The sequence below is a fragment of the Panthera tigris genome, chromosome B2 (genome assembly GCF_018350195.1).
Source record: "Panthera tigris isolate Pti1 chromosome B2, P.tigris_Pti1_mat1.1, whole genome shotgun sequence".
Classification (NCBI taxonomy): Eukaryota; Metazoa; Chordata; class Mammalia; order Carnivora; family Felidae; genus Panthera; species Panthera tigris.
Window position 1 is genome coordinate 37,497,834 of NC_056664.1, and position 533,039 is coordinate 38,030,872.

Below are 533,039 nucleotides of genomic sequence, written 5' to 3' on the forward strand. Positions count from 1 at the left end.
AGGTGTACATGAACTAAGGAGAAGGAGGTAATGGTCTGGGACTTCAAAGGGAAGGAACGTAATTCACAGGAAGATGAAAAAGAGTAAATGGTTGGTAAACAAATGTTTGCGAGGTCACTCAGAAACATAGAGGACTTTGATCAAACAAGCCTTGCCAGATTCCTCTACCATAACTAGTTCATTCTATAATGTAGATATCTGTGGCGATAGCTCTCTTCCTGGAGCAGATTCTCTATCTAAATTCTTTGTAGGCAGTTGAGGGAGAAGGTAAAGAGCCTTGCCTAAATCTGCTGGGTTTTAATTGCTTAACTCAAAATCATCTTAATGCCAAAGTGGCCCATCTTGGACTGGCCTGCCCTTGCCCGCTACAGTGATGTGGGCTTATTTAGCCAGTCTCATTTATCAGCTTATGGCTGATAATCATTTCAGAGTGCCATCTTTTGCAAGGCAATCAGCTTTGAGAATGGAGTTTAATTTCACCTTGATAGAAACAGATCACTAGACTTACCTGGGTCCCCCTAGGAGAAATTGACAGAGCAGATCAGTTGTTTTCCCCCAAGTCATGTTCCCAGGCTCTGGCCACAAAAGGATCCACACTTACCCTTGGTTCTTCCTTGGTTCAGTTAGGTGAAAGGGTTATCCTCTTGGTGAATGAATCTTTGATAATCCCTTCATAATGCTAAGATACTTATTGTTTTATTTCTGTTTAGGAATATTTCTGTTTATACTGTTTAGGGATTTCAAGGGGAATAGTTCCCCCTCTAAAATTCATGTATGATCTAAGGAGACGTATAAAAAGCCATTAAGAACATAAAGTGGTTCAACATTACAATCACTTGAAAACCTTGTTTCCTTAGAAAAAGCTTTGCAGCTCTCATTTCAAAAATATAAAAGGTTTTATTTTCATTTTTGTTCTTGTCATTTGCTTGAAGGATAGACAGTTTTAAATGCCTTATAAAATTAATTGCATTATGGAAGATTGTCAATTACTTTATAAACTTGCTCTATTTCATATGGGTCATTTAGAAATCTGGGGAAAATATCTGTTAAATTTTCATGTCTACTAATCCTCTGGTTTTTCAGTTAGAAAGGTTCTGAATAGTAAATTCAGTGGATCTGATAAGATAGCCTTCATGTTTTATACTAGGAAAAACAAAATAAAATCACAGAGCAATAAAGTTGTAGTGGAAAAAAATGAAAATGGTATATACATATAATGGAATATTATTCGGCCTTTAAAAAGAAGGAAATTCTGCACATGCTTACAACATGGATGGACCTTGAGGACATAATGCTAAGTGATATAAGCCAGTCTCAAAGAAGACAATTACTGCATGATTCCATTTATTTGAGGCATCTAAAGTGGACAGCTTTTAGAAAATAGAATAGTAGTTGCCAGGGAGTGGAGGTGGGGGGGGGGGGGGAGGAGGGAAACGGGCTGCTCAATGGATATAGAGTTTCAGTTTCATAAGATGAAAAACTTCTAAAGAATTTTCTGTAGAACAAGGTGCATGTAATTAACACTACTGTGCTATCCACTTAAAAATGGTAAAGATGATAAAGTTTATGTTATATGTAAGGTTTAAAGTAAACACACACACACACACACACACACACACACACATACACACACATACATACACATTAGTGAAAATTGAACTTGTAAATGCAAGATAAGGTGTTTGAAGTTACAACAATTAGCCAGGCATTGAGGAGAGAGATGTGGCTAAGTGACAGTAATTAAGTCAGTAATTAACCTTTAGCAGGGTTTGTAACTCTTAATACCAGAGCTACATGTCCTTCATCCTGAGAGCTAGTTAAGCTGTGGAGAAATGTGTCCTTGTAGGTTAAGAACAGCACTCACGCACAGACTCTGAGTTTTTTTGTATTTGAAGATTTCAGATAGAGCCCTGTTGCCATTTCAAAGTCTTTCCCTTAAAAAGGGAGCGTGACAATATTAGAATTTCACTGCTGTGGAACAGCATCTAAAACTTCTGTTACCAGGAAAAACTGCCCAGTAACAAGAGAAGTCCCCACTCTGACCAGTTCAGAGGTCACCCAAAGTTATTTTTTAGACAGGGTCATTTTTAGAGTTAACACAGCAGGGCGTGAGTTATGGGACTTACCCCCAGATCTTTCTCTCCAACTGATTCCTGAAATCCCATATTTGAGAGTCATTCCTTTGTGTTAAACATTGCCTTCTTCCTAAGACCTCTTTTTAACACCCAGGAAAGGGGTATGGTGTTAGGTCTTAACCTTTTGTTGCTTTGGTCACGACTTTGAGTATCTATGAATGTTTCTGGAAAAAATGCACCCATGCACAGACACACCAAAATTTGTACACAAGTTCTGATGGTTTCAGAGGAACACCCATCCTCACCTCCCACTAAGGTTGTTCCTGGCTAGCTGGCTGCATAGGCTCCTTGGGCAGGGAGGTTTGGGGTGATTGAGCAGAGTGCTTGATAAAGAGAATGGAAGAAGAAAAAGGTGAATGGAAAGGGTGGGAGGGCACCAGGACAAATTTGACTATCTTTAGGAATTTGCCTAGGACAATAAAAGCAAGGCAGTGTTATGTGTTCACTATGTGCCATTTACTAAACACTAAATGAGATAATGCAGATAGATAAAGCATATTATTATTAATTATCATTATTATCTTGTTTAATGGTTGCAATAACACCACAGGGGGTTATTAGCCCCCCCCCTTTTTTAAATTGTAGACTGGGGGGAGAGAGGCTGAGGGAGAGAGAGAGAATCTTAAGCAGGCTCCACACTCAACACAGAGCTCAATGCGGGGCTTGATCCCACAACCCTGGGATCATAACCTGAGCTAAAATCAAGAGTTGGACGCTTAACTGAGTGAGCCACCTGGGAGCCCCATTTTTTTATGAGCCCGTTTTATATATGAGGCTCAGAGAGGTTAAGTAACTTGCCCAAGGTACCTTGCTCAGGGTGACCTGAGTCCAGAGTCTGTGACTGTCCTCATTGACATGAGCACGAGCGGTCACCACTCCCTGTCCCATGGCCTCCTCTGGCTCCTCCTGAAGCCTCTTGTTTTCCTTCTGTGCTGAGAATCTTCGCCCTGTTGGCCTAGGCCCTCCCCAACTCATTGTGGGAGTGACTGGGTGCACCTGATAGCCCCTTGTCTCTCTGTCCTACAGTGAGCAACGTCCTCTGTAGCCTGGGGTATTTCTTCTGGACGTTGTGGCCTGTCCCTGCTGGTCTCATACAGCCTGCTCCCTTTGCCGGTCACCCTTAACACAGAAAGGGGCTTTGGAAAGAAGAAGAAATTGTCAGTGGGGTCAATTGTTCTTTGCATGTAGAGATGACAGTACCATACTGACTCTGCCAGTGCCTTTGGGCGGCCGCTCATAATGTCTTATATTCATGCATTAATTAATTTATTTATTTATTCATCCATTCTTCAATGTTTTTTTTGAGCAAATACTATGTGTCGGGCTCCATGTGAAGCACTGTGGATGGCCCTGTCTTTGTCCTAAAGGGTCTTTGTCCTAAAGGGTCTTTGAATGACCAGGAGACAAAAGGGCCATAAAAGTCTATCTGGGGTTGGAAGCCAGGGATTACAGAAGTGGGGGTGGGAATCCGTTCCATGTGGGTAGAGTCAAGAGTGACTTCAAAGAGAAGCTGATCTTGATAGTCATTTTCAAAGCTAGGTGAGAGTTCATCAGGTGGACTGGGTGGGGAGAGCAGTATGAAATGTCATGAAGGCAGAAAGCAGGGAGGTGAGCTGAGCAGCTGTCAGAGAGAGGCGCAGTGGGGGGAGGGGCAGCCAGCGACCAAGTCCCAGAGCTACAAAGTGTGTGTGTGTGTGTGTGTGTGTGTGTGTGTGTGTCTGTACGCTTGGGAGCACGGGGGAGGGTTTGGGGCGCAATGACAAAGGGTTCTAACCTGTAGTCATCAAGAGGTCTGTGGATAAAGCTCAGAGCCTCCGTGAACTTGGATATCAAGTTCACATCTTTATTTGCACTAATCTGTATCTGAAATGTAGCATCACCTTCAATAACAACTGCAGGCAGCAAACCACAGTAGCATGAGCAGCACCTGAGACTTTGTCACCAACAGATATCACAGCTCTTTCAAAATCCCATGAAATGGCAGTAAATATCTTAAAACATTGTTTCAAAATTATGTCATTATTAGACCCATTGCTGTCACTTACAACATGTTAATGAAAAAGCACATGTGTTTCTATACACAATTTTTATTTTTAAGGAATATTTTGATAATTGTGTTTCTATGCAACTGGTTGCCTTTGTAATACAGCACATTGTATTTTATGCATTTAAATACATTTTACTGGGGCGCCTGGGTGGCTCAGTCAGTTAACTGTCCGACTCTTGATTTCGGCTTAGGTCATGATCCCAGGATCGTGGGATCCAGCTCCACTTCGGACTCCGCACTGGGCATGGAGTCTGCTTAAGATTCTCTCTCTCCCTCTCTCTCTCTCTCTGCTCCTCTCTCTCTCTCTCTCTCTCTCTCTCTCAAACAAACAAATACCAGAAAAACATTTTCCTTAGGAAGAAGTCCACAGGCTTCACGGGACAGTCAGAGGAATGTACAGAACTAAAATAAGTTTAAGCATTCGACCTGCAAGGGTTTCAAGCAGGCAAGTGCCCGTAGCATTTTCAAGAGTTCACCCAGGCAGTTGTGTCCTTTAGAAGTTGGTGATGACAACAGTATAGTGGTGAGACAATGGTGACCAGAAGGAAGGTGAGAACAGTGGTAGTGAGAGGCAAGGAGGACTCAGGAGATGTTAAGGGGTTGGGAGCTTTGTGATTAGGGGGCTTGTCACAGTTTTTGGAACTCCCCTACTTTCTGCAGCTGTGTGTAGGACCTGCTACATTCTGGAGTTTGGTACCCATGCTAAGCTGCTTCCCATCCCCCTGGACATGTAGCTCTCACAGGAGCCTCTCCCCAAGCCTGCCTCCCCTAGCCTCTTTTAGCCCCTGCCTGCTCTCAGCATCCCCAGAAGGCCTCATTCAGGCCCACTGTTCAATGCCTACCACAGCCCCATCTGGCCCCAGTGTGGCTGCTCCCAAGGGCTGTAAAGATCCCAGAGACAATTGGCTGCTTGTCCACCAAATGGAAGAGGGGCCTGAGGCTTGGATGAGAGGGGGGTGGGGAGGGGAGGAGGAGGAGGGGGATGTCAAGGGGAAGGAGGAACTGGGATTCCTGGAATTTCTGCCTTCTGAGCCAGTATCAAGAATGATCTGGGCAATAAACAGAACTTGAGCACACACAGGACTTTGGCCTTTGAGTCCTGGGATGTGTGTTTCTGAGCAATGGCTCACCAGGGGCTGGGGCTTCAGGTACCTAATGAGGGCTCCCCGTACCTTATGATGGGACTCCTAATACCTAAGTTACTATTTGCTGCCTATCACGAGGAACTGGAATCCCTGTCCCCCAGTCACAAAAGCACCTCCCTCCTCAAACCAGTCACCAAATCCTCTTAACCTTGTGTCAGGGATGCAAAGCTGACCTGCTCTGGAAAACCCATTGATTGGGGTCCAGCTCAGGGACCTTTACTGCAGATAAACGTATTGGGATGAATGGTCTAGCCCCTTTCCTTCCCTTGTACCACCTCACTGTCAGGGCAAGGAAGAGACTAGTCATAAGGGATACCATGATATGAGTCACCCTCTCTATGTACTTCTTACATGCCAGGCATTGCCCTCAGCCCTTGATACACATCACTGCATTTACCTCACAATGACCTTCTAAGGGAAACCTGGTCATTATCCCCACTTTATTCATAAGGAAACTGAGGCTCAAAGGAGGGAAGTAATTTGTCCAATCTGGCGTGTGGGGAAGCCGGGATAGGATCCCAGACTGGTCTGATGGCAGAGGCCTCTGAGCACTTAGGGCGGGGCCTGAGGGAACTTTACTCCTTTAGCACCCCATCCCTTGTCAACCCCCAGAGCCAGGCTTTTACCTGCAGGGGCCTAGCAATGTTCATTTGTTAATCCTCCCCACCCCTTTGGCTATCCTCTGCCTCTATTTTGTTTTTAATTGTAGTAAAATATACATAACATAAAACTGACTGCTTTAACCATTTTTAAATGTGCAATTCAGTGGCATTAAATGCATTCACCATGTTGTGCAATCATCACTATTATTTGTTCCCAGATGTCAGCATTAAAAAAAAAATGTTTATTTATTTTGAGAGAAAGCCAGCAAGAGATCAGGGGGAGGGGCAAAGAGAGACTCTCAAGCAGAGTCCACACTCTCAGCACAGAGCCTGACACTGGCCTCAATCCCACGAACTGTGAAATCATGATCTGAGCCGAAATCAAGTATTGGATGCTTAACCAACTGAGCGAGCCACCCAGGCGCACCCCCAGTGCCAATGTTAGTAATTTTCAAGGTGTAATATGATATTGTGGTTTAAAAAGAAACATTTTCTTTTTAGAGATTAAATCAAATGCTGAAAGAATCTTGTCACTTCTCTGTTTTCCCGATGCTTGAGATAAAGTCCTGCGTTCTTACCATGGCCTCTATAAATCCAGCCTTCACCTGCCTCTCGGGTCACATCTCCCACTGTCTTCCCAGCCCACCCACGTGGGCCTCATGCCAGGATCACATTGTGACTTTTGTGGAAGGTTTAGCCTGTGTGGGTTCCTTCCTCTACAAGTGATATTTTACAAATATATTAATATAAAGACCAACACGTGAATATCACATTTAAAACATTTTCTTCCACCAAAAAGTTTGGGTTTTTTTCTTCTGATTTTAAAATAAAATATTTTCATGGGGTCCTTTTAGTCTGATGGGCCTGGGACACTTTCCCAACTACAGCTAATGGATAAGTCAGCCCTCTTCCAGAATTATTCAGTCTCTACCTCCCCAAACACTCCTCTCTACCCCTTCGTCTTGGCAAGCCCTACTTTTCCTTGGAGAAGGCTTCCCTGAACTCCCCAAGTCCCCAAGAGACCTTGGGGGCCCCATCATATGCACTTATGTGTCCTGCACCCTCTTGCTTCATGAGAAGCACCACAGCTGAGAATCACATATTGATTTGTGTGATTCCTTCCTTGATGTCTGTCTCCCTCCGACCCCCCACTGGATTGTGCGTCTTTGTATCCCCAGCACCTAGCCCAGTGCCTGGCCTATCGTGGCGCTTCCTAATAAATGTTTGCGGAATAAATAAATGCATTCAAAATGTAAAGAGACATCAGTGGCGTTTACAAGACATTCAAATAGGAAGAAGAAAAAGGCCTGGAAAGAAACACACTCGAAGGGTAACTGTAATTGGGGGAGGTGGGTAGTAGGAGGCAGAAAGAGTGGTGGGTTTAAGAGTGATTTTTACAAAACTGCTAAGAGACTGCTCTTGAATGTTCTCACCTTAAAAAAGAAACCATAATTATGTGTTCACTACCCTGTGGTGGTAATCACATTACTGCAGTATATAAATGTATCAAGTTGATGGGTAGTACACCTTAAACTTATTCAATGTTATATGTCAGTTCCATCTCAATAGAAAAGAGTGGTTTTTATTTCCTTGGTTATGCTTAAGTGCATTTTCTAGTTCTTTCTCAATGAACATCTGTTGCTTCTGTATTAAAAATGTTAAACCAAACAGCAGAGAAGCACTCCTTCCAGACAAGTACTGAAAGAAGGACCCTACTGGCCACAAGCTCCTTGAAACATGGCCAGGTCTATCTTGTTCTCAGTTGTCCCTCGTGATGGGCACATTATAGGTGCTCGGTGAGTATTTGTTGACAGACAGGATGCCGATCCTTGAGGTCATCATGGAAGGTGGTGACTGCGGGAGGGGCTGCTGCCTTGCCTCTTAAGAATGAGACGGATGAGAAGGTGGAGAGTAAGGGACTTTCTGCAGGCAGGGTTATGAGACTCAGAAAGAAAGAATTCATTTTACCTGGACAACTAGATGGGTTGCAAAGTAGGAAATAAGGTGGAAAAGGGACAGCCAGGGGAGCAGAAGTGGGCCATTTGATCTTCTCCCAAGTGGCCCACTCCTGTTCCCAGGCTGGAAACCCAAGACGTTAGCAGCGTGGCTTGCTTCAGAGCGCTTGGAGAGGAAGAGGAAGCTTTGCTGAGATAAGGGAGCAAAGGATCCTAGGCATCAGACAGAAACTGGGGAGATCTGGGGGAACCTCTGAATGGAGCACTGGAACTGAGACAGCTATCAATTACACCCACTGAGTCAGAGTCCAGGCTGCCATTGAAGAGAACAAACACACAGAAACACGTCAAGAGGCAGACCTACTCCATTCGATCAAAATCACTGCCTTCGCCCAACCGAAACGTCCTTCAGCTCACGCCTCGACTGGAACCACTTCTCATTCCAGGTGCGTCCTTGCTTTGAAATGGGCATATGAGTCACTTGGAAAAGAGGATTTGATTAGCAAAGATTCAATCAGACTACAGCTGTGGCCAAAAAGTGGGGCGCGCCTGTAGGGCAAGCCTTCCCCGCAGGCAGCCAGATTGCCGTGCACTCCATTCATGCCTGCTGCCTGCCACTGTGCCCCACATCTCACCGTCAGGGGGCACACCACTGGGTGAAGGCACAGCAGCCTCCATGGTTCTTATTTCAAAATGCAAGTGTCCCTTCACGGTAGCACATCCCAGGGGTTAAAGAACTCGTAGCAAATCTGTTCCTATTTCTCCTTGAGGGTTAGCTAGGATCAGAACTCTGAGAGAAAGGAGTTTCAATGAGAGAATGAAAAGGGATGAGATAATTGTGTTATTCGGTGTGATGCAGAGGGTGTGGTGTGGCTTAAAGGCTGTGGGCATGGGATGGGGATAGAGTATGGCATGGGAGGGTTCTGCATGAATTGTAGCTGTGCTGTTCCAGTGGTATGTAGAAACCAACTGGGCTGATTCTGGAGTAGCTCACATCTACCCAACCCCATGCCCCTTTTGTGGATTGTTCTTATGTCCATGTATGCTCTGTGATTGTTCCCTGAATGTATGGAAAACCTCTTCTGCCAGGGACCTTTCTCCAAACCTCTGTATCCTTCGAATCTCTTGGCATCACACTGGACACGTAGTTTGTGCTTTAACAAGGTATGTCCATTGTTAGCTCAGGGAAGAAAGCTCAGCCAGAAGCCAGGCATCCAATTCTGATCGCCCTCAGTAAGTTCTTCAAACTACAGATCTACAAATAATGAAGAGCTCCACAAAGAGCTACAGTCTCTACGAACAGCAGTAGGCTCTGTAAAACACCTTCAAGTTCTTGAAACAACTGTGTATTTAAAGCAATTACAAGTTTAAATTATGTTTTAAAAATTTTTAACATTTACAAACTAGAGGCTCTCCAACCAGGGACAGGCTCTGCAAACATCCATGGGATGTGTGAACAGCTGCGGGCTTTGCAAAAAGTGACAAGCTCTGCAAACACCTGCAGGTTCCGCACTGCAGACAGTAGAGGTTCTAAAACATTTGGGCAATAGGCTATGAAAGTATCAACTATAGGCGCAAACCCAAGAACACTATTACAATCTTTGAAACTGATCATTACTGACCCTTTCCAAAAGGAATAAATGTTAGGAAACAGATGGGAAGGGATGGGAGAAGGACAAGTAACTTTGATAAATAAAGAAGATCATGGGCTCTGGTTGGAGTGGAAATGCATCAAAATAATTCAACAAAACATTGATGGAATCATTTTTATGTGCAAAGAATGGTGCTAGGCACGATGGGAAGTGTGGAGAATCATACACACTCATTTTGCTCGTGGAGGTTCAAACACCCTGCACCATTTCTCATAGTCATTGAGAATACCTGTACACAGCTCAGATTGATTTCCTTCTGAGTCATGATTACATATACCTGGCTAATACCCCCGGTTATCAACTGAAGCAATAAAAAAACCCATCATAATCTACCTGAATACTCTATCCAAAGGTGATTAACACCTCTGCTGTTGGCTGCTGGCCTCAGTACTGGAACAATCTTGTCTGTGGGGACATAGGCACTCTAAGGGCAAAGAGCAGACCAGGACTGGGGGCAGGACTCCATGCATGCCATGCCCCCAGTACATGATGCCCATGTGCTCCTATATGTGTCCTTCAAGACCTGAGAAGCATGGGAATAATGTTGAAGCATTTGCTCAACTAAAGTCTTCTGGCAGGAGGAGATGAGCACCAGCTTATGGATGGAGAGGAATGTGGCAGTTGACACGAGAGATCAAGAATAGGCCCAGGGCAATGTTGAAACCACTGCATAGACACTTTCTGGCTGTGTGGCCTTGGGAAGATGATTTAACCTTTCTGAGCTTCCTTTTCATATCCCATGGGAAACGGGGATAGTAATAGTACCCACTTCATACTGTTGCTGTGAGGACTGGATGAGCACTCAACAGAGTGCTCAGAACAGTGATGGCACACGGTTAGCTTCATCGAAGTTAGATAACGGTGATGACGAGATTGTGATGGTGATGATGACGGCAAGGATGATGAGGAAGATGAGGGTAGTGGTGGTGGTCCCGCTGCTGTTCCTGGTGATGGAGATTGTGTTCATTTCCTGGGGCTGCCATAACAAAGCAACACAAACAGGGTGGCTTACACAACAGAAATTCATTGTGTCACAGTCCGTGGAAGCCTCGGATCAAGGTGTTGGCAAGGTCAGGCCCTTCTGAAAGTAGGAGAAAGAATCAGTTCCACGTCTCTTTCCTAGCTTCCAGTGGTTTGCTGGCAATCTTTGGCGTTCTTTGGCTCGTTGACACATGGATATGCTTCCATATTCACGTGGCATTCTCCCAGTGTGTGTTTCTCTCCCTTTGTGTCCAGATTTCCCAAGGACACCAATTACATTGAATTAGGCCCCACCCTAATGACCTCATCTTGATCATCTACAAAGACCTTATTTTCAGGCAAAGTCATATTTCTGAGTACTGGAAGCTAGGGCTTCAGCATTTTGGGGAGGACGCAAGTCAACCCATAACAGTGACAATGGTGATGATGATAATGATGATGATGCCAATGGCGGTGGTAGGGTGGTGCCCTTCCTTTTGCTCATCTCTCTGAGCCTGACAGCAGGCTCCCTGCACAGCAGAGGTTAAAGAAATTCCTGTTCAATGTCTAGCATCAGATCTTGCCCATTTTAGTCCCATAATAAATCCCTATAATGTTGAATTGCAGTCAACCCCACCCTGCCACGAACTTACTATCTGTTTTGGGTCTCTTCCATCTCATCTGAGACAGAGGCATGGAAATACTCAGCTGAGGAGACAGAAAGCAAGTTGCTTTAGCCAGCGTCACTGTATTGATATTCCCAAAGCTCTGAGCAGGCAAGGCATGAGGCTGTATTGTTTTATTAGTGTCTGTATAAACAGATGGCAGGGGGGCACTCAGTCATGACAGGAAAGGGTGATAAGGCATGAAGAGTCATAAACACTTGGGCGCAGGCTTCATCCCAGCTGAACCCAGGCTTAGTGTTTGCCCAGGTGTGGCCCTTGCCTCTTCAAAGTGCAGATTGCAGGGGCGCCTGGGTGGCGCAGTCGGTTAAGCGTCCGACTTCAGCCAGGTTACGATCTCGCGGTCCGTGAGTTCGAGCCCCGCGTCAGGCTCTGGGCTGATGGCTCGGAGCCTGGAGCCTGTTTCCGATTCTGTGTCTCCCTCTCTCTCTGACCCTCCCCCGTTCATGCTCTGTCTCTCTCTGTCCAAAAATAAATAAAAAACGTTGAAAAAAAATTAAAAAAAAAATAATAATAAAAAAAATAAATAAAAAAAAAAAAAAACAAAAACAAAAAAAACAAAGTGCAGATTGCATCACCTGTTGCCCTGGGGGAGAAGGGGTTAATCTGGAGGCTGGAAAATAAATAAGCACACACTCCCTGACAACCACCCCCCCACCCCCACACACAGCACACTCTTTTGGAATAATCCCACATTCTAAAAAAAAGCATAACAACAGTCCCTTTCTTACCTTCTCTGCATTTTCCAGAGCATTTGGGTGAACTCTTTAAAAAAAAATTATTTTGAAATCATTTCAGATTTACAGGAATGTCGCAAGAACAATACTAAGAATTCCCTTATCCCTTCACCCAGATTCTTTAACATTTCGCCACATTTGCTGTGACGCCCTCTCTCTTTATGTATACCCATTAATCTTTTTCTGGATTTAAGAACAAGCTGCAGATTACAATGTCCATCACTCTTAAATACAAGAATAATCTCCTGTATGAATCTCTCAACAGCTGTCCAGGTAAGGGAATTGACATTGGTAAAGACTGTCATTCAGTCCACAGACCCTGTTCAAATGTTGCCCACTGTCCCAACTGTCTTTTTCCTTTTTTTCCTTTTTCCTTTTCCTTTCCTTTCTCCTTTTTCACTACATTTCATTGTCAGTTCCCATCCATCTCCTTCAATCTGGAATAGTTACTCCATCATTCCCTCCTTCTGCATCCTTAGCAGACCTAAAGAGTTCAGGCCTTCTATTCTGCAGGATGCCCTTCAATTTGGATTCATCAGATGTTTTCTCTCCAGCAGCCCCAGGCCATGCGCACATTCTGAACCAGAACGCCACAGATACAATGCTGTGCCTCTATCCCTTGGTCGAGTTGGTGTCTGTTAGGCTTCCACTCCAAAAAGTCACCATCTCTGCTTTGTGAATTATGAAATTACACCAACATCCTGATCCTCACTGAACCTCTGCCCACCGGCTTTAACATCTGTTGACATCTCCTGAATCAAACACTACTGGTGTGGTTGCCAAATGGGAATCTTTCTATTTTCAGCATTCCTTCTACCATGTTTTAAGTTTATTTATTTATTTTGAGAGAGAGAGAGAGAGAGAGAAAACGTGTGTGCACGCACAAGAGACAGAATCCCAAGCAGGTTCTGTGCTGTCAGTGTGGAGCCTGATGCCAAGCTCGATCTCACGAACTGTGAGAATGTGACCTGAACCGAGTCTGACAATTAACTGACTGCACCACCCAGGCGCCCCTCATGCCACCATTTTTATTAGTTGACATTTGACTGCAAGGAAAAACTTTCTCTCTTCCCCCATTTGTTGGTTTATTCCTGTCAGAATGGACTCATGGATTCCTATTTAATTGGTTGAAATGCATTAATATTATTATTTATTTTGATGTTCAAATTATCCCAACTTGGACCAGATAGACCTTCTTCAAGTTGGCTCCTCGTGTCCTTTGCCATGTCCCCATCACTCTTTGAGCATTTCCTTAATTTCTAGTACAATAAAGCATTCCAGGATCCCCCTGCTCCAGCCCTGGAATCAGCCACTTTCACAAGGAGTCCTGGTTCCTTTTAGCGGAGGATGGTATTTAGAAACTAAGATCTGGGTGCTCACTGAGTTGTTACAGGGGCGTCATTACTTCTAGACGCTCTGAAAAGATAGAGCTAGGACACACATGTTTATACAGCCACTCTCATTCACAGTGATGGTGTTTTATAAAGTTCACCAACACTGAATTAGCCAGCACTGAACCATTGTTCTTAGAGGAAATACAAGGTTAGGTTCCTGTGAGCCTCTGGTCACAACATTTTCACCAAGCAATCAATATATAATCTTGTTTTATGCGTGTTTCTGTTTAAAGACATCTTATTTAATATATATTGTTGACTTATGAACATTGAACTCCCTGGCATCAGCTCTATAACTCATGCCCAAACAGAGCTTGTCTAACACGTACTTTCTCCATAGGGCACATCATAGTTTCTTGGTCTCGCAACACTAGATAGCACTTCAGCACTATGCTTGGGGTCAATTTTAAATGACAAAATCACCAATGAAAAGTGCAAAAATGAGAACAAGGTAGCACTAAATAGATGATGAAAAGGATACTCATTTACAGTATGAGAGTTGAACCAAGGAGGTGAAGCCTCCCTGGTTTGACTTCAGCTGAGAACATGCCCATGGGTGAACTAAAAATTTTCACCTCTCCGTGCATGTCTGTGAGTAACTTCAAAAGTGCTGGAACTGTTTACTTTGGGGTTGCAAATACATTTTAGTGAGTAGGTGAATTTGCAAATATGGAATCTGTGAATAATAAGGATCAAAACTCAAACAACTCAATAGCAAAAAACCAATCTGATTAAAAGTAGGCAGAGGATATGAATAGACATATTTGCAAAGAAGATATACAGATGGCCAACAGGTACATGAAAAGGTGCTCAACATCACTAATCATCAGGGAAATGGGAAATGGAAATCAAAACCACAATAAGATATCCTTTCACAGCAGTTAGAGTGACTCTTACCAAAAAGACAAGAAACAAGAGTTGGCAAAGCTGTGGAGAAAAGCGAATGCTTTATGCATTGTTGGAGGGAACATAAATTAGTACAGCCACTATAGAAAATAGTATAGAGGTTCCTCAGAAAGGTACAAATAGAACAACCCTATGATCCAGCGATCTCACCTCTAGGTATTTAGCCATAGAAAATGAAAACACTAACTCATAAAGATATCTGCAGCCCCATGTTTATTGGAGCATTATTTACAATAGCTGAGATATGGAAGCAACCCAAGTATCCATCGATGATGGATGAATGGATAAAGAGTTATTTCATATATATGCAAGATATTGAACTATTATCACCTGTAAAAAGGATGGAAATCTTGCCATTTGTGATAACATGGATGGACCTTGAGGTCATTATGCTGAATGAAATAAGTCAAACAGAGAAAGACAAATACTGTATTGTCTCATTTTTTTAATGTCTATTTATTTTTGAGAGAGAGAGAGAGAGAGAGAGAGTGTGAGTGGGGTAGGGGCAGAGAGAGAAAGAGACACAGAATCCAAAGCAGGCTTCAGGCTGTGAGCTGCCAGCACAGAGCTGGATGTGGGGCTTGAATTCAAGGATTGTGAGATCATGACCTGAACAGAAGTCAGACACTCACCGACTGAGCCACCCAAGCACCCCTGTATGATCTCATTTAAGTAGGGCATCTTAAAAAACAAAACCCCCACATTCATGGATAAAGAGATTGGTTGTTGCTAAAGGCAGGCATTAAGGGGTAGACAGAATGGGTGAAGAGGGTTAGAGAGTATTAAGCTTCCAGCTATAAAATAAATGTCAGGGATGTAATGTGCCATGTGGTAACTACAGTTAATAACACTGTATTGTATATTTGAAAGTTGCCAAGAGGGAAGATCTTATAAGTTTTTGTCACAAGAAAAAGACATTTGTTAACTATGTGTGGTGACAGATGTTGACTTATTGTGGTGATTATTTCACAATATGTACAAATATCAAGTCATTATGTTGTATACCTGAAACTAATATAATGTTGTATGTCAATTATATCTAAATTTTAAAAAATGAGTATTGACTGTGTATACATACCATGCATACATACACACATAATACGTGATATACCACACAGAGACAGCCATAACTATTTCAGTGTCTATCTGTGTAAATGTATTTTATTTTATTTTTTTTATTTATTTTTTATTTTTTTTAACGTTTATTTTATTTTTGAGACAGAGAGAGACAGAGCATGAACGGGGGAGGGTCAGAGAGAGGGAGACACAGAATCTAAAACAGGCTCCAGGCTTTGAGCTGTCAGCACAGAGCCCGACACGGGGCTTGAACTCACGGACCGCGAGATCATGACCTGAGCCGAAGTCGGACGCTTAACCGACTGAGCCACCCAGGCGCCCCTGTATTTTATTTTATTTTTAAAGTTTATTTATTTATTTTGAGAGAGAGAGAGTGGGGAAGGAGCAGAGAGAGAAAAAGAGAGAGCGAGAGAAGAATCTCAAGCAGGATCCACACTGTTAGTGCAAAGCCCAACGTGAGGTTCGAACCCACCCACAAACCGTGAGATCATGACCTGAGCTGAAACCAAGAATTGGGCGCTTAACTGATTGAGTCACCCAGGCATCCCATTAAAACCATGAGTTCATACCAATAGTTCCTATTCCAATCCCAAAGCTCCAGATCCTTCTGGCTGTCCCTCTTTCCACGTGTGTAAAGCACCTTTCTGACAGTGAGAAACTTAGCTCACTGTATCTCCAATAAGTTTACTTCCCGTGCCTGCAGCCTCTGAGCTGAGTCCCTACCAGTCAGACACAGTGCTTCTGTGTAGCTCTAGCCCCTCATGGCCTCACTCCCTCAGCTGACCCTCCTGGAAAGAGAAGAGACATAGGAGAAGGGTGGGAAGGGGAAGCTTAGGCAACCATTAATATCATACTGGCGTGGTGAGGTAGGCAGAGTAAGTATTTTTTTTAACCCACTTTACAGATGAGGCTCAAACTGGCCATCTTACCAAGGTCGATAGTGAGTAACCCCAAGAGCTGAGAGAATCAAGTATGCTGGGCCTTAGAACAGTGGCTCTCAGTCCTGCCTGCACTTAAGACTCCCCTGGAAACTATTCAAAAAGACTAAGGCTCAAACACCACCGCGGGCAATGAGAAAGGAAACTGAGGATGGGATGCGGCAGTGTTTCTTCAAAGCTTTCCAGGGCATCTGATACGGCCAGGGCTAAGAGCCACTGCTTTAGGGCCACATGAGTCCGGATCAAATCCTCATTGTGTCGCCTGAACAAGTCTCCAGCAGCCCTGCTGAGATGTTGGGGAAGGTCCTGAGGCAGAAAGCAGCCTCCTTGAGGAGGCATGAGTCTGAGCTTACATGGAATTGTACACCACCGCTGTGGCTGAAACCAGACACGTGCCCAGGAGATGTGATGGTCATGCAAGGGCATCTGCTTCAAACAGACGTCAGAGAGTGGTGATACCTGGGAGAGTTGCTGGCTTTTTGCTGTTCAGCCCAGAACGTTCTGAAAGGGTGAGCAAGTGTGGGGGCGGGGGGGCTGGGTGGATGATGCTTATAGATTCAGGACTGGAAGTCAACCTTGACTCTAAGGGCTTTTGTTTCTGATAACACAGTGACGAGGACACCCCCTATCCCTATGTGTTGATGGTGATGCTATGATGGTAGGTGATGTCTCAGGTTTGAGAATGTAGAGCACACTCTGTATTTCTCCCCTGTCCATGGACCCCAAGTCCAGCCCGCCCACTGCCCAAAGACAACAGTGTGTGACATCATCCCCTCTTGGCTGAGATCTTCAGAGAGTGGGACCCTGTGTCCATTCGGAGGGAATTTTAGGGAAGCTCAGTGTTTCAGTTAGGAATGGCATTTGGTTCTAGTAAGAGAGATTCCAAGTGATAGTGGCTTAATAAGATAGAGTTTTATTTTCTCTCAAGTAAAAGAAGTCATAGATAAGCTGGTCTAGAGTTTCAGTGTCAGCTCTGTGGTGTTGTGAGGTCCCAGATTCCTTCCAGCTTTCTGTCTTTAAATCCTTTGCATGGATTTTTATCTTTAGGGTCACGTCATAGGCCAAGATGGCAGCTGGAGCTCCAGCCAGTGCATCCAAGTTTGAGGAAGGAAGGGGTGTGGGAGATAGGGCAAAAGGCACCTGTCAGCTCAGTTAGGATCCTTAATGCATTTGCCCTGAAACCTCCCCCCACCCCCATCATCACTGTATCATCAGCCCTCCTGCTGTGAAAGGGAGTCTGGGAAATATTTATTTGTCTGTTTTAAACTGGGTACCTCATCACTTCCAACAATACATAGTATAATAAGAAAGAAAGTGAGGGTAGGTATGAGAGGGCAACCAGCAGTCTCAACATAGGGCTAAGAACTCTCCTGGCCTTCAAAGGAACTGGTTCAAATCCAGGATGGGCAGAAAACCTGGAAAGAAATTCCAGGGTATTGTACAATACCCTGCCCAGTCTTCAAATGGTGGTGATAAAGCTGAAGGTGATGAAGGGTCCTGGTGGTTTAAGACAAGTACTCCAAGATGACAGCAACCCCATTTGGGAAGCCCAGTATTCACTACCAAGGGGAGAGCAGGCCTGGGACATTGGCCCTGCTTGGATGCCCTCTCCGTGACTCAGCCACACTCACTCTTATTTTCCACTTGCCTGGGCCAGGGGACATTAGAACCTTCAGGGATCAGTGGTTCCATGCCTGGGGGGAATCTGAGGTGGACTGGGAAAGCAGAGGCCTGTGGAGTGGTCCTGTGAGGAGGTGGTAAAGGGATGAGGAGGAATAAACTCAGACAGCTTCATATTCAGAAGAATCTGAGCCCCTGAAAGGAACTGTCTAAGCCCCCAGTTCAATGCCTAGGACCGACTGAACTGACCTCGATTAAATGAGAGAGGGGAGAGGGGCTCCTGGACTCAAAGGTCTCTCACCCCTCCCCCTCGCTTGAAAGGTCAGAGCAGGGCTCCTGAGCTGGGGCCTTGTCAGCCTGACCCAGGCAGCCCTTTAGTGGCCTCTGAGGCACATGATAGAGGTGGGGCGGGGACTACCCACTCCTAGGGTTAAAGTCTCCCTTTCCACGCTTCCTGCACCTAAACACCCCCACCCCAAGACTCACTCCTTACCTTCACCTCAGTGCTTAAACATTTACCACAGCCTGGTCATGTGGTTTTCCAGGGGCTTTGGCCCCCCGTCAAGCATGGATGACCACTGAATGTCACCCATTTGTTCACAGAGCGGAACTGCAGATGCTGACCTCAGTGCCCTCTGCCCCACGCCCCCCACTAAGGCAGCTATAGGCCAGCAACCATTCAGCCTTGGACTGCCTCCCAGACCCCACTCACCATTGCTCTGAGCTACTTTGATCACAAAAGCACCAAGTTTGTTCTCAGAATGTAAAGGGGGTGGGAAGTACGTGTGTTTGGTGGCCAGGCGGTGGAGGATGGGGGGGGAGGGGGAGCTGGGGACTATTAAGTCACCTCTAAGTGACAGGTCAAGGAGAGCTGTAAACCTGGCTTTGACTCCCTTGTGACTTCAGGCAAGTGCTGTAAACTTCTCTGGGCCTCAGTATTTTCCTCAGTAAAGCGGGAATAACTAGGTAGGTAGACAAACAGATGATAGGTAGATAGATAATAGAAAGATAGATAATAGGTAAATACAGATACTAGAAGTTTTACAAGGCTCAAGTGAGATCATGAGTACTTATAAATTGCTGAAGATAGGGAATATCTACAAGGAAATGTTTGACTCCAGTCTGTCTTCCTTCAGGTACTTCCCGAGGGGTCAGCTTTCGGGCAGCCCTAGACACTGAGGGGTGACACATCTGGCTGTTCAATCTTGGAAGCCAAGGAAGTCATAGCTAATGTCATAGCGTAGATAGTGTCTCTCAATTATTCAAAAGTCTCTGACACTTTCCTATATATCAACTAACCAGAATGTAAATAAAAACTTGAAACAAACAAAGTCTCTGACATTCCAACACTAATTTGTATTATTGGAAATTGCCTGAAATATTTTTACATGGTCATTTCAGCACTTTTTTTGTATCAACATTGTTTTCAGTTTAAAAATTATATCTTTGGGGCACCTGAGTGGCTCAGTCGGTTAAGTGCCTGACCTCGGCTCAGGCCATGATCTCACGGTCCGTGAGTTCAAGTCCCACATTGGGTTCTCTGCTGTCAACACAAAGCCCACTTTGGATCCTCAGTCCCCCCTTCCTCTTCTCTTCCCCCCCTCAAAATAAATAATAAATAAGCTTTAAAATTTTTCATTTTTGAGGGGTACCTGGGTGGCTTAGTCAGTTAAGTGTCTGACTCTTGATTTTGGCTCAGGTCATGGTCTCACAGTTCTTGGGTTTGAGCCTGGCATTGGGCTCTGTGCTGACAGCATGGAGCCTGCTTGGGATTCTCTGTCTCCCATTCTCTCTGCCCCTACCCTGATCTCTTTCTCTCTCAAAAGAAATAAACATTAAAGATTAAAAAAAAAATTACATCTTTGAAATGTATTATTACAATTATATTATAGAGTTCATTTTAATTAAATACTTATAATGTATAAAGACTAATTTTGAGTTTTTCTAAGGTCACTGCCACTGACGAAGGAAAAGCATGCTTTGTTGGACAAATTCAAAATGACAAGTTATATTATGTGTAGATTAGGGATTAATGTATTTAAAAGTGGATTTGATACAATTTTCCAGGTTACAGCATCAATAATTGCCAAGAACTATTTCAGGACATGATGTGTGGAATGCTTGCATTACACATCATGAAAAATCGTCTGGTTCCTCATCATACATTTCAAGTCTGGTTTCCACAGGATGGGAGAGAGGGTTCCAGACTGCTTTTCCTAAGTGTGTCTGCCCACATAACACACCATGGCCATGCGTAGCCTCCATTTCCAACAAAAGCAAAGCCAAATTGCAAAGATCCGGCCATCTCTTCTTTCATTTTAATATCTTTCAATAATTAGAACCCAGGACATCTTGTTGTGCTTTAAAAATAATTTTGATCAGATGAATGCCAAATATGGACCTGCTGAGGAGCTCTGGGAGCCAAATTGCCAAACTCCTTATTGGGTGGTTATGCTTCAGTATCAGCATTTTTTTCTACTTTCCCTACCTAACCAACCATCCGCCGTAGATAGACATAAAACAACATATGACGGGGGGCCCGGTGGCTCAGTCGGTTAAGCGTCCAACTTTGGCTCAGGTCATGATCTCTTGAGTTCGAGCCCCGTGTCAGGCTCTGGGCTAATAGCTCAGAGCCTGGAGCCTGCTTCAGATTCTGTGTTTACCTCTCTCTGCCCCCACCCCCTGCACTCCCGCCACTGCGTGCACGCACACTCTGTTGCTCTCTCTCTCTCAAAAATAAATAAACATTAACAAAAGCAATGACAGTATCTGAAAACTATTTATGGTTGCTTGATGGTCAAAAACCAGATATTGACTATCCTGTGTGGCTGAGTAGGAAGCTGCACACCACTGAGTCAGAAGGACCAAAGCCTCCCCTAGAAAGCTCTCACAACTCCCTGGGGAGAAGTTGTCAATTCGTTTTCATCTACTTTTGAATAGCTGATATGGTTAGGTGGTTTCAAATGCAAAAACTACAAAAGCAAAGTGGAATTGCTGGGTCAAATGACTATGCATTCATAATTTCAATAGCTGTTGCCAAATTGTTCTCCAGAAGATTTCTTCTAGTTTACATGCTCAGCAGAAAGATCTCTGTGCTGCTTCTACATAGCTTTGCCAACTCAGTATACCGACAAATGTTTGATCTTTGTAGGTGGAAATCCTATGCTAGTGCTAGTTTAAATATGCAGGTGAACTTGGGCATCTTTCCAAATGTTTGAGTCATTCAAATTCCGCACCCCCCCCCCCCCGCCAGTGGCTTGTGTGTTGATTTCCCTTGCTCACTTTTTTCTGTTGAAGATTGTTGGTTTTTTCTTGGTGATTTGTAGGAGCTCTTTATATATATTAGAGAAATTAACTGTTTATGATATTAACCACAAATACTTTGCCAAGTTTGTTGCTTGTCCTTTGGATTTGTTTATGATAGCATCTACCATGCAGAAATTTGAAAAAACAACTTTTTTTGGCGTTAAATTTATCAAGCTTCTATTTTAGGATATCTAGGTTTGGTATCATAATTAGGAAGGCCTCAAGGTGAGAAAAGTGATTATTTAATTTATTGAAATTATAAGGCACTGACACAGAAATAGACACCATCATCTCTTTTAACTAAAAGTCCCTGGTTAGGAAGACCTTGGGAGACTCTGGGCTTTCCTAACCCTTTAGTTGGTACTAAGCTGATTTACTCCAATCACTGCACTGAATCAGAGCAAAGGCTGAAACCCGGAGCAGGAAAGTCAACACAGAGTTGGTGTAGAACCAGTCTGCTCACTTTCCCTTTGGGGACTTTGCTGTCTCGTCCTAAGGCACCCCCAGGTGGAGGGAAAGTTCAAAATGGGCCACATTTCTGCATGCACCCTATTCCTGACTCTGCTGGGAAAGTGGAGACAGAGAGGATCCTACTGGCTCCAAGGAGGGGGCATATTCTCCGTGACTAAAGGGTACCTTGCTCTGGGGGAAGGGAGGGGGTTGTCAGGTTGGGGAGGAGCCTCAGCTACCTCCCCTTCCCACTGTCTTCTCTGGCCCTCCCCCTCCCGGAACCGCTTCCTGTCCAGTCAGAATGCCTGCCCTCAGTGCCCAGCGCCCTTCCCTAGAGCCACAGCCTGAGGACTGGTTCCTTTCACTAATATCTGTACTTCTAAGAAGCAGTGGCTTAGTTTAAAGTGAGTTTAAAGTGAGTTGGGTTTACGGAGAAGAAAAGCTCGCAAGACTCAAGCTGTGGGGTCTGTCTCACTTGCGTGGGCCCAACCATGTGTTTCCGTGGTCACAGGTTTTTTGTAAAATTGTCATTTTGAATGATTTTCCTAGGAGTGCCCCCTCCCAAATTGTTGGGGCTTCGGGCCTCACAATCCACAGTGGCTCTACCTTTAAGCAGCTGTAATGGCGGGAGCTCAGACAAGCTAGAGGAAATGCTTTCTTTGGGAGGGGGGGAATCTTCCTGCTCTCTCTACAGTCCCATCAAGCCAGTGAAGCCATCTCTGGGAGTGGCTCACAGAGCACTCCTTCTTCCTCACCGCCGTGTCACCAGTCCTTCGTGGGGAGTCTGGCCCCATAGCACGGAAGGGGTGAGCGAGTGGATGAGGGAACCTCACGCCCCAGCTGTGCCTGGTGTTAACAGCCACCCTTTACTGGTTGCCTTCCCCTACTCAGCCCTGCTCAGAGGATGGGACTGAGAGAAGCAGATGCAGCCAGAAAGCACTGGCTCCTTCCCAGGCCCAGCTCAGCAACCACTTCCTCTTGGCTGCAGCTAGAATTGCAGATGGCCTCTTGATTGCAGGATGGGGAAGAAGGTGGTGATGGGGTGCCCTTGAAGGAGAAGTGTTCAGCGTTCTCCCTGGTCAGTGGTGTGTGTGTTGAAGTGTGAGCGGAAGTTTCTGAGTGGGAAGGAGAAGGGGAGCAATGTCCCACTGTCCACATGTACTCACCTCCCGCGTCCCCCCCACGCTTTTGGGTGGTGTCCCCTTCTTCTCTCTCCCTCTGTCACCCTTGCCTTTCCTTTTCTCTTTAATATTTTTAATGTTTATTTATTCTTGAGAGAGAGTGAGACAGAGTGTGATTAGGAGAGGGGCAGAGAGAGAGGGAGACACAAAATACGAAAGAGGCTCTAGGCTCCGAGCTGCCAGCATAGAGCCCGATGTGGGGCTGAAACTCACCATCCGAACCCTGAAATCATGACCTGAGCCGGAAGTCAGACCCAGGCGCCCCGCCCCTGCTTTTCAAACCCGTCCTAACTGGCAAGTCTTTCCAGGTGATCTCCAATGAATCCAAACCACACCTGACTTCTGTGTTTCCTTGGGAATTTTGGACAATTTTGGACATGATTAGCTCTGTTTGTTCATCTACACCTATTGTTCTGTCTCCTCTGCTCTCTCCAAGCTTCTGTAATTCCTGCTCTTCACGTCCTGCTGTGGCCTCCTTCCTGGTGGGGACAGCCTCCCTCCTCAGACTAGGAACTTTCTGTTCCATTTATGTAAAGGTTAAGAATGAAGGAGTGGAGTACGGCGGGTGACCCTCAGACAGGGATCTGGAGGTGAGTGGAAACCAAGGGGTCTGTTACAAAGACCCCAAGAAGAAGGTGTTTGAAAAACACATGGACTTTTCTCTTTTTCCTTCTTTTTTAATTAAAAAAAAAAAAATGGCACTAGGTTTGACTTTAACTTCCAAATTCCAAATGTATTAGGAGTGCCAAGTGAAACTTAAGCCCCTCCCAGCCCTGTCTTCTATACACGCTTCTTGCCCTCAAATGCTATTATCAGTCACCACTATGAATGAAATATGTTCATGTAGGCTCAGACTTTCTCTTTAATAAAAAAAAAATGGTGTGCAACCACTTTGGAAAAGTGGCAGCATCTTTAAACCTGACAACATGCATATCCTATGACTCGGTAATGCCTTTCCTAGGTTTCTCCCCAAAGAAATGCACCTGCCTGCTCACCATGAGACCATCCAAATGTTCATAACAGCCTCATGTATACAAAAACAAACATTGGAAACATCCAAAATACCCATCAAAGGTGGACTGGATAAATAAAGTAGGAAATATTCTTATAATGGGATATTACGCAGCAATGAACATGAACACACGGTTGCCATGTGTGACAATGCGGACATGTCTCATAAACATGATGCTGAGTGAAAGAAGCCAGATTCAGAAAGGGGCGTATTGGGTGATTCTGTTTACATAAACACGGCAACAATGAATCTTAGCATTAGGTATCAGGATAGTGGTTACCTCTGGGGGAAGAGAGGGTACATGACGGGGCCACCGGGAAAGAGGTACCTGCTTGGGCTCGGGACCCTGAAGACCTTGTACCTGTCCAGGGCCCACAGTGCACTGGAGTTGAGGACCCCCAAGAAAATAAGGATGGGCGTGACATCTTGAGGGAGGAAAAGCATCACGTCTGAGAAATGTGGTAAGGCCCACAGGGGCCGAGCAAACTGGACAGTCAGCCCTCCGCTTAGTCTTGGCAGCACGTTGGCCTGAGCATGGCTGGGAGGCAAATGAGGTGGTGAATAAAGTATAGGATTTGAGTCAAAAACCTTCCCATTCAGTTCAACAGATATGAAAGTGCCTGCCCTGGGCCAGACCTAGGTTCTCTAGGGACCGGAGATGAGTAAGACTTGGTTTCTGCTCTCATGGAGCTCACAGTCCGGCGGGAGGAAGATGCAGCATATAGATGAATAGTTAGCATACAACAGGACAAGTGCCAGGGAGGTATATTCACAGGAGCCCTGAGAAGGAAGTATGTGACTTGAGCCAGGAGATGGCACATGACGGCTGAGTCCCCAAGGGCAACCAGGAGCCACAAAGGCAGCGAAGCTATCCTAGGCAGGGCCATGGCATGTGTAAAAAAGCTCAAAGGTAGGAAAGAGCATGGTGCATTGGGGAACTGCATTTTATCTGGAGCATAAAATTTGTGCACCAAAGTAAAAAGAAGTGAGGCAAGGTATTTGGACAGGGCAGGGTCTGGAATTGTGAAGAGCTTGGTTTGCCTCACTAGGGAGTTTGGACAGGAACAGTTCTTTCATCCTTCTCTCCTTTCCTTCCTTCCTTCCTTCCTTCCTTCCTTTCCTTCCTTCCCTCTTTCCCTCTTTCCTTCTTTCCTTCCTTCCTTCCTCCCTCCCTCCCTTCCTTCCTTCCTCCCTTCCTCTCTCCCTCACTTTTTGGGTTCACTTTTCTTTTCTCATTATACAAGCAATACATGCCTCGCCCTCTGCGATAACTTTGGCATATGCAAAAACCAGAATGTAAGCTCGGTGAGGGCAAGAACTTTGCCAATTCCCCATCATTTCCCCAGGGTCTATCGTGGTAAGTCCACTTACCACAGTGTGTTAAGTCCACTGACATTAGGTAGATGCTAAAACACATGCTGATGACATGGTGCTGTGTAGCACCATGCAGTACAACCTGGGCAAGACAGACAGGGTCTGTCCCCCTTGGAGTTGCTATAATTAACCAGGAACTGTAACCTGGCAAATGCCAGGGTATTTGCAAGTTCCCCATGGCAGGGAATTGGGGCAGAAACACCTGACTTTGGGATGTGGTGGGGAATCCAGGGAAGGTTTCCTGGAGTGAGCAGTACAGAAGCTGAAAGCTGAAGGTTTAGGCAGGAATTAGAGGGAGTGTGTTCCAGGCAGAGGGAACAGCATTTGGGGAGGCCCAGAGGCAAGAGAGCCCTGGGGCGTGTGTGTGTAAGGGGGTGGTGAAGTTGACTTGAGGATTAAAGAGCTACAGTGTAGGGCTATAGAAGGGGAGCAGAGGTGGGTACAAAGCAGAGTCTGGGTCATATCTTGAAAGCCAAAGTAAGAATGTGGGGCTTTGTCTTGAGGACAATGGGGTTTAGGCAAGAGAGTGACTTGGTATGTATATATATATATATATATTTGTTTGTTTATTTGTTTTTGAGAGAGAGAGAGATCTCACATGAGTGGGAGAGGAGCAGAGAGAGACAAGGAGACAGGATCTGAAATGGGCTCTGTGCTGACAGCAGAGATCCCAATGCAGGACTCCAGCTCACCAACTGAGAGATCATGACCTGAGCTGAAGTCAGATGCTTAACCAACTGAGCCACCCAGGTGTTCCTGCTGTGGTATATTTTGTACCGTAGAAGAAGGAACAGAAGGAACAAGGAGATGGGAGGCAGGCAGACAAGAGACTGTTAACACCAGAGGACAGAGGGGAGGGTGGTCTAGGCAAGGGCAGAGGCCATGGCAAGGATGGGCCAAAGAACAGGATTCTGGTAGTCCTCAAAAGGTAGACTGGTCTTGGGGACAGAAGACCTGAGGGGGTGAAGGAGACAGAAGAGTCTAGAATGACTGCAGGTTTCTGGCCTGGACAATGGACTCAGTTTGGGGCCGAGGACCCTGACTTTATGCAAACAATAAACAAAGTTCCTGCCACTTCTTATTCAAATGCATAGTTTGCTTGTGGTTCACAGTAGATGGTGACTGACAGAAGTGACAGGTGGCTTGTTCTGGTGCTCAGCTGGCTCTCACCACCACCCAGCCCTCTCCTTGCCAGCCTGCTCCTTCCTGTCTGAAGGGCCCACCCCAGCTCTGGTTCTTGGTCTTTGGACTTTCTTCACGGTCCCTTCTCCTCCCTCTACTCCCTAGTTCTTAAGAAAGCCGAAAATTTTCCTCCCTGGCCCAGAGCCCAACTGCCAGTCCAGGATTGCGTGAACCCTGCCCGCTGTCACCTGCTCTTTGCTCATGCCTGCACAGAAATGCCCCACCAGAGACAGGCTTGGCCACTCCGACTCGCTTTCCCTTTCTTCCGCCTGGGGTTCTCTGCTAGCCTGTTGGTCTGCCCCTTCCTCCAGCTTTGGTTCTCTTCACCTTTCAAACGAAGCTGCAGCTTCTTTGAAAATCTTCCCAACCCTTCAAGGACCCCCTTGATGGTGCGTGAGTGTGTGTTCCTCACACGTGCACGCACACAGGCAGACACAACCAGAACTACGGGTCCATATGCTCCATCCCAGGCAACTGGTCACCCCGGCCCTGACACACAGATATTGAGGCACATACCCAGGTGTGTGCAGGGAGACGTGCCAGACTGGAAGCTCCCCAGGGCAGAGCAGGTCTGATTTATTTGTTTCACATCCCCAAAGCCCAGCACCCGGGAGGTACTCAGTAAATGTTTGTTGAATGGAAGAATGTGGCAGATTCGGACACGTGCTGTGCAGACCTCCCTTCAAGAGAGGACTTGCTGCCCAGTTGCAAGGAGTGTAATGAGCTGAGGATTCCAGGTGTTAGCTTCTTGCAGAACCCCGGGGCTGCGACTAGGGTGCAGAGAGCTAGGTACCTAGGACACAAAATGTAGAGACGTGCTGTCAAGGTCGTGTGAGCACCTTGCGTGTGCTCTAGGCACTGCCTTACCTCTCCGGTCTTGACCTGGAGGGCCAACGGCTGAACACAGCAGCGGTTCTAGGGATGGGTCATTTCTGCCCAATGCAGTCAGGGTTCCTGTGATGGGCAATCTCTGCTCCCAAGCTCCCCGATGGGCTTAGTTGACAACTGTCAGGTTGCCCAATCCTGCCTCGGCCTGTTTCCTTTCACAGAAGTCACTCCCCAGTGACCCTTCCCCATGCCCACTTTTATCTCCGTGGGTGCTTCCTAGAGAACCTGGCCTGAGGAACAGGTACATCTAGATGACGAAGAAATACACACACGCCCCTGTGAGTACCTCTTGCTCAGTCCTGAACCCAGTGCCCCGTCTATACTAAATGCTCCATAAAGTCCTTCCTGGTCCAGAGCCCAACTGCCAGCCCAGGATTGCATGAACCCTCCCCACTGTCACCTGCTCCTGGATGGGGAGGAGACCCCCAAGTTGTCTGAACACCTAGTGGGAGGCCGGGGACTGGATATGTTGACCCAGCTAGATGTCCCTAAGCTGGGGTTCCCAAGGCACCCTGGAAGGCAACAATGGAGGTGAAAGAGCTGTTTCCATGGAACCCCAGTCTCATGGAATATATGCTTTTAGATGAGATAAGGCCACTCAGGTTAACTAAAAGGACTGATCTTTTGTTTTGGCAGGAATGATATCAGAACAGTGTGGTAACAAGAGGTTATCTTGGGGTGAACAATAGTTCCCACTGGCAACTATGTATAAACATGTTTTTCACTGGGCAGAGTGGAGGCGGAAGTAAGGAATGGGAAGGTCCGTGGCTTTGGACTGTCATACGAGGTATCTATCCTCAGGCAAATCATCTCACATCTCTGAGCCTCAGTTTCCTCGCCTGTGGAAGCATAACAGGCCCTAGAGCCTGGGTTTTAAAAATCAGGTCACAAGAGACCTCCCCCTCCATTATCTCATTTTCTTTTCTTTTCTTTTTTTTTTTAAATTTTTAATGATTATTTATTTTTTGAGAGAGAGACAGAGACAGAGCGTGAGTGGGGAAGGGGCAGACAATGAGAGAGGGAGACACAGAATCCAAAGCAGGCTCCAGGCTCTGAGCTGTCAGCACAGAGCCCCATGTGGGGCTCAAACTCACAAACTTCGAGATCATGACCTGAGCTGAAGTCAGACACTCAACCGAGCCGCCCAGGCACCCTCATTTGATTTTCACACTAATCCTGTGGCTACCTGGGCAGGGATCCCTATTATTCTGATTTGCCTTTCAAAGCCAGCGCAGATAAGCCCTTCTTCAATAAATGCTTCTCCCTTCCCCTCTTCTTCCTTCCCCCCCTCCCCAAAACTACCCCACCCCCAGGTTAATCATTCCATCATGGGGGCTGGGCAGCCTCTGAATCTGGCTTTGGCTCCCGCAGTTACACTCAACTCACCACCTTGCATCAAGGGCACTGACCCCTCATTGTCCCTTTGGTTCCCCAGGGCCTGGCGGCTGTTCTAGGAACACCAAAGTTATCATTCACGGGACAGACCACCATGTGGATTCTGTCTTCCACGGTGTTGGTAAGTCCACTCTGCACGCTTTTCTCCAGAAGCTTAAGAGGTGGGCAGTTGTGTCTTCATCCTCGTCTCTAGCGACAGTACTGGCCGGGAAAGATCCAAGAGCAGAGCCCTGGGTGCGCTCTGTAGAGGGCGTCACCCTCAGGAAACCAGTCCTACAAACAGCTGGTTCAAAAACACCAAAGAACTTTGAAATTACCTGCCCTGCCCTGGGCCAAATATCACCTCACAAGTGCCCGGCCCAGGGCTGGCACCCAGTAGGTGCTTCCCTAATGTCAAATGCTGGTTCCCGCCCCCTCCCTTCCCTAGCAGCTGAAGGTCAGCGAAGGGGAGACTCCAAATGGGTTTCCAGTTTACAGCTTTATTTCAGCCCAGTAAAGGGGTTCTACCACCACCCACTCCCCCAGCACCTGCGGCCGCCGTGTAACGTCTCCAGAGTCTGTTTCCAGGTCTCAGGGGTTCTAGGCGGCCTTCTCCTTGGGAGGAATTTGACGGGTGCGGCAGCAGGTGGGGCACTGGCAGTGTGGTGATAAAGAGCAATGATTTGGAGCCCCTGGGCAAGTCACTGCACCCCGCAGGGCCCCAGTGTCCTCATTCTGTGAAATGGGAGGAATAGCAGTACTTCTTTGTTGGGTTGGAAAAAGGCTTGGGCCAGGAAATACTTGTGAAGTGACAGGGAGAAGTTAGAACAGTCATTTTCATGATCTTCTCCAAACACGGTTGCCATTGACAGGTGGGAGGCAGGACCCCAGCCTATGCCAGGACTCCCAGCCTAGAGTGAGCCCAGGGGCTGCCCTGGCAGATGACCAGTACCCAGGCAGCCATGCATTCCCTGCTGGCCAGGGCTGGGATGTCCTGGATGCCTGCTTAAAATTGGGCATGGGGGATCCAAGTGGTTCATTGTTTGCAAAGCACAGTTTCCCCTGGGCTCAGAGGCTGCAAGCTTGAGCCAGACTTTCTTGGTGATGAAATGTGCCCACTCTGGGTGGAGCCAACCATGGCCATGGCCGTACTGCCCCGCCCTGCTGGAGTGAGGACAGAACAGTGTGTCTCTCTCTGGGTGTCGGCCTGACCCAGAGGCCAGGGTCCGGGTACAAGGGTGGAAGGTCAGGCAGAGAGAGGGAAACAGTGGACCCTGGTTCAAGTCCCGGCCCTGTTTCTGGCAAACTGTGTGACTTTGGGTAGGTCCCTTCCTTTTGCTAGGCCTCAGTTTGGGGAAATTTCTAAAACCTCTTTCAGCTCAGGGAGGTATCTCCTTCCCATTCTCCCAGGAAAAGGCAGTGGGGCTGGATGTCTCCCGACCTCTTGTGTCTGTCAAGAAAACTGGGTCTGGGTTCTAGTTTCTTTCATTCATTCATTCTCTCACTCACTCACTTCCTCACTCACTCATGTTTTCCTAAGCCCGGGGCCCATTCTATCCAACACCTACTCTTGAGGCTTGAAGGTCTAGAGGAGAAGAAAGGTCGCAAGCCCCTACATACCCCAAAAGAGTCAGATGACCGCCGTGCCCAGAGGGGCTCAGAGGGTGTGATGGCAGCTCTGACGGGTCACATGGGACCGAAGGAGAGCAGAATGTTGCACACCAGAGGGAAAGGAAGCACATTCCAGCTGGGGGGCATGGTATGTGCCTGAAAGGTCAGGGGTCAAAAGCCCTGGACAGGGAGTGACCACCTCTCAGCACATCCAGACGTTCACTTCTGTGCACTGGCCCCTGCGAGTGGGGGATCCCTGAGGGCTGGGGGTGGGGGTGTCGCGTTGTGTACCCCCCCCCCCGCCCACCCCGCCACCACCAATGGCTCTGTCAGCAGCTTTAGTGGCTGCTGGGGACCCACTGAGAGCAGCCGCTGTAGGGATGACATGGGCCAGCTGCGGAGGCTGTGTCACTAACTGCCTCTCTCATCACTCTCCCTTCGGTTTTCATTCTCGGTTCTCTCTCGGGAGCTGTGATTTTCCTACCGCTGAGTCACCCAGGGAAGGGCAATAAAGGAGGGTGATTAAAAGTGTTTCAGTTCCTGGGATTTCCCATTTCTGTTTACAGGAATTCAAAACAGAACCACACAGTACCTGTGGCAAGCTAGACAAGAGCCTCTGCACCGCCCTAATGGGACCCCCCCACTAGACCAGGACTCTCCAAGGGCACAGCCAGGGTCTCCCCGACAGACCAAGGGCCCCCTGACAGCAGGTCTCTAAGCAGGGCTGTGTCTCCCCCATCAGACTGGACTTCCTGAAGGCAGGGCTGTGTCTCCTCCTTCAGACTATGGCTCCCTGAGGGCAGGGCTGAGTCTCCCCCTCAGACTGCGGCTCCCTGAGGGCAGGGCTGTGTCTCCTCCTTCAGACTGGGGTTTGCTGAGGCAGGGCTGTGTCTCCCCCATCAGACTGGACTCCCTGCCCTCAGAGAGGGCAGGGCAGTGTCTCCCCCGTCAGACTGGACTCCCTGCCCTCAGGAAGGACAGGGCTGTGTCTCCCCCTCAGACTGGGACTCCCTGAGGTCAGGGCTGTGTCTCCCCCCTCAGACTGGGGTCCCTGAGGACAGAGCTGTGTCTCCTCCTTCAGACTATGGCTCCCTGAGGGCAGGGCTGTGTCTCCTCCTTCAGACTGGGGTTTGCTGAGGCAGGGCTGTGTCTCCCCCATCAGACTGGACTCCCTGCCCTCAGAGAGGGCAGGGCTGTGTCTCCTCCTTCAGACTATGGCTCCCTGAGGGCAGGACTGTGTCTCCCTCTCAGACTGGGGTCCCTGAGGGCAGGGCTGTCTCCCCCTCAGACTGGGGTCCCTGAGGGCAGGGCTTGTGTACTCCCCCCTCAGGGGCTTCCTGAGGGGTGTGGTCAGCTCTCATGTTTCCGTACCAAGCCCCCGCGGCCAAGGGTCACTGTGTACCTCTTCAGGGGAACTGCTGGACTCACAGGAACAGACTAGGTGGCCTCCTGGGCTTCCTCTGACATCAGAGGAAGATACCGCGACATAAAATCTCTCATTTCTCTTTGCGTTCCTTTTTCCTCTTGCCTTTTCCCTCTCCCAGTCCGACCACAGAAGGTCGCAACCCTTTCTTCATCTTCTCCCACCCACCCCACATTGAATCCATTTCTACTCAGCCCTTTGGTCCCCTGTTCTGGCGTGGAACCAGTCTGGTACTCATTGACCAGGGGGCAAAGGTGGCAGAACGGGACAGTGCCGGTGGAACCAGGGACCAAACAGACGGCAGAAGGACTGGCTGTCTTCCCTCTTGTCTCGTCCTGCGGATGGCTGATTGAAGTCCAGTGGGCTCACTTCGGCTCCATCTGCAGCGGGATCCGGGGGCCAGCGAACTGGCTTGTCCTGTGCCCAGCGGGAGATAACAGCTGATACCTGGCAGGGGCCAGGAGAGGTGCACAGCAACCAGCTGTGGGAGATTCTGCCAACATTGGCCACCCCTTACGTTGTCGGTGACTCTGAGGTCACTGCCCTAGGGCAGCCAGGGTGACTCCTGTGGGACCTGGCAGCCCCTTCCGCACACAGCTGTCCCTGGCGGCGGCGGCCACTATTTGCAGAGTCCGTCCTTTGGACCGTGGGTGTTAAAGAACGCTGATTTTTCTCAAACTTTTCCACCAGAATGGTGCCTAAAGGGGCCAGACCACATTCCCCCAAGGGCCTTGGCTCAAAACAGCCAACTCAAAGCCCTTGTTGGATCTCAAGTGTCCTGTTTTTCTAAGACCCACACATAAATTTTGCATTCTATTCCATCATATCTGTGTTTAATACAAAAAATAATATTTCCCTCACATTCTTTGTGCGGGAAGATGGGGGCACGTTTATCCTTTGCCTTTGCTGCCAAAGCAAAATGGTGGGCACAACGGGGCCAGCAGTGGGAGCCTAGAACAAGTGGCGTAGGGCCCAGGCAGCCTCAGATTCAGTCCTAGTGCAAACTTGGCCCCCAGCCTCAGCTGTGCAAGAAGGCTCTCCCTCCTTCCTGTCCCCCTTACCCAGGTATTCCAGTCGAAGGGCAGTGGTCACTTGGCTACCTGAGGGTGTGAACAGGGTTGGGTGAAGGGTGGGGGACATGCCCCGCTGTGTGCAGGGTTCTGAGGCTCTGTCTTCCAGAGAGCTACTTGGCTCTGTTTCCTTGGAGAGACCTGAGAGGAACCTCATTAATGGATTTAGGCAGTTAATGAATCCATGGACATTTGGGGATGTGTGCCACATCGGGCTCCAGAAGGCCTTCTCATGCCCACAAACCCAGCCACTTGGCAGGCGTGGGCATGGGACATGGCAGCTCCCATCAGAGGCTGTGAGGGTATATAAGCCCTGAGGAGGAGGAGGTCCTGTGAGCCTAGGGAGCTGCCCCTTCCTGCTCCCCTGTGTCCACTCGGTCCCAAGACCCACTATTTCTGTCCTCCAAATGCTTCTCAAATCTATTTCACTTAATTCCCCCCCCCCCCGCAGTTTTATTGAGGTATAACTGATGGACAGCACTGTGAAAATTTTAGGTGGCCAACTATAGCAACTGGACTCACATACATCGTGAAGTGATTTCCACAGTAAGTCTAGTTAACATCCGTCATCTCCTGTGGACATATAAAATCAGAAAAAAAGAAAAAAAAAGGTCTCTTCCTTGTGATGAGAATTCTTGGGATCCACTCTTTTAGGAGCTTTCAAACATAGCATAAGGCAGTGGTCAACTGTAGTCGCCATGCTGCTCATTCCATCCTCATGGCTTACTTACCTCACAACCTTTCAACCACCCTCCTCTAATTCCCCCTCCCCCACCACGCCTCTGGTAACCACAAATCTGTCCTCTTTCTGAGTGCTTTTCTTACTCTTCTTCTTCTTCTTCTTCTTCTTCTTCTTCTTAAAGATTTCCACATGTGAGACCACACAGTGTTCGTCTTTCTGTCTGAGTTATCGCACTTAGCATGATGCCCTTCAGTTTCATCTAGGCTGTCACAAATGGCAGAATTTTTTTGTGGCTGAATAATATTCTGTTGTAGCTATACATCACATTTCCTTTACCCATTCCTCCATCAGTGGACTCTCACGTTATTGCCATATCTTGGCTAGTACACAACGCTGCAACCACTTGGGAATGCGGATATCTCATATACTCAGATATATTCTCAGAAGTGGGGTTGCTGGGTCAGATGGTATTTCTATTTTTGATTTTTTGAGGAACTGTCATAGTGTGAAAACAGCATGGAAACAGAGCGGCTGCAGCCGTTTATAATCCTACCAGCGGGGCACAAGGGCTCCCTTTTCTCCGCATCCTCGTCAGCATTAATCTCTTGCTGTTTCAATGACAGCCATTCTAACAGGCGTGAGGCGATGTCTCCTTGTGGTTTTGATTTGCATTTCCCTGGTGATGAGTGATGTTGAGCACCTTTTCATGCACCTGTTGGCCATTCATGTGTATTCTTTGGGAAAATGTCTATTCAGGTCCTTTGCCTATTTTCTAATTTGTGGGTTTTTCTGAATTTTTTAATTTGTGGGTTTATTGAAGCGTGTAAGTTCTTGATACATTTTGGATATTAGCCCCCTATTGGATATTTGGTTTGAGGATTTTTTTTTCCCATCCCTGTAGGTTGTGTTTTCATTTTGTTGACATTTTCTTCAAAATAATCTTTGAATCTAGGACACCTGGGAGGCTCAGTTGGTTAAGCATCTGACCCTTGAGTTTGGCTCAGGTCATGATCTCACCATTTGTGAGATCAAGCCCTGGGTTGGGCTCTGTGTTGACAGCTTGGAGCCTACTTGGGATTCTCTTTCTCTGCCCCACTTGCTCTCTCAAAATAAATAAACATTAAAAAAATAATATTTGAATATTATCACAAAATCTTATCTCATTCTTTTTTTTAATGTTTATTTATTTTTGAGCAAGAGAGTACAAGCGGGGGAGGGGCAGACAGCGAGGGTGGGGGGACAAAGGATCCAGGGATCCTAAATGGGCTCTGTGCTGATAGCTCAATTGACTGAGCCACTCAGGTGCCCCTTATCTCATTCTTTTGCTTAAAACCCTTTAAAGGCCTCTCCCTAGATTCCAGATAAAGTCCAACCTGTATGACTATCTCTATCCTCATCTCTTTCCTGTCTCTCAAGTCTGACATCCCTTTTCTATCTTCCTTCAGAGGCTTTGCACATACTGTTCCCTCTCAGTGGAGAACTCTTATCCCCTCATCCCAACCTTCTGTCCCACACTCCTCCCCCAACCAATCTGACTCTTACTCATCATGCACATTTCTGTTTCCTCCACTCAGCTTCCCAGGGCCCCAGGCCTGGGGGAAACATTCCTCCTCAGGCTCTCAGGGTACCTCCCCTTACAGCAGCTGGATGATGTTATCTGGTGTCCTATTTTCTCAGGGGTGGGCCATGACAAAACAGGAAGCAGAAAAATCTCTGGCCTTTTGTGTCTAAACCCCAGGCTCTTAAGGGAACTACAAGGATGTGGGCCTAAAAAGTAGGAGAAACGTTAAAAAACGACAACAACAAAACAAAACAAGCACACAAAAAGATGTTCGACATCCTTAATTATTAGAATCATTAGGAAATGCAAACCTTACACTACAACGAAATACCACCTTATACCCATTAGGATGGCTACCATCAAAACACAAACAGACAACAACAAGTGTTGGCGAGGCTGTAGAGAAACCGAGACCCTCGTGCACTGCTGGTGGGAGTATAAAATGGTGTAGTAGCTGCGGAAAACAATACTGCAGTTCTTCTAAAATTTCAAAATAGAATCGCTGGAAAGAGCAATTTCATTTCTGGGTATAAACCCCGAAGAACTAAAAGTGAGGTCTCAAACTGGTATTTGTACACCCGTTCTCATAGCAGCATTATTTACAATAGCCACAGAGGGGAAACAACCTAAGTGTCCATTGATGGATGAATGGATAAGCAAAATGTGGTCTATACTCACAGTGGTATATCATTCAGCCTTAAAAATTTGAAGGAAATTATGCATACACTATAACATGGATGAATCTTGAGGATGCTAATAAACCACTCACAAAAAAGTAAATAAATACTGTATGATTCCAATTACATGAAAGGCTTAGAGCAGTCAAATCATGGAGACAAAATTTGGTGGGGTGCCTGGGTAGTTTGGCTGGTTGAGCATCCAACTCTTGAATTTGGCTCAGGTCATGATCCCAGGATCATGGGATCGAGCCCCACATCGGGCTCTGTGCTGAGCATGGAGCCTGGTTAAGATTCTCTCTCCTCTGTCTCTCTGTCCCTTCTACTGTTCACACACACTCTTTCTAAAATAAAAAATAAATAACTAAATAATTAAAGTAAAATGTTGGTAGTCAGGGGCTGGGGTGAGGAGAGAGTGGGGAATTATTGTTTCATGGGGACTGCGTTTCAGATTTACAAGATGAAGAGTTAAGACAATGGATGACAGGGATGGTACACAAGGATGTGATGTATTTAATACCACTGAGTTGTACACTTCAAAATGGGTAAGATGGTAAATTTTTATGTTATGTGCATTTTACCACAATAGAAAAAATAGAGGAAAAACGTAAAGAGGACCCCCCTCCACTTTCATGGTAGATGGTACTTTCCAAAAATGGTCACAGCCCTATTTCTTCCCCACATGCTCTTCCCAAAGAGGTAGAGTCTATTCTCTCATCCCATTGAAACTGGGTGGGATTTGGTGACTGCCTGGATGGAGAGAATGTGGTGCAAGTGTCTCTGTGTAGCTTTCCAGGCTAGCTGGTCCCAGGCAGTACAACTTTTCTCCCTCTCAGTGCTCACCCTTGACAAGCAGCCTGCATGTTGTGAGAAAGCACAGGCCACATGTAGGTGTGCTAGGTCTCAGCCAACAGCCAACATCACATTCCAGGTGTGAGCGAGCGAGTGACCCTGCAGGTGATCCACTCAGCCTTTATGCCACCCTACCTAATGTGGGGTAGAGTAGAGGTGTCCCCCTGGGCCCTGCCTGAATTGCAGCTCTGTGAGTGAAATAAATGTGGTCATTTTAAGCTGCTAAATTTGGGGACTATTTTGTTATACAACCAAAGTAACTAGACTGCCCCAGACTCATCCTTTCCTTGACTTGAAAAATACTTCTCCTGGGCTAGAAGAAAGGAGGAGAGATTGAAAGGAGTTGATGGAAGAAGAGAAGGCAGGAGCAATAGAGAATGAATACATTGTCTTTTTACCCCATTTCAGGAGGTACTTGAAATAGACATTGAGTTATAAAGAACACTACATTTCTTGCCAATACAAGAAATTGTAGGTGGAAATCTCTCCACACAGAATGGGGATTGCCTGTTGACATATTTGCATCCTTGACCCCATTCCTGTCATTTTCTGGGTCCCCTGAGGAGACGGTCAATAAATATGGGTCAATGAATCTATGAATTAATGGTGAATGAACGAAACCCAAAGTCCATCATGGATTTTTCAGAAAAGTCTTGGTCACTTATATAGAGAATATTCACCCAAAGTCAGGCTTCCTTTTATAAATGAGGACACAGTGACTGTCCTAAGGCCTCATGTCCCAAGGGCAGCAGATCTGACCCAGAACTCAGTTTCCAGGAGCCCAGCTCATGCTCCATACCCCCTCCACTGGCCCTGACTACAACCAGGCCAGACAGACCCTGGAAAGGGTAGACTGGGAGGGAGTCTTCACTATCCAAGTCATGATCTGCCAAAGTCTACTGGCTGGTCTGGTCCCAGTCCCTCAAGGGCAAACAGCAGATACAGAAAAATTACCAGAAAAGGAGCCCTTGGGGCACCTGGGTGGCTCAGTCCGTTAAGTGTCAGACTTGTCAGACTCTTGATTTCAGCTCAGGTCTTGATCTCAGCTCAGGACTTGATCTCAGGGTCGTGAGTTCAAGCCCCACATTGGGCTCTCACTGGGTGAGAAGCCTGCTAAAAAATAAAAGAAAGAAAGAAAAAAGGAAAGAAAGAAGAAAGGAAAGAAGGAAGGAAGGAAGGAAGGAAGGAAGGAAGAAAAAGAAAGGTACCCCTTGTGGTGATTGGGACCAGGAGGAGGTGCTATGCAAGAGTATCTGACATACAATGGATACTCCATAAATATCTGTTGCATTGAATGAATTGAATTGAATTGAATTGAACTAAGCACCAAAATAAATATAGAATTACAAACTTATATGGTAAGTGCTATGAAAGATTTCAGGGATATGTGAGGGCTTTCAAGTGGGGTCATGACTTCCTTCTGGTAAGGCCTCTGAGGAGATGGCATCTGAGCTGAGCACTGACTAGTAAGAAAGAGTTGAGCATGTGGGATGGAAAGAGGGGACAGCCCGCATGGTGTTCTAGGCAAAGAAAACGCTTTATACAAAAGCCTCAAGGTGGCAGAGAACTGAGCTTGTCTGAGGAACCAAGAATACGTCAATGTGACCATTGCAGAGAGAGGAAGGCAGAGTGTGACAGTGACACAGAAAACGAGGCTGATGAGGTAGGCAGACACCAGACAAAGATGACATCTCCCAGGTTCCCTTGAAGTGAGATGTGATCTTGTGACTAACTTCTAGCCCGTGACATATAAGCAAATGTGTTCCTGGCTCTTTAAGAAATCTCCCTGAAAGTGGTAAGGAATGTGGAACATCTCTTCTTCCCTTCCTCCTTCCTGAGTGAATGGGGACAACATGGCTGGAGCTCAAGCGGCCATCTTGAGTCAGGAGATGATTGGAAGATGATGATGTTGACTGCTTAGCTTCAGGAGCTCAAAGGAGAAATTCTGGTTTAGAGATGAAAATTTGAGAGAGGTCAAGCTGTGGTTGGTTGTTGAAATCTTGGCAGGCACTTGATGGCCTAGGGGGAAAATATGGAATGAGAAAAAAGATGGCCTAAGGATGAAACTTGGGAGAAAACCAACGCTTACAGAACATAGAGCTGGCCATGGGGTCCGGGATAGCAGATAGGACTCCAGTTAAAGGTTCCAGGCTCCACAGGTCCTGCTGCGGAAGCTCCAGTATCTCCCTCTGGCACTCTGTTATCTGCAACTGACAATACTCTCAGGGGTCTACTTGTCCCCAAGGGCCACGTCCTGAGGTTAACCGTGGGGTGAGAGAGGACTGGAGGCTTGTAGTCTAATCCATCCACAAATCTCATGGCCAGAGGGACACTATCGTAGCTGGTACAGCACATTCCTCTCCCGGAATGTCTTTAAGGATTTTGCAAATTATCCACCTGCTCCCCTAAGCTCAGAACAATGGATGCGTGGTTGCCCTGCATTTGAGCAGCTAAGTGTCCCCAGATGTGACCCCAGAGGAAGAAGGTCAGTTGTTCTCCATTTTAGAAAAGAAGGAAGGAGATAAGGAAGGAAGGAAGGAAGGAAGCTAGGAAGGAAGGAGGGAAGAGGAAAGTATAAAAGATGGACAGAAATAAAGACAGACAGACTACCCTGCTACACCTGAAAGCGTGGCCTGGTGAGCAGGAGGAAATCCAGGAGAGCGAAGCCATGTGCGTGCCAACGTGCTGAGAGCAGCAGGTAAGGTGAGGCTGGAAAGTGGAGTTGATGCTGAGGGCCGGCTATCTGTTTCCCCTCAAAATTCGCATGTTGAAATCCTACCCCCCAACGTGACAGTATCAGGAGGTCAGGGCTTGGGGAGTGCTGTGTGAATGGGATTAGTGCCCTTATAAAGGAGGCCCGGAAAGCTCCCTGTCCCCATCCGCCACGTGAGGGTGCTGTGAGAAGATGGCCATCTCTGAACCAGGAGAGGACACTCACTGCACACCGGCACCTTGATCGCAGACTGCCAGCCTCCAGAACTGTGAGACATAAACTTCTGTTGTTCATAAGTCACCCGGTCTATGGCATTGTTACAGTCACCTGAGCTGACAGACATGCCTGGACTTACCAACATGGAGGTCTGTCCTCCCGGGGGAGCACTTCAGGGTCAGATTGTGCACTGGAATGGGTGAGGGGAAGCAGGGTCAGGGGCTGTCTCTGGGGGCACTGTGGGGTAGTGTGGACACCCAGGGCTCTAACACCAGGCCGGAGGCTGGATGGAAGCCTGGCCCTGGCATTACCACCTCATGAAATGAACTGATGAGTCCAGGCACATAGCAGGAATGGAGGTTATTGTCATTTCCTTCCTTCCCCCTTTTTCTCCTAGAGGTGCCCGCGGGCAGTTCACGTTCTCTGAGCCTTGGTTCCTGCTTCTGAAATGAAATGACCACCTCGGGGCACCTGGGTGGCCCAGCTGGTTCAGCGACCGGCTCTTGATTTCGGCTTAGGTCATGATCTCACCATTCACGAGTTCAAGCCCCACATTGGGTTTTGTGCTGATAGAGCAGAGCCTGCTTGGGGCTTTCTGTCTCCTTCTCTCTCTGCCTCTCCCATGCTCTCTCAAAAATAAATAAACTTAAAAAGAAAGAAAGAAAGAAATGCCCAGCTCCATTGCCTCTCTTCCTCTAGCAGGTTAGTCTAGAAATATTCTCATGGGTATGGCAGACAGAGCCAGAGCCACACATATAGAGAGAGGGGGAGAGAGAGAAAGAGGGAGGGTGAGAGAGACAAGCTCAAATTCATAAGCACTGTTTGAGCTTTTGCTGGCATCTCATTTGCTGACACCCCATTGGCCAAAACAAGTCACATGACCAGTCCACATTGAGAGTGGGCAGGCATTGCAGAGTCACAGGGCAAAAGGCAGGGATCCAGGGCAAGATGAAGAATGGGGGCCACTTTTCAGTCTACAATGGCAAGCAACCCAGGGCTGGGGGTGCACTGCTAAAAGCTGAGTAAAATATTAGAACGTCCCATGAATCTCTGTCTTCCCTCCTGTTTCCCAGAACATGTGACACCTGACAATTTGGGGAAACTGAGCTGGAGTGCCAGGAGAGGAGCAGCTCAGGTAGCTGGGAAGAAGACTGTCAGCTAAGATTAAGTTTAGCTGCCAGGGGCAGAAAATCCCAAATAGCAGTGGGCTAAATGAGGTAAAGACGTATTTCTCTCTCATGTAAACCAAGCCCAGAAAGAAGCAGCTCAGGGCTGGTATGGCAGCACCACAATGGTCAGGGACACGAGCCTTCCTACACAGTTGATCCACTTCCTGAACACAACTTTCACCTCATGGTCCAAAGGGGCCATTTAAGGTTCTACCATCACATCTATAATATTCCAGCAACGGGAAGAAGTAAGGGCTGAAAAAGCAAGTACTCCCTTCCTTTAAGGACAGTTCCTAGAGGCTGTGCACACAAACTGACTCTATCCTGTTGCAAACACTGTGGCCATTCAACCCTTCTGACATAGTAATGGCATTTTTAACTGGTGATATACCTGGTCGGCTGAAAAGTACATTGCCCGGGCTTCTGCAGTTAGATGTGGTGATGTGACTGACTTCCAAACAATAGTGTGAGTAGAAATGATATTTACAGCTACTAGTTGTGACCAGAAAGGGAACAAGGATGACCTTTCTTTCTCCTTTCTCTCTTTCCCACTGGCTGGGATGTGGATGGGATGGCAGGAGCTGGAGCAGCCATGTTATGTGATGAGATGAAGGTCTTATATTGAGAATGATAGAGCAACAAAATAGAAGGGTCATAGACCATCTACTAGGCCTTTATATGAAAAATAAATACAGCAGCACCTGGGCGGCTTTGTTGGTTGAGGTTCTGACTCTTGATTTTGGCTCAGGTCATGATCCCAGGATCGTAGGATCCCCACGCTGGGCTCCACACTGAGTGTGGAGCCTGCTTAAGATTCTTCCTGTCTCCCTCTGCCCCTCTTCCTGGCTCACACTTGCTCACTCTTTCTGTCCCTAAAATGAATTTTTAAAAAACACATACAAAAAAAAAATTTCTCCATTAGTTAGGTAACTGCCATTTTGAGTTTCTGTTTTAGTAGTAAAACAATATCCCATCTAGTATACAAAAGTCAGCTCTTTTCTTTTCTTTTTTTTAATGTTTATTTATTTTGAGAAAGAGCGAGAGTGCGTGCACATGCACGCGAGCTGGGAGGGACAGAGAGAGAGAGAGAGAGAGACAGAGAGAGGATCCCAGGCAGGCTCCACTCTGTCAGTGCAGAGCCTGATGTTGGGCTCAAACCCACGAACCGTGAGGTCATGACCTGAGCTGAAATCAAGAGTCTGATGTTTAACCGACTGAGCCATCCAGGCGCCCCTACTCAGTTCTTACCATAAGGCTGCACTGTGTCCAGGGAGCTTGGGAAATGAGGTCTTTCTTCTGGGCAGCTGCGTGCCCATGTAATAGTTAGGGATGTGTTACTGGGAAAGAGCAGGTACCGAGGAAAACCATTAGTCCCAGATTCTGGAAGAATAATGGCAACAGTCACAGTGTGTCTATCTATTGGGAGCCAGGCACCGTGCTGGCCACTTTGACTCCATGTCTTTCTGGAATCCTCACAGCTGTCCTGAGGACAGGTATTAGAGTCCTGGTTTTATTTTATTTTTTTAGTGTTTTTATTTATTTAGTTTTGAGACAGAGAGAGAGAGAGAGAGTGCACTTAGTGCACGCACTAAAGGGGGAGAGACAAAGAGAGAGGGAGAGAGAGATAGAAAGAGAGAATCCCAAGCAGGCTCCACACTGTCAGTGCAGAGCCCCGTGAAGGGCTCGATCCCACGAACCTTGAGATCGTGGCCTGAGCCGAAATCAAAAGTCGAATGCTATTGTTTAACCGTGCTGATGTTTAACTGACTGAGCCACCCAGGCACCCCTAGAGCCCTGGGTTTAGAAGTGGGAAGATTGAGGCCCAAGAAGTTAAGTGACCTGACCAAGGTCACACAGCTCTTAGGGATAGAACTGGGATTCAGACAAAGTTCTGTCTAGGCTGGACTAGACCGGAGTGCCCACGCCTGTGTTTCTTCAAGTTTCTTCAGCAGCTTCACACAAGAACTCATTAGAAAAGCAAATTGACTGAGCAATCACACACTCTGGGGCTCTGGCCAGCAACCTGTGTCTGAAAAAGCCCTCCAGGGGGTGTGGATGCACACTCAAGTCTGAGAGCTCCTTCTCCAAGCCAAGCCTGGAAACAGGGCTCACCGCCCTCACCTCCTCTCTCCCCAGACACACCCAGCCACCAAGAGAGATCTAACCCTGAGCAGATCCAAGCTGCAGTTCCCCTGCCATCCCCACCCATGGAACTTAGCTTAGCGATGAAGGCAGCGTCTCTACCAGAGGGGAAATGACTCTGCCTTCTCCCTACGAGACTCCGCTTCCTGAAGGGGGTGGGCGGAGAGAGGTCTAGCCGTGGTGTCGGGCCCTGGATGCAGCGATGTAGTTTTGGGGTGGAAGGGGGAGGTTCGCACAATCTTGGAGTCAAAGCTTCCGGGCATCTGACACTTCCTGTTGAACACACAGGATCACCCTCTCTCTCTGTCTCTGTTCCTCCTCGTCCCGGGGCACTGTTGGCCAGGGCGCGGTTGGTTTTCAGTGGGAAGTTGAGGGGTCGGGGGGGGGGGGGGGGGGGCTGGGAGTCTATGGCATAGGCTCCAGGGAGTGGAGCAGGACGTGACAGTGATGGTGATGATAATGACTGTCGTGTCTATAACGTATTTACTCTGAGCCAGGCCGTTTTCTGAGCTCTCTGTATGTTATTAATTCACTTACTCTTACAACCCTTTGAGTGAGGCACTATTATTATCCCCATGTTGGACGAAGAAACTGAGAGATTAAGCAACATGTCCACTGTCACACAGCTGGTAAGTGCTGGGAGCCGAGCCGTCTGAACTCAGATGATGTGGCTACATGTCCACGCTCTTAGCTGCTGAGCTCTTCAACCTCCAGATAATAGTGAAGATGTTTATGGGGCATTTTATATTCTAGGCACTGTTGCAAGTGCTTTGCATATAAAAAAGTGGGACGCTCTTACCATTGCGACAACGGAGATATTTCCAGCAGACATTTGGCGTTGGTGGATTAAACATTTGTGGTTTGGGTTATTTTTTATGACTCGTATGTGTGTGTGTGTGTGTGTGTGTGTGCATCTTACCAGAAGTGGGAAAGGCGAGGCCAGAGATTGTTGCTCTTCCCGTGGTGTCATGTTCTAAAATGAACCTGCACATCACACTTGTGGTTCCCGGGGAAAAATAAACCAATCCCCGCTACCAGTCAAAACAACAATATTTGTACAGCTCCGGTAATAACCACTGGAACCCACCCTTCTTCTGGATGGCTGGCAGCGCCTGGCCCTCGGCTCCCTCTACTCACAGGATGCCTGCGGCCTTCTTTCCATGAAGCTCCTGTTCTTGGGCTCACAGCAGCTTGGGTTCAGGGCTCATCTCCTCTGGGAAGTCTTCCTGGATTACCTCCACTCTGGGTGGGACTCTGCTCCTGGGCCAGAGCTTTCTATGTCTCTTTTTCTCCTCCCCTTAGTTCAATTCTTCCCTTTTTCTTCCTTCCTTTCCCTTATCTCCCCTTCCCTTCCTTCCCCTTCCCTTCCTTTCTTTGGCATCCCTTTCTAGCCCTGCCTGTTCCTGCTTCTCTGCCTGGGCTCTTGGGGTTCTTCCACGTGGTCTACCTTCCCTCCTCCTCATCTGTTAACGGGGACCAGCTCAGGTCATTTTGCCTTGATCCAGCCTTTCCTGATGCCCCCAGGTCTGACTGCGTCACCTCTTCCTCTGACTGTCCATGCCTCTCCACCATCTTAATCAGCCCCACAAGCGCAAGCATTTGACTCTCTCTCCACTTGTTTGGCATTCATTTAAATATGTATTGCGAGCCCACCATGTGCAAGGCTTACTTCCTCCTTTACCTGGAAAACTTGTATTCATGCTTCGAAGCTCACCCAGAAACGACCTCCTCCTGCCTTGAGCCCCTTTCCTGCCGCTGGGCAGGTGTCCCCTCTGCTCCCCTCTCTCCTGCATATTTTAAGTGTGGTTAACACATACGTGGTGACGGGGCCCTGCCCGCTCTGCTCTTACCCTTCCTATGTACTCTGCCAGCTTCTGTGCTACATGTGCTGGGGAGTAAGCACCTCCCTACGCAGCAGCCCTCAAGCGGCGAGAAATGGGTTTGGGGGGGTCCTGTACCTCAGCTTCCTTACCCCTCAGGACAGGCAGCCAGGAGGCATGCTCCACCCAGGCTTTATGGAGCCCTCCGCTGCCCCTCAACTCCCCGCTGCTTTCCTTTTCTTCCCCTGGTTTACCTCTTGACTGGGGCTTTTTGGAGCCACTTCCTAAATAAACTGCTTGCAGGCAAATCCTGTCCCGTGATCAGCTGCCGGGGAACTCAGCTAAAGAAAGTAAATCATCCAGAACTTAACTCTGTGCTGGGTACTTTCTAAGTTCTGAATTTGCATGAAGTAATTTCATCTCTACCACAGCCTTCCTCGTGAGGCAGACGTTGCTGTTATTATCACATTGCTATTATTTGCATTTCACATATGAGGAAACTGAGGCACGGGGAGCTCAGGGAGAGCAAACAACTGTCCTGCTTTTCCTGGGACTAAGGGATGTCCATGGAAGTGGCCCCTGCCCAGGACAGTCTCTGGAGAACTGGGACCAGTTGGCCACCCCAAGGCGAAGTGACTTGCCCAAGGATATGGGGCGGGGGCGGGGGGGGGGGAGTTGGCAACATAGGATTGAAGCCAGGCGAGTGCTCCTGGGGACAAGCTCCGGACCAATCATATAGCATGAGCTGTGCTGCTGCTGCTCCGTAGGCCTTTTGGAGACACCTCCCCTACCAGAGGGCAGTGTTGGCACTTTGTACTTTTCCTGTGTCTCTAAGTTTTGCACTGAGGAGTTGTTTCTTTTTGGAGTTAGATGCTGGGGATAATAAGAAAACACATGGGTGAGACCAGCCCGCCCCCACGGCCCTACCCAGGGAGCACCTAGTCCGATGGGGGAGACATGGAGCTTCCAGTGTGATGCGGAGCTTCCTGTGGGGACAGGGTCTGTCCCTTCCTCCCTGACTTCTCTGCAGGGCCCAGAACGCAGTTGGGGGAAGGCATTGCTCTCTTCCTTCATTCGGCCTTCCCCAGCCAGGCAGAGGCAGGCAAGGGTGACTGACCGAGTATACCCGGTGCCTGAACTGGGTCTCCCTTGAGCAAGAGCTGGAGCCTCTCCTGGATCAGGGAGGCCGGGTTGATTCCTCTGTGATTTTAATGCAGTGTTCTGAGCCTCCAGACCCCCTCTGGGCTGGGGTTCGGCTCAGGGAGTGGGGGCTTGGGGGACTGATGAACTGCGTGCTTGGATCAGCGGGGTCTTTGCAGGAAGCAGGCTGCATTTCCCGAGGGCTCCTTGCAGAGAGTGTAAATGAAGGGAGGGTGAGGGCAAGTCCAGGTGACGGTGCAGCTCCTAGGACTGGGCCCCATGGGGAGTCATTACCACCCCTGGTCCTGAAAGGGCGGGGCGGTGGCGGCCTCTCACTAGAACCCAGTCAGTATTGCTACTCTGGGAAAAGGGCCAACAGGACGGGCACTGTGCCCCTTGGGCAAGAACAGCACTGCCAAAAGCGGGGCCTGCTGGGAGAGGGGGCAAACACCCCGACTTCTCTCCCCTCCTCCTCTCCCACCACTTTCCCTCACAGGCCTCATCATATCAGAAGCCAAAGCCCACAGGAGCCTGGGTGACTTAGCCCACAGGGGTCAAACCCCGTCCCCACCCCCCCACCCCCGGGGAGGTTCAGGGGTTCAGAGAAAGTCTGAGAGTGGATGGGGAGAAGGAGCCAAGACAGATTATCAAGGAGCGCTGCGGAAGGCACACACCCACCCCCCAGGGAAGCTTCCTGACCCGCGAGGTCGGCCAGTGGGCGGACTGGGAGCCACGCCTCCAACACACACACTAACCCTCTCACTTTACAGTCTGTCTTTGGCAAATTTATTTCCTCCATTCCCACCTCACTTCCTGCCCCTCCCCAGCCCACTGGAGGCCAAGGGGTAGGCGGGTCTAAGAGGTCTTCTGAAAGGAAGGGGTGCAGAAGGGCTCCAGGAGCTGCCTGATGAAAGAGGGTGGGGTCAGGGAGAGCTTCAGTCCAAGAAGAAGAGAAAGGGAGGGGAACAAATATTTCTGAGCCCTGTGATGTACCAGATCCAACACGGTGCTTTCTCATTCATTACTCACTCCCCTGCATTCATCAAAACATTCCTGAGCATGCTATCAGCATTTCCATTTTAGGCTCAGAGAGGTTAGGTGACTTCTCAAATGTTGCACAGCAAGCAGGAAATTGGTAGGGTCAGGGTATAAATTCTCTGAATCCAGGGAAGAATAAATGAGACAAAATGTGGAAAGGTTGGAATGTGGGCAAAGGTTGAACAGGATCCCAATCCCAGGATCCTGAACCCTGTCTAGTTCAGACAGGGGCAGGGAGCTCAGTCAGATTTTGCCCAGACAAAATCTGAGGGAATAGAGGCAGTAAGATGCAGACTCTGAAGCCAGCCTCCTCTTTTACAGATGAGGAAACTGAGGCATAGTGGCTGGTGGGGAGTGAGTCTGAATGGTTTTGCTTTTACGCTTCTGTAGAACATGCTGGTGGGGTGGGGGGAGCGTCCCTGGCTCCCCACAAGAGCCGTAACTGAGGTGGGAGGTGTCCAGTTCTGGCTGCCCTTCCTGCCTTCGAGCCTTCGGCTGCCATGGGTCCCTGAGGGATTGGGAGAGGTTTTGTGATTGGAGTGGGGGTGGGCTAGGAATCTTGGGCAAAGACCCTAAGGATGGGCTGAGGAGCAGGGGGATTGCTGTCTCCTTGGATTCAAGGAACTGGAGATGGGTTTTGGTCAGCAAAGGGCAAGGGGACAGGACATAGCAGAGTATTGGGGGGAGAAGGAAGGAGGGTCAGAGGGGCCAGGGCCCAGGGCCCAGCATGGAGAGTGTATGGGGGGGTGGGGGTGAGAGGCCCAGTGACCAGCTGTGTGGGTGGTTTGGGGTGAGCAGTGGGGGGCGGTCAGGGGACCGATTTCAGGCCAGTGTTCTCTGGGCCTGGAGCCCAGGGGTGGGTTCCTAGTGAAGTAAGGGTAGAGGAAACTGGGGATGGGGGGAGTCTCAGCGTAGCTATTGCCCAAACTATGGGGGTCCTCTGGCTCCTACTGAGTCAAGTCCTTCTCTGAGCCAGCTCCTAACATGAGTGGACACCCCTCCCCCAGCCAGGCCTCCGGCATTGGAGGGACCGTGAGGGAAGGACCTTGGAACTTTGTGTGTGTGTGTGTGTGTGTGTGTGTGTGTAAGAGAGAGAGAGACAGAGAGACAGAGAGACAGAGAGACAGAGACAGAGAGACAGACAGAAACAGGGAGAGATTTCCTTGGATCCAAATGCTTATGATGGCCCAGGAGATGGGTGGGGTCAGGAACTGCCCTCTCTGAAATGTGGTCAATAGAACAATCCAGACAAAATCTGAGGGAATAGAGGCAGTAAGATGCAGACTCTCTGAAGCAAGCCTCCTCTTTTACAGATGAGGAAACTGAGGCATAGAAAGGGGGAGTGGCTGGTCAAGATCACACAGGGCTTAAAGGAAGTCTCCCTTACCTCTCACTCTCACCCACCAGGACGGGTGGCTACCTTTGCTCAGCATCCACTGAAAATCTCATTTCCCCCCTCTTGAAACAGCATTAAAAAAGAACAGCTCTTTTTCCCAGCACTGAGGGGAGAAATAAATAACTTAGTACAAGCAGAAAGCTTACAACAGTGCCTGCACATAATAAGCACCCAATAAATGTTAGGAAATAATGATGACGACCGTGATGATGACGTGGTGATGAAGGGTGTCACTGTTTTAGAAGGAAGCACCATGTGACAGTGAGTCTGATCCTGCCCTGGCTGTGCTGAAGCCACAGAACCGGACAGCCTGTCCAAGGGAGAAGGCAGGGCAGCCGCTGGTGTGAGGGGTCTGCCTGCCCTTCAGTGTTGTGGCAGCAGCTGTGGTCGGTCCCCTGGCCCTGCATTTGCACGTTCGACGTGCACTTCCTGGTCTCTGCCAGGAGGTTCCCCTGGGACCCATGCGTGTGCAGACCCCTCACCCCGGCCAGCAGTGTGATGGTATTAGCCTGGGAGCCCCCAAAAGGGCAGGGCTCAGTCCTGCATCACCACTTGCTCAGTCAGGCCTGCCTGGCCGGCCCCGAGCCCCGAGACCGGTCAGCAGAGGCCCTGCCCTCCACGTAGCCGCCAGCCTGCGCAGTGCCGGCGTCCTGCCTTGTCCACAGGCGCCTGCCGTGGAACGCCACCAGCTGAGTGGCGCATCATGCTCCGGTCTGATGCGCGCCCTGCTGGGATGTTACGCAGTCATTTGATCCCGGGAGATCAGCCCTGCTCTTATCTCCATCTGCAGAGGAAGAAAGCCGTGCAGGGAGATGTTAAGTGATTTGCACAAGTCACAGAGATGGTGAGCCAGGTAGGCTGCCTCCAAGCTCCACGCCCTCAGCAGCTATGCTGTGCTGCTCTGAGGGGCCCCCTGGCCCCCGCCTTCAGGGCCTCGGTGGCCTGGCCTAGGTGGTGTGAGTGAATGAGTGACTTGCTTCCTCGCCCGCCCACTTTCTCATGCCGCTGTCATTCCCATCTCCCCTCCCTCTCCTCTGAAAGACCTCGCTGCCCATCCTTAGGCCATAGTTTCCGAAGAGGTGGACACAAAATGAGCGGCAGGCAGAAGTTTAGGAGAGGAGAAGATCAGAAAGGAAGACTGGTAGGAAAGCTCTGTTTACAGGGAGGGGACATTGGAAAGAGAATGACCTTGACTGTAGGCAAGGGTCCTTGTTTTATAAGGTTCTGGTCAGCTCTCCCTTCCCTTCCCCCTCGTTCCTTCTCAGGTTCTACCCTCACTGGCTCGACAACTCTAGGTGCTGGGTTGTCCATTCCTGATCGGCTCGATCCATTGTATGAGGGTGGTCTTTGGCTATACCGTTCCTTGTGAGTCATGGGCTTTATGGCCCACTACTTATTTTTAGCCAGGTCTTTTGTCAAATTCCTGAGGGAACCTGAAGGGGATTAGGTGGTGTCTATTACATTCTTAAGAGGGAACTTACGCCCAAGGGGGTTTGCTGTGGTCAGACGCTCCCAGCATTGTTCTGAACTACGTGTTTTTTCCCACCCAGGGACCTCAGGTCCTAACCTTTCCCTCTCTGCCTGCTGAATCCTATCTTTTCCCATCATATTACCCCTCTCACTTCCTGGATTGGTGCTTCAGGGTTGCAGCGACTCCTCTCATTGGCCATGGAGCAGACATCTGCAGGCAATTGGCCAATCAGAAGCCTTCCTCTGCCCCATGGGCAGCACCACAGGCTGGTGCTCTCTGGGGCAGGCATTGTGAACATGGGTAGGGGTGTGCATGGGGTAGATGGCTTGATGGAGGTGAGAGGGACTCTAGGAGGCCAGGCAGGGGGAGAAAGGGGCTCAACGCGAGGCAGTGTGGGAACCATGGAAACCAACCCAGCACTCTGGCCTCTCTGTCTCTCCCAGGTTTGAGTTCTGGGTCCTCTCTCTGGAGTGTGCAAAGTACAAGGATGCCAGTTCTAGGCCTCCAGCAATCTCTTCCTCACCTCCGTTTTCCTCTGCCTGCCCTGTGGGCCTTAGGAAGAGGGCACAGACCCTGTTGTTCACTCGCTGGTATTTGTTCCTGGGTCTGGCCTTGGTCCACTTAGGGCCAGGCCGGATGGCGCAAGTTGGATGGCGTAACAACCCTTCCTTCTTCCTTGGCCAAAAGGCTGCCCTTGATCCAATTTTAGGAGGGCTCTGAGGCTCCACAGGGAGGGGCCACATGGAGCCCCCTGGGTCCCTGTGCCACTACCTGCAATGTGGTGGAGGGAAGCCAAGTCACAGGTATCCACCGAGGTGGAGAACCCAGCTGCCGTTGGTGACCCTCAGGTGCAGCTGGTACTGCCAGGGGCTCCTGGCTGGGCTTGGGGACCTGAGTGTGGTAGGGGGTATACCGCCTTAGTAGCAGCCCTAAGTGAGAGACAGAAATGCTCAGGGTGAGACTCTGCAAAAAGAAGGAATCTCTGCAAACCCTACCTGGCCTAGCAAACTGTGATTGCCGTCTTCAAACGCAGCGGGGCAGGGTGAGGCAGGAGGAGCCCACTGGCCTGCCCCTGGCTTTTCCCTGGTGTGAGGGAGACACAGAGCAAGGATTCAGCAGCCAGACTGGGGCCAGCTGCCTATTAGCTGTATCAACCCTGACCGTTGGGAGTTTACCTGGAAGGTCTCTGGATGTGAAGGGGGCCTTGAACTTCAGCCCTTAATCCATTCCTTCTACCAGTCCTGGGCAAACTCACCTGGGAAAGGAGTGGATTCTGTGTATGTTCCAGTCTCAGATGCTGCCTTTGTCTCTGGGTACGTAGGTCAGTTAGAATTAGTTGTGGTTGTGAGTGACAGAAAACCCCAAATAAAACTGTAGTAAACGAGATCGACATTTATTTTTCACTCACACAAATGAAGTCTGAAGGTATTCGGTTCAGATTGTTATGGAAGCTCTTCAACCATCAGGAACCCAGGCTCTTCCTGTCTTACTGTGTCACCGATCTCAAACATGGCTTCTACCTCATGGTGCAATATGGTTGCCAGAGCTCCCGCCACTATATCAGTATTGCAGCCAGCTAGAAAAAGGAAGTAGTGAAGAGGAGCACACTACCTGCCACAAAAAGTCAGTCATAAGTCCCACAGGATTCTTCTCCGTGTATTCAATTGGGCTGAATTTAACCATATAGCTGTAAATAGCCTCAAGGGAAGATAAAAAAGTAGTCTTTAGTCTGGGTGGTTATGTGCCAAGCTTAAAGCCAGGGCTCGTTACTGAGGAAGATGGAATGCATACGGGAATATAACTAGTTGCCTTTTCCACAACATGAGACCTGAGTAGAGGGTTCTGGATGCTGCATGATTCTCACAGGCCCCTCTGGACAGCAGCCTGACTGTGGCAAACGGGGTTCTGCCTCCCCATCGGGGCTCTGCCTCCAGCTTTGGGGCTTGAAGTTCTCTTTGGAGCTGTGGTGGTAGCAGGAGTATGATCTCCCCGGGGTCTCCAGCAGGGAGAGGATGAGTTTGATGATCAAGGCCAGCCACGCCATCCCAAAGAGGATCCATAGGGACACTGTATTCTTGTACCACAGCGGGTACCTCCGGGAGGGGTCCATCCCTGGCGGGGAGAGGCAAAGTCAGAGGAAAGAGGTCTGGCAAAGTCAAGGCCACATTCCCAAACAGAAACAGCCACACATAGCTTGATGTATATGAGCAGAATATGGGAAGTTCAAACTGGTCTGAGATCGCTAGCCTTGTGGTCACTGCTATAGGATGCTAGGAAGCCTCCCTGGATTGCCACTCTGAGTTGAGTTTGGAAGCTACATTTCCTCTTTGTCCTTCTGATGGACTCTGTGCTCTATCCCAGTGCTTCAAAGTGGGGACCCTGGACCAGCAGCATCAGCATCACCTGAGAGTTTGCTAGAAGTGTAAATGGTCGGGTCCCCCTCCAGACCTACTGAATGCAAACCCTGGGGTGGGCCCAGCAATCTGTTTTAACAAGCCTCCCAAGAGATTCTGATGCCCGCTCTGTTGTTTGCCTGTCTCTGTGTTTGGTTTCCTCATATCTGAACAGAGGCAACTTGCCAAGAGCTTTGGGGACAACAGGTGGAACCACTGGAGTTTGTATCCTGCCCCAGTTCTCCCTGGCTGTGTGACCTTCATCTGTCTGAATATCCCTCACCTGTGAATGAGGAGAATACTTTCTTCCCAAGCCCTTGGCTTTTGGGATGAAGTCCTAAGGCCCTTATCTACTCCCCCAGCCTTGATTTGCATACCTTTTCCCTGCTGAGTGCTGTGCTTGTCACTCTGGGCTTTCTCTTGTTCTCCCATCTATCTCCAGTCCTGCCCCAGGGCCTTTGTATTTGCTGTCCTTCCAGCTCAGAATGCTCTTCATTTCCACTTCCTCATGGCCTAGTGAACGTCCCCTAATCCAGCAGATAGACCTCAGCCCATGTGCTTCTGCTGGGTTAAGTTACTTATTCTCTCTGGGATCCCCACACCGGCACCCCAAACATAATCAGGACTGGGTGAGTAATGGCAGAGGGAAGGGACAGATGGAGGTCATTGGAGGGCTTAGATAAGTCATTTCAAGAGCCTACTCCATAACTCAATTCTTCCTTATTTCCTAGGGGTCTGTCTTGTCACCCTCATCAAATCGGGATTGTTCAAGGGCGAGGTCTGTCCTCTTATTCTCTCAACATCTTTTTCTGTCTTCGTGTTCTGTCCCACCCATCCCTCTGTCTCCTGCCCCCAAGACAACCTCTGTTCTCTGTCATTCAGGCCTGGGTCCCTTTCCTGGGCCCCAGCTCTGGAATGAGCCTGCAGCCCTGGACCCCACCTCACTGCCTGGCAGGAGCCGGGATTGGATTAGGCTGATTGAGTTATGGGGCCAAGATTCCGCTGGCAGTCCCAAATGAGATCAGCGGTGAGCCAGCTCTCGGCCCCTGCCACCCACCAGTTCGGCTTGCTCCTGGCAGCGGAGGGGAGAGGGTGTCCTTCTCTCATTTTATTTCATTTTTTTAGCCGAAATCATAAGTGGCGGGTGACCTGGCAGCTGGCAAGGCGCTCAACTGTGTTGCAAATGCAATTGGGGGAAGTGGGGGATGAGGCCAGGGAGGAGCAGGAGGCTGGGACCGGGGTGCTGCTCTGGCCATGGCCTTCGGGAAAAGGAGCAGCTATGAAGACAACACCCGCGGGGCTGCTGTGACAGGGACAATGGGCGCCCTGAGACCAGGTGGTGGACCTCAGCATTCCCATCCAAGAAAAGGGTTTGACCTTGTCCTTGGAGGACAAAGAAGGTGGAGAGACATGGGTGGGAGCAGTCTTTGGGGGGGGCCTCATGGGTTTGAACCACGTCTCCTCAGTCAGGATGTTCGGTGGAAGGGGACTGACTCTGGGAGGCCTTGGCCCCATCCTCCAGCCTTCCTGGCCCTGCCACTCCCCACAGGGTGGCTGGCAGGAAGCAGGGACCCTGATCAGCCCTCCTTGCTCCAGTAGAGACTGCTGCGTGGATGTCGCAGGCCCTCCCTTGATGCTGGTGGAGGCCTTTCCTGCCATTCCCAGGGTGTCTGTGTCTAGACCTGTATCTGCCCTGCCTCGGAGGAATGTGGAGCCTCAGGACATCCTTACGAAGATTCCTCGTGTAGGCTTCTCCAGGCAGGATTCCAGGGGAGCCTGCTGTCAGCTCTTCCCACCCAGGACCAAACTTTGGGGGACCTGGTGATCAGTAGGCACCAGGAGACTGTTGTTGAGAGCCTTGTTCCCACTTTTCCTCCCCTCTCCTTGCACTGGACACCCTCAGAGAACCAGGTCTTCTGGGTTCAGGACTACCATTGGGGCAAATCCCAAGTTTCACGCCCTGAGCCCTGGTGGTGCAGGACCCATCACATCACATAGCCCTGGATTGAGGTTGCTATGGCTGAGCCCCTGGTGGCCCCGATACAGGGTGGAAGAGGGAGAGCTCAGAGTGGAGAAGGAGGCAGGGCTCAGCCATAGAGTAGCCCTCACCAGCCTACCCATGGATTTGGGACTCCATCCTAAGACTATGGGAAAACACTGAAGGTTTTCGCAGGACCTAGGCAGGTGACGTGATAGCACTTGTAATTTTTTAAAGGTCCTAAAAGCCAAGGCGGGGACAGAGATACAGGCCTCACAAATCTATGGGTGCCATTCCATGTGCTTTATGTGAATGGCAACACTTTAGGGTTGTGTAGTGCCCAACCTACATAACCAGCCATGTACAACAGGCCTGGCTGGACTAAGAAGATGGCAGTGGGAACAGAGAGGAGAGGACAGATCCAAGAATCATTCTCTGATCTGTGACAGGGACAGATGTGGCCCTTGGAGCCGCTGGGCTAAGCTCTCCTCAGACCTGTCTCACCACTTTGAAGGTAGGTGTGGGAGTGTACCCAGTTGGAAGAAACCTTCTCAAAAATTTCTTTTCAGAGCAACAGCCTCCCTCCAGGATTGAAGATATTGGGAAGGGACAGCATGAGGCCCCTGACACAGGATGCTTCTTCTTAAGGAAAGAGAGGTTCAGGGAAGGGGGGGACACTGAACACAGGTGAGAAGGCACGGAGGGGGTCTCAGCCATCACCTAGCCCTGACCGCTCATTTTATATATAGGAACACTGAGGCCCCAGACGGGGTGCGTGACGGGGTCTGGAAAGAGTATGAGTCTGGGAGTCAGCCGATCAGAATTCTAGCTAGCTGTGCAATCTCGGGCAAATGGCTTGGCCTCTCTGAGCTTCAGCTTTCTCCTCAGTAAAATGGGGGTGACAGTTGTCACTCTAGGTGGCTTGAGGTGCTAGCTAGCTGTTTGTTACTTTGGTAAGACCTCATTTCAATATCCCAGGCTAGGTTCTGTCTCCATAGATGTGAAGAAGGACAGGGCCTCCTCCCTAATTTAGGGCCAGGGGTCCTTGAGACCAGTGTGGTGGTGGTGCCAGGGGCCACTGCTCATGTGGTGAACCTTCAGGGGAGGGCAGCACAGGGGGATAATGAGGCTGAGCTGAGGTCCCAGCCACCCCTGTGGCCCCACAGAATGTCCCTCCACTGCCACCTGCTGGGCACCTGCCTCAGCTTTATCATGCAAGGCCAGTGGCTTCTGGGACCCCTGTCTTGCCCACACTGGGTAGTGATGGCTGATTAAACCTCATGTTGGGCCTTCTGGACCACGCAGCCCTTCTTTACTGGCACTCAGAGTTCATCTGCCAACGGGGGTCGGGGGAGGCGGGTTTTCCTGAGTCTCCCAGACTCTCCAGCCTGGTCCCTGTGGCCTGTGGTGTGGAACATATGGTCCTCAGCCCAGGGACAGTGGGAAGCTTGGCGTTTCATGAGGTGGGGTGAAGTGGGGAGGAGAGACCCTGGGACAAGGAAGGACCAGGGAGGGCGGGTCAGGGACTCTCTTAATTTGGTGAGCTCTCATAACAACAGTTGAGCCTGTGGACATTTTCAGTGCTTGTCAAGAGAACCAGGGCCGTGACTTATAGCCAGCCCCAAGCGCTGGGTTCAAATTCCAGTTGTCACTTTTTACCTGGTGTGACTTTAGTCCCATCACACAACAAAGCAGGTTGAACCTTCCCAGGACTGTGTCCTCTGGACTCTGGGCCTCCGAGCGCCGCCCCCACCCCCCCCCCCCCCCCGCCCTGCAGGGCCTGGCGCACGACAGGTGCCAGCCAACGGAGCAGGCGAGTGGAGGCCAGGCAGCTGAGTGCCCAGCCGCCCTCCTGCTGCCTGCAGGGATCTCTCACCGATCACGTAGTCGCCGAAGCCCACGGTGCTGAGGGTGATGAAGGCGAAGTAGAAGCTCTCTACATAGCTCCAGCCCTCCATGTGGCAGAAGAGCAGTGGGGGCAGCAGCAGGAAGAGCAGGAGGCCCGAGAGGAGGGCACCGGAGCCCGCCAGCCACCGAGCCTTGGCCGGGTCCTGTGGGTGCATGCAGTACCCAGGCCCCATGTGGCTTCTGCCCAGTGCTTGGGGAACAGACAGCCTCGGGGGATCCTGAGCAGGAGACAGGGATACGCTCCCTCCCGGCAAGAAGGGGCTGTTGGGGCCCCTCCACCTCGTCTGTGTTCTCCAGGTTCCTGGGCAAGACCTTGGCTGGCTGATACCCTTCCAGTCGGCCAGCTGCTACCCCGTGCTCTCTACTGATGCCCCTTTATCACTAATGACCTCCATTCTGGGCAGCGGCCTCCAGTCCCACCACATCCCCACTAGTAACCCTGATTCCCAGAGGTAACCCCTGCTCCCTCCAGTGACCCGCCCCCCTGGGCCTCCTGATTCCCACTACCCCACTCATCCTAGAAGTAACCCAGCCCCCCCTCACTCCCACAGCCCATGCACCTGCCAGGCGCCCCCCAGGCTGCGGGCACAGTGATGCACTCCCTGCTGCATGAGATGCCCCAGTCGGTTGAGCACCACGAGGTTGAGCGGGATCCCCACAAGAGCAAAGAAGATGCAGAAGAGGCGGGCGGCCATCGTATGGGGGCTCAGGTTGCCGTAGCCTGAGGCAAGACAGAGGCACATCAGGGGATCTTTCCATCCCCAGGGGCCCTCATTCCTAACCCCCTCCAGCTGGCATTTACCCGATGCCTTCCTTTCCCAAGCCAGGACTGCAGGGGTCCCTATACCTTCACTCCCTCAGAACACCCTCTACTCCAGCTGGGGACTCCGCTCTGTATTTTACAGCTCCAGGAGGCTCGGCAGTGTGTGTGAGCTCAAACCCACAAAGGGTAAGACTCCGTTCTTTCCCTCATTTCCCCCTTTCCGGATGGACATGGGAGAGGGGCATGGAAGGGCGTGGAGCCTCTAAGTGCTGCATCTCCGGGATCAGCTGCACCGTTTGAGCCAGGGCCCTGCGGCCTCCAGGCTCCTGTCTCTGGGCACGGCCCCCAAGCCAATGCAGCATCCCTGGCAGGCAGTCTTGCCTGGGGCTCCCACTGCCCGGCCTGGCCAGGCCTTCCTCAGAGCCACCTGCAGTCTGAGGCTGGGCCTACTCAGGCCCTTCCCATCCTCTCTCTCCTTTCTCAGGCATCATGCCTACTTTGCAGTCCGGCTGTCACCATCTCTCCTGCTCCTTCTTCAGCCTTCAAAGGCCTCCCTCCCCTCCCCCCCCATATGCCTCTTGTACATCTGATTCTGCCTTGATGCCTGATTTGCAGAATGCCCTAACTAACACACCCGGGCTCCCTCCCAAACCCCTCAGGAGCGAGGGGCCGTGGATGGGCAATCAGGTGACCTGATGGAGGGCCAGGTGGAGGTTGGCTATCTTCTCTGTCATGAAGATAAGGGATGGGGGAGGCTAGGGGACGATGAGGCATTCTTCCAAAGATTCAGTTAGCCTGGACATCCTTTCCTCTTTCATTCTCCTCCGTTTCTGTCTCCCCACTTTTTGGTCACCCCCCCCCCCCGCCCCACATTCCTGTCTTGTGCTAAATGCAAGCCTAACTATATCGTCTCCCAGATTATGACCCATCATTATTCCTTTGGAAGGTCCAAAGTCTCACCCAGCCCATCTCTGAGCCCATCTGGTCCCCTACTTTCCCAGTTCTGGCCACACTCCTGCCCTGCTGAATCCCCAGGCCCCCTCCTGCCTCTGTGCCTTTGAACATGACTCTGCCTCTACCAAGAGCATGCTTCCCTCCTTGCCTGCCTATAAATGGCAGCCCCAGTGCAGCAGCTCCCCCAGCACTTGGCCATCTTTGAGGGTAACAACCCACTGTATAAGAATGATCTGTTCCAAGTCTGCCATCCTCGAGAGTCATGAGCCCCTCAAAAGCAGGGGGTCATAATCAGCTTTATATTCTCAGCAACTGGCACAGGATCCGATACCTAATTAGGTGCTCACCAAATGTGTGTTGAATGAGTTTAAGAATGAATGAATGAATGAATGGGAAATGCGGGAATGAATGTGTAAATAGATGAATGGATGCCTTGCACCCTGTCCCCCTGCCCAGACTGGTCAGCACTCCCACATACTCCACGCTCACTTGTACTGGATTGAAATTGGTGGTTTACACTGACCCTCGCCTTACTGAGGGGTCTCAGAGGGGATGGTCCCAAGAGAGGCCAAAGCATGCACAATTTAGAGCATGGGCTTTGGAATCAGAAGTGCTTCCTGGGTTTGGATCCCAGCTCTGCCCCTTGAAGGCTGTGGGACCTTGGGGAAGTGGCTTGGCCTCTCTGAGCTTCTGTTTCCCTGTCTGTGAGATGGAGATGTTGACATCTACCTCACAGTGTTTGCATGCGGGATAAAAGGAGGCAATGGCAGTGTGCCATAGATGGGAATGTGAGCCCTCAAGCCCGTAATAGACAGAAGGTGTGGAAGGAATGTTTGCCGCATGAATGAATGGATGAATGATTGAACTCCACTCCACCAGCTTGTGGTCTGAGGACCTCAGCAACCTCTTCTAGAGCCTCATCCATTCTTCGCCTAATTGGCCTTTACAGGTTCATTTAGAGGAGGGAACTCTATATTGGCATCCAGGGAGAGAGGTAAGTGTCTCGGTAACCATCTCTGCCTGACTCCTCACTGACCCCTCCTCTTCTAACCGTGGGTCCTCCCAGTGCTATCGTCTGTCCCTCGGGGTCTTTTCTAACCTGTGGAATGGTAGCACTTAGATTCCAAGTCTGGGAGGACCCCCGTGAAGCTTTTGCCTTTCTCAGGCTGGCATTAAGTGAGTTTTTCTTCTCCCCATCATTCTCAGCCAGCCCTAGCTCAGCGCCGTCGGTGGATATCAGTGAAGCCCTCATTTGCCTGCTCAATTCTCGGTGACCATGGCTCCATCTAAGCCACCTCTCCCTTCAGCAGGTCTCCTGTCACCTCTTTCACTTTGCTAGTCGACCCCTAGGACATCCCAGGAAAGCCTTGTGTGGTTGGGCTGCCTTGTACCTCCTCTGAAGTCAGCCTTCATTTCCAACCCTTTCCAATCACCTGGTCCTCTTTACTGTTCCCCAAGCCCATCAGCAACACTCCTAGCTCAGGGCCTTTGCACTTGCTTCCCCAGATACTTACACAGCTTTCTACCTTATTCCGTTCATGTCTCTGCGTCAGTGTTACCATTACAGCAAGGCTTTCAAAGGCCACTTTATATACAATAGTTCCCCATCACTATGAGACTCCCTTCCCTGACATTATTTCTCTCTACGCACCTCCCACCACCTGAATATTGCCTATGTATCTGTTTGCTTGTTGGGTGTCCTCTTGCACTAGAACATCAGCTCCCCCAAGGGCAGGGACTGGCCAGTTTTGCTCACCATTGTCTCACTAGAATTTTCTGGCTCCCCCAGCTACTAACTCTATTTGTTGAATGAATGGATGGCTAGAGGAGTGAACAAATGAACAAGCCATGGATGGAGTTCATAGATGATGGACAATTTGGGTGGAGGGGACCGGGCTCAGGCCTGTCCAGCTGGTCTAGAGGTGTTCATGGGCCGGTCAGACATTATTTCATTTTGGGGCTTGGAAAGTACAGCCCTTACAGGGTACTAGACCCAGGATGACAGGGACGCCAAGGAGGCAGTCCTCTGCTGTGCCCCTCAGGGTACCCCTTCCTTCCTTCATGGAGTGTTCCACGTGTACCCCATCTTCCTCTCCCTTCCTCTCCTCCTCTCTCTGCATGCCCTCTGCGCACACGCGTGTGTGCGTGCATGTGTGTGTGGTCAGAATCACCAGCTCATGAACTTCCCCCCTGTTCACCCTAGAATGGCTCTCTCCTTCTTCCTGTTGCTTAGAATTTCCACTGTATTTGTAAACCTTCTAAAGTCAGGCACTATTGGAAAGAGCAAGGTAGTCCCCCAGCTGGGTTTCAAACCCCATAGCTGCTTACTTTCCTTGGGGAAAGAGCAACTTCTGTGTGCCTCAGTTTCCTCCTCCGTGACATGAAAATAATAAGCCCTATTTTGGAAGTTGGACCATACAGACAAAATGAAATCTCAATTGTAGAAGTGCCCCTCACGGTGCCTAGTACAAGTAGACCACGTGTGCAGGGAGGGCTGGGCTCCCCCTTCCTCTGCTCTCCTTCCCTTCAGAGCTGTCTCAGATAGCTTTAGGGCAGAACCAAGTAAAGACAAAGGGACAGGCTGCCAAACTCGGAATTCAATGGACCAAGGGTGTAGGAGGTATGGGCTTTAGAGATTACAGACCCCCCACACAGCTAGGACGCCTCCCCACAGTGACTCTGCATCGAACATCCCCCCTGCCCTGGAAATCACTAAGGGCTGGAGGGGATGGGTGTTTTGGGAATTTGAGTGCCCACTGTATGCTGGCCCTGTAGACCCAGGGGGTGTAAAGGTGAATAAATACCATCCTGGCTAGTTCTTCCATGGCCACAGGGTCCATGGAGTCTCAGGGGCCTCCCAAGCATGCTTGCCTCAAGGTGGAGGACTACCCAAGCCCCTGTGTAGCCCTGAGACCCGCTTCCAAGAAGTATTGGTTGATTTAAAGCTAAGCAGAGTCCGCTGGGAGCTCCTGCCTGGCTCCCCTGTGGGTGGGGACAGAGACTGGGACACTGGTTGCCTGGGAGAGGATCCTGGCTGGCCGAGAGCTGGTAGAGGTCGCCCTGGCCAGCAGTGGTGTCCGCCTGCCACCTGGTGGTAACTCCAGGGTCATGCAGGAGCGGGGCCTCCGCCAGAGAAGGGGGATGGGGCTTTGGACTTGAGTTATTTCCTGGGTTTCAGAGCTGGAGGGACCTAGGTTGCTCTCCTCCTTCCCCTTCCAACAGCCCCCAGGCACCCTCCCAGGGCTGGTTCCACCCTCACTCTCCTGAAGGCTGGGCTAAGGAAAAGGGAGGGAGATCTGGTCCCAGGGCTCTCCGTGTGAGGGAGGAAGGGGGCTTGGAGAGAATGGCGATGGGGTGCGAGGGGTGCCTTAGTGAGCTGGGGAGAGGCCTCCAGGAATGGCCACCTTTCCCCAACACTGAGAACAGGGGATGGAAAGGGTCTTTTTGGATTTCTGCCCCTCTTTCCTTCCCAATTTTCCCTTGCCCTCCACATCCCCAGTGTTGGGTGGGCTTGGCTCAGGGGACCAGGAGACTTAGAGAGCTGAAACACATCTTACTGCTACACGGGGGCTCTCTATGTCCTGAAAGGTTGTGTGGGGCAGAAATCCCCCAAGAGCAGCCCTACTCAAATGTCGTGTTGCACACAAATCTCTTGGAGACCTCAGTAAAATGCAGAACTGGATTCAGCAAATCCCAGGTCGGCCCCAGATTCTGCCCACAGATGGTGGCCACGCTGCTGGGCCTGAGTGCACTTGGAGTCTAGTGGCCTAGTAACTCTTCCAAAAGGCACCGGTCCCCTGACCCCTGTCTTTCGGGGGGCGGGGTCACACTCCCCACCCCACTCTGGCCCCATCCTGCTCTTACCAATCGTGGTGACCGTGGACACAGAAAAGAAGAAGGAGCCCACGAGCTCCCAGCGCCCCATGCTGGTGGTGTTGCCAAGGACGATGTCCCCACTTTGGTACGCTTGGACGATGCCCTGGGGGAGAGGCTGCAGTGACCACCATGGTCTGTGGGGCAACTGGGCCCCTGCACTCAAACACATACACATGTGTGCATGAATACACATGCATGGGGGTGCATACACACACACACACACACTCATGGACAATCGTCACAACCACTCTTTGATCTCAGCCCTTCCAGGGCAAGCAGGCTCTTTTCCTGTCCAATCAGGGCCTCCCCAGGGGCAGGGACCATGGAGAGAGCTCCTTTCCTTCTCTACCCCAGAGCCCAGGTCAGCTCAGGATGTCTCACCAGCTGGAAGAACACCATTTTTCCCCCTTCTCTTGCTCCCTCCCATTCTTGCAACAGACACTGGCCAGGCAGGACATGGGGTGTCAGTCCTCAGTGGGTCAGAGACAGATTTAACCAATACAGCACAGTCAGTGCAGGTTTGGGCATTAAGGCAGTGCGGCCGCATGGTCCTGGACAAGATACCCAACTTCTCTGTGCCTCAGTTTCCTTATCTGCAAAATGGGAATAGTAATAGTACCTGCTTCATAGAATTGTTTGTGAAGGTACAGTGAGGTGTTTGGTGTAGACTTAGAACAGTACGTGGGACGTAGTAAGTGGCAGTGGTTGCCATCATCAACATTATTACCAATATAATGCTGTAGGAATACTGAGAGGAAGGATGTTTATTCTGACGGGGGTAGAAGCAGAAGCTGCACGGAGGGGGTGATGTTTTAGTTGGGCTTTCTTTGAGGGTCAAAAAGGACTGCTCCTGGTAGAAGGGACATTTAGGTAGATGGGACAGCAGGAGCAAAGCCTGGGAGACAGGACTGTGCCTGGGATCTAGTACAGGGAGACGGAGAGGCAGCTGGGAGCCAGGCCACGCTTGGCTCTGCCATGCCAGGGATGGAACAGCAGGCCTCTTCCAAGGTCAGTGAGCAAAGAGGAGGCAAGAGCAGGTCTGTGTGTTCCCTGGAAGCTGGCAGCATAGGTGTTAGCACACCAGAAGAGGAGAGACTCTTGAGGGGTGAGTGATGGAGAGGGCCTGGCCTGCATCCAGCACAGAGTGGGCCAGGAGGAACAGAGAGGAGACACTCAGAAACCTAGGACTCTGGTCCTATTTGGTGTGGGTAGTCAGGGAAGCATCGAAACCCCTGTAAGGGTGTGGGGATGCGGGCTGGATGACAGACTTTTAGAATAGGTGGAAGGGCCCGGCTGGGAGGAGGAGGGTTGTTGCTTTGGGGGGATCTGAGGAAGTTGCACACACGTGTCTACCCTCAGGGGGGGATCTGGGTTGGAGACACCACATTCTTATTTTGGGGATGGTGAAAACCACAGGATGGTTGAAGAAAGGGTAAAGTGCAGGAGGAGGGGCACCTGGGTGGCTCATTCAGTTAAGTGTCTGACTTCAGCTCAGGTCATGATCTCACAGTTTGTGGGTTTGAGCCCCACATCGGGCTCTGAGCTGATAGAGTAGAGACCGTTGGGCATTTTCTCTCTCCCTCCCTCTCTGCCCCCCCCTTCTCTGTCTCTCTGTCTCTCTCTCTGTCTCTCTCTCTCTCTCTCTCTCTCTCAAAAAGAAATAAAGAAGCACTTAAAAAAAGTGCAGGGGCAGCTGAAGGGGGTTGTGGGGGAAGTGTACAGAAATGAAAGCCCTGTGAGGAAAGGTGGGAAACACCCACATACACACATCTGCACTGAGATCCATCTTGGCGGTTAACAGGCCCATCCCTGGCTGTGCAGCCATTCATGTATTTGTATTTAACGTCTCTGAGCCTCAGTTTCTTCATCTCGCAAATGGGGATGGTAAAATGGTACCTACCTGTGAGGTAGGTGAGGAGGAAAGGAGTTAATACAAGTTAATAGTCTAGGAACAAGGCTCCACACACAGTAAGTGCTACACAGAAGCATTTACCATTATCACTGCCATCACTGTCCTCTTCCCTGGGCCTAGGCTGCCGGGAATTGAAATTCTCCACCTTTGCAAAGGGGGTGTCACCCAGCCTCCAGGACCAGGCAGCCCGCGGTGTTTGTAAAAGTTTAGAGGTGGGGGCGGTGGAGGTGCTACATGAGGTCCTTAGCGGAGACCGTCCTTCCCCAGCCCAGCTCCAGGCCCTACACCATCAGCCCGGTCCAAGGGCTCAGGACTCTACCACTGCCCCAGTGCCATGTCACTTCCCACCCAGGGACATTTCCCTGCTACCTTCTGGGGACTGGCTTTGGGTTGGCGACCCTGCACTCAGGCCCTGCCCTCCTCGATGGAGGCGGCACCGGGACTACGGGACGCGGACTCGGGGCTAGGGGCACAGCAGCCTGTCTGCCGATCAAGCATCCGCCAAATCCCGCAGGTCCCAGTCCGGTGCGGCCCCGCCCCGAGTCGAAGGACACCTCCACCCAGCTGCGATGACCCGCCCCTAAGAGCCTCCTCAGCCTTTCCCTTCCCCCCGCCCCTCTGGGTCCCCACCCGCCCCAGAGCAGTCTCCGTGCTCGGAGACCTCTGCACCTCCCCTCCGCGTCTAGCCCCTGAGTCGGAAGACAGGACTAAAACGGGTTCAGCCGAAGAGCGCCCCTGTGCCTGCCCCCGCTAGTTCCCGATCGGGTCTGCGCCCTGGGAGCTCCGAGCTCCCCTCCACTCACCCGCTGGGACGAGCGTGTCCTGTACCCTTTGCCCCCAAGACTCCAACCGTGCCCTCAGTCTTGCTCCTCCTCTGACACTGCTCCTCGCCCCCAGTTCTCCTGTTTGCACTCTCTCTGGAAGGGGTCGGGCGTGCCCTTTCGTCCTTCGCCCGCGGGGCGACCCCGACGCAGCGCCGCGCGGTCCTAGTGGGACACTTGCCCCGCCACCTCCCAGGCCTGTCCAGCGCGCCCTGCCCCCATTCGGCCCGACCCGGCTAGGCGCGCCCCCTGTCGTCCCGTGCTCAAAGTAGGGTGTTTGCGCCCAGCAACCGTCCGGACCGGGCGGGTTGTGCCCTCTCCGCCCTAAAGGAGGACAGGGCGCTAAGGTGCGCTTCCCTCTAGCCGCCCCGGAGCCGGGTCCGCGGCCGTCCAGCCCAACCCTCCCATCCCCCGCCCGCTCCAGTCGTCCCGCGTCGATCCCCACCTCCTCTCTCCCGATCCGGGGCGTGCCCTCCCGCCCCCCGCCCGTGCCTCGGCTCGCCCCTGACCCGGATCAACGAGTCCAGCGCCGGGCCATCCAGACACGTGAAGTTCTGCAGCAGCGCCCATTTCTCGCGCTGGAACCTCGCGCTGGAGTCACGCGCCGCGGGGCTCTCCAGCACCCAGAACACGCCGGTGCCCAGCGCCAGGTAAGCCAGGTAGGCGAGCAGCAGGAGCACGGTGCCCGGCACGGCGCAGTGTGGAGCCCTGTCGTCGGGCGCCGCCGGGGCTCGGGGTCTGCACAGAGCCAGAGAGGCAGGGAGGCCTGGGCCTGGAGCCATGGCCTAGGGCAGAGGCGTAAGGAAGGGGCTAGGAGCTCGGCGGGTGCCCTCCCCAGCCAGCGCCTGCCTGTGCCCAGTTTTCTCAGTTTTCTCCTGTGCCCAGGAGGCTTGCGGGAGAATGGGACAGCCCTGCCCCACCCTGCACCGGGATCCAATCCCAGGGACAAAACGAGCCCCAAGCTGTGGGCACCTGGCCCCGCCTAGAATGTGTGTGGAGTGCTCACCCCCCAGGCCTAGCTCAGGGGAAGGGGAGGGGTGCTGGGAGACTGCAGGCTCTGAGGTGGAAGGGGCCCAGAGCCCCCCAGCGTGTCCTACTGTAACAAACAGTGGGAGGGACTCCTGGAGACCGCACTCAAGGGGGAAGAGAAAGTAGAAGCCAAGTTTATTGTCTTAGGGCCCCAGCCTAAGCTCTTGGACCCTGGGACCCTTGCCTCCTGTCAAGTCCTTCCTGGATCTCTTGCAACACCACCCTTTCTTTTCCCAAAGATGAGGGACCCCAGCTGATCACCACTTGTCTATGAACTTGGGAAGCGAGAGGATTCTTGACCAGTGGGCTTGTCCATTTCCTACTTCTGAAGAAGCCCGGTGACTTCCTTCCTGGAGGAGGAAGGGTCCAGGGCATATAAGGAGTCCCTCAGGGGTCTTCAGTTTCCCAGACCTCTTCTCCATATGAGGAAGTCCTGGGTGTAACCTGGGTCTCTCTTGATGCTGTAGATCCTTCCCTATGTGTCCCATCTGGAGCCTTCTCTGCTTCACAGCCTTGCCTCAGTTGAGTCCGGAGCCACCCAGCCACTTACCGGCCTGCCTTGATGGCAGAAGTAGGGGCAGAGCTTTGAAGTCCTTGATGAAGTTGGGCTGTGGATGGACTGGTCTAAATCTCTCCTCTCCTTCTGGCCAGAGACGTCATAGTCTGGCAGGAGAAGGGCCGGGGTTGCAGAGAATGTTCCTAAAGGAGGCCAGGCCTCCACGGAGCTCGTCTCTGGGTGTGTTTGGAAAGGCTCTTAAGACAGGCACCCAGAGGGGGTGATGAGGTCAAGGGGTGCCCTGGGGAGTCAGGGGAGGCCACACTCAGGAAGGTATGGGATACACAAGAGCTCCTAAGCCTTGTTCACTGACAGTTCTAGACCTCTAGGCAAGGGGAACTGGCAGGCTTTGAGAGGCAGCTGCCAGATTCCTGAGGGTAGATATCCTGTTTGCATGAAGATGCTCCAAAAGTCCCTCCCCAGCCCTCCTCTCTCCTTGACCCTCCCCACCAGCCACCCCTATGGGCTCTTGTCAGGCCTGCTCTGCCCCATTGTAGCATTTTGGGCACTGGGTAGGGGCCTCTCTGCTTATTTAGTGCTTCTAGTGGACTAAACGCACATGGAGAACAGGATCTTTCACTGTGTGTCCCCAGAGCCTGGCCCTCTGCCTGACACACAGTGGGGGCCTGACAAATGCCCCTCGTGCACATATCAAATGAGGTAAAAATAAAGTCAACCTATGTTTACTGTACTGCATAAAGTCTCCTGGGTTGGGGGGAATGCGGGGAGGCCATGATAGAGATTTGGCTACGGTGATCCATGTCTGGATTCAACTTTTCCAGGTCACATTTGGGGGAGGGGCTTTGGGACAACAGCGTGCATCTCACTCCACACATGTCTCTCATCCTGTCCTACATCTCCTTTCAGTTACTTGCTTGAACATTCCTGTCTCCTTTACTCTCTGGAGAGATCCTGAGATCAACCCTGGCTGGGAAGGGGAGGGGGAGGATCTTGAACAGGAAGTCTAGAAGGCATATAGAAGTCTAGAAGGGGTAGGGGAAGCAGGAGGGGCTCCTGGGGTTGCTGGAGGCCTCATGCAGAGATAGGGGTCTTCTGAGGCCTGGGGACCCCTTCCATCTCGGGGGCTCCCCCTTCCTTGAGGCCAAGTCCCCTGCTGAGTAGCCAGAGCTGGGAGCACCTGTGCAGAAGCAGAGGACCCAGTGGGAGGACCAGAGCCAGCCAGGCCAGGCCCAGGAGGATCCAGATGGCTGCCAGGCTCCGGTACACCGAGATGTAATGCTTGCTGGGGTCTGTACCTGGCAGGGAAGGGACATGATAAATGCCTGGGATCTGAGGGCATAGCCACACCCCCTCCCAGGTTTCATAGGGGTCTTCACCAGCCTCCCCATAACAAGGATCTGCAGTGGAGGGAAAGGGTGATGGGTCCCAGGCCACAGACGTCTAAGGATGTTGTGAGAATCCTCAGAAGCCTTACAAATTATTTGTCTCCCCCAAACAACCAGGGACTATTTCCCCATTCCCTAACCCTCATGGCCCCCACTCGGAGAAGTGTGACTGCCTTGTTCTCACCGACAACATAGTCCCCGAAGCCAATGGTGCTGAGAGTGATGAAGGCAAAGTAGAAGCCTTCACCGAAGCTCCAGCCCTCCACGTGGCTGAAGACCATTGGCGGGAAGATGAGAATGACCAGCGTCCCCAGGGTCAGGAACAGAGCCAGGCCCAGGATCTGCAGCAGCTGGGAGTGAGAGAGTCTGTCTCTGAGTCCACTTGGAAGGCCCCAGGATTGGGCAGGGGGAGTGTGCAAATCTGGGAGTGCAGCTGGGCCGTAGCTATGTCCCTTCCTTGCCCTGCACACCTTTGGGGTGGTGTTTGTATTCTGTGTGTGTGCTTTTGCCCAGGCCAGGGGAATATCTAGTCAGAGGGATTTCATTAGTGGGTCAGTTTGGAATTTGGAGACTCCTTTGGGTCTGAGGATCACGCTTGGATAGACCTGTCAGAGACTCAGAGCTGGGACAGAGGACAGCCACTGAACTGCCCCAGATTCTTCTGCACCCCAGCCCTCCTTAGTGTGCTGGCTTTGCAAAGGGCTAGCCAAGCGGGTGGGCGATGGGGGTGTGCTGGGTGGCCCAAAGTTTACTTTCAACCGCAGGAAGGGGTGCTGGAATTCTGTGATGGCCACAGAGATGTGCTGTCCAGATTCCCTTTCAAAGGAGACCTTGTTGATCAGCAGTCAGCCAGCGGCCTCTGGCTCCCGGCTCCTTTGAGGCGTATGTCAGCTACAGAGAACAGTCGGGCCCACGGGCACACCCTTCCCAAGAAGGCCACCCTGTGTCTGATTGAGGCCAGGGTATATAGCCCTGGCTGATTCAGCACCCTGTGGGACAACTCCCACGGCCACACACGCGGGAGAGCTCCTCGAGGGGCTGGCCAAGTCTTTGTCCAGCCTGATCACAATTCAACTTCTCCCTCTGCCCCGCCCTTTCTTCCATGAGTTTCTACCCCTAAGACCCTGCCTGCCAAGCCGCGTCTCAGTATCAGTTTCTGTTTTCACCCCACCACAGGGCCATAATGAAGAGGGGGCCCTACCTGGGAGCGCCTGGGCTGCTCCTCCCACCTCTCGAGGGTGGCCAGGTGGGCGTGCAGGCCTGCACCCAGGTGGTTGAGGAAGACCACGTTGAGCGGGATGCCCACCAGGGCATAGAAGACACAGAAGACCTGGCCTGCCTCCGTGCTGGGCGCCAGGTTGCCGTATCCTGCGGGGGGAGGGGAGGAGTGTGCAAATATGGGAAAGAGAGAGTTCAGAGCTGCCTCCCCCACAGACTCTAGGTAGTCATCTTCCATCACCTCCTGGAGGAGAGGAGAAGCTCCTCTCTTCCCAAGAACATTCTCCCCAGCCCCTGCTAGAATGATCTCTATTTGTAAGAATCCTGCTTGTCTTTGAAAGGCCCATCTCCAATGGCACTGCCTCTAGGAAGCCCTCCTGACTGCCACCCTCCTCCTGCCTAAGTGGAGTGATTCCTCATAGTGCTTTGTGTCATTCCTGTCTAGTTTTTCCCTGGGGGAGGTGAGGGAACACAGCAGATGCTATTGGTGTGCTGTCCCCTCAGAACAGCTGGGGCATCACCTGCAGCCTGGGGGACAGTTCCTGTCCACCCAGATGGCTCTCTACTCCAAGTCCCTGCATCTCTCTGTACCTGAGAACGTGCGTAGTCTATGGGCAGGTTCAAAATACTAGAGTTAACACATCCGGGGTCAGTTCTCAACCATCGAGGGCAGGAGTTGGTAGATAAATAGCCTCATTTCCTCCCCCCTCACAGGCAATGTTCGGAGGCTGGGCTCTGCCTGTGCTCTCAGAGGGCCCCCGTGGGAGCGAGGCCAGTTGTCCTAACTGGGACCCTGTTCACCCATGCAAACGTTGCTGCCCTTTCTCCTCTATTGTTTTACCTCCCCACTTCTCTACTTGTGCTTCCTGGAATCATCTCCTAAATAAACCACAGTCCTGGTCTCAGCATCTGGTCTCAGCAATCGCAACCAAAACAGGGACTTTGGGGAAGCCCTTCCCCACCCAGACACTTTACCTATGGTGGTGACAACCGTGCCTGCAAAGAAGAAACTGCTGCCGAAGTCCCAGTTGCTGGGGTTGGTGGAGTTGCCTTTGGGGTTCACACCCTTCACCCAGGCTTCCATGATCACCTGTTGGGGGGGGGGTGGTGTGGGGTGGGAGAAAGAGGCAGCTGATGGCCCCTGCTGGTGGCCAAGCTCTCTGCTGTCATCTCACTTAATGATATTCTTAGATGGTCTTGTTTCCATTTTGTGGAAATGTAGGCTCTGTCCAAGTAGCTAAATGCCTTGCCCAAGTCCACTGCTTGTTCCACGGACCAGGGCTGACTGAGGTGTGGGCTGTAAACATGGGCTGGTGGAGGGGAACGGGTGTAAGGAGGCAGAGGAGGGTGCTTAATGAGTGGTCCAGGTGGGAGGTGCTGTCTGTGGCCAAGAGGGTGAGATGTAGATGTGTTGTGAGGACAATAGGAAGATTCCAGGTCGGATGTTCCCGGAAGAGCTTACTGGGGAACGTAGATTTGGGGGGCCACAGGGAAGCCATGGGGCTGCCCTCCCGCAGGGCTGATGGTGGGGACAGAGAACCCCGTTCTGGGTATTCCCGGGGAGCGGGCAGCCTTGCTCTTTGCTGCCCCCTCATGAGGCCCAGCCCATGCCTACAAGAGAAATTCCATCAGACACCAGGGCAAAGGTCGTGTATGTAGTGGTGTTTCTGTGTGGTGTGCTGTACGCATGCATGTGCATGTGTGTTGAGTGTGTGTTTACGGAATCTGAACCCTGGAAGGCTCAAGCGTAAGCCCCTCTGTCCCGAGGCCCAGCCCTCTTGGAGATGGTTAGTGATCCCTCCCCAGTTCCCTCCCCTGTGACCATGCCTTGTCCCAGGCAGCAGCACAGTCTTGCCACTTGATAGAGCCCCCAAAGCTAGAAGAGGGCAGTGGGGGAGGGGGCCACTCCGGCCTCCAGTTCCTGTGGGAACCTTTTCCCCACTGGCTGGGTGTGTGTGCTCCTGGCCAGGGTGGGGGTGGCCCTGGTAGGCTGGGCCAGCCTGGGAGTCCTGACACAGGCTGTCTGCTTTTCTTCACTTTGGCAGAACTGGTCTCTTCACATGGGGACTTTGGTCTCCCTCCCATTCCCACACACCCAGAGAGGCCAGGATGGAACATTCCAGAACACGCTCACTCCCTGGAGACCCTCACCCTTGGGAGCAGCTCTTGCTCTAGGCCCAGCTGTCTCCCACAGCCAACCTGAAGCACTCCATCCTGCTGAGGAGGGGCCTTGATTCAGCGAGGGTACTGAATGTGGGGCCCCCAGTGCGACCCTCCATTTTTCTGTAAGAATCCACACATGTAGAAAAAGCCAGACACGAATCCTGTGAACCGGGGCAAGGCCTTTTTCCTGTGGAGGCGTCTCTAACACTGCTTCTGTACTGTTAATGGCTTTTTCCTCTTGTGAATTTTACCAGTAATGTGTGCTCTTCTGGAATCCTATTCCTGTCAGCCAGGCATCCCCTGGCAAGTGAGGGTCCCTCCCAAGGAGACTGAGGACGGAGGTGTCTTGGCTCCCCTGAGGAGGCCAGGGCCAGGGTGTTGTTATTCAGTGGCTGGGGCTGCAGTCAAGCCTATTTTTTAGGCTTGTTTTTTAGCTCTGTTTACAGAGCTAGTTAGATCCCAGCCACCAATCCTTCCCACACCCTCAGGCTCCTGGGTTTTGCGTCTAGTCCTAGGCTGAGGGAGGAGGAGGTGCCATGGGCTCCAGGGCCCGCGAGGGTCTTGGGAGGCGCCAGAGCCCTTCTCAGTCTTAATAGGGGTGCTATGGTGCCAGCCCTGTACTGCTGGAGAGCAAGGAGGCCTCGTTTCCTGGAAGAAAGGGCCTGGACTGGTCTCTCACATCTCTGGAAAGTTCTCTCTGTCCACCCCACCCAACTATCATCTTCTAGGTCAGCTGTTCTCCATCTTGAGGGCATGGGCATGGCCTGGAGGGCTTGTTAACAATAGGCTGCTGGTCCTGCCCCCAGAGCTCCTGATTTGGAGCGCCTGGGGTGGGGTGCGATGTCGGCATTTCTAAAGGACTCCCTGGTGATGCTGATGCAGCCGGTCCAGGGGCCGCACTTTGAGGACTGCTGCTCTAGGCTGTATCCTGCCCACCCCAAGGCCTTACACTTATGCTAATTCGTATGGTGAAGAGCAGCCAGCTGAGGGGTGAGTTCTGTCCCCAGTACTTAAGCCTGCAGTCTTGCCCACACTCCCCCTCTCTGTGGCCCGGTTTCCACCTACCAACTGGAGACAGTGATAGCCATAGGTCATTATGAGGAAACACGTATAAAATTCTTGGCTCCAGAGGATGGATCATGACCGGTCTAACCCCAGCATGATGACCCTGTTCCCCACTGTCTTAGGCACCATGTAAATGCTCACTAAGTGACAATTATCACTCTGATGACTCTGCACTTGGCTTGTTCCTTTGTGGTGGCTGTTGTCTTTCACTGGGCCCCCTGGTCTCCAAGGCCGGATTTGCCATGCTTCTTGGAGAGAGGGTGCTGGGGCTCCAGAGTCTGTGCAGAGAAGTAGGAGGGGCCCAGACATAGGGGGACATGCTCTGCCCCAGAGAGATCCCCCTGTGGACGCCTTGCTGGTGTAGCCATCATCCTGCTCATCCTGCTCACTGGGCCGGGGAAGACCAGCATGGCAGCTGCTCCTGACCGTAATTTGTGTGTCCCACCCACAGCCCTCGAGTGTGGTCAGCAGAGGGAAGTGAGGGGGGTGAGGACAGAAGGATTAGCAGCCCCGGGGTTGGGGTAGGGGAAGTATGGCGCATGGGAGAAGGAAATTTGCACAGCGTTGCTAACACTGACACACAGTTCACATTTATGCAGCAAGTGGCTGCTTAAAAAGTGCTTTTGATCCGCTGTAAATGTCTGCAGCACCTCTGAGATCATTCGGCTCACCTTTTAGATGAGGAAATTTGGGATCAGTGAGTTTGAGTGACCCGCTCAGTGTCACACAGCAATCTGGTTCTAGATCTGGGGCCAGAATCCAGCCCTAGGTCTCCCTAGGTCTCTGTTCCCGCTCTACACTGCTTCCAAACAAGCATTAACCACCCCTCCCCGGACTGATCGCCCTGGATCTGCCACGAGAACCCCCACTCTGCCCACCATCCCACACCAGCACCTCCCTCTCACCTGCACAAACTGCTCCAGGGCCCGCTGGTCCAGGCACGTGTAGTTCTCCAGGAAGCGCAGCTTCTCAAACTGGAACTGGTCCCTGGACTGAGCCTCCGCCTGCTTCTCCAGCAGCTGGAAGACAGTGGCACCAAGCAGCAGGTAGCAGACGTAGGCCAGCAGCAGGGGCAGCACCCGGCCACCCCAGCAGCTGCAGAGCCTGGCTTGGGGCATGGTGTGGCCGGGAATCTGCCGGGGCTACGGGGCTGCCTCCGGGAGGAGAGGGGGGAAGCGCCCGGGGACCCGTGCCCAGCCTCCTGCCTGCCTCGCCCTCCTCGTCCTCCTCGGCACAGGTGTCTGGAGGCTGGGGAGTCTGTTTGAACAGTGCGGCTCAGCGTGGCTGCACTAAGTGCCTCCAGCGCAAACAGGCCAGCCACCCCCCACCAGCCTTTTGGACCCTGGAGAGCACAGGTCGGTGGCATGGACCCCTCAAAGAGACCTACCGGGTCCTCCTGCGGTCGTCTTGTCTTACCCTCTGCCTACAAGTTGGATGGGTGTTTCTGGACCAAATCAGATGCTTTCCCCTTCATTCTGCCCAGGCCTGAGTGGGTGCCCTCCACAGCCCCAGCTTTTCACCCGTGATGGATGGCTTCGGGTCCCCACGCTGGGAAGGAATCAGGATGGGTGTGAAAATGCCTTGTGCTCAGTTGCCTTGGCTACAGAATGGGGCTGGGAGGATGGCCTGCCTATTGAGGGCCCTGAAGATAATAAACTGGGTAACAAATCAGGGCAAAGCAAATAGAGAACAGCCTTGACCAAGAACAGGAATAGGGTTGATGCTCCCAACAAGTTGTATGCATTTGCTTCATAGCTTTTGCTGAAAGTTTTTGTTTGTTTGTTTTTTGTTTGTTTTTTGTTTTTTGGCTTGAAATCCTTATCAGGTTTCCTCCAATACAATATTGGTGAGATGTATGTGTGAGTAAAAAAGAAGCTAAAATTATATCCTGGCCTGAGATGTTAACAGTGGCTTCGCTCTGGGGAGTGGAATGGAGTGTGTTTTCCCGTCTTTCTCTTCTTTGCTTGTGTGTGAATTGGCAATAGCTTTATTGAGATATAATTCACATGCCATTTCATTCACACATTTAAAGTATACGGTTGAAGGGTTTTTAGTATTTTCAGAATCATGCAGCTATCTCCACAATCTTTTCTAGAACATTTTCATCAGTTCTGAAAGAAACCCCTGAGCATCCAGTCTGCCCCCTCAGCCTCTGGCAAAACCATTAATCTGCTTTCTCTCTCTGGATTTCTCTATACTGGACATGTCATAGAGATTCAGTCTGACCGTTTGTGGCCTTTTGTGTCTGGCCTCTGTGTAATGTATTTAAGGTTCATCCATGTTGTGGCATTTGTCAGTAGTTTATTTTTTTTTAATGTTTATTTTTGAGAGAGGAAAAGAGAGAGAGAGAGGGAGAGAGAAAGAACAAGTAAGGGAGGGGCAGAGAGAGAGGGAGACACAGAATCCGAGGCAGGCTCCAGGCTCTGAGCTGTCAGCACAGAGCCCGACATGGGGCTCGAACTCACAAACCACGAGATCATGACCTGAGCCGAAGTCTTGCTGCTTAACCGACTGAGCCACCCAGGTGCCTCTACTTTATTCTTGTTTATGGCTGAATCATATTTCATTGCGTGGGTATACCAACATTTTATTTATCCGTTCATCAGTTGATACTCAGGTTGTTTCCACTTTTTGGCTATCAGGAATAATGCTACTACAAATATTCACTTACACGCTTTGGTGAGGATGTATGTTTTCATGTCTCTGGGAGTGGAGTTGCTGGTCACGTGGTCATTCTATGTTTAACTTTTTGAGGAGCTGCCTGGCTGTTTTCCAAAGGGGCTGCACCATTGTACGTTCGCACCTGCAGTGTGTGTGTCTTCCAAGTTCTCTGCTCACATTTTCTGGGATGGGCTGTGGCCGCAGACAACACGAGCTGCCTGTCTACATCCTCTCCCTCCTTCCCAGCTAGCAGAGCCCAAACCGTGTGCTTGTGAGCCCCAGGCAACGGAGTGTGATGGGTCTAACCCATCATGATAGTCCTGCTCCCTGTGCTCTGGGCCGGGTTCCCGGGAGCAGCCCCGAGAGGGGGATTTGTGTGTGAGCAGCGGGGTAAGCGAAGAGCGATACGGATGTGGGGCAAGCAGGGTCAAACAGGAGACCATAGTCCCAGCTCAGCCTGGTTCGTGGAGAGCCCTGGTGGGTGATGCACACCGTTAGTCCCAGGTGGAGGCAGGGGAGCTGGGCTTTCACAATCCCACACCAGCCAGTCATTGAGCCATCTCTGGCACACAGCTGGCAAACGGCTCTGGTAACCTGGGGATGGTCCACTGGGGTCCCAGGTGATCGGTAGGCCAGGCCATTGGAAGCAGAACCACATTAAAGAGGGCACAGAAATGGGGAGGAGATCAGAGGATGGACAGCATCCCTCGCACCCACTTTCCCGGCTCTCTTGCAGCTCGGGTGGCCCTGTGACCCAGTTCTGGCCAACTGGGTATGTGCAGAGCCGGTTGTGGACGTGTGGGGCCAGGCTGTGCTGTCCCCGCAAAGGGCTCAGCTGTGGCTGGGCCCACCGTTCCCCCTTTGTGTGCCCTGAATGCACAGATGGCTGGCCTCATTGAGGGAAAGGTCAAGAGGGTTGCAAAGACGCTCAGCTGATTCTTTTTTTTTTTTTTTTGATGTTTATTTTTTATTTTTGACAAAGAGAAAGAGAGAGAGGCAGATGAGAAGGAGAGGGGTAGAGAGAGATAAGGAGACAGAGAATCCCAAGCAGGCTCCAGGCTCCGGGGCTGTCAGTACAGAGCCCGATGCGGGGCTTGAACTCACAGACTGTGAGATCATGACCTGAACCAAAGTCGGACGCTCAACTGACTGAGCCACTCGGGCGCCACTGATGCTCAGCTGATTCTTGCACACACCTATCTCTAGATTTCAAAAATGTTGGGAACATAAACCCTATTTGTTTAAGCCACTGTTAGGTATTCTGTTACTTCCCAATGGCTACACAAATTTTTGTCGTTGTTTTAATTGTTCAAGGCTTATTTGAATTGGAAGAAATAGCAACACACTCCAGCTATCTGAAGTAATTGAGATAATTTGTGAAGGGAAGCCAGGAGCCGCCAGGCTTCTGGAGCAACTGGGCCTGTGTCCTCACTCTTGGCCATTAACAGGCTCTGTTCCCTCTCCTCGCGGGGTGCACCCCTCCACTCGCCCCAGCCAGCTGGCCATTCCCTCCCTGTGCTCTGTCCTGTCTCTCTGCCTCGGATTCTGCTCCAGGCCGCCCTGCGGGCATCCCGTCAGCATCAGCTGCTGCCCTTCTCTTCTTTCTCTTGTACTTCTTGTCTCCAAGGTGAGGCCGATGTCAAGAGCACCTTTTCACGCGGGCCACTTCACAGGTGTCTGGACGGCCTTGAGTCAAGCAATACCTTCAGCTGCTCTGCCCCAGCCAGGGGGTGGGGGCATCACCTGTACAGGTGTCACTTGGAAAGGGGTATGGGGAGGCAGATACTGTGGCCTCTGTGTCCAGGACAGGCCATGATGGTTTCGGTAATGAGAGAGAGAGAGAGAGAGAGAGAGAGAGAGAGAGAGAGATTATAGAAAATAAAAGCCAGGGGGAGATTTTTTTCCATTTTACCACTTCAAGTATGTGAATGATCAAGAGAGTGGTAGTGTCATAGGATTCTTCTTAACCTGCTCTAAGGCCAGAACTAGAACAACAAAAAACAGGGGGTGGAGGTGTAGGCAGGATGTGGAGGCCACCCCTGGGGAACATCCCGGCACCAGTGCCGAAGGCAGCCAAGGTGTCTCCGCTCCGAAGCACCTCATCCATCCCATGGTTGAGGGGGGCCCTGCCTAGGTGTGGCAGCTGCCTTCTCTGCAGTCCTGCTGGTTCTGGGTTCCCTGAAGTCACCTGTGGATCTCGAGCTACCCCTTACAAGGCTCTTCTATACCCAGAGCTTTCCCAGACAGCACCGTGGCTGGGATGTGGGCTTGTCTCGGAGGAGGAAGGAAGCATCAAGACTCCCCAGACTCACCCCTGACCGGTTTTTCTTTATGGTCTGGAGGGATGGGACCACACAGGTTGACTACCATCATATCATCACAGACTTGCTACTTCCTGGCTTTAAGCTTGGGTTTGTAGTTACACCTGCAGGGCCGCGTAATAATCAAATCCTATTTTATTGCCCTAGAGAAGCTCAATGTGTGAAGAGTTCTCTTGTGTATCATTTAGAAAGCTCGTCCGTTGACATCTGGGGGAATCTCAGGCAGGTCTTAGTAACTTCTTCAGCCCAAGTATCCTCCACGGGTCTGGACATTGTCCACAGGCAATGGTGGTGGTTCCAAGGTGGAAGGAAATCAAGGGAAGAGTATGGACTGTCTGTATGGGAGAAAGGGGTGGGCGCTGGGGGCCAGAGCTCTGTCTCTGACATGTTGAGGTGGAAGGAGGGCTGGGTTAGCCCTTAACTGGAGCCCCCCGCCCAGGTCCTGGCAGGTTCTCTAGGGTCAAGACACTGCCTTCACTTATGGCCTACCTATTGAGAACCTCCTGTGTGCCTGTTGTCCTCCCCCTGTCCTCGCTGCTCACTCTCCCCTCTGAGGCTCCTTCCTCAGCTCTCCTCTGGTTGTGCCCCTCGTCTCCTGTTCTCACGTTCACTTTTCATGGACCCCCAAAGACTTGACTAGAGTTTAGGATGAGTCCTTCTCAGGAGCACTTCCATTTTAGTGTGTGTGTGTATGTGTGGGCGGGGGGGGGGGTGTACTTATGGAAACCCCAAGCCCACAGAGCCAGAGAGTGGTAACATAATGGTGGAATTGGTGGGTGAGGGTCAAATCACAAGGTCATCCTGCACCACAGAGGCAGCCCTCTTTCTCTCCACCTTGACTCATTCAATACATGCCAGTGGAACCCTCTGTGCTGGGGCCTATTGTAGTGACTGCAGTCGGCTGTGGCCTCATTTGGTCAGGTTTAGGAGAGAATCTGCTTGACTGTGGGGACCTCCCCTGCCCATCAAACACTCCATCTCCCACCCCACGGGGGCACTGCTCTGCTGTGAGTGACTGATGGACACAGGGCATGATTTATAATCCCTTTTAGGGAATTATTGCTGCTAATGGGCAGAGCCAATTTGTGCTTCCAAGTGGGGAGGGCAAAATCAATTAATGGAGAGTCTAACATGGCCAGGCCTGATGGCAGAGTGTGGCCTGACATCCGGCAAGTGATAAGGGACTTTCTGAGGCTGAACTAATAAGGAGATTGGAGGAAAAAGAAGAAAAACAAAACCCCTCTCAGATCAATTTCGTGTACAATGGGGAGAGAATGCAGAGTAAACAGAGCAGCTGGGCACGGGCCTCTTTCCATCTGGATGAGCCCTGAGATAAGGAAAAGGACAGGTTGCCACCCCACCAACCAACATCGGTATTCGCTTAGGGAGTCACTCAATAGACACACATCCGCACAAATGAAAAAGGGCACGTTCCAAACCGGAACCAAAGGGAGAAGATAAGGCCCACCTGCCCCGGGTACATCCCTTGCAGGGAAAAGGGCAAGTGGAAAAAAGGAGCCGTGGTTTCAGACCCTGCTGCCCTGAGCCCCAATGATTGGCAGCACCACGGACCCAAGCGACAAGTTCTGCATATGGTTGTCTGGGCTCCTGGACGTGTCCCCACAGTGAAGCTCCTGGACGTGTCCCCACAGTGAAGCGTGCGGGAGAGCATCCTGTGTGGAGGCAGGGGTGGCACGGGTTTGTATAGGTCTCTGTCCTTGTGGCCAGAGAGGAGTGTGACCTCCAACTGTGTGGCCAGAAGAGAGGAGGGAGAAGGCTGAGGGGTAATTTGAGGGAAAGGCTTTAAACAAACAAACACACCTGGTATTGACCTTGTTCAGATTTTCCATTGTTTTTTCTGTTGTTGTTGTTGTTTTTTGAGCAGTAGGATTCGTTTCTCACATGAACTCTTTCCCTGCACTCCAGGATGGGCACTGTGAAGAGAAGGGCTCTCGTTGAAGTGGGGGATGGGGCTCCCACTTTGAGGGCTTGGATGCAAGAGCTCCCCCACCCCCGACTCGTGATTCGGAAATAGATGCCCTCGCTTAAATCGGATTTACCTCAGAATGGACTCTGAGGCAAAATTTGGGTGTGAGTAGTTCATGTGGGACGTGGTCCCAGGAACCCATCCCAAGAGAGTGGGGAGGAGAGACAGGGGAGGGGGGCAGTCAATACAAGGTGAGTTTTTGAACAGGCATCTGCCGTGGGCACCTGGGTCTCAGCCCCGCCAGGACCTCTGGGAGGCTGTGTGGGGCACACCTCAGAGTTTTCCTGGGGGGGGGCAAGGAAGCTGGGGGTGTTTGTCCACCAGCGCCTGCCCCTCATTAGTTGAGGATTTGCTCCAGGAGAGCTTAACTCTTACGCTGCTGGCCCAGAGTGTTCCTATGGAGGAAGAGGACCTTCGGGTAGAGACAGACGGATACTTGAGACAGGAAGCTGTTGGTGTGGATGACAACTGTTCACCAAAGCTACGTGGGACCTCCAGGTGGGTTGGGGGACATGGGCAGGACACAGCCAGTGTCTGTCAGACTCTTTGTTCTATAACTAAGTCATTAGTAGTTTTCTGTGTCATTGTGGTTTGTAAATCCTGCAGGGAAAGAGCTCATCTGTGGAGGTTAATGAAGGAATCGTTTAGCTTGTCAGACAAATACCTTTGGGAGACAATAGGAGTGGGAAGATCATGCCTCTCTCTTGTGATGGCCACTAAATTTGAAAAAGGCAAGGGGATTGTTAAAGGATCCATTAGACACCCTTTATTAAAGAAGCCCTTATGCCTCCTTATGTGTGCAGACTATGGAAAAACCCAGAGCTGCAAGATGCACTGGGGCAAAAGCAGCAATAAACTTGGGAACACATGGACCAGGATGTAGATGTGGGGTGTTGATCAGGATACAGTCCATCTTGGCCCCAGGGAGGAGCAGAGCCTTCCCAGGGCCTGGGAGATGAAGTGAACAGAGAAACTGAGAGTGTAGAAAAGGCCAGGGCTGCTGCTGAGTGTGTGGGATCCTGGCAAACATTTTTTGTGAGCTCCTGTCTATATAAGCAATTTGATTAAAACTGCACCAAATTCATGAGTCCATCTGAGGTGTAATAATGGTTACTGGTGAAGATTTAGAATGTTGTAGACAACAGGTACTCGTGGATTTGTTTGTTGTACGTGCGAAGACTCTTTGTCCTATGTCTGGTACTTTTCCTATGTGAGAGTCACTTAAGTCAGCAGGTCAGCACCATTCTGGTGGTCCAGTCCCGAGCGATGTCATGAAGGAAATGCTGCACCGGTCGGTGCATTGATCGTGCATTGATCATCACACCTGGAACTGGGAGTGCAGGGGGGAGGGGGCTGGTCTGGGGAAGGGCTGCCTTCTCAAGCTGAGGAGTTGAGGCAAGTGAGAGGGAGGGATCCCTAACCAGCTTTCTGTTTGCTCCTTGCTCTGAGTTCCCCCTCAATGCGCATAAAATGGGCTCAGCCCTGCTTACTGGCAGTTGGCCATAGAAACCCAAATAAAGCAGTTGACCCTAAAAAAGCTTGCTGCCTCCCTCCTTGTCCTGACAGAAGCATCCGGGGCCACATAGCCAGAAGCCATTTTCCACACAGGAGAAGGAACCTGTGTTAAAGGAAATGCTATTTCCTCCTCCCACATTTTACCCATACATTGTCAACTTCCAACATTCACGGCCAACATCTCCTCTGCCTTATCACCCCCGCAGACCCTTGGACACATGTCTTGAAATACTCTCTCCCCCCATATTCTTAGATGACTCACATCCCCCAAGTCTCCTATTTGCTGTACTCCATGTTCCTATTCGACCTCTCAGCCCCACGCCTCTTCATGTCATTGAATCCCTGGCCCACCATTCTAGCTGTAAACCTGCCTCTCCCCACTTCCTCTCTGTGCCATGTCCCGGCTCTCACACTCTTATCCACCTTGACAGTGAGCCCAGGCCCATCCTATCCCACCCCAACTCCATCTTAGCTCAGATTCCCTTGTTTATTTGTTTTTTGTCCATCTCCCCAATTAGAATGTAAGTTCTTTTTTTAAAAAAAATTTTTAATGTTTATTTATTTTTCAGAGAAAGAGAGACAGAGTGTGAGCAGGGGAGGGACAGAGAGAGAGGGAGACACAGAATCTGAAGCAGGCTCCAGGCTCTGAGCTGTCAGCACAGAGACAGATGCGGGGCTCAAACTCATGAACCACAAGATCAGGACTTGAGCCCAAGATGGACTCCCAACTGACTGAGCCACCCAGGCACCGCTAGAATGAGACGATTGGCACTTTCTCTGTCTTGGTCACCTCTGAGTCACCAGAACTTAGCACAGTGGATGGTACATCCTTGTTAAAAGAATGACCAGATGGATGAGGCATGTTTACATTTAAGGAATTACAAGGGGAATATTTCTGCCTATACATATATTTTAAAAGTTTATTTATTTTGAAACAGAGAGGGGAAGGGGCAGAGAGAGAGGGAGAGAGAGAATTCTGTGCTGTCAGCGCAGAGCCCATGGGGCTCGATCTCAGGATCTCACAAACCTTGAGATCATGACCTGAGCCAAAATCAAGAGTCAGACGCTTAGCAGACTGAGTCACCCACGTACCTGAGTCACCCATGCACCCCTTGCCTGTATTTTAAACATACACCCATTGCATTAAAAAACAGTCCCTGTCTACTTATTCAATCATCTGTTTCTATTTGTTTCTATTTCTATCAATTGGTTTTTCTCCTACAAACCATGTTTTCCTGCTTCTTTGCATCCTTGGTAACTTCTACTGGGTGCCCCTTCTATATTGTTAGGTGTTAGATTCTTTTTTTATTCCTTTAAATGTTTTTGAGCTCTGTTTGGAAACTCACTGAAAGCAGTTTGACTCTTTTGATGCTTACTTTTTAGATTTTGTTAGGCGGGACCAGAATAGCTTTGATCTCTGGATAATTTGGTGCCACTTCCAAATGTATGCCACACATAAATACCTTATGTGTTTTCTGTTCAGTGACTTTTTTTGTGAGAAGGTTTCTCCACTGTGGCTGTTGGGAGTACTCCCAACCCTGTGTTATTTCTGGAAAATTTCTACTAGCTCCTTTCTGGTGGTTCTTTCTCCAGCCTTGAGTGATTTCCTCACCCACGTGCCTCGCCCAGCAGTTGGCTGAAGACTTGAGAGAACCCTCTGGAGATCTCCGCAGTGTGTCCGCACTCTCTGTCTGCAGCTCACTCACCTCTTGTACTTGGCCTTGCCAATGGAAGCCCCCTTGGCCTCCCTGGACTATAGGCTCCAATTCCTTAACTAGGGAAACCACTGGGCGCCACCTGGTGCCCGCTTCCAGGACTGCAGCCTAAGTACTGTGAGGAGCTGTAAGTTGGGGCAATCATAGGGCTCACCTCACTTGTTTCCCTTCTCTTGGGGGTTAGTGTCCTGTACTGTCTTTTCCCAGTGTTTTATTGTCTTATACATTTTGTCTAATTTTCAGTTATTTAAAGCAGGAGGGTAAATCGTGTCCCTGTTGCTCTATCATGGCCGTAAGTGGTGGTCCTACTTTTTCATATACAGTGTTCTCTCAAGTGCCCTTTCAGTAGGCAGCGTGGATGGAAAGAGTGAACTCTGAGAAATTCTGCATCTAGTCATATATCATCCCTGGGTTTCAATATCTGTGTCTGTTAGCTATGGCTACAGTTAATGCTTCATGACAAATCACCCCAAGGCTTAGTGGCTTATGACAACAAACATTTATTCTCATGATTTTGGGTCTTTGGATCAGCCAGGGTTCAGCTGGCCTGGGCTGGACTTGATGGGATGGCTCTGCTCCAGGCTACAGGTTCGCTGGCCTTGGCTCCAGGCTGTAGGCTGGGCTCAGATCTGCTCTCTGTATGTTCTGGGATCTAGGCTGAAGGGGCACACCTATCCAGGGCATGTTCTTCTCAAGGCAGATCCCTGGAGTGTGAGAGGAGAGCCCGAGCCTGCACGCTCATGTCAAGCCTCCGCTTGTATCACGTCTGCTAACATCCCATTGACCAAGGCAAGTCACAGAGCCAAGCCCAAATTTAAGGGGTAGGAAAGAATACCCTGCCGCCATGAGGCTGTGGCAAAGCTTTGGATGTATAATTCTATTTCAGGGGGCAAAGTCTTAAGACTGGTTATTCAATCTACCAGTTTCTGTATCTGCTTCCTAAAAATCCCTTGTAGCAGGATCTGAGCAAGCCACATTCTAAACTGTCCTCCTAACATCTCCTGTCAAGTGAATAGCAGAGCAAATTGAATTCTAGTAGGGACTGGGCTGGAGTCACCGGCCAGGCTGCTTTCCAGAAGATGTTTTGGAAAGCTCTACAGTTTGGCCTGGAGTGAACTCACATGCCCCACTGAGCTCAGGATTGCTGGAGAGTCTTTTCAGAGCATTGCATCCAGTTCTCCCATTTTAAAGGCCAGTGAACTTTGTGGAAGATGCATTGTGGTCAAGCATGTGTCCACATCAAAGGCCCAGCTTCCATTGGGAAGGGACATTTGGGGGGGGTGTCCCTCTCCAGTTGCTGTACACACTTGGTATACGGCTCTCTCAGCAAGACACCATGGCCCAGCTGTCTGTTTTTCTCTCTTCTTCATTTCCTCTCCTGCCTTCAGTGATTGCTGCAGGAGGTGGGTTCACACCCTGCATGGGCCCACACCACACATCTCTGTCAATAAGGCCTTTGGATCCAGGAGATAAGTTCTCAGCAGGAGATCTAAAGTCAATAGACTCTAACCAGCTCTAGAGGGCCGAGGGCACTAAGGTGTGCCAGGCACACTGAGGCTGTCTCCAAAGACTCTGGCCAACTCCATGCTGCCTCAGGGCTCTTGAGACTGGGTGTCTGTGTTACACGTGTGCCCTGGGCACTCGGGGAGGCTTCTAGGATCTGGCTGTAAGGGCTCTGTTTTGGTCTTCCTGGGTTCTACAGACTTTATTGAGGACTTACTATGTGCCACAGGACTGTGAGGGCCAGGGAGGCTGGACCCTGCCCGATGGGCCTCAGTCACAGAGCCAGAGTAAAGGCATGGGCCAGATGCCAGCCCAAGAAGTCTGGGTTCTGTCTCTGCCACTCATTAACTGAAAGGGTATTTTACTCAGTGCCAACTTGTGCTGGGGACATAGTGATGAGCAAGACATGTAGGTCCTTGTTGTCATGGAGCTTTTAGTCTTGGGGGAGGGGTTGCAGGCCATAAAAAAATAAGCAAATAAAGAGAGATGATATGTCAGGCGGTGATGAGGAAAATAAAACAGAGAAATGGGATAGAGAGTAACTAGGGGGTGGCTCTAGTTGGGCGGTCAGGGAAAGCCCCCCTAGGAGGGGACATTTGCCACTAACAAGCCCTTAGAAACCAGCCCCTCCCCTTTGCTTCAGGGTTTCTAATATTATCAGTGAGGGTGTGGATTGGAGGGGCTGTATGGCCTGCCTGGCTTTGAAATGGGACCATCTACCTTCTCTCGCATGATCCTTTTACCCAGTCCTGGGCGGGGGGACAGCAAGCCAATTCAATGTATTTTCTCTCTGCTCTCTTTCCAGGGCGGCAGGTCCTGTATTCATAGGACAGAGATAGCAGGAATGGTAGACAAACACTTTTACTCAGCTTCATTTCAGATGTCCATCCTCTCCCCACTCCACACCTCTCCCCACCTACTGCTGGCTTGGGACCTTGCTGCCCCTGCCCTCTGAGGGCCTCCTGAGGGCTGGCTCACCCTCCCCTGGGTCTGTATCATGCAGCCAGGCCCCAGAGTGCTGCAAGGGCTCACTGAGGCAAGCCCCTGGCAGCTCTGTTTTCCCGGTGGGAGCGGGAAGTTTGGGCCCAAGTCATGCAGAGCCCCAAGAGGCTGGGTGAGGGTGTGAGGCCCAAGGTGCCCACACCGCTCCTCTCAAGCTCTCTGCAGAGCTCCTGGGAGCCATCCACAGCTCCTAGGGTGCAACGATGTCCTTGGACCCTGCAGGGTGGGTGACTCTTTAGAAATATGGCTGATTCAGGCACTGCCTATGGGTCATCTGGGCCATGAGGGCAATGGCAGAAGGTTTGGTTTGGGAGATCAGGACTGGCCATCAAGATGCTTTGCACTCCACTACTTTGTCTTTGGCTCCAACGTCCTGCCTGGCTTGCCCCAGCCATTCCTGGGCTCCTAAACCAGGGGGTAGGGCAGAGAGCGGGCTGGTAGGTAGCTAAAAATAACAGATGATCATTTCTCCCGTATTCTACCAGCATGAGCCTCCCCTGCCACTGCATTATGATGGTACTATTTCATAATCTCCAAGGTTTAAAATCGGCCACTACAAGAGTGAGCAGAAGCCCTTATATAACCACTAGCACCCTGGCATTGCCTGGTCCGGCCAACAGCCCCAGTACCCACAGCAAGGATGGTGCCAGAAGCTCTGGCCCCAGCCTCACTGGCAGCCTCCAGGACACCATCCTTAAGGAAACACAGCCCCCTCTATGGGAACCCAAATCACTAGTTGCTCCCAGCAGCCCACAGATCACATCTGAAGCCAGGGCGAGTGAGAAGAGATGCCTTCCTTCATCTGTACTCCATTCTTGCTGCCACAGTGCATGGCCGGATGCTTACTGGAAACCTGAAAGGAGACAGGATGTCTTGGTTAGGCTGTGCGTGGGGGCACTGATTTGTCCCTGATTGAAGCGCATGGGGAGGCGGCGGCAGGCCACTCCCCTTGGGTCTCAGTGCCCGGACTCCTGGGGGTTGCATTTATTCCCCCAGCAATGAAGGATGCAGCCTCCTTTGCCGTCTCCCTGAGCCAGGACCAACAGTCATTGTCCAGCCCCACTGACACCAAATTCTCCAAGAGATTCTCTTTTTGGTCCTTCTATTCATTATATTCTGCCTGACCACCATGGCCCATCCTGTCACCTCCCACGGCTGGACAGGGAGGGAGAAGGGCCCCTGAGGACTAGCCAGCATGGTCCCCAACCTGTGGTGCGACTGGGCAAATCGTGTTGGTTCTCTGGGCCTTACTTTCCAAATACCCAGGTGGACGGAGCAGATGAGGTGTCTGGTAGAAGAAAGGGGGCTGGCAGGGCTCCTTGCTTCTCCGAGTGTGCTCCGTGGATCAGCAGCATTGGCATCTCCAGGGAGCTTGTTAAGAAGTGCCGAATCTAAGACCCCACCCAGACTTCCAGGACCAGAATCTGCACTTTAACAAAACCCCTAGATTTACTGGCACATTAACGTGTGAGAAGAAATGGTATGAGTGACATAGTTAATTTGCTTAAAGTCTGGCTCTCATAATTAGAGCAGAAGGGCTTGGGAACACTGTTTAAGACACCTGCAGGGGGCAGAGAGATTGAGGAGTGGGGTGGCCGCGGCCATCTGCGTGTGGGCACGGGGACCTGGCAGCGGGTGGGGAGTGTGGGCATGGTCTGCCTGACGTCGCTGAGGGAGAACCAGTAAATCTCTGTGCTGCACTGAATGTGGGAGGTGGCAGCGAGGGAGAGGTTGAAAACGATTCAAGGCTACAAGCCCTTGGTCCTTCAGATCTAACTCTGAGTGCAAGACCCCAGGCTGTTTAATTAAGTGAAGATGGTCCTTACTTTTCAGACATTCCTAGCTGTTCTAGATGAATCTTAGAGTGGGAAGGAAGGACACCAGGCACACCGGTGCATGTGAAGGGGATGTGTTCCAGTCACTCTGGACCCACGGTTCCCAGCTCTGCTGAGCACTGGAAACCCCTGGGGGTGGGGGGACCTTTAGAAATCGCAGGCCACTCCCAGGACAGATTAAATCAGAATCTCGTGGTGGTGGTAGGGGACCAGGTGACACCAATGAAGAGCAGGGCTGAAACCCACTGCTTTGTGGGCTCTCTGTTCCAAGGATGGTGAGGGCAGGTCCTGGGGACCAGCAGGCATGGGGCCGCTGAGCATGTCCTGGCTCCGGTGTTTCCCCTGTACCGCTGATGCGCAGCCTGGGCCAGGATGGGTTAGCACTGCCAGTGGTGAGGAGCAGAGGGTCTGAGCCGGCTCCCGCCCTGGACTGTCACTGCATCCCACATACGCTTGCCTGCAGTGGTGACCGGGGCAGGGGCGGGGCTGAGAAGGAGCGCCACAGAGCAGGGCTGAGTGCCACGCAGACCCAGACCTCAACCCCACAGAAAAGGTGCCATTTCTTTACTTGACGAACCCCAGTGAAGCAATGGAGCTGTCAGTCTGTACTGGGATTTTGTGACTGTAGGTTCCCAGACTGGAGGGTACGGCTACAGAGAAACCATTGAAAGGAAATCACTCCTCACCCTGTTGGGCCAGTTCCCACCAGAGGCCAGTTTCCCCGCTAACAGCTCCCTGGCGCTTGGCTGTTTATGAGGGACCTTTATGGACATTATCTCAGGAGAGGCTGGCCACCTTGACGAAGGGGGAATCTGAACGTGGCAGATGTGTGAAGGCGGGGGCAGTGACCTGCCTAAGGCCCACAGCGCTGAGTCAAGGAGGCCCGCGTTTAGGCCTCCTTCCTCCCAGTTCTGGGGCCTTTCCATTTTCCTGGGATGGATACTGCCTGGTGGGGAGCTGGAGGGTTTCTCGCAGGGGGACGGCGGAGTCCAGGCTGGCAGGAGCCTCTGAGGCACTCCGCAGAGGCTCCGCCTGGCCCCGGCTGGAGAAGAGGGCAAGGGGGTCACACCAAGGTTCCTGTCCAGATGGAAACACTTCCAAACTCAGGGATTAAGGAAGGTTTTATTAAAAAGCACTCTAGAAAGGGGTTAACCTCATTTTCTCAGATTTTAAAGCCATCCTTGGCAGTTGGAAACAGCAGATTTGACACCGTGGATGACGAACGCCCCATACGGGGGATATATACCTGTCCACACGTGCCCCTGGCAGGGATTTAAACGTTCCACAGCTTTTCCATGAATCCTAAATCAACTAGATTCATCCTGGCCCTTGGTGAAGTGTGTGAGGTGGCGGGCGAGGCTTACGTTAAATCACCCTCTCTGGGCTCCTGCTCTTAGGCTGATAGTCACAAATTCCCCATAATGAGCACTCCTGAAGAAGCCCAGACAGCGCCACTAAATTAAGAGCAGAGGGAGCCCAGGGCAGGGGAGAGGGAAGTGTTTGCTTTGGCTGGGGAAGGTGCCTGGGGCCCGGCCTGCATGTTTGCCTGACAGGGAGGCCTGATAAGTGGGCTGTGTGGAAAGTGCTGCGTGGTGGGGCCTGGCCATCTGCCGCACGTTGGGGGAGGCCGCACCTGCTGGCCCTCTGGCCCTGACCTGGTGGAACCCTTGTCACCCTTCTTCAGCTTCCTTTGCAGCCACACAACCACTAAGAACCCAAGAATATTTTTTCTCCCCTTGAGAATAAAAATTGAACCCTTGAACTTTTGTTTTGATGAATTACTTCCAGGCTGCTATTTGTTTGGAGAACAAAGCTCCCAGCTGCAGGGCGGGTAGAGGCCAAGAGACAAACACCCGACCGACCACAGAGTGACTTTTCAAGACAGCATGGCCAACTGGAGAGCACAGAAAAGCTGGGTTATCCTAGCTCTGCCATTTGTTAGCTGGGCAAGTTATTCAGCCTCTGTGTGTCTCAGTTTCCCCTCCTGTCAAAAGGGGGATCAGACTCTTGGCTCTGTACACTCAGAGCACCCCACCTTTCAGTACAGTTTTCTGTACCATCTGGGCAATGGCATTAGCAGGAGGATGCCATCTTGACACAGACCTTGGGTTTATGCCTCTTCTTGTCAGAGAGGGTTGGAAATAGTGTCTTTATGTGGGCAAAACCTGGGTAAACACAACCGAACAACGTTGCTGACGTGTAGACTTCTTTAAAGGGATGGATGATGGCTGATTTCAATGCATTTGTTCCAGGGGAGGGTTTCTTCCTCCACATATGTTCTGGACGCCATGCCCTCTCCTTCCTCCAAGAGTTTCCCCTGCAGGCTTGGCCCTCTTTTCCCTTCCATCAGCCTCCTTTCTTCTCCCGGACCATTCCTCTCAGCACGTAAGTGCGTCTTCACAACCACTGCCTCCCTTCAGCCCCAGCCTCCCGACTGCCCCTCCTCCCAGCCAAGCCCTTGGGTCAGCTGTCCCCACTCACTATCTCTACTTTTGCTCCTTCTTTTCTTTCCTCAACCACCGCAATGGCCCCTTTATTCTCCCAGGTCCCCGTCCACAGGGCACTTGTCCAGGGCCATCATGACATGCAAAGTGGCCACCAGGCAGCATCCCATTCTTGCTTAGCCTTCCAGCAGCCCTGGGCTCTACCACCCCTCTCCCCTGGACCACGTTCCCCTGCAGGCCTGCCTGAGGCCACACTCGCTCCCCTGCTGTCTCTTCTCTTGCCCTGGCTGAGCCTTCTCAGTAGCTTTGGTGAGATCTTCCTGCTTACCCACAAATGTCAGAGTGCCCCAAGGGTCTGTGTCAGCGATTAGAATAACCCTATTTACTCTCCTCAACAGGGATTCCACCCAGTGCATTCAGACCTTGCTGCTCAGCTCCAGACTCATGTTCAGGGGCCTACTTATCTCCTCTGAGATCTCAAAGGGCTACTGAAACTTGAATGGGCCAGCCGGAAATCTGAATTCCCCTAGCAACTTCCCTCTGGTGTCCACTCCGCCCTGCCTTCCTGCTGATGGCATCCCCATCCTGTTAGCTGCTCAGAACAGGTGCCCATGAGCCCTTCTGGCTCTCTTTGCCCTCACGACTCACGTCCGATCTGCCACTAGGTCCAGGCTACCCTCACCCCTTGCCTGGATCTCCCCAGGAGCCAGATGACTGTGCTAATCCCAGGCCTCTACAACCTCTGCTGTGTACAACGGCCAGAGTCAGCTTGCCAAAGTTTCGGTCAGACCACATCGCACCATGGCTTAAATTCTTCAGTGAGTTTCCCACTACATCAGGAATAGAAGCCAAGCCCCTTACCCTCGCCCACAAGGCCTGTTCATTTGGCTCCTGTTCTCGAGCTGAGCCCTTAAGTGACTCTGGCCTCCTTCCCACCCTGTGACCAAGCAAAGCTCCCTCCAGGGCTGTTCACTTTCTACTCCTTCCGCTTGGAATGCTCACAGGACACTGCATGGACACTCCATTCTCACTATTCAGCTACTAGTTCAAGGTTCCCCTCCCCAGGGAGCCCCCGCCCCCGCCCCAGTTAATGGCAGTCTTCCCTGTGGCTCTCTACCACATTATAGATTTTAGCTATTTCATAGCGCTTACCAGCACCTCAAATGGTCTCTATTTGTGGGTGTGTTCTCTGTCTCTCCCCCACCTCTGGAACGCCATGGAAGGCCATCCTTTACTTGGGATGTTCCATCCCCGTGTGCAGAACCCCTAGTGTCTCAGCTGCAGACAGTTGGCCATGAAACTGACTGTGGGCTTCCTGCAGCAGGTGTCAGTCATTATAGGATCTGAGTCTGCCATTTCATCCACCAAGGCGTTGACATGGGAAAGCAACACTCAACCTGCCTGGTAGCCTTGGCTTACTGGGACGAGGCTAAATGCGAGGGGCCAGCGTAAGGGGTCTTGGGTCTTATCGCTGTGGGTCTCTGGGGGAGAAGGAGGCAGGAGAAGAGAAGGCCTGTCCATAGCAGGGGGCAGCTTCCAGGAGGAAGATGGGGGAGGTGGGTGACAAAGGCCAGGAAGGGCCTTCTCTGCTTCTTCCTGTTGTCTGGAACACCACAAGTATTCCTTCTGTAACTGTTAAAGGGGTCCTCAGGCCTGAGCTTTCAAGTGGTGTTTACGTCTACAACTCATTGGCAAGAACCATGCTCCAATAGGAGAGTGATATTTCTAGCTAGGAATTCAAGTTACCAAACCATCACTCAGCCCCTTCCCGTATGGAGAAGGCTGGACAAAGGAGAGATGGCTTTGGGGACACAGAACAAAGGGAGCTGAAGATCCGGAGGACGGAGGGAAGCTTTGCCAAGCAAGGCGAGAGCACCTGGGCCTGCCACCCCCTTGGGTCTGTCTTGATGTTCGTGATGCTGTCTTCTGGAGCTTTTTTCCAGGAGGAAGCAGAGGCCAGGCACATGTGAAGGGACCACAAGTTCAGTCCTGTGGTTTCAGGAATATTCAGGAAGCTCACGTCTCACTCTGGCCTTCCCCCTTACCTCCCTCAAGGGTTGGTGAGCAGAGCTGGGTGACCTGTGACCCTGGAGGAGGAGGAAGGTGCACTTACATTTCTTCTGCAGAATGCTCTGTCTGGCCTTGATGAATGCCAGGATGTCAGAGTCAGTCTGGCTGTCCCCAGTGAGAGGGATAGATGATGCTGGCTTCTCAGGGATGCTGAGGACAAGCACATGTCACACATCACTGCACCTTACATTTGAACTCCATGCTTACCTTTCCGAAGTGCTTTCCATGTTCAGTAACCGGATCTCACCCAGGAGGCTGCCTGGCAGTCTGCCTCCTGACCCTTCCACCCAGTCTGTGCAGGAGCCACAGTGACCCTTTCATCACATCCTCCTCCTCTGGCTTAACCCTGTTGGTGGATTCTCCTCACTCTCAGAGTGAAATTCAGACTCTTTTCATGTGTGATCTGGGCCCTGGGCTACTACTCCGCTCCAGTCACCCTGCCCTTCTTTCTTTTAAAAACAATTTTTTTTTTAATGTTTGTTTGAGAGAGAGGGAGAGACACAGTGCAAATGGGGGAGGGGTAGAGAGAGAGGGAGACACAGAACATGAAGCAGGCTTCAGGCTCTGAGCTGTCAGCACAGCCCAACGCGGGGCTCAAACTCACAAACAGTGAGATCGTGACCCGAGCCAAAGTCAGATGTTTAACTGACTAAGCCACCCAGGCACCTCAGCCCTGCCCTTCTTTCTGTTATTCTCTCTCTCTCTCTTTTTTTTTAATATGAAATTTATTGTCAAATTGGTTTCCATACAACACCCAGTGCTCATCCCAACAGGTGCCCTCCTCAATGCCCATCACCCACTTTCCCCTCCCTCCCACCACCTATCAACCCTCAGTTTATTCTCAGTTTTTAAGAGTCTCTTAATGGTTTGCCTCCCTCCCTCTCTAACTTTTTTTTTCCCCTTCCCCTCCCCCATGGTCTTCTGTTAAGTTTCTCAGGATCCACATAAGAGTGAAAACATACGGTATCTTTCTCTGTATGACTTATTTCACTTAGTATAACACTCTCCAGTTCCATCCACATTGCTACAAAGGGCCATATTTCATTCTTTCTCATTGCCACGTAGTACTCCATTGTGTATATAAACCACACTTCTTTATCCTTTCGGCAGTTGATGGACATTTAGGCTCTTTCCACAATTTGGCTATTGTTGAAAGTGCTGCTACAAACATTGGGGTACAAGTGCCCCTATGCATCAGCACTCCTGTATCCCTTGGGTAAATTCCTAGCAGTGCTATTGCTGGGTCATAGGGTAGATCTATTTTTAACTTTTGGAGGAACCTCCACACTGTTTTCCAGAGCGGCTGTACCAGTGTTATTCTCTTACTCAATGGCTTTGCTTTGGTGGTCTCCTTTCCCCAGCCTGCTCTCCCCCCGAGACCTTTGCATGGTTGAATATGCTTTGTCTCTGCATCTTCCCCATCTCTGGTGCAGCCCCCGCCCCTCGCCTTCCCTAAACCAACCCCATTCCACCTGAGGTGTCACTGTCTCCTTCAGCACCCAACTTAGATGGCACATCCTTTAGGACGTCTACCCAGTGCATCCCCCCCCCCCCCGCCATGGCTTAGCTAGTTCCTGGGGCAGATAAGTATTCTCCCTTCTCTCTGTAAAAACAGTTAGCTGAGTAAGTTGCCATGGCTGGAAAAAAAAATACTACATTTCCCAGCCTCCTTTGCTGCTATGTGTGGTCAGGTGAACAGGTCCCAGCCAATGAGACTTATAAGAAGTGTGGGATTTCCAAAAAATCCTTTTAAAAAACTAAGAATGTATGTGCCTTTCTCCCTCCTCTTTTTCCATTTAATAACCAGCCTGCCCCCACAAGAAAATTCTAAGCAGTGCCCTCCTGGCTTGCAAGCCTCTTCCTCATACAGCAGGTGATAGTATCCACTCTGTCAGAAGCCAGTGAGGACTGTCCACAATAAGGGGCTGTTCCCCATCACAAGTAGTTGTGTTGGCATCCAGCTGCAGTCAGTGACAAGGGCTCCTGTGGGGCTGCACGGAGTTGTTCCTTCTGTCTGGGCTCGGGGAGGGGCATGGCTGGACCTCACCCCTTAGACTGCTTGGGGGGAGAGTAGGGTCTGCCAGGTGAAGAAGGGTGCTCAGGTGTTCTAGTCAGAAGGCATAAAGGGCACTGCTGAGGAGAGGCCTTGACAGCTTTGTTCGGTCTGGAGTGAACGGCTCACAGGGCTGAGGCTAGCTGGGCTTGTCAACTCTCTGCCCTTCCCGGCCTGGGGACCCTGTGGCAGGGCTATGTTGGAATGGCCAGTGGGCTGGCTCTTCTTTCCTTCAATGGCACTGGGTATATCTATTTACACAGACACTTGGAGCAATTCTGCCCACGCAGGGCAGCAGAGGCCCCTGGGAGAAAACTTCTCTGCCTTGGGACTTGGTATCTGTGAGAGACTCCAGGGTATTCCTGGGGTGTCAGGGTGGAGGCCAGCCCTCGGCTGTGTCTGTGCAGCCATTGGACACGGGGCTCCTCAGGATGTGGGAGAAGAGCACTGGCAATTTTGACCCATTCCACTCATGGCAGGGGCTGTCACAGGCATCAGAGGGAGACGACAGACCTGTCTTCCAGGGAGGCGCTGGTGCTGCTGGGCTCCCGGCTGTGCGGAATGGGACAAGGCGAGGGCAAGATTTTCCTGGCGTTCACATCACTGCAAAAGGAAAATGACAAAAGGAAGAGGTATGAGAGGATGTTTCCAGAAGAGAAATTTAGGTTTGTATTTAGGAGCCATAGGGACTGAATGTTTGTGTCCCCCAAATCCATACGTTGAAGCCCAAGCACCCAATGTGATGGTATTTGGAGGTGACGCCTTTGGGAGGTAATGAGGTTTTGAGGAGGTCCTGAGGGTGGGGCCCCCATGATGGTACTGGTACCCTCACAAGAAGAGGAAGAGAGATCAGAGCTCCATCTCTCTCTCTACCGTGTGAGGACACGGCAAGAACACGGCCATCTGCAAGCCAGCAAGAGGGTCCTTACCAGCCACAGAACACCCTAGTCGGGGTGGTGTGACGAGATAACAGGGATTTGTTTCTCACAGTTCTGGAGGCTGGGAGTCTGGGATCAGGGTGCGGCATGGTCACGGTCTCACGAGGGTCCTCTTCTGGCAGACTGCCAAATTCTCATTGTGTGCTCACAGGGCAGAAAAAGAGTGAGCTAGCTCTCTGGCCTCTTCTTACGAAGGCACTAATCCCATCAATGAGGGCTCTACCCTTGTGACTTAAAGAGGCACCTCAAATACCATCGTATCTGGGATTAGGTTTCAACACATGAATTTTTGGAGGATGCGTTCAGTTTATAACATTCTGTCCCTGCCCCCCATCCCTTCACCCCCAACAAATTCACGTCCTTCTCACACGTGAAACACGTTCCCTCCATCCCAGCAGCCCCCAAAGGCTTAACTCATCCTGGTATCAACTCTAAAGTCCAAAGTCTCATGTAAATCAGAGACGGGTGAGACTGGAAGTCGAATCACCCTGAGGTGAAATTTCTCACTGGCTGTGAACATGTGAGAGCAGACAAGTTATGTGTTTCCAAACTACAATGGTGGACAGGCATAGGTTAGACATTCCCATTCCACAAGGGAGAGAGAGGAAAGGAGGGAGGGAGGGAGAAAAGGAAGGGAGGGAGGGAGGGAGGGAGGGAGGAAGGAAGGAAGGAAGGAAGGAAGGAAGGAAGGGGTGATGGGTCCCAGGCAAGTTCGAAACCTAGCAATGCAAACTCTGTGAGAACTTAAGGCTTGAGAATAATCCTCTCGGGTCCAATGTTCTGCCTTCTAGATTCACTGGGGTGACAGTCCCGTCTTCTGGACCCACTGGGTAAAGGTCCTGCTGGGCTCTGCTGGGCAGGGGTCGTGCCCTCATGGTTCTGCTGGGAGGACCTGCCCCCACAGCTTTTGAGGGGGCAGTGCCCACTCCCACTTTTGAAACGGAAGAGGCAGCCAGGATGGTCTCTCATTTGCCTTCAGGGTCACTCTTCCCTTAACTTGGAAGAATAGTGCACATTCGTAGCAGAAGACCTGTGCATTTAATCCTCTCAATTGTCTCATTATCCTCATTATATAGATGAGGAAATGGAAGCTTAGGGAGGTTAAAGAAATTCTAAAAGTTACCGGCTGGCTAGTGGCAGAATATGAATCTAACCCATGACTCTGTGAGGCATCAGAATCTGTTTCTCAGCCATGATCCTTTATTAACTGGACCTGGCTCTGTGGGGTTCTGAGGAAGCACATGCTGGGGATGCATGGCTCACTCCTGGCCACACCGACTGAACAGCCCCTGGTTCCAAATAAGTCAGACCCAACAGGTGTCTGACCCACTCAGGCAGGTGCGGTTTGGCCCATTTAACTAGCTTGCCTAATGTGCGCACCTTGCCTTGGATTCCTGATTGCAAACAGCGGAACCCAACAGTTCTCCTTGGGAGGTGAAGAGGCCGGCCACCAAAGCTGTCCCAAGATGCCAGTGGCATGATGGGATTCTCTCCCTGGTCTGGGATGGTCCTGCATAGACACCATATCCAACCTGGGAGAGGCCTCAAAATTCCTCTGGCTGGAACTCTCCTTTACAGATGGGGGCACTCGGGCTGAGAGGTGGGCTAGGGTTAGACAGGGCCACTGGCTTTGCCTAGCCTGCACCATCAGTCCGAGGCACTCCACAGGCCCTGCAACCTGCTGCCCCACCCATGGGTACAGCCCCTTCCCCAGCTCCGGCCTTCAGCCCTCTCCCATCTCAGTCCTCCCTGGGCCTGCCTCCACAGGTTCGAAACTGTGGGTCAAACAAACAGGGAAGGAAATCAGAGCCTGGGAATCCCTCCCACCCCCATGCCTGTTTCCCTGCATCCCAGACTGCAATGGCGGTGGGGAGAGACGGGGATCTGTGCTGTCTGGTCAGAGAAACTGTAGAACCAGAGGCAGCCATGAGGTGGCAGAGGCTCTGCGTGCTTTTCTTTGGAGAAAGTGGCCAGTGATCCGGGCTCCTTCTGAACGGTTCCTGGTGCAGGCCTCCGGAAGGGGAGAGAGGGCTTTCCGTTTTGTAGGTGCTTCGACTACACCAGGTCAAAGTCAGTTTGGAAATTGTAGCCAGTCTTGCCAGATCAGGTCACTGGCACTCAAATGGCTCATTAACTCAATGGATTCCCAACGGATTCCCAGTAGATCCTTGCTTAAGATTCCAGGGAACATCCAGGTACAAACTGTTGAGGGCTGGTAGCATGTGGAAGAGGGGCAGAGGTGGACAATGGACAGGGCAGAAAGGGGTCAGGATCATACTGTGGAAAGATGGGGGTATCCAGGACCCTCTGCAGAGGCCCAGTCGCCCAGCCTGTTGCCTCGACCATTCAGGAGGGTGGCATAGTGTGAAGGCTTGGGGCTCCTGAGGGAGAGGACTCCTCCAGTCCCGAAGCTGCTCGAGGGCCCCCGGATGCCGCAGCTAAGTTTCTGGACCCTTAGGATCACACTGCAAGTTATTTTTGTTTTCTTCCCTGACCAACCAGCCTCTGACACTGCATTCGTTTCTCATATTGACATTCCTTCCGGAGACAGAACACAACAGCCATCAGAATTAACTACCTCTTTCCTAATAAGGATTAATAAGTGGTAGTAATAACAAGCCTCCTGGGTTGCCAATCAGAGTGTTGTGCATTTAGCGTGATCGGCCTGCAGGCACGGGGCATCCCTGGGGAAGTGATGAGGTCAAGTTTCTTTCGGAACCCGAGGAGCAGAGGACCGCCCACCAGGCCTGCAATGAGTCCATGGACAGCAGCCTCTCTGGAACTCGGGTGGAAACTGCCTGCTGGACTCTCACGCTCTCGCCCCAGCAGCTGCTCAATGGCACTGGTGCATTTATCTGCATGGAACGATAGTGTCAGAGGGACCTCGGCGCATCTTATAGATGAGATGAGGAGATTCCTAAGGGGGAGCTGCCTTGCTTGCTCAAGGTCCTGCTGATTGGAAGAAGTACAAGGAGGATTTCTCTCAGACATCCTTTGTGAAAGTCTACACCGAAGGGACTCCTTGCAGGTGACCAGCGGTCTCATCTGATGCACACCTCTGAAATTACGGGTTGCAGCTTCAGGGCTAAGGGTGTCTTGGCAGGCACATCCAGGGATCATCTTCAATTGGAACACCTAAGGAAAAGGAATATCCAGGGATGCCAAGGCCCTACTACTGGAAGGGGGGCATGATTCTTATAGTGGTTCCCCAAGAAGATTCTAGGAAGCCCTGCCCAGTGGCTGATTCTTAGACTTCTTCCATGGCGGGCACTCTCTCACAGAAGCTGGGAGGTAAAGGCTGGTGGCAGGGGGACAAATGGACAAGCAATACAGAGAGGCAGCCTTGGCTGATGGAGACCAAGGGAGAAGGGGAAAGCAGCCTAGACAGGAAGGCAAAAAGAAAAAAAGAGGGAGAAGGGGAATGTAGGGTGGGGATACAGGTGGGCAGGGAGAGAAAGTGGAAGAAAGGGATGGAGAAGAATGCAGTGCAGGAGTGAAGCAGAGAGGGGAGAGGAGGTGGGGAGAGAGCAGGGGGGAGGGAGGTGGGAAGAACGGAGCCTGGAGTTCAGGACTACTGGGTAATCTTCGTGTTGCCAACCACAGAGTTAAACAACCCCTTTCCCTTTCTGTGCCTGCTAGTTAAACGAGGGGTTGAATTCAGGGTTTCTCGACAGAAATGGTGAAGGCAGACGGCAGGGAGTTCTGGTTTTCCAGTCAGAGGTTGGCTTTGTGAGCAAGTGTACATTTGCCTTTTGAAAATCCTGGCCCCTTGGGCAGATCAGGCCGTAGGCACACAAAGAGGGGAGAGCCCAAGGAGGAGGACCTGGCATTTCGCAGAACCTAAAGAAAGCACGGTTGAATGAAATAGCACAGCATATGGGCTGGAAACTGCCGCCTCCTGCGAGTGCCCCTCAAGGGCAGTCATTGATGTGAGGAGTGAGCAGGGTTGCTGGACGCCGACAGGCCTGGGTTCCAATCCTGCCTTACCACTGACTAGCTGGGCGACCCTGAGCAAGTGAACTGAGTTCTCAGAGCCCGGGTGTTCTCATCTGTAAAATGGGGACAAGGTATGTATGTATGTGGCACATTTGCTCAGTGCCTGGCCTACAGGGTTCCTGGAAACAACAGGATATTATTCCTGTGAGAGAAGAAAGCTAATGCTGTCTCCTCAGAGAACTTAAGGACATCAACGACTAATCCTGCACTGCTGGAGGTTTGCAGAGAATGTCTGAGGAACCATGACCCGGGCACAGGGTCTCCTCCCCACCTCACCCCTGCTAGAGCCTGTGAGCTCTTTTCTGTCAGCATTAGAAAGCATGTGGCAGTGATTTCCTTGTCAAAGGTGGAGCCCCCAGACCGCTCCCTTTCCAGTCAATAACAGGGACCTTTCCTCTCACCTATTGGAAACTTTCTGCCTACAATTTTTGGTATCTGAACTGCAGTGTGGGAGGGAATTTAGGGGTGCCAACCACTCACAGTTGAGGTGTCTTAGAAAATTCTGTTCAGGATATTTGGTTATTTCTGCTGAGGTTTAGAGGTCAAACCAGAGCACTGGCTGCCACCAGAGATGACAGGGCCTGATATTGCAAGGCCTACCTGGGCCATCTCCCCAAAGACCCTCCTGTGAGCAGTCCTCAAAGGGGCCTGGGGTAGAGTTCTGCGAACAAGATTTTGAGAAAAGCTTCCATGGGTGAACTTTACTTTGAAATTCAGAGTTGTGAATTTCATTTGGCAGGCATGGTCTATTTCTACTGTATAGCCCTTGGAGTGTGTGTATTGGGCCTTCACACACACACACACACACACACACACACACACACACTTCATTGTCTTTGAAACAAAAGAAAACTTAGAGATGGAGCTTCCTACTTGCTAGGCAGGGTATTTCTACCAGTAAGGAACTATGCAAGAGATCTAGAAAAGAGGCTGGGGAAACAACAAGGGGTTCTGAGCCTCATCACTGGGACGAGAGCTTGGTGTTGTGTGGGATACATGACAGACTCAGGACTGAGCCAGAGCATTAACCAGGGAAAGCCCTGTCCTCTTGGATGGGCCAATGTTTTTCCAACATGCTCTGTGGAATCCAGAAGTTTCAGGAGAAGGAGACAGCTATACAGGGGTTGCAAACTCAAGTGCTCCAGAGTTTGGCAGGTACCCAAGTGAATGCAGAGAGGGCCAGAATAGGATGCTAATGCTAAGCTGTCTGTATTGCTGTAGAGCAAGTCTATCTATGCTGCCTTTTTAAAGGATATTAAATTAATGGGCAGGTTTTTGGAGAAGTTTTAGGTTTACAGAGAATTGAGCAGATGGTGCAGACTTCCCATATAGCCCCCCTTCTCCCATCTTGTAGTTTCCTGTATTATTAACGTCTTGTATGAGTGTTGGACATCTGTTACAACTGATGAACCAATATAGATACAATGTTATTAACTCAAGGCCACAGTTTGTTTACCAGGGGGTTCACTCTTTCTGTTGTACAGTTCTACAGATTTTAACAAATGCATAATATCATATTCCCATATGTTTTGCTGCCTTAAAAATCTCTAGTGTTCCCCCATTCATCCTTTCCACCTCTCCCCTCTCACCCTGACAATTACTAGTTCTTTTACTGTCTCCGTAGTTTTGCCCTTTCCAGAATGTCACATTGGAATTGCACATTAGGTAGCCTTTTCATTTTTTTTTTTTTTTTTTTTTTTTTAATTTTTATTTTTTTTATTTTTTAATATATGAAATTTACTGTCAAATTGGTTTCCATACAACACCCAGTGCTCATCCCAAAAGGTGCCCTCCTCAATACCCATCACCCACCCTGCCCTCCCTCCCACCCCCCATCAACCCTCAGTTTGTTCTCAGTTTTTAACAGTCTCTAATGTAGGTAGCCTTTTCAGATTGCTTCTTTCACTTAGTAATACACATTTAAGTTCCCTTTATGTGGTTTCCTGGCTCAATAGCCATGAAGTAATGTAATAATGTGTGTCAACCATACTTGAAAACAACAACAAAAGAATAGTTTTAGGCTTACAGAAAATCTGCAAAGATAGTACAAAGAGTTACCATGTACCTCACACCCACTTGCCCTTATTATACAATCTTACACTGGTATGGTACATTTGTCACAACTAGTGAAACAATGCTGATACTTATCACACCAATGAAATAATGCTGATAATTATCATTAATTAAAGTCCATACTTTATTTGCGTTTTCTTAATTTTTACCTAGTGTGTTTTTTTGGACCTAGGATCCCATCCAGGCTAGCATATTACATTTTGCTGTCATGCCTCCTTAGGCTCCCCTTGCCTGTGACAGTGTCTTACATTTTTCTTGTTTTCGATGACCTTGACAGTTTTGAGGAGGACTGGTTGGGTATTCTGCAGCGCGTCCCCCAGTCGAGACTTACATGATGTTTTCCTCATGACTGGACTGGGGCGATGGGATTTCGAGAGGACCACAGAGGTAAAATGCCATTCTCATAACATCATATTAAGGGTAATGTCTGGCATAACGCCCCTCCCACCCCAGTCAAGTAGAGTGAAAGCTCTATTTCACATTTCCCAACCTAAGAGCTCAGCTCCTATTCAATCCGAGTCACAGGACTGCTCCTTGGTGGCAGAGGCCGACACCCCACGCAGGCTGCCCTGGCCTCTGTCCTGACAGCAGATCTCTCTGGGGGACAGAGGATGGCCGAGGCATGCGTCACTGGCTCTACCCCCTGAGTTGTGTGGTTGCAAAGAGATAATAACGTGGGTGGCATGAGAAGGAAGCTGCCTGCAGAAGGTGGTGTGGGGGGAAGTGGAGTCCCTGCTGGATCATGCCGGCATTCAGGGAAACTGGCTCCTGGTTGTCCTCACGTGCAGGCCATCCTCCTGGGAGGCCGCCCACCTCTCTCTTGAATCTGTGCGAGGACAGTCTTTTAGCAGAGCTCCTCTGTATCCTGACTGGCCTACCACCAATATCCCCCTCCTTTCCAGTCCCCCCCACTCTCTCCCAAACTCTCCCTTCCACCTACTTCCAACCCCTTCTTCCTACTCAGGGGGCAGGACCAAGGCTCGTACAATGAAAGCGCTTGTCTCTTGTCACCATGGCAGTAGGTCTGCTGGCTGCCAGGTCAGGGGAAAAGGACTGAGGAGGTGTGCTCAACAGGCTTTGGTCACACACTCCTGGAACCACTGGCTTGAGTATCTGCAGCTAGTGTGACAGTACGAGGATTCACCATGGCGAATCAGGCAGCCTCTAGAGACCCTTACGCAGGGGAGCAAGAACAGGTTGAGGAGAGGCAGGGAAACTTTTCTTCAGCCTCACTCCTTACCTTTGGTTACAGAGAAGCTGAGACCTTTCACGCTGGGACTCAGGTGTCTGGGGAAAGGGCTTCATGTGATTGAGGGAATTCACTGCTGGAGAATTTACCTGTTGGCCCAAAGAGTTTCACAGTATTAGCTTGAATCTGATGACATGGGAAAATGTCTTTGATGTATTTCTTAAGGTGAAAAAGCTACTTCTATAAGTTTCTATATACAACATGTGCGGGGGAAACAATCTAGACATTGTGATCACTATACTGATGGGCATCAAAATATTATCTCTGGGTGGCAGGATTATGGGTAATGTCTGATTTATTCTTTGTCCTTTTCTGTGCTAAGCCTTCCACTTTGAGCCTGTATTATTTACTTGTAGTCAGGAAAAAGTGTTTAACATGCAATCTGACAATTCTCCAGAAGTCCTCTCTGGTTTTGCTTCCCCTTGTCCCAAAGAGATGCTCGCAGAGGCAGGAGAAATCCACTGAGCACCTCCTGTAGAGGAACGGCTCCACCATGGTGCCCTGGCAACCTTGCATGTCTCCACACGGGGCTGGAGAGCAAGGCCTCAACTGTGGCTTCTCTGAATCTTGGCAGAATGCCCCGTGATTCTCCCAGAACCTGACAGCATAGCAGGCTCATGAGCAGCTGCTACAAGGCTATTTCCCACTTGCCTTCCTATCTCCCTGGGGGGTGGTCATGGGACCGTTTCTCATCACCTCCCATGTTCTGATGAGGTTTAAGGCTTTCTGCCTTGCTCCACTCAGCGTACATCTGCAGGCTATAAAACTGCCTAACGGCAGCATAGAATTAACTCCTCAGCAACAGGGTGCCCCATCAGCCCTACTGCAGTCATCTGGTCCATTGTGTTTCAGTGACACCCTGTGGGGCAGAGGATACACTGAGCTGACATCTTTGGCTACTCCGGCTTTTGCTGCCTATGTGAACAAAATACACTGTCTGAATCCATCAGCCTTGCCCGGACACTTCCTGAGTCACACGGGATCACCCTCACCATCCGTTCAGTGGCTAACCTCCCTTGGGCACCAGCAGTGGCTGATGGCCTCGCCACGAAGGGGTCTTAACTGGAGAACAGACAGGACCCAGGGGTGCTGCGAACGTGGATGGGAATCAATGACATTTTTATTTTTCCTAACTTCTACCTGAAATCTAGCATGTCTTTCAATGATACAATGTAGGCAACAAGCCATAGTAGTATATGTAACATCAGTGACTTCATCATCGGTTAGAAATCACAAGATATTTTCATATCATATTACACTGTGGCAGAAATACTGAAATACTGTGTTCATCACTACTTTGAAATTATGTTAAATATTAATAAATGTACCTTATTAATACATTCGTAAAGTGGTATACATGTTTTTATACCATAACTTTGCTTTAAAAATATTTTGACAACTTTATTTCAGTCTTACTGGTTTTCCTTGTCATCTTGTATATTAAGTTTTATCCAAATATTCTTCTCTATTGTGTGGTAACATGGCTACTTGGCCGTGTGTCTTTGACCAAATAACTTCTCAGGCTCTCAGTTTCCTTGTCCTTGAAATGAAGGGGTCAGCTGTTAGATGATCTCTGAGAGATCTGCCAGCCGCCTCCGTTATACCAGAGCTGAGGACTTACAGGAGGACAACTGGAACTGGGCGTTTGTATTAACGCCTCCTAACTTGTTATCTTGGCCTTCATAATATTATAGGGAGCTTCCAGGAATCTGTCTAGCAAATATGCACACATTTATCTACAAACAGGCTTCCAGTGCAAAACTAGACACAACCTAAACACTAAACGATCAAAGATTAAGTGGATTAAAATAAATTCATATGATGGAACTGTGACAGCCATGAGAACGATGTAGAACAAGAACGTGGGAGAGCAGTCATGCTGTGCCGTGAAGTCCCAGAACAAAAGGTGTTTGTGACACTTGAAGACCAGTATGATTCTATTTTTATAAAAACATATGGAGGGGCGCCTGGGTGGCTCAGTCTGTTAAGCGTCTGACTCTTGATTTCAGCTCAGGTCATGATCTCATGGTTCGTGGGATCCAGCCCTGCGTGGGGCTCTGGGCTGACGGCATGGAGCCTGCTTGGGATTCTCTCTCTCTCTCTCTCTCTCTCTCTCTCTCTCTCTTTCTCTGCCCCTTCCCAGACTCAAGGTAAATAAATTAACTTAAAAAAAAAAACATATGGAAATATATGCATAGGAGAAAAAAGTAATATAATCCAACATGATAATATTGGTTATCCTTAAATGGTGGGGTTATGGTGATTTTTATCTCTTTGTGCTTTTCTCTATTTTCCAAAATTTCTATAACTTCCACATAAATTATAGAAATATATGTTTACATATACACATGTATGTATAAACACATACATACATACAATAAAACCTTGGATTGAGAGTAACTTGTTCTGCTAGGGTTCCACAAGCCTAGCAAACATTCCTAATAAATTTTAACTTGACAAGCGGTGTCTTGTAATACATGTAGTACGTAAGCCGAATGTCACATGATCACAACTGAGCCAGTGGTTCTTGAAATTTGCTTTGATATACGAGTGCTTTTGGATTACAAGCATGTTTCCAGAATGAATTTTGCTCGCAAACCAAGGCTTTCCTGCATATGACTGTAATAAAAAACAGTCAACGCTGTCAATATGGTGTCGTGGGGGAACATTACACAAAGTGACAGTGGCAGGTCCACCGGTTTGGGCTCGCTTTCCATGGCCCACCTTTCTATGTGGCAGGCACCAGGGCACAGGGACGGTGGGCCCCTGACCATGTGCACTCCTCCTTACTAAGATGAGCACCTGTCTCTTGAGCCAAGGCTGAGAGCACGTGGGCCTGCCTCCGACAACCCCTCCCCAGCGGCCCTAACATTCCCCAGGCCACAGGAGTGGGGCAGGCTCTGGGGCGGTGGTGGGGGGCGCTGCTAATACCTGCAGGCTGGTGGCTTCCTCGGCCCACCAGGCTTCAAACTCCTTCTGCAACTTCACCTTGGCTTTGTCCATGAGCAGCTGCAAGTGCTCGATCTCCACCTTCAGGGCCTTCAGGCGTGTGAACATCATTTTATACCTACAGTGGAATCAGGGAAGAGCCTTGACAGTCACTGGCGGGAGGAAGGGCCGCCCACGGAGTGTTGCTGCAGGGCCTGAGCCTGAGGATCTGGCGGTGCCGCTCTGGTGCTAGGAGCCGGGACCCAGAGGAGCCCACGGAGGCCGGGGCCCAGGGCCAGGGCTTGAGTCCATCAGAGAGAAGCACAGCCAGGTGTTTTTGTCCAGCGGGCCCACGGGCTCTGTGTATGAGATGAATACCCCCTCCTTCCAGAAGGATATCTACCATTACTGAGCACTTACTAAGGGGCAGGCATTCCTCTAGGCACTCGACATATAAACGCATTCAGACCTCGTCTTGGTCCCATGAAGAAGATGCTCCACTTTACAGATTTGGAACCTGAGGCAAGGAGAGGTTACATAACTTGCTCTGTGGCAGGGGGCTAATAAACAGAGGGCCAGGATTTGAATCCAGGCCATCTGGCTCTGGAAACCACAGTCTCAACCACCACACTCTTGCGCTGGTTCACCTTCACGCTGAAGTGCGAAAGTTACAATACATTCGTCACTGCGTATATAAGTTTGGGGCATGCGACAACGAATCAGAAGTTGTCCAACAGGAAACAGCCCAACTGCCAACACATCTTGGCTCCTGAGATGACCCTGAGGCAGGAAATGTGGACCAAGGGGACAACACAGAGTGGAGTAAAGCCACCAGGAGAGTGGGTTGGGAAGAAACTGGGAAAAATAAACAGAGTGAGGGAGAAAGAGGATAACCCAGGGGCAAATCCACACTGGCAGGTGTGGGAGGGCAGCACAGGCTTTTGGGAGGGAGGATGCTGGCAGGACACACAGTGCAGTCATGAGGAGTAGTCTGGGGGCTCAGAGTGGGGCTTTGTCCTCCCCAAGTCTCGGGTGGCAGGGATGTGTCGGGGGTGGGGAGGCCAGAGTGACCAGGTGGCATGTCATAATGACACCATAGGCTCCTCGAGGGCTGGGAAGGTGCCTTGTTTGCTCTCCCCAGGGCCTCCCCATGGCAGGGAGGAGAGAGCAAGCATCTGTCGAACTTGTAAATGAATGCATGAACTACAACGTTGGACTGGAGTGTTGCATGACATTCTGTGGCCATGCTAAGTATCAGTGGCGGCCACGCGTCTGTTTATGCTGGAGGTTCCTTCCTCTGTTAGTGAGATCATTTTGGTACCCTAAATGGCTGCAAGAGGGTGTGATGTTCTCAGGACGCCCCGCAGATAAGGAGACTCAGGAGGAAAGGGGTAGATCGGCCTGTGGAAGACCTGCGTGGTCATACTTCCTGACTCCCCTAGATGGCAGCAGCAGATAAGACTAGTGAGCTGCATGCAGTCTGGGACCTCAGGCTGGTCAAGGTGCCAAGTCAACCTCTCTACTGGCTCCAGGGCCCAGCTAGGCTTTCTGCTCCCGATTCCAACCTCATCCTGCCTGTGGTTTCTGCATCCCACATCTGTCTGCTCAAAGGCAGCACTCCCTCCAGCTATTTGAGGACTCAACTACTGGACCCACTTCCCAGAGCAGCTCCAGACCTGGGCTGGGGAGTGGCCACTCGGCCTGGCCCTGGGTGGCACATGGGTCGTCCCCGGGAGCTTTAGGAGGCTGGGGTCAGGGTGTGTGGGGGTGAAAAAGTGGGTACCTTATCTTTTCTTCCTCCAGTTGTGATCGAAGCTTTTCTTCCAGCAAGTCTGGCATAGAAGGCATGGCTACGTTTTCTGAGATGCCTGTGGAAGAGAGATGCCAATGGGTTACTCCAACAAGGAAGAAATGTAAAAGGAGGAGTGTGATATTTAGGGCAGAGGACAAAGTAAAGTGCATCTCAAGGTGAAAGTACCTTTGTGAGTACTTTCTGGGGCCTTTGGATGGGAGTCTGCTGCAGCCCCCTCCTTTCAGTGGCAATATCTGCTTGGCGAAAGCCTCGGAGGAGAGGTTTCCATGACTATTTCAGCTGTCCCTCCCACAGTCCAACATCTGTCACTGGAAGACAATTGGGCCTTACATTGCTACTAATCGTTTTACTGTTGAGTTCACTTGTTTCCTCTTGAATCCCCAGGGAAGATGCAAAATAGCATTTTCCCATCCTCTGCTAGAGAGCCCCTCAGAAACCAAGAAGACATCACTAAACTGTCTCACATCTGTCACATCTGTCTTCACACCAATTGAGGTGCTGAGGATCTCATAGCCTCAAATCATGTCCCCTGTGTTGGATTTCCCTCCAAAGCCGAGGTTCCCAAGCCTGATTCGCCCAAGCAGTGCTGACATGCAGCCAGAGCTGAGAACAGGCTCGGATGCCCTGCCCATGAGCCGGGGCAACAGAACCCTACTGAGGCCTTGGTGACGGTTGTGTTCCTATGCATGCCGACCACTGCTACAGAGTTGCCCGCTCTGGCTAGTGTGCTTCTCTGGAGCCCGGCCTCTTCTAGCCTGGTGGGTGGGGTCTGTTCACCCTCCCAGGGGTCTCTGCGGCTGCTCTGTACTTCCTAGCCTCACAGAAGGTGTCTTGGAAGTCGGACCACTCTGCTTCTTACTCCACGTAGGGGAGAATCTATTTTGGGCTGGGTGCTTTCTGGACATGATCAGACTGAATCCTTCTAATTTTTTTTAAATGTTTATTTTTGAGAGACAGAGAGAGAGTGCGAGCAGGAGAGGGGCAGAGAGAAAAACTCACACACAGAGTCTGAAGCAGGCTCCAGACTCTGAGCTGTCAGCACAGAGCCCGACTCAGGGCTCGAAACCACGAACCGTGAGATCACGACCCTGAGCCAAAGTCAGACGCTCAATCGACTGAGCCACCCAGGCGCTCCAGACTGAATCCTTCTAGTACTCATTTGAAGCATTATTGCTTCCATTTTGCAGAGAGAAGGGCACAGAGGTTCAAAGAGGTTGACTTGGCCAGGCTAACTTCAGGAACCTGGATCCAAATCCAGTTTTGTTTGTTTGGAAGGGCCGTGGATTCAGAAATTCCTTCTGTTAACATTTCTGACAGATGGTCATCTGCTTTCTGCCCAAACACTTCCGGTGGTGGGGAGCTCACTGCTTTGCACGGTAACCCATTTCATTGTGCGCAGCACTGTTTCCTCTTACTTTGAGCTGAGACCTGCCCCTCTAACTTCTTTTTCCCCCTACTTTGGATCTTTGGAGCAGCATAGCATGTCTCCCTTCTTAATTTGATGGTTCTTTAGAGATTTTAACAACAGCAACAACAACAACATTACGTAAAAACCATGTATCGGGAGCTTTATTCACAGGCGGACTCTGCCCAGTTCCCTCACCTAAGGACTCAGTGACACGGTTGCTTTCTAACTAATCTTAAGGATCACAGTCTAAATCTGGACATAATACTCTAGATAGGTCTGAAAGGGACATGGTACAGAATGGCCCTCCAAGCTGTGAAAAATGTACATTCTATATTTCTATAGCAGGTAAATTACTAACAGTGACCATTTATCGAATGCCTGCTTTATGCTAAGTGCTGCCAAGTTCTCTCCGGCACTGGGCTGGTGCCCTGCTCACCTTATTATGAATTCTCAATATAACCAGGAGGGTCTTACCATCTCATTTCAGTTAGATTCTGAGGCTCAGAGAGGGCTGTGAGTAACCCAAAGTCACACAGCTACTAAGAAGCAGAGATGGGATCTGAACTCAAATTTTTCTGGTTCTCAAGAGCTGAATGCTTACATCAGGCAGCCTCCCCAGCGCCGTTTTTGTTCTTCAGCAGCTCTGTCATTGTCATGGCCATGTCAGTTTGTCACCGGCCTCTATTAAGCTTGTGGTTAAAGACTCACATTTTTTGTGAGTAGTTGTCAAAACACCTCCTATTTCAGCGTGACTGTCCTTTTGATCCTAAACGCAACACTTCCCATCTATTGGGGGGGTTAGCCTTCTGAGAGGTCCTCATTCCGCCGTGCCTTTATTCTTTCCCTTTTGGCTGCCTTTTATGTCACTATCTAACTCCTTGATAAATATGCTAAGCAGATCAGGAGTCTGTCCTTTATCTTCCAGGCACCTGATACACCCTCTCCCTTGTGTCAGGTGACAACTGTCTCTTGTAAACCCACCGGACAAGGGTCTTACTCCATCACCTAAACACAGGAGATGCAGATACCATTAGGCTCGCCAACTGAAGACGACTTATCACCCCTGCTGGTGCAGTGCCCTCCAGCCCTGAGGAGCTGGCTGCCTGTTTGAGCGTTGGCCACGCTCCCCCAGGCAGAGGCCCGGAAGCCCCTGGAGGGCGGGGATTGGTCCCTCTGTTCTTTGTATCTCCCCTGTGCTTTGTTTTGGCTCCGCCTGTAGCACACACTCAATGCCATACGTGTGTACCGGCCCTTGCCCTCTGAAAAACGTCAGATGTGATCAACTGAAGATAGTATCTTCCCATCACACTGTTAACGGTAGGACTTGAAATGGACACAATGTTTTGTCGTCTCGTAACAGCTTCAGAAATGAGCAAACATATCTTCCAGCCTGTCGAAAAAGAAGAGCTGTGAATCTTCTTCCTCCTTTCAACACTTTTTGGCTCCACACCAAGGAAACCCCTGAGAAAATCCGTGAAGACCCTCCTCTATAGTGGAGGGCTGGGCAGCCTTCAGCCGCACTCCGTGAGAGGTCTCTGGAGGCGGGTGAAGGCAGGGCTACTGGATCCACCCAGGGGCGTCTCACCCAGCCTGGTGGAGGCCAAGAGGACTTGGTCTCCCATATAAAGGCTATGGCTGCCCTGGCATGAATGCAGAGCCCATCTGCAGGAGAGGGCTCTCGCCTCGCCCCGTTGCTGGCTGTTTTTTCCCTGGGCATGTTGCAGACTCCCGTGGCAGATCAGTGGCAGGTGCCTTGGAGGTGTGTGGGTGTCCGGGAGCCTGGGGCAAGGACACCATTACTCTGAAAGCAGCTGACACAAAGATGGGAGACGATGTCAGCTACCGTTTGCGGGGCAAGCACTTGGTTCTATTCTCTGTGCTGCTTCATTTATTTCTGTCATTCTAGCTAGCAGATATTATCACCTGTGTTTTTCAGACAAGGAGACCAAGGCTTGTGTGACCAGGTAGCTTGCACAATGCCATAAAGCTACCAGATAGAAAAGGCAGCTTCGAATCCATGGCCGGTCATTCATTCGCTGATGGAACAAATGAGCTTTCCCCATTCAAGGGGCAGTCTTCTGGGGAAGGTGGACATTAAACCAACCCAAAATTGAGTTGATATAACGCCAGGGGCTGAAGGGCACCTTGAGGAGAGAAAGCTGGATAAAGAGGTGGAGGGCTGCTATGTTAGGTAGAGTGGCCAGGAAGATGTCTCTGAGGAGGCAGCAGAGACCTGAATGAAGGGAGGGAACGAGCATGCAGAAATCAGGACAGAGAGTACAGCGGTGAGTGCCAAGGGCCTGAGGTACATCTGCAGGGTACTTCTGAGGAAGAGCGAGAAGGTCAGTGTGTCTGGCCAAGTTGGTAAGGCAGAGTGGTGGGAGCTGAGGCCAGATGGTGTAGGACCTTGTGGGCCATGCTAAGGACCTTAGCTTTGAGAGAGACAGAGCCTGGAGCCTTTTGAGGAGAGAAATAGCTTGATCTATTCCTTTGATAGCTAAGTTCAGCAGTGTTTTGCTGATGGAGACAAAGCTGTTCTCAACTAAAGAATGGCTCATGTGAGTTGGCGCCAGGATGCTGTAAGCCTATTGAAAGGATGTGGGAAAGAAAGCTGGGGCAAGGGACCCCAGGGCAGCCAGAACCAGGGCACAACATATCCCCAGGACACAAACTGTCCATGTTGTCATGGCAACCAGTGGGCTCTTGCCAAAGGTGATGCCTGCTTAGTGAAATGCATTGTAACCCCACCAGGAGACAGCCCCTGGCTGCTTCTGATGCTTCCTGAGGTTGGGCTTATCAGTCTTCCCCGAAGAGAAAGGGGTGCTGGGAACTGAAAGCAAAGGGAACAAAAGCGGCTGAACAAGAACAGAGGAAGAGGGAGTAACTGAAGGCCATTCGGGCTTTGTAGGTCTCTGTGCCCACTGGGACTGTGGCCAGGGACAGAGCCTCCAGTCACCTGACAGGAGGCCCAGGGGGCCCTCCTTTCAAGCACAGGATTCTGGCTGCGACAGGAGCACAGGGGGTCACAGCCTGGAGTGGCCTCTGAGGTGACACTGTGAATTGGCTCGAGCAGCCGGTTCCAAAGCAATACAAAGGCGAGAAAGAAGGGTTTTATTCCAGCAGCCGTAGATCTGAATGTCACACGAGCAGGAAGCCCTGAGTGGTCAGATAGTATCTGAAACTTCAAACGGGGTACCCACAGTCCCAGGCTGACCCTACCTCTGAAGTGGCAGTGTGTTCAGGGGTTAGCAGTCCCAGGGCAAGAGGGGCTCTTGCTGGGAAGGCTGGCCTCCTGTGGGCCCCTCCTGCCTGGCAGGATTTGGGGGCACTGAAAAGATCATTGTAACTCCTCTTCCTGCTTCCCTATACCCACCTCTCAAACACACACACACACACACACACACACACACACACACACCCCAAAACTCCTATTTGTTATTCAGTGTCTGGAATGCCCAGACTTTCATTTCTTTGGTTCAGTGACTCTCTACTGGGTGTACAGCTGGTCAAAGCACAGAGGCAACCGGGCCCTGCTCTAGACTGACTTAGAATTTTCCAGTAGGTTCCTTGGTAACTCTGATCTGTTCAGCCCTTGTTAAGAAACACTGCTCAAGATTTTGAGCCCAGGTTCAATACAAGTACTCCATGCAGGAGTTACAAGGAATGAAGACTCTGCAGAGGTTTGGATAGGATGGTATATGGGGCTAGCGTGTCCCTTTGTCCCTGTCCACCTTCCAGACTTTTGGGAGCCATAGTGGGGAAAGGGACCCAGGGGTTTGCAGCAAGGAAAACACACTCTTTGTAGGCCTGGGGCTGCCTGAACTTGGCCCTTGTAGGAGGTAGGCAAAATCTGAGTAAAGATATCCACCACCAGGCTGCTCCATGGATCAGGGATTTCCTGTGCCTTATCTTATATAATCTTCATAACCCCCACTACAGATGGGGGAAACTGAGCTCTGCCAGGGGAACGAATCTGCCCAGGATCGCACTGTTAGTAAGCAGAGCTGGGGTCAGGACTCAGTTCTGTCTCACTTCAAAGCTGGCGCTTTTTTCCTCTGGAAGTGAGTCTGATAATGAAGGAAGCCATGGGGTAGATCATTGAAGTCGGTATTGACTTGTCCTTGGTATTTGAAGGCACTGCCCTTTTCCATGAATGCCTTTCAGATCTGGGGCTGGGGCCGAGAGAAAGCCTCAGCTGCTTCTCGAGTGCTGGCCTGTGAAGACTGCCCTTTACTAACCGAAACCATGGCCCGCAGCCTGTTCCCACTTGGTATTTGCAGCTCGCCTGCTGGCTTGTGAGGAGTCTGCGCCTTTCCCAAGTTTAGCCGCCGGAATACCCAGAGCCAGCCTGCTTGTCTCCTTGGTTTTGTCCTAGGAGTCCTAAGGAAGGAAATACTGAAATCTCCAACCAGGCACCAGCGCCAAAAGGGCCCCTGTGGGCCTCTGAAGGCTTCCATAGAGCAAAGGCTACGGGGCCCAACATGGCAGCTGCTGGTCCAGTGCGCTACGTGGGAGGAAGCCATGAGTTATACGGCTCTACCATGGCAGACAATACCTCAGGGCCAGGGAGACATTCCAGCCTGGCCTCCTCGGCTATCCAATAATGATTCACTTGTTGAACACCGACTCTGGGCCTTTGGGGGCTAAACTATCTCATAGAATCACTCAGCCTCACCTGTTTGAGAGGTCAAAGGGTCTATTCTTATGGAGACTGATGGTGTCAGGGGCTCAATTACCACAATGGTCAGCAGCTCAGAGGCAAAGATCCTGGCTTTCCAATCAGACCATTTCCTGTTTAATGGCTCAAATTTATTGTCGGTCGGAGCAATCACACACTGACAGGTGCTCAGTGCCACCATCCATCTTGGTGTTGTTTTTTTAACACCTTCCCTGCCCGTGGCGGGTCAGACTTAAGGGTGTGATGAATGCCCTGCAGACACATGGCTGTGACTGATAATCTCTGGGGTGCACTCACACCCAACAGCCACAGGCCCACAGGCACTGCAGCCATCTTCCCCCCAGGGAGCCGCCATGCTTCAGTACAATCAGTACTCGTTGGTATGCCTTTTTGGGGGTGCCTGGGTGGCTCAGTCGGGTGAGCATCTGACTCTTGCTTTTGGCTCAGGTCGTGATCTCACGGGTTCGTGAGTTTAAGTGCTGCATTGGGCTCTGCGCTCAGGATGTGGAGCCTGCTTGGGATTCTCTCTCTCTCCCTCTCTCTCTGCCCCTCCCCCACTCACATACTCGTATGCTCTCTTTCTCTATCTCAAAATAAATAGGCAATAAAAACAAAAAAGAGAACTGCTTGGTATGCTTTTTTAGAGCAAAACGCAATCCCAGGCACCCCCGTAGAAGGCTGTCTGCCGTCTCCTCCCACCAGAGTAACCTCCCCTGTTCTACTTTGGGATTCTCTGCCCAAGATCATGCCCCTGGATGGTGGCCTCTCCTTTGTCATTTGCTGCCTCTCTCCCCCCGTGTTCCTTGTGGAGGATGTGGACTGCACAGAGGGTCAGCGTGCTCCAGGGTCCATGTGGACTCACAAGCATACCCCAGGAGCATACTGCAGACACAGGAAAAGACATTTCTAGTGCCATTCCTCGCTTCAGCTCGGCACAGGTTCCCTTCCATGGTTGCTTCTGTTCAAATAGGAACTCTCCTCTCTCTCTGCGGTCCTTTCTGCTGGAGCCCCAGATCCATCTTTGGTTTGCCGTCAGCGTTCTCTGGTGCAGCCACTCAGAGCCTGGCTCGGCGGCCCTTCTTCCGAGGGTCCAGATGCTGCTCCTGCCGGCTCTCTAGCCCACTGAGGCTCCCTCACTCCTCAGCCAACTCACATTTCTGAACACAGGACTTCTCTCAAAGCCCGAGTCCCTTGGTGAGTCTGCTGTCTGCCACTCTGGCCTCACTGACTGGTGGTGACCAGAGGCTTCATTCTGAGTGGCTTTTCAGAAGGAAATTAGCAAGAACCTTAGCAAACCTAAAACCCAGTTCCATGTTTGTCACACTGGAACCAGCCAGTCTGGAGTGTTCTCAGGACACTTATGACCTCTCAGGAGGGCAGTTTTTCTCATGCTGGTAAAAGGGAGCACGGACCTTCCTCCTATAAAAACCCCTAATGGTGATGGTTAGTGGCATTTGGTCAATCCTCTTGATTGGCTTATGAGAGACATTTCAGAACTTTTAGGAATTGAATTGAGGATCCTTAATAAAACTGTCTCCTGCCACTTTTGGAAAACTTATCTGCTACTAGCCAATTTGCAAATCAATCTGTTTGTTTCAAAAAAATTTATTACATACTAGAGTCAAAAGTGACTTCTGAGACAGACCACGCAGTAGAGCTGGCATATTTTCAAACATGACGGTAAGTGCTTGCTAGACAACCAAAATACCCCACATCAAGAAAAGGGCCAAGGCACCTGGGTGGCTCAGTCGGTTAAGCATCTGACTTTGGCTCAGGTCGTGATCTCACGGTTCGTGGGTTCAAGCTCCACATCAGACTCTCTGTTGTCAGCATGGAGCCTGCTTCAGATCCTCTGTCCCCCTCTCTCCCCCCTCCCCCACTCACATGTGCTCTCTCTCTCTCTCAAAAATAAATACACATTAAAAAAGAAAGAAAGAAAGGGGCCAAAAGAAATGTTTGAAGACAATTTCTTTAAAGAAAGCTCGCGGTTTGTGTTAAGCCTGCCTTATCGTCTTCACTGGGGGTGATGTGTGTGGAAGACCTTCCCCTTCCCTCAAAGGTCATGAGGAGGTTTGAAGACCACTCAGAAAGCTTGGTAAGAATCCTTAGGAATCTGTGCATGTGTGTGTGTGGGGGGGGTGGGGTGGTGTTGTGTGTGCACGCATGTGTGTATGTGCACGCAGCAGACAGAAATCTGATTCCCACCAGAGAACTCTCCAGCAGGGCCCAGGCTGGTGTGCCAGGAGCAAGGCCAGAGAGTTGCTGCTGTGCTCCTGTGGAAACAATGTGGGGTATAAGCTTGGAACAGAGTCCAGTTAAGGCCACCTTAGATCAAGTGCTGTGCTGGTAAATGTTTAACAAGTTCGCTGGGAGAAAAAAAAAAAAGTCCTACAGTGTCGCAGCACTTGTGAATTTTTGTGGTGCAACTACTCCCATCATGGCTGATTTCAGGCTACCAGGGTGATGTTCCTGCATGTGGATTTGGGAAGAGATGCACACGGTGAGCTCTCGTGAGCCACTTCGAGCTGGCTCCAGCACGTCACTTACACCCTTCAGCACACACTTAAAACTCACATCCTTTTTAGTGGGGCCACCCAGAGGGGCGATGGCATACGTAGAAAGAAACCTGGCGGTGGACTACAGGATGCATAGGGGCTGAGCCCTGCACCTATCTCTTTTGCTCCCCTAAGTCCCCCCTCCACCATCTACTCTTCTGCCACTCCCCGCCTCCACCGTCCCCCCCGCCCTGTGGCTGCCGCTGGAACAATGGGATTCCTACCCCTTGCCTTCTGGCTGGGCTCAGACAATGGTGAGCATGGACAAGTGACTGGAGGGGTCAGAGGAGAGAGAGGTTGAGGTATTTATTCGCTCAGATGTTGCTGCAGGTGCCATGAGCTGGATGCATTGCTTGACTGAAGGTCATAGCTCCTATCAGAAGGACTGAGCCTTTCTGCACAGCCCTTTCTGTCTTCAGGTTCTAGGAAGTGCTCACTCTTCTTGCTCCCTCAGGTCTAGGGGCAGCAATGCTTCCTACCCTGCTGTTGTTACAACCTCTGCGTTTCTCTGCACTCTGCTAACACCTTTGCCAATAGGCTTTTCTTCAACAGTCTTTCTAATACCTGACTTGATTATTAACTTGAATAATCTGCTTCGTGTTTGGATCCTGACCCATAAAGGCTCAAAGTGGGTAAGGAATTGTCCAAATAAGGTAGCTTGCGTCAGGTCAAAGGACCTCCAGGGACCCATAAAAGTACCCCAACTGAGGAAGAGCCAGCTTGGAACATCTGTCAGGCCCAGAGAGCACAAAGCCACGTTACAAAGTACCAGTCAAGTGAGATCTTTACCAACTGCCTTTCCTCCTTCTCTCTAACTCCCTCTTAGAGTCTTGGGAAATCGAGCTTAGCAGGCTGAGGGAGGAAGTGACTTAGAGAAGGGGCTGAGTGCATTGCCTTTCCCCCCTGGCTGTTGGTCTTAGCTGGGGAAAAGGAGAGATTTCTTAGCTTTGAGTGAAATTTGAACTGTTGAGGTGGTAGTTACAGTATAAAATGACTAATGTTTTTTGGTTCTTGTTTGTTTTATTTGTAATTAACAATGAATGAGCAACTGAGTTACTGGGCTGTCCAACTTCCATCCAGCACGGAGGCAGAACTGTCCCTACCAAGGGGACTGAAAGAGATGGTGGAAGAACAACAAGAGGTGGTCTTATGAGTGCCTCCCCTGCATTGCTCAGCATGTCAGGCACACTGACTGGTCTTTAGCTATTAAGCCCCTCCTAGAGGATACAAGTGCCTGGAGAAGGAAATGAGAAGTGGTAAATTCTCTGTTCTCATCTTTAAGCAAAACGAACCCGACACAAACAGTAGTGAGGAAATTAAGGTTAATCAGAATCGAATCTGGATTTGTGTTTTACTACCACTTCTATCACAGGGATTCCACTGAACAATAAATTTTGTTTGATATCTGATTCCTTGGAATCTAAGCCTTCATCGAGTTCTGGAAGTTATTATAAACCATTTCAAAAAAGTTCAGAGAGTGATACAAATAACACCCACGTATCACATCTGTATTTGGAAAAATCTAGATAGTGTGCCACAGTTGTTCCGGTGTGTGTGTGTGTGTGTGTGTGTGTGTGTGTGTGTGTGTTTGAATGAGAACATTGCGATGTCAGGGGAGTGGTGAGTGCCTCCTTAGGGCCCTCTCCAATCCACTACCACCCCCCCTACCCCAAAGATAACACTGTCCTGTTGGTGCTGCACACCTTCCCTTCCTGTTGCACACTCTCACCCTGCATTTCTAATGTCCCTTAAAATTACTTCATTACTTAGCTACTTCTTGACCTAAGAGGAGGTTGCAAAGATGTTCTGTTTGTAAGTATTTGTTGGCCTATGTATCTGTACATATGTTTTATGCATTTTTCTGTTCTTATGCCATCTTTTTAAAGTTTAATTGGCTATTGAGAGAGAGAGAGACAGAGAAACAGAGAGGGAGTGAGAGAGGGAGGTGAAGAGACAGAGGGAGAAAGAGAGAAATCCCAAGCAGGCTCTGAGCTGTCAGAGCAGAGCCTGACTCAGGGCTCCAACTCATGAACCGTGAGCTCATAACTTGAGCTGAGATCAAGAGTTGGATGCTTAACCGACTGAGCTACCCAGGTGCTTCTCTACTTATGTTATCTTTCACCATAACACAAGGCTCCCATTCCTCTCCCCTGATACACAATGATGACCATTTTGGAATTTACATGAATGGTATCATTCCACATATACCCTTCTGCAATTGTCTTTCTGGCAATCATCGTGTTTTTGGGATTTATTCACATTGCTACATGGAGTTCTAGTTTATTCATTTTTAATTCTCTATGGTGTTCCATTATATGAATATGAATTATATGAATATATCATATGGATATATCATACAATATGAATATATCACAGCTATAGCTCATTTCTCTACCTGCCTACTAGGGAACCTTTGGGTTATCTTCTGTTTTTATTTTTGTTTATTTGTTTGGCTGTTTGCTATGATAAGAACAATGCTGGTTTCCTGTTGATAGGTCTTCCTCAAACTCATCATCAACTTCTTTGGGGAAATGAGCTTTTGGGGCAATGAGTCTTATCTAGCTCCATTATGTAACAGAATTGTTCCTGGGGAACACTAAGACCTTCCCTGGGCTGGACTCACCAAGCACAAGTGGTGATTTTTATCACTTGTAAGGGGCCAGCCACAATACATTTTAGCCTAGCAGATGACATCAAGAGGCTAGAATTTTGTCTTCTATTTGACTGTTTATATGTTCATATATTTTATACGTTTATTATGTTATATATATATATATACAACATATATATATGTTTAACATATATATGTATATATGTATATGTATATATATGTATATATGTATATATATATAACATATATATATATAACAAACATATACAACATGTTGTATATGTTTGTTATATATTCTATGTTTGTATATTATTGTCTATGTTTGTTTGTGTCCCCCCCAAATTCATATGTTGAAATCAAATCCCCAGTGTGATGGTATTTGGAGGTGAGGCCTTTGGAAGGTAATTAGGTCACAGGGTGGAATCCTCATGAAGGGGATTAGTGCCCTTATAAGAAGAGGTCAGAGAGCTAGCTTACTCCTTTTCTCCTGTGTGAGAACACAATGAGAAGCTGGAAGTCTGTGATCCAGAGGAAGATCCAGAACCATCTGGTCCTCACCAGAACCATCATGCTGTCACCCTAATCTCCAGTGTCCAGCCTCTGGAACTGTGAAAAAATTAATTTCTGTTGTTTATCACTCAGCCAGTCTATGGTACTTTTGTTCTGGCAGCCCCAGCTGACTAAGACATTGGTCAAATGCCTAATGCATTCAAAGTAGCATACATGGTTCCTGCACATTTGCATGATGAATAAAATGGCCCTGGCAACTGGATCATCCTTCATCACTGCTCAGTGGGAGAGACAGAGACTGTATCTTTGCAAGGTTGAGTGATTAATGCTGCCTGTGAACACAAGTGGGTAGAGAGACGTGAATGCGGAAATGTGGTGACCTCCACCAGTTAGGCCGACTGGTGCTGTTGGCCCAGAGCTGTGTAGGTTCTGTGGCAGGGGGCTGTGTCCGCTGCCTGGGCGTCTGGTTGTGTGGCTCCTGGCACTCAGACTCAGGGGCCATGATGATCTGCTGAGCATCTATGCGGTCCTTGGCTCCATCACTTACATGCCTCACTTAGGTACTCACACCCTGGGGAGTAGATGTTCTTCTCTCATGGACAGGGAAATGGAAATTCAGGAAGGTAAATGGACCAAGGTCACGTGACTAGCAAATGGTAGAGGCATGATTCAAGCAGGGCCCTCCTGATTCCAAGGTGAGTGTTCTTTTTACTAAACCACAACTGCAGTTCAAGGCTGATGCCCAGAGCCTCCTTCTGTTCTCCAGAATCGCTAGCAAGGCAGTCTGGAACTACCCAGAGGGAGTAGAGCCTTGGCAATTGGGAACTTGGCAGGGAAATGGTGTGGGGACTCCTCACTCCCAGCCTCCATCTTGAGTTTGGGAATCTGGCCACGTTTGGCTTCATGTCATAGAAGCTGGCCCTATATTCACAAGCAACTGTGGATGGAATCGACTCAGGTGGTGAGACTTTACCACTGGTCTTACAGAGCCACCTGAGTTCTTCTGGAACCAACTGAGATGCCATCTCAGCTTTGGGGGCAGCTGCTTCCTTTACATTCTGCCTTCCTCCAGTGGTCACATTTTGATCATTCCTTTCTGAGAAGATGAAGTCACCTCTAATCCAAGCCCTCATGCGTCCCCTCACCAAGGCTAATGTTTCCGGCATGTCTTAAGGAATTCTGTAATCACAAAGAGGTAAAATCGTGGCACCTGAGGGCTGAGGTGTGTTAGATTCATTTGTTCATTCAACAGGCAACCAGTGAATGCCGGCTCCGCTTCAGGATGTGCTGGGCACAGGATGTCACTTGTTTCCAACTGCCTCATTTTATAGATGTTGGAACTCAGGCACAGAGCAAACGTCTATGGAGGACTCACTATGCACCAACCACCATGCTCGGTGCTGGAGAAATCAAGATCCTCTGTCAAGGAGTGGAAATGGATGAAAGACTGAATAATGATCACACAGTGTGATAAGTCCTCTCCTAGAGGTATAAGCAGAGTCCTGTGGGAGTCCAGAGGAAACGGAGGTAGCTCTGGGGAGGGAAGCTGGGAATCTGCCTCTGGAAATGTCTTAAACAGGGTCATAAGGTCTGAAAGAAGATGTGTTACAAAACTGCAGATCATTTTCTTCAAACAAAGGCTTAATGGCAAAAAGAGAAACGGAAGTTGCCTCGGTTGAATCAGGGTGGGCAAAAATCCTGGGGCCTTGCCGCTGGCACTCCCTAAGAACACCTGGGCCCCAGAGCACCCACTGTGAAAGCTGCTGAGGTAGATAATGCAGGAAGGTCCCCTCCAGTTCTGTCTCAGTCAGTGGCTCCTCTCCACAGCCTGCACTTCCTGGTTGCACATACCGTCTGGGTCAGACTAGGTGCTCAGTGAAGTCTGATCAATAAAGAGATGATGCTCCGGCCTTTTGCTTTCTCTCAGGCTTGTCATCCCCAGCAGCAGAATTCCACAAAGCATTTCAAGATTCAGTCTTCAAAAAACAGTTTTACACCAAAGGGGAGAAAGTGACAATGGCAGAGGCCTCTGGAAAGCAGCAGGCCACTGCAGGAATTCTGCTTGGGAGAAGAGAACTCGGCAGCGGACTCTAAGCTAGAACAAGGCAGTAGACTAGGCAGCCTGTGGCCTCAATGCCTCTCCCAACCCTCCTCAAGGCCCCTGCTGGGCACTGAGAGCTGTCCCTGCCCCACTCTCAGGGTCAGGTAGTGCATACCACCCAGTGGCAATCAAGGGCCCATGTGATACTGCAGCCACAATAGACTGTTCTCAGGGGCTTTTGTTCAAAGGATCTCTGCTGCTTGGGTGGGGAGAGGGATGGGGCCAGGGAGAGGAGGCGAGGACTACTATTCAAGAGGCTAGTATCTGGTGGTGGGGGGGGATCTCAGATGCCACTTGGAACCTGCCAATGTCATATTCATGGATTTTTATTTATTAATGATTATTATTTCTATCATCTGTGACAGTATATGAAAAACGTGCCTACAAATAGAGGCAATGGAATGTTCCGGTAGGTCAAGGGATAAATGGAGAGAAAGGTGTGGTGTCAGCCAACCCGGATAGCTTGTGTTGGGCGTATCTGTGAGCTCCTCAAGGGCAGCGATGTCCCCACCTCCGTCTACCACAGGTAAGATAATTGACTGACCACCTACCCACAAGGGGCCAGGCCAGTCTGCATGGCTTGTGATCAGCGTGCAGCTCCCCAGGGCAGCGCTGTATCTAAGTGGGCAATGTCTGTAGCAGATTTCCTCAGAGACAGCCGGAAGTACTGGAGGCCCTTCCTGAACTTGGGCTGGAAGCGTGCGTCCCCAGAGGGCCAGTCCAGTGCAGGGCAAGGTGGGCAAGGGGATGGGGCTGGGGCGGTACAGATTATTTACTCCTAGGTCAGTTAGAAATGCTGAGGAATTGGAATGAATGTCTGCCTGGGGCTTCCTTTTCCTTAAAGGCCTCTTTGACCAAAACTTCCTTGTTCAAAAATATTCAGTGGCTCAACTGCCTGGAAGATAAATGCTCAGATTCAAGGCTCTCAGTGAACTGGCCCAACTCACCATTTTAGACTTTCCCTTGACTACTTCAAATCACTCCCCGACAAAGTCCTCTCCCTCCACCCTCCACACACAGAACAAACACATACCACACACACACACACACACACACACACACACACACACATCGCTCCCCCCCCCCCATTTCACATACATCCCACACTCAAACCCTACATACACCACCTCCTACACACACACCACATACACACACACACCCCACATCCCACACCCCCCACACATACCCCCACATCCCCACCGCCCACATATACCCACACACACACCCCACATACACCACCTCCTACAACACACACCAAATATATATACCCCATACACACACACACACACACACACACACACACACATATCACACATCAGCCCCCACATACACCCCCCCACGCATACCACATACTCATACCATACACACAATATACATAAACCTCCACATACACCCCCTCCCCCACACACACCCTCCACAGAACAACTACCTCCGCACTCTTGAGTTCTCTGAGGTTCTGAATCCTGCCCATTCCTCATGGTTCAGCCCAGGCCCGTGGCCTTGGTGACAACTGCCAGGGGCCACTTCCTCTGCTGAGTGCCCAAAGCTCTCATGGCCTGTCCCTCTCATCTGACGCATTTCACCTACTGGTAGTGCCACATGTCTTTCAAATTTTAATCACAGGCATTTGGTAGAGTTTCGATGGCGAGCAGAACGAGAGCCTGGCACTGACCCAATATTGCTCAAGAGAGACACTTTAGAGAGAAGCCACAGCCCATGTTGCTGGGGCTGGCTTCGCCTGGTTTTATTCCTGCTCTGTGCAACCATCAGAGAGCAGAGTACCTGGAGCAGATTATCTCGGCCGCTCACATAAACGTTTTCAATGAGTTATGCTTTAATGTCAGGCCTCCTGCTCTAACAGAGGGTCGATATAAGAATCATCTGCTTGAACAACATTTCGGTATCTTTTGTAAAACTGCAGTTGAAGAATATCGTTCACCGTGTCACTCAGTGTCCTTTAATAAGGGTCTGCACAATAAATTCTGGTTTGTGTTTAGTTCCAAAAGAAATTCTATTTCTGCAGATAAATTAGTCCGCTTCCTGTTGTTGGAAAATGAAACCTATGTGGCTCTGGGTGCTTCTCGTTTTGCTCAGTGGCTAGATAAGACAGGGTCAAATTTATTGCCTCTGTATAGTAATAGGCTCAGCCATGGGGTCCAAAAGCACTTACTCCTTCTACTTCTTTTAAATGGACTGATTTTATTTTATGCTCAGATGTCTCATTATACTTTTGCAAGATGTGTGAGTCTGGAAGTCATCTGGGGAGGTATTGATTTGGCCTATTTATTGCCCGTGCTGGCTGCTAGGGGTACAAAGATTCATTTGACTGCACCCAGCTTTCCAGGAGCTCACATTTCAGCGTGGAGAATATAGCTATGGAAATACACATTCTAAGACAAGGTGTGTGAGGCTGGGGGACAAACAAGGCTTGGGGAGAAGGGGCCAGGCAAGGCTTCATGGAGGAGGCCAAGGTTGAATTGGTTTGGGGTACAGAGAATAGGATAATATATGTATCTAAATCTGAAATTAGATAAAGAGTCACCTTTTCATGTATTTCCCCTTTACACTGGCTGGAGTAGAAACCCTTTGAAGGCAGGCATCAGATCTTGGTCCCTCTGTGAACTCCACCATGCCCTGAACAGGGCAGAGGGCAGTGCAGCATGGGGGTTACAGTATATGCTCTGGACACGCGTGTGCATTTGTGTCCCTTAGCTGAGCAAAGTAAGGCAGGTTCACTTATCCCCTTTGGGATTTAACTGTAAGGTGAGGGTAATAGCAGTATCTCCCTCATGGGGATTTTAGGAGCATTAAGGAAGAGACTACATGCAGAGAGCTTAGACCCATGCCGGGCACAGGCTAAGTTCTAAAGAAATGTTTGCCGACCAGCCTCATCTGCATTACCAACAATAGTATACCATTCAGGGTGGCAAGTACAATAAAGAGGGAAAACTGCACATAACTAAATTCTGCAAAGCACTCTCAACTAGCTGAATCTAGTTCAATTAATATCATTTCCAAATGATGCCCAATTAAAAATAGCACTGGGTGGCTCAGTCAGTTAATTGTCTGATTCTTGAATTGGGCTCAGGTCATAATCTCACGGTTTGTGGGTTCGAGCCCCACATTGGTCTCTCCGTGGACAGTGCAGAGCCTGCTTGGGATTTCTCTGTCCCTCTCTCTCTGCCCCTCCCCAACTCACGCTTTCTCTCTGTCTCTCTCTCAAAATAAATAAATGTAAAAAAAAAAGCTTTTATTATTTATTATCTTATTTATTTTTAAATTTTTTATTGTTTATTTATTTTTAGAGACAGAGAGAGAGAGAGAGACAGAGACAGAGCACGAGCAGGAGAAGGGAAGAGACAAAGGGAGACACAGACTCTGAAGCGGGCTCCAGGCTCTGAGATGTCAGCACACAGCCCTACGTGGGGCTCAAACTCACAAACCGTGAGATCGTGACCTGAGCTGAAGTCAGACGCTTAACCCACTGAGCCACCCAGGTGTCCCCCCCAAAAACTTTTAAAAAATAGCATTGTTTTCTTGTTTCCTGAAGTGGTGTGAGCAGTAGGCCCTCCTTTAAGTCGGGAGGAACATTTATTTGTTGATCATATTCATAGAACTGATCACTGCCGTTTCTCTTAAAGGACCCAAGCTCTGGCTGTTGTTACATCAAGAGGCCCCCTCGGCCAATGCCTCCCTTGCCCCACGTCTGTCTTCCCTGTTTTCCCTGTCCACTCACTTTCAAAAGGACCAGGGTTCATCAGGTAGGCAGTAAACGAAGAGAGAACCAGGATCTAGATATTCAATGAGGAAGAGGAGGAGAAGTCCTCCTAAGAGCACACACACGTGCACAGAACTGGCCTCTCCATGGGCGCTCATCTGTATGCCCCTGCTGTGGCGGTAAACGTTGAACAACTAGCGCTCTAGGGGAAAAGCGCCCCAATTTACAATAACGTTTGTCAATTTCCATGGCATAAACAGTCCCAGTAGGCTGATTTCAAGCTGCCAGTGTGATGTCACTGCATGTGAAACTGGGAAGAGATGCACAGTAGCACACCCTAAGACAACAGTTCCATGATATAGATACGGTAGTGCTAAATAACCTCAAGGGCAGAGATAATAGTAAAATGTAGCAAATGACAGATGGTCCCCGACCTATGATGGCTCGACGTAGGATTTGTTGGCTTTAGGATGGTGCACGAGTGACACCCATTCAGGAGGAACCATACTTCGGGTGCCCCAGCTCCTGCCCGGCCACGTGAACAGGGACAACCATTCTGCACCCTCACAACCGTTCTGTTTTTCCCTTTCAGCACAGACTTCAATTACACGGGATACTCAACACTTCATTATAAAATGGGCTTTGGGTTAGATGATTTTGCCCAACTGTAGGCTAATGTAAGTGTTCTGAGCACGTTTAAAGTAGGCTAAGCTGGGGCGCCTGGGTGGCTCAGTCGGTTGAGCGGCGGCTTCAGCTCAGGGCATGATCTCACAGTCTGTGAGTTTGAGCCCCGAGTCGGGCTCTGTGCTGACAGCTTAGAGCCTGGAGCCTATTTCAGATTCTGTGTGTCCCTCTCTCTGACCCTCCCCCGTTCATGCTCTGTCTCTCTCTGTCTCAAAAATAAACAAACGTTAAAAAAAAATTAAAAAAATAAATAAAAAAATAAAGTAGGCTAAGCTAAGCTAGGTGTTTGATAGGTTAGGTGTATTAAATGCATTTTTGACTTGACGATATTTTCAACTGATGACGGGGTTATCAGGATGTAACTCCACTGTAGGTCAAGGAAGATCTGTAGTTAGGAAGTGATCAGTTTTGAGTATTTGTTGACTTTGTTTTTTAATATAACTTATTTAATTGTAAGTTTCTATAATTTAATTTTTTTAAATTATTTATTTTGAGAGAGAAAGAGAAAGAACGAGCTGGGGAGGAGCAGAGAGAGAGGGGGACAAAGGATCTGAAGCAGGCTCTGTGTTGACAACAGAGAGCCCAATGTGGGGCTTGAACTCACGAACTGTGAAGTCATGACCTCAGCCAAAGTTGGACGCTCAACCGACTGAGCCACCCAGGCGCCCTCTATCATTTAATTTTTAACAACAGCTGTGTTTTACCAGGGATCCCCAAATTTCCAAAATGGTAACGGTCACTCATCTGATGGGTACGGAGCTGGTTCCAGCACACCACTGAATCTGGCTTCCCTCCACCAATCTACAGTCTTCCACATGGCACCTTTCACGTCATCATTAAATCCTTGCTCCTCTGAGATATGAGATTGCCTTTATACGAATTTTCTTGGACATACACCTCCTCTTACATACACAGACCTATTCTTACGCAAAATACGTGAGAAAACCTCTCCTGCTCAGCCTAGCTCTTGACCCCCTCTCGCCTCCCCACCCCAGAACAACCAACCAACCTGACCTATGCTTTCATAGAAATCTAGGAATATGGAGGCACAAGAAAGAAACAATGCCAAAGGGAATACGTAAAATGGAGGGAGAGGGAAAGTAGAGAGAAGTAGACAAAGGAAGGAGAACAGAGAGGGGGAGGGCAAGAGCAGATGTAGTCACTGCCCCGTTCCTCCAATGGAAGCCTCAACTCAAGAACACCAGGAAACCAAGGACACTGAGCTGTTTTGATTCTCACCAGAGCGGAGCTGTGGGTCCTCGCCCTTGGCCCCGACACTAGCCTGAAGGGTGAGGGTTAAGCAGGAAACGGCTTTATAAACAATCTGTTGCAATGAGAGGTTTCTCTCCATGAGAAGAATTCTGGCACGTGGTCACTGGGGACACGTGAGCGCGGGTGGTTCTGAAGCTCTGTCAGACGAGCTCCTGAGAAGTTTGGACTGAAAACATGGCATTTAACCTCAAAATGGCAGCTGGGAGATGTTAACACTTCTTCTCTAATTGGGATAGTATGCTTTTAAAATAAATAGGTATTTCAAATGCTCTTAATTAGACTTCCATCCAAAGTGCTTTCTCTTTGAAGTCTGCTGATTACTTCAGGCAAAGCTGGGCCCTGTTGAACCTGACACCTGCTGTAATTCAGAAGAAGGCTCCCAGAGAGATGAGCAGAGGAATTAAGAAGAAGCCTGTGGTTAAAGATGTGCAGTCATTTCCCAAAGGCCCAGGCCTGTCTGGGGCTGGGAGGGGTGGGGGCCCAGAGAGGATAGAGCACCTCTGCCCTGAAAGCCCCAATTATTTGACTGGTATTTTCCAGTCATTGTTTTTAGTTGCTCGGCATCGTGCAGACTGGAGAAAGGGCCAGATGGCAGCCCTGAGATGTGGGGCCCAGCGACACTCCTCAGGGATGACTCCCCATCCGGTGACCTACCCGTGAGGCCTGAAGGTCACCTTGGCACCGCTTCCCAATAGAGGTCCCCATGCCCTTCCCTAGCCCAGCCAGGGAGCCCTGGATGCTTGCTGGAGGAGGCGCTCAGCTCTGACTCCCTGCCTGCATCTCTGGCAAAGGGAGGCCCAGACCTCCTAGCGGCGAGGCCAACAGTGGGAAGTTCAAGCTCTAGTCAGTGTGCCTCAGGCTTCCTTATTCTGTGTTTCTGATGTAACCATTGGCTATTTGATGAGATCATTATTATTACTGAAACTAAACAACCCACTTCCTAACAGTCCAAATTCCTGGGGTCCAGTGGGTCATCTTTATGACACTGGGGCGCTCTTCCATCTGCCCTTTAGAGGTCATGGATTTCTCGAACTGTAGGAAATTCAAAGGGCCAGGCTATGTGAAGGGGAACCCTTTGCTTGGAATACATGATTGCTTATTTAATCAGAGCTCTGTAAGTGTTTGGTCCCAGGCCCACTGCAGAGGAAACAACGTGGCCCTGCCCAGGATACCTGCTCCCCCAGCCTTTCTGGGAGCTGAACTTTCCTCCCAAGTGACTTCCTTGGGTCACATATCAAAGGAGGCATTTGCTGAAGCTGTCTACTGCTTAAAAGGTGCCAAGGTCCTCTTACACTATCACTGTGTTCGTCAGTGTTTACATTATTACTGTATTAAGTGGGCCCATCACTGCTGGCAGTGAAGAGCATGGGGGCTGAGAGCCCCAGGTGTGGACTCGGAGACTTGGGTTCAAATCCTTTTCAACACTTCCTAGCCATGTGACCTTGGGCAAGTCACTGGATCTCCTTCATCTAGAAAATGCACTGACTTCTTAGGACTATCGTGAAGGAGAAAGGAGACCATGCACAAATGGCAGTGCACAGGGGTGGTTCAGAAAACAGTAGCTATTTTCACCACCAATTGTTGCTGTTAGGATTAGTTAGTAGTAACTCTGGAAAGCTCAGAGTAGAGCCCTGAGGAGCTGGGACACAGAGTGAACTTAGGTTAGGGTGTGGGGTGGAAGGGTTAGGGGGATGAGGCAGCAGCTGAGAAGGTGGGGTGCCAGGTCCTGACAGCTGAGAGCAGCCACACAGGATGGGGTAACTGGTCCTAGAGAGGAGGGGCATCCAAAGGAAGCTGCACTAACTGCAAACCTTGCCTTGCTTAACCTTCTTGAGGGTTCCAGATGGATTATCTTTGAGCTGGGTCTAGGTTTCCAAGACCCTACAGCCTGTATTACCGTCACCTTCTTCCCACAGACTTCACGTTGTACCCACCTAGAGCTACTTGCTGCATATGGCGCTGGGTGATTTCTTCTTTCAAGCGACCTGTCAAAGACACAAAGGAAAACCACTGGTGAGTTTCCTACAGGCTGCAGGAAGACTTCGCCTCAGAACCCTGTTGCAAGCAAAAATTAAATAGATAGATAGAGCAAGGAAGACAAGGGTGGACATGGCTTCAAGAAGACCCCTTCCTTTGATGCACTGGATGGTGTTGGAAGAACAGACTGCCATGCTGGGGCCTTGGCTCATCATTGCAAATATGCATTTCACCTTTGGGTTCAATGATCTTTGTCACTCATAACCTTTTTGGGCCCTATTCTCTTCAGTATTTCTGTCTATTATTAATGAAGGGGGAGGCAGGACTTGATCTTTTAATAATTTATAGGGACACTTTTAAATCTACTTTTTTATAAACATTGGGGTACAAGTGCCCCTATGCATCAGCACTCCTGTATCCCTTGGGTAAATTCCTAACAGTTCTATTGCTGGGTCATAGGGTAGATCTATTTTTAATTTTTTGAGGAACCTCCACACTGTTTTCCAGAGTGGCAGCACCAGTCCATCAACTGATGAATGGATAAAGAAGTTGTGGTTTATATATATAATGGAATACTACTTGGCAATGAGAAAGAATGAAATATGGCCTTTTGTAGCAACGTGGATAGAACTGGAGAGTATTATGCTAAGTGAAATAAGTCATACAGAGAAAGATACTGTATGTTTTCACTGTTATGTGGATCCTGGAAACTTAACAGAAGACCATGGGGGAGGGGAAGGGGAAAAAAAAGTTAGAGAGGGAGGGAGGCAAACCATAAGAGACTCTTAAAAACTGAGAATAAACTGAGGGTTGACGGGGGGTGGGAGGGAGGGGAAAGTGGGTGATGGGCATTGAGGAGGGCATCTGTTGGGATGAGCACTGGGTGTTGTATGGAAACCAATTTGACAATAAATTTCATTAAAAAAATAAATCTACTTTTTTTCTTTGATGCTGTATGAAATTGTGTCAAGTAAAAAAGATGGTGTATTTAGTGGATGATAACCTTAATAGGAACACAGCAATTGATCATTGGGTATGAGACATATGTTATTCCACATTGCACTATTAAAGGTATAGTGTGTAGTTGAAGAGACGTGATAGTGGTATACTCTGCATATGTACTTTGTAGTGGTCAGACCACATTTGGTATTTGTCCTAGGGGCTACTCTTCATAAGGAATGTTAGAAAATATTTACAGAAAATTCTGTTTAGGATGGTGAAGGATCTAAAACCATGGCATATGAGAAATACTCAAGGCCATCTGAGATGTTTAGATCGAGAAGAAAAGACTTGGAGGGAGAGGAGGATCAGAGATCATGACTGTCTTTAAGAATCTGGACACTGGGGCACGGGGCACCTGGGTGGCTCAGCTGGTTGAGTGTCCGACTCTTGATTTTGGCTAAGGTCATGATCTCAAGAACCATGAGATTGAGTCCCACTTGAGACTCTGTATTGACAGCACAAAGCCTGCTTAGGATTCTCTCCCTCTCTGCTCCTCCCCTGCTCTCTCTCTCTCTCTTCCTCTCAAAATAAAAAAAAATAAACTTAAAAAAAATCTGAATTGTCATTTGGACAACAAAACAGATTTATTTTTGTCCTACTCTTGAGGGGAGAAGTCAAGTTGAATAAAAACAGACTAGGGGCTCAATAAAGTTCACCATGAAGTTCACAATGAAGACTGTCTCAATGTGGATTAAGTTGTCTCAAACTGGACTACATTCCCTGGCAGAGCAGTGGGTCCCTTCCTGACAGTGCTCTAGCAGAGGCTAGGTGACAATCTATGGGGCATTAAAGCAAGAACTCTTGCCCTGGGTAGGAGTTGGGGCAAAGTGACCTCCAGGGTTCCTCCATGTCTACTGCAATTCTATGACTTCATGCTGGAAAGAGGGGTGAAGCATCCGCCTGGGAGTTTGTTTATATCCAACGGCTCAGCACACTTGTTAAAATGTCAGTGCTGTCTGCATTACATGTCCCATTTGGGAGATATGATCAGGCCACTGTGGACTCTGAGAAGGCCTGGGAACTTCACTGCTCCCTTGTCTAATGTATTCCTTTCTTCATGTAGAATATATTCAATACCTCAAAGTTTTCAAAAGATGAGTAGATGAAGAAGCAGTCACAGGAGACCCCATCACTCATTGGAAGATTAAGGGCACTTCTAGAATGTTATGACTGGGAGGGACAGCAGAGGTCATTCACTTCAACGTCGCACCGAATTCAGGAATCCCTTCTACTTGTATGACTTGTATGTATCCAGGCTGTCCCACTGATTAAATTGTATAGAAGGAATTACTGACGTGATATTGACACCTGCATCCCTCTACCTTCCAGATTTGGACGTGGTCAGCTCTCTGGGACAGCATAGAGGAGGGGTCCTCTCTCACTGGCAGTGAGGAACTGAGGAGGCCATGATTTCTCCACTTGGACTTGTCCTCTCTACGTTCAATGTCATCAGTTCCTTCAGCTCCTCTTGGAGACCACTGTCTCCAGGTGTGTCATAGAGCAAGTCTGTGCCTTGGTTTCCATGTGTCCCCAATGGAGAGGATTGTGCCCAGATAGGAAGCCAAGGATTGGGCATAAGCAGTGATTGCACCCTAATTCCAAGTGGGAGAGGGTAAGAATTTAGGGAATGTGTTGAGCGGGAGGTGGAGAAGTGCAAATATGGCTCTAGGGTGAGAACCAGACCAGCCTGGTGCCAGCACGAAAATGACCTGAAACCCAGGCCAGCCACAGCCACAGATGGGATCTTGTCCCCCACTCTGAGCAACATGATATTTACTGTCCACATCAGCAGGGGAGAGGAGTTGGGAGCACAGGGGTGGTGCTGGCCTGAGACATAGCACATGCATTCCTCAAATAAAAGGAGGCACAACTGTGACAAATACAACATACCACTTAAAAACAGCTCTCGTCTTGGAGTAGGTCATTAAGGGCCTTCTCATGCTGCTGTGGTGCCCAGACTCTGGCCTGGGTATCTGGCGCAGGTGACTTACTCCACGAGTGCCTTCCGTGCCTGGCTACCTCCTTCCTGGGGAGACTGGACAGTGTCTTGCTGATTTGGAGGACACACTGGGTCGCATTCCTCCTTGGGAAACTACCTCCCCAATGAGACTCCTGCCATCTTGTCTCCTTGACCATGGGCCTACCCAATGACGCGCCTTCTCAACGACATGCTCCTAACCTCACGCCTCACCCCTGTAGGTGCTCAGCCTCCTATGTCACGACTTCCCCTGCTCCCATTGGAATGACGGGCTCCCTTCCCCAAACCCGGGGGAAGCTATTTTGCAATGACAGGGTTAAGGATCTTCCATAGCTTCCAGCCTGGGAACAGTTGCTCATGTAAATAAAGAGGAGGATTTGCCACTGAGGACTGTCAGTTCTGTAACCTCCACAAACAGAAATGTCTACTCCCAGAACAATGAGCCATCCCCTTGATAATGCTACATATTGATAAAGGTAGGTTTTAAATGTATGTAGCGATGCTCAATTTGGGTGGAATGGTTAACATCACCTACCACATGGCGATTTTTGTTTTTGAGATCTTCCCAAACAAGCTTCTAAAAATAGCCTTATGGCTGATACCTAATTGCATTTTCTAACAGAGTCATTCTTCATGTGAAGATAACAGTCTCTGGAATCGGCTGGATCTTGCATTTCCGCAGGTTTTGGCAAAAGAAGGAGTTGAGGGGGATTGCAGAATTCACTCAGCATGCAGCTTGCTGTCATTAGCATGGTGATAAATTTGCTGGTTTTGGCCTGGGTTCCTGGACACATCTTTATGCCGAAGTATGGAAAAGAGATGAAACAGAAACAGAGAACTCCCAGCCTGAGGCAGGAGATGGTCAGGGAGGAAGCTGGGGCGGCAGTGGTGGGGGGCAGGGGGGCGGTGGGAGGAGAAGGAGGGAAGGCTCCGCTTGTAGGAACATGGTGGTAATTAGTAATCTTGTCTCCAATAATTTACAACAGATGCCACAAACACCTTCTCTCCCTTTCTGGTTCATTGATCGCCAGAGTGGGGATGTTAGCAGGGGGGTGGTGGGGTACCTGGAGCCTGCAACGACCCATGGGGAGCTCCAGAGGAGACACATGACCTTAGAAACCACCACGTGCAGGGCAGCATGGTGTATGGTTTTTCTGTACCAAGTAGTTCATATGAAAAGTATTAGCATCATGCAGAAGCAACACTTTTTTTTTTTTTTATAGTGATCGTCTTTTGGATAGAACCATTTTCCTTAAAATTCACATTTTATTTTGCATGCTGGTTAGTTTGAACTTGGTCGCCAAGTGAAAGCTGTGTAGCTGGTCCAGAGCAGAGCTCTTCACTTCTGACTTTCCCAGTATGGCTGTCTGCAGGCTGCTCGTGCAGTTTCTGTGATGTGGTGCTTTACTGAGGATGCTGACATCACTATCAAACAGTAAATATTTATTGCTCACGCACTATATTAAGCACTAAGCACTAAGTGCTGTGGAATACACAAACTAGTTAAGAAGTCTCTTCTAGTTCAAGGAAGCCAGCACGAGGGGCGCCTGGGTGGCTCAGTTGGGTAAGTGTCCGACTTTGGCCCAGGCATGATCTCATGGTCCGTGGGTTTGAGCCCCGCGTGGTGCTCTGTGCTGACAGCTCGGAGCCTGGAGCCTACTTCAGATTCTCATGGCAGATCTTGCTCTTCCCTCATGGATGGTTTGCTTTCCCGCTGAGCCTGGGTCTGGCTCTTCAGCACAGCACTTTGCACAGCTATCTCCAGTCACTGGGAGTTGGACTCCAGATGAAGCAAACCTCTTTGCCATTTTGGTTAAACTGAAGATAATTACAATCTTGTAGGTACATAGAGTTAGGTTCAAATCCCAACTCTGCTACTTCTAGTAGGAAGTAGGTTCCTGTTAGGTTACGTAACATCTCTAAGCCTCAATTTTATCATTTGAAAAATGGGTTGTAATAGAACAACTGGGATAATATGTGTTTTACCATATCTCAAGACTCTCGGGAGGATGAAGGGATAACGTATCAACCTATGTGACATGCCAGACTAGTTTTAGGGTCGAAGGCACTTTCAGACATATGGAAAGGATACTATATTCATAAGATGGCAGCCTGAAGGGCAAGTGGCAAAATGTCAAATCAATGGTAGACATAAATTTAGAGGAGGAAAGGCAGGTTAGTGGCATTAGGAAAGGCATCATCACCACAGGTGAGCCTTGGGTGTATCCTTAAGGGGGCAGAGGTGTTAAGGTGGGGATGGGAAAGGATTGCAGGCAAAGAGAACCGTGGGGGCAACAGGGAGGAGAAGGCCAGGCATAGCTCGTTTGGGGCAGGGATTTGGAAGGGAGGGTTTGAGTGGAGAAGTAGGGCTGGGCGGGGGGAGGCTACTGGCAGGATCCTTGGTCATTATTTTTTTTAATGTTTATTTTGAGAGAGAGAGAGAGAGAGAGAGAGAGTGAGCAAGCACAAGTGGGGGAGAGGTAGAGAGAAGTGGGGAGAGAGAATCCCAAGTAGGCTCCATGCTGTCAGTGCAGAGCCCAATGCAGGGCTCGAACTCACAAACCCTGAGATCATGATCTGAGCTGAAATCAAGAGTTAGGTACTTAACCGACTGAGCCACCCAGGAGCCCCATTAGGGGCTCTGGACCTAAGTAAAAATCTGTTCTTCTACTTGACTATACTACTATATAACATCTGGGTAAAAACAAAACAAACTTCAGTAGCAGGATTAGGGTGAGGGGAGAATACACAGAATTATGTTGCCTGCCTGAGGGGCCTTTTTGAGGGGGAAGGTCTAGTTAGTGCGTCTGAATTCAGAGTGTTGATTTCAGCTGTGGCGTGGGATGCCGGTTTCTTTGTACTCTAACACAGGGGACTGTGATTACCAAAAGGTTAGATTCCCTAAAGACTGTTTGTAAGGCCATTTGTAAAATTAATGGGCCTAGCACAAATTATGTGTTTAATCCTTAGATGAATTTCCAACCAACAGGACTATGTAAATCCTTTGAAGCCTTCAAATCAAGTGCAGGCATCTCCTCCTTGCTAATATCTATTTCATCAGGTTGTATCTAAATTTGTTTGTATAATTTGAAAATCGACTGAGGCATAGCAATGGGGAATAAAATCAAACAGGAGACTAATAAGACTTTGCTAGATTAGATTTCAAGAGAGATCTCTGAAGACCAGAAGTGGGCCAGAAATGCAAAATGGTAAGTGGAGTCTGTGCTTTTAGCTGGCAGAGCTCCAGGTCCAGAAGCAGGAAGATGACTAAAAGGGCAAGACACAGACTGAAGCTGCAGGGTGGGGTGAGGGTCCCCTGCCACCACACCTGTGGCTGCAAGGGGACCGAGGAAAACAGAGCGCTCCTAGGTGCTGCCTAGGGCTGTGGTTCCCTTCCTACTGCAAGCCCATGGAGGAAGAAAGGAACACATTCAGCCTCTCTCCGTTGCTACACCAAGCTGCCCACTGACGCTCTGACCACATGGGCCACATCCCAGTATCCCTGTGGAGCAGTGACTCCGAATTGTCTTCCAGACTCGGCGGGGGGGAGGGGGCTGGAGGGTCTGTGAGACAGAGAGGGATGAGCACAAAGGGAGAGAAAGAGAAAGAAATCAAATGTGTTTCATTAAAAATGGACCTGCCCACAAAAATGCCAAAATGTATGAATAAATCTAATGCTAAAAATGACAGTAAAATTAATAGCTGGAACATGAATTCATTACAGATGAAAGTAATTTTCTGGAGAGACAGATACAGACATTTATTTTTTTTTTTTTTTTTTTTTTTTCTTTTTTTTTTTTTATTTTTTAATATATGAAATTTACTGTCAAATTGGTTTCCATACAACACCCAGTGCTCATCCCAAAAGGTGCCCTCCTCAATACCCATCACCCACCCTGCCCTCCCTCTCACCCTGCCCTCCCTCCCACCCCCCATCAACCCTCAGTTTGTTCTCAGTTTTTAACAGTCTCTAATGCTTTGGCTCTCTCCCACTCTAACCTCTTTTTTTTTTTTTTTTTTTTTTTTCCTTCCCCTCCCCCAGGGGTTTCTGTTATGTTTCTCAGGATCCACATAAGAGTGAAACCATATGGTATCTGTCTTTCTCTGTATGGCTTATTTCACTTAGCATCACACTCTCCAGTTCCATCCATGTTGCTACAAAAGGCCATATTTCATTTTTTCTCATTGCCACGTAGTATTCCATTGTGTATATAAACCACAATTTCTTTATCCATTCATCAGTTGATGGACATTTAGGCTCTTTCCATAATTTGGCTATTGTTGAGAGTGCCGCTATAAACATTGGGGTACAGGTGCCCCTATGCATCAGTACTCCTGTATCCCTTGGATAAATTCCTAGCAGTGCTATTGCTGGGTCATAGGGTAGGTCTATTTTTAATTTTCTGAGGAACCTCCACACTGCTTTCCAGAGCGGCTGCACCAATTTGCATTCCCACCAACAGTGCAAGAGGGTTCCTGTTTCTCCACATCCTCTCCAGCATCTATAGTCTCCTGATTTCTTCATTTTGGCCACTCTGACTGGCGTGAGGTGGTATCTGAGTGTGGTTTTGATTTGTATTTCCCTGATAAGGAGCGATGTTGAACATCTTTTCATGTGCCTAGATACAGACATTTATTAATGCACACCCACAAAGGGCTGAATTAGTCTTACTCTTTAGATTACAGCATATTATCTTGTCAGTATGAGCAAAGCCCTGCATGTACGTATGTATGTATGTATGTAAGTATGTGTAGGTATGCACATGTATGTATATACATACGTGTGTACATGTGTGTTTATCTCCGTGCCTTATGCCCCATCCCTAATTCCGATCCCCCTATGCCTCTAATAGGTGGCCATTACAATTTGTGTTCAAGTTTTCTGTGCAATTTTTAAGCTATGAAAGTAATATTGTGCTACAGATCTCATTCTCTTTCCCACTGATTTATCGGTACTGTGTTTTTGACATCCACCCACGTTGCTGTATGCGCATCTAGTCCTCAGTTTCTAACTACTACGTACATTGCAGAGTGTACTCCAACGTTTTAACTTCCCTTCCCCGAGGGGAGAACAACGAGATTGCCTCCCACTCCCACTAACACAAACGGTGCTGTGATGGCCACGCCGGAACACGGAATCTTGCATGTCTGCAAGAGAACGCCCTGCCGGCTTTCAGCTGATCTGTATTAATTTGAGGTGCTGCCTCCATAATGATGGTGCCACTCAGCACTTCCAAGACAGACTTCAAAATAAGTATGTTGAGCATACTCCAGGAGACTGATGACAGCTTAAGTTTTCTTTAAAAAAGAATAAGAAATCGTACAACAAATAGGTATGAATAAGAATAGGTGGAGTGGAAAGACGTTTTGAGATGAAAGATAGAGTCATGACATAAACAACCAAAAACAATAGAGGGAACAAGGGGATAAACCCCAAGCAGGACAATTTTAAAGGTGAATTCGTGATTGGAAAGATAATATGGAAAAAGACACCCCAAACCCACCCAAACATGGAATGGAGAGCAAGACAGGAAATGGGAAAAGGGAGTTAAAAGTCCCAGAGGGGAGACGGACAGGCATCATCAGGTGTCTGAGGAGAGTTCTAGAAGGAGGGAAGGGGGCACGGTAAAGGGGCAGCATTGAAGGAGACCCCAGGTGTGTTTTTTCCAGAACTGAAGAAAGACGTGAGCCAGAGGGTTGCAGGTGCACTCTGAACACGGAGCAGTGCAAATGAAGACAGACCTGCCCTGGACACATCACAGTGCAAGTGCTGACCTTCGGGGAAGAAGAGCCACTGTTCCCAGCTGCCAGTGGACCTGTGGCAGAACTCCTTAGACAACAGCCCGCGTCTCAACCACAGCAAGGGGTGATGGGGACAATGGAGGGAAGTAAACTGTCAACCTGAATTTTACACACAGTCCAACGTTCATTCCTTGATGAGGGCACACCAAAGACATTTTCTGTCATAAGAGGATTAAGAGCATTTACCACTCACAGATGACTGCTCCCCAAAAGGGAGTCAAGTGAGAGGCAACCAAGCATGGAGTATATGGACTCTGGAGCCAGGTGCCCTAGTTGGCATACCAGCTGGGCTACCTACTGGGCACCGTCGTGCTAGCTACTGAATGGCCGTGTGCTTCAGTTTCCTCCTCTACGAAACAGGGATAGTACTGGTATCTGCTGTGAGGAGTGAATTAGGTCACATACGCAATGTGCTCAGAAGAGTGCCTAGGATATATAAGAACTGTGTAAGTGTAGAAAGTTATTATGATGATCAGCAAGAAGAAAAATTAATACAGAGAAATATGTAGGAGAAAGGAACAGTGATGAACATAAAAAGTACTAAATATTTAAGGAAAAATACTTAACCACTGACCATGAAAACTGTGTGTGTGTGTGTGTGTGTGTGTGTGTGTGTGTGCGTGCACGCGTGTGTTGTGTGAAAACTGAAACTTTAAGCAACAATAACACGATGGAGATAAGGTGAGAGGATGTTCAATGGGGGAGTTAAAACAAGCTATAGCCCTGGATGTGGGTGGGTGGAGGGTATATCTGGAATAACTACAGGCATTGTTATAGTTACTTTTTAACTCTAGAAGAACAAAAATACATACTATAACAGCCAAATCAATAGAGGATCAAAAAAAAGGCAGCAGGAGGGCTACAGGGAGGGAATGCCAAGATTTTAATAATTCAATAGAGCAGAAAAGGAGAAAAAGCAAGCAAAGAAGACAATGGGGAACAAAGGACGTAAATGATCCTGTGGTCAAACAATGGCAAGAGCCTTACATACATGTGTATATAACTGTGTGCACACATGCGTGTATGTGGCCATATGAGCATGGAGGTCATGTGGACGGACACCCACAAAGCTGTTAGGATGGGTTACCGGAGGGTGGAGAATGAATTGGGCAAGGGAGGTAGGAGCCAACAAGAGGAAAAAAGAAGGGTACGTATGATTTATAATTTATATAAAAGTCTGTGTATATTTATAAAAAGAAATTAAAATTTAAAAACCCACTGCAATTTGCTTCCTTGAGAGGGAACAGGATGTTACTACAGCATGCTGACAACCGTGTTTGGGTCTCTGCTGCACAGTGATGTCATCTGTCATGGGTGCTGACTGAAAATGTTCACAGCCCGGGTCCCAGTGCCAGGACGGGGGGTGATGAGGAATCCCAGCTTACTTGTCAGTCCTCTGTTATTGTCCTAGACCACGTACAAGAAAGGTGAGGGCAGAAGATGGACAGTCAGAGGAAGCCCAGCCCTTCCCAAGTCAAGGAAGCCTTTGGCTGCTGCAGTAAACCAAGGGATCTCCACCAGCCTGGGCTGGGGGAGGCCCCTGAGAAGCCCTCAGCCCTCCCTTGGAATAGGGAAGATGGGTCCTTTCCTGGATTCCCCAAAGAGAAAGGTTCAGTGACAGGGCACTGAGTGGGAGGCCATGAATGGTCTAAACGCCGGGCAAATGTTTTTAAGCCTTCTCGTTCCAACATGACATTTCAATTCTCCAGATTTCAAGACTTTTCTTCCCCTTGGTAACATTATTAAGTTGCAGAGAGAGGAAAAACATAGCTCATTCTTAATATCAATAATTTCAAGAAAAACACATGGTAACTTGCCTTGATTTTCCCCACTGGGATTTTCTCAAGAGCACCCCGTCACCTTGGCCCTATCTTGCAAAGGAGGATGTGCCCCATAATTGATGAGCATTTCAGCTTGGGATGAAAACACCAGACAGCAGTCTGGGCTTCAAGACAGCTCCTTTCTTATCACCAGGACAGTACATGATGATCACATTTTGGGGGAATGCTCTCATTTATAAAAAATGACCAAATTATACCATGTCTGGGAGACCTGATTCTTTTCCTATGGGATATTCATTCCAGCTACCCAAGTAATCATAATAATCATAGGAGATTAGCACATTCTGTCTGAAGCTTAGGCATTTGGCTATTATATACACTTAATTAAGCTAAGGAGTTTATTGATATCACTCTTCCAGTATGTGATAATATTCCATAAACATATTCAGAGAATTAAGTAAATTAGTGCATTTGTTAAAAGCTCAAATAAATGTGCAAGTAGGTAAGCATAAGGAAAATTTTCAGCTCAGCAACCAGCATGAATTGTTAAATACTAACCATCTCAGGGAGCTGAGGGCTCATGATTGTGTTGGCATCCATTCAAAAGATGTTACTTTAGATGCTTGGAAAGTCTTATCTCAGCAAGGGAAGGATATAACCAGCTTTCAAGACCCGCCCTGGAGGAGTAACTATAGACCACAATCCTTTTTTCCATTTGAAGACGTGGCTCTGGTTTCTAGGGCTGCTCTCGGGGGCACAGGGAGGGTCCATCATGGCCTCTGGTTTTTATCCTGAAGCTCCAGAGGTAGCACAGGGGACACTCCCAGAGGAACCTGGGCACATTCAGGCTCCTATGCTCCAGTGTGGGTGGGTCAGGCATAGTCTACTTCTTCCCAGTGCCCCTAGCTCACCCTGGAGGCTAGTTTGTACTAGCCCCTCATGAACCATGGAGGTAGGGGGCAGAGCTCACTTAAAGGGTGTAAAGTAAACCCCAGGCACTAAGATGTTTGATTTGGCAGCGTATCTAGTTTTTAGATGAATTTAACATAAAAACATTTTACAAATGTGGGACCCCACATACAAAACCTCTGCCTTCTGATCATTACCCTCAAATTCACCATTACTTTCATTAGTAGCTGGGTCTTTCATATTCCTTTATATAGTCAAATATGATTGATTTCTGTAATTGGAACTAAATGACTTTTTAATAAGCTTGCTTGAAATGCTGGTAGTAATAGTCCTCTGTTTTCAGGGCCTGGGATGATTACTACCCTCATCTTTTTATTGTTTTTTTTTTTTTTTTTTCTTCTTCCAGAAAATAGCACTAGAACTCTTTTCTCTTTTTTTTTATTAAAAAAAGTTTTTAATGTTTATTTTTGAGAGAGAGGGGTGGGGAAGGGCAGAAAGGAAGGAGATACAGAATGTGAAGCAGGCTCCAGGCTCTGAGCTGTCAGCACAGAGTCCTACATGGGGCTGAAACCCACAAACTGTGAGATCATAACCTGAGTCAAAGTCAGATGCTTAACTGAATGAGCCACCCAGGTGCTCCAGGACTTCTCTTTTTGTTTCTGTTATGGCTACATATTATCGAAGAGGAGAGGGGAAGAAAGAGAGAGGCAAAGACTCGCTGACCATTTTGCAGAGGATGCTTTACGGAAATGACATGTTCAGGGAGAATATGGTTTCCCCTCCCTGAACGTGAGTTCTGCCTATATGAAATGCTAGTATGTGTGGCTCTATTTCTGTAAGGATTTTCATCCCTGCTGCTCATTTTGGGGGGAGAAGTGGAAAATAAGGAAATCCAGGGAGTTAGGATCAGAAGAAGGAGGCAAAGCAGATAGCAAAACTGGAAGGGAGGTTTCTGCAATGAAGCCCTGGGAGAGATGAAGCCAGTTGAAGGGGGAAGTACATACAGCCTGAGAAGCACCTTCTTCATTCATCAGAAGGAGCAGGGTGGAGGGGACTGGGGAGTTGGAACGTATGTAAGCAGGGCTGATGGCACAGGTTTTGGTGCTGTGTCTCTGAAGAGTCAACTACTCCCAAGTGGTAAGATCAGGCAGTGAACACTCAGAAGAAAAGTAGACAAAGAGACGGAATTGTCATAAAATGCAAAGATAAAAATAACTTACAAGCTTCATGTTGAAACTTTTGGGAAGACAGTTCCTGAAAAAATTTCAGCATATTAAGGAATGGTAAGTGGAAGTTAAATATACACAACTCATTATGACAAACTGAAGATGAATTAGATGCTGTTGTATGTTCTTTAGCATCTTCTTGGCTTTAGTGCTTTGTTCTGGTGAATATACAAATATTTGTAGGGCCTGTCAGAGGTTGACTTGCAAACTTAATTTAGTTTTTCATATAAAGGTTTAATACTTAATTGTGGATTTTCTTATCACAGGGATGTTCGGGTCCCTCAGGGCTTGGGATGGATGGACAACTGTACTCTACAAATTAGACAGCGTACGTCCTAGGGCACAGCAATTGTTGAGAACTCTCATTACGGCAGAAGCTGCTTTCCGTTCAGCTCATGGAGTGTGTTGATCATCAGCTGCTTTGGAGGCCTAACAGGGGCCAGGACAGCAGACCTTCACATTCTTTGAACTTAGGGAGATTAGAATTTTCAGAATTAGGAACAGATTCTGCCTCCTACAGAAGAGTCTAGATATTATCATCAAGGCAAACAGCTGTGTTTGAGATAATCTAATCATTTAATGGACCACTTGAGGTCCATATATATAAGGCTAAGTTCCACTCTTCTTGAAGAAGCTCTAAAAACGAGATAACCCAAATGCAGGTGTTTCAGTGTAAGAGTTAGGTGTTCTGTGTTCAGAAACACACACTGGCTGTATTTTTTCTAGCAGAGCTATGTGCCCGTGAATCTTGATAATTTTTTCCCCTAAATCTAGGATTTGTGCTTAGATGGTATGATGGTTAATTCTATGGGTCAACTTGGCTGAGGTATGGTGTCCAGATGTTTGGTCAAATACCAGTGTGGATGTTACGTTTACATGTGGTTAACATTTATATCAGCCGATTTTGAATAAAGCAGACTACTACTGCCCGTCATGTGGATGGGCCTTATCCAATTAAGTTGATGTTGTAACTCAACTCTTCCCTGGGTCTCCAGCTATAGACTTAGCCTGCAGAATTTGCACTTGCCATCCTCTACAATTACATGAGTAAATTCCTTAAATGAATCAGTTCTCTCTCTCTCTCTCTCCACACACACACACACACACACACACACACACACACACACACACTATTGGCTCTCTGTCTCTGGAGAAGCCTAGTACAGATGGCACGGGTACATGTTCCTGTTCAAGAACTTGTTCTGGTGCTTTTCAAGCAGGACAGACCAGAGTGGCATAAATGTGCAGGTCTAGTCCAGTCTTCACCTTGCACATAAACGAAATTTCTCATTTAGGTACTGAAGGGTAATCAACAAAACACGGGAAAGACACTACTGGTATTTAGTGAGCTGCATCTGGTCCTGCACAATAAAGAACTCTCCAACTCAACAGGCCAATGGCATCCCCATTGAGGAAGGAATGGCAAAGAGCTGGTCACCGGGTGCAGCCTACCCAGACTAGCGACTTGCTTGTGTCATTTAAGACTGAATAGCCCAGAGTTTGGGAAAACAAAGTGCTGTGAACTATTTGTCAGCGCTAAGAGTTCAGACAGTGGACTTAGAGAGAGTGAATATATAAAGGGGACGTTGGACCTGGAGAATATATAAAGCAGGCCTTGGAATGCCTGGCTGAGGCCCAGAACCACCGGGTGAAAGCCCTCCGAGAGCTCCACTTCCAGAAGTAGCAGTTAGCTATTCTCCCACAGGCATTTCCATTAGCCCGAGCCTTTGGTAAGTTCTTAGAAAAGTCCGCCTGGCCTAGTCAAATGTGACAGCCAGGGAAGCAGGATCCCTGGGGCTGGAGCAGTGGCTGCAAGCAATGCCACCATCAATGGACTGCAGGCCCAGCATATGGCAGCCTCTGCAGTGTGGACAAAGATGAGGAAGCCAGGGAAGATGAGGGATCCTAGGCATGTACAGATGACAGAGCATCTAAGAGGCCGTCCTTGGGGATCCTCTCAGGATCAGTCTGGGGACTTGTTTTGAGATGAATGGACTAATTTTTATCAGGAAAGCCAGTAGGGACTTCAGCCATAATAATCTGGGAATAAAAACAGAGAACCAGCCGTGTTTGGCTGTCACTGGCTGGTGAGGCCAAGAATACACATGTGAGACTCACTGGGAGGATCTTCCTCTGATGCTGTCCCCAGTCCAAGAACAAGAATGGAGGGCCTTTAGGGGCACGTGAGAGGTAAGAAGGCCTTGCAACTGGAAAAGGAAAGCATCTTTCAAACATAGCCTGGATGAGTCTATTCCTAACTCATGCCAATCCGAACTCCCAAATTTCTCAAGAAATGAGATCTGGTTAAATTTGTTCTTTTTTGCCCTTCTTAAAAATATCAAATGGGGTGTCTGGGTAGCTCAGTTGGTTAAGCGTCCAACTCTTGATTTTGCTTCAGGTCATAACCTCACGGTTGTAGGACTGAATCCCACATGCTCAGCATGGAGCCTGCTTGGGATTCTCTCTCTTCTTCTCCCTATGCCCCTCCCAGTCCTCACTCTCTTTCTCAAAAAAAAAAAAAGTTAAAAAAATATCAAAAGCTAATATTTTGCAGACGGCTTTATGCTGGCCACGCTGGCCAAGCTTCGTGGGGTCCAAAACAAACATACCTGATCTACATTTGGTCAGCATTGGGAGGCCCTAGAAGGCCAAGGAATTAACAGAGGAATCCAAGGATTGTTCCTTATCCCAGAAGGCCTCAACTTGAAATAGTTCTTGCTTTGCAGAACTTGTGTGAGTGTGGCAAGGAGGTGGAGCAGGGCTGTGGGGAAGAAGCTTGTGAATCCACTCAGGTTCCTATAAAAGGATTTTGATGCTGATCTGTCACTGGAAACAGATCTGACTCCTTCTTCATGGTGATGAATATTTATAATCTTTTCTCCTCATAGTCCAGGGTGTCAATGAAGAGTGAATACATGTGACATGCAGTTTTTGGTGAGAACTTCACTCTGGGCCTTAGAATGCTGTTTGTTGCAGACGATATGCTTGAGGTAATAATTTTCTGTACCACAGAATTGCAAAGATCTGTTTTCTGCAGAATTACGTGTTAGCAGACTGGTGTGAATGATCCTTTGGGGGCTGTTATTTTAACAAGGAGGGGGCGTTTCCTGGAATTGGTAGTTTTTACCTGGATCTCAGGAAATCATCAACTGTGCTAATACAATAGATGAATGATGGGTGATTTAAGATCTTGCATATGCAGCAAGAAAGTGACAGCTACAGATACAAACAGAGCACCCCTGATTCCTATCAGTGTGACATTGTCAATACTGATGGTGACATCTAGGAAGCTCTCAAAAGGGCCTCAGGGCTTCCTGCAGTTTCCCAACCCACTTCAGCCCTCTCAGATCCAGCCTGCATAACCCCGCTCACAGTGTTCTCCATATTCCCTGTGCCATTTCAGTTGTGGTGACACCCTATCTTAATGTGGCATCTTCCAGGACAAGGAGCTTATTTGGGAAGTGATCCCTCGACAAACTGATAAGAAGATGGGGAAGTGAGACAGGGAGAGAAAGCAGCCAGTAAGGGGGGCAATGGCAACCCAGCAGTCACTGTGGCCAAAGTCCAGTTCAATGGCACTGGGCACCTCCGGGGACAGTGGAGGACAACACCTCCAAGTTGTGCCCCCTTGGGGTGAGGGAGGTGGGGTGTATATACACCAACTTCCAATAGACATCAGTTGAGGACTCCTGGGGCAGGGAGAGGTGTTAATTCCCTGCAACTAGCCCACTCTACATGGTAGTGTGCACACATATAGTACTCAAGGGTGAGGCTCTGACAGCATCTGCCCTATCCTGTATTTCTTGTTCTTCAGCCTCCTTGTCTGAGAAAGATCAGTACCTCCTACGGCTAATGTAGTCTCTTAAACATAGAGCTTAATTCTCTGGCAACCAAGCCAGCAGAGAGAGAGAGAGGCAGAAGAAATTAAATATTCCAGCCAGTCTGCTGCCTGATTTCTTATAGGCCTGGCTAGTATTATGGGGGCTAGATTTTCTGACCTAGCAGATAGGAATGCCTGTAGCAGCTACTAGTTTTCTACTGACCATATTTTAATAGAAAACAGACTTCCAGAACCTTGGCTCCCATTCTGCATGCTGGGGTAAGTTACTATATCTCTCTTGCTGCCTCTGTTTCCCTTTTCGGGGGACACCTTGGAAATGAAGCTCTGACAACAGAAGCTCCTTAACGCTTTTCCTGGGAGATCAGCTTTCACGTGATACAGTGGAAGGAAGGCAGTGACATGCTGCCATGGGGGTAAATGCCACTTCCCCAGCAGAGGTGGTCTCCATCTGGGGGCATGAGGGACTCGAGCCATTTTGAGGACTCACCTTAGAACAACACAAACAATGCATCCTCCTCGGCCTGGGTCCCTGGGCCTGTTTTACTCGCTCTGTGATATGCCCGATAGAAACTGGCAGCTATGTAGGAAGTCAGGGAAAGACATGTCTGGCTGCGGGGTGGGTAGGGGGCAGTGCTCCATGAAATGCTGCTATGTGCAGAACTACTAAAAAATAAGCAAACTGCCTTTAAGTGAGACAGAGACCAAAAAATCTCCTGACACGTGTTTAAGAAACCCATAGAATTTGCTGGGTTGAGCATACAAGGAGAAATTGTTTTTAGATGATTATCTCTGATAAGATGTCTCCCAATATTTCACAGGACACTCATTTGTGGTCACCTGCTACTCCACCAACAGAGCCAGGCTGAGAAGTCCTCACCGTGTGGTATTTTACGGGGCTCGACACAGTAACCCCAGGGCTCAACCATAGGAGTCTTCCTTGTCCTACTTCTCAGCTGTTCTATAAGCACCCCAAACCTTATAAGGCTGGGACTCTTGGGATTTGTGTGCCCCCCACACAGCCTTGAACTTCACAGATGCACAACCATTGTCAAATAAATAAATCACAGGACCTAGAGTTTCCACTGATATTCCTGATCAGAGAAGTCCTCAGTGTCCTACTCTTTCACTTCTAATGCCAAACTGCCCAAACTCAGGAAAAACTGTGGTAAAGACTGTTACTCTGTTCAGCGTGAATAGTTCACCAACCCTGTATCCTCAACCCACACACAATCGCCTCAGGCACCCTTTCTCTAGAAATTAAAAAAAAATAATTCTGTTCTCTGCATAAGATTCATTTCAAAATTATAGCTGAGGTACACTGTTTATATTGCCTCCTGTCTTCTTTCTTTGGTGGACTCATACTTTTATTTTATTATTATTTATTTATTTTAATTATTTATTTTTAATGTTTATTTATTTTTGAGAGAGAGAGAGAGAGAGAGAGAGAGAGAGAGAGAGACAGAGTGTGGGTGGGGGAGGGGCAGAGAGAGAGGGAGACACGGAATACAAAGCAGGTTCCAGGCTCTGAGCTGTCAGCACAGAGCCCAACGCGGGGCTCAAACTCATGAACTGTGAGATCATGACCTGAACAGAAGTTCAGGACATTTAACCGAGTCACCCAGGTGGCTTTATTTTTAGAAAAAGCATGCACATGTGTGCGAGCCAGGGAGAGGCAGAGAAAGAGGAAGACAGAGAATCCCAAGCAGGCCCCACACTGTCAGTGCAGAGCCCGACACAGGGCTGAGTCTCACAAACTATGAAATCATGACCTGAGCTAAAATCAACAGTTGGATGCTTAACCCACTGAGCCACCCTGGCGCCCCGTATTTTTTAATTTTATTTTTATATTAAATTAATATAGTGTAAAATTGACTTGGGTGTGTGTGTGTGTGTGTGTATTACTGGGCCGTTCTATGAGATTTAACACATATACAGATTTGCGTAACCATTATCTCAGTCAAGATTCCCCCAAGTTCTGTGTTCCCCAAAGTCCCCTCATCCTGCCCTGTTGGAGTCATACCCTCCTCCACCCCTGCTTGCCATCACTGTAGTTTTGTCTTTCTCAGAATGTCATATAAATGGAGTAAGAGACTATAAAGCTTTATGAGACTGGCTTCTTTTACTCCTTACAATGCCTCTGTGGTTTTGTGTGTGGTTATATGTGTCAGCAATTTGTTCTTTTTATTGCCCAGTAGTATTCCGTTGTATGTACACAGTTTATCCATTCACTTGTTGACGGACACTTGGGTTATTTCTCATTGTTGGCCATTAAGAAGAGAACTGCTATAAACATCTATAAGCTTTTGGGTTAACATAAATTTTCATTTCTCTAGGCTAAATACTGGGTTGTACGATAGGTCTATGCTTAACTTTATAAGAAACTGCCAATTGTTTTCCCAAGTGTCTGTACCATTTTGCATCCTCACTAGTAATATCTGGGTTCCAGATGCTCCACACCCTTGCTAGCATTTGGTACTGTCAGTTTAGAAAAAAAAATTGTTTAAGCTATTTTAATAGGGATGTAGTGATAGCTCAGCATTGATTTTTTTTTAAATCTTTTTCTTTTCATTTTTTTTTTCTTCAAGAGAGCGTGAGTCAGTGAGGGGCAGAGTGGGGGAGAGGGAATCTTAAGCAGGCTCCATGCTTAGTGCAGAGCCTGACGTGGGACTCGATCTCACGACTGAACGATCATGACCTGGGCCAAAATCGAGAGTCAGATGCTTAACCGACTGAGCCACCCAGGCGCCCCAGCATTGTTTTAAATTACATTTCTCTACTGGCTAATCATGTGGAACATCTTTGTATGTGCTCTCTTGCCATTTGTATGTGCTCTTGAGTGAAGTGTCTGTTCATCAGAAACTTGGACTCCCCCGCCATTACCCCTTCTTTTTTTTTTTTTAAATAAGTGAGCTGTTTGTTTTCTAAGTATTGACTTTGGCGAGTTTATACTTATTTATTTATTTATTATATGCTGCATCCAAGTTCTTTGTCAGAGATGGTATCTGAAAATATTTTCTTCCAGTCTGCCACTTGTTTTTTCATTCTCCTAATAACGTCTTTCACGGAGCAAAAGTTTTAATGGTGCCAAGTGCAATTTATCGCTGGTTTTCTTCAGTGGACTGTACTTTTGGTGTGGTACCCAAGAATCCTGGCCACGAAGAGCTCCCCTAATGTTTTCTTCCAAAATTTTATTGTTTTACATTTTACACTTGGATCTCTCACCTATTTTGACTTAAATTTTGTATATGGTATAAGAACAGGCTTTTGTTGTGCATGCAGATGTCCGACTGTACTAATATCAGGTGTTAAAAAGATGATTCTTCCCTGTTATGTTAGCACCTTTATTGAAAGTCAATGGACCATCAGCGTGTGGGGTCAGTTTCTGCATGTCCAACTTTTTGCCAATGTCAAAACTGTCTTGATCACAGCAGCTTCTAGTAAGTCTTAAAATTGAGTGGTGCGAGTCCTCCAGCATTATTCTTTTATAAAATTGTTCTGACAGTTCTAATTCCATTGCCTTTTCATATACATTTTGGAATCACCATCTCTATAACTACAAACAGTTCTGTTTGGGTTTGATCAGAATTATATTAAATCTAATGATCAGTTAGAGAGACCTGACATCTTTTCTATATTGATTCTTATAATTTATGCACCCAGCATGTCTCCATTTACTTGGGTCCTTTTTTATTCCTTTCATTAGAGTTTGGTAGCTTTTGGCATGGAAATCTTCCATATGCTTTATTAGGTTTATACCTATTTCTTTATTTTTGAACTACTTTAAATTATGTCTTAATTGGTATATATGTTATATAACTATCTGATACATAAAAGTATAAAATGATAAATATTTAGTTTTGATTGTCAATTGTTCATTATTAGTATGTAAAGTCTGATTAACTTTTGTGTATGGACCTTATATCATGGAACCTTGCTAAACTCCTTTATTGCTTCTAGGAATTCTTATAGATTCTTGGAATTCTCTGAATAGACAAATATATCATGTGTAAATAGGGACAGTTTCGTTACTACTTTTCAAATTCTCTGCCTCTAAAATTTTTTTTTGAAAATGTTCATTTATTTTTGAGAGTGAGATAGCATGAATTGGGAGGCGCAGAGAGAGAGAGAGAGACAGAGACAGAGAATCCAAAGCAGGGTCTGCGCTGTCAGTGCAAACCCGATGTGGGGCTCACAACTCACGAATTGGGAGATCATGACCTGAGCCACCAAGGTGCCCCTCTGTGCCTTTTATATATTGCACTGGCTAGAACTTCTGGCATTGTGTTAAACAGGAGTAGTAAGAGTTAATAATTTCAATTGTTGCCTATTTTAGAGAGGAAAGCATTAAGTCATCCACCATCCAGTAAGTGTGATGTTAGCTGTGAGTTTTTAATAGCTGCCCTTCATCAGGTTGAGGAAGCTCCCTTCTACTTCTAGTTCACTAGAGTTTTTGTTGTGAATGAATGTGAAATTTTACCAAATATTTTTCTGCTTCAATTGGTATGATCATGTGTTTTTCTTCCTTACCCTGTTAATATGGTCACTTGTATTGGCTGATTTTTGAATACTGACCCAGAATTGTTTTCCTGAGGTTAAACCTCATTTAGCTGTGGTGCTTTTTTTTTTTGATCATGCTTATCTATATTTTTGTACTTTTACTATATATGTATATACTTAATATAAAATATTGTTCTGTATATTTTAAATGACATATACATAATATACTGCATATATTCTACAACTGGCCATTCTGGTCATCTTTTTTTTTTAATATGAAATTTACTGTCAAATTGGTTTCCATACAACACCCAGTGCTCATCCCAACAGGTGCCCTCCTCAATGCCCATCACCCACTTTCCCCTCCCTCCCACCACCCATCAACCCTCAGTTTATTCTCAGTATTTAAGAGTCTCTTATGGTTTGCCTCCCTCCCTCTCTAACTTTTTTTTTCCCCTTCCCCTCCTCCATGGTCTTCTGTTAAGTTTCTCAGGATGCACATAAGAGTGAAAACATATGGTATCTGTCTCTCTGCCTGACTTATGTCACTTAGCATAATACTCTCCAGTTCCATCCACGTTGCTACAAGTGGCCAGATTTCATTCTTTCTCATTGCAAGTAGTATTCAATTGTATATATAAACCACAATTTCTTTATCCATTCATCAGATGATAGACATTTAGGCTCTTTCCATAATTTGGCTATTGTTGAGAGTGCTGCTATAAACATTGGAGTACAAGTGCCCCTATGCATCAGCACTCCTGTATCCCTTGGGTAAATTCTTAGCAGTGCTATTGCTGGGTCATAGGGTAGATCTATTTTTAATTTTTTGAGGAACTTTCACACTGTTTTCCAGAGCGACTGGTGCATTATTCTTTTTATATATTGCTGGATTCAATATGCTAGCCATTTGTTTGGTTTTTTTTCTAATAGGCTCCATGCCCAGCACAGAGCCTAATATGGGGCTTGAACTCATGACCCTGAGATCAAGACCTGAGCTGAGATCAAGAGTCGGATGCTTAACTGACTGACCCACCCAGGTGCCTCAATATGCTAGTATTTTTAATGTATTTTTATAGAGGATATTAGTCTATAGTTTTCTTGTGAGGTCTTCATTTGATTTGGTATCAAGATATTACTGTCCTCATAAAATGTGTTGGGAATGTTCCTTCTTGTTTTTTTGGAAAAGATAGTATGGAATTGGTATTATTTATTGTTGTAAATGTTGGGCAGAATTCTAGAGCGAAACTACCTGGGCTAGGAAATTTCTATTTTTGGAATACTTTCAACTATGAATTCAATTTTTAAAATAGATATAGTAGCATTTAGGTTACCTAATTCTCCTTGAGTCAGTTTTAGTAGTTTGTGTCTTTCAAAAAATTTGTCCAATTTATCTAATTGTAAAATCTGTCCATCTTATCTAAATTGTAAAATTTGTATAGATTGTTTGCAACAGTCCCTTATCCTTTCAATGAATGTAATGATATCCCTCTTTCATTCTTGTTATTGGCTATATGTGTATTTATTTCTTTGTCAATCTAGCTAGATGTTTATCAACGTTATTGATGTTTTCAAAGAACCAGTTTTAGTTTCATTGGTTTTCTTAATTGTTTTTCTCTTTTCATTGATTTTTGGTCTTATCTTTATTATTTCCTTCCTTTTGCTTTTGAATTATTTTGCTCTTTCTAGTTTCTTAAAGTGGTAGCTAAGGTGGTTGATTTAGAGCTTTTTTTTTTTTGATGGGGGGGCCAATATATGTGCTCAATGGTATAAATTTCCTCCTAACTACTGCTGCAACTGCAACCCACAGATTTTGATTTGGTTTATTTTCATTTTCCATCAGTTGAAAATGTTTCCAGTTTCTCTCGAGACTTTCTTTCTGATTCATAGGGGTTTTGGGGAAAATGTATTGTTTAATTTCCAAGTTTCCAGAAATTTTCCATTAGGTTTCTACTATTGCCTTCAAGTTTAGTTCCATTATTGTAAGGGGACATATGTCATATTTTTTTCAATTGTTTTAAATTTGTTAATGTTTGTTTTATAATCTAGACTATGGTCTGTCTTGGTGAATGCTTCATGCACACCTGAAAACAATGTATGTTCTACTATTTATAGAGTATTCTGTAAATGCCAATTACATCTGGTTGGTTGATCTAGCTGTTCAGTTCTTCTATATCCCTGTTAATTTTAAGTTTATTTGTTCTATTGATTAATGAGAGAAGAGTATTGATATCTCCAGCTATAACTGTGAATTTGTCCAATTCTCCCTTCAGTTTTTGCTTCATGTATTTTGAAGTTCTGTTTTTAACACATACACATTCAGGACTGCTAGGACTTCTTGGTGGATTGGCCCTTTTATCCTATGTCATGTTCCTCTTTATATTGGTAATTAATTCTAAGTAATTTCCTTGCTTTGTAGTATACTCTGTCTGAATTTAATAGAGCCATGCAAGATTTCTTTTGATTCGTGTTTGCATCCTTTATTTATATCATTATATTTAAGTTAGAGTTCTTGCAAATAGCATGTGCTTGGATCTTTTTTTTTTTAAATCAATTTTGCCAGATTCTCCCTTTTAATTGGTATGTTTGGACTGTTTATATTCAATGTAACTATTGGTGTGTTTATATTTAGGTATACCATTGTCTTACTTGTTTTCTGTTTGTTCTCTCTGTTATTCATTGTCTCTTCCCTTTCCCATCTTCTTTTAATTTATTTGAGTGTTTTTAGAATTCCATCTTAATTAATTAATTCAATTTTTAATTATATTTCTTGCATAGTTTTTTAAGTGACTAGTTAGGGGTTACACTATATACCCTTCACTTTTCAGAGTTTACTTAGAATTAATACTTAACCAGTTCAAGGGGCATGTAGAAACCTTATCAACTGCAAGGAGCAGTGAATCTCTGCTATGCTAAAGGCTTTATGCAAATAAAAGGGGTGGGGCAGTGCAGTGATCAAACAAGCCTGGAAAATGATGGGTTAAACAAAACAGTTGTATGGGGGAGACTTCCCAGAGAGACCTTGACTAAATTAATGCACACTATGGCTCTTTAAAGGCAAAGGTAGGCTATTTAGCATCTCTCAAACTTTCTGATCAGAGAACCCCTTGTTCATGGATTTTTCCCAGGACTATGCTTTATGGAAGGCTGCCTTCTATGTGGTACATGCCCCACATTTTAAAAACTGAATTGGCATAAGGTAAGTCTTACCCTTTTCGTTTGTTATTCCTCCACATATTTGAGGACAGCATATTTCTCCTTTTTTCCCCCACATTAACTACTCTCTTTGGCATACAGGTTTGCCATTTATCCCCATGAGCTCCCACTTGTGGGCATGTTCATTAACAACCTTCAGGAATGGGGTGTCCAGAATGAACCTGCCATGTCGGAGGCAACCCAACCAAGGTAATCCAATGTGTGAGAATGTCACTACTGCCATGTTTTGGACACTGCCTCTCTTTATGTGCTCAGGATCACATTGACTGTGTTGGCAGCCATCTCATGATCCTGCTGATTCACATAAAGCTAGCAGCCAGTTGAGATCCCTGGCCCTTCTACACAGGGAGCTGTTTCTCCTGATACTCCTGATACTTCTAGTTTTGCCATTTTCTTTTTGTTTGTGTGTTTAAAATAGCTTTATTGAGATATAATTCACATAGCATAGAATTCACCCACTTAAAGTGTACAATCCAATAGGTTTTGGTATATTCACAGCTGTGCAACAATTGCCACAATTAATTTTAGAACATTTCCATGATGCCCAGAAGAAACGCTCTGCCCTTTAGTTATTACTTCTTGGTCTCCCCCAACCCTCTGGAGCTAGGCTACCACTAATCCACTTTCTGTCTTTATAGATTTGCCTATTTTGGACATGTCATATAAATAGAATCATGTGTGGTCTTTTGTGACTGGCATCTTTCACTGAGCATAATGTTTTCCAGGCTCATCCACATAGTAGCATGTGTCACTAATTCATGCTTTTAAAAATAATATTCCATTGTATGGATAGAGCATAATTTGTTTATATACTGATCAACTGATGGACATTTGGGTTGTTTCCACCTTTCAGCTATTGGGAAGAATGGTGCTATGAACACTTGTGCACAAGTTTTTGTGTGAACGTATGTTTTCAATTCCTTTGGGTATATACCTGGGAATGGAATTTCTGGGTCATGTGGCACTTACGTTTACCTTTTTGAGGAACTGCAAGACTGTTTCCCAAAGCGACTGCTCCATTTGACATTTCCACCAGCAGTATACCAGAGTTCCAATTCCTCTACATCCTCTCCAACACTTGACTTTTTGGAGAAAAACTGTCGTAGGGGATGTGATATGGTATCTCATTGTGGTTTTGATTTGCTTTTCTCTGATGACTAATGATATTGAGTATCTTCTGATCTACCTATTGGTCACTTATGGATCATCTTTAGAGAAATGTTTATTCAAATCCATTGCTCAGAGTTATTTGACTCTTTATTGTTGAGTTAAGGTATTCCTTTTCCATTTTGGATAACATACCCTTATCAGATATATTATTTGCAAATATTTTCTTCCATTTTGTACATTGTCTTTTCACTTTCTTGATGGTATCCTTTCAAGCACAAAGGTTTTGAATGCTGGTTGAAGTCCAGTTTATCTGGTTTCTCTTTTTCTGCTTATGTTTTTCATGTCATATCCCCCAAACCATTGCCAAATCCAGGGTCGTGGAGATTTATCCCTATGTTTTCTTTTAAGTATTTTGTAATTTTAGTTCTTTGATCCATTATGAGCTAATTTTTCAATATGGTGTGAGGTAGAGTTCTAACTTAATTCTTTGGAATTCACTTGTGCCAGTGCCATTTGTTGAAAAGACTATCACCCCCCCCCCCCATTTAATGGTCTCAACATCCTTGTTGAAAATCAATTGACCAGAGTTACATGGGTTTATTTCTGGACTTTTAATTCTATTCCATTGGTCTATATGTCTATCTTTATGGCAGTACCACACTGCCCTGATCACTGTTGCATTGTAGTAAGTTTTGAAATTGGGAAATGTGAGTTCTCCCAACTTTGTTTTTCTTTTTAAAGATTGTTTTGGCTAACTTCATCCCTTGCATTCCCTTTGAATTTTAGGATGCGCTTGTCATTTCTACAAAGAAGCCAGCTGGGATTCTAATAGGGATTGAATTGCTTCTGAAGATCAGTCCAGCGAGTATTAACCATTTTAACAGTATTAAGTCTTCTGATTCATAAATACAGGCTACCTTTCCATTTATTTAAATCTTTAATTTCTTTCAACAATGTTTTGTAGTCTTCAGAGTATAGGTTTTGTAGGGTTTTTTTGTTAAATTTATTCCCAAGTATTTTATTCTGGTTGATGCATTAGTTTCTTTTTTTTTTTCAGTTGTCCATTGCAAAGTGTATAGAAATACAATTTGAATTTTGTACATAATCTTGTACCCTGTAGCCTTAATGAACTCTATTAGTTCTAATAGTCTTTATTGTTATTTATTTATTTATTTATTTATTTTTAGTGAATGTTTTACAATTTTCTATATATAAGACATTTTATCTATGAATAAAGATAGTTTTCCTTCTTCCTTTCCAATCCGGATAACTTTTAGGACTTTGACTTCATAATACTAAGAGCAGAACTTTACATTTATTTCTATCACATTTAATTTTGTTTGTTTTAACCATTGTTCAGTTCTTTTAATTTGGATAGTCTTCCAACACATTTTATTTGCAATTCATCTATTTATCCCCAGCAGTTGGCACAGTGTCTAGTGTTTTGCATTAAATAAATGTTTGCAAGATTAAGATTATGGTGTGATTCTGCAGTTTTGGCAAGCATGTCTTTTCTGTGTTTTTTATTGCTACAAATGTTAAATAATAGGGGTGCCATTAAAATTTCTGGGGTCCCAGGATATCAGCATGGTGGTAGTGGCACCAGAACCTGCCCTTTCACAGTACACAGAAGCCACACCAGAAGTAGGAGATAGCAGCGTCAAGAAACAATGGAGACATCTGCATTGGCCTTGTGGGCATGAAGTCCAGAGGAGAAAGGTAAGGCATTCTCACTTGACTTGGGCAGCAAATGGCACCAAAGAGGCCAGAGCAGGAGAAGAGGAAACAGCTGCCATGATATGGGTGGGGGGAGAAGTTTTTGTGATGTGCCAATGTGAAATGCTTTCTATGGGCCCTTAAAATTAATGAAGAGAATATTCTCAGGGGTCTGGGGACCCCAGAATAAGAAGTAAGGGTAAGAGCCAAATGTGAGTCATTTCATTTCAGGCTGCTGTGGTGTGGGAAAACTTGAGCTACACGAGCAAAAGTCTCTCTGTCACCAATTATTTCTTTGATTCTTCCTTCCCTTCAAAATGCTAACCTAATTTTCTTCTTTCCCTTAACATTAATCCCCTAAACGGCCTGCTCTGCTTCTTCAAATCCCATGCAGTCCATAACACATTACGGCTGGCTTCAGTACCTCCCACCTACTAGATTTGCCTACAGCTCCTCAGATTCCACTCTCCTATCACAATCAATTGATGCATTGGGTTTTTTTTGAAAATATTTTTTTCTCTCTGTTCAGATTAGATAATTTCTATTTTTCTCTCTTTAAGTTCACTAACTCCTCCCTCTGTCTTCTCCATTCTTCTCTTGAGTCCATTGGCTATTTTATTTTTCAGTCCTGGAATTTCCATTTGGTTATTTTTATGTTTTCTATATTTTTATCGAGACTTTCTTTCAGTTTGTTTCCGTGGGGTCTTCCTTAATTCCTGAAGTATGTAGCTGCTTAAAGTCTTTTAATTCCAACAGTGTCAAGTTGGGGGCTGGTTTCCATTAATTGTCTTTTCTTCTTTGAGTTGAAATTTTTTTGGTTTTTACCTATGCCAAGGAATTTTCAATATTATCCTTAACATTTTCAGGGTCTTGTTTAAATTCTAAGAAGACTACTAGTCTTTGGTTGTTTATTTGTTTTAGCAGACAATCAGCCTGGTTAGGGTCAGGTCACCAATTCCAATGTCTTCTTTGGGCTGTGGTTCCAGTGTCAGCAGTGTTTTTGAAAGCCCATTTGGCCCATGTATGTGCCACTCAGTGGCCAGTATAGGACCTGGGTATGGGTCTACCTTATGGCAGGATTGGCAGAGCCTTTGATATGTTCTTCGGAATCATGCACCATCAGCTTGAAAGTAAGGGGCTTGTGTAAACAACTTAATGGAATCCCTGTCTTGATCTCCTTCCTCTCTGGGATCTGCCTGACACAGTATGACTCCTTGAGGCCCACTCCTGGACTCCTCAATTCTGCCATGCAATTCTCATGATTATGTCTACACTTGGGACCAAGTGGTGGGAGGATGGAGAGAGGAAAAAGCAATGGGGAGTCTTTTCATTTTTTGGTACCACAGCTCCTGTGTTCAAAGCAAAGGAGTCTCTCTCCACCAGAATTTTAGGCTTCTGTTTGTCTGCTTCTGCTGTCACTGCCACCAGAGGATTTTCTGGGGGTGACAACTTGATGGTACTTTGGATTCTGGTCTGCTTCCCTAAGTTGCTTTCTACCACTTATTTTTCAGAGTTCTTAGCTAGCTGCTCCATGCATTCTGTCCATGGTTTACAGTTGCTTCCAGTGGGAAAGACAAGACAGAGTGTGGTTATTCCACCTTCCCCAGAACTGGAACCTCACACTATGTTTTAGTCTAGGCAAGTGTTCATCTCACTGGCCAGTTGAACAGTTAGGTCTGAAAAGTCTCAGCTATAACATTTGCTTCATTTCCCTTTCTCATCATATGGGCAGACTCAATCTTCCTCTTTCACCCAGTTCATTAGCCAAGTCTATTTATATTGTACTTAATTCTTTATCACTCCTCAGACATTTGTGCCTCCATGATCCTTGGACCTACCCACTAGGCCAATTCTCAAACACAGAATCTTTCCATTACCTTTCCCACCTCTGGAGCACTATAGATCTGTCTCACATCAAATTCACATTACAGAAATTCTAATAGCCTGAATTGGGTGATGTACACAATACTTACTATATTCATCTGATGTCTTTGTCATTCTAAATTGTGTAATCTTAAGCCATTTTCATTAAACTCAGGAACAAGATCAGAGAGGGTGTTAGTGCTAGCTAATAGTGATTCAGAGGCTCTAATGAATACAATAAGACAATAAAATACTAAGTGCAAATACTGGAAAACAATTTTTCTTTTGTGATAAATGTGACTGCATTTCTAGAAGACTCAAGAAACTATAGCAAGAAAAAGCCCACTAAAATTAAAATGAGAATTTGGTAAGATGATTAGGTATAGGAAAATATATTTTAAAAATAGATTTTTCTACCCCAGGAAATAGAAGAATACTCCATTCACAAAAGCAACAAAGAATATAATATACTTAGGAAGAAATCCTCCTCCTTGGACTCTTATTCCAAGGACTGGCAAACTGGGGCTGGAAGGCCAATCTGTCCTGAGGTCTGTTTTTGTATGGCTTTGGACTGAGAGATAAGAATGATTTTTAGATTTTTATAGGATTGTGAAGAAGAAGAAGAAGAAGAAGAAGAAGAAGAAGAAGAAGAAGCAGCAACAAAGACCATGCAAAGCCCACAAAACCTAAAATATTTACTATCTGGTCCCTTACAGGAAGTTTCCATAGAAGTAAAAGCCCCAATGTATAAGGATATACATGCATACTGCAGCATATTTTATGCAGCAGAAAAATGGAAATAAAGGAATACCTGTCAACTGGAAAATGATGGAATATATTAAGCTTCAGCCATTCTGTAGAATATTAGGCAGCCATTAAAAGGAATAAAATATAGCCATATATGAAATTTATATATGTGAAATTCAAGATGCAGTAAAAAGTGGGATACAGAGAAATTGTATATGATTATTTTTATCTTTTTTTTTGTAAGACAAGCAACCCAATCCCCCATATAAATAAGTGAATGTTAATATAATTATACGAATATGGAGAAAGAATTCTGAATGTTAGATTAAGGGGCATGAACATTTTTTTGTTTGGCAATGGCAGGCCTCAGAGGTTTATGAGTAGGAGTGAGAAGGAGAGAGATGGTCTGGAGCTGTGGCTTAGGGATATGAATCTTTATAATGCAATCTTTACTACTTATTGCCTGGAATTCTAATATAAAGGTGACCAACTTCCTATTGGTAGAAGACTGCCAAATCTGCTCTTTGTCTCACCACCAAACCTTCCCCCAGTGAATTTCTTGTTTAGAATCAGTGTCTGTGGGTTGTTCTTTAGCATTTGAACAGCTTTGTGGCTTTGGCAGCAGTTTGACTCAACCCTGATTATCAACTCCTCCCTCTGCTGCAACCCATCCTCTCCCCTCCAAGTGACAATAGCAGAAAGGTATTGCCATTACTGTCCTGTTGATGACTGCCTGCCAGGGAGGTCCCCATCACTCACTGATTAGTGGCTGTTAGGCCAAAGGCCTCTCCAATTCAGCTCTGCCCCCCTGTGGATATGGTATATAGCCTCCTGGATGTTGGATCCCGTTTTGCATATGACATTGCCTCCCTCATGGGACCTAATAAGGCTTTTGTTCTAGTTATTTCTCTGGGGGTGAAGTAAAGCTAAACCCTTCCTGACTCCTCTCCATGACATATTTTCCCCTTTCTCCAAGGGTGTATTTACTTTTGCAGGAATATATCATTTCATAACTTTCAAACATAGACTTGACCTTGCTTTAGGTTATTGGTACAGACAATTAATAAAATTCATGTCTTTGATGTCCCTTTTCTATAAAGTTTACTTGGTACATTACCCATTTCTGTAGTCATTCCTTAACTATGTGCTCTTGTCTTCCAACAGAAGGGAGTACCCAACGAGCCTAGTATTTGCTAATGAGTTGCTAGGTACTGCTACATTCCAATTATTTATTAGGAGGTTTTCTGGACTTCAGCATCATCTCAACATGTGTTTATAAGTTGTTTTGCAAAATACAATTAAATTTTAAAGATATTCAGGCATCATTAAAGATGTCTCCAGTAAAGATTAAATTAATAAAATCAGTCTTTGCCTCATTACAAAGCTTATGTCTTCAGCAGTAAAATCACCAGACTTGTGGTCTGGTAAAAGATTTAACCATCTGTGTGCAGGAGTCATGTACTCACGTAGTAGCCAGTGGCTACAAGACAAATGATCTGAAATTATCATATCCAGTTTTGGTCCATATATGTCTGGTGAGGGCTGTGCAGTGCGACCACGGTTACCCTGGATATCTTCTTTGGGGGCAGTGGTATAGTGAAGCAGGGTGGATAACTCCCACTTATAGACAACTTCCAAAAAAAGAAGAGCAGACAAACCAGTCTTATCCAAGGCAATTTTTAAAAATTAGAGAAAAGCAACTATCCTAGAGTTCTTCTTCCAAAAATCTTAAGAGAAAATGAAAACCAAGTGGCAGACTGAAAGAAAACATCTGCTACGTACTGAATAGACAAAGGCCCAATATCCAGAGGACACAAAGAACTCCTACAAATCAAAAAGAGCAATTCAAACCAACCAATGGGCAAAAGATGCGAAACACATGAAAAAGCGTTCAGTCCCACCAGCTGTCAGGGAAAAGCAAATTATGATAATGAAATAGCATTTTTTTGCTCTCCAACTGGCAAAACCTAAAATGACTGATATTATCATGGAATAAGCAAGGGTGCAGGGAATGGGTGCTGTCGCACATGGATGGGAATACAAACTAATGAAACCCTTTTGGGAAGGCAACTGGGGAGTACTCACTAAAATTAAATATACACATCGACTGTTGTTTCCCCCAATTCTACTTCTAGGCATCTAACTCAAAGAAACACTCACATTTGTACACAAAAATGCATGCATTGCTTGTGGCAGGGGGAAAAAAATGAAATGTCTGTTACAAGGAAGTGGTTAAATAGACCATGGTTTATTGATACTTTAAAATGCCTATCAACAGTGGTGAACAGTAGATGCATACTCACTGTGACATGAGAAAAGCAAGGTGCCGAATAACATGTACGTTATGGTCTCATTTATGCAACAAGCAGGGTATCTTCTTAAGTGTCTGCTGGCTGGCTGGCTGTGTGTGTGTGTGTGTATGTATGTATGTATGCATGTATGTATGTATCTATCTGTCTATATATCTCTATCTATCTAAAAATGCACAGAAGTAGGGGAAGAACATGCATCAAATTGTTGAAAGTGGTTACTCCTTTCTGGGAAGGGAGCATAATTGGTACAGGGAGAGGAAATTAAGAGACTCTTACATTTTGATATGTATATTTAAATAATGTTGTGTTTGAAATTCTACAATGAAACTGCACCCAGGAATCACATGTGCAGTTAAAGAGAGGCAGAAATTAAGCATCCAAAACATTTATTTCCTTCCTTCCTTCCTTCCTTCCTTCCTTCCTTCCTTCCTTCCTTCCTTCCTTCCTTCCTTCCTTCCTTCCAAGTTGCCAGTGCAGAGCCCAACATGGGGCTCAAACCCACGAAACTGTGAGATCAAGACCTGAGCCAAAACCAAGAGTCAGATACTTAACCGACTGAGACACCCAGGTGCCCCAAACTTATAATTTTCTAAACTCCAGATCAGGAGAGAGAGCCTAGGAAGGCAGACCTGTCCTCTCTTGGCTGACTTAGCCCTTTTCCGCTTCCTGCCAACCTCTCGGCCTCCTACCTTTATTACATTGCTGGAAGTAAAGAGACGGGTAAAGGCTTTCTTCACTGGCTCCTTTTTCTTCTTTTTATCATCATCTTGGACTCAGACAGAACACGTGACCTTCCCAGGCACTTACACAGCAGGGTCCTAACACCTACTTAGTTGAGTTGTGAATTCTCCTGCCATCCAAGGGCATTGACCTTGCAGCGCAACAGAAACTGGTTCCAGCCTGGGCTTTACCCTTTGCTAGTGGTGTACTGTTCAGCATGTTTAGTAACTTCCCCAGGCCTCGGCTTCTTATCTATATCAACAGGACAAAAATAGTATCTCTACCAAAGTTAGTTATTATTATTATTATTATTATTATTATTATTATTATTATAGTGAGGACTCCACCTCTTTGACTCTTGCTGGCCCAGAGTCTGTGCTTGGACACACAATGGCTGACCTTGAGCTTCTCTGTTTACTCCCAGTCCTTTCAGGCAACCCCAATCTGTCCAAACATTGACACCAAACTTTGGGGAGTCCTGGTGGTGCTCCCACTCACCCTGCCTGTGGCTGTCTTTTCAGCTTTGCTCAGGCAGCTGCCCAGAGTCCTGCAGTTACCATTTTCCCCACACAGACTGCCGGGGCTGGGCTTTTGTTCATGAGATGCCCGATTAGTGACGTGGTCTGAACTGTGCTTGGGAACATCTCTGCTTTTTAAATGTTGTCCAGCAGCGGACATCTGCCCACTGGAAGGGGAATGTTGAGTCCCTGTGGAGGGGCAGATGTCTCTGCATGGTATCTGATCCCCCCTCCTCTGCAGGTCTGTGCTTTAATGGGCACATATTGCCGTGGAGCTGCACATGCAATTGTTGGTCCCCATCAGGTAACTTGTGGTCAGACTGTTAGGGAGTGGGGCTGGCCCGCAGGGTTGGGTGACTACATGAAGCCAAAAGCAAACCCAGGCTATCTCCACCCTGAACGGAATGACCATTGTGGGAGAGGGATATTCACACCCTTGTGTGTCCTCTGCTTTTGAAAGCTATTGCTGGTTTTCAGTGGGGAACTCATCAGCATTTTCGGGGTCGTTGGCAGTAGACACAGCAAATTCTCTGCTATTTTCAGCTCTTCCCTGCGCAGCCTCATTGACAAAGCCCCTATCCACTTCTACCCCAGCTACAGTGTGATTCCTCCTTTTGAATCAGTATAAGATAATGAAATATGCTTTTCCTCCTTAGAGGTGAAACAACACAGTACCATCTATCTTTCCCTGGTGGATCAGGAAGGTGAACCAGCTCATGCTGCTGTGTCGAAAGACAAGACCGTCTCCTTCCCTTCACAGAGTGTGGAGAGGGCCCTCAGCCTGCCGGGACCACCCACTTACAGACATGCATCTGTTATTCCTCATCCATTAGCTTCCGGGTTTACATAAAAGTTGGTACTTTTCTGCAGGGTTCTTCTGATATCCAGATAACAGTATCTGCTGGCAAAGTTATTTCTGAAATACTTGTACGGAAATTATCATGTCCAGGATGTACATCGCAGCTATGATGAGATTAGATGCATTAGCTGCCTTCTGAAAATCTGAAATGACTCTTCTATGAAGGGAAGAAATTTTATTCTAAGGCATTTCATTAAACCAAATAGGTGTTGGGAAAATTGGCTCTTTGCAAAAGATTCAACTTACAGCCTCAGCTGATGTCATATTCCACAATAAATCCTAATTGAGTTCAGTATGAAAAATAGACAATAAAAACTATAAGAAAATTTAGAAAGCTTTAAACAAATACTCGGGAATGAACAACTCATCGTTATCATTGTTCCAATGACCCTTTCCAAGTACAAAAGCAATGAAGGAAGTCATAAAAGGAAAGATCAGTGGCTTTGACTACATAAAAATAACAAAATAAAACCCTAAATATTATAACACACTTTACAAAGATTAGTCACTGTTTCTGTTGGTAAAACACACGCAAAATGGCACACTGCTTTCTTTAGAAACTGGAAATAAAGGAATTGATATAACCTTATAAGAGTTGGAACTAGCAAAAATCTTTACACAGCTCTCTGTGAGATAAAGCCAAGGGGATACAGGATGTCAATCACTGCACCTGTTCTACCCATCCTCCTTTTAAAAGAGAAACCCCTCCTGTCACACTGCTGCCCAGGTGGCCACTTTCTGAAACACAAGACCTCTTTTCCTCCCTGCCTGTCTGAACCAGGGGCAGGTTTCTGACCTAAAGACAGCACATTCTTAAGCTGGCCAGCAGCTGCTGTCCTTGAGGCCTAGAAAAGATATATTGGGTCACTCCAGTTTTCTTTCTTGTAACTTTGAGCTCAGAAATAAGCAAATAAGTAGCTCATTAACCTTGAGGACAGAGAGTTAAAGGATGCTTTCAGGAATAGCTGGGGCCAGAGCAAACCAAAGGCATGGGCAAGGGGGTCCTAGGCTCAGCAGGATGAGCAGCTTACAAGAGCAAGCATGCACAGAGGGGGCCAGAGGCCCTGAGGGAGGCAGGAGGAAGGGGCCCTGGGCTTTGGAGACACCGTGACTCCTGATGGTCCCCCGGGTCCTGGCTCTGGCTCTCATTTCAGCTTGGGGGGTCTCAGATATCGTCACTGTATATTGATGAGAGTTTTGCATCCTAAGCCTGAGCTAGCTCAACTGGGTTTCTATTTCTGAAAATAGAAAGAGCCAAACTAAATGTGATTATTTCTATGACCTAAAACACTATTCAAAGTGATGTGGGCTTCATCATTGAGAGGCAGGAATGGGAAATCATTTCAGTAAGTAGAAACCTAACGAATGGTATCTTATCGTTTGTGAAGAAAAGGCTATAATGCACAGAAGGGGGCTGGTCATCCTGGAGACCAACTGTAATGGCTGCAGGGATATTTGCTCCTGTGGGCAATGGACACCCTATAAGGCTTTGGCACTGCTGTGAGAACCTATCTTTCAAAGCTCTTTTCTTCGTTGTGATTCTCTTTGTGCTTAGGGATGCCTATTTGCCAACCTTCCAATAACTAATCTATTTTGTTTCTTAAGAGAAGATACCCCAGATGGAGGCAGTTTAAGAGTTCCTATCTAGAGGGGCTCCCGGGTGGCTCAGTTGGTTAAGTTTCTGAGTCTTGATTCAGCTTAGGTCATGATCTCATGGTTTGTAAGATCAAGCCCTGCATTGGGCTCTGTGCTGACAATGCGGAGCCTGCTTGAGATTCTCTCTCTCCTCTCTCTCTCTTCCTCTCCTCTGCTCATGTGCTCTCTCTCTCTCAAAAATAAATAAATGCATTTAAAGGGAAAAAGAGTTCCTGTCTATAAAGGAACATCCTCCATGATAAATTTAAAAATTGCTTCTCTGGTTTACAGTGAGTTTGACTGGCATGTTTTTTCCTGAATCCATCCAGACAGAGCCAGATCCTGGACCCTGGTTCATTTACCAAGGTGAGACCACCTTGTCAGGACTCTGGGAAAGCAGCCATCCATCTTTTTTGGCTGTCAGTCCAAACAAATCATGGCTTCCTTCTTATACATGACAATTATTAGTGTCACCTCTTGTCATTTAATACACTCTACAGCCTTCTGACTTGCTCAAATCATTTTTTGTTTGTTTGATCTCCAAACTCTGACAGCAAAGCACTCAATCAATTCTGTGAAGCCATCATACATACTGGTTATGGGCTGTCACTTAGATAACTGCATGTCTTGGAGTTTTAATGCTCCAAATTGTGACAGAAGGGACCTTGAGAACTCAGCTTTGCTCTTTTTGTTTCTAGATGCCAAGAGTTATCTCACAGAGATGCCTATCAATCCTGCTTTGAAAGATTCCTAGGGTCCCTTTCCATTTAATTACCTTTTGGACACAATGTTTTTGCACGTGATTAGCAGTATTTGCAATACACCTGAAAACTATTTTTTCCGTTTTTGAGTCTCTTTAAAGATGAATTACAATTTATCGGTCACTGTGCATGACATCACGTCATATACAGTCAGTCTGCTTATAAATGTGTTCCCTTGGCAGAAACCAGTGTCATGCGGCAGCTGCATTTGCTCACAAAGGATATTTTCTCTAGTAAGTTAAAGTTTTGCACCCCCAAGAAGAAGTCACCAAATATAATGTCAGCTTGCAGAGCTGAGCCCAGTTGGCTGTAGAGAGAAGCAGAGGGCTGTACACAGTCCCCTTCTCCCCACATTCCTTCTCTTGGTCCAGTGTGGCCAGTGCTCCTGGGTAGAAGAAAGGGGTTTATTGTATGGGTCTTCTCATCCTTGAGCGTGTTATTCGCATTTCTGTAACTCAGCGCCTCAACACTTCCTTATGCTTCTATCACGAAGCCTCAAATTAGCAAAAAAATATTTGATGTTTTCTTTTTTTGTTTTTTTTTCCCACGAGTGGGGAAGGGGCACAGAGAGAGGGAGACAGAGGATCCAAAGCAGGTTCAGTGCTGACAGCAGAGAACCTTGAATTCAGGAACCGTTGAGACCGTGACCTTGGCCGAAGTCACACGCTTAATGGACTGAGCCACCCAGGTGCCCCCAAAATCTGATGTTTTAGAGAGTGTTTCCCTGTATGTGTTAGGAATTTAACATTTCTTCCTATTTATATCATTTTTTAAAATTAGGATTGTAATTGGTTTTGTTAGAGCTACAGTTATAGAGTTGCATGGGTTTTGAGACAGCTTCCCAATCTCAATTTTCTTACTATCCCTATTATTTTTTAGAATGTAATTGTGCATTTCTTCCATTATAGCAGAAGCACCCAAAACTTAAAACCAGTTTTTAAATTCCCCATGCATAGCTTTCTGTTTTGTAGGATAAATTACTTTAACTGTTATCTTTTCTCATAGGACCTCCAATTCATTCCTTTACAGATGTCTTTTTGTTTCAACCCACAGACAAATTTCTGAAAAGGTCTGTAATGAACGTGGTTGTTGAGTGCCCTGCATTTCTCCCTTTGGAAAGATAACTCTTCAATTGCTTACAAATTGGGTTCAGTTTATGTGGTGCAGGCAGCGGAGTAAGCCCCAGCCTGAGGAATGGGCACAGCATCTAGGCCCAGCCAAAGTGTTTCATTCCCCTTGGACAGAGGGATTGCTTTAGAGATGGGCACATGGCTTAAGCCAGGCTAAGCATCCTCCCTTCAGGGACTTTTGCCAGCCTTGTGGGGAAAGATCCCATTTACTGGGATTATGAATTCCACAGACCATGTAAACTGAGAGCTTTCAGAGGTACTTTGTCACTAAATGGGGTGAGGCCGTCAGGGAACTTAGTCAAGTAGCACTGAGAGATGGAAGGAGGGGTAGGGAGAGGAGGAGAAAAAGGAAAAAGAGGAGGAGGAGGAGCAAGAGGAGGGGGAGGAGGAGGATGAGGACAGGGAGGACGAGGACGAGGAGGACGAGGAGGAGGGAGAAAAGGGTACATGTGAAACCAGCTGCACTCCTTCGACTTCTGGGTTACACAAGACAGTAAATTTCCTTTTATGCTTATAGCCAAACATACTGGCCAATACAAACTGAGCACAGATTAACTGAATTTTTTTGATAAGCGTGTTAAAAAAATCACATGAATACTCGAATGCACAGAGCTTGTTATTTAAAATAAACATGTGGTGGGGGCACCTGGGTGGCTCAGTCGGTTAAGCATCTGACTCTTGATTTTGGCTCCGGTCATGATCTCACAGTTCCTGAGTTTGAGCCCCGCACTGCGCTCTGCGGAGCCTGCTTAGACATCTCTCTCTCTCCCTCTCTCTGTGCCCCTCTCCTGCTCGCAACCTCTCTCTCTCAAAATAAATAAATAAACTTAAAAAAATTATAAAATAAACATGCGGTGAATTGTTTAATAAAGCCAAAAATCTACTCTGTAACTTTTTAGTCATTACTTTAGCTGCTTTTTCTGAACCATCTCTCTTCTCATACAGAAAAGGCAGTGTGCATATGGAAATACTGGGCAGAGTGAGTCTTGGCTTCTGCATTTCTTAGCTTTGAGAATATAGTATTTTTCCACTTTATGGTAACACGTTTTTATTTTGTGGTCACTGATGACTCCTATGCCTGCCCTTAATTGGGCTTTCTATAGTCCTTATTGGTGCGGGTTTTGGTACTTAGGCATAAGTGCTTCGTGACCCCCATTCCTACTAAACCTCATCTAAGTTAATGATTTGAATTCTCTCATGTTTTCTGAAGCATCTCTAAACCCACTCAGTTGGAATTGTACGGAGCCTGAAAATACAATCCTGCTATTCTATTTTCCGAACCATTGAAGATGATGGTTGAAACCCATGTGGGACACTGAATCCTACCAGAGCTGCTTCAAGTCCACAGTGTATCTTTCTGCAAACCAGAAAAAATCATCCCTTCCTAAGGGCAGACATAACCCTGGGCTGGTGCATATGGAAATGAGAGCAAGGCTGGGTTTCACCCCACTGGCCCCTGCAACTAAGCCCCAATATGTACTAGATGACCTATCATTAATCATGTTACAAAGACCCTTTTAATCTTGTTGGGCTGTGTGTGTGCATGAGCTAGGATGTTGTTTGAACCTTTCATTGGGCACACTGGATAAAGACCAAAGATTCAGGAAAACTGAGTAACAGCTGAGTGAAATTTCAAATGTGGAAGAAAAATTCAAAGTCAGAGAAATCTGAATTTATGGAACTATGAAACTGTATTTAAAGGTTTTTGAGTGGGGAGTGCCTGGGTGATGCAGTTGGTTAACATTTGACTCTTGGTTTTGGCTCAGGTCATGATCTTGGAGTTCATGAGTTTGAGCCCCATGTCAGGGTCTGTGCTAACAGTGCAGAACCTGTTTGGGATTCTCTCTCTCCCTCTCTCTTTGCCCCTCCCCTGCTATCACTTTCTTAAAATAAATAAATAAATACACTTTAAAAAGTTAAATAAAAGTTTTGAAGTTGGACAGAAATGGAATTTAATTCCAACTTGGTCACTTAGCAGGCAACCTCACTGAAACTCCAATTTCTAAAATCCACAAAATAATGATAATTCACTAGAATTTCACAGACTCTAGACTACCTCAATATTAAGACTCATCTTCATTCCAGAAGTTTGTAAAATGTGAAAAAAAAGGCCAGGTGGGATGGCCAAATGTATCTTGATTTCAGAGGTGTTAAGACTAAAAACTGTGATCTAGAATATACAATATATGGTAATACCCCTGCCCCCCTTATGGGTAATGGCTCTTCTTTGAAAGGATTAAAGGAGATAGCGTATGTCATGTTCTCAGCATAGCACAGTCAGTGCTCAACAAAAGGTGGAAGCTGTTGTTGGGGTGGTTGTTAATCGGAGCTAGTGTCAATGAGTAACAAAAGAATACACTTAATTCAGGTCTTCAGAATCTAGCAGAATGACCTGGATGTCATCTTTCCCCTACTCCCAGATAAGATACTAGAAGCCAACATGCACCAATAGGTCTAGAAGTAAACCTCAAGAGAAGATCAAAGCACAGAAAATGCACACAACTGAAAATCTTCCTATTTGTTCTGCTGATGGAGACCCAGATCTGAGGAATGATTTTCCCAATGCCCAAATGTATAAGAGAAATGTTTAAAATTTTTTTAAATGTTTATTTATGCTTAAAAGAGAGAGAGAAAGAGCAGGGGAGGAGCAGAGAGACAGGGAGACACAGAATCTGAAGCAGGCTCCAGGCTCTGAGCTGTCAGCACAGAGCCTGACTTGGGGCTTGAACCCACAAGTTGTGAGATCATGACCTGGGCTGAAGTCAGGTGCTTAACTGACTGAGCCACTCAGGTGCCCTGAGAAATGTTTTTTTTAAGAGTATTGTTCAAATGGTGGGTTGGGGTCCTTTGAATTTGTAGTACAAGAAAAACCTTCCAGAGTGTTTTGTTAGTTTTCTAGTGTTTGGTTTTCCCTCTTACCTCCCGCTATAGCTACTTCTATTACATTTCCTATGATTTCTGAATTGACTACTGATTGGCTTACTAGTGAAAACCCTTCTGTGCAGCATCCGGTGACATTAGTTTTCATTTAGGCCTGGAGAGGTCAGTAGAGGATGAAGAGGTGCGAAGAGGTGCCAAGAGGTGCCAGTCAAATTCTTTCACCTGCCTCCAAAGCAGCTGGTTCCTAGACTGGTCTAGGAGTGGGACTTATGCCAAAGAACAGCCCTTCAATTGTTTCTTGTTGCCAGAGACAATGCTGCCAATCATAGAACACTGACATAAAAGAACGAATTCCAGAATTCTAGTAAGTGAGAAATGGCCTGGTTGATGCCACTGCTTCTAACACAGTCTCATTCTTTCCCCACAGTTTGGGCTCAGTAGCATTTTTAGAGATAGGATGAATGGAAGCAGGGTGTATGTGAATGTTTAAATGCACAGCCCATGTGATGAAAAGCAGTCTAATGCTCTTGTGTATGGGACAGGGAAATACAGTGAAGATAGCTCTCCTACACCAACAAAGACTCTACCTTTTTTCAGGGAGATCTTAAATTGGCTATTTCTTCCATTTCTGATTTCAACTGATTCAACATCAGAATTGATGCAAATGGTGTACAGAGAAGGACAGAAAAGGACTTGGTGGCTAGACAGAAAAGGACTAGTTTGGGGTGGCTTATTATAAGAAAAGGAAATAATATGGAGGTTTTGGTTGACTTATGCCATGTAAAAATTGGATATTATGTGTTTACACCTGAATTGCTAGCCTCCAAGAATTTTGATGATGAAACTTGAGTGGTAGCTCTTGATCACAATGTCAGAGAAAACCAGATTACCCAGGAAGACGACCTAATCGTGACACGTGGGCTGGTCGATCTGTAGTTCACAAATACAGCTTTCATTTCCTCTCTGCAGGCCAATTCCATGTGCACTCCACAGCATCCCATTCCTGCCCTGGGGTCCAGAAGCAGGATGTGGCACAGTTTGGGTGTGGAGCTGAGTCACCATCCCACACATGTGATGGTACATCTGTGCCAAGCTCCCACCTCCTGACTCTTACATTCACTAAGTCTAAGATTCCAGTCACTGGGGACTGAAAACTCCACTTGATTTAATTTCTCCCTAGGAAAAATCCACTTAGAAAGGTCATTAATATCCTGAAATGTTTCCTTCAATACTGCCTTGGAGATTTTAAATTTAAATGTGTGTACAATTTCCACGTTATACTTCCTTAATCTTAACCTTGTCAGAACATGCAGTAATGACCCCATGGTGGGCTACTTTTGGGGTTAAGCACCATGAGAGCTGGTTCAGTAATGAGGCTGAGTCTCAGTGATCTACTCACTGGGGCCCCCTTGGATCAAGAACACATTTGGAAGATGGGTGGCCGGGGGATGGGTCTTAGTCTGCTCTTTGCATAAAGTAAAGTAAGAGTGACACTGGCTTTATTAGGACCACTAAACTACCACTTTATTGGTAGCAGCGAATACTTGAATCTCAACATTGGTATGAGCTCTGCTTGTTATGATCCAGAAAAAAACAAAGGTCCACTTGCCCAAGGTTTCTGCTAGCATATCTGGACCCTTTGTGTGTGCAGATCATCCTCTCTGAGAGATGAATTATAGCCATAAGGCAGCCTCTGACTTGCCTCCTCTTGAGAGGCAAACTGGATCCATGAACATATGATACTGGACCAAAATTATGGAGAATTCAGAATTATTTGTGATAACAACCTGTACTCAGAGTGAAAAATTATATTAGTGTAGGTCATTGGTGTCTTTCATCATGAGTCTATTTCATTAGTGTTGGAATGAACACTTTGGTTTTACTTTGGTTTAGTGAGTTAGATATTTTTCAAGAGCAAAACTTTGTATTACTTTTGGGGGAAGAAGCAGTTTATAAAAGGTCTTTCCCTCTTTTCTCTCCAGGGATGAAAACAGACCACTGGGTTCTTTGAGTCCCACAAGACTGACGAGTTGGCCCTGGATATGCTGAGGCCTGCTCCCCCTCCCTTCCTTTCAGGCCACCCAGCTGGGTGGGCCAGCACAGCCCTGCTTCTGGGACCAGGCTGTGCCCCAGCAGGGTCTGCTTTGCTTGAAGTCCTGGCCCTGTTGATGGGGTACTTATCTAGAACCAATTTCCTTATTGTTTTGGCCACTGACCCCTCTGAGAATCAGACAAACTAGGGATATTTTCTCCAGAAAAATGTACGTACCCTTAATGCCCAGTTTTTTCATGTAGTTTCAGGCATTTGGGAATCCAGGTCAAGAAAGAAGTGTGTAACCTTTTTTTCTTGCCAGGGATCCTTCTGGCAGTCTGATGAAGCTATGGACCCTCTTTCAGAATGATAATTTTTAGGGTGCATAAAATAAAAAACTTTGGATTTTAAGAGAAATCAGTTATACTGAAATAGTTATCAAAATTTTTTAAATTTTTGTGATACAAAAATATCAATATGATATGCTTTTATATAAATGCATGGAATTAAAAGATCTAATGGTGAGTCTAATAACTACCATAATTTCGAAGTACTGATGAGCATAAAAGATATTTTATGATATCTGCCACATTGCAATTTTACTGGTAGTAGGTGTTGCTGGTCCTACTGGGCTTGGCTGCCTACGACATCACTGTCACTGAAGGTATACCTAAATTGCAGTTAGAGTTTGGTGAAAGCAAAGGCTCATTCCGCCTCATCTCCCTCCCCCATCCTAGTTCCTAGAACTTAGGTTGAGAACTCCTGAGACTCTAGAGATTTTCTGCATGGTGCTGGGCATGGCTCAGGGCCTGGCTGCCTCAGGTTGCAGAGGAGAACATAAGCCTCCTGTTTGGTGACTGAGTGCCCAAGGCCATTGTAATTTTCCATATTCTGTAGGAAAAGCCAAAGGGGACACTCACGGCAGCTTCTGTCCTCACTTATGGGGGAAGGGAGGTGGAGACAAGAGAGATGCAGGAAGTCAGCTGTGATCAGGGAGGTAACTTCTGCTTTCTCAAGCAGGAGGCAAAGGCACAAGGGGTCCCTCTCCAAAGCTGTCTCAGCCAAGGAGATGGGTCCCTGGGTATCTTCTAGCTTGGGATGAAGGAAATATTTTCCTATCATTTTGATAAAAATACAGGGCACACTTTTATTGAGTTTGCCTCCTGCCATAACCTCATCTTTCCAGGAATTCTCACCTAAGTGGGGAGACCTGCTGGGCTGCTTGTGCCCTGGGAAGGCACAGAGACTCATTTTCCTTCTCCTCTTCCTACTGGCTTACTGAATGGTGCCGAAAAATGCACACCTGTGCCAAAAACACTAAGTCTAAGCTTGGGGCAAGGGGTGTAAAAGTGTTTCACAGCACTTGAAAATACAAAACATTACTGTAATCTCGCCATTATGACTAGTTGAGCTATTGTTAAGGAACACTAGGGAAAAGCAAAACTTTCTCATTGGGATGCTAGAGCTCAGGCCTGCATGAGGATGAAACATTCAAGTTCAAGATGAAAGAAAACACTTTTCCTGATGGATGGTAGGAGAGATGACAAACTTCCAAGGAAAGGCACTTTCAGAGCGGCTTCCTTGGCAGGGGTCTCTTGAAGCTAAGCTTCATGGTTATTTGGAGGCACATCATGACCTGATTTTCACCAGGAAAATGGTCTGTGAAAGAGGCTTACACAATATCATCTGCTTACCAATTTTACTTCTTGTTTCATTTATACTTTCTCCCAGGGCCTTTGCTTCAGAAAATCTGGAGAGGACAAAAAAAAAAAAAAGAATTTAACTTTTTCTGTTCATTTCAAATTATGCTTTAAAAATAATAGATTCCCAACAACTCTCTAAAATAATTTAAAATGTTATGGAAAGATATAAAATAGAATTTAAATAAATGATATATATTAGCATTAAAAATAGAGATAAAATTCATATTAATTACTGGTATCATGAATTTTTACTTCTCTATCCACCACGGAATTTTCATTTTCATATTCTGTAATTTATGACTTGCAATTTTGAGTGTTTTATGATGCAAGGGAACCAGAATAAAGCATGGCTGTAAGACTTTTGTATGCTGCTGTGTTCTATTAATCATAGTACCAAGATCCTATAGTTGTAGTCGAGAATGCATACTTACTATAACTTAAATTACATTTTTTTTTTCTGAGTGTAAAGTAATAGATCAGAGGCTGGCAAAACTATAGCTGATCACGAGACACATCCAGCCTACCGTCTATTTCTGTAAATAAAGTTGTACTGGAACACAGCCACCAGCATTCATTTATATATTGTCTATGGATGACTTCATGTTGCATTGGCAGAGTTGAGTAGATGTGACAAAGACTGTACAGCCTGCAAAGCTAAAAATATTTACTAGCTGGTCCTTTACAGAGAAAGGTTTCTGACTCCTGTTATATGTGATGTTTAATCAGCTTTTGAAAATATGAAAAGAAGAAAAAAATCCCTAATAGCCCCTACCCAGAAATTAGCACATTTTGAGCTCCAGCCAGTTAAAAAAAATATTTTTTAATGTTTATTTATTTTTGAGAGAGAGAGAGAGAGAGAGAGAGACGGTTAGGGGCAGAGAGAGAGAGGGAGACAGAGAATCTGAAGCAGGCTCCAGGATCTGAGCTGTCAGCACAACGCCTGATGTAGGGTTCAAACTCAAGAACCATGAGTTCATGACCTGAGCCGAAGTTGGATGCCCAGCCGATTGAACCAACACGTGCCCCTCCACCCAGTCTTTTTTATACTCAGTTTTGATATAGTTAAGATCATACCATGTATATGATTTTGTGCTTTGGTTGTTTTTCACTTAGCAGTATAATATAAGTCCTTCCTCCTGATATTAGAAACTTGTCCATTATCTTTGATGGCTGTCTACTAGTCTACCAGGTGGTTGTGATGTTTTACTTAATGGTTCCTACATATTTTCCAACAAATATGCATGAGATGCTACTGAGAGCCCGACTTTGTGCTGGGGAAGTGGTATAGGACATGGCTGGCCTATGTGAGAAATATGCAGGCTGGTCCCCCATGGCGGGCCCTTAAGAAATGTCAGTCTTTCCCTTCTTTTCCTTTCTGCAATGAAATTTAGGGGGACAACGGAAAGTCTACGAAACAAATCTGCAATATGTGGCTACAGTAAATCATTATGCTATTGTGGATGACACTGGCCAAGCCAGTGGCGGGGCCTGTCTATGAGTGGAGAGTAGTCAGGAAAGCTTAATGTACAAGGTAGGATTGACCTGGCTTTTATAGATGCTACCCACCATCATGCTACATTAATTGTCAACACTGGGTCAACTTGATTTTAACTATCTCCTCTCTCCTCATTCTCTCCTCACCCCGCAAGTCTTCCTGGATCCTAGGAAATCCCAGATATCATGTTATTTTGTGTGTAAATATTTTGGTTGCATAGGATTTTGTTAGAGGAAGTGGGAAGAAGAGGACATTCAAGGCGGGGAACAATGCAAGCAGAGGCTAGAGTGCCACGGCGGCTCTGTGCTTGATGGAAAAGTATGAATTATGTCACTGCTATTTTCCAAGTCTGGCTGCTTGGCCTGTGACTGCAGACAGGAAGTTTCCACGGAAGGGAACTAAATTGTCTCTCAATGTTAGGTTTCTTGGGACTCCGCCCCAGCTCCCTCGTTATGGTGTTTAGGCTCATCATAGATTATGCATGTGCTCTTTTCAGCTAGGGCCTGTCACCTTCTGGAGAGAAGTGCAGTCCCTTTTGATGCCATTCAGATGGAGTTCGGGTCAGCAAACATTCATAGAAGTCACCGTGCTGGGCCCTGTAGGCTTGCACTGGCCTGTGCCCACTGGGCAGACAGAATCTGAGGTGTGGTCCAGGCTGCTCAGAAGAGGAAGGCTATTTTCATCCTTCAAATTCTGCCAAGTGGAGGGCCTATAATTGTTTGACTGTTGGCTGTGTCCATCCCCAGCTCCTAGGATTCCACAGGGTTTGATAATCCTTCACTGCTCAGTGAGTGATTCCTCTTAGTGCCTGTTCCAGAGTTCACTCACCCATTTAGAAGAGTATCGAGAATAAGGAAGATGCGAGAGGAGGGCTGGGAAGCTGATGAAATCCATGTCAGTTCTGGAGGAAACGGGAGTAGAAAAAGGGGAAGATATCCAGGCAAACAGGCAATCTCCACAGCAGCTGTTCAGAGGAGCCCTGAAGGGCCTGGGATGGAGCCCCCTGGCCTCGACAGTGCCCACATTTGTCCAGGAGGGCATGGGGGGGGGCTGCTTCGTGCTGTGGTCAACCCACTCCAAAGAGCGGCCCTGTGCCAGGGCTTGGCAGACACTGTGGGGGAAGCCACGAGCTGTTCCAGTCTCTCCCCTGCAGCCCAGCGCAGAGCTAATAAGGACTTTCCCACTGAAGAGGTGTGGGCTGAGGGCTGTCCTGTCTGCATGAGGCCATTTTCCTTCCACTCTGCAGTTGTCACTGCTCCAGGCCACCCCACCCACCCACATGTGTTCCTGATCTCCAGTTGTCAAGACAAACTCTTGACTAAGAAAGCCCAACCCTGAGAAGAAGCGGGGGTGGGGGGAGTACACGAGAGGCAAGAGAGATGAGAAAGAAGGTGACACCCCATTTCTGCCAAGTTCTTCCCTGCCCACCCGCATCTCCACACCTTCTCAGCCCAAGCCTCCCACAGCCCCACTGCCTCCCTTTCCTCTGGCCCCAGACTAAATGCTGATCAGCAGGAAAAGGAGCTCCCGACTCCCTCCTGCCCCAAAGAGGCACATTCCCATTAATGATGTGGCTCAGGGAACCAGCCTGTGTCCAAGGCGGCTGGAGCTGTGGTGACCTTCCCCAGGGCATGCTGCACCTCTGGACAACATCCTAAGCTCCTGCTCACTGGAGAGGAGGCCTGGCCTATGTCAGGGAGGCTGCGCCTTGGGCAGGGCCAGGGAGAAGGCTCGGTGACTCAACCTGTGAGCCCCTGAGGGTGTCCTCCTCCTGGCTGGAGGCATTCTTATCCAGGAGTCGCTGGCTGCACGGTCCATTGTGCAAGGACAGCGTCGCTGGGGGCCATTCCAGTGTGGAGGCTGGCAGGCTGTTCTATTTGCTGTGTAGAAAAATCTCTACCTCGGGGCAAGGCCTGGGCTTGGAAGGGGAAGGAATGCAGTCCTCCGACTGCTCATTCACAAGCCTGGCTTCCCGTGATGCCCAGCCTTCACCAATCCCACAGCAGCTACCATGCGCCTGGCACCGTGCTGGACACTGTCCGCAGCGTACAAACCATTCTCCTTCCTGGCTTCCATGTCAGCCATCAGCCCCCGGCTGTTCCTTCTCTGTCCTCTTCTGCAGCTGTTCCTTAGATGCTGGGAATTGTCAGGGTTTTGTCTTGACCCTCTCCCCACGTTACCTCTTCTCCCAGGGCACTCCACCACACCAGTGTCTTCTCTTGTCATCCCCACAGACAGCTCCCATATCTACACCCCAGCCTGCTTTATTTCCTGACAAATGCATCCCAGGAACTGATCACCCCCAACGAAAACCCCTCCCCTTCCTCCCACCTTTCCTCATCTCACTGCCAAGTACTGACACTCACCCAAGGGCTCCCAGCCAGGGACCTGGACCCCCTGCGCTGCCCCCCGCCACCTCTATAAGCACCTTCACACAATCCCGGAGTCCCACCCATTCCCATCTATTCCCCACAGTATTCCATCCAGCTTCATTCCTACTCTCCCTGCCTCAGAGAAGGGGTGGTCACATCATCATATTACCTCCACAGGCTTGTGTGGTTCCCTGCATTCATGCTACCTGCCTTCCGGTCATTTACCACATTTAAGCCTGAGTGAGTCTTCTTAAATGCAAGCCTGACCTTGTTATTATTTGTCCGGCTTACAACTCTTCAAGGGCTCCCCAGTGATCTCAGGACAAAATCCAAATTCCTTAACAGCGCTAACTAGACTCTTCATGCTCAGGTTGGTGCGGACTCCTCCAGAATCTTCTCTCACATCCCCTTGCCTTCCTAGGCTGGTCCAAATGGCCTCAGTTCCATCAAGTGTCACGTGGGCTCACCTCAGGGCTCCTCCCTTTGCTTGGACTGTCTCTCTTCATCTGGCTAGTTTCTGCCTAATCACGCAGATTCGCTGGAGACGTCTCTTCCTCTGGACAGCTTTTGAGGGCCATGCAAGTCTGCAACAATGTCACCCTACATGTTCCACAGCACCTTGAACTTCTGTCATCACAGGTGCACTGGATCAGAATTGCCTGTTTGCTTGTTTTGTTCCCTTTTTCAATATTGTAAGCTCCCTGAGGATAGTGATCACATCTATTTAACACATACTTCTATCACTGGAGCATAGAACAGGGCACGTACTTAGTAAGCACTCTAGACCTAGCTGTAAAATACAAGGAGCAGCATGTGAGCAACACGTCACACACAGGCACTGTGTGCAATGTGGAGAGCACTGGGCTGGGGATCAGAGACTAGGACTCGAATGCCCTGCTGGATCTCAAGTTTCTTGTTTGCAAGATTAGGATGAGATGCCTCTCAGGGATGGCTTGATGTGGAAAGTACATGCATACAAACGTCCTTTGTAACTGAATTAGGACCACTGCCTGGCAGTGTAGGCACCCTCCTGTTGCGGGATCGACTGTGAGGTGGGATTGCATATTGGAAGCAGCAACTACAGACAGTAATGATGGGTATCATCTTCTCAGCAAATCAAAGGGTCAGAGAAGGGATCCTTTCAAGTCCATGGTCAAGGACACCTAAGACAGTTGCTAAGTTTCTCATCTTTAGGGGGAATGAAAAGTATCGGGGATGAGGTACAATCTTATGTAACTTCCAAGACCAGCTCCTGGGAGAATTCTATCCTGCCCTTGGTGTGTGTCAGACACACATACATCATTGCTGGGGGAGCAGCTGAGGAGGCCTGGCACCTGGCTCTGCCCCAGGCAGTCAGAACCACAGATAATTTGCTGGGGACCATGGGCAGTAGCTGCTTTAACTTATGGGCTAAGGGGAGGAGCTGGTGTTCATAAGCCACTCGGTCTCCATGAGCCTCCACTGTCTATTGTCTGTCACGTCAGCTGGGCTGGTTTCTTCAGGTCAGTGTGGAAAATATGTCACTGGAGGACAAGGGGTTCCTATGACAACTTTCCTAGTTTTCTTGTCTAGGGCAATTAACTTAATATGTTGATTATTCACAGAGTGAATATCCAACACTCTTCCCTGCCAGAAAGGAAGAATAGGCCTGCATCTACACCATTTCCCTCCTCTGTAGACCTGTCCCTGACATGGTACTTTGGCTGCCTCTGGTACGTTGCCATGAATATCCACCTTTCATTTCCCTTAGGCTTTAACAAAACAAAACAAAACAAAACAAAACAAAACAAAACAAAACAAAAAAACAACAATATTTCTTTTTCTTATTCCATCTTGTTTCCCATCAAGATGGCGGTCCCTTCCCATCTTCATGGAGCTATTCCTTCCCTGAGTCTAGAGAAGCCTGTTGTCTAGCTTCTCCTGCTTCTAGGAAGGAGTTCTCGAGCAGTTTGCTTACCTGCTAAGACTTCCCAAAGCCCATTTCAAAGTGCATTCTCAAGCCAAAGAAGTATTTTTGAGTACTGTTTTTGTGGCCAGCACCATTTTAAAAACTGTGGGAAGGCTGAGAAGATTCGACTCTAATCTCTGCTCTCAGGGTTCATAATTCTAGCTCAGGAGACAAGGTGTAAATATAAAAAACAAATGGAAAAATAATAAAGGTTAAAATTGAAGTCTAATAGGAACCAGGGAACTCCTATTTGTCATGGATGTTATTTCCAGATGGTGCCACGAGATTTCTCTCCACCCTGGGTCTAGTTTTCCTATTGGTTCTATTCTGTGCCTGAAGGATCCAACTGAGTGAAGGGGCGCTTTTCTTGGTTGAGTTCACATTATCATTGCCTTTGTTTCCAATTGCAGTTAATCTCCCCATTTATTTCTTCTTTTGTTATTTAATGGAACTCTGTGACTGAGGGATTCAGTTTGTCTCCAAGATCTGCCACAAAAGAAAGTCAGCTGTGTGATGCCTGGGTGCTGGTGTTTGCTGACCATGGGGTCTCCAGCCTCTCTTCATATAATTATATACTATGAGGATGAGTCATGCCTGAAAAATGTTGTGATTTTCAATTGTAGTTGTCCTCCACTGAAAAATCCAGCTTAAGAGTTGGCTCGCACGCTCTAGTTCAGCAAAGGGTAAACATCCTATTAATGTGCCAATGTCTTGTTTCTGTTGTCACAGACAGGCAGCAGAACTGCCCCCTGCAGACCGGGGGCTAGGGCTGAGAGATGCTAGAAATTGCCTGGGAGGACAGCAAAGGGTCTAGGTAAGATGGGGAAGAAAATCTTTCTATGGAGTAACAGGGACATGTATGTGACAGCTACTGCTCCACTCCTCCTTCAGCTCCAGCTCAACTCGCATTCTGGGTGATGAGGGATCAGAAAGGATCCAACAGTCCCTTCATTTGGGCTCAGAAACTCGCTGCCATGGGTTAGAGAGGCTGAGCCGGCGCGAGGCTCATACGTGGGGGCAATCAGTCCCAAGCCTTTCTGGACTTTGCCAAGGTGACCTCCCAACATCGGAACCACTGATGGCAGCTGCGTGATGTGGAAAGTGGAGAAGTCCCAGTCAGGCCAGGTCACTGGGTCCTTGTTGCCGGGGGCTACCTGAGAATGAGACTTGCTCAGAGGAAGTCTAGAAGCAGAGTGACTAAAACCCTGTGGCGCATGTCTGCATTCCTAGGACGTGGCCAGCCCTCCTGTAGATGGTTCGCATGGGGCTCCCAGTCAACAGAGGGAATGGCAGCAAATGCATTGGAGGGGATCAGGGTGACTATAGGAAGCAGTCTGCAGGGCGGCATGGAAGTCACCCTCATCAGCACCTGTGGGGCCCTATTTCAATGTCTGCTGTAGGGGCCCTGCTTTATAGTTACTCGTTTTCACAGAAAAACATTTTCTCTTAGTCCTCTGTCTCAAGCAGTTACGAGCATGTAATACCTAGTAATGGAATGCTCTCCATGAATGCAAACAAAAGCTCCAATCCTGGGAAAGGGGTAGATCCTGGGTTACACCCCCCCAGTGCCAAATATTCCTTTAATGATTGTTATTACAGTAACATTAAACAGACGCAGACATTTTTAACATGTGGACTGGTCTCTTGACTTTTCACTTGATTTTAAAAGGACTGATTTAGTGCTGGGAAAAGCCCTTTTCAGAAGCAAGCTTTGTGCGAGTTTCATTAATTCCCTTGCTCTATGGCCACAAGGAAGATGGGACCACCAGGATAACCAGCCCATCCTACATGACTGGATATGTTCCAGCCCCAAATACAGGCCATATTTAATTTTCTCCCTTCCTTTCTAAATGCATCAGCGTCAGCCCCGTTCTGCTTCATTTTTCTCTCCGGGCTCACCTCACCCAGAGCTTTGATGTCTCCCTCCCCAGACCATCTCCCTGAAGGCTTGCTGTGTCAGTTCTTCCCCTGGTCTGTCTGTCTGTCTGTCTTTGTCTTCACGGGTTTGCTTTCACGGCCTACAATGTTGGCCAATTCTCTCCCACTCTGAAACAAACTTCCCTTCTCCTTAGGTGACTCCCCTTATCCTCCTTCGAATGTTTGTTACCTATCACAAACTTTTTGAACACGTGTTCACTCGTGCTCTATTTGCTCACTCCCAGCCCTCCAACACGTGGTCTTCAGTCACCTGCTTGCTCCGTGCGCTCGGTCCAGCCTCCCCTGCCTCTGTCTCTGTCGCGGCTGACACCACCCACAACACGCTTTATGGAGCCGCCTCCTCTCTCGGCTTTCAGGACAATATATTCTCCCAGTTCTCCCCTGCTTCTCTATCTGCTTCTTCTCAGCCTTCCTCCCCCACCACCTGCTCTCCCTCCTTGCCCTTTAGAGATTTCCTGCTGCTTCTACCCTCTAGGCCCTTATGCCTCCACATGTTTTCCTGAGCTCGGCCACTTCTTAGGCTTCCTCGAAGCATTTACAAGCATATAACTCTCAAACCTGGATCTCATTTTATTTTATTTATTTATTTATTTATGTTTATTTTTTTTTGAGAGAGAGAGAACAAATAGGGGAGGGGCAGAGAGAGAGGGAGACACAGAATCGGAAGCAGGCTCCAGGCTCTGAGCTGTCAGCAGAGAGCCCCATGTGGGGCTCAAACCCAGGAGCCATGAGATCTTGACCTGAGCTGAAGTCGGACGCTTAACTGACTGAGCTACCCAGGTGCCCCTGGATCTCATTTTAATTCAAAGAATCATTTTTGAAAATTTACTGTGTGCTAAGATCCAGAGTCACGTGACTTAATTTAAAAGTTCACTGTCTAGAACTCCTTCTTCTGAACTCTAGACCCATGCACCTGGCAGTCTTTCTGTTTGCTACAGTTTGAGGATATGCATCTAATTCACAGATTAGGTGAAACAAGTTATATACCATTAAGTTTTTTTTTTAAAGGGTCCAGAGGCCAGCTTGACAATATGTCAGCAGATGCTGCTGCCTGCTCTGCTTCCGGCTGGAGAGAACATACCAGAAGCCTCTGCTGTGCATGTACACTTCCTTTGACTATCAAGTGCAGGACTTCCTCCCTCCCCCCACCGTCCCCAGACCTGCTGGAGGGTCTAGAGTTCTAAGACTATAATTTGATCTACAGACTTTTCTCCTCGTCTTTGGAACAGTATGATATCGACAGAGTCACAGGCAGATGAGAATTAATGTAAGATGTGAGAATGGTATACAAAGTTAGTTCCATCACTCACAGACCCTGGCCTTGACTTACCCCAACAGTACAGGGATGGTGAGGCTCATGCGTAGGAAAGTCATGGACACAACTCAATGTGAAACTTAATACATGTCTTGCCTCTCTTCCAGAGTTAGGTTGGACAGATTAAGGAGGACAGAGTAGTAGCAAGTTTCTTTGAGGCTCGCCTGGCGAAGCCTCGGGGGACCAGCAGCTCCCTGAGCCAGCCTTACCTCTGCTTCAAAATCTGTTTGTTGTCTTCGATGGTAACGCTGTCAGCGTGGTCCCTCTTGAAGATTTCAAAAGCTTCTTGTCGTCCTAATGACATTTCCTCTCTCATCACTGTTTGGAGACACAGGGAAATGGCCTCAGTCACAGCATCAGGATCCCATTAATTTCACTGTCACTTTAGTTAGACCACAAAGCCAGCCCAGGCTCCAAGAGGCTCACGGCAGAGAGGCTCCTGACCAGACAGGTGGCCCCAGGCTCTTCCAGCTGGCCAGCGACCCACCGAGGAGGCCCTTCCAGGGACACCCTGCACCCTGCAGGGCTGTGCCTGCACATGCATGTGACTTGTAAGGGGTGGAGTTTGGAATGTCGGGTCAGAGGAAATGAAAACCAGAGCACCAAGCCCTGGATTGCTGAGAACATCTGTGAATGCACTTTCTGCCATCATTCAGTGCCACATTTCTCCCCGTTTTCCTGTTATGCCCCGTTTTGGTTTTCTGTTAAATTTCACGTTGAATTTCCAGGCATTTAGTTAAAAGAAGTACAATACAGACTGAAAGATATAGAATCTAGAAAATTCCGCTCTTGGTGTTCATATAACGATGCATCATTGAAGCCCTTAGAGAGGGGCCTCAGCTCTTACTCAGAGGTGAGGTTCTCCATTGCAAGATCCAGGAATAGACGGTGATGGAGGCCCCTAGCCCATATCTAACTCCTGCATCCTGTGTCACCATCACCACTATGGGCCAGCCCTTCACTGTTAGGCCCTGCTCGGGGGCCAGATTCTGAAAGCCAGAGTCAGAATGGCCAGGGACCTTGGAGTGAGCAGGTGACATTCCTGCATTGCAGCCCTCTTCCTCCTAGCCTCCCAGAGCAAGAGGCAGTGCAGGTATGTGCCTGGGACTCCCTGGGTGACAGCTGAATTCACAGCTGGATTTGGGATGAATCTACGGAGGTTTTTTGTTTGTTTGTTTGTTTGTTTGTTTGATGCCTCTTTTAAAAACATTGGTTCCTGTTCCCCATGTTTTCATCTGGTTAATTCTATGAAAGCCTGGCTGAGTGTTACCAACCCCACGAAGCTTTCCCTGAGGCCCAGGCAGCAAGAATCCTCTTTCCACTATCTACCTATCAATGTAGCTGTGACACGCACAGCCCAGTAGAAGTTGTCACTTTACATGACAATCCTTTCTGGGGACATGCACATTTCTAGGAGGTACAGATTACATTTTTGCAGATCCCCGGTGCCTTGTTCAATGTCTGGCATTTAGAAGGTGCTCATCATATTTCTGTTAAGTGAATCAGGTCAGGAATGAGCCAGGAGTGACAATGAGCCTTGTTCTAATTGCCACATGAACATGCTCCAGGGTGAGAGGGGTTCGCGATGAGGCCCCCGGTTCTGGAGATGCATTCATATGGGCCACATACCACATCTCCTCTTGCCTGGAAAAACCCTGCTGAGTCTCATCACCCAGCCTCGGGGTGAGGAACGGGACCAGCCCATCTGACACCAATTTAATGATTACTGTTGATAAAAATAGCACCGTGAAGAATGTCTGAACGGTGAGGCACACAAGACACCCCACCCTTTTCCAATCAGAAGCAAATGGGCACGTCTCAGTTTTGTCTCCACATCTGCCCTGCACACTCCAGAATCGAGTGGGCCTGGGAATGTGTTTGTGGGAGACTCGGAGAGAGGAGCCCTCGATGCATGAGAGACATTAACTGGAGGGCACTTTTTATCCAGTGGAGCCCACCAGGAGCCAAGGGACTCACGCCATACCTCTCCCCGGCCCCTGGTCTGTGCCAGTTCTGGCAGTGTATGCTTTTCACTGCAAATTAAACGGGAACGGAGAGGAGAGGGAGTGAGTCTCTCTGGAATGGGGTTGCAGAGGAGGAAAGCCCTGCGGAGACCACATGGGAGCCTGCCTACGGGATCCCCCAAATTGCCTCCCACAGAGGAGGTGATGAGAAGGCTTCCACCAACTGGCAGTAGCAGGGGGGGAGCGTGGGGCGGAGGGTTGTTCGAAAAGCTGCAGTGAAAGAGATGGGTTCATGGCCTCTTCTCTCCCGGCTCTGCCTTCTTTTGGAGCTGACAGTCCAACTTGACAGCTGGGTGGGTTGACCATGCTGAGGTTTTGCAGTGCTCATAGAACTGTTACAGCAGTAGGTCCTGGATGAACTTAGAACCACGTGCAAACCCCACTGCATCCTCCAAGAGATATGCCGGGGCCTGGGCGGTGGGAGCAGAAAGGACATGGAGCTCAAGAGGAGATAAGCCCAGGTAGGTTGCTTGCCATTACTTTACAGAGCATCTCAAAAGTCTTGCTAAAAAATTTGGGGCCAACGTCGTCTCAGGGTATATACGAGTCACCAGTTTCCAAAGACTTAAAATTCAGGTGATGTACACATTACGACAAAGTTACCCTGGAAGAACTTCAATCTTTTGGTGATTTAAGAGGTGCTTGGGGTCCTGCAGGGTCGTGGGCTTATGGTCAGGAATGCGCTATCAGACTCCCCCACCCCTGCCCCTGCTACAACGGAGAAAGTATTCCGGAACTGGAGTTCTCTGCTGGCGGTGAGCTCAGGTGAGTGGACATTCACGGGACGGCTTTCATTCTGGCAGCTAGCATCCTAAATGCCTAAATGTCCGCTCAGGGGAGAGGCCAGGGTGCTGTGGCAGAGGATGCCTGTGGTCTGAAGGCAGAGAGGCAGCGTGAGGCCTGGACGCCTACTGAAGACTTGTCTTCACCTCGTGTCCCCTCTCAGGATTTAGAGAACAGCTTTCCCAGATGTCAGGATCTGGCCCTGAAGTGCACAATGTACACGTAAGAAAGAGTGAAGGCAGTTGGAGCACCAGGGTGACTACAAGCTAATGAGATAATAATCCATTTATTTATTCTCTCCACCAGCATTTCTTTATCTAAGGCACTGTGGTAGGTACGTGACACACGTACCACACACTGTGGTTGTGTACGAGATACACACTTGGGCAAGACGGTTAAAGCTTTGATCTTTTCCCTTAAAGAATTCAAAGCCTCGTGAAGGGGAAAGGAACAAGAACAACCACAGCCGAAGCTGCTGCCTGCCACGAGAGAGACATGTGCCCGGCGCTGGAAAACAGCAAAGAGGGTCAGCTCCATCAGGGAGACTCGGAGGGATTCTGAGGGACCGGCAGCACCTGCCAGGTGGGAAAGAGGGGGCAGAAGATCCCAGGTGGAGGGGGCAGAGGAGGAGGGTGCATTAAAAGGGCAACTTCATTGATATGCATGGTTCTGCCACCCAATAGGAATGAATGACCTTTGGGAGAATAAAATGAGTTTCCTACATGCTTTATGCTAACCACTGTATCAAGTGCTTCCTTCCATATTGTTTTAGTTAACCTTCTCCAGGATCCCTGGTCAAATATCATTTTATAGATGAGGAAACCGAGGCTTGGTTAAAGAAATGGTTGTAAAGGGGTAAGGATGGTCCAGCTTTTAGAGAGAGTCAATTCTGCTCTTAGATCAGTTTTTCCAGGGGAAGTCTATCTGAGGGAGGAGGTGGGGGCTGGGTCTCAAAATGAGCTGGTAGGAGTAGGTCTGCTTATGAGATTATACTCTCATTAGTGTTTTCTCTTGTCCAAAACTTGGAATTTTCTTTACAGTATCACTGAAAAAAGAGAATCATGAATTTTGTTTTACTATTTACATAGTTTACTTCATATGTTATTTTTTTAATGTTTATGTATTTATTTTATTTTATTTTGTTTGAGGGAGACAGAGAGAGAGAGAGAGAGACTGAGACCAGGAGAGGGGCAGAGAGAGAGAGGGAGAGAGAATGAATCCCAGGCAGGCTCCTTGCTGTCAGCACAGAATCTGACGTGGGGCTCGAACCTATGAATGATGAGATCATGACCTGAGCTGAAATCAAGAGTTGGACGCTTAACTGACTGAGCCACCCAGGTGTCCCTACTTCATATGTTCTATTATTATTTCCAGAATTTGTGCACTTTGTGGGGCAAGGGGTTTTAGGCAGTTTTGTTTTCTGCAGTATTCCTAGCACCTGGGTGGTACCTGGCATGTAGGCTGAACTCCAGTTCTTTTGAATGAATGGATGGATGGATAGATAGATGGATGGATGGATGGATGGATGGATGAATGTTTTAGATGCTTAATGTTCTTCCTTCTGGTATAGCATATTGTGATATGATGGGGGAAGTGCATTCACTGCTCTTCCTCCCTCCACCACCATTCTTCTGGGTGGGTATATCCCCTCTACGGTGTGATTTTAGAAATTCAACACCACTGGGGCGCCTGGGTGGCTCAATCGGTTAAGTGTCCGACTTCAGCTCAGGTCATAATCTTGTGGTTTCAGGTTCGAGCCCCACATCAGGCTCTATGCAGCTCGGACCCTGGAGCTGCTTTGGATTCTGTGTCTCCCTCTCTCTCTGCCCCTCCCCTGCTCACACTCTGTCTTTCTCTGTCTCAAAAATAAATAAACATTAAAAAAAATTATAAAAAAAAGAAATTCAACACCACCTTCTCCCACTACATGTCACTATGCTTCACAGCCCACCCTTAGAGATTCCAACTCCAAGAAGTTTTTATAAAAATGTAAATACTCTTGAAGGCATCCCCATTTTAGGGCTAGCAAAGAAAAACTCCATGACTTGTTGACAATTAGCTAACAGGTCCTGCAAAGATGAGACATAAGATGGTGTCTCAGGCTGGTGCCAAAATGGGGGAAATATGAGCTTGAAAAGGAAGGCGTGATGGCAAAAGATAAATTGTGCCTTCTCCCCAGCTTTGTTTAGTCTGTCAGACTCAGCTGCTCATTGAAGCTTTGGACCTTACAAGTTTCCATTTGCCGTGACCATGTCTAGCTCTTAGTTGTTTCTTTTAGCAAATTTCAATCATAGGTCCCTGTGTCGAATCCCAGAAAATAGGGATGACTCAGAGAAGCCTGCTGGCTTGCTGAGTCACAGGACTGCTTCAGACCCCGAGGAGAGCAAATAAAACATTATGGGGCAGTATAAAATTTCAAACAAAACAAAGCAAAAACCAACAAACAAACAGACAAAAAAAAAAAAAACACAACACAACCCTAAAGAAGAGGAGTTTCTCAGTCTCAGTCCCCAAAACACGACATTACAATTCCAGGGTGTGAGTGGGATGGGAAACACTTCCAAACCCTAAAGGTACAACCTCTTGTGGGTTTTGATACTTATTATGAACAGCACTTAGGTAGAAATGGCAGACAATAAGGCACTCTCAAAATTAGCCTTGGAGTGGGGCTTCTGAAAATGTTAGGCATACAAAATGCTTAGGTACTGGTCCTTCACCCATTTCTTAATATTCTCTCTTTTGCCATCCTGAAACCTGGCTCCTTATTTTGCTAAAGGTTACACATCCGTACTTTTGGAAGCCCTCCCCGCCCCCAACACAGGGTCCCATGGAAACCAAATGGAAAGGAAAAACATCGGAAGTGGAGAGTTTATGCTACTGCCTTTGGGCCTGCTGTCTGATTTCCTTTAGTCTGGAGCACATGGGCCAGAGCTCATTTTCCTGGCTGCCCCAAACAACTTACTGCTGCTTAAGCTATTGCTTAAAAATGGACAAAAGTAAAATGATGGAGAGTTGTGTTATTCATGCTGAAAAATGATTTCCTGGTCAGAGCCAAAAATATATTTTCCTTTGGAAAGATACCTATTCCTGGGATGCCTCAGTTCCCTCTGACTGAAGAAGGAAGGGGAGAAAAGAAGAACCACCAGGGAATGAGGAAAAGTGAGCAATGGGGTGGATTCTGAGGGGAAGGGGGCTTAGATCACAGTGTTTGGGACTGAAAGCAAAAGAAGGCTCAGAGCTGGGTGGGGGACATTCAAGGCTGAGACAAGGTGGAAGATGGATGTAGGGGATAATTACACAATCTGTGGCTTGGGAGAGGAAGCTTTCGAAACAGAAGGTGAGGGACCTGGCTTTAAGATAGTGATATGATGAATGCCTACAATATGTAGAACATGGGAATGCATCTAGTAATGAGAAGCAACAGGCAGGGATACAGTGTGGTTTTGTAGAATATCTGATCTAAGGTTCTATACGCATTGAAATTTCTCAGTAAATGTTGATGGAGGTGAAATACACAAAAACATCCCCATATAAATAGAAGAGAATTCCATCCTTTGGTGTGTAGAGAAGTTAGAATGAATGGACCAGTATGAGGGAGAGAGATGAAGAATTTTGATGAGAAAAAGGGATAATCTATCAAGGCAGCATGAAACATAAAGGTCAGGAGGGAAATGAAGGAAAGGTCAGTGGTCCAGCCCTCTTGGGAATGGTGCCTGGAACAAGGATGTCCCAAGGGCCATTGAAAGGAAATGGTGGCTACAGCCAGAAACTCTGGGGTGAAGAGACAAGTCAGCAGCTTCTAGAATGAAAAGCAAAGGGCCCACTGATACTGGACTGGATAAATTCATGAGATGGGGAGGTGCTAGAAGATCTTTATAAAGAGAAATGGACCATCATCTCCCAGAATCTCCCAGAAAGATTAGAAGGGGCATTTGAGATATTGCCTTTACCTTCCTCCCTGTCATTGTGGGGAAGACACTGTCATTTAGGAAGGAAGAGGTTTCTGGAAGTTATGTGGAAGATGGAGCATATGTAGCTCCTGCGTGGGGGAAGTGGGAACCACCTTCCTTCCTCACCCTCACTGAAGACATTGTCAGACAGCCGAAGTCACTCATCTCCTATAACAGGTGGCTCTCGGATGATTACCCAATCAAATGACAACTGCTGTTACTTTCATCCTTCCTATGCTTCCAGGTAAAAGTAACAGCCCAGTTCTACCACCTTAGGAGTGGACATGCAGGTAACTTTCCCCAGGGAGCCATGTCATGCCCTCAAGTGCCAGAATCACTGAGAGTGGCTGTCTGGGAACAGATGCCAAGAAGCCTGCTGTCCATGTTTCCCCACTGCCTGGGTGATGGAGGTCACCACAGCAAGCAGTTCCATGTGCCATGGCTCTGTTTACATTAAGGGTCAGGAGCAGCTCAGCTACAATTTGAGGGGTTGCTGGGCGGGTACAGCAGGGTATGGAATCTGAGGATGAGGGGAAGACGAAACCACTTAGCCACGGCCAAAGTGACTGCAGATGTGAAGACCAAGAGTAGATCTTTTGGGGTGACCAAGGACACTTGCCCAACCTACTTCCCGCTTTTGACTGACACTTCTGAAATGAGTTGGTGCCCAAGGCCTTGGGGTTAAAGGCCTATGTTCAAACCAGAAGATACCACCTGGGCTAAAGTCCTCAGATGAGGACTTGCCTTGGAGTTTCCTAAATTGCCACATGAAAGCTGTCAAAGGAGAACCTTTAATTAGTAGATTCTTAGGGCTGGCTTGGACCAGGCTGAAGCATGGTAGGCTTGGCAGGGGCTCTAGGGAGTGGAGTAAAGGGAAAATCTGAAGTGGAAAGCCACGGAAACCTTAGGAGACCCACCCAATAGTGGCACCACATCTAAATAAATCAAATGGGTTCCTGACTCCTGGTGCCAGAAATCACACATCCCACCAGCAATCCTCACCGGCCCAGAGGTGCAGACCATGTGGGCTGGGTGGAATTAAGGGGCAGTGTTCGAGGCCGGTTGTGTTTCTCTTTCGTCTTGGTAACCATGTCTGATTCACCCCCCTGCTTCAGCTGCATCCTGGACATTAGCCTGAGGGGGTGCAGAAAGGCCCAGTGTGCCAACCAAGTGGACAGGCTTGGAGGCTCTGAAAGAATGGCAGCTGCTTGAGGGCAGTGGCCCATTTCCAGCAGGAACATAAAGCCTTTAAACAACGGTCCTGAAGATCATCTGCAGAAGACCTTCATTTTCCTAACCCAGCTTCTCTGGGGTTTTTGTTTTGTGAGTGTTCTCATTCAGGACAAAGTGCCCATGTGGGTTGCTTAGAAAAACTCATGGACAGACACAGACATGGAGCTTGGAGAACAGCCTGGGTCATGTTGGCATTTCTGTGTTTTGGAGTTAACTCAGGAATCTGGAGGCCAGCAACGTTTCCATTAAATAAGACAGCATGCTGTGGCTCCTGCTGCCAGGCGAAACTGGATCTATGGAGTCTTTTCCATCGATTTCAGTCCATAGATGTGGCAGCCTTGGTGTCCAATTCCATGCCCAATATTTGGGCCAACACTGGAAATCTGGGTAGAAGGACATGTGTGCTCTAGCCCTTTGAGTTAAAGGGCAGTTGACTGAGAGGACCACTGAACAGAAAGGTAGCATTCCTCTTCAGCTTAATAAGAGGCTCCAAATTCTGCAGAATTTGAAAAACACAGGATTCCCTGAGTTTGAGGTGTCCTGACCATTTCCAAAGGCCATGGTTAACAGGGTCCTATTGACTGGCTTCCACCCTGATGAGTTCAGTTCTCATGTCAGTCTGTGATTTGGGGGCAATGGCTAGAGCACTGCTCACATGCCCTATGTCTGAAAAATGAGGCAGGTTTTCTATCTGTGCCTAAATTAGAAATGGATTCTACTGTCGTCTCAAATTTATGTTGATATATTCTTAAAAGAGGATTAAAAAGAATCCATTCTAGCCTAGTAGCACCTTCCATGAGATGCATGTATATTTAAATAAGATTCTGTTTCTCTGGCTTGGAAATAAGCAAAAAGTGAAATGAAGTTTGGATATGCTCATATTCATTCCTTGGGGGCAAAAAAAGAAGGGAAAAATTATTTTTTGTGTGTCTTCTATGTGATAGGCACTTTTAATGCTTCATAAATATGAACTCACAGATATTAACTAATCTTCACAACACTGCCATTGGTGGTGATGGTGGAGGAAGGAAGCTAATGCTTATTGAGAACTTTGTATGTGCTGGAGGGATTACATCGGTTGTCTCTCTTGATTCTCACAGTGACCCTGTCAACTAGGTAGTATTGGGCCCATTCTATGGGTAAGGTAATTGAAAGTGGTTAAAAGTGACCCCAAGACAACAGGTAGCAAAATGGCAAAGCCATAACTTGATCCCAGGTTTGTCCCACTCCAGAAACCTCCTTCTGCATGCTGTGTTGCTAAGTGAAAATCATTTGCCAAGTGGAAATGATCTCATGAATACCATCAAACCACTGATGTCAGACCTATGGGCTCAGGAGGTCAAGAGAAAAAGGCAGTTGGGGAGACTCATGACTTGGGATGTGCACTGAAAACCATGAATGCACATGGCAGCTCAGAAGAGCTGGAGATGTTCATGAATGGGAAGCTGGGGCAGGCACCAGATGGCCGGGAGGAGCTGCTTTACCCAGAATCCCAGGGGCTGGGTAAGGATCAGAGGTAAAGGGAGGGTTGTAGGGGAGCCTCGGTTCTCTGTCAGGAGGACTTTATTAGTTAGCCAACTAGGTCAGGTCCAGTTAAGTACTTATTTTTACCTAATCTACATGGAGCTTGTACCCTGAAGAGACTCCACAATCCAAGAGTTTATGCACTTAAAATGGCGGTGTTGGACTGAAGCAGGGGGATACTCTAGAGATAAGGGGCAGGGTCCAGGTTCTAAGAGTGTATACTTTGGCAGAGAATAATCTCCCATCCCTAAATGAGCAATAGCCAGGAGAAAGAGGTGAAAAGGATCCAAGAGGCCATTATTTTCCCTTTGACCTCTCTATATCCTGACTGCTTTTTCTCTGGAAAGAATTTCATTGTTTAAATGTAACATTTGTTTATCCACTTAGGCAGTGAGTCAACTGGAGAAGTAGACCATCTGTCAACAAGTACTGAGTATCTGCTCTATTGACAACCCTCTTCTATTGGTGACTGTTACAGATGAATGAAAAAATTATTATTCTTGACCTTATGATAGAAAGCACTGGGGGGGGGTATGGGAAGGTCAAAGCTTACTTTATAAAGCAGGTGAATACTCATAGACAGTGTGTTGGTGGTAATATGGTGCAGATGGTGTAGATGGTTGCAAGAAAGCGAAAGAAGGGGTGTGGTCAGATTGCTGAGAGCTTTTCAAGAAACATTCCTCCTAAGGCGGTTTTAAAGAAACTGAGGAGCAGGGGCTGGAGAAATGGAGGCTGGTGTTGCTCCCTGCATAGGGAACAGAGAGGAAAGCCATGGTGTGGGGAGGGGCCCACGGTGTTCAGGGACTGGAATGGAGATTGGGAGGATCTTAGGGCTTCCTTTGACTGCAGTGGGAATTGGGGCCCAAGTGACCTCTGGGTCTTGATGTCACACCCTTAACTCGTCCCCTGCATCCCTGGGCAGAGGTGCCTTGAGTTTTTCACAGGCTTGTCAGGCAATTCCCCCTCCCTCAAATGATTGGAGAATATCTGCTTTAGAGGGGAACACTGGGCTATTCTTCTACTACTCTTGTGCTGTGGTTGGAGAAAGGCGATAACATTTAAAGTAGGAAGATGTGGTTTTTTTTTTTTAAGTTTATTTATTTTTGACAGATGGAGAGAGTGAGCGTTAGTGAGGGAGTGGCAGAGAGAGAGAGAGAGAGACAGACAGAGAGAGAGAGAGAGAGAATCCCAAGCGGGCTCCCCACTGTGAGTGCTGAGCCCGATGCAGAGCTCAAACTCACAAACTGGGGGGATCATGACCTGAGCTGAAGTCAAGAGCTTAGCCGACTGAGCCACCCAGGCACCCAGGAACATGTGGGTTTGAGTGCTGGTTTCACTTACTAGCTGTAAGACCTATGCTTCGAGTCTCATGCTTTTCATCTATCAAATGAAGCTAGTAAGAACTCCTGTCTCTTAATGTTACTGTGAAGGGTTACTAAGAGATGGTGGCACTTATGTGTGTCTCCATTTTGGAACTGCTGAATGCCTTTGCAGGGAGCTATTTGCATGACTACTTCATCCACACGCCTCCTCCATCCCTCAGGCCATGAGTTCCAAAAGGCATGTGACTCTGCCTTATGCATTTGCAGCCCCAGCTTCAAGCTCAGTGCCAAATGCAGTATATACTCCAAACAAGCTTTGTCAACTGAATGAATGAGCAAGGATGAGGTATCTCTAGTTAACTTGTTTTTTTCTTAAAAGCATTATTCGTTAAACTGTACATGCATCTCTAATTCAGTTTTATGTATATATTTTACAATAATAAAGCTGAACATGGCAGCTATGAATCATTTATTTAAAAGTTTCTGATGGAATGAATGAATAAATATGGCATATACTACAAAAAGTAAAAGTGTAAAACTGAGTTATTATTGTCATCATAAGTAATAATGAGTCATCTAACAACCTTCCCACCACAAGCTGTTTAGAGCGCAAGAACTACTTGAATACAGGAGGAGAATTCTGAACGTAGTTGCAAGGTATGGGCTGGCAATGGAGGGAGACAACTGTGGTTTAAACTGTCGGGCAGGTTCCACTGTCCCTGTGCTCTGCTTCTGGACCACCTCAGCCAGACTCATTCCACAGTGACAACCTCATCTCATTGGGGAAATAAACACAACAGGACAAGGGCTTCCTTGTCTTCCCAACACCAAGTCTACCAGTGGACTCACTGCAATCCAGGCGACAGTGGGACCAAGCCATCTTATCAAAGGCCAACCCCTCTGCCAGGCTGTGGTTCCCAAACTCTCCTGGCCTTCTTCCCTTAACCCTTCTCTCTTGCTTGAGCAATCTCCCCCTCTTCCTTGGATTATTTCCAACAGCACAAAACCATATTTTAAAATCCATGTTGACTTGGTTATAGTTAGATGTAGATATATCTGAATTTGTAGACACAAAGTGGAAGGTTAAAACATTCAATGTTCACTGGCCTTGATTTCATTAGTGAAATAAAGGACAAGGTCATCTGTTTATAGGGGGATGGCAGAGTAAGAGACACAGGGACATTTAGATACCTAGAAGAAGGAAAAAATACTGTCTTACCAGAATTTTCTTTCTACCCATTAACCTTCAGGTAATCTATTTCTCTGGTCCCTTTTCCTAAAAAATGCCTCATCAGGACTGTCTATCTTTACCGTCTCTATTCCCTCACCTCCCATTGTCTCCTCAATCCAGTCCAATGGAGTTTCATTCTGTCTCCTCCACTGAAACTGCCTTTTAAGCATCATTAGTGACCTAAGCATTGCTAAAACCAGGTATCAGTTTTCTGCTCTTATTTCAGCTGACCTCTCAGCAAACGGTAGGGCAGTCAAGTCACCAACTATTCCACATGCCAGCACCCAGTTCCTAGAACCCCTGCAGGTGGGGAGGTGCCCATGGGTGGTTCTGGCCAGTGTGCTGTGAGCCGCCATGATATGTGTTACCCCCTGGCTGAAGCACTGCAGACTCGCTGTGCAGTTTTCCATGCTCTCCCTCCTCTCACTCTGGGGATCTGTGTCAGCCTGGGTCCCTGGTGATTGTGGAGCAGAGCTTCTGCTCTTCTGACCCACAGTATTCACACAGGTGAATGAGAAATGCATCTTGTTATGAAAAGCTACTGAGAAGGAGTGCTCATTTATTACCAGAGCATAGCCTAGGATATTCTGACCAACTCACACCTCCCTTAGACAGAGGTGACTCCTCCCTTTTGCCTGAAGCACCTCTTTCCTTGGCCTTCTGAAACATCACTCCCTCCTGATTTTTCTCCCACCTTTCTGGCTTCTTCCAACCTCCAGATGTTGTAGTGTAGTAGGGCTCAGTCGTGGGCACTCTTCTCTTCCACCAGGTGATTTCAGTTAGTTTCATGGCTTTAAAATGTATTATACACCAATGGCTCCAAATTTTATATATTTAGCTCTGATCCCTCCATTGAGGGCCAGATTGAGACACTTAACAGCCCACTTGAAATCTCTACTTAAATGTCTAATTGGCATCTCAAACTTAACATGTTCCAAACAGAACCCTTAATTTCATGCTCCATGCCAAAATCTACCCCAAGATGTTTCACCTAATTGTTTCCATATCAATAAATGGTACCACTTGCTCAAGCAAAAAATCGTAGGGCTTGTTCATGGTTCCTCAGATCTCACAACAGCTCCACCCGCAGATTCTGTCTGAAATCTTTTAAAAGAAAGCCTCAGACCTCTTTGCTCCTCTTTGTCTCCTTTTTTATCCCGACCAAAGTCACTACCATTTTTCACCTGGACTGTCCCCGAACTGCTTTGTCAGTGTCCATCTTGCCCTCCTAGGACACATTCTCCACATAGCGACCTGAGTGATTTTTTAAGAGCATGATGTCACTCCTCTGCTTTCAACTCTCTAGTGGCTTCCCATGGCTCCTGAACAAACACCAAATTCCTCAGCGTGGCAAGCCTCACATCATATGACTACATCTGCCTTCATGTCTCCCTCCTCATGCCCCTCCCAGATATCCTTTGCTTACTCTGTCTGAGCCCCCTGGCCTTCCTTCAGTTCCTCATATATGTCAATCATATTCCTACCTCTGGGCCTTTATACTTGCTGTTATTTCTTCTGTCTGGAATGTTCTTTCCCTGAATCTTTATGACTATCAATTTATTATTCAGTTCTCAGCTCACATATCACCTCCTTTGGTCTCCAACCCACCCCAACTGTTTCTCACCTATTATTTTATTTTATATCCTTCATAGCTTTTGTCATCATCAGAAACTACATAAATATGTATTGTATAGATTGAAAACTCCACAAAGGTGTATCTATCTTGTTTATTTCTCCTTCTCCAATGCTAGGAGGGAAGGAAGAGGGAAAGAAGCAAGGAGGGGAGGAAGGAAGGAAGGAAGGAAGGAAGGAAGGAAGGAAGGAAGGAAGGGAAGAAGGAAAGGAAGGAAGGGAGGGAGGGAGGAAGAGAGGAATAAAGGGAAGGAGGGAGGTCAACAGTCCTATTGGAAATAGGTGCCCCTAGGGGTGCCTGTGTGGGTCAGTTAAGCGACTGACTCTTGGTTTCGGCACAGTTCATGAGCTCTCGGCTTCATGGGTTTGAGCCCTGCATTGCGCACTACACTGGCGGCATGGAGGCTGCTTGGGATTCTCTCTCTCTCTCTCTCTCTCTCTCTCTCTCTGTCCCTCCCCCACTTGTGCTGTCTCTGTCTCTCAAAATAAATAAGTAAATAAATTTAAAAAAAAAAAGGAAATAGGTGTCCCTAATACGTACCAGATTTGTACCCCTCTACATCAAGCCCCAACTACTCTCCTATGAGAATCCTGATGCCTGAGTTTCAGCTCTCTCTCCCTTCTGCACCCACAGTTAGAATTTTCAAAGTGCTCTTCTTTCTCAGTAACTAGCCTGGGTTGACTTCCACAGCTCCTTGCGAACCCATCCTCTGATTAACCTCACCACCTCACTCTTCCTCTCTCTCTCTTCCTTTGTCTTTCACTTTTTTTGGTTGTTTTGTGTCTGTCTTATGCATATTAAACCTATAAATAATTATTTCTAAAGGGAGCCAAACTAAACTCCACACCTAAATGGTGACTGGGCTTGTGAGAACAGCTCCCCTTCCATTTCCTGGCAAGAGCGTCCATTTCTGAGACACAGAAATGAGAATCTTTGAAGACATCTATCATTATTTCAGAACACTATAGGGTCGGCCAGTATATATCTGCACCTAGCTTTTGTACGTCCTCAACAGAGAGAAGTAATTTTCCATTATGAACCATTTATATTAAGCCATTCAGGAGGGTTTCTGAGGAACTTTTCTTTCACAGATGCATTATCTTACAGGAATTCAGAGAGGAATACAGTTCATGCAGAGAGCAAGTCCTAAAGATGTAAGCCACATAGCTTTGCCTGATGAGGTAGGAACATCTAAAAGGTATTTTTTTAGTTTTCCTAATTATCAAGGTATAGCTCATCACTTGCAAAAAAAAAATTGGGAAAGAAAGAATGGCATAAAGGAGAAAGAAAAAAAATAACTCACAATCCCTCTACCTTCCTTCCTTCCAATTTTTTCTATGCTTTGTTTTATTACATAGTTAAGATAAAAATGTATATACAATTTTATAGCTTGCTTATTTCACTTAACATTATCTCATAATCCTTTTTTTCTAACTCATTAAATTTTCATAAATATTACTTTTTGTGGCTATGTAATATTTTCTCATTATAATCTGTTCTCTAGAATTGGAATTTTACATTACATATATATATATTTACATTCTATATATATGTTATGTAAATACTGCTGCAGTGAGCATTTTGGTGTGTAAATGTTATTCAACATTTAAGTACTTAATTAGTTAGCTAATTAACATAACAAATATTTACTGAGTGCCCACTATATCCCAGTTACTGTTCTGGGAGCTGGTCAACAAAATCTTATTTCCTTGGAGTGATGACATTTTACTGACGGTGACAGACAAGGAAAACAGATAAATACATATTATCAGTTAGCTCTGTGAAGAGAGGTAATGCCAAGTAGGGGGTTGAGACAACCAGCTGATGAGGGACACTGTTTTCCTTAGGGGGTTAGAGGAAGGTCTCTCTGAGGAAGTGGTATTTGCAAAAAGGCACTTTGGATTATTTCTGTAGGCTAGATTCCTAGAGGGTATTTCTGAATTAAAGTTCTTGCTTTCTAGGAATGACAGCAGTTGTCAGCAGTGCCTGGAAGAAACAACTGTTATAAAAATGTACCCTACTCGGGTATGATCTTGAACAAGTTAATTCCTGTATTCCTCAGTTTTCCTGTGTGAGGTGGAAATGATTATACCTGTATGTGTACATGTGTGCACATGTGTGTGTACGTGGTGGAGGGAGGAGGGCTGGGGGTAGCCGTGGGGATGGGATGCTAAGGTTCTTGTATCTCCAGAAGAACTACGTTAGGGAGCTAACACATGTCTGTGGAAAGGGAATTATCAGGCTGTGAAATGTATGCAGGGCATTCCAGTAGATGGAAACTTCATTGAAAGAGGGTTCTGGAAGGTGTGACATGAACACTTACTGTACCTGGCACGTAGTAAGTGGTCAGTAATGCAAATTAAAGAAAGAACCTAACCCCTTGGGAAGAACTTACTGACACTGGGAAGCTGAAAAGGGAAGGTCTTAGATGACTGGTCACCACATAGCAGTGCAGTGTGGCTCGTGATCTGTCAATCAGACAAGTTCCTTTTCATCCATAAGCCCGCAAATAGGTGGTATCCTCAGTTTACTCAATCAGAAAATGGGGCTAGTAACATTGACCTCATAGGGCTATTTTGAGAATTGAAAAGGATTGAAATATGGAAAGAACACAACACTGTGCCTTGGTAATAGTAGGCCCTCAATAAATGTGTGTCTCTCTACTTCGTCTTGTAGATGAATTAGGTAGAAAAGGATCTGGGATGGGAAGAGGTAGGACAGTGGGATTTTAAGTAAATTGCATCACTGCAACCCTGGAACTGGATAGAGTGTTTGATTACGCACCTGCAATTGGGTTGTATTCTTTTGAGTTCTCAGATCTATGCTAATAAAAACATTTTGTTGCATATAAGATAATTAATGTGTGCTGCTACTGATAACAAACTCCAAGGAAGGTGGTTCAAGGCCCTGGTTTATGGCTGATTGTAAGCAAAGTTATCAAAGGCATGTATTTGAGCATCAGACTTAAATGTTCTCCTCATTTAAAATGATCCACTTGATTTGGAAAACAGCTGGAATCACATCCCCTTATTTCCTCCTGGTCCTTCCAGCAGAGTTTCTCCCTCATTTTAAGGTCCCTCCACCTCCACCCTTCAGCCCTCTTCTTTGGCTCACTCCCTCCATCCTATCTTTCTGATCCTGGCAGAGGTTCTCTGTAAGGTGTGCCAGACTGGGCACCAGGCACACCCTGTTAGGGTAATGCTTATATGTACAGGGTAGGACATATTAAACATACCCTCAAGTATCATCCTTCCTTTTCAAAATTCAGTGATGTCCAGGGTTCCTGAGTCTTTTTTTTTTTAATTTTTTAATGTTTATTCATTTTTGAGAGAGAGAGAGAGACAGAGCACAAGTGGGGGAGGGGCAGAGAAAGAAGAATCTGAAGCAGCCTCCAGGCTCTGAACTGTCAACACAGAGCTCCACATGGGGCTCGAACTCACAAAGCTTGAGATTATGACCTAAGCCAAGGTCGAACGCTTAACTGACTGAGCCACCCAGGTGCCCCCAGGGTTCCTGAGTCTTAAGGCAGCCAGTTGCGGCCACAGATCTGCTCCATCTATTGCTGGGCTCCTAGCTCCTACTGTGCCTGTCTTCCACTCATTGCCCATCTTCACGTGGTAGCAGCACATGAGCAGCTCTTCACTCAGTATTTGTAGTAATAGCTTTGTCTGACTTCTTTCCCCACTGTTTAGTTTAGTTTTTTTTGTTTTTGTTTTTTTAATCCTGTCTTTTCTATAAGCCAGAAGCTGAACTGGATTGTGGAAAACAACGCCAAGGGCATGGGGCCCTGACTACCACCATCTGCGATAATGGCAGGAAGAGGAGGAAGAAGGAGAGGGCACTAAAAGTTAAGTAGATGAAGTAGTTAGTCCATGAAGAGGAATCTAAATTTAATTTGCTTAAAAACTTCTCAGATTGGCATTCATCTGTGGTAGAAAATGCTCACTGGCAGATGCTTTAGGAGCTGGTTAACTGTTTATGGTTCACGTGGCTGGGGAAAGACTCCTCTCTGTCCAAGCCTAAGAAGGTGTCTGTCTTCACTGGGTTCATTAATGAGCTTTGGGTTGCCTTAGGCAGTAATTTGCTCTCTGGATAAAAAGAATGCAAAGAGTGAACAGACTGGAAGCCCCTCTGGCTGGGCTTCCTCTTCTTACAAACAGCCAGTCTTTGAACTTGTAATTATGAGTCATGGGGCTCCCAGTCTGGCGCAAAAGTGACTCATTTTAAGCAAATTATCAGTTTTTGCCCTGTTACCAAATCCTGTGATCAGCCATCCTGTGTGTGTGTGTGTGTGTGTGTGTGTGTGTGTGTGTGTATGTGTGTGTGTGTGTGTGTGTGTGTGTGTGTGTGTGTGTATATATATATATATATATATATATATATATATATATATATAAAGGAACAGTTTTATTAAAAGAGCAGGATGTGTGGATGGAGAATGAACTGTACTATGCTTTCCAGACGTATGGACCAAAGTCAAACTCAGGCCCAGCGTAAGCCAAGCAACAAAATAAATAGTAAAAATGGCACAGAAAGCAAACGATCAGGAAAATTCATTTCGGAACAGATGCAAAACCAACTTTTGCAGCCAACAGCATACGATTCCTATAATGCTATGATTCCTGGACATCCTCCCCTGCCTGGCTTCCAATTCACTTGGACCTACTGGAATTGAGGTCAAGGAAGAAATATCTTTCTTTGGATTGATTTAACCCACAATTTTGTTAAAGAGTCAGTGATGATAGATGCTTCTGAGCTGCCCAAAGCTAGTTACTTAGACAGATGGACTGACAGAGCAATCATAGTAAATACATGTGATCTAGCAATGAGTCTGTGGTAGAAGGAGAATTCCAAGGTCTTCTGTTATAGAGCCCTCTCCTGAGGATATCTGCTACATTAATGGACTTTTGTTGAGGAAACATTTGAGATGATCATTACTTCTTTGTCAGTTGCAAGAACAGTAACTGATCTGAAAATATAATTTTTCTTCTCTGATACCTTGGGTATGATTAACACTTACCTAAAACAACACTGAGAAAAGGATTGAGAGTGAACTGGATGGCCATGTAGTCCAAGTGTGTATTTTTATGAAGAATGATTTGAAATTTCTAATTAATCCTTTTAAATAGCTGCCCATTCATTTATACCACTGTAGAAGATACCACAACCTACATGGGGAACTTGGTTCTGGGTTAAATTGTCTGACCTACTAAGATAAAAACTCTCAACAAAGTGGGTATAGATGGAACACACACTAGCATAATATAGGCTATATATGTCAAGCCCACAGCTAACATCATCCTCAATGGTGAAAAGCTAAAAGCTTTTTCCTTAAGATCAGGAACAAGACAGGGATGTCCACTTTCACCACTTTCATTCAACATAGTATTACAAATCTTAGCCAGAGCAATTAGGCAGGAAAAAGAAATAAAAAGCATCCAAATTAGAAAGGAAGAAGTAAAACTGCCATTATTTATGGAATACATGCTATTATATGTAGAAAATCCTAAAGACTTCACCAAAAACCTGTTAGAACTAATAAACAAATTCAGTAAAATTGCAGAATATAAAATCAATTTACAAAAATCTGTTGTGTTTTTATACACTAAAACTATCAAAAAGAGAAATTTTAAAAATCCCCTTTTAAAATTGCATCAAAAAGAATAAAATACCTAGAAATAAATTTAACTAATGAGGTGAAAGACCTGTACACTGAAAACTATAAGACACTGATGAAAGAAATTAAAGAAGACACAAATAAATGGAAAGATATTCTATGTTCATGGGTTTAAAGAATAATATTGTTAAAATTTCCATACTACCCAAAGCAATCTAAGATTCAATGTAACTCTTATCAAAATTCCAACAGCATTTTTCACAGAAATATAACAAACAATCCTAAAATTTGTGTGGTTCCAGAAAAGATCCTGAAAGGCCAAAGCAATCCTGAGAATGGATAAAACTGAAGGCATCATGCTCCATGATTTCAAACTATACTACAAAGCTATCATAATCAATAGTATGATATTGGCATAAAAAGAGATACATAGATCAGTGGAACAGAACAGACAGCCCAGAAACAAACCCACACATATATGGTCAATTAATTTATGACACAGGAGGCAAGAAAAGACAATGGGGAAAAGGACAGTCCCTTCAATAAATGGTGTTGGGAAAACCAGACAGCCATATGCAACAGAATGAAACTGGACTACTATCTTAAACCATACACAAGAATGGACTCAAAGTGGATTAACGATTTAAATGCAAGAACAGAAACCATAAAACTTCTAGAAGAAAATGTAGATAGTAAGCTCCCTGACATTGGTCTTAACAACATGTTTTTCGACCTGACTACAGAAACAATGAAGAGCAGCATCTTTTTGGACTTGACTGAAGAAATAATGCAACCAAAGCAAAAATAAACAAATGGGACTATATAAAACTAAAAATTTTCTGCACAGCAAAGGAAACCATAAACAAAATTTAAAAAGCAACCTACTAAATGGAATAAGATATATGCAAAATCATATATGCAATAAGGGGTTAACATCCAAAATAAAAACTCATACAAGTAAGTAACAAAAAAAATCTGATCAGATAATGGGCAGAGGATCTAAACTGATTTTTTTTCCAAAGAAGACCTACAGATAGCCAACAGACACATGAAAAGATGTAGAACACATCACTAATCATCAGGGAAATGCAAATCAAAACCACAATGAGATATCAATTCACACTAGTCAGAATGGCTAAAATAAAAAAAAAAATAACAAGTATTGGCAAAGATGTGAAGAAAAGGGAAACCTCATGGGGTAGGAATGGAAATTGGTGCAGGCACTATGGAAAACAGCATGGGGGTTTCTCAAAATATTAAAAATAGAACTAGCATATGATCCAGCAATTCTACTTCTGGGTATTTATCTGAAGAAAATGAAAACACTAATTCAAAAAGTTATATGCATCTCTAGATTCACTGAAGCATTATTTAAAATAGGCAAAATATGGAAACAACCTAAATGTCCATTTATGGATGAATGGATAAAGACGTGGTGTGTGTGTGTGTGTGTGTGTGTGTGTGTGTGTGTGTGTGTGTATTATGGAATACTTAGTTATAAAAAATAAAATCTTGTTATTTGCAACATGGATGGGCCTTGAGAATATTATGCTAAGTGAAATAAGTTAAAGAAAGACAAATCCCAAATGATTCCACTTGTATCTGGAATCTAAAAAACAAAACAAATGAACAAACAAAGAGAAATTGCAGACACAGAGAACAGTTTGTTGGTTGTCAGAGAGGAGGGGAATTGTGGTAGGGGTGGGTCAAAGTGTTAAGGAGTTCAAGAAGTAGTAACTTCCAGTTATAAAATCAGTCATGGGGATATGATGTACAACATGAGATTTGTAGTCATTAACATTGTAGGGCAAAGTTGAAATTTGCTGAGAAAGTAAATATTAAAAGTCCTCATCACAAGAAGAAAAATGAACTACACCTCATTGACAGCCTGTATAGGCACTTACTACCACCACCCCCTCCCAAACCTGGAGCGACCCCACTACGAAGAAAGACTCTAAGACATGATGGGAAATAAATATAAATTTTTTATTATAAAATGCAAAAAAATTGACTTACAAATTTTACATCCTTTCCAAATGACTTTCAATTTAAAACTGCCTTTCTTGTTTTTTGAGTCTATCATCTCTTGTCCCTTACACAGAAACCATGGTTATCAAATGGCTGTTTTTGTATGGTCCCAAACCCCCAGAAAAAATCCATTAATCAATAACTTAATGTGTTTTCAATATCCACCTTCTATGCTTTCTGCTAATCACTGTGATTAATAAAAATTCCATGAAAGCCAAAACAAGTAAAGGCAGAATATAAGAGTCAGCTATCATCTCTCCATTGGCGGCAATTCCAGGGCTAATTTTTCAGTTCTCATACTCCTTGGCCACTCTGCAGTATCTGAATATTCCTTAACTACTAAAATTTCATTCTCTGGCACCTTGGCACAGGTCCTTCATTATTGTCCTTCTATGATTCTGTTTGTTCTGAGCCTCCTTTACTGTCTAACTATCTAAGAAATACAGCTGACAACAAGGAGGTCAGTGGGGATAGAAAGGAAGTGTTGAATTCAGTACATGCTTCTTATGGAAAACAATGACTAGCTAGCTGTGTGAGTACACATTAGAACTCCTGTGTTGCAAATAATGGAAACCTAAACTTTAAGCTGGCTGAAAAATCCATTTTTGAAAAAATGGATTGTATCATGTAATTGAGAAATGCAAAGGCAATGCCAGTTTCAGGCCCTCTATGAGACAAAGATTCAAAAAGAAAAAGAAAACGATTGATCTAAGGAAATCAATCAAAAAACAGCACAGGCATCTAAAGAGATAGAAAATATGAAAGGCTGAGATGTGGGAGATAGAATAATAAGGTCCAACACATGTCTAATAGGAGTTTCTAATGATGAGAATAGAGAAAATGGAGTAGACTCAATATTTAAAAAGATAATGGCTTTGTATTTTCCAGAAATAGTAAATATGTAAATCCTGGTACTTGGGAAGTAAAATAAATTCTGGGCAAGAAATATAAAAACAAAACTCATTCTCTAGGAATAACATTGATACCCAGAGCACCAAAGACAAGATCTTAAAAGTAGCCAGCGGTTTAAAGGGCATATTATTTATTAAGAAATGATGGTTAGGTTGACGGTATACTTCTCAATAATAACAATGAAAGCAAAAAGACAATAAGACAGTATCTTTAAAACATTAAGAGAAAATATATATCAACTTAGAATTCTATACTCAGCTAAATATACCCTCTCAATAATTGAAAGATCAACTAGAAAAAAAAATGAGTACAAATTTTGAGAATTTGAAATATGGTTAATCAGCTTAATCCAAAGAACAAAAAAAAAAATCCTATACCCACAAATAAGAAAGAAAATATACATTCCTTTAAAGCATATGTGGAAAATTGACAAAACCAAACATGTACTAGATCCCAAATCAGGTCTCAACAAGTATAAAAGATGTAGTCATATAAACCATGTTCTTTGACCATAGTGCAATAAAATTAGAAAATAACATAAAGACACCTTTAAAAAGTCCATATGTTTGAACAGTTATAGAACATCTCAAAATTACTTGTGGGTCAAAGAAAAACTAAAAAGGAAAGTAGACACTATTTATAACAGTGTTTTCTTATCAAATCTGGTGGAATGCAGTGAAATAAGTAATTAGTGGCAATTATATAGCTTAAGCGTTATATTATGAAATAAAGAAGACTGTAAGTTAATGAAATAAGCATATACTTTGAGAAGGTAGAGAAACAAAATTAGAATAAATCCCTTACAAGGAGAAAGGATATAATCTACTTGCGTCATTCACCTGTGTAGAGAAATATGCTGCTTATTCTTCACTTTACCCTTATAGAAAGTCCAAATTCTAGCCTTAATTCCAAGCAATCTTTACTCCAGCTACACAAAATTTTCAACAGTATCCAATTGCACTATGTGTTTTCATACTTTTGCAATACTACCTCCTCATTTTGGGAGACCCATTCTCATATGGCAGGCTCCAGCTCGTTCTTTTGATTTCAGTTAAAGTGCTACTTTTCTTCTGGGAAACCTTTCATGACTCTTCCTGGCAGAATTAACTTTATTATTGCATTCTTTACCATTTGTTTCAATATACAAAAAATTTCTGTTATACGAAAGTGAGCATGCACACAGAGTAAGAGTGCTAAACTGGGTGATCAAAGATGAATTTTTGGAAGAGGTCAGCCTGAAGCTAGAATTTACTTAAAGCCCAGCTAGATATTGTTTAAGGCCCAATTTAATAGAAATAGGAGTAACAGTAAATCATAGTTAAGATTTACTGAGCACTTCTCTGTACCAGTTAACAGGTGAAATAAGAGGTATATTCTTCATGTACAGATAACACAGGCATTATGAGTGAGGCCAGTCCTACTGCTGGCTAACTTAAAAACTATCCCCAATCCTCCTAACTTTTGTCTTCCTCTTGCTGTAGACAAGCACTGCTCAATAAAAATATAATGCAAGTCATATACATAATTTTAAGTTTTCTAGTAGAAAACATGAAAATAAACAGGTGAAGTTAATTTTGATAATAAATTTTTTAACCCAGTAGACTTAAAATATTATCACTTTAATATGTAATCAAGATTTACAAAATTATCGAGATATTTTCCATTTGCTTTTTACATTAAATCTTTGGAATCCTTTGCATATTTTATACTTATAGCACAGACACTGAGTTCATATTGGAAACACCATCTATATTTATGTTTCATAAAGTTTCCAATTGTTCCAAACAACCTTAAAGATTTTCCAATAACTAAAGTGAGAGTGAAAGTATTGTCCTTTAATATGTGCATCCATATTGACAAAACTGGTCAAGGAAATGTTTATGTGTAATACTAGAAACAATTTATGTGCCTGTTGACATGTGTACTATAATACAATAATATCTTGTGCGATGCAATGATTAAAGTGAAATATAATCCTACCAAAACAATAAAGCTGTCTCTAATAGAAGTGTTTTTTACCACATCCATTGGATAGTTACATTAAATTAAAATAAATAAAACTAGAAATTCAGAGTCTCAGCTGCACTAACCACATTTCAAGTACTCGTACTCACATGAGGTTAATGGCTGTATTGGATAGTGCAGTGATAGAGGCTGGAAAAGCCATATACCCATGTTTACAGCCTTCCTTGCAAAGTAGGATGGCTGTGTGATGTATTTTTGACCAAAGAAAATGTGTGAGAAAGTTTGGAATGATCTTCAGATCCTTGTTTTCTGAAAAAGGGAAAAACTCAAGAAGAGAATTTGCTAGCACTATTCCTTCCTTCTTCTTGTTTTTAACGTGAACATTATGCGATTCCTAGGCTATAGAAGCCATCTTGTCACCATGAGGCAACCCAGAAGGATAAAAAATCAATACACTAAGAATGATGAGGCAATAACTTGAGACCCTGACGATAATCACTGAACTGCTGGACCTACTCTGAGATTCCCTACCATTAAATTTCTTCATAAGAAAACCATGTCAGGGCGCCTGGGTGGTTCAGTCGGTTGACTATCTGACTTTGGCTCAGGTCATGATCTCGTGGTTTGTGAGTTCGAGCCCCGCGTTGGGCTCTGTGTTGACAGCTCAGAGCTTGGAGCCTGCTTTGGATTCTGTGTCTCCCTCTCTCTCTGTCCCTCCCCCATTGTGCTCTTTCTTGGCTTCTCAAAAATAAATAAAAATGTAAAAAAAGAATTAGAAAAACATGTCTGTCCTTATAACTTAAGTCATTAATAATCAGATATGTCCATTGACTGATGAATGGATAAAGAAGATGTGGAATATATATACAATGGAATACTACTAAGTGATGACAAAGAATGAAATCTTGCTATTTGCAACAACGTGGATGGAACTAGAGGGTATTATGCTAAGTGAAACAAGGCAGTCAGAGAAAGACAGAGATCATATTGATTTCACTCGTATGTGGAAGTTGAGAAACTCAACAGATGAACCTAAGGGAAGGGAAGGAAAAATAAGATAAAAATAGAGAGGGAGGCAAACCATTAAGAGATTCTTAAATACAGAGAACAAACTGAGCGTTGCTAGAGGGGAGGTGGGTGGGGGGATGGGTTAAATGGGTGATGGGCATTAAGGAGGGCACTTGTTGGGATGAGCGCTGGGTGATGTACGTAAGTGATGAATCACTGGGTTCTACTCCTGAAACCAAGACTACACTGTATGTTAACTAACTTGAACTTAAATTTAAAAAAATAATCAGATCATACTTGTGGCTGAAAGCATTCATACAATGTATATGGTACACTGAGAAAAGAGACAATAGGCAGCATGACTAGGATAGAGGTGTATGTTGAAGAATAATAATAATAAGTTGGCAGAGACTGGGCAGAGCCAGATCATGGAGGGCCCAAAAGGTGTATCAACTGAGAAGTCCAGAGTGACATCCCTGTCATTTGGACCTTATCATATTCTGTCTTTTCTATAGTAGTTCGTACATATGTCATTTTTTTTTTTTTTTTGGTTACTAAATTATAAGGGCTGGGAACTTTTACAGAGAAAGTTCAGTAAATATTCATTAGCTGAATGATTAGCTACAGAGCTAGAGGTATCGAGACTGGGTTTTCAGCATAGATCAAATGTTTAACATTAAAGAAAACCCAACAAAGAAAGCCCTCAGTGCGGAAACCTATTAAGGGTTCCTGTATTAATATGTCAAATAGAAAGTCTTTGGTCTAACTTTTATGTCCCATAAACACCTAAAACAAAAAGGACCACATTAAATTGAATTTTGCCTAACCCTTTCTACTTTCAACTTAATTACTAGGCAGAACCTTTATCCTTCCTCTGACATTTGGCTTCTATTTTCATCTCTTTGAACAGGTAATGCTTAACCTCGTGACATCCTTTCTGTTAGTACTCCTAACTGAGCTCCCCTATTTTCTCACCTTTATCTCACTCCTATGGTGTGAAACCAGGCCTCCAACTCACTGCTTGAATCATGTGAAAACCTCGATGGGCTAATCTGCCACCAGCCTCATCAACCGCAACCTACAATCCAATCAAATTTTTCTGATACTATTTTTCAAAAAACATGTCATTTTTTTCAGATTTTGTAGAATATTTGGAATGAACTTTTAAAAAGAAAAGAAAAAATAAGAGTAAAATAAGATAGCAATAAGGTAGAGATGGTAATTATATTTTAGTGTGTTTTCCTGAATTTTTTCTATGCAGGTTTAGATCTATGTAACATAATTGAAATATTATAAACAAAACTTTGCATTCATCTTTTTTATTTCTCATTATATCATAAAACATTTCTTGTGTACTTTAAAATTCTTCAAAAGCATTTAAAAAAAATAATTGTATGATACCATTAGATGGCTATTCTGGAACTTATTTAACCATATTTTTATGTCATTATTTCTCTTTTCTGAGTCCCCACAGGGACTGACAACTGTCTTTTGTATTAAATAAAAACTCCCGCTCTTGGATCCTGTCAGGTGCCATCATTCTACATCTGCCTCTACCCTCCGGCTGGTGTTTCATGTTCTGGTCAAATAAATCAGCTCACTCCTTCCCATATACAACTTCCTTCTCTCCTTCTGAGCCATCATTCATTTTCTTCCTCTTACATCTCCAGCAAATCATTGCTCTTCTTAAAATTTATTGTGGGTGTCATTCCAAAATCTCCCACTATCTCCATTATATCTCACATATCCTGGTTTATCTAGTGCACATGGTTATTGCTTGTATTTATGTTTCTACCACATGTGCATGGGCTGATAGGGTGGCAGAGACCTGCACACTGGGCCAAGCACAGGAGGATCAGGGCTAGCAGGTCAGGGGCTACTTCTCCTTGACTCCCAGATGCACTTTATGAGGTCTGGTTGCTTTGGAAGGGAAGTATGAGGTAGGACTATACTCATGTTCAGAGCTGAGCAGCAGGGAGTGGTTAATGTTGGCCCGGCTTTGATTAACAAGATAGACTATCAGGCATTTGGATACCATCTGCATTTCCAGTCTAAATGAAAACATATTTATTTTGGCTGCTGAGAATCTGGAGGATGAGGGAACCTCTGAGCATATGGGAGGCTTACCCTCCTTTTGGAAAAAATGATCTCAATTAAATTCAATATCTGCTTTAGATTAGCCAGTGTGTTAAGCATAAACTTGTGCACTAACTTAAGGGCCCCAGTGAAGTTTCCCTACTTTTGCATCTAATGTTTCTTTATCTTACACAGCTATTCTTTTATAATTGAAAATTGTGAGCATCTGGTTACAAGTTGAATCTGAAATGCAAAACAGCCACTAGCCTCCTCCACCTCAGTCTCATCAGGCCATCATTTGGCAGCTTGCCTCAACAGCCTGGATGCCAGCAGGCTGAGGTGGCCAGGCCAGGCCAGGCCAGGTGGAATGTTTACGAGCACCACTCAGTGGAGCAGAGCTTGTGCTAACAAGACCCCAAAGGAGCCCACTGGTCTCCTGATTGTGGGCAATCATTACAGCTTGTTGAATTCAGTGCCATGATACACCGCCGATGGATTAAAGGACCTTCACAAACTGTCCTGTAAAATTGGTCATTTTTTTTATCCTTGTTAATGTACAACAAACTTTGGGTTACTAAAAGCATGACTATCCTAGTTTATGGCAAAAGAAAGCTACACTTAAACCAGGTTTTGTGCTTGTTAGCCACTTGAGCAAAAGGTTGGATGGGAGTTAGCAGCTTTAAGATATATCTGTAAATTTTAATTGGTCAGGACTCCTTCCTAGTAACCGATTACTCTAAATATGTCTGGCATCACCAGATGGCAGTGTATTTCTCATTTCCAGAATAGGCTATAGACTAATTCTGCTGTTTTCGTAGGTGGGCAGGAATGTTATACCCTAGGTATGCATAAGCCTTGAAGGAGGCACCCCTATTATCTGGTTGCTGGCACCACTGGCCATGACGTTATGAAGGGAGGGCAAGGAAGAAGGTCAGATGTTACCATATAGCATGACATAGACATTTCTTTGGAAAATGAGGAATTTTGGATTAGTAATTCTCATCTCTCCAAAAACTGAAGCAATGATTTTGTCATCAAGAGGCAATAAATAGTAGGTAACAGAAACAGTCACCATATGTGAAACTTCTGAATCATCCTTGACTCCTTCTTCCCTTGGCATTGGCATTTAATTGGTTACAAAAACCTTTTGATTTCCTCTCATATGGGTCCCTCCTACCCATCTCTTTTTCATCCCCAATACCACTGTCTGGGTTTAAACCTTCATCCTCTCATGCCTGAATGACTGCATCTCAGACCTTCCACATTTTCTCTCTGACTCCGTTCTTACTCTCTCCTCGTGCTTGTCAGGAGCAGCCTTCTAAAATAAATCTGATAGTTTCCCTATGATGCTTCAGCACTTTCAGAGGTTCCATGGTGTTTATGTTTATATCACCATTTCTAAGTTTTATGGATTTAGCAACTGGGCCCCAACCTAAGCTTCTTCTTCGGCCACTCCCCCCATATGGTACATCTCGTATTCCGACTTGGGTTCCATCAAGTGCTTCAAGTCCTCTCACTGTTTCACGTATCATGTTCTCTTATGCCTCTGTTCTTTTTGCCCACGCTATTCCCTATTCCTCAAATGTTCTTCTCCACCACTTCTATGGGATTTATTTCAAGAGGCAGCAAAGATGTTGCTGTCCCTGAAGTCTGCCCTAGTACCTCCAGGCAGAACGTCCCTCCCTCCTCTCCGTGGCACAGCACTCTCCGTATGTCTCCCTCATCCCTGCCACATTACGTGGTAAGGGCTCCTTTACTTTTATCTACCTCTTTGGCTTCTCTGTGAGCTCCTTGACTTCAGGACGTTGTGCTCCAGGAACTGGCACATATGTATAGTTCTCATTCATGTTTGTTGAATATATAAATATGGTAGTGGGGTAAGTTAGTATGATAAACAGTTTTGTGTGATGATAAGACCAGCTTGTTTGTTTCCTTCATTCCTACCAACAAACACTGGTACCAGAACTCTTTTGGACTTTCTGGAAGAACACAGAGTAATGGTTCCTCAGTTAAAAATCAAAGACAAGAGAGTTGGTATATCCAAAATGGTCGTGTGAGGAGCTCAGAGGGTCCTCTCACCAGCAAAACAACCACAGCTAGTGAAAATTATTTACACACACACACACACACACACACACACACACACACACACACACCCATTTTAAATCTCTGGAAATTATCCTAAGGGCACAGAGCAAATGGAGAAGTATTTATTTGAAAATATCCACTAAATCTTCCTAAGAATAGCAAGAGTTTGTGACATTTGAGCCATGACTCTCTTCCTCCCCATCCTCTTTTGCAGGGTGATGGAAGTTATTCCGGGTGAGAGCAGATAGATGTCTAGGGCTCCCTTTCTCTACTTACCCCCCACTTGTAAGGAAGAAGCTCTACCCCAAGAGTAGTGGATCAAGAATACTGGGCCCTGATTGTCTCTGCCCCAGTTTGCTCATAAAATGATGGTGTTCCATGCTGGAAAAGACAAGGTGATGAGGCAAGAGGCAAGCTACTGCTCCTGGCCAGCAGCTTTCTCATAAAGCAAGAATATTGCTTCAAGAGAAACCAGACCACTGATCCCATCCCTAGCTCCAGAGAAGTGGCTCAGAGGCTTGGCTCAGGGGAAGAGGCAGGTGTAACAACAGAGAACTTCTCCCAAGGTAAATGCCTTATTTAGAACAGAAAGTATGGAGAAGGTCAAGTCTAAGGATGCTATTGAAACAATGGAGATTTTGTTGGTAGGTAATGAAAAGGAGACTGGTAGCTCCATGAAGGCAACAAACTAAACAAGCTTAAGTTTACCAGAGATGAGACAGAAGTTTACAGAGAACCAAGGAAAGAGACTGCTCATAAGAACCCTCCTGGGGTTAGAACAAGCCTTGAAGATTGGCTTCAAAGACTACTACAGAGGGGCTGGATTTAATTGCATAAAAATCTGGAGCAATTTATTCCAAGGTATCACTGAAAACAACAGAGAAATCAGCTATTAATTAGTGGAGGCTAACAGCTAGGTGTGATATCAAGAGAGGCAGACAACTTAACAGAGAAATCAGAGAAAGAGGCCACTAAAGAGAGGCCTGCTAAAAGCACCGTCACCCCAGATGACTATGCACATGCCTAGGACTGTCCCCTCTGAGGAGCATCACTAGAGCTTGCACGCGGCAGAGACAGTCCAGCCAAATCACTAAGCAAATAACCAAATAACAACATGCCCTGGGGGAGGGACAGGGATCACTGTCTAGAGTTGCTACAATATATATTATCTAAAATGTCCAATTTTCAACAAAGAATTATGACAAATGCAAAGAAACAGGAAAGTGTGAACCATACACAGGAAAAAAAGTAAGCAACAGAAATTGCCTATTAGAGGGTACATATGTCAGCTTAGTAAATGAAGACTTCAAACCTGCTATTATAAAAAACCAAAGGAAACCATACTTCAAGAATTAAAGGAAGATATAATGTAATGCCCTATGAAATAGAGATAACAATGAAGAGATAGGTATTATTAAAAGAAAAAAAAAAAAAAGAACCAAGATGGAAAGTCTGAGGTTGAAAAGCACAAAAACCCAAAATAAAAAATTTACTAGAGGATCTCAACAGTAGATCTGAACTGGCAGAAAAAAGTAATTAACAGATTTGAAGAAAGATCATTAGAGATCATGCAATCTGAAGAACAGAGAGAAAAAAGAATAAAAAAATAATAGAACCTCCGAGAAATATGGACACTGTTAGCACATCAACATACAATAATAGAAATGCTAGGAGAGGAGAGAGAGAAGAGCAGAAAAAAATATTTAAAGAAATAATAATGCTGACAACTCCCCAAATTTGATTTAAAAATATTAACCTACACATCAAAGAAGCTCAGTGAATTCTAAGTGGGATAAATACAAAAGAGATCCACACCCAGCAACATCATAGTTAAAATGCTAAAAGCTGAAGACAGAGAAAAATTTTAAAGCAGTAGGGGAAAAATAACTTGTCATGGACAAGGGAACCCCAGCAAGATTAAGAACTGACTTCTCAGAAATGATGGAGGCCAGAAGGCAATGGGATGATATATTCAAAGTCCTGTAAAAAAAAACCAACAAAAAACTCACAACTCAACCACCTGTTAACAAGAACTTAAAGCCAGCAAAACTATTTTTCAAAAATTAAGATGAAATAAAGACATTCTTAGATAAAAACAGAAAGAATTCATTGCTAGCAGATCTGCCTTACAAGAAATACTAAAGGAATTTCTTCAGGCTAAACACAAGTGGCTCCAGACATTAATTTAAATCCACAAGAGAAAACAAAGAGCACCAGGAAAGGTAATTATGTAGATGTTTACAAAAGACAGTATACTGCGTATTTCTTCTTTTAACTGGTTTCAAAAGTAATTGCATGAAACAATATGAATGTAATTGTATTATATGGCTTATAACATATAGAAATTTAATATGATTGACAATAACAGCACAAAAGAGGTGGGTGGGAGTAAAACTGTATGGGAGTAAGGAAATTACCAGGTTATACGAGATTGTAACTTGAATCCACAGGAATGAATTAAGAGAACCAGAAATGGTAAATCAGAAATATAAAACAAAGTCTATAAATGTATAATTGCTCTCTTTTCTTCTCTCAGTTTCTTTAAAACACACAAATTTATAAAGGAATAATTATAACAATGTATCACTGGTTTGTAATACATAAAGATGTAGTATGTGTATTAATAGTAGCATAAAAAAGGAAGGATGGAATAGAGCTATATAGGATTAACATTTTTTATATCTCATGGAATTAAATAGTATTAATCTGAATTAGATTCTGATAAAGTTAAAATTGTGTGTGTGTGTGTGTGTGTGTGTGTGTGTGTGTGTATCTTGTTGAAGTATAGTTGACACACAATGTTACATTAGTATCAGGTGCACAACATAGCAGTTCAACAACTGCTTATCCCATACTCACCAGAAGTATAGCTACCATCTGTCACCATACAACACTATTACAATATCATTGACTATACTGCCTATGCTGTATCTTTCATCCTGGTGAATCATTCATTCCATCACCAGAAATGATGATGGTCCTCTTCACCCATTTTGCCCATCCCCCATTTGCCCATTTCCTATGTATTTATGGGTCCATTTCTGCTTTTGTTTTGTTTTGTTTTGTTTTGTTGTTTTTTAGATTCCACATACAAATGAAATCATATGGTATTTGTCTTTCTCTGTCTTATTTCACTTAGCCCAATACCTTCTAGGTTCACCCATGCTGTTGCAAACGGCAAGATCTCATTCTTTTTTTAAAAATGGCTAATATTCCATTATGTATATCTTTATCCATTAATCTATAAATAGACATTTAGATTGCTTCCACAACTTGGCTATTGTAAATAATGCTGCAATAAACATAGGGGTGCAACATACCTATTTGAATTACTATTTTTGTTTTCTTTGAGTAAATACCTAGTAGTGGAATTATTGGATTATATGGTATTTTTATTTTTAAATTTTAGAAGTACTCCACACTATTTTCCACAGTGGCTAAACCAAAATACATTCCACCAGCAGTGCACAAGTGTTCCTTTTTCTTCACATCCTCGCCAACATGTGTTATTTTTTTGTCTTCTTTATTCTAGCCAGTCTGACAGGTGTTAAGTGATACCTCATTGTGGTTTTGGTTTGGATTTCCCTGACGATCAGCGATGTTGAGCATCTTTTCATATATCTGTTTGCCATCTGTATATCTTCTTTAGAAAGATGTCTGTTCAGTTCCTCTATTTTTAATCAGGTTATTTTTATTACTTTGGTGTTGAGCTATATAAGTTCTTTATATATTTTGGATATTAACCCCTTATTAGACATGCCATTTGCAAATATTTTCTCTCATTCAGCAGGTTGCCTTTTCATTTTGTTGATAATTTCCTTCACTGTGCAAAACCTTTTTAGTTTGGCATAGTCTCAAATAGTTTATTTTTCCTTTTTCTTCCCTTGCCTGAGGAAACATATCTAGAAAAATGTTGCCAAGGCTGATGTCAAAGAGTTTACTGCCCATGTTGTCTTCTAGGAATTTTTATGGTTTCAGGTCTCAAGTTTAGGTCTTTCATCCATTTTGAGATTATTTATGTAATATGTCTGTCTATCTTATCTATCTATCCATCTATCTTTTTTTTAGTAAGCTCTAGGCTTAACGTGAGGCTCAAACTCATGACCTCAAGATCGAGTTGCAGGCACAGCTAGGTAGAAGCCCCTGTAAAATATATGTTTTAAACTCAAGCAACCACTGAGAAAATAAATCAAAAATAAATAATAATAAAATGATTAAAGGAATTAATCTGCAAAACTAGAAAAATATTCACTTAATGCAAAATAAAGAAGTTAAGGAGGAGAGGAACGATGAAGACAGAAAACAAAGAGTAAAATGGCAGATATATATTCAACTACAACGAGAACAGCATTAAATGTGAATGAATAAAATAATCCAGTGAAAAACTGAAGGTGATCAGATGGATAAAAAACATGATCCGACTATATTCTATAGGAGACACACTTCTAGGGGCACTTGGGTGGCTCAGTCAGTTAAGCATCTGATTCTTGATTTCAGCTCACGTCATGATCTCATGGTTGTGAGATTGAGCCCCGCATTGGGCTCCATGCTGAGCAGTGGAGGCTGCTGAAGATTCTCTTCCTCCCTGTCCATCTGCCCCTCCCCCCCCCCAAAAGAAGACACATTTCATATGCAAAGATACAAATATGTTGAAAGTAAAAGGACAAAAAGGATATATCACACAAACAGCATCCATAAGAAAGCTAAAGGAGCTATACTAATGTGAGGTAAAATAGACTTTAAACAAAAAAAAAATTACTAGAGATAAAGAGGAGCACTCTATAACTATAATAGGGTTAATTAAGCAAGAAGACATAATAATTACATGTAAACGCTAACACAGAGCCCCAAGAAAGATGAAGCAAACTGACAGAATTGAAGAGAGAAATAGAAAATTTAACAATACTATTTGAAGATTTCAGTACCCCACACTCAATAATGGACGGAACAAGTACGGAAAAGATCAACAAAGACGTAGAAGACTTGAACTACACTATAAACCAACTAGACCTAACAGACATCTGCAGAATACTCTACCTGACAACAGCAAAATACACATTCTTCTCAAGTGTACACGCAGTATTCTCCACGATAGACCCTAAAACAAGCCTCAATAGCTTTAAAAGGATTGAAATCACACCAAGTGTGTTCTCCAACCACAAACCAATAGCAGAGAAGGACAAAGGGGATCACAGAACAAAGCGTAGGGAAGGACCAGGAGTTGGCATAGCAGGGCCAATAGAGGAGCAGGTAAGGAGGTAGAGGAGGGAACTTCCGGGTTTGAGGTTCACAGTTCAGAGGTCTATGAGCAATTTTATATGGATGAAATATCAATGCAGTAACAGCAGCTTACAGTCTGACAAGTAGCTGAGCTATACAATGTAGGTAAGTAAAACACAAACACCTGTCTGGTAGCTCCTGCCAATTACACAGGAGGTCACAGACTTCTCTGTAGGAGCATTTGGATTGGTCACAGCAGAATATCCAATGATATTCCCTAATGGACTTGTCTTTAAGTACTGCAAACTGGAATCTACCAGATGACTGCTCTGCAGATTACCTAAGGATGATACCTGGGACACCAGGAGAATGGTTAGGAGAAATCTCCTTTCATGATCCCCAGGTGATGTGGAAGATTTTGCATATTCACAGGGTTAGGTTTAGAAAACAACATATTTGGGGGAAGGAGAGAGGAGTATGTCACCTTTTTCACCTACATGGGTAACCATCTACGGACAGATGTTTCCACTATTCCTGTAAGTGAAACGTTTGCAGAGAAGCATTAACTCTGTCCATAAGTACCCTTCCCAGCACACAAAAGGGAGCAACAGGCAGTCACTGTCCATGTTCTTTTATACACTGCCCTATTTAATGTGGGCTCCTTTAAGATCATATTGCTTTAAGATGATCAGATTTTTCCTCTAATGGAACACCACAGAGCTCTTTTTCCCCTTGACCTTTTAATTCATGTTGAATAACAAAACCTAACATTGAGCTGTGATTTGATATTACAACACCAGGGATGCCAAGCGAAGGCCTTGGGTTTGCCAGAACATTGCAATTCTTGGTCCAGCAAGATCTCAGGATGCAATCTGGAAGTGTTTTAAATACCGAGAGAAACGTGACACCCCTCTCTTCTGTTTTCATTTCCTTTTCTCCTATCCTTCTTTTCCCTTGGTATCTTTTATAGTCTCCATGTTTCCTCCTTGCAGCAGTCTCTCCAGCACATGGACCAACCTCTTCCCCAGGAAGGCTCTTCTGTGTGCAGAGCCGCTGCGTTTGCTGCTCATCTATTTTTGCTTCCTCCTCTAACTGCCAGAACTTTCTTTCCATTATGTCTTTGTGGGCCACACCCAGCCATCGTATTGCCTTCTTGCCTAGCGATGAGATTGGGCACTCCATGTCTTAGGTTTTACTTATCTGGGGTCATTTTTAGGTCCTCCATTCACAAAGCCACATGTGTTCAGCAAAGTGTACCTGTGATGGCTATCCAGAGGCCCTCAGGTGTCCTGAGTCTGAATGTCTTCAGGAGAGGGTAAAAGTAGTAAACATCCTCTCCCAGCACATCTGGAGACCAGCGCAAGGCAGAAAAGGTTTCAGTGATTCAGGTCATTGTATTTCTCCCAATGGAACTACTTTATCTCTAGGAAAGGTACGTTCTTCCTATATATGTACCTTGATCTTGATAGAGCTATTTGCTGAGCATCTAAACTGAGGGGATGCACATATGGCCTTTCCAAGCAATGAACAAACCTGAAGAAACTCATAGAAAGTGGAGTAAATTGTGAATACATTGCCCTGTACTTATTCCACTATTTAATAAAGCCATTGACACGGCTGACACACCAAGGACTTCCAACTGTATCACAAAACCAAAGAATCCTAGCACATATGGCACTTAGAATTTATGTCTGACAGCACTGTGTCCTAACACAAGCAGCAGTAAGCCCCTCCCTGGACCCTTCTTCTCCAATCCTCTACTAACTTGTCTTCTTCCCCTTCACAAACAAACTCCTGGAAGAGCTGTCAGTGTTCCCTGGCTCCATTTCTTCAACTATTCACACCTCATTTCACTGGTTGGTTTCTGGTTTCTGTATTCAGCACCTCATTTAAACTGCTATTTTAAGGTCACCTACCACCTCCTCATTGCCACACCCAACAGACTTTTTTTTAATAGATTTTATTTTTTAGAGCACTTTTAGCCTCACAGAAAAACTGAGCAGAAGGTATAGTAATAGATATTTTCCAAACATCCTCTGCCCCATACATGCATAGCTTCCCCTACCAGATGGTACATTTGTTACAATTGATGAACCTATCATCATATGGACATATCATGATCACCCAAAATCCATTAATTTACCTTGGGGTTTGCTCTTGGTGTTGTACATTCAATGGGTTTGGACAAATGTATAATGACACATATAGACCATTATGGTATCATACATAGTAGTTTCATTATCCCCAATATCATCCGTGTTCTCCTTATTTATACCTCTCTCCATCCAACCTCTGGTAACCACTGATCTTTCACTGCTTCCATAGTTTTGCCTTTTCCAGAAGGTACATAATTATACATGTATAATTATACATTTCCAGAACGTATAGAATTATACATGTAACCTTTCAGACTGGCTTTTTTCACTTAGCAATCTGCACTTAAGTTTTCTCCATGTATTTTCATAGCTTGATAGTTCACGTCATTTTAGCCCTGCATAATATTCCATTATCTGGATTATCTTCTTATTTATCCATTCACCTTCTGAAGGACATCTTGGTTGCTTCCAAGTTTTGGCAAATTATAAATAAAGCTGCTATAAACATCCATGTGTAGGTTTTTTGTGTGGATATAAGTTTTCGATTCTTTTGGGTAAATACCAAGGAGCACAATTGGTGGGTTGTATAAGACAATATTTAGTTTTGTAAGAAACTGCTAAACTGTCTTCCAAAGTGGCTGTACCATCTTGCATTCCCACCAGCAATGAATAAGAGTTCCTGTTGCTTCACATCATCCCAGCATTTAGTGTTGTCAGTATTCTGGATTTTGGTTATTCTAATAGGTATATAGTGTTATCTCATTGTTTTAATTTGCATTTCTCTGAATACATATGATGTGGAGCATCTTCTCATATGTTTATTTGCCATCTGTATATCTTCTTTGGTGAGGTGTTTATTAAAGACTTAGGCTCATTTTGTTAATTGGGTTGTTTGTTTTCTTATTAAGTTTTAAGTGTTCTTTGTATATTTTGGATAATAGTCCCATACCAAATGTACCTTTTACAAATATCTCCTCCCAGTTGGGGGCTTTTAAAAATTCTCTTGACAGTGTGTTTCTGAGAGCAGAAGTTTTTAACTTAAAAGTACAGTTCATTAATTCTACCTTCCATAGTTTATTCCTTTGATGTTGTATCTAAAAATCATTGCCAAAATCTAGTCATCCAGATTTCCTCTATGTTATCTTCTAGGAGTTTATAGGTTTTGTTTGTTTGTTTGTTTGTTTTACATTTAAATCTGTGATCCACCTTGAGTTATTTTCATGACAGGTGTAAGGTTTGTGTCTAGATTCACTTTTTCACATGCGTATGTCCAATTGTTCTAGCACCATGGCAGAAGCATGTTGAACAGACTATCTTTTCCCCAATGTATTACCTGTGCTCCTTTGTCAAACATCAGTTGACTGTATTTAAGTGGGTTTATTTATGGGTTCTCTGTTCTTTTCCAATTATCTACCTGTTATTTTGCTAATACTACACTGTCTTGATTACTGTAGATTTATAGTAAGTCTTGATGTTGGGTAGTGTCAGTCTTCCAACTTTGTTCTTCTCCTTTAATATTATGTTGGCTATTTTGAGTCTTTTGCCTCTCCAATAAACTTTATTTATCTTATTTTTTTAAATATGGAATTTATTGTCAAGTTGGTTTCCATACTCCAATAAACTTTAGAATTAGCTTTGCCTCTCCGTATAAACTTTAGAATTAAAATATAATTTGGGGATTTTGATTGGGATTGCATTCAATGTCTAGCTCAGGTTTGGATAACTGACATCTGGACAATATTGAGTATTCCTACCCATGAACATAAATGCCTTCCCATTTATTTAGTTCATTGATTTCTTTCATTGCAATTTTACAGTTTTCTTCATATAGATCTTGTACATATTTTATTAGACTTATAACTAAGTATATCTCTTTTTTGGATGCTAATGTAAGTGGTATTGTGTTTTTAATGTCAAATTTCACTTGTTCATTGATGATATATAGGAAAGTGATTGGCTTTTCTATGTTAATTTTGTATCCTGCAACAGCGTTATAATCTATTATTAGTTTCAGGAGTTATTTTGTTGATTCTTTTAAAATTTTCTATGTAGACAATCATGTCATCTGTGAACAAAGGGAGGTTTTTGTTTTAAAGTTTTATTTATCCATTTTTTGAGAGAGCGAGAGAGAGGGAGAGAGAGAGTGCACACATGCACGAGCTGGGGAGGGGTAGAGAGAGGGAGAGAATCCTAAGCAGGCTCCACACTGTCAGCACAGAGTCTGACATGGGGCTTGATCTCATGACTGCAAGATCATGACATGAGCCGAAACCAAAAGTCAGCTGCTTAACTGACTGAGCCACCCAGGTGCCCCCAAAGAGAGTTTTATGTCTTCGTTCCCAATTTGTATACTTTTTACTTCCTTATCTTATTGCATTAGCTAGGAATTTCTGTACAATAGAGAAATAGATATCCTTGCCTTGTACCTGACCTTAGTGGGAAAGCATTGATTTTCTCACAATTAAATGTGATGTTGGCTAAAGGTGTTTTATTTTATTTTGTTTGTAGATATTCTTTACTAAGTTGAGGAAGTTTCCCTCTATTCCTAGTTTGCTGAGGGTTTTTATAATGAATGGGTATTATATTTTGTCAAATGCTTTTTGACATCTATTAATATGATAATATAATGATTTTTTGGCCTGCTGATGGATTGCATTAGTTGGTTTTTGAATGTTGAACTAGCCTTGCATATTTGGAAAAAATCTTACTTGGTTGTGGTGTATTATTCATTTTATATATTGTTGGATTAAATTTGCTAACATTTTGTTGAGGATTTTTTGAAAAATTTTTTAGCTTACTAAAGTATACTTAATATACAAAATATTGCACATATCTAATGTGTTTATTTTGATGAGTTTGGACATACACACACACCTGTGATATCATTACAACAACCGAGGTAATAAACATAACCAACACTTCCAAAAGATTTCTTATGTCCCTTTGCTTTTTTTTATTTTTGTGGGAAGAACACTTAGCATGAAATCTCTCTAAAGTTTTTAATCGTACACTATGTTGTCAGCTATAGGCACTATGTTGTACAGATCTCTAGAACTTATTCATCTTATACAAATGTAACTTAAACCCATTGAACAACAATTCCCCACTTCTCCCTCCCCACATGCCCTGGAAACCACCATTCTAGTCTCTGCTTCCATGAGTTTGACTATTTATTACTTCATATAAATGAAATCATGGAGCGTTTGTCCTCCTGTGACTGACTTATTTCACTTAGTATAATGTCTTCCAAATCTATCTATATTGTTGAAAATAGGATTTACTTCTTTTATAGGCTAAATAATATTCCATTGTATTTATATGCCACATTTCCTTTATCCATTTTCTGTTAAGAGACATTTGGGTTATTTCCATATCTAGGCTATTATGGATAATAAGCATGGGAGTACAGATACCTCTTTGAGATACTGATCTCAATTCTTTTGGATATATACTCAGAAGTGAATTGATGAATGACACAATTCTACTTTTAGTTTTTTGAGAAACCTCCATACTGTTTTCCATAGTGGCTGTATCATCTAACATTCCTGCCAATAGTACACAAAGTTTACATCCTTGCTAACATTTATCATCCTTTTTCTTTCTGATAATAGCCATTTTAACAGATGGGAAGTGATATCTCATTGTGGTTTTGATTTGCATTTCTATGATGATTAGTGATATTGAGCACATCTTCATATACCTGCTGGCCATTTGTATGTCTCCCTTGGAGAAATGCCTATCCAAGTCTTCTGCCCATTTTAAAATCAGGTTATTTATTTATTGCTACTGACCTGCAGAAACTCCTATATATTGTGGAAGCTACCCCCAATCCCCAATGAAATAGTTTGCAAATATTTTCCCTCATTCCACAGGTTGCTTTTCTAGTCAGTTGATTGTTTTGTTTACTGGACAGATGTTTGATAAAAGGGAACACTTCCAAACTCATTTTATGAGGCCAACAGCACTCTGATACCAAAGCCACTCAAAGACAGTACAAGAAAAGAAAATTATAGGCCAATATTCATGGTGAACACACATGCAAAATTCCTGAACAAAATTCTAGCAAATCAAATTCAACAGTACATTAAAATGATCATACATCATGAACAAGGGATATTTATTCCTGAGATGCAAGGATGGTTCAACATATGCAAATAAATGTAATACACCACATTAACAGAATAAAGGATAAAAGTCATATGATGATCACTTCAATAAATAGAGAAAAAGCATTTGACAAAATTCAATATCTTTATATGGTAAAAATGCTGAACAAATTCCATATATAAGGAATGTATTTCAGCATACTAAAGGTCATATATGACAAGCCCAGAGCTAACAACATATTTAATGGTGAAAAACTGAAATCTTTTCCTCTATGATCAGGAACAAAACAAGGATGCCCACTCTCATCACTTCTATTCAACGCAGACTGGAAATCCTAGCGAGAGCAATTAGGCAATAAAGAGAAATAAAAAGAATCTAAATTAGAAAAAAAAAAGTCAATTTTTCTCTGTTTGCAAGTCATATGATGTAGAAAACTTTAAAGGCTCCACAAAAAAAAATCTATTATAACTAATAAATTCAGTAAAGTTGTAGGGTAGAAAATCAAACTAGAGCAACTAATAACAAATTAAACAAAAAGGAAATTAAGAAAAAAAAACCCATTTTTAACAGTATTTAAAATAATAAAATACTTAGAAATAAATTTCACCAAAGAGTTGAAATGTTTTTACACTGCAAACTATAATACATTGATAAAATAAAATAGAATAAAAAAAAAAAAAACAGAAACAGAAAGACATACTCTCTTCATGGATTGGAAGTCTTAATATCATTCAAATGTCCATGCTATCCAAAGCAATCTACAGAATCATTGAAATCCCTATCAAAAACAATGGAAGTTTTTATAGAAATAGAAAAAAAAGTCCTAAAATTCATATAGAACCACAAAAGACCCAAAATATCTAAAGAAATCCTTAGAAAGAGGAGCAAAGCTGGAGGCATTACACTTTGTGATTTCAAAATATATTACAAAGCTACAATAACAAAAACAATATGGTACGGGTATAAAAACAAACATATAGACCAATGGAACAAAATAGAAACCAGATATAAACTCATGTATATACAGGCAACTGATCTTTGGGCATCAAGAACACACAATAGGGAAAGAATGAATAATTTCTTCAATAAACAGTGTTAGGAAAATTGAGTAACAACATACAAAAGAATCTAGGCCCTTGTCTTATGCCATACGTAAAAATTAACTCAAAATGTATTAAAGACTTAAACATAAAATCTGAAACTATAAAACTCTTGGAAGAAAACAGGGAAAAAGCTTCATGACATTGATCTTGGCAATGATTTTATAGATATGACACCAAAAGCACAGACAAAACAAAAACAAAAATAGACAAGTATTGAGGATTTTTGCATTGATGTTAATGAGAGATACCATTCTGTATTTTCTTGCAATGCTTTTATCTGTTTTGATATTAAGGTATTCTTGGCCTCATAGAATGAGTTAAAAAGCATTCCCAAGGTGCCTGGGTGGCTCAGTTGGTTGAGTGTCTGACTTCGGCTCAGGTCATGATCTCATGGTTCATGAATTCTAGCCCTATGTCAGGCTCTGTGCTGACAGTTCAGAGCCTGGAGCCTGCTTCAGATTCTGTGTCTCCCTCTTTCTCTCTGCCCCTCTCCTGCTCACACTCTCTCTCTCTCTCTCTCCTCTCTCTCAAAAATAAACATAAAAAATAATTTAAAAAAACTGTGGAAAACTGGTATAATTCCTTCCTTACATGTTTGATGAAATTCCAGTGAACCCACCTGGGTCCATTGTTTTAGAAGGTTATTAATTATTGACTTATTTAATATATATAGGCTTATTCAGATTGTCTATTGTTTCTTCTGTGAGTTTTGGCAGATTGTGTCTTTCAAGGAATTGATCCATTTATTTCATCTAGGTTATCAAATTCATGAGCATAGAGTTGTTCATAGTATTCCTATATTAGCTTTTAATATTCATGGGGTCTATAGTGAGGTCTCCTCTTTCATTACTGATATTAATAATTTGTCCTCTCTCTTTTTTTCTTAGCTGGGCTACAGACTTACTGGTTTGTTTTTTTTTTTGTTTTTTTTGTTTGTTTGTTTGTTTTTAGTTTAAATTCAAGTTAGTTAAATATACATAGGCTTGGTTTCAGGAGTAGAACCCAGTGATTCGTCTCTTACATATGACACCCAGTGCTCATCCCAAAAAGTATCTTCCTTAATGCCTATCACCCATTTAACCCATTACCCCACCCATCTCCCTTCCAGCAACCCTCAGTCTGTTCTCTGTATTTAAGAGTCTCTAATGGTTTGCCTCCCTCTCTGTTTTAATCTTATTTTTCCTTCCCTTCCCCTATGTTCATCTGTTGTGTTTCTCAAATTCCACATGAGTGAAATCATATGATATATATTTGTCTTTCTCTGAATGACTTATTTCACTTAGCAAAATAGCCTCTAGTTCCAGCCATGTCGTTGCAAATGCAAATATAGACATAGAGATAGAGATAAAGATAAAGATAAGATAAAGATAAAGATAAAGATAAAGATAAAGATAAAGATAGAGACAGAGACAGAGACAGAGATAGCGATAGAGATAGGTAGATATATAGGTAGAGACAGAGATAAGAGATAGAGATAGAGATAGGTAGATATATAGATATAGTACATACCACATCTTCTTTATCCATTCATCAGTTGATAGACCTTTGGGCTCTCTTCATAATACACCCCATAAACATTGGGGTGTATGTGCCCCTTCAAATAAAAGACACATTTTTGTGTCTTTTGGACGAATGTCCTAGTAGTGCAATTGCTGGGTCATAGGAAAGTTCTATTTTTAATTTTTTGAGGAACCTCCATAGTGTTTTCTAGAGTGGCTAACCAGTTTGCATTCCCACTCACAGTACAAGAGGGTTCCTCTTTCCCTGCATCCTCGCCAACATCTGTAGTTTCCTGAGTTGTTAATTTTAGTCATTCTGACAGGTGTGAAGTGGTATCTTATTGTGGTTTTAATTTGTATTTCCCTGATAATGAGTGATGTTGAGCATCTTTTCCTATGCCTATTAGCCATCTGGATGTCTTCATTGGAAAAACGTGTACTTGTGTCTTCTGCCCATTTTTTTCCTACTGGATTATTTGGTTTTGGGTGCTGAGTTTGGTAAGTTCTTTACAGATTTTGGATACTAATCCCTTATCTGATATGTCATTTGCAAATATTTTCTCCCATTCCATTGATTGCCATTTAGTTTTGTTGATTGTTTCCTTTGCTGTGCAGAAGCCTTTTTATCATAATGAGGTCCCAATAGTTAATTTTTGCCTTTATTTCCCTTGCCTCCAGAGACATATCAAGGAAGAAGTTGCTGTGGTCTAGGTCAAAGTGGTTGCTGCTTGTTTTCTCCTCTATGATTTTGATGGTTTCCTGTCTCACATTCAGGTCTTTCATCCAGTTTGAATTTATTTTTGTGTATGGTGTTAAGAAAGTGGTCCAGTTTCAAACAGGCTTATTGATTCTATTGATCTTTTCACAGAACCAGCTTTTGGTTTCATTAACTCTCTCTATCGATTTCCTGTTTTCAATGTCATTGATTACTGTTTTAACTTTTATTATTTCTTTCCTTCTGCTTACTTTGGATGAAATTGCTCTTCCTTTTCTAGTTTACTAATATAGAAGCTTAGATGACTGATTTTAGATCTCTTCTCTTGTCTAATACTGCATTCAATGCTATACATTTTCTTCCAAGCTCTGCTTTTGCTGCATCACAATCTGATGTCATATTTTCATTTCATTTAGTTCAAAGTATTGTTAAATTTCTCTTGAGATTTCTTCTTTGACCCACGTATTATTTAGAAGTGTGTTGTTCAATCTCCAAGTTTTGGGGGGATTTTCCAGTTATCTTTTTGTTACTGATTTCTAGTTTAATTCAACTGTGGTCTGAGAGCAGACACTGTGTGATTTCTATTCTTTTAAATTTGTTAAGGTGTGCTTTATAACCCAGAATGTGTCTATCTTGGTAAATGTTCCATGTGGGCTCAAGAAGAATATGTATTCTGCTGTTCTTGGATGAAGTGGTCTATGGATGTCCAATATGTCCAGTTGAATGAATGTATTGTCAAGTTCAACTGTGTCCTTACTGATTTTCTGCCTGCTGGATTTTCTATTTCTGACACAGAGATGTTAGAATTCCCCAACTACAATAGTGGATTCATCTATTTTTCCTTGTAGTTCTATCCAGTTTTGCCTCATGTACTTTGATCCTCTGTTGTTATATGCAGACACATTAAGGATTGTTACATCTTTTTGGAGAACTGACCCCTTTATCATTATGTGATGCTCTTTTTTATCCTTGGTAACTACCCTTGCTGTGAAGTCTGCTGTGTCTGAAAGTAATACAGCTATTCCCACTTTCCTTTGATTAGTGTTAGCATGGCATATCTTTCTCCATTCTTTTACTTTTAAAACCATATGTGTCTTTGTACTTAATGTGATCCTGCTGACAATGTCTTTCTTTAATTGGTGCATTTAAACAACATTCAATTTGATTACTGGTATAGTTGGATTAATATCTCCCATATTTGTTACTGTTTTTTATTTGTTGCCTTTCTTCTTTGTTCCTATTTCTGTTTTCTACTGTCTGCCTTTTAATTGAGCATTGTCTGTCTGTTTTAATTGAGCATTTTACATGATTCCATTTTCTCTCCTTTCTTAGTATATCAACTGTATTTCTTTTTACACATTTTTCAGTAGTTGGCCTAGGTTTCCAATATATATTTACAACGAACCCAAATCCACTTGCAAATAACAATATACCATTTCATCAGTAGCGTAATTTACAATAACAAAATAATCATAATTCCTCCCTCCCCTCCCTTGTATCATTGCTGTCATTCTTTTCACTTATACATAAGCATATATATATGTTTATACGCACACATGCACTGACATGTATAAGCATATATATACATACACATATATGAATATATATACATAAACATGCATAATCAAATACATTGTTGCTATTATTATTTTGAACAAACTGTTATCTGTTAGATCAATTAAGAATAAGACAGGGGCGCCTGGGTGGCTCAGTCAGTTGAATGTCCAACTTTGGCTCAGGTCATGATCTCACAGTTTGTGAGTTGGAGCCCCGCATCAGGCTCTGTGCTGACTGCTTGAAGCCTGGAGCCTGCTTCGGATTCTGTGTCTCCCTCTCTCTCTGACTCTCCCCGGCTCACATTCTGTCTGTCTCTCTCTCTCAAAAATAAACACTAAAAAAAATTAAAGAATAAGAGAAATGAAAGTTTTTCTTTTACATTTATTAATTCCTTCTTCAATGCCCTTTCTTTACGTACATCCAAATTTCTGACCTATATTACTTTCCTTCTTTCTAAAGAACTTCTTTTAATATTTCTTGCAAGGCAATCTATAACAAATTCCCTCAATTTTTGTTTGTCTATGCAAGTCTTTATTTCTCTTTCAGTTTTGAAGGGTAATTTTGCAAGGCACAGAATTCTAGTTTGGTGGCTTTTTCTCTTTCAAAACTTTAAATGTGTCACTCCACTCTCTTCTTGCTTGCATGTTTTCTGAAGAGAAATTGGATATAATTTTTCTCTTTGCTCCTTTTTAGGTAAGGTATTTTCCCCCTCTGGATTCTTTCAGGATTTTCTTCTCTATCTTTGATTATAGTTTGAAAATGATATGCCTAGGTGTAGTTTTTCAGGCATTTTCTTACTTGGTATTCTCTAGGCTTCCTGGATCTGTGGTTTGGGGTTTGAAAGTAATTTTGGAGAAATTCTCAGTCATTATTGTTTCAAACATTTCTTCTGTTCCTTTTTTTCTGCTTTTGTATACCCATTACACATATGTGACACCCTTTGTAGCTGTCCTACAGTTCTTGAATATTTTGTTCTATTTTTTCACTTTTTTTCTTTTCAGCTTTAGAGGTTTCTGTTGAGATATCCTCAAACTCAGAGATTCTTCAGTCATATACAGTCTTCTAATAAGCTCATGAAGGGCATTGTTCATTTCTGTTGTACCATTTTTGATCTCTAGCATTTTTTAAATTCTTAGAATTTCCATCAATCTGCTTACATTTCCCACCTTCTCTTGTATACTGTCTGCTTTAGCCATTAAGATAAAGCCCTCAGGGTATTCATCATTGTTGTTTTAAAGTCCTGGTTTAATAATTCCAACACCCTTGCCATATCATGTCTAGTTTTAATGCTTGCTCTATGTCTCTGAATTGTTTTATGGTGTGGGTTTTTTTGTTTGATTTTTGGTTTGGGGGATTCTGTGTTTTTTTCATTGCTGTTGTTTTGTTTTGCCTTTTAGTATGTCTTGTAACTTTTTATTGATAGCCAGACATGATGTGCGGAGTAAAATAAATAGCCTTTAGTAATGTGGTGGTAAGGTGCAACAAGAGGGGAAGCATTCTATACGACAATGTTTAGGTCTCAGTCTTTTAATGAGTCTATGCTCCTGGACCATGAGCTTCACACATGCTTCACACATGCTTCTCAGTCTCTCCCCCCAACCTCACCCCCACTTAGGTGGAATAGGATTGCATGGGTGGGCTAGAGTTGGGTATTTCCTTTTTCCCACATAGAAAGCTAGAGGGGACTGCAGTTCAGCATTTACCTTCCCCCAGGTCAGTTAGGGTCTGATAAAACCCCAGCAGGTTAGGCTTACATTAAAGAGTTACTTCCTGGGACGCCTGGGTGGCTCAGTTGGTTGAGCATCTGACTCTTGATTTTGGCTCAGGTCATGATCTCAGAGTGGTGGGATCCAGCCCTGTGTAGGGCACCATGCTCAGCATGGGGTCTGGTTAAGATTCTCTCTCTCTTCCTCTCCCTGTGTCCCTCCCTTGCTCTCTCTCTTTCTTTCAAAAGAGAGAGAGAGAGAGAGAGAGAGAGAGAGAGTTTCTCCTAATGGCAGACCTTGTAAAGAAGAACAGAGAGTGCTCTGGCATATTTTTCAATATGTTTCTGTCCTCTTGCCTCTGCCAAAAGCATTACGAGATTTTTCTCCAATATTCACAGTAAGGATACAGTAGAGCTCTTGAAGGTAACACCCACAAAAGTGTGGGGGCCTCCAAAAATTTGGTAATTATAGTTCAGGTTTCCTACTTCACCACTGGTTCCTATAAAGATTTGTGCATATGGATCTCTGTTCCAGTAAATCACACTCTCTGCATTCACCTGTCTCTCCAATTTTGAAGAGTCAGAGTCCTGTGACCTAATTTATTTTATGGATCTAAAAAGAACTGTTGATTTTTTAGTTTGCTCAGTTTTTACTTGCCATTAGGAGACAGTGATGACCTGTAAGCTTCTTACGTGCTGGCCCGGAACCCCCAATGGTCTCTTTGTGGTCCCCATGTCATCTGATTCCATCAACTCAGCCCAATTCTGTTCTCTTGGTTCCCACGACTCCACAGTGGTGGCCTGTCCTCCCCTCTCCCTGTCTAGGGCTGCTTAGTTTGCACAGCAGACTCCCGCTCTCCTTAAACACTGGTGTTTATTTCTTTCTTCCCCTCTAGCTAGAAACTCTCACGTCCCTGGGTGAAAATGTAATTCAGAAACTGTTACTCTTAAAATGACAAATAATGAATGACCCCAAAAGATTAACTGTTGATGTTTTTGCCTGTACATTATTGGGAAACTAAACATAGCCCCATATTAAAAACAAATGGTTGGTCTCCGTTGTAGAAAGAAATCAAACAGATTTCTAAGACTTTTCCATAATGCAAAGTAAAAAATAAAACAGCTAATAACACTATTACACACACATACACACACACATACACACACACATACACACACACACACACACACATTCTAATGTAACACTCTAGTTTTTAAAAATGTAGCTGCCTGGGCTTTCTTGGTCTTGCTGAAAAATCAAACACTCTAGAGTTTCTCTCCTACAGATGAGCCCTGGCCTGTGCGATTCACACTGTCTCTGATAAATTCATCACTCTCTTTTTGTCTTAATGTAATACCAATACCACAAGATTCTCCAATAATAAAAAAGTTGCACATTTTCTAATCACTTACTGAGCATAAAAATTTCTACTTTCTAGACATTTACCTAAAAAGAAAAAGGAAATAAAATTGATTTGTGTAGAAAAGATGTTAACATTTCCGGAAGTATGTGTGACAAAAATCTCTTAAGAGTGTCGAAGTTCACACAGTCTCCAGTTTAATAAATGTACAGGAAGACTTGCTTTGTATTTATTTAGGTGCTTTGAGTTCTCCAGACCCACTGCCGCTTACCTATGGATATGGAGTTTAAGAAGCCAGGTCCTTATGTATGAGGAAGAGACTAAATGTTGTATAACATACTTTCCTCACACTGACAGAACAATGCAATTGATTTTTAGGATATTTATCAAAACATAAATTGGTTAAAATGAAAAAGAAAGAGATAAGCTTCAGTTTTTTGCAAATTTACCTTTTCTGAAAAACTCTGTTTACCACCGGTACAAAATAAATGACTCTACTTGATATAAGGTCGAAAACTGAACAGAAATCAGGGTTAAAACACTGGGTGTATTTATCTCTAACTTTGACTTTCAGCTTTATTTTCCCTTCTGCTGAAGAGCTTCACTGATTAATTTGGTAACTTGAGTATTGTAGAAAACTCAGGATACATCCTTTTCAATGAATAATTTTCTTTGTGGAAAATTCATTTGAGTTTTGATGCAGGGCTGTGATTCTGACCATGACAATATCACCCACTTCTGTTCTCTGTTCTTTATTTGGCCTTTGGAAAAACCAATCCTTGGAAATAATAGATGTGTACTTCCAAAGAGGTTTCGTATTATTTCTGTGTGACTCTGTAGAAAAGCTTTTATTTGAAAACAGGTAACGACTGAGTGATATCTTTGATAAGGGAATGTTTAAAGGGGCAGTTATTTTTAAGAGTTTGGGATATTTATAAATCTTTGATTACATGTAAACTGTGATGTGTGACTAAATAGTAAGTAAAATAATTAATAAATATATTACCTATTTTGCAGTTAACCTATTTATTCTCAAAGCAAATTTCTTTCTTTCTTTAAGAGGTCTCTTTAATTGTAGGCATCTCGTAACTAAGGTAACTGGCACATAATAAGTGGTTAATAAGTTGTTCTTTACTTCATGAATGAAGTACATCTTACAAATGTTACACTTCATCGCACAAAGCTAGACTCTTCATTATCTTCATATTTCCATGGGGATAATCACTGATCACAAAAACATGCTAATAAATGGGCTGGCACTGATAAGTTGCTCCTCTGAAGATTCTGTGGTCACGTGATAGAACAAAATAAATCCTTGATGAGAACTGTGTGTTTTCATGTTGTGGATTATGCACTATGACCTAGCGAGTTTATCTCTTAGATAAGTGGCATCTCTTAAAGAGTAGCTCCAATTCTAACTTGTAGCTGGACTGCCTTGTGGTAGAACTGTTGCCTTGTGGCATAATCACCAGGGAAATCATCCAGGACATCGACCACTCACTTATCCCTGTTTGGATACAGCATAGCTGCTATAGCTTCAGATCATCACAAAATAACTTTAGGATGGTTCTGTTGCTGAAAGTGAAGATAATGCTTCTTTTCTGGCACTTCCCAGGGCCAGGATTTCTTCCCTGAAACTAATTTTGCAACAAGCTAAGAAACAAATCCTGGAAAGAGCTCCAGTTTGGGGTTCATAAGACCCAAGTTGAGGTCTGGGCTTCTCTTTATGAAGTATGTGACCTTGTGCAAGTAAGTCAACCTCTTCTTGCTCCTCTTTGTCTACAAAACAGGTGAGTAGTAGAGATGGAAACAATGCACACGGTGTTTAGAGGAGGAAGTGACACCACAGACACAGATGTATTAAAGATTACTAAATGCTAAACATATGTTAAAGTTGTTTCTTCTTGATCTGCCATTTTAACACACACACACACACACACACACACACACACACACACCCCAAAAGTAACAACAGAAAGGAAAAGAACCAATAATAGAAAGGTTGCAAGTATCTTAATTTTCCAAGTATCATTATTTTAAGCAGCTAATCTCTATCAACAGATCTATTTAAAATATGGAGTCCCCACTCACATTATTTTCCTAGGCTCCTGACAATATTCCTTAGTTATTTTTGGTTACAGAGGGTCTGGAATCAGGATTCTAACCTGAATTTCAGAACTACCTTCTCTTTCTTCTTTTCCTGTCCCCTTTCCACCTCCCTGCTCTTTAGGTGGCTGTCACAGCTGACCAAGCCACTGGCTTTATGTGATCTTATATTCTGGACCATGATTGTGAAGGCAGCTCTCGTTCTCTAAGGAGGAAGGGGGAGCCTTACAATCAGGTGGAGGGCTTCATGCTTCTTTGGGGTTAGGCTTTCCTTTAGGGGCCACGATTCAGTTCAGGCACAGCTGTTAGATAAATCACTTCAGGTAAGAGTGCACCATGGGAGTTCTGTCCCGTTCTTGCTGACAACTGCTCTCAGCTCTCACCCTCCACCTGTCTAGCAGGGGTTTCTCTTCGGAGATAGAATAAAACAAACAGTTGGCAAATGTGCTGCCAGAGAATGGAATTCTGTACAGTTCATGAAACTAGCAAACAATCAAATATGCTGTGCTTGCGGCTCACAGTATTTTGATGTGAGAGCATATAGGAACAACAGAGGAACAAAGACACTCAGGCTTCAAACTCCAGCCGATGACAGTTTACACTGCCACAGGATCTGAGTTGCGGGTGGATTCTGAGAAGAAATGAAGGTGGAAGGATCCTAAGGAACCCACGTGCTGGGGCCTTATTTTGTCTATCCTTCTGATTTGCTACTAGTTCTATGGAAACCACTTAATCATACCAGCTCCAAACCACTCTTTAAATGAACAAGAAATCATGGAAAAGAGCTATGGGACTCCTGCTTTCCTTTCTGGGGATGAACAAGGTATTTAGTTTCCCCATTTTTTAGCCTAAGGCAAATAATTATTCACTCTTAGAATACAGCATGCAATCTTCAAACATACATATACATGTTGCTTTCATATCTTCCCTGTAAGCTTATCCTATCTTATGCTGCTTGAGGGAAGAATCATATCTAATTGAAGATTTATAGCTCTGACAGCATGACCATGTATTCAATGGCTTATCTACTCATTCATGCAAACATTTCTTGGCTTTACAAATCTTGACTGAAAACCTGCTCTGTGGCAAGGCATTTGGGGAGGCTTTGGGAGGGGTACAGAAATGATGAAGTCAGCCCCCTAAGAAGGAGCTTTTTAAAATCCACTGGGCCCATAAACATATGAAAAAATGCTCAACTTCACTCATAATAAGAGAAAAGCAAATTAGAGCTGCATGAAGATTTCACCTAACAGAGCGGAAAAGTCCCCAAAGTGATAACCCACTGTGTTGGCAAGGCTGTGGGAAAGCAGGCAATCCCAGATATTACTGGCGAGAATGCAAATTAGTACAACTCCCTCAAGAGGGCAATTTGCAAATCTCTATTAAAATTATAAATATATGTAGACTTTGATACAATGAGCCCACTTGGGGAAATTTATTCTGTGGATATATACATACATGCATACAAAATGGTATAAGGGCAAGTTATTTTTTGCAGCACCATATATAATAGCAAAAGATTATTAGAGAACACATCCATCAGTAAGGGTCTGGTTCTTCACATAATGTAATACTATGAAGCTGACAAGAAGAATGATGTGGAAAAATCTTCAAGATCTATTTTTAAGCGAGAAGAGCAAAATCCAAAGAAGTATATATAGCCTATTATCTTTTGTGTAAAAAAGAAGAAAGATGAGAACATACATTAATATTTGCTCTAGTTTGCATAAAGAAACTCTGGAAGCATACTTAAGGAAGCCATGAAAGTGGTTCGGAGTGGTGGTGTTGTGGGGGGTGGGGCAGGTCCCAGGCAGGAATGAGACCAATTGGGACAGAGGTGGGAGCAAAACTCTTCACCGTATACGTCCTTACATTGTTTGGATTTCAGAACCATATGGATGTACGGCCTCTTCAAAAAATAAAATAAGAATGTTTTTACAATTTTTAAAGGAAGACACACACATGTTCCAAGAACATGTACAATACACACTGCTGCCTTACTCTCTAATTAAATTTAAAACTCCTTGAGGGATGAATCACATAAGAGTCTTTTAAACTAATCTCTCAGACAGTTTCTCCCTCTCCGATTTCTGTTATAAACCCTCGCCAGATTAATCTTCCCAAATACCCCTTTAGATAGATTGCCAGAAACGTTTCCTTATGGTCTCTGCGTCAAATTCAAATGTCTCCGTTTGACTTCTGAGGTTCTCCACAAACCCACCCACCCAACTGATGCAGTCTAATGACCACTATTAAGACCACCAACAATAACTGTGCCCCCATTAGGCTGAGTTTGCCATCAGCTAACATTAATGTTCTTGAACATTTCCATCCCTGTGCCTTTGCTTGAGCTGTTTCTGTCTGGGCATGCCTTCCACTCTGTCCTCGGTTTAACCTGAGCCTCAGTGTCTTCCAAGGCCGCCCCCTTCCCTAAAGGCTGTGCTTTGAACCCATACTTATCTATCCCTATGTAACCTACATGATACTTACCATCAGTAAGTAACTCTAATTCTGTGGCGAGATTGTTAGGTCCTTAAAGCCAATGGGACCCACACACACGTATGCATACACACTCCCTGGGACCCTTGGCAGGCAGCAATGTCAACCACACACATCTCCAGTTTTCTAGGTCCTACCAAGAAGACGTTGTCCAGGTCACGGCTGTAAGAACTGGCTAGACCTCAACCCAACCTCTACTTGCTGCTTCAGATGGGGGTTTAGGGACCCTAAGCCAAATTCTCTAGGTTCCTATTAACTGTTACTTGCATAACAGGCACCCAGCCTTGGGGCCAAACTGAAATCCAAACATTACTGGTTGTGTCTACTGAACTGGAGGGTGATCCCATGTGGAGACTGTTTGCTTTGGGGCCCCTCAGCACTACCACCATCACCAGCAGATGAGAGAAAGGGGAGGAGGCATATGAGGTAAGAGAGAAGAGGGTAGAGCTTCTGTTCCCAATCCCTTTGAGCCCATGTCTGAACACCACTGAGTGAGAAACAGAAGGTGTGACCCAAAGGGTCCATTTCCATGAGGAATGCCGGGAACCACAATGTACAACTGGGAGCCTGCAAGGGCCATCTATTCATGCAGTGTGACTCTGGGACAGTGAGAAATGGGAAGAATGAAAGCAGCTGTCTCTTCTTTTTTCTTTTTTTTCTTTTCTTTCTTTCTTTCTTTCTTTCTTTCTTTCTTTCTTTCTTTCTTTTTTTTTTTTTTTTTTTTTTAAGTTTTTACAGCTTTGAGGAGCACTAGAAGTGAGAGCCTGAGCAAGGTAACCTGGTGAGGGCAGGACAAGTGACTTCTCAAGCCATGGATGTCAGGGGCGTACCACTATGAGAGAAAATACCAGTTCTTGAGCAATGTAAGATAACCACAGAGGCTGTCAGAAGTCTCTGGGTGGTGAGGGGATTCTGGATGGAAGTGGGTAGTGACAAGAGCCAGAAACATCTGAATTAGTTCTGCTGGTGTTAGCTCAACCACACCCCAAGTAGGTGACACCTTGAGAACTTCAGCTTATACTTGATATTCATCAAATAGCTCCTCCCACAGGGTGGAGACCATCATCTCACCGACATTGAGCACATCCTCTGTGTGACAGAATTTTAGAGCTAGTGGTAGGAACGGCCAGCAGGTTTCATCCTGAGTGCTGAGTGCTGACTGCCTCCCATCAACTGGTAGTGGCAGCTTGGAGTCCTGCTGAGAAGGATTTTGAAGCCCAGTCTGGCTCTTTGGGAGAGAGTACCATAGTCCATTAGATATCTGCCTTGGGCTCAGAGTGGGAAGGCACTTTTTTTTGTGGATTTGTCATCCTCGATCCTATATTACAGACAGGGAAACCGAGCCCTAGAGAAGGGAAGTGGCTTGTTCAAGGTCTCCTTACCAAGTTAGAACAAGAACCCAGGTCCCTTCTTTCCCTATCTTGGCTTCTCCGTTACCTTGTAAGGTTTTCTTTTTGTTGTTTTGGGTGGTCCTTCCTCCCTCCCTCCCTCCCTCTCTCCCTTCCTTCCTAGAAAAGGAAAAGTAAGGATAACCCAAATAACAAGTTATCAAAAACCTTGATTTTAGTTAACAGCTTTATCCTTCCACCCCTTCCCTCTGACTCTCTACCTAAGAAATTATGAGTGCTTCATAAAATAGTCCACAGATTTGAGATATTTTTCTCCTTTCTATCTGGCTCTCTGCTAACGCTTTTGGGGGGAAAACTAAATGGAAGTGAATAGGCAAAATATAGGCAGTCTGAAGGAGAGGCAAGTAGGAAAATATTTGGCTAGTACACAGGCTGAGTGAATAATCTAGAGTCAATGGCATCCACAAGCCTTTCTTGTGTGTACCAACGTCCTTTCCCTGCACAACTGTTTTCCTGAAGCTCCTTCCTCCATCTCCACCACGTACAACCCCCACCCAGCTCCACATCTGATTTCTGCAGCTGAGTTTACGAGGAAACAGTGATTTTTTTTAAGATTTCCCACCTGCCACATCACATTATGAGTCATCACACTGGGGTGTACCTTTGGCTGATGTGCCAAGTTTTCTCTGCTAGCATTCATTCTAAAAGGCAGTCTTTCACTCACGATAACAATTCGAAATCCACTGATACAGAGCAGGTTTTAAACTTGTGCATTTCAAGCATCTGAAAGAGATCTAAGGTTTGACCCTAACATTAAGGGCACAGGCACTTAAATGTTTCACTGCTCTTCCGGGCCTTTATCCAGGATTCAAAGGAAAAACTTGAGCACTGTTACTGTAATATCCAGGATATTAGCCCTAAGAGAAAAAGGAAGTGGAAAAAAAGCCTACCAGCATTTCAGGATCAATAAATGCAATGAGACAGGCTCTGATGGAAGACAAGGTATTTAAAAGTGACATTTCTTGGTGACTAGCTGCCCTATTCATTCCAAAAACATTTACTGAGTTCTGACCAAGAGCCAGGAACCAGGGATAAAAAAAATGTATCAGTCATATCCCATGCTCTTCAATTCACTGTGTGGGGGAGGCCCACACGCATGTAAACAGGTGATTTCAGCACAGTGTGACAAACGGTAATGAGGATGAGGGCATGGAGCTGTGGGAATGCTTTCAGAAATGACTTAAAAGGACTTACTGCCACTACCATTTGTTTTGTGCTCATTATACACCCCTCTACGTGCGCACCTGCGCGTTTCTACTTCATCTCCCTAGTATGTTATAGGGCCCGCACTTTCAACTTGCTCATTTTGTTTGCAGGGTCTGCTCTACAGCAGATGCTTAATAATTATTTAATTAGATCCGTAATTATTTATTGAGCAGCTGGTACCTGGTGTAAGACAAGAAGTAGGGGAGGCTTACTATGATGAACACATTCATTCCCACAGGCAGTGAAAACGGGAAACATGGCATAATGAAGGGTCATAAAAGCAACACAAACAGAAGTGCTGTGGGAATGCAGGGCGGGGGGGAGATACGTCCGCTCAGATGAACAGGAAGGTATGAGGTGCAGGAATGGACAGGAACCACCGGTAAGAAAGTGGCGGGAGACAGAGTGGCAGAAGAAGAGGCAAACACAGAGAGGCTGATGCCATGTGGAGGACCTCGAACTTTATTTTCCCGGCAACACAGAGTCTATGGTTGATTGACTGATGGAAGTGATTAATTTCAGGAGTCCCAGATGTGTGCCAACCTGGCAGGATTACTGGAGTTACTGTGAACCGTGGTGGGACTGTTCCATGCATTAAGTAACATCCCCTCTGCTCCTGGACTGGGCCTTTATATATAAAGGTAATGCCATTCCCTCATTCGCAGACCAGGCCACAGGTGGTCAGCCTGCTGCTGTGGCTGCCATCATTTCTCCCCCTCCTCAATCTGGTGTCTGCCTCTCCCAGGGCCTCTCTTACCAAGACCACACAACATGGACCCCTTTCTCTGGCCTCTTCTCTCCACTCTGACCACATCCTTTATCAGCTGCCCTCTTCCCTAGCAATTCACTGTCACCCCTCACTCCCAGGGCTCTGCCCTTGGCCTGAAGACTTCTCCACTTTGCAGAGAAGGAAATTAATTAATTAATTATTAATAAAAAATATTATTTAATTAAATTAATTAAACCTTTGTGAGGTTAAGCGACTTGCCCACTGTCGCAAGGAAGGAACTTCCGCTAGAAGTACAGTTGGTGCAAAAGGACCTGCAGTGGTGCCCCCAGGGCTGGACACTCGGTCATTTTCCAGCAGTGACCCTAACACAGTCTCCACATAGTGGGTGGGATTAACCACCTACAGAGCCACTTCAAAGATAGGATGTCTCAAAAAATTGAGGAGGAAAGAAAAGCTCTAGAAACTTAATCAAGGTATGATAAAATGTGGAAATACTTACTTGTCTCCTTATCAAAGAGATCATCCCTGACACTTTATCTAAAATCATCGCCCCCATCCTCCTCAACTCTTAGTGCTCTTACTACGTTTGATTTTCTTCAGAGCGCCTATGACATCTCAGCTTACCTGATTGCTAACTGTTGCACTCAGTTGAATAGGAGTCCCTTGAAGACTGGAACCTTGTGTCTTAACCAGACTCAAATCCCCAGCACTCTGAACAGGGCTTGGCACACAGTACATGATGGGTTAATACATCCTATAATTTCCCAATTCTCAAGGGAAGAACTTGAAAAGGCACCACCCACACTGCCGCCTCCCAGTAGGAGATTCTGATCTCATCTGTCGCATTGATAATCAGTTCCCAAAGAACAACTGTCACAAAAGGAGTGGGCAGGCCCCTCAGGTGTGTCAGAGCATAACAGAGGGGCAAGCCACTGCTATCTAGCCTGAACAAGGGAAGGGTATGGACACATTTTTAGAAAGAGTGTGCCAACACAAGAAAGAATGGTAAAAGGAAGAGCTGACACTTATATATAGCTCCTTTCGCCCTGCCCACCATTGCCTGGTGAACACCTGCCGCTCATGCTCATACTTCAGGACTCAACAGAGACGCCCCTTTTCTCAGATGCCTCCCTTGACTCTCTAGGGCTGGGTTAGGTCTTCTTTCTGTGTATCTGAAGCTGACGACTACCCTGCCTGTTTACTAAGGGGTGGACTCTAAGAGCTTAGGGACTATAGCCAGTCCCTACATCTTATCTTAATATCTTACTTAGCTATGACTCCCTGAAACCTGACATAGTGCTTGGCACTGAGTAGGCATTTTGTAAATATCTGTTGAATAAGCAAATATCTGTTTAACCATGTACATGTTCTTACTAGAGAGACTGTCCTGACTGGCTATTCCTTAACCAGACACTAGAATTCTGTCTTGCTTGGCAAACCTAAACAATATTGTAAATTCTTGTCAACTGACAGCTCTATCTCTGTGGGTTTAGTTTTATATAAGAGTCAGTCCTCATTAATTTCATAAACTCCAGGAGGAATCATAGATTAAGTTTCTAGAATTGTAGAGCTAACTACCAGACTTTTATGATTTCACCAAGTTAATATCATGTTCTAAAGTCTTGACAGCAGTCATCTGATGTCTGATTCTGATAGTTTTACCTTGCTCCCTGACATCTATTTTAAGTTCATGGCCAATATCTGAAATCTGAGGTTCTTGGCCTTTAATTATCTGAATTTCTCTTGTAGGATTTATTTTTCCTTTCTGAGGCTCAGTTGCTGCTGCTGCTGTTGTTGTTGTTGTGGTTTCCTAAGGAAGGCTACTGACAATTTTCCAAATTGTTTTTGCCCCAAATCACATAAACTGGTGCCTATTGATTACATCTGTTAGTTTAAAAATCTGGGGTGGTCACGGCAGTAGACTTGAGAGAAATCTTATCTGGAACTGAGGTCTGCACAGACTTACATAATTAATATTATCATTAAAAATAACCTTAGATTGTTTCTTGTTGCCAGGATAGAAAATGAACAATACTAACACCTGAGCAAAATTCTCCAAAAGGAAATGTGAAGAACATAAAGGGATATGGGGTGCCTGGGTGGCTCAGTGGGTTAGGTGTCTGACTTTGGCTTGTGGGTTCCAGCCCCGCATCAGGCTCTGTGCTGACAGCTCAGAGCCTGGAGCCTGCTTCAGATTCTATGTCTCCCTCTCTCTGTCCCTCCTCTGCTCATGCTCTTCTCTCTCTCTCTCTCTCAAAAATAAATAAACATTAAAAACATTAAAAAAAAAAAAAAAGAAACGAAAAGTGTGACAAGGGCAGTAGTATTTCAGTGCCTTCAAGTAGTGACACTGTTCCGGGATGGAGAATTTCTCCCAGTGGCTGGCTTAATAGAACCAAGAAAATAGCTGCCAGGGAGAACCATATGAGAATAGGATGGAAGGATAAAGTCTTACAAATGAGCAAACCAAACCTTACAAAACTACTTAATATAAACCTAGAGGCACTGCGACTTTATATTGTTATCAGTCATTTCCAAAGGAAAAATTAAGGTCTTCTTTAGTGCAGGATACAGGGTCCAGGGAACGATGAAGAAAACAGAAGGCGGAAAAGACATTCAGAAATGAACTACTGGTGGTGTCACACTGGTGGTGACCCGTGACATTTTTGTTCTTTTTATCCTCTGGCCAAATTTCACTCTTGGATATATGTAAAAGTTCTTCCTAAATTAAATGGAAGTTAAATGTGCATGCTCGAAGGACAAATTTGGCCTGAAGTATCTTTCCAAAGATATTAGTAAAGCAGGAGAAGCGAACATGAGTGTTGGGCCACCAGAGTTCTTGTTTCAGATGAGGAAATGCCAGCACAGGGAGGAAGCATTACATTATGTTCTCCTCTGGAGAGACTCCGTCTCTGTTCTCCCTGATGTCAGTGCATTCTCACTAACACTTAACTGTGTCCACAGAAGCATTGTGGGTTCCAAGTAAACCTTCTGATCCCCTGCAGCAGGAGGCTTCTAGACAATGTGAAAGCAGAAAGGCTCGTGAAGACATTCAGTTAGGGAAAACAGAAGCTTTTTTTCAAAGGAGGAGAAGTGAGTCATCATATCTTTCTTGATGAGAGAAGTAGGAATGTTAAATGGGGGGGAAAGTATGCGTTCGAGGATGTAAACAAGTGGTTTTTGAGTCTGGTGTCTGTTCCCAATAACTTGCCTGACTTTGCGTGCACAGCAAGTGACTTTGCTGTGTTAGGCTTTGGGTTTGTCATCTGTAACCGAAAATGGTTGCTTGAGAGAGTACATAAGATATCTGTAGCTCTAATATTCTGTGATTTTATGAGACATAAAATTACCTATAAAAGTGTTCTACTGGCAGTTAAAGGCAATGATAAAAGTTATAAAGGGGGAGGAAAGGAAGTTAAAACAATACTTTATCTGAGAAGATTCTCACAACATTCAGGAAGAAAATCCATACTGAATAATAAGAGTAATAGTAAGAATAATTTAAGAATGAAGATGATGTGAGTAATAGTAACAATAACTTATTTAGCAGCTACCGGGCTGCGTGGCTGTGCTGTGCTGCATTTGCCACCCCTAACCCTCACCACAGTCTGCACGCTATGTGTGGTAGATTGTATTTTCCAAAGATGGCCACAGTGCTATTTTCCATCTCACATCGAATTCTGTCCCTTTGCCATCAAGAGATAGAGTCTAGTTTGCTTGTCCTTGAATCTGGATGGACTTATGACTCATTTGTAACCAACAGAATGAGGAGAATTGATTCTGGATGGCTCCTGGGGCCAAATCATACAAGGCAATGCAGCTTCTGACTTGTTAGCTGGAATTCTCATGCTTGGAGATGTTAATTGCCAAATAAGCAATCTGGCTGCTTATATGCTGGGGGCTGCCATGTCCTGAGAAATCCCACCCAGAGACCACATGAAGAGGTCCTGAGACAATGTGAAGAGAGGCCTGGACAGCTCTCAGCTTCTCCAGCATCCCTTCTCCCCACTGTTCTAGTTCCTCCCACCATCTGAGTGCAAACCACATAAGAAGCCCTAAACCAGGACTACCCAGTCAAGCCCTTACCAAAGTCCTGATCCAGAGAAACCATGAGCGCTAATAAAATAATGGTTGCGTTAAGCCACTAAGCTTGGAGTGGCAGCCATTGCCAGCAATAGCTAACCAGTAGGTTTTAGTAATGTTGGTACCTGAAATTGTGGTATTGCTGTAAACAAAAACCTGTAACACATGGCATTGGTTTTGGGTCTAGACAGCAGTAGGAAGCCAGAGAGGACTTGAAGAGTCTGCTAGTGAAAGCCTAAAGAGTTTTTTTTTTTAATTTTTTAAAATGAAATTTATTGTCAAATTGGTTTCCATACAACACCCAGTGCTCATCCCAACAAGTGCCCTCCTCAATGCTCTTCAAGAGTTTTAAAGAGAGGGTTAGCAGAAGGCTTGAGGAAGTTATTGGTAAGGGGTATCCTGAAAAGTGAGAGAGATACTATTTGAGCAGGAGGAAAAGCGACTCATGTAGTGGGGGAAGTTTTGCAAAATTGTCAACAGCCATAATGTGGTAAATAGAGATTATACCTAATGAATTCAATGATTTAGCTAGGGAGATTTCCAGGAAGAGTGATAAGGGTGATGCCTCGTTTCTTCTAGCTGCCTATATTAAAGTGAGAAAGTAGAAAAACTAAATAAGGAACAAGCTATTCAGGTTTTGAGTAAAGTTTGGAAGAATTTGAAAGAATCCAGAAGAGTCTTTTCAGCCAGTAAAGGGTTCTTAGGGAATGGTTTCCTGGAAAAGATGACATCCAGGGTGGGATGGTAAGATCCTTTGTTAAAGCCTCACAAAGATCTAGTGCAGTATCTCTTTGACCCTCTTAGACACACAAAAGTTCTCCTAAGGATTTTTTTCAATGTTTATTTATTTTTGAAAAAGAGAGAGAGAGAGACAGGGTGTGAGAGGTGGAGGGGGCAGGGAAAGAGGGAGACATAGAACTTGAAGCAGGCTCCAGGCTCTGCATGGTCAGCACAGAGACTGACGCAGGGCTTGAACTCACAAACCATGAGATCATAAGTCTCACACTTAACCGACTGAGCCACCCAGGTGTCCCTCTCCTAAGGATTTTAAGAGCATGTCTTACACATTCTTATAGTTAAATAATAGGGCTTCTACTGATTTTAAGGGCATTGTCCCATAATAGCCGCACAGGAGCCCAAAGTAGAGAGGGGCTATTCTTGAAGAGATTCATAGTTTGGGTTTTGTCTAACAGAGTAGATTATAAATTGAAATGCAAGCAGCCCATAAAGGTTTTGAGGAAATTGTATCCGTTTGGGCTAAAGGGCACAGAGATAGTACAAAATATAAAGAAGCCTTTGGATTCCCAACCTTTTGTGTATAGGAAGAAAGATGAGCAGTTGCTCAATTGCAAATACTGTCTTCTTCTTTCGGGGAAAAAGGATGATCCAGAGATTAGAACCAAGGGCAGAGCCAAAGCTATGGAACACAACTCTCAGGCAGTCAAATTTAGATTCTAACGAGGGACCTGAAACTAGGTGCCTGGATAGATTTTATGAAGGGGAGGGGAATACTTTTTTTTTCTTTTTTAAGGCATATCTATTTCACTTATCTGAGTTTGGCACTAAGCTTAGCATATCCATTATATATTATATGTGGGGAACAGGCAACTTGTCTCTACTGGTCCTCAGCTGGATAAGTATGGCACTCACAGAGAACTACTCAAGGAAGCACACTCTAGATTTAGAGCCCAGACCTTGAGCCTAATGCTTTCTTCAGGCTCTTGATTTTTATAGGAAATATTATAGCTCAAAGCATTGAAACTGTCACACTTAATGTCTAGATTTCCTTTTCTCCTTGACATATAAACTATTAACTTATCTAAACTATTACCTATGACTGCTTCCTAACTGAAAATAAGCTCCTTTGGAACAGGAGTGAAGCTTAAATTCACCTAGCATGCAGCTCAGGGATTTACATTTATTAGGCATTTATTAAATGCTTGATGATAAAGAAAATAGTGAGGAAAGTCTTGTGCCCTTCCTTCTCCTTCTACAGAACCTAAGGGGATATACTTTGACTTGCTGCAGAATTCTTAGTTCAATCCTGGATGACTCAGAAACTATTTATGCAAGACAATTCTTGTATATTCTGGAATTTTGGAACTGGAAGGGAACTGGGAGATCCAAGAGTTCAACCCCCTCATTTTACAGATGAGGACATTGAGGTTTTATTGGTCAGTGGGATGTGGTTAAGTGACCTGCTGAAGGTCACGTAATTAATGACCGAGCCTAGACTAGAAATTTCTCCTGTCATTCCATTCCTGTATTCAACAAACTTTTCTGAGAACTAGCTATTTGTAAGGCATGTGTTAAGATTCTTTCCTTCTGTTTCCCTTTGATATGCACTAGATGATGTTAAACAGAATCAGGAAGTAGAGAGGCATTCAAGCCAGTCTACTGAATCCCCTTTTAATTCTTCTAGAAAAACTTTGATGGGTGGGGATGTTAAAATATGCCTTTTACATGGTATTGCCTGTGATTTTGTATTATCTAAGCCAGAGCGTTTGTGTACCACCTTACCACAGATCATCAAAATCTAAGTAAATTGACTATTTTCCAAATAGAATATTTTTCTTGCTCAGGTGGCCACCTTCAAATTGTGCTTAATTCAAAGTTTTAAAGCAACGCTTCTTACCAGTGCTTTGGCCTATTCCCTGGCCTTTCCCCAAACCCATCACTGCCTCTCAGCAAGATGAAGTTCGACTTAGAGCTCCTCCTGGCTTGCAGAACCTTCTTTTGATCTTTTTCTACATACAGCTTGGTGAGGTCTTGGCATATTTCATCAACATTTTCTCCACCCTTGGCACCAAACATCTTATTGCACAACTCCCTACATGAGGAATAATCTCTGTTTCCAAGAACAGTAAGAACTTTCTTGATTTCTTAGGAAAATTTCACTAAAGAACCCACTATCTTTTTAATCCTTTAGGATTTTTAAGTGTGGAATGTGGATTCTCCCATCCTTACCTCGTTCGTTCTTGTCCAGAGTTTATTACTGACTTGATACATAGCTTAGAAGGTAAGAGGGATTATCTGTTGAGTGACTCTGGGTAATCCTGCTTTATCATCACGCACTCAGGAGAATTTAATATTACTTTTAGTATGAGAGTGCACACTCATTCAACTGACTAAGTTCTGGAAACATTGCGTGGTTTTTATCACTTGGATATTTATATATTAAGAAGCAGATACAGCCTCTTCCTTAAGAAGTTTCTAAAAGAAAAGTTTATAGTGAAGCGACAAACTAACAAATTAATACTCAATACCAAATAAGAAAATATTGTGGGTTTTTTAAGGTTAAATAATAATAGGCATTTAGGGAGTACTAGAGAAGGGGCAGACACTTGAAATAGTATTTTTGTAAAAGAAATACGGAGAACGATATTATTCAAACAACAGCTTATGGTAAACTTGGTAACAAATTGATGTTTTTATGATTCTGAAGTTTGAAAGAAAGTCTAATATTCCGATGTAAAATAATGGGGTATTTTATTTATGAGCAGAAAAACTATGGTGATATTTTCTTGTTCTCAATCCTTGTCCATTTTGTATGAAAAAAAAAATTAAGGTCAATGGTGAGTTACCCAAAAGCAAACAGTTAAAATCTATAAGAAATGCCTCTAATGACTTTATAGACAAAAAAGGATAAGAAAAACGACATGAATATTAGTTTCCAGGATCATTTTTAACCAGCTTCCAAAAATAGTTTTTGCATCAGGGGAGTTTCTCAGGGGAAGTGGAGATTGGGACACCACAGGCCTCAGAACGGCCAAATATATTGACGGAAAGGAAATAAAAGTGGAAACAATGTGTATCTATAGCTCCTACACCCTATGTTGGTGGTCACTTCCAACTAACTAGTCACCAATGACACTCTCAGTAGATAAGACAGCTGCATTCTGAAGCAGCCACAAAATGGACACATTTCCAGAGTCCTGGTTCTTTTAAGACACTAGTGAAGTAATAACTGCAAGGCTCTGTCTGGGCTCTGCTCCCCGTGTCTCTACCCTTAAGTGAAGCCAGAACAGGGAAGACACACAAGATTTAGCAATCTGCAGCAGCAAGACAGAGCAACAACCTCTAGGTCAAGTGGACAAGAAAGCGCTTAATACAAACAGGGAAGCAGGAATGGGCTCAGTGGGTGGTAAGCAGCATCCTGTACCCCCCAGCCCTAACCCAGACCAAGATGTAAGCTTCCTGACAGCAGGCGAAGTGAACATAATCTCCATACTTTGTATCTCTCCCTTCAGTGGCCACCTTGGTGCCTTCTACCAGCATTCACTGCAGCATACTGCAAGCAACAGTGAATCTCTGCTGTGTTAAAGGTTTTATGCATATAAAAGGGGTGAGACAGTGTAATGATCAAATCTAAAAAATGATGGATTAAACAAAACAGTTGATAGGTAGATTTCCCAGAGAGACCTTGAGTAAATTGATGTACACCATGACTCTTTAAAGGTGTGGGTAGACTATTTAGCATCTCTCAAGCTTTCTGATCAGAGAACTCCTTGTTCATAGTCCCAGGACTATGCTTTGTAGAAGGCTGCCTTCTATGTGGTACATGCTCCACATTTTTAAAAATTTTATTTATTTTTTTAAAGTTTCTTCATTTATTTATTTATTCATTTTAATATTAAATATAATTTATTGTCAAATTGGTTTCCATACAACACCCAGTGCTCATCCCAACAGGTGCCTTCCTCAATGCCCATCACCCTCTTTCCCCTCCCTCCCACCGCCCATCAACCCTCAGTTTATTCTCAGTATTTAAGAGTCTCTTATGGTTTGCCTCCATCACTCTCTGTAACTTTTTTCCCCCTTCCCCTACCCCATGGTCTTCTGTTAAGTTTCTCAAGATCCACATATGAGTGAAAACATATGGTATCTGTCTTTCTCTGCCCGACTTATTTCACTTAGCATAATACCCTCCAGTTCCATCCACATTGCTACAAATGGCCAGATTTCATTCTTTCTCATTGCTAAGTAGTATTCCACTGTATACATAAACCACATCTTCTTTATCCATTTGTCAGTTGATGGACATTTAGGCTCTTTCCATAATTTGGCTATTGTTGAAAGTGCTGCTATAAACATTGGGGTACAAGTGCCCCCATGCATCAGCACTCCTGTATCCCTTAGATAAATTCCTTGCAGTCCTATTGCTGGGTCATAGGGTAGATCTATTTTTAATTTTTTGAGGAACCTCTACAATTTTGAACTGAATTGACATAGGATAAGTTTTTCCCATTTCATTTGTTATTCTTCCATATATCTGAAGACACCGTATTTCACCTTGATTTTTCATTTCCATATTAGCTACTCTCTTTAGACTTTCTTCCCCTCTAATTGTCACCATCCTTTCTTATCATTATTTTATTAAGTCTTTCTGCCTTCTACACTGTAAGACCTAGGAATGCAGGTTTTTGCTACTTATCCCCATGAACTCCCTCTTTGGGCATGTTCATTAACAACCGTCAAGAATGGGGTGTCTAAAGCCAAGAGACAGACTCTTAATTATTGAGAACAAACTGATGGTTACTAGAGGGGATGTGGGTGGGGGATGGGTGAAATAGGTGATGGGGATTAAGGGGGGCACCTGTTGTGCTGAGCACCAACCAGGTGATGTATGGAAGTGTTGAATCACTATATTGTGTACCTGAACCTAATATAACACTGTATGTTAACTATACTGGAATTAAACAAATAAAATGGGGTGTCCAGAATAAACCTGCCATGTCAGAGGCAATCCAACCAAGGCAATCCAGTGGGTGAAAATGTCACTAGCTGTGGTTTAGACACTGGCTCTCTCCATCTGCCCAGGATCACACTGGCTTTGCTGGCAGCCATCACATGATGCTGCTGACTTACATAAAGCTAGCAGCCAATTGAGACCCCTGGCCCTTCCACATAAGGAGCTGCTTCTCCTGATACACTACTTTTGCCATTTTCTTCTTATTTGCTTGTTTGTTTAAAACAGCTTTATTGAGATATAATTCATATAGTATAAAATTCACCCACTTAAAGTGTATAATCCAGTGGGTTTTGATATATTCACAGTTGTGCAACTATTGCCACAATTAATTTCAGAACATTTCCATCCTGCCAAAAAAGAAACATGCACTGTACCCTTTAGTTATTACCTTCTGGTCCCCCCCAACTCCTCTGGACCTAGGCAATCACTAATCTACTTTCTGTCTTTATAGATTTGCCTATTTTGGATATGTCATATGAATAGAATCATATGTGGTCTTTTGTGACTGGCATCTTTCACTGATGTGGAAGTTTTCTAGGCTCATCCATGTTGTAGCATGTATCACTAATTCATGCCTTTTTGAAGCTGAGTAATATTACATTATATAGATAGAGCACAATTTGTGTATGTATTCACCAATTGATGGACATTTGGGTTGTTTCCACCTTTCAACTATTTTGAAGAATGGTGCTGTGAACGTTTGTGTACAAGTTTTGTGTGAACATATCTTTTTAATTCTCTTGGGTATATACCTGGGAATGAAATTTTTGGGTCATGTGGTCACTCTATGTTTAATTTTTGAAGAATTGCTAGACTGTTTTCCAAACTGTCCCGTATTACATTCCTTCCAGCAGTGTACCAGAGTTCCAATTCCTCTACATCCTCTTCAACACTTGACTTTTTGGAGAAAAGCTGTTGTAGGAGGTGTGATATGGTAACTTACTATAGTTTTGATTTGTTTTTCCCTGATGACTAATGATGTTGAGTATCTTTTCACCTACCTATTGGTCCTTTGTATATTTTCTTTGGAGGAATGTCTGTTTAAATTCAGTTCTTAATTGGGTTATTTGACTTTTTACTGTCCAGTTAAAGTATTCTTCATATATTCTGGATACCAGATCCTTATCAGATATAGTATTTGCAAATATTTTCTCCTATGTTGTACATTGTCTTTTCACTTTCTTGATGATATCCTTTAAAGCACAAAAGTTTTGAATGCTGGTGAAGTCTGATATACCTATTTTCTCTTTTGTTGCTTACATTTTTGGTGTTGTATCCAGAAAGCCACCGCCAAATCCAAGGTCACAGAGATTTACACTGTTTTCTTCTAAGCATTTTATCATTTTAGCTCTTTGATTCATTTTGAGCTAATTTTTGCATGTTGTGTGAGATAGGGGTTCAAATTCATTCTGTTGAATGTGGATATCCATTTGTCCCAGTGTCAATTATTGAAGAGACTTTTCTTTTCCCCATTGAGTGAAAAATCCTTGCTGAAAAATCAATTGACCCCAGATATTTGGGTTTATTTCTAGACTTTTAATTCTATTCCATTGGTGTATATGTCTATCTTTATACGAATACCATTCTGTCCTGATAACTATTGCTTTGTAGTAATTTTTGAAATTGGGAAGTGGTGACTCCTCCAACTTTGTTTTTTTGTTTTTGTTTTTGTTTTTTCCAGAACATTTTGGCTATTCTGGGTTCTTGAATTTCCATATGAATTTGAGGATGAGCTTTTCATTTCTACAGATAGCTAGCTGAGATTATGATAGAAATTGCATGACCTCTGTAGATCAGTTCAGGGAGCATTACCATCTTAACAATATTAAGTCTTCTGATCCATGAACATGGGGTAACTTTCCATTTATTTAAATCTTCTTTAATTTCTTTCAAAAATGTTTTATAATCTTCAAAACATAAGTTTTGTATTCCCCTTATTAAATTTATTCCTAAATATTTTATTGTCCTTGACAGTATTATAAATGGAATTGTTTTCTTAATTCTATTCTCAGACTGTTCATTGCAAAATGTGTAAAAATACAATAGTTTTTCACATGTTAATCTTGCACTTTTCAATCTTGATTAACTCTTTTATTAGTTCTAATAGTTTTTTTAGTGTATTCTTTAGAATTATCTATATACACAATCATGTCATGTCTGAATGGAAGCGGTTTTACTTCTTGCTTTCCAAACTAAATGCCTTTTCTAATGTTGACATTTTAATACTAAGAGCAGAACTTTACATTTATTTCTATCCCATTTAATTTTGCTTGCTTTAACCCATAGTTCAGTTCTTTTAATTTGGATGGTCTTCTAGAGGGTTCTGTTTGAAATTCATCTTTTAATCCCCAGAATTTGGCACAGTGTCTGGTGTTTTGCATTCCATAAATGTTTAAATAAATTATGATTATGGTATGAATCTGTAATTTTGGCAATCTAGTTATGTTACATGTCTTTCATTAATAAAAACGTTAAGCAACCTGGGTGCCAATAAAATTTCTAGAGCCCAAAGATATCAATGTAGTGGCAGTGACACCCAACACCTGCCCTTTCACAGTACCCAGAGGCTACCCCAGAGGCAAGAGATGCAGCCTGAAAAAGCAATGGAAGTACAGCCATTATGTAAAAAAATGATGAAGGTTCTCAAAAAGTTAAAAATAGAACCATATAAAATCCAGCAATCCGAGTGAGAAGATGGAGGAGTAGTAGGGGGACCCTACGCTTGCCTTGTCCCTCAAACACAACCAGATAAATATCAAATCATTCTGAACACCCGCGAAATTGATCTAAGGACTGAGAGAACACACTGCACATCTAGAGGGAGAAAAACGGCCACATCATGGAAGCTAGGAGATGTGGAGAGTTGATTTGGGGGAGAAAAGAACTGAAGGTGCCGTGGAGGGGAGGGAGACCTGATCATGAAGAGAGGAGAGAGAAAGAGAGAAAGCAAGTTCAGGGGTTTGCACAAGAAAAATTCGTTCTCAAAACTATTGACTGGGAAAAGGAGAGGGGCTGATGACTACAAGCTTTTATAAGTAGCAGACAGAGCTCAAAGTCTGAAGTTTTAGAAGTCCATGCCATAACTGGAGCCATGTCTGGCGGGCTTAGCAGTATTCCTGTGGGGAAGGAGAGCGGAGGCCTGGGGGCAGTGAGGTCATACAGGGGGAAACAGTTCCCCTTCCTGAAGTGTATGTGGGAAGAGGTGCAGGTACCAACATGCTGCCCTGTTCATTAGCATAGGAACAGAGACACCTGCTGAGGGCAGCCAACCCTGGTGCCAGCTTTTTGCTGTACATTAATAACAGAAAGGATAAGAACCATATGATACTATCAACAGATGCATAAAAAACATTTGCCAAAAAATAGCATCCATTCTTGATAAAAACCCTCAACAAAGAAGGGATAGATGGAACATATTTCAACATCATAAAGGCCATATGTGAAAGACCCACAGCTAGTATCATCCTCAATGGGGAAAAACTGAAAGCTTTTCCTCTATGGTCAGGAACAAAGCAGGGATTGTTATTTAACACAGTACTGGAAGTCTTAGGCTCCACAATAAGACAGCAAAAAGAAATAAAAGGCATCCAAATTGGCAAGGAATAAGTCAAATTTTCACTATTCGCAGATGACAGGATACTCTATGTAGACAACATGAAAGACTCCACCAAAAAATTGCTAGAACTAATACATGAATTCAGCGAAGTCACGGGATATAAAATCAACATACAGAAATCTGTTACATTTCTGCACACCAATAAAGAAGCAGCAGAAGAAATCAAGGCATCGATCCCAATTATAATTGCACCAAAACCATAAGATACTTAGGAATAAACCTAACCAAAGAGATAAAAGATCTGTACTCTGAAAACTATAGAACACTTAATAAAAGAAATTGAAGAGGACCCAAAGAAATGGAAAAACATCCCATGCTCATGGACTGGAAGAACAAACATTGTTAAAATGTTTATACTACCCAAAGCATTCTAAACATATAATGTAATCTCTATGAATATACCACCAGCATTTTTCACAGAGCTAGAACAAGCAGTCCTAAAATTTGTATGGAACCACAAAAGACTCTGAATAGCCAAAACAATCCTGAAAAAGAAAACCAAATCTGGAGGCATCACAATCCCAGACTTCAAGCTAGATTATAAAGCTGTAGTCATCAAGACAGTATGGTAATGGCAGAAAAACAAACACATCAATCAGTGGAACAGAAAAGAAAACCCAGAAATTGACCCACAGGTGTATGGTCAACTAATCTTTGACAAAGCAGGAAAGAATATCCAATGGAGAGGTGCCTGGGTGGTTCAATCGGTTAAGCATCCAAACTTGAATACGGCTCAGGTCATGATCTCACAGTTCATGAGACTGAGCCCTGCACTGGGCTCTGTGCTGAGAGTGCAAAGCCTGCTTGGGATTTTCTCCCTCTCTCTCTGTCCCTCCCCCACTTGTGCACAGGTGTACGTGCTCTCTCTTTCTCTTTCTCTCAAAATAAATAAATAAACTTAAAAAAAAAGAATATCCAATGTTGAAAAGACAGTCTCTTCAACAAATGATGTTGTGAAAACTGGACAGCAACATGAAGAAGAATGAAACTGGACCACTTTCTTATGCCATACTCAAAAATAAATTCAAAATGTTTGAAAGACCTAAATATGAGACAGGAAATCATTAAAATCCTAGAGGAGAACATGGGCAGTAACCTCTTTGACCTTGGCTGGAGCAACTTCTTACTAGACATGTTGCTTAAGGCAAGAGAAACGAAAGCAAACATGAACTACTGGGACTCCATCAAGACAGAAAGCTTCTGCAAAGGAGCTTTCCAGCAAAGGAAACAAACAACAAAACTAAAAGGCAGCCTATGGAATGAGAGAGGATGTCTGACAAATGACATATCTGATAAAGGTTAGCATCTAAAATCTATAAGGCACTTATCAAACTCAACACTCAAAAAACATAATCCCAATTAAGAAATGGGTAGAAGACATGAATAGACATTTTTCCAAAGAAGACATCCAGATGGCTAACAGACACGTGAAAAGATACTGAACGTCACTCATCATCAGGGAAATGCAAATCAAACCACATTGAGATACCACCTCACACCTGTCAGAATGGCCAAAATTAACAGCATGGGAAACAACAGATGTTGGCGAGGTGGAGAAAGGGGAACGCTTTTACATTGTTGGTGGGAATGTAAACTGGTGCAGCCATTCTAGAGAACTGTATGGAGGTTCCTCGAAAAGTTAAAAATAGTACTACCCTATGACCCAGAAATTGCACTACCAGGTATTGACCCAAAAGATACAAAAATACAGATTCGAAGGGGCACATGCACCCTGTTATTTATAGCAACATTATCAACAATAGCCAAACTATGGAAAGAGCCCACAAATGTCCATCAGGTGATGAATGGATAAAGATTGTGGTATACATATTCAATGGAATATTACTCAGCCATCAAAAAGAATGAAATCTTGCCATTTGCAATGACATGAATGGAGGTAGACTGCATTATGCAAAGCGAAATAAGTCAGTCAGAGAAATACCAATACCATACGACTTCACTCTTATGTGGAATTTAAGAAAGAAAACAGAGCAACATAGGAGAAGGGGAAAAAAAGAGAGGGAAGCAAATCATAAGAGATTCTTAATTATAGAGAATAAACTGAGGGTGGACAGAGGGAGGTGGGTGGGGGAATGGGTAGATGGGTGATGGATATTAAGGAGGGCACTTGTTATAATGAGCACTGGGTAGTTACATGTAAGTGGTGACTCACTAAATTTTCTACTTCTGAAACCAATATTACACTATATATTAACTAGAATTTAAATAAAAAATAAAATAAAATTTAGGAATCCTACTCTTGGGTATATATCCAAAGAAAATGAAATCAGTATTTCAAAAAAAATATCTGCACTCCTACACTCAGTGCAACATTGTTCACAATGGCTAAGATATGGAAACAACCCAAGTGTCCACCCCTAGATGAATGGATAAAGAAAACGAACACACATACAGAGATACACATATACACACACTGAAATATTATTTAGTCTTAAAAAAGAAGGAAATCCATCATTTACCAGAACATTGATGAACCTGGAGGACATTATGCTAATAATGTGAAAACATTCAGGAAGAGAAAGAGAAATATATCATCATCTCACTTACATGAGGAATGTTTTCATGGATGGATTGTATCATGGTGAGGAAATTGCTTATCTCAGCTGGTGGAAGAGGGAAGTATCTTGGCTAAGACCATCCTAACAGCCAGGAGAGCCCATTCCCAGGGACTTCAGACTCAGAGTAGATATGGTGATGCCCAAAGTGGCCAGGATCTAAAAGAGTCAAACTCATAGAAGCAGAAAGGAGAATAGCAGTTGCTAGGGGTTAGGGAGCTGGCAGGATGTTAGTCAAAGGGTTAAAAATTTCAATTATGCAGAATGAATAAGTTCTGGAGATCTAATGTACAGCATGGTGACTGCAGTTAATAATACTCTCTTGCATTCTTGACGTTCGCTACGAGAGTAGATCTTAAATGTTTCACCACACACAATAAAAAGGTAGCTATGTGAAGCGATGGATGTGTTAATTTGTTTTATACATGTCACAATGTATGCAAACAGGAAAACATCATGTTGTGTACCTTAAATATACAGATTGTGTTTTGTCAATTATACGTCAATAAAGCTGAAAAAATTTTAAAAATGAAAAAAAGAGAAGCAATGACATCACCACTGGACCAGACATTGGCCCTGGCCTTGAGGACTCTAACACCAGAGGATAAAAGTGAGGAATCCTCACATGGCCTGGGTAGCAGATGGCACCAAAGATGCTAGAGCGGGAGAGGAGGAAAACAGCTGTCATAATATGGGCAGGGTCTGGGAGGAGAGACCTTGGTCATGTGCAAATGTGAAATGCTCTCCATGGACTCTTACAAGTAATGGAGAATACTCTCAGTGGGCTGCGGACCCCAGAATAAGAAGGAATGAGAGCCAAATGTCAATCATTTTCTCTCAGGGTGCTGTGGTGTGGGAAAACTTGAGCTCCATATGCAAAGGTCTCTATCACAAATTATTTCTTTGGTTCTACCTTCCCTTTGAAATGCCAATTCATTTTTCTTCTTTCCTTTAATTGTACACCCATAAGCTGCCTGCTTTGCTTCTTCAAATCCCATATAACCTATAGCCCATTAAATTTTGGCTTCAATATCCACCATGTACTGAAAGAAATCTACCTAAAGTCCCTCAGATCTCACTGTCACATCACACTTCATTTGCCACATGACCAAAGGATGGACAGAAGTCATAAGGGGAGTTGGAGCCTTCCATATCTGGATTGTGTACTCAAATGGCATAATTGCCTCCCATAATAACAGTGATAGTATTGCTTAATTTCCTAACTGCTTACTCTGCTCAGTCATGATTTTAAACATTATGTATACATACATATATGTACATGTGTATATATCTATATATCTATATATCTATATATCTATATCTATATCTATATATAGCTATCTATCTATATATATATATACTTATATGTATATATCTTTAAGATTCACAGTAACCCACTGAAGGTTAAGAAACTTCCTCTTTCCTTGTAAATGGCAGAGCCCACACTCCTAACCCATTCCCTCTGCTCACACTCACTTGAGAGAATGAAGTTTAGATAAAAGTGCCCCCCTCCATTTTCAACCCTGACATGCTAATAGGGTAGCCGTCTATTTCTATGTGAAAATCTTGTTTATGGAGAAACTACACTCAATGCCTAATATCAACAGAAGCCACTTAACAGTGGTAAATTATTAACATTTCACATTGAGCCCAGAGTGATGAGTATACATTTAGTTACTACATGACTAAAATGAGCCAGAGCTTGGGTTAATATAGGTCTATGTTTTAGGAACTCAGCTTTTTCAGAAAGTTAGCACATTTAGGAATTCTACTTTGACTTACAGTACTAGTCAAATTGCTTAAAAAGTCTAACTCCTGTACCAAATTTGTAAAACCATCATCATGCTAAAGTAATTGCCAAGGTCACAAAACGAAGATTGCAAACTGGAGTTCTAAGTGCCTCCTCCGCAGGGCAGCAGCTGGACTACACTACACATGAAAACTCATTCTACATCAACTCCCTTTTGCAATCTCAGTAAGTTCCTCAGTGACAGGAGCCAGGCTGCCAAAAGTCAGCATCAGGATCTGGTCCAACACAAACACCCGGCATTGTGTGGCTAATGCACTGAATTAGAGTTATGCTGCTACCCTACCACTCCTTATTCAGAGACGACTTTCCAGATCCAAGAAAAACAGATCTGTCAGCATGAAAATTGGTATAGGAGTCAAACAGAGAAGTCAATGCCATTCAAATTCATTGTCATCAGCCAAGTCTGAGGAAGACCTGAAGAACCGCAAGCCCCGTGCTTGGGCTCACCCAACCTTATTTTTCACCTTACCCTATCTCAGGCAGATGAGTCTGTGTGGAGAGGAAGGGATTATTTGATCTGTTTACCAGTCAATTTTAGCACAAAGCACAGTGTTCAGGGAGCTTGTCCACCAGCCTAAGGCAGGCTAGAACCAAACTTTGTTCCATACATTAAAAAGTAAGAAATTACAACCATAGTGACAGCTTCTGCATGGCCCGATGGGACCAGAGCTCCAGACAGAGCCATACTGAAGTCACTTTTGAAAATTGTTCACTCTCCTGTCATTCCCCTCCTTTCCCCAAACGCATGTTTCCTAACTTTTCCTTAATATTCATACAGATTCCTTCTCCCTGCTCTCTTTACCAGGCGGCCCCCTCATTGTTCTGTTCCTCTCCACATTTCTGTAAGTGAACATCTAGCAGACTGTAAATGATTGTGGTCTACAGAGTCGACTTAATTATTTTGGAAACTCGTTCTCGGTTGTTCATCTTTAAAGGAAGCTTCCATCCTATAACTAGGAATCTAGTATGTCTTACAGAGGAGAATTCTGTGATTCTCAAACTTCAGGCTGCAGCAGAATTATACAAGGAACTCGTAAAAAATGCAGTTTGCCCATGGTGGGGCCCACATTCACCAAATGCCTGCACGGAGCTCAGGATTTAGATTTGGCACTTTAACAAACCCTGGCATAGACAGAGTCTAAGATCTTCCCTCCCTCTCAATTCCTGGGCCCTTCAGAGTCTACATTTTCAAAAGTTCCTCAAATGATTCTGATGCAGCTGAGCCACAGACCTCACTTAAAAAACACTGGCCCACACATCTTCCCTCATCTTCCTCCAAGATATCTTGACAATTTCAAAGCCCATCAGGGCACATATTCCTTTCTTCCTCAGCGGATGCAAAGTTGAGGGTGGGGAGAGCTGGCTGTTTAGAAAGTGAAAAAAGAGACAGAATGATGAATGTTGGAGCAATTGAGGCTATAACAGAAAAGAGAAGGTTGGATGACCACAGACAAACTTTGACTTCTTAACAAATTCTTTTAGAGCAAGGGTCAGCAAATCTCTTCTGGAAAAGGCCAGATTTTCCTTTGTGGACCATATGGTCTCTGTTACATATTCAATCTGTTGTTGTAGTACGAAAGGGGATACAGACAACATGTAAACATATAAACATGATATCCTCCAGTAAAACTTTATTTACAAAAATGGTGTGCTGGCCATGGGGTGTGAACCATAGTTTATTTATGCCTGTTTTAGAGTCAATATTATAACAAATAACTTCAAGCAAAATTTTAGGAGAAGACCTAAATGTAAGACAGGAAACCATCAAAATCTCTTCAACCTCAGCTAGAGCAACTTCTTATTAGACATGTTTCTGGAGGCAAGGGAAACATATGCAAAAATGAACTATTGGGACTTCATCAAGATAGTTTCTGCCCAGCAAAGGAAACAATGAACAGAACTAAAAAGCAGCCTATAGAATGGGAGAAGATATTTGCAAATGACGTATTTGATGAAGGGTTAGTATCCAAAATCTATAAGGAACTTATCAAGCTCAATACCCCCAAAACAAATAGTCCAGTTAAGAAATGGGCAGAAGACACAAATAGACATTTTTCCAAAGAAGACATCCAGATGGCTAACAGACACATGAAAAGATACTAAACATCACTCATCATAAGAGAAATACAAATCAAAACCACATTGAGATACCACCTCACACCTGTCGAAATAGCTAAAATTAACAACATGATAAACAACAAGCATTGGTGAGGATGCAGAAAAAGAGGAACCCTCTCACACTGTTGGTGAGAATGCAAACTGGTGTGGTCATTCTGGAAAACACTATGGAGCATCCTCAAAGAGTTAAAACTAGTACTACCCTATGACCTAACAATTGCACTACTAGGCATTTGCCCAAAGGACACACAAAAAAATACAGATTCAAAGGGGCACATGCACCTGATATTTATAGCAGTATTATCAACAATAGCCAAACTATGGAAAGAGCCCAACTGTCCATCAAGTGATAAATGGGTAAAGAATTGTGGGGTATGTGTGTATATATATATATATATATATATATATATATATATATATATATACACACACACATCATATATATTCATATTCAATGGAATATTACTCAGCTATCAAAAAGAATGAAATCTTGCCATTTGCAATAATGTGGATGGAACTACAACGTATTATGCTAAGTGAAATAAGTCAGTCAGAGAAAGACAAATACCATATGATTACACTCCTATGTGGAATTTAAGAAACAAAACAGAGGAACATAGGGAAAGGGGGAAAAGAGAGAGAGAGAGAGAGAAGCAAACCATAAGAGACTCTTAACTATGGAGAACAAACTAAGGGTTGATGGATGGGAGGTAGGCAGGAAATGGGTTACATGGATGATGGGCATTAAGGAGGGCACTTGTTGTGGGCCGCCTGGGTGGCTCAGTCAGTTGGGTGTCCGACTTTGGCTCAGGTCATGATCTCACAGTTCGTGAGTTTGAGCCCCGCATCGGGTTCTATGCTGACAGCTTAGAGCCTAGAGCCTGCTTCAGATTCTGCATCTCCCTCTCTCTCTCTGCTCCTCGCCCACTCATGCTCTGTCTCTCTCTTGCTTTCAAAAATAAATAAAAACATTAAAAAAAATTTTTTTTAAATATATAAAAAAAGGAGGGCACTTGTTGGGACGAGCACTGGGTGTTATATGTAAGTGATGAATCACTGAATTCTACTCCTGAAACCAATATTACACTATATGTTAACCATACTAGAATTTAAGTAAAAATTTGAAGAAAAAAAAAGAAAAAGAAAAAGAAAAAAAAATTCCAGGAGAAGAGACGTTGGGGTGTTGAGTTCTAACTGCACTTTTGGAAATTGTTTTAAAAACAACAGGAAAGAGAAAAGCTGACTGGCACACTTGCTGAAAGCAGACTTCTCTACAGATAAGCGTTACTGGAATGTTCAAGCCCTCTGGCTTCTCCTGTGAGCATAAAGGAGAAGAAATAAAGAGAAAGGGAGGAAAAAAAAATAGTTGATAAATGCTCTGGAAATAATGAGCAATCACTTACCACCACAAAGACTGATCTAGAGAAGCTATAGAAAGAACAAAGAATTTGGGGCCAAAAGAACTTTATTTAATTCATCCAAGTGTGCTGGGCACTGAGTGTGGCTGAGATTCTGCCCTTGGAAATACTGAATCTCATGGGGCACAGGTTCCTAACCAGACGGTTGGAACTGCATGTGTAAAAGTAGCGGAGACCCAGGAGAGGATGATTTATCTCAGCCTGGAGGTGCGGGAGGGCTTGCTGGAGGGGGTGACACAAACAGAATCTTGAAAATTAGAGAGAAGTTGGCCCGATTTTTTAAAATAAAGGGGAAAAAGAAAGGGCATTACAAGAAGAGGCAAAAACATGAGCAAAAGTATGCAGGTGAGAAATGGCAAAATGGTGACCTCAAGCCTGGGAAGAGAGCAGGCTCAGGAAATGGGGGTTGTGTCCCACTTCAGGAGCTTGGCATATCTGGTTTATTGCCAACTGGGTCACAGTTCCCCAACAGCCCAACAGCCCCTGTTGGTCTGTCCCCTGTACACACCTCTATAAATAGTCCCTCCCCTTAACAACCTCTGCAAATATCCCAGCTAAGGGTGTCATCTCTCATTCTTGCTGGGACTGAAAAGTTTGGATGGAGATGGGTAAGCACCCCCCCCCCTTGGGCCAGCATTAGGAAAATCAGTTTTTCTCAAAGGAAATCCTCACTGCTAGCCTCCTCAGCATCCTTAAATAGCTGCAAAGTGGGTGGGAATAAGCTCCAGGTAGCAAAATTGGTTTCAGCTTGGGGCTCCTGGGTGGCTCAGTCTGTTAAGTGTCTGACTTTGGCTCAGGTCATGATCTCATGGTCCGTGAGTGTGAGCCCCACGTTGGGCTCTGTGATGACAGCTCAGAGCCTGGAGCCTGCTTTGGATTCTGTGTCTCCCTCTCTCTCTGCCTCTCCCCTGCTCAAACTCTTGTCTCTCTCTCTCTCTCTCTCTCTCTCTCAAAAATGAACAAACAAAAACAATTGGTTTCAGCTTTTCTGGAAAGTGCTCATGATTTAGTTTGGGAACTAGACATGTGAAATAATTCTCACAAGAAAGGATGAGAAACTGCTCGACAGAGGTACAGGAAGCATACCATGGATTCACGAGGGAGACGGTGGCGAACACTGGCTGGCGATGTCCCGCCCCCCACCTAGGGAGAGGTGGCTGATGTGTGGATGCATGTTTGGGATGGGGCATAACATCTAGGGTGACTTCAGTCATGGAAAGGCAGAGTGTGGCACACATGGAAGATGAGGCTAGAAAGTGAGTTTGGGGCTGTGCTGCGCTTAAAGTATGGACTCTAATGCATCAGGGACAGGAAGACAGTTGAAGGTAGCTGAGCAGGTGAGGGACATCCAGGCAGTCCTATGGGAGGTTCACCCAGTAGTGGCATGAAAGTGATTGGAAACCATATGAATGGAGACAAAGAAGCCAGATGCCACAATACAGGTGAGAGATGAGGAAATGGGAGAGAAGGGGCAGTTTCCAGAGTTCTGAGGGAGAACTAGTCAGAATAACCAACTCGGTTGTGGGGAAAAAGGGGATGAAAGAATATGAAATTGGATGAAGCTTTCCCACCATGACAACTGCTGATGTCATTAACTGAGGTAGTAGAAAAATACAGGAGGGGGAGTTAAGGAATTATAATTAGTTAAACTGAGGCACATTTCCCTACGGGTGTGCACTGAGGCATCCTGGGGGTTTTGGCTTGGTACTCACCAGCATTATGATTTGAGGCAAGTTTCTTAACCTTTCCCCTCAGTTCTCTCATCTATGAAATGGGCAACATTTACTTACCTCATGGGGTTCTGTGAGGATTACATGATAAGGCAAGCAAAGCTAGCAAAGAGTCTGGTACATAAAAGTAATCGACAAATGTCACTGTTATTGTGACAGGGTCATCGCAGCAGAGATGGGAGTGTGGAGTTGAAGAGAAGGGCAGAGCCAGAGCTACATAGAGACCTGGAAGTTGTCTCTGTAGAGAAAGTAGTTGGGCTCTGAGATGGGCTGAAATCCATTTGGGAGAAGAGTGGAAGGAAATAGACAAAGGTCTGGGAGCCAAGGATTTGTGAATTTGTTATAAGCAGATCCAGAAGTGTTTTTTCCCCCCAATGAGGCCACATCCTACCACTGGACTCTTCAATTTCTTTATAAAAGTCGTTCTGCTCTTTGTGCATCCAGATGCCGTGAAAATCCTCATGTTTTTGACAAATATCTTAGTTACCTTCTCCAGGTATGACATACCTTTTGTATAATAACTTAGTTCTAGCAGCCTGGGCTTGGAGACAATAAGAAACAAAACTCTGGAACAAAGTCAAGGATTGGGGTCAGGAGAGTTCTAGTATAGGCTGGAGCAGTCTTGCACAGTGCGGGCCATGGGTTAGCAAGGCAGGTTCCCAGGCCCCAGCCACAAAGATCCAACAGGTGGTTCCTACGTGCAAGGAAGTTTAACCAGTGAACTGAAGGGATGGGTTCCAGATGCTACAAGCACTAACAGAGAAGCCTGTATAAAGAATCAGAAAGAAAAGAACCCTTCTTCTCCACAGAGAGATGGAAGGGGTGGTGGTGTTTAGAAATATTATTTTTTAAACTATATTCTTTTCTTTCATCCTAGGATTCTTTTTTGTTGTGTAATACAAGATTTTGTGGACGTTTTAATTGCCACCCTTTGTTCACGTCCTTGTGATGCTGGTGGGCCATGAAGAAGCGAAGTTTTCTCAAAGTTGCCCATTCACTCCTTTCTAGCCCTCTGGGGTCTGGGGCCTCTGTGGCCTCGCACCTGCAGCCCACGTCTGTCTTGGCTTTGGTAGTTTGCACATTGGAAGCCTTAGTTGCGGAGCTCTGGCGTGAGTCTCACTACCCACTGTCAGTGTTCTGACGTTCCTGGTGGTGAGCCTGGGCACTCTTTCCTTTCCTGCCTCCATGTGGACACAGGTTATGTGAAAGCATTTTGCCTCAGCTTCTTTGTTGCTACTTCAGTTCCCCGCCAGAATGCAGTTCCATCCCGAGCTTCATTCACCTTGGCTGGGACCCTGATGTCCATTTCCGCCCCCTGCAGATCCTTTCAACCTAAAGGACTAGCTTCTATTTCTTCTATCTCCAACTGCAGGCTAAGATCTGATTACAAATTGACTGCTGATGACGGTTGACAGGAATGTTTCTGACCTGACTTTGAGTTTTGCCTGCCTCTAAGAAAGAAGTCTGGTTGGTATACGAACCATATCTATATGGCATATCCATATGTTTTTGTTTACATTTCCCAATTAGTTCTTTGACAACCCAAAAAAGTAGGTTATCACCCTCTTATGTCATCATGTATATATATTATTATATATAAATTATATTATACATATTATAATAAAATATATAAATGATATTATATATAATATAATACGTATTATATTATATATATAATTTATTTAAAATTTTAAATTTATTTTAATAGAAAGAGAGCAAGAGTGAGGGCATGTGAACAAGCAGGGGAGGGAGGGAGCGTGAATCCCAAGCAGGAGTGCAGAGCCCAACTTGGGGCTTGATCTCACCAAACTGTGAGATTGTGACCTGAGCTGAAATCAAGAGTCGGATGCTTAACGACGAAGCCACTGAGGCGCTCCAGTATCATCCTCGGTTTTATACAGATAAGGGAAGTAGGGCTCAGGGAGGTTAAGGAACTTGTCCACAGTGACACAGCTACTAAGAGTGTATACATGAAGATTCTAGTCCTGATCTTCATGACTCCAGAATTCATGTCCTTTCTTCTATACTGCAAGGGGAGGTCTCCTCCTGGTGTTCCCACCTGAGATTACCATGACACTTGAGCTCCCACAGCAAGTGATCTGGCTGCCTTTTATTGGGTCAGCCAACCTGCAGTTAGGTTTGCTTCCCCAGGTGCCTGTAGCATCTGCATTGGGTTTGCTCCTCTTCCTCCCTCCCTACCAGACTCGTGGCTGCCTAAGCCCGTCCAAGTCCTGCAAGCAGCAAGCACTCACAAGCTGACTGTTTTACCCTCCCAGTCCCTCCTCACCATGATCCAAAATATGCTGCAGCATCATTGTCATAAAGCTGAGGAAGCTCAAGCTTTAGGACCCTCACTTGCACGAGCCCCTGAGAGAATCTTGGTAGTATGGGCACATGGTCATGGGGTGTTAGTACTTTTCAAGACTAGATATTTTAATTGCAGTCAGTCCAGACCACTGGATTTCCCCACTTGGACTTCCCCTCCATTGCACCTCCCATCTAGTCTAGGAGTGTGGAACAGTGGAGCGACCATTGGTACTTTAGGGTCTGACAAAGAAGAACATTTGATCTGGTTTTAGAGCAATATAGCTGCATGGTTGTTAGTTGCTTCTGTTTATGCTGAAGTTATTGCTAGTGGCCCTGGGGTAGGAACGGTTTCCAGCAATATGTTGTCCACTCATTACACCAACATACTCGGCACTTTGGCAGGAAGATATGGCTCTGGAGGTTATTCTATGATTTGCACATGCTCTGTGGCACCCAGCACTGTCAGATTTTGGCACTGGAATAGAAACAAGGTTGAAATGTAGGAACACAGAGATGGCTCTGCACAGGTGGACACTTCCTCCAAATCTGACAGCTCTCATATGAAAGAAACATGATGGAGTCTTCCCCTATTTGAAAATTCTAACAATTTACATGACATTAAGAATGACAAATTGCTACGATGGAAGAATCTTTTCTAAACTGCCAAAAATAGAAATAAGTTTCAGCCAACCATGTTTAGAAGAGAAATTGAGTAATCTTTGTATCCTCTCTATAGAAAATGATATAACAAAATGGTTATGTGAAGTAGCAATCAAAGATTATGGAGCAAAAAATGTAGAGAAGAAGTATCATAAAAGTGTGTCAAGCAGTTAATTAAATTATTGGAGTTTCATAGATTTGGTTATTTGTTAGCTTTTTAAGTTTGTAATGCGCCATGATGCGGTTATTTTCTCGTTACTTCGCAAATATTCAATTTCATATCTACTTTTGAATAATTAATTTTGAATTTTTTTTAATTACCCCCCTCCCTCCCAATGCATAAGTTTCAGGTCCCATGAAGGATCCCAGAGATCCTTCTCTGATAGTGGCATTTAAAAAGGGGCTATCTAGATCTAGGGATACAACATGAAAGAGTCAGCAGACTTTTTAAAAATGTTGTCTTTGTGTTTCCTTTTGGAAATTAAATGGCTCACCTGAGGAGCAAATCTCTGTCCTTTGCCTTCCTGGTACCAACTGTGAACCAGCATCTTCACCCAGACATTAGCATGTAGGCAGAGAATGACATGAGCGATTGAAGGGTCAGAAAACCCTCTTTCATGGAGGGCACAGAGTTGGAAAAGAACCCAAATTTGTTTACTAAAAGTCTATTCATTAGATGTATACATAAATATAAAATGTGTGAGGTATTATTTTTGCATTCCTTACGATAACCCTGGAATACAAAGAAGTGAAACCGTTCAAACTTCAATTAAGTCCACTAATATTTGCCTTACTAATAAAAACACAGAGAAGCCACATATCATGTTCACATAGAAAAAGATGTCATGAAACGCATTTGATTATCTCAACCACTTGGATGAAGTTTCCAAAAATAATCATCCACACTCAAGACCTTATCTGGAGATAATTTCCCCTACCACTTGGCTTAACTATTTTCAGGTTAAATGAATGGATGGACAAATGAAAAGTAATAACCCTAATTTGAAGATTAAAACTTGACTACTGATAGAAAAATCAGCATTATTTTCACTGATGATTAAACTGAACAAACCAAAGAAAAGCTTAAATCATGTTTTTATGTTACATTGTGATGAAGAAGATCTATCATAAAATAAATGCTGTGAAGCTGCAACTGTAAAGAAGGAAACTATGAAATCTACTAATTTTTTTTTACTGTATGAAAAAAGTTTTCCCATATTATGCACATTAAACTCATGTGGCTCAGAATGAGGTAAGGAAAATATTTCACATAGGAGGACTGGATTTCATTCTATACTTGGGGCTCTTCTTATAAGCCTCATTCTGTTTGTTCCAGACACAAGGGCTTTTTCACATCTTTATCAAACCCGAATGTCTAGAAGCAGGAATGCAGGCTTTCATAGTTCAGGGGGATTTAAGAAGAGAACCTACACGATGTCATGAATAAGAACCACATTGGAAGATGAAAAATAGGAGTTGAACACCAACACAGGCCTTCCCCATGTTTGATGTGGACTCAGATAAAGCTGACCCACTCCCCTTGCCTCTGGGGATCACGGTCACCTGCTGCTGCGGTCCAGGCCCATCCCCCAGGGTCCTCCCTTGGCCATCCTGCACCAGTGGCTTCCTGCCCTCAGCTCTTCCATTTCCACTCCCCTGGTCACAATCCGCCCCCCCACCCCCCACTGCCACCTCCACTTTGATTCCTGTCATTAAAGCTTTGATGCATTATCCCAAGGAGAAAAAGAAATTTTCTCTCACCAACTCTCTCAAATATTTCCCTTGCACTGTACCTCTGGTCTGACAGCCCAGGATGCAACTGACAAAATCATCATCACAAAGTGATGTAGGAGATGCAGTTTCCTTATCTCTTCCACCAGAGACAGGGAAGGAAAAGCTGAAAGGGGGCCTTTTCCACTGCCAGATGACTATAAAGAAATCTCTAGAAGAGCAGATTGCTAGGTCAAAATTTCATGACAATGATTCCATCAATATGGGGAATGTCAAAGTCACCTGTGATATGACCACATTTTATGCATTAGTTAAAACAGCTGAGGTGGATATACATGTATGAAGATGGATAAGCCACCGAGACAGATTATTGAGTGAAAAAAGAAGCTTCAGAATGATGGCATTTACTACAATGTTAGTTTGATGAGGGCAAGGATCTTTGTTTTATTTTGGATTTAATTGCCAGTGTCCAGAACAGCTCCAGTACAGAGCAGCCACTTAACATTTGCTGAATATTGAATGACTATTTATGGAGCAAAATACAAATATATTCACATGAAATAACATTATAGATTCTGTGTGAATTTACTATGTATATACATAAAAATATGCATTTATATATAGTAACCAGAAATATATAAGTAAAATTTTGTATTATTTATGTATTTCTAGTAATATATAAATAATAACATATATAAATAAAATTTATGTATCTATTTTAAGCTATGTATTATTTTATACAAATATAAACATATACATATATGTAAGTATACAAACACATATACATATATAGAAAAAGGGAAATTATATATATATAATTATATGTAATTATATATATATATGTACATATATATAAAGAAAAAGTTAAAAATATCTCATACACACAATTTTAACTGGGGTGGTAGGGATTGAGAGATTGGAGTGGGTTGTCAAAGGGAAGTTAGCGCTACTTGTAAGGTTTTAATTATATTAAAGGAAAATACATACAAGTATTGTAAAAATTAAAAATTAAAATTAAAAGTGCTGTGGCATAATTCTGGCTAAGCTATGTGGATCTTATAGCCACATGCAACATAGAATAAACTTAGGAAATCCCTCTACAGGCTGCACACAGCAAATTTTGGGTCTGTCTTGGTAATACACTTCCCAGATTTCTGCACCTGTTACCAGGAAGCCAGCTGTGGTTGGTTCCCCAACCCCTTTCCTCCTCGTTCCTGATAAGGAGTGAACCCTGGGAGGAGGAAAGGTAGGAGAGGCCACATTTCAGAGTGGTACACTTCATTCTCCTTTCTCTCTTACTGTGCCCCTGTCCTTCGCCCACTGGCCAAATGCTGCTCTCCAGGCTTCTGGAAAACGGTCCTTCACTGCTGTAGTACCGGGCCGAAGTGTGCCATGTCCTCAGATTACCTGCGTTTACTTTACCTAAGAAAGCAGTTGACCAAATGAAACACACTAGGGTTGAATGATAGATATTTCTAGCTTAACCTTCTTAAGGTTGTTATCCCATTTATCCAAATGAGGGGATTTCAAGCTTAGGAGAGAAGGAGGATATTTGGGGCGGAGCATCCCTAGCCCCACCAGAGGTCTCTACTGTTAGGGACCCGGAAGGGGGGGCGGGGGGGGGGGAAGGAGAGAGTTATATGGAGAATCCAGGCTGCAGCAGAGACAGGCTGACCATCTTGCATCTCAACCTCTGGCAGATTTGGTGTGCGACGGTGAATGAAAGAGACTGACGGGTGTTCCTTTCTGTGGATACCTTAGATACCATCTACGGCACTGTCACCTACCGCACTTGGTGAAAAATGGGGTTTTAAACCCTGGAGTCAATCTTCTGTCAAACAAAACTATTCCAGAAAAATGGTTAATTGAACACAGAAGCAATGAGTCTGGGGATAATAAGGCCCTGTGGGCTCTGTTTGCTAATGGCAAAAACCAATTATTTCACACAGCATATGTAATTAAAATGGAAGGGGTAATGAGCAATAAAGTTATGAAATGAATATGCTAACCAATTAGGTTTTCACTTCCGCTTAAAAATTTTTTTAAAGAGCCTATCTATTGTATATCCAAGCCAACATAATCCGCTTAACAAAACTTAATGAGTTCGGAGAGAGCAATAGACCACTAAATCCTGTCTATCTCCCTGCAGGGCATTATCAAAAAAACATCTTGGGCCTCGGTGAGAAAAATCACACACACACACATATACACACACACACGCGTGCACACGCACGCACACACACCCCACATTAGGCAGAGCATCACTTTTCCATGATCTCATACATATCAAATGCTGATCCTGCTTGTGTTCACAGAATAAAGTGGGTCACAGATATTCATTGAGATCATAAGGGCCAGATAAATGCTAGAGGACAGCAATCCAGGAACTGCCAGACTTAATGGAGTGGCACAAAATTGGAATTTAACCTACGAGTCAGTAAATCAACCATTTAGATAGTTCTGGACCAGTAAGTATGGTGGGACTTTTGTTTAATTTAGTGCAGACTAAGAAGACTAGAAAAGGACGGGATATACTAGAAAAGCACAAAAGACGAAAGGGTTGGTGTGCACACATGTGTCTTGTGTGTGAGTGTGGAGTGTGCATGTGCAAGGTGTGTGATTATGTGGTGTGTGTGTGTATGGAAGTACATGTGTGCACACTTATATTGGCACAGCTGTGACTGATGGAAATGATTTAGTCACCCAGCATTATCTGAGTTAAGTGATGAGCATTGCAGACTAATGGTTTAAAAGCCTCAATTGCTCTCTCTCATATCAGTGGACTGTAAAATTCTAAGGTGACATATCTCACTGTTTCACTGCAATATGGGAGAATGAGCAACATAGGACTTGAAATATGAGGCACTATACTAAAGTCTTGTAAAAGGAATATGCCAGGCATTTGCTTGTGATCACTAATATAAATTTCTAGTGAAAGAAAAAGATAACCGTGCATACATTCAAAATCCAGATGGTGCTCAATTCGATCGAATCGAATACTCAATTTGATCACGTTTAGTAATGAGACCTAAAGGGCCAGCCCACTGCTACATGGCACTTCTTGGAATAGCCATTGCCTGATTCCCATTAAACTCTTGTGGGTGAAGTCATCCATATGTTTCAAAGTTTCACTCAAGCCATCCAAAGGTAAATGTTGAGCTTCTAAGAGAAATAAAACTCCTAAGAAGAGATTTGTAAACACGTCTCAACAGCACAGCTGGAGAGGGGAACCCACCATCTAAAAACTCAGGGTAACGTTGAGCTGATTTTCATCAAGCAGTAAAGATGGGAAAAGTATAGAGTTGAATGTTAATATCTCTTATTGTATCTGCCAACTTCACGAAGGCATATGACATCATACACAGAACTGAGCTCGGAAGCTTCTACGTCTAGCTGCCTTGGGAAGTTCATAAATATCCATAGGCTATCCTGAATGTATAATTGGTCAAATTAGAGTGGGAGTACTTCAATGGAAGAAAGTACTATATATAATAGTTCTACTTTGGTCTGTCAGCTTGAGGAAACCAGGTTCAGAGTATGTCTGGACATCTGAAAAACCTCCAACAGAATGATCTACATTATTAATGAAAGTATTGGTTACAAAACTTATTTCCAAAAATAACTGTATACAAGTGACTGGGCTCTAGGAACACACAACAAGATGCAGTTTATCAAGCCATGGTTTGAGCCAGTACTGATCACTGACGATAAAACTGAGATATAAATAGCTGGACACAGTAGCACTGGCTGAACTCTACATGCAGCAGAACATGTTCATGGGGACACCGCACAGCAGGCTTTCCCATAAACAGTGTTCTATCGAGCACAAGCATCCTGTGAGATACTGATGGGCACTCTGAGGTGGAAGTTTGAGGAATGCTGTGCACTGTAACCCTCCTGTCCCCCTCCTAGGATCAGCAACTTGGAATTACACCAGTCTAGAAAGAGACAGGTGTAGGACAAAGGACGAAACAACTGCAGCGTTTGGTGCTAGCGCGAAGATCAACCCCACCTCCTCCCCTCCCCGCCCCCATACCCCACCAATACAAGAGCCCTGAGGCAGCCCTGCCTGCTAATGAACCCACACAGTCCCCACTATTCCTCCTCTGGAGCAGTTCCTTAAAGGCTGTCTGGGAACCCTCATACAAGGGAACCATCGCAACAAAGAAAAGGGCCAGGGGTAGTGTTGTCAGGTAAAATATAAGATTTCCCAGTGAAATCTGAATGTAAGATAAACAACAAACTTTATTTTCTAGTATAAGTGGCTTCTGTTCAATATTTGGGACCCAGTTATACTAAAGAGTTGTGCGTGATTTATCTTCTGTTTTTATTTTCTACATCTGGTAATCCCAGCCACGAGGCACACCTCTTCTATCAGTTTTGGAACAGTGCTCAACTCAGCACAAGTTTATGAGGCTCAAGACATTCAGAGAACAGATTGCTGTAGGATTCCCAAGAAATCTCTGTTCATCAAAATGAAGTAGAATAACCAAAAGCAAAGAACTGAACAGATTCACGGAAGCATAACTAGAAATTAAGGGAACCAGAAGATGAGAAGAGAGATCAGCCTGAAATGCAGCTAGAGGGAGTGAACTAGTATTTCCGAGCAAAGCTTTCTGACTGAGGGAGCTTAAGAGGTAGAGTGACAGGTGGCACAAAGCTTTTCAAACAATGATGGAGGGTCTAATCGAAAGACAAACTTGACGTGCGTTTGACATGTGTATGGTGGAGAAAGGCGTATTGTTTCCCAGGTGGCCTTTTTCAGTCCCACCCAATCCACCCCCCAACATATATACTGGTTATGGTAATTTCAATGACATAACCAGCTGAACTTAACTGCAGTAGAAGCAGAATGGTAAATTCTGGCTTGGATTGTCACAGCAACTGATAGACGTTGTGCAAAGATCATGTCTTATGCTACAAATAAAGTCAGAGTTCATCTATCATCCTTCCAAAATACAGTCCCAATTGAACACAGTGACGGAAACTATTTTCATCTTTGTTGGTATAAATCCCAGAATATCATATGTGAAAAAGGAAGTGCTGATGGATTCCCAAACTCCAGGGTGAAGGCAAATGCTATAACTCAGTGCAATTGTTGTCTCTCATCGCAGGGTGAAATCTGATTATATGATGGCCAGGGGGAAATGACAGAGTTAAACTTGTCATATAGGAGGTTTAAAGATTCTCAGCTCTGTTCTTGACCCAAATCAAAAAGACCAGAAAAAAAAATCTCCTTGATTCAATTCTATTTCTCTTGCTTTAGTGTCTCTATGTTACCTCCAGAGGGGCTCTGAGGAGGCCTCTGAACACTGAAGACTTATATAGGAGCTTACAATTTAGGAAACGCAATACCAAAATTCTAAGTATCTGACTTAGGAATGACCCATATCTACAAAGCCACAAAACTACTACCACTGATCAAGTGTCCCCATCACTAGGAGAGCGGCTGCTACTGTTAGAATCGACTAGGACCCTGTCAAGAGAAGAGCATGTGGGAGACATACAAACTGCTCCCCACAATGTGAGGAAAACTCTACCCAACAATTTCCAGCACCCTTTTTGAGCTTTTCCATGCTGTACCTTTGTCCCAAGCTCACAGGGTCCTGTGATTTCACTGCAAGTGGAACATTCCAGAAGCCGGTTGACCTTTCCCCCCACTCTCATTCCAAAGCATCTTCTAGGGAGAGTTCATGTCAAAGGAAATCATCAGAAGCATATCATTTAAAAGCCAGTAAGAGACTGAATGTGCCACACTTACCAGGCCTGTAGCCTCAAGGATAATCAATCCTACCATGACTTCTATCCCTATCATCTTTGGCCACCCACAAAATGCAAGCCCCTGCAGGCAACTGTCATCTCACATATTATTCTTTACTTCCTTGCCCTATTGCCATGTCATTCTACCCACTCCTCCTTCCACTGCTGGCCTCCCTGAGAACCTGTCCTGTGCTGCTCTCTGGACCCCACATTCGCTGTTAATTAAGCTCTCCCACATGCTCAACATTTTTATTGGAACACCCCCTTCAGCTCTTTCTCTTCACTGAAATCTGACTTTTCCTTCAAGGATACTGACTTATCTGGAGCCCTCTCAAGTGGAGGATGTTCACTCTCCTATGTGCAAATACTAGAAGGGCCAGGGTCATTGTGGTTTTCTTCGGAGTCACCAGTACCATTTCAATATCACCGTTTTTAACATCAAGGCCCAAACCTTTCCTCCTTTGAGATTTGTGCCCTTTGGTCCTGCTACCCACTCTCTCTGATGCTGTAACTTAAAGTATATATTGGTTCAAGGAGTGAACAAACCACCCAGCTACCTAAGCAGATTTGGGCTCCTGGCTCACAGTTTTCCTTTCTGCCCCATTTCCTGCCAATATCCTAATGACTTCAACACCCACAAAGAAACTCCATTTAACAACACTAGCCTCGAAATTCTTTAACCTCCCATGATCTCTGTGACTATTTCTGCCTCACTTCCTCTCCTCCCACTCTTCAATCTGGTACAGTGAGCTTTCTGCTCCTTCGCTCTTTAAAATTGCTTTGGCAAAAGTCACTGTTCACTTCCCATCCAAATCTGATAGACTCCGCAATTCTCACCTAAGCTGACCACTCGGCAACTTCCAATACTGTTAATCGCATCCATCTCCTCAAAACACAACTTTTAGCAGGGCTTCTGAGATCTTACTCTTGACTCTCTCTTGCCTTTCACAGCTCTGTTTTACTGGCCCTTCTGCCCCAGATCACCCCACTAATATTGGGGAGCCTAAGCATTCTGCCTCTGGTCCTTTTTCCCTCTTTTGCCTTGCTACCCATTTCACTGGACCACCTAATCCACTCTCACGGCTGTAAGTCAGTGATCGTTGTCCCTAATTAACCCCTTGCCTTGAGCCCTAAAGCTATATATTTACTAGCTTAGACACCAATATCATATTCATTCTCAGTATATCCATAATTAAACCAATACACTCTCCTTCCAGACCTGCTTCTCTTCATGGATTCAGTCTTGCTAACCTGGGAGTCATCCCAGATTGTCAATTCACCCCCCACCCATCCTAACCAGTTGCAATCAGTTCTCCTTCATAGTTACCCCTAACATATTTCTAATCTTTTCAATCCTGACTGTGGCTCATTTATCCAAGCTCTCATAATTTCTGACCTTGACTAGTACTACAGCATCCATTCTACCTCCCCCCCAGGTCCCTGGTTACTCGGCACATTGCTTATCAGTGATCTTTTTTTACCAGAAATCCAACCATGTTACTCTCCTATTAAAAAGTTATAATGGCTCCTAATTGCTAGGAAAATTAAGTTCTAAGTTAGGAAGCATGGCTTTTAGGCTTCTCATGAGTCTGGCCCTCTTTAACTTTATTTCTTGGGAAATACTATCCAATCCACACAAATGCTATAGTCCAGCCAAACCGAAGACTTGAAACATCACAAAAATTCCATGTTCCATATCTCCATGCTATTGCTTGAGAAGTTTCCTAGGTGCTCTGTCTTTTGCTTCCTTCATCTATTTATTTTGTCAGACGTAAATTTGATTACTCTTTGAAGATTTTGTTCAAGTATCACTTCCTGCATGCAAGTTTTCCTAAACCTACCCAGAAGGAGTTGACCATTCCCCATCCATGTCCCATGGCACTCTCTGTGCATGTCCACTATAGGTCCTCTTCTAGATCATAACTGCTTCAATAAGTACTGGGTCTCAGTCACCTAGCATAACAGTCAGTACATAGATTCAATTCAGTGCTTTTTAAATGAATTAATAAGAGTCACTGCTCCTGCAGCTAAGAATAGTCTTTCATGCTTCCCAGAGTCTCTCTAGTAGAATATCCTATATTTTCCACATCATCTAGAATAGCACAGTACTTCGTGTGTTCTATAAAGCGAATAAACAATTGGTGAAAAAGTAACGTTTTATTGCCAAAGCCTGGGCAAGACTCTGCATGGATGTGTGTGTGTGTGTGTGTGTGTGTGTGTGTGTGTGTGTGTGTGAGAGAGAGAGAGAGAGAGAGAGAGAGAGAGAGAGAGAGAATGCTTCTGTTCTTCCGTTGCCAGAGTGCAAGGGCATGTGTTCTTGACATCCCGAGTTGGAATGCAGAATATATTTCATCAAGAAAACAATGCTAAAAATAGTGATTCGATCACATAATTCCTATATTTATTCAGCTTTATGGGTCATATTACCATAGAGTGACATTATGAGCTGTAAGTTACATAATTCAGCTAAGGTAACCATTGCACTGGTATTTTGGACATCCTGGAAAACTTATCATCTGTGGTGGATACTATGATGTGCCATCCAGATAACCCTTCAAGAATAAAGGATTCCAAGAATAAAATATCTAGAAACAAATTTAACCAAGGAGGTGAAAGATTTATATATAGAAAACTGAAGATATTCTGTGTTCATGGACTGAAAGAATCAGTATTGTTAAAATGTCCATACTACTCAAAGCAATCTACAGATTCAATGCAATTCCCATCAAAATTCCAATGGGTATGTTCAAAGCAATACACAGATAGTCATAAGATTTGTATGGAACTGCATGCGTGCACACACGTGCGCATGCACACACACATACACAGCCCGCAAATAGCCAAAGCAATCTTAAGAAAGGAAAGCAAAACTGGAGGCACTGTGCTCCCCAATTTCACACTATATTACAAAGCTATAATAATTAAAACAATTGGCATTGGCATAAAAACAGACACACAGATCAATGGAACAGAATAAAGATCCCAAAACTAAACTTACACATACATTGACAATTAATTTATGACAAAGGAGAGAAGAATATGCAATGGAGAAAGGGCAGTTTCTTCAACAAATGGTGCTGGGAAAACTGGACAGTCACATGCAATAGAATGAACTGGATCACTATCTTACAATGTACACAAAAACTAACTCAAAATGGATTAAAGATTTTAACATAAGACCTGAAATCATAAACTCTTAGAAGAAAACAAAGGTGGTAAGAGTTTTTGAATCTGACACCAAAAGCAAAAATAAACATGTGGGACTACATCATACTGAAAGGTGTGATATAGTTTTTTATGCACAGTAAAAGAAACCATCGGCAAAATGAAAAAGCAAACTACTGAATGGGAGAAGATATTTGCAAATCAAATATCTGACGACAAGGGGCTAATATCCAAAATATAAAGAACCCACACAGCTTAAAAGCAAAGCAAATCAAAGCAAAGCAAAAAACAAAAAACAACAAAAAGCCCCCAACAATCTGATTTATAATGGGTAGAAGTAGGGCTCCTGGGTGGCTCAGTCAGTTAAGCATCCGACTTTGGCTCAGGTCATATCTCGCGGTTTGTGGGTTCGAGCCCCACGTCGGGCTCTGTGCTGACAGCTCAGGGCCTGCAGCCTGCTTTGGATTCTGTGTTTCCTTCTCTCTGCCCCTCCCCCACTCGAACTTTGTCTCTCTCTGTCTCTCAAAAAATAGATACATGTTAAAAAAATTTTTTTTAAATAATGGGCAGAAGATCTGAATAGACATTTTTCTTTTTTTTTCAATATATGAAATTTATTTTCAAATTGGTTTCCATACAACATCCAGTGCTCATCCCAAAAGGTGCCCTCCTCACTACCCATCACCCACCCTCTCCTTCCTCCCACCCCCCATCAACCCTCAGTTTGTTCTCAGTTTTTAAGAGTCTCTTATGCTTTGGCTCTCTCCCACTCTAACCTCTTTTTTTTTTTTTTTCCTTCCTCTCCGCCATGGGTTTCTGTTAAGTTTCTCAGGATCCACATAAGAGTGAAAACATATGGTATCTGTCTTTCTCTGTATGGCTTATTTCACTTAGCATAACACTCTCCAGTTCCATCCACGTTGCTACAAAGGGCCATATTTCATTCTTTCTCATCGCCACGTAGTACTCCATTGTGTATATAAACCACAATTTCTTTATCCATTCATCAGTTGATGGACATTTAGGCTCTTTCCATAATTTGGCTATTGTTGAGAGTGCTGCTATAAACATTGGGGTACAAGTGCCCCTATGCATCAGTACTCCTGTATCCCTTGGGTAAATTCCTAGCAGTGCTATTGCTGGGTCATAGGGTAGGTCTATTTTTAATTTTTTGAGGAACCTCCACACTGTTTTCCAGAGTGGCTGCACCAATTTGCATTCCCACCAACAGTGCAAGAGGGTTCCCGTTTCTCTGCATCCTCTCCAGCATCTATAGTCTCCTGATTTGTTCATTTTGGCCACTCTGACTGGCGTGAGGTGATACCTGAGTGTGGTTTTGATTTCTATTTCCCTGATGAGGAGTGACGTTGAGCATCTTTTCATGTGCCTGTTGGCCATCCGGATGTCTTCTTTAGAGAACTGTCTATTCATGCTTTCTGCCCATTTCTTCACTGGGTTATTTGTTTTTCGGATGTGGAGTTTGGTGAGCTCTTTATAGATTTTGGATACTAGTCCTTTGTCCGATACGTCATTTGCAAATATCTTTTCCCATTCCATTGGTTGCCTTTTAGTTTTGTTGGTTGTTTCCTTTGCTGTGCAGAAGCTTTTTATCTTCATAAGGTCCCAGTAGTTCATTTTTGCTTTTAATTCCCTTGCCTTTGGGGATGTGTGAATAGACATTTTTCCAAGGAAGACACACAGAGGGCCAACAGGCACATGAAAAGACGCTTGACATCTTTAATCATTAGGGAAATGCAAATCAAAAGCACAGTGAGATATCCCCTTACATTTGTGAGAATAGCTATTAAAAAAAAAGACAAGAAGTAACAAGCGTTGGCAAGAATGTGGAGAAAGGGGACCCCTTGTGCACTGTTGGTGTCAATGTAAATTGGTGTAGCCACTGTGGAAAATAGTATAGAGGTTCCTCAAAAAACTAAAAATAGAACTACCATAGGGCCCAGGAATTCTACTTCCAGGGATTGATCGAAAGAAAAGGAAAACACTAACTTGAAAAGCATCCCCATGTTTACTGCGGCATCATTTACAATGCCAACATACGGAAATTACCTTGTGTCCATTGATTATGAATGGATAAAGAAAATGTGATACTTTTATAGATATAGATGTAGACACAGATACATAGACATAGATATAGATATAGATACAGATATAGATATAGATACAGATAATATTATTCAGTCATAAAAAGAATTAAATCTTGCTACTTGTGATAATATGGATGGGCTTCAAGGGCATTATGCTAAATGACATAATTCAGACAGAGAAAGACAAATACTGTAGGATTGCTCTTATATGTGGGATCTAAAAAAAAAAAAAACCCATAGATACAGAGAATAGATTGATGGTAACCAGAGGTGGGGGATTGGGGGTGACAAAAATAAAATTTAGGGTTAAAAAGAAGAATGAAGGACTTATTCCTCCAGCTGCTAAGAGTACATTAGCAGCAAGTCCTCAGTTATCAACCCTCTTTGGAATTTTCTCAGCTCAAGAAAACTGCCTCATTTAAAGCCACCCCTCTTTCAGGGGCAGGCCTGTATCCAACAATCGTCATGAAGGTAGAAAGGCCCTGCTCTGTTGCCTCAACTTGGGACAACTCTGACAGGCCTGCTCAGCTTCAGAGCCCCTGAGGCCTCTGTCAGGACTGCGTCACAGCTCAGCTCTCCCTCTGCTAAGTCCTGCACCCTTCCTCTCACTTCCACAACTGTTGGTTCCAAGGGCCCTCCTGAATAAACACCTGGCTGAGACTTTGCTTTCCAGGAAACCTAACCTACCCATATACGAGAGAATGAAACCTGAGCTCCAAATAATCAACTGAAAAATTAATTTTGAATGCAAAGTTTAATAAAATGAAAATTAATTACCTGTGTTCTGACACAATCTTCATATTTGGGATCCTTTATCCTAAAGCCAAAAGAAAGGGTTCCCACACCCAGAACTATCGCTAACTTTCTGTCACATGTAAGTATATCACTTTGGGCAACTGGTTTTCCGTGACTGTTTGGTTAGTGTCCTCTACCAGACCTGAGTGCTGTGCCTTCTCCCAGCAAGTTTTGAAGGAGATTTGAGGATATCCCTCCTATTAGAAGAATCAATTTTCTTGAGCAGACAATATCCCATCTACTTTATGAACATAACAGAATAAAAATATAGCCTTTCACCCTGAACTTCAGGTGAAAAAAATGGCATTATTTCAGAATAAGATTCTTCCTACAACGAGGTAGGGAAATGAGGTTGTTGGCCATAATTTTACCTGTCTTGTCTCCATGATTCTGGAACAATACCCATTCATGCTGCTGAAAATAAAGACACAAGCAAACAATACAACATAGGCAAACCTTTTATCCATTCAGGTTCATTCCACCTGGCTGTACGTTCTACCCTGTCCTCCTCACTGTCATCAGCAGTCTTCTGCGTTTATCATTTTTCACTGAGTACTTGGGTACCAGGGTCATGGTCTTCCTTTATACATCTAACTCAGCAATTTTTAATGTCCATAGGCAATAGGACACTGCCTCTTTGATACCTCTAGTTCTTTGAATCCACCCCATATTCAGAATCTGTGTTCCCCTTCCTGACCATACTGTTTCCCCAAAGAATATGGAATTGGTGATTGACTAGGCTACAGTTTTGGTGGAATCCTCAAGTACCCAGGCCCCTTTGTTCAGCATTCTCATTATGCTAAAAGACAGCTCTAGCTACCTACTTAGCTCCCTGACTAGATTAAAAATTCCTGAGATGCTCATAGATGATAACTTCTAAGATGGATGGATGGATGGATGGATGGATGGATGGATAGGTAGATAGATAGATAGAGGCACATGGGAGCTCATGGGTGTCTGCTGAATCCAACAAATGTCAGAAGTTGAGTCCCATCCAGCACCACACTGCCTTCCTTTAGAAAACACATTGGCTTCTACTTGTTTGTTCACTTCTTAGGTTTGAAGACCTTAATGGTGGAATCATAAAGATTATCAGATAAAACAAATGGAAATGGGGGTAAGGCTTGATTTTAAACCTAAAGCAGAGTCTGTTCTCAACTTCTCTCTCTCCCCTTTCTCTTTTTTGAGCATCATTTATTCATTTCATCTAATCTATGGACCCTTCGAATAGGAGGGTTACAAAGATGCATTTCTCAGAGGCAGTGTTCGGAGTAGCCTCAATACTCTGCACTGCGGAAGTGAGGATGGCCATGGAGCTACAGAGAAGGCAATGATCCATTTACTCACTGTCTCTTTAATTGAATTTATAGGGAAATGCAAGGATGAAAGCATGGTCAGTTCCAAAAGAGAGGCTAAGATGGATCATGAGAGGTTTGAAAAGCAAGAGGTGAACATTTGTGCCTGAGGCTTACTACAAAGCAAGTTGGAAAGGATCTTAGAAAACCTAATCTCTATACTTTTTCTCTGGTTTTATGGGTGAGTTTTGCTCTATGGATTTCTCTTTGAGCTCTTCAACTTAATGGATGATTTGGGTATATTAAACCTTTGTAACAGTAGCTTTTGGTCCAGAGAGCAATCCTTTGAGCATGAGTAGAGCAAACTCAAGGAACAGACTCCAGGTTTGAAGCAGCATGCCAGAGAAGCACCGGCTGCCCTGTCCTCCTGTCGATGCCTGTACCTGCATTCTCAGTGCCAGAAGAACTGGGAAAACCAATAAGAGGGATAAGAACCAGAGTTGTTTATGCCATGGAGAACTGCTGTAGGCTCCCTCTGTTATATCTCTTCATGCTCTTTGCCTCTTTGTTTCCATCACTCCGAACTCAGACTATTCTACTTCCTCAACCATTTACCACGTCTCCAGGCATCTCGTCTTCAAAACACTAAAGATTTTTTCCACAAATGCCTTCCCAGAGCACAACTATCACCACTCCCCCTCTGTTTTGTTGGTTCCCTGCAACCAGATGAAGAAAATTCCCCAGCTTGGTATTCAAGGGTTTTCGTAACATGGGTAAGAAATTAAATGTGAGAAATGAAAACAACATGAAAGCATATAAAGTTAAAAGGGGACGTTCCCATCTATTCCTCTACCCCCTCCCTCTGAAGCAGCCATCCCAACAACTTCCCACTCATTTTTCTAGCCTTGTTTCTTCGGACTTCCTGTACCTCTCCAGGGCCCTAGCTAAACAAGTACCCCTGCCAACTCTACATATTTTTACTTGCCTTCCTGTTCCCAAGCCTTTACTCATAATATTCTTTAAACCTGGAATGTAATAGAATGTTCTTCCCTCCATCTTTATCCAAATTCTACTGATCCTTTGAGACCTAACTTCTGTGTCACTTGTTTTGTAATGCTTTTCCCAATCTATTTGTAAAGGTCCCTGCCTTCTCCTTTGCCTTCCCATAGTGTTTCTTCTAGCTCCTGCTATAGCACCTGTTATTTTATTCTCTGCTTTTTGGGTGCCAAGCCAGACTCCGCTATTTAAACGTGAGCTCCCAGAGGTAGAGACCATTTCTCAGTTTCCGCTGGTGCCCCCTATAACCTTGGACCTTCTGTGCACATAGTGGGGATTCAGTAAATTCTCAGGAGTATGAGAAAAGAGCCTGGAGCCTCCAGGCTGTGGCTTTGGCTTTCAGTTCACCTTTTAAAATGCCGGTGACATCACCTGTGATGAGTGGGTTCTGTTAGCATCTCAGTTAAAGGATGTGGTGAGTCATCAGGGGCTTTTGGAACACTGGTTCCAGGTGACCCTCTGGAACACACAGTCAGAGCACGAAAAAAATAAACAACAACAAAAACAACAAACCCCCAAAACCAAACAAGAAAACCAAAGTATCAAACTCCTGCTATTTTAAAGAGAACCATATGACTCTTTTCAAAATGTGGAGCTGAACAATCCCTCTCATTACTTCAATGAAACCAAAACAGACATTTAACTTCCAAAAAAACAAGAAGCCCCAAAGCCCCTAACCTTCCTTCCTCTGCCTTGGCAGGCTGCTTGCACAATGACTGTGTAGGGCTCTCTAGTGAATCATGAGTTTGGTTTCATTTTCTTTTAGCACAAGAAATTTGAAAGAAGTCATTTCCGGCATGAAGTGGGGGTGAAAGGAACAAGGGGGAGGGTCATCAGAGGGGAGACAATGGTCTCCGAGTGGAGGATGTCAAATCTACTTGCTTTCTGCATTAAAAGCAGTCCAAAGGATGGTTAATAGAAATTGACCATACCTACATAGGGCAGAAATCCTTCCGAAACCACATGCTTATTAATTTTTTGTATTTGGCTTAGTTTACGCAGGTTCTTGTATAAAATAATGCAATAATAAAAGCCTAATCAGCTCCTAGGATCTTAAATATTATAACAAACTATCCCATTACCTGTTGCTGCGCAGCATGGATTCATCCACAGCAATTTTCATCCTATCTGTAGTTTTGCCAAAAAAATAAAATCAATCTCCCATCAGTCCCTCTTCCAAATGGTTAGATCATTATCAATCCATTTGTGAACCTACTCCTATTTAAAGTTATTGCTAGAGCTACATCCAATGACAGTTAAAACAACTCAAAAACTCTTTAAACTATAAGGCTTTTCTCCAAAACTCTTTTACCTCATTTGTACTTGGACTTTACAAACAATTTCCATTATTTTTCAGTGATTTTCTATTCAAGTAAACTTAATTCATTCTCCAAACAAAACTAGTCTGTCTTGATAGTAGTATCAAGGGAGGAGAAGGGTTACTGAAAAAGTTGACTATAATTATGAGTTAGGAGAGAGATTATGAGATGCTGTGGGAAAGAAGAATTATGAGAAGGGAGATGGTGTGGGCAAGAGAAAATAGAAACAGAAAAGGTCTGGCACACTGCGAGGGTGGGGCAGTGATATCTGAGGCCATTTCTGCACAGGCATAATGGTGTGTGTCTTTGGAGAAGGCCAGTGAACAGTCCATAAGCATGGAGTTCTAACATTCGTACTGACCATGACTTTTCATGTCAGCAGAGATGCCAAGCTCTGTTCTCTATAACCAACAATGCCAACTGTGGCACGGCCAGGGGGAGCACTGTTCCTTACCTCCATGAAGAGCCTCACAAGCCACCCACAGACCTGGGGGCCATCTTCACCATTACCTGCTACCTCCATTAGTCACCAAGCCCTGCCCACTCTCCCTCCTAAATGCTTCTGATTCCCTCATCTCTCTCTCATTATTTCCATCCTCTGGCCTAGACTACTATACCATAATGGCCTTCTAATTAGTCATGCAATCTGTTCTGCACAGGATACTCAACCTGTCTTCCTAGCTTTTCAACTCCCCACATGCCAACCATCCTGACCTTTTCACTTTCCAAAATGCTCCTTTCCACCACAAAGGCCCTGAAAGCTATTTAAATAATTCTTTTTGCCTGCGATATTCCTTCCAGCCACACTCCCACCCAATGCCCCCTGTTGGATCTTTCTGATCTTAACTTGAGGCAGGGTTCCCTGGTATGTGCCCCATCAGTAATACAGAGGTGCACTTTTGTAATTAATTGATCAAAGCTCTCCTCTCTGTCAGTTTCTAAGTGCTCTGAGATCAGAGGTTGGGTTTGTCCTTGTATGTTCTTGTATAATATGGGGCTAAAACAAGAACCTATAGAATAAGGATTAGATGAGTTAATTCAAGCAGACAACTGTGAAGAGTACCTGACATATATATAGGGCTGTGTAAGCTATAGTCATAATAGTAATAATTGTCACAGTACCTAGAACAAAGTGTGCAGTCAATAAATATATGCAATAAATATATGTTGAATGCATAAAGGAATGAATAAATTGATGGATGAACTAATGAAGTCACCAATGCAGAGGGCCTCCTTTTTTTCTGAACCAGCTGTTACCAATAGCAGAGTATAGGAATGCTGTATGGAAAACATTCACAGAGAGGAATAATTGCTTTCTTTGCCTCCTGCCATTTACCATGATAAATGGTAAAAATAGCGTTTTTGATTTCCTTTGATTTTTAATTTATTCTACTATGTTGTTAAATAAATAGTCAAAGCAAGGAGATTTAGAATTAAGAGACAAAGGGATATAATATCACAAAGTATATTTCCAGGCTTCTTGATCTTGTCTTTATTAAATAAAATGTGTCCTTCTTAATGAGCGCCATACTCTCATTATTAACAAGCTAAATCCTTTAGAAAACCATGCATATCAGGTCGCCCATCCCAACAAACATTTATACAGAGATTTTCTTGGTTTTTTTTTTTCCTAATTTTGTTTAATGTTTATTTTTTGAGAGAAAGACAGAGAGACAGCACAAGCAGGGTATGGGCAGAGAGAGAGGGGGACACAGAATCCGAAATACACTCCAGGCTCTGAGCTGTCAGCACAGAGCCCAACAGGGGGCTCGAACTCACAAACTGTGAGATCATGACCTGAGCCGAAGTCATATGCTTGACTGACTGAGCCACCCAGGCACTCCTATAGACAGATTTTCAAACTATATTGCCAAAAGGGGAAGCTTTTCACCCCTTTGTTCTGGTATGTTCCATGTTTCAGATTTCTCAATGTTTTCAAGAGAAAGACATCAATCACACAACGGTACATTGCACTCTGCTGGTCTAATAGAAAGAGAAAATAGCACAAACCAGCCTGGGCCTCTAGCATGGTTCTGTAGTTGTAGAATTGACATACCAATCATGGCCACCTGGGTGGCTCAGTCGGTTAAGTGTCTGACTTCGGTTGAGGTCATGATCTCATGGTTTGTGGGTTTGAGCCTCGCATCGGGCTCTGTGCTGACAGCTTGGACCTGGAGCCTGCTTCGGATTCTGTGTCTCCCTCTGCCCGTGCCCCACTGTCCACCCCCACCACTTGTGCTCTGTCTATCTCAAAAATAAATAAACATTAAAAAATATTTTTAAAGAAAGCCTGACATACCAATCAAAAGCTACAAGTTGGGAGAAGTGCTTCCTTGTCAATCCAGCTGTGTGAAATCCTATCTGACAAAGTTTTGTTTGTTTATTGTCCATTAAGGCAGACTGTAATAATATTGTTAAATTATTTTGCTACAAAGAGCTTATTCAGATTTAGAAACAAACACTGTGTCATCACATTGGCAATGAAACATCTGTCCTTATTCTTTCCCTCCCGTGGAGGAAAGATTGTGTTCCTTTCTCTAATGTTAACTTTTCTCCTGTTGCCTTGGACCCATCTATTTCTGCCTCTGAACTCTTTGATAATTCATACTTCGTATTTTAAGTTCAGTCATCAATTTTGGAAATTAGTATTTAAGAGTTGTGATAGTTATAAAAAATAATTCTAACAAATAAGTTGTCATTTCTTCACCTTTGCATATTTAAAACTAAAAAATGGTATGCTGAATTCCATTATGGAGAATGAGGAATGCCAGGATTGTTTTTTGTTTTTTTTTTTTTCCTTTTGAGGATAAACTTAACCTGGGAATTTTTGTTATTGCTGCTAAAGCTGCTGCTGGTACAACTTTAAAACCTCGAGAAATATTAGTAATAATAACAGCAATTGAATTACAATGATGAAGAACAGCATGATAAAATTATAACCGTTTCCATGTTTATTTATTTTTTCTATAGACATATAATTTATGATAGCCTATGTTTTCTCATTTAAGCCTAGGTTTTCTGTATTTAACATAATATAATTTATATTTATAAATAAATATAACTGACCTGTTTTTCTGTGGAGCAAACTGGATCTGTACCCAAAAGTGTTGACGTCCTGGACCTGTGTGGGAGCTGAGGATGGCAAAGTCCTCAGACCTTCTGGGTTCCCAGGTGGAAAAGGTGAACTCTGTGAGTGTCCACATTCACTTCTATCCATGCCAGATGAGTGGAGAGCATCCTGAGCTTTCTTCTTTTCCTTCTTTAGCATATTGACCAGAATATCTGAAACTTGATTAAGGATTTAGTGACTCGTGCTAAGTTGCAATGATCAAAACACTGTTTCTGGGACACCTGGGTGGCTCAGTCGGTTAAGCATCCAACTTTGGCTCAGGTCGTGATCTCACCACTTGTGGGTCTGAACCCTATGTAGGGGTTCTGTGCTGACAACTCAGAGCCTGGAAACTGCTTCGGATTTTGTGTCTCCCTCTCTCTCTCTGCCCCTCCCCCTCTCACCCTCTGTCTCTTTCTCTCTCTCTTAAATATAAATAAACACTAAAAGAAACCACTAATGTCTCAATTGAGGTTAATATTCCAAATAATATTTGCTATTTTTCACATGGTAAAGAGACCACTAAAGGAAGACTTCAACTTCCTGAAGTCATTTATCCAGTTACAGACAGTTTAGGAAGCTAGTCAATATGGCATCATTATATGAAAAATTAGCAATCCCAAGGTGTTTAAAATATAAAGACTTAAAATTTTTATGAAAGGGTTTATAAGAAATGAACACTTAGTAGGAGCAGGCAGTGGAGCTATGCATGTATCTGTGAGTAAGTAAGACCTGAATCTAGGAAACTGCTCAGGAGGCAGCAGGAGCAGAGAGGGAGAACACCAGAGTCCGCCCAGCTGGCAGACCAGCCAAATCGGTTCTGGTGGCCAGAGCACCCCCACATTCAACACATGTTTGCATAGCATAGATTCAAATGGGACTTGAAGTCACTTAAAAAAATCCCTAAATCTTGGTCCCAAATGCAACTGAAAAGAGATGAATTCTTATTACAGATACATTACTTTAAAATGCCCCTCTTGCAGGCCATTTCAATATACTAGGTACACTGATGATAACATCACTGCATTCCACCCCACTTTGCTATTCTTTCGGGCTCAAGATGCTGAGAACTCTGAAGAATCTCGGCCACCACTTGAGAACCTCAGAACTCCGCCATCCCCAGAGATGGCTTCACTAAAATAGGAGTGAGGAAATATGGACGTGGTGGGGAGAGAAGACTGCTGCTCAGACGCCTGCTCAGACTCCATTTTCCTCCTCAGCTTTGGCTCCAACTTCTTGGGAGATTTCTGGAAGTGCAATCACTTTTTCTCTCACAGTCCTTGATATGGCTTCTTCTTTGCCTCAAAAAACCATGCCCTTACCAGAGGTGGTATCTGGGCCTTGTCCTAGCAGAGAAGAACAGGGATCTGCCCACATCTTACACTCCTTTTCATACGGAATTGATTACCAAGAGCATCAGGGGCTTCCACTGGTTCACACGCTGCAGTGGCAACATCCAGTCACTCACTCCTTCAATGGTATTCAGTGGAGCCTGTACTATGTGCCAAGCACTGTTCTAGGCATAGGGATGGAACAATGAAAAGGTATATTGGCTTCTTGCTCTCACAAAGCAGATGTCTTACTGGGGAAAGACAGATTTCATGCACATGTACCAAACATTAGAGAATGAAAGGGCTGGATAACTAATTTTTAAAAGGTCAAGAGGGCTCCCAGGTGGCTCAGTTGGTTAAGCGACCAACTCTTGATTTCAGCTCAGGTCACGACCTCATGGTTTGTGGGATGGAGCCCTTGCATTGGGCTCTGGGCTGACCGTGTGCAGCCTGCTTGGGATTCTCTCTCCCTCTCTCTCTGCCCCTCCTCCACTCGTGCTTACTCTCTCTCTCTCTCTCTCAAAATAAATAAACATTAAAAAAAAATAACAGGTCAAGAATGACTGAGTGGCTACTCTACATTGGGTGCTCACAAAGGACTTCTCTAATGACATTTAGGCTGAGATCTGAATGACAGGAAGCAGTGGCTGGAGGAAGAGTATCTCAGCAGAGTTACTGGCTAGTGCTAAACCCTAAGGAGAAGGGCCTTGGCAGTTTTACCACCCAATGGACATTTGGCTGTGTCTGGAAGCAATGTTGGTTGTCATACTGCAGTGGGGGGCAGGTGCTGTTTCTGAAGTCTAGTGGGTAGAGGCCAGAGAGGCTTCTAAACATCCTACGATGCACAGAGCAGCCCCCACAACAGAGAATTTATACAGCCCAAAGTGTCCATAGTGCCAAGGACGAGAAACATGGTGTTAGAACAACAAGAAGGACACTATGACCAAAGCCTAACATATTTGGGATACAGACATAGTATGTGAAATCAGGGGCTTGGCAGACACACAATCACGTAGGGCCCTGTGATCCGGAGTAAGGAGTTGAGGTTCATTCTAAGTATAGCAGGCCCTGGCAGAATTTAAGCAGAGACAGACAGTGTTCTGAGGTACATTTCATAAAGATCAGAGTACGGATTTATCTTCTTGGCTGCCTTCCTTCTTCCCCACCTTTCCTTTGTCTTCTTCCCCTGCCCATTCCGTTGAACTTAGGCCTTCGTTGTGCGAGGTACTAAATGACATGCTGTTTGTTACATGTTTAGTGAAGGGCAGTCTGAACTTTATTCATACTGATAATGTCACTGAATTGACACCATTTTCTCTCCCTTTCCAAGAAGAATGTTCAGTGTCATTCACTGTCATTTTGGTTGCATTACTGTCTTTTGCTGAGCTCAAGTATTACCACCTGTTTTTCTACAGACCAGGTCTTTCTCATTCCTCCTGTCAGTCTTCACCTTGGTGGTTCTACAGACAGGATATGAAAATATCCTCCAACCTGGCTATGAGAAGCTTTGAAATTTCAGCAGCCTTTCTTGGTCATTAGCCGTTTGATAAGTATAAGCTTTGTGATGAGTAAATCTCAGCTGCTGTTTTTCCTTCTGAGTTTGCCCACCGTGTACAGAGTCCCACCTCCCACCATGTAACACCACAGTGCTCAAAGCACCTGCTAGTCACTCACCTTACCGGCTTTGGCCACCACTGTGCGGATGGCAGGGCAGGCTTCACGGTCCTACTACTGAGGGGTAGGAAAGAGTTTTGCGGAATAGCTGTAGAGCGAATACATGAAGAGCGAGGATGTCAATCCAGGTGTGAACTTCAGGTTCAGCGATCTTTTCACCATGGCTCCTACATGCCAACACTTTGAATATGAGTCTCACAAGGAGGAGACCCTGCTCAGGTTGTTCTTGGTCAACAAAGACCGAGGGCAGCCCCACACGAGCAGTGGTACCTGGATTTGGCAGTCAGTCAGGGAGATGAGGTAAGTCTCTCTGTCACTCTCTTGTCTAAGTAAACATACATGTGCAAGCCCAGACTGTTCCCTGGCTGTCCTATCTCACCTCACCCCTCCTATGGGCACACACATTCAGAAGCCCAGAGGGGGATTAAGAATTTGTCGGAGTGTTTAGCGGGAGCAGATCCTAAAGACAACCAAAGCTAGGAAAAGAAGCAGAGCTCAGACTGGGACTGGGGCTGAGGCTGAGTCCTGGGCTGGGAGCATCCCTGGAGATGGACAGGGTAAGAGGGAAGAAAAGGAATGGAGGGTGAGACTGTGGGCAGCGCTCACAGACAAGGCCTCGTGTAGCAGAGTAATACATGGCTGACCCTACTGTTGCTGGCTGGCTGATAAAGCAGCTAAAACTCACTTGGATCAGGCATACGGGGTCTGCTAATACTCAGCTCAAAGTAGAGACTGAGGTCAATCAGGCAGTGTGCCTACCTTGTATGTGGTCTGCTTTTACCTCTTTATTAGTGGATGTCCTTCATGTATGTTCTTTTCACGCATTTTTCACATTGACTGAAGCTAAAAGACCCGTTGGTGCTTTTTAAAAACGAACAAACAAAAACACCTGTCTGTAAGAACTGACCAAAATAACTTCTTATGCATGTTTCAAGTCTGCAAATGTACCGACAATGTCAAATCTTGTACGAGAAGCTTGAAAGATAAGACAAGAAACAATACCAAAGAAATGCTGCGGAGACCTGAGGTCTAACCCACCCAACAGGGGCTCTTCAGAGGTAACCACCCAGTCCCACTGGAGGCAGCTCCCTGCTCTCAGACCCCAAACACACTGCCTCCTAGAGCCAAAAAGGTTTCTATCTTGAACACCCTTCACTCACTTCCAAATTTGGGAACATCTGTAAGTAGAACCCGAAGCAGTAGATCTGGCTTTTAAATAAAAAGTTACATTTAAATCAATCTCTGCTCTTCATAAGCTAAATACCATTTGTCAGTTTTCAGCCACCATTTGAGTTTCGCCCACACACCAGCCACAAATTCTGGGCCATGGTGAGGCTGTGGTCAGCCCAGCGTCCGGTCAGTTAGCTAAAGATAACCCGCTAACTTTTTGGCTCAGAACTGTAACAGAAAGAACACAGCAGAATAGTCCAAAAATATATATTTTCTACAAAATTTAATGTTAAGAGATGGTGTGAAAAAGACCACACTTTTCAATAAACTGAAATATTCCCCCATAATGTAAATGTATCTGGCTAAAAACAAAGTAATTTTTTTTTTCCTTTTATAACGACTGTGTTTTTCACTAGCCACTACATTTTGTTTGTGGAAGGGACCTCTTCTAAATGAAAAGAAGCAGTGTGAACCGGAAGCAGGGCGGGGACCTAGGTGATGTGGCCAGGGGAAGACATGGAATTGTGCTCACTTCCTCTTTTAAGCCAGTAGACGGTAAGTTCCTAATCACTTCAGAAAGGATACTGATTTCATTATCCCTCTGCTGTAGAAGGTCTCGTAGCTTTTTATATTCTTCCTCTTTTAATGGTTCTTGGCAGTCTTGATCTTTGATTTCTGAAGAGACTGTGCTTTTTCCATGGATCTTCTTGTCATTCAATAGTTTCTGTAAGACGAAATAAGAGCTTAGAGTCCGTATCTCTTTTCTTTTTTTTTTTTTTTTAACTTTTATTCAGTTTTGAGACACAGAGAGAGACAGAGCGTGAGTGGGAAAGGGGCAGAAAGAGAGGGAGACACAGAATCCGAAGCTGGCTCCAGGCTCTGAGCTGCCAGCACAGAGCCTGACATGGGGACCAAACCCATACAGTGAGGTCATGACCTGAGCCAAAGTCGGCCGCTCAAATGACTGAGCCCCCCAGGCATCCTGTCTTTTCCAAATTTCTTAGTTTCTTGGACTCTTTTCCCCTTTGACAATTCTTTGCACAAATCAGGCATGAATGTCCTTTCTTGCCTCCTTGTCTCAGCCAATGCAGCTGCCTTAGCTCCATGTGTCTTCTCCTTCTCCCTGCCTCTCTCCCCTCCCCTTCATCTTCTCTGCTATCATCTCTCTCCTTCCCTAAACTTGGAAATTCTTACTCAAACATTATCTCCTCTTGAACTTCTTTCTCCTTCTCCTTAACCCCATACCATTTGATTTACACTTTAAACAATAGCACTTATGATGTGTTATATTTATTCTTTCCATAGATGTCCTCTTCGTGACCTTTCTTATTCAATTTTGCTTTCCCGGGGCTTGGCCCATAGAAGACTCACAACAAATGCTTATCATCATAGTGAAGAATGCCAAATCACAAGTGAGGTAGAAATAAAGGTTAATGATATTCCCACTGTGTCATCATGAAAGGGTAAAACATAAGGCAGAGAAAAACTGAGGGTTTATATGGATAAATCTAATCTGCTGGGGAAAATGCAGGACACAACTTTCTTGATGTATCTTGAAAAGAAATGGTTCTTGAACATGGAATTAGTCTGTGTACAAGGTAGAGATTCCTGGAAAAATAACTACAAGTTATTCACTGGCAGGTAAGATATGACCTCTGGAGAAGTTCAATAAGCCCAGCTTTGTTTGAAGATCATGCCATTCAGGACATGAGAAGCTGGATCTTAATCTTTTCAGGGTTGTAAGAGTTGGTCAACTAGCAAACTGTATTGCAGTTTCAACATGGCAGACAATGGCTTCTACTAGAGGAAATGTTTAAATTTACCTTTAAATAATGGAAACAGTGATGAATTTTACGCATATCAGTGCCAACCTCTAGTCTACTCTCCGGATCTTGGTCTTCCAAAAAGGAGGTTATTAGTTTTTCCAGCCTAAAAATACATAATGTATGAGAAGCAACTATGAGCTAGAAACTTTAGAAATTTTAATGGTATTACTTGGTTGGTTAACATTTGAAGTACAGGATACTGTTCCCATTTCTTTATGAAAATATAGTTATCTGATTTAACTATAAAATTTAAGGGGAAAGAAACATATTGACCAAGTGAAATCTGAAATGATGCAATTATTTGACTAATTTCCAATAAGTTTTCATACACGGCTTTCAATTTGAGTCATTTGATTTCTACAAAACATGCCCTCTGGCCAAGCTGAATTTCCATGCCTCTATGCCTAGCTACCACATTGCCAGAGAAAGTAATACAAAAGTTTTCTTTTTATTAGTTTCATTAAAGATTAATGCACTCCACCTCAGCTGGGACCTCAGTGATGCTCCACAACCCTGTTAACCCTCCCTGGTTGACTTATTTATTTTTTTAAAAAGCTTTTATTTAAATTCAAGTTAATTAACCTACAGTGTAATACTAGCGACAGGTGTACAATGTAGTGATTCCTTACTTCCATATACCACCCGGTGCTTAAAAAAATGGGCAGAAGACATGAATAGACATTTTTCCAAAGAAGACATACAGATGGCCAACAGACACACGAAAACATGCTCAACATCACTGATCATCAGGAAAATACAAATCAAAACTACAGTGAGGTATTATCTCACAACCGTCAGAATGGCTAAAATCCACAACACAAGAAACAACAGATGTTCGCAAGGATGCAGTGAAAGAGGAACCCTCTTGCACTGTTGGTGAGAACGCAAACTGGCGCAGCCACTCTGGAAAACAATATGGAGGTTCCTCAAAAAGTTAAAAATAAAACCAACCTACAATCCAGCAATTGCCCTACAAGGTATTTACCTAAAAGTTCTAATCCTTGGTTGACATATACTCTTCACAGAGGCTGTTCCAAGACCTTCCACAGCCCGCAAGCCTACCAAGACTCTCATTCTGTTAATACTGTAACTTCCCACTCGACAGAGAAGGTCAGAGCTGTTCTGAGGACTCCTCCGATTTGCTCTTCCGTCACCTCAGAGCATCTCTTCCTCACTACTCAGGCCCTCTTCTTTCTTTTACATATTTTGTGTAATATCTTTCCTTCTCCTGGCAGTTCTTGCCCCCTGGGCTCCCTTTAGGCTTCTCCCTGGGTTACCTCCTATTAATCACCTCCTTTCTCTTACCTCATTGTCACCTCTCCATACTCTTTCCCCTCTGCTTATAATGATGGTCAGATTTTTTTCTATTCTAAGATGAAACAAAATAGAAAACAAAACACCTGTCCTTGGCGGGACCATCCAACCACTCTATTCTGAAGTCCTAGTTCAGTTTATGCATTTGTGTGCTTACTACCGTCCCCATTGTACTCCAGAGCCAGTGTAGTGCCTTAGCTCCCCAGTAGTTTATAAGCTCCACGAAGCAGTGCTTGGCTCTCATTCATCCTTGTGCTCCCCTCCCCCACCCGTATCTAGAGCGTGCACACTTGAAGTTCTCAGTACAAATGTGTTCATTAGTTAACGGATTCATTTCAAGGGAAATTATTCTCCTCTGTGTTGGGATGGAATGCTTTATAAGGAAGGTATAAGGATGGCAATCAGTATCTAAGATGCTAAGTATCATAATAGAGCAGCAGCATATCTTTCTTACATTATTATGAAAACATTTGCATACCATCGGCATCTTTTTTTTTTTTTTTTTACCTGTATACATTTCCCTTCTGCTGTTAGTATCAGCCCACTCAAACTAGATGTAATGATTTCCATCTACAGCAGCTTTGGATTTCATTTTTATTTCTTCCTATAACCTGTGACATGTGACAGCTGATATTTACAGGTGTGAGACAATTTATATTATAATTTTTTTATGGAGTTTCTTCAGGTGGAGGAATACTTGTCATTTGCACTATTTGCTGATTGACATGTTTCTTTGTAGAACAGAGCTTCAAATCACCAGACACACGAGGAGATTCATTTCTGATACAAAGATTTGTTACGGCTTTTTATATAAAATATTATAAAAATACATGTTTATGAGAACAATTTCAAACAATGCAGATATGAATAAAGCAAATGTGTCTCTCTGGTTTCCTCTCCCCAACACCCTGCCATCATTTTCACCTTCTTTATTCACTCTCAATACCTTGGGAAATCTACTGCTAATAGCTGAAATATGTTCATCTAGCTCTTAACCAAGGCGTCTACCTATACCCATGTGTTTACAGATTTTGTGTTGCTTTTTACAACACAGAGATCACATTCTGAATAGTATTATGCACCATGATTTTTCTAAACAATTTATCACAGATAATCTTCCATTTCACTTCATTTTTGTCCTCATTTCATAACATTTTTAATGCATTAATATATTTCATTATTATATACTTCATTTTAATAGTTACATAGTATTCCATAGCATGGGTGTGCTGATCCTCTCATGATGAACACTCATTCGACTATTCATAGTTGCTACTTTTCTCTGTAACCTATGAGGAGGACTGGATCTACAATTCCCACCCAACCAGGCTTCAAATGTTTACCTACTTGTATTTTCCCTGAACACATTTCTCAGAAATTCTGGAGCTCTTAAAAATCCCTATTAGTTCTAGGATATACCCACTCTTTAGAGTAAAAAAAAAAAAAAAACATTTGTGATTTTCAGTATATATACAATTTTCAACAGATACTCTCAGGTTAGAAGCAATGATTAATCTATTCTTCCTTTTGGCTTTTTCTTTAGAAGACAATTTCTTCTCTATAGTTTGTTCAGAAAGCATATATTCTAGGAAACATCCCATGAAGGAGGGCCAAAGTGGAATCCTAGTCCACAAGAAAGCACTGTAAGAAATAAGCCTGCTGATTAGCTGAGTGACCACACACAGATCATTCAATCCTGCTAGGCTTTGGCTACTCCATCAAGACTCTTGTCCTGAACAATAATAGTATAGGCTTACAAGGAGGACTAGGAACTTCCACCTAAATGAAAGAACTGGGTTGCTCTACCTTTTCTAGTACAAAACTAAATCTGGTACAAAACCAAAAATGAAGATCAGGCCTTTTAATATGCAAGTTTTTTTTTTTTCTCAGTGCTTCAGACCACAGAGCCTCTTTAGATAAGAAAAATGCTTGGGCTTTCCTTCATACCTTTGATTTGTTGTAGAATTTATTTCCTTAACAACCAAGGACTTGGTCTAACAATTAAAATGCAGAAAAATGCCTAATTCAAATGTTCCTAATGTACTCCTCTAGTAGTTAAGAGTGAACGATTGACCCCAAATTCCCTGCATTTTCCTATCTCCCAAAATAGTTCCCAAGTTCATACCTAGTCACTGCCCCTGCTGAGGGCTCTCCCAGATGCCAGAACACTGCTGGATAGTGAAGAACTGTTTGCAGAAAAGGCTCTTTAGGGAGGTCAAATGATTATAATAAAGTCCGTTCTTTAGGAAAAGCCCAAGTAAACCAAAAACTACTTTTTCTCTGCTTTCGCTAGGAGAAAGAATCCTAGGGGAGAAGTAAAAGTAAATGTATGCCATTCAGTTCTCATCCATATGGACAGGAAAGATCATAGATAATTTACCTGTGTTGGAACACATAACCTGGCTGATGGCAGGTGACTGACAGGTGTCTGGTGACTATGCGAGATGCCTCTGACACCTGTAGCCTAGTCCAGCGACTTGACTGCACTAAACATTCAGTATCTGAACACATAACAAGAACTGACCGTATTTCCTATGTGCTTTACCTCCTTGAGACCACTTCATTCCTCTCTTTCTGTTCCCAGTATTTCTTGCCAAAAAATGAAGTTTGTCTGCAGCCACATTTCGGTGGGAATTTAGGTTTAATAGTGTGAATAAAAAGGCAGAGCAAGTTAATTATCATTAAAAGTAGCTAATATTACTTGAGCAAGTACTAAATGCTAGATACTATTCTGTACCTTTTAAATACATCATTTCCTTAATCTTCACAACAACTAGGTGAGAAAAGTACTATTATTATCCCCTTACCTTAGGTGAGGAAACTAAGGTACAAAGGGGTTGAATATCTCGTCCAAGGTCACACAGCTAGCAAATGGCAGAGCTGGCATTCAAACTCAGGCAGGCTGACGTCAGAATCCGAGGTTTTAATCCCTATAGTTACCATACTATCGCAAAATTACTAACTTCATTTAAATACCATGCTGGGTAATGTATATCTAAAGGGAAATAACATACTTATGAGAATTCTTTGAGGAGGTAAATAGTTGAATAGGTAAGCAAGAAATAACTGAGCAGCAGTTGCTTCGATCTTAACAAAGCCACTGACCAGCTTGGTTAATAAAAACAAGAGAAGTTGAGAAAGAATCAGAATGCCCCACATTAGCATATTATTTAATTATTGCACCATTATGTACATAGTTAAGCAACTATTTAAAAAATGGTGAAAATGTATATTTATTGACATTAAAAATATTTATGCTATATTATGATAGGTAAACAATGAATCCCTTTACAGTACCCTATAACACACCCAAAAAGACAGAAGATAAGAAATAAAAAAAGGGAAGGAAGGAAGGAGGGTAGGAAGGAAAGAAGGGAGGGAGAGAGAGAAAGAAAGAGAGAAAGAAAGAGAAAAAGGAAAGAAGGAAGAAAGGAAGGAAGACAGAAAGAACGAAAGAACAAAAGAAAGAAAGAGAAAGAAAAGGAAAGAAAGAGCAGCAATCCTGAGACTTCTGTCCAGTTGCCTTTGGCTCAAGAACATTTATTATCTCACTGTGAAAAGAGAGCAGCGATCCAAACTAAACTTGCTCTTCTGCAACATTCTTATGATTATGTTACATTTAACTGTTTATTAAATTAAAATCATTTATACATTGAGGGTGATTATGATGTTCTCATTATTCTGAATTAATCTTTGTTAAAAAAAATTCTATGAACATGTTCCCGTCAGTATTAGCTTCTAAACATGGGTTAGAAACCCTATGTCTATGGTACTGGTTGTGAGACACCTGGGAGAAAAGAGGAATGGGCATTCCTAAGAGCATACCTAACCTGGGGTCCTCAACCACAGGAACGACTAAAGGAGTTATGTCCCGGGGTGGGGGGTGGGGCAAGGGAGCATGCCTTCATAATTGAGGGACAAAGATAACAGAATTGTCCTACAGCACAATTTTATTCCAGGGAATTTACAAAAACAAGGCTAGGGATTCCAAAGCAATGGGACCTTGTCCTCTGATATTGAGGTAGAAAGAACAAGGCAATAAAAAATATCCCTATTGGTGGGTCAGGGCTATTTTGTGGTAGAACCATGGAAATGCCTAGTATCGCTGAGCTGACGGCTCTTAGGTCATCTGGCTTCTCACGGGTTCTGAGGCAGGAGTAGGCAGCTTATTCCAAACCACTAGGGAGGCGTTCTGATATAAAAACCTATCTGATATTAAGTATACCCCAAAGCATCAAAACCTGCCTGACCTCTACCAATCATTTTGCCACTAAAGATGGCTCCATCAAGGATGGGTTGTTTCTTGGGGTGCCTGGGTGGCTCAGTCGGTCAAATGTCTGACATTGGCTCAGGTCATAATCTCACGGCTCATGGGTTTAAGCCCTGTGTCAGGCTCTGTGCACACAGCTCAGAGCCTGGAGCCTGCTTCAGATTCTGTGTCTCCATCTCTCTCTGCCCCTCTCCTGTTCTCTCTCTCTCTCTCTCTTGCTCGCTCTCAAAAATAAACATTAAATAAATTTTTTTTTTTAAAGATGGGCTGTTTCTTGATGGGCTTAAGTAGTGTGGATGCTGACAAACTATGGTTACATACTAACATGAGCAACGATCTCAGAAAGAACTGGAAAATAGTGATAAAGATCTAAGAAGAAACTTGATTATTCTTAACTTCTAGGAACATGAAAACCAAATAGGAGGGATGGGAGAATAGTTACACAATTTAAAAAATTGACCATGGTAGATAAGAAATGCAGCTGAACTGTTAGCTTGAAGGATCTCAAATTTTAATTAATTCATCAACCTCTGTTGGTCACAAATTTCTCATTTGGAAAACGTGTGAAATAATATCATCTCTAAACTCTTTATGCTCTATGAAATAAGATATTGCAAGGAAAAAACAGAGGATATTTATTGTCATCAATGTCTTGAGATTCAAAGTGTGAACAGTAAGTCAACTTAAAGGCATCACCTGGGAACCTCTTGGAAATGCAGAGTCACAGGCTCCATCCGAGACCTACCGAACAAGAACTCAGGCCCCATACCAGACCTGCTGAATCTGCACTTCAGCAACATTCCTGGGTCATCTAAATGCACACTAATATTTAAGAGGCATTACAATGAGGCAATCTATTGTTGAATGTTTTTAAAAAATTTTTTTAAATTTTTTTCTTTAATTTTATATGAGAGAGAGAGAGAGAGAAAGAGAGAGAGAGAGAGAGAGCATGCAAGCAGGGGAGGGGCAGAGAGATGGAGACAGAATCTGAAGCAGTCTCCCAGCTCTGAGCTGTCAGTACAGAGCTCGATGCGGGGTTTGAACTCACGAGCAGTGAGATCATGACCTGAGCTGAAGTCGGGTGCTTAACCGACTGAGCCACCCAGGCATCCCATCTATTGTTGAATGTTGAGTCAAGAATATATACATTGTCTTTTCAGCCCTGGAAACCAAACAATGACTTGCAATGTTAAAGAGTAACATCTCTTGATGGTCAACTATGTCCTGGCCACTGTGTGTGTGTGTTTTTTTTAATTTAATTGGAAAAAGAATTAGAGAGAATCTCATAGTCTGGTTCTCTTCATAACTGACTTTCTCCAATTATTTTATTACTACTTTTATTGAAAATCCATTACACGTCAGAAACTCACATATGCCTTTTGTTATTGATCTGTACCATAAACCTATAAATTATTTTCCCTCCTCCATAGATGAGGACAGGAGAGCTCAGAAGTCAAGTAACTCGCATCCTCTTACAAATTCAGAAAACGGGATTTAAAAACAGGACTTTTGAATCAGAAATATCCACTCTTTCTGCACATATCACAAAGCCTCTCAATCAATTCAGCAAAACACCTTGCACTTGCCATAATCCCTGTTACACTAAGTTTGTACTGGCCATTCAAACTTTTTCATAGATTTTTTTATTTTTTAATAAATAAAGATGCAAACCACAAGCTCAACTTTGTGTCTGGCAACTCAAAGAAAAGAATTTTTAACAGGATGTGACAGTGAGGTTCTTGAGACCTAATGGTGGGGGGCAAAGGAAGCCTTTATTTTGACTTTGCTAACATGACAGGCCTCTTTTCTGCAGTGTGACCTCTAAAACATACAGTGTTGGGATAGCACGTAATTTACAAAAAGAAAGTTCTGATAAGAACAAAACTTTCACAATTTATGATTAACTACAATCCACAGGACACGAAAAACTGAAGGCTGAAAGTGTGCCAACAGGACCATGACCAAAGGAAACTATACAAATATTTTTCAGGGTCATTAGTTTCATGTTTATTTTTTGTTACATTCTGCTGAAAGCAGCATTCCCAATTGGCTTAAAGGTGGTTACTTCAAGAGTTTTTTCTTTTGGTCTGTGACAAGTATTATATACATTACACACTCCCCCAGCTCTAATCAGTAAGTGAAAGACATGGACCCTCATGTGCAAGGATTTGAGTTCAATGTCAGCCACTTTGTTGGAATGAGCCCTTTTTAATAACAGTAGGCGGCCAGAAAATTCATGGTTTCTGTGTTGCAGAGGAAATTCCTATGCAGAGTTTACCTTCAAGATTTGTCTCAGTAATGAGTATTTCCTTGACCTCTATAAAAGCTCAGTTCTATGGCACCTCAAGTGTATAGTTGCACAACTGCTTGAGACTCCAGTGTTTTCAAATGGCAACTGTGAAAAATCCACAACAAAACCCACGCTCGTTTGCCTCTTTAATGGTGAATGTATGGCCTATTTACAGGAAAATGCATTTGCGGCCATGTACTTCAGTTTATGGAATTTTCAAACACTAATTTGAAATAATTAAAAAAAAATTTTTTTAACGTTTATTTATTTTTGAGACAGAGAGAGACAGAGCATGAACGGGGGAGGGGCAGAGAGAGAGGGAGACACAGAATCGGAAGCAGCCTCCAGGCTCCCAGCCGTCAGCCCAGAGTCCGACATGGGGCTCGAACTCACGGACCGCGAGATCGTGACCTGAGCTGAAGTCGGACGCTTAACCGACTGAGCCACCCAGGCGCCCCCTGAAATAATTTTTATTTTTTTTTTTAACGTTTATTTATTTTTGAGACAGAGAGAGACAGAGCATGAACGGGGGAGGGGCAGAGAGAGAGGGAGACACAGAATCTGAAGTGGGCTCCAGGCTCTGAGCTGTCAGCACAGAGCCCGACGCGGGGCTTGAACTCATGGACCGTGAGATCATGACTTGAGCTGAAGTCGGACGCTTAACAGACTGAGCCACCCAGGCGCCCCTGAAATAATTTTTAAATAAACTAAAACAACTTTGAAGATACTGAAGACTTTTGATTTTTGTTTTTGTTGTTGCTTTTTTGTTTTTTTTTTTTCCCCAGCACTTTAGTATTTTGTTAAAGGCATATTTTAAAAGCTCTTTTATAATGCAATGATGAAGGCTTTTGAGAAGTTATAAAAATTGATTCTGATTTTGTCAATCCAGATATTCACATACCCAATTTAAAGGCACATATTTCTTGAAATGATCAAACATTTTACCTTAAGTAGACACAGAAAGGTTCAGTGGTTTAGCACAAATGTAAATAATGAAAATAACATAAACTCATCAATCTACAGATACTAATAATCAACTCTTTAAATTCTGTATGGATCTTTTGAACTCTTTGTTTGCTATAGGCAAACACTATGTGATTTGTGTTTCCTACAAACATGAATCTCATCTACATAAATCCATAATAAATGAGAAACTGACTTGCAGGAAAGAGAATGGTGGCATGGTAGGATGGGGGTAGAGAGGCTAGTTAGCGAGCAGCACTGCTCGAGGTAGGAATATATTATAAAAGACAAGTCATATTTGGGAAGGCAGCAATAACAGTCAACAGAAACACGGTAGAAAATGTTTCCTGCCATTGCAGCAGAGGCTGAAGGAGCTGAGAGAGAAGTTAAAACAAGTAGAAAGAGACAGATGCCTAAGGCAAGGGGGAAAAGGCCAACTGGATTACAGTGTGCAGAAGCTACCAAGAAAGCCCCTCTGAGGACTTTGGATGGTGAGAACATCAAATATGGGGAATGAGGAAAGACAGGAGAGAGTGGGGAGAAAGACAGGGAGAGTGGCAGGAAGGGAGCAGGTGGGGGGGTGGTGGTGGTTTGGGGGGACAGGGATAGGAAGGTGGGGCAAGGAGAGGAATGGGGTGGAGAGGAATGGGGACCTCAGTGGATAAAACCTATGGAACAGAAGTTGACTGGGAAATTTGGAGGAATAGGGCCTTTGGAAATGGATTGGGCTTTCCCACTGTTACCTGTCTCCATGGTTAGTTTTCCATTGACAGATTCTCCTGCCAGTCCATTAATTTGAAGGCATAGTGATAGCTTTATCCGCCCCCTGCTCCAACTCTCTGAATTCCTTTCCTATAATTCTGTCTTGCATGAAGTTATATTTTTAGATAACACTGAACTTTAGAGATAAACATTTCTCAGCTGGTTCCTTTAGCAAAAATTTTAAACAACAGCCTTGGTTTATTTATATACAAAAATGCAGAACATATATATTATTTTAATGAAAAAGTTGTAAAAATTTCGAAAGATTTTAAAAGATTTTGTTATGTAAAAATACAAAGTAAATCCTTGTGGATATGTTTTCATTTCATAATAAATAATTAGTATTATTCTATCATATGGAAAATGGTATACAGCTGTTTATAAAACATGTGTATGAAACATATATGAAACATATGTGTATGAAGCATGTATATGAAACATGTGTTCATGTAATATAAATCTAGAACAAATTTATGTAAATTGAGCCATACATTATCACTCAGTTCTACATTAAATTAAAGATGGGTTTACAAAGTTAACAAGAGACCCTAAGACACAATAAAAATCAAAGAAATATTGAAAACTTAATAATATTAAATGTCTTCTTAAAAATGACCATTAAACAGTTAAAAACAATGATGTAGGACCTACATAAAGAAAAGTGAAGGGGCACCTGGGTGGCTCAGTCAGTTAAGTGTCTGACTCTTGATTTCAGCTCAGGTCATGATCTCACAGGCATGAGATTGAGTCCCACGTCAGGCTCTGTGCAGGGCATGAAGCCTACTTAAGATTCTCTCTCTCCTGTACACTCTCACTCTTTCTCAAAAAAAGAAAGAAAGAAAGAAAGAAAGAAAGAAAGAAAGAAAGAAAGAAAGAAAGAAAGAAAGAAAAGAAAAGGAAAAATACAGAGAAAGAATGAAGAAGACAAGAATACACTGAGAGTCTTAATATGCTCTTGAGTTGGAAGATGTACGACTGTAATCTCTCCCTAAAGTTATACATATACACATACAACCCACAAAATTTTGTATACATTTTTGTGGGTGAAGAGTCCACAAATCCCCCCAAATCTGTACATAGTCCCCACATGCTAAAGATGTACATATATATTGATATGAGGTGTCACAATTGAATGAAAACACAGGTTTAAAAACAGTAAATAAAGCATGAGTTCATTTTTATTAAAATACATATTTATATGTATTCATTGAAAATGTTGAAGGATTACAACCAAATAATAACAGTTGTTATCTTTAAAAAAATTTTTTTAATGTTTATTTATTTTTGAGAGAGGGAGAGACAGAGCACAAGCAGGGGGGGAGCAGAGAGACAGGGAGACACAGAATCTGAAACAGGCTCCAGGCTCTGAGCCGTCAGCACAGAGCCTGATGCGGCCCGAATTCAGGAGCCATGAGATCATGACCTGAGCTGAAGTAGGACACTTAGCCACTGAACCACCCATGCGCCCCAACAATTGTTATCTTTGAGTGGCAGAATTACCAGTAGTTTCTATTTTCTTTTTGTTTTTTTGTCCATTAGCACTTTTCCACAATGAACATGAAGAGTTAGTAAAATAAAAAATTATAAAACCCCTACATTCTCAAAGGAAAATTAAAAAAAAAAAACAGATGAAATTCAAAAAGTTAATTTACAGCATTTCGTGTTGCTTTCCTTGAAATTGATGCTATAGGAGAGAGATACACTTTATTTGCTATTATTGGGTCCTTGGAATGAATTAGGTCCTTTGGTTAAAACCCAAAGCCATTCCTGTGTTGCTTCCAGATGGGTTTGATTTGTTAATATGATCTAATTACTTATTTTATGGCCTCGATTACAGTGGTTGGTGGCTATTTCTGCATTTGTTTATCCATCCTTTGAGCAAGCTATCAGGAGCCAGGTGTTAGACGTTGCTATAATTTATTATTTCCATAAGTGCACATTTTCACACTGTGGGTTTTCTTCAAGTGGCATAAACTATATAAAACTGTAATTAGAACAAACATTTGTTTCAGGAAGTCTTTAAAAATACCCAGCTCCATGTATATGCAAACTTTTCCTGTGAAAAGGTTATTGGGGAAAGCAAGAGAGAAATACAAGTATTGCTGGTTGTGATGAAGGGCTCATTCCTTCTTTGACAAGAATTCCCTGGAGCTCACAAAACCCAACGAGCAAAAAGCATTAGCAGTGGAGAAAGCATTAAATAACTGGAAGAATGAAACAGTATGTTCATGCTTTCCCACTCAAGACTTTCTAATTTAGAATCAAGTACTTGGGCTTCTGATGAAAGAGCTGTCCAGGCCAAAAGAATCCAGTGTGTCAACCACAGTCCAACAAATAAAATCACCATTCACACCTTGTTCCCCTTTTCATTATCTGCCTTCAATATTCATTCGCTTGGCCTATTAGAACCCAAAGCACTTAAACTATAGGAGAATAAAATGAGCATTAAAGTACAGAAACAGCCCTAACATGGAGACAGGCCTTTTTAATCATATTAGATAACTATGTCTTAAGAACTCAAATGCTTCCATAAACTACCCAAGGATAATTAACACAAGCTGTAGGCCATGCTTTTAGTTTTTGCTTTAATATCTTCAAAATGGAGTGTCAGGACCAAAAACACTTTGTACCAAAGTGGAGAGACCTCATCTGTAGTGAATTATATCTCATGAATGACTTCAGACATCTGATCTCTTATAAAATGAGCATTAGCCGTTAATGACGTCTGGGATATTTAATCCGCAAAGCTTAGATTATTGCTTTATAGCCAGCCATATTAGAAGACAGAGTAAGGATGCCTAGGATCCAAGAGATGTGAACCCAGGACCACTTAGCAGATAATCCCTCTTTTTTTTTTTTTTTTTTTTTTTTTTTTTTTAAACAATGCTTGATTACTTGGGTCACTCCTATTCAGGAGGTGTGAATTAATCTTTAGGGAAACACTAACCATGATAGGAGATGTTTCTCATTCTCTCCCCACTGAACACAGGTAGGAAAGAACTGCATTTAGGGCTTAAATTTGTCACTGCATAAAGGGAGACTCTAAAATGATAGGGAATAAAAATCAGGAATGTGCTAACTTCTTCATTCTTACGTTTATTCAGAAAACATTTACTGCCTGCTGGCCATGAAGCAGGTGTTGGATATATAAAGACAGTAAGACATATTGAAGTCTATTCACCTTAACTTCCCCTGGATCTTGATCTTTAAAAATCTCTGAGGCCATGTTCAGTGGTACTTTTTTTTTTTTTAAGGGCCAAACACAAATGCCAATTAGTTGTTTTTAAGGCAAAACGACTCATGGAAATTATGCAAATAAAAACTCCGATCATATAAAAAAAACTGAAATCAGGTTACAAATATTGTACTGGACACACGCACTAAAAATCTGTTGTTTATATGAAATTCAAATTTAACTGGATGTCCTGCATTTTTATTTGCTAGACCTGGCCACCCTAAGCAGAAAGCCAGAAAGTCTGCAGGCCATCCAGCGCCAAGCTGGCCTGGGGGTGCGCATGGCTGTGGTGCCTGGCCCCGGGCATGCAGAAGGGCACACACGACTGCTGCCGGGTTCCCAACCCACCCACCAGTAATAAAGACAGGCGAGGCCTGATGCTGCTGTTCTTTCCTCAGGGCATCAAAAGTACTACAAGTCCTGTCCACAGCACCTAAACATTTCCACGCCACTACTAATACACTACCCTTTCAATTGATTTTAAAGCTAAAAATTCAGAGAGTGATAAAACCGTTTAGAACTCTCGGGGAGCCAGCATTGGTGAAGGCTGATCTCAGGAAAAAACCCAATTTGGTAGAAATCTTCTGGAAGTCACGTCATTTCTCTGGATCTGTTTATGAATCCATAAAATAAGGAAACCAGACCATACACAGCCCTGATCGTATTGATCCTCCTCTATCTGAAATGTTCTCCCTGTCCAACTTTCTTTTCTAAATTTTGTCTCAATTCACGGGTCTGCCAAAAGTCATCCCTGATCTTCCCACTCAAAAATAATTTCCGCTCTGGGGCATCTGGGTGGCTCAGTTTGTTGAACATCTGACTTGGGCTCAGGTCATGATCTCACAGTTCATGAGTTTGAGCCCCGCATCAGGCTCACTGCTGTCAGTGCAGTGCTATCTCTCTGCCCCTCCCCTACTTAGGCGCGCTCTCTCTCTCTTAAAAATGAATGAACATTAAAAAAAAAAAAAGTAACTTCTGTCTTTCCAACTATCCCACACTTTGTATCAGGTGTGGTATACCACCTTTTACCTCACATCGCCGATATTTATGTATTTGTCTTGTCTCTCTTACAAGGCTGAAGCTCCCTAAAGCCAGAGTCTGTCACTAATTTCATCTTGGTTGTCCCCACCCTGCCATTCCAGCACCGTCTTTTGTTTAATGCCCCTGCTGTGGGCTAAGGACACAGCCTTTTCTTTGTGCCTCTGAGGAAACAGCCTTTTTAGAGGCAGAAGTTGTTGGCCAGGCATTTTTCTGATTCAAGTCAGCCTCTCTAAAATGTCCTGCCTTTGTAAAGAGCTGAGCTGTGGCAAGCAGAAATAAAAATAGCTAAAGCAAGGCACACACTGCTGAGGTTGTGTGACTGCGGTAGAAAAGTCTGCGTTTTAAAAGGCTGACTGGGGGCACTTACGGACTGAGCAGAGAAGTTGCTTTAACAACAAAAGTATGGATCAACATTCGAACCAGAAAGCGTGGCCAGTGTGGGGGCAGAGGGACAGCTCCCCTGAGTCAGAAGCCAAGGCAGAACCAGAACCATGAGAGAAGGGTACCTAAGCTAGAATCAGAAGCAACCCTACCCTAGGAGAGGGCAGACAGCTGGACTAGACCCACATCATAAGTTATTACAAACTTACAAACTATCTGCAAAGAATATTTATGAAAGTCGTAAAGTGCTTTTCAAGAAAAGAACACCGAGAATGCTAAAACATGAATATCAAACTCAAATCTTTTAGAAACAAATATGTGTAAACTGTAGTTTCCTAACTGAGTGAGGAAACACAATGGTTCCAAGCCCAGCTAAGCCAAGGAAGAAGATTCTGTGCACTACCTGGAAGGATGCCCAGGGAAGCCATGGGCAGGACAGGGTCACCCAGGGAGTCCCCAAAGAGTAAGTAATATCCTGTGTTTATGAGGTTGGGCAAGAGGTGATCCCAGGGTTTGTTTCCAGTCATCTGAGCCATCATCTCCACATGTCTAGTTGTGTGACATATTCAACATAAGCCATCTGAGAACATGTTTCTGTGAAATCAGTGATACTGACTGAAACAAACAAACAAAAATCCCATACATTTCTGCTATTACCCTTTGACTGATAATAATGAAGAATGAAGGCATGGACTTTGGAAAAGTTAGTCATTTGACCCAAATGGTGGCTAATAAGAATAATTAGGATCTGTCCCTGTGTTTCTTAGCAACTACCTCATAGGTTAGTGGCCCCATGATTACTTGAACTATGAGGAATTTCATTATTGGCATGAACTCTTGAGTTTTATCAGCTGTGGTTACTTGTACATAAACTGTCTAGTATTAAAACAAGCACTGGTTAATCTATTTCTAACATACCAAAAATGAGCCAATTGCAGTGGGTGGATATTTACTTTATGGCCCTGTTTTCCATCTTAGTTCAGAAGCCAATCCCTTAGGGTACAAAGGGGGATACATTTCCACACCTTGTCTCTTATCAGACATTCTGGATAAGATCATTTCTATACAACAGAGTGAATGAACAACAGTGAAGACAATCCAGAATTCCAGGTAGACTTTAGTTTCTGACAGTGAATAATGTGGAAAGAGCAAGCCCATTCTAGAATACAGCTTGCAGTTTGCCCTGTAAATGCCTCAGAAACAGGATCCGGGTGAGGGTCATTATTACACCTCACTTCTTTGTGGCTCAAGGGCCACAAAAGAACAGCTCGGGAGACAGACAAAACAGGATTCACATTCTGACTCTGTATTTCATCTTGCTAGCTGCATGTTATCTGCCTCATGAAATTATTGTGGAGTTTTTATTAGATGATGCATATAAAAAATTAATGCAATGCCTATCAGCAAACACTCAATACATGGCACTTACTTTTGTCATAATTATTATTGCATGTTTGCCAAGTGATTTGGTTATAACGTAAGGAAAATGTTATGAGTTAGAGAGTTTCACTTTTGTATCTTGAACATGACTTAAATGCCTTTATTTCATCTGATCTTAAAGTGATGCACGCCCAATGCAAAAAGTTTAGAAAATATAGAATGAAAAAGATTATTCCAATCTTAGAACCCAGAGATAACACTGTGAAACTTTGGTGTTTATCTTTCCAGACTTGTTTGTAAGTGTGTGTGTGTGTGTGTGTGTGTGTGTGTGTAAGTGTATACATATAAATGCATTTTTTGTCACAAAGGTAACAGAACACATATTTTGGAAGTGTACCCAGGTCAATATATAAATAGGTCTTCATTGACATTGATAATTGCTGCATTATAGTCAATTAAATGAATGTATCACAACTCAATTCCCTATTGTAAATGATGTAAAAAATAACTTTTTACATACATTTTTGTACATTCATCTTTAAAAACAAATTTCTAGAAATTAAATTGCTAAGCCAAAAAGCATACCCATTGAAAAATCTGTACAAATGCTCTTTATGGCTGTCCAGCAAGGGGGAACAAGCTAAAAATTACACATGGGATTAACCCCTGGCCTCAGGACCAGGCTCCTCTGTGTGGCAGCCCCCACTGGCCCCATCCACTCTACCTGCAGAGTAAGAGCTCACCTGTGCCCTTGCCGACACGGGATATCATCTTTTTATTCTTACCAATAAGACTGGCAAAAAACTGCATCTCATTTTCATCTGCATTTCTTTGATAATTAGCAACTTCTTGGTCTCCTGATGGTTGCTTTCTTCTTCCAAACTTAAAGGAAGAGTTATGATTATCAAACAAGGGAACACAAGACAAAGTGAGATGCGGAAATAAAGAGGAAACAAGTGCCTGGAAATTTCAACTAGGGTTTCCGATTAAATAGAAAAGTAAATGTACAGTACGGAACTCTGCCCCGCACATGCTAGGTGACTGATCTGGAAAGCATACTGATGAGGAAAGCAGTTGAAAAGCAGTGACAGTAAAAGGTGGGTTTGTGAACAAGAAGGGGAAATCTGACTTCTCCAGTAAACTGAAGAAATTATACACCAGGCAATAGCTACCTTGACATTAATTGTGCCAAGTTCTTGAGGCTGTGGCAATGGTCACCAGTATGATCAGTTCATGATAAACACAGAGGGAACCACTCAGGAAATTAGGCCAAGAGGATGGGGGTAAGAATAGGGAATACAGGCATACCTTGGAGATAGTGTGGGTTTGGTTCCAGAACACCGAATAAAGAGGATACCACCATAAAGTGACTCAAACGAATTTTTTGGTTTCCCAGTGTATGTAAGTTACGTTTACACTGTATTATAGTCCTTTAAGTGTTAAACAGCATTAGGTCTAAAAAAGCAATGCATATACCTGAATTAAAAAATACTTATTGCTTACAAATGCTAGCCATCTGAGCTTTCAGTGAGTCGCAATCCAGTGCATCTTCCCTCGATGTTGATGGTCCTGACTGATCAGCGTGGTGGTTGCTGAAGGTTGCGGTGGCTGTGCCAATTTCTTTAAACAATAATTAAGCTTGCCACATCGAATGACTCTTCCTTTCAAGACCAATTTCTGTGTATCACAAAATACTTGATGGGATGAGCACTGGGTGTTGTATAGAAACCAATTTGACAATAAATCATATTATAAAAAAACAGAAAACAAAAAACAAAAAACAAAATGCTGTTTGATGGCATTTTACCCACAGTAGAGTGTCTTTCAAAACTGCAGTCAATCCTCTCAAACCCTGTTTCTGCTTTATCAATTATGTTTATGGAATATTCTAAATCCTTTGTTGTCATTTCAACATTCTGCACAGCATCTTCACCAGCGGTAGACTCTATCTCAAGAAACCACTTTCTTTGCTCATCTGTCAGAAGTAAGTCCTCAACCATTCAAGTCTCATCATGAGATTGCAGCCAGTGAGTCCCATCTTCAGACTCCACTTCTAATTCTCTTTCCTGTTAACACCACATCTGCAGTTACTTCCTCCACTGAAGTCTGGAACCCTCCAAAGTCCTCTATGAAGGGTAGAATCAACTTCTTCCAACTTCCTGTTCATGTTGATATTCTGATCTCTTGCCATGAATCACGAATGTTTCTTAATGGCATCTAGAAATGGTGAGTCCTTTTCAGGAGGTTTTCAATTGACTTTGCCCAGATCCATCAGAGGAATCACTATCCACAGCAGCTAGAGTTTTATGAAATGTATTTCTTAAATAATAAGACTTGAAAATCGAAATGACTTCTTGATCCATGGGGTGCAGAATGGATGGTATATTAGCTGGCATGAAAACATTAATCTCATTGTGAATCTCCATCAGAGACCCTGCGTGACCAGGGGCATTGTCCATGAGCAGTAACATTTTGAAAGGAATCTTTTCTTCTGAGCAGAAGGTCTCAAAAGTGGGCTTAAAATATTCAGGAAACCATGTTGTAAACAGATGTGCTGTCAAGCAGGCTTTTCCATTTATAGAGCACAGGCAGAGTAGAGTCAGCATAATTCTGAAGGGCCCTAGGATTTTCAGAATGGTAAATGTGCACTGGCTTCAACTTCAAGTCACCAGCTGCATTAGGCCCTAACGAGAGAGTCGGTCTGGTCTGTCCTTGGAAGCTTTGCAGCCAGGCACTGACTTCTCCTCTCTACCTATGAAAGTCCTAGGTGGCATCCCCTTCCAATCTGTTGTTTAGTGTAGCTGCCTTCAATCATTATCTTAGTTAGACCTTCTGGAGAACTCGCTGCAGCTTCTACACCAGCACTCGCTGCTTCCCCTCACACTGTTGTGTTGTGGGTACAGCTTCTTTCCTTAGCCCTCAGGAACCAACCTCACACCTTCAAACTTTCCTTCTGCAGCTTTCTCGCCTCTGTCAGCCTTCGCAGAAATGGAGAGTTAGCCTTACTCTGGATTAGGCTTTGTCTCAAAGAAATGTTGTGACTAGCTTAGTCTTCTAAAATCTTCTCTGTATCAGCAATAAAGCTGTTTCACTTATCATTTGTGTGTTCACTGAAGTAGCAATTTTAATTTCTTTCAAGAATGTTGCCTTTGGATTCACAACTTGGTTAACGGGTGCAAGAGGCCTAGCTTTTGGCCTGTCTTGGCTTTTGGCATGCCTTCCTCACTAAGATTAATCATTTCTAGCTTTTGATTTAAAGTGACAGACGTGCAGGGCGCCTGGGTGGTTCAGTCGGTTAAGCCTCCAGTTTAGGCTCAGGTCATGATCTTGTGGTTTGTGGCTTCAAACCCCGCATTGGGCTCTGTGCTGACAGCTCAGAGCCTGGAGCCTGCTTTGGATTCTGTGTCTCCCTCTCTCTGTTCCTCCCCTGCGTGCTCACTCTCTCTCTCAAAAATAAATAAAGATTTTTAAAAAATGAAGTGAGAGATGTGCGACTTTTCCTTTCACTTGAACATTCAGAGGCCACCGTAGGGTTATTCACTGGCCTAATTTCAATATTGTTGTGTCTCAGGGAACAGTGAGGCCCAAGGAGAGGAAGAGAGACAGTTGGTAGAGTGCTCAGAACGCCTACAACATTTGTCGATCAAGTTTGCCATCTTACATGGGTGTGATTCACGGTTCCCTAAAACAATTTCAATAGTAATATCCAACAGCACTAATCGCACATTCCCATCACAAATAAAATAATAAGGAAAACATTTGAAATAGTTCAAGAATTACCAAAATGTGACACAGGGATAGCAAGTGAGCAAATGCTGTTGGAAAAATGGTGCCTATAGACTTGCTCAATGAAGGGTCATCCAGAACCTTCAGTTTGTAAAAAATGCAACCTCTGCAAAGTGCAATAAAGTGAAGTGCAGTGAAACAAGGTATGTTTTTACTCTGAGGAACAGAGTACAACAATACCCAGTCTTGAGGCGTCACTGAGCTTAGCTCCTTACAGTTAGGTCACTAGAACTAGGGCTGGTTGTTTGCAAGGCCAATCAGGGCAGGCTAACAGCCTGTCGTTGGGTTGTCTTGGGGGATGTCTGTCTTTTGCCTATAAGGATTTAAAGGCAGGCAATAAAGCGGCACTTCTGTAAGAGGGCCTGTGAATGCCAGATTAGAAAGGCTCTGAATGCTTGAGCTAGGGTCAGCTGGAGGAGGAAATGGGGTACTTGCATGAGGCATCTTACCTTTTTTAATTTTTTACTATTTTATTTTTGAGAGAGAGAGAGAGAGCGAGCACGAGTGGGGGAGGGGCAGACAGAGAGGGAGACACAGAATCCAAAGCAGGCTCCAGGCTCTGAGCTGTCAGCACAGAGCCCGGCACGGGGCTCAAACTCACAAGCTGCGAGATCATGACCTAAGCCAAAGTCGGAGGCTTAACCAACTGAGCCAGCCAGGCGCCCCAAGGCATCTTACCTTTTACTTTGGTGTGCCTCTGCTGGGAATCGGATGTATACTGTGAACTCAGATTTACATGTTATTTGGAGATAACTCTCCATTATGCTGTGCCAGACTAAAAGGGTCTGTCAAAGTACCATTTCTGCTAGGTGCAAAAGTAAAAAGTAGTAGGATTTATACCAATGTTTAGCTGAATACAAAGATAATCATCATCTCATAGCCCAGTGAATGACACAAATTACCCCTGTTCCATTTGGGGGCATTCTTAGCTTTATTGGCATTAGGATGTCCTACACTGGGGTTCTTTAATATTAAAAATCTTTGTATTTTCTCATAAGTTCTCAGATCTTTACCAGAATGTCAGGGGGATGGCTATCCATCTAGTACACAGAGAAGCATGGGTATCCACACTGTACAGAGAACCTGAAAAACAAAAGCCAGTTGTCTAATTCTAGATTCCATGCATGTTGGTAGTAGTTCTGAGAGCCCTTAAATGCTTCCTTTCTTATTGTGTATAGATAATTCTTGAAGCAGGCCACTTTTGCATTTTATTAAGAATAAGTCCTTTATACTTCTAGTCTTTATTGCTTATTCTGTACATGATCATTTACTTGTCTTAATCTTTAATTTTTTTTTTTCAAAAGCAGATGACATATGTCCTCGTGTAGTTCCTTCTGGCCAGGCACCATGCTTTATACTTCTGTGTCTTAGCAGCTTCTAGCACAGTGCTGTGATGTGCTTAATAACATCTGGGGCTGAAAACGAAGGCCCCGGGATAGAACTGAATCTCCAATTTTCAGCTGCAGCAGGGCCAAGGATTGGAATAGAAAGAGAAATCTCAAAATGTCCTCTCCCAAGCCTCAGGGGACGAAGCCAAGACAAACTGTTTTCTTGGAACTCTCTGTAGCCCACAGATTTGTAAGCAAATGAGCTACAGTACAAGATATACCCAAAGGTTAGGTTCCTAAGGTCATACAAAACGTTACCCTCTCCTCTCCCCCTAAAAAACAAGTAATCAAATAAAATCCTTCTCAGTAATGACAAGGAAATCTCAACTCAACCCATCTTGCCCATTTATATGGCAATGTTAACTAACAATTGTATGTTTGTATATTTTTAGCCCAACTATCACACACATGTTGAAATGCTAAATTTGGAAAATGGAAACAGAAGGTTTTGTTGACCCACCCAGCATTTGAAAGGAAAAATGGAGAATTCAAAATGAAAACTGGGAAGTACCTGGAAGAAGTATTAAGATATTAAAATAATTAAAAGTATTCACGTTGAACTTCCACAGGGAGATGCAGAGAATTCCAGCTGGCGGGGATCCTGAAGAACAGGGGGAAGAGAGGGCAGGGGCTGGCAGGATATACCTTAAGATTGGATAAAACACCTACAGGTCCCTGGCGAAGTCACCTGAGGGCAAAGGCTTCACCAACCTCATCCAAGCAAAAAGCATCTGCCTTTTCCCACAGGCACATTTCTCACTCAGGCAGATCTGGGCATGTCCCTATATGTATCATTTCCTTTTTTATGTCTGTCTCTATTTTTTAGAATCTCTGTAAGTATGTGTTCCTTATACACTTATACATACCACATCAGGTAAACAAACATATACATAGTTACAGGATTTTATTTAAATTTATAATTGTATTTTCAACACAAATACCGACTTTACGCATCAGCTCTTTTTAGGACTCGGGCTGTTCCTTTATCTTTAAATTTCCAAATTCTCTTAAAAGTTTCCACAGACTTTTCACTCTTCGGGGGTATGTGGAGCACTGTTATGGTTAAGGAAGTGGATAGTAAGATGCAAAGCAAACAACTCCAATTTGGGAGCATTTTATGAACATTCCATTCTGGCCATTTATAGATTGTGTTTTATTTAGCCATTTAGATATACAGTCTTATATCAACTGTATAAGGAAAGCACCACTCTGAAGTGACTGATTAATAATACACAATATTATAGCCCAAATATACAAAAAATAATACAAATATTAACTATAAAAATAAAGTTAAAATTCCAGAAGCAGATGTAATTTAGATCTCAGAATCAACTATGTGTGTTGTGCAATAATCTGCTATATGCCAAGAGAGGACATTTGCTTTTAATTCAGCTGTGAAATTTAGTGTAAGAGGAGAGTTAACAAAGAAGGGCATTTTTTTCCTGCTGTTCATTAATTAAGCGAAATGACTGTTTTCCTGCTTGGAGTTGTAAAACAGAACAGGTAACATTCCTTCTTTTAAAAATAAACCTGCATTTCGGTCAGAGTGGCTAAAATGAACAAATGAGGAGACTATAGATGCTGGCAAGGATGTGGAGAAATGGGAACCCTCTTGCACTGTTTGCACTGTTGGTGGGAATGTAAACTGGTGCAGCCGCTCTGGAAAACAGTGTGGAGGTTCCTCAAAAAATTAAAAATAGAACTACCTTATGACCCAGCAATAGCACTGCTAGGAATTTACCCAAGGGATACAGGAGTGCTGATGCATAGGGGCACATGTACCCCGATGTTTATAGCAGTACTTTCAACAATAACCAAATTATGGAAGGAGCCCAAATGTCTATCAAGTGATGAATGGATAAAGAAGACGTGGTTTATATGTACAATGGAATACTACTTGGCAATGAGGAAGAATGAAATCATGCCATTTGCAGCAACGTGGATGGAACTGGAGGGTATTATGTGAAGTGAAATAAGTCAGTCAGAGAAAGACAGATACCATATGTTTTCACTCATATGTGGATCTTGAGAAACTTAACAGAAGACCATGGGGTAGGGGAAGGGGGAAAAAAGTTACAAACAGAGAGGGAGGGAGGCAAACCATAAGAGATTCTTGAATACAGAGAACAAACTGAGGGTTGGGGGGTGGTGGGGGAGAGGGGAAAGTGGGTGATGGGTATTGAGGAGGGCACTGTTGGGATGAGCACTGGGTGTTGTATGGAAACCAATCTGACAATAAATTATATTAAAAAATAAAATACATCTGCATTTTCTATAGAAACTTTAGGAAATGCAGCCAAGTAAAAAGAACTAGAACACAAAAGCAAAAAACACTGGTAGTTCCAATAACATTTGTGTGGTTTTCCTTCTGGTACTCTTCCTTTGTGCGTGAATGTGTGAGTGTGTGTGTATTCTAAAGAGAGATATTAAAACATGGTTTGTTCCACCATTGCTCAGTAGAGAAGCCTGGCAAATATCTATATAAGTAAATAGATCCTTCAGCACCAAAATAAATTATATCAAAGAATCACAGGAAAATCATAATATTATCTTTAATAATAATAATAATAATAATTGTGTTTAATGCATCACACGGATTTCTTCATCAAGAAGAACTGTGGTTAGATAACATTATTACTCTCACACAACAGATGATCTCAGTGACTCTGGACGAAGTTCAGAAAATAGTTGTGGGCAAAATTCTGAATATTGCAAATAATTCCTCATCATTCACTCATAAATCCATAAGGCCTAGAACACAGTGGATCCTGTATCAGTGATGTTGAATCTGAACGTTGGGAAGTGCTTTCTATCAGCAGAGACTAGTTCTGAGGGCCCTTATTCATGCCCAGCACCCTGGGGCAGCTCTGAGTAGAGGTCCTAGAGAGGTAAAACAATGGCTCATGAAAAAAGCCAGAGAGGGAACCAAGACCCTGACAGAGGGTTCACTAATTCATTCAACACATTATTTATATTCATGTGCAAGGTACTGTTTTAGGTGACAGGGACATAATGGAAAACAACGCGGATGAAGTCCAAGTCTTCATGAAGTAGGGAGAGATAGACAATGGACAGTGAAACATTAAAAATAATGTTCCTGCTATGAACAAAAATAACTCAGCATAAAGGGGATAAAAAGTAACAGGGGAAGGTGTATTTTGGATACGGTGGCCTGGGAAGAAAGTCTTTCTGATAATGTGACACTTGAATAATGAAGTGAGGGAGGAGTGTTTCAGGGAGGGATGTTTCAGGGGAGGGAGAAACGAGGGAGGGGAGTGGGCCCTGGAGGTTGCCAGGGGCCAGACCATGTGTGGCCACTGCAGATCCTAGAAAGAGATTCTGGACAATCGGAGGTAGTCCATATCATTGTCACCGGGACAATTTCATCCATAATGACAAAAAAATTAGGCACAAACTTTCTTGAGGTTTTTCATTCTCTAATGAGCAATCTGGTGTAGGAAAGAGTTCAGTCATATTTCAAACAATTTTCAAGAGATTGTTCAGACTCCTGCCTGTGCCTCCCCCTCTCCCTCTGTCCCCACAATCTCCTCTCTCCCTCTCTCTCTCTTTCTCTCCCTCTCCACCCTTGAGGAGCATGGTTTCCTGAAATCCACTCCTCCCTGCCTCCACAGTGAAGACCTTTCCAGAGAACAATCAGGAGAACTCATCATGTCACAGAACTTATACAGCATAAGTCATAATTTTGAAATACATTTTTAATAGTGGTTTGACAAATAAAACCAGTACGGAGGCCAGTGACAATATACTGAATACAAAAAGGATGAAGTATCCAGAGTTAAGCACTGACGAGAGACTCCCCCTAAAATACTGGTTTGGTATCTAATTCTTGCTAGAACTATATTAACTCAAATATTGTAGGGGTTTATTTATTTGTTTGTTTGCTTCAGCTCATTTCTGAAACAGTCTGAGGGTACAGAACAGGACTTACAATCACGGTGATGGTAGATCTCAAATTATATGAGATGGTCTTGATCTTAATTATTCCATCCCATATTTTTAGGAACAAGTTATCAAATTTTAGGTTCAAGAGAGCCATTGTATCTGAAAGTGAAATCTGTTTTATGGTTCTAATCCAGTTCAAACATATTGAGGAACTGAACCCAATTAAACTTTTATTAGACTAGTCTAATAAAAAAAATTTGAACTTCGAGTTAACTGTGGTAGAAATGACTTCTCCTGAAGTCACCTTGAAATGCTTACTTCAAGAGGATGAAAGCACTGATGGGTTTTCTGTATGTCACTTCCTCTATAAATTCTTTCCTCCCTCTTCCCCTGCCCTTTACAAAAATCCCTCACCCTGTCTCTAACAGCGGTTCAGCACCACCAATAAGCATGTATGTCTGGACATCTGCCCCTCGCTCCCCACTGCCAGCCCCCCAGGTCCTAACCCAGCACTGATGTGGTATCATCAGCACTCAATTAGTGTTTGTTCACCAGAAAGAATGAATAAAAGTACAAATTACTTCAAAGTGAGATGTCTTTGGTGGGAAAATGGGGATTTTACACTCTTCCTTCAGGTGTATTTATTTGCATTTAAGTAGAGCTTAGACATCAATGAAGCTTTTATTCGTACAGATATGTCCCTTTGAAACAAATGCTGTGTTTGTCAGTCTGAAAACACAATGTGTTTGATTTTAAACTATATTTAGTCTTAAATGATTTAACTTTACAAAGAATAAAAAAAGCAATCCCATCAGATAAAAATTTCCAGATAAGTCCAAATAGAGTATAGACAACCCCAAGGATAGGAAGTGAAGACCTAGTCTCTACTGGCACACAGATGAAGGGCCTGAGGGTCAACTCCAGCACAGCCGCGAGCTTTGCCACCTGTTTTCAGTCTGGAATCGTGGCGGTGTTTACCCCAGGAGCAGTATGCACAGTGAGCGAAATCTGGGGACTGCTAAGGAGCAGGGGTAGAGGCTGCCCTGGCCAGTGCCCCAGTCACTGTGGGGACCATTTCCTATTTGGTAAAATGTGGACCAAACTCGGTGTCATTTGCTGAGGTTGACACCTGCCTTCATGGACGGATTTCAGTAGCTCAATATCTCAAAGTGTGTGATTACATGCTCATGAACTGGTCACATACCTCTCTCGAGTTTTCCCTGCTGGGTTCCTTCCTTCCTTCTTTCCTTCCTTCTTTCCTTCCTTCCTTCTTTCCTTCCTTCCTTTCTTTCTTAATGTTTAATTTATTTTTGAGAGAGGGAGAGAGATTGGGAGAAAGCAGAAAGAGACAGAGAGAGAGAATTCCAAGCAGGCTTTACACTGTCAGTGCAGAAGTGGGGCTTGATCTCACGAACCATGAGATCATGACCTGAGCTGAAATCAAGAGTCAGACACTTAACCAACTGAGCCCCCCTCCTGCTGGCGTTTTAATGTAGTTCATGCTTACTCTTTGCTGGATTAATATTCCTGCACATTCTTTGATTATGTGCCACAAAATGACACAAATAAAGGTGTTGTGCACATTCACTGAAAGCAGACACAGCTCCTGCCCTCGAAGGCCTTTCAGTGTGGCGGAAGATACGAATAACAACCAAACAATACCGCAAGAACACGATTATAAACAGAGATAAAAGTTCTGAAGAGTACAGAAAAGATGAAAACCTGTCATGATTTAGTTGGGATTAAAGATCAACTGAAGAGGAACAATTTAAACTGAGGTTTGAAGGAGTAGAACAGATAAAACAAGGTGTGTGTGTGTGTGTGTGTGTGTGTATGTGTATGTGTGTGTCCCCACCCACGCACACACCATCCTAGTCAGAAAGCAGAAGCAACTGCATGTGCGAAGGCCTCACAGTGAGAGACACAATGAAACGTTTAAGGAACTGGAAGGCCAGTGTTGTTGAAGCACAGGGGCAAGGGGGGAAAGGAAGGTGAAATGTGGCTGACAACACAGGAAAGGGTCAGAAAAGGGTCAGATCGGGCAGACACCTCCAAGGTTGTAGGAAGGAATCTGGTCTCTTCCCAAGAACAAGGGAAGTCAGAAGTCACCAAAGAGTTTTAAGAAGAGTAAAGTGATAACAGCACTTTAAAAAAAAAATTCTGGCTGCACAGAAAAAGAGAGCAAAATGCACTCAGGAAGATCTATTATGACACCATTTGAGTGGTGAAAAGAAGGTGACAGAGGTTTGGTGGTGGTGCCAGGTGGTCTGATCCAGAACATGTTTTGAAGACAGAGTCAACAAGACTTCCAAATGGGTTGGATCTGGGGGTGAGAAGAAACTAGAGCCACGGGTAACTTCCAAATTTCTGGCCAGGGAAACCACGGGGCTCAGAGTGACACTGATGGATGGGGTATGGTGGCAGAGACCAGGTCTGGAGAAAGAGGGACAAGAGCTCATTTGGGGGCATGTTGAGTTCAGAGAGAGCTGGCAGGTAGGCCGTGAGATCAGTAAGCACGGCATTCAGAGTAGAATACATGTGGGCTAGTAACATAAATCTGAGTCATCAGCGTGGGTGTGGGTGTTGATGAGATCACCCAGGAGAAGTATAAAGTAAAAAGAGAAAGAGAGGTCCTGGGACAGCCCCTTGATGGATGTCCCCACAAAAGGAGGATAATCTCTGTCTGGGAAGCTGAGGAGCAATCAGAAGAGGACCCAAGAGGAGGATGATTCAGTGAGAAGACAGTTAATAATGGTGAATGCTGCTGAAAGGTCAAGAAAGGTGAGGACTGAAAGAGACCCATTACATATATCTATACGTAGGTCATCAATAACTTAATGACAGTTCAGAGTGATCTGGGTGTGTCAAGGAGGATGGAAGGGAATGGAGACAAGTGAAAGCTACATCTTGGAGTAGTTGAGCTTAAAGAAAAGGAATAGTAGGTAGAGGGGGAGGCTGTGCCAAGAGTGCGTGTTGTTGTTGTTGTTGTTGTTGTTGTTGTTTTTAAATATGGGAAAAACTTGAAGATTAAAAAAAAAAAGATAATTGAGGTTCCTGAGATGGCAGAAGGGATTGGGACTGGGAGCACAATCGGTGAGGTCAGCTCTAGACAGGAGGCGGGACACATGACTGCGACAAGAAGGAAGGAGGGTTCCTGAGATGGCAGAAGGGATTGGGACTGGGAGTACAGTTGGTCAGGCCAGCTTTAGACAGGAGGCGGGACACATGACTGCGACAGGAAGGAAGGAGGAGGTGGGGACAGATGCAGGTCTGTATGCAGGTTTGGTGCAGAGCAGGAAACAGGAAGTTCTCTTCAACTTGTGCAGGCAGTAATTAATTGTAAAAAAACATGTCTGGGTGCTCTGGGGGCTTGTAGTCAAAGATAAGTTTCTATTATTAAACAAACTACAGCAAAATTTTACCTACAGGAAAATTCCTCACCGTACAGTTTTGTTTTCCTTTGCTTTGCTGTATTGAATGAGTGTTCCTCAAATTTTATATTATCTTTTTGTCATATAGATTTTTCAAGTTCTTTAAAGGTCAGGTTAGTTGAGGTTAAATTTACAGATAGTAAAATTTTTAATGCACCTTTTCTAGATGTGTAGTACTATGCATTTTTTTTAAACAACTATGTACAGTTTTGTAACCACCACTAAAATCAAGGTATGGAATATTTCAATTGCCCTAAACAATTCCCTCTTCCTCCTCTGTAATCAATTCCTCCCCCCACCAGCAACCTTGGCAACCACTAATCTGATTTCTCTTACTATACTTTTGCCTTTTACAGAATGTCACATAAATAGAATCATATAGTATGTAGCCTTCTGTATCTGGCTTCTGTTGTTACTTAGCATGACGTGTTTGAGATTTATCCAAGCCGTTGAATGTATCAATAGTTCACTCCATTTTTATTGCTGGGTAGGATTCAATTGTATGGCTGTACAACCATTTGCTCAGCCCCTCCCTGGTTTAGGTTGTTTCCAGTTCTGGGAGATTTTGAGGAAAGCTGCTATAAATATTCACGCAGAAGCCTTTGTGTGGAGACATGTTTTCGTGTCTCATAGACAAATTCCTAGTAATGGGATTCCTGAAGTTTATGGTAAGTATTATGTTCAATGTTATCAGAAATTGTTAAAACTGTTTTTCCAAAGTGGGGGCTCCATATAACTTCCCCACCAGCAACATATGAGAGTTTCAGTGTCTCACCTTTACCAGCACTTCTTACTGTTACTTTTCTAAAGCTACTCCAATAACTGCATAGTATCACTACACTAAGGTTTTAATTTGGCTTCTCTAATGACTAATGATGTTGGCCTTTCAAGTCCTTATTTGGCATCTGTGTATCTTCTGATATAAATCTGATCAAATACTTTGTCCATATTATTGCTTGGAGAGTTTTCACCATGAGTAGATGTCGAATTTTGTCCAAAGCTTGCCTGCATCAATTGAGATGATCAAATATTTGTGGTTGGTGTTGTTTTTAGTTTGTTGATATGGTGAATTACATCGATTTTTTAATGTTAAACAGTCTTGCATTCCTGGAATAATCCCTAGTTGGTCATGATTTATTATTTTTTTAATGTTTGGTGGACTCAATTTGCAAATATTTTATTAAATATTTTTATTCATAGGGGATGTTGGTTTCTAGTTTTCTTGTCTTGTAAATATATTTGTCTGTTTTTGATATTAGGGCAACACTGGCCTTGTAAAATGAGTTGGGAATTGCTCCCTCCTCTGTTTTCTGGAAATTTTGGGGTAGAATTGGTATTATTTATTCCTTAAATGTCTGGCAGAATTTGCAGTGATGCTATCTGGGACTTGAGTTTTCTTGGTTGGAAGGTTTTTATTGCAAATTCATTTCCTTATGTAGATACAGGACTATTCAGTTTCTCGATTTCTCTTTAGAAGTCTGAACCCTTTCAAAAATTTGTCAGATTTATCTATGTTAGTAAATACATTGTTATAAATTGTTCATAATATTTCCTTGTTATCCTTTAATGTCTTTTAATCTTTCTACACTGCTTACTATTAACCCTGTGTGTCATACAGGAAGGGATTTTTTTTTTCCTCACTGGAAAATAACCAATGAATGGAATATTTAATTATATATAAACAGACATAAAGGAAGGAATGAGGATGATGTGGCCAAGTAAACAGGTAAATTCAGTTGGCAAGCTGCCTACGGTAACTTTGATTGTAGGGAGGTGTGGTCTTGGTGATCCCAATTATCACCTATTTCAAATCAGATCAGAGAATTTCTGAGCTGGCTTACAGACTTGACTTCAGTATTAGGTCAACTCAATGCCAATCGCTCCAAAATTTAAATCTTCAGCCTCAATCTTCTTTAAAGTTCCAGAATCCAACCTGTACATTGTGTATTCCTTCATCATGTCAAGAACTGAACATTTCCTACCCTCCACCAGCTTCTTTTCCTAACCTCTGATAATCCATCTTAAGTCTTTGCACTTTTACCATCCTCCCTTCTTTATCTTTAATATTAGTAGCCATCACTTCTACTGATTCTTCCTCAACTAAGTGTCTCACATCTGTCTCTTCTTCTGCTTTCACTGTCATTCCTGGAGACTTCTTTCTCATCATCACTCCAAACTGGATGGTAATATCATCCTGATCTCTCGCTCCTGCTCATTCTATTCATTGCTATCAGGGTAGTAACCATAAAAAAGTCTTTATCATATAAATTCTTCCACGGTCATCCTAATCAAACTGCAACTCCTGTTTTATTTTTTCTCTTTGTACTTTCTGCTCTCTGAAATGCTCTGTATTTTAGTTATTTGTCTTGTGTATTATCTCTCTCCCCACTAGAATGTAAGCTCCATAAGGGCAAGGACTTTGTTTTGTTCATTTCTGTATCTCTAGCCCTTAGAACAGGGCCTAGCACAAAGACGAGCACAATAAACATTATAAATGAATGAACTGCAATACTCTCAAAGCACAATGTTTCCTAGTCACCACTAAATAAAACAAAAGAGTAGCTCCTCTACATATGGTATTCATAACCCACCATGAGGTCACTGTTTATCTGTCTAATCCTATTCTTCAATTCTTCCAAGACGACGCCAGGCTCCTGCCAGGCCAGTTTTAACCTAGATCCTCGCTAGTTAGTGCCTCTTACGTGCAAGCCTCCACACTGGTCTCTTGCCCCTCCCCCCGCCCCCCAGCACATATGCAGTGTGTTCTTTCCTTCTCGGCACCTTCGTTTATGTGGCCTCTCATCTTTATCTTAGAGTGGTACCTTTTTTTTTTTTAATGTTTATTTATAGTTTTGAGAGGGGGTAGGGGGAGAGAGAGAGGGAGGCAGAGGATCTGAAGCAGGTTCTGTGCTGACAGCAGAGAGACTGATGAGGGGCTTGAACTCACGAACCATGAGATCATGACCTGAGCGGAAGTTGGAGGCCTAACCAACTGATCCACCCAGGCGCCCCTAGACGCCTTCCTCTTAACATCTTTTATGGCTTATTTAGCTTACTGGATGGTGATATCTGCAGTGACTTCTATTTCTGAATTCCTCCATGATTCAGATTTTCATTATCATAGATAATGAGTAAAAACCACATTAAACCATGTGTAATAAGCTGATATTAGATTTAAAAACAGGGAGCTGAAAGAGTGCCCAGATAGCTTTAGTACAATTCTCTCACTTTATACATGACGAAACCCAAGTCTAGAGAGCCATTAAAAACTGAATATGAGTAGAATTAGAATCATAATTAAGGTTTTACAATTCTCAGTGTTCATTTTTTCCTTCCACTGATATGCTATCTTGTTCCTGGTTTTATATGCACACGTGTGTGTATAAATGTGTACACACTTTTTTGGTATACATTTTGTATACATTTTTGTATACATGTTATGTTCCCAATAAAACTGTCACTCCTTAGAATAATCTTCCATGTCCTATATTTCTGAATACCCAAAAGCACATATTAAAATGATTAGCATCTAGTAGGTGCTCAATACATTGGGATGAAGGATTAAGTAACTTGCAAAAAATAATTAAGAGAAATAAACCAGGGGAAGACAAATACTATATATATGAAGTCATTTGTGTGTGGAAAATAAAAAGTTGGACTCAGAGAAACAGAGCATAGACTGGGCATTTGCCAGGGGCTGGGGGGTGGGGGAAACGAGGAAGATGTTGGTCAAAGGGCACATACCTCCAATTATAAGATGAATAAGTTCTGAGGATCTAATCTATAGCATGGTGATTATAGTTAACAATACCATACTGTATACTTGGAAGTTTCTGAGAGTAGATCTTAAAGCTCTCAACACACACACACACACACACACACACACACACACAAGTATGTGAGGTAATAGATGTGTTAACTAACTTTATAGTGGTAATCGTTTCACAATATATACATATATTAACTCATCACATTGTACACCTTAAACTCACACAATGTTCTATGCCAATTATGTCTCAATAAGGCTGAGGGGAAAACAGAAAAAAGAAAGGGATCCAGATGTTTGGAAGTTTACTCTGGGCAAGCTTGAGCCCATGAGATCCAATTCAATTCCATCTCAGAAGTAAAGTGTTGCTATGCAGAAAATATTTTACTCATTTAGACTTGGGCCAGGATAGAATACTTCCATCTTAGCCAGAGATCTACGGGCTTTTTTTCTTTTCTTTTTTTCTTTTCTTTTCTTTTTAACCACAGAAAGAAAGAGGTATGTGTTTAGAGAATCAATCAGAATCAAATCTTCACCCAAGAAGTTCTGTATAAACATTAACTTGGCTATACAGCCTTCATCCAGCTGTCTCTTTTCAAATTTACACAGGCAAAAAAAAAGATGTAAACTAAAAATATCACAATAACTGGAGGCTGACATCTGCAACCCTCTTCAGTTGAAGCATCCAAGTCAGTGCAACAAATATTTACATTAAGAAATGACATGTTAGGAAATCGTTCAAAAAAAATTTGATAGGGCCAGATATTAACAGACATCACCAAACTGTCCACTGTACATAACAGTGAATACAGAATACATTATCTATTAAATATCTGCTTTCTGACATCCTTCACAAAATCCCTGATAGGAATATCCTTATGCCATTCCAGTCAGCATAAAGCCAGGAATCAGCAAGACAGAGAAATAGGCCAAAGCCACTGCATTTCTGCCATTCTGTCCTGCCAAGCTATGGGACTCTTCCTGTCTCCAACACCACTGTCTCCCCCCACCCCCCACCCCTTGACCATCCAGGGAGCCCTCGCACCATGAGAGACTGAATCTGACTCACAGTCCTGAATAAATGTCCAGGGGCCCCCGGAGACAAAGCACAGACTCATGACATTACACAGCAGTGCCAGAGTCGAGGCACATTTTAATTTCTCTCTTTTACTTTAAGAGGATAAAGAACGCTTAAATCTGATGAATTTTAAGTTGTGCCAATATTCACTCTAGCTAATTATGGCAAAACATAACCGTAACAACAAAATAACAAAAACCATAACAAAACCCCACATTATCTGAATAATCCTCACTGTCAGTATGAACAAGCACCCAAGGTACTGGATTTTGGGAAACCCTGTGCTTTGTTTTGGCAGGGTGGGTGTGACATTTTGCATTCGTTCTCCCTCTGTGCTGATCAGAAATCATGAATAAGATGTAGTGCCATATAGTATACTTAACTTGGCAGCAGAGAAGTAATTCACTGGGAGCTGCTGAAGTTTACTTACCGGCACAGGAACTAATTTTACATGATTCCTGAGCTCATAATTAATCATTACTATCTCTGCAATCTCATGTTTTATTTTTATCTTCTCATAACACTTACATATTGCATTGTGATTACTTGTGCTTATGTCTGTCACTGCCACTACATTGTGAACCCCTGGAAAGGTGAATGTAGGTTTCGTTCATCTTTTGTTCTTCTCTGAAGGCCTAGGGCAGAGTTTTGTAAATACTAGATGAAGACTACATGTTGAATGAATGAATGAATGAATGAATGAACCAAGTGCCCAGAAAAACTAATGGCAACCCTACATACTGTCTTATATAGAATCTGTTCCAACTAGCATGTATACACTTGTTATCTGTGGCTCAAAGGACACCAACTACGCTCTAAGAGTCCATCGGTATCTTAAATTGGTTGTCACAAATTTATTTCTCTCCAGTAGACCCCCCGAAACTCCTACGAATGACAAATTGGACTTCTGTCAATAACTTTTAATCAGAAACATCTGTGTATGTGGGAAGTGGCAAGTTGGTAAAAGATATAATGTAAATTTAATACAGTAATAGGTGTCATAAAGAAATAATATCTGTTCGTTATTATTTTTCACACTTTACAGCATGTTTCTTTTCGTGAAATATAGCCTTGCCGTAGTCTCTTCTAGAGAAGAACTAGGGTGGTTAACTGTCTGTCTCAAAGTTTCTGTGTCTGAAAAATGCCTTTGTTTCACGTGTTCATTTGCATGCTAATTTGGCCAGATACAGAAATCTCCATTCAAAGTCCTGTTTTCTATTTTGTTTTCTTCTGTTTTGTTTTTCAGTACTATAGGTTCCTGTTTCCAGAGAGGTTGAAAAGTCTGCTCTAAATCAGATTCTTGATTGTTAATAATATTTTTCTTCTCTGATAATTTTTGGGATTCTTTTATATTTTGAGGTTCTAAAATTTTTTACATTCTTATACAGCTTAGCACATGGTAACCCTCTCATTCTGAAGTCTGTCTTTTTTTTTTTTTTTAGTTCTAAGAAATCCTTAGATATTTCTTTAACCATTGGCTCCTCTGCCTTATCTCTATTTCTCCTTTATAAACTTCTATTTGTTAGATATTAGTAAATCTAGAGCTAATCTCTATGATTCCTTTCTTTTAAATGTCTCTCCCTTTCTCCTTTCATCTTTTATTCTGGAAGAATTCCTTAGCCTTGATCTTCCTAGCTTACTAATTTGCCCCTCTGTTTTTTCATTCTGCCACTGAGCCATCCATTAAGCTCTTAATGGCAACAATTACATTTCTTCATTTTTCAGATCTCCTTCAGTCTGTTTTATAAAAATAAAGGTCCTGTTGTTTCGTGGATATAATGCTGTCTTGTACATCTCTAAAGATATTAAATCACTCTTCTTATAACATTTAGTTCTGAAGCCTCCAAGCTGTAAAGGCTCCTTGTCCTGGTCTTTCTTTAAGTCGGCAGTCCTCATGTTTCTGGTTGTTCCCAACTGTGAACTCATCTTTCCTAGACTCTCAGCCCTGGGCAGGTGGTCCTGGAAGAGGGCCGAGCGGCTGTGGGGGCTCATGCTCCATGCTCCTTACTGTTCTCAGTGGGAACAGGGCTTGGGCAGAGCCGAGGACAGCGGCTGGCCTTCAGGGCTTCTCTGGTCCCCAGTTTGTCCTGGATATCATCAGCTACCTGGGGCCTTTCCCTATTTCTCCATCCTAAACACTGGGTGGAGCGGAGAAGAAGGAGCGCGCAGGGGTTCACAAGACAGACTGCACTCACTACCACGGCTCTGCCAAATCCTCGCAGGCTGCTCCCAGCCCTCTCCCGCTCCAGGGAGCCACCATGTCGAGCCTTGTAGCTTTTACGGTGCAGCGCCCAGTCTTGGTCTACCCTTTCCTCTTACCCATCTAAACCCCACCTTTCAATCTACCTGGAACTCCTTGAAGCCTCTAGTCCCCTGAGATGTTTCCATCTTATTCTTGGGTGTGGCTACAGGTTCAGATGTTTCAGTTCTACAATTCCTCAGACTTGGTGCAGTGGAGGGAGCAGACATCTTAAAACCACCACATGCAAAATCTTATCCTTAAACTGAGCCTCCTGAACAACATTTGGGATGTGCCGGACTTAGCAAAAACTCTGGTACTTATTTCACGTACTGGCCATTTGCCTTCTTGCTCTTGGATCCAATTTCTACTTTTCCCCTCTTTTACCCTGCATCACAGGAAACTACATTCTCCGACTCTCCCAACAGGGAGAGCATGGTTTCTGGGCAAATTCTGGGCATGTTTCTGGTTTCCGGGCAAGTTCAGCCAGTGGGACGTGCAGGTAGAAGACTGGAAGTGGTGTGAGAGAGAAGCCAGGACTCCCTGCCAGGATGCTGTCTCTGATAGCACCTGTGGCTCTTTGTTTGGTGGCCCAGTTTACATGGGGCAGCATCACTGTGGGTTAGCTCTGGCTGGTCTGCTCCAGTCTCAGACTTTGGTAACATAAGCTTCTACCATCATCCCTTCAATCCCAGGGTGTCAGGGCTCCTGCTGCTCCTGATGTCTGGGGTGCTGCGTATTTCCTGCAATGCCACCTCCCGTGCAACAAATTTCCCATGGTAAATTCCTTCTGTTGAGAGGTCTAGAATGTTTTTCTTTTCTTGGCTGAACCCTGACTTGAAGATCAAAATTCTGCAGAGGCATCTTCAAAGATAATAATTGGTAATTCCTCTCTTTGAGGGGAAGGGAGCATCATAGTGAGGGAATTCTCAGCTTGGTTTTCTCAGCATCTAAGATATCATTAGATATCACTGTGGCATTAATTGCATATATGCCACAGAGCAAATTTATAAGGAAAGCCTTAGGAGCCTCTCCTATTATTAAACAGAGTGTTCTAGATGCTATCCTAGAAGAGTGAAGCTTTGATTATAGCAGAAAGCTTCTTTGGGACACTTGGGTGGCCCAGTCAGTTAAGTGTACAACTCTTAATCTCAGCTCAGGTCATGATCTCACGGTTCCTGAGTGTGAGCCCCACACTGAATTCTGCGCTAATGGCGAGGAGCCTGCTTGGGATCCTGTGTCCCTCTGTCTCTGCTGCTCCCTACTCGTGCACGCTCTCCCTCTCTCTCAAAAATAAATAAATAAGCTCTAAAAAAAAAAAAACTTGCTTAAGGCTTCTCAATGTTTAGACCTACCTTTCGGCACAGCCAGGAAGTAGTTTAAAGAAAATATTTTTTTTTTTTTTAATTTTTTTTTTTCAACGTTTTTTATTTATTTTTGGGACAGAGAGAGACAGAGCATGAACGGGGGAGGGGCAGAGAGAGAGGGAGACACAGAATCGGAAACAGGCTCCAGGCTCCGAGCCATCAGCCCAGAGCCCGACGCGGGGCTCGAACTCACAGACCGCGAGATCGTGACCTGGCTGAAGTCGGACGCTTAACCGACTGCGCCACCCAGGCGCCCCTAAAGAAAATATTTTCATCAACTCTATTACTTACCATTTTCTCTGTTGAGAGAGGGTTAGATGAAATGATTGTAAGCCCTTAGAAAAATCTTGTGTATCTCTATTTCTCCTTTGGAAATAGAGAATATCACTGCCTTCTAAGTCCAGCCCACTATTATCACTCCACAGATGCTTTATAAGTTGCACAGAAACAACAAGAAAGTCCACCACTGTGGCTCACGATCAGAGAGAGAATGAGAGCCACACTGTGCCACTGACAGATGCCATGCTGTATAAAGCCCTGAATACCTGCTTTCATTCCCATTTCTAGTATTTGAACTATAATATATGGGCCATCTATTTATTAAAGGAGAGAGCCTACCTTGGCATGGGATAAATTGGTGCTTGCAACAAGATGCTTTTTAATACAAAGGACATTTCTTGAATTCCTTTCAGATCTGAGATCCACAGCATATGAGGGGTTGGTGTATATGTTTTTAATTGCACGACTATTACACAAGCCCTTCTCTTCAGCTGGCATGAGAAGGATATTCCCATCCTTTCTATGCTCTGTTCTTTACTTCCTCAAAGCTGAGGCGGCAAAAACACTGCCAGCCTTATCCAACTTTTCATGGAAAGCCGCCACTCTTAACTGGCGCCTAAATGCAATTTCAGACTGTCCCAGGAGACCTTCGTGCTTTGAGGTGAATTCATAACATTAGGGCCAACAAAGAAGTTAACACAAACTTTCACTGTTAAAGAAAAAGAAAAAGGTCTGCAGGCTTACTCAAGGAGCTCTGCATCTGTGAGCGCCTCTGTCCTCTGCTCCCCAGTGACAATGGCCAGTTCATCCTTCAGCTCCTGAATTTCTTTTTGTAGGCGTATAATCATCTACAAACGGCAAGGCGGGAGAATCAACGTCACCTCCTCATTAAAGGGAACTTGGTGACAGAGAACATACATCTTTGCAAATTACGAATTATTTTAAGGACACAAAAACATACGGAGAATGATCGGAAAGCCACCCCTGGCCCTACCACCCAGCTTTGTTAAATCTCAACATTTTGTCAAAATAGTTCTAGAATTTATTTTAACAAATAAAACATTACTTATGTAACCGGAGCTCCTAATTCCTATTCCTTTTCTGTCCTTTCCGGGGTGATCACTGTACTATATATACTGGAGAGCATCTCCCTGCATGTTTTCATATGTTTCCTCCATCTATACCTATGGATGGCACTGTAAGTCATATATGGTATCGTTTTCCATGCTTTAAACCTTATGTAAATGTTACCATACTGCATGGAATGATAACTTCTTTTTTTGAGATTATTTATACTGCTACATGTAGCTCTAGTTCATTAATTTTCATGGGCATATACTGCTTCAGTAAAGGACTATGTCACAATTTATCTCTGTCTCCTGCTGATGGACATTTAGGATTTTTACTTTTGCTTTTATAAACAATGTGGCTATCAACACTATGAACACCTCCTTGGGCACATATGTGAGTGTCTCTGATGTGTGTACTTAGAAACAAAACTGCATGGTTGGAGAGTCTGTGCATCTCCCTCCTCTTCAGTATGCCTTGCTAAGTTGGTCTTCAGAGTAGTTGTATAAACTTAGATTCTTCATCCATGATATACAGTTCCTGTTTGCCCACATTTACTTCAATGCTTATGGAGTACTGACAGACGCTTTAATTTTGCCGGTCTGGAAGATGTAAAATGGCACCTTGTTTAGTTCAAATATGCATTTTCTGATTACTAGGGAGGTTGGTCATCTCTGCATATGTATATCGGCTGTTTGGTTTCCTCTTCTGTAAATCACTTATTTATATTCTTGTTTGTTTCCACTGAGTTGTGTTTTTTTTTTTTTTCCTTATGGAAAAAGGAAAGCCTTATGGAAAGCCTTATGCAGGCTGCTTTATATATGAATCCATTATTAGTTTTATGTAATGTATATGATTTCTCCCAATCTAGGCCATTTTGTGGTGTTCTTTGTGTTAAGTGAAAGTTTTAAATTTCAGTATGATTTCATTATCGACTTATTCCATTATTAGTTGTAGTTTTGTGTCTTCGTAAACAAAATCCATTTTCTACCTTAAACCATAGGAATATTTTCCTATATATTCTTATAAAAGTTTTAAAGCTTTGCTTTTCACATGTGGGCTTTTATTTTGGATAAAGTATGAGATATGGATCTAATTTTATTTTTTATACAGCAGCTAACCATGCAAGATTTGCTATTATAATTTTGTTACATAACATATTTCTACATATAAATGTGTCCTTTTCTGGGCCATTGGTTAAAAACATTTATGTACTTGACTATATGTGCGGCAATACTACGCTATTTTAATGATTATATCTTAGGAAACTTTGGCAGCTAGATAGAACAAGCCACTTTCATTTTATTCCTTTCCAAAACAGACATGGCTATTCTTGGTCATTTGTTCTTTCGTATAAGTTTGAGATGCAGCTTATAAAATTTCCCCAAAGGTCCTCCTCAATTTTTAGCCAGAAATAAATTCGATTAAAGGAGTAATTTGGTAAGACTTATCAAATTAGTCATGTTGAATCCTCTCATCCATGAATATAGTATGGCGTTCCACCGGTTCCTTTAAATAAAGATGTATCATGTTTTCTATAAATATGTTTAATTAGAGTTTTTTTCCTAGAATTTTCAAGTTTTTGTTGCTGCTGTAAATCAAATTTTTCTAATATTACATATTCTAGTTGTTGGCTTTGATTTATAGGAAGACAATTTCTATGTATGAATTATGTGCCACATAATTTTCTGAACATTGTTTTGTTTCTATTAATCATTACATATTCTTAGATGTTCTATATAAGCAACTAAATTATCTGTAAGCAATGACAGATGTTTTTCTTTTCAAATCCTCATACACTATTATTATTATTTTTTTAATGTCTCTGTCCTAGCTAGGACTTCCAAGTATAATGCTTCCGATATGCTGATCTTATTCCTTCTAACATTTCACCTTTAAAATGTTTGCTCTAGCTTTCGGTTGATACCCTTAATCACTTGAAGGATGTTCACTGATATTCACAGTTTGACGAGTCTTTTCAAACTATGGATGAATGTTTAATGTTATCAAATACTTTTTCTGCATCTAGTAATGTGATAATATAATTTTTCTCTTTTAAACTGTGAATATGATAAGTCACCTTAATTCATGTGACTTTTTTTTCCGCATGAACTACTTCCAATGTACAAAAAGACATAAAGTATACCTTATAAATCCACTAGTTAGCGTAAGTAAATACCTATATACCTACTACTTAGCTTAAGAAATAAAACATTACTCTTTTGAAGCCCAAGTCTCTGTATAGCCTTCCCTAAATGAATTCCCTGTTACCATTACCTGAAATTTGGTGTTTATTTTTCCCATGGCTCTTATTCTTTTACTATACATTAACATGTTTTCTAATGATAGATTACCTTTAAATTCTCAAAATAAACCCAACTAGCTCATGATACCATATATCATATTAATAATATATGGTCGTAATGCAAATTCCCTAAAACAAAAATTAGCAGGCTGAATTCAATTTATACTCTTCCTTCAATATTCGACCAACTTAAAAAAACATCGAGTCTGGTCCATCCTTCTTTCCTTCCTGTCTTTTTTTTCTCCCTTCCTCCATCACTTCTCTCCTTCTTCTTTCTCTTTTTCTGTTTTTCTTTCTCTCCTTTTGGTAGCTTTGTTATTATTGAATCTAGTCATTAGTCATACATCTATTCATGCTTTTTTAATGCTTCTTGCATTAGTTTCAGTGTGATATTTTTGTAGGACATTGTCTATTTTGTTTGTTTCCAAATTTACAGCCATAAAGTCACTCAAAATACTTTTATTATTATTTTAAGATATCTACTGTGCCTATAGGTAAGTCCTCTTTTCATTGCAAATATTGTATCGATTTCTGCCTTCTTTATTCCTGTCTTCATTAATCTTTCCTGAGATTTGTTCATTTTATTATTAGATTAAAAATCAACTTCTGGGGTTTGTTGCTCTTCTCCACTGTATCTCCGCTTTGGGTTTTGTTTTCACTCATTTCCACACTTTTATTTCTGTCTTTCTACTGTTTTGGATTTATTTTTCTCACTCATTTATCTGACTTCTTGGCTTGGGGTCTACCAGACCAAGGGAGTTTGTAAATTTGAACTTCAAACCCATGTGTAGCAGAGCATTAGGATTTCAAATTTTCAGAGAAACCGTATTTTGCTCCACCTAAAGTTCAGGCTAAGGCAGACAAGCTTCACTAGCATCTCCCTATGTCAGTGGACAGATTTTTTTACCCCTTTCTGGTTCACCTTTTCACTTGTTTTATGTTGGGAAGCAGACAGGGTGTCACGGGTTCATCATCTGTCTTCCAAGGTTCCGGGGCTTCAACTCTGATGCTTTTCTTACAATCCCCTTCACCTCTTCTACTCCAGGACAACTGCAGCCTCAACTTTGTTTCTGGGCCCTGGAGAATCCCCTTATTTACTTCATTCAACTTCAGACATATATGTCAAACGTGCCTGTCGAATTTTATATCAGTGGGTTTCAGATTATCTCTGCCACATCAACTAGACCTGATGTTCCAAAGAACATGGTGACTGAGTATTTTGAACACATCAGTGCTCCTGGAATTTCATTTAAATGCACAGGATTGAGTGGGTTTTGGTTGTTTGCTCCTTTTCAAAAACATGCTTGGAATCATCAAGCTCTGCAGAGTGAAAATCCTTAGACAGGAACTATGTGAGTCATTCATTTGTATTCGAACCTCCCCTCCCCCCACCTCCTGCTCCACTAAATTAATATTGATGCCATATTTTCTACATCTGCTAAGGCTTTCAAAGTCAAATCTAACAACCAAATTATCTTCTGTTACTGAACAGAAATCTCAAAACTAAGCCAACTTTTCATGATTTTGAGATTAGTACAGTCACATCTCGCATCAAATTAGTGTAGAAACTTTGGAATGAGAGCCTTCCTTAGAAGATTTGGGGCCATGCCCAGTCACCACAGACTCTGGCCTGCTTACAATTCTTTTATCATATTGTCTCCCTGAGGTATTAATACTTGTAAAGAAAGCAAGTCAAATCCTTGATGATCCTGCTCTCAGAGGGCTGGCTTCCTGTGTGCCATTGGATTTTGACAGTAAGATATTGGAAATCCCATCCAAGTTGTGTTTTAGGTGGTTTTGAGGACAAATTTGTAATTGTCACTTGTGCTTCAGAAAAGCTCTGTATATAAAGTAATGAACAGTAATGTCAGTTCTAGAAGCCATTAAAGAGGCCAGGAGATAATACTTGTCAATTACCAGATGAATTCTGCATCAGGAAGACCTCAACATTTGTTCAATTATCAGCTATCAGCTTTGATTCGGGTTTCTCTTTTCGTTAAGCTTCTCACAAGCCCTACATCAAACACATGATAATGTTCATCTTTTTTTTCACATTCTTCAAGTTCCTTCAAAGAAAAGTCTCTCTTTGTTTTTTAAAAACTTAAAGAAAAAGACCCTCTAGTGTCAAATGTGTTTATTTTCCTTCAATTATGCACTAATTTTTGTCTTTGGGCTAATAGCTCATTCCTGTCTTTCTCACGCTGCTCAGTGATGCTACTGGGCTGCTTGCTGGAGAAGGAGGGATGGTAGAAGAATTCATCTTACAAGTTCCATTTCACTTGACTCATCATGCCTTTGAATTCTGACTCCTTCTTTCAGCGGGGGGAGGGGGGGGTCTTGTGTTATGCTGTTGTTTCACCAGGGCCTGTGCTAGAAAGAGACCCTACCTCACCCATTTGGTTTCTCCAGAGGAGATTTCCATAAGGGCAGCTTAAGTTCCTGAGGGGAGGAGAGTAAAACAAATAACCTCATTATTTCTGTTACCTCTTTACCTCTACACTTTAATGCAATGACTTCAGGGGAGACAGGGCGCACAATCCAAAGGAAATAATTAATATGGGTAACAGTGAATTTGAGAAGGGCTTTTTTTTTTTTTAGAATTTGAGAAATTTGTAAATGAGGTGCTGTTGGTAAGATTTCACCATCTTTTTATAATGCATCCTGCTAAGCTTATGCCAGCTTCTGTTCTAGAGAAAATTTTAAGAGCTGAGTGATTTGAAAAGTAATATAATCTTAATTTGGGAATGTACAAAACTGAAATATTCTATTTCAACATCTTCAATGTTGGCATAAGTTGATTCCATGTTGTATTTCGTTCAGAGAAGACTAACAAAATAAAGAGAAAACATCTGCATTTAAAATGAGGATCTGAGTCATGTAACTTGCAAATATTTTTGCTTTAAAAAAGCACTTTGATAAAGCAGGACTCATTGCTATAAAACTAGAAGCTTGGCTATTTTTCCACAGACCAAACCCATGATGAATTTTTTTTTAATCTCTAAATAACAGGACAGTTATGCAAAATATGGTTCTACTTAATAACCATTAGAACTTCTTCTCTGTTAGCTTTTATAAAAGATGGCCTATTATTATTATCTCTAGAAAGTTAAACTGATGTTTTCTGAAAGGCCACCAGCTGCATGTAAATATAAGCGGATGTGACTGCATCATACACATCCTCGGGACTCACTGCACATCTTGGGAGCAGACTGATGGGACTGCAGGTGGCAGGCCCTTGAGTCAGACCATCTGCACCTGAATCCTGGCTCTGCTGCTTATGGCACTGTGACTCTACACAAGTTATTTACCATTTCTGTGCCTCAGTTTTGTCATCCGTCAAGTGGGGATGGAGTTAACATCTACTTGTAAGGTTGTCATCAGAATTAAATAAATTAATACAGTTCCAACACTTAGAACACTGCCTGGAACAGAGGACGTGCTCCTCTAGTTTTGCTCATCTATGATATACTTTTTTCTTTTTTTTTAACATAGTAAGTTAAAAGTGGCTTACCAATCTGGGATCGATTTCTTCATTGAGAACAGCTTCATTCTTTATGAGAGCCACTCGTTGTGCAAATCTGCAGGTAGATATAGACTCCTAAGGAAGCAACATAACTCCTTAAAATGTTATGACTTTGAGAGATAAAACTTAAGTTTTGTTCACAGAAGAAAGACGCACACCTAAAGAGTGATGTGTATAAAACACAATGAGGAATCAGTCTTCCAAATTAGGAAGCTTTGCTTTAGAACATTATTTTAATAAAAACTTTAATAAAAATTTTATTTTGGCTTAATAATATGATCAATGCCCAAACTGTGGGAGATCATGAGGTCCTGAGTGGCGACTGGTATGTTTTTTTCAACTATTGATCTATTCAACCAGAAAACTACATATACAAATCATAATCATAGCAGGTACTATTATAATTCACAAACATGAAAGACTATAAAATAAACATTTGTTAACAGACCAAAGAGAGAGGCTTTTCAAGGCATCTTAGAATGCACTTAGGGCTTGGCCTTGTTTTGAAAGACACCCTGCCACTTCCTGCTTTCCTCTTTGGGAGAAAAATCTAGACCCTGGGCATTCAACTGAAATGTGTAAAATGCCAAGCTGACTCTAAAGCAACCCAGGAAAGCCAGTCAGAAGCCAGCCCCTGACAAAACGGCCTGTGCAATGTGCTCAGCGACACGTCCAGGGACACCTCTTGGAGGTGCTTCCAAGGTATCTCAGTTTTCAGGAGCAAAACGGAACAGAAGCTAATGAGTCTCTTCTCTCGTGTCTTCCAGCCAACATTACTAACCCACCAGGGGGCTTCCCAAAACCCGTGTATGAGCCTTCTTCCCACCATCCTGTGCTGTGTGAAGTCCATTCTCAAAGGGGATGATTAAAATGCCGGCAAACAAACCAAAGCTGTGAACTCTGCAGGGTATTTGTGTCTGAAAGCAGCTGAAAAGATGGAAACCCACCCAGGACCTTCAACTCCATCTCATAAACTAGCAACAGAAACTCAGACTGAGATCCCCAGAAGGAACCAACATACGTCGATATTCCTTTTCTCTAAAGAGAGTGTTGCAATCATGGTCGTCATGCAGTTCCCTCCCAGACTGTCTCTTAGGACACTGGTCATCATGGAGTTCCTGTAGGGAATGTGGGAACGGTGTTTTTCTGAAAGAGCAATGATCACCTGTGGCACAGTAGAAAAATAATGGCATTAGATTAGCAGAAAATGCACATTTGACAGTCAACTAAGCCGCAACTACAGTGAAAATACAAACAGAAATCACAACAATGCAGGGTGACATCTAAAACTTGGGCTCAGAATAAATATCTTTACAATATTTGGTATAATAATGGTGGAAGCAGAGGGAAGTAAACTTAGCAAAAACATCCCACCGTGAATGCTGTAATTTTTGGACAGATGATATAACTTGGTACAGAACAGGGTATGTTATTATCCTGTTTTCAGCCATTGGAAAATTTATATAAAAACTCAAGAGTAGGGGCACCTGGGTGGCTCAGTTGGTTAAGCGTCTGACTCTTGATTCCAGCTCAGGTCAAGATCTCACGGTTCCATGAGATCAAGCCCAGTGTCAGACTCTGCACGCTGATAGTGCAAAGGTTGTTTGGGATTCTCTCTTTCCCTATCTCTCTGCCCCTCTCCTGCTCGTGCTCTCTCACTCTTTCTCAAAAACTAAATAAACATTTTTTTAAAAAAACCTCAAGAGTAGATCATGTCAGATTTTTAAAATCCTACCAAAATCGATTGATATGACCCATCTTCAAGGTAGAAGAGGCAGAAGAGTATATAAGAACTATAAGACGGCAGGGGTTAGTGGTAGAGACCTGAGAATTGGGTGCCACATTGTTCAGGTCTGACATCCTAGCCTTACTAGGACAGGTCACTCAACATCTCTGCCTCAATCTCTTCAACTATAAAACAAAGGATAGTATCTCCCTCATAGGAAGCTGGCATGATTTAGAGTTAAAATCTGTACAATTTAGAGTAAAAATGTACAAACTGCTTTAAGAAGTACCCCCCGCTCATAAGAAGTGCTCTATATGTGTTTGCTACCATTGTAAGTGATGGGGGAAGTTTATGTTGGTTCTGAGTCTCGTTCATCTTACTTTTCGCAAGTGTGTTAGGTACTTAATGAGAAGGAACTAGCTGGATGAAAGGCTGCTGTGGGGGTTCCCAAAGGAAGCCACCAGGGGTTCGGGGTTTTCCTGGAAAGACGAACCCAGTGCTAGATGCCCATCCCAAGCATCAGGAATAAGTCACGCACAGATGTGACTTGAAGGGCATCACCAGACTCTGACTCTCGAAAATACTTCTGCCAACACCTGTCACTGTTCTGATCCTCCCCACTCTCAGGTGTGTAATTCCCACCAACAGAACCTCTTCTACTCCCTTGGTTTACAAAACAAGATTGTTTTTGAGGGCTGTTTGGAGCAAAAACACAAACGACCACTGGATCTCGCTTTATTTTGCTGACCACACATTTTACTGCAAACCAGGTATCCTGTGATATTTCTCTCAATAATTACTTCTCCACCCTCAGAAATGAGGCCTTCACATCTTATCCTTTTGTTTCAAACCTCCACATGGCCTCCTCTCCCTGCCTTTAGTCTGAGCTGATGGCCACACACCTTCCATTAGAAGTGAGCAGCCTAGGGCGCCTGGGTAATGCACTTGGTTAAAGAGTCCAGCTCTTGGTTTCTGCTCAGGTCATGATCTCATGGTTTTATGGATTCAAGCCCTACATCAGGCTCTGCACTGGCAGCACAGAGTCTGCTTGGGATTCTCTCTCCCTCTCTCATTCTGCCCCTTCCCCATGCATGCTGTCTCTATTTCTCTCAAGATAAATAAATAAACTTGGGAAAAAAAAAAAAAAAAAGAAGGACCTAGTCTCTCTTACGACTCAACTTTCCACAAGAGACCTAGCTCCATCAAGAGGACACCCTAGTGTGGAACTGGGAGGTGAGTCATGAGAGGTGGTGGCCACAGGAGGAAGATCAGATTTGTAGGACAATGTGGTGGCAAAGGCATCTGGTTTCTTTGAGGCAGCTGCAGGAACTTTCTGGAATCCAGGACTTAATGCCCTGAGTGCCAACTGGGGTAATGGTAATGTTTTTGCAGAGCAGTTCAGTGGCGTGGCTGGATGTGTCTCCTGTTTGCTCTGCTCCTAGCTGGATAGTATCCAAGTCCAGCTCTCAACTTTTCTTGAGACTCTTTATGTTTAATAAACTCTACACTGCTTAAATTAGCTACAGTGGGTTTTCCAGTTCACAACTAAGAAATCTGACTAATACAACATGCACTTGACGCATTTACGTGAAATAAATGAACAAATAAATGAGTAGACTAATTAGCTTCACCTAGGAAGACAGTGCGAGGGTCAATAGTATGCAACGAGATTTGGCAGAACTGAGTTTGATATAATTGGAAAGGAAGTGGGGAACATGGCAGACCCAAATCTGAGTGGCAAGACGGTAGGTAGTAGGGGACACTGAGCAGAACTCCAAAGCCTCAGAGCCAAGAGGACAAATGAAATATCTATAACAAGCAAGGCAGGCCCAAATATCAAACACCAGACCAAACAGGGAGGGGTTGGTGGGACGGATGTGTGGAGAGGGTGGCATTATTAATTATGAATCATAATTAAGTATCTAACAGTATTGTAAGTACTTTGAAATTTTTTCATAAAACACTATTTTTTTCCTGTCACTATTTTTTTCCTGTTTCAGGAAATAACATCTCTTCTATTCAACAGCTTGATGAAACTTAGATGATATGAAAGAGAATACGCTTATTAAATTTCCTGTTGGTATTCAGGTAAATGGAGTTTTTAACTTGCTTTTGGTTGCAATGACAGAAAATGTACAAACTGGATTTAATCCTAAGGGAGATGTATTGGCCCATGTGCAATAGGAAAGTTTTAAGGAAAGGGCAGTGCTACCACCGAGGACTTAGTTTTCACCAGTATCTGCTCTACCTTCTATGTTATAGAAGTCTGCCTCTCTTCATGGCCACCAGATGGCTGACCAATGTTCTTATTTATAACTGATGTGATAAAGTTCTCTAATTATTAAACATACATTCTGAGCTTTCCTAGGGACAAACATGGGTCACGGGCCCATCCCTGAACCAATCACTCTAGCCAAGGTCCCACCTAGCCTACACTAGTCAAGGTCTACTCCTAGAGCTGGGATGGGCCCCTGGCTGCTACTCCTGCAATGAGTGTTATAGAGGCAATCCCAATGTCCTTTCCAGAAAGGGCTCTAAAATTGTTCAAGAGAATAATTAAAATTCAAAATGGGATTACGGATTGGAAAGCATGGTCTTTAAAAATGGGGGAAATGAAAGCAGTGCATAATAAAAGAAAGAACCCAGGACTCAGAGGCAGAAACCAGCTGCACACTTGTGTGATTTTAGGCGAATCTCTTACCTTTATTAGTCTCTATTTCCTCACTTGTAAAAGTGGGATTGGAATGCCTGCCTATCTCACAAAAATGTTTTAAAGATGCATAGAGATAGTTTCTGGAATAGTAAAACAAAAAGTACCCTGTGTTTGCAGGGGTGTCCAGGCTATGTTCCTTATGATCCCTTTGGACACTTGCTACAGCCATATAAATCCAGTTCTGGACCATTTCTCTCCAAGAGGGATCTTCTCAGCTCTAAAGGAGTTTGGGGATACCATAACAAGCCCAGACCCCTTGGAGCAGATACAGATCTTCAGAGTGACCCAGAAATGGCTGGTATTTGGGAGAGAGGCAAAGGTAGATTATTCTTTGTGGGGCAGCTTTGGGCTCTCTGAATTCAGCAGGAACCAAATGATCCGCATGGCACAGGGTAAGGAGGTGGTATACAACCTGGATTCTTTTTTTTTTTTTTTTTTTTAGTGTCTACTTCCATTGGGATTTCATGTACAAATACAACAATATGTTCCTGAAGGCATTCTTTAAGCAACAAAGAGTGGAAACTCACATTATATTTAACAGTATCTCCAACTATCTTGAAACTATGCCTAAAATCAATAACTCAGATTGCTATTTAATGAGTTAAAGAGATTTTCCTTTAAAGAGCTCAGAAGCACATGGAAAATTAGCCTCTGAAAACTGACAATGATTTGGAGCGGTTACAACTGGCACTGGCACCATTAGTTTTCCTCCTGAACACACACATTTAGTGGAAGCCAAATGGAAACGAAAACTCTGGGGAAGTCCCACTAATGGGGGGTAACTGGCTGAAGGTGACCCTGATTCTGATTTCTGTAGAGGCAGAGAGCAAACACTCTGTTCCCAGTGGTTTTTCACTTGATGTTTGGGCTGATAGAGACCGAGGGTCACACCAGGGGCACTTGGTGAGGCTTATGGTTAGAACAAATACGTATATCCCCTTCCTTCTCTTCCACAGACTTAATTTCTAGGGCCAAGATGTACCCTGTTATTGTGGCTTAAAATGTTTTCGAGGAGACTTTTTGGAAAGAGGACTGCATACACAAGGAAATTTCCAAAACCAACAATGTTCTGACAAACAGAAATTTATTTACTTATGAGCACAATAAGGTGCATTCAACTCAGAAAGGTTGTGCCCTGCGAGCAGGTGTAAGGTCCATAATTATGGCCAGAAGGGCAGTGACGGTTCTTCATGGAATTTCTATAAGTAGTGTGGGATAATAAATGTAAGAGAGGTTACCGAATTGTCCTAGGACATCTCCATATATATAGATATAGATATATATAAAATAAGATGGAGAAGATGTAATTAATTACAAACATTTACCTGAATTTCTAATAGAGCATTTATCTGACTATATGTAAGGATTTTTTTTTTTGAAAGAATGAGAGTGTGCACACGTGAGTGGGGGAGGGGCACAGGGAGAGAGAGAGAGAGAGAGAGACAGAGACAGAGAGACAGAGACAGAAAGAGAAAGAGAGAATCTCAAGCAGGTTCCACTGTGGAACCAGCGCAGAGCCCAACTGTGGGGCTTTATCCCACAACCCTGGGATCATGACCTAAGCCAAAATTAAGAGTCAGACACTCAACCGACTGAGCCATCCAGGCACCCTGTAAGGATCTGTTTATTTGCTTTGCTCCTTCACTAGATAACACGATAGCATAGACTATCTTCTCACCCATGCATTTATCCCCATTGCCTAACATAACTTGTAGCACTTCACGGACATTTAATCATAATTTGTTGAATGAATGAGTGAATGAATGAATGAAGTGAGTTAAACTAAATTGTGTTACATGTCCGGTCTCGTCAGCCCCATAATCAAGTCCAACATAAAGAAAACCTGTGTACAAAAGTCCTGTTATTTCATTAATGGTATCTGCCTGCCTCTTTTTATTATTCCTATTCCCCTGTACTCCTTGGATCTCTCTCACTTATCTCTTTCTGTGTGAAATTCCAAAATTTCTCTACTACCCACCTATTCTTCTCTAGCCGCAACTCCTAGATTTATTCAACTTCACACATCTATGTCCACATACTCCAGTTTCCTACATTTGTGTCCCTCTTCACTCTCGGGCTAACCTTCCCCTTTTTCTCTCTCCCTTGTCTTATGCTATAACCTCCACGAAGACACTTGTGGATCAGTGTAAGCAGTTAACAGCTGGAGTGACGCATTGGGTGAATATGAAACAGATTATTTACATTCTGAAAGCCAAAGGTCAACGACATGTGAATGTCACTGCAGCTCTGGGTCAATCGAGCCCCTGTACTGGAGCAAAGGGCTAACGGACTCCAAGTTCCCACTGCCTGACATACACTAACCCCAGCCCTGCCTGGTTCCCTCCTACTCATTCTTTGAATCTTTGCTTAATATCAGCACTGAAAGAACTTTCATTCCCTCCACCTTTCTCAGTTGAAGTCCGATCCCCCATTACAAGCTTTCCTCACCCCTTGGCCTTTTTCTGCACAACTCACCTGGACTAAAACCAAGTATTCAATGACTATTTATTCCACGCACATCTCCCTGCACCAGCCCATGAGACCTCTGGGGCAAGGACCGTTTCTACTTTGCTTGGCACTATGCTCCAGTGCCTGGCACAGTCCTCAGCATGCTCTTGCTCCTTGTAAATGTTTAAGTACATAAATTCGTTATACAGGAAACCAAATGCACAGAGCCACCAAGACCACTCACATGAGGCTGATGTTATAAGAATCCTGAAGAGAAGAGATGTGGGGAGAGAAATAGTTCTAATGACAAGTAGCAGCTTACAGAGGTTGTGCTAAAATGAAGAGAGGATTAGGGGCAGAATGTTTTCGTTGAGTGGTAACAATTGGTGGAAATTCTGATTCAACTAATGAATATAATTTTGTATGAACAGATGGGCATAATGAGAATTAAAGCCAACAGTGCTACCAACTGAAACAACTAGGTATATTTCTTTGAAATAAAGCACTTTAAATATAGTCCGTTATGTTTTTATATCAATGTTTTGTAAGTGTCCTATTAAGTAAATGCTCTGTTAAAGTAAAAGTAGTGTGTAATATTTGAGTAAGGAAGAGCTAGGGAAGCCTGAATCTTGTCAGAAACACTAAAATTGATCTGAACACTGGGCAGGTCATTAATCTCTGGGTGCTGCATTACGGGGGTTTATTTGGTTAGAGCCTAACTGCATGTACCTTGTTCAGATACAACTCCCTTAGGTTTCTCTCAATCTGCTTTTTCAGCCAACTTGACCATTAGAAAGCATTTACCATCAGGACAATATCAGTCTCAAAAAGGGGGGAGGGGGTGTTTCTGTTTGTTTTTTCAAATCTTTTAGCCTCCAACACTCATTAGCAAGTCCTTCTGCCTTGCCAATATAGTCTGCACTTCTCTACTCCAGGTTTTAATCATGCTCCTCTTTTTTTTTTTTTTTTCTGAGAATTTGGAAGTAGTTGCCATCTTTAACATTCAACTCACAGCACTTCACTCACAGAGCTGAAAGAAACTTGAGAAATCATCCAATTCAATATGCTCATTTTAAGGGGTGAGGATTTTTTTCTGGAAAATTTATTTGGCTAAATTCAGATGAGCTCTCTTATCACCTGGAGTCAAAATCAGAAATAAAAAACAGAGCACACACTGGGGTAGATCGTAGTAAACTTGGGGTAGGGGTCGGGAGGACAGGTAAAGCAAAGAGAACCATTGCAGGATCACAATCACGAACTCAAGTCACCAGAAGCCAAAAAAGGTATCAGTCATCTCTAAATTATGTTCCTATAACTAAGCCACAAGCCTGAAAAGATAGGCCACAGGAGGCCATTTATAACCTATTTTCACACCCATTACAAACTTTACAGCAAAAACAATAAGGTATAGTAAGAAAACACATGGGCCTTGTAGCCAGGCAATTCAAGATTCTACTCCTCATCTTACTGCTAGCTGGTAACCTTGGGAAGGCCTCAGGAAGATCTGAGTTTTAAAATCTACAAGATGGAAATAACTAATGCCTTACATTGTAGGGCTGTTGTAAGGTTTAAATGAAATGGTATATACAAAATGCTACCCCAATGTTCACAGCAGCATTATTCACAATAGCCAAAAGGTAGCAACAACTGAAGCATCCGTCGATGGATGAACAGATAAACAAGACATGGCATGTACATACAATGAAACATTTCTCAGCTTTGAACAGGAACAGAATTCAAATACATGCTACAGCATATGAGGGACTTTGAAGACATTATGCTAAGGGAAATAAACCCAGGCAGAAAAGGACAAATATTGTACATTCCACTTATATGAGTATCTAGAATAGGCAAGTTCATAGAGACAGGGAGTAGAACAGAGGTTACCAGATACTGGAAGCATAAGGAAATGGAGAATTACTACTTAATAAGTACAGAGTTTCTGTTTGGGGTCATGAAAAAAGTTCTGGAAATGGATGGCGGTGATGGATGCACAACACTGTGAATGTACATAACGACACAGAATTGAATACTTAAAATGATTAAAATTATGAAGTTTATGTTATGTATATTTTACCACAATAAAAGAGGAAAACAAAAAACAAAAATGTTAGCTGAGTGCCTAGTAAAGTGTGTCAGCAAATGGTAGATATAGTTAATCCCGTTGTGCCCATTTTACCTGTTCTAAGTAATGAAGGGACAAGTTGATGTACTTGGCCTCTGTTAGAAGTTGGCCTCCCACTCCAGTCTTTGCAACTCGCTCTGAACCAGCCAGGTCAACCAAGTGAAGTTTGGCATGGCGGACGGTCGCAGATCCTGGCTCCTTGCTTGATAAGTGAATAGAGAAAATGCAGTGGGAACGAGTTGAAGCTTGGTTCATTGGAGTCTACAAAAAAGGAATTGCAAAACAAAATCAATGTGAACAATGAGCATTTTCACAGAATCTCAAAAAATTTAAATTTATGTTTCCGATGGTATGACACTTCCAATGAAGCCAGTGCTGTCCAATGCAACAAAAACACTTGTAGCCGAGACCTCTTAAAGTCAGTTATACTTAATGTATTGTTTCCGGAAAGACTGACAACAGATGTGGATGGGTTGATTCAGAAAGTGAGGAAAGAGTTTGAATAAGGTAAAGCTTGGGTCTACTTACTAATATGATAACTTAATTTCATTACATGACCACAGTTCCCACCTTAATCTTGGCTAGCCATACTGCAGATGCTCAATGTGAACATCATGGGGAAAAAGGTGAGAATGGGTGCACTGGGAGAATTCATTACACACTTGTAATAAACACAACCAACAGACAAGGATGCCCAGTATCACTGCTACTACCCAACAGCGAACAGGGGGTCCCAGCCAATGCAGTAAACAAGAAAACGAAATACAAGTCATCGTGACAGGAAAAGAAGAGATGAAAACATCATTATCTGCAGAAAATATGGTAGTCTACAAAGAAAATGCAGGAACATCTATAAACTGTTAAAAACTAAGTTAAAAACTAAGAAGTTTAGCAGGGTTGCTGGATGAAAGATCAACATGCCAAATTAGAGAAGTTCTAATAACCAGCAATAATTAATCAGGAAGTCTAATATTACTTATAATGGTAACAAAGACAATGAAATAATGGGGGATTAATCTTATAAAAAAGTGTGATTTGTAGGGAAAATGATAAAATAATATTAAGAGATACAAAAAGAAAACCTAAATAAAAGGTGTCCTAGATATTAATGTACCATGTCATAGATGGGAAAACTAAAAATGAATCTGTATATTAATTTCTCTATATTAACGTACATAACCAATGCAATTGAAATAAAAATACCACATGTTATGTTTGTGGAACAGGGCAAATTAATTCTAAAAAACAGACGGAGCAAATATAAAAAAATAACAGAAACAATTCTGTGAAAGAAGCACAAGAGAGGGGAGCATGTCCTGCTATACATCAAGGTATATCATAATGCCATAGTAATTAAAACAGTGTGGTATTGCTGCAGGAACAGATAATGAGATCAGGGAAACATGCTGGGCTCATTTAGAAACTCTGGATAGGACAGAAGTGACCTCACACCATAATGGAGAAAGAACAGACTAATTAACAAATGGTGCTGGAATAACTGGCTATCCATCTTGAAAAAAATAAATTTAGGTTGCTTCTCACACTTGATACACAAATAAATTCCAAAATGTATTAAAGACTTAGGTGTAAAATAACACAATTTTAACATTCATATAAGAAAATATGGAAGCATATCAGGACCAATTCAAGGCAGTCATGGATCTTTTATGATAAGATATTAAACACAAAAATGAATTAATTGAAAGTATTTGACCAAATTATCCAAAATTAAAGAACTTCTGGGTGATAAAATCTACCACAGAGTTGGAAGGCTGGGAGTTGATGTTTGCAATCCATATAGCTAACAAAAGATTAATGCTTGAAATAAAGAACCTCCACACATCGATAAGAAAAAGGCAACTCCGAAAAAAAATGAGCAAAGGATATGAACAGGCAACCCATAGAGAGGAAACCTAAAAATGGTTAATTAGTATTGGAAAAAAAATGCTCCAACTCACAAATAGCCAGGACAAACAATTAGAGCCATCATGATAAAGTATTTCACTCACCTCTATCAGACTGGAAACTTTTAGAAAATGGAGTCTAACAAAACAAGATTTGTAAAGACACAAGGAAACAAGAACATTTATATACTGCTGGGAGGAATATAAAGTAAGAACCTCTTTATGAGAGCAATTTGACAATATGTGGTAAGGTTGCAGATGGATATAACCCACAACCCAGCAACAGACTCCGAGGTGTATTCCTGGAGAGAAGTCTGGAACAAGTCTCACTGGGAGAGAGTGAAAAGGGGTGATTGGTATGCACACATATGGGCATTCATGCTTGGGTATAGCAAGAAATTGGCACAAGATGTACAACCTAAATGAAAATCTGTGGTAGTAGAGATGAATGAACTTGGATAATTCAAACTACAGGGAAGTCAAAATGAAGCACCTTTTGGATAGATTGACAGATGGGTTTCTGAACTGCTGATGAGAAATAGCATGTTAAAGAATGATGTAAACTTCGATGATCAAAATGATATCTATGACAGAACTCAGGTGCTCAAAAAGAAGTATCACCTAAAAATTTCATTCATGGCTCTAGAACTTAGGTCATTAAAGTATAAAAATATGGACTGGAAGAACACAGCAAATTAATGCTAATGGTTGCCTCTGTGAGGGATACAAAGCAAAAAGGCCACAAGAGGACTTCAGTTGTATCTGTAATACCCTATTTATTTAAAATTAGCAGAAGCGGGCTCTTGGGTGGCTCAGTCAGTCAAGCATCCAACTTTGGCTCAGGCCATGATTTCATGGTCCCTGAGTTTGAGCCCCACATCGGGCTCTGTACTGACTGCTCAGAGCATGGAGCCTGCTTCGGATTCTGTGTCTCCCTCTCTCTCTGCCCCTCCTCTGCTTGCTCTCTCTCTCTCTCAAAAATAAACATTAAAAAAATTTTTTGTAATTATCAGAAGCAAATTCTGATACCTAAAAATAAAATTTACCTAACAGTATTCCAAATGACTGTTCACGTGAGTAAGTGTGTGCAGCTCCCCACCCCTGCAAAATGGGATTTAACAAAAGAATTTCCATATGGATGCACACGTATTCAGAGAGGGTAACACACTCGGATGCTATTTTAACCCGAAATTCCTTCTGCAAATCTGAGTTCTTGATATCCACCATTGTTGATTTACACCAACTACCAAAATACACAGATGTCAAAATCTTGGCATTGTGTTGGTGATGATGATGTAGCTAGTGAGTTAAATAGGCTGAAAATGTGACCCATTACTCGTTGCCACAATAACCATACTCAGATCTGGCCAGTGTGTGATTTTGCATGCTGAAGTGGACCAGCAAATAACTGTGCCTGTAAAACCGCAAACTCAAATTTAGAACCTAAGTTGAGGTGTTTCGAAAGTGACTGGAAGTTATTTGCAGAACTTAAACATGGGTTTCACGTCACTGTTATATTCGCCCAACAATAAATCCTACAGTACTGGAACAAAAGTCAAATCGACAATCGATAGAAATAAATAACACAGAGACTCTCCCCGACATCTGTCTTCAGCTTCCAAATGGATCCACTGCAGACACAATAAAATGTGGCCCATTAGCAAATAATGGAAGAGTGTACCGATTTCAAAGGAATGTGAGATTTACATCAAATTAAGTTGTATTTCTGGAGTCTGTAATTAAAATGCAGTAATATGCTGTAGGAGTCCATGCCTACAATTTTGTAACTTCCCATAAATATTTCCTGCATGAAGTAGTAGTTGGTGTCCTCTTAGCTAAAATTTTCTTAAACCTCAGAAAACATTCTTTATGTGTAGCTGTTTAAGTGTGATCGAATGTGCTGGTGTCTGCTCTGTTTATTTAAGGGTGTCTATATGTCTCACAGGCATGCCCCTACATTTGTCCTTTTAAAGGTAAAATCGTATTAAAACATTTCTGAAACTGCCTAAGAACAGATGGCACCATTTAGGCAGATTCATTCAAATTTAAGTGCACATTTTGAACAAATGTGCTCTTGGCACTAGAGACTATGTCTTTGGAAAAATGTTAGTGATGATTAATCATCTGCATGCAGAGAGCTTTCACATTTCATATCAGTCTGTGGATACAGCTCTGTGTTAGGCAGCACAAAGACTAGAAGGAAAATAAGACATGGAACTTGCCCTCAAGAAATTTATAATCTAGCTCAAGAGCTAAAGACAAAACAAGTGAAATGAGAGGGAATGCTGAGAAAAAGGCAAATTTGCAATACAGAAAGGGGTCTGTTCTCAGAACTGAGCATGCTGACCCTCTAGGTAATACCTAAGAATACTAATCATCCCCTCATCCTGGAGGCTCTCTACCCACCCTGCCCCTCCTGGGTTTCTAGAATCTACACTGTCCTGGCACTTTCTCTCTAACTGCTCTGTTTCCTTTTCCTTTACTGGACGCTTTTCTCCCCAGTCCCGAAAACACGCAGGTCCCAAGCTATGGTCATGATATTTCTTCCCCTTGGAAAGGTCTTCGTCGATAGGTCTGATTATCACTGAATAGATACTGTAGTGTAGTTTAAAAGTCACAGATCAACGGTCTTAGAATGTGGTATTGAAACACCCGGTTTCAAGTCCTGGTTCCGTCACTTACTGGTGTTGAAATATTAAGCAAATTGACATAATTTTGGTTCTTGTGTCTTTGTAATCCCTATAATAAGGCTTGCTTTGCTGCAAAGAGCTATACTGAGTGTGGAAGTGGCCCATGAACTGTGAAAGGTCATATAAATGTCCATTCCTGTTGATATTCACTCTATTCAGATGCCTCCCATATCCTTATTTCCAACCACAGTTTCTCTGTGCACTAGATTAGAATGTCTACTGATAACTGCCACTAAAATGCCTTGCCAGCATCTTAAACCTAATGCTCCCCAAAATAAGCTCATCACTTTCCCTCATTCTGTGTCCCACACATGGACGTCCAGTCCATTCCTCTTGAATTTACTTCTACTTCTATCTCCAAATATCCTTGATCTCTCCTCTGGGTCATGACATTCTCTCCTTATTAGTCTCCCCAAATTTACTCGTCTTCTCCAATTGTTCTCCACGTTGTAGAATAATATTTTTAAAAAACATATTTGATTACATCAGTTCTAACTATATTTCTGAATTAAACTATCACATCACTAAGACTAAATATCTCTAGTTCCTTCAAGTGTGTTCCTCAAAATATTTTTTTTAATATGGCAGGCACTCTGACACTCTGAATTGCATATATTCTTTCTAGTGTAGACTAACCACAGCAGAGGACACTGGAATCCAGGCAATCTAAATCTAGAGTTGCCCGTAACTAGCACATGAAGTGTCCTATCATGTTTGCTCCACCCTTTTACCCATGATATGAAATTTGTTTGGGAAACACACACACATACACAAACATTTATTTGATGACTGACCTGTATTTGATTAGTTTTTACCCCAAGTTACAATCACTTGAGATAATTATGGAACTTTTTTCTTTCAATTTTTTGCTATCTACAAATGAAAGTATCCTCATCCAAATAATTTGTAAGAATTAATAAGGCAGAACAACATTCCATGAACACTCCTACTCTCTACTCTGTTAGGAGACAGTTATGGGTATTTTCCAATTGGCTTTAATCCAAGCACTTTCATATACCTTCAATTTCTCTGTATATCCCCAAGGATACTTTTGAGAGACTTTATTAAATAAATTGGATCTATTTGATCTATGAGTTTTTATAACCTTATCAAAAAAGTGAATAGAATTAGTTTAAGATGAATCAATGTTGACTCTTTCCTAATTGCTTACTGATCATTATTTAAGAATGCTTTACCAGATTCTTGTCTTAGGGCTTAGTATCAAAAATATTAACTTGCCATTTTCCAAATATATTTTCTTTCTTGGAAAATAAGAAAGTATATGGCTTTCTTTAATGGGGTAAAAGTCTAAAAACCCAGGATCACTGGTCCCTTATAGATTCATCATAACAAGTTCCATTGGGAAGGTTACATCCTCTAGCAAATGCTTTCCACTTCCTTCTTCCTCCCACCTAGATTCTGAGCTCCTTGAGGCTGTCTTATTCATCATTGTAACCCTAACATAATACAGCATAATAGTGTTCAAAAATACTTGTTTAATTGCTGACCTTATTCATTTCTAGCTTTCTGGAAGCTCTATGGCATGCTCCATAATTTCTAAAAATCTCCATATCATTCCAAGACCACATCTGCAAACTCCTTTTTCCCCCCAAATTCTTTAAGTCCATGGAATTCATTTAAGTCTAAAAATTAGAATTATTTGAAAAAGTAAGATCGACTCAAGTCTCCCTACCCATTGTGCCTGATTCCAGAGATCTCCCACTACCCTCTACATCTTCAACTGCCTTTTCTCTTACCTAGAATGTCCTCTTGCTGGTCAAGTATTGCCTATCATTTCTGACTGGGAAATGTATGTCCTCTTCCTCCTCCAAAATAAACCTACTCAAAATTAAATTACCTCCACGAATTCTCTTGGACGATTCACAAATGGCATTAGCTATTGTGTTCAAAAAGGACATTTAACATTTGTGCGTAGAGTAGAAGATCATTAATATTCAAACTCTGGAAAAATCCAAATGATGGATTTTTTCAAATGGATTTTTAAATGTTTAGCATTTTAAAAATTATGACATAATATGAATAAATTTGCTACAGGGGCAGAGAGGGGTAATGGTGTGATCTATCAGGCCTCAGATGAGTGTTTGGTGGCCAGCCCACTTTGCATGATGTAATTATAAAAGGTACACATTATAAAAGGTGACTCAAAAGTGACCCTGTCAGACAATAGTGACTTCAAACTTTCTATACAAAAGGGGCTTGGAACAGCAACGTGGCTGTGGATGGTACTTGCAACGGCTTTGGCAGAGCACTTTACATAATATAGCATCAAATCAAGAAAACACCACATGCCTACACTGAAGACTGAAATTCCTTCTCCTACAGCCCTCCAAGCCATTTACTGGCACTGGCTGGCCTACCACTCTCAGAAACTATTTCATAAGTTTAAAAATCTCATATTTCACTGCATAAGAATCATTTTCTACAAAGCAGGACATATTCGGAGGCTGACAGAAAATTTTGCAAAGCGATGGTATAGTGGCAAGAATTGGTGAACATCTTCAAAAGGCTGTTCAGTCATCTTCCCTTATGGATTCTGCAGATACACAACAACCAAGCCTGGTGCTCGATGATTTCAGAACACATATTCTTTTGCAGTTGTTGTTATACAGAGTCTTATTGGCAGATCAACAAGGATTCCCTGTGAATTGAAATGTTCACCTTTCTTTTTTTTTTTCATTATTTCACAACAGGGTGTGTGTGGGAGGGGCAGTTATGTGTGTGTGTGTGTGTGTGTGTGTGTGTGTGTGTGTGTGTGTGTGGCTATTTTCGAGATTGAACATTTTGATTTTAGGGCCAAAAATTGATAAGTGAAAAATGGTTTTTGTGTTTACATAATATACTATTACGTTTTGGGTAAATTTTTTTCTTTTAGTCAATCTCATGTTTTCAATCAATTTTAAAGTAACTACACATAATATAGCCCACAATGATTTGAATAATCTCTTTAAATTACATATAACATTTTCTAGGATCCTTTGAATGCTTTGTTATCTCTTGCCATATCTTATAGTCCATTCCTATGTACCAAATTCTTTTTTTCAATGACTCTCCTATTTTGGGGTGAAATATCTCAACAAGAATTTCCACTACACTAGATTAGGTCTGGTGAAGAAAATCTCTTAGACTGAACAGAGTGTATAATGTATACTCTTGAGATTCTTTAAAATAAACCAGCAAAGAACAAAAACAGCACCACAGAAGCCGTAATCCAGATTTCCACTCCAATTCTCCTGGTCTGATAACACTTTCTGACCCGATAGCCTAACTGATTTCTTCCTCTGCTCATTTATTCTATCTGAATTGAAGACTGAAAATAATAACTTCTATGTGTTTTCTGGGCTACCCCAGCCTTCAGGTTAAAACTCACCCTTAAGTGATTCCCTAACCTTCCCACCATTGGCTAAATGATTCCATATCCAATTCCTCCCGTAGCACATGGGTTATCAGGAGGCCCACCACACCCTTGATGTACACCAACCCAGCCTGGAAGTGAGAACTGACCAAACCGAGTGGTGGATCATGTGACACTAAAAACACCTGCCTTGATTCTTCCTGAGGCTGTTTCAGAACACAGTGCTTAGCAGCAAAATATCCCCAATTAGATAACCTTCAATTGGAATTAATAATTCTAAACTCCTTGTTTTTCTTTCTGATTTTTCTCTTTATAAGATACGTGGCTTTTAGAAAAGTAGTCAAAATCATTTTCTCTAGTTGCAGGATTTCTAGGCCCAGCATATTGTCAAGGTAGTTTTGTAAAAGAGAAAAATAGATTAGGTACATCAGTTTTGTGTAAAATTCAAAAGCAAGCTTTGGAGTAACCTGGAATATATAATAAGAATTTTCTAGCAAGTATGATTCACCTTTCTGATATCCTATTATATTTTATTATATATCTCTCCTAACAAGTCTGTGATCAATTTGATGTGGTTTTTTTTTTTTTTTTTTTTTCACATCCTGTAAGATCTACTAGGGTGACTTAATTTTAGGAAAACTAAATGTCAGAATTAGGGATGGCTCTTTTTCTGCTGGATGTCAGAATTCAGAAGATTGCCTCTCTGCGGGTCACTTCTTCAGGATTTGACAAATGAAAGTCAAGTGCATTTATATCAAAAGCTAAGTATGTTAAAATTGGCCCATTTGCAAACTGAGAAGGAATTTTACCCATATCTTCAATCAGTTATGTCCAACTATCATCTCTGTTTATCATCCTTGAACGAGCTATCATCACATAATCACCAAAGTAAAGGTTTGTTCTCTGAACAAGGGAAATTATATGACCCCAAATGTTGCCCCGGCCCCCCCCATTTTTTTTTTTACTTGACTGTGAGAAGAATCATAACAAAATTGATTCTTCAATGGCAACAAGTAACTTATTGCCGTTATCTAGCACATTTTTCACCTTTTACATTGAGTTTAACTTTTTTTTTCTTTTTTCCTTTTAAAATTCAGCCTGGCTTAACAATTTCCACATGCGACCATACACAGAACTGGAACAACAATATTATGGGCTAAAAAGTCTAGTGATCTCATGAATTGACAGCAGCTCAGAGGGTTTGTCTTTAGGGAAAACCTATTCTGAACACATCACACAGCTCAAGATTATAGGTAAGCTGAAAATACCCTTCACTATCCTCTGTACAGACAAGATCAGTACTGAACTCAGAACTCAGATATACTTTCGTATAATTTTATTCTTATGAAAGAAGTTTATCCCATCAGATTGATGGTGATAACTCTCAATGCCACGTTTCAGGTCGGACATCAAGATCAAACAGACAGGAATTCAGGGACAATGTCATTTACGGTAGAGATGCTGAAGGAAGAACTCTAAAAGCACAGAAAGCTACTATTAGAAACATTATTTCTCTCTGCTTTATAGTCCAATCATATTTTTTCCGTATTTTGAAGATTCTGCAGTTCTTTCTATGGCCATGAAGATCTCAGTTGCTGTTACAACTGGCAACACTCCAAATGGCATACCCCAACCTAGTAAAAGTACTTGTTGAAGGTTTTTGGTGGTTTGTAAGACCCCTGTCTCCTCCCTCCTAGCTGGAACCATTATAAGGATTGGATACAAAAGTTAGCTTGCCAGAAAAAAAAAAAAAAAAAAAAACCTATCAGCGAGAAATGCTGTAAGAATAGCTTCTGTGCTTAAAGCTACAGCCAAAATTGACATCCTGCCAGTTTCCCCCTTGTGTATTCCTGACTTGTTAGATAAGCCAAAAGCAATCTGAGTTATTATCTCAGTTTCTTGCAGAAATGTTGTTACTCAGGGGCTAATCCTAGGCCTCTTTCCTCTCTGTTCCATTTCCTCCCTTCTCTCTATTTTTGTTTTCTATACCACAGCAGAGACTCTGAGTCCTAAAAGCAGCATCTTCCCCAGACCCCTTTTAGCTGGCACCCAACTGGGAAGGGGGGGGATGCTCTGGCTTCTCCCCTCCTCACGCCCTCCCATCTCCTGCCAGTGCCTCCACTGGCTGAGACTTGCCTACGGAGTGAAGCAGCTTCCTGGCGCTGCTGATCTCTCTCTCTAAGCAGCACTTTCTCTCCTCACTTTTTGCATCCTTCGTTATTTGTCAGCCACATGTCTCCCTCTTTCCCCCCTCCTCATTCCCTCCTCCCCTTCTTCCTCCTTCTTTTTTGCTTCCAATGGCACTTTCATCTTTACAATGGCTTTCTTTTTCTCTGTCATTTCTTCTCTGGCGTCCTCAAACTTGATTTTCATCTTCTGCTCTTGTAATCCCTTCTATATTTTGGAGCTATTTTTTTTTTTTTTTTAATAAAGACTATATCGAGGTAACATAAGACTGTGAAGAACACTTCCTCTGCCCCCTGATATAATCAGCATTCAAATATGGGTTACTTAGCCACCCCCCACCCCCACCCCCCGTCGCCCTACTCCATATATATGGTAAGTCTTCAGCTGTTTTCTTTCTGACAATTTTATCTCTGAACATATCCGTCTTTTTCCTAAAGAACAGTCTGGGGCGGGGGGTGGGGGGCGTGCAGCATTCAAATCAAGTTTGTGCCCTGAATACTTTTACTTTATATCTGTTATGTTCTTAGCTCAAAGAACATATACATACTTTCCTCATCCCCCCCCCCCCCCCCGCCCCAACAGGCCTGGGATGGTACATTTTAGTCACTAACTCCCTGAACTCCACTCACGACACACCACCTTTCTTGCCACGAGTTGAGACCGCTGACCATAAAAATGACTTGTCTTACAGGTTCCGTCTTTGGATCCATCTTTCATAGTGTAGAATGAGTATCTATCTAATACTACCCCTCCCCCCATACTTCCCTGTGTTCTTAGACCTCATCGCTGTAACTAAAAGATCACTGGATTTGCATTGGAGAATTGTGACCCTTTCTTTAAGGGGAAACTCTATCCTAACTGAGGCTGGAGGATGAATGTGTTGGCTCTCAGCACCCTCCCTCCCCATAACTCAAATTTCAAAATCTTTGGCAGTTTCTCTCATGGTTTGAGGTTATGGCTATTTCCTTGTTTCACTGAAGATGGCTTCTTTTTCCCTCTGTTTTTTATATTTTGTTGCTGTTGTTAGAGCATTTCAGTAACAGGGACTGGAGTAAAAATTTCTTTCTCTATGCTTAATCAGAAATGAGAATTTGAAAGATCAATAGAAACTCTGGAGCTAAATTTTTACAGCCAAAAAAAAAATTGTGTTTCTCTAACCACGGATATAGAATAGGTATAGTTTAACTTTCTAATAATGGCTGTACTATGCCACTTCATTTATTTTAATAAATAAATGTTTTAGATCTCAAAACTCATGGTTCATGCAATACCACTAATCAGGTTAGATGAGAGCAAAATGCAAACCATGATATAACAGAATCACTATTTTTAAGAAGTTACATATTCTTCCTATATCTCATATATAAAATATAAGGAGAGAGAAATGCCTGACATATGTAAGTGCTCAAAATTGAAATTTCCTGGGGCGCCTGGGTGGCTTGGTCGGTTAAGCGTCCGACTTCGGCTCAAGTCATGATCTCACGGTCCGTGAGTTCGAGCCCCGCGTTGGGCTCTGTGCTGACAGCTCAGAGCCTGGAGCCTGTTTCAGATTCTGTGTCTCCCTCTCCCTCTGCTCCTCCCCTGTTCATGCTCTGTCTCTCTGTCTCAAAAAAAATAAATAAACGTTAAAAAAAAAATTTTTTTTTAAATTGAAATTTCCTTCCTTCAGTAGATTAAGAAAAGAGATTAGAATTGTCAACACATCTGCTAAGTATTCTAGCTGCCTACTGAGACCTAATAATAAAAGATACTATTCTTATTGTAATAACAGCAGGGCCAACATGTATTTTGCGTGCTGTGTATTTTGCTCTTCCCAGGCTCAAAAATCTTGGAATAAACTTGTTAATTACATACAATTAATATATCTCTCTTTAAAACAATTTTTTTTTTATTTGGGAAAGAGAGGGGGAGAGAAAGAGAGTACACGAGCATGGGAGAGGGGCAGAGAGAGAGAGAGAGAGAGAGAGAGAATTCTAAGCAGGCTCCACACTCAGTGTGGAGCTTGATGCAGGGCTTGATCCCACGACCCTGGGATCATGACCTGAGCTGAAATCAGGAGTCAGACACTTAACTGACTGAGCCACCCAGGCGCCCCTATTCAGTGTCCTTCTAATCGTCTTCTGGAATAGGATCCTGGAATACTAACTGCTACCCAAATCTTCTGGTTTCCCACACACACCACACAAGATCAAGGCTTAGTGTTGTTAACAAACATAGTCACACAGTAAAGCTGCTCTGTCCTTCCTGTGTTGTCCTTATGCTATTAGGTCACGTGTCCAATGACAGTTGTTCCTACAGGTGGCATAAACCTACCAACTCCACTCATGCCCTGTCTCCCAGCTGTGTTTGCACTTCTACAGGGCCACACTGTCACTCCGTAAGTTTGATAATGTGCAAGTCTAAGAAATTACAAAACACATCAGCACAACTCAGATAAATCTTACTAGGTTTTTTATTTCAAGCAAAGAGTCAGGTAGAAAGAACTAATAGGTTGATAGACTGATTATTTGGAAAGTAACCTCTTCCAAAATGTATGGAGTATCACAAATTTTAAAATGTCAAAGTTGGGGTGCCTGGGTGGCTCATCTGGTTAAATGTCTGATTTCCACTCAGGTCATGATCTCACAGCTCGTGCTTTTGAGCCCTGCGTCGGGCTCTGTGCTGACAGCTCAGAGCCTGGAGCCTGCTTTGGATTCTGTGTCTCCCTCTCTCTGCCCCTCCTCCACTCATGTGCTCGCTCTCTCTCTCTCAAAAATAAACATTTAAAAATTTTTTTAATAAAATAAAATGTCAAAATGTCTGGGATGTACTCTGGAGTCACCAACAGGCACAGTGTACCATAAGGCCACTTTTGATTCTGGGCTTGAGATTGTAGGTCTTCTCTCCAAATCTTCCTCTCCCCAGCAATGTGACCAAATGATTAATTAATGACTGGCCAACTAGTTGCCAGGTGCTGAAAGAACAGAGCTGAATAGGACAATAGTCTTATCTTTAAATAAATAATTGCTAGCCGAAAATTTTAGGGTATTTCCAAATGTCACTTAACTTAGTTCTTACTATAACCCTGGAAAGTAGGTATCATTCTGCCCATCGTACAGGTTAGAAGTGTGGTTCACACTGGGTCAGTGACTCGGCCAAGGACATACACCTCTCAAGGTGGAGCCAGGAGCAGAATAGGAGATCATCTCCAAAGCTCGTGCTCTTCACCTCTGCCTGGCAGGAATGCATAGTGATGGTGAGGAAGCCACAGAGTGGCCATCAACACTGACTGGAAGAACTCACCTGATGGTTCACTCAGGAAAGGAAGACAGGTGGGAAGAAAGCACACCACCCACCAAAAGGACCCTGGACTCTCCCAATGTTGGCACAAAGTGTTCTGTTCTCACCAAAGGTCCCCTTCAACCAGTTTCATAACCAGTGTTATCTACTAGCTAAAGCATATTATTCCTCTTGAACTCGTCAAGGTCAAGAGCTACACTTGGTATCAATCATATGAGAAATTATATTCTAGGTTATCTGGACACTGGATCAGTTTTCCAGGGTTGCCATAACAAAGTATAACAAACCGGGGGGCTTAAATACCAGAAATTTATCATCTCACAGTCCTTAAGGCTAGAAATCCAAAATGAAGGTGTTGGTTCTTCCCTCTGAGGGCTGTGAGGGAGGGATCTGTTCCAAGCCTCTCTCCTTGGCTTATAGATGAACATTTTTGTGTTCATATAGCATTTCCATGTATATGTATCTGTCTCCAAATTTCCTCATTTTATAAGGACACCAGTCATATGGGATTAGGGCTCACCCTTATGACCTCATTTTAACTTGGTGGCTTCTATAAAGACTCTACTTCTTAATTAAGAAGGTCACATTCTGAGGTACTGAGGGGTTAGGACTTCAACCTATGAATGAGGAGGAGGGGGGAAGACACAATTTAACCCATAACAGACATTACTATGAAGTTTTGGTAGAAGACACCCCAGTGTCTTTGGAGAAGACACTATTCTCTTTTCCAAACTGGCTTGTAAAAGAGGCTTGTGTTAGTCTAATGATTTACTCTGAGCAGCACTACAATTCCTTAAAATGAATATTTAAATTGAGCTTTTACCAATGGAAGCTATTTCTAGAGGGAGGATTCAAAATGAACCCTGATTTTGTTAATTCAGGATAGCCTTTTTCAAGATTCAGGTAAAATTCCCATGCCCCAGAAATCTCTGATAAGATCCACCCCAACCTGATGATGACCGTCCCTTTCCATGTGAATGTGTGAATAATGAAGTAGATGCTACTGGGCATCAAATTTCAATTCAAAAAAACAAAACACTTTCTAATATGTAGGATTATTTATCAGTGAGCTATTGCATCTCTAAGCATGGCATCCAAAGCAGAAACCATAAAATAAAAAATTGACTTAGCTATATTAAAGGAAAGAAAGTACAATGAAAAGAAAATCTATAAAATTTTAAAATATTTGCTAAATGCATGACAAAAACAAAAATTTTTATCTTTAATGTTCATTCATTCAATAATTATTTACTGAGCACTTACTATATGTCAGGCTTTGTTTCTAGGTATGACAGATATGAACAAGACCAAGTCCCAGCCCTCATGCACTCAACAAATCAACCGGACCTACCCTAACACTGCTGGAGAAAAACAATTAGAAGACATAAACAAAAACAGAAATGCAAATGGTAAATAAATTACAACAATTTTTTTGCCTCCCAAATTAGCAGAACTTTCAAATTTTGTGGTACTGAATATGTGCAGGGTGCAGAATATGGATGTGCTCAAAAACTTCTCTGTGAGTGGGTTTCAATCAGCATGTTAATGAAAAACCAAACTGCCTTCAGGTTTAGCCAAAGCACATTTAAAATGCTAAAATGGCAAATGATGTATCCAGTAAAAGACTGGTATCCAAAATATATAAAGAATTGATACAACTCAACACTGCAAAGAAGATATCCAGATTGGCCAACAGACACATGAAAAGATGCCCAACGTCACTCCTCATCAGGGAAATACAAATCAAAAACCACAATGAAGATACCACCTTACACCTGTCAGAATAGTTAAAATCAACAACACAAGAAACAACAGGTATTGGCAAGGATGTGGAGAAAGGGGAACCCTCTCGCACTGCTGGTGGGAATGCAAACTGGTGCAGCCACTGTGGAAAACAGTACAGGGGTTCCTCAAAAAGTTAAAAATAGAATTACAATATCAACCAGTAATTGTACTACTGGGTATTTACCCCCAAATACAAAAACACTAATTCAAAGGGATAAGACATGCACCCCTATGTTTACTGCAGCATTATTTACATTAGTCAAACCTATGGTGAGATCTCAAAAGTCCACTGACTGAGGAATGGATGAAGATGTGGTATATACACACAATGGAATATTACTCAGCCTTAAAAGAGGATGAAATCTTGCCATCTGCAATGACATGGATGGAACTTAGAGTGTATTATGCTAAGTGAAATAAGTTAGTCAGATAAAGACAAATACCATACGATCGCATTCAAATGTGAAATTTAAGAAACAAAACAAATGAGCAAAGGGGAAAAAAAAAAAGAGAGAGACAAACCAAGAAACAAACTCTTAACTATAGAGAAGAATTTGATGGTTACCAGAGGGGAGGTGAGTGTGGTGATGGATGAAACAGGTGATGGGGATTAAGGAGTGCACTTGTCACTATCAGCACTGGGTGATGTATGGAGGTGTTGAATCACTTATATTGTACACCTGAAACTAATATAACACTGTGGTAACTATAATGGAATCAAAATTTAATTTAACTTAATTTAATTTAACTTAATTTAATTTAATTTAACTTAATTTAATTTAAAAAATTTAGATTTGTAGGTTTTGCATTCATTAAGCATTTCTGCAGGTGCTTACTGTGGGCCAGGCACTGGTCAAGGTGCTAGGGACCCCAAGATGAAGAAAATCCAGTAAGATCCTGGCCCTGAAAGAGCTTACTCTAGACAGAGAGACAAATGTAATTTTTTAAAATACCATTTCGTACATGTTCTAACCAAAAGGAATAAAATGAAATGCTAAAATGCATATTCCTGGGCTCCACCACAGAGGTTCTGAATCCATCGATCAGAAGTGGGATCCAGGAAACTGTCTCTTTACTATCACAGGATATTCTAATGCAAGATACCCTCAGGCCACACTTGGGCACAGAGTGTTCTAGACCATGGGTGGGTCTAAGCAAAGGGTCCCAGCAACAGGACACTGCAGGGCCTCACAGTCGAATGCAGAATGTCTTGGTCAATTAGATTTGATTAACTGAGAGACACATTTCAATGATAAGACAGAGAAGTATCAAGTCATGTTTGCTACCGGTGGGCTTTGACCCTGGGTCACACACAGTTGAGCTCTTACAATTTATTCTCTTTGGCACAGCAATTCAACTGTTTTAAAAAACTTACCCTAAGGACATAATCAGGTTTTATTCAAAGCATTAGTAGGATCACAGAAATTATTGAAGATTTCTGAATGAATAAGAAGAGGATGAAACTACTCTTATTTTCCTCAGAATGCTGGCTCTGGGTAGAAAACACTAAAAGGAAGAGAGCTCCACTTTGTGTCCCACATATTCAGACTGTTTTGCAAATGTTTTCTGGTTACCATGGCAACTTCTGGACAGCTCTATGTAAATGGGAAATTGGGGACCTCATTTTTTAAAAAACGATTAGTATGTTCTTTTTATCCTGGTTAGCTCGTTCTGTGCTGACAAATTACATTCTGACAGCTAGGCTGTAATCTAAAACATACTTTATTAGAGGCTCTAAATAATAAAGTATTTCCAGGGATTGATAGTTAGTCTTCATTTATACTCTGATGTATTTATTTGCTTTCAATGAATTCAAGAGATAAACTGAAGTGCTAAATACTTACTATACTTCTTAAGTAACTCAGAAATATATCCTCCCTTGAAAAATTTGACATGTTACTGACATGATTATTGTAATCGTGAAATGTAATATACAGAAAGAGCACAAGCTTCTGAATCAGTCATCTCGCAGCTGAACCCTGGCTCTGCCACTTGTTAGTTATGCGGCTTTGGGCAAGTAGTTCAACTCTTTGAGCCTCAGTTTCCATTTATAAAATAAGAATCAAAAATAATATCGAGAGAGAGAGAGAGAGAGAGGTGCATAGAAAATCTCTGCAACAATGCCAAGATATTCAGAAATTAAGAACTACATAAAACTTTCTTTTACTGGAAATAATAATTCCAGGGTTCTCAAATCCGTGTTTCATGTCGTACATAAATTCAACTTATATAAGTTAGTCTACTGAAAAGCAATCACACAGAACTGGTAAAAAACAACAAAAGTAAGGGCCCAGAACAATAACAGATACCAGCAACATGCGTTGGTACATTCTGGAGAGTAGAAATGGGGCAGAGAAAAAAGTCACTTGATAGGGATTTTCTCAGACTAGTTATCCCTGCCAGCTTAATATCTTCACCTACTTTACCTCTGTTATCAGAGACAAGGTAAAACACAGAACTCTGGGAGCATGGTTTAAAAAGGAAAGTGCCAAGATTATGCAATGGGGAAAAGACAGTCTCTTCTTCAATAAATGGTACTGGGAAAACTGGACAGTACACGCAAAAGGACAAAACTGGACACCTTTCTTACACCATACACAAAAATAAACTCAAAAAGGATTACAGACCTAAATGTGAGACCTGAAACCATAAAACTCCTAAAAGAAAACACAGGCAGTAATCTCTTGGACATTGCCCTTAGCAACATATTTATGGATATGTCTTCTCTGGCCAGAGAAACAAAAGCAAAAATAAACTATTGGGACTACACCAAAATAAAAAAGCTTTTGCACAGCAAAAGAAACCATCAACAAAACAAAAAGGCAATCTAGTGAATGGGAGAAGATATTTGTAAATGATAAATCTAAAATATATAAAAACTTATACAAGTCAACACCAAAAAACCCAAATAATCTGATTAAAAAATAAGCAGACAACCTGAACAGACATATTTTTAAGTAAGACATCCAGATGGCCAATAGACACATGAAAAAATGCTCAACATCACTAATCACCAGGGAAATGGAAATGAAAATCACAATGAGATATCAACTCATACTAGTCAGAAAAGCTAGTATTAAAAAGACAAGAAATAACAAGTGTTAGCAAGGATATGGGGAAAAGGGAACCTTCATGCACTATTGGTGGGAACATAAATTGGTGCAGCCACTGTGAAAAACAATATGGAGGTTCCTTGAAAAATTCTAAACAGGATTACCGTATGATCCAGTAAGTCCACTACTAAGTATTTCCCTAAAGAACATGAAAACACTAATTCAAAAAGATATATGTTTCTTGCAGCATTATTTATAACAGCCAAGGTATGGAAGCAACCCAAATGTCCACCCGAAGATGAATGGATGAAGAAGACGTGGTATACACAAGCAATGGAATATCACTCAAGTCATTAAAAAGAATGAGATTTTGCCACTTGCGACAACATGGATGGACCTAGAGGGGATCATGCTAAGCGAAATAAGTCAGACAGAGAAAGACAAATACTATGTGATCTCACTTATATGTGGAAAATGAAACACAAAACAAACAAAACCAGACTCTTAAATACGGACAACAAACTAGTGGTTGCCAGAGAGGACACAGATGGAGAATGGACAATGTAGATAGAGGGGATTAAGAGGCATAAACTTAGAGTTATAAAATAAGTAAGTGATGGAGATGGAAAGTACAGCATAGAGAATAGCACTGTGGTAACATTGCTTGGTGACAATGGTGACTATACTTATGGAGGCAAGCCCTGAATATTGTATAGACTTGGCAAATCACTGTGTTGTACGCCTGAAACTAATATAACACTGGATGTTACTTATACTTCAGTTAAAAACAAAACCAAAAACAGAAGTGCCCGTGATAGCAGCAAGCTGTTCATTTGGGGAACTGTTCCCACACCACTACGGCCACTCCATTCCTTTACTGCAGCGTCGCTGAATGACAGCTTTGCGACTCTCTGTCTCCGGTCAGTAACTGGTTAAGGTCAGGGCCTTTGACCAAGCATAGTCAGTCCTGGCTCCTGCCTAGGGGTCCCAGGTGAAATACAGACACCCATTTGTACAGGTGCAAATGTGAGATCAACAATAAATAAGTTTTAGTGTCAATATATCCAAAATATTGCACTGAGGCTTACACTACACACCATGGCAGTGTTTGTGACACTGCCAACAAGAGCTGTAAATACACAGAGCACTTCTCATGTCCGGTGGATTGTTCTAAATGCCTTATAAGTAACAATTCCCTAAATACATGGATATGAAAACAATACACCGACACATGGATGATCTGAGGTTAGGAATAATGAACTGTGTATTTTTAAATTTCAAAAATGATGCAAAAATTCCTATAATTAAAATATTTCATGAGTTTTCATCGATTATCTGCAAACTAATTTGCATCAGATTGAAAACATAAAAGTTAAAAAAGCCGAGATTTCAGTTGCTGCCCATTAACTACCTGAATGACCTTAGGAAAGTCTCTTCAATTCTCTGAATCTAAGTTTTCTTTCTCTCTTTTCTTTTTTTGAATCTGGTCTTTTTTTTTTTTTTTTAATCTATACCATGAGATTTGGATGAGATTATTTTTAAGGTCATTACTGCCCCTAAAATTCTATTGTATCTTATAATATGGAAAAAGCAGCTCACGGAGGAGAGTCCATTACCTCTGCAATCATTCTGTTGGTGTCTCCTAAGAAAAGCAGATTCAGAGCTTCCTCCTCTGTGGCTGCCTGATGGAGAGACAGGTTTTTCAGGTGAATATTCTGGTCAGGGTCCTCAAACACTGTCACTTTCCTAGGGAAATGGGAGGCAACAAAAACAAGATACTTTGAGAATCAAAAGAACGTTTGGTCTTCTTATGGGTTTATTTTTAAAAAGCTGTATAGTACTACGTCTTGAACTTACAAAATCAAACGATACACAAGACACGAGGCAGTACTGGATCCGCATCAAACACTGACATTCCCTTGACAGTGCTATTAAATAGTTCGGGGGCTGAAAAGTATATCACAAGCTCCTGATTTAAAGCCATCTGTCTTTGCAATCATCAGATCACTAAATCATACGTATTTTTACTAAATTAAAAATGCAAATAGATAACCTTCTACCTATATATCAGTAAAGTTGGCCCTATTATTTTTTCTATGTCATAATTCAGTTTCTTACATAGGGAATGCACTAATTCTTCTTCTCCTAATTTTTCCCCTTTGTTCAATTTTATATCACTTTCAATTTACATGACCTTTCAAACTGGTTAGCTCATCAATTTAAACACGATGGAGACTGATGGAGACTGAAGTGTCTGTCATCCCTCCAGGAGTTATTACCTTGTCTAGTTTTCTTATCAAGGTGAGTTTTAAAATTCTCAAGAAGTCTTATAATAGTTTTAGTTTGTCATTATTTTCATGTCCATCAAATGTGTTTCTTGATCCTTTTTTTTTTTTTTTAAACAACACACCTTTTCATTCCATTACATCCTTACAGTCAAAGCTTTAGGTCTGGAATTACATTCATCTATTACAACTGCCTTCATGGGATGCCAACACCATTTCCTCCCCAAGTGAATCTTAACCCTGTTTCCAGAGTTGGCTTATCAATACTCTCCTTGGAGTCCTTTTAGGACTTTCTGCAACTGAATGCAATGTGAACTCCTTATACTCTGCTTCAAAGGCCTACAGATTCAAGCAATAAAATTACTAGAGAGATTTCCCTTCTGCCTCTTGAATTTTGCCTTCTTGAATTTTTTTCAAGAATTGTTAAGTAAAGAAAATCTTATAATTCACAAGAATTGCCAAAAAGTATCTCTGCATATCTGCACTTGTTTAAGGCATTTGGAATTGAAGGTAGTAAGTAAAGGCTGGCATCATCTAGCGTTACTGGTGATGTGTTTTTACTTGGACATGTGTCACTTGCCTATTTATAATAACATATTTAGAATACCTTAAAAATGAAGATTTTGCAAATATCATAATTTTTCATCCTTCCCTTTTGGGAAGGAGGTTATCTGGGCTTTCATATGTAATTTGTGGGTACTTAAAATACTAATGGCCGGAAGAAAATGTAACTCTACCAGCACATCTGTGACCAATATGTCACGAATAATGTACTGTGTTGCCAAGTTTTGGACTCCTTTTTGTCTCCTTCAACAATACCAACTAAGATGGAAAAAGATCTTTTCCCTTAATGAAAACAAGTGTTATTTTATTTCTTTTTCAACAAGACTCATAAGTGAGCTTATTAAAAATGCTTAAGAGTTCAAAAATGCTTGGAAAACATGAAGGCATTTTTAAGTGAAATGGATGAATTCTATCTCTTTTTAGGAACCCTCTTTATTCCTTAAACTTCATAGCCACCCTGATCTTCTAGGGTGCTTGAGAAGATTTAGCTAAAGTCAATCACAAGGGACACAGAAGTCAGAATTCTTCCTGAAGCCAAAGATTCTGGGGCCTCAGGGTGCAAGAAATTAAGTAACATTGGAAGGAAGATAAAAACGTGAAACAAGTGACGAGATGGTACATTAAAAGTGAAAATCGAAGAGAGTTCTTTGTCAACATGAAGATAAAAACAAATCCCCCGACTCTGAGGCACAGTCATCTGTGATACACACTGAAGGGCCAAGCCAGATACAGCACGACCTTGTGCACGTGCAGAAAAGGGAGAGGGACGAAGAGCAGGAACTTATTCAAAGAGGAGGACGCGCACACTCACTGGGCACCAAAAGCATGCCGGGCGCCCACATTGTTTCACTTAACCCAGTTGTTCTTACCCTGACCGCACATAGGAACAACCTGTAGAACTAAAAGAAAACAGCAAATGCTGGTGCCAGGTCCCATCCTAAAAGGTTTTGATTTCAGTGTGCTGGGGGCCCGGTCTGGGTATCGGAGTTCGTAAAAGCTCCAGGTGATTCCAGTGTGTGGTCAAGGCGGAAAGCCATTGACTTCATCTTGAATAATCCTACAAGGTAGATATATGGGGTGGGGATTTCTGGTTTCTTTATCTCTACTTCCCACCCAGTTCCACCCGGTGCCCAAAGGGGAAAGTTACTCATTTTACTGGTTGCAGCTGAAGTTCTTCTTGCGCTACATCTACTAACAGGCAAGGTCACTGTGAATTTTAAAAAGCTAGTCTTTTCATGGGAAGTTTCTTGCCCACCTCCCTGACCTCCCATGCTGCTGATGGGTAAGCTAAGCCACTCATCAGCCACAACAATAACTTAACTGGGGATTATTATCTACCTAAACTCCCATCCCATAGGCCTTACAACATTGCCAAATCAAAAAACCCAAGTGCTGGTAGGGACTCAACATACATACATCTCTCACCATTACTTCACTAGAATAAGAAATGCAGAAAACAAGCAAGGTTGGAATTCTGAAAGTGTTCATTTGTCAGCCAGCCTAAATGGGTCACTGATTTGGGATTGTATTTACACAGAATAGAAGCATAAGACAGGAAGTGCTTGTGAAATGTCATCAGAGGGATTTGGCTAAGCTACTTTTTTCTTCTAAATCATTCAGAGCCTTTGATCTCCAGCGTGGCTACTTCAGAATTATCACACTTCCATATTTACTTCCAGGTGCTTGCCCGGCTTTGTCACTTTGATCAAAATGGCAATTTGCACGTGCCCCCGGTTTTTCTGTATAGAACTGTCAGCTGTCTTTTGTGACCCATCACTATGCATCTCTCTCATGCTTTTCTGATACTATGTTTTCCTCACAACTCTCTGATTTCTTGCCCAGGGAGATTTTGAACAGTAAATAAAATAGCAGGTTGGTGTCCAATTTAGTTTGGCTTCTTTCATGGTTGTCTCTCGACTTAGGGCTCATCTGTGGCCACCCTATAAAAGGCTCTATCTCTGGCATCCTTCTGGAATCTTCTGCGGTGCAACTTGCTCTCTCCAGTCAGGATCTCCTTTGCCAGTTCTTCTCCTCAGATTCTTTCCCGGTTTCTGCCCAATCCCTCGGGCATGAGGCTTTGTATTTTCCTTCATAGCCCTGCCTGCCCTCACTGAAAATCCCTTTTGCACTCAGTCTGACAGGCAATGCGTCCACTCAGCCCCACCCATTCTCATGCCTTTGCTCACAGAAGCCCAGCCTGAGCCATGCCCTGGGAACTAACTCCTGCCTAGGTGGACTAATCAGGGAGTGAGAATGTTTTAGACTTTGCTGCTGGTAGAATGCGTTTTCAAAGCTGGAGGAAATAAGAACCATTAGCAAAAGTTTCTCATCAAGTTGCTTCCTTGCTCGGCCTTTTTTCTCTCTCTCTCTCTCACAAATCAATAGCTATTCCCTGAATCCTTAGTCTGCCACTCAATTCTGACTATAATTTTCATGGGCCTGAAAGAGGGCTTTATTAGAGTTTCTTAAATAAACATCCTAATTCCAAGATGGAAACCCCCCAAACTATTTATTTGATTCTTTTTGAAAGGGCCTGTGAATAGTTTTCCCTACAAAATGTTTCTAAAATGTTTAGATTTCAAGCAAAAAGTTACTGATAGCCTTAACTTGGACACCTAAGTGGAAAAGTTCTGCTAAGTATACTCGGCCTGCTTAATGATGGGGAAGAAGCAGGCTTTGTGTTTTCTCTGTAAACAGAGAATCTTTTCCATTTGGCTAAGTAGTTGGAATTTGTAGGCTTTTTCTAACTGGTTGGAAGACAGAGGAAGAGCAATAGCCAAGCTCTTGTTCTCAATAATGGGAGCCATCAATGAAAGAACCGTCCCCTCTCCACACCCTACCTCCACAACATTCCAATACCACCAACTTGCTGAACAGGAACTTTCCAGGACTTACTGCAATGAATCTGGCTTCTCATTTTCACTTTGCAAACAAGTGTTGCCATGGTGATTTCTATGTTTTCCTACTTGCAAATCCACCATGTGATTGTGCAGGCCATGCACTGTACGATGGTAACGTGTTCAAGAGGGTGCAGTTCACATCATGAGTTTATGTATTTATCATGAAAAATGTCTGTCAGAGGGCAATGAAGCATCTTCGAACAAAATTAGCATATTATAACAATTTTCCAACAGATGGCAGGGGTGCCTTTTACTAATTCACATGAAGATGCTATCCCGAAAAGAAGCAGCCCTGTCTAGTTAGTGACCTTAACTTAGAGAAACGTCGATAGCAGGCAGGCCTCATGAAAATGGAAGGGGATCCAGTCAGGGTCTTCTAAATAAATGGATATGTTTCACATGTTATAAACATAGTTATACTGTTCATTTTAATGAAGAGACTACTCTCTAGTTCAGTGGTTTTCAACCTCCCTTTTCCCCCCACCCCAATACACATTCTCAGAAGCTCTTTATGGTAAAGATTTGAGAAAAACAGAAGATGCACATTTTTAGGAAACATATGTAAGGGGAGTGGTCCTTCCTGCATTTAAACAATTTTAAATTGATTGATTATAAATCTAAAAGATTTCATCTGTTATAAAATAGTTGCTACATAAAATAGTTGAAACATATCCCTGGAGAAAGTTTCAGAAACATTCAATTCATTTTTGCATAAGTCTTAACCTAGGCAGAGTGGGCTAAAAGTAATTGATATTTCTTATATTTAATCATTATTAAGACATTTTGAAAATTTTTTCTAGGAGCTTGAAAAATATATCTTTTCTTTATAGTTTTATCTAACATTATATTTTTTTACTGATAATGAAGAATATAGCCAATCACATGACATTTTAGAAATTAAGTTATTTTAATTCTACCTACTAAAAATACCAGGTTCTCTAGCAAATATTTAAGGAAGAAATTATACCAATTTTCTACAATCTCTTTCAGAGGACAGAAGCAGAAGAAATATTTCCTACCTCATTTTATGAGGTCAGCATTACCTAATAACAAAAATATACAAAAACATTGCAAGAAAACTATAGACTAATATCTCTCATAAACACAGATGCAAAAATCCTCAACAAAATTTTAGCAAATCAAATCCAACAAAGTGTAAAAAGAATTATATGCCACAACCAAGTGGCATATATCCCAAGTATGTATGGTCAGTTCAACATTCAAAAGTCAATTCATGTAATCCATTATATAAAGGCTAAAAACAAAAAACCACATGATCATATCAACAGGACAGAAAAAGTGACAAAATCCAACACCTATTTACTATAAAAACTCTCAATAAACAAGTAATAGAGGGGAACCGTCTCAACTAATAAAGACTACTTCCCCAAACCTACAGCTAACATCATAATTAATGGTGAGAAAGTCAAGGCATTTCCACTAAGATCAGATACAAGGCAAAGGTGTCCCTCTTACCACTGCTTTTCAATATTGTACTGGAAATCCTTGTGAATGCAATAATGCAAGAAAAGGGAATAAAAGGTAAACAGATTGGGAAGAAAGACCTAAAGCTATTTCTGTTCACAGATGACATGATCATCTATGTAGAATAGTGAAAGAATTGACAAAACAACTCCTAAACTAATAAGGTTAATATACAAAAGTCAGTTCCTTTATTATACACCAGAAATGAATAAAGAGAATTTGAAATTGAAAATACAATACCATTTACATTTAGCATCTAAAAAAAATACTTAAGTACAAATCTAAAATAATGCACTCAAGATCTATATGAGGAAAACTACAAAACTTTGATGAAAAAAACCAAAGAACTAAATAAAAGAAGAGGTATTCCATGTTCATGGATAGGAAGACTCAATATTGTCCAGATGTCAGTTCTTCCCAAATATTCTATAGATTCAGTGCAATCCCAATAAAATCCTAGTTGTTTGTGGATATCAAAAAGGTAATTCTACAGTTTATATGGAGACACAAAGGACGCCAGATAGCAAAAATAATATTGAAGGAAAACAAAGTTGGATGACCAATATTACCTGATTTCAAGATTTACTATAAAGCTACAGTAATCAGGACAGTGTGATATTGGTAAAAGCAAAGACAAACAGATAAATGGAACAAAATAGAGAGCCCAGAAATAGACCCACATGGATATAGTAAGTTGATGTTTGGCAAAGGAGGAAAGACAATACCATGGAGCAAAAATAGTCTCTTTAACAAATGGTGCTGCAACAATTGGACATCCACATCTAAGAAAACAAAAACGAAACTAGACACAGACTTTACACCCTTCACAAAAGTAAACTCCAAATGGTTCGTGTACTTAAATGTAACATACAAAACTATAAAACTCCTAAAAAATAACATAGGAGAAAACCTAGATGACCTTCGGTATGGTGATTTTTTTTTTTATATGCAACACCAAAGGCATGATTCATGAAGGAAATAATTGATAAATTGGACTTCATTAAAATTGAAAACTTCTACACTACAAAAGATAATGTCTGAAAAAGAACTGTTATCCAAAATATACAAAGTACTTTGAAAACTCAGCAATAAGCAAACAGAAAATCTAATTCAAAAATGGGCCAAAGACCTTAACAGATGCCTTCTCCAATAAGATATACAGATGGAAAATAAGGCATATGAAATCATGATCCACATCTTATTTCATCAAAGAAACACAGATTAAAATGAGATACCACTACACACCTAACAGAATGGCCCAAATCTAGAACATTAATAACATCAAATGCTGGCCCTTATCAGTAATGTGCAGTGATCTCATTCACTGCTAGTGGGGACGCAGAATGGTACAGTCACTTTGGAAGACACTTTGGCTATTTCTTATAAAATTAAACATGCTCTTACCATATGCATCATGACCGCCAATCCAGCAATCATGTTCCTTGGTATTTACTCCAAAGGGATGAAAACTTATGTTCACACAAAAACCTGCACATGGATGTTTGTAGCAGCTTTATTCATAACTGTCAAAACTTGGAAGCCACCAAAATGTCCTTTAGTAGATGAAGGGATAAATCAATTTTGGTACATCCAGACAATGGAATATAATTAAGCACTGAAAAGAAATGAGCCATCATGTCATGAAAACACATGGAGGCACCTTAAATACATATTACTAAGTAAGGAATCAGTAAGAAAAGGCTACATTCTGTATGATTCCAACTATATGACATTTTGGCAAAGGCAAAACTATGGAGACAGTAAAAAGGTCATTGGTTGCCAGGGGTAAGAGGTAGCAGGGGAAGGATAACTAGTCAGAGCACAGAGGATTTTTAGTGCAGTGACAATGCTCTGTATGTTATTATCATAATGGATATATGCCATTATACATTTGTCCAAACTCTCAGAACATACAATACCAAGAGTGGAACCTAAGGTAAACTATGGACTTTGGGTGATTTTGATGTGTCCATTTAAGTTCATTCTTTGTAACAAATATATCATGCTGGTGAGTGGTGGGGAAGGCGATGCATGTGTAAAGGCAGAGGTGTATGGAAATTTTCTGTGCCTTCTTCTCAATTTTGTTGTAAACTTGAAACTGCTTTTAAAAATTAAGTCTTTAAGAAAAAAAAACTTGGTTTTAACTTTTTAAAAGAGACACGTGGTATACTAACAAATGAAATGCTTTATCAGAAAAAGAATAAGTCCAAATTCAAAGCTGCAAAGTATTGTGAGTGAATGTTGTGATGAATGCTTTCTATCCATATCAATGTCTTTTATTTCAGCTGGTACATATCCTCTCCTAAATCCTATTATTACTGTTTCTAATTTACCCATGTTGTTAAATTGTAACATTATTAGATTTGAACTCCTATCCATTTGATTTCCCAAAGAACCTAACCAACACCCTAATGTTATTCTACTTCCATAGGTCTGCCATTTCTGAGATGCCAACACCTGTACATGACTCAGTCCCTGTCTGAAAATGAGCAAGGATTAAGTCATTTAATGTAATCTAATACTGTGCTCGTGCTTTCAAATGCTATGAAAACAAATATCATCAAAAGAACTCGAGACAGAGAACTGGAAGCTGTTGGCCACTGATGTGGAGAAGGAAGACCAAAATAAGAATTACCCATGATAGGCAAAGGCAGAATCATGCCAGCTACAATTACTGTGTGGGAGAACCAACACTCTGCTCACAGATGGTTATATGCATTTATTTATTGGTTACTGTCATTTAACTATTTCACTAAGATTTAGTATATACATGAAACATTCTTTCATTTCTATTTTTTTTCCAAAATTGTATCCAAATATGATAAATTTTTAGACTGTTAATAACTTGATAAGGTCACTTTTCTGTATTTTATTAAACTAACCAAACTCTCCTCACCCCCAAACAATATCACTGTGCAACCACCAATAAACCAATGGCCCCCAAATCTAATGTACATAACCAGGGTTTACTGTGCTTTATTGCTTATAGGCAATCATCATTTGCACAATTGTACAAAAGATAATATCTTACGCGTCAAATACTATGCTTGCTATTCTCCTTCTTACACCAGTACCCTTTGCTAATTTCCAATTATATTCAGTCATATATATCATGTTCCTTCTGGTGCTCCAGACTCAAATAACTCATCACTTAATAAATGTCTTCTTTGACCTAATTCCGTATAGTTACTGTAGAGCCACACACGAAAAAATGTGTCTTTTTCAGAGCTACCAACTTTTTTCTGTTTCCAAAGAAGATATTTCTCCTCTCATTTTCCCTAATACTTGCTTTCTCATTCAGATTGCATGGTTGTATCATCAAAATTATGTGGTCAAGTTGTCCACATGTGGGTAAATTATAGGAGTAAATGGATTTAGAGGCCATGGATTTCTAATTTTGGAAAACCATAGCACTTCCTCTGTCAGGTAAACAGCTTTATACACCTCTAAGATTATGCTATTGCATTTGACCAGTTCTGAGTTTATTTATCGTTATTTATTTTCATTTTAACATAAAGTTCATTATTTTTCCAACTATAAAAGTTATACATGCTTCTGTAAAAATGTTTGAAAATTCTAAAAAGTAGAGTTTTAAAAGACAAAAACAGAGTCCCATCACAAGGATAATGATAATACATTGATGTATTTCTTTAAAGCTATTTTCTTATGCATATGTTGCAGATTTGTGGTATAAGTGCACACATATTATATCCTTTAATATTAAGAATATATTTTCCTCTATTTTTTAGGATGCAGGTACAGAGAAAGAAATAAGGGATCCACATGAATTTTTTTTTTCTTCCAGGTAACTAATTGCAACTCACATTGCAGGCTGACTATATGGGATCTGTCCTCCCCTTCTGTGTAAATATTAAGCTCTGATTTGTGTTCAGGGAATTATTTTAAAATTTCCCAGACTCCCTTGCAACTACAACTGGCCATGTAACATAATTCTGGTCAGTGACTAGTAAAGATGAAGTCAAAGGATAGAGCTTCTGGGGAAGACTCTTAAAGGGGCAGCCTCAACTAACACATGCCCTTTTCCTTATTTTTTTCTTCCAGAAACGTGGATGTGATGCTGAAGGCACGGTAGTCATTCTGCAGCAGGACTAGAGTTACTGCTGAGAACGGCTCAGCTGAATGATAAAAGGAAGGCCTAGTGCATCCTGGAGCTTCCACAGCAGCTGTGGCTCCAAACTTGAGAACCCTTACGTGTGTGTGCAGGGTTGGGGCAGGGTGGGGGCAGACAGACAATTTGGTTAAGCCACTGTAAATTGGTCTGTTGTCATAAGCAGTTGTTAGTTTACTAACAAAAATGTTCAATACCAGTGACTGAATAACTTCCTTTTGTCCACATTAAATAGTGACATGGTACAGGATCTGATTCTGGTTTATCTGTTCTCACGTCTTCATCTAATTCCAAAGTGGTACAACACGATCTCATTTAATTAGAGTTTTACCTAATTTGAATACATGGCATCACTAGTCCTCTTTTATCTCTCTATGTTTCCGGCATTTCTTTGCTCTTCTTGGTAGTTTATCCTTTCAGATAAACTCTGGACTCCTTTCTGTTTTTTCAAGTCTTTAAGATTTTGCTCGCAATTTCACTGAACCTCTACCTATGGGAAGAACTGACCTCTTCAAGGTATTCACACTTCTCCTTCAGAACCAGATTAACAGCTCTCCATTTATCTTCAGACTTCTTTCATTTCTCACCAAAAAATGCATTGTCTTCACAAAGACCCTGAACATTTCCTGAGTGTTTTACCTTCTTTTGCTATTGTAACTGGGTTATTCCTAGGGCTTCCTTCTTAGATCAAGTCAGATATGTACTCAAAGATAACAGGTGATCAGCCAGCCTGAGTAGCATCAGTCTGATCTCTGGTTCATAGTAACTTTCACTTTGAAAAATGTCTTCAACTGTCCCAGAACTCAATCTGAAGACACAAGGTCAATTATAGTTAGCCAAACAATACATAGGCTTTGGATAAATTCCTAGTAGTACCATTGTCGGGTCATAGGGTAATTCTATTTTAATTTTTTGAGGAAACTTCACACTGCTTTCCAGAGCAACAATAGCCAAATTATGGAAAGAGCTCTAATGCCCATCAAGCAATGAATGGATAAAGACGATGTGGTTTACATATACAATGGAATACTACTTGGCAATGACAAAGAATGAAATCCTGCCATTTGCAACAACCTGGATGGAACTGAAGAGTATTATGCTAAATGAAATAAGTCAGTCAGAGAAAGACAGATATCATATGTTTTTACTCCTACGTGTAATTTGAGAAACTTAACAGAGGACCATGGGGCAAGGAGAAAAATTAGTTTCAAACAGAGAGGGAGGGAGGTAAACCACAAGAGACTCTTAAATACAGACAGCAAACTGAGGGTTGATGGGCTGGGAGGGAGAGGGGAAAATAGGTGATGGGTATTGAGAGGGCACTTGTTGGGATGAGCACTGGGTGTTGTATGTAAGCGATGAATCATGGGAATCTATTCTCGAAGCCAAGAGCACACTGTATACGCTGTATGTTAGCTAATTTGACAATAAATTATATTAAAAAATAATTATAATATGTAGGCTAACTGCTATAGAAGTTTCAGAGCTGGGAGATTAATACACTACCTGCGACACTTATCATCTGGTCCAGATGAGCCCTCTAGCTTTCTAATGGAACCTCTTCCCCTCCCTCACCTAGATTTCATTCAAAAGGTTCTTCCCCATGTGTCCTCCCTCTAGGCTGACTCAGCACTACTCCCACCTCAGCAGCACGGCCAGATCTTAGCGCAGTCAGAACTTTGGTCTTGGCTTATGCCAATAAAATTAGGAAATCACTGAGGAAGTGGGCTATGACAGGGGATTACTGGTTGACGCGGCTCTATTCATAAGACTACTGTAACTCTAAATGACTTGTATGCCTTTTTTGCATGTACACACATTATTAACTGGACAGTTGACAGCAGTTGTATTTGTAAAAGTTTCCTGAGGTGTTTCATGTGCATGCTGCATTTTCCAACTAAATGTTAAGTTGAGGGTAAGCATACAGTTTAAATTCCTTATAATGCCTCAAAGAGCTCACTGAGATTTCTGGCATCTAGTAAATGCTCGGTATATATGATATTGACAATCTCAAATAATTTTAATTACTTTTTCTCTATTAGTTGAGCTGTAATAATCAGATGTGTTTCCAAACCCCGTGTGTTCTTCAGAGTGATGGAAGAGAGTGACCAAGCAAGCCAAAATTATTCAACACTTTTTTAGGTAATCCTATGGTTTTGCTTTTATACTCAAAATTTAAAACAGATTGGAAAATTATCAGACTACACCAAATGAGGTTTAGATAAGGTCACGAGGATGGGGTTCCCATGATGGGATCAGTGCCCTTATAAGAAGAGAAAGAGACTAGAGCACATGCGTGCTCTCTCTCTCTCTCTCTCTCCACCATGTAAGGACATAACAAGAAGAAAACTATTACCCAGGAAGACAGCTCTCAGCAGGAACCAAATCTGCCAGTTCCTTGATATGGGACTTCCCAGTCTCTAGAACTGTAAGAAATAAGTGTCTGTTGTTTAAGCCACCTAGTCTATGGTACATTGTTCTCGTAGCTGAGCTGACAAAGACAGCCTCCTATATAAGACATTTCAGATGTTGAGAATGATTTCTTTCAACCAGCCATTCACAGTAGGGGAAGTCAACTTGCCTTTTGAGATTATGCTAGAAGGACAGGCTTTGGGTAGAAGTGTGTCATTTTCAGGCTGGAAAGGCTCTCTATTCCTTAGCTATGGTCACTGACAATGTCCCATTTCTCTAAGAAACACAGTTCCTGGCCAATCCATGAAGGACACAGAGTATAAGTGACCATACACAGTATAAGTGACTTATACACAGAGTATAAGTCACTGGTCACTTGCTCAGATCATCCCGGAGAACAGCACCGCTGCTTCTCAAGAAGTTGCCTCCCAGCTGTATCAGTAATGAAATTAGCTGAAGAAAAGACTGGAGTTCGTTTTAACTTTGAGATCTATGCTTATAGGTCCAGAATCTGTTCAAATGCTCAATGGGACCAGAAAAATAACACAAATGAAAAAAACATAATACAACAGGTAGGAATAAGAACTGAAGGATATATGCTTCAGCTAAAGGCACTAAATTCAAAAATTTTAAACATGAAATGTGTAGGCCAAATAAAGTAGATTTGTGGCCAATCCAAGGAGAGTCCTAGGCATAAGTGGAAAGATTGGCTTTCAAAAGGATAGTTTCCTGGGGCTAGAGGGAAGGAGGTGGGTAGGAGGCAGCAAGTTGGGGTAATTCCTATTTGGCAGCTTCGATAGTCTGTCTGAGGTGAGGATACAAGTGGTGTGGAAGAGGATTGGGGCACACAGTGTGTGACAAAAGAGACGGACATTTGATGTAGCTATTGTGGGGACTGGGAGAAAAATCACTGGGTGTATGAAGACACTGCTTAGCAGGCTGAGGGCTTAGCTGAGGTTGAAGACCATAATGAGGCAGAGTTTTTCTCCAGCCTTCTCTGAACTCCCAGGTGGAAATCGGTATCCTCCCTCATGCCCTTAAAGAACCCAGGGCATCTTATCACTTACTACGTAAGTCTGAAATGATCATTTTATGAGTCTGTTCTACTAAACTAGCCCCCTTTGAGGTACTCTCAGAGCCTTGCAGAGTGTCCGACACAAAACAGACAGAGCTGAGAAGGACTCAAAGTTGTGGCTCACACAAGAGGTTCCAGAGCCCTGAAGAAGCCCAGAAACACAGTCTTCTCAGAGCTCAGATGGAATGCCAGGATACAACATGGATCTCCTGGCCAAGAGCACCAGAACCCCCAGGTCTGATGTTTGATGGACGGAGGTAAATATCCTGGTCCATCTCTTGGCAGACGTGGAATCTTAGGGAAATATCACACTATCTAAGTGAACCTCAGGTTAGTCATCCATAAAGCATAGATTATGATACCTACCTCCTCAAATGAGATACTGCATTTAAAGTCCCTAGGATAGGGACCAGCACACAACAGGTGCCCATTTCCCTCACGGAGAGATTTTTTCTGGTATCTCTAAAAAGAACTTTTCCTAGGTGGATGAAGGAAGGGATTAATACAGACCACCTGCACTGGAATCACCTGGGCTGCTTATTCAAACATATTTGAATTTTCTGGAGGTGGGGGCCAACAATCTGCTTTTTTAAACAACATCTAGGTGATTCTCCTACATAGTTATATTCTCACACATAGTTAAATTTCAAGCCACTGGATTATGTATTTCCAATTCTGTCCCTCCTTTTTACTCCCACTGCCACCAGGATGATCCTAATAACTTCCCACAATGCTCTGCGGTCTGACTCCCATCCATCTCATTCTAGCCTTACATGCTACTGAGTGATTTTTCTTCCTAAAAGGCAGTTCCAAGCTGCTCTACCCTTGAATAAAAATCTCTGAGGGCTACACCTTCCTGACAAATCCTGGCATTCCTACTTTTCTGTCTCAATGTTCTCACCTACTCCCTTCCTGGGGTCCAGTCAAACAGGTCTACTAACTGTCACAGAACAAGCTCAGTGCTCTTCCCTACCTTTGTTTCCACATGAAGGCCACACTCCACTGCCCCAAGTCTTACACCTTCCCTCAAGGACTATCTCATGTACCACCTTCTCTGGGAATCTCTTCCGTATCACTTGACCTGATGTCATTTCTTCCTCCTTTAAGCCCTAGTCATTCTTTGTGCCTTTCTTATGATGTTTTTCATATTCTACCTTATGCTATTTTATACTAGTTTTCCCCACTCTGCTGTGAGGTCCAGGAAAAGTAAAGACTATGTCAGTAAAGTCAGTGCCTACCTAGCACAGTATGTGGAATCAAGATGGATCTCTATAAATGTTTGTTGAATAAATGAATGATTCCACATGACTAGAATGTAAGCCATGAGGGCAGACACTGCATTCATCTTTTTTTGTAACTCCTGCAACACTTAAGAGTGTTTCATATCCAGTGGGCATAGCAATTTGATGAATTAAATTTAACATCCATCTATTTGTTTTCCTTTGGCAACAAATTATTTTACAACAAAGCCAAGATTGCAATACTGGATGCTGGAGTTTACTGACTTTTTGCTAACAGTAATAACCATGACCATCTTTGGAAACTTAAATGCATTATGCATCCCTATTTAGGAATACTAAAATTACACTTAAGTAAGGTGACTATTTTCCCTATGGTTAAGACCAGTAGTTATACTGTTTTACTCCATAAGACATACTTAGATTCTAACTATATTCTCTTTATAGCATATGACATAAAGACTTTCAAAAATAGATGTTTTGTTTTCATTTAAATTGCTAAATACAGAATGCATTGAATACATGTGTGTGTATGCATATATATATATATATACACACACAAATATATAGACAATAATTTTTTAATTAAACTTGTTTTGTGAAAATTGTAGATTTGCATGCAGCTATAAGAAATAATGTACCCATTACCCAGTTTTTCCCAATGATAACATCATGTAAAACTATATTAAAATATCACTACTAGGACACTGACATTGATAGAATCCACTGATCTTATTCAGATGTCCCAGTTGTGTGTGTGTGTGTGTGTGTGTGTGTGTGTGTGTGTTTAGTTCTATGGGATTTAATCACATGAGTAGTTTTGTGTATCCACAGTCACAGTTGAGAAACAGAACAGTCCATGACCATAAGGATCTCTCACTGGCCTTGTGTAACCATCCCCACTTCCCTCCCTAACTCCTGTCAACCACTCATCTGTTATCTAGTTCTATAATTTTGTCATTTAAAAAATATTATATAAAGAAATCATACATCATATGACCTTTTGGGATTGGCTTTTTTCACTCGGTACAATTCCCTGGAGATTCATCCAAGCTGTTAAATGTATGAATAGTTCGTTCCTTTTCGCTACTGTTGTTTTGTTAACTAAAGGCCCATAGCTTCTATTAGGGTTCACTCTAGGTGGTATATATTCTATGAGTTTGGACAAGTGACCCACCATTATACTATCAGATAGAATAGTTTCACTGCCCAAAAAGTCCCCTGTGCTTCACCTATTCATCCCTGTATCTCTCTCTCCCCATCCCAACCACCAGCAACTAGTGCTCTTCCTACTGTATCTATAGTTCTTCCTTTTCCACAATGTCAAATACTTGGAATCATACAGTATATAGACTTTGTGTGTCTTCTGTGGCTTAATAGCGCTTTTCCTTTTATTGCCAAATAATGTTCCACTGCATGGATGTATCACAGTTTGTTCTTCTATTTGCCTAATGTAGGACATCTTGGTTGCTTCCAGCTCTTGGCAATTATGAATAAGGCTGATATATCCATTCATGGGCAGGTTTCTGTACTGACATAAGTTTTCAATTTATTTGGTTAAATACCCAGAAGTATAACTGGTGGATCCTAAGAACTATGTTTGTTTTTTAAGAAACTGACGTCATCTTTTAAAATAGCTATACCAGGGCACCTGGGTGGGTCAGTTGGTTGAGCATCTGTCTGACTCTTAATTTCAGCTCAGATAGTGACCCCAGGGCCATGGGATTGAGTCCTGCATCAGGTTCTGCGTGGAGTGTAGAGCCTGCTCGAGGTTCTCTCCCTCTCCCTCTGCCCTTCCCTCACTTGGGCATGCATGTGCACGCTCTCTCTCTCTCAAATAAATAAATAAATAAATAAATAAATAAATAAATAAAATGTAGCATACTGCATTTCCTCCAGCAATGAATGAGCATTCCAGCTGCTCTACATTCTTGTCAGCATTTGGTATTGCCAGTTTTTTAGATTTTTGCCATTCTAGTAGGTACATAGTTTTAATTAGCAATTCCCAAATGACAGATGATGTGGAGCATCTTCTCAGATGCTTAGCTTCTTTGGTGAGCTGTCTGTTCAGAGCTTTTTCTCATTTCTTCATTGGCTTGTTAGTTTTCTAGTTGCTGAGTTTTAAGAGCTCTTTGTATATTTTAGATGTAAGTCCTTTATCAGATATGTGTTTGGTAAATATTTGCTCTCAGTCTCTGGGTTGTCTTTTTATTCTCTTGACAGTGTCTTTCAGAGAGCAGAAGTTTTTAATTTTAATGAATCTCAGCGCATCTATTTCTTCTTTCACAGATCATGCTTTTAATGTTGTATCTAAAAACTCCTTGCCAAATGACTACAGCAACATTTGAAAGAAGCAATTGACTTTAGTCCAATCCCCTGACATTATATATACAAAGTCCACAGGCAGTCTATAGGCAATTGCTTCAGTAACAGCAGAGTTGGAACTCATTAGAGCGTAAAAAACAAGGATCAGAAAAGACAGAGTGCCCCATGAGAAGAACGTCCAGCAGGTGATTTGGAGGAAGCTGTGTTGCTCAGTAGTAAGAAACCTGTTACTGATGGCTATTGTTGTGCAACATCAAATTGACCTTGAATTTGATTAGACATGGTTATGCCACGTATAAGAATGTCAAAGGGATACAATGTGTATCTTGCCATTGTCCCTCAAATGGATGACCACAACAGAGAACCAAAGTCAACAGACACTTTGCCTATTATTTTTGGATCACAGTCAGAGTATTTGGGACATTCCAGCTCACAACAATGAAACCAGTCAATCAGATGGATAAGATTGTGGGGTTAGACCTCGTCCCAGTTCAAGAGTGTATGAAACCAGATTAACAGTACATACTCTTAATCTAATCCACGTACAGCAAAAGTCACATTCCATTATAAAGAATTACTTGATAATCTTAGTAAAAGGCAAACTCTCTAAAATCCCCAGAAAACCAGCAGACTCAATACCAGTCAAATCCCATCATCCCTACCCCAAAAGACTATGCTGTTCTTGAGTTGTTTTGGAATTCTATTGTACTGAATATATTTGAAGTAAATAAGCTATACTCCTGGGATATGGGAGTCTTCTTTCATAATGAGAATCTTTTCATTTTTATTTTAATGGGTTTGTTTTCATGTAATTATACTCCAAAATGTAAGAAGAACATCTTTCTGTCCACTTTTGTATGGGGGAGGGCAGTAGTTCACTGAAAACATCGGTTTTGTAATTGAGGTCACTTCTGACTTCAGTCAGTGAACTCATTCTCCAACAAGAGGATGAAGTTACCAAAGAAGAGCAGTAGTTTAAGGTAGAAAGCTAGTGACATCTACCGAGACAATCTGATTGACCTTGAGATCCACCACTAAATGCAAGGCATATCAGGAAACACAGAGACATGGAGTGAATTAAAAGCATTGTCCTTGCTTTCAAGAGGCAGAAGGCTCCTTTCTAGGAGGAAAATACAAGATATCTACATCACTTATTTTTTTGTGAAGGGGAAAAGAGTCACCAAAGAAGTCCTATTCTGTGAGGTCGTCAATCTTTGACCTCTAAAAGGCTGTTAAATATTATATAACCCGATGCCCACATTTTATAGACCATGAGAAACCCAGAAAAGTGAAAAAATGTATCTAAGATTGAGGGGTTGGGACTAGAACCCAAATGTCCTGACTTGTAATCAAGTGCTCTTGACTATATATTACACTGCCTCTCTTAGAAGTCAACAACTTTTCTCATTCCTAGTTCTCATAGTCAGGTTGCCCCCAATTATGTCCATTAGACTCTGATTCACAGAGCTCATGCTGTTGTTCCTTTATACTCTCATCTTCAAAAATTCTACTTTATAGTTTCAATTTAATAGATAATTTTTTTAAATCTTGAGAACTTACTTTGGCCTAGTGGTAGAGAGACTACCAACTCAGGTAAGGCATACTTCCTACCTTTGAGGAAGTTATTGTAAACATCTAGTAAGGTACTCTTAGCCACCAAAGTTATGTATATGAAACTCAATACCACCACCCAATCAAGTGTTCTAACAGAAATCACCTTTTTAGTCAATGACTCCAATTCTCTGGGCCCCATGGTAAAATCCTGAAGCTATTTTTGCTACTCTGGCATGAAAGTCAGAGTATGTAGTTTTCAATTTTTTTAATGTTTATTTATTTTTTGTGAGAGATTGAGAGAGAGAGAGAGAGAGAGAGAGAGAGAGAGAGAGAGAGAATCTGAACTAGGCTCCAGGCTCTAAGCTGTCCGCACAGAACCCAACACAGGGCTCAAACTCACCAAAAGTGAGATCATGACTTGAGCCAAAGTCGGATGCTCAACTGAGTGAGCCACCCAGATGCCCTTGTGGTTTTTTTGTTTTTTTTTTAATTTTTTTTTTAACATTTATTTATTTTTGAGACAGAGAGAGACAGAGCATGAACGGGGGAGGGGCAGAGAGAGAGGGAGACACAGAATCGGAAGCAGGCTCCAGGCTCTGAGCCATCAGCCCAGAGCCCGACTCAGGGCTCGAACTCAGGGACCGCGAGACTGTGACCTGAGCCGAAGTCGGACGCTCAACCGACTGAGCCACCCAGGCACCCCGCCCTTGTGGTTTTTAATTCTTGCTCTACAATTAACAGATTAGTTTTGACACCCTGGAAAAGTCATACCTCTCTGAGTTTACTCTTCTCAATCAGTAAAATACAGAGAACCAACCTGCTGTAATTCACCTTTGTTTCAAATCCAATCAAATCCAAGGTGAGAGGCATAATCAATTTATTTGATTTCTATCTAACTAGCTAGCTAGTTATCATCTATTTATTTTTTTATGCATATCTCTCAAACTTCTTTCTCTTCCTCCATGTTTGTCATAGCCAAGACTTTCATTTCTGGAATATTGTTAAGCAGGTTTCAAGTTCTTCAGTGTAGATATGACTTGTTAAAGCAATTTTAATCCGGATTTAGCCTAGAGGTACACAGGTTAGACTGGAGGCTAGAAAATTAATTTAAAAGCCTATTAGAGTAATAATCAATCTCACAGCAAAAGCCCACCATTCAAGTACCTCAAAAGCTGGCTTCTGTTAGCCTTTCTGCTTTTATCTCACATGACTCCTCAACACATGGCCTTTCTGACTACATCTTCATATTTTTAATGTTGCTGTTTCTAACCTTCCTCTGAGGAACATTTTACCTCTCTGTAAACTTAATTCCAATAGTTTCCTTAAGACCAATTTCTTCCATGGAGTCAGATCTTTCCTTTCTCTTCTTATATTCTTTAATTAACATATTTAGAAACCAACAATAATCCCCTTTCCTAACTCCCTCTAATGAACACAACTGGCATAAAAGAGATACGTAAAAACTCCCTGTCAATATTAAAGGAAGAATACATATAAAGATGATGTAAAGAGTATAATTTATTTTCTTTATTATTTCCTTATTTCTTTTGCAAACCAGAACAAGCCAGCAATTGGTTGTTGATCTTTGTGGTAGAGGTTTAATTTTAAATTAATTAAATTGCTTTAGAATATTAAGAAAATTAAAATACATTTTCTTGGCTGTACCAACTTTTTAAATTTATTTTATTTATTTTTATTATTCATTTATTTATTTTTGAGAGAGAGAGAGAGAGAGAGAGAGAGAGAGAAGGAGAGGGGCAGAAAGAGGGGGACAGAGAATCCCAAGCAGGCTCTGCATTGTCAGCACAGAGCCTGATGCGGGGGTTGATTTCATGAACCATGAGATCAAGACCTGAGCCAAAATCACAAGTCGGAGGCTTAGCCAACTGAACCACCCAGGCATCCCTACCAACTTCTGATATATGAAGATGTCTGGACAAAAGGATATGAAATATTACCAATTAATATGTAATTTAGGCAGATATTCAAATAAGCAGTGAGTAATAAATGCTGGCAGGGTAACTTACTCAGTAGGTAAGCTCTGAAGACTCTGTTTATATTTCAGTCATGCAGCAATCAGTGCCAATCTGACCAAATGATTTTCAGTGTCAGTCTTACAATAGAGAAGCAACGGGGAAAACAAAGTTTTATTTTCTCTCTTTCAGTCTCTCATTGCTGCTTGAGCCCTAATTTGAACTCCCTCTTCAGACAAAGGCCACAAATGAAGGAGGAAAGGGTCTGATTCCGCAGAGGTAAAGCAGTACCAGCATATCCCACTAGTCCACTCTACCCCGGGTCCGAGAACATTCAGTGCACTCTCTTGTACCAACTCCAAAAGAGATTTTCCCAAGAAATGGGTTTCAAGCAATTTTAGTTCCCATCATTGCTGTCTATTTGTCATAACTGAAAAAAAATATCCATTATATTACAAAAAAGATTCTGTTATCCAGTATTTGTTAATTATGACTGAGACCAGAAACATACAAAGTTTCAAAGAAAACAATTGAAAGGAACATCTGAAAGTAATTTCCCCCATTCTTTGTTGTTCTGCTACTCACGGCAAATCTTCCAAACTGGAGGCTTCATGTCTTGGATCCAACAGATCATAACCACATTCATTGTAGATTTCCAAATAGGAAATGCGCGTTGTATATATTGTGCTGCTGTCCTGATTGGAAAAGGGGAAGACATTATTTAATGGCTATAAATAACGATTCAGCTCAGAGGAGGATGAACACATTTATCATTATAGTTTCCTCACAGCTTCTCTTCTTTACCCTCCTCACTTTGTATGGTTTCCATTTTCAGTTCGTGACACTTTCAAGTTGCCAGTAACCATATGCATGAAGCTTTTTTTTTTTTTTAATAGCCAACACCCATGATTACAAGCAACTTTAGTCTGTTGTTTTTTTATTGGTTCCACGTTATACATAAAGAGTCAATATACACTTAAAATGAGCCAACTTGGTTGCAGAAATGTATAACACACCAGTTTTTACTTTCCAGACCCCCCTCCAAAAAAAAAAAGGTTACTGTGAAAAAATAAACTTACATTCTGTGAATAGCCTATTCATAAAAGAAAACAGTATCATTACTTCTGTTTAAAACCTTCAGTAGCAAAAGAGTTTCCAGCTTTCATCATAATTCTTTTAAAAATTTTTCCAATATGCAAAATTTCTGGTGATATAGATAACAGACAATAGTAGATAATGTAAAATGAATCCCAGGGGACAGAAATAGTTTAGATCAATCAGGTAACAGTAAGAGTAGACATTCACAGCTCACTGCCTATAACTTCTCTCTTGGGTTAATCTTCCTGGCCCACGTGGCAATCAGGGATATTGAGCTATTCATTTGAGAGAGGTACTTTGTGGGGGTTAATACTGAAATGTAATGACACAGGCATCAATGCAATTAGGATAAAAGCCCAGGCAACTGGTCCTGTCTCAGTTCTGCTAGCAGATAAAAAGGACCCACTCTCTCTGAGATAGAATAAAATGGAATTTTTTCAGGTCTCAAGAAAACTGAAATTTTTTTTTCAGTTTTCAAGACCAAATATCAATTGATAGCACTTTCTTCTTGTTTCTCCCAAAATACAGATGCTTGCATTTCAGCAAATAAGAGTCCTACTTCTCATAACAGAATATATTTGTGTCTCATGGCAAGAAGGTCAGCAGATTGTCAGAGTCAATACTCACAAAGAGATTTTCCTTAGGATGACCTTCCTGACTGATTCTCACCCATATCCAAGACAATCCATTTGACAGATACTATTTAAAGGGAGAGACGACCAAGTCACAGAGATGGAAGAGAGAACAAAGGCCTGCATATCCAGGGCTGGAATCCTAGTCCTACTTGCTATAATACCCTACTGTGTCAGGCCTCAGTTTCCACACTGATTAGTGAGGAAATTGAATAACGAATTCCTAATGCGTTCTTCAGATTAAAATTAATATGATTCTCTGGTTCTAAAGTGGCTCAAACTATCCAAATAAAAACACCAATATTTCATAAGAACAAAATAACACCTGAAAAATTAAGGCAATTCTCAGGCAGCACATGACCAGAGCAAAACTCTCAAGCTACACCTGAAATGTCATGTTTTGGTGGTCTGGGAAGGTGACAGCATGGACTGAGTCTCTACTAAATAAATTTATCCCCACCAAATGCTGAAGTCCTGCTGATGTAGGCGACTCTGTTTATCCTAACAAACACCCTGCTGATTAGATTAGTGTCCTAGTTTAGCAAAGGCATCATTCAACATCATTCTTTTGGTTATGGCACAGGTATCAGAGATCATATATTCTAGACAGATTCTGTGTGGTCTTTAGTCTAATCCAGTTTTCCCTCAAGTATCCTATGAAATACTTGTGAAAAAAGTGTTCCACAATGAACATATATGCTGTCCTCTCTAGAAGATTCTCAGAGCAAGATTCTCAGACCAAGTTGAAGGCCATGGGGGATCATTTAGCAACCTCTCAGCAAGTTTAAGAGCAACATACTTCTAAAACTTATCTGAACATAACTGAAATATCCCATATGTTATAGTTTGAGATTTTAGCATACAGTTCTGAGCTCATCTTAGCATCAGAAAAAGCTGGGTTTGAATACGGGATCTGCCATTTATAACTGAGTGATCCTGCACTATCGTCAGCTGTTTAATTATGAAATTGTGGATAACTCTTATCTTGTAGAACTGTTGTAACAGAGAAATAGGGTTCTGTATTTAAAATCTGACTAGAAATGTGTGTCCCTGTAGTAAGGACCAATAAGTTGTTGCTGTTGCTACTGTTATTATTATTGCTAATGTTATTGTTTTTACCATTATTTCTAAAAGCCCCCAAATAGAGAATTCAGCAAGAATATAAAAGGAAAGTAAAAGAAAGGCAAAACAACAGCCAATCTGTATGTTCATCTGCAGTGGAGAAACTCTCTTCTTCCAGAAAGTAGAAGGAATCATAAGTCAGGAAAATGGCAAGACTACTCCCCTGAGATGATAGGGATAATGCCTTTGGCTCCTCCAGTTTCTGCATTTTCTGGACTTTTATTAGAATACACACTTAAAAGTCACTGAGCAATGTGGCAAGCTACCTTTCCTTATTATTCCTTTTTTAGTGTCTAGGATTGCCAGACTGTAATGTAACACACATGTTCCCTGCAGACAGCCTTTTCTCTTGCCCCAAAACAAGTCTGAACCTCACAGTACTCAAAAATAATGAGCTATGATTTCTAAAATAAATGGAATCAATTGTCTTCCTTTAAAATTACTGCAAATGTGCTCCTATCACACTCACAGGCATTTTAGGAGCCGGTATGCACTTGCTCTTGGTTTATGTTGAAATAATTACTTTGCATAAGTCAAGTATGTCCTTTAAGAATTCTAGAGAACTCCATGTGCCCCTCTCAAGCAATCGACTGGGGGTATCCGAGTACCTGTCTGCATTTTTCAGCTATACAATGTGGACAAACTTAATGATGAACCTCAAGCTGTCTCTTACTAGTTTTGCAGCAGTTCAATTTGATTAGAACGAATATGTTGTGCCCATCATGGAGATCTGTCCTTTTACAAAGAGCTGTCCTAACTATAAATTGGTCCAAGGGGTTCTCTCCAGTCCAGGAAGTGATTTAGGATAATTCAAACTGAAATGTGGTTTAGAATAATGTCAATGACAAACAGATATGAAAACAATGAACTGGGCAGACGGTAGGTACTTGGAAAACATTTAGACTTTTAGAACTACATTTTGGTATTCACAGACAAAATTTTAAAAGGGACAAATATATTTTCCATTAGGAAAGGATTTATTTATTCTGTTTAACTTAATCAGGGAAATTGGCTTCATTTGTCCTAAGTTTCAAAGGATTCTTTGAAATTAATCAGGATCATTTGTCTCTCTCTCTCTACATACACACACACACACACACACACACACATATATATATGGATATAAATATTAATGGCTATAGTAACTGAGCTCATACATTGACCATGTACTATGTGCCAGGACAATATCTTTATAGATAGAGTATGTTCAACCCTCAGAAGCAACTCCATAAGCCTGAGACATTAAGTAACCACCTCAAGGCCACATGCTGTAAGTAGCACACTTTCTCAGAACAAGGTTGGTCTGCACCAACTTCAATGAACTTTCCAAGACAACATACTTCCACATTGGGCCACAGCAGCAAAAACTATTAGAAATTATGTTCCCAGTCTGTGAAATCTGGGAGCAAAACAAAGCAGCTAATGTCAGAAATAAATGAGTAAATGAAAAGACAGGATCTGAATCCAACATACACACTATACTCAACTCTTTCTCTTCTACATTTTCTGGCATGCAGTGTTGGCATGTTTGAGCTAGTGAGAGATGAGCTGAACTAATGGGTAATTGCTACTTTATGGATGGAAATTAGAATTATGCAGATCTCAGCGATTTCTTCTCATCTTTGCAACTCAAAATGCAAAAAGCATACAGTCAAGAAAATTTGGAATAGCTGTTACACTGACCTAGTTAGGACATTTGTTATACAGAATTAATACAACCAAGTAAGTGTAGGAGTGAGTAGGGATGCTGGAGATCCTCTAGTACAATTCAATTCTTACTTTCACAGAGGGAAAAACTGAAACCTAGAAAAGTGAAGGGAAAACTGAAATCCAAGTTCAGAGAAGTTCCTTAACTCATTATTGTTTAAATACAACCAACAAAATAAAGCCAGTCTGAGATACAGAGGCAGTGTATGTAGTGGTGAAAAGCACAGGGTTTGGCATCACACAGACCTGGGATGGACCACCAGACCGGCTACTTATAACGACCCAGGGAAAGATATTTAGACTCAGTTTTCCCAACTATAAAATTGGGATAAAGATACCTGCCTTGTTAATTGTATTATATGTCGTATTCAATACTAATAAGGCAACAGGCACTTAGAGACACACATAAATGATGCATATAATATAAAGAACTCTTCATAATAATATTAATTGCAATAGGATATTTACTCTGGTAAACTCTTCTGGGCTTCTGTCACAATTGTGAAAAAGGTACAAGCATATCATCTTACTCAGTGCTTTAGTAGCTGAAATAAAAATGTCTTGGTAAAAGGACATCCAGTTTCTTAATGGGGAATATAAGATGTTAGTTGGGAAAATGTGTTCTCTGTTCTTTTAACCTCCATGGATGTATCAGAAGGAACTCTCTTTCAGCCTTTGCTGAAACAGCATCCCTTTAATGAGAAGCACCTTAATTTCTACTTCTTCAGCAAAATCCCAAACTTTCCTTAAATATAAAGGCCAGAGTTATTACACAATAATACTTCCTCATTTAGATATAATATAATAAAATGTCACAATAAATTTTTTACCCACTGTAAATTTCTGCTGAATATATCAAACAGAAAATGAAGTTAAAGTTTCATACCTTTTGTAATTGCTCAAAAATGTACGACAGTGTCCTTGGGATAATGCCTCTGTCACTGTAGCGTTCTGCTCCACCCGTGATGGTGAATGTCTTACCACTGCCTGTTTGCCCATATGCAAAGATGGTACCATTGTAACCTGCCAAGACACTAAAGAAATGGCACACTTTTAATATCCAAATGGCTAATTGCACTTGTATCAAATGGCTTCTATTCTAATAGCAATCTTATTCAACACGATTGAAACGACATTTATAGAAATTTCTATATATGAGTATATAGCTGAAATAACTGTTTTTTTAGGCAACAGTATCAGACACCAATCCTTTTTTCTAAGAAAGGACCTATAACTCAAATGGAGTCTAGTCATCTTAAATAGTTCCTTTTCTTAATTTGAATAAAATTTTTATTTAGAATACTTTTGTATTTACAGAAAAGTTGCAAAGGTAGTACAGAGTTAACACATACCCTACACCTAGTTTCCCCTATTGTTATTACATTAGTATTGTACATCTGCCACAGCTAAAGAATCAATATTGATGTATTATAAATTGTATTAAAATGCCTTTTGTTTTTACATAATGTCTTTTTATTTTTTTCCAGCTTTACTGAGATATAAATGACATATAACAAATGTAACTTTAAGGTGTAAAATGTGATTATGTGATACACAAATATACCAAGAAATGAGCTCCACAAAAAGGTTAGATAAGACATCCATCACCTCACATAATTATCATTTTTATAGGTGGTGAGAACATATAAGATCTATACTCTTGACAACTTTCAAATATATAATATATAGTCACTGTGCTATACATTAATCTGTGGAACTTACACATCTAATAACAGGAAGTTTTTACCCTCTGATCAACATCTCCACATTTTCCCCTACCCACTAGCCTCTGGCATCCACCATTCCTTTCTTTATATCTGTGAGTTCAGTTTTTTAGATTTCACATGTGAAGGAGAACATACAGTATTTGTCTTTGTCTGTCCTATTTCACTTAGCATTGTGCTCTCAAGGCCCATCTATGTTGTTGCAAACAGCAGAATTTTCTTCTTTCTATGGCTGAATAATATTCCATTGTACATAAACCACATCTTCTGTATCCATTCATCCATCAGCAGACATTTAGGTTTTTCCATGCCTTGGCTATTGGCAACATGCTGCAATGAACATGGGAATGCAGATATCTCTGAGAGATTTCATTTCCTTTGACATATACACAGAAGTGGCATTGCTGGATATGGTCGTTCTATCTTTAATTTTTTTTTTAAGGAAACTCCATACCGTTTTCCATAGTGGCTGTACCAATTTACATCCTCACCACTAGTGCATAAGAATTCCCTTTTCTTCACATCCTTGACGGCACTTGGTGTCTCTTGGCATTTAGATAATAGCCATTCTAACAGATATGAGGACATATCTCATGCCTTTGGTTTGCATTCCCCAGAGGATTAGAAGTACTGAACACCCTTTTATGTATCTGTTTGGGCCATTTATATATCTTCTTTGGGGAAATTTCTATTCAAGTCCTCTGCCCATTTCTTGATTAGATTTGTGACTTAACATGTGATCTATCCAGGAGAATGTTTCACATGTGCTTGAGTAGAGTCTGTAATCTGCTGCTGTTGGGTGAAATGTTACATATATGTCTGGTAGGTCCATTTGGCTTAAGGTATAGTTCACATCCAGCGTTTCCTGATTGATTTTCTATCTGGATGATCCATCCATTGTTGAAAGTGGGGTATCAGATTCCACTACTATTATTGTATTGTTGTCTATTTCTCCCTTCAGATCTGTAAATATTTGCCTAATATGTTTAGGTGCTGTGATCTAGGATGCATATATATTGTTATATCCTTGTGATAAATTGACCCTTTTATCATTATAAAATGGCCTTCTTTGTCTCATTATCATTTTGGCTTAAAGTCTATTTTGTGTGATAGAAGTATAGCTACTCTTGCTTTCTTTTGGTTTCCATTTGCATAGGGTATCTTTTTGCATCCTTTCCCCTTAAGTCTCTGTGTGCCCTTAAAGCTGAAGTGAGTCTCCTGTAGGCAGCATATAGATGGGTCTTGTTTTTAATCCATTAGCCACTCTATGCCTTTTGATTGGAGAATTTAATCCATTTACATTAAAAAGAACTAAGGCAAAGTAAGGACTTAACAAATACCAACTTATTCATTGTTTCCTAGCTTCGTAGTTCCTTTGTTCCCTTCTTCCAATTTTATTGTCTTTTTTTTTTTTTAATGTTTATTTATTTTTGAGAGAGAGAGAGACAGCACAAGCGGGTGGGGGAAGAGCAGAGAGAGACGGAGACATAGAACCTGAAGCAGGTTCCAGGCTCTGAGCTGATAGCACAGAGCCTGACGTGGGGCTCGAACTCATGGACCCTGAGATCATGACCTGAGCCAAAGACGGACACTTAGCCGGCTCAGCCATCCAGGCGCCCCTTTTTTTGTCTTTCTTTGTGAAGTGATTTTCCCTGTGGTATACTTTGATTCCCTCCTCTTTATCTTTTGTGTATCTACTATTCATTTTTACTATTAGTCCCATTTTTTGTATCTTTGACGTCACAATTTACCTCTTTTAATATCATGTCTTCATTAACAAATTATTGTAGCTATAATTGTTAATACTTTTGTCCTTTAATCTTTATACTACATTAAGTAATTAGCATAACACCATATTATATAGTATTAGAGTATTATGAATTGCTTAGACTTGCCTTTACCAGTATGCTTTATATTTTCATATATTTTCATGTTTCAGTAGTTCTTATAAAGCAGGTCTAGTGGTGATGAACTCCCTCAGGTGTTGTTTGTTTGGGAAAAAATCTTTGTTTCTCCTTCATTTCCGAAAGACAGCTATGCTGGGTAAAGTATTCTTTGTTGGCAGTTTCTTTTTTTTCTTTTTCCAGAAATCTGAGTATACTGTCCCATTCTCTCCAGGCCTATAAGGTTTCTGCTGAGAAATCTGCTGATACCCTTATTATACAGGTATGTTTTTCTCTTGTTGCTTTTAAAATTCTCTCCTTGTATTTGATTTTACCAATTTTATTTTAATGTGTCTTATAAAAGATCATTTTGGTTTGAAATTATAGGGTCACCTATTAGCTGTATGAACATGGATGTCCAAACCTCTCCCCAGATTGAGAATTCTAATCCATCATTTCTTTAAACACGCTTTCTGCCCCTTTATCCCTCTCTTCTCCTGAGACTTTAATAATGTGAGATTGTTTCCTTTAATGGTATCCCATAATTCAGAAAGGTTCTCTTCACTCTTTGCATTTGTTCCTTTTGCTTCTCTGACTAGATAATATCAAATGATATGGTTTCTAGTTAACTAATTTTTTATTCTACTTGATTGAGTCTGCTTTGAAGCTTTCTATTGAATTGTCAATTCAATCACTGTATTTTTTAACTCTAGGGTTGGCTTTGCTTGTTTTTTTTTTTTTAATGGTTTCTATTCCTTTGTTGAACTTCTCATTTTCTTCATGTATTTTTTTCCTAATTTCATTTAGTTGTGTTTTCTTGTAATTCACTGAATTTCCTTAAGAGGATTATTCTAAATTCTTTGTCAGATAGCTCATAGATCTCCATTTCTTCAGGGTCAGTTACTGTAGCTTTATTAGTTTCCTTTGGTGAGCTCATGCCTACATGGGTGGATATGGACACTGGGTCCACAGTGGCTGACCAGGTACTGGGGATCACTGGGGTAGGTCCAGCATCTGGATCTACAGGGGCCAGTCCAGTGCGAGGATGGGCTGGGAGCCTGGTTTCATGGGAGCCAGCCTGGAGGCTGGGGTCCAGGGGCCAACCTGGCATTAGGACCAGCCTGTAGTCTTAGGCCAAGGGAGTTGGCTTACACCATAGGGCATGAGGGGCCAAGTTGGCCTGCAGTGACCAGTGTGATGCTGGGCAGGTCAGGAACCTGGGTCTGTGGAAGCCAGCCTCAAAGCTCAGGCTTCAGGGCTTGGGCTGGCATTGGAGAGGGCTGGCCTTGTGGGTTTGGTAGGAACCAACCAGATACTAGAACTATAGGAGCCACCTGAGGCCATGGAAGCTGGCCAAACTGGGATGGGTTGGGATCCTGAATTTGCTAGAGTCTGCAGGGAGCCTGATGTCATGGGAGCTGCCTGGGGCTATGGAAGCTACCCAGCCCCAGGGTAATCAGGAGCTTGGTTTTATGGGAGCATGTTGGTAGCCTACTGCTGTAGGAACTGCTTGGGGCTACAGGAACAGGAAGGTGCTAGGGTGGGCCGGGGGATTGGATTCTCATAGCCTGCCAAGAGTCCAGGACCAAGAAATCACCTGGTGTTATGGAAGTTACCTGGGACCATGGGAACTGCCTGGGGCCACTGGAGTCAGCTGATGGTGGGATAGGCCAGCACTGGTAACCACGATAAAGTCAGTTCCTCACGTCATTCTCCTCCCAAGGGGAGGGTGTCTCTCTCAGCTGCTAGGATGCCCATGCTTGGGGGAGGAGTAATGAGGTAATGTCAATCTATCTTTTCTACCCTCTAATGCAGTAATGGCACTATCTTTCCTACCCTCCTCAATGTGTCTTCTTTTTCTTATCCCATCCCAATGCTGTAATTCCTCACCTGGAATCCTTAGCTTTTGCTAAGGTATTTTCAGGCTTGGTAGTTATTCAAATTGATGTTTCTGGGAGGGAACAGGTGCTAGAAATTTCTATACTACCATTCTGCTGAAGCTGCTCTCCCAATTAAGTACTTTCTTCATCTTTGGTATACTGGGCTTGAATCAAATAATATGTTGAAGATAAAAGTTCTGAGGAAAGCATATGTATAATTTGGAAACTGCAAACCCGACACCTGGCACTTCATGTGGCAAATACAACACATGGTCACCTCCTAGAATACCAGGTACAGAATGTTTGCCACTACGTACCTTGTAGTGTAATTCCCTAATTTAATAGTCAGCACCAACTGTAAATCCTCTAAGAATTTCCCTCTTCAATTTTCTTGTAATGATTTTTTGGTAGAAGATACTAATCCATATGTGTTCTTTAGTCCTACAGAGCAGCTTTTGATTTAATGGTGATCTTAAGAATCATGGGTCTTCCAGATTTTAAGTGATATTACAAAGCTGTAGTGATCAAGACAGTATGGTACTGGCACAAAAATAGGCACACAGATCAATGGGATAGAATAGAAAACCAAGAACTAACCCATACTTATATGGTCAATTAATCTACAATAGGGGGGAAAGAATATGCAATGGGGAAAAGACAGTATCTTCAACAAATGATGTTGGGAAAACTGGACAGTAACATGCAAAAGAATGAAACTAGGCCACTTTCTTATGGCATACACACACAAAAAACTCAAAATGGACCAAGGACCCAAATGTGAGACCTGAAATCACAAAAATCCTTGAAGACAACACAGGCAGCAATTTCTCCAACATCAGCCATAGCAACATTTTTCTGGATATGTCTCCTGATGGAGGGCAATAAAAGCAAAAATAAACTATTAGGACTACGTCAAAGTAAAAAGCATTTGCACAGTGAAGGAAACAATCAACAAAACTAAAAATCAACTTATGGGATGAGAGAAGATGGTTGCAAATGATACATTCAATAAAGGTTTAGTATCCAAAATATAGAAAGAACTGATACAATTCAACATCTAAAAAACAAATAATCTGATTGAAAAATGGGCAGAAGGCATGAACAGACATGTCTCCAAAAGAGACATACAGATGGCAGCAGACACATGAAAAGATGCTCAACATCACTCATCATCAGGGAAATGCAGATCAAAACTACAATGAAATATCACTAACCATCTGTCAGAATGGTTAAAATCAATAACATAAGAAACAAGTATTGGCAAGTATGTGGTGAAAAAGGAGCACTTGTGCACTGTTGGTGGGAATGCAAACTGATGTAGCCACTGTGGAAAATGGTATGGAGATTACTCAAAAAGTAAAAAATGAACTCCCCTATGATTCAGTAATTGTACTATTGGGTATTTACCCCCAAAACACAAAAACACTGATTCAAAGAGATACATGCACCCCTACATTTATAACAGTATTTATAACAGCCAAGTTATGGAAGCAGCACAAGTATCCAACAATAAAGAAATGGATAAAGAAGATGCGGCATATACATACAATGGAATTTTATTCAGCCATCAAAAAGAATGAAACCTTGCCATTTGCGACAACATGGATGAAGCCAGAGAGTATAATGCCGAATAAAATAAGTCAGTCAGAGAAAGACAAATACCATATGATTCCACTTATGTGGAATTTAAGATACAAAACAAACAAGCAAAGGAAAAAGAAAGAGAGAAAGAAAAACCAAGAAACAAATTCTTTTTTTTATTTTATAAATGTTTTTATTTATTTTTGAGAGATAGACAGAGCATGAGCTGGGGAGGGACAGAGAGAGAGGGAGACACAGAATCTGAAGCAGGCTCCAGGTTCTGAGTGGTCAGCACAGAGCCCGATGCGGGGCTTGAACTCATGAACCGCGAGATCATGACCTGGGCTGAAGTCGGACACTCAACTGACTGAGCCACCTAGGCACCCCAGAAACAAATTCTTAACTACAGAGAACAAACTGATGGTTACCAGAGGGGAGGTAGGAGAAGGGATGGGTGAAAGAGATGATGAGGATTAAAAAGCACACTTATCATGATGAAAAAATACAATTTAAGAATGTTAAAAAGAAAAAAAAAAGAACACTGGATCTTCTCAGCCACCAACTCTCTTCTGTCTCTCTCTACTCTTCTCCTCCCATCCCTTCTTGCCCCCTCCCCTCCCCTTCTCTCCTTTTCCTTCTCCCTATCTCTCTCTTCACCATATAGGCTTTTCATAGTACACCTGACATGATTCAGACTTTCACAAATGGATCTTTCCTCTACACTGTACAGAATAGCAAACTATTATAGCATTACATTCTTTTTTGTTACAAGTAGCCCCTTCATCTCTGAGATGTTTTAATCCAACGAATTATGAAGTTGTCAGCTAATGGTAACCTCATTGTGAACAGATGTTTGATAGAAGGATCCTCCGAGAATCACCCCTCACTGTTCACGCTGGTATTCCTGCTGTAATACTTCTGCTGAGATACTGCCCACAGTTCTATGCTTTCGCCATGCTTTCATGATGGTATGTTAAGTGATTTATCATCTCCATGCCCTCTCTAAACACACAGGTTTTGCTTAGAGTTTATTGTGAAGTAATCTGTTAAGTCCTGGGTGGGCACCTTATACAACTAATTAAGCTAAGAATAACATCTATAGCAACAATTCAACGCATCTTTTGCTATGTAGGTAGAAGGTGTTACCAGTACTTACAAACTTAAAGGACTTAGCACATTAAGTGAATGAAAATGGATTACTACTGTGTGGTTCAACTTTCCCTTTCTGAGACACTCAGTTAAGTTTTCTCCATGTGTCTTCACATGGAGTTAGAACTACAATGATGAATTTAGCTAGATGATAACAGAATCTTTCTGCTCAACATTTGTTGCCAATGATATAGCAATGTTCTATTAGCAATTATCATTTGATTCCATGATATCTCTTGACCACAAATGCTCTAGGTATATGAAGTTGATAACTTTAAGAATAAACCTTTAGAGTGCCTGGGTGGCTCAGTCGGTTAAGCATCCGACTTCGGCTCAGGTCATGATCTCACGGCTTGGGCTCTGTGCTGACAGTTCAGAGTCTGGAGCCTCTTCGGATGCTGTGTCTTTCTCTCTTTCTCTGCCTCTCCCCCACTCACACTCTGTCTCTGTCTCTCAAAAATAAATAAACATTAAAAAAAAAAAAAGTATGTCAGTTCCACCCATACATACTCTATGGCTATTTATTACATAGTTACAATAAAAAATTAAATGGGAAACATTTATCTCCAGTTCTTTTCTGTAGAGCATTCTCATCCCAATTCCATCTTGTCCCTCCTCTCCATTGAACACTGGGCAATTTCATATGCTTGTAGTCTCATCCATCCTAAGAGAAAGTACTAACGAAAAATAAAGAGAAATGGTGGAGTCAGGACCTCTGAGAATCCACTCCTCCACAATAATAATGAGAACAGGGACAAAAATTGTCAAAATCAAGTTTTTCAAAATCCTGGAAGTTCTCCAAAGGCTCACAACAATCCAAGGGGTGTTTACTCAAGTAAAATGGCTGAATCTCAGTAAGAACAGTGAGCTTTGTGACATGTTAACTTGACCATTCCCACCTCCCTCTCCCCGGTCCCATAACGGCCTTGAAAAATAACAGACTTGCAACCACAAAACCGAAAAACAGAAGCACAGCAACCACTGGAAGAGGTAGGATAGGTTGGGAGCAACCCAAAAAGTCCACAGAATTGTACTTCTCTGACCTGTCTGACAGCTCCCTGGAAAAGCCCCACTCACAGTACTTGGCTTTGGTGACCTGACTTGGTTTATTCAGTGAAAAGAAGCCATATCCCCATGGTGTTTGTTGAAAACAGATCAGCTGCAAGTGTTCACCATCACAGTTGCCCTAGGCTGCATGCGGTACCAGGAAGGCCAGCAAGAGGGTGAACAAAAACTTGAAATAAAAACCTGCAGAAAAGGAGGTCTATAAGAGGGGTTGAAAAGTTATGACATATTTTGGGGACTCTAGAAGACCACATACATATATAGGACTATGTGCATACCCAAGAGAGATGAGAGAAGGTCCTTATATCTCACCTCTGGCTCACCTTGTAGGCCTAAAGAAGCAGGAAGTAAAAGCTGAGACAAAATTATAAATTTATGGAGCACTGAGATCAACATGTACCAAGAGCCCCTGGTTCAAGGCATATTTTAAAAAATCTCTCTGTCCAGTCACTACCTGACCACTGAGCTTACTGAACAGAGATTTCAGAAGCCTCATACAACAAACCATATAAGCTTTGTAGAATGAGTCCCCAAAACTTACTAAACAAACAAGCAGCTGCACCAATGGTAACAACAACAAACCTTGGGGAAGGCTGGAATCTGATTTTCAGAGCTGTCATATTATACTACTCAAAATGTACTACAACAACAACAACAAAAATTATGAGATGCACAAACAGCAAAGTATTTCCTAGGCACAGGAAATTAAAAAATTAATAGAAACAGCTCTTGAGGAAGCCTAGATTTTGACTTCTAGATAAAGAGTTTAAGTTAGGTATTATAAATAGGTTTGAAGAATAAATGTAAAACATGTTTAAAGGATTAAAGGGAAGTACGAAGATGATGTTTCACAGAAAAGAAATATGAATAAAAAGACACAAATTATTTAAAAAAAAGAATAAAACAGAAATTCCGGAGTTGAAAGGTAAGATAATTGAGAAACAATTCACTACAATAGCCAATTTGAGTTGGTAGAAGAAAGTAAATTTCAAGACAGATCAACTAAGATTATCCCGTCTGCACAACAGAAATTATAAAGAAAGAAGAAAAATGAACAGAGAACTCAGAGATCAACGTGTGTATAAAGTCCCAGATGGTAAAGGGAGAGAATGTTTAAAAAAATAATGCCCAAAGACTTCCCCAATTTGATGAAAAACATTAATCTACATATCCAAGAAACTTGATAAGCTCAAAGTTACCCAAATCTAAACACATGATAATCAAACTGTCTAAAGACAAAGAAATCATGGAAGTAGCAAGAAATAAGTGACTGATCACACACAAGGAATCTTCTACAAGATCAACAATGGCTTTCTCATGAGGAATCATGGAGGCCAGAAGATAATGTACTAATATATTCAAAATGCTTGAAGACTAGTTGGGAGATCTTGCTTTGCAAAAATTAACAAGGCTCCCAAAATTTATATTTTAATTTTGTTTTCAGTGTTTATTGTTACTGTGCAGAAACATAATAGATTTTTCTATGTTGATCTTGAACCCTGAAACTTTTGCTGAACTTGTTTATTACCTCTTGTCATCTAACAGTGGATTGCCTTGGATTTGTATACACAAAGTCATGTCATCTGTAAATAAGCATACTTTTACTTCTTCCTTTCTAATCTAGATGTCTTTTTAATGCACTGGCTAGTGACAAATTCTCTCAGCTTTTGTTTACCCAGGAATGTCCATTTCTCCTTCACTTTTGAAGAATGACTTTTTACAGATACAGAAGACTCTATTTGCAAGTGGCATGGTCTTGTACATATACAGAAATTCCCAGGAATCTATTATAGAACTATTAAAAATAATAAACAAGTTCAGCAAGGTTGTAGGGTATAAGACTTAATGTTAAATGGCAGGACTCTCCCCTCTGATCAGTAGGTTCCTGAAAAGTCCCTCAAAATTAGAACTGGCTTCTTTGCAAAAGTCAACCAATTTCTCCTGAAATTTATATGGAAATTCAAGGGACCAAGAATAGACAAAACATCCTAAAAAATAACAAAGGTAGAGGACTCACGCTTCTTAATTCAAAACCTACTACAGTAACAGTAACGAAGACAGTGGGATACAGGCATAAGGATAAACATACGCATGAATGGAATAGAATTGTGAGTCTAGAAATAGACCCTTATGTTTACCATCAGTTGATTTTTGACAAGGCTGGCTACTGACAAATACATATACACCACACACACACACACACACACACACACACACACACACCTAGAATATTACTCAGACATTAAAAAGGAATGAGATCTTGCCATTTGCAACATGGATGGACATAGTGGGTATTACACTAAGTGAAGTAAGTCAGACAGCACAAGATAAATACCATAAGATTTCACTTATAAGCAGAATCTCAAAACAAAAGAAATGAACAAACAGACAAAAAACCAGACTCTTAAATACAGATAACAAACTGATGGTTTCTAGAGGGGAGATGGTATGGGATGGGGCAAAAGAGATTAAGGGGATTGATTGAGAGGTACAAACTACCAGTCATAAAATAAATAAGTCATAGAGATGAAAAGTACAGCAAAGGAAACGTAGTCAATAATACTGTAATAATGTTGTATGGTGACAAATGGTGGCTACACTTGTGGCGAGCACTGAGTAATGTGTAGAACTGACAAATCGATGTGTTGTATACTAATATACAACTTTGAAACTAATAGAACTTTGTACGCTGATTATACTGCAATAAAATTTTAAATTAAAAAGAATACATCAGAAATTCTGAGAGTAAAAAGTAGGCAAAGGATTTGAATAGACATATCTCTAAAGACAGTATATAGATGGCCAATAGCACATGAAAAGATACTCAACATCATTAGTCACTAGGGAAATGTAAGTCGAAACCACAATGGGATACTCATTTTATACTCACTCTAAGATACCTAAAAAAAAAAGATAACTACATGTGTTGCTGAGGATCTGAAAAAATTGGAAACCTCATACATTACTGGTGAGAATATAAATGGTGCAGCTGCTTAAAAACAGTTTTGCCGCTCCTCAAAATGTAAACACAGAGTTACCGGAAGACCCAGAGCTCCTAGGTACATGCCCAGTAGAATGGAAAAGGTGTCCACATAAAAACTTGTAACGAATGCTCATAGTAGCATCATTCGTTATGGCCAAGAAGTGAAAACAACCCAAATGTTCATCAGCTGATGAGTGGATAAACAAAATGGGTCATATCCATACCATAGGATACTATTTGGCAATGAAAAAAGAATAAAGTGCTGATATATGCTACAGTGTCTGATCAATCTTCACAGCATGTTAAGTGAAATAAGCCAGTCACAAAAGGTCATATACTGTGTGATTCCATTTATATGAAATGTCTAGTAAAAGCAAATCCATAGAAATGGAAAATCAATTAGTGGTTGCCAGAGGTTGGGATACAGGCAAAGTAGAGGAATGAATGCTAATGGGTATGGTATAGGGCTTCTTTCGGGGTGATGAAAATGTTCTAAAATTAGATCATGGTCACTGATAGTTGCACACTTGTACTAAAAACTACTAAATGTACACTTTAAAGTGAATTCTTTGATATGTGAATAATCTCTCAACAAAATGTGGTAACAATAACATAATAAAGAATCTATTCCAAATCGGTACAATTAGATGTGTTTCAACACCCTAGCAGTAGCATTTGTAAAAGATGGAATAGTAATTAATAAAAGAAATGAAAAGCTAATGTACATTTCAGCACTGAAAAATGGGATGGACATTTTTGGTGAGCAATATTTCTCAACTTTCTAAAATCAACAGTGCAGGCGACTCCCTAATACATCCCAAGCTAGAGGCAGTTCTGATATGTAAATAAATCAATGTTTTATAAACCAGTGTTTGATGATCAGATGAAATCTCCAGAGTAGAAATCTTCTCCTTCCTTTTGCAAAATGCATTTTCCCTAGAAATTTAAATTACAAAGCTGAGATACTTTGTCATTTCTTATCTCTTAATATTTGCATGAATAAAACAAAAATAAAAGCTTCTACCCTCTTGGAAATTATAAATTGAAGTCTTACTCCACAAACATCACACGTGCATGTCAGAAAAAATACAAACCACTTAAGTTGAGTTTTTCACTTTTATTACTCTTTGTTTGTTTAACTAGAATCCAAGTAGAGGAACGCTGTCTAGAAGTATCTGCAATAAAGTGAGACCTCATTTTGTTTACCCAGATGAGAAGGCTTTAAGAATCTCCATATACAGTGTCTAAATCAAAGTAACCAGCAAAAAATTATTATTGTGATGATAATTTAGTTCACTGAAAAACAAACATGATATTTTAGTCTCTCAAATCTGAAGACAGCATTGCTGAAGACAGCAAAGCAATGGGATCATGGATTTTATAACTGGTATCATGGAGGGCCTTCTAACCACTTTTTGTCCAACAGAAGATTCCCTTCTAGGGTATTTCTGAAAACCAGATATACGAGCTCTGCTTAAAGAGCTGTTAGATTCAGGAGCAGGATAGAATTGGAGAATCCAGGTGGATTCATTTTTCAGGGAAGAGGAAGAGGTGAGGTGATACTTTAAAAGATAATGCAGGGGCGCCTGGGTGGCTCAGTCGGTTAAGCGTCCGACTTCAGCTCAGGTCACGATCTCGCGGTCCATGAGTTCCAGCCCCGCGTCGGGCTCTGGGCTGACGGCTCGGAGCCTGGAGGCTGCTTCGGATTCTGTGTCTCCCTCTCTCTCTGCCCCTCCCCCATTCATCCTTTGTCTCTCTCTGTCTCAAAAATAAATTAACGTTAAAAAAAATTATTTAAAAGATAATGCAGTTTAGCCCTAGAAATACTAAGAATCCCAGAAAAAAATACATATCTATATTTTTAAAAGCCATTTATTGGAACAAATTTATTCACTCAGAAAATGCAAATAAATCAAACAACACGAAGAACAGAATTTTTTAAGCTAATAGAAATTATACTATATTTATATTCACCTTGACTAAAAATCTTTGCCAATGTCAACGAGACTCACCAGGAATAGAATTATCAAAATTAAGGCCTATATTTTATTTTATTATTATTATTTTTAATGTTTATTTATTTATTTTGAGAGAGACAGAGCACGAGCAGGGGAGGGAGAGAGAGGGAGAGAGAAGGAGAGAGAGGGAGAGGGAGGGAGAGAGAGAGAGAGAGAGAGAGAGAGAATCCCAAGCAGGCTCTGAGCTGCCAGTGCAGGGCCTGATGCAGGTCTCGAACTCATGGACTGTGAGATCATGACCTGAGCCCAAATCAAGAGCTGGAGGCTTAACCAACTGAGCCACCCAGGTGCCCCAAGCCCTCTATTTTAAATATATAATTACCCTATTACTCCATCTTGCCTTTCAGACAGTTCTAAAAGCCCAAGTAGCTGAAATTCACTTAGTTTGATTTCCTTTTGATCCTCAGAACAGTTCATTGCTCTCCTCTGCTGCTCAATTCCTAGAATAAAATCCCTCTTACACAGCCTCAGCAGTTCTTTGGTGTAGCCCAGTATCTTTCACAGAGAATATGGAAAGGAGACTCTTAATTATTTCACTTGCAGAATATCTCGGAGTACATAATTCACCAGCCTAAATTTTTAAGAGGAATTTGAACCCAAAACAATAGCAACTCATCATTAACACAATTACTACAACTCAGTTTTGCCAAATATAAAAATAATCTTCCCACCCGTTCAGCCAAATGAGCATGCAACTTGGAAAATTTCCAGCAAATTTTGGTCATGGGGCATTCCCTTTGCTATAAAGGAGAGGGAGGGAGAAAAGAAGTATGGGCGGGAGGAGGGGAACCTACCCTTCTGGGGAGGTAGAGAGGGCAGCAGACTTGGAGAGCTGGAGTCTTATGTCCAGCAAGCTTTCTTAGTCCTTCTTCTTCTGGTAACAGTCCTGCCCCCACTCCATTCTTTCAGCTCCTGAGGAGCAGACTGATGTGTGCTGATTCAGACATGGTCAATCATGCTACCTCCTTCCACCATGGTCCCCCCCCCGCCAACCATGTCCCCATCTGAACAGCTGCTATTCCAAGATGATGTGCCTCAAGCAGAGCAAATAAGAATCCTTCCTGTATAGATTTTTGCGGGGGTCTTTAAATTAAGGCTGCCAGAGGCCATGTCTCCTGCCCTTCTGTACAAGGAAGCAGGGCCAAGCAAAGGTCAGATGGGTGGAGAAGAAATCTTGGCTGTGTCGGGTACTTAGTTTAAGTCGCAACAACCCTGATTCTGAAAGCACCTCCAATTCTCTGAGCTCACCCAGGTATGTGAGCCAAGAACTCCTCTCTTTTCTTTGAGTTGGAATTCTGTTATATATAACCAAAAAAGTCCTAACTAATGCAAAGTTTCTGCAAAACATCTTTTGAACCTTGGCTTAGACCATAGGTCTCAAGCTGGCAGTGAATCTTGCCTATAGGAATGTTTAAACTTACCTAAATGTGAATGGCTTTAAGTGGGACATGTGTTCCCCCATTGGCCACTGTCCTCCAAACTCCCTATTGTCTTAGACTCACTTGCTTCCCAAACGCATGATACCCGTCTAGACTTGAAGGCAGGGCTGCATCGCTGCACACTGAGGAAGTGCCAATCTCGGTGTAGTCCACATGGCCGCCACTGCTCCCCAGAGCTGCACAGTGATTAGTCATTCACATAGGCTCCAGTGAATCACGCCCCCTTGAGGTAGGTAGGGTGGGAGTTCTGGTTAAAGGCACCTGAGTATAGTTCCCCTGGGGGTTTAGACCTCATCCCTTCGAAAGGTATGTTCTGGCAATATCATTCTGAGGTCTTGGGAGCTTCACTTGTATGATATACTGATCGAGTTGTAAATCCTGATGCAGAAATAAAGTAGGTGACATAGCTAACCTCAGTTGGCCCAATTCAAATTATTAGCTATTTGGGGAAAGGGAATATCCAACGCAAGGGTATCCAGATTAGAAACAATTTACTACACATCCAAAATATGTTTTTGTCAGAAAAATGAAACTGCAAATGTAGGTTAAGTGGTAACTGATATACTTGGGATCATCATTTAATGCTTTTTGGTAAGTGCCTATGGGCAAACTGGTTATCAGACTAGGGTCACAAATCCGAGGCCCACATACCAAATTTAGCCAGTAGAACATTTGTTTGCCCAGCACTGTCATGCTTAAAGAAATGAAAAGTGAATGCTCTTAGCCCCCAAGACCTGTGCTCCCCAAGTCAGACACAGACACCACTACTCCCAACTGCCCTCACTGGCTTACTACAGACTAGCTGCCCACCTTCTATGGAATTTTGAGTTTTGCAATCCCTGGGAGAAAGTACCTCAGATAAATGCTAAGAGAGTAACACAATGATTAAGAGGAAAAAAAAAAAAAAGGAAACTAAGCTAACCTCTAAGAATGATATGAATAAGGACAGATGTTCGCATTTAAAATCCCATAGGCAATCCCCTCATACTGTCCAGAGCCTAAGAGACAGATCAGGTATCTCTCCCATCACTGCTCACATTTTCTAAGTTTCAAAATGGTATAGGAACACAGGAATTTGGGGTGCACTCTTCTCAAACAGTCACTTTGGCACAATCAAGCCTTCCCCTCTTGGATGTGTCACAAAAACAGGATCAGCAACCGCCTGTCTTGACTGATTTGCAAATTCTCCTCCTTGGATACAGGGGCTAAGAAAGAGGACCTTCTGAGTTTCCTTTCAGCTCTATGATTCTCAGGGATTTGTTCACAGTCTTGTCCCAGCTACAAACCAAACTTTGCAAGAGGCAAACACATCATGGGGTACATAATCCAAACAGTCTCCCTTAAAAGGATCCTCGAGATCTTAAGCACACTAAACAACTTCACATCCATAAGTTCATGGATCAAATCCAGGCCAAAGTGCTCTCCAAATGAGGCTGTTTATTATTTCCCAAGTTCCAGAAGAAACCATTTTGTTTTAGTATTAATAATAAGCAGCTTAAATCTGGAAACATAACAGAGATGCATGGAACTTCAATAGAAGAAAATGAGCCCTTCTGAACATGATCCAGCTCTGAAATGTTTCAGTCTGAAGTCCAGTAGACTATATTAGAAAGTAAGGGCTGCGTTTTTATCTTATTTACATTATGAAAAATGCATTTACTACAGCATTTCTGACAGATTTTTTTTTGTGACCCTTGAGAATAAACACTTAGATTCATTAAATACATAATCATTTTCAGATGACCATCTAAGGAGGCAACTCAAACGAAGCAACAAGAGTTTTTTTTTTTATACAGTAATGTGGAAAAATCCACTGTCTACAGAAATTTATTTCAGTAGAATCTTGCATAAATTCTGAACTTTCATTTCACGTTTCCTTTGTAGGGAGACAAAAGAAAATAGAAAACACTTTTCCCTAAAATTGTAGCACTGGGTTTTCCATCAGTAAATTAATCAACCACATTTTTAAAGCACCTATTATCCTCTATTAGAAGCCTGGTACTATGTTCTGTGGGAGTTTATGGCGGCGGGGGGGGGAGGGGGGGGCGGTGGGGAATGCAAGGTAAAAAGAAAATTATTAACAAGATAAATATCTTTAAATACATGAAGATGTGCATACATTATGCCTACATAATCTTTTAATTTACACATTAATCTTTAACAAAAAAAAACCCCACATGGTTTATTTGTAAACATATCTGTGGAGAGATAAGAGTCCTCTGTGAGGATTCCCTGGGGATTCCATTCTTTTCCTCACTAGGCTGAATAGAGCTTTGGGGCTCACAGGCTGTATGAGCAGGTCTCAACAGAAATGCAGGAACCCGAGAAATGGGGAAGATAGGCACAGGAAAGAAGGGACACAGGGGCCTACATTCTGGGGAAGAGTTGTCTAAACAGTTCTGAAAGAGGTGGAGGGTGGGAAACAGAGCTGCAAGAGAGCAGGGGAGGCGGCAAGGGGGTGGCCATGGGTGTGGAAGATGCCAAGAGAAGCGGCAATGGAGAACGGGTACAGAAATGAGTGCAAGGCATTACAAACGGACCCCACTGCCTTGAGCACTTCCTTGAGAGCCCTTAATAGGCCTGACTTTGGTGTTTCTTCAAAGGTGAAGGTGTACACAGACTGGACCACATGGAGCTATAGTTTATATGTGAGTTACAAGCCTTTTTCTTTATACATGGAGTCTCTGAAATAAGACCATCTAATTTGGTTTCAATTTTGTGTGAAACAGAAGACAACTTTCACATTCTTGGGAAAATCTAAATACACTTTGATTTCAATGGACAATAATTAAGGTGGGGGGGGGAATGCCGTCAAGGACAGAAAGATACATCTCACGAAGTTGCTAATCACCCTTCACTGTGGCTTTCGTTATGTCATGCATACACAATTGTCTAATGAGATTTAAGAGCCGAGAGTCTGAGGCAGAAAGACTTGAGCTGATTGGGATCACTCACAGAAGAAGGAGGGGAAGGGGCAGAACATGAGGCAGAATGTGGGGGCCAGATCATTATTTAGCTGACTGTCGTGATGAGTAATGTCAAGCTCATCCCGCAGGCCATGGAGAGCTGTTGAAGGGTTTCTACAGGTGAGAGGTGGCCGACTCGTGGTCACTACGGTGGCAGGAGAGCAGATACGAGAGGCTGGGAAGCCATCATACCAGGGCCCTTCTAGGAGCACACTGTGAGATGAGACATGAAGAGACCACGAGGGAATAGTTCAAAAACTTTTGTGAGAAACAAAGTTTCTACTATTAGTTTATGAACAGTAGTTGAAATACCATCTTATCAAATGCTATTAACAGCATGGTCTCAATAAACTAAAGCCTCTCTAGTCTTAAAGCAGTCAATCAAAATTTACGTATCGACATTTTTCTGCCGCACTTCAAACTCCGTTTGATCAAAACTGAAGTCATTATTTTTTCCTCTCCAACACAGTCCTCCTCCCTCATTCTCTAGGGAACTTCTCCTGAGCCTTCTCTTTATTATCCCCACTTTAAGATGGAACACAAAACAAAACAAAACAACAACACAGAGCCTTAGAGAAGTTAAGTACATCATGGTCACACTTAGTAAATAAGACTAAAATCAAGGTCTGATTCCAAATATAATAGTTTTTCTACTGCCTAATTAAATTATACAATGAATCTGACCACCTTCTTCTCTAAACTTAATAATCGGTGCATTCGATAGAATCATATCCAGTGAAATATTCATCTTAAAGTTGCTTTCTTCAAAAGTTCATAGGAAAAAATACAAATATGTAAGTCATAGAGATTAAGTCTACTGACTTCATTTAAACAATAAATGTGAGGGCTAATTAGAATAAAAAGATTAATACAACAGATTGAGTTATATACAATTAAATTATCCTTTCCAATACTTTTCATTTGTTCTCATCTTAAAGCCACATCTTTATGCTCACACTACATGTAGTGAGCATCTTACAGGTATGAATATGGTGCAAATTTACAATCCTTTCATCCTGAGTACCATGATTTGTATCCTGAGTACACAGCAAAATCCTGCAAAGTAGTATTTCAGAACACTTATTAGTAACTAGGATGGATAAAGGTAAGGACAGAAAATTAACAGCAAAAAATCTGTATCACCCATTTGAGAGAGAAACAAAAGATGTGCTTTTATGTTCATAATAGCATAGAAAACAGAACAGAATGGCTAATCTGTTCAAGGTTTCCCTCCTGGATGAAGCTATCAAAGACAGAAAGTACCAGAAACTTGGGGAACAGCCTCTAGGAAAGGCAGAAAAGTTTTAGAGCAGAAAAAAGGACTTGGATATTTTCCTTAATGTCTTTTGAGGCCTGATCTAAAAACTCTTTTCAATTCCCTATCTGGAACCCAAGGATCACAAAGGAATTGAAACTTGCAATGAGTGGCTAAATATATTTTACATAAAAGGTAAGGTCAGGCTGTTGGTAGGCTCTTAAAATCTAAAAGAGAGGGAAGGGCAGAGCCACTTCTTCCCAAGTTCACAGTTAGCTGACTGTTACAGAGGAACAACAGAGGGCTTTGTGAGGCTGCAAGAAAAGAAATTCCAGAGAATTTCGGTGCGGGGTGGTTTCACAGATTTCTCTGGGGAGAAAGCTGGGAACATGGTCCTCTGAATGCACAGGAAAGAGAAAAACTCTTGGGATACACTAGGAATTAAAGCAAGACATTTTGAAACAATCCCCCGGATTCTTTCCAACAACAGGAATTGGTTCATTGATATGGCCCATTATTGTGACCTAGTGTTCAGGGTTTGCAGGGCTTGTGGGAGCCTATGCAATGGCAGTAACAAGCTGTTCTTTACAAAGATGACAAGAGGATAGAGTTCAAAAGCAATGAGATACTAGTAACATTAAATGTGTTTGAGGCGAACAGGTGGAGGCCAGGCAGTCACATTTACTGATATCCACAGTGAGGATAACAGGACATGAGGGTGGTAGGGACAAGTTGTTACTTCAAAGAGAAAACAGAGGTCCATCATACAGGAAATTCCTCAGCTCTCTACCCCCGACCTCCGCCTGCACATATATAAATTTATCTCCATTAGCCCCATCACTTCCTCCTCTCTGGTCCTAGAGATTGGTCCTTCTATCCAAAGCAAATCTTTTCCAACTAAGTTCTAGACTGTTCTTTCTGTTAACCTCCCTAGGGACCTTTCTCCATCAATTAACTTGTCCCCTGTACTTCTGACTTGTTCCTTTCTATTGATTGCTTCCTCCTTAGAATATAAGCAGGCTCAAGTTTCTCCCATCGTGGAAAATATTTTAATTTTTTATTATTTATTTATTTTAGGGAGAGTGCAAGTGGGGAGGGACAAAGAAAGGGGAACTAGAGGATCCAAAGTGGGTTCCACGCTGACAGGCTGACAGCAGCGAGCCTGATGTGGGGCTCAAATTCATGAACCTCGAGATCGTGACCTGAGCTAAAGTCCAATGTGGGGCTCAAACTCATGAACCTCGAGATCATGACCTAAGCTGGAGTCACACGCTCAACTTACTGAGCCACCCAGGTTCCCCTCATTTATCTTTGATTATACAAGTAGCTCATAAATGCACGCATACATGCTTGTTAAAAATTTTTAAATTACCATGAAGTTGAGTCCCACTTGAACATAATTCCCTTCCCCATCCTCAAACTTTCACCTTAATTAATTACCGTTATCTCTTTTGCATGCACACTTCTGCTCTTTTTTTAACACATAGCATTGTTTTATGTCTTTTTCCCTTTTTAAAGAACTGGTTTCATACTATATGTATTTTGTTTGGGGTAATTTGTTCTGTTTACTCAGTAGGTCTTGTCACATCAGCCGATCCACCTCATTATTTTTTAACCTAAGTCTGTATAGCATGTCACAGTGTAAATATGTGACTTAACCAGTCCTCTACAGATGAACAGCTGGATTCTTTCCAATTGCTTGCCATTGTAGACAATGCTGGGAGGGATGACAGCCTTTACCATTTCTCCACAGTAGATGCTTTGAAGTGAAATTTCTGGATCACAGAGCAGTAGTTCTGACACTCACAATGATGTGCTCTAAAGTGACCATACCAATGTTTATGCTCATCTGTAATGAAAGAGTTCCTATTTTCCCAGACTCTCACTCTTGATATTACCAAATTTTTATTTTGCCAATTTAGGGAGGGGAAGAAGTCTCCCGTATCTCTAATTTTCATGTATCTGATTGCAATGTGATTAAGTATATTTTCATATGTTTACTGACCAATTATCTCCCCTCTTCAGGGAACTAACTGTGTTCATGTCCTTTGAATAATTTTGTAATAAATTATTTGTCTCTTTCTTAACTGGGAGGGGTTATTTCCATGTTATGGATAGCATGATATATATTATTGTATATTATTGCATTACTGTTATATTTGTATATCTTTTTCCAGATAGTAGCCTACCTTTTAATATTGTTTATGGTGGCTTATATTGCCCAAATGTTTGGGGGTTTTTTGATCAAGTCAAATTTGTTTTCTGCATTTCATGTCATTGAGCGGGCCTTCTATTTTCCAACATCATAGAAATGTTTCCTCCATTTCCTGATATTTATTGCTTTATTTTTTTAACTAGTTATTCAATTTACCTTATGTTTATTTTTTGTTCAGGGCATGAGTTAGAACCTAACTTCGTTTTTGCTAAGTTAATAGCTAGTTTCCCCAGTATCAGTTCTTAAATGACCCATCGTTCCTCGACTCATTTAAAATGCTACCCTTATCATAAACTAAATTTTCATATATACATGAGACTGTTTCTGAAATATTCATTCTATCTTAATTTATCTGTCATCTTTGTGCTGATAACTATGCTCCTTTAATTATCACAGATTTATAATATGGTTTGATATCTGGTAGGACATCGTCTCATCTTTGTTCTTCTACAGAATGATCTTGGCTATTCCTGCACACTTTCTTTTCCTTGTGAATTTTAAAATCAGTTTTGTCAAGTTCCAATTGCCTCTAATTTATTTGACCACAGAACTCATTTTTCAAAGATCAGTGTTCAAAAGAACACACTTCAGTGACACATTGGCTTAGGTTGTATGTGGCCCAATGATTTATTTTGTTTGGTCAGTATAGTGTTGACCTGTTCATGTTTTTAAAAACGTTTGACACCCATCTGAGAGCCAAAAGTAAATAATGAATGTGCAACAGGGTGTGTGCATGTGTGTGGTGGGGTATCTTTGCTTTCCCAAAGGGCAACAACGGGCTGGAGCCAAGTAGTGACGGCTCCTTTTATTTACTTAGGCCCTATGTCCAAGTTCTCCAGTTTCTGAACTTGGCCCATTTACTTATTTGTGTTCTCTGCCTAGACTCTAGACAGCTTTTGCCTCTGAGAACCCTGCATTACAGTAATGCCTTCCTAAATAGTCTTGTGTCCCTCCAATTCATCCTTTCTCTATATTGCCATCAGAATGATTTTTCTGTAGCATATATAACTGGGCCACTGCTCTGATTTAAATTATTTGGCAAGATCCAGTTTTCTCTGTGGGTCATATGAGGCTTGTCATCACCTGAAATATTTTTCACCTGTCATTTCCCATTATTTCTCCTTTTCTCTAGCCATTGTGGACCTGTCTACAGTTCCCAAAAGATTTCCCACTTGAATTTGAGTTCTTCTGTGTGGAAGGTCAAGTGAACCCACCAGCCATAAACTTCACCCTCTAACCCTCTGCCCCAACCAAATTTCTTCTTTCCTCACATGCATTTGCTTATATAACACCTACATCTCCAAGTCGCAGACGCAACTCCATTACTAGCTGCTCTGTACAGTTCTTCCTGACTGCTTCTCCACTGGCACTTTCACCTTCCCACCACCATCCCAAGGGAAGAACGGAGGTTCTTCTGTGTCCCTTCTCTACTCATTATACCTTCCGCTGAGTCAATTAAGTGACTGATTTTCTTGTCTGTTTGACCCATGACTCTGTGTTCTCCTTGCGGGCAGAAATCCTATCTTACTTAATCAAGTCACTGTCTCCTAAGCCTAGGGCAGGGTAACTAGAAGTCTACAAACATTCAATAACACCTATGGAATGAAGGAAAAGACTGGAGAGAGGGTTGGTGGGAGGGAGAGTTTGATGAGTCAATCACTGCCTCTAACTAACCTTGGGGAGGTTAGAGCCACATATGTGTCTAATCACTATTTAAATTAGTAGCATTGTCACATGACTATCAGCTCGATCCCCAAGGAGAGGGTGGAATTAACCTTGTCCTCTATTCTAACAAATAGTGTGGACACAATCACATAATTATTTCTCTGGCAAACTCATTGTGCAATGCCACAAATTCTCTCTAAATTGAAAGTTCCTAAGGTTATTTGGCCTTGTAGCCAATATATTTTTAAATTTTTATGTCTAAAATAATAAAGGAATTTGATGGTAATAAATGATTAAATATACAAATATTTGCTTTGCCCACAGTTCTTAAGCAGTCTGTCAAGTTAAGACAACCTGTACACAAATAATTGGCACATTCTTCTCGCATATTAAAGGTCAATCAGCTACGCCAGCTTTGTCAGAAAACAAAAAAGTGATCTCAACAAGATGCCTAAACCCTATAATCACATTTATAGAACATTTTTAGTTGTATTCTTAGTTGTATTCATCTCATTTTGGCATTTTTAGCATCTGTCTAGAAGATTTGTGCATGTACACATAAGACTCAAAATTCCATTAATACGACATTAAGGTTTCAAGTTTAAGCATACAGGAAACTGAAAAGTTACGGCCCTCATAACAACTTTAACTCACCCACCGTCTATATTCTACACGCGTTAAGTTTAGATACTAAAAGGTTAAGCACTGAGCTGGAACACAAAAAGGACACATACATAATAAACAGTCCAAACTCTCATGTTGCTTAGGATGTCTACTTTTATTTTCAGAGAACTACACACTGATATGATCTATTTTCCATATACATAATGGATACATGCAGAGAGGAGTTGGAACTGAGCCGATTTCATTAAAATATTCAGGAGGTTTAAAGTTGAATATTCACACTGCATTAAAAACATCTCTACAGTGCATTTTAAAAATGCTATGCATTTTTAGTATATTTTTAGTTTAGAAAATTGAAACAAAAATATAAAGAGCACCTATCTACAAAGTAAGAGAAGTACACGATCTTATTAGGTATCTTGAAAATTCTGTAATGGTTGAAAGAGCAAAAAAATTATACGTGATGGTCTTACCATACCTTTTTTATTCTATTTAGTATTTTGTTTCCCGCCCCCCCCCCCCCACCCCGCCAAACTCTTTTTAAGCAGGACTTTTGGAAAGAATTCTGTCAGTTTGGAAATAAGCATCTACTGCTCTTGAAGAGCATAATTTGTTTCACAAATGAGAAAAAAAAAATCGTATTTTGCTCTACTACTGCTTGACTCAGTATATTAAGTTCAGAGTTATACATTAAATAATTTCCCTATGAGCTGAGGCCAAGCACATGTATTTCCACCCAAGGGGAAAAGTTTAGAGTGAATGAAAATAAAACTCAATAATGAAGGTCTTCACACAGGGGCAGTCAGCCAAGCTAGAGCGTAAAAATCCAACATGGTGTGTGGCTCTTACTTGAATACATGAAACAGAACCACTAAATCATTTAAGAACTGCCGGCTTCCTTTTGGGTTGTAATGAATTACCAAAACTTTGGGCTAGCAGGACCAGTCTGGTTTGTCCTTCTGTTCTCAGGTAGGCCTACCTACCCCATCCTGGACAGAGGAGAAATGGAACTATATTTAGAGGCCGCCAAGAGAATCCACAATTGCTCCTAATAACTCATTCTAGCATTAAATAGCTCTGTCAAGAAATCTTCCCAGTATCTCCAGTAAATCCTTTGTGCTGAAATCTAAACTGGAAAACCAGCCCCAATGTGACTTTAACATGTGGTCCCTTAAGCTGGAGGTTATATTGTACCATAAAGGCTCACACAATAGGACCAATTCTCTATGTATTTTACAGCAATTTCCCAACAGTTACTTAAGAATATCTGGGCCAAGAAAGTGTTACCTATAGAAAATATATGTCCTATTTTGTTTCAGTATTTGGAATATCATCTCATTAATCTGGGTTTCCTTCTCCTTAAATGTGGCCACAAGTCTAAGGCCAGCAAAGCAGCTAATCACAGAAAAAGACCAGTTCTATACATTATTACTGCACTGGTCATTCAGCAAACTGGCTTTTTTTTTTTTTTTTTTTTTTTTTGGCCACTTTTCATGGTTATTGATCAGCTCAACTATACAATGATCTGAGTCAATAAAGTTGTATTTTGTATGACTTAGCCTCAAAGAAATGGCTTAAACTTGGCTGTGCTGGAAACTGGCCAACTTAGCCATATCATATTTGCCCATAAGTTCATGTGCATGGCCATCAAAACTGACAATCAAAAATGTATTGAAGGCCTATTATCTATCCCTTCATTCATCCATTTTTTTGTGCATTCATTCCAGCAAACATTGATTATTTCCATTCTTCCACTGCAGTGTTCTATGTACAATATAATACAAGTAAGTAAAATTCTAAAACAGGCTTTAAAGTTTACTTATTTTGAGAGAGAGAGAGACCGCATATGTGATCAAGGGCAGAGACAAAGGGAGAGAGAGAATTCCAAGGAGGTGCCACACTCCACACAGAGCCCAACGTGGGGCTCGATCTCACAACCATGAGATCACAACCTGAGCCGACATCAAGAGTCGGATGTTTAACCAACTGAACCACCCAGGTACTCCTAAAACGGGCTTTAAAGAGCCAAATTTTACTGAGCTAAGGAGCCCGAGTATTCAGTTTATTCTATTCAATTATATGAATGTCATCAGTCTAAACATACACAGCACTGTGCCCCTCATAAAAGAACTTTACAGCAATTTCAAAATACTAACACTTAGCATGAGATAATAACATTATCAAAGTAGGTTAGTATGATCAGAAGCTTCCACTATCTTTTCAAATAAGTACAAAATTAAAATAAGTTTTTCTGGTCAGAGAGGACATTATGCATGATTCCATAATTACATCAAGTTTTCTAAGGCAAGTGATAATTCCCTTTTCATTCCCTGTAAATCCCATGAAGGCACCTTGTAGTGCCTCAAACATAAAGCTGGTGTTCACATATTTGTTTCTTGTACTGCTGCTCCGTCAGTGAGAGCTGCAAGATACAAAGTGGTCTTATATTCACTGCGACTATTAAACTATGAAAACAATCACCCCCAAATTGCTGATAAATACAGGAACCTACACATGGTGACTTTTGTTCACATTCCATCTGATAAGATACATCACAATCTGCCATTTCAAAAGCCATTCTTACACTACAATGATATACTGAAAGAAGATTTAATAACAATAGGATTGTTTTAAGTGGGAAGCCTCAATTCTTCAAGATTCACTTCCATCCTCTTTATAAAGCCTTTTGTGATTCTATTGCCATGCTAATCCCCTTGATTTGCATCTACTTTTTATTTATTTATTTATTTACTTATTTATTTATTTAATTTCTCTGATTATAGAAACAGTATGTTTCTTGTCAAAAACATGGAAGAGAGTAGAAACTCAGGGTCCTCCATAACCATGTCCCACAAAGATAACCCAGGTTGACATATGTTGTATATACCTCTAGATTTTTGACTATGTGTCTGTGTCAGGAATGTTTTCTTTCTTATTTTTTTCCTCTGCTAAGTCCAACCCCCAACCCGTTTCTGTGGGGGGACCTTATTTTCCTCCCTTCCTAGAACCTAAAACATCTCACCTCACCTCCAGTAGAACTGGGAGCAAGTGAAAATTAAAGGACCAGGAAAGGAATTAGAGAGACACGCAGCAGGGGAAAGAATAAAAGAGAAGGGTACAAGAGGCAGCAGAGATGTGGAAACTAAGAAGAGTATCTTAACAGATAAAGTCCCCTCCCATGAAGAGGCTGATGAAGAGTCAGACAGACCCACGAGTCACTGACAGACTGATATCATCTGACCACCCCCCTCAATCCTTCACCATACAGACCAGGAGCCATCTTTGAAAAACACAAATCAGGCCAACCTCTTAGCAATCATTCACCATAGGAGTATTTTGATTTGTCAACCTAGTAACCCCAGTCATCCAAAGATAGTACAACTCCTTACCTTAATTGTGTTGGTGATTTTGCCACCCCAGGAAAGATTTAATAAATAAGAGCAGAGATAACAAAGTAAATCAAACCCACACTCTTTGTACTTTTTATGGAATATGTTTAAAGGTAATTTTCACATCACTGGGCTATTCTAGGTATGTTTATTTAAAGGGTTTGAAATACTTAGAGATTATGATTTCAATTTGACACATGCAATTGATTTCAGACTTGTGATATTAAATTGGAAGGTGTAAGAACATTTGATTTAATTTTGGAAACAGTGTGGAAATGTTTAACAGAGGTTGAGTTTCTACATGTATATGTTTGATCATTATTTTTTTTAAGCTGCTTATGTTCTTAGAATGATTTGCTTGTTAGGTTTGAAAGTCTGCCCCACTAGGCAGTTGAGCTACTCGAGAAATCAGAAAGATTAAATGTGTAAAAGAGGTTTAAAATGTTGAAGGGAACTGAGTTACCTAAAGTGGGATCAGAACTAATCGTTGAGAGAAATTTCAACTTTTAAACTTGAATTAACCAAATATTAACCAAATGTTAGTAAAAGACAATATGAAAGAGCCTGTTCTTATTTTTATACAATAATGACTTGATTTAAAAATAGTCATAAGATTTGTAGGTTGAAGTAGGTTTCTGAATGCACAGCTTTAATAAATTAAAAATTAATTTAAAACCCAATTAAATGTCAGAAGTCCCTTTTAAAAATTCCTCTTGGACAATAAAAGGCTCAAACTGAAAGTAAGCTCCAAGAGAGCAGGGATTTTCTCTGCCGTGTTTACCCCGGTGACCTCAGAGCCTAAACCAATGTCTGCAAATAGCGGGCAGTCGGAAATGTTTGTCAAATGAATACATGCATGTAGGATTTGAGCTGGGAATCCATCTGCAGTTTCTTAAACCTCAACTTGGTATCACTCAGAAGATCCAATTAGAGCAACCAGTCATGCCGACACTGGTGGCAAAGCCTGTGTTCTAGGATATGCAGATGTAAGGAAATGCAAATGTTGGAACAAGATTGCCAAGGGACGCTGCGGGAAATAAGGACTCTGAGTATGGGACTGTAAGAATTTGTTCCCTGACCAATGACTGGAGATGGATGATGGGGAAACACAGAAGCAGGGAGCTGGGCTGTACATTGCAGAGTCAGAAATAAAGCTAACCAGCCTCAGGGTTCTCCCGGAAGGATGGCCCACGGGCGACTGACACCAAAGCGGAAATGTGGCCAGCTGCATGGCATTGGACACGTAGAAAAGGTCGTAATGAGTGCAACATAGTCAGTTTTAGATATGGCTGTGAGAAGCCCTAGGAAAAAGTACGCTGATGAGAGGAATTTATGAAATATAAAGATAGCACAAAGCAAGCTGCAGAGGGTTTTGAAGGGGACGGGGCTGAGACAGCAGAGTAGACCATCACCTCCAAGACCTGAATCAGGAAGGGAAGTAATGACAAGGAATGGTAAGTAAAAAGTTGGAGACAAAAGTCTGAAGAAGTAACTGCCTTTTATTTTCTTGTTTAAGTTGTGAGATTTGGCTTCTCTTAAGGATGCAGACTGAGGAGAACATTTTCTAATGACTGCAAAAGAGGATGAGGGGGAGGCGAGGAAATTACATCAGATGAGGAAGCACAGTTTTACAAAAGAAATCTAAGTCAGTTCAGTGAAAGCTGCTAGAAACTTCCACAAATGAGCCAATAAAAATGTTGAAAGATTCATCCCTGGTACCTGGTATATACTAGGTACTACTTATTCTATGAGCTGAAGATACAGCAGTGACCAAGACAGACAGGTCCCCTGTCTGCATGGGGCTTATGTTCTAGAGGAAATGATTAGCATCAGAACTAACACCAATTTAAAAAGTAAAATAAGTGCTGTATACAATATAATTCCATGTGGTGAGATACAGACTCATAATAAAGCAGAGGAAGGAGACAAAGAATGAAAGGATTTCTTAAGATTGTTGGGACAAGGAGGAACAGATCAGAGAGTCCGGCTGGCATTTCGGGCAGTGGGAGACAGAAAGCTGAGAAAGGAGAGAGGATGCTGGGGATCCTGGAAATCATGGTCTCTGGAAATCTCACTCTGCCTCAGACAATGGCATGACAATTACCTCTAATTTCCCCCACTTGATGGCAGCCTTGATTCTGAGACTAAAAACTAAACGGCTTCTTTTTTACCCCCTTAGCATCTCAGATGGTCGCATGTGGAAAGAACCACCGTTACAGGTCCTCTCCAGGCATTCTTAAATAAATCTGGGTCCTCTGGACCCCAAATGCACCATGTTTTTCATGCCAGTCGACTTCACATAAAAGTATGTGAAACATGTTTGGCAGTGGGTTAGTTATATACAGAAGAAACGTGAGCTGGCTAGGAACAAGATCAATTACAAGCACAGAAATCTAAAGGAAAAAAAATAGCTAAACCACATTTCTTTTCCTCTTCTCTAGCTTGAGTTGAAGTTGTGAGGGTAACTAATCAGAGAGACCTTTTTGCATTGCCTTTCAAAACCTGAATAAATCCTTTGTCCCCTGTGTGATTTATTTTAAGCTTAGAAAATTAGAAAAGCTAAGCATTCAACAGCATCTTAAATGACCAAAAGCAATTTCCTTTAAGTTGCGTCTTCAAATTTTGAGTGATCACTGGATGAGTTCAAACAATGACTCATCCAACAAAAGCATGTGACTCTGACAAACTAAACTATTTAGAACTTTTGCTCTAGAATGCAAAGGGCCCTCAGAAGTCTCTCCCTACTGAACACCATACCTTCCCACAGAGTGCAGAGAACCAGTAACTCCAGGATCCCTGACAGTAAGTCATTCAGCCTCTGCTTGAATACTTCCTGCGATGAGAAGCTCATAACCTCACAAAACATCCATTTCACTTTGTGTCAAATTTCATCGCTACACAAGCCTTCCATACCCAAAACTGCAGGGACACCTCTTGGAAACTCTCCCTAATCATCAGGTCCTCCAAATTAAAGTAATTATTCCTTAAATCTCTCAAATAAGAAACACAAATGTGGGGCGCCTGGGTGGCTCAGTCGGTTGAACATCCGACTTCGGCTCAGGTCATGATCTCTTGGCTCGTGAGTTTGAGACCTGCGTGGGGCTCTGTGCTGACAGCTCAGAGCCTGGAGCCTGCTTCAGATTCTGTGTCTCCCTCTCTCTTTGCCCTCCCTGCTCGCTCACTTGCATGCGCACACTCTCTCTCTCTCAAAAATAAATAAACATTAAAAAAAAATTTCTTTTAAACACAGATGCAGTTCTAACCCTCTTCCACTACAGTCTTAGGTAATATTTAATATTGATCTCAATGTAGTAAAACAATTCTGGAAATACACATTAGTTAAGCTCCTTTTCAGTAATGAAAAATGGAATCTACTAAAAACCAAATTTGCTTGGAAAAATACCTAAAATTAAAAAAACACTGAAACATTTATTCCTAAGATTAAACATTTAGCACTTGGGACTGCACCATAAAAATCCTTATTTTAGTTAATGTCTACAAAGTAACTTGAATATTTACTTTTCAAAATAATTTATTTATTTTTACTTAACACCTGTACGTTTGATTTATGAAATAGAGGGGAAATATATTCTCTTAAAGCATTCGCTTAGATGTTACAAGAACTTGCGAAAACAGACCTGGGGAAAAAAAAATAAATGAGAAAATCTAACAAAACAAACCGAGTTAAACCTTTCAAAGGTCACTTTTTAAATTACTTTACAAAGCGTCCATTATGTAAATAAAGCTCTGCCCCACAAGACATGCTACGTATGCCCCCTTCCACCATTCTGATTCTGAGAGGAAAGGCTGAAATCACTCGGAGGGGCTCCTCTCTTTCCGAATTCTAACATTAAATACTCCTCCGTGAGCGTTTTGCGAAGCACCCCCGCACAGATTTATCCGAGACGTAGAGGCTCTCCACAGAAGTTAAAACTGACCTGCGTAATTCATCTCTGTGCCACATCGCGGAGGTGCTGAATCATTTCCTTTGCTTTAAAATATTTTCCACATCTCACACAGGTCCATTCTCAGTTTATTTTCGTTTGAAAATGTTGCTGTTCATTCCTAGTCAGCTGCTTTTAAAACTTTAATTGTAGCAATAAACCCTCAGGAGTTTCTTCTGTAGCGTGACTTATCTCTGTCCTGCGGGGCACTCAGGCTCTGTGCCTCAAACAAGATGTTAGGAGGTACAGTTCCCAGGAACAGACTAGATGTGCTCAGAGGTGTGCCGGCCCCCTCCGGCCAAGCAGCGGGGAGCCTGCAGGGGCAGCTGGTGGTCAGGCCAGGCCAGGGCATAGGTGACAGGTGCCGGCTGAGCGGGCTCCTGGGCACCTGGGCCCGGACCCAGCACACTCAGACTTGTGCAAATATTGCCATTGATGGCAAACTACATGTTGTTTGCTTCTCTGCCCTTAAAAGTGCCTTTCTGCCTAGCCCAGGCAGGAGTGAGGTGAAAAGCAGATGAGCCACTCTCCTGGAGACACTGAGAAGGGGTCCTTTAGTGGAAAAAGCAAGCCCCGGCCCCAGCTTAGGCAGGAAGAAAGTCCCACTCCGTGGCAACGCTCTGGGAAGTCCATGGGGCTCTGCCTCCCTCTTTTCATGACAGTGTGTGGTTGTTGCCCGCTTCCCTGCACCCAAGTCTGTATTTGTCAGCTCGGGCCACCGTAACAAAATACCACACACTGGTTGGCTTACACAACAAACATTTATTTCTCACAGTTCTGGAAGCTGAAAGTCCAGGATCAAGGTCTAACAGGGTTTGGTTTCAGGTGAAAGCTCTTTTCCTGGCTTGCAGATCTCTCTGCCTCTGCCCCATGTCCTCACATGGCCAAGAGAGAAAGATCTCCCTCTCCTCCTCTTCTGACAAGGCCAGAGTCCTATCACATTAGGTTCCCACTCTTATGACCTCCTTTAAGCTCACTTTCCTCCTACAAACCCTATCTCTAGATACAGTCACATGGCAGTTAAGGCTCAACAGATGAAGGAAGGGTGCACAATTCAGTCCATCGCAGTAGACAAGAAATGGATTGAATGGAAATGAAGCAGCTCATAAAATCTCCAAAAATTTTGGAGTAGCAGACTGACAAACTAGGCAGAGAAGTAAACGGAAGCTACACATGCAGAAACATTCCCAAACTACGCCCAAAACCATTTTGACGATGTTCCCACTGCTACCACCGGATGCCACAGCTGGGGTTATTGGCCTATGTGGCCTAGAAAACCAAATTCTGATGTCGTGTCTACTGTCACCACCATCAGCCACGGTGCTCACTTTTCCTGCCTCTGTCAGTCCCAGTTCAACATCCCAGATATCTGGTTAAGTAAGCCTAGGTCAGAAGCCAGCACCCTCGCTGAGAGGGATGATGAAAAGGCAAGATGTGGCATTTTTTCTTTATCTGTAATACAACACAGGTCCTGCCTCCTACCAAGACTCAGATGATTCACAGTTCTCTAGACGTAAGGAAAAGGTTCAAATAACACTCCTCCAAATGGCAAAAACCCAAGCAATTATTATTTCCTATTACGGATGGTAAGTTAATGGTTGGAGTATATACATAATTAAAACAAAAGTTTAGGGGCGCCTGGGTGTCTCAGTCGGTTAAGCGTCCGACTTCGGCTCAGGTCATGATCTCGTGGTCCGTGAGTTCCAGCCCCGTGTGGAGCTCTGTGCTGACAGCTCAGAGCCTGGAACCTGCTTCAGATTCTGTGTCTCCCAATCTCTCTATCCCTCCCCCACCTGTGCTCTGTCTCTCTCTTCTCAAAAATAACTAAACGTTAAAAAAATTTTTTTTCAACAAAAGTTTAATGAGAAAACATTTTGATTATAGCCATGGACTCTAATACTGTCTCTCTCTTCTATTTTACATCTTTAAAAAATTCTGATCATACACAAGTAAATTGATTTTATAACTTACTAGATCAGGAATTGCCAGATGAAAAACACAGGAGTAAAATTACAGTCAGGAGAAATGAAAAACATTTAGGAAGTGACCCAATTATCAGTGAGAAAGGATAAAAGTGTCAGCTAGGACACTAGACGTGGGACTAAGACACCAGGAGCAGATATGAAATGCTTCAGAGGGAAACACGGACAGGACCTCCCGCTTAATGAATGTTGATTGGGGTTACAGAGGAAAAAAAAAGAATAAAGATCAAATCTAAAATTTCTAGTCAGATAAAAACTTATCCCTTAATTAAATTAAGCTCTTTCACTGAAAATGTGGTTACATCATTAGTCTGCCTAACAAATTTTCGAAGACTAACAATAAAAAGTTAGCTGAAGTCTTAGACCAGGGAGGAAAGCCAGGGTGAAAAAGTCAACACAAGGGGCCAGGCCAAAAAACATAAAATTGATATCAGACATGTATAATGCACTGTCTTTCTAGGAAACAGGAAGTTTGGAGAAAAGAAAACTTGAGAAAAATTTTAACCAACGGGATAAATAGAATAAAAATAAAAAGTAAATAAAATATGAAATTAACTTAACATTTGTCCAATAGTTTTAGTAATTCTTTATTGATTTAATATTCTGAAAATTTAGGAATATACCAAAATGAATTTATTCACAAAAGATTACAGAGAAAAGAAATGTGGAAATTAGCCTATAAAATTTTTCCCACAAATCAATAATATAAACTCAACCAACATGCCTATGGCACAACAAGAACAACAAAAAAGCAAAGAGGGTAGGTGTCATAAACTAGCAATCAGTGAGAAAGAGGTTGATCCTGAGCAAAATGCAGAAAGAGATTACCATATGGCTGGTTATTTGCTTCCCTGAATTTTTTCTCTACCAGGTATGAGCATCATGAAGGAAGGAGCTATGACTTGTTCTTTCATATGTCTGTGGTATACACAGTACACAGAATGGCACATAGGGTGTACTTCAGAGATATTGGTGGAAATAAATTAGACTGAGCTGAACTGAGCAAGCTCATTAGGAACAAACCTTGTGAGCCAAGTTGAAATGTAAGCTGAACTGAGTAACAGAGTTGGACATATCTGTAAGTAATTTCAAAGAGATGTGTTTAATATCCACTGACACACAGACCTCTAGTGGTGTATCCCTGGGCTATATGCATGGATTGTTCCAGTTTTAATATTTTTACCAAATACAGAAAATCAAGATGGTATGTACATGAAACACACTAATGACTTGGGTCTGAGCAGTAAAGCTAACATACTAGATAACAGAGTCAGGATTTAAAAAAAAAAAAAAAAAGCTGAAAAGAGGGACCACACTTAATGACAATAACTATAAAAACAACAGAGATCAATAGAAGTCCTGCAGTTCAATAATAACAACAAACAAACCCCTGGTATTAGTACAGGACAGGGAAATGTAAAAGGACTAAGACCTCTAATTCTGCCATTATGGCTACCCAGAGTGCTTGAAATCGCTCCTTCTAAAACCTACTTAGAAATTCTGGATAAAATATAATACAAACCATTTTAAAAGCACAGCTAAATTTGCAAAAAAGAAAAAAAAAAGTAAGGAAAATATCCCCAGGGACCAAAAACAAAAAAGTAAATGAAAAACAAAATAAAAGTACATGAGCTGGGGTGACCCCAGGAGTGTGGGGGTAGGAAAAGAATGCTGGTATCGGTAACCAGGGTTTAGGCAAACACTAGGAAGTGGGTATTTGGAAATGAGATTCCTTATAAACCTGGGCCCATCACTAAAATAACAAACAAGAAAAAAAATTCATATTCACCTAACAGAATAGGAAATGGTAAGGAAACTTGTCTATCTCTGCCTGAACTATGAGTAGGAAGAGAAAAGTCTTCCTTCAACATTTGTAATCACTGACCTATTCATGTACATAAAAGAGGTATAATTTACACTACCCAACTGGTCTGTAAATCTCAATTCCTGAAACTAACACAAAAAGTGGTTTGAAACTGATGATAGCCCCGGGGCAGCAGGAAGGGGCAAAAATAAATCTAACCTAGAGTGACATGCCTTTCATACTGTAGTACAGGATTCCAATGAACAAAACTCCACTGAATATGAGCTCACAATCCAAAACAACAAAGCCCACAAGAATACAATCTGCCAGGAAAGAGTCAGTGGATGTACCAAAAGGCAGGTCCCCACCTACAAGAGCTTTAGACATACAGACTATGCAATAAATGTGTTCAAACTACTAAATACTTAAGTAATAAAAAATATTAAAATAGCAAGACACTATGAAAAGCAAGAACAGATAGGAAAAGATGACTGTGTAGTACTTCTAAAAATGAAGATATAATCATTGAAATTTTAAAAACTCAGTGGAAGGGTTAAACAGGTTCCACATGGGTGAAGATGTTCCACATGTCCTCCATGTCCACATGGAGGGACACCATTATGAAACCACAGAACATATATACAAAGAAAAGCTCTCAAAAACAATGCAAGAAAAGACATTTCCTGAAAAAGACCAGTTAGACTAAGACAGACTTCTGAAAAGCAAAAGTTAAAAAGTGATGGAATGATTATCTTCAAAATACTGAGAAACAGAGCTGTTGACCAAGAATTCCATACTCAGCTACTACACAAATCAAATGAAATTAACACTGAAAGTGGGAACCATTCATAGACCCTTGTGAAAGAATTACCAAATGATGTACTTCAGGAAAAAGGAAACTCATACCAGAAAGAAGTGAAAGAAAACAACACCGAGCAAAGAAACTGGGAAAATATGGGGAAATTCTGTATTTTTTTTTTATAAATAACATTAATGAGGACTAATTTGAATCATATAAAAACAAGGTAGAATTAAAACATTTAACAATGAGAAGATAAAATGGAGGGGAGATATGATTAAAGTTAATCATGCAGATCAGGAGATGAGAAATATTAATTACAGACTTTATGAAGTATGCTTATAAACTTTTATTGATAACTACTAAAAGAAAAGAAAGACAATATAAAATTTCCAGATAAGAAGTAGAGAATGAGTAAGGACAAGTTGAGTAGCAAAAGAGAAGTCAGAAAAAGAGGAGGACAGGTGTGTCTGGGTGGCTTAGTTGTTAAGCATCTGACTTCGGCTCAGGTCATGATCTCACGGTCCATGGGTTCAAGCCCTGCATCGGGCTCTGTGCTGACAGCTCAGGGCCTGGAGCCTGTTTCAGATTCTGTGTCTCCCTCTCTCTCTGCTCCCCCCACCCCCCACTCATGCTCTGTCTCTCTCTCTCTGCTTCAAAAATAAATAAAAAAACATTAAAAATTTTTTTAATTAAAAAAAGAAAAAGAGGAGGACAAAGAAAAAGGCACAGAAAAAAAACAAGATAAATAGAATGTCAAGATGACAGACACAACTGCAAATATCAGTAATCACTAAATTGACTACAACTTGGATGACAAAGTAAAAGTCATCCATATGTCATTTATTAAGGAACATAACTGAGATATAAGAACATAGAAAATTTGAAAGTAAAAAGGTGAAAAATATATTTTTATATATCCCACTTAGTGTAAATATTCACACATTTTGTTGTTATTATATCAATGTGCTTGATTACTGCATGCCGGCCCAGATCCTTTGGTGCTGTTATATAATATTCTGTACATGTACTGTGGGCTTTTAATATGGGCCCAGATGAGTTGTTGTTTTGTTTTGTTTTGTTTTTTTCAAATAGGCTTTAGGATATAAAGAATTGTTAGAGATAAAATAAATCACTACATAGGATCAAAGGAAAGCTTCTCAGGAAAATGAAGCAATTCTAAACAACATAATCTCCAAATATATAAGGCACAAATTGACAGAATTACAAGTAGAAATACACACATCTGGAAGTTTTTACACACTTCCCTTGGTTCTTGATAGATCAAAAAGAAAAAAAAAAATCATACAGATATAGCAAACTTGGACCACAATGTCAACAAGCTTGAATCAAAGGGCAAATATGGACTCCAGTATGGAAGTTAATTAGCTTTTAAGACTTTAAACAATCTAAAATTGATCGTTGGAATTGTGCATCAGGTGGAGAGTCGGGTCAAACGACCTCTAAGATCCCAACTAACTCTGGGATTGTTTAGTCTAGTTTCAATAAATATTTCATTCAAAGATTTAAAATCGAGGCTTTTTGTTTCTTTTTTTTCAGAAGTGGGTAAAGCTCTAGGATGAGTTATAGCTTGAGGTATAAACCTCAACATTCCCACTGTTTTCCACTTTGAGTTTGGTGTGGGGTGGGGATCACCAAGCTAAACCCAAAGAAAACTTCAGGGGTGTAGTCCAAAGGGAACCAAATCAAACAAACCAACAATTCTGCACAAATTCCCATGAGCCAAACCACCAAATTTCACTCAGCAACAAAGACCTACATTAGACCCTCCTCATCAACCGAAGCCAAATTTTCCTAAACCTCAGACATGTCAAGGCACTGTTCATTTTGAAAGATGAGCAAAAAACTACATTTCAAAAGAATTAACTTGAAACTATTCAAGTTTCTGTAACATTTTGGAGTCTAAATACATCATTTTGGAGTTTTTACAATGGAATAAAATTAGAAGAAATAAATCATACAAGGCCCCAGTCCCCTCTGCCAGGCAGCAATATTTCCTCTCAGGCATTCACCATGGGGAAACAAAAAAAGAATTTGCGTATTGCTGTTCAACAAACAAATGACAGCAGCATTCTAGAAGGAAAAATAAATAACAAAGCACATGTTGAAATAATATAATGGGCTAAATTTACAACTAACATCTTTGTAACGACAGACTTGGCCCAAACATCAGTCTGTATATACAATTATAGTTCTACTGTTATAAAAACAGATAAGGACAAAAGGGAGCCATCATTTAATTGGTTCATACTGTACCTACTTGTGTGGAAAATAGTGCTGTGTGCTGATGTATGAATTTACATTTACAAATTTATGATATCTCAGTGTCCCTTTTTAGAAAGTCCAATTAGTTTGTTTACCTTATATCATTTTTAAGGGAAGCATTAGGGAGGTATTATCTTCACTGATGTTTACCTTACCACCAAGGGGTGGGGGGCGGAGAGGGCAATGGTGGGAAGAAGGCAAGGAGGATGGAAGAAAAGTTAACAGAAGAATCATCTATCTCATGAGCTTCTAGATCCTTTCTACATCTTAAATGTCTTCAGGCTTTTATACATTGTGTCGTCTCTTTGGAATACCATCCAGAATGCCCACGTTTGTGAATTTGAGGTTAGTTTTACAATCATTCTATAGGTATCACGTGGCAGGGTTTCTTCTCCTACATGGAAGCTATTAATAACATAATAGTATCTTTTACGAAGTTCTGGCATCTCAAATAAAGCAAACATAGTTGGTTTTAATTCTCCAAGGAAACCATCAGTTCTTTGGGAGCACACATAGCATATGAATATTTGGGGTGACAATGCTTTCAGTGAGTATGCACTGACTGGTTTAGTAGACTGGCCTTCAAAAAACTTAGAGTTTAATAAGATAAATAACTGGGGATAAAAGATGAATAAGATAACACCAACAGAAGATCCATAGAAGCATACGTAAAACCGTAGAAAGGAAATGGTCAGGTATTATTTAGTGGGCAGATTGTGGTTCTTAGTAGAGGAAGACCAGATGGGCTTACCAAAGAAGACATTACTCTAAAAACTAAAAGACGGAGAATGCAATAAACCAGGCTGGGGACAAGCAAACGTCCCAGCCTGCTTGATAGCTTGACAAAGTCTAGAAATAATTGCCCATTAGGCAAGCAGCTTTGTTAACAAGAGCAGGCAGGGTAAGAAGAGACGGCCGATATAAGTAACAGGCTGAGGTAACTATAGAAATAGACACTGCCAATCCATAAACATGTATTTAAAGCCATTTCTTGCCGGCACCATTCCATCAGGTAAGGTGAGGAAGACAGGGGACACTATAGGTGGGGAATGCGCAAATGAGTAAAACACAGCCCTTGTCCTTCATATTTCCGTTCGCTGTACAGGACACAGACAGATAAACACAATTACAACATGAGAAGTGCCATGTATCAAGTATCACAGGTGCAAGCAAAGGGTATATATACTGCTGTCTGAGAGAGCAAGAAAAAGCTCTTAATAAATGACTTTAAAAAGTAACTCAAGACGTTTTCAAATAACATAACATTTATATGGCTCATAACATTTGAGCATTGAAACAAAAACCTGATAATCTGATTTGAACACAATTACCGTAACAACGGAAGAAAGATCTTCATAATGTAACTAAGCTGTTGCCATATTTCAGACGGCTATGCAATTAAAAACAAAAACAAAAAAAGAAACCTTCACTGCTCTGTTTACAACAAACTGTCAACACTAAATACTTCATCCTAGGAACTGTGTTCTGTTTTGTCTTGTTTCATTTCCTGGCCCTTGTTCACGTATCTTCTCACATGTGAAGACAGCCCCTGATGATGCACCTTTTCATGCTACAAAAAGCAGGAGAGGACACTGTTTAGCTAAAACTTTAAAAAGGTGAGTCTAGAATCTTTCCATCCCCAAAGAGTAATTGTCTTTTCATTTTTCTCCCTTCCTCAACTACCCCTTCTCCCAGCACTTGAATCACTCAGCAAGAAACACACAAAACACCCAAAGCCAATGTTCCATGTAGAATATCAGAGAGCCTGGGCAAGGCAGGCAGGAGATTTGCTACACCTCACTCCCTCCCTTCCTTTCCCAGTTCTGCAGAGAAATGGACAATCAGCTGTTTCATCCCCAGTTCCGTAGACTGGAAATGCAATTTATGGCTCTGTGACAAAGTCCACTGTAGCAAAGCCAATAGCATGCCCCATGGAATTCACTATAATGGGATTTTAACTGTATTGGCATTATGTATAAATTCAAGGAAAACTACATCCCGGGGAACAGTGAATATCGCAAAAGCTACAATTTAGAAGTATGGAGTTAAGAAAATTCACTCCTCTTTTCTTTCAAAGGGAAAAAAATATGTTCACAGAGGTGAATTAATGAAGCTCTGTCAATTCTCTCATTCCACAGACATTTATGAATGCCTACTACATACCTGACACTGCCTGAGGCACAGGGAATGCAGCAACGAACAAAAGAGAAAGGGGCCCTGTTCTCATGGAGCTTCCATTCCAGTTGAGGGGAGACCGACAGTAAGTAAAACAAAAAAGCTAAGAAAGTGTCAGCACTATGAAGAGAATGAAAATAAGGCGACACACTAGAAAGGAATTAGATACAGAACTTTAGGTTGGGAGGCCTCTCAGAGGAGGTAACATTTAAGCTGAGATCCGTGTGACAAGGAGGAAGAACACTGAGGCATGAGATAATGGGTCCGAAGGCAAGAATGACATTGACTTATCCCAGGGACAGAAAGAAGGCCACTGTGGTTGAAGCAAGGAGAAGGAAGTAGATCTGAGGGAGCCAGCACACGCCAATTAAGGAGGGTTTTATAAGCAATGTAAGGGAACTGGGTTTTGTCCAAAGTTCAATGAAGAGCCTTTGTAGTACTGTAAACAGGGAACTGGCTGGACCTGATCCACATCTTTAAAAGTCCATTTTGGCTACCGAGTGGTGAATGGACTATGAGTGAGCAAGAGAGCAAAGAATCGGAGAGCTGCTGCAACAGTGCTTAGGGCAGTGTCTGTGAAGACGAAGAAAAACAGATTGATCTGGGAGATACTCTCAAGGTCAGTGGCTGGGGCTTGATGATGGGACATGAGGAAAAGAAACCATTGGGAATGACTGGAGCCATTTACTGAGACAAGGGCAGCTGAAGGAGGATGGATCTGGAGGATCAAGACTTCCCTAAAACATGGTACCTTTCAGATGACCACTAAATATTCAAGTGGAGATGTCAAGAACATGATCAGATATAAAAGTCTGGAGTTCTGAGGAAAGATCAGAGCTAGAGATACAGATTTGATAGTCAGAAATATAAAGACTATATTCAAAGCCATGGAATCGAATGAGATTCTAAAGGAATCAAGAGAAGAACTGGTCCAAAGATGGAGCCCATCAGTGTTAAGGGCTGGCGGAGAAAAGGAGGTGAAGAAGATAAGGAACTGCCAAGTGGGTGAGGGAGCAGGATAGTATGTGAGTCCATTTGGGCCCTCTGGGAAGGTGATACCAAGGTGAGATTAGACATACAAGAGAAATATAAAGGAGGAGGGGCAGGAGTAGATGAAGAGAGTTTCAGACCTTATGTAGGTTTGACATCTATGAACAGGAGAGGGATGGGAGAATTGCAGAGGAAGTGCTTCAGACCACAGCTCAGTTTTAAGAGAGATTTGGCCTGGCCAGTGGGGACTTTCTGATCCAATGTATCTACTAGAGGAATTTCACGTAGCAAAAGAATGTTCCAGTTCCAGTTCTAGTACCCCCGTCATGCTCAGTTATTCTCTGGGAGCATTCCAAGGAAGTCTGGACTGTGTTTCCACTGTGTTGGATCTAAGGGTATGATAGCTGAAGGCTTCAAGTCAGCTATAACCCTGTAGAAGATTCTCATGAAGGAAGACCTAAATGATATGCCTCCACAGCCACCACAGTGTGACGTTAGATAAACCAACAGTAAGAGAGTGTTTCAAAGAGCAGGAAGAAGTTTGCCCTGTCAAATGCTGCTTAAAGATCAAATAACACACGGATGGGCATATGGTCATTGTTTCTGACAACACGGAGGTCACTAATGACCTTGACCAGAGTAGTCTCAGAAGGGCAGAGAAGACAGAAGCCCATCTGCAGAGGGTCAGAGAATGAACAGAAAGTGAAGGAGTATAATCAAGAGGACAGATAACTCTTTTCAGGTAGTTATGCTGAGAAAAAAGAGCAGAGAAATGAGAAAAGGCTAGAAGGGATATGGGTAAGTGAGGGCATTGTTTTATTTTAAGATATAAGATACTAGAAAATACTGAGGAGAATGATCCCACAGATTTGAAAAATCAACGATGCTGCACAAAAAAGAAAGCTGTGAATACAATATGCTGGAGAAGACAAGAGAAGAAGACCTCAGGAAACCAATGGAGGGCTGACCGACCTCTGGCAGGGAGAGGGGAGCTCTGTCTACCATAACAGGAAGGAAGTCACAGAGTTGGCTACAGATGCTGGTAGATATGGTGGTAGGAGGATAGTGCGTGTCTCATTGGGTCTATTTACTCAGTGAAGTATGAAGAAGCTGAGAGAAGGAAGAGGGAAAGGAATATAGGAAGCTTGAGAAGAATTAAACTGGGAAGCGGTCATCTCTGAGAGTGAGAAAGCCAACGTACCAGGAAAGTGTAGTAGGACTCTCAGGTACACCAAGTGCCTACTTGAGGTGTGTGGCATGAGTTTATGGTGAGACCAACCACTGCAATGTTTTTCTCTAGCAGTGTCAGAGGCCTAAGCATAGGCATGGCGTAGGTGGATGGTTTAGGTTCAACAAGAGAAGGGGTTTTGCTGAGTACATGGCAGAGAAAGAGGTGGAAAGATAAGTGCGTTTCTTGGCCATGGACCCCACCCTACACGGGGCTCAGCAGTTGTAAACAGGTAAAACTGATGGCAGGTATACTGGTTGAATGGCTATAGCTCTTTCAACCTTCCAGACCCTTAGAAAAACTTCTACTCCTTTTCTTCTCCTCCATTTCGGCAATCTCCGTACTTACTCTTCCTTTGTTGCTAAGTGAACTCAGAGATAACAAAATGTAATGCAAAAATCTGCTGTATAAGTGCTTGTTTTAATTGATTTTAATGACTTTTTTTTTGGAAATTTTGTTATTTTAGAACGAGGGTTGGGTTCTAAAACATCACTGAATTTAAATACCCCTCATTTGGATGGCAGACAAAAGAGCCCTTCAATGAAAATAAACAAATTAGCTCAACATGACATTTTCTTCTTAAGCCTTTGCCAGGACAATGGAGTAAATCATATTTGGTAAGATGTTTAGCTTAACAGCTCTGTCTAGATCTCAAACGTACGTAAAATGGTAAGAAAAGATACCACCACATTGATCTTTTCCTGGCAATTTGCCCCCAAAAGTAGGTGCAACCAGAATTTCCCTATTTGAGCAAATCTTTGAAAATGCACTGAAGATATACCCTCTTCAGGGCGCCTGGGTGGCTTGGTCGGTAAAGCATCCGACTTTGGCTCAGGTCATGATCTCATGGCTTCTGAGTTCAAGCCCCGTATCAGGCTCTGTGCTGACAGCTCAGAGCCTGCTTCGAATTCTGTATCCCTCTCTCGCTCTGCCCCTCCCCTGCTCGTGCTCTGTCTCTGTCTCTCAATCTCAAGAATAAATGAAACATTTTTAAAAATTAAAAAAAGAAAAAGATACACCCTCTTCACACAAAAACATTTGACCAGAAAGATGCTACCTACACCAGTCAGTCACGTGGCCAATCTGAAATTTTTCAATAAGCAGCTCTCTCTCACAGTCTTAAAGCCACAATTTGTTTCAGAATAGATACAACACCAAGGTAAGCAGTTGGAGAGAATATAAATGATTGCTTGTGCTCACAGATTTGAATTTCTGATCAAATTCCCTAGTTTGGCAGTTGAAGCCCGCAGTAATAATGGGGTTCCAGGCAACAAGAAGAGAAAACTGCCAAGAAACTCTGGCCTTCTCTCATGACCCAACCGCCCACGTTAGAAAAAATGACTGGGAAGCAAATTTGTCAAGAACAGGACCTTCACTACAGAATAACCACCCAAAACCCGAACTATAAACAGCCACTCATTCAAAAGCACTATTTTTAACAAGAGCACCTGAATCACAAATTGTGTGTTTTTCTTCTTTGACTCCTAAAAACCAAATGCATTTTTCAAGTTTGCATATACCTGAGACCAGCGTAATTACAGGCTATCGTCCTGTGAAGTTTCAATGATCCAAGAATCCCAAAGAGACTGTAAGAGAGCTGTTTCTTTATTCTCACTATTTTAGCATGAAGAAATGAGTCTACACTTTGGGAAGCTGCTGTGTTGGAAAAAACGTGAACTGCCAAATAAGTCAATCCAGAAGCAGCATAGTGTAGCAACTTAGGGTACCTAAGAGTCCAGAATCAACACACTGCAGCTGCACTCAATAGCAGCTCCACAACACAAGGCCAAGAGGATGGAAAATGTGACAGGTTACACCACAGAAGAGGCTGGAGGACAATGAACAATGAATAATGGGTGGTGACTGCAGGGGGCAGGGCAGAAGAAGACACATCCTCAGCACAAAGCAGACAATAAAACGATGACCATGTCAGCTCTGGGAACGAACTGACAGGACCAAAATTATGTAAAAACTAGGTCACTGTGAGAAATGAATACTAACTCCTAATGTCAGGCTCTTAAGAAGAAAAGAAGCTAAATGTGAGCCTTTGATGAGTTCCTATTTTAAAGAGACAACTTAGTTGTGGGCAAAGAATTTTTTTCTAATAGGGCTGAGGATAATAAGTAAAATTTGAACTTCTTATTTCTTAACATCAAAGGATATCATTCTTCCAATCTTTCCTGGGTAACAGAAAAAAAAAAAATCACTATCTTTTGAAGTAGTCAGATAAAAGTTCCAGGTGGGGAGAGAGCACTGGCAGTAATTTGATCAATCTATATGTGTCAACAACATGAGTTAATGTTAATATATTTTGTTATTATGAATACTTCCAAAACTGATGAAATCACTATTGCTCATATTATCATACGTGGGTATAGCGTGGTGGTTAAGATCGTGTAGTCTGGGGCCAAGCTTTAATCCTGGCTCTATCACATATTAGCCATCTTTGCAGGTCACTGAGTGTTTCTGTGTTTCACTTTCTCTTCCTCTAGAATAAGGATACCATTTGTGATTACTTAATTGTATACACGAAGGGATTAAAATAATTAGTCCATGTAAGTGAGGATCCCAACAGGAGATAGATGGTACACTCCATTCACTGAGGGCCTGTTTAAAGAGATGTGGGGCACAAGAAAGAGTTACTGAAACGTGGGACTTGTAGTCAAGTATCTGACATCACCTCCGGGCTTTCAAGTACAAAGGAAAAGAAAGATTCTGCAACCCAGAAGGAAAGAGAGTTACAGAGAGTAGGCTGCCTTGAGAAGTAATTGATCTTCTTCAGTCTAAAGAAAACAGCCAACCCAAGGTGAGCTTGCAGGGAGGAAAGTACTGGGGGGAATGTCTGACCTCTCTGTCCCTTCCCCTCTGATCTCTTGCTGGGCCTTTCCATTGGCTGACACCACACAGAAGCTGGAGGGCAGGAAGCAGGTTGATGAGCCCACCACACAGGCCCCATGATGGGGCGAGACCAGGTGAGAAAGGGAAGACAGGAGATCTGGGAGAGGAAAAGAAGAAATCTAGCTCAAGCACTCCTACGTACTAAAACTATCTGATGATTTGAGGCTTCTTTGCTTCTACGAGTCACATTAACTGTAATTTATTATATCATACCAATCAGTACCAATCCTAAGATTAATTCCAGCTAGGCTGCAGCTCAAGATTCCTATCACCTTATTTTCATTTTGATATAGACCAGAGACCAGAAACTCATTATTTACTCAACTTATTATGACCCAGGAGAACAGAATGAGAAAAGAAATATCACAGGAACTAGTTGTAGGCTTTCTCAGATTGCGCCCACAGGAAGCTGCGACAGTATCTCATGACCAAGCCAAACCCACGTCTGAGATATATTCTCCAGAGCTTTGGGCTTCTCCAGCAGAACAAATGGAGTCATGAGAAAGCAAACGACTGTATAATTGGGCTTTTTATTTATCATGAATAAAGACTATCTAATTCTGAAATATATTCCCTGCAGGAAATGCTTGGAAATAGCAACCTGACACACACTTTCTTATCACTGAGAAATATACTATAAACAAGATATAAAAATACTGAAATTATGAAAAAGTTTATTTTTAAGTGCAAAATGTAAGAATTAAATATCAGGTCATGAAATGCTGCTGTCACATAGTTTAATAATAATACACATTTCCATATACTTTTGGTCACAAAGCCAAACATAAGGTGCCATTTTAAATGTTAACAAATCACATTTTTATTATCTAATTAATTCCAACCACAGGACAGCATGCATCATTTAGCAAATGGGGAAAGGTCAAAACATATCTTTGTATTTATACAATTAGAATATTATTAAATTTTTATTAGGTACTTTATAAGGTAACATTTACTAATACACTGATATAAACTAAGATAATACTTCCTTTTAATCTATATGCCAAATGATTACACAAAAGCATTTCTAAGGGGGGTTTCAGTGCTATATTATGGTGAAAGAGAAGTGAATCTAAACAGGTGGTAAACACTGATATAAGGTACTGATACAACCAAGACTAGGGAAATAGGCAGAAGGCAGTTCTGGAAAGTCTTACATGGGAGGCCTCGAATAAGGGGCTTAAACTTCAATCTGTAGACAACAGCAAGTCACTGAAGGTTTTCAGCTCTGATTGTTTGGACCGTGAACCCAAACTGCAGAATGACCAGGGGAAGGGAGGAGTTAGGGCTGGACACCAGCTGGAGGAGCAGGCGGGCAGGCCTAAACTGCAGCCAGCGTGGTGAGTGGACAGACAAGGGCAACCAGAAAGAGAGAGTGAGTGAGGCACAGGGAAAGCCAGGAAGAAGGGAGGGAAAAACGGACTGTGAAGGAAGAATGGACAGGACTGACTGACTGAATATGGAGGACAAGGGTAAAGGTGGCTCGAGATGACCTCAAGATGTCAAGCATGAACAATGCCATGACATTTGGGAGAGAGATCAGGAGGAAGGGCAGGTGGGGGATGACTGCATTAAGGTGATAAGCCAACAAAGGGAGAAGAGAAGGCCATCCCGATGGAAAAGGCCATAAGCAGGAGAAGACGCAGGGACAGAAGGCCATCTGCATAGTTTAATCCATAGACGGAGACGTGAACTTCAGCGAAGAAAATATACAGACAGTATCATAGCGATAAGGGCTGGAAGTAGGATTTCCAGTTAAAATAGAGGACACCCCATTAAATTTGAATGTAGATAAGTACAAATAATTTTTTTAGTATAAGTATGACCCATGCCACATTTCGGACATATATGAAAACTTTATTCGTTACTTATCTGAAATTCAAATTTAACTGGGCACCTTGTATTTTCATTTGCTAAATCCAGCAATGCTAGTTGGATGTGAATTAGGAGACAAGCTTCTTCGAGAGGCAGACTGAACTAGAGACAAAGGTCTGTGTGGTAAATTTAGTTAAGAGAAACCCAAACTTAAAACTAAGGAAAATGAGACTTTCTATGCTTGATTTTTTTTTAAACCACCTAATTTCCCCAAAGTAGCCGTTGCCATCCTTTTCATAACATGATGGCCGTAAGGAGACACACGGCATTTTGGTTTAATGTAAGGTCACTGGACTAGGCCACTCAGAATCATGCTGTAGAAGAATTTTATTGAGGAAGTTTCACACTTGCTTTCTTGTCTGTCCTTCTAATCTCAGAGAGGTTGAAAACATCAGGTAAATTGCCACACAACTTTTGCAATATAAAATTATGATATACAACTCATCACCGTGAGGCTTTAACCACATTTGAACATGTTTACAGTTCAAATAAAACATGTTATGTGGTTTTATATGTCTAACAAAGAAGACTGATGGTTATATCACTGAGATATTTCTGAACCTCTGTTCATTATTTTGTCAAGTAATCTCTAAGGGGAAATATTTTTACCATAGCCACACTTTAATAAATTTACTTGAGGCTACTTAATATACAACTCTATTGTGTTCTTACTGTTCCTTAAAGGATTTGCAGTATGTGAGGTGAAACAGAAGAGTTATACTCAACAATTTCTTTTCATAAGGAAAGAGTGTGCTGTACTTAATATATGTAAGCCTCACTTTTAAAAGAGACACAACAATGCACCAGCTAGTTAGGACAGAAATGAAACAGCCTGTCAGCATCAGGAGGGCTATCATCAACTCTCACCCACCAATTCATTTTGGGAAGAATGGTAGAAGTAACAGATGGCATCTGTGAGAACAGTGGTCACACGTGGTATCAGTGCAGAGCCACACTGCCCAAGTCAACATGCACACAGACCCCTGGAAAGTCAGTACACACAGGACTCTGAGAAGATCTACCAAGAGCCACTTTATAGCATGTCTGAGGCCTTATGTAAGAGAAGGAACGGAGCTCTTAAGGGTACCAAACTAGCATAAATCCAGAAATATTAAGACTCTTCCTAAGTTGGATCACGTGGTCTTCTGGTTCCATAACCAATGTCTGCTGTACATCTTAGGAGATCAAGTATGAGGCAGAGACTCCTGGTTGCCTCCTAGTGGTCACTCCCCCCCCCTTCTTTCTTAGCAGGCAAACCCCAGATTTTAGCTGGGTACATAGCCAACTACAAGAATGACATTTCCCTCCTCACTTCCCGCATGGTGTGGCCATGGGACTAAGTTAAGGCTCGAGATCTGAGTGGAAATGGTGTGTGGGACTGGCAATTATTCTCTTCAGAAAAGAACAGCTACAACCCCCTTCTCCTCTCTCCTTCTTGCTGTCTACAAGGAACATCTTTGCACTGGAGCTCAAGCAGCCATCTTGTGCCACAGGGTGGTGTAAAATAAGGATGGCAGGACAAGAGAGAAGGTGCAAGAGACAAGGGTCTCCGGTGGTCCTGGAGTTTCCAAGACGTCCTTGGACTGCCTACATTCAGGTTTCTTTTATGTGAGATAATAAACACTCATCTCTTTAAACCACTATTAAGTTTTTCTGTTACTCACAGATGTATCAATGCCTCATGATTCAACTAGAATGCATGCATATATATGCAAAATATTACAAAGTGTTTACAGCCTAACACGTAGTAGAAACCTACTGCATGTTAGTTCTTCTTTATCTAGTATAACTACAATCAACCCCAAACATACAGATACCAGAAATCCATTATTAGACAGATGAACTAATCGTTAGATACCATAGAAGAACAGGGCCAAAATGTAAACAAGCCCCGTTCTTGTTCTTCACTTTCTATAGTTACCCTTGAATGTCCTCAAGCCTTAAAGGTCTCACAGCTATCTTCACATTGTTGTTGTTGTTGTTGTTTTACTGTGTTTTTTTTATGGTTTTGTTTACTTTGCCTGTTTATTCAAGGCAGAGATTGATCTGTCCAGTTTGTTTTCTTACCTTATTCTCAGATCACCAGTATCCTGTCCTTTGGCAGAACTTCTCCCCATCTCCAAGTGCTATGGATAGAGCTACCAATCAGGTTGGGGAGATCTGGGTAAAAAAGAGTACCCCCATCATCTAGTGATAGTGATTTGTCTGGGACTGGCCATGCAACTCCAGACCTTCACATGATCATTCTACTGAAGCTAGTAGGAAAGATCAGTGTCCTATTTTGAGGGTTGGGGTTCTCCAGGCCTGTTAATTTGGAGCTGCCAGCCACAAGGAGGAAACTGAGACTAGTAACATAAGCCCGTAAATTCCTTTTTCTAGGATTTGAGGTAGGTTTATATGTCTTGTCATTGAGAAAGTTCTGGAGACTAACAGTAGACTGGTCATTTTTCCATGGTTCAATGATATTAAAGATAAAATAGATTGGGAATCAACAACTTTTTAGGGGCACCTGGGTGGCTCAGTCGTTAAACATCCAAATCTTGGTTTCGGCTCAGGTCACGCTCTCATGGTTTGCAAGTTCAAGCCCCACATCAGGCTCTGTGCTAGGATTCTGTCTCTCCATCTCTCTCTGCCCCTCCCCCACACCTGCATGTGTGCTCTCTTGCTCTGTCACTCTCTCAAAATAAATAAATAAACTTAAGAAAAAACTTTCTCGTATCCATCTTAGGATCTTTCTAGTTTCATGAAATTTTAATTCACATTACTCATATAATATTATGAGTATCACATGGAAACTGAGAAATCTTTGGAGACATGCCTTCATCTAATACAGATATGAAATTACTGTCATGATTTTCAACCTTCTAATTGTACTTAAAGAAGTAATCAAGTTTTTATGTCATATCAACACTGAGAAATTAGTTTCAGTGTGCTATTTAAGCATTTCGTTATTCTGGTGGCTTCTTTGGAAATTCAAATTTTATTGTCCTGATATAAATATTCCCTCTACCAGAAACATACTGATAGCACAGCAACTTTGAGTAACAATTTCTCCCATTAAAGGAGCAATTCCATTTTTTAAGGTAGCATGCAGCACAAGTTTGCTATTAAAAAAAAAAAAAAAGGATACTTCCTAGTTTAATAACAACTCTGACTTTGTCTCAATGAGAAAACAATTTAGTGTTCTCACAATAAACCGAAATTAAATCAGAAGTAAAAGGAATACTAGTTTTCAAAGATCCTAGTGCTTGAGAGTGAGCACAAGCTAGTAAATGCATTTCTACAGAGCTATGAAGAATATTTTATCTCTGAATAAGAGTAATTCCTGACACAATTGCCTACTCACCTAAATTAAGAATGAAAATACAGACACTCCTAAGTGAAAACATACTGTACTTCTATTATCATTTAGATTGAGGCTAAACAGGGTCTCACAGGAGATAAATATTCTTAACAAGCAAATAAAGAATTCAGCCACTGGGGTTTTCCTTTATTTTCAACTGTTTAAGCTTTTATAACAAAGTTTTTAGTGTTCTGGAAGCCTTTTATGGCTACAATTATATGAACAACACGATTTAATTAGCATGCATGAGTATATGATTCTATAATGGGGATTTTCATTAATTAAAATAGCTGGAAATACAAAAGCATTCGCTGTAAACAATTTGAGGAATCAAGAATCTAATTTGCCTATTGCACAACAAAGAAAAACGCACTGCAGTAATGTGAATAATTTTGGCTTGCAGAGCGACTGCACATTTATCTAACAATTTCAGACTTCACTCATTCCACAAACACCGGGTATCTACAGCTTACTAGTGCTTGGGAGTCATCAACAGAACAGAAATTCTACATTCTAATTCTGACATTCTAGCAGATAGAATGTAGATGGATAATGTACAACAGACATAATACACTGGAAAATTATATATGTCAGAAGGTGGTAAGTTCTATAGAAAAAAAAAAAAGGAAAAAGCAGAGTAAGATAAGAGGGTCAGTGACAGCTGGGGAGAGGGACAGGATGCAGTTTTAATCAGGATCATCAGCATGTGCCTCAATAAGAAGGTGACATTTGAGCAAAAACTTTAAAAAGGTGACAGCGTGAACTAAACATGGGTATGTGGGAGAAGATCATTCCAGGCAGAAAAAAACAGCCAAAGCAAAAGCCCTATCTGAGGCTGAAGATTTCTGGAGGGTTAAAACCTGGAACAGCAAAGGGGAGAATATAACAAAAAAAGAAAAACGCTTTAAGGTAAGTGCCCCTTTGCTTACAAGGGAGAAACAAATCTTGGAAGACTGTTTTGGGTAGAGCTGATTACATTCTTTGTGAGGCCTAGTGCACAATGAAAATGCAGAGCCCCTTTGTTCAAAAGGAGAAAAAGTGCTGTCAGGGGTATTAAAATATAAAGCTTTTTTCCTCAAAAATATTTTAGTACTTAGAGGGATTATTTATAATTCAAGGGAGAATGGTATTACACGAGTAATGATAAACTTTCAACTTGAAAAAAAATAATAAATTGGCATTATAATTTTATACATATAACACTTTACTATATGTTTATATAAGATAATTTATATGATAATACTTTATTAATATGTCTTGATCGATCATATAATTTTCCTGGCTTGCTTTTACTACATATTCATTTATTAGGTCATCAAAATTTATATCTTTAGCAACTTCATTTTCTTTTTTTAAGGATTATTTATTTATTTATGTTTTATTATATATAATTTATTGTCAAGTTGGTTTCCATACAACACCCAGTGCTCATCCCAACAGGTGCCCTCCTCAATGCCCATCACCCACCTTCCCCTCTCCCCCACCGCCCCCCAACCCTCAATTTGTTCTCAGTATTTAAGAGTCTCTTATGGTTTGCCTCGTTGCCTCTCTGTAACTTTTTTTTTTAACCCCCTTCCCCTCCCCGCCTGGTCTTCTGTTAAGTTTCTCAGGATCCACATATGAGTGAAAACATATGGTATCTGTCTTTCTCTGCCTGACTTATTTCACTTAGCATAACACTCTTCAGTTCTATCCACATTGCTACAAAAGGCCATATTTCGTTCTTTATCATTGCCAAGTAGTATTCCATTGTATATATAAACCACATCTTCTTTATCCATTCGGCAGTTGATGGACATTTAGGCTCTTTCCATAATTTGGCTATTGTTGAAAGTGCTGCTATAAACATTGGGGTATAAGTGCCCTTATGCATCAGCACTCCTGTATCCCTTGGGTAAATTCCTAGTAGTGCTATTGCTGGGTCATAGGGTAGATCTATTTTTAATTTTTTGAGGAACCTCCATACCGTTTTCCAGAGTGGCTGCACCAGTTTGCATTCCCACCAACAGTGCAAGAGAGTTCCTGTTTCTCCACATCCTCTCCAGCATCTATAGTCTCCTGATTTGTTCATTTTAGCCACTCTGACCGGCATGAGGTGGTATCTCAGTGTGGTTTTGATTTGTAGCAACTTCATTTTCAACTGATATAACTGAAAGCTATTAGCAAATGCAAAATCATAGTTTTTCTTTCTGAAAGTTATTTTTCTTGCGATGAGGACTTTTTGCATCTATTCTCTTAGCAACCTTTAAATATACAATACAGTACCATTAACTATCGTCACCATGGTGGGCAGAGGCGGTCAAAATAATTTCCAGTTATAAAATAAGTAAGTCATGGAGGTATAATATACAAATAATTTTTGATGATTTTTACTTTTGAGAAAGATCTTTCTGCTGATACAACTGTTACTGGAGCTATTACGAGTATTTTACAGACTATGAAAACATTGAAATAAATTTCTTATAAATTATTTCAAAATACAAATTTTAGTACATCTAAGCTGACAAATCTCACAAATATGTCTCTAAAAAGACTGACCTCTTCATACAAATCAGTCTCATGTAAGTTTGAATGTAATTTTAAATGCAAATATACTCAATGCATTTATTTTTTGTATTTTTATTTTTTAACGTCTATTCATTTTTGAGAGACAGAGCCTGAGTGGGGGAGGAACACAGAGAGAGTGAGACACAGAATCTATCTGAAGCAGGCTCCAGGCTCTGAGCTGTCAGCACAGAGCACGACATGGGGCTCGAACTCACGGACAGCGAGATCATGACCTGAGCTAAGTTGGACGCTCAACCAACTGAGCCACCCAGGTGCCCCTACCCAATGCATTTTAATATTTGCTGACATCTCCTGTAACTAGTGAGGTAAGAACAAGAAACTAAAAGTAGCTTCATAATTTGTGCATACTCCCAAACACCTATTTATATGTTTTATCTCTGTATCTCTGATTACAAGGAAGAATTTAATTTTAAAACTATCTCCCTCATTAATTCATTCATCTGAAGCTTCATAACCAAATAGCGTCCTTTTCTGTTGAATAGATCTTAAATTTAATTTGTTTCTAAGGCTGTGGACATGTGCTTTACTTGCAGCATTTTCAAAGCTGAAAATTCTAACCTATTTGAAGAATTCTACCAACTCTGTGATATGCTTTATGTCCACTTTTATTTTGTAATAGCTTACTGATATAGTTTGCACGCTGAGTGCCAGCAGTTCCTGTTCTGGTGCTCAGGCCGGAGCGTTAAATATCAGACGCCGCCAGGGCCAGCTCTGGGGACACACAGGACAGCCAGCCTCCCGGAGAAGCCCCTGGGAAGACCCCGCTGTTCTGCTATGATGCCGTTCTGCTGATGTTACGGTGGTCACTCCCGCCATCTAGGTCCGTATCCCAGCGTGACCACCCCCTCGGGGTCCTGTAGCACCCTGGACTGCTCTCAGGTGTGCAGCTGGCCAAATGCTACTGGGTGGGTGCTGCGTGCTACGCCCAAGTCCATGTGCATACCACCTGTCACCTGGACCACAAGCACGTGCACATCATGCTGCTCCAGGGGCCTCCTCTCTTCAGGTATGTGTTCCTTTTCCCACTGGACATCACTTACAAAATGCTAGTTCAAAGATAAAATTATTAGGAACTTCAAGATGGCAACAGTGGGGGGTTAAACCCAGCATGGGGCCCTTCTCAGCGTAGGACATACTGACTGCAAAGCCAAGGTCCATGAAGCCAGCCAGAGCTGGTTCTAGGCCGTCATAAAGAGTTGGGCTTTTTCTCCGAATGAAAGAGGGAGCCATTGAAGGGCTTTGAGCATAGAAATGACACGATACATTTCCCTTGCAGTTACTAGTGAAGAATATAAGTTTGCACTTCACACTAGAGAACTGGACTCCGACTCCTCAGATTCAAGCATTAAACGTGACTTACACAACCATCATGTTGCTTTTGACATTCAGTATCATCAAAAAGTAATTTTTTAAAAAACACTATCTTGTACAATCTAAATATACATAGTTTTTATTTTGTCAGTCACATCTCAATGAAACTAGAAGAAAAACTAATTTCTAAATCTTTTATTCAGGCCAACATTAGGTCTAAACAAAGTAGATCAAGTCTATTCATAAAATGTGACCTTGATTTAATTAGATACATTTGGCCACAATGAACAAAAACTAAGGGAAGCAGGGTAACTATGAGAGAATGAAAACATAAAGAAGCAGGGATTTCCACCAGGCCTCTAGACCACTTGGGACCTTCTCCTTATGTGTCAGTTACAAATTGGCAGAGGCTATGATGACCCACAGCTGTCACCAACGTGTGGTCGACAGTGACCCCTTCAGACTCTCATTTTCTACCTCAGTCTTCCAGCTTCTGCTCCTGCTCCAGCAGTCTGCTTTGTCCATATTTGCCCAGTTTATTCTGCCAAGAGTGGTACTCAAACAGCCCCAGTCCATTTCTATTTGGGTAACACTTTTAGCCTAGATCCACCTGCTAAGCCATGGGAAGCCTTGCATCGTGGCCCTTGACTCAGATTCCTTCTTCTGACCCCATCGGCCACAGCTGCCAGGAACAATGTCACAACCATTAAGAAACTATAGGTAGGATAGTCTTCCCTGATCAGCATCTGTGGGGATGACAGGCTTGGAAACGACATGACTGAACGCTTGCTGAAACTGTCTTCTGACACACAGCTTAACATCTTTCATTTCAGTATATCACCATGCCTGAAATGCTATCAGTCTTGGCCTGATTTTGGTAAACAAGGATCTTTTTGTATAACAAAAATTCCTCCAAGACAGTTAAGATTTACTTGTAGTGCCTGATATATAGCTAGCACTCAATAAATGTTAGCTGAATGAGTGATGAATAATGGTTAATTTAACCTAATTGTTTTCCTCGGAGAATAGCTACATTAAGCGAAGACATTTTATGGACAAAAGAAAGAAACGTCATCTGGAGGACGTGAATATTTGACAATGCACAGGAAAAAGGCACAGTGGTGGTTAAAGGGCCACACAAAGATCATGGATTCTGGAGTACAGTAAGAAAAAATCCAGGAGGTGGGAAGTAAAAGGGAAGGCACAGTTCACTTCCCACACCTGCCTACCCCCAACCCTAAGAGTGGCTGAGACAGAATTGACATCTCAGTTCTGCCTGTTTATAACAACCAGGAGGAAAGAGTCAACACTGTTCAATGTTCATGAAAGTCAAATAGGATGAGGACTGAAAGCTGCCCACTGACTCAGTGACACAAACATCACTGGTGAATTTAGCAAGGGTAATCTCAGTGAAATGCAATGAAATACACAAACCCATTGCTCTGAGATACAGCAATCTGAGGCTCAAAAGACTATGAAAGAAAGACATACTCTGGTGTCAGCTCCACAACCTTACTACTGGATGACCCTGAAGAAGTCAATTAAATGCTCTGAGCCCCAGTTTTCTCATCTAAAAGGGGAATAACCAGATCTGTCCACCCAGAGGGCTGTAAAAACTAAGTGAGAGAATACATGTGCATCTGCTGTAAGATTAGCAAATCTCTGTATGGGATCAAGCGTATTCTCGTGGTTATCAAATAACAATAAGTTTGTTCATGTTATTTAGCCAGAAGTACATTAAAAATCTGACCAAAAACACCTGGCCAAGCACAAGGGTAGCCAAATTCACTGAGAATGACAGACATTTCTGCTAAAAGAGTTGTACTCCAAGTAAAGCGACTTTCAAATGAAGAAGATATTTAGATCATGCACTGAATAAATTTATTGCCCTATTTTCCCCAACAATTTAAACAACATATTTTAATTATGGTTGTGCTTTCTGACAGTCAATTGTAAATTCAAATAACTACAGTAAAGATCTTGCCAGCTGTAATCAATCACTACACATTTGTGTAGGCAGGACTTTCCAGAAGGCTTTGCATTCCATTCGCGTTCTTTGTAGATCATTCTTTGGGAGGATAAGAAGGTGAATAATAATAACTAGAAATATCTTTGGATCATCTGTGACTGCATTCTCAAGTCCTGAAGTAAAGATCTCTGAGAAAATTGCCAATTTGTGATCAGGAGAAACCAAATCTAACGAGAGTCGGGGGGGGGGGGGGTGGAATCCATAAAGAAAAGCTTCATAACTTGGTAAAATCCTGAACTGGAATGAAAAATCTTTGTCTAGAAAAATGCTGGTGAGGAGCCAAAAACGGATGATAGTTAATACTTCCTGAGCACACACTGTGTCCTGGGGCATGTGTTTTTTGTGTCCAGTTCATTTGATCATCAGGGCAAATGAAGTAGCTATTACGGTGCCATTTCCCCAGGTACAGATGAAAAACAGACACGGAATCAGTAAGTTGCCCAAACCTACACAGCTACCAAGTATTAAAGTTGGGAGACAAAGTCCCCAGTCTTGATGTGTTACACAGTCTCCCACAACTATTGCTTTACAGAAAGTGTTTAAATTCCTGAAAACTAATCATAACTAATTAATTACCTTAGCCAAATAGTTTCTGATTTCCCTGTTACTTTTTAATTGTCTTGTAAGTGTTGACAACAGAGTGTTAAACCAAGACGGGCATCCTTCTAAGCAGGGGGCCCTGCGCCTGGGGCTCACACCCAGGAAGCCTGCCCTGGCATTAGGATAAGGTGCTTCCACTTATTTTAGAAAGAAGTGGGGTCCAAACGCCAAAATTTCAGAACTGTAAAGTTGTTTGGAGTACATCTCAGGTGTCTGAGAAAGATACCACTAAAGAAAGATAGCAATGAGTACCCTTAGGTCATGAAATCTCCAACCTGAGTTTTAGTTAGTATAACAGAAGCACTTAGAGGCCTTGTTAAAACAGAATGCTCTGGGCTCGGTCAGTTAAGCGTCTGACTTCAGCTCAGGTCATGATCCTTGTGGTTTGTGAGTTCGAGCCCCACACCAGGCTCTGCGCTCAGAGCAGAGCCTGCTTCCTATCCTCTGTCCTTCTCTCTCTCTGCCCCTCCCCTGCTCACGCTTTTTCTCTCTTTGTCTCTCTCAAAAATAAACAAACCTTTATAAACAAACAAAAACCAAAACCTTCTGATTCAGAAGGTCTGGGTGAGGCCGGAGAATCTGCATTCCTAACAAGTTCCTAGGTGATATGGATGCTGCCGGTCCAGGGGCCACTTTGAGAACCACCAGACTCAAGAAAAAAGCAGTTATCCATCGGGTTATTTTCATTTCACTGAAAAGGCCTCTGTCCAAGAAACACCGCAGGAAGGAACCAAAAGTAAAACCCATTTACAAGAAACAAAGCTCATCACATCATATTCAGCAAGAAACGGAAGGCTACAGCCCCTGAAGGATAATCCTCTACATACCGATCCTCTCACTCAACAATTATTCGTTGAGTATCCAATATATACTTGATGGTGTGCTAGGAGCCGGGGACACAGCAGCAAACATAGACGAAGAGTCCTTGCCTTTACAAAGCTCACATTTGAGTGGGCAGAGGCAGGCAATAAACAAATGTAACAAGTAAACACTGTGTCCAGTATGCGTCGGTGTTACACGCTACAAAGAAAAAGAGAGCACAGGATGGGTAAGCGTGGGGCCGCTGGGGCTGTCATCTTACATAGTGTAGTCACTGAAGGCCTCACTGAGAAGACATTTGAGCAGAGACCTGCAGGACAGGGAGGTAAAGACAGGAGCGAGAGAGAGTTCCGGGCAGCGGGAGGAGCAAGTGCAAAGGCCCTGAGCCAGGAACACGCTTGTGTCTGAGAAAGAGCAATATAAAAAAGAATGTTTTTTATTACTTCTGGACAAGGCAATTTTTCTACTCTCCTCAAGGACTGATGCACAAAATGATACTGAGTATGTGAACTTTGGAATCCTAGGAAGAACACACACAGGTAATTTCTCCATTCTGATGCCACAATGTTTTCAGAACTCAATCTTACATAAAATGTAGTCACAATTAACACCAGTTTTTGTGTCCCTTTTGGGTGTCGCTTTAATCTGTTTCCCTGTTCGGGTGATGTCTGAGGAGAGCAGCCCAGACATTTCCAGGCCACGATGAGCACAAATGCGGGTGGGCAGTGCAGAAGTTAGCAGTACCCGCACCCCTATCTACTCAAGGCTCCCTGTGCCCATTCACGCAAATGGCTTCTTACCTCGAGAGCCTGTGGCTCTCTGCCCACACACTTACCCTGTGTGCCATGCTTGTTTAATTCATGTACGGGTGAGGCTACAAGGGCCGAGGTGTTAGCACCCCGGAAGTGGCCCCCAGCCAATAATGGATGGGCGTGGTTACACACAGAGGAGCTGCTTTGGCTCTTGGGTGGGACAGCCCTGAAGCATGTTCTTTGCAGTCTCCCAGAGAACACCAGTGGGTTTGAGTCCCCACTGCCCAAAGTGGTCACCTACTCTTTTCACATACCTAATGATGGCTTCCTTTCCTTCACTGTCTCACTTCCCTCCTCCCCTGCTCATGTGTCCTGGGCTCCCCTCCCAAATACACTACCTTCACACGAATCTTAGCCTCAGGATCTGCTTTATTTTTTTTTTTTAAGTTTTCTAAATGTTTGTTTGTTTGTTTGTTTGTTTAGAGAAGGCACAAGCAGAGGAGGGACAGAGAGGGAGACAGAATCCCAAGCACGCTCCACACTGTCAGCACAGAGCCCAAGGGGCTCTCTCTCATGAACCATGAGATCATGACCTGAGCCGAAATCAAGAGTCAGTCGCTTAACCAACTGAGCCATCCAGGCGCCCCTCAAGATCTGTGTTAGTAGGAGGCCTGCCAGCATAAGACACGTATCTTCTAGCTAAGGAAACGCATCACTGCGAGAGCACCTCTGATCCACTGGTCAGTGTCTTTTATCATCTTTTTAATTTAAGCAATGCTATTTATTTTACCACAGACCCAGTGATTTTCATCACATGTCTCTGCTCTGTCAGAGAACTCAGACTCCCCACAGCCAAAGTGCTTCATATAACTCTCAGACCATTTTTAGTGGTCTCGTATCCAGTGAATCACAAATAGCTTTAACTTACAGTCATCAGTGCAAAATAATGGCTTCATGCAATTTCTTGTATGGTCACTCCTAAGAAGAGACATCCGGATTTAGACTCATTTGTTTTACCTCCAACAGTAAATTTCATTATTTTAAACGTGCATCTTTGGTATATAACCTATGCCTATCCGGTGGACTACCATGCTCTCTGCAAGCTCACTAAATGCGGGTGGCACAGCACTATTACCCTCTCCCTTATTAAGGTTTCGGTGGAGCACCTCGAGATCGTCACCTTCTATAATTTCAGTGGGTTTTAAAAGCTGACACGTGTTCCTGGTTTTAAGCACAAAGTCATGTTCTCAGTTGCGGATAAAATTTTAAAAGTGCTACAGCTAAAAGTTTGAATTTAAGAATAATGGTGAAATCACAAAAGCTAGAAACGTAATGTTACCAGGAAATTTCAGCATAGCAAAAAATGGCACCAAGCACAGGTACGTGTTTGTGAACAACACATCTGGTGAAGTAAAACTGTGGCCAGAAGTTGAACAGATCTGTGGGAGCCAGTGGGTTCTTGTCTAATTTGGTGGTAACCAATGTTTGCTGCTTGAAAGCCAATTTTGAGAAAAATAAAGTGTTTACTGGCAGGGATGTTTTGGTGAATGTCTAATGGAATTAACTTTATTGAGTCCCTTGGGGGAGAAGTTCTAGTCTAATGATTTAGATTACCAAATCTACTAAATAGAAGAACAAATGACACTAAAGTTTTCTCTTTTTATCAAAGTTTACTTGGGGCATCTGGGCGGCTCAGTCCGTTAAGCATCCAGCTTCGGTGCAGGTCACGATCCCATCGCTCTTGAGTTCCATTGGATTCTGTGTCCTCCTCTCTCTCTATCCCTCCCCCACTCACACTCTGTGTGTATCTCTCTCTCAAAACTAAACATTAAAAAAATTTTTTTAATTAAAAAACATAAAGTTTATTTATTTTGAGAGAGAAAGCCTCCATAATTCAACTTTTCCCCCTATAGGTAAGGTATCATTTCTTTCTCTTTGCTTTCAGGTTTTTTTCCTTTGTCTTGAGTGTTCTGAAGTTTAACTATAACTTGTCCTAGAATGGATTTGAGTTGATCCTGTTTGGGATTTGCTCAGTTTCTTAAAGCTCTAGATTTAGGCCTTTTGCCAAATTTGGGGAATTTTCAGCCATTGCTTCTTTGAATACTTTTCAACCCTGCTCTCTTTCTCCTCTCCTTGGGGACTCTGATGACATGAATATTAGATTTTTGCTAGAGTTCTCACGGGTCCCTGAGGGTTTGTTCACTTTGGTTTGGTTTTTCATTTTGTTTTCCAGCCTATTTTCTTTCTATTGTCCATATTGGGTAATGTCTATTGTTACCGCTTCAAATTCATTGATTCTTTTCTCTGACCTCTCCCTCCTGCTGGTTAGCTATCCATCAAACTTTTTATTTCGGTTATTGTACTTTTCAGTTCTAAATTCCCATTTGGTTCTCCTTTAGATCTTCTATTTTTTTGCTGAGATTTTAAATCTTTTCATGTGTTTCAAGCATGTTCATAACTGCTCATGGAAGCATTTTTGTGATAGCTGCTTAAAATCCTTGCTAGATTATTCCAGACCTATGTTATCTACATACTGGCATCTGTTGATTATTTCTTCTTATGCAAATTGATATTTTCCAGATTCCTGATATCTCCTATCTGATAAATGATTTTCAACGTATCCTGGGTAGCTTAGGTATGATGTTAATGAGATTCCCGAATATACTTAAATCTTCTTTTGGCATGCCTCCTCTGACAACATGATAGTGGGAGCAGCAAGGTGCTACCTCACCACTGCCAGGTAGGGGTGAAGGCCCAGGCTCCCCACCCAGTCTTCACACTTGTGGGGGGCCCTCATTCCTGTGGGTGGAGGCGAGAATTCAGGCTCCCTTCTAGGCCTCATCTGTCACGCCCCTGGATAGGACAGGGAGGGGCACCTGGTTGCTGCTCACTGATACAACAGCAGGGTGAGGGAGGCCTTGTTACTGCTGGTTGGTGGTGAACCCCAGGATCCCATGTGTCTTCCAATGACAACTTGGGGGAGGGAGAGGGAGAGGGAGAAGCTGTTACCTCCACATGCGGATGAGTCTTCCCACTCCTCTGATACCACCCTGACAGTGGGGGATGGGGTGCCTCGAGTAGCCAGGCCTTTGCTGTTGGGGTAGGGCGGCGGGATTTTTCCATGGTATCTGGGTGGAGCAGGGCAACTAGTCTCAAAAAGTTTCTGTCTCACTAGGCTGTCCCTTTCCTGGTCCCCTGGGTATAGAGAACAGACTTTTCTTTCCATTTTTGTCTGAGCCTGTTGGTGTTTCTGGGTTGCCAGTTTTGCCAGCATCTAGTCTGGGACACATGAGGCAAAACACACACACACACACGCGCACACACACACCCATGTCATTCCTCAGGTCTGGAGGTCCCCTGGCCAGTCTACCTTCTCAGAATCTTCTTATATTTCTTTTACATATAATGCCGAGAATTTTTACTTACACTTAGTGAAAGGAGTAGAGAGAAGTGTGTTTACTTCATCTTGGTCTGAAGCCATAAGCTACTGGACATATTTTTAAAGTGGAAGAGTACATATGTCTAATTTTTTCAACACTTAGACTGAAGAAGGTGTCGAAGTTCACATAGTACATATTTCTTTCAGCCTCAAAATAATCCTGTAAACTTGAGTGTTCTGCACTCCCTTTCTCCGAGGGATGACTGATTCAGAAGTGACAGGTCTGACCCAGAGTCTCAGGGTAAGTTTGTCACAGGGCTGAGGCCGGAATCAGATTATTCCACTGATGCCACATTGTTTGAGCCAGAGGGGGAAGAAGCATGAGTCCACAATAAGATTTCAGTTTGTGTGTGTAAGTACTCTTTTGTGCCTTCTCTTCTACCCCATTCTGGCCTCCCTGCCTCTGCTCATGCAGCAGGACTGGGCAAGCTATACAACCAACAGCATCGGCACCAGGACCTATTTCTTAGAGCCACAGCTACAGCCCTGAGGGGCGTGGCCCTGGCCCTACCGGGAGGGAGTGTGGGCTGTCCCTCCCACAAGAAAATGCCCTCTCCCAAGCCCTGCCCCGCCCAACCCCCCCCCCCCAACCCCAGCAGGTTCAAGTACTCTCAAAAGTCCTTCTCCAAGTCTGTGGTTGTAACCCTGGGAGGTTGCTTTTTCCCTTCAACCTCTACTCAAACTGAAAGGCTGCACTTGGTGTTGTTCAACCCTGGTGAAATCAAAGGTTAGAAGAACTGGTTCAGAGTGACTAATAGCGTTTCCGAAACGAGCCTGGCTGGACTTTTTGCACTGCAGGTGCTACGGCTGTCCAGGCCCAGCTATGGGGCCCTCTGTCTTTGGTACAACCAGTCCCCCTCACGGTGTGCACCCTATTCGTTTTGGTCAAACCGCGTTCCTCTAAAACACTAGACTTCCAGATTGCTCCAAAAGCACTCACTGCACATAAAATTTCCCACACCCCAAGCTTTTAGGTAACACATAAGATTGGCTGAAGACCTGGGATTCTTTTTGTTTGTTTGTTTGTGTGTTTTTGTTTTTGTTTTGCTGTTTATTTATTTTTGAGACAGAGTGAACAGGGGAGGGGCAGAGAGAGAGAGGGAGACACAGAATCTGAAACAGGCTCCAGGCTCTGAGCTGTCAGCACAGAGCCTGACATGGGGCTCGAACCCACGAACTATGAGATCATGACCCCAGCCGAAGTCGGGCGCTTAACCAACTGAGCCACCCAGGCACCACAAAGACCTGGGATTCTTTTGAATTTCAAGTGCATATGATGGGACCTCAGAAAAGTTTAGACTTCAACATTCTCTCCTTAAATTTTTCACTAAAATTCACCCTCCAGGTGATGATTCACCCTCCAGGATGATGTGCCAGGTTTGGCTTGTGGCTTCAGGCATCCCCTGATAGACCACCACATCCTCCCAAGATAGATGCACCCCAGCTTGAGAAGAATAACACTGAGTGAGATATCAAATAAAATCACAAGTTCCTTACACCTGAAATGAATATAATATTGTATGTCAACTATACTTCAATAATAAAATTAAAAACAAAAAACTACAAGCTCTGTCATATGGTGCAATACCATATACTACACACACTTGCACACCTACTAAATTTTATCTTTATAAAAAATTAGTCCAAAACCAATGAGTGAATTAATATGATAAAAGGCTGATTTTGCATAGGATATATTTCAGAAAAATCAAAGTTCAAAAGAGGAAGAATGATAAAATGCTTCCTAGGGGGGATGTACTAAATAATAAACAACTAACCACAAGGATTCTTTTACTTAATTTCCAGTGACACAAATGTAAAGTTTTATAACTTCTCACCACTGGCATGCAGTTCTGGAGTCATGCAATCACGTCACTTTTTGACTTAAGTAGGAAAAGATGAGTCTAAATTAGTAAGGCTCCTGAATTACACAACTTTGGAAAGAAATAGCACTAATTTTATTTAGCTTTAATTGTATACAGTACCAGGATTAAGCTACAATGGGTTAACCCAACAGAACAGCCTTCAAAGGGCCGAGTTGAGTGGCTGGATTTTTGTTGAGCATGTATTCCTGAAGACTAATCTTCATGGGGGAATAGCAAGTATTTCTTAAAAGCATCAAATATCTGAGGGAAATATGTACCTGAGGGAAATACGTATCTGAGGGAAATATGAAATATGAGGAAAGCAATAGTAGAGCATAAACATTAAAAAAAAAAGGTATATAGAAAAAAAGCCAATTCAAAGGAAGATAATAATTGTCTTCAGAGTGAAAAGGAAGGATATCATATCAAAAAACAAGAACAGACTTTGTTTCTATCTCCTAGAAGTGAAAAATAAAATTGCTAAAATTAAAAATGTGAGAGGCAGGTGACAAAGAATGAAAAGCACAGCTGAAAAGGAAATTACCATGATAAAACACTGAGCTAACAAATTCTTTCAGGACTCAGAACCAAAAAACAAAGAGATGGGGACTATGAATGGACAGTTATAATATTGGGAGGAGAGAAGTGCTAGTTATAGAAGCAAGTTCCAAAAATAAGTTGGAGGGAAGGGAATTATTGTGTTAATTATTAAAGATATTAACAGTGTGATAACCTAACACTCGAGCTTGAATATGTAAAGAGTTTTCAGACAGAAATGGCTGAATGAGACAAAAATACATGAATACATGAAAAAATAGCCATACCTAGACTATCAAGGGATTCACTGATATGAAATTCCATTAAAAAAAGAACAAAATCCAAACATCCTAAAAACTTCCAGAAAAGGGAAAAAAAAAAAAAAAGGCATTTCCTACGAACTAAGATACAGATTGACATTGACATCTCTTCAGCAACACTGCTGGCAAAGAGGCAATAGAGCAGTGTCCTCACAGTTACAAGAGAAAGGAAATTGTTTTTAAGTTTATTTATTTATTTTGAGAGAGAGCGAGCAAGTGGGGGAAGGATAGAGACAGAGGGAGAAAGAGCATCCCAAGCAGGCTCTGTGCTGTCAGCACAGAGCCCGACGTGGAGCTCAAACCTATGAACCATGAGATCATGACCTGAGCTGAAGTCGGACGCTTAACCGACTGAGCCACCCAGGCGCCCCACGAGAAGGGAATGTTTAAGCTAGAATTATTGTATACCCAAATTCCATTTTAACTGTGAAAGGGGATGAAAAGCTTCCAAAAGTTCCCCAGTCTTGAACTCTCTAAGAAATTATTAGAGGATGATTACCAGCCATACTCAAAAGGAATCCAAGAAGTAGACATAAGTATAAGAAACAGTGATAAGCAAAGAAACAAATATTCACTCAGAGATAAATACGAATAAAGGCTGATGATAAAAATGATTAACAACAATCCAGAATGCAGTTACCAGCTGGTCCCAACACTGGAGATTGTAAAAGGAGGAAAGGCAAAGTGAAAGTGTGCGAAGTGAGAGACAGACAAGGGGAGAAACTTTAGATATTGAGGGGAAAACAAAAAACAAAACAAAACAAAAGAATGAGTTTAAATATCTGAACTTCAACAACACTGGAGTGGCTGAAGTACAATGTACACCTTGAGGGAGAAAATGGATATCAGCAGCAGTGGCAAGTACAGTCAAACCAGCAAACAGCAAAAGAGGAAAAAATGGAAAGTATGGTAAGTGGAAAAAATAAATTAAAATCGGAAGAATGGCTCCAAACATCATTATCATAATCATAATAGATACAAACAGGTTCAAATAGCCAAGTACAGGTCAGGGGCTCTGAGTGTGGCTGAAAAGCAAAGGCCAGCTATTTTTTACTTAGAGAGTAAAACAAAAGGTCACAGGGAAGTTGAATTAAGAGATCGAGAAAGATAAACTAGATAAAGGCTAACAGAAAAAAATAAAATAGCAAAAATATTTTCAGGAAAAATGGGATACAAGGAGGTAAGTACTAAAAAGGACAAAGAGGAATGTTTCCTATTGCTGAAAGACAGGCTCCACTAGGAACAACTTGGGCAGCCTGGATGAAAATGCCTGTCATTCTTGAAATCTCATCATCATCGGATTGGGTGTCATTGTCCAGTCAGTGAACAAAACAAATCCCAGCCTTTGTGGAGCTTTTGTTCTAGAGGAGGATGGACCAGAACACTAATAAACAACCCAACTAGGTAGTATGTCAGATGGTGATAAGTGCTAAAAAAAACAAAATGGGGAAGGGTGAAAGGGAGTGCAATTTCAAATGCAGCTAATAAAGGAAGGCCTTCCTGAGAAGCTGACAAAGGAGCAAGACTTCAAGGACAACCATGCAGATCTCTGAAGGAAGATGATTCCAGGCCCAGAGACCCAACAAGAGCTGGAGGGGAGGTGGGCTCAAGATGGAAGAGCTCATTAGTAATGAGAAGAAATACCAGACATCCAGGAAACCGAAATGAAGGCTCCCTCCCTGAATGATTTTAGGAAATTTCAAAATAAGGTCAGCTATCTGAAAAATGACATAACCCAAAAGATGACTAAAAGGAAGAGAATTTTAGACAAGTGTGACATCCAGTCAAGGAGCTCTGAATTTTTTTTCAAGTTTATTTGTTTTGCGAGAGAGAGAGAGAGAGAGAGAGAGAGAGAGAGAGCGCGCACAAGCATGAGCAGGGGAAGGGCAGAGAAAGGAGATGAGAAGAAACCCAAGCAGGTTCCGCACTGACAGCCCCAATGTGGGGCTCAACTCCTGAACCACGAGATCATAATCTGGGCCAAAATCAAGAGTCAGAGGCTTAACCAACTGAGCCACCCAGGCACGCCAAGGAGATCTGAATTTAACCTAAAGAGGTTATTGAACTGTGACTGCAACTAAAATAGCCGAAGCCTACTCAACTGTATTTCACCCACCGTGGAGAAAGATTGTATTAAAAGAGACAGACTTAGTTTGAGTAAGATTCATAAAACAAAGGAGTTTGAAAGACAAAAGGTGACAATGAGTTTCCAGCAATGTCTGTGGGAGAGGGTACACCGATTAGTGGAATTAAAAATGGGTCTATTTAGCAGGTATAGATCTTCCTCCACCTACAATGAGGTTCCATCCGATAAACCCACAGTAAGTTGAAAATACCCTAAGTTGAAAATGCACTTAATACACCTAGCTTGCCGAGCATCATAGCTCAGCTTAGCCCACCTTCAGTGTGCCCAGAACCTTAATTAGCCTACAGGTGGCTAAAAACATCTACCACAAAGCCTGTTTTATACTAAAGTCTTGAACACCTCATGTAATTTATTCAATACTGTGCTGAAAGTGAAAAACAGAATGGTTATATGGGGACAGAATGGTTGTAAGAGCATTGGTTGCTGACCCTTGTGATCATGTGGCTGACAGGGAGCTGTGCTCACTGCCTCTGCCCAGCATCATGAGAGAGCACTGTGCTGTGTATCCCCAGCCCGGGAAAAGGTCAAAATTCGAAATTCAGAATAGGATTTCTACTGAATGCCTATCACTTTCACACCACCCTAAAGTTGACCAATCATTAACTGAACCATCCTAAGTTGGGGACTGTCTGTACATTTTTTATTGTAAGCATAAAGACAGATGTATTTGGGGATTATGAGATCATCAAAATTATCCAACTAATGTCAGGATCAGAAAATAACCTTAAGTAGTAGTAGTTTCCCATACAGATTCCCTACAAGAGGAGACCGTGCTTACCAAAGGTCCCAAAGAGACTTTGAGCGTCTGGTCCCAAAGAGACTTTGCCAATATATACTAATACAATGGCATTCTGATTTATTGGGTATTCTCATGTGAGCTTGGTTCCAACAGTCAGTAGCCTAGAACTGTCTAAATACGTAGAAACACAAGGGATGTAAGAACTAAGGACCAAGCTTTGAAAAGTAGTTATTACACTGAGGTACAGCTGGGTCAACCATTAGTAGGCCTCCCAGGTGTCACCCATACCTCATCCTTCATCCCTCCAACCATATGTTTGAAATGCTGTATTGATGAAAGAGCCCTGCAGTTAACAGAAAACCACCCAGGAGTCCACCACCACTAGCCATGCAATCCTGAGCACGTCACTTAATCTCTCCAATCCTCAGAGAGGTATGAATCTTTTAAAATGGGAGTAATAAGGGCACCTGGGTGGCTCGGTCGGTTAAGCGTCCGACTTTGGCTCAGGTCATGATCTCACGGTCCGTGAGTTCAAGCCCCGTGTCAGGCTCTGTGCTGACCGCTCAGAGCCTGGAGCCTGTTTCGGATTCTGTGTCTCCCTCTCTCTCTGCTCCTCCCCTGCTCATACTCTGTCTCTCTCTGTTTCAAAAATAAATAAACGTTAAAAAAAAAAAAGTGGGAGTAATAATGGCTATTCTGTCTACCTCACTGGTTTGTCTTGAGGCTCAGCTTCTAAATCTAAAACAAACAGCTACATGGATAGAAGGTATTAATACTATCATCATGACATGCCCTGTAGCCTGAGTATATAATTGATACACCAAAGGACATTACCACAATTATCTGAAAATTGAAGACAAGATGAAAACCACTAACCCATCGAACAAAACATAGGAAATCCTACCTCTCGGCAACTGGTTTGGCAATGTTTTCAAAAATGGTCTCCTGGTTTGCACCCTGATCAAAAATTCTTTGAAATCTGCAAATATGAGAGTGGTGATTATTTCAAGACTGAGCTTCAAACACAATTGGATTAATACTTTTTTCCCAAAAGCTTTGTAAATGACCCCATATTTACATCACTGGGCTTACCTAACCTAACACAATGTTTGCCCTGTAGTCCCAACCACACTGCACTGTTGTACCCCTGTATACACATGGTGGGTAAACAGTATTGCTTTGACAAGATCTGCACAATAAATCCCTCTGAAAAACTGCAGCAGCTTTGAACCAAATAATAAACTGTGTGTTCTTTAGGTCTCAAGAGGGACAGTGTCTGCAACTGGCATCAAATTCAAATCCAGATAAGTGCGTGAAATGGAAACCCAAGAACAGGATGTAAACACCCAAAGAACTTCTGATGTCTGACCTGTAAGGGAAGAACACAGCTGTGAAATGTATGATTATAGAACTTAGTTTTAAAATCGTGAACTGAAGTTGATTTTCCATTAATGGGCGCTGCCTCAGTGACTTAATTTGCAGGATAGTTTTGTCCCATTTGGTTGATGGTGAATCAAAAGTCAAAAAGTAAATGAAGACAGACCTGTCCTGCAAAGAAAAGGCTTTATCAGATTGGCCAGGCCAGGGCCTCGGGGAGGTAGAATGGTGTCAATGCTGCTCTTCTCCCAATGGCACTGAGCTTGGTACAGGGGCACAGGCACAGTGGGAAACCTGGGTAGGAGACACACAATATTCTTTTATAGTGTAGGAAGGTGCTACCAGCAAGTATGGTCCTCATTACAAGATCATGAACAGGGGTGCCGGGGTGTCTCAGTGGGTTAAGCGTCTGACTCCTGATTTTGGTTCAGGTCATGATCTCAGTTTGTGAGTTCAAGCTCCGCATTAGGCTCTCTGCTGTCAGCGTGGAGCCCATTTGGGATTCTCTCTCTTCCTCTTTCTCTTGTCCCTCTCCCACTCGCACTCTCTCTCTCAAAAATAAATAAACATTAAAAAAAGATCACAAAGGAAGTAAGAGAGAGAGAAATGGGGAAGGAAAGGAGGAGGGGGAGTAAGGGAGAGAAAGAAGAGAAGCATAAACAAATAGGGCAAAATGTTAACAACTGGTGAATCCTCCACCAAGCGTAGAGGAGAGGCAATCACATTATTCTTCTACCTCTCCTGCGTATTTAAATTTGTTCAAAATCAAAATTAGGGGTGGTGTGGCTTTAAAGCAAAACCTGTAAAACAAACATGTTGAGGGCATCTGAAGCAGCTTTCAGAGTGGCTTAGGAACCTTTGGTCTACGTGTCTCACTTGTGACTCACAAGTGAGTCGGACACATGTTCAATTACAGTAGAGACTACATGAAATGTGGGACTATTTGCACTATGAAGGAGTTCAGAAGGATGCCTGGAGATGGGTGGGAAATCTAAATGGAATGAAATTCATTGTCTTTAATCAACGTTAACTTCAAAAGTTCCTTAGAGCTTCTCAACCTCCCTTTTGAAGAAGCAAACAATGAAACCATACAAAGAGAGACTGTCAGACCCTCTGGCTACCATGTCATTTTGCAGGCAAGATTTTATCTTAGACAGTAGTACTTACCAACTGTGCCCAGAATACTCAAAACCCATGAGGTGCACCCCTTCGGATATGAATGCTGACCTAACACCGGGGACATGGCTGTTCAAATGCTCACCTGAGCACAGACCCAACAGCGCTTTTGAGGATGATGATGATAAGGCCAATTTGCTTCTTTAACCAGGCTGGTGATGCCTGAGGGAATCAATCAGCCATTCCCAACTCCACCTCCCTAATAGGAATTACATCCACCGCCATGCAAAGAGATGGCAGGCATTTCAATAAATCATACAATGTTAATTAAAGACCAAATATCATCATCCCAAAATATTTTATTTTATATAATGTAGTTACATAGTAATTTGAAGAGCCATTATGATCAACTAGCTTCTGAAAACCACGGAAGAACAAAATAGAACCACAGAGCTTAAGAAGTTCGGTGGAATCTTTTACAGAGGAGGAACCTGAGGCCCAGGGAGATAAAGCAATTTACGCATGGCCCTGGAGCTAATCAATAATGCTCCCTGAGACAAACCTTAAGTGTCCTGATTCCTTGGAGGTCCTTTCACTTACCAGGAAGTTGCGTAGGCTCTTTGTAAATTTCAGGGCAAATCTGGCACATGCTCATCTCTTCCCGTCCCAAACTTGCTCTTACTGACCCTCCTCATCCTAGCAAACAACAACTCCATCCTTCCGAAAATTCAGTCCAAAACCCTTAGGGCACCCTTGACCCCTCTCCTTCCATTACACTCTATATCCAACCCATCGGCCAACTCTGTCAGCTCTAACCTTCAAAATACATCTAGCATCCACCTATTTCTCAACATTTCCACTTGCTACTACTCCAGCCCAAGCTACCATAGTTTCTTGCCTGGTCTCTCTTGAAACAGCTGTCTGAGTAGAATCTTACGGTCTATTTTCACATGCCAGGAGAAATGATCCTGCTAAAATGTAAGTGAAATTATTTCATTCTTCTGCTCAAAACCCTCCATTACCTTCCCATAACGTTTTGGGAAGAAAAAGCTTACGATGACTTCTCCCCCAAAAGAATCCTTACAGTGACTTACAGGGCTCCCTACGATCTGGTCACTCTGTCGCCCCTTTAACCTTCTTCTTCCCCTCTCTTCCCCTTGCTCACTCTCCTGCAGCCACACAGATCCCTTTACTCTGCCTCAGACATGCCAGCACTCTCCCACCTCAGGGACTCGCTCTTCACTCTTCGCATCTCCTTTGCCTGGAATCCCAATCCCTCAGATAGCTGAATGTCTGACTTCCTCCCCTCCTTCAAGCTCAACTAGCAGCTTCCTATAACACCTTCCCTGACTGCCCTATGAACACTGGAACCATCCCTCCCCTTTGCTGCCCCTCTTCCCGGCACTCCTTATTCCCCAGCCTGACATACGTTTTCTCCATGGCACTTTACACTTTCTGATATATACTGCACTTCTGATCTGCCTAACCATCTCCTCGCACTAAAATGTAAGCACCATGGGAGCAGGGCTTTTGCTGCGCTCCCTGCTGTATTCCTAGCCATTATAAGGCATACAGTGGAGGGTCAATAAATATTGGTTGATTGAATGAATGAATTTTCTAGGGAAAAAACACCCTTAAAATGCTGAAATATTTACCTCCGAACATGGGTTAAAGTTAAATACTTGATTAATCTCTTTATTTAAAATACTAAAGCCAATATCTTTAATCTAGAGACTTAGAAAGAATGAATAAGAGGATTAAAAATAAGCAAATAGGGACATCTGGGTGGCTTAGTCAGTTAAGCACCTCACTCTGATTTCAGCTCAGGTCATGATCTCACAGTTGTGAGTTTGAGCCTCACATTGGGCTCTGCACTGACACTGTGAAGCCTGCTTGGGATTCTCTCTCTCTCTCTCTCTCTCTCTCTGCCCCTCCCCCACTCATGCTCTCTCTCACTCTCTCCTTTGAAGTAAATAAACTTTAAAAATAAGCAAATAGGGGTGCCTGGGTGGCGCAGTCGGTTAAGCGTCCGACTTCGGCCAGGTCACGATCTCGCGGTCCGTGAGTTTGAGCCCCGCGTCAGGCTCTGGGCTGATGGCTCGGAGCCTGGAGCCTGTTTCCGATTCTGTGTCTCCCTCTCTCTCTGCCCCTCCCCCGTTCATGCTCTGTCTCTCTCTGTCCCAAAAAAAATAAATAAAAAACGTTGAAAAAAAAATTAAAAAAAAAAAAAAAAAGCAAATAACACTTTTTCTTTTTTTGTTTTTTTTTTTTAATTTTTTTTAACGTTTATTTATTTTTGAGACAAACAGAGACAGAGCATGAACGGGGGAGGGTCAGAAAGAGAGGGAGACACAGAATCCGAAGCAGGTTCCAGGCTCTGAGCCATCAGCCCAGACCCCGACGCAGGGCTTGAACTCACAGACCACGAGATCGTGACCTGAGTTGAAGTTGGACGCTTAACCGACTGAGCCACCCAGGTGCCCCACTTTTTCTTTTTTAAAAAGCTTATTTGTTATTTATTTTGAGAGAAAGTGCAAGTGAGTGTGTGCAAGTGGGGAAGGGGCAGAGAAAGGGAGAGAGAGAATCCCAAGCAGGCTCCATGCTGTCCCACACAGAGCCCAATGCAGGGCTCAAACTCATGAACCAGGAGATCATGACCTGAGCTGGTGCCCCAGCAAATAACACTTTTTCAATGAACATGTTTAAAGGCACTATTTGTACCTACATAATATAAAAAATACTTTGGAAAGGGCCCATAGATAGAGACATGGCCAATCGCTTCCTAACAATCACATAGAATCATGCTGAATAAACTGTTTCAGCAAACTGTGGCTTTTTAGAGACGGTCTTTGCCCAGCTGTCATGAAAGCCCAAGTAGGCTTACAGCATGCTTACATCAGTGGGAAATGGCCCGCTTCACAAAAAATAAGTCATGTTTTATAACCCTACTCCTTAAAGAAGACAACGAAAGGCAACAGGAAGCCAAAAAGACAGGGTGAGGACCACCTCACTCTGCAACCACGTGCTAGTGATCCCACCTTTGCTTATGATACAAGGAGACACAGCAGATGGGGTACAGGTGGGAGGAGAAATATATAAATGAGGCACAAAGGGTAAGCTGTCAAGACCAAAGAGAACTTACACGAGACATACATAAATAAAGAGGAATAAATAAGAATTAGAGAAAGAGAGAACAATAAACAATATCTGGATGGGTTTTATGCAAAGCTCAGGAGCAGAAACTATTAAAACAGGGCCCGTGCAAATAGCCTGGGAAGAGGGGCACCTGGGGGGGCTCAGTTGGTTAAGCGTCTGACTCTTGGTTTCAGCTCAGGTCATAATCTCATGGTTCATGAGATCAAACCCCATGTTGGGCTCTGCGCTGACAGCACTGAGCCTGCTTAGGATTCTCTCTCTCCCTCTCTCTCTGCCCCTCCCCCCACTCTCTTTGTCTCTCAAAATAAATAAATAAACATTAAAAAAAAAAAAGCAGCCTGGAGAGAAATGCAAGACAGCAATTAGGATTCTTTCAGCAGGACCCAGAAATCCACTCCCTAAATTCAGGCAGAGATCAAATATGGCTTTAACTTGGGCTCAAACTGCTTTAAAAGTCAAAAGTAGGCATGAAAGAAACCAGCACAATCTGAAACTACAGAATAAAGGCAGCACGAAGTAGCCCAAACCACACCAACCCCCCCGCCCCCCCCCCGCCCCAATTCAAAGACTGGCTACTCAAAGAGAATCTGGACCAAAGGCACTGATGACAATCTAGGGGTGGCTGTTGGGTACGTTGCACCTGATCCCTACAGTTCAGCAGTGTCCAAAAGAAATATCATGCAATCCATAAATGTGAGTATATATGTAATTTAAAATTTTCCAGTAGCCACTGTTTTCTTAAGAAAGAAACACGTAAAGTTAATTTTAATAATCTGCTTTGAATCCAATATATGCCAAAACGTTACCATTTTTTTTTAATGTTCATTCATTTCATGAGAGAGAGAGAGACAGAGCACAAGTGGGGAGGGGTAGAGAGAGAGACAGACACAGAATCCGAAGTAGGCTCCAGGCTCTGGGCTGTCAGCACAGAGCCTGATGCGGGGCTTGAACCCACAAACCGCGAAATCATGACCTGAGACAAAGTCTGACGCTTAACCGACTGAGCTACCCAGGCGCCTCCCAAAGTGTTATCATTTTAATACGCAATCAATATGAAGAAATTCTTGAGATGTTTTACATTCTTCTTTTTTTTTTTTTTTTTCCACACTAAGCCTTCAAAACTCCTTGATCTATTTTATACTTAGAGCACATCCCAGTTCAGGCAACAGCTACATTTCAAGTGCTTAAGAGCTACCTGTGGGCTAGTGGTCACTACCTTAGACAATACCGATATGGAGCATACATACGGGCATATGAGGTCCACATCATTTATGTTGTGAAGAAGGTTCATCTATACAGGGCACATAAGTTCTTGACTTTAATAAAGTTTAGTCCTACACTGAGCTTCCTGTAAGTGTCAAACCATAGTAGGCCACGTAGGAAAAGGACAACACTAGATAAGCAGATGCAGCAAAGAAAGGCTGGGATCTTGGGACAGCATCTTGGATAGAGAAATACACCCTCTTTTCAACTGTAGGCACAGCAATGAAAAGACAATTTGAAATCTACCTACTGGAGGAGATCGAGAACCACACTACACTCTCCCCTGAGAAATGGTACTAATGCTTTCACGGTGCATATTAATGCACCACAAGAGTTCCATAGTGAAACACAAATGAAAGAGAACGATAAACTTACTTAAATTTGTAGCTTTCTCGCTTATTATTCACAAATCCATCTGCCAAATCATGAGGTACGATAATTTCCAAGCTAGGTGTTAATTTTTCATCTTCATCTATGGAATAAATCTGCAAACATGAAGACAACCAATGAACATATCACGGTAAAATTAAGGCTTGAACTATGAACATGTTATCATGATAGGCACTGTGATTGTACAAAAATTATACTTTAGTTATCATAGACCATAACATAGTATAATTTGGATACTTCGCCTCTGAATTGTGTGCAGACTCAAACAAATATACAGAACTGGAAAAGAGGTAAAACCTAAATTGGTGCTCTACCCAAGCTCAGCTCACCTTTGAATGATCTAATATTCCAATTTGAGCATTTGAGTGTCTCTGTCTAATAGTTCTGAAAGCAGGACATCAATCTAAGTACTGCTCTGGAATTATGTGCCAGCAATTAACATCTTTACTACAACCAACAAGCATTTCTGAGCATTTACAAAGTGGCCGAGGCAGATCAAAGGACTGGGTCTGGGACTTCTCAGGGAGCTCACAAGAATGCTCTAATTCAAGTTATATTCAAAGCAGCCCAAGTTTCCGTGAGACATATTCAGGCATTTGATAAAAGACATGTGGTTTCAAAAGACATATGTAATTCATGTCTTTGATGTCACCTTCAAGGTTCTCCTCCCAGTTCAGCCACTAATTAGTAAGGGACCTGGGAGGAATCACTTAACCTCTCTAAAGTGATATGGAAATGAAGGGTCTCCACCAACCCCCTTACAACCGTAAATGCTCTGATTCTCTTCTTGGTTACCTACTCCTTTATTTACTGGCCAGGAAAATCAAGACTCAAGCCTATAAAGAAGTCATGTGGAATAAAGAATAGTGTAAGATTTGGTACCCACAGACTTGCATCCAACACTGAGCTCAATTTACCAGCTGCATGACCAGCCACCACGTTCCGAATCTCAGTTCCTTTATTCATAAAATGAGGAAAACAGAATTGCCTCCCTTACAAGATTGCTGTGGGGATAAATGATGTCATGGAAATGGAAGCATTTTGTAATGCACCATAAAAAATGTTAGTCATTAGATTTAGCGTTTTTTTTGAAAAAAGACTTCTTGTCTTTCACCAGGAAATAAAATTCTTTCTGACAGGCAATATTTCCTGTTTAAGACTCATTTAGATGCTTGATTATGGGGGAAAAGTCATATTCTTAAACAAGTAAAAGCCTGCCTGAATCTCCCAAAAGTCTAAATAATGTTCCTAAGCAGATTTTTATTGAACCCTCTCACTTAAAACGTGAAGAATTCATGCAGAAAAGTCATCCTGTAAAATAAAATTATTTGTAGAAAGTAATGGCATCAGGTCTGAGACTTTCCATGGCTAGATTTTCTCAAGAGACACTTAAAAATTATATCCTGTGGGGCACTACACTTAAAGAAAAAAAAAGTTAATGGCTACACAGGTGAGTGAAAGGGGTGTGTAAGACATGAAACATACAAGAGTGAGGCACTCCTTATAATGTGAGTCACACGTTTTCAAAAATTCTGTAACACTCAGTGCTCACAAGACAGAAAGGACCATCGACTACAATAAGAAGAGTGACCCTCTACCTCTCTGATTAAGCCATTCTTTGAGGCATTAAAGAAACGTCCCTTTCAGCCAGAAAGGGACTTTCTACATTTAGTCATAACGATACTTAAATTTGAGACACAGTGGGATTTTTATACCTAGAAGACAATTAGAAGAAATGCAAGGACAAATGTAACCATGTTTTTAAATGTATTAAAAGCACTATACAAATTAAAAGCATGGCGATTGCTAAAATTATCAGACGTTTGTCTAATGTAGCTTCTAAGTTACCATTCCATAAATTATTACCATTTACTTTATAGTGCCTGAAGGAAAAAGACTAATGAAGTCATGGAGCCCCAAAATGAAGAGGAAAGAAAGAAAAATACCTTTGAATTTCTCTTGGGTGAATGTTACAGGCTGCATAACCATACATCTCTCAGGAGCAAAAAGGGTGCTAAAAAGTGGGATGTCTAAGGGAAAGCAGGGATACACTAACTCAAAATGCATTCATCTGTGTTCTCTTATTTTTGTGTATGTGCATAATGTTGCAACTTGGTAAGAATATGCCATTATAAAAATACAGTACGAGACCCACAAATACTCCCTGGAGTATTGAGCAATCCACTCCACAGGACCTCACCAAAGAAATGCAGAAGGGGCACCTGGGTGGCTCAGTCAGTTAGGCATCCTTGGTTTCAGCTCAGGTCATGATCTCACAGTTTCCTGAGTTTGAACCCTGCATCGGGCTCTGGGCTGACAGCACAGAGCCTGCTTGGGATTCTCCCTCTCCCTCTCTCCCTGCCCCTCCCCCACTCACGCTCTCTGTCTCTCTCAAAATAAAGAAATAAACTTAAAAAAATGCAAAAGAGGGGCGCCTGGGTGGCTCAGTCGGTTGAGCGTCCGGCTTCGGCTCAGGTCATGATCTCACGGTTTGTGAGTTCGAGCCCCGCGTTGGGCTCTGTGCTGACAGGTCGGAGCCTTGAGCCTGTTTTGGATTCTGTGTCTCTCTCTCTGCTCCTCCCCTGCTCATGCTCTGTCTCTGTCTCTCAAAATAAATAAATAAACATTTTTAAAAAAATGCAAAAGAAGGCACAGTAAAATACCCAAACACTGAACTTTAAAAAAAGGGAAAGTTCAAAGTTACCTCCAAGATTCTCTATCAACCCCCTCCCCACCTTCACTCCCACCCCTCCCCCCAATCTTGAAGCACCTGCTTCCCACTGCTGAATCTATGTAGACAAGCCCCATATTTTTGGCTAAGAGTCTGAAGAAGTACATAGGGACTTTACATATAAAACACTTGGTATGGATGATGCACTTTTAAAAACCTTCTTGTAAGTGAATATAATAGAAGAGAAAATGGGAAGATATCAATGGTTTCTTTCTACACTGTTTTATTCCTTAAAAAAAAAAAGCCACGTATTTTCTTTGGACTTTTCTCATGCATCTTAAAGTATTCCATGAGTAGAAAAACTGTTCATGACAATGATGACAAAGATGTCTATTTCTTGCTTTAAATACATAAATTTCACAAGGCAAATGCTACATTATAATATACTGTTACACATATACACATTGTACATATGGGTAGATATAAAATATTATTAATAATATACCCATTCCAGGCACTCATGAGTAAGACCCAGATTGCCCTTACCTATTCCACTTTGGGAGGCAAAAAAAAGTTTTGTCTGAAGAGCTAAGAACTTTAGAATAAAAAGTCCTTAATTAAAATCAGTGTTCTGCCTCTCATTGAGTGGATGGCTTGGCCACATTATTCTACCTGAGACTCTCTTTCCTCATCTACAAAATGAGGAAAATGACATCAACCTTGCAGGATTCTCCTGAGAATCAGAGATAATGTAGACAAAACACCTGAGTGGTGAGAACAACCATGCTCTTTCTCGGGAGAAAAACAAACCAGGTTTTGAAGCATTTAAGAAGCACACCAAACATCCCTGCTCATGGCAAGGGCAATGACTCAACCTTCTCCATACCTCTGAGTTTAGCACACTAGAGCAAGCACCTAGTAAATGCTCAGTTAACGTTTTCAGAATGAAGAGTGTATGTGTATTCGTTGTTTAGGGATGCAAAAATATCTACATCTGCAATAAGCATACGTCACAGGTTCATGATTGTGTTGCACAATGCAATGTAGTTAGGCAACAAATTCCTAAGGGTCCACTGTGCGCAGGGCCACAGAGATATGTTTTTGGTGTGTATCTACCTACATTATCTGTAACATCTCAGACATGTATGGACACGCATCTCTTGCTGACACGTTCTGCCCGGGTGAGAAACATACGTTTGGGCGCATCTTTGCGCAGAGTATACAGAGCTGCGTCACCGCTCCCAGGAAAGGTGCGATAAGGCCGCCGGGTTGAGGCGCGGTCCCTGTGTGCGCGCACGAACACGCACACGCACTCGTTGGCCCTGCGTGAATACACGTGCCCAGGGGCCCGTAGGGGGTCTGTGCACGGCGTCCGCGCCCGAGGTAGTGGGGGGCGGGGGGTGCTCTGCTGGGCGAGAGTGATCTGGGTGTCTACCCTGACAGCGGGACACTGGTGTCTGCTTGGCGGCCCGGGCGCCTCGGCAGAGTGTGCAGGACTCTTGAGGCGACCCCCCGCCCCAGCCTAGCGCCCCGCGTGCCGTCCCTCCCCTGCCTGGGAGGCCCCGCCGCGCCGGCGCCCTCGCTGCCCGTACCCCTTGTTGCTGCTTCCGGACAGTAGGCTTCACCCTCGCGAAAATCTGGATGGTCTGCTTCACCATCTCCTCCAGGCTCTGCACTGACCCTTGACCTCTCTCAGGCTCAGGTTCCCAAAACTTCTGAATCCCACCACTTCCGGCGAGCGGGAGCCTTAGCAACAGTAACTATGGACACTACCCAAGGAGCACCGCGCCAACCGGGACCGCCTCCTCTCCCTAATTGGTTGCTGACCGTAGAGGGGCCTGAAGAGAAGTACTGAGGGGCGGGGTTGGGGCGGGGTTGGGGCGGGGCCGAGCGGAGAGCGCTGCGCACGCGCCGGGTCAAGTTCTGGGCACCAGGTTTAGCTCCACAGCTGGCCTACAGAGTGGTTAATGGGGTGACAACCACCATGCCTCGCCCGGTTCCTTAATCCATTCTTTCTCTGTGCCAACACCTCTTTTTAACACTGAAGTCATTCTGTTTTTTATTATTCATTCATTGAAGAAATGTCACTTGATCTGTGACAAGCAATATGTTGGCTGGGGATGATTCTGAGCTGAGCAAAACTGCCTCTGCCCACTTAGAGATGAGGGTCTGATGAAGGAGGCAGCTTTTCAGCAGGAAGTTACAAGTTACCCGGGGTTGGGCATGGGATTCTGTGGAAGGCACCTCTTCTATCTCTGTTTGGGAAGAGGCCAAGCCTGGAAGAGAGAGGGACTATTTCCTATGCAATGGCCCTGTCAAGAATGGATGGGCTTCCTTGTGCACTGTTAGTGGGAATGTAAATTTGTGCAGCCACTATGGAAAACAGGATGGAGGTTTCTCAAAAAATTAAAAATAGAACTGCCATATGATCCAGCAACTCCTCCTCTGGAAATATATCCAAAAGATTTGAAATCTGGTTGCCAAAGAGATCATTGCACTCCCACATTCTCTAGAGCCAAGACATGGAAACAACTTATGTATTCATCAGTGGATGAATGGATAAAGAAAATGTGACGTGTATATATGATTTTTATATATTATTTATCCTCTACATGTAATGGAATATGTACATATACAATAGAATATTTTTCTGCCATAAAAAAGTAACAAAGAAATCCTACCATTTGCAACTACACAGAGGAAACTGGAGGGCATTGTGCTAAGTGAAATAACTTAAAAGGGAGAAAGGCAAATAGTGTATGATCTCACTTATCTGTAAAATCTAAACGAACTGAACTCATAGAAACAGAGACTAGAATAGGTTTCCAGAGGCTGGGGGTAGGGATAATGAGGAGATAGTGGTCAGAGGGCACAAACTTCCAGTCATAAGACAAATAAGTTCCGGGAATCTAATGTACAGCACAGTGACTATAGTTAATATTGTATTATATACTTGAAAATTACATAGACAGTAAATCTTAAGTATTCTCACCAGAAAAATAAATGGCAATTATGTAAAGTGATGGAGGTGTTAACTAACCTTATTGTGATAACCACTTCATAATATAGATGGTCCCTGACTTATGATGGTTTGACCAATAATTTTTCAACTTTATCGTGGTGCAAAAGCAATATGCATTCAGTAGAAAACTGTACTTAGAATTCTGAATGTTGATCTTTTCCCAGGCTGACAATATGCAATATCATACTATCTTATAATGCTGGGCAGTAGCAGGGAACCACGGCTCCCAATCATCCATGTGATCACAAGGTTAAATAATCTACACACTCACCCAGACAACCATTTTATTTTTCACTTTCAGTACAGTATTCAATAAGTTAACATGAGTTGGTCAATACTTTATTATAAAATAGGCTTTGTGTTAGGTGATTTTTCCCAACTCTAGGCATACAATGTAAGTGTTCTGAGCACATTTAAGATAGGCTAGGCTAACCTGTGGTTGATTGGTAGGTTAAGTGTATTGACTGCATTTTCAATGTGATATTTTCAACTCAAGATAGGTTTATTGAGACATAACCCAATCATTAGTTGAGAATGATCTTCATATATGTGGATCAAATTATCAATTGTACACCTTAAACTTATATGTCAATTATATCTCAATAAATATGGAAAATACATACATACATAAGGAAGGATGAGTACCTCAGAAGACACTGTTAGCACATGAAAAGATGTTCAACATCATTATCCACCAGGAAAATACACATTAAAACCACAATGGGATGTCACCACATGTCTATCAGAATGGCTAAAATAAAAAAATAGCAACAAAACCAGGTGCTGACTGGGGTACAGAGAAACTGAATCACTCATATATTACTAGTGAGAATATACAATGTGAAACGTATCATGGATAGTGGTATTCTAGAAAACAGTTTGGCAGGTTTTTTTTTACAAAACTAACGATGCAACTACTATAACATCCAGCAATTATGCTCATGGGCATTTATCCCAGAGAAATGAAAACTTGTGCTCACACACACAAAAAATCTGTACTTAAATGTACATAGCAGCTTTGTTTGTAATAGCTCCAAGCTGAAAATAACCCAGATGTCCTTGAACTGCTGAATGGATTAAAAAAAAAAAAAACTGTGGAATAGTATTCAGCAATAAAAATGAAAAGGATTACTAGTACATATAACAACTTGGATGAATTTCCAGGGAATTGTGCTAAGTGAAAGAAGCCAGACTCGAAATCAAATACTGTATGATTCCATTTATATAACATTCTTGAAATGACAAAATTATAGAGATGAAGAGGAGATTAGTGGTTTCCAGGGGTTAGGAAGGAAGGGAGGGGGTGAGGTGGCTATGGCTATAAAAGGATCCTGGTGATGATGGACTGTTTGTATCTTGACTGTGGCAGTGGTCACAGAAATCTACACATGTGATAGAATTGCATAGAACAAAACACATGCAGGCACACACGCACACACACAAACACACACACACACACACACACACAAATGAATGCATATAAAGCTGGTGGAAGTTGAATAAGAGTAAATAAGATGGATAGATTGTATCAATGTCCATTCCTTGGTTGTGGTGTTGCACTATAGTTATACAACATGTTACCATTGGGGAACACTGGGGGAAGGGAAAGCAAAACTCTCCGTATTATTTCTTATAACTGCGTGTGAATCTACAATTATCTCAAAACACAAAGTTTTTAAAAAGAAACTCCTAGAGAATAAAAAGACAAGCCGCAAACCGTGAGAACAGTTTTGCAAAAACACGTATCTGGTAAAGGACTTGTATCTAGAACACCTAAAAACTCTTAAAACCCAATAAAAAATAGGAAAACAACTCAATTTATTTTTTTAAAGAGGGGGATCAAAGATTTGAACAGACACGTCCCACTATATGGATGGCAAATAAGCACGTTTAACATAAGATGTTAACATAGGGCGCCTGGGTGGCTCAGTTAGTTAAGTGTCCGACATCAGCTCAGGTCGTGATCTCACGGGTTCGTGTGGTCGAGCCTCACGTTGGGCTCTGTGCTGATAGCTGGAGCCTGGAGCCTACTTCTGATTTTGTGTCTCTTCTCTCTCAGACCCTCCCCCGCTCACACTCTGTCTCTCTCTCTCTCTCTCTCTCTCTCTCTCAAAAATAAACATTTAAAAAATTAGCATAAAATGTTAACATAATTTTTAACACAATCATTAACAAAATGCAAATTAAAACCACAATGAGATACTACTACACACCTCTTAGAATGGCTAAAAATAAGAAAATGAGACTGGCAATACCAAAAACTGGCACAGATAGAGAGCATTTTGAACTCTCAAACATGCTCAGAGATGGACCAGTCACTTTGAAAAACAGTGTCATCGTTGCTTATTATATAAAGTTATACATACACTTACCATATCACCCAGCAATCCCACTCCTCCATGTACCCAGTGCAATGAAAACTAATGTTCCCCCAAAGAGGTACACATGAACGACTGTTGTGGGTTTATTCACACTTGCCCCTAAACTAGAAACAAGGTAAGTGTTCTTCAACAGGACAGATAAACAAGAGTTTATCATACGCACGATAAAAAGGAATAGATAGCTGATGCCTGCAAGAATATAGTTGAATCTCAAATTTATTATTTGAAAGATGCCAGACTCAAAGTTACACGCAGTGTAATTCCATTTCTATGACATTCTAGAAAAGACAAAACTATACAGAGAGAAAAACAGATCAGTGGTTGCCAGGGCTGAGGATAGGGAAAGAGCTGACTGCAAATGGGCATGGGAGAGTTTGGGGACGTGATAGGGCTGTTTCACATCTACATTGTAGTTGTGGCTATGTTACTATATGCATTTGTCAAAACCCATAGAACTATCTGCATGCTTACAAGTGTGAATTACACTGCATGCACATTATACTATTCTAAGAAAGGTCAAAAAAAAAAAAGAGGATGGGGTATGAACAGATGTTACAGTAGCAAGTATGAAGAAGGGGGGAGAACCAGGCACTTATGAAACAGACTTTAAGGGCTTTTTCACCTGGCCCTGGGTGGTGAGGAAGAGATGATTTAAGGTCAGCCAATATCCAGGGGTGCCTGGGTGGCTCAGTCAGTTAAGCAGCCGACTTTAGCTCAGGTCATGATCTTGCGGTCCATGAGTTTGAGCCCCACGTCAGGCTCTGTGCTGATGGCTCAGAGCCTGGAGCCTGCTTTGGATTCTGTCTCTCCCTCTCTCTCTGACCCTCCCCTGCTCTCACTTTGTCCCTCTCTCTCCCTCTCAAAAATAAATAAGTAGATATTAATATAAAATATATATATATATATATCGGCCAATATCCGTTCCTTGGAATGGTGTAGTGAATGTGGGAGTGCAGAAATCTCTTCAAGATACTAATCTCTTTTCCCTCAGAAGTGAGACAACATGTCTATGGATGAATGGATAAAGAAAATGTGGAATATGTATATATATATTCCCATATATATATATATATATACTCCCACACACACACACACACACACACACACACACTAGTATTCAGCCATAAAAAGAAGAAAATCTTGCCATTTGTGACAATATAGATGTACTTTAGGCCATTATGTTAAGTGACATAAGTTAGAAGAAAAATGCTGTGGATCTCACTCATGGGTAGAATCAAGGGAGAAAAAATCAAGCTTATAGAAAGAGTGGAGTGGTGGTTGCCAGGGACTGGGGAGTGGAGCAAAATGGGGAAATGTTCATGAAAGTGTGCAAATGTTCAGTTATGAGACAATACATTCTGAGGACCTGAAGTACAGCGTGCAGACTATAGTTAATAATACTGTATTGTATTTGACAGCTGCCAGGAGAGTCAATCTTAAGTGTTCTCACCACAAAAAAATGTAAAAGGTAACTACATGAGGTAATGCATGTGTTAATTAGCCTGACTGTGGTAAATATTTCACAATGTATGTGTATATTAAGTCATCGCACTGTACACTTTAAATATATACAATTTTATTTTTCAATTAAAGCTGGGTGGGGGGAAGATTGGGGAGTTGGGCATACGGTGGAGATATTTACTCAGATAGGTAAATATTATACCAAGAGTGGAGAGAGAAACAAGGAGCTGGGGACACGTTAGATGTCACGTGCCTATGGGTCTTCGGTGGGTAGCTGGATAAAGGTTAGGAGAAAGCTCTGGCTGAAAATGCGGATTTGGGAGTCATCAGAGAGTTTTTTCCCCAGAAAGTGATCAAGTCCCTGATGAGGAATGAGCCCTCAGTCCTAGTGCCGATGTTTGGAGGTGGAGGAGAAGCAGCAAAAAGGACAAAAAGAGGAACAGCTGGAGAGGTTGGAGGGAGGAAGGAGAATGCTGTTGTCATAGAAGCCAAGGGAAAGGGACCATTGGAGAAGGAGGAAGTGGTGGGTTAGTAGAGTTGCAAAGAAGCAAAATGCAGGGTAAAAGCTTGAAGAGCCCAGGGTAAGGAAGGGTCTTTTGTTCATATCTAAGGGGAGGCTGAAGGTACAGGAAAGGGAAAAGAGAATGGATGTGTGTCTCAAACAATTGTCATTATATCAAGAGAATGCAATGGGGAAGGCAAAAGACCACGGGTCTTCACAAAAGACCATTTTAAGTGTTGCATCATGAGGTCCAGGCTGCCTAACCATGCAGGCCTTTGACATGCAGGTGTGGTGTGAGGTTAGGAGGGAAATCTGTGGGGCCTGGATATGGGAACTTTATACTTCCTGTCTTAAGCCCCAGGTTATATGATCAAAGGCATTCAGGGGGTGGAAATGTGGTTTCAAATCCTGTTTGTATCACACCTGAAGGTGTGACCTTGGGCAAGTCATGGGAAGGAGAATAGGCAGCAGCTACCTCATAATGTTTGCATGCAGGTTATCTGCAGACATGCATGTAAAAATGTTACCCTGCTGTCTGGTGAATAAGAGATACTCTGTATCCAAAGGGTTCTGCTCTCTGGACTGTATTCTTTTGCCTCTAAACACCTCCTCAGAGGCAGAAACTCTGGCATGCATATGTATACAAGACATACTGAAGATTACAAACTCAAATATTTCCTGGGGCCAGACTTATGGTGTAAGTGTGTCAAACAGGCAGGTCTATGACAATAGGGAGTCGTCACACTGTGAACTGGAGACTGCGTGTCCTTAGCTAAAAGCATTCACATTCGAAACAGTTAAAGCACAAGGCTGCCTAAATAAAGCACACTTGTGAGCCCCGGTTTACAACCTCTGTTTCTGTTCCTGGTAAAGCCGACTTCAGTAACTCCCAGGCCAATGCCTCTGACAGGTTTACCTAAATCTCAAACAGATGGCCCTAATGGGTATTAAATAAGTACTGAGATTAAATCTCTAAGTTACAATGTCTTTCCCACAACTGGATATATATTCAGTATTATTATTTACGCCTTATCTACTTGCTTAAGTGTGGGACTTAAGATGCCTTTAAATTGTTTAAAGGATTCCTGAGCTCTGTAGTTGCCAAAATAATGTATAATTGTACCACACAAATTAGCCAGGGTTTATAAGGCCTCAAATCTGAAAGAAATTAAGCTGTGCCTGAAGTGAATTAGTCTATAGGCAAGTTAGTTGGGTTTTGTTTGCATGTTTTTAAAGAAATATTGAAACCGTGCTCCAGTACTAGTCTTCTATTACCTCTTTAGCTGTTGGTGCTACAACTATAAAATGCATATTTTTTCTTTGTAAGTCTGACGGGACCAGTTAAATTTTATGGGCTGGTAATTTTGATATTATAGAATATGTACATAAAATTACCTAATTGCAGTATATTTCCCCTCCCCTATTTTATCCTTGGCTTTGGAGGATTTATGATAGTTTGTTCTAAAATCTTTCATTGCTATAACATGACACTCCCCCCCCCCACCTTATTATCAGGTGAACAAGTGTGTTCAGACAGGGGTCATAGACCCCTCACTAATAGGACAGAAAGCATTTGACTGCAGTCTTCTCCAGTTAGTTTACTCCAAGAAGCAAGACCTGTAACCAGAACTCTGCTGCTTATTGGCAAATAGCAATATTAGTAGAATAAAAATCAACTGATGTAAACTGTCTCTGCACTCTCATGAAAGCTGTTCTGATCCACAGTAAGAATATGTTTGGGGATAATCAATAGGATATCAGGCAGGACTCCTAAATGTCCCTGATTGAGGATTTTTTTTTTCATGTTTATTTATTTATTTTGAGAGAAAGAGAGAAGGAGAGAGCATATGAGCAGGGGAAGGGCGGAGAGAAAGAGAGGGAGAGAGAGAATCCCAAGCAGGCTCCATGCTGTCAGCGTGGAGCCCCATGTGGGACTCAATCCCCAAACTGCAAGATCACGACCTAAGCTGAAATCAACAGCCAGACATTCAACTGACTGAGCCATCCAGGCGCCCACCTGATTGAGGATTTTAAAAGATGAGGACGATGACTTCCTTGGGAATCCCCTTCTCATCTGAGTCCCTTTTCATCAGTTTTATGAGTGGTCAGTACCAGAGGGATCCCCTTATTCCTCAAAAAAAAAAAAAACACACTTATTCCATTGTTTCTGAATTGAGTGGAGAATACACAGAGCATTTTCTGGTACTCATTAAATGCTAAATAATAACAACATTCTGTTAAATTGCAAAGCAAGGGTACCACAAAATCTGTAATGTATAATTTCAGCAAAGAATTTTCTTTTGAGAACACGTTCAGCTAATTTAAAGCATAATTTCATTAACATAACCATCTTTGCACACATAGCAGAGTGGAATTCATACAACTTTACCAGCGTTTGGGTTTACAGGATCACAGTGGGAACCAATGGTTTTGGTAAACTCACGCTACCTCCCATTTTCCTATCAGAGGGTGGATGCAGATTTTGCACACCACACCGGGTTCTCTCTCCTTTGGGTTCATCCCGTCTTTGGCTGAGAGGCAGGGGCTCCTTCTTTCTGGCTTTGTCTGAACCTCTTCCTGCAGCCCTCTTGGGCCTCCTCATGAATAGCAACATCAAAGTCATTTATGGCTGGAAGCTGGTGGCCAGCCATATGGAATTACAGCCCAGGCTCTCGCCGGATTACAGAGTGTAGCATATGAATCAAATGACAGTGCCATGGCAAAGAGGGAAGGCTGGTAAGGCCTCCAGTTTTGAATGGAAAATATGACTCTTTGTGTATTTATACACAGGCTCCTCATAAACAACCTGAATGTTTCACCAACATCCCAATGAAGCAAGGGAGGGGCTGAGTTAAAAATAGATCCGGAGTGCCTCTCTTCTAAGTAAATTACCCACCCTGTCCTATCTTCTCTGGGTGTTTAATGTGTTTCCCTGCATATTTCACAATTACAGGAAACGCTTACCAACAAATAGCATAACTTTAGACATAAAAGAAAATGGCTCACGTAGCAGAGTCCCCTTATCTAACTCATTATTATTGCCGCAAAATCCAACCACATCTTAGCCAACCTGAATCTGGCTACTCAGCAACCAGACTCTTCCTCAACTTCTGTGCCCTTCTCAACCTCCCGCAGTCCGGCTTTTGTCTCCCACACTCCATGGAACCTGTTTAAGCTTTGCACCTCCAGAGTGATACCTTCTGTCTGGATGCCCTGGAATGACATCATGATCGACCCAGTCGTCCAGGCTTGACCTCACAGCTGCCCCCTTGCTACCTCCTGCCCCTTAGATAGCTGTGTTCAGTTTCCAAGTCCCGAGGATCTCGTCTCCCAAATAGTTTTTGTCTCTTCCCCATCAACTCCATGCCCAGTGCTTATTGCCAGAGTCTGGCTTTTCATGTCTGCCAGCACTAACAAACATCTCCTGACTGCTTTCCTTTCCTCTTAGCTGGCCCTTCCCTTTACCTCATCTTTTACACCTGTTTCTTGATTACTTTATGCAGTGCAAATCAGTTTATGTCACTCCTTGTTTGAGAACCTCCAAAACATCCCCCATTACAAATAGAATCTAGTCCAAAGAGCCTTCACAACCTGGTCCCAAACTGTCTTTACATCAATTTCATAGCCGTTATCACATTCTCCACCCTACCTTTCCTGAGCCTGTACTCCAGCCCCTGGTTTTCTGCAGTTCCTACACATGCCATGCGTTTGCACGTCTCGATGCCTTTGTCCATGCTGTTCCTTATGTGTTCAGTGCCATTTTCCACATTGTCCATTAGGAAAATTCAACCCACCTTTCAAGATCCAAATCAAACGTCACTTGTTCTGAAAAGACCAAGTAAACCCCATGTCCCCTAGTCAGAGTTAGCGATTCCTCTCTGCAGCTACATCTTACATGTTCGTTTGTAATAGCACTTATTGTCCTGTTAGTGTTTCCTGTATGCATCTGTCTCCCCACCAGGCCGTCACTTATTTAAGGTCTTTGGCTCTTTCCTGTTTATCTCTCTGTATCCCCAGGGACTAACAAGGTTTGGGGGCTCATACCAGAGATTTCTACATGTCTGGTGAATGACTGAGTGGGTTCATAACTTGTTGCGAGAAATCAATGAAGTATGTGAGGTTCTTATTTCCATGGTGAAAATTATTTTCTCCTCTGGCCCAAGAGAACGAAGATCATTTACCGACTGAGTAGACAGGAACAAGAGAAAGAGTTGGAAACACATACAGCATCATTGTTTCAATTTCTGAACTCTCTTTCTTTAGGCACGAAAAGATGGCTACAAATTTCCCAGGATGATAGAGGGAGCCCCACCTTAACATTTGTATCAGTGGAAGATAACAGAAACAGAATAAGTATAGAGGCAAAGGGGCCCATTGTTAAATTAGTGAGTTGCATCCAGGATGTCTGGGACCCATTTAATGAATCTAGGAATGAACTTGTTTTTCACTTAAAAAGAATGCACCATTTACAACCGACCAATTAAATGTTACTCACCTTCTTTTGTTTCACGTTATAAAAGGCTTTTTCCCCCGAGTTTGACAAAGCAGTCTTTGGTACAGCAATCAACTGTTCTTCTTCCTCTTCCATGATTTTTATTCCCCAAAATACTAAAAGAATGTTTCCTAAATTACACAGCCTGTTGCACTTTACTCCATCCTCTCTCCCCAGTCCTTGCTCATTGTTCGGGCCCCAGGGGAAATCTCTTTCTCTGAGAAGCTTCTCCTGATCTTCTCAGACTATATCCAGAGCTCTAGCTCCATGTTCCTTAGCACCATGTCCACCCCTATTGTAAACATACACCACTTTATCATTGTTGCTTACAACAGACTCTACGTACTCACCATCCGATTGTCAGTCTATGTACATAGCAAGTGCTTAATAAATACATAGCTGATAAAGTGATGTATTTATAGAATTGATGAAAAGATGCCTTGGCAGGGGAAAGGAATCAACATGGTCTTAGACCTGCCTTCACCTCTCAGACTGTGAGACAAGGATTTGAGTGTAAGAAGTTCATTTGAGAAGGGAGGAAAACCAATGGCAAGTGCAGTTATGGGTGGATTGTCACCACTAGGGCACAATGTCACCCAGGACCTTCTGAAAGGCTGTGCATAACACAAGGCAGGCTTGTTCCCCTGAGGGGTGAGGTAGCTTGAGTATTTATCCTGCAGCTCTTGTTCCTATTCTGGGGGGGGGGGGGGCTGCTCTGCTATTAATGTTTTTCTTCTAAATTTCATTTTTTAAAATGTATATTAGAAAATTACCAAACACGTCCGTACAGTTCTAAATCTCACATAATTACCTACCACCAAGTAACGGGATCTACTTCTAAAAGCACAGTATACCCTTGGATTGCAAGTAACTTGTTCTGCGAGTGTTCCACAAGACGAGCAAACATTTCTAATAAATTTTTACTTGATAAACAAGAGATGTCTTGCAATATGAGTAGTATGTGACGCCGAACGTCACATGATCACAACTGAGCCAATGGTTCTCTCTCTCTCTCTCTCTCTCTCTCTCGTTGTGGGATTGTGGGTGATCGTCTCCCATGCTCTGATGATGCTCAGTCTCAAGCCATGGTGTTTGGCAGAAATCAGTGATTTTCCAGAATATTTGGAAGGTGCCCACAACTGGCACTAGTGTATGTTTTGTCTCTTCAAAATACCTATGGACAGTCCTTTGCTCTTCCATACAAGAGTAAGCTTAGGAATGTTTTGTTTCATTCCAGATCAGGCTGCCTACAGATACAGACACTTTCCTCTGCTGCCTGATCACCAGTGACATTAAATACACTATATGACAAGAGTTTATTAACACTGTACTAGAGTCAACATCCGTGCAAGCATGTACAATGACCTCTGAGCAGAGAAAGATTCCACTGAGCCAACAGATAGTAGTGATTCTATTAGTGATAATGAAAGTCATCCTGCACAATAACCCTCCTCTCTTTTGTCTCCCTCGAAGGTTTTCAAAGGTAAGTGCAGGTTAATTTGTTTATTTTTCATTATATTTTGTATTTCCTTTATTATGTTGTATTATATTACAGTATTGTAATCACTTTTATATGAATATTTTCGGGTGGTGGAATGATTTGAGTTTCCATTATTTCTTGTGGGGAAATTAACTTTGATACACACACAAGTGCTTTGGATTACAATCATGTTTCCAGAATGAATTATGCTCACAAACCAAGGTATTACTGTATATACAGTATCTTACAGAGTCACAGGAGACCACATGAGATTCATCTTATATAGGAACACATGATGTCCAATCTTTAAATAGATGCTTATAGGGGCGCCTGGGTGGCACAGTCGGGTAAGCATCCGACTTCAGCCAGGTCACGATCTCGCGGTCTGTGAGTTCGAGCTCCGCGTCAGGCTCTGGGCTGATGGCTCGGAGCCTGGAGCCTGTTTCCGATTCTGTGTCTCCCTCTCTCTCTGCCCCTCCCCCGTTAATGCTCTGTCTCTCTCTGTCCCAAAAATAAGTAAAAAACGTTGAAAAAAAATTAAAAATAAATAAATAAATAAATAGATGCTTATAGGTCACCTTTACCAACCAATCATACCCTTGGTATTACTCACCTACTTGATAATCTCTGGTCTTTGTCTGCACCTGTTTTATAAGTCAACATACACTTAGGCTAATATTCAATGGTTTTGTATGCTAAACATCCGTGCTACACATTTTTTCTATGGATCAGTTGCTAAATCAAGTGTCTTTTAACAAAAAGCTAACCTTTCCCTTCCAAGCACCAGGCTGGTATTCCATCTATACAGTATACATTTTAAGTGCCCCATGGTCAAACAATCTGAGGAAATTTTATGCTGAAGTCAAGCCCTCTAAAAAGGTTTCGATGGTTTTCCACCGTCTATTGAATTAAGAACATGTTACCAAGCCATTCAAGACATCCCACAAATTAGCTCCAACACTTGCCACTTTTTCTCCACGCTGAGTCACTCACTGTTCCCTCCACACAGCCTGCTTACCTACCTACACCCATGCTTTTGTGCTTCCTTCTGGCCTGACCTCTCTTCTATCCCATCTCTGACCCCTGTCTCCTAAAAGGTGCTTGTATTCTAAGGTCCATCTTAACTTCCCTAAGTTTTCATTTCTCACCATGTCTACAAAGTGCTATCTCCACTTTCCTGCGTTGAAGCACCTTGTCCCTGTGTGTACTTCTCTTGAAGCTCTTTATATGGCCCTCTCTGCAGCACAGTTCTTAGTGACAATGTGTCATTCTCTACCCTAGCCTCAAGTTCTTGCTATTCAATATTTAAGTTCCCTCCAGGACAGGAGCTCAGACTCTCTCTCTCGGATCCTATACTACCTTAGCAGAGTCACTTGCACATAATACTCAAACATTAAATGTTTCTTGAACTGAATTTTTAAAATTTATTTTTATTTTATTTTTTTAATCTTATTTATTTATTTGTTTTTGAGAGAGAGAGAGACTGGATGTGGGCAGGGGAGGGGTAGAGAGAGAGGGAGACACAGAATCTGAAGCAGGCTCCAGGCTCCAAGCTGTCAGCACAGACCCTGACGCAGGGCTAGAACTCATGAACTGTGAGATCAGGACCTGAGCTGAAGTTGGCCGCTCAACTGACTGAGCCACCCAGGTGCCCCTGTAACTTATCTTCTCATTCTCTGAACAGTGGTCTTTCACATAGCAAAAGTTTTCGAGATGTTAATGAAGTCAAATTTATCATGTTTTTCTTTTATGTCTCATTCTTTTGGTGTTATAGCCAAGAACTCTCTCTAATTCATGGTCGTGAAGACTTTTCTCCTGTTTTTTTTTCTGACAAGTTTTATAGTTTTACATCAATAGCTTTATGTTTAAGCCTATCATGTGTTCTGATACATTTAAATGCATTTTTATATAAGGTGTGAAGTACACTGAATTGAATTGGGTGCCTTTGGAGACATTTGACTTTACCTTAGAACACCCTGCTTTCAGTTCGACCAGTGCAAGCCTTAAAATGTATTTTCTTTTTTTTTTTTTTAAACGTTTTTTATTTATTATTTTTGGGACAGAGAGAGACAGAGAATGAACGGGTGAGGGGCAGAGAGAGAGGGAGACACAGAATCAGAAACAGGCTCCAGGCTCCGAGCCATCAGCCCAGAGCCTGACGCGGGGCTCGAACTCACGGACCGCGAGATCGTGACCTGGCTGAAGTCGGACGCTTAACCGACCGCGCCACCCAGGCGCCCCGAAATGTATTTTCTTACATCAAGGTTATAACTGTAGGAGGATCTTTGAGGCTGGGCAACTTTGAACTGAAGAAAGTTTAATTTTAATCAGACAAGCTGACTACAACAAGTCTTAATATAAAAGAATAAACAGCAAAGATACTGAGATATCTAGTCCTTGCTTTGGTAAGAATGGGTTGGCAAAATCAACATACAGTATGTGCGTTTATATGTATGCATCAATTAATTCACACACACACACACACACACACACACATCTATGCAGTCTCAAATATTTCTGAGGCATTGCTTCTCCCTAGAGCTTTAAGCCATAATTTTACTTATCCAGTAATTCCAGCTACTCTTTTCCCAGAGGCAGGAGATTTTGGTTAGTGGCTTTAGAGTTTGTCACAAGCTGTGACAAACATTATTCAGTTTATAAAATGTCCTTGACTTGGGTAGACCAAAGATGGGTTTTCCATTACATCACTCAGAAATGGATAGGTCTTTCCATAAACACACTTCGACATTTTATCCCAACTTACCCTTGTTTCATATTTCACTTCCATTTTTTAATGGCACTTTTGCTGGCAATCAGCACATCTCTTTTGAGCTGCTGGCAGTGTTAAGAAGCTTGAGTGCAATTGCCCTGCCCTGAACCAGCCAGAATGACAGTGTGACTTCTCTGCTAAGCCTGCTGAGTTTTGAGGCCTGAGGCATCCCCATCACCTCTGTACATTATGAGAGCTTCACACAGAGCTGGGAGCATTTTAAATTTCTTGGATTTAGGACTAATGACTTTCTCACCATTGTCAATTCTTTAGTGTTTAAGGGCTCACTTAATACAATACTGTCAGGATTTAGCCTAAAATGCTATCTTTACGTTAAAAAAGCAGTTATCTAGGAGCGCCTGGGTGACTCGGTTGGTTACGGGTCTGACTTCAGTTTAGGTCATGATCTCATGGTTTGTGCGTTCGAGCCCTGCACTGGGCTCTGTGCTGCCAGCTCAGAGCCTGGAGCCTGCGTCTCTGTGTCTCTGTCTCTCTCTGTGCCCCTGCCCCACTCATGCTCTGTCTATCTCTCTTTCTCTCAAAGATAAATAAACATTTTTTAAAAAGCAGTTATCTAGGCCAACTTTTATAAAAATACACCAAACAGACAGACACACACACACACACACACACACACACACAGACACACACACACACACTGGAGGATTGGACTATTTGCTCCAACTCTTTACCCCCCTGCAATAGGATTATACATCTACAGCCTACCCCTTGCATCTTGGCACTGCCCCCACCCAGGACAATGCAGCAGTGGAGGGAGGTCCCTCCAAACTCCACTTTGTTGGCAATTGACTTGACCAATGGAATGGAGTGGAAATGACATGACCAGAGGCTTTATGCGTGCCTCCGTGGATTGGATCACATGCTTGCACTCCTGTGATAACCATAGGAAGAGCAGGGCCCAGCTAGATTCTAATCCTTCGGTTTGGGCCCAGAATGTAACACATTAAGTTGCCCGAAACCTAACCTACCCTAGCCAACATGCAAATAAAGCAGAGCTGTCCTGGCCAGTCCAAGACCAGTGAGTAAGAAAAAATAAAATGCTTATTGTTTATAAGCCACTGAGTTTTGTTACACGACATATTACAGCAATGGCTGGCTGATAAAGTTACCCATCTTTCAGTCATGTTTCCCATGGATAGTAGAGTCAGTGTAAAACCCAGCACAAATTGTTAATTTGCTAAGATGAACACATAAAGGAATATTTACAGCCATGGATCAGACAGGTTACCATCTTCTCATGGATTTTTTCCAGCTTAGCCCATTCTTCAAGCATCTGCTCTGAGCTGATTTTCTGAGTATCCTTCAATAGGATCAGTCTGTATAGAATTATAGAATATAAAGCTTATCAGTTGTTAGTTGTCCTCACCAGTGCAAAGTCCCAACAACTGCAGTGTCTATCAAGTTGTTATGTTATGATTTATGCATGAGCGATGGCATGGGTTTTGAGCTGTAACAGCCAAGTTTCTTGGCAACAGGAAAAGCCATTAAAATTCAGCATTTCCCCAATTAACAATCTCTGATCGTTAGTTATTGTTAAAGTGCCCATTGCAGTGCTCAGTGGGCATCGACATGAAATGACAGGCTGTCCATTGTTTTACCTATATCCCCAAAGAAACTCATTTTCTGTAATTCCTTGCTCCATGGATACTGGTACATTTTGCAGTTATATTACTGGGGTTGGCCAGGCCTCACAAGTATATTTCTTTACACCTAGATATTTAGCTAGATAATTTTAATTGAAATCTTTTATTATAGTGTGCTGTTTCAAAATTTAAGGCCATAGATTGATACTCCCTTTAGAAGCATAGCTCAGAATAACATGCCATCATCTTCCCAGCAGAAAGTTTGTAGGCCACCTTGAACCCCAGATTTGCATCTTTGCAACATGGCCAAAAATAGTCTTCCTACTTTTAAGAGGAGCCCTGAATTTTCAAAAAAATTTGCCAAGAACATAAACGTTACATTTAGCATGATAGAACATGTGTTGGCTTCATTCATTTTCTCAGTTCACCTCCCCCTCTCTGCCTTGAACTTTTCTGCTTCTCATCCCACCATTCTTTCTCATCGCCTCCCTTCCTTGAATCAGATTGTTTCTCTTCTGACTAGCCAAACACATGCAGACTGGGCAAGGCTTAATTGCATGAGAGATGTTTAGCCTTTTACAAAAGTAAATACTAAAGGGGGACATCAGAGTCACCTTAAAATATTTGGTGGTCTGTCGTGCGGAAGAGAGAGTGTGTTCATCCTGTGTTGCCTTAGAAAGAACAGGGGTACACAAATAAGGACAAGTTGTAAGAGGGAAATTTGGGCTTAATTACAAATCTTTCAGACAATTGCTAATGCCCAGTAATAAAACAGAAAGCAGTGACTTCCTTGTCAGTAGATATGTTCAAGTTTCTCAGGCATCATGAAGATACAATACTTATGTTTCTGAGTGATTTCCAACTCTAAAATACCCTGATTTGATCTATTTGATTCTCTGCACTTCATTAATAATGAATGTTTGTACAGTGTGGGATAACATGGGCCATAACATTTTTATGATTCTATGGTCAAATGGAAAAGACAAGCAGAATTTGTAGTCTTGAATCCAGTACGTCCTTCAGAACACCCCTACCTTCTGTGGACTCCAGATTAAAAGATAATATTTAAGATAGAAAACATTCCACTTCTTTGCATTCTGTTGGCTAATTTTTCATTATACTCACAGCCTGATCTACACTGTCTAGAGACAAACATATGTATGTCTTTACAGCTGAGATGTTAATGTACTAATTCCCATAGCGATCCTGAAAGGTGCTTGATATTTCCTTTTCTATCGTCTGACCACAGCAACTTTTGGGTTAAATTTCCTTTAATCTAATATTAACATACAGAGTGTACTAAGAGAAATACTTTCTGTATAGGCTTCTTAAATCAGGAATAAAATCAAGAGGAACAAAAATGGCATATAGTGAAAAATTCTCCCTCCTTCTCTTCCTAAAAAAACTAAAGATCAGATTAAAAGACTATATTTAAAATTTAACTTGACCATTCAGATTATTTAGTTTGAAATTTTGGATTATTTCCTTCTATCTACAGATAAACTTTAGAAAATCCTTCACTGTGATCAACTAGTGATGACATATCTTAATGTTTGCAAGAAAATATCTTTCCTGAAGAATATTTTTCTTGGTGAAAAACTCTAGGTTAGCAGTTACTTATTTTTTTCAACACACCAGTGACATCAACCCATTGGCTTCTGGCTTCCATTGCTGCTGTTGAGAAGTCAGATGTCAGTCTAACTAGAGCTCATTTGAAGGTAATCTCTTTTTTTCCCCTGGCTAGTTTTAAGATATATATATATATATATATATATATATATATATATATATATACACACACACATTTATATATATTATATATATTTGTCTTGGTTTTCTATAGTTTCCCCTAATTAACTCCTGTGTGAATTTCCTTTATTTACCATGTTCTTGATTCAGTAAGCTCCTTGAATGGGAGCATCTGTAAGATGGGATAGTCCCACCTCTTGGAACAGCTGCCTGGCTCACAATGATAGTTATCTCACAGAGTGGACCCTAAGTAATTATATCTGTCCTATTGCATCTTTGCAATGATTTTAACTTTAAAAAATAATGTTGTGTATAGATGGGTTCTTGAACAAAACATGGAAAAATGAAATAAATTGATAGGGTATTGGCATTGTGTGTGTTTAAATTTTCTATTTATATTGAAATATATTTGTGACTTAAATATAAATCACAAAAAATAAAATGAAGCATTAAGGTAAAGCTAAAATGGTAATAGCTAATATATTTTTAAGTTTATTCATTTATTTTGAGAGAGAGAGAGAGAGCATGCACAAACAGGGGAGGGTCAGAGAGAGAGGGAGGGAGACAATCCCAAGCAGGCTCTGTGCTGTCAGTGCAGAGCCCCACATGGGACTTGATCTCATGCGCTGTGAGATCATGACTTGAGTTGAAATCAAGAGTGAGATGCTGAACTTACTGAGCCACACAGGCACCCCAATGATAGCTAATATTTTAGTGAGCTCTTACTATGTACCAGGTCCTATTCTAAGCTCTTTAAATGTATTAGTTCATTTAGCTATCTCAGCAACCCTCTTTGATAGGTATAATTATCAGTACTATTTTGTAGATGAGAAAGTTGAGATACAAAGTGTTAAATAACTTTTCTATGGTCACAATTAATAAGGCACATGGACAGGATTCTAACACAAGCAGTGTAGCTCCAGCCTTCACTTTCTGAACTATTGCTTTATGAAAAAAAAGGAAGCAGGAAAGAAAAATAAAACAAAAGTATCAAGAAGTATACCTCTACCAGTCTTACTATCACGTCTTTCTTGATGTTCCCAGTGCTATTCTCTACTAACATTAGAGGACTAGGAGAAGAAAGATGGGAAGAGAAAAAGAAGGTGTTCTAGGTACTATGGATGTATAACAAGTCATCTAAGGCTTATTGGCATAAACCAATCATTTATTTGCTCGTGGATTCTGTGAATCAGGAATTCAGAGAGGGTAGAGTGAGCTTTTCTCTGCTTCATGATGTCTAGGATCTCAGTGGGATAACCTGGAGCTGGACATAGAAATCGTGTAATCATCTGAAGGCTACTTCTTTCTCTTTCATCCACATGTCTGGCCATTGATGATGACAATTAGCTGGGAGTCTCAGCAACTCTCCATGAGGACCTCCCTGTGAGACTTTCCTCATAGGGTACTTTGAGCTTTCTCATAGCCAAGAGTTGGCTTCCTCCAGAGCCAACACTTTTAGAGAGACAGAGAGAAAGATAAAGAGATAGAGAGTAAGAATAAGGCTGAAACGATTACAACCTAGCTGGGAAGTCCTATAGCATCTTTTCTGCCATATTTCTGTTAATTGAAGCAATAACAAGATCCCATGCATGTTCAAATGAGGGACAGTCACATCGTAAGAAAACAATACAAGATGGAATATATACTGGAAAATATAATATGCCTCAGAAGGAACATACAAAAGTTCATTTCTGTGTTGCACTGAAGCCAATAGAAATAAAAGTGATGATTTAGGCACTCATATAATGTGAATGATATTCTTTTTTAACTTAAAAATACAGTTAACAAAAATATGCATCTTCACCTAGAGAAATAGCAAATAAATATATTAATTTACATAAATGCGAATGACTGAAAACTAACAATCCTTATGAATATATCTTGAATAATTTATAAAATGCATTCCAATATGTTACAGTAAGACACTCATTCTGAAGGAAGAAAAAAATGTGATTTTACATGTAATGACTGATCTTCCCACCCAAGCACCAAACAGAGTGCAGTTGTGGGACAATGTTTTTCATCAAGCAAGCAGATTATTTGATATCAAGGGCATATCTTCAGTGGCAATATGGTCCTCAAGTGTAAATTATGACACAGACAGGCACTTTGGAAAACATAAAATGGGTCTTTAGTGTCATTGAAAAGCAATGGGCAACAAAAGATGAAATTTAAGAGAAACAAATATGATCTTTCAACAAAAGTGGTCAATAAGACCAGGTAAGGTGTTTTATTTATGAGATGAAACTAACACCTATAACAAACCAACAGATTATGACATATTGTGGCTTTTCGGTATGGCATCGAAAAAGCCTGAAGTATCAAAGAATATTCTGTGCTTGCTGGCTTTCCTTAGGATTCTGGTTTTAAGGTCAAATGTAAAGCCTGAATGGCTAAAAAGAAGCCTGTCTGTGAATCTCCACCGTGTCTCAGAAGGTGATGCCACCACTCTTAGATCATCTCTGTCTTTATTATGTATCTGATAAGACGGTACAAATTTTGAAAAACCAAACAGGCTCAAGAAACGTTTTTTAGGAAGAAAATCAATATGTATTAAAAAATAAAACCCAAGTCCTCAGGTGTACAAAAGCACTTGTGAGCCACTAGCAAGATTCTTCTTGAAGAAAACGATCATAATTATAGAACTCAGAGGTATCAAATCCAGACATAGACACAAGAATGTAAAGTCTGATCCAGAGCAGGTAACTGTGTGGGTGGGGCTGAATGCTTTATGGGAGCCTCAGTAGATGTACAACTTAGAGAGTGGGAGGGAGGACCAGGAAGACTTGGGACCTCTTGCTGGATCCCTGCTCACGTCAACCCAAGCCCTAGTGTGGGCTCCTTCACCTCACACCAAGTTTTTTTTGTCTCTTATATCATGGTTGCAATACCTTTAAGAACAATAACAATGACAATACTGATGTGGTGATTACAATAACTATGTAAGAATCTCTGTGCATCCCTGTTATTTCTCCAAGATTTAGGCAAGATTATACAATGATCATCTGCCTATTTTTCGAAGTCATGTAGGTTTTCTTTTATGGTGGGAGGAGTCCATTAAAGATTTGTAAGCATTAAAGAAATTCTGAGAATATAATTTAATAAAGCTTGTGTAAGCCAGAAGTAAATCCAAATTTACATGTGAGTAAAAAGAAAACAATAGAGGGTAACTATAGAAAATTTTTCCTCTTGGAAGTGATTTTAAATAATTTAAAAATATAGCTTAAGCTGAAAAACTTGGATTTGGAGGAAAAGCCCCACATTTTTCACGCAAAAGGAAAAAGAAACTTCCAAAGGATGCTTATACATTTTGCTGTTTTACAATGATATTCAATTGCCAGAGACAGTTCAGAGACATATCTAGCTTAATGGGTCATTGGGCCTGGGTCCCACTGCAGCACAAGCTGTGGATACTGATGTGGTTTCATGTTCTTTACTCCAGGTCATCCTGGAGGTCTTGGCTGATACTCAATTGGAGAACAGCAGGGACATGCTATTCTTTGGAAGAAAGCTCGATGACTTTTATTTCAAGCTTACACAGAGTTGACATGGACCGAACACAGTATGTGGGTTCCTTCTCTTGTCTGACCGTGAAACCAATGCTCCATACTCGCCCTCTGTCACCTGGCCATAGTGGGTCATTGTGAGCATGACTGAAGCTGTCCACATAATGTACTGCAGGGGAATGCTAACCAAAGTTGTCAGAACATATTCTCTCTCTGTGTTCCCACTTCTTAATGGCTGCTTTTTTTTTTTCCCTCCTCAATGGCTTTCAGAGGCTACATTACCCATTTGTCAATCTCAGCCAATAAGCTCCTTCTCTCTGGCTAGAGTTTTATAGAGCTGCCTTTCTCTTTCATAACTCAACTCACTTGTCGGACTCAGCTCAAGCTCCTGAATCTGTCTTTCCATGTAGGAAGGTTGTTTATGAAAGGGCCAAGGCCCCATTTTCCCGTTGTCTGGAACACACCCATTTTGCAAGGAATTGCACAACATATTAATGGCTTCTGAAAATAATGCTTACCATGCCTCTTGGAAAATCAGGATAAAATTCACTTCAAATAAAATGACCAATGTGAGCTTAAAAAAGAAACCCACAAGAACTGACTTTTTTGAAACAAAACAGAAGCCCTTTTGGCCTGAGCAACTTCCTCAAATTTACATCCAGTCAAGGCTGATTTTAGAGACAAACAACCCAACAGATCCTTGTAGACTTTTCTTTATCCTAGTAGGGCAATGAGTTCTCCAGTTCCTTTTCCACCATTCCCTGCCCAACCTAGGATCCACACCCTGAAATAGTGTAGAATCTACAGGACCAGACTGTAAACTTGAGATTAGCTTCTGAGACTTAAATTCCCTTACAATGCTTAGAGTGCTTAGTCCGTTGTCATGCAGATGCTAAATCCTCAGATACTGTTAATTTGCTATAGTTCAGTTTCTAGTGATGTGACATAAGATAAATATTTGACAACACAGGCTGGATTAAATTACCTCTGCATAATAGTTCTGACATTCAGAAGCAGAATTTCCAAGGTCTTGAGCTACCAGAAAAATATATGAAATACAGGGAAATTCCTTCCTATCAGCACATAACTAGTGAAACACTCTCTAGGGAAACCAACCTTCATTGGACTACTCATAATTAGTTGAAAATGTATTTCAGTTGAACTAGGATCCCTCACACCAAACATTCTCCCTATATGGTCTCAGCCACTCATACAGCTTCAGCCATATGATTCTCAAATCACTATGCAACTCCCTTTCATGACCTTTTCACCACTCATTCCAACTCTTTATTGGAAATCTCCACTTGAGTGTTCAACAGCCAGCTCAAATTAGTATGTACAAAGCTAAATTCCAAATCTGCTCCTCCTTATATTCCAAATATTATTTTATAACTTTATTCTTCCTTCTGGACTTTAGCCAATGAAATCTTGTCATTGTTCATGACATTTCTTTCAATCTTACTCTCCAGTGATTCAATCAATTCCCAAATCCCATCTTGTTTGCCTTCCTAGCTCTTTTTATTTTTAAGTTATTTGAGATTTAATTTACATTCCATAAAATTCACTCATGTTAAATATGTTCTTCAAGGTGTCTTAATAAATGTACACAGTTGTGCGACCATCAACACAACCCAGTATTATAATACTCTCATTACACCAAAAAAGTCTTTATACCTTTTTGCACTCCCACCCTGGCCTCAAATAATCATTTACTTGTTTCTACAGTTTTGCTTCTCTAGAAATTTCCTATACGTGGAATCATATAATATGAAGTCTTTCATGTCTGGCTTCTTTCATTTACCATGATATTTTTCAGATTCATCCATCTTGTATGTATCAATGGTTAGTTTCTTTTTATAATTGATAGTATTCCATCATATGAGTATACCACACTTGGCTTATCTATGGATATTTGGGTTGCCTTTCCAGTTTTTGGCTGTTATGACTCATTTTGCTATGAACATTCTCATACAAACCTTAGTGTGGATATAGGTTTTCATTTCTCTTGAGTAGGAACCTAAGCCTGGAATTGTGGTTTACGTGCTAAGCGGGTCCAATTTTTTAAGAAACTGTCAAATTGTTTTGCAAATGAAAGGTTATCTTTTATATTCTGACCAGCAGTGTATTTAGGTTCCAGGTTTTATACATTCTCATCAACACTTGGCATAGTCTAGCTTTTAATAGTATCCATTCTAATAGGAATAATGGGGCATTTCATTATGGAATTTGTATTTCTCTAATGACTAATGACGTTGATTATCTTTTCAAGATATTTGCCATCCATTTATCTTTTTTGATGTGGTATCTATTTGATAATTTTTTTTCTCTTTTTTGTTGAGTTGTTTGTTTCTAATCACAGAGTTGTAAGAGTTACATTTTCTGGGTATAATTATCAGGTATACATGTTTTGCAATATTTTTGCACAGTCTCTGACTTGCCTTTTCATCTTCAGAATATTGTCTTTTGAAGAGTCAAAATTTTTAAACTTCTTAGCTTTTTTGGATCTAGCTCATGCCTCCCTTCCCACAGTCACTTCAAGTTCAGCTCTTTTTCATTCTCGGCTGGATTTCTACAGTAGCCTACTGACTAGTCTCTTTATCTCCACAGTGCATTTTCTAAGATGCCCTTTGCTTGCACGATTACACATAAATTTCTTAGCCATGCATATGTGACATCTGTGGAGGGGCACCCTCAGATCTCTTCCCAAAGAACCTGCTGCAGAGAACATATCTGGCTGAGAACCTCTAGCTACCACAGCTGTGGGTCAACCATAGTACTCACTCCAAGGCCGCTGTTGCTCCAGACTGCATCTAGGCAATGACTGAGCATGGTGGCAAGACTAGAACCAAGCCAGCCCACACAGTGCAGGAAACCTTTGCTCCGGAACTCCTAATGAGCCTTTCCAAGTCTTTCTTCGGACTTTGTTGCAGTCAGAAGGCTTTCCGACCCAATCACTCCTCCCTCTTTCCTTTCACGGGTGTCAAACCTACATTACAATCCACAGGCTCCCCTAGCCTTTGCCTACTTCCTTTCCCTGTATCCGTACAGGCGTTTTACCCAATAAATCTCTGCATGTCTAATCTTATGTCTACATCTGCTTCTCAGAAGACCCTAGCTGGCGCAAAAGGTAGAGCCATTCTTGATCCAGCCCCCACTGCAATCTTGCTGACTCCTCAGTTGTCAGTCGTCCGTGTCTACCCTTCCCAAATACTATGGCCATGAAGGGAAAAGGGCTTCCTCTGCTTCATCCAAGAGTCCCCCTCTTTTGCTCAAGCTCCTGAGGCAGCAGAGGAAAGATCAATCTGCAATATTGGAAAGGCTATAATAATGTGCCAAGAAAGCCTTGTGTGAGTAGGAAGAACAGAGACTCTAAGGAAAACTCAGGCCCTTCCCTTATCTATACCCCCAGCACCTTCTTTGAGCCATGAGTGTTGGAAGGAAAAAAAAGGTCATTTTTTTTTCTCCCCATACCCTTAGATAAATTCACTCTTCCTTGCAAAAATGATGCTTCTGTCAGTGCTCAACTGTGCTGTTGGAGGGGTTTCTTCAGCACTGAGAGACAGTAGAGGGAAGTGAAGTGTTTATTATTGTAAGAATCTCATGGGGCTCTTCTTTATTTTAAGGTTTATTTCTTTATTTTGAGAGAGAGAGAGAGAGCATGCACATGAGTGCAGGGGGAGGGGCAGAGAAGGAGAGAGAGAGATTCCCAAGAGGGCCCCATGCTGTAAGTGTGGAGCCCCACTTGGAGCTTGATCCCACGAACCAGGAGATCATGACCTGAGCCGAAACAAAGAGTCAGACGCTTAACCAACTGAGTCACCCAGGCACCCTAAATCTCATGGGATTCTTAAATTATAAGGCTCTGAGGCCCAACTCAAACCTTCTAGACTACACTTTTCAGAGAAAGGCACTGGGAAAAGTATGTTTAACAAGTGCTTCAAGTAATTCTTGAGATGTTTGAGAAACAATTTTAGAATGATTAAGAACATGGATGTGTACAAAGTCAGCCTAATTCAATTTGAGTTTTGATTCTGACCTTTGCTAGCTGTGTAGTCTTGGGCAAGTTCCTTAGCATTTCTGTGCATTAGTTTTCTTACCTATAAAATGCGATAATGAATATTGCCTCCTGCATAGGTGACTATGAGCACCCAAACAGTTAATGGTTACAGAGTGTGTAGGACAGTGTCTGTCATGCAAACACTCATTAAATTTAACTTTTTATTATTGTTTTTATTGTCATCATCATTCTCATTAGTAACAGATTGAATTCAGCAAAGATCATGAGTACCTGCCAGTATTTACGCGAGTTTCCAGTATAGAGAGACTGTGTTTTTGTGAGGGTAGGGCTAGGATATAGAAACAAACAAGACCTACCATCTGCTTACAACTCACAAGTTTTTTTCTTACCCATCCACTTTCTTCTATCTCATTTCCATCACCCAGGGCACACATTTGGCAGCAATCCACCAAGATTAAAAGTGGGGTCTGTGTTGGTGCAGAGACAAACTAATAGTCTTTGATCTTGGCTTCAGAGAGACTCTCATATAGGAAAGAGTGTCTGAGTCATCAGATCAGAGTTCAAATCCCAGGGTATCTCATTAGAGTAGGGAATGACCTTGAGCAAATTGTTTAAGCTCTCTGAGCTTCTGTTTCCTTAATTTCTGAATGTTTTCTACATGTCTGGGCTATTGGGAAGCTTAGCTGAGATGATGTCTGTACTTGAAGCACATGGTAGGGGCTGGAGAAATAGCTGTGCCACCTTGTTTTATTCTTTAAGCTAACCCAACCCCCAGAGCCTGGATGAGCCCAGCTGTATCTCTGTAAGGGCAGAGTTAAAAAAAAACCAAAAGGCTTCCCCAAATTGCCAGATCTATAACTCAAATATCCATCTTCACTTCTGATGTTCCTATGGTACGTGGGACTTCCTACTCCTTATTCTTATATTGCCTTATCATTTACTCCTACAATCTTGGGGTGGCAGTTCCAGGGCCATTTAAAAATACTGATAGAAATACATCTCAGCTCAACAGACCCAACTATTTCCCCAAACATTGGCTTTGGTTTCATCAACATGATTTTGAATTCTTGCTCTCTGCCTCTATGTTGAGCACATATGGCCTTATAAACAAGTCTTCAAAGTGTTTTCAAAGTTTCCAAAGTGAACTTTGGAACAAGACAGTAAGGAATATTACCAAAGCAGCAGTCGTTGGTAAAATAATCTTTTTTAAGCAGGCTAATATGTTTTCGACTTTGATGTGTCCAAATTTCAAAGGAATGTATAAACTGGTTAGTATAAGTTTTATTTTTTAAAAAATTAAAACATTTCTTAAAATAGTTGCCAAAGTGGTGCCTAATTTAGAATTGTTCTTTCCATCCTGGTTTTCAAGGGATTTGCTATGGAGTAAGGTTATATAACAGTGATTGCAAATCAAAATTTACATCATACAGACTTCTAAACTTAAAGAGAAAGTTGGTCCCTGAAAATGGATTGAAAAGTACTTGAAAGCTTTGTGAGGTGAAGGGCAGGATTATGCAGAGATAGTAATAGGCAGTTCATAACCTTTCTGCAATTTTTTAAGTGTGATGGTGAACTCCTGCAAGTTAATAAAACATAGAAATAGAGATGTAACAAAAGCTTCTTGGCATAGAGAGTGAAAATGCTGGAATATTCTAAAAATTTGCTAGATAAGCAATTTATGGTCAAAGGTGAAATAAATCATACAAATTATATGATTGATTTATTTAAACATGAGTCTATACTTCAGGGAAAAATGATTTCTGGAGGAATAGAATGGAATTCTCAATGTGGTTGCCAAGACAACCCTTGAAGAAAAATTGCACATAGTAGATGAAACTAGGATGGAGTAACACCCATAAGAGTGGAACACTCTTCCTAATTCCTAGGAAGCTTAGCAACAGCTGATTCTTGTGTCCTTTGTATAAAAAGAAGGGTTGGGCTGACAGGAAGAAACTTCTTTCTTGGATGAAACGCAGCCAGTAAGTAGAATCCTACCAAAAGGAGTTTAAGAAGTGCCAGTGGCTGAGGGCTAGTGCCGCAGCTAGCATAGCAGCGGCAAGACCTCTCCTTTCCTGGTGTGAGCTGCCAGGCTGTTGAACAGAATCCTGGCCAAATTAAGAGGTAAAAGCACAGCCCCAAATGCAGCCTGGGACAGAGACATTTTTTAACCACAGTCTGTGTTTTAGTTATTTATTGCTGCATAACAAATTATCCCAAAACTTAGTGACTAAAAACAACAATTTATTTTTCATGATTTTGGACTCACTTGGGCAGTGTTCTTCTCCATGTGGTGTGAGCTGGGATACTTAGCATCCAGCTGGTGCTTGGGCTGGCAGGTTTAGGAAAGCTATGCTCACAGGTCTGCTGAGTTGGTGCTCCTTCTGGTCACCTCTCCATGTGCTTAGCTTGGTCTTCCCTGCAGCATGGTGGTCTCAGAGTAGTCCAGCTTCTAACATGGTTTTGCAAGGTCTCAGAAGTTACGACTCATCATTCCTGTTGCATTCTATTGGCCAAAGCAAGACAAAAGGCCAGCCCAAATTCAAAGGAAAGAGAAATAGATCCCTCATCTTGATGGAGTAGCATGTGCATACAAGGAGGAAAGAATTGATGACAGCTCTCTTGGGAGAGTCTCAACCATAGTCTGGGAAGGTGGGGCTGGCAGTGAACAGTTTTTGGAGAGAGAATGAAATCAGGCTAAGCAGGGGAGAGCCCTATCTGGAGGCAAAGGTGGTGTGTGAAGCTTTTTAAAGCTTGGGAAGTTTGGCACCGAACTTCAGGTAGAAGTTCAGAGGAATTCCAGGGGACCGGAGAAAGGGAGCCAGGAAAACTATACTAACTTGAATCAGATTTGCCATAAAACCGTGGCTTAAAAAAAAAAGTTAAATGTCTATGTAAATGCAGGCCCTTTTGTATCATCTTTGTATCACCCACGACTCTCAGCTTGTGACTTTAGGCAAGGAACAGGGAGATGAGGCCAGAAAAGATGGGGCCAGAGAAGCAATCAGTTGCCTGGCTCTGTCCTGGTTGCAGCTGACCTCCTCATTGCTGCTTTTGAGCCTTCACATGAGGTAGCCAATTGTTCTCATCAGGAAGACAGAAGTACCCTCCTAGGGAGTACTTGTAAATGTAGTCATCCTAAAGGTGGTGGTGGTGGTGTAAGCGTGCTACCGGCATTTGGTGGATAAGGGCCAGATATGCTTAACGCACACTTGGGGAGAACTGTTCCAGCCAAAACGCCAGCAGCATCCCAGTTGAGAAACACTGACGTAGAGAACTGGGCTGATATGGAATAATTGGGTGGAAAATATGGGGTTTGGAAGATGCCAGGACTGTGAGATCCCATTAGGCTGTTGTCTTCTGGTAAGACCAGAGTCAAGCATGATGCTAAATTATAAGAGGTATGGTGACTATGGAAGATACAAACTTTAGGTCACATACCAAAACATGCCACCATTGGAAACATGCATTTTCCCACTTATTGCAACCCTTCTGAAATGTTAAATGGAGAATCAAGAAAGGTTCTAATTTTTTTATGGAAATAAGACTGTACCTACCATAATCTTGTGAACACTTCCTTCTAAGGATTGGCTTCTCTCCATTTGTGGAAATCATGGTGTCCTATTTTTGCTGTCTTGTTTAAAACCAAATATGTTCATTTTTCTTTGAAGAGAAGTTTCTGCAAAGTATGTATGGAAGCGCATTTTATTCTTCCCTGATGCACTGGAGTTTTCCTCTATACAAATCAACTAGTTATGCATTGTCTGTCATATCCAATGTTTGATGGTAGTTGAACCTGACATATCAAAAACCTTACATGGGGTACAATGAATTGGTTCTTCTCCAGAATGAAATTCATTCCATGCTGTAGAAACATACTCTTGCAGTGCTCTATCTAAGGAGTGAGCTGGAGTTTGGGAGTCCTAATCGGTCTACTCAGAAAACTGCCCCATCCCAACTTCAATCTCTTTCTTCTCCTTTCTTTTTATGCTTTAATTCTTGTATGTGGCCATGACTAATGAAGAGATTTTCTCAGAGGCAGGGGAGCATTCCATGTGAAGCTTGGTATTGTCCATCCTGAGGCCTGGAAATGGCTTAAGAGTTTGCTGCTGTGTGGTCAGCAGATGGGAATCATAATGTAGTAGCAGCCAAAAGGAGAGAGTGTGTCTCACCCACTCTTAAGCTCAGAAAGTTTTAAATTTTAAAAGCTTTTTAACCTCTTCTAATTTGTCAATGGCTAATACAGATTAGGCACAAACAGCAGTGATTTAATTGGGTACATTGACATCTGCTTTTACAGACCGAAAGTTGTGCCTGAGTATTTTAGTTGAGTTCATGTTGACCATGAAGAGAGTCACTGAGAGGGGGAAGCTCTAACAGATGTAGGACAGATTTTTATTATCTGAACATTGAATTACCTGTGACAAATTTGAAATCCCCACTTTATTTCTTCTTCTACCTAGCACTTATCTGGATTCTTGCCCTTTGTGGTTGGTTGATGTGTGCTCTGGGAACGCAAACTCATTTTAGTGCATTCTCTTTGATGGCTTGGAAGGCATTTGAGACCACGCAGAGCCCCAGGGTCATGATTATGAACAACAATTATTGTACTGGAGATTTACAGATGTGCTGGTTACTAGAGGGCTGTGGTTAATAGAATGTTAAACAACAAAGAGTTTATTGTATAACTGAGGAGGAAAAAGCTCCCCAACAGCAAAATACATAATCTCAGAAAGTCAGGGGATCTGGAGGAAAACACAAAGTTGAGTTTTTCCTTTATAAATTTTTTTTTGTTCCCCCAAATTAAACGGTTAGAGTTTTAAAAAGTCACCCTTTAGGAACTATGTTGCTTCAAAGGAGAAAGAGATCAAATGTTGATGCAACAAGCCAGCATCTCCCATATGTAAACTCTTTTCCACAATATGGTTAAGCATTTGGTGAAATCTGATTAACTCAGGTCACTAGGGAACTGTTTAGTGACTTTTTAGTTCATGGCACTGATTCAGTTCCCATGGACCTCCTACAGCACATGGGACGTCATACCTGATCTTTCTGTGGCAAATTCAAATGCAGTTCAGGTATCATAACCCTTTACACTGAATGCAGTGACCTGACACTACCTTTTAATACTATCATTTGCCTTGGTAAGCAGATATCTAAATCGGGTCATGCTAAGAAGCTCACCAAAACTTAGGAAAACTCCACGGTGGTAATGCTAATGACATTGGGGTGGATGGGGTGTTTTCTGACCCATTTCCCAAGACCAGTGGAGGGATCTGTGTGATAGACCAAACCATACTGAGTTTATCTCCTGGCTATAGAGTGCCAGGCAGCTGGTGGTAGAATATATTTCTCTGTAGTGACTGCTCTGCATACCTTTAACTTTCCCCTTTACATCCATTCCCTACTCCCTTCCATTCTCCTCTATGCCCTGGGAGACTGATCTTAGATTTGCCCCATGCAGGGGCACCAGCACTGGGAGACTCAAAGCGAGGGAGATCAGATTTGCCCCTCCCACCCCTGGTTCCTACCCTGTGGTAGCCACTCCCCTTTACTGAAGTCTGCAGCTCACTCTGTCTTCTGGCTTCTGGTAACCACTCTCTGGCTTCAACCTTTCAGGCCAAGGAATTGTGATAGCTCCCTGCTGTGGCTAGCCCCCAGGATATAGCACTACCTTTTGTGGATTCTTCCACCCACTCACACCTTTGGAAGTAGCCTCTTCTTATTAAGCCAACCTTAAATAACTCGGTTTGAGTGTGATAACCTGTTTCCTGCTGGAACCCTGGCGAACACACAGACTTATCTCCATCTCTCTTTTTATTATTTTTACTATTTTTTAATTTAAGTTCAAGTTAGTGAACATACAGTACAGTATTGGTTTCAGGAGTAGACCCCAGTGACTCATCACTTACATACAACACCCAGTGCTCATCCCAACAAATGCCCTCCTTAATGCCCATCACCTATTTGGCCCATCCCCCCACCCACCTCCCATCTAGCAGTCCTCAGTTTGTTCTCTGTAGTTAAGAGTCTCTAATGGTTTGCCTCCCTCTCTATTTTTATCTTACTTTTCCTTCCCTTCCCCTATGTTCATCTGTTGTGTTTCTTAAACTCCACATATGAGGGAAATCATATGATACTTGTCTTTCTCTGCCTGACTTATTTTGCTTAGCATAATACACTCTAGTTCCATCCATGTTGTTGCAAGAGGCACAATTTCATTCTTTTCGATCACTGAGTAATATTCCAGTGTGTGTGTGTGTGTGTGTGTGTGTGTGTGTGTATGTATCTTCTTTATCCATTCACTAGTCAATGGACATTTGGGCTCTTTCCATAATTTGGCTATTGTTGATAGTGCTGCTGTAAACATTGGGGTGCATGTGCCCCTTTGAATCAGCATTTTTTGCATCCTTCAGATAAACACCTAGTAGTGCAATTGCTGGGTCACAGGGTAGTTCCATTTTCAATTTTTTGAGGAACCTCCATACTGTTTTCCAGAATGGCTGCACCAGTTTGCATTCCCACCAGCAGTGCAACAGGGTTTTACTTTCTCCACATCCTCTTTATATGTAACTCCACATTTCCCAAACTATAATAAGAGACACAAAAGACTATTTTCGTTTCCCCTCCCCAATGCTCCTTGCCCCAACAGCAAGTTCCCTTGATGTGACCCACTGGATGCACTACCTTCTTCCCTTCCTGCACCAGCTCAGTGTGCTGACAGCTCTAGCCACCTCAAAAGGCAGCAGTGCCAGCTGCAAATCCCTCATGGTTTCCCTAGTTCAGCTGCTGCAGAGTGTTTGGGCCAAGGTCCCTGGAGGGAAACTGAAAGCACCTCCACAATTAATACATAGCGACTTACAGACTGCAGCAGCCGGCACCAATCCAGGTTGCCACAGCCACGCTCTGCTCCTCACCCTCTCAATGGTCCATGGAGATGATATTCCTTATCTTTATCAGAGCCCTTTTGGCCAAAGACTTTAGCATGAGCCCAGTAGAATGGCTCTGGGTTTAATCGGAGTGACAGATAATGTACCAATCTTAGAATCAGACTTCCCTTTGGTTCATTAGCCCCCTGTCCTTAAGCCAACTTCCCCACCTGTATTTATCCTTCCCCTGCAAAGTGTTCTTTCTCAGGAGTCAGGTTGCTCATGTAAACTGTGCCCTGTTTGGCTGTCCTGTTATCTGTTCTTCCAGACCTGCCTAGAAATGTCTGGATCCCAAGGGGAATATAGCTTAGGTTCACTTGATACCGTTATATGCCAGCTAGTCTACCTTTGTCTCTAGAGACCCATGCTGCTCTTATCTGTCCCAATCTGAACCTGGGGAGACTGAACCCTGTGAACTCCAATACCTGGGTTTCCTTGCCCTCTGAAGGCCAGCTGGGCCTAGGCAATGAAAGGTAGTGACAGGACATCAGAGAGTGAGCAGAGAGAGATCTCAGGGTGCTTACTCCCACCCACCCCTGCTGGGGTGCAGTTTGGCAATAGTTGTTTACTCTACGTATGGCCCCAGCTCCTATCTCTACCAGGGCTACAGTTTTTGCTGCATTCTGGTAACAGTGCCCTCCTTTAGCATTTTCAGTCCTAGGCGTGGTATGGTAGGCAGAGCAGTCCCCCCAAAATGACCACACCCTAATCCCTGAGGTCTGTGAATATCTTACACTGACACAGCAAAAGGGGCTTTGCAGATGTGATTAGGGTCATGGCCCTTTAAAATGTTTGTTTGTATGTTTGTTTGTTTATTTATTGAAAGAGAGAGAGTGAGTGAGCAGGGGAGGTGCAGAGAGAGGAAGTGTCAGTGCAGAGCCCATCATGGGGCTTGATCTCATGAACCATGAGATCACAACCTGAGCCAGAACCAAGAGTTGGATGCCTAACTGACTGAACCACCCAGGTGCCCCAGTCATGGCCCTTTTAAAATGGAGTATCCAGGATTATCCAGGTGGCCCCAATCGAATGACATGAACCTTTAAAAGCAAAGAACTTTCTCTAGCAGGAGTAAGATGCTGTGGTGGAATAAATCAGAGGGATTCCAAGTGTGAGAAGGACACGATACTGGTGCTGAGATGTCGGGTCCAGAGACGAAGAAGCTCTAAGCACTAAGGGCAACCCCCAGCTAATGGTCAGTGAGGAAACAGGTCCCCATCCTACACCCATAAGGAACTGGATTCTGCCAACAACCTGCATGAGCTTAGAAGCACACTCATTGCCAGAGCCTCTTGGAAGGAACATAGGTTTGGCAGCACATTAGTTTCAGCCTCGTGAGACTAAGAGGACCCAGCTGAATCACACTGCAAGTAGACTTTTGGCCTACGCAACTGTGGCGGAGCAAATGGGTGTCATTCTAAGCCACTAAATTTGCAGGAATTTGTTATGGCAGCAGTAGGAAACAAATGCAGGTGGTAATGGGGGCACCTGGGTGGCTCAGGTGAGTGACCAACTCTTGATTTTGGTTCATGTCATGATCTCATGGTTCATGGGTTTGAGCTCTGCATTGGGCTCTGTGCTGACAGCTCAGAGCCTGCTCGGAATTGTCTCTCTCCCTCTGTCTCTGCCCCTCACACCCTCAAAATAAATAAACTTAAAAAAATACAGTTGGTAATGGCTTTCCATTTTTGCTAATCTTTGGGTACAGCACCACTCCTGGTTGTTCTCTTAACTTTCCAAATCATGTTTTTATACTCTTTTCAGTTACCCCATTTGGATAGCTGCCTCTTTCCTGCTGAGACCCTGACTGGAATACCATGCTCTGTTTATTTTTTTTTTTAATTTTTTTTTAACGTTTATTTATTTTTGAGACAGAGAGAGACAGAGCATGAACGGGGGAGGGTCAGAGAGAGGGAGACACAGAATCTGAAACAGGCTCCAGGCTCTGAGCCGTCAGCCCAGAGCCCGATGCGGGGCTCGAACTCATGGACCATGAGATCATGACCTGAGCCGAAGTCGGCCGCTCAACCGACTGAGCCACCCAGGCGCCCCCCATGCTCTGTTTAAAAGTCCCAAAGATACTCATCATTTGCTAAGTGGTCATGACATGTTTTGTTTTTCTATGTAGTTTCTTTTTTCTTTCTTTTTCAAAAATTTCAGTACAGTTGACATACACATTACATCAGTTTCAGGAGTACAACATCGTGATTGGACAAATTTATGCATTATGCTATGTTCACCATATGTGTAGCTGCCCTCTCTCCTGATACATCACTATTATACTATCATTGATAATACTATACTATACTATACTATATTCTTTATGCTGTGCCTTTTATTCCTGTGACTTATTCACTCTATAACTGGAAGTCTGTGTCTCTCACTCTCCTTCATTCATTTTTCCCAACCTCCCCTGCTCCCTGGCAACTGTCACTTTGTTCTCTATATTTATAGGTTTGATTCTGCTTTTTGTTTGTTTATTCACTCTTTTAAGATTCCACATATCAAGAAATTATATCATATTTGTCTTTCTCAGTCTGACTTATTTCACTTAGCCTAATACCCTCTAGGTCCATCCATGTTGTCTTAACTGGTCAATATCATACCTTTTTATGGGTGCATAATACTCCATTGTGTGTGTATGTGTGTGTGTGTGTATGCCAAATATTCCTTATCCATTCATCTATCAATGAATAGCAACACTTAGGTTGTTTCTATATCTTGGCTATTGTAGATAATATTTCAGTAAACACAGAGGTGCATATATCTTTGAATTAGTTTCATTTTCTTTGTATAAATACACAGTGCTGGAATTATTGGCTCATACAGTATTTCTGTTTTAATTTTTTGAGAATCCTCCACTCTGTTTTCCATAGTGGCTGTGCCAATTTACATTCCCACCAACAGTGTGTTAGTGCTCCTTTTTCTCCACATCCTCACCAATACTTGTTTCTTGTCTTCTTTTTTTTAAATGTTTATTTATTTTTGAGAGATAGAGAGAGACATCACAAGCAGGGGAGGGGCAGAGAGAGAGAGAGAGAGGGAGACACAGAATTGGAAACAGGCTCCAGGCTCTGAGCTATCAGCACAGAGCCCGACGCAGGGCTTGAACCCACGAACCAGGAGATCATGACCTGAGGCAAAGTCGGATGCCTAACCGACTGAGCCACCCAGGCGCCCCTCTTGTCTTCTTGATTTTAGCCATTCTGACAGGTATAAGGTGATATCTCATTGTGGTTTTGATTTGCATTTCCCTGATGATAAGCATTTTGTTGATGATGATCAGTGATGTCGAGCATCCTTTCATGTGCCTATTGGCCATCTGTATGTCTTCTTTGGGAAAAAAAAAAAAAAAAAAAAAAAAAAAATATATATATATATATATATATATATATATATATATATATATTCAGGTCCTCTGCCAGATTGTTTGTTTGTTTGTTTTTTGTTGTTGAGTTATGTAAGTTCTTTATATACATATTTTGGACATTACACCTTGTTGGACAGATGGTTTGTAAATATCTTCTCCCGTTCAGTAGTTGCCTTTCTGTTTTGTTGATGATTTCTTTCACTGTGCAAAAGCTTTTTACTTTGGTATAATCCCAATAGTTTTTTTTTTCTTGTTTTGCTTTTGTTTCCCTTGTCTCAGGAGACATATCTAGAAAAATGTTGCTAAGGCCAATGCCAAAGAGATTCCTGCCTATGTTTGCTTCTAAGAATTTTATAGTTTCAGGTCTTTTAGGTCTTTAATCCATTTGAGTTTATTTTTGTGTATGTATAAGAAAGTGGTCCAGTTTCTTTCTTTTGCATGTAGCTGTCCATTTTTCCCTGCCCCATTTGTTGAAGAGACTATCTTTTTCCCATTGTATATTTTTGCCCCCCTATTGTAGATTAATTGACCATATAAGTGTGGGTTTATTTCTGGGCACTCTACTCTCTTCCATTGATCCATGTGTCTATTTTTGTGCCAGTACCATACCGTTTTGATCACTACAGCTTGTGGTGTATCTTGAAATCTGGACTTGTGATACCTTCAGTTTTATTCTTCTTTCTCAAGATTGCTTTGGCTATTCAGGGTCTTTCATGGTTCCATACAAATCTTAGGATTATTTGTTCTGTTTTTGTAAAAACTAAATGCTGTTGCTATTTATTTAATGTTTTACTGATTTTTGAGAGAATATAAGTGGGGGAGGGGCAGAGAGAGAGGAACAGAGGATCTGAAGTGGGCTGACAGCAGCGAGCCCAATGTGGGGCTTGAACTCATGAACCATGAGATCATGACCTGAGCTGAAGTTGGACACTCAACTGACTGAGCCACCTAGATGCCCCTTCTGTTGGTATTTTGATAGTAATTGCATTGAATCTGTGATTGCTTTGGGTAATATGGACATTTTATCAATATTAATTCTTCCAATCCAGCAGCATGGAATAGCTTTCCATCTGTTTGTGTGTCACAACACGTTCTTGATATACAAAGTATAACAGGTTTTACCGGTGTATAGTAAGACATGCGTCTCACGTGGCCAAACACATATTAACTGATGGGGGAATTTTGACACCAGCTGGAGCTTTTATGTAAGGGGTCTGTGATCTCTGAGAATTTTGCTTCTTTTACCTCCAGGATTTCTGAGGTCCTTCTGGGATAGAATGAGAACAAACATCAGGAAGACATGACATTGAGTGCCTCATAATGTACCCAAGAACTCAGCCACTCTGAGACCTATGTACCAAGTTGGGCTAGGCAGGTTGCTGCACCAAGTGTAAGACAAAGATCTGGGTCCAGAGTGTAGATGTTCCTATCTGCTCATGAGCATGATGGATGCCATCCATCTCACACATTGAGTTCCCTTCATGGCCCAGATGAGATGGTATAAATTAATCCATGCTGCTTGTGAAAGACCTGCAGGTGGTGGGTTTTTCCCATCTGCCAAACACATTTAATCCTGAGATACTGTCCTGCTGTCTTTGCTCCCCTGAGTTCACAAATACAACACAACATCATTGCCCAAGCTTTTGAGTGGCTCCCAATATACAGAGTTTTAAAAATCTGCTTCTGGTCCAAGAGAGCGAATTGAGACTGTGCTTTAGAGAAGCAATGTGGTAAGCATTGGAGACATGATGAAAAGACAAAAGACTGGCTTTCACTTTACTGTGAAGTGAAATTTGCCTTCATTTACATTCCCCAGGGGTCATTTGGGTGTTGGGCATTTTCACTGGGACCTGGACCATGCTTCCATTACAATAAGCCATGGATGTTGTGTCATAAAACTCTGCAGCTTAAACCAGAGCACAAACTAGACACTTCACAGAGCCTTTGTTTCCCTCACCAGTCACAACCAGTCCTAGACGTAATGGGTAATATGTCACTAATTATAAACAAGCAGACAATGGAGTTTGTTTTTTGCCCTGAGAATCTGCACTCACTCCCAGTCAGATGTGAATGCATTTTCAAATGTAATAGAAACCAGAGCTAAGTGCTTTGGGGCTTTATTATGTGTGCAAAAAAACCCAGAAGTAAATGGAAAACCCAATCCAAATTAAAAAAAAAAAAAAACTGAGTACCCACTATGTGTGGATTGGTGTACATATATTTTCTCTAGCAAGTAAAATAATGCTGCAAATTTACTATGATCCCAATTATCCCTAGTTTATAGATTACAAAACGAAGGTTCAGCATGGTTATTTTCACTTGGGCAGGGCCACCCAGCTAACACGTGTTGAAGTTGGGATGAAACATTATGTCCATCTGGCTCCAAATTCCAGGCATCATGCATTTTACCATGCTGCCCCGTAAACTAAGTTTTCTCCAGAATTTAGGGATATTTCACTTTCTTCTTGGGTAGGCATTACTGGGTTGGAAGGAAGCTCTTACCCCATCCATTCTTTTGCCTTCCCATGAAACTACATCCACGCTACATACCATTTCTAGAACTTTCTACTAATGGTTCTCACTGCCTAGAAGTCCTTTCTTATGTCTGACCCAAATATTCCTTGTTTTACTTAGAAGCCTTCTTTTTTGCTACACTCCTACTATAGAGGGAGAACAGCTAAACATCAAATCACCTCTCAGACTTGCAGATCATGAAGTAGCTGCTTGCCGGCCCCTCCCCTCTGTGGAGGGGGAGAAGTCATCCTCTCAGACCAGACAACTGAGCAGTCAGGGAACATCCATCTTGCCTGTGGGAACTCAGAATGGGGTTTTAACCTTTCTCGGTCTCTCTCATCTGAAAATTCAACTTAGAATAAATCTGCAGTATTCTTAACAGTCTTCTCCACACTTTTACTTGTCTTCCTGCTCCCTGGCCTACCAGCTTATTCCCCACCATCCTTGAGATAAAATATAAGTAAAGAGACAGAAATGGGAAATTAGAGGAATTGAATTGGACACAAACAGCAATTGTTGTGTTAAACTTTTTTGTTGAAAATGTTCTTGTGGAGATCAAGCTGATAGGAGTATGAAAAGCCCGGAGAACTAAGGAGGCCTCCTCTCATGCCTAGCGCTTCAGTTACCATCAGACACACCTGGCTGAGTCTGTGAGCAGCGTGATGGAGCCCCTGGTGTGGTTGGAGGATCAAAGGAAAGTCCCCCCACAGGCTGGTCTCTTCAGAAAGAGCCTCAGGCTCATCTGGGAATGAGAACTCAGCCAAGGGAGGCTGCCCGCCATGGATGGAGATCAGAGGGAGGGCTGGGCAGCGTGGTCAGTGGTTGGTAAGAGTATTCTAGTGTAGGACTAGCAAGGCTTTGAAAGTGATCCAAGGCACTAGATGGTAGGCCCCAGGCTTGGTTCAGAAGAACCACAAAGGGTACCAGGACACTGAAGATCTGGGAACTGATTTGCTTCCCAATGTTGGCATCTGACGCTTTGGATGTGCTGAGAGAAGGACAGGACCCCACATGAGCTGGGTTCTTGCCATGCTCCCTTCTGCTCTGTGAGACCTCCCTGAGTTGTTTCATCCCTTCCCAGGGCTTCGATTTCCAACTTGATCAAGATGGCCCCTCCACTTTGATTTCTATGTCCAGCCTGGAATGCAACACACTCCTGTTGTAACAGCCACTGAACATATCTCCTTGGGGGCCATATGGACACCTGCAGTTTAATACCCCAAGGTGAGCTTCCCATTTTCTCTTCAAATATCCTTCTCCTTTATTTTCCCATGTTTGTCATTGGTGTGAGTCTTTCCACTTCCTTCGTGCAGGAGAATTCAGAATCCTCTGATTGAGGGTCCTCTGATGCCCAGACCCTACCATCATCCACATCCTCTCTGTAGCTGTCTTAGCTCAGGTCTTATTCATGTTCATGAAGGATCATAAAAACTCACCATTGTTTTCCCCACCACAGTCTTTATCCACCATTGAGCCCAGCCTCCACCTAACCTGCAGTGCCCTTCCTAAACCCTCTAGATAACAGACACACCCTGCTCTAAAGCTGTAGACACTTTCTTGTTGTCTTCAGGACACAGACCAGACTTGTTGGTCTTTCACACTGCAACCTACAACTTACCTCCCAAACCTCATAGTCCCTCAACCCTCCTCACAGTCCCTGCAGTCTAGGCTCTGGGACCAGCTTGCCAAGCATTGGATTCTGGCATCTTGGGCGAGGGTTTTGTTTGTTTTTATTTTTTTCTGAGGATTAAAGACTCTTGGGAGGCATCTGTCAATCTCTACCACACCCACTGATAGACCTTCCAATACTGCTGGAGTGATATGTATGTATATATACATACATACACACACAAATACATGTAAACATGTATACATATATGAAAGCATCTGAGGACGACTTACTGAGAGGGTAGGTATAGATCTAAATATGCACCTTATGCCTTATGTTCAGAGTTCCTTGTGCACATTATTTATTCCTCACCAAGTCCTCTGAGGTAGCTATTATTATTAGCCTCAGTTTGCAGATGAGGAAATAAAAGCACAGAGAGGTTAAGAACTAGCTCAAAGTTGTAGAGTTAGGGAGCAGCAGAGCCTGGGTATGAACCTCTACTTTGGAACTCCAGAACCCACACTATTAACTGCAATGCCATCTTCCTGCCATAGCCTTTTTCCCTTACAGTGTACCTTCTGGGTCTGGGAGAGCCCCTCTGTCTGGCCAACCTGGAGATTTTTTTCACCATTAGCTCTTCTGTATTTTGGAACCCTGGAAAATCAAAATTGGGGTGGGGAGGGCTCTTGTTTCTGCTACACTTTTCCACTGTTCAGAGAAGGAAAGTGACTTATTCAGAATCACAGGAGCTCAGACAAGGTAGGCAAGGCCAAATATAGAACTTTCACACTGCTTTTGCATTGTGTTTCTGGACATTAAGTTCCCACTCATTCGTCCCCTGTTATCTCACTTCTGATTTGGGACTTCTGCAAGATCTACTGTATTTCAGAAAGAAAGGGGGAAATATGTGTAGGTGTATACATATACACACTCAGTTACGTAAGTGAAGATATCTCCCTAGCTTCTCCATTGTGAGTTCTTTTTAAATTTTTTTTAATGTTTATTATTTTTTGAGAGAGAAAGAGAGAGAGAGCAAGTGGGAGAAGAGCAGAGAGAGAGGGAGACACAGAATCCAAAGTAGGCTCCAGGCTCTGCGCTGTCAACATAGAGCCCAATGCAGGGCTTGAACTCATAAACCACGAGATCATGAGATTATGACCTGAGCCGAAGTCAGATGCTCAACCGACTGAGCCACCCAGGCACCCCTCTCCATTGTGAGTTCTTTATCCCCAGTTCTTTCCTCTTTCCCTGGGCTCCCAGCCATAGCATCCTTCCCTAGTTCTTGTTGATTTTATCTAGGCTAGAAATGTGGAAGCAACTACAGTGCCTCAAAGAGCTAAATACCTTACTATGACTGTGCTCATCTGTTACTAATGCCTGGCGAAGGCAAACAAGGACTAACAAAGGCAGAGGGATAAACACATTTAAACCAGACCAATTTCCAGAGAAATAATTTAAAGACGGTTCAAACAAGCTCTTCGAGCACACAAGAATAATGATTTCCCCATGGATACATTGTGTGCTTGCTGGCACTATAACTTTGGCCTTACATGCAGAATCCCATAAAAAGTTAGGAGCAAGATAAAAAGAAACAAGTAGTGCACGATGGAGGGAAGCCATTTGTGTTGCAGCCGAATGTCCTGGCCCCAGATTACCCAGCCTGAGTCTGCTGCCTGGGGCTTCCAGACACCCGGAATGTAGCAAACCCAATGTTTATGGAAGTGTCACATATGGCTGCTGGGGCACAGGAAGACAAAGACCCCTACCTGTTGCTTCCCTGTGATTTTTTTTGGAGTGAGCTTCTTAGCCTGCTCACAAGGTAGCTTTGCCCATGATTATTTGTCTCGTTTTGCAAAGCTGACATGTAGTTGGGTGTTGGGGAAATGGCCCAGAGCCACTGGGTGAGATCACAGACTGATGCTGGTACGATCCATCCTTCTGCCCCTTCAAACCACTGGAAACCACTGTAAAGGGGTTGTCCGACCCTGATCCCCAAAGACTCCTTTCAGGTATTCCCATCACCCTTACAGTAGCTCCTATTTTGGAAGGGGATATTCAGGGGAAATCAGTGTGACTAATTCTATTCACTTTGATTTGCTCCTAAGCCCCCTACTAAGGATATCATCAATGATGGCAACAACCTTGAAAAGGTCTACCCCAGTGCTTCCTTGCCTAGGGTTTCCAGGCTGTGGGGAGTCCATCAAAAGTGGTGAGTTATTTTCAGTGTTTCAAGGAAACTCTCTTTTTTTTAAAGCCTATTTCTCCAGTAATAAGACTGTATATGTTGGCTAAAAAAAAAAATAGATTTCTTTGCTTATGACTAGCATTATATTAACTCAATGCTATTATGTCCTTCCCACAAGTGTTGATTATTACTGACGGCACTTTGGGACTTGCTGGGACTTTTTAGGGCATCAGATCTAGTTGTCAGAGCTGCTTCCCTTTTTTTTTCTCCCAATGTACATCTTGTCCAATTCCTCACTGCTTGCTTAGGTTTCTGAGAGGCATAATACTTGCTCCACTCCTGAGTTCAGAGTTCCCCAATTCTGTTATCTTTCCCAAGGTTTGGTTCCCCATTTACCCCTACACACAGATGAGACACTAGAGAGAGCACAGGATAAGCACTCTCCTGGTCCTTTTCAAAGGTCTCATCAGCAAGGGAGTTGGTAGGGAACCTAACAGGGCTTTATTCTTCAGGGGCTTCATTGTGGGTCCTGGATACAGACTGAGTCTCCTTACTGAGATGTTTAGGGCAAGGGGATAAGTTGTAGGGCCACTCAGGAAACCCAGTGCCCCAAGAGATCTCATCCATTACTGGATCAGGTTAACTGATAGATGCATAAAGACAACCAAGATTGAACTGCCCATCACAAAGTGCCTCAGGGGACTCGCTGATGAAGTTGGAAAGTGCTATTTTACCCTGCAAAGGCTCTACCTACTGTCCCAGAATAGGGAGGCTTGCCCGACCCCTTAGGAGGGGCTCTCCCAGACCCAGGACCCCATGTATCTATCTCTGTTACGGGTTTGAAGATGCTAAAGAGTCAGAACCAAGGATTAGGATGCTGCGCACGCAACAGTCTTACTCCATCTGAAAGGATCAAATCCCAAAAGACAAAGTACAGACTGAAATGCAGATTCAGTATGTGGCTGGAAGGAAAGGAATTCTAAGAGCAACATTAGCAGCTTCTCTTGCTGTGAGCTCTTGCTTTGACCCATGGTTTAGGGAGAATTCCGTAGGAGCATATCTGAGACAATGACTTATATATGAGTATTTTTTTTTTTTTTTTTTTGCCCCGAGGATGCCCCTAGAGGAGCTGGGAGGCTGGATAGGGTAATGGAGGAGGGGAGCAAGGAACTATCTCAGGCAAAAGGTTACTGGGGGAAGGGTTCAGCCTGATTCAGCAGGAGACCACTGACCTGGAAGTTCTGTCTCAGAGTGGCCAAAATCTGAAGCAAATGACCTGGGCTTTTATGCTCTCCATGCCATAGTCATGGGTTAAGGGCCTCTGAGGGTGGGAAGAGGGTCATAAGACAACCCTCTCATATTTCTGTGTGAGAGGGCAAAGTGGCTCCAATAGCCAGAAGACAGGTATCCCAAGATGAATTTCAGGTGCAGATGATTGAAATCACACATACACAAAAAGTAGGGAGTAGACAGAGAAATGATAAAGAGGGATCCTAGGGGACTGCTTTGGAGCATTGACATTGTCTGCCACAGCCCAGCTTCCCTTCGTGGATTTTTCCCTTCGACCTGACTTCTCTGGCTTGGCCAGGCCCCAAGTCTCTGGTTTGGAACAGGCCACTCAGATTCTAACTTGAAGAGCCCATTCTTCTACTCCTTCAGTCACAGGTGCAACGGTTGATGGTCTGTTCCAGAAGGAGCATGAATGTCCTGCCATTTGGATCACATCCTTAATTCTACTGCAAAGACCAGCAAGAAATGCCTGGGTCTATCTACGCAGCAGATCTTGGACATGCTGAACAATCAAGTACTGATGACCTGCCAGTTAGGATTGCCCACACCACTCCTCCTTTTCACTATCCAGTTTATAGGGTTTTTCATCTATGTGCATGAGTTTATTTATTGCCTAGATTTATCAGATGAAAGCATAGAAAATAACATACTAATATTTGTGTGTGTGATTTTTGTCAAGTGAGGACATCCATACTCTTTAAAGAGCATTTATCAGTGCTATCTATTCTAGGGCTGTTCATGTTGATAATAATAATAAATATCATGATAACAATTATTACTCTAACAGCAGCAGTGTTTTTTTGTGCCGTGCACTCTTTGTTCCTCACATGCATTATGTTGCTGTCATTTCACTCATTACCACTTTGCAGAGGAGAAAATCAAAGCCCAGATAGGGCAGGCAACATGATCATAGCCATACAGCTACTAAGGCACAGTGAACAGATTCAAATCCAGGTCTGGCAGCCTCCTGAAATCACCTTTTACTCATTCGCATTGCTGTCTGATGTTGGTTACTGTTGCAGACATGAAGAAACACCAAGAAGTTTGATAAAACAAAGCCAGAAGAATTACGGACTCACCACTTCAGAAAGGGAGAAGGTGCCCGAGGACACTTAAGAATAACAATCAATTGGAGACAGGCCTGGCCCTTTGAGTGACTACATTCTGGCCTCATTCTAAGGCTGATGACGGTCTCATGTCCAACCTTAACATAAGCACAGACCGCTGAACAATGGACCAAAACTCTAAGAGTAGATAAATATGGTAGCAGCTTAGCTTCAGCCCATGTTCATATTTACTCTTCCCCAGTTTTATCCAATATGTATGCGTTTTTCCTCAGCTTCAAAAGACAGTTGGAAAAGCAGAAGGAATAAAGAGAACTGGGAAGACCACTGACAGTGGCTTTGCAGTCTCTCCCATGTTCTGAGTGCACGCTTAGAATTCTCCCGTTGACATCTCTACACGTAGGGTCACGGTGTCCCTAACATTTAGCCTTCTGGTTATAAATAAAAAGGCATGGTCTAGAAGTGAATGAAGGTGGTACTCTGTAGAGAAAGGGAAGAACACTTTATGAAGTTCAGGTTTTATTTTTTTAAAGTGTTAACACAGAAAGATAATCTGACTTCTTTGAAAAGGCTTATTTTTAATCTAAAGATGACTGCTTTCTAGCATAAAGGGAGACTTAGGGGAAATAGAAATAGCTTTCTGTAGGTGATTTATAATGCAAGCTATTTGTGGGGATTAAGACTGTCTACCTGGGTTTGAGTAATTTGATTACTTAAAAACTTGAATGAGCACAAGGCAGTTAATTTGTCAGCTTTCTGGTTGACCTCTGTGTCGTCATTTTCTCTCCAGAGGACTTCTGGGGTGGCCACTCAGTTGTGCTAGAGCCTGAAATAGCACTTAGTTCTTCTTCCTCCAGACGGACCCCTCCTCAGGTCTTTCACAATGGTTGCCTTTGAGCCCAGAGATCCTCAGTCTTGCAGGCTTCTGTCTAATGTCTTTGAGGAAAATGCTGGAATCCCTCGGAACAGAGCAGAACTGGAGGGGAGAGGTCATTATCCCAGAGCTGACTAAATTGTGCTGTTTAGTCTGTAAAGCAATTAGGTCTGTGGAATGTAATGTGATACTTTAGGCTGGCTGGACTTTGTGGCCCTTGTCAATCTGTCAGTTATCCATGGGCACCAGCACTGAGCTTTTTGGGCCAGTACCTTGCTCTCCCTGACCCAAACAGATGCTCCAAAATAGACCAGTTTCCTCTTAGGAGTTGGGTAGCTGGGTGTACAAAGGGCCTGGATTTGGATCCTAAGGACTTGGGTTCAAATTTCAGCTTTGCTTCCTTCTTGGTGTTTAATCTGAAGGAGGGCCAGTCACTGCAGCTTTCCTGAGCGAGTCTCAGTGGCATTAAGTGGGCCTGGTCTTCTCCAACAGACTTAACAGAATTATGCAGGGTTGGCATGGGCCTGGCATGTGGTTAGAGTGCTGTGTGTTCTCCTGAGTCATCCAGATCCCTCCCTGTGCATTGTGGCTCTCTGCTACTTGGTTGGCAGCAACCATGTTCAAAATATCTACCATGGTTTCTATCTGCTTCTTGAGAATACTGGCTGGCCTGAAGACCTCCATGGATATCTCTTCCCTACCATTTCTATAGGTCTCTCTTGCTATTCTATACCACAGTATCCTGGCTGTTTCCTACACACCACTTAGCTATGGTTTTCCTTTTACTTGCTTAATTCTTATCTGTTTTTCCCACCTGATTGTAAGCCTCATAAGAGTGTGAACATAGTTGCTTTAGTCACACTATGCCCTATCGCCTAGCATAGTACCTGGTATATAGTAACTACTCAGTAAATATTTTGTAGCATGAATGAATGAAAAATAATACATGTCCAATAGGCAGACAATGGGCAGGTTGAGACAGATGCTCTCCTCTTTGCTGGCCTGATAAAGGCTCAAGGTCAGAATCACGTCCTTGGGAAGTCTGACAGGGCAGCCTCATTCCTGGGTATGCCTGGTTGCATCCTCACCTCCTTTATACCATGCACAGACTTGGACTCTCTACCTCTGGACTTCTTTTACATGAACAAAAACTAATCTTCTATTTCATTTATGCTGCTGTTATTTTGGATTTTCTGCTTTAAGCGGCCAAAATTTATTTAGGTGATACACCAGGGACTTTATTTTCAAGGGCAGCTCCACTGGGCTAGAGACTGCTTTGGAAGAGCAAATAAAATAATGAGGGGCCTTTGTGTACTTGTGAGGAGTGGGGGAGGTTTCACCAGAACCTTGGGTGTGTTTGGGGCAGGAAGGAGTCTCTTTTCCCTAGTGAAAGATAAAGCACTGGGAAGACTCTTCCTACCCTGCACACTGAGGCAAGCCTACTTTGCTCTGTGTAGACTCCGGCGCACATTTGTTTTAAATTATTCTCTAATTGCTTAAGTGTTTGTGGTGTCTTTGCTCTTAACTTGGGGGCCTGCGGAGTGGAGGGAGGGAATCTCATTGTCCCCATCCTGTTAACCCCAGGGTGGAGACCCTCATGAAAATTCCCCTTACTGGGCCTAGTGTGAGGGCAGTTGGTAAGAAAGCCAAGACCCCTGGATGTGGGGAATGGAATGACCACTGGACATCCCTTCTAATCCTTCAAATTCCAAATCCTAACTTGGTGCTGTGTTGGGAAATCTGGCTGTTTTTCTTTTGTGGCAATGCTAACATATACCTAATTAGTCTGTTTGTCTTAATATCCACCCACTCTTCAAAGGGAAAAGAAAATAGCTGGGGCTTAAAATAGTTCAGTTGTATATGTGGGAGCCATTGCCAGAGCTGTAATAAATACCAAAAACCTCTTTTTGGTCTCTGCTGGACTTGTTTCTGGGGCAAAAAGCTGCAGGGACCTGGATGATACTCTCTCTGATGGGATCATGGGTGGGCTCTTTAGCTGCAGGGAGGGACACACATCTCACAGTGCTTAGGAGTCGCCACACTGTCACAGACTGTCATAGATGGGAGAGACAAGGAAATCATAGAGATCAGCCCTACTGTTTACACCTGGGATTACAGAGGCCCAGAGATGGAGAATGACTTGCTCAAGATCTCACAGCTTGGAATGGCAGAGCACTAACTTGAATGTATCTGAGGTTCACTCCTCTTTCTTCATACTTAAAGTCACAGGCATATAGAATCCAACCTCCACATTTAATGGGCAGCCCTCCCATGAGCCTCACCTGTGATCTCTTCTTACCCAAATCCAGTGACTTCTAAATTCTATTCATCTGTAAGAACAGCTAGTCATTTGTTGAACCCTCACTCTGTGCCTCGGTTCTGTGCTTCACATATATGGTTCATCTTATCCTCACAACAACCTCATAAGGTTACATTAGATAACTATTATCACTATTAATAGTTATAACTTGTGGATAACTATTATTATCCCCTCTGAAGCTTGGAGAGGTGGTCATAAGTAACTTGTCCAAACTCACACATCTTGAAGTGATGGGTATAGGTATTCTTGCAGTCTAACCCCAGAGTCCCTAGTCTTAACTCCTGTACTACACAGCCTTCTAGACTTTTAGTATCTTAGTTTTTCTGTGCAAGGAATCCAGTACTACTCACCAAACATCAAAAGACATGTCCCTGGAGTTCTTTGGTGAAGATAGAGTCACATGGACCTGTTCATAGTTTCTGGTCTGCTCTGCTTGGTGGCCATACTTGTGGCCCATGTTTAATGCATATAACTTACTTAACTTTTTTAGAACTCATACTTGCATGGTTTTAAATGGGATCCAAAATGAGAAAGGGCATTTCAACAGATCCAGGCTGCTGTTCAAGCTGCTTTGCCACGTGGGCTGTATGACCCAGCACATCCAAAGGTGCCTGAAATATCTGTGGCAGATTGGGATGCTTATGTGAAGCCTGTGGCAGACCTTAATTGGTGAATCACAGTGAAGATCATCAGCATTTTGAGCAGATATGTCATCTTATATGGATAACTAGTTTTCTCTGAGGAACAGATTTGGCTTGCTCCTGGGCCCTAGTCGAGGTTAAACACACTTAACTATAGGCCAACAAGTTACCGTGTGACTTCAGAGGCTCATTATGAACTGGGTGTTAGCTGTCTGATATGTTAAACCATCAAGCTGGGCATGCATGCACCATTCCATCATCAAATGGAAGTGTTATACATAAAATTGTGTTCAGACAAGTCTTAAAGCACAAGTAAGGTGCATGTTGCATGAACAAGTAGCCAAGATGCCATGGCCCATACTCCTGTTGGGGGTCAGCTTCATGTGCTTGCAACCTGGGTGTTCTCACAGGGCCCATATTCAGATTGGCCTCACATTTGGCTTAATGTTCTGCTGTCACTGTCTTAACATTCTCTTTTTTTTTTTAATTTTTTTTAACGTTTATTTTTGAGACAGAGAGAGACAGAGCATGAACGGGGGAGGGGCAGAGAGAGAGGGAGACACAGAATCGGAAGCAGGCTCCAGGCTCTGAGCCATCAGCCCAGAGCCCGATGCGGGGCTCAAACTCACGGATCGCAAGATCTTGACCTGAGCTGAAGTCAGACGCTCAACCTACTGAGCCACCCAGGTGCCCCTGTCTTAACATTCTTAATAACTTTTGAAAAAGGGGCTTTTCATTTTCATTTTGTTCTGGGCTCCACAAGTTGTGTAGCCAGTCCTGTTCCTGCCACATTGCTTCCTCCCTCTTAACATGCATCTATAATTTCATGGGGGAGTTTTCAATGACCAGTTGACTAAAGAAGAAAAAAATTTGAGTTTGGTTTATGTATGATTATTGCAAGATGCTGATATTACCTGAAGATAGATGGCTGCAAAACTATAGCCCTATTCCAGAGTGTCCCTGAATTTACAATGATGAACAAATATCGTTTCAGTGGACAGATCATTCATCTTTTCTAGAAGAAGAGATTACCAAAGGTTAGGATCTACACTGATTCATGCAGAGTGGATAATGGTTTGGTAAATGGTCAGGGACTTGGAAAACTGATGACAAGGAGGCCTGGAAAAGAGGTATACAGATATACTTACACATAATATAAAGATATTTGTACCTCTGCCCACCAAAGAATAACCTCAGCAGAGGAGAAACTTAATAATCTGACAGACAAGATGACTCATTCTAGAGATCAGGCAGCCTCTTTCCCCAGTCACCTTTCCCTGACCAATTGGTTTATGAACAACATGGCCATGTGGCAGGAATAGAGGTTGTACATGGGCTCAGCAACATAGACTTCCCTTTACCAAAGCTAATTTGGCTATAGCCACTGCCGAGTGCCTAATATGCCAATGGTAGAAACTAACAGCGAGCACTTGATAGTACACCATTTCTTATGGGGAAACAACCAACCACTTGATGGTAGGTCAAATATAATGGATTGTTTCCATCATGGAAGGAGGCAGAGCTTTGTTCTTGCTGGAGTAAATACTTTCCTTGGACATAGAGTTGCCTTTCCTGCTCACAGTGCTTCTGCCAAACCACTCCACATGGAATTACAGAGTGCCTTATTCACGATCATGGTATTCAATACAGTATTGCTTCTGACCAAGGAAATCATTTCACAGCCAATGAGGTATAGTGATGGGCTTGTGCTCATGGAGTTTCCTGATCTTACCCTGTTCTACATCAGCCTGAAGCAGCTGACCTGATAGAATAATGAAATATTCTTTTTAAGACATAGTTATGGCACCATCTGGGTGGCAATACCCTGCAGAGCTGGGGCAATGTCCTATAGGATGAGGCATATGATCTAAATCAGTGACTAACATACAGTTGACCCTTGGACAACACAAGGATTCACCTAGGGGTACTGACCCCCACATGTTTGAAAATCTGATCTTTGAATTCTGCTAGACTTAACAGACTTAACTGTTAGTAGCCTACTGTTAACTGGAAGCCTTACTGAAAACATAAATAGTTGATTAACCCATATTTCATATATTATATGCATTGTGTACTGTATTCTTACAATAAAGTAAGCTAGAGAAAAGGTTAAGAAAATCACAAGGAAGAGAAAAATACATATACAGTAATTCACTGTATTTATTGAAGTGGACCAGTGCAATTCAAACTAGGTTGACCAAGGGTCAACTGTATAGTGCTTTTTATTTCATAGTCAGGATTCATGGGTTCTTGAATCAAGAAGTGTGTTCTCTAACTATTACCACTAGTGATCTCACTAGTGAAGCTTTTGCTTTTGGTTCCTGAATATTTAGGCTCTTGTCTGCAGGCCTTTGTTTCCAAAAGAAATAGACATCCACCACAGCAATTATTCCATTAAATTGGAAGTTGGGACTGCCTCCTGACCTCTTTAAGTTCTTCATGCTAGAAAATCAACAGGCAAACAAGGACTACTGTGACAGCATAGGTGATTTACCTTATCAAGGGGAAATTTGCTGCTACTACACAATGAGGGTGAGGAGGAACACGCTCATAATGTCTGGAATGCAGGAGATCCCGTGGGGCATGTCTTAGTTCTCCAATGTCCTATGACAAAAATCAATGGTAAAATACAGCAACCTAATACAGGTTGGACTGCTGGTGGTCCAGAACCTTTAAGGATAAAGATTGGGTCACTCCCATTAGGTAAGAAATCTTGACTACCTGCAAATGCTTATTGGGGGCAAAGGGAATATTGAATGGGTAGTAGAAGAAGGTAGTTATAAGGACCAGCTACAATCACATGATCAGTTGCAGAAATGGGGACTATAATACAGTAGTTCACTCTTATCTGTGATTTTGCTTTCCACAGTTTCAGTTGCCCACAGTCAACTGCCATCTAGAAACAGATGATTCTATTGATGTATCATGAGAAGGCCAATAGTAGCCTAACACTGCATCAGAGCGCCTATGTCACTCACCTCACTTCATCTCATCATACAGGCATTTTATCATTGCACATCATCACAAGAAGGGTAAGTGCAGTATAATAAGATATTTTGAGAAAGAGAGAGACCACATTCATAAAACCTTGACTGCTGTGTACTGTTGTGGTTGCTCTATTTTATTAATGTTCAGTAAGATGCTCATATCTCACTGTGCCTAATTTGTACACAACTTTATTATAGGTATGTATGTAGCGGAAAAGACATGGCATATATAGACTTTGGTACCATCTGAGGTTTCAGGCATTCACTGGTGGTCTTGGAACACATCCCCTATGGATAAAAGCAGACCACTGTAGTTATGAATATTTCTTCCTTATTTTTCTATGAATATATTAACCTATTTTCTCCCTTTCTTTCCCTCTCCCATTTATTTGCCTCTAACATGAGTTAACAGTGTTTAGCTTGCTATTTTAGTATTCAGCTTCTAAGATAGCCCCAGATGAACTTGACTCAGCTACAAGAGAAATGAACATCACCTAAAGGCAAGTAAAATAACTTCATATCTTCTTTTATAGAGAAAGTTACTGTGTTTTTGGTGGTTCTTAAAATAGTTGCATCATGAGGCGAAGTATTATCTTGCTATTGTCTCTATTTGGATGTTGAATGTGATTGAAAAAATAGGTATGGATGCCAAGTTGTCATGGGGTAGACTTTAAGGGCATTGTATTATGTCAATTTAACTAAGCTGAAACTATATTTCACAGAATTCTTTTCTCTGCATAGTTCCAGGGTAGGGTTGGCCACAAGAGAAATGTGCATACAATTTGAAAGGTAGAAGTGAAACTATGGTCATTTTCTTATACTCTGAAGGTTGTTGTAGGGCAGATGGTATTGCAACTCAAGTACCTTGTGATTGATATGCTGGCTCACGTTGTTGGTGAGAAGTAGAAGTGGGGCACATAGTTCTACCAGCTCCTACTGGATCCCTTCCTCCCTTCTCTTCATCCTGAGCTGGGCACATGTGAAGCTGTGTGGTAAATGTGCCCCTAATCCTGCAGGCTGTTTGGGTCACTGAGAACAGGGGAGGTGAAATACAGACATGGTTCTAGTCTGATCTTCCAAGTTCCAGCTGAACCTTAGTTTCTCCATTTCACATCCATCGTCCCTTTATAACTTCTAGCTCTGCTGACTTTGGGCCCAACACAAGATATAGAAATAACAGCTTTAAACAGACTGAAATACTGTCCTCCACTCTAGGTATCATTCCCATAATAAATCTCTTATTCTGTATCACTCTTCGTGGTTCATCTTCTCTGAGTGAATGAACCCTGACTGATACACCTAGAATGAGAAGTCCTCTTTCAAATCCTTTTATATTCATTGTCTACTTAATCTTATGGCATCCTCTTGAGGTAGCTATTACTATTGTCATTTTGAAGATAAGAACTTTGAAATCAGAGAGGTTAAGAAATATTCCTGAAGTCACATAGCTATTATATAGCCAAGCCAGGACTCCGAATCAGGCCTAATAGATTCTGAGTCCAAAATTCTTCTGTCTCCCACACACTTTGAATCTATAATTTGTTATATATATATATGAATTTGTGTTCTGTCGCTCTGTCTCTGATCCTTGTGTCACCAGAGAAGAAACTAAAAATTAGTTTTCATGAAGGTGATCATGAAATCAACTTTACTTTTGTCTCCTGCTACCATTTCACACCTGTAGCTTGGAGGGTTTCCTTTCCCAGCCTCCATGTAAAATCTCAGGCCCAATGACTTTTTCTCTTCACTAGTAGACAATAGAACATTCTACAAACATGGTAGGGGGTAAAACATAGCCTTGTTTTAAAATACCCAATCCTGTATATTAATTGGCAATTCTCATTTATATTTAGAGTAAGACTCTTTTCTCTGACCCCCCCATACACATCTCCTTCCAGATAAAATTGGCTGCAGTCTAACTGCCTACCTTTGAAGAAAGAATGTGGTTAGCATCCTTCTCTCTTTCTTGCCTGACTCTTCCCCGGCTCATACTCCCTTTAGGATTGGAGCTGGGAGGAGAGAAGAGAGACAGGAAAGTCATTTTTTAAACAGTTTTGTATATCATAGTTTATAAACCATAAAATTAATCTGTTGTAAGTGTGCAACTCAATGATTTTTAGTATATTTGTAGAGATGTGCCACCACGTCTACATTACTCCAAAAACTGTTCTCAACCCACATGCCGTTAAGCCTCATTTCTTTTTTCAGTCCAAGGGAACCACTGATCTGCTTTCTGTTTTTATAAATTTGCCTTTTCTGGATATTTCCTATAAATGGAATAATACACTATGTACTATTTTGTATCTGGATTCTTTCATTTATCATTGATTTTTTGATATTCATCCATATTGTGATACGAATCAGAGATATGTTCCTTTTTATTGCCAAATAGTATTCTATTGTATGGATATATCATGCTCTTTACTCATTCACCAGTTGATGAACATTTGGACTATTTTCAGTTTGGGGCTATTATGAACAATGTTGTTATGAACATTCACATGCATGTCTTTGTGTGGATATTTCTTTTTATCCTACTGGGTTTGCTTCTAGAAAAGGAATTTTTGAGTCTAATGGTAAATTTATATTTAAGTTTATAAGAAACATTCAGACTGTCTTCCAAAGAGGCTGCACCATTTTCCATTCCTATCAGCAACGTCTGATGATTCCAGTCTCTTCACATCCTCACCAACACTTAGTGTTGTCTTTTTATTTTGCTTTTAAGTTTTTTTAATTTTAATACTATTATAGTTAACATACAGTGTTATATTAGTTTTGAGTGTATGATATAGTATGTTGTCTTTTTGATCCTAGCCACTCTAGTGGATGTATAGATGTATCTCACTGTGGTTTTAATTCTCACTTCCCTAATGACCAATGATGTTGAGTGTCTCTTCGTGTACTTATTAGCTACATATGTAACTCCTCTCCTAAAATATCTGTTCAAATATTTTGTCCATTTTAAAATTGGGTTGTTAGTCTTTTTCTTATTGAATAAAATTTACTTATGTTTTTAGATATACGTCCTTTATCAGATACATGATTTGCAAGTAACTTCTCCATATATGGCTTGTCTTTTCATTCCCATGGTGTCTTTTGAAATGCAAAACTTTAAACTTTTGATCAAGTCCAGTTTGTCACTTTTTTTCTCTGATGGATTATACTTCTAGTGTCATATTTAAGTACTCTTTTCTAAATCCAAGGTCACAAAGGTCTTCTCCTATTTTTATTTTAAGAAGTTCTGTAATTTTAGTTCTCTCACTTAAGTCTGCAATTTGAGTTAAAATTTTTTATGTATATCTCCAATTGCTTGACACTATTTGTTGAAAAAAAAATCCTTTCCCATTGAATTGTGGTTTTATTTTTGGACCTTCAATTCTGTACCATTGATCTATAATATAGACTGTACGTAGATTCTATATGCCCATTCTTATGCCAACACCACGCTGTCTTGATTATTGTAAGTTTCTAATAAATTTTGAGGTCAGGTAATGTAAATCCTCCAACTTTGTTCTTCTTTTTCAATTTTCCTCTGGTTCTGGTGTCTTGCATTTTATATGAATTTTAAGATAAGCTTGCCAATTTTTTTTCTTTGCCAAAAACAAGCCCCCAAACTTTGGTTAGATTTTGATAGGGGTGCATTGAATCTATACCTCAGTTTGGAGAGAAATGTCATTCAATAATACCGAGACTTCCAATCCATAAACACTTAGGAGGAGCACAGGAGTGCCCTCTAATCTGTGGTTTCACTTTCCATGATTTCAGTTACCGTGGTCAATGGCAGTCCTGAAGCAGATGATCCTCCTTCTAACATATTGTCAGAAGGTCAATAGTACCCTGACGTTATGTCATGATGCCTACGTCATTCACCTCACTTTGTCTCATCATAGATATTTTATCACCTCACCTTAGCATAAGAAGGGTGCGTACAGTACAGCCAATATTTTGAGAGAGAAACTACATGCACATAACTTTTATTACAGTAAATGGTTATAATTGTTCTATTTCATTATTAGTTGTTAATCTCTTACTATGCTTAATTTAGAAATTAGATATGTATGTTTAGGAAAAAACATAGTATATAGAGGGTTCAGTACTATTCGTGTTTTCAGGCATCCACTGGGCATCTTGGAACATATCCCTGAAGATAAGGGGGGTACTACTGTGTGTTGTTTGATTCCCAAATATTTGGGAATTTCCCAGATTTCTTTTTGTTGATGTTTCATTATGTAATTCCTCTGTGGTCAGATATCATACTTGGTATGATTTCAATCCTTTTGAATGTATTGAAATTTATTATGCCCAGTTTATGGTCTTTGCTGTAGAAAGTTCCAGATATGCTAAACAGAAATACTATTAGAGTGGAACATACTTCATAATGATAAAATTGTCACCCAATGGTTGCAGATTAGCAAGCATACTTGAAATATTCTTCAGGAAAGACCATACGCTAGGCCATAAAATAAGTCTCAATCAATTAAAAAAGATTGAAATTGCACAAAGCATGGTGTTTGACCACAAAGGAATTAAATTATAGTATCAGACAAAGTAGACTTTAAGACACATACACACATGTACATGCACATACATACAGATACTAATTATATTGAAGTTGGTTGATAGAGTTGTTCAAGTCTTCTGTATCCTTGCTAATTTACTGTCTAGTGTTTTGATCACTATTATAATTGAATTTTCTACTTCTTCCTTCAATTTTGTCACTTTTTACTTTATGATTTATGACGTTCTGTTATTTTTATATCTTCCTGATATAGTGACTGTTTTATCATTAAGAAATATTCTTTGTTTATAACACTATTTCTGATTTTGAAGTATATGTTGCCTGACATCAATATTGTCACTCCAGATTTTTGTGGATGTTGTTTACACAGTATATTGTTTTTCTAACCTTTTACTTTCAACCTGTTTGTGTCTTTGACTCTAAGGTCTTTTCTTGCAGACAGCATAGAGTCGATTCTACGTGTTCATTCACTATTAATGTGCTTATTTTTATGGTTGGATTTACATTTACCATTTGCTATTTTTTTCCTGTGTTTCCCGTTCCTCCTTGCCAGCTTTTTGTCTGTGTTAAATAAGTTTTTAAGGAGTATCATTTTAATTTCTTTTTACTTTAACTATGCTTGGGGATTATTTTTCCTAATTTTTGAAGAACAGTTTTGCTGGATTTAGAATTTATTCATGAAGAATAAGAATATTTTCTTTCCTCTGTTTAAATGTCATTTAACTGTCTTCCGGCCTCCACTGTTTCAGATGAGAAGTCAGCCATTGTCCTATTGCTACTCCTTATATGTAATGAATATTTTTTCCCCACTTCCTTCAAGATTTTCTCTTTGTCTTGGCTTTGAAGCATTTGACTGTGATATGTCTAGGTGTGAATTTCTTTGTGTTTATTCAACTTAGATTTTTGAACTTCTTGGATCAGTAGCTTAAGTAGATCAGCAGATTTTCATTAAATTTTGCAACATTTATGCCACCATATATTTAATTGGGGGGGTCTGATTCTATCTCTTCTCTCCTGGAACTTCTATTATATGAATATTGGCACAGTTGATGTTTGAGGCTTTGTTGGTTTTTCTTCATTTGTTCTCTCTGTTCTTCAGATTGGTAATTTCTATTCCTCTATCCTCAAGTTCACTGATTCTTTCTTCTACCATCTTGGATCTGTTACTGAGCCTTTCAGTGGATTTTTCATTTTAGTTGTAGTTTTCAACTTGAGAATTTTCATTTGGTTCTTTTTAAAACCATAATATCTATGGTTTTATAGGGACTGAGAATCCCTATTTGTGCATTCATTGTTGTCATTCTTTCTTTTAATTCTTTAAAGATTGCTTTCTTCAGTTCTTTAGATGTATTTAGAATAGCTGTTTTTAAGTCTTTGCTAAATCCAGCGTTTGAAGACACTCAAATGGTTTCTATTGACTGCTTTTATTTCTTGCATATGGGCTAAACTTTACTGTTTCTTTGTGTGTTTTGTAAGATTTTTTTTGTTGAAATTAGACATTTCATTTTATTTTTTAAAGGTTTGTTTATTTCTGAGAGAGAGAGAGAGCTTAAGCAGGGGAGGGGCAGATAGGAGGGAGGGGGGCAGAGGATTCAAAATGGGCTCTGGGCTGAAGCAGAGATTCGGGGCTCAAACTCACCAACCATATCATGACCTGAGCCGAAGTCGGATGCTCAACTGTCTGAGCCACCCAGGTGCCCCCAATATTAGACATTTTAGACACCCTTTTGTAGCAACTTTGGTTTCTTATCCTCACCCCCTGCACTAAGTTTGTTGTGTCTGTTTTGGATGTTTGTTTTGTAACTTGCCTTGGCTAAATCTGTGAGGCCTGCAGTATATGGACACTGATGTCTTGGCTCAGTTTTGTTTTGAATATTCTTACTTCTATTTATAAAATTGGCATCCCAAATGTTACCCCTGTGTCTTCCTAGTGGTCAGTCAGTGATTTCACACAGCTTCAAGCCAGAACACCAAAGATTCCCATTATTTTTACCCAAAGTTTATCAGTCTTTAAAGTATAAACACCTCTCAGATTGTCATATGCCTTTGGTTGATTTCAGGAGTGCTGAAATAGTTGTTTTTGTCAATTTAATCCAGATTTCTAGTTGCTTTGGGGGAATATGGTATGCTGATCTCCTTCCTCAGCCATGGTTGGAAGTTCCTCCTTTCACAGAGAAGTTTTTACTTGACTGGTATAGTTGTCAAATGGCTTTGCATATATCACATTCTTTTTCCTGTGAGCCCTTGGGTGGGTTCTTCAGAGATTACTCACTGGGGGTCCTGCAACTCCTATTATATGGGTTGTGCATTTTCTTCCTTCATCTGTTTCTCCCCCACTTAGTTTGGTTTTCCAATGGTCCACTCCACATCAACTCTTGATTGTGGCCCCATAATTCTTCCAGGTAGTCCCCTTTGATAAGATCTAAAAAGGCTCCTGGCTCACTTTCTCTCCCATGTGGACCACATATGGTCCTCAGGAAACATGTATTAATCCATGCTCTAGCAAGCTCAGAGAGTGCCAGCCTTCCCAATAAAGCAACTGCTCTCCTTTGATCCACCACGAAATCAATTCATCATCTGTCTCTTGCTTTCTAGATTTCCAGGCTGGAGTCCAACATTGTCCACAATTTCTAGATTTGGGAAGCACTTAGTGAAGTCCTTGACTCATCACCCTCAAGCTATTCTCATCATGGGGTAAAGGGAAGGAATTCTGGTACAGGTCTCTCAAAGAAATCATCCTCAGAACATTCTTTCTCTACTTCCACACTTCCAATGCTTTTTATAGGAAGGGATTTTTAGAGGCATAAAACCAGTACTCAGATATTTCCTTTCAAAAATCTGCCTCTTACTCTGAAACATTATTTTAGAATTTCTTATCTATTGTATCTTGCTGCCTCATTAAAAATTCCAATTCAGCATCCTATTACACTTGTGTTTATTTTTACAGATTTCTTATGGTCCCCTTCAGACTAAACAGTGTTTCTTAAAAGTTATGGAATGTTCATAGATGTCATGTGAAAAATGGGTCCTATGAGGAAATTACTTTGGGGAATACTGTGCTAAGCAAAGAAAAGCAGATCTTTTCTGCAGGCCTTCTCAGAACCTTCAATATGCAAATATGCATTGCATACATAATATATAGTTTTTATCAAACTTTTTTGACCATGAGGAACTCTCCCCCTACCTTTTTGGCAAGCCATTTAAAGGGATTAGCATTCTGTAGAACATATTTTGGAAATATTGGCCTGGAAGATACCCATAAAAAGGGAAGGTAATTTTTCCTTCATCCAGAGAACTCCCCTAAGGCAGGAAGTGCATTATTGCCTTTTACCTCCTCCTAACCACAACAATTCAGAAAGTTTCATGTGCTTTTATTTTTTAAATAAATGTATTATTTTTTAATGACTCTAGAACTTGATTGTATGGTTTTTCTACTAGACCAAATTCCTTAATGATAGGAACCCCATCTTGTTCACCTTTGCATCTCCAAGGCTTACTTACCACAGCGCTTGGCACCTAACGGGAATGAAAGAGCAAATAGCATTAGAGGAGGATTTCTCCTCCCCCTCCTCCCCTTCCTCCTCCTCTCTTCTTTTCTTCTTCCTTCTTCTCCTTCTCCTTCTTCCTCCCCTCCTCCTTCTCCTCCTCCTCTTTCTTCTCCTCTTCTTTCTTCCTCTCCTCCATCTTCTTCCCTTCCTCCTCCTCCTTTTTCCTCTTCTTTAATGTTTATTTATTTTTGAGAGAGACAGAGACAGAGCACTAGCGCGGGAAGGGTAGAGAGAGACAGAGACACAGAATCGGAAGCAGGCTCCAGGCTCTGAGCTGTCAGCACAGATCCTGACGCGGGGCTTGAACTCCCAAACTGCGAGATCATGACCTGAGCTGAAGTTGGACACCCAACTGACTGAGCCACCCGGGTGCCCCTCCTTTTCTTTAAATAAAGTAAGAAAGTCTTCTCACCAGAGTCCCAAACCACATATATACACCAACTGGGCATTTATGACACTCCCCCAAAGTGTGAAAATCTGTGCTTGTGCATATTTACAGAAGAATTCATTAAGTGTGCAAATGTCCTGTACTCTTTCCAAGGGCAACCCAGGTGGGTTTTATCTTTTTATCTGTGTGTGTGGGTGTGTGTGTGTGTGTGTGTGAGAGAGAGAGAGAGAGAGAGAGAGAGAGAGAGGTTGTGCGCACACAACTGAAAAGACGAGTTACTGAGAACTTTCCAAAAGAAATGAATGGGATAAAACAGATTGCCAAGTTACTGAGTGGTAATTAAGAACAGATTCCTAACATCATCACTTTGCCATTTTTAAGATATTTTCCTTTAAAAGACAAAACCACCGAATGATGAAACATGTCATGCTTCTCCTGAAGTCACAAGTTCCTGCTCAGTTGAATACACACATATACACCAGCCCGGAGTCACACATGCTTGAAGACTGTAAGCAGTCTCAAATTATTTTTCAATGGAGAAAAGTGTGTGTGTGTGTGTGTGTGTGACCCATTCTCACCCTCACTAGACATCAGTTGGGAAGATTCCTTTCTCTCACATTTCAAAATACAACTTTACTCTGAGGCTAACTGAAACGCTTGGCCCTGAGTGTTATTTTTCACAGGGCTTTGAGCTACTGAAAATGGGACTAGAATGGGAGTTTGTATGCAGTCGTGAGTGTGCAAATATTCTGACTCCAGAAATAACACGAGAAGCTGTGGCTACTAGCGAGAGTGGCCTTTCCCAGCTTGCGGACCTTAGGCTCTGATCATACCGTGTCTTGGGAGGGTGGGAAGGAATCTCACCCCCTTTCCCACCCACTCAAGCACTGTGCACACTGTGTGATAGTCCATCCTCTATCTGGCCAGGTGCGGTGCCTCATTGGCCCTGCTGGGGGGCCACATACCAGATTAGACACACGCGTGGCCTGCCTCGCCATGGGGGTGGAGGGCCGCCGCCACGATGTCCCGGGATTGTGTGTCTTGTGGTTAAACACTTAGGGTTTTGACGTAGGCAAGGCAGCAGAGCCGACCCTCGAAGCCACTGCAAACAACCTGAGAAGGCTTCTCAAAAAATGCAGTCCTGCGCCTCGGAAGGAGACGGCTTTTATGGGGCAATTTTCCAATCGCTGCCTATTTGGTGTGGTCATGTCTGATCCAGGGGAAGTTTCTTAACTCTGGGCAAAGAGGCTTGCAGAGGACTGGATGCCAGGAACCTGGTGAATTGTACATTACTGTTAAGTGCATTGTCGGTATTAACTAACGGAGGAGCCGTGTGTCTGTCTGTGTTGGTGGTGCCAGGGGAGGAGACGGGAAGGGACGAAGAGAAGGAAAAGAACAATGGCCATCTGTAAGGTACAGACGTTCTGTAATTTGGTTCTCACTCTGCACCATGGGGTCGATACTCCTGTTAAACTGTATTTTTCACAGAAGATGTTCTTACTCAGCTGTAAAAGCCAGAACTGGGATTAGAAACCAGGTTTTTCTGATACCATATTTGGAGGCCTTTCTACTATACCACAATGAGGACCCAAGTAAGCCATCTTTGAGCAGTGCGTGTACTATTCATCGTTTCCAGGAAGAAACTGTGGTAGCTCTGGACTTTTTCTGTCTTTAGTTGTATGCTTGGAAGTTATGTGTTGACAATAGGAGGCCAGGAGGCCTGTTCTAACAATGAAGATTGCATCTCTTATTATCAGTAAGAGAAGCAGGATGGGGCCTATGATCAAAGTGCCTGAGGGGTGACATGTCCCTGCTGAACTGGGTCCAGTTTAGAACAAGCTTCTTCTGCCTTCTGGGCACTAACAGTACCCTTGGTACAGAGTCTGGCACTTTCCTGAGCAGAACCTGGGGGTCCGTGGAGTGATTCTGACGAGGGCTTACACGGTGGGATGAGAGAAACCTTTTTTCCTTAATTTGACCATTTCAACAGTGATCTGGGATGGAATAATCTTCATCCTATGTTATTTATTTTTATTTATTTTTGAGAGACAGAGAGAGAGAGAGAGAGAGAGAGAGAGCGAGCGAGCGCAAGTGTGTGAATAGAGGAGGGGTGAATGGAGAGAAAGAGAGAATCCCAAGGAGGCTCCATGCTCAGAGCAGAACCCAACACAGGGCTCGATCCCATGATCATGACCTGAGCTGAGATCAAGAGTCAGACACTCGACCAACTGAGCCGCCCAGGTGCCCCTACATCCCCTGCTATTGAAGAGAAACATTGTACTAGGGTTCTCCAGAGAAACAAAACCATCAGGATGTGTATGTGTGTGTGTGTGTGTGTGTGTGTGTGTGTGCACATGTGTGTGTGTGTGTAGGTAGATAGATACATTTATTTTAAGGAGTTGGCTCATGCAATTGTGGAGGGTTGATAAGTACGAAATCTGATGTGGGGTAGGCTGACAGGCTGGAGACCCAGGGAAGAGTTGCAGTTCAAGTCTGAAGGCCATTTGCTGACAGAATCCTGGAGACCAATCTTTGTTCTATTAAGGCCTTCTACTGATTGGATAGGCCCACCCACATCATGGAGGTTCTCCAATTTAATTGCCAATCTCACCCTAAAATATCATTATAGAACACCTGGAATAATGGTTGACCAAATATCTGGGCACTGTGGCTGAGCCAAGTTGACAAATAAAATTAACTGTCACAAACACTAAGCTTCAGAAATGCTGAGATCACACAGCACTGAGAAGCAAGGGTGGGGATTTTACTAAGGTCTCTGATTCTAACGAGTTCTCTTCATGATTCTATAGCCCATGTCAGTAAATCAGGGAAAGGGGTATGTTATACACGGAGAGCCTCATCTCGATTAGATGGTGTATTCACAGGATTCTCATTCAGTCTCCAAAAGGTCTTCAGTGAGTGCTGCCGAGGTCCATGCAGTATAGACCAGGAACTGCACCCCTCGGGAGTGAGCAAGGAGAGACCTTTGTGAAGCCTGCTTCTCCCCATGAATAGGCTGAGCCTTGGAAGTACATGGTCGACTCGAAGCCAGGACAAACTTGGTGAACTATTTGGGGATCTCTCAGTGAAGAAGCAGGCTTTTCTAGATGGGCAGTATGCTACACAGAGTCTCACTGTGTGATCAGGGGACATGTCTGGAACACGCCAATGACTGACAGATGGAGAGGGAGCCTCCTCCCCAGCAGTCTTGAGAATAGGAGGCGCCTCCCTACATTAGAACCTGTGGGTTGGAGGAAGGGGTGTAGAGGGTAAATCACATGACCTGGAAAGGCCTCTCCCACTTTATGGATTCTTCAGGGCTCACTGGCCTCAAAAACATCTTGTTAGCAGTGAAATCCACAGGTTTCCATGAGCTTCTCCTGCTTCCTTTCCCAACGGAACCTGAAAAGCTCACCTGGGCAGGGATGGACTCCCCTCTCACAGACCTGGAATATTCCCTTGCACAGCCTCACTTTCCTTGTTCCTATCCCTTTCATGCTCCCCACACACCACCCCTAAGTCTCTGGCCCTTTCCCACCTCATCTTTAATTCTTTCCTTTCTCTCACTTTGCCTGGAATGAGTTAATGAGGATATTGTAAATGGAGTTAATTCTAAAAGGAGTTAATGAGGATATTCTATTTCTCGTTAGGTCTGCCATTGCATTTCTGTTTGGACTGATGCTGCTAATTTCTTTTTTTTTTTTTAATGTTTATTCATTTTTGAGAGACAGAGACAGAGCATGAGTAGGGGAGGGGAAGAGAGAGAACGAGACACAGAATCCAAAGCAGGCTCCAGGCTCTGAGCTGTAAGCACAGAGCCCAATGTGGGGCTTGAACCCATGAACTGTGAGATCATGGCCTGAGCTGAAGTCAGACGCTTAACCGACTGAGCCACCCAAATGCCCCTGGATGTTGCTAATTTCTATAAATTACACTATAACTCCTTATGACCATGGACAATTAGATTAGCCTGTGGCATGATTTTCAAAGGAGAATAGTCACATCCTATTTCCTGATAACTAGAAATGAGTCAGTCATAAAATTCTCTTATGCCTTAGTAACTTTCCTGCATCTTTTGTTTAAACAATAATAATTAAAAATACATACCATTTATTTAAGGACTGCCACATGCTGGGCAATATAGACAATAAAGAGTTGGAAAAGTGGGATTAAAGTTGAGAGGAAGTGGCGGTTGGCATGTACATTTGGTTGTAGAGACAATGGTTGACTTTCCCCAAGAGGTTGTGGTGGAATTTGCAAGAGAAGATGAACTCAAAGGACAGTCCATGACTCTCAGGAGGACAGCCACTGACAGATTCCCTGGGAGCATCAACATGTAGGTGAAGGAAGAACCGAGAACAGAAACCACAGAAGGAGGTTGTAGTGACGGGAAGATGTCCCTGAGAAAGGGGAGCTTCAAGAAAGGGGTGGTGTAAGCATTTTAAAGGATGTGAGAATGAAGAGAGACAAGACCGATTCATACAAAAGGTCACTGACCTTAGAAAGAGCAATTGCAGGGATTCAGGACAGGATGTCAGAGGGTAGGTGGAAGGTCATGCGGATCCCAGGAGACAGAAGATTGGACTTAATTCCCAATTGGACTGCGGCACATTCCAGTTCCAGAATTTATTTGCAAACTGCTTCATCTTGGTTGAAGTAACTAGAATTCACATCCGTTTAGTAGGAATAAAGATTCTTCATTGGATTTTTTTTGTTGTTGTGTTATTAAAAATGTTGCAGAAAATCCACAGAATTGGAGTCAGAGGAACTAGGGTAGCATTCAAGGTAACTTATTTGCTGACTGTGTGATCTTGGGCAGGATAAATCTGGCTTCTCTTATATACAGAAAAGGGAAGTTATAGTGATAGCTCCCAAAATTGTGAGGTTCAGAGGAGATATATGCGAATAGGCTTTGAAAACTATAAAGAATTATGCCAACACGAACTATCACATTAAAAATAATCATGATACCTATAATTTAATGCTCAGGAATTGTCCCAACATTATATCATATCTTGGTGAATTGATTGGGAGTGTGTCGAGTAAGGTTATATTTGGCTGTAAACAACAGAAGACTCAAACAATCATCTAAACACATAGAAATTTATTTTTCTCACCTAAAAAGAAGTCAGAGGAACTCCTATCTTCCTGCTCCATCCTCCTCAAGTGAGTGACTTCTGTTCTCAAGGTTATAGGATGGCTGCTATCTCTCCAGGCATCATATCCATGTTCCAAAAGAGCAAAAGTGGCAGAAAGAGGAATAGGGAGTGCCAAGGGGTTGAGGGGGCATGCCGTCCTGAATCTGACCTTCTCTTAAAGAGTTTTCATGGAAGCTGACCCTTGTCTTCTGCATGCCAGCCTCACTGGCCAGAACCGGGTTTCTTAGCTATCCCTAGCACCAGGGAGCCCGGAGCAGTGAATATCGTAGACTTCAGTTTCCTGAGTTCCTTAGTGTAGACCCCTTAGAGAAGGGGTCCGTCACTGGCTTTTGGAAGCTGATTTTTAATGTCTACTACAGAGCAGGATTCATCCTGCCAGTGGAGCCTTGATGGGAGGAAGGGGATGGAGGGAGATGGCAGTGAGCTATTATGCTCAGGAGGGCAAACTGACAGTGACCAAACAGCAGGGCTGTGGGCCCTCTGTGGCTTGGACCAAAACATTTTGGCTGTCCCCCACCAAGAGGCCCAGGCCCAAGACTTGGCTCCTTCTGGCAATCAGCCCTAACCAGCTCCTGCCAAAGGGGTAAACACATTCCAACTCCTTGAATCCCTGCTGCACGGTAACTGTGGTTAAGACACCCCCCCACCTTTACCCCATCTGGGCTAATGGAAAGTTCACTAAAGTTGTGTTTTTTTAGTGATGCTTTGCGGTTATCCGTGCTCCTTCCTGTTTAAGGGGAGTTGGATACCTACACATTTATGTTATCGAACTGCACGAGCAATTACATTTATTCTCCAATCCTCGGGAATCACGAAGGATAAAGCATTAGACCTCTTTTTCTCCACTCTTGAAAGATGGCCCTTAAGCCAAGCCATTTCCCTAAGCCCCTTTAGCTAGGTGGAGGGACAGACGATCGCTGGTTCCGGGTCTTAAACGCTTAGAAAACTGCATGGGTCATCATCTGGTGTGGGCACCATCAGACTGCACACCCCTGGGATTGTGGGGGGTATCAGAGGTCGAATGCTCACCCTGAGGATGGTGCCAATCATGGAAGAGACCGTTGCTCTTGACTGAGGCAATTTCCAGTCCCAGTCATGGAGGTGGATCACAATCACATTGAAGAAAAAAAAAATTAAAAGCAATTTTTTAAAAGCATGAATAAGAGCTATTGTAAAAGGCTCAAACTCTCTATATAAGCAGTAAAGTAAGATGAATTGACTGGCACTGAGTTGG

General features: G+C 42.8%; 3 protein-coding genes and 1 long non-coding RNA gene across 12 annotated transcripts; 1 reads left to right on the forward strand and 3 right to left on the reverse strand.

The window, feature by feature from the left end:
- Positions 1-51,051: 51,051 nt before the first annotated feature.
- Positions 51,052-64,986, reverse strand: KCNK17 (potassium two pore domain channel subfamily K member 17). The gene is made up of 5 exons (XM_042987595.1): positions 64,714-64,986; positions 61,460-61,574; positions 56,439-56,599; positions 55,847-56,021; positions 51,052-51,711 (listed from the first exon to the last, which is right to left on the reverse strand). The coding sequence occupies exons 1-5, from the start codon at positions 64,984-64,986 to the stop codon at positions 51,401-51,403; spliced, it is 1,035 nt and encodes a 344-aa protein (XP_042843529.1). The 3' UTR covers positions 51,052-51,400.
- Positions 64,987-66,765: 1,779 nt separating this feature from the next.
- Positions 66,766-72,699, reverse strand: KCNK16 (potassium two pore domain channel subfamily K member 16). Its single transcript, XM_042985283.1, has 5 exons — positions 72,487-72,699; positions 69,329-69,443; positions 68,337-68,503; positions 67,320-67,485; positions 66,766-67,045 (listed from the first exon to the last, which is right to left on the reverse strand). Exons 1-5 carry the CDS (start codon positions 72,697-72,699, stop codon positions 66,822-66,824), a joined length of 885 nt encoding a protein of 294 aa, XP_042841217.1. The 3' UTR covers positions 66,766-66,821.
- A 9,561-nt stretch (positions 72,700-82,260) lies between these two features.
- KIF6 (kinesin family member 6) lies at positions 82,261-467,186 on the reverse strand. 9 transcript variants are annotated; one of them, XR_006217625.1, is made up of 23 exons: positions 467,019-467,185; positions 462,741-462,850; positions 456,358-456,432; positions 388,055-388,202; positions 383,195-383,304; positions 362,286-362,415; positions 342,453-342,659; positions 334,408-334,551; positions 333,375-333,461; positions 327,235-327,338; positions 289,615-289,720; positions 288,377-288,515; positions 283,574-283,789; positions 180,714-180,822; positions 171,428-171,483; positions 127,156-127,206; positions 105,655-105,739; positions 103,875-104,010; positions 100,935-101,032; positions 93,201-93,290; positions 90,678-90,784; positions 84,004-85,138; positions 82,261-82,484 (listed from the first exon to the last, which is right to left on the reverse strand). XR_006217625.1 is itself a non-coding variant. In XM_007085228.3 (22 exons), exons 1-22 carry the CDS (start codon positions 467,082-467,084, stop codon positions 85,128-85,130), a joined length of 2,385 nt encoding a protein of 794 aa, XP_007085290.2. In that variant the 5' UTR covers positions 467,085-467,185; the 3' UTR covers positions 82,261-85,127. The 9 variants fall into 9 exon arrangements, 7 of the variants coding, with proteins under 7 accessions (XP_007085290.2, XP_042842204.1, XP_042842207.1 ...); XR_006217624.1 differs by having other exon boundaries at positions 82,261-83,721; XM_007085228.3 differs by having other exon boundaries at positions 82,261-85,138.
- Positions 450,014-464,689, forward strand: LOC122238623. The gene is made up of 3 exons (XR_006217626.1): positions 450,014-450,087; positions 456,711-456,850; positions 464,636-464,689. It is a non-coding gene; the product is annotated as an uncharacterized LOC122238623 (long non-coding RNA).
- Positions 467,187-533,039: the final 65,853 nt, after the last annotated feature.

Bases quoted from the DNA above. Each gene is read 5' to 3' on its own strand.
- KCNK17 (XM_042987595.1), bottom strand. From the start codon at position 64,986: ATGGCTCCAGGCCCAGGCCTCCCTGCCTCTCTGGCTCTGTGCAGACCC. The intron at 56,022-56,438 runs GTGCATGGGCTG...ATGCACCCACAG, and splicing joins GCCTGGGGGGCGCCTGGCAG to GACCCGGCCAAGGCTCGGTG. The intron at 51,712-55,846 runs GTGAGAGATCCC...TCTCCCCGCCAG, and splicing joins CTTCGGCGACTACGTGATCG to GGATGGACCCCTCCCGGAGG.
- KCNK16 (XM_042985283.1), bottom strand. From the start codon at position 72,699: ATGCCCCAAGCCAGGCTCTGCAGCTGCTGGGGTGGCCGGGTGCTGCCC. The intron at 69,444-72,486 runs GTGAGAGGGAGG...CCCCCCCAACAG, and splicing joins CCCTGGAGCAGTTTGTGCAG to GTGATCATGGAAGCCTGGGT. The intron at 67,046-67,319 runs GTGAGAACAAGG...CTTCCCTGCCAG, and splicing joins CTTCGGGGACTATGTTGTCG to GTACAGACCCCAGCAAGCAT.
- KIF6 (XM_007085228.3), bottom strand. From the start codon at position 467,084: ATGGTGAAGCAGACCATCCAGATTTTCGCGAGGGTGAAGCCTACTGTC. The intron at 333,462-334,407 runs GTATGTTGGTTC...TTGCTTCCTTAG, and splicing joins TAGAGAAAAGGAATATCGAC to GAGTCTATATCTACCTGCAG. The intron at 283,790-288,376 runs GTATCCTTTCTG...ATCAAGTTTCAG, and splicing joins GCAGAGGGATAATGAAATCA to ATATTCTGGTCAATATGCTA.